The 576,716-nt window shown below is 41.9% G+C and overlaps 6 protein-coding genes across 26 annotated transcripts; 3 read left to right on the forward strand and 3 right to left on the reverse strand.

Moving 5' to 3' along the window:
* Nucleotides 1-5,339: 5,339 nt before the first annotated feature.
* LOC140907330 (zinc finger and SCAN domain-containing protein 29-like) lies at nucleotides 5,340-17,154 on the reverse strand. Of its 3 annotated transcripts, none has more exons than XM_073333008.1 (3): nucleotides 7,512-11,325; nucleotides 7,031-7,415; nucleotides 5,340-5,849 (listed from the first exon to the last, which is right to left on the reverse strand). In XM_073333008.1, the coding sequence occupies exons 1-3, from the start codon at nucleotides 7,701-7,703 to the stop codon at nucleotides 5,710-5,712; spliced, it is 717 nt and encodes a 238-aa protein (XP_073189109.1). In that variant the 5' UTR covers nucleotides 7,704-11,325; the 3' UTR covers nucleotides 5,340-5,709. The 3 variants fall into 3 exon arrangements, with proteins under 3 accessions (XP_073189109.1, XP_073189110.1, XP_073189108.1); XM_073333009.1 differs by adding an exon at nucleotides 16,405-17,154 and having other exon boundaries at nucleotides 5,350-5,849; nucleotides 7,031-7,637; XM_073333007.1 differs by having other exon boundaries at nucleotides 5,350-5,849; nucleotides 7,031-11,325.
* Nucleotides 17,057-155,145, forward strand: LRRFIP2 (LRR binding FLII interacting protein 2). 7 transcript variants are annotated; one of them, XM_073333006.1, is made up of 29 exons: nucleotides 17,057-17,546; nucleotides 33,918-34,071; nucleotides 55,774-55,860; nucleotides 57,619-57,669; nucleotides 61,552-61,605; nucleotides 61,701-61,745; nucleotides 73,756-73,797; nucleotides 75,546-75,608; nucleotides 77,328-77,402; nucleotides 79,358-79,360; nucleotides 86,603-86,650; nucleotides 86,737-86,781; nucleotides 90,532-90,579; nucleotides 90,671-90,724; nucleotides 102,765-102,833; nucleotides 107,139-107,252; nucleotides 109,711-109,755; nucleotides 110,599-110,712; nucleotides 111,216-111,287; nucleotides 125,068-125,238; nucleotides 125,839-125,931; nucleotides 131,464-131,556; nucleotides 135,786-135,887; nucleotides 136,197-136,329; nucleotides 137,915-137,964; nucleotides 139,584-139,704; nucleotides 142,819-142,898; nucleotides 144,109-144,213; nucleotides 154,190-155,145. In XM_073333006.1, exons 2-29 carry the CDS (start codon nucleotides 33,982-33,984, stop codon nucleotides 154,298-154,300), a joined length of 2,178 nt encoding a protein of 725 aa, XP_073189107.1. In that variant the 5' UTR covers nucleotides 17,057-17,546; nucleotides 33,918-33,981; the 3' UTR covers nucleotides 154,301-155,145. The 7 variants fall into 7 exon arrangements, with proteins under 7 accessions (XP_073189107.1, XP_073189101.1, XP_073189102.1 ...); XM_073333000.1 differs by lacking the exons at nucleotides 57,619-57,669; nucleotides 61,552-61,605; nucleotides 61,701-61,745; ... (3 more) ...; nucleotides 79,358-79,360; nucleotides 86,603-86,650 and having other exon boundaries at nucleotides 17,059-17,546; XM_073333001.1 differs by lacking the exons at nucleotides 57,619-57,669; nucleotides 61,552-61,605; nucleotides 61,701-61,745; ... (5 more) ...; nucleotides 86,737-86,781; nucleotides 90,532-90,579 and having other exon boundaries at nucleotides 17,060-17,546.
* MLH1 (mutL homolog 1) lies at nucleotides 153,254-187,492 on the reverse strand. 4 transcript variants are annotated; one of them, XM_073332995.1, is made up of 19 exons: nucleotides 187,129-187,488; nucleotides 185,116-185,206; nucleotides 184,870-184,968; nucleotides 182,855-182,928; nucleotides 177,501-177,573; nucleotides 175,884-175,975; nucleotides 175,068-175,110; nucleotides 172,645-172,733; nucleotides 170,041-170,153; nucleotides 168,219-168,312; nucleotides 166,847-167,000; nucleotides 165,203-165,564; nucleotides 163,090-163,238; nucleotides 160,807-160,915; nucleotides 159,679-159,742; nucleotides 158,945-159,109; nucleotides 158,630-158,722; nucleotides 157,860-157,973; nucleotides 153,254-155,851 (listed from the first exon to the last, which is right to left on the reverse strand). In XM_073332995.1, exons 1-19 carry the CDS (start codon nucleotides 187,242-187,244, stop codon nucleotides 155,684-155,686), a joined length of 2,262 nt encoding a protein of 753 aa, XP_073189096.1. In that variant the 5' UTR covers nucleotides 187,245-187,488; the 3' UTR covers nucleotides 153,254-155,683. The 4 variants fall into 4 exon arrangements, with proteins under 4 accessions (XP_073189096.1, XP_073189098.1, XP_073189099.1 ...); XM_073332997.1 differs by lacking the exon at nucleotides 158,630-158,722 and having other exon boundaries at nucleotides 187,129-187,492; XM_073332998.1 differs by lacking the exons at nucleotides 182,855-182,928; nucleotides 185,116-185,206; nucleotides 187,129-187,488 and having other exon boundaries at nucleotides 184,870-184,965.
* Nucleotides 187,493-187,627: 135 nt separating this feature from the next.
* On the forward strand, nucleotides 187,628-280,471 carry TRANK1 (tetratricopeptide repeat and ankyrin repeat containing 1). 9 transcript variants are annotated; one of them, XM_073332986.1, is made up of 26 exons: nucleotides 187,628-187,789; nucleotides 207,365-207,485; nucleotides 209,352-212,817; nucleotides 216,754-216,888; nucleotides 218,569-218,695; nucleotides 219,918-220,068; nucleotides 222,901-223,019; nucleotides 224,319-224,402; nucleotides 230,500-230,638; nucleotides 231,226-231,357; nucleotides 233,100-233,270; nucleotides 234,224-234,385; nucleotides 245,942-246,196; nucleotides 247,568-247,744; nucleotides 250,214-253,123; nucleotides 253,741-253,940; nucleotides 254,473-254,610; nucleotides 256,297-256,440; nucleotides 257,255-257,411; nucleotides 258,163-258,251; nucleotides 264,617-264,720; nucleotides 264,879-265,011; nucleotides 266,504-266,649; nucleotides 271,241-274,308; nucleotides 277,573-277,674; nucleotides 279,227-280,471. In XM_073332986.1, the coding sequence occupies exons 4-26, from the start codon at nucleotides 216,755-216,757 to the stop codon at nucleotides 279,334-279,336; spliced, it is 8,952 nt and encodes a 2,983-aa protein (XP_073189087.1). In that variant the 5' UTR covers nucleotides 187,628-187,789; nucleotides 207,365-207,485; nucleotides 209,352-212,817; nucleotide 216,754; the 3' UTR covers nucleotides 279,337-280,471. The 9 variants fall into 9 exon arrangements, with proteins under 9 accessions (XP_073189087.1, XP_073189089.1, XP_073189090.1 ...); XM_073332988.1 differs by having other exon boundaries at nucleotides 209,352-209,386; XM_073332989.1 differs by lacking the exon at nucleotides 247,568-247,744.
* Nucleotides 280,472-306,314: 25,843 nt separating this feature from the next.
* On the forward strand, nucleotides 306,315-361,781 carry DCLK3 (doublecortin like kinase 3). Of its 2 annotated transcripts, XR_012157454.1 has the most exons (6): nucleotides 306,315-306,454; nucleotides 320,456-322,332; nucleotides 334,367-334,499; nucleotides 335,420-335,587; nucleotides 336,365-338,754; nucleotides 361,728-361,781. XR_012157454.1 is itself a non-coding variant. In XM_073333011.1 (5 exons), the coding sequence occupies exons 1-5, from the start codon at nucleotides 306,376-306,378 to the stop codon at nucleotides 336,559-336,561; spliced, it is 2,454 nt and encodes an 817-aa protein (XP_073189112.1). In that variant the 5' UTR covers nucleotides 306,315-306,375; the 3' UTR covers nucleotides 336,562-339,746. The 2 variants fall into 2 exon arrangements, 1 of the variants encoding a protein (XP_073189112.1); XM_073333011.1 differs by lacking the exon at nucleotides 361,728-361,781 and having other exon boundaries at nucleotides 336,365-339,746.
* A 93,836-nt stretch (nucleotides 361,782-455,617) lies between these two features.
* Nucleotides 455,618-561,749, reverse strand: STAC (SH3 and cysteine rich domain). Its single transcript, XM_073329503.1, has 11 exons — nucleotides 561,477-561,749; nucleotides 531,072-531,348; nucleotides 496,117-496,217; nucleotides 493,684-493,765; nucleotides 489,950-490,065; nucleotides 481,960-482,041; nucleotides 478,079-478,143; nucleotides 469,181-469,269; nucleotides 465,265-465,316; nucleotides 465,030-465,167; nucleotides 455,618-456,110 (listed from the first exon to the last, which is right to left on the reverse strand). Exons 1-11 carry the CDS (start codon nucleotides 561,591-561,593, stop codon nucleotides 456,012-456,014), a joined length of 1,218 nt encoding a protein of 405 aa, XP_073185604.1. The 5' UTR covers nucleotides 561,594-561,749; the 3' UTR covers nucleotides 455,618-456,011.
* Between the last annotated feature and the right edge of the window lie 14,967 nt (nucleotides 561,750-576,716).

Here is a 576,716-nt window from a genome sequence, read left to right on the forward strand (position 1 = left end):
AAGACCAAGAGGAAATGTTGGTTGTTTTTATTTTCAGTTACATTTAGGGTAGCACCTTAGGTTAGCACCTATACCCCCATTAAAACAACTATAAATCTCAAAACATTTTACACCAGTTGTAATGGTTATAATTTTGTATGCTTCCGGGGATCTCTAATGCATCAATTTAAAACTGGCATGAGGCACAGTATCAAGCTAGTCTTACAATTCAGTTCCCATTTCATTTCTCATTAGTTACTAGCATAGTGAGTGCAGAAAAAATAATGAAAGCCAGAGAAAAATGCTGCAACTAGTCAATATTTTCATAATTACAGTACTATAAATATGCCTTATCACTTGAAAGGAGAGCACAACTTCCTTTTGGCTAAACTCAGATATATGAACAGAAAATGCTTCTCTGTTAGTTTGAATATATAAGCTCTCCGCTGTCACACTGCTACACAAGAACTCAAATTCTTGATTTTAAGAATGTATTTTGAACAGTCTAACTTTCTATACTGAAAATGTTTCATGTAGTATTTTTCTTTTCCTGCTTGCCTTCCCTATGAGTGGTCTCACTGAGCAAAATTTGGCCCTTTTTGTATTCATTCCTTTTATTATTCAGAAATCGATACTTAATTGTATACAGGCCCTCTCAGAGGTCCAGAGAGGCTGGTCCACTTCTAGATTTTGAAGCCCCTAGCCATAATAAACATTTAAAATGTTAAAACAAAATAAGGGACCAAAAAAGAGTGAGACATAATTTGAATATTTTTTTATTTAACAAATGCTTTACGAGCCTTTTTCTGTGCAAATGCACTAGTTATTGAGGAAAAAATCTAGCTTTCATGCTATGTCACTGTTGATATTAAACATGGCGAGCCCATTCAAACGCTCTTGACCCATAGTTGAACGGTGATAGTTCTTTACCTGCTTCAACACACTGAAGGTGTGTTCACCTGAAGCCACTGATGTAGGCAAACTGACAAAAAATTTGTGGATCAAAGCGTAGCCTTATACTGGGACTTAGGTGCCAAAGTCTGGAGGGTACGTACCTAAATATTTTTGTGGCTTTGGCCCACAAGATGGATATCAGCAACGACATCTTCCCTCAAACATTTATTTAATGTGGCAATATTTTCCAAAAGAATACAGAAGCAAGTAGAATAAATGTATATAAGAAAAGCTGAACTGTATCTAAAGCTATTTATGTCATCTAATAATATATCATCAGCTGATTAATAATTTAGAAAAAGGATCTTCCTTTGTAGTTATTTGATCCCTATTAATCCTCTCAACTTCAGGGTGGTCCTTCTTATAGGAACTTTCTCCCAGCATGCCTTTCTGGGGATTGGTCCTTTAAAGCTGGCAGACACAAGCAGCTGCATCCCTAAAGTGGCTATTTTGCAACTAGCTGCTCCTTACTGCATTTCCCCTTTCTTTCAACTGGTATTTTTAACTCTAATTATGTTTTCCTTTTTGTATTTCTGAGGAGATATCACATTCTCATAGCACTGAAAATCTATCAAGGTTGGTGAACCATTGATTCTCTCCATCCACCCTGTTCTAGGATGACCAGATGGCCTGATTTTACAGGGACAGTCCTGATTTTGGGGGCTTTTTCTTATATAGGCACCTATTACCCCCCACCCCCATCCTGATTTTTTACATTTCCTATCTGGTCACCCTATCCCTGTCCTACACAGAGTGTCCCTAATCTCAGTTCAAATGTTGAAAATATGGATATTTATGATCATAAGTATATTGGAGTAGAGTAATAGAAATGAAGAGAGCACAGTTAACAGTTATGGCAGCCATACTGTAACATGCACATACTTAATAGCCATCTTAAGTCAATCTGTCTCCAGAGCTCTCATATTTAAAGCAGGAATTACTGCCTGTTTTTTAAGTTGCTATGTTGGGATCATATTTTAGAAGCAATCTAGCCAAATATCCTCTCCACAATTTACAAAAGTGAGAAACATACAACAGCAGGCTTGGTTGTTCTAAAAATGAACCTAGATATCTCTTGTTCGCAGGAGTTGGCAACTCTGTCATTACCTCCAGGAAATCAGGCAACAATTTGAACAGGCAGCCTTCATCTTACTTATGTTGATATGCTGACCATTCAAACTATTTATAGCAGATTTTGAATCAAGGAAAGCAGTAATGGGTAGTCAATGGAATACTGTCACATCTTCAAAAAGGGAGTAACCACAGAGAGTGTACGCATAATTGCTTAAAACATTCTTTGTCACGAGACATTAAGCTTCTTTTTAAAATGTTTTTAGTACTTAAGATTTAGATGCTCTGTTTATTTAAATACTTCGGGATTATTTTTGCTACTTTGAAAGATGCCTTAAATCAGTGATGGTTTAACTTTTTTCGGTTGATCTGAAGGAAAGACTAAAAATGTTGCTCTCAATGCTACTTAACGTTCAGATTCGCAGCTGGTGTAAATCAACATAGCAAAATTCAAAATAGTAAAGCTATGCTGATATATGACAAATGAGGATCTGGCTCAAAGTGTAGTTCCACTCTGAAAACTGACTGTAAAAATAGCATTGTAGGGCTCTATGTTTAGTGTTCTCAATCATTTTTATATCAGGTGTGTTCTCTATACAAGTAAAAAACTATTTTTACAGCTGCCAGCCCTTTTAAAAATCAGACTGCGCTTTGAGTCAAGCAGGGTTCTTTCCTTTTAATGCATCATCACCTGTAATAAAGGTTCTGCAGACCAAAATATGTCCTAATTACACCTGTGTATTCTCTTTGTTTAAAAATTATTGCTTCAATGACAGATGTGCAACTCCATTGCCATCAACAGAGTTGCGTAAGTAACCAAATAGGCTTATAATTGGAAGTTGATAAACAAGTCTACACCAGAAATATAATACTCACTCTCTTTTAGGGTATGTCTACACTACGAAATTAGGTCAAATTTATAGAAGTTGGTTTTGTAGAAAGCGTTTTTATACAGCCCATTGTGTGTGTCCCCACACAAATGCTCTAAGTGCACGTAGTAGGCGGAGTGTGTCCATACTACAAGAGGCAACCATCTACTTCCGGAGCATTGCATTGTGGATAGCTATCCCACTGTTCCCGCAGTCTCTGCTGCCCATTTGAATTCTGGGTAGAAATCCCAGTGCCTGATGGGGCTAAAACATTGTCGCTGGTGGTTCTGGGTACATATTGTCAGGTCCCCCTTCCCTCCCTCCCTCCCTCCATGAAAGCAAGGGCAGACAATCGTTTTGCGCCTTTTTTCTTGAGTTACCTGTGCAGACGCCATACCACAGCAAGCATGGAGCCCGCTCAGCTAACCATCACCGTACATCTCCTGGGTGCTGGCAGATGTGATACTGAATTGCTACACAGCAGCAGTTTATTGCCTTTTGGCAGCAGACAGTGCAGTATGACGAGTAGCTGTTGTCGACGTAGTCCAGGGTGCTTTTTTAACTGACCTCGATGAGGTCAGGGGCGCCTAGGCAAACATGGGAGTGACTCAGCCAGGTCATTTCCCTTTTAAGTTTCGTTTCATGGTGATTCAGTCCTACCGGCAGTGTACTGTCTTTTAATCTGCAGCCAGCAGAAGACGATGGCCAGCAGTCGTACTGTACTGTCTTCTGCCGAGCACCCAGGAGATGATGATGGCTAGCGGTCACACTGCATAGTCTGCTGCCAGCAAGATGTATAAAGAGAGATGAAGTGGATAAAACATGAAATAGACCAGATTTGTTTTGTATTCATTTTCTCCTCCCTCCCTCCGTGAAATCAACGGCCTGCTAAACCCAGTTTTGAGTTCTATCCTTGAGGGAGCCATTCTGTTTCTTGCAAAGCCACCCCCTTTGTTGATTTTAATTCCCTGTATGCCAACCCTGTAAGCCATGTCATCAGTCGCCCCTCCCTCCGTCAGAGCAATGGCAGACAATTGTTCCGTGCCTTTTTTCTGTGCAGACGCCATACCATACAGCAAGCATGGAACCCGCTCAGATCACTTTGGCAATTAGGAGCACATTAAACACCACGCGCATTATCCAGCAGTATATGCAGCACCAGAACCTGGCAAAGCAAAACCGGGCGAGTATGCGACATCAGCGCAGTGACAAGAGTGATGAGGACATTGAGAGAAGTCTGTGTCCAAGCACGGACCCTGGTAATGTGCGCATCATGGTGCTAATGGGGCAAGTTCATGGCGTGGAATACCGATTCTGGGACCGGGAAACCAGCACAGACTGGTGGGACCGCACAGTGTTGCGGGTCTGGGACGATTCCCAGTGGCTGCAAAACTTTCGCATGCATAAGGGCACTTTCATGGAACTTTGTGACTTGCTTTCCCCTGCCCTGAGGAGCAAGAATACCAAGATGAGAGCAGCCCTCACAGTTGAGAAGCGAGTGGCAATAGCCCTGTGGAAGCTTGCAACGCCAGACATCTACCGGTCAGTCGGGAATCAATTTGGAGTGGGCAAATCTACTGTGGGGGCTGCTGTGATGCAAGTAGCCAACGCAATCAAAGATCTGCTGATATCAAGGGTAGTGACCCTGGGAAATGTGCAGGTCATAGTGGACGGCTTTGCTGCAATGGGATTCCCTAACTGTGGTGGGACCATAGACGGAACCCATTTCCCTATCTTGGCACTGGAGCACCAAGCTGGTGAGTACATAAACCTCAAGGGGTACTTTTCAACAGTGCTGCAAGCACTGGTGGATCACAAGGAACATTTCACCAACATCAACGTGGGATGGCCGGGAAAGGTACATGACGCTCGCATCTTCAGGAACTCTGGTCTGTTTCAAAAGCTGCAGGAAGGGACGTTATTCCCAGACCAGAAAATAACCGTTGGGGATGTTGAAATGCCTATAGTTATCCTTGGGGACCCAGCCTACCCTTTAATGCCATGGCTCATGAAGCCATATACAGGCAGCCTGGACAGTAGTCAGGAGCTGTTCAACTACAGTCTGACCAAGTGCAGAATGGTGGCAGAATGTGCATTTGGACGTTTAAAAGCACGCTGGCGCAGTTTACTGACTCGGTTAGACCTCAGCGAAACCAATATTCCCATTGTTATTGCTGCTTGTTGTGTGCTCCACAATCTCTGTGAGAGTAAGGGGGAGACGTTTATGGCAGGGTGGGAGGTTGAGGCAAATCGCCTGGCAGCTGGTTACGCACAGCCAGACACCAGAGCGGTTAAAAGAGCACAGGAGGGCGCAATGCACATCAGAGAAGCTTTGAAAACCAGTTTCATGACTGGCCAGGCTACGGTGTGAAAGTTCTGTTTGTTTCTCCTTGATGATACCGCCCACCCCTTGGTTCACTCTACTTCCCTGTAAGCTAACCACCCTCCCCTCCTCCCTTCGATCACCGCTTGCAGAGGCAATAAAGTCATTGTTGCTTCACATTCATGCATTCTTTATTAATTCATCACACAAATAGGGGGATAACTACCAGTGTAGCCCAGGAGGGGAGGTGGAAGAGGGGAGCTGGAGGAGGGAAGGACAAGGCCACACAACACTTTAAAAGTTTAAAACTTATTGAATGCCAGCCTTCTGTTGCTTGGGCAATCCTCTGAGGTGGAGTAGCTGGGTGGCCGGAGGCCCCCACACCACATTCTTGGGCGTCTGGGTGAGGAGGCTAAGGAACTTGGAGAGGAGGGCGGTTAGTTACACAGGGGTTGTAGCGGCGGTCTGTGCTCTAGCTGCCTTTTCTGCAGCTCAGCCATATGCTGGAGCATATTAGTTTGATCCTCCAGCAGCCTCAGCATTGAATCCTTTGAGCTCAGAGAACATTTCTTCATGAGTGCATTTTTTTCGCCTTCTAATCTTCGCTAGCCTCTGGGAAGGAGAAGATCCTGTGATCCTTGAAACACATGCAGCTGGTGGAGGAAAAAAAGGGACAGTGGTATTTAAAAAGACACATTTTATAAAACAATGGGTACACTCTTTCATGGTAAACCTTGCTGTTAACATTACATACATAGCACATGTGCTTTCGTGCCAAGGTTGCATTTTGCCTCCCCCCCCCGACTGCGTGGCTAGCTCCTCATACCTTCCCCCTCCCCGTGGCTAACAGCGGGGAACATTTCTGTTCAGCCACAGACAAACAGCCCAGCAGGAACGGGCACCTCTGAATGTCCCCTTAAGAAAAGCACCCTATTTCAACCAGGTAACCATGAATGATATCACTCTCCTGAGGATGACACAGAGAGATAAAGAACGGATGTTGTTTGAACGCCAGCAAATATACACTGCAATGCTTTGTTCTACGACAGGTTTCAGAGTAACAGCCGTGTTAGTCTGTATTCGCAAAAAGAAAAGGAGTACTTGTGGCACCTTAGAGACTAACCAATTTATCTGAGCATGAGCTTTCGTGAGCTACAGCTCACTTCATCGGATGCATACTGTGGAAACGGCAGAAGACATTATATACACAGAGACCATGAAACAATACCTCCTCCCACCCCACTCTCCTACTGGTAATAGCTTATCTAAAGTGATCATCAAGTTGGGCCATTTCCAGCACAAATCCAGGTTTTCTCACCCTCCGCCGCCCCGCCCCCTCCCCACAAACTCACTCTCCTGCTGGTAATAGCTCATCCAAAGCAACCACTCTCCCTACAATGTGCATGATAATCAAGGTGGGCCATTTCCAGCACAAATACAGGTTTTCTCACCCCCCCACCCCCATACACACACAAACTCACTCTCCTGCTGGCAATAGCTCATCCAAACTGACCACTCTCCTTACAATGTGCATGATAATCAAGGTGGGCCATTTCCAGCATAAATCCAAGTTTAACCAGAACGTCGGGGGGGTGGGGGCAGAAAAAAACAAGGGGAAATAGGGGAATTTGTTCTACAATGATTCCCAAGTACGTGCTACTGGCCTGGAGTGGTAAAGTGTCCTATCATGGTGGACAGAAAAGGCTGCCCTCCCCAGAAACCTTTTGCAAAGGCTTTGGGAGCACATCCAGGAGAGGTGCAAATGCCAGGGCAAATTAATTATTAAACATGCTTGCTTTTAAACCATTTATAGTATTTTAAAAGGTACACTCACCAGAGGTCCCTTCTCGGCCTGGCGGGTCTGGGAGGCAGCCTTGGGTGGGTTCGGGGGGTACTGGCTCCAGGTCCAGGGTGAGAAACAGTTCCTGGCTGATGGGAAAAATGGTTTCTCCGCTTTCTTGCTGTGAGCTATCTTCCTCGTCCTCAAAACCTGCTTCTATGTTGCCTCCATCTCCATTGAAGGAGTCAAACAACACGGCTGGGGTAGTGGTGGCTGAACCCCCTAAAATGGCATGCAGCTCATCATAGAAGTGGCATGTTTGGGGCTCTGACCCGAAGCGGCCGTTTGCCTCTCTGGTTTTCTGGTAGGCTTGCCGCAGCTCCTTAAGTTTCACACGGCACTGCTTCGGGTCCCTGTTATGGCCTCTGTCCTTCATGCCCTGGGAGATTTTGAGAAATATTTTGGCATTTCGAAAACTGGAACGGAGTTCTGATCGGACGGATTCTTCTCCCCATACAGCGATCAAATCCCGTACCTCCCGTTCGGTCCACGCTGGAGCTCTTTTGCAATCCTGGGACTCCATCATGGTCACCTCTGCTGATGAGCTCTGCATGGTCACCTCTGCTGATGAACTCTGCACGGTCACCTGCAGCTTGCCATGCTGGCCAAACAGGAAATTGAAATTCAAAAGTTCGCGGGCCTTTTCCTGTCTACGTGGCCAGTGCATCTGAGTTGAGAGTGCTGTCCAGAGCGGTCACAATGGAGCACTCTGGGATAGCTTCCGGAGGCCAATACTGTCTAATTGTGTCCTCAGTACCCCAAATTCGACCCGGCAAGGCTGATTTCAACGCTAACCCTTAGTTGGGGGTGGAGTAAGGAAATCAATTTTAAGAGCCCTTTAAGTCGGAAAAAAGGGCTTCGTCCTGTGGATGGGTGCAGGGTTAAATCGATTTAACGCTGCTAAATTTGACCTCAACTCCTAGTGTAGACCAAGGCTTAATTGTGCTGGTTCTGCAGTGCTAACCAGAGTAAAAAGCATTAAAAATGTATCACTAAAGTTAGAAGATCTTTGAAAAAGAAAGCAAGTTTGAATAAGAGTGTCATTTTTGCATCGCCACTTTTCAGAGCAGAATCATACTAAACATAGTAAAACCTCACTGTATATGCTGAGTCAGATCTGCTGACTTGTGTTGGCTTTAAGAATAAAAATCCGCAAAAATATTGTCACACAACTACAAAAAACCCTAAGCTCCTTTTTCTTGCACCATCAGACTTTTTTTCTAGAAGTTTCAACCAGTTACACATATACAACTTCAATGGAATGGCATAGGTGTCAGTGAGACCATAGATTTTAAAACAATGGTAATGCATGTATGTAATTTAGGACATAATTTGGCCTCTTATTAATGCTGATGCATGAGATAGAAAAAAATGCACTTTACCGCTCAAAACCCAGACTCTGTTTACATGGCTGGCACGTAGAAAAAACATCTTAAAGACAAAACATTTGATACATGAATAATTGAGAAGATAGACATGCAACCCCACATGCAATTTAAATAAGTCATTCTTTAGAGTACAGCTACACTTTAAGCAGAGGAATGTAAAAACTTGCCCTCACATTTTTTATACTTTCCAGTTTAGGGGTGGAGAATTTCACAAACAGATACAACTTGAAATATATACACAAATTCATTGGATACAAAAGTCCAAGTAAGCTGTTACTGCGGCACTATAATTCAATACTCAGTTGAGTTAAAGGGAAACTGTCAACTTGAAAGCTAGTCAATAAAAATTGCTTAAAGTATTTTCACGTACTAGACACGGTTTCGAGTCCCTCTACCAAAACTTCTTGTATTTTTATACTTTCCTAGTTTTCTAAAAATTCTTCTCTTCCCTGTAGTTGGGGTAAGCCCCTCAATAAACAGTGAAAATGACTATGCATATTTCACAACACTGTAAGCAAACTGAAAAAAATAAATGTTTTCTCTTTTTGTTTACCATTATAGGTTAACATATCATATTAACTTCAGTAGGTAAAATTTTACAGAGAAATTTATCTTAAGTTGAAAGTCCCTTTAAATATAAATGGAACAGGGAAAAGTGTTAGGAAAAATCATGTGTATCACTTTTTTTTCCTCTTGACCTCTAAAAGTTGACATTTGTTTGCTATTAAAATAGTGACAATCCCTAGCATTCAAAAATCATGGTTCAGGCTCCCAAAATCAAGAGACTGGATAAAAAATAGTGAGATCTATTTATAACTATTTTGGGGCCTTTTTATTTGACTTCTGGTGTTTCAGTCTTTCGGGTCATGTTTTCCAGCAATTCTCTGAAAGCATGAAGGATAGAAACATCCTAAGTAAAAAAAAAGTTACAATTCTTATCTTCACATAATTTCAACAGCTGGGGCTGTCAGATAATACCAAATGTTGCAAGGCATGTATTAAAATAATGGGTTGACAATACTGCTGTTGTCTTAGACCTTGGCCTATGTACCCTATTAGTAAATGTTACCTTCTAAAGCCCCTGACCTGCAAGGACTTTGACATATGCTTAACTTCTAACATGTGCATAGTTTAGTTGAAATCAACAGAATTACTCATATGCTCAAACTCCTACATACCTCTTAGTAGGAGTGGGGCATTAAATTAGATTTTTCAGGTGTGCTGAGTTTTCACAGTTTAAGTTGGCTTTACTGATAATGTGAAAATCAGTCCCATAAGCATCTGAACCTGTGCTAATGGTTATGGCATGAAGAATGGCCAAGCGTGTTAGGAAGATGCAACCAATTTGGACTCTGGGAGTTTTCAGGTTTAATATTTCTCACAAGGGAAATGCATTTCAATCCCTGATAAATTTAAAATATTTTACTGTAGCTTTGCTCCTATAATTTAACACCAAATGTATAAATGAAGTATCTACCTTACCTCCAGGGAATCTGCTGTAAATTAATGTCAGATGTATGCAATGTGAGAAGGAGACAAAGCACAGATGAGTGGCAAGAAACAACATGCAGCAGTCAGGTTGAGTAATCTGGACAATATATTTAATGGGAAACCAACATATCGTCTTGTCTAAGGTGAATTTTACACCTTTAAAAGCTATTTGATTTATTTTGTTTATAAAATGAAATACATGAGACAACCAGATTCACTGCTGGAGTATGTGAGGGAGGCTCCACTGAAATCAAAAGGCAGTAAATTAAGTTGGTTGAGAGTATTTTGTTAAGCAAACAGTGTGTGCATTTCTGACTTATTTCTTGAGGAGAATTGTACAGCAGTAGTCGATTTGTAAGATACAAAAAGGAGGGATTCAAAGAAACAGTAACTATATCTTACATGTGTGCCGATTATTAGTTTACTTACGAGTGCTCTGTGGGTACACCATCACTGGGTGGAAGTAATTTATATTATTTGGGCTTATATAATATTATAAGACTAAAATATAGTCATATTACACTGGGCTTACATTCATTTATGGGGCTAGGCTATCTCTAATAACAAGATCCACTAGACTTGCAATAAATTCTAAAACCCACTTGTACTGAGAAGCCAGGTTAAACTGTGTTGTAATAAAATTCCTACATAAGTGTGATTATGGTCTGAAAAGTAAGTATGAAATAAAAATCATGTACATACTCAAAAGATCTGTGTGTTTAGACAAGTCTGCTTCATTCTGAGAAAAAAATAAGCTGTTACTGCTTTTCACTCCTGCTAGTCCTGCAGACTCATTTGAGACTTATTCCTTAGAGATTTGTTATGGAACAGTAAATTGGATTCTATTTTGACTCATGTGTCATCAATAAAATTGTTAACTAAGTAGCAATTACAAAATCTCTTACTGTTGACACACAAGCTAGAAAGAACAGCTTTTGACTTTCAGATACCAGGCTGCATGCCTCTTCCAGTATTTGGTCTATCATTTTATTTTACAGCTATAATATCTTGATCACAACTTTTCACCTTGTATGTAATCGCCTCCAACAGTCACTTCATACTCTTCAGTGATTAGGGCCCTACCACATTCACAGTCCATTTTGTTCAATTTCAAGGTCACAGGGTTTTAAAAATAGAAAATTTCATGATTTTAGCTATTTAAATCTGAAATGTCACGGTGTTGTAATTGTAGGGGTCCTGACTCAAAAAGGAGTGGTGGGGGGGGGGTCGCAAGGTTATTGTAGGGAGAGTTGCGGTATTGCTAACCTTACTTCTGTGCTGCTGCTGGCATTGGCACTGCCTTCAGACCTCGGCAGCTGGAGAGTGGCAGCTGCTGGCTGGGATCCCACCTCTGAAGTCAGAGCTGCAGCCAGCAGCAGCACAGAGATAAGGATGGCATGGTGTGGTATTGCCTCCCTTACTTCTGCGCTGCTGCCTGCAGAGCTGGGCTCTCAGTAAGCAGCCGCCACTCTCCAGCTGCCCAGCTGTGAAGGCACCGCAGAAGTAAGGGTAGCAATACTGGGACCCACCCACACACCTAAAATAACTTGCGACCACCCTGCAACTCCCGTTTTGGTCCGAATCCCCAACTGGAGAAATGTTGGTCTCCCCCGTGAAATCTGTATAATATAGGATAAAAGTACACAAAAGACCAGATTTCACAGTCCGTGATGTGTTTTTCTTGGCTGTGAATTTGGTAGGGCCCTACCAATGATCTATCCAGAAGGCTTCAGTAAGAATGTACTCTCCTGTCTGCAGCCATCTGTTGTTTCTTGTCTTAGATATAAGCTCTTTGGGGGAAGGACTGTCTTTTTCTCTGTGTTTGTACAGCACATAGCACAATATGGTCTTGGTCTATAACTAGGCCTCCTAGTCACTATGATAATAAGAGATTTTCAACACACCCCTCCATGATAGTAAGTGTGACTGCTATGCTATACCAGATCATATTTTTATTAAGATAATCTCAGCCCTGAGGAATTTCCAATGTAAAAGGTGATATAGATAAAATGTGCTGGGAGACCCAGGGGAGAAAGCAATCTCTGTATTCTCCTATTCCCCCTTCCTTACTGCTTCCCTTGTTTTACTCGTGTAATGTTGTTTCAGAAGGCATTTGATGTGGTTTACTGTTTGTGGGTGGGTCTGACTGAAGAAGTGTTTAGAAGAGTTAAAATGAAGAGAAAAGGAGGCCTGACAGACTGGATTGTAAGTTTGTTTCATGCATAGGGGAAGAAGAAGGCAGAGACAAGAGTGGGAGGACACAAAAGGGGGAAAGGAATGCAGTTACATGAAGGATGAATTTAGCCAATAATAGTGAATGTGTGATGTCACAATAACTTTCTCATCAATAAATTATAGCATCAGAACTCCGAGCTAAAGCGTCACTGCAAGAAGAGAACTGCCAAAGTGAGGGGGACAGAGAACCCTCATCCAAAATCAAGTATTTTGATTAATAGCAAACAAACCCCAGGCAAATATATTTCTTTGTATGCACTCTCTATTCAAAATTGCTTCACTGTGAAAGTCTTTTTTTAAAATGGTACACATCAGATCAGAACTTTATTGCAGGAAGCAGACACCAAGCCATAACTGAAACTGTTCCCACTAATCAAATTACAAGATTCCTACAGGATATGTTTCCCAGTGTGATCTTCTGTTTAAGCAGAATGCAGATTTCACCCTTTAAATGCTTAAACAGAACAAAGCAGTTCAGTATAGCTTCCTCCCACAGGCAGTTCTTAGGGTCACAGCTAGGCCCTTCACATACATGTAGTGGTAGAATTGCATATGGATGTTTTTGTTCCAAATGTATTTTTTAGCTGTTTGTACATTAGTTTTATTTTAACTTAAAATGTTTCGACTGGCAGTAGCAAAAATGAGAGTGCTAGTGTAGATGAGCCACCACTGTGTTATCTAGTGCTGTTCAGCACAGGTCTAGATGATGTGATAGTTCAAAACACCAGCAGCGGCTGGCAATTGGTCTACATTCAAATTCTCACCAGTGGAGATGAAACAATAGTATATACAGTAGGAAATTTCAAGAAAAAATGTTTAGTGTAGACAAGGCCTTAATTGGACATGTGTTCACTTTGAAAATCTCTAATTAAAAAAAAAGGGGAGGGGGAGAGAGAGAAATTGATATGCTGTTTGACCTGCGAGTTTATTGTCTGTCTGTCTTGAGTTTTTTACTAAATGAGATGACAAAAGAAACTTAGAATATGACACACTCTCTCAAAAAATCCTTCCAGTGTCTGGAATTCTTTCTGTGAAAAAGTCAACATATTTTAGAAAGTGTTCAGAATTTTGCTGAACCCCATTTCTCCCAGGGGGTCATACAGCTTCTTGTACCTATTTCTCTAGAGAGCCACCTTTCAAATTACCACAAGAATGACAGGCAACATTAAACACCGCATACAATTAAGCATGAGCATCCAGCAGTTTTTAGTGGGGAAAAATTGATAATTCAGTAATATTGGAAGCTACTTAAGTGGCAATTTGAAAGGCTTTACAGACTGACCATTCTCTGTACAGTTATTTCAGTCCTTTCAAAACAGAGAGTCAAACATGATCTTTTCATTTGCATGCTTCTAATTAAATGTTTGTTAGAAAGGTGGCTATTGAGCCACCTATCAGTGAGATTGTATTATGAATTGGTATTGTTGCATGTCATACCGCTGCAGAATGTTTGCATACGATACAGTGTATTGCTTCTCAGAAAAGTAAACAAATGCCCCTTTTAAACCACAAAAATTCATGTCTGCTCTCAAGTGGGGAGTCTCTTGACTGCATCATTAAAGAAAAATGTGCTGCCTATGATATGAAGAGAACAACATTACGCAAATCCCAATACTTCATCATAAAAAAATGTACAAACACAAATGAAAACTTTTTTCCTACATCTAGCAGTATGTCGCCAGAGAAGCCATCCCACACAAAGCTAGAACATTTCAGAAGATTCCACATCGCCAGCCCAAACAGAGCTAGGAAGAACTCGTATTAAAAAGGATATTATAGAAGTTAGAAGGTTGCTGTCACCAGCTAAACCAAACCAAAATGCTCCTAATATTTTTTTATGAAGACTCCCACTAAACAATCATAAATTCCACAAAATCAGTAGGTGAATTTTTTTATAGGAATCAACTCCAAACAAGAGATTACTTATCATTTGCAAGATCAGTCACTTTCTCTCTTGCTTTTACTTCGTGTTTGAGAGTGCCTTTTTGACCGTGCATCAACATTTCTGCTTCACCCTGCAGTGAGATCACCATCTATTACCACAAAAATTAACATATTACAAGTAAAGCATGATGATTGCACTACATGATCAAGTGAGGAATGAGGGTGGGACAGGATCAGGCCATTTTTTCCTTAAACCTGAATATCTTTAATTATCAAAGAAAAAGTATGAAACACTAGCAAAACTTCTAAGGAGGTTACTCTTTAAGTATGTGTGAAAGTTGTCTCCTCTATAACAAAGTCTCACTTTCTGAATTAGGATCGTAACAGCTGAGGGCAGATTTAAGGGTTGGCAAATATTGACTTTGTCACTGCCAAAGTTCTTTCACTCTGTCCCCTTCCTCATTCTACTCTTGGTTTTGTTTGTTTTTTCCCCCAGTGGTACAGGATTATGTTTCTACTGAGGGCTTTGGAGGTATTTGTAACCGAGGCCTTATCATTAGGACGGCCACTTAATTTACTTACTCATTCCTCACGTTTTCACCCATGCCTTTTTTCCACACTGGCCCTTACACATGGCATGCCCTCACTGAACTGATCCATTAGATTCCACTATCCTTTCTCCAGATCTCTCCTCAGATCTGTCTGATGCCTATGAGAAATTGGCCAGTTATTGATAAGCTGAAGTGCAGATGAGGACAGTAGATACTTTACCTATTTACAGGAACGAAAACAGCCTGTAAGTGTGTATGGACCTCCTCCAAAGCCCATTAAAATGGACAGAAAGATTCCCATTAACTTCAATGGGTGTTGGATCAGGCCCTATGCATATATAAAAATGGTATATATTTGATTCTGTTCCTTTTCCTCCCACCACCTAGATGTCATATTAGATAAGTAAACTCTTTGGCACATATCTTTGTATATATGTTTGTATAGTACCTAGCACAATGGAGCTCCACTCCACTCTTGTCTGGGGCCTCTGCAAACTGTTATATGATGTAAATACAAATGAGGGACCTTTACCCATACATCAGCACTGTGACCCAAGAACCTCTGAATGCCAACTGGCAGAGGGCAATGAGGGTGTCTAACTGTACAGGAATCCCCTGGGTTCACCAAAATAATGTCATGTATGGTCTCTGCTGCAAGCCTGTGTCACATAACCATTGTGAGAAGTATTATGGAGAACATGTGAGGACTTATGTTTATATACTGCAGATTATGTTCTCTAGGTGTGTAGGTCAAAACAGTAGAGTGGCTTGAGCCAAACTCCTCCAGATAAAGGCTGGGGGACCAATATGTACTGTATAATATACAACAAGAGGCTATTAGCATGCTAAGTCAAATGCTAATGAAGAGCTAAAGAAACTAATAGAATGACATAAACAGCAGGCGGGGCAGGGAGGGAGACCCTATCTTGAGGTGAACATCAAAGATCTGTTCTGATATATTTGGGGGTGCAAAAAGAGGCACTAGCATCCTTCACCTAGGAAGTAAACTGACAATGGGCTTGCTTTACAAGAAAGGGATCTCAACCAGGCTTGGCTGAAAATGCTGGCATGAACTTTGGGTGAGACAAGCTTCTATAAACAGGAGGACAACTTGTTAGTTAAGCTTAGGTTTTAGAAGACCTGTTATGATGATGATTTATATGTAACAATTTGTTCCCATCTCTCATGCTTTTAAAAAAATTATTTTTGTTTTATAGTTAAACTCAAGTGCTGTGCCTAGTACAGGAGCAGGAGTGTAAACTGTTATACACTGTTCCTTAGAGAATAGAGGATTTGGGATTTTTGTGGGTATCAAGTGATCAGGAGCTATATACTACAGGGAGCTACGTTGAAGGGACTCAGGGCTGGGGTGTACCTTTTGTCCACCCGCAAGGCAAAAGGAGGGCCTGGTCCATAGGAGAGTGCTTGACAGTCTGGTTGTGGTAGGGAGCTAACACTCAGCTAAGACAATCAAGATTCCCTCATGCTGGAGGCAGGTAGTAACAAGGTGACTCTCAGCCCTGGGTGCCCCAAGAAATGTCACAAACATCCCCAAAACTGTCAGTGCTCTTGTGAAGGGGTGCTATTTAAAAGAAAAAGAATTCACGGTTTGGGCAGTGAAATAAAGGGAAGTTGGAAGTGAGAACACCAAGGCTGAATCAATTTTGCAGGGCGAGGTGAGAGGATAAAGCCTTGATTGAGGCTGGGGGTACGTTGTTCCCTGGGGGGAAAGATTATGACAATCCAGATCACTTTGTTCAACCTCGCAGGGCAGAAAAAACTTACGAACCTCCCTCTGCCTGCCACAGTTTTGACTCACCTCGTCGAGTGCGGATACTAATGACTAATGGGGGGGGGGGGCTGGCGCCGCCTGTCCCCGCATCTCCCGGGTCAGCGGGAGTGTAACAGAGCCCTCCCGGGCTGGCGGATCCTGCTGCCCCTTTCAAGGAGCAGCTGGCCGAGTGGCGGTGACAAGGACGTTTTGACAGGCGGCTGCCAAGAGCGTCACTCTCCTTCGGTACCCTGGGACGGGGCGGAGGGAAAACACACGAAGGTGGCCCCAAGCTAGGTGTGCCTCCTCCTAAAAACGCCGGTCTCCGCCCAGCGCCCAGTTCTTCCAGCGCGGGCCGGTCACGTGGAAAAGGAGAGAAAACCGCTTAGCCCCACACCACTGCATTTAACGACAAGTGACTGACTTTTGTCAAAGAGGCCACAGCGATTCACGCTGCCAATCGTCTCCTCCACGGCTGAGCAACCACACCTCAGCCGGCTCCTAGTGCACTCAGCGCAGCCGGCGGGAGCAGAGTCCGAGTCAGAAGCTGCACCCTGCTCCGCAGGGGCAAGCAGGCTCGGCCCAGGCTCCCTCCCGAGAAGCCGAGCCGAGGGCGCAGCTCCGCCTATGAAAGCCTGCCCCTCGCCCGGCTGCTTGTGCGCATGCGTCCGCGCCCTGTAGCCGGGAGCGGCGCCGCGCCGCCCCGCCCCTGGGGCCAGTCGTGAGTGGAGCTCGGCGCGCATGTGCGCGCGCGCGGTGGGACGTACAGAGCCTCTTCAGCCGCTACAGCCGCGGCGCTGCTGTTTTGCCGCCGGCGCAGCCCCGTAGCCGCCGCCGCCGCCGCCGCCGCGCGCTCCCCCCGCCCATGGAACCCTGAGACCGATTTGAAAATAACCGCTGTTCTCGTGGCCTGGCGATGTGGCTGTAGCTGCCGGCGCGGGGGCCTGGGCATCGCCGCTCTCTCTCTTGTCTCCTGCTCGGAAAGAGCAGCTCCTTGCCAGGGGCCCGGGGTGCCCCGCCCGGCAGCACCGCGCTCACCCAGGGCGGCTCCTCGCTGTGGGTTCCGGACCTCCCGCTTCCCCTGGGCTCCTGTGGGCAATAGCCTGGAGCCGGGACCAGCGAGGTGCTCGGCTCACGGGGTGGGTGTCAGGCGTCTCCCGGCGCTGGAGACCTGCAGTGGATTGTCCTCGGTAAGGGACCCGCAGCTCGTGACCCTGCAGGTCACGAGGAGAAATGGGGACGGGGGGGGGGAGAGAGGGACCCCGCTCCTGTGGGGGAGGCGAAGGGTTGGGAGGGACCCCGATCCTGCGACGGAAGCGGGGTGGTAATTGAAAACCTGAGAGGAAAAAGAGGGCAAATATTCAAATACCCCCACTGCAGCCTGCAATAAATTTGAGTATTTATGTATTGTAGATGTATATGGTATGTGGATTTATATATGGGGTGTTGGTATGTATGTATACTGCATATATCTCATGTATATTTATTGTGTGGGATTCCCCACGTGCTATTCAGTTGCCCCATGCCCACTGATGGTTTCACAGGTGCGGTGAGAAGGAGGCAATGCCCTGTCCAAGAGATACTGTCCTCAGTGTTGACCGTGCTGGGATTAAATTACTACCACTGTTGAAATTTATTGCTTTCTCTAATAAACTGAGTACGGAATCCTTCTATGCAGCACCTCTGAGATGAGTATTTCAATGCACTTTACCAACACACCCTGCAGGGTTCATGGTTTTCCAAAGTGCTGACTTTGCCCCCGTAGGGTGGGCAAAAAGGGCTATTGCAGGGGTTCAGACAGGCTTCTCTGTTGTTCTTTGGGGTCTCTGCTTTCATTTGAAAAGGAGTGCTGTTTAGCTGTTATGGAAAACCTTAAAAATGTGACCACAGTGTAATTGACGCAATAGTGTCTGCCTGTATTTGCAGAGAGCCTGGAATGAAAGGTCTGATGTATGGGTACCCCATTCATTTAAATGATGGTAGTTAGCATTGTTGACATTTCCAGTATTTCACTGATTCTCAAAGTTTGAGAGGAGAAGTATAGATCTTTTGATATCTTCAATCTAATCTGATTGAGGAATTATTTTGGGTACACCTTTAACAACACATGGTTGGGTTGAAGAGATGAATATGATTGGCTTCATTTTCCTAAGGGAGCAGGGCTTAGTTTCCAGCATTTTGGGAGACTGTCTTAAATCTCTAACTCTCCTGTGAGGAGGTAAGTTAAATCACTTCCTAGCTGCTATTTTTATTTTTTACTGTCTACTGTGCCTGTAAATACATAAAAAATTAAAATGTCTTTTGAGCTAACAGTTGAAGAGTAGCAGCTGTGTTAGTCTGTATCCTCAAAAAGAAAAGGAGTATTTGTGGCACCTTAGAGACTAACAAATTTATTTGAGCGTAAGCTTTTGTGAGCTACAGCTCACTTCATCGGATACATCGGTAACAGTATTGTCTCCCTAATGCGTCACTGGCTAGTTGCATGATGTCAGAACTGATTTAAGGTGCTATAGAAATACAAGGTATCACTTGGGGATCGTATAATTCTCTTTCAGAAAGAGAGTGCAGAATTAACAGGAATTGAGAGAAGCTCACTGACAGTGCAAGGTCTGACAATGTTCTTGAGCTGGATCTGGGAGTAGTTAAGTATGAGGACTGAGGAAAGTTCTGTGAAAGGGGCATCAGGCAAAATAGTGGTGGTGTCCATTCTAGATCAATCCATGGAATTGCTTCAAAGGAAAGAATTCATTTTCATCATGATTCTCTCTTTAGCCAATATATAGAAGATGACATAGTGTTTTAACGTGAAGTTTGGAAAGTGTGATTCAGATAGGAAGCGAAGTCACTGAGTTTTGGGTATGACAAAGGTCTTAAAAATAAACAGCAAAAGCATAACTCACAATTAATGTGCAACTTGTTGTCTGAACATTACTAGATACAGCCTCTTGAGAAACTTGTAATTTGATAGGACACATTGCTGAACAGGTATTTATTATAAGTAGAGCTTATGGAGGAGGAGAGAAACAAAAAGGAGGTTTGATATAGTGGTTGATACTTTTAGTAAATGTTTGTGATATGGTGCAATGCGTTCATAATAGTGTGTCACAATTCAAGCTCTGGTTTCTGTTGCCAAGAGCAGGAAATATTGAGGGGAAGTAATCTAGTTGATTAATTTGAAGAGTTGTGTTTTTAGTGGTTACAAAATTACATTTAATGACTCCTAAAGAAAGGAATTCATCCCTCCGTTGTACAGTATTTACTGCAACGTAGAAAATCTCTTGAAACTAGATAACAGATTTGTGTAAATGTATGTAATGGATAGTTAGTCTCTTTATAAGTTCTTTAAAAATATAGATAATCATGTGCATTCAATATGATGAAAATATTTCATAGTAGTGGTGCCTAAGTAATAGAGTGATAGGCATATTTGAAATAACTTTAGTTTTCGCTCTTGTGTATTAGGCATATATTGTATAATTAATGAAATAGTAGGGAAGTGTGAGGGTGTACTATACATGCCAAACCCAAGATCTAACGTTCTCTGTATTAAAAGAATGCTGACAAATTAAAGTTATACTATTTTAAAAATATTTGTTAATTTAAGTGTCATTTTACAGCATTAACTACTTTATGCGCTTGTTAAGTACTTCAGTTACCAAATGTTGAGGCTCTTAGTGTTTGTTTCTAGTACATACTGTGTTTCAGAATGTGACCTGTTTACCATGGTTTTTGTTTGTGGGGTTTTGGTTTTTGCTTTTTTAATTAATTAGAAAATAGAACATTGGTCTGTAATAGCAATATGTATCTTCAGTGAATTAATCTGTCCCTTATGAAATTTGGTGAGAAGATAATTATTTTTAAAATGTGGGTCTGAAAAGATGGTGGTGATGTTATAATGTTGTTCACTTAGTTGTGAAATAAAAATCTGATCTCATATTAAATCTCACTTTGCGATAATAATGTAATTCTATAGAATAATTTTATTTTTGGTTTGGTTTTATGCATTTCTTTCAGTTTTCCTGGTGCCTATCCCAAGTTGTAGAGCATGTCCATAATTTAATACAGAAACCTTTTGCCTTGGACTAAGTCTAGCATTTAGAGTTGCATTTAGAGTTCCAGAGCATTTTTAGGACTTGGCAATTCTGTTCTTCTGTATCTCCAGCATGTTTACCTACTTTGGGTATTGATTTTTGAAAGCCTAGCTATTTTCTTCCCCTGCATCTCCCCTCAAACTTGATGATCACTTTAGATAAGCAATTACCAGCAGGAGAGTGGGATGGGAGGAGGTATTGTTTCGTGGTCTCTGTGTATATAATGTCTTCTGCAGTTTCCACAGTATGCATCCGATGAAGTGAGCTGTAGCTCACGAAAGCTCATGCTCAAATAAATTGGTTAGTCTCTAAGGTGCCACAAGTACTCCTTTTCTTTTTCCTCAAACTACAGATACCTTAGATAGTGCCATGGTATGTTTTGTCTTGAGTGGCACGAACAGTTTAAGAGCTCCAGGAATAAATCTAAGAGCCTGAAGTAAAATATAAACTCTGATCTGCTGCTATGTTAGCACCTTAAAGAGTATCAGTGCCCATAAAGTGTAACTCAGCAAGCCTCTCTCAAAGTATTTGTGCTTTGTAATCACATCATCTTCTGTAAAGGATTTCACTGTGTGAAGTGAGCCTCTGCACCTTGCCTGGCATGATAGTGGCCGCCCAGGTACCAGTACTTTTAAGACATCAATTACCATACACCTCTCAGCCCAAGAATACGTCACTGCGGCTGTAGCTATGCCAGCATATTCATTCCCTTGTGGAGCTGTAAGATAACTGGCACATCAGGTTTGCTAGTGCAGTTGTTGCTGTCAGCTGAGGGTGTCAGAGTACTAGCTAGTCAGTAACTACAATTTAGAATTCAGCAGACAGCACCAATAGGAGCTGGAGTTTCATGTGTGGGCCATGAATATTTTTAAGCCAGTTTTCCAGGTTGATTTTTGTTTGTTTTTGTTTAATGGTAGATTCAACCTTATTCAGCCAAAAGCTCCCTGTCTTAAACACCTTTGTAATCTCAACACCTACTGACCAATATTGTTAAGGCATTCGCAAAAAGAAAAGGAGTACTTGTGGCACCTTAGAGACTAACCAATTTATTTGAGCATGAGCTTTCGTGAGCTACAGCTCACTTCATCGGATGCATGCCGTGGAAACTGCAGCAGACTTTATTTATACACAGAGAATATGAAAAAATACCTCCTCCCACCCCACTGTCCTGCTGGTAATAGCTTATCTAAAGTGATCATCAGGTGGGCCATTTCCAGCACAAATCCAGGTTTTCTCACCCTCCACCCCCCCACACAAATTCACTCTCCTGCTGGTGATAGCCCATCCAAAGTGACAACTCTTTACACAATGTGCATGATAATCAAGTTGGGCCATTTCCTGCACAAATCCAGGTTCTCTCACCCCCTGACCCCCCTCCCGAAAACCACACACACAAACTCACTATCCTGCTGGTAATAGCTCATCCAAAGTGACCATTCTCCCTACAATGTGCATAATTAAGGTGGGCCATTTCCAGCACAAATTAAGGCATTGTAACTCTCATACCCTTATTTAGACACAAGGCACTGGGCAAGCTTTAATTGGTGTACATCAGGTTTTACTAAGGCAACAAATCTTCCGCCTTGGGCATGTTGCATCTTATCATTTATTGTGTTATCCAGCACGTACCAAGTATCCATGGGTTCATGATCATCTGTCCAAAGGCCAGCCTTGTTTCTCAGAGACGTGTATAGCACAAGAAAGCGCTGGTACATAGAACTGAGCACAGAGTCTTGTGGTAGGGAACATGATTTAGGACAAGTGGTCTCAAGACCAGTGGGAGTGATATATTAGAACTTCTTCCAGTGGGACACATTGAAAATGAATTTCTTAGCCGTTGACTTGAACAAGAGGCTGAGTGGTCTTCCGCACTTTGTAATAAGAAAAGAAAGTTTTAATGGGAGATGTTGTCTTCATCCTTTGTGGAAAGAAGCTCCGGTGGGCTTTTTACAGATACCTCTGGTAGCTAAGTCCTGGCAAAGCTCAGGCATGTCAAATGATCCTCATAGCCCAATGCTAGACCATAAAAATATAAATCTGTTTTGTGTGTTTTGTGTTTATAGCTACTCATGCTTATATCATCATGCTGAGAATCTGGCTTTGGATCATCCCCAAAGTGTACCTCATTCCATCCCAGTGCAGGAGCCCTCTCAGTAGCAGTTTGATTATTGACAGGGTTGAAATGATTAGGTATGGCATATCCAGGTGGCTTGAGTCCTGGCTGCATGAAAGCTATCTAGCAGAAGGACATGTGGCTTCAAGTAGCAGGAAAAGTTGCAGTGTGGTGCAAACAGCCCTCAGGGACCTCTTTCTGTACCCCATTCTAAAGTTGCCTGAATCCATCTCTTCTTTTTGTCTTTTGCAAGGCATAGTAGCCGCCATTGCCATTTGGAACATGAACTGCTAGCACTGAGCACAAGACCAGTGTGCATGGACGCCAGCTTCTACCTCTCACAATTTCTCTAACAGCAGATACTTTACTGTTTTCATTATTTCCATGTATTATTTGGAATTGTGATCCCCTCCCCCTCCCCCCAGGGCTCTAACCATGTGACAAATCACAATTCCAAATTCCAACCATGTTCCATTAAAATCAAGGAAACTAGTAAGAGTAAGGTACTACTCTGAGTGAAGATACCACATCTGTTCCTTTTGAGATTGCTGGATGAATGGCACTTTAGACATGGGAAACCCTGGTCCACCACAGATCAGTTATGACTCTCTGCTCCTACCCTGTCTTTTAATTATTTAAATTGTATTAATCCCGTTTAGATTGTAAACTCCACAGAACAGTTACTTGTTTGACAGGCCTTCAGAGGCCGCCATGAAAACGTATAGCACTCTACAAGTAAAATACAATACTAGTAAAATGCACAGTATTGAAGCTCCACCACTTAAATTCAAGAATTAAATGTGAATCTGATTAATTTAATGGTGTAGTTCTTTGTCACAGAACAAGAGCCACTGTTGGTTTATTTAAAAAGATTCTCTATGCTTGACATTCTTCCTCCCCCTCTCAAGCCAAACTCACTGTTAGCATATGTGGCTTGGACCTAACTGAAGTCAATAATTACACAGTTTACACCAGTGGTGAATTTGGCCCTATTACCTGTCATAGTAACAGAATAGGATTTTTCCTTTTAATTTCCAAGTTATCCCCTTTTCCCTGCAACAATGGCAATAGCATGTCTTATCTCGAGGAGGATGGCTGTGTACATAAACCAGAGTTGCGCTCTAATAAGCAACTTTGTATCTATATAGCATTTCCCATCTCCATTAGGGAAATACTGCAAATTGTTAACTCTGGGTTACCTCCCCTGAGGGTAGCAACTTTGAGAATCCTAGTGTAGATCAGCCACCAATTAACATCACATTTTAAGCACCAAAAGATTTAACCCAGCCCAGAGAACATCTAGTCTTGAAATGCCGGTAGCTGCCTACACAAGGTTTCCCAACATTGTTGTCACTGGTGGAGCTGGATTAGTATAAGCAGTGGTGAGAAATCTTTGCAAGATTTCCATGGTGTAGATAAGGCCAGAGAGTCAGTGTCAGAGTTGGGAACAGAACTCCACCAGTCCTGGCTCCCACACTGTGCTTAAACTGTATTCAACAGGGTTGATACATTTTTTTAATTTTTTTTCTTTTATCAAAAAAACAAAAACAATTTTTGTTTTGTTTTACTTATTTTTACTTTTTAAAAACTGTTTAAAATGACATCTGAATTTAATAGAAAATATTATAGATAAACTTTTTTATACTCTCAAAACATTTAAATAAAAATAAATATGCTGAAACCGTGAGCCTCTTTCAAAAACTTTGAGTTAAAGGTTACTTTTCTATATAAATTTTCCCCAATTCTTTCTTTAACTTTTGAGGTTAAGCCTTATAAATATGGCACAATAGGTCAGTCTAAATAATTTAAGAGGCTCTCATTTTCAAAGAGTAGGAACTTAAGCTCCAGTCACTTTCACTTAAGCATATTTGACAATGTTCCTAGGCTGACCTGAAATAATCAGTTTAATTCACTTTTAGTAAACAGATGGGTTAACTGTATCATTGTTATAAATAGGAAACACATTTTGATCAGAGAAATTTGTATCCAAAACATTTAACATTTTGTTTAATTCCAGTTAAATCCTAATGCAGCTTGACACAAATGAGCAAAAAGTCAGTTTTCTAGTAATGGGACAATGTATCATTCAGCATTTTCTAACATACTAAAAGTGTACAACTAATAAGAATCTGAAAATATTAAGCTATACAATTGCTTAAATAAACATATTATCATAGTGTCCCTCCTAGGTAGCAAAAAGATTTACCAACTCTAGTGTAAAGGCTCTATTCATGTTTTAATGATTGTATCAACCAATAAGAATGCACCTTTCTTTAGAAAATAACTGAAGTACAAATGGAAAAGTTGATAAAAATTGATTTAAATCAAGGCTTTCCACTTGGTGATTTAATTTGCTTGATTTAAATGTATCCACCCTGTCTTGCTTAATTTACTTGTTGCTCTGTTTGTTGTCACACTAGTTTAGAACATCCCACACACTAGTTGTTCTGCAAGAGTGGAAAGCTGGTGCAAATGGTATCTGTAGAGAGAAAAATTGCTTGCCTTGTAATTCTGCTTCTTTAAAGATATCACAGGAGTCTTACTCACCTTCCTCCCATCATAGTATAGGCATCTTCTTATGAGGTAATGTGCTTTTACTTTTATGTGTAATACAACCAGGGTGGATTTGATTGAAATCAAATTGATTTAAATCAGTAGTCAGGAAGACTCAATTTAATCATGGATTTTTACATAAAAGTGCATTCTTTTTGGTTGTTATAACCTTAATACATATAATTCACAACTCAGAGATAGATGTAGGTTTCATTTTTTAGAAGGTACACACTATACATTTTTTAAGTGATTTATTTTGAAAACTTTTCAGATTAGTTTTACAGCTATATCAGAAAATGAATGATTGTTTGGTTATTTCATTTACCAAAGATAATTGAAGCAGATATTTATGAAGTCCAATTCAACAGGTTATTCATTAATATTTGGAGGATTTTCTTGGCATGCTGTATTAGGAGGAGAACATCACCAGATCATCTTCAACACAACTTCCTCCTGAGAAGAAACAACATCATGAGAAATGTTCTATTTGGGTAACCAGGCCTTGCATTTCTTTGGGTATGTCTATGCTAGAAAATTAGGTCGATTTTATAGAAGTCCTTTTTAGAAGTCGATTTTATACAGTCAATTGCGTATGTTCCCACTAAGCACATTAAGTCGGCGGAGTGCGTCATCACTACCATGGCTAGCATCGACTTACAGAGCAGTGCACTGTGAGTAGCTATCCCACAGTTCCCGCAGTCTCCGCTGCCCATTGGAATTCTGGGTTAAGCGCCCAATGCCTGATGGGGCAAAAACATTGTTGTGGGTGGTTTCAGGTACATGTCATCAATCGCCCTTCCCTCTGTGAAAGCAATGGCAGACAATCGTTTCGCATCTTTTTTTCTGGATTACCCATGCAGATGCCATACCACGGCAATCATGGAGCCCGCTCAGCTCACCGTCACCGCTGCTGTTGTGCGCAATGTAAACACCTCGCTCATTATCCTGGATTATATGCAGAGCCGGGCTAAGAGACTCCAGCACGAGGAGGATTTTGATGAGGACATGGACACAGATGTTCCTGAAAGCACGGGCTGTGGCAATTGGGACATCGTGGCGGCAGTGGGGCTGGTTGATACAGTGGAACGCCGATTCTGGGCCAGGCAAACAAACTAGTGGGACTGCATAGTGTTGCAGGTATGGGCTGATTCACAGTGGCTGCAAAACTTTCGCATGCATAAGGCCACTTTCCTGGAACTCTGTGAGTTGCTTTCCCCCGCGCTGAAATGCAGGAATACCAAGATGAGAGCAGCCCTGACAGTTGAGAAGCGAGTGGCAATAGCGCTGTGGAAGCTTGCAATGCCTGACTGATACCGGTCAGTCGGGAATCAATTTGGAGTGGGCAGGTCTACTGTGGGGGTTGCTATGATCCAAGTAGCCAATGTAGTCATTGACGTTCTGTTATCAAGGGTAGTGATTCTGGGAAATGTGCAGGTCATACTGGATGGCTTTGCTGCAATGGGGTTCCCGAACTGTGGTGGGGCAATAGACAGAACTCATATTCCCATCTTGGCACTGGACCACCGTGCCAACCAGTACATAAATGGCAAGGGGTACTTCACAATGATGCTGCAAGCACTGGTGGATCACAAGGGACGTTTCACTGACATCAATGTGGGATGGCTGGGAAAGGTGCATGACGCTCGCATATTTAGGAACTCCGGACTGTTCAAGCAGCTGCAAGAAGAGTCTTACTTCCCAGACCAGAAAATTAACCTTGAGGATGTTGAAATGCCAATAGTTATCCTTGGGGACGCAGCCTACCCCTTGCTCTCATGGCTCATGAAGCTGTACACAGGCAGCCTGGACAATAGTAAGGAGCAGTTCAACTATAGTCTGAGCAAGTGCAGAATGGTGGTAGAATGTGCCTTTGGATGTTTAAAAGCTCGCTGGCGCTGTTTGCTGACTAGGTCAGACCTCAGCGCAACCAACATTCCCATTGTTATTGCTGCTTGCTGTGTGCGTTATAATATCTGAGAGTAAGGGGGAGACATTTATGGAGGGGTGGGAAGTTGAGGCAAATCGCCTGGCATCCGATTTTGAGCAGCCAAACACCAAGGCGATTAGAAGAGCACAGCTAGGTGTGCTGCGCATCAGAGAAGCTTTGAAAACCAGTTTCATGACTGGCCAGGCTACGGTGTGACAGTTTTCAGAGTAACAGCCATGTTAATCTGTATTCGCAAAAAGAAAAGGAGTACTTGTGGTACCTTAGAGACTGACAGGTGTATGTGTTTGTGTCTCCTTGATGCAAACTCGCCCCTTTTGTTGATTTTAATTCCCTGTAAGCCAACCACCGTCCCCCCCCTTCGAAATAAAGTAACTACTGTTTTGAAACCATGCATTCTTTCTGTATTAATTTAAAAAAAAAAAAGAGAGATAACGGACAAGGTAGCCCGGGTGGGGTGGGGGAGGAGGGAAGGACAAGGTCACATTGCTTGTTGTTGCCACACTAATAATCAAACTGTTTTTGAATGACAGCCTTCTGTTGCTTGGGCCATCCTCTGGAGTGGAGTGGCTGGGTGCCCGGAGCCTTCCCCCTCCCCCGCAATCCCCGCGTTCTTGGGCATCTGGGTGAGGCAGATATGGAACTTGGGGAGGAGGGCATGCGGTTATACAGTGGATGCAGCGGGGGACTGTGCTCTTGTTGGCTTTCCTGCAGTTCCAACAGATGTTTGCTCCCCCAATGGATGCTTCATCATGTCCATTTGCTCCCCTATTAGCCTCAGGATTGCGTTCTACCTCCACTCTTTGCACTCACTCAATTCTTTCCTGGTCTCTGACACTGAATGCCTCCATGCATTAAGCTGTGCCCTGTCAGTGCAGGACGACTGCATGAGCTCTGCAAACAGTCGTGAGTGCATTTTTTTCGCTTTCTAATCTGCGATAACCTCAGGGACGGAGATGATAGGGGGAGCGTAGAAACATTTACACCTGGGGGAGATAAGAAGGGAGAGTAATGTACAGCACAGACCACCCCCCCACCCTGCTGCATGCCTGTTCTCTGGGATGATTCCTTCTCTCCTCCCCCGGCTACCTGGCTGTTCTCCGGGATGATCCCTTCACCCCTCCCCACGGCCGCATGGCTATTCTCTGGGATGATCCCGTTTAGCCAAGTGCTAACAGCCCAGCATGATCGGGGTCCTCTTACTGTTCCCTTACAAAAATTCTCCTATTTCAACCAGGTGACGATGAATGATGTCACTATACTGAGGCTAACACATAAAGATATAGACCGAATTTTGCTTGAATGTGACCAAAACTCAGGACCATTTGCTTCCATGCTTTGTGCTGTAATGATTCCAGAATACTTGCAACTGGCTTGGCGTGGTAAAGTGTCACTTTTGTTTCTACTGCCTTCTCGCATTTATCTCCAGACTTCTTCTCCTTGTCCAGATCTATTAATTTATCAATCTTCTATTCATTGAACTTTTTGCAACTTTGCACTTTTAAGAGAGGTAAGGGATTGACTCTGTGTACACAAATTTGCAGAGGGACAATCGGGTTGAGGTCTGTTGTTTCTCACCTCTCTATTTATTTATTTTTTAAAACCTTTTTTTGTTGTTAACAAGCATGTTCTCTCTGGGGACACAAATCCACAGTTTGAGAACTGCAAAACTAAGTATCTCTGATGGTATCTTCTAGACTGAGCACAGAGTCCCATTGGTAGGTAGATAGATTAACCTAAACAATCTATATAGAAACCCCTGGAATCCCATAAGATTGGGTCCCTAATTCATGAACTATTGGAACTCATTTAAGAAAAGTTTTTTAAACTTTACATGAATATATTGTCTTATATTATAGAATTAGAATTTATACTCCCTATTCCATGATGATATCTTTGAGCTATAATAGTTTTAATTAAGAACATCTTTAGATAGGTGTTTCCCTCAAAAATTTTATCAAAAAAATCCAACTTAAATAAATCAGATTTTTTTTTTTAAATCATTGATTTTTATTCTCCCTGAAGCTAAAGGTGAGGTCATACACAGCTAAAGGTGAGGTCCTACACAGAGGAGCAAAGAATGTAGGTCACACTTATAGGATCAGGGGACTATGTATTTGAAAGTAGTGACTCTGAAAGAAATTTTATGGGTCATGGTGGATAATCAACTGAACATGAGCTCCCTGTGTGGTGGGTGGCGAAGAAAGCAAATGTGATCCTTGGATTTATAAGTGAGGGGAGTATCACAGAAGTAGGGAGATGCTCTTACCACTAAATATGGCATTGGTGAGACCACTGCTGCCATAGTGTGCACATTTCTGGTATTGACACTTTAAAAATGATGTTGACAATTGGAAAGAGTTCAGAAAAGACCTACAAGAACAATTTGAGTTCTGGAAAACCTGTGCTGCAGTAATAGACTAAAGAATGCCAGTCTATTCAGTTGAACCAAGAGAAAGGGGACTTGATCATAGTCTAAGTATATGGAGGGAAGATTTCTGATGATAGAGGACTCTTCAGTTTAGTAGACAAAGGCATAACAAGATTCTGTGGCAGGAAGATGAAGCTAGATAAATTCAGATGAGGAATAAGGCCTACATTTCTAATAGTGAGGGTAATTAACTATTGAAACCACTTAGGGATGTGGTGGGTTCTCTTTGGAGTTTTTAAATCAAGACTGAATGTCAAAAAGGCATGCTTTAGTGCAGCCAAAAGTTATAGGCCTAAAGCAGGAATAACCTGGTGAAATTCTGTCATTGCTGTTATAAAGGAGATGTTCATAGTGGTTCCCTCTGGTCCTAAAATGTATGAATCTATGTATATAATTTTATTTCTTGTTTATCCACAGAGGTGCTTGGTTATACAGACTCTCTCTCAATACATTTAAAACTAACATGTCAATGTAGGTTACATATGAACATGTCTTTCTCAAAAAAAATAAATAAAATCAATACCACAGCCAAACGTAGATAGGTGAAAGCATCAGCAGGCTGTACAGATCATGCACACCCTGTGGTTCAAATGTTCTGCTTGCTGTTGTGTGGAGAGGTTAGCAGTTCAAACACTTCAACTGCTAGGTGTGTGCTGGAAGCCTCGTACCATAGCACAGCTCTGCTCTCCAAGAATGAATAGATGGACTTCAAGATACAAATTACTTTTTAGTATCTGCTGCTTGGGACTTGAGTTCCATATTGTTAGTGGTTGTTGTTATCCCAAAGCAAAAGCTGTACTCATGGCAGGGGTGGGAAAACTGCGGCCTGCGGGCTGCATCTGGCCCGTTGGATCTTTTAATCTGGCCCTCAAGCTCCAGCTGGGGAGCAGGAGCGGGGTCTTGCCTTGCTCCACTCCATGTGTGCAGCAGCTCTGCTTGGCTCCTGGAAGCTGGTGCAGCCGGGGGCTCTGCATGCTGTCCCCACCCCAGGCATCGGCTCTGTAGCTCCCATTGGCTGGGAACCATGGCCAATGGGAGCTGTGGGGGCACTGCCTGCAGATGGAGCAGTGCGCAGAGCAGCATGGCCCCACCTTCATGTGGGAGCCGGAGGAGGGATGGGCCACTGTTTCCAGGAGCCACTTCAGGTAAGTGCCACCTGGATCTTGCACCCCTGAGCCCTCTCTGCATCCCAATCCCCTGCCCCAGCCCTGATGGCCCTCCAAACCCTTTGATCCTAGCCCGGAGCACCCTCCTGCACCGCAAACCCTCATCCCCAGCCCCACCCCAGAGTCTGCACCCCCAGCTGGAGCCTCATCCCCGTGCGCCCCAATCCTCCGTCCCAGGCCGGAGCCCCCTCCTGCACCCTGAACTCCTCCGTCCCAACCCCACCCCACAGTTTGCACTCCCAGCCGGAGCCCTCATCCCCACCACCACCCTCCGTGTGCCCCAATCCCCTGCCACAGCCGGCCCTCCATACTGAGATGTGGCCCTCAGACCAAAAAGTTTGCCCACTCATGTCATATGGTATCTTGACAATCCAGTGCTATATAGTGGGTTTTCTGTTGATCTTTTAGCACTCACATTTGGATGAGACATTAAATAAAAATCACTCTGTTCAGATGGCATTTAAAGACCCCATGACACTCTTTGAAAAGAGGTAAGGCAAGTGATGGTTTGTCTGTTTATAGAATGCTCTTACTGTCTAAATGCTTTGCATGTATGTGGTACCAATTCTGTAGGCATAGATCCAGGCATCAGAACGGGTGGCACCATGGGAGGTGATTGGTTGTGTGGCCTAAAATATAATGTTTGTAACCTGAGGGAACACTATGAAGAGAACTTTTGCAGTATAGTCTTGAATCTGAAGATCATAGTATGTGGGACTGAGAGTAAGATTCTTTCCCAGGGAAGTGGGGGGAAAGGTGTTTTTAGGTTGTGTATACATGTAGATGTATCAGGAGAGAATGTAAAGGAATAGAAAAAGAAATGAACAAAGTGATAACCTGAATTAGTTGTGGGGCAAAGTTGATATTTGTGTTCCCCTTTTACATGCCAAGCTAGTTATCTTTGAGGGGGCACTTGATGATAGACTTTCTGTTACTGGAATAGGAAAATGCCATGGTGTCTTGGCAAACTCTCTTAGTAAATTATGTTCTAATGTTAAAGGCTTTGTGTGTTAGTTATTGAATGGTGCTACCGCCTCTATCTGTATAATCACTGTGCTACTAGTATCTATTTTGTAGGGCTGTTTTGAGAAACCTTGAGTGTGAATGTTGCTATTGTAGCACCAAAAGTTCTGTTGTTGTGCTACGCCCCGCAAGGTTTTATGAAAGCATTGCAGAATTTAAAATGTCTGTATGGGAGAGTATTAACATTTAATAGATAGAGATTTTTCTTTCTGTTTTTGTTAAAACTGCAGAAGCATTTCAGGGCACGGAATAAATGAGGCAGAAAAGTAAAGCATGTTAGGCCATTATAGATAAGGGTTCTGTTGGTTGAGAGGAGCAGCTTGCTGTATTTGCTTTTCTGGCACTTTCAATCTTTATTTTGACAGAGTGACCCCACCCAGGTCACCCTATTTAAAACCTGAATATATGAGGTTTGAAGGTGGAATGCAGCTTTGCCAGTCTGCATAATAATGCTTATAATAAATGCTGTATATATAAAATAAACATTCAGGTGTACTGAATTTTAAATGCTAAAGGGAAACTTCATTACATCTTTAATATAATTTCAGTAAATCTGAATAACAGGAATTGTTTTAAAACAAGATTAATATTCTGTGCCAAGTTCTATAGTGCGTCACTTTCAGAAGTGGTGTGCCGAGTCTTCATTTATTCACTCTAATTTAAGATTTTTGCATGCCAGTAATACATTTTAATCGTTTTAGAAGGTCTCTTTCTGTAAGTCTTTAATATATAACTAAACTATTGTATGTAAAGTAAATAAGGTTTTTAAAATGTTTAAGAAGCTTCATTTAAAATTAAATTAAAATGCAAAGCCCCCTGACCGGTGGCCAGGACCCGGGCAGTGAGTGCCACTGAAAATCAGCTCGCATGCCGCCTTTGGCACATGTGCCGTAGGTTGCCTACCCCGGTGTATACTGTAGGATACTATTTATACTGTGTACAGTACCATACAATTAAAAGTAAGTTCCTTATCTAATCCTGCAACTCACAGAAGAAAAGCAGCTAAGAAATGTAATGCTCCACCCTCTTGAACAAAGTTCATGTTGTGTTATATTTCCCTATTACAATAATTTTATGATAGCTTTAACATTTAACTTAAGGTCATCTTAGCAGTTCCAATAAGAACCATTTACTAAAGGGAACTTACAGTTAAACATGTTGTGAGCCGTTACTTGGCATGTACAATTTTATCCTGCTCCAGAGCAAACTTTTTGACCAAAAAATCTTAAGTTTAAGTATATCATAAGTAGTAGGTCTCTGAGCTTTCCTCCCTTTAATCCCCCCCCAACCCCGTCTCTCTGGCTGCTTGAAACAAAGCAGTGTTCTCTTTCTCTTAGACATCATGGCTACTGTGATGATGTATTTTCTCATCTGGCCTTCTGGCTGCAAGGGTATATGTATGTCTACTAGCCTACTTCTAGCCTGTTGTGAAGGGGGCAGTTTTTTCTACTTTAGCCCCTAACCCTTTTTCACCTCCATTTTGGGAGGAGTCCCACCTCAGCGAATAGCTTCAGAATTTGGATCTACTGTTGCTTGTGACTCTTACTAGCAGCAGTAGAATGAAATGAATATTTGTGAGAGCTTAAATACTGCCTATGGGGTTCTGAATAGTAGTAGTGAAAAGTGACAAGATACTGACAATGACAAGTTGCTGCTTGGCAAAACTCTGTGCATCAGCAAAGGTATTAGAGCTTCCTGCAGACTTAAGAATTCTATTGAATGCAAATAGAATGTAGTGTCTATGGCAGGGGTCGGCAACCTTTCAGAAGTGGTGTGCTGAGTCTTCATTTATTCACTCTAATTTAAGGTTTCGCGTGCCAGTAATACACTAACATTTTTAGAAGGTCTCTTTCTATAAGTCTTTACATACAACAATAGTTTAGTTATATATTAAAGTAAATAAGGTTTTTAAAATGTTTAAGAAGCTTCATTTAAAATTAAATTAAAATGCAGAGCCCCCTGGACCGGTGGCCAGGACCCAGGCAGCGTGAGTGCCACTGAAAATCAGCTCGCGTACCACCTTTGGCACAAGTGCTATAGGTTGCCTACCCCTGGTCTATGGCCGTAAGGGCAAGACATTCTTCTAAAATGAAAGCTGAGATTCTGAAATTCCCCTGTTTCTCTCCTCCCTCAGAAAAAATGCCAGAGAAATCTTACTATGTAAGTAGACTTCTTAAGTGCTTAGTGTGTTACATATAAAGAAAAAAAAACCTGATTATATTTATGCATTTTATTTCAGATCTGAAAGTTGAGTTTTGACCAGTTCATTCTTGCAAAAGAAATCCAGAAACTAGAGAATAAAAATGGGGACTCCTGGATCGGGGAGGAAAAGAACTCCAGTAAAAGATAGATTCTCTGCAGAAGATGAAGCCTTGAGTCACATTGCCAGAGAGGTCTGTAAATATTAAATTATCTAACATATAAAGAACAAATGAAAAACCCAGAATGCAGCCATAAAAATTAAAACTGTTTAATGCATAGTTCTTAAGGTGGCAACAATAACTAGTTGCCGTATTTAACAATTGTTATAAAAATTGAAGTATTTAAATACGTAGTAGCTTAAATCAAACTAAGCTAAAAATATATTATTGTAACATTTTAAAGTGTATTGTTGCTGTTACTCATTTATTCTAAAGTAATTGGTTACTTGTTTTCTAAAGAAATGGCTTAGTCCAAATTTTTTTTGAAAATCTATATTTATCTCTGCTGTGATTTATACCATGCTTTGGGTTGTTTATGTTGAATTCTAGTGGATATTACACATGAAATTCTGTGTTATAACTTTCAGGGGAAGTTCATAATTTTCAAAAAATTATTCAGGAATATAGGTTGGGTTTAAAATTTTCTGGAGCACAATTGTTAGCTCACCTTAATTTGTAGGTGACTGGCAGGTGAATATTCATCAGAGGCGAGCAACTGGAAGTTGGTAGGAGTCTTAAGAAGAAGTTGATGCAGGGAGGAAATTGGTCCTACTAAGCGTCAGGTATTGGAGATGTATAAACAGTAGATGATGATTTACTTACTGGGAATGGTTCTAGTATGAAAAGAACTGGGATTTACTGGAAGGCAAGGACCCATAGTACAGAAGGGAATAGAGAAAGATTGAGCCAAGTTCTGCACTTAGTTGCACCCATGCAATCCTGTTGACTTCAGTGGGTTTGCAGAGGCAATCTGAGGGCAGAATTTGATCATCTTTATACTGTGAAACCATGGTAAACAGAGAACATCTATATTTAATCACATTTCATAAGATAAAATAGTTACATAATCACATCTTTGGCAATATAGCAGCAGTTCCTCACTATCAAATATTGAGCCATGAAAGAGCTGAAGTAAAATAATGCTCCTAGAGTTGTAGGGTAGTGAATGAGCATAATAGGGGGAGCTCACAGTGATCCCTATATTTAGGTTTTCCAACACTTTCCACTACAAAAGTTTCTGGGGACCTTGTTAAGAAAAGTTGTGATGCCTTCATTGTTTACAGCAGGCCTTTGAAATTTGGCAGAGATGAAGCTTTGGGATCAGAAAAATGCCTTTTCTTGGCCTCATGAAATGCCACTCAGGTTTGAGAGAGACTTTTTAAAATTGCCGTTTCCCCTTTGTCACTTGTTGTCAGCAAAATGTTGTCATCATGTTAAAATAACTGAACATGAGCATTCATCAAAGCAGCAGCAAGAAACTGACTAGGAATACCAGGAGAAGGCAACCTTTCTGGGAGGAGAGGTAAAAAAAGCTGAGCCTGGCTGGCTCCTTGAACCTAGTGCAGAGCCCTGGCTAGCCGTTACCCCGTCTGTGGGGGCATCATGTCGGGAAGGATTCCACACACACACACGCACCCCCAAACACATCTTTGAGATCAGGGGCTTCTCTTTTGAATGATTGTTCATATAAACATTCCACTAATGGTGTGCAAGTGCTTGAGTTTGCAGTCTTTTGGCCAACAGTTTCCATGTGGTGCGTGTGCTACCTCAGATTCATAGAGTCATAGAAATGAAGGATTTGAAAGGATTATGTCCAGTTCCCTTTGCTGAAACAGGACCAGTAAACCTAGACCATGGTTGACAGGTGTTTGTCCAACCCGTTCTTAAAAACGTCCAACGATGTGGACTCTGCCAACTCTCTTGGAAGCCTGTTCCACAGCTCAACTACCCTTAAGAAGCTTTTCCTAATATATAACCTAAATATCCCATGCTGCAGATTAAGCTCATTACTTCTTATTCTACCTTCAGTGGATATGAGGAGCAAGGGATTCCCATCCTCTTTATAACAGCCCTTAACATGTTTAAAGACTGTTGTCAGGTCCCCCCTCAGTCGTCTTTTCTCAAGACTAAATGTGTCCAGGTATTGTTTTTTGTTCTTTTGCAACTCCTCCCAGCTTGGTGTCCTCTACAGATATTATAAGCACACACTCCACTGCATTGTCCAAGTCATTTATGAAAATATTGACTAGTACCAAACCCAAAACTAACCCGTGTGGGACCCCATTGCTTACACCTTCCCAGTTTGACAGTATATCATTGATAATTACTGTTTTGAGTATGGTCTTTCATCCAGCTGAGCACTCGCCATATGAATTTTATCTAGATTGCATTTCCCTAGTTTGCTTAGGAGAATGTCATGTGGAACTGCACTAAAATCAAGATATACTTAATCTTCTTTAGGTGCTTAAATAAGAGCTGACTTCTTTTAGAGATCTGGCCCCAAATGTGAAAAACTGGTCCCACTTTGGAAACAACTAAAGAAGATCTTCCTTTCTCTTAAGCTGTTCTGTTTTGGAGATGAGGTTCTGCACTCTCTCTCCCCACTGTCAACTTGAAGTTGTGAGCATGCTCGGTGTATGGCAGATTAACTGCCAAGTTCTATGGGGCCCTGAATTTGACAGAATATTAATTCAGATATTTTGGATTGTTCTGGAACTTCCACTCTTACAGTCCAATTTTTGTCTTGTGGATGCTGTACTGAAGACATCATTCTGTTTTTGTGACATTACAGTCTGTGGTCATGAAAATGGTTTACATGTACCTGCCAATATCAGTGTCTATAAGCAGGGGCATTTAGAAAGAAGACTAAGTGCACACCTTTTCAATTCAGTTGAAAAACGTTAGGCTTGCAGGGATATAAGTCGACTGCTTCCCCTATTCACTCGGCAAGTAACAGTCAAAGAAAGAAATTAGGTTGATTTGGCATGATATGTTTTTGACAAATCCACGCTGAACGTTCCCTATAACTCTGTATTTGTTTACAAGATGTTTAATAATTTATGCCAACATCTTTCCAAGTATCAAAGTTAGGTGGACTGGTCTGCAATTCCTTGGGTCCTTCTTTGTTCCTCTTTTTAAAGATATGTTTGCCCTTCTCCAGTCCTCTGTGACCTCACCTGCCCTCTATGCTTTCTCAAAAATAATTGCTGACAATTGAGATTGCTTCAGCTAATTCCTTAAGTGTCCTAGCATGCATTTCATCAAGCCCTGTTGTCTTGAATATGTCCAAATAATCTAAATATTCTTTAACATATTTTTCCTCTTTTGGCTTGTGTTCCTTCCCTCTTGTTAATATTAATTGAGTATCTGGTCACTATTAAGCTTTTGATTGAAAACTGAAGCAAAATAGGCATTAAACACCTCGCCCTTCTTGATGTCATCAGTAAGGCTAAGATTTTATCACAGATTTTTTTTTTTTTTAGTAAAAGTCACGGACAGGTCATGGGCAATAAAGAAAATTCACGGAAGCCCATGCCTGTCCCTGACTATTACTAAAAGTATCCATGACAAAATGAGGAGCTTCAGGGTCTCCACACAGCCCTGGCAGCTGCAGGGGCCCCAGCTCAGAGCTCCTGGGGGCTCAGAGCTCCAGGGTCCCACGCCACCAGCAGCTCGGAGCTGTGGGGTCCCCCTGTGGCTCGCAGCTCCAGGGGCTCCCGTTGCTCACAGCAGCTGGGAGATCTGGGGGCGGGGGTCCCCCCCCGGGTGGATTCCATTACTTGAGTGATCTCCATGACAAAATAGTAGCCTTAGTCATCAGTTGTTATAAGTAGGGCTGTCAATCACAGTTAACGCCTGTTGGGGTTGGGGTGAAGGGGGGTGCAGGCTCTGGGGTGGAGCCAGGGAAGAGGAGTTTGGGGTGCAGGAGGAGGCTTCAGGTTGGGGGGAGGTCAGCGTTTGGGTGCGGGGAGGGAGGCATCGGTGTGGAGACTAGCTCCATTGAAAGGGGTGGGGGTACACGAAGCCCCAGCAGGCAGCAGAGGGAAGAGGCGCGAAGCCCCAGCTAGCAGCTCAGCTGGAGAGAAGCCCCAGCCTATATTTTAAAATATAGAAAACATCCTAAATATTTAAATAAATGGTATTTTATTATTGTTTAACACTGTGATTTAAAACTTTAATCAGGATTAATTTTTTTTAATCACTTGACTGCCCACATTATTAACTCTTTCCCTGCTAAGTAGAGGGCCTATGCTTTCCTTTGTCTTTTTCTTGCTCCTAATGTATTTAAAAAACCTCCTCTTATTGCCTTTTCTTTCTCTTGCTTAGGGTAACCCATTTCGTTCCTTAGCCTTTCTGATTTTGTCCATACATTCTTGTGCTATTCTTTTATACTCTTCGTTAGCATTTTGTTCGTGTTTATACATTTTTAGAATTCCTTTTGATTTTCAGGTCATTAAGAGCTCCTGTTGGAGCCATATTAACCTCTTCCTAGTCTTCCTGTCTTTCCTTTGCATCGGAATAGTTTGCAGTTGTGTCTTCAATATTCTTGCCATGAGAAACTGCCAGCTCACCTGAACGCCTTTTTTCCTTAGATTTTTCTTTCCATGGGACCCTATCTACCAGTTCTTTGTGTCTGTCAGTCTGCCTGTTTGAAGTCCATTATCCTCATTCTGCTGCTCTTACTCCTTCCTTTTCTTAGAATCATGGACATCTATCATTTCATGGTCACTTTCACGCAAATTGCCTTCTACCTTCAGATTTGCTACCAATTCCTCCTTGTTGGTCACAATTGAGTCTGAAATGGCAGTCCCCTTGGTTACTTCCTCCACTTTCTGAAACAAAAAAGTTGTCCCCAATACAGTCCAAGAACTTTTTGGAAAATTTGTGTTTTGTTGTTGTTACCAGGTGTTGTGTTTTGAATATTTCTGTTTGTCTTTGAAATGCTGCCGCCTCCTCCACCTTCCTTGTTCTGTGCTCTGGAGTAGATCCCAACCATGCCATTATTTATATATATATATAATATAATATTTTTACCCCTTTTATTTTTACCCAGAGACTTTCAACTGGTCTGTCTCTCACTTCCTTCTGGACCTCCGAACAAGTGTATATATTCTTGATCTAAAATGCAACACCACATCACTTTTTATCTGCCTGTCCTTCCTGAACAAGCCATACCCTTCTATGCCAGTATTCGAGTCATAGAACTTATCCCACCAAGTCTCTGTGGTGATAATTAAATTACGATTTATTTTACAGACGAATGTTCCAGTTCTTGTTTGTTCCCCATACTCCTTGCATATGTGTATATACATCTAAGATGTTAAGTAGTTCCCCCACTGATTTCCTTTTTATTGCTCCTTAGACTGTATTGTAATTTTCAATGTCACTCCAAACATCTATCCCTCTGTTAAGACCACTTTTTTATGCTTATCTGTGGACTTTTGTCACCTTTCCCCTTTGGTGTGCGAAGATGCTCTTCCCCTTCTTGGTCAGGTGGACCCCATCTGTTTCCAGCAAACCTCTTCTTTCCAGAACAGGAGCCCTTAGTTGAGGAAGCAGAACCCTGCTATCACACCAGCTGTGAATTCTTCTCCAGGATGCATGTAGCCCTTCCTGCTTCATGTCAAGGGCGTAAAAGGGCAAAGCGCAACAACCACCACTCAGTTCCTTTCACTACCTCTTAATTCTTCCAGGTTCCCCAGATTCAAATACTGTTTCTTTTTTGAGGGTGCCATGCTTTATTAAAATGATGGGCAACTAAATGCCTGCCCTGCTTATGGGAGTTGTAAATCCTGGAAAATTTGCTATCTGCAGGACTCAGACGAAGGCTCGACTGCAGATATATCTCACAGGCAAGTCCATGAAGCTGGCATCAGTGCCTAGATCTCAGGACACCACTGTCCATGACCTCCCAGTGCTGAAGTGATCAAGTGCTAGCTCGTGGACTCACAGGGCTTTATCTTCAGCTCTGGCTTCTAGAGTGGCCAAACACAATAAAAGATAATCAGAGAAAGTACAGGCTAAGAGGACATCTAGCGGTTGATCCTCTTTTTTTTGAAAATCTTCTCAAAAAGAATTTCTTCTCTGTACCGCTCTACTTTCAAGACTTTGTGGTCCCATGTGGTTCCTGCCAATGCTGAATCTTGCTGTGCTGCCATGGCTTTAGCTCAGAGATAGCAGTCAAATGAGTTATCCAAAGTGGCACTGCTGAAAACTTTAATTGAACAACTTAACTCCGTTAACCTCCAGCTCTTTAACATTGGCATCAACAAAGGCTTTTCCAACACTGCAGACAGCCGTAGTAATCTCTAGATCTTCACCGTGATGTCATGGCACAGTCTCTGTTGTTGTTCCCTTGTGCCATAGAGCAATGACAGTCCTCATAGTGCTGTACGAACCAGAATCTCCCTTGCTGTCCACATCTGTATTGCTGGTGGCACCAGGACACACTCTGTCTATAGTGAAGAGTATCGCTTTGGTGTTACCAACAATGCCCGCATGTATGGCACCATCTATGGAGTTGGCATGCTCCTTTTTCATTGTCCTCTTGGATGGCTTCACATGATGGCTAGGGAATGGAACATTCCCATACGTACTCTCCCAGAAGGTCATCTCCACCTTCCTCAGCCTCGCTTAGAGAATCTAGGAATTTCTCTCAAGACAGATACTGGAATGCTCACTAGACAGGACATGCGGCCGTGGTTCCTGACACCATGGCCACCAGGCTCTGACCCTTTAATGCCCATACTGAGGTGCCTTGGACTACTCAGGGAAGATAGAACTACCCAGACAGGACTTGTTACTCTAAGGCTTCTCCTTCTACACCCATGGTGATGTCAGGTTGCACCTGAGCCTCTACCTGCTCAGACTTTCTCTGGCATGTCCTCCCATTTAGGTGATGTCACAGTTCCTCTGGTTAATCTGTTTGGGCCCATTATAATTTCCTAAACCACCAGTGGTGCTGTGGTTCACCTGAGTACATCTTGAACAATTTTAGGTGATTTCAGGACCTCCAGAAGACCGTCTCTAACTCCTTACAAATCCCAATGGAGGAGGTCTAGGAATCTATCCATAAACTCATCAATAGCTTATAGTCTGTTTCTTCAGGGAAGATGGTCCTTCTTATGAACAAGGCCATTATGGACCTTACACGAGTGATCTTGCCTATAGTGCTTCCCACATCCTGCAAAGTGGATGAAAAGTATCAAGTTCCATCTTCAGGGGCTGAGTTCTCTTATATGCAGCCAGTATCATCATCATCAACAGTGGCAGATGCTAATCAAAAGTTGTCAGGAAAAAAACACTCCAAAACACAGGGAACCTAACAGATTTGATTTATTGACCATAAGTCGTACTCCTCTGCTAGCTTGCAGTTATGTGGTGTTAATTACAAGGTCATGATGGCCAGGTATGACTTCCTTAATTATGAAAAGTTCACATCTTTGTTAACAAGAGCTGCCTCATACAAAGGAGGAATGTGCCACTCTGGATAACAAGGGTTAACTAGTCACCGAAACCAGCTTCCCGGCCTCACTGGAGTAACTGATGCTATATATCATTCAGTAACTACATCAGTAGTTATATAACAGGTCTTATGGCTGCAAGGATCATTGGACTTTTCTCAGGAGGTGCAGTCTACAGTGTACGCCTTTTTGAAGGACTGGAGTTACTCGGCTCTAAAACAGATGGAGCCCTTCACCCTCTGAAGGATCTAAGTGCAACACTTAGATCTCCTGGGGTCTACAGACTAGCCCATAAAAGGAAACACATCAGACAGCAGTCATGTGCCCCACAAAGGCCACATCCTTCACCTGTCTTCATCAGAGAATGACTGTCTTCAAGAAGAGGCAAAGTTTCCACAAAAGGGGAGAGACTAAATTTGCAGGTCACTCTGTGCAGCCTGTATTGTCAGCAAATCTTTCATTTTCCTTGAATTGTCAGGAGATACAAATTTACTTCTATGGATTTAGAGCCGCCAACCCTTTCTTTTGGGAGCTGTCTAACGCTTTTCAGGCACTTATGGTCCTCAATTGCTGGACCAATGTGTAATGGATAAGATAACAGGATATTATTCTGTTTCACAATGAGCCTACGCCCAACCCACTATCTCTGTTCCTTTTCAGGAACCCTTCTTGTGAGACTCCATTGTACAAAAGTCTCAGTGAGAAGGGTTGGAGAGATCCAAACATTGATGTCCAACCTTCCTTGCATGGTCTTCTGTCCAGATAAGATGTCTTTCGAAACACACCCAAAATTTCTGTGACTACCTTTAGCAAAATTCTGTTTGAACCAAAAAATTCACCAGACCCAGCACATGGGTCCAGTGGCCCACTCCCTAACCTCTTTAATATAACAGTCTTCTGCTAAGAGCTAATGTAGTTAGTCCTGGAGCTCAAGCTGTGCTGCAGTGCTAAAGGTTAAGGGTTCAGATACTATGGATGATGAGAGGGTTGTTAAAGTTGCATATGATGGAATATATTTTTACCTTGTTCCTTTAAAAAAAAAATCTAGCCAATTACATACAAAATATACTGTGTAGAATGTACTTTAAGTTGAACATTTAGTTATAAAGAAAATTGTTCTGTTTGCGAAGTCAAACACTCAAATTAGGAAATGTCAGTTTTTAGGTTGCCCATGTATCTTAATTCTGACTTCTTGTATGCATTAATTTTGATATTTTTTAATTACATAATCACATTCTATTTTTTTCTAGATGACCAATAAGACATGCTTAGGGAATGAATCAGGGTTGTGTACTGAATGAGGCTATTTGCAGGATCCTTGCCTCATTTGTTCTAGAACTTGGAAGCTGTGTGGAGAACAAGGCATAGGACAGCAGGAAGAAAAATGATGCTCTTGTGCAGGTGAATGCCATAGAGAACTCAGTTTTATCCCCATCTCTGCCATCTTTTTCTGAAGGGCTGAGCAAGTGACATTAACCAAAATGTTGACAGGTGCCCTAGTTGTGTGTACCTCATTTCCAGGGTATACAATTTGAAACGCAGAATAACATGGAGGAATACTGAGCATTCAACTGCAGCTGAAGTCTGGGATTCTGGAAGCTCAGCACCTCTACCAGTAAGTCAGCAGAATCTAGCGTAATGATCACAGGGTTGGGGAAATTCTAATCCTGGCTCTGCCAGTAGTCGACTGTACGGTCTCGGACAAGCTTGTCCTTTCTCCACCTGTAAATGGGGGAAATAATGCTCTTACATCATTGTAAAGATGTGGAAAGCATGTGTGAGACGCTCAGATACTATGGTGGTGAGTGTAGAAAAGAACATGAGGAAATGAAAAATCCTGTGTTTACTGTAGGTTTTGGATAGTGTGCCGTAAATAAGACGGGATACCAACTAAAGGTGAGGTTAAAAATATTGAGCAGCTGCTTCATTTTCTGAACCACCATCTATCCTGTGTGCTGAAAGGGTGAGAGGTCTGGTGGGAAGAGTAAAATATGATGATGCAGTTAAAGGCTATCATATTGTGTACACACAAGGGGGAAGGATTAAGGTTGCATGGGCAACCTAAATTCTGGTATATCTTAACTTTTGAGTGCTTGACTTGGCCACCTAAATGCTTTCTTACCATGACTTTTGATGCAACTAGATCATATTAGTGCATGTGAACAGGAAGTACTAGAATGAATATGTAACTATCATTTTCAGAATTTTTTCCAAAATTGGTGAAACTTAATTTTAGAACACATTTCAGTATTAAGTTAGAGACTGTCAACTTAAAACCTAGTCAACCTTAAAAAAAAGAAAAGAAAAGTAGTTTTAGCTATAGCTGCCAATGGCTTTGCTGGCGATTGTGGTTTTTCAGTCATCTTTTCCTGTTCTATAAAAACTCTTTTGTACTATTTGCTGGATGAAAGATCTGCACCAATATGGTGTACTATGCTACCACTCTCCTCAATCAAGAACAAATGTCTGTTGGGAGTTATGCTGGATTTGTTAAGGACTATAGAGAAAGCAGCCATCGCTGGAAGTGCCTCTCTTTACCTCCAGCAAACAAGAAGGCTCAGTACATGCCTGTGAGACAAAATAAAAACAGCCATAGTAGTTAGAATTCATTCCCTGTTGGCTGGACTATTGCAACTTTTTCTCCTTTGGTCTAGATAAGAAACTTGAAGAAGCTGCAACTAATGCACAACACAGCTGCCTATCTCCTTAGCTAAATGTACCATATTAGTGCGCCACAACCTGTGCTACATCTCTTTTGGATTTTATTATAAGAAAACAATAGAAAAATGCAAAAAGAAAATGGTGGATAAGCAATATTTATGGACAGCCATAATAAACATGATTAATAAAAACAGATTGCTGTGGTCATATGTGAAATAATGGGACATACAACCTTTTTATATATGGTGAAAATTTACTGCAAATTCACTCTAGCTAATATCATAGAACCATAGGGTTAGAAGGGACCACAGAGGTCATGTAGTTTAACCCCCTGCCAAGATGCAGGATTTGTTGTGTCTAAACCGGTGGTGGGCCACATGCTGCCCATCAGTGTAATCTGATTGTGGGCCATGAGAAATTTTGCTGAGACATGGCCTCCAGTGGCCATGGTTCACCTGCCGCTTCCCGCAGCTCCCATTGGCCAAGAATGGCGAACTGCGGCCACTGGGAGCTTATTGGTTTGCATTCCATCCCTTTGATCATCTTTATCACTCGCCTCTGGATCCTTTTCAGTTTCTCTACGTCCTTCCTATGCATTGGTGACCAAAATTGGACACCGTATTCCAGCTGAGGCCTAAGCAGCACCAAATAGAGCAGTACTATCACCTCCTGTGACTTGCATGCTATGCCTTTGTTAATACAACCTAAAATTGCATTTACTTTTTTTTTTTGAAGCAGTGTCGCATTGCTGACTCATGTTGTGGTTGTGATCCACCACAACTCCAAGATCCTTCTCAGCAGTTATGCTGCCAAGCCAGTTTTCCCCATTCTGTGTTTGGGCATTTAGTTTTTCTTCCCTAAGTATAGAACCTTACATTTGCCTTTGTTGAATTTCATTTTGTTATCTATAGGCCAGTTCTCCAATTTATCAGGATCCCTCTGAATTTTAGCTCTATCCTTCAAAGTATTGTTGTCCCTCCCACCCCCCAGATTTGTGTCACCTGTAAACTTGATCATTATGCTTTCTATACCTATATCCAGGACACAGAGCCACAAAGTCTCACAGAAAGTTGGTGGGAATTAAATCTAGATTGCCAAACTTTAACTCCATTGCTTTAGCCTTAAGGATCATCCTTCCTCTGATATACTATTATGAAAGGACATATGGCTCATATGGACATATGGCTTTCCTGAATACGGCCCTCCAGGGGTGTTGTTACTTTAGCCTTTTTCGGGAGGGAAATCGCCACTGTTACACTACCACTGCTGTAGTCTTTCAGTGGTAGCAACCATGGAGGTGCTAGCATAGACAGGTGATTTTTGTGTCTCCATATCTTGCAGTGAAACTTGTCAAAAAGATAATCCTTAGGCAGGGCAGATTTTGATGTGCCCCATTAAAAAATGGTTGTAATTTAATTTTGACCAAATTAGGACGGCTTGGAAATCACAGTGCATTGTTGAGTGACTGCACATGTAGTCTCTTGTTCATAACCATCTCTAAAGAGAAGAATCACAAGAATGATTTGAGGGCTGGAAAAAGTGTCATATAGTTATGACCTATAGCGTCATATAGAAACTTAGGGAGCTCAGTCTATTTAGCTTATTAAAGAGGTGATTTGATCACAGTCTAGAAGTACCTACAGGGACAAGATATCTGATTTTCGGGCACTTTTAATCTAGTCTGCAAAGGCACAAGATGATCTAAAACAGTGGTGGGCAACCTGCAGCCCATGGGCCTCATGCAGCCCATCAGGGTAATCCGCTGGTGCGTCGCAAGACAGTGTTTACATTGACCGTCTGCAGGCACGGCTGCCTGCAGCTCCCAGTGGCTGCGTTTCGCTGTTCCCGGCCAATAGGAGGTATGGGAAGTGGCATGGGCCGCAGGGACATGCTGGCCGCTGCTTCTTCCTGCAGCTCCCATTGGCCGGGAACGATGTTCGTAGAGGCATGCGCGAATGCAAAAATTTGGATCTGCATCCAGTCTGCACACCGCTCCCACAGCAGCGTGCTATCTCACAGTGCCTTTCAGGACAAGCATCTGTGTGCATGCGTATATACTGTGTAAGAAAGCTACATGGCTTAGTAAATGTGTACGCTATTGTTACATAAACATCTATCTTATTACTCAACAGACATCAGAACAAATAGCCTTTCATATTAAAAATAATGTAATAAATGTCTCAAGTCAGTAATACTCAATCACAAACTGAACTATAAAATAGTTTTGTTTTTTTTCTTCTTCTTCTTTTTCCTTTATGCTGCTTTTCCTGGTGAGGGTTGTGGCGGCAATATGGAAAGTAGGGAGGACCAGACATCCTTTTTCTCTACAGCGTGTTCCAGCTCCCCCTGAGGGATTCACCAGTCTTCCCAGGCCAGCTGGGAGATACAATCCCTCCAGCATGTCCTGGGTTGGCTTTGGGGCCTCCACCCAGTCGGATGTGCCCAGTAGAGTGCCAACAGAAGCCTCCCTGGGGGCATCCTTATCAGGTGCCCAAACCACCGCAACTGGCTCCTCTCGATCCAGAGGGGTAGCGGCTTTACTCCAAGGCCCACCCAAATAGCCGAGCTCTTCACCTGGTCTCAACCACCCTGCAGAGAAACTTCATTTCTGCCTTTTGTATCCACGATCTCGTCCTTTTGGTCATTACCCAAGTTTATGAACATAGGTGAGGATGGGGACACAGAGCAACTTGTAAACAGAGATCTTCATCAGAGAACTCAGCTCCTGCTTCACCAGCACGGATTGGTACAGCGCCCACATCACTGCCGCCACTGCACCAATCCGCCAGTTGATCTCGCTCTCTCTCTTGCCATCACTCATGAACAAGACCCATACATATTTGAACTCTTCAACCAAGGGTATCTGCCTATTTAGCTTGTGAGTTATAAAGTCATCCCACTTAAGAGCTCAGCAGTTTCCTTGCACCAGCCACCAGCTCTTTAGCTTAGGGTGGTTTTCCTCCTGTAGCATTTCATGTGTTGAGGAAATCAGATTTCTATCCAGATTCCTGGCCTTATCACTTAGGTTTAGCAGAATTTTCCCAACAGCAGGGATGTCAGGGGCTGAGAAGAGAATCTTAGCCTCCTTGTCATGTAACTGTCAGTCTCCAGGCTTCCTGCTCAACACTTCTTGCTGTGGTCTGCAGTATTCCATTGATGCCTCACTGAGGTCTCAATCAGTAAAGCTGTTTGCTGCATGTGGTGCAATATGTTACCAGTGATGTTGAGGGGAAAAAAATGCCATGAGTACTAGTGAGCTACTTGGGTTTTTTAATTGATCAGAGAGCCCTCTAGACTAGGGTATTCTATACGTCATCCAGTGTGAGTTGCTGATAAAGAGGTAACTATAGCTGATGATTCTGCAGGAACTCTATTAAGATGTTCAAAGTCTTGTGGTCAATGCTATCAATGAGCTTAGTATTCCACTTTTCTGTAAAAACGCCCTATATTCTGTCCCACTGCTCCTCGATTGTCTTAAGTATGAGTAGCTTGCTGTTCCATCATGTCTCTACATCTCCTTTCAGAGACTTTTGTAGTCTGCTTTGAAGTCCAGATCTCCTGAAGTAAGTAATGAGGTTTTGGCTTGTGTGTATCAGTTGCTTTACTGCTTCCTCTTTCTGGTTTCCCGGTTTGGTAATGTGCTCAATATGGTATTATAATGTGTGCTGATTGAGAAAGCCATACTGACTTACTTTGCAGAAGCAGCTGCTTCCCTTTCCAACTGACCTGATATGGCAATACTAAAGTCAGGTGAAGTTTCCTAAACTGCTTGGCTGCTTAAACTACAGCGATAGGAGCATGGGGATTTTTGCAGGTTGTCTTGATCTATCACCTCTCCTTTCTCTGTATATGGGGGTGGGGTCAGAGCAAATATTTAGTCTCTATAAGGAGGCAGACTTGGCCGTGTGTTTTGGTCTATATCACACTTCTCTCTTTTTGGGGGAGGCGGATTTTGTGTCTCTTGAAAGTACACGCAGGAATTTCATTATATTCGCATCCAATCCACGATCTGCAAACCAGGTGAACAATACAACTGCATCCGTGGATATAAAGCGGATATCCATGGATTTGCAGGGCTCTAGCTATTTGTCCAGGAATTTCTGAAAGCTAGGGATCAAGTTCCCATGATACCACTTTCTCTATCCCATAATGTAATGCATTCACCATTTTTTTTTAACACTCCGACAGTCCCATGCACCTTTTTTCAGTCTCTGTTTCTTTGGCAGAAACATGGGCCCAGTAGAGCTCAGTGCAATTATCATGAGCATTCCTAATACAGGACATACGCTTCTTCTGTGTTTGAAGAACTTGAAGGAGTACTACTACAACAGGGAGTGTGATGAGGAAGATTCAGTTCCTTTGGGCATTCATGGAGCAGCTCCAGTTGGTGGATTGCTGCTTCTGGGCCCGAGAAATGAGCACTGATTGGTGGGATTGCATCATAATGCATATTTGAGAATACAGCTGCAAAACTTTCAGATGCAAAAGCCCATTTTCTGGATCTGTGCACCAAGCTTATCTCCGACCTTAAGCTCAGGCACACCAAACTGAGCTGCACTGATATTGGAGAAATGAGTGGCAATCACGCTCTGGAAGTTTGTAATACCAAATTGCTATCGGTCAGTGGGGGAATCAGTTTGGAGTTGGTAGATCCACAGTAGGGGCCAGTGTCATCCAAGCGTGTAGGGCCATTAAGTGTCTCCTGCTACACAGGGCTATGACTCTTGGTAATGTACAGAGAATAGTGGATAGATCTGCAGCATTGAGGTTCCCAAACCATGATGGAGCAATAGATGGCGCACACATCCCTATTCTGGCACCAGCCCACCTTGCTATTCAATACATCAACAAAGGGATTTTTTTTGCATAGTTATGCAAGCAATAGTAGTTCACTAAGGATGCTTCACTGATATTAATGTGGGCTAGTTAGGGAAGGGGCGTGATGCTTGCCTTTTTAAGAACACACGGCTTTTCAAAGAGCTGCATGCAGGAATATTCTTCCTCACCTGGTGCATTACCTTTAGCAATGTTGAAATGCCAGTAGTGGCTCTGGGGACCCAGCCTACTCCTTGCTCCCCTGGCTCATGAAACCATACATTGGCCACCTTGATAGTAGCAAAGAAAGATACAACTATTGGCTCAGCAGGTGCAAAAGAGCTGTGCTTTTGGTAGATTGAAGGGTCCCTAGTGTGGTTTACTCAGACTGGATGAGATCCAGTTTAGTATCAGCTAGCTGATTTATTGGAGTAGACTAGAGGGTTTTTCTTTACTCTGTCAAGCTTCCATCATAGGAGCTAGCAGCTTGTTGGCATCTGCTGTTTCCTGTCCACTCCTGCTGAGACTAGTTATGATTGGCTCTTTAACTGCTGGGACTCTGATGGAGAAAGGGGTGGAGGCACTTTTTGCTGGATACTTGAAGCTCTTGAAGGAGGGGAGAGGGTGGATTCTCTTTACTACACCAAGCTGGGAGTTTGTCACCAGCAGCTGCCTGGCATAGCTGCAGTTTCTCTTATGTTCTGTTACCGATAAGCCCCTTCCAAAGCACGGTGTGTATTAGAAAATTCGAACAGAGTCTCATAAATTTTAGAACAAGTTTTGGAAATTAAACTACAACATTTATTTGAGCAAAACTTAGATTAGGTGTTAACTCTTGTGGGCCATTAAAATGTGCAAAAATGCAAAGGACCAAAGGGTTACTTGTACTTAAAAGGGACATTTAAAGGTCAATTTAAAAATGAGACTTCAACCTAATTTTTTTTTATTTACTGATACCTGTAACAGTGACTTTTATAATTGAATAGACAAAATTGTATTCCCTGTTTTTCTCCATTTTTTACTTTATGCATTTGATAGCACACGGTGTATAGTCAGTTTCTCTTGTTTGTATTATTTTTTCCACACAGTAATAGGAGCCTTTCAAAAGGAAGATGGGAAATGGTTGCATGTAAAAACACAAAATTGGCAGGCGGATTCAAAGGCAAGCGAAATACCTGGAACTACTTTTAACACTTTTTTAAGATGATGTGATTTACAGTAGGCAATGTCCCTTTTTTGATTTCAAATTACACTAGAAAAATCAGAGCATTTCAAGTTCATGTGATATTCCAATCCTTTCTGCTTAGATCCATGCAGATGAATGTGTATTCTTAGAAAGAACATCAGTCACATAGCCAAATACAAGATATGAAAAATACTTTTTGAAAAAGGACATATACCCATTTTCCTTTGCAGATGATTTCTTATATTAGCTTTCAGATGTTAAAAAGAAAGCCTTACACATTTGCTTACCCTTCTGCACCACAGACTCACTTTGGTAGAACATTAATCCTTTAACTGTCTGTCTTAATAATAGGAGTACTTGTGGCACCTTAGAGACTAACCAATTTATTTGAGCATGAGCTGTAGCTCACGAAAGCTCATGCTCAAATAAATTGGTTAGTCTCTAAGGTGCCACAAGTACTCCTTTTCTTTTTGCGAATACAGACTAACACGGCTGTTACTCTGAAACCTGTCTTAATAATGTTTCTGGATTACCATAATCTTGTTTGGGCCTATGTGGTTATAGGGTATAAAAGCATGTTTGTGGATCACATTTTAAGGCAAGAATAAGAATTTCTTAATTAATCTAATTATTTGTATGATTTGTGATTCATCCAGTTTCCTCAGTGGATTCCTGATGCTGATAAGTAAGGATAAGATTTTGTCACGGAAGTCACAGATTCCGTGACTTTCAGAGACCCTCCGTAACATTTTCTGCTTCAGCCTTGGGGCAGCCAGGCTGAAGCTGTCAGGGACCCCTAAGCTGTTTAGTTCCTCCCCTGGTTGTTAGGCCCCCCCATTTATTTTTAGTAAAAACCCAGGTCATGGGCATCCATGAATTTTTGTCTGTTGCCCGCAACCTGTCCGTTTCTAAAAATAACGGTGACAAAATCTTTACCTTACTGATGAATTAAAGGAACAAATAATAAAAATGCAGAACAAAATAATCCTTATGTTAAGAAAATTGTTGAAGTGGCTGCAGATAGCTTGACTGGAATACCAAAAGTAAACATGTTGTTTTCAATTGTTTTCAACTTTTAGAAAATTGGTACAGAGGAATTAGACATTGAAAAGAAGTTGCCATAGAGTAATCTTTCATTGGTTTTATTTGGGAAACCATTCTATACAGTAGACTCTCTGTTTCTGTGTTGCGTAACATCTTGGCTTTTGTTTTTTTGTGTGTATGTGTATTATACTAAAACAAGACTCCACTGTGTCTTCGTTGGTTTTAATCTGTTTATTTACCACCTGGTAAAAGTCATCTACAAACAGTGATGAGATTGATGGTATTCTTTCAAACTGTGTTTTTCATTCTGACAAAATAAGATGAGACATTAGATTGTTCTGATCTTAATAATAGGATTGCTCCAGTCCTTTCTTGCAGGCTTTTATCAGCAATTTAAATAGTTACAATGTTGGCATTAAAATTTGGCTTCAGAATGGTCACACCCTTAGCATAGGGGTAGTTCATACTTAAGTTAGAGCTGTTGTTTTGAGGCTGCTAGCAGACCAAGGCAGACTTCAATTTTATAACCATAAGGGCTAGAGACTTCTTTTTTTATAAAAAAGCTTACGCCTTGTCTACATGAAATCTTGCGTTTGTGGTAAGCTGAGGTGTGAATGTAGCCTGCTGTGGACTGACCGTGTGAACCCTGCTGGCGTGCATTAACAGTTCGTTAAAACTGTTAATGCACATCAGCAGGGTCCACAGGGACAGTTAGTCTGCAGCCGTCTAGTGCAGTGTAGATTCACATCCTGGCTTGCCGTAAACTAAATGTTCATGTGGATAAATCCTAAGATTTTGGATCACAAGGTGCAGCCAGTAGACTAAAGTAAAAGCTCATTGAGCATACACTCAGCTTTAGTGTTTAGTAATTTTATAATAAATAGTTTGCAAAACAAAAAAACCTTGTTTTTTCATTGCCTGAACCATTGTGAACATAGCTCTGTTGTGTTTATCAGTTCACTTGCTGTCAGCCCCATTAGACTGTTCCATGCTTTCTTTTTCACAATGGCTTTTGAGTTTGTGGATTCTTGTAGAGACATGATCAAGACCTTTGAGAGTATAGGCTTTTAAACTTGATTTCCTTGCAATATCACCATGTTGATCACTGACAATATTCAGTGATGTCAGTGATTGAATTAAAATAATAATTCTGACAAATGTTTGCCTTAACTACTAAAACCTGAAAGGATTGGGAGGTCAGCTTTAAACTCTTTTATGATTGAGTTGGTTCTTAATACCCATTTCACTAATACTGGTTTGGGGGTTTAGTACTAACGGGCTCTTACCCACTCAACAAAAGTGGCCGTGAATGTTTAACAAATGGAGCATTTATGTCTAAAAACCCTCTTAGATGCAGGAAATATCACCAGGAAAATCTGCATGATGAAATGGAAGAGATTCTCTATTTGACCTTCCTGAAAAGGAACCATGAAAAGTCTTCCATCTGTTCAGTTTTGGTCTCTTTACTGTCCCTTAAACAGTTTGAACTTTCATTGAGCTGTCTCATTCCATCCGGCTGCCATCTTGGTATTTCTTTCTCCGGTATAGGACTTATCTTTGTTGATCCTAGAGTCATCGGGTTTCTGAAAGGCATTGTCCATATAGTTCCTCTGACACATGAGCCACATCCTCTTCTGTCATGGGATTTGATCTTCCACTAATGAAGCTTATGGAGCCTTCATCTGAACTCCTGTCTGACTTTTCTTTGAACTGTCACTTTGTGAAAATGGTGTTCTTCCCAACTGTAACATCTGCATGGAGGGTTAGTGAAATCCAAGCCTTGATGGCTGACCCTTACCCTCACCACAGTGTTCCCTTTCACAGTTTCATAAGGATAAAGTGGTCCTATGTCCCAATCCTAAACTCCTTATTAGAGTGATCTAACTTCCATCTCAGGCTATAAATTTGTATTTTTCTCTGACCTCATTCACATCCTGATGTCAGGTGACGCGCTCTAGAATTGAAGAAAAGGCCCTTTAATTATTTAAATATTATCAATTTGTAAGTCTCCTTAAGAATTTCTGGCATGTGGGGTAAATCCAGGGGTTAGTCTGTCCTTCAGAAGTTTGTCTGAATGGATTTAAGTAAACATACTAATTTGTTATGCCTTGGTGGGTGTTCAGCCATCTGAAAATATCAGAACACACGCCACCAAGTCCAGAGGTGCCTTGGTTGCATGCCTTAGTTGGGAAACTAAGTTGATTGATTGCATGCCTTAGTAATGTTTCCATCACTGTCATTTTGTAGTCTGTTAATTCAGGATTTACCTATACACAATCTGATACAGCATTATTCTTCAGGCAATTGTAATTCTTCAGATTATAGTTCATACTCCTCACCCACCTTCTCAATTTCTTCAGAATCTTGATATTGATTCTTGAATTAGTGGAAGGAACTCAGTGACGTTTGTGGCCTTGCCCCTTTTTCAGTCTTCAGATTTTGGCAAGTCACATGAGGATGTTTGCGCATGTGACTTTCTCAGCTAAAATTTATAAATTAGTGCTCTAGGGAACTATGTCTTCTAAAAATGGGTTTCCATATAGGTAGTTGTCTTGAAGAACCAGTTACCAACTTCACCCAGAGAGATCTGTGTCTTGGAGAATCCATCTTCTGAATTTGCCAAATGGATTTACAGCATTAAGAGGCTCTGAGAATAAGTTGCATGAACATAAAATATCTGGTGTCTACAACTTTCAGACTAGTTGATTCAATAATAGTCCATAAGATTTGAGATGTGTTGGGTGGTAGTGCTGTCACTTGATTTCTGGAAGATGTCAGCTTCAGATGTAGAAGGAAGCTTGGAGTTGAGGGCAAGGGGAAATTTGATGGATACTTTCATGTATACCCCTGTGAACAAATAACTTTGCACAGCTGAACCCATATGGAGTAAAGGTCACCTAAACACCATTTCCCAAAAATAACCCTGTCCTGCTCAGATCATATAGCTGCACTCAGCAACATTCTCTATTGGTGTTTCCTTTATAAATCACTTTTCTGGTGTTTATAACCCACCCAAAAAGAGAGGTGCACCATTTTTTTTCCCCTTCAGCATTCTGAAAAATTACATTTTGAGCCCTTAACTTGCATACATTGTCTTTAATCTTTATTAAAACGTGTACAAGTCACCTCTTTATTTACAAGTATATATAATTTTCCAGCTTGCTGTGACTCTGTAAAGGTTTATCCAATAATAATTTACATCTTGTTTTTACACTTGCCTACATTTAGAAGAACTTGAAGATCTGACATTTAAGACAAAATGTTTAATGAACCCAAAACTCGTATTAATTTATATTAATGTTAAAACCACACATATTAGTGTGAAATGAGATTGTCCTGCATCTGATTGATGTTACAAATAGGGTGTCTTGTAAGCAAAATAGTGACTACTGCATGGTAACTACTGGTATTTTTATGCCATTTACAGGGGAAAGAGCTAACTGTTTTTCTATAAAATCCCTTGGAAACTTCGGAGGTTTTTTTAATTTTAAAGAGCAAGTTTAATGTTAAGTGGTGTGGAAGAGGTGGGGGGCTGGAGAGACAGTAAAATTAGAGTGGGAATAAAATGTTAACAACAGATTAATTTGGTTTGAGGCATTTCATATTTACTTCATTCCCTTCATGGAATGAATGATAGCTTTTATTATTCAGCTTTAAATTGTTAGTTATTTCTTAAATGCTACATTTTGATATATGAAAGAACTTAATTTTTATTACTAGAAATCCCAGCCATATCATTAGTTGTCTGATACAATTAATTACCTATTTTCATTTCCTAATAAGTAATTAACTGTACATTAAACAATTAATGATATGGCTGGGATTTCTAGTGGTGATAAACCTGGCATACAATAAGTGGCTTAATTATTTAAAAAATTAAGAATAATTTTTTTCATGTTACTGTCCAACAATGTGAGAAATTTGAACTTTGATTTCTGCTCCTAAGCCTCTAGCTTCCTGAAGATCAATACTTCATTCATTGATCCTTCTGGCTAAATCAGAAGTGGCATTAAGTGTCTGAAAAAGACCCCATTCCTCCTCTGGAATCATGCTACAGTGTATTGTCCATAAGGGTAAGGAATAAAATAGAGAAAAATGAGGATTTAATTTAGGGCTCCAGCAGGGACACTCATCTTGTGCCTTTTTCGTCCAAGAATTTTCCATTTTTCAATAATAGTTGACTTTGGTAATTTCCCCCTAAATATTAAGCTTTGTTTTTATAAATCCTTCCAAATGAGATTTGGGCTTTGGCCTATGGTATGCATCTGTTGTAAGGTCTTTAAATTGTGTTTGTTACTGCTTATGTTTTAACTCAAAACATTGCTAACTTGGGCCTTTGGTTTGGCAAACACATTTGTGCTTAATGCTATGCATGTGAAAAGTCTTATTGAAGGCAATAGAACTATTCATGTGTATAAAACTAAAATCTGTTAGTGTTTGTAGGCTTAGGCCTTTATCAACACTTGCTTTCAGTTGTAACTCTTTTGCCTGGTAATGGCATCTTTAAAAATTCCAATATGTACTCATTTTTGTGGTTTTGTTCTTGCCCTTACAACTGCTGCTTGCTGTCAAATTGATTTTTTTTTAAAATATGTACAAGCTGTTCATTAGAATCAGGATCTGTTTTTGTGGAGAAAGTATTGAATCAGGTATTCAAATACATTTTACAAAGCTAAGTGGTTAAAAAGCTGCCTCACTTTTTTATTACTTTCAATTAATTTATAGGCAGAAGCAAGGCTTGCAGCCAAACGGGCTGCTCGAGCAGAAGCAAGAGATATACGTATGAGAGAACTGGAACGACAACAGAAAGAGGTAATGTTGATTTTGCTATGCTTTATTATTTGGTACTAAACTTCTTAACAAACTGCTTTGTATTATGTTTCTTAAGAAAAGTTATTTATATTTCTCAGTATAGTACAGCCATATATCAGCATTTCCTGCATAGGGTAGCCATTACTATAGCTTTTTCCAGTATAGTGTTGGAATTCAAATGAGTAATTTGCTCCATTCCTATCTCTGCACATGTGTGGATAGCACTGCATGTATATAGTCATATTAAAATGTTAATTTTAAACTTCATTAATAACAAACGACACTAAATCAAAAAGGGCATCAGCTATTTAAATATGACTGTAACACTTCTGCTTACCATACGACTACAAAAATACCTTTTGAAACTTATTGACAGGTTTCAGAGTAACAGCCGTGTTAGTCTGTATTCGCAAAAAGAAAAGGAGTACTTGTGGCACCTTAGAGACTAACCAATTTATTTGAGCATGAGCTTTCGTGAGCTACAGCTTATGTCTTTTCTAATTTGGCCTGGGACTCCAGTCGTTGGAATGTTTTTGTAATAAACAGCAGTTTTATATAATATAACTTTAACAAATGCAATAAATTGCTTAAAAACAAAACTGCTCAAAGACATAGACTCACCTAAATGTTTTGCTTTGAAAATGGACTGTTGTCCTTTTAACTTTATAATTTATTTTCAGTAAACAGTACATAGCGCAAAAGCCAGTGCCCATGTAACTAATTTTGAGTAGACAAGAAGGCTATTTTAATGCTTTAATTAAAGGAACATCTTTAATTTGAAATCCAGACAGTTTTATAAAATGAATTTAAAAATAATTTAAAATACCAAACCTACCCCTGTGTCAGCTGACAGTTCATGTTGTTTTACGTTTTTAAGATGTTTTCTGTCTCTACTGTTGCTGTGGAAAACCCACTAGGTAAGCAGGGGTATCTGAGAGATTGCACCGAAAATGCTGTCAATTGCTCAAAGTAAACAAACTGAAATAGCAGAGAAAATATTTTTTTCTCTAATCTTATTTATAATAATCCTGGTGATTACCTGTAAAAATAAGTCACACTTCTGTCTGAATTTTTTTCCAAGTTGATGGTGTTCTGTTAAACATGAAAAGAACAAATCTGCAACCATGGTACTCGTCTGAGTAATCTGTACAAGAGCATTTGGACATAAGATAAACAGTTAATTGAAAAGTTTTTTTTAACAGGACTCCATGTTTAGGATGAAAAACCTTAATGGGTATCATGGGAACATTAATTAAAACTGATACATAGACTGTGGTGAAATAGTCTTTTCACTTAACATACTTGTGGGATAGTATGCCTCTTGGCCCTAGTGAAGTGAATTGGAGTTTTCCCTTTGACTGCAACGAAACCAGGATTTCATCCCTCCCTCTCTGTTAAACAATAAACACACGAGCCAGTTCTGTAGACTATTCTGATATTCTTGCATTTATAATAATAAAAATGACATTCACTTGAAATATGAATTAAAAAATGGCAGTCTCTCTTAAATTCTTCCATAGTGTTGTGAAAATTTGACAATTTGGTGTGATGGTATGGAGTGAATTAGAAATCAAGGCAGAATGTCTTAATGAACTTTTTTAATATTTGGCTTTAATTATTCTAATTGTGTTACCTAAAATAAATTTAAGATCTGATATTCTGTGGACAATTACATGCGACTGTGAATTGTAAATTGTACAAGATGATGTAATCTCTATGATGCCTGTTCTGTATTAATTTTTTTTAAACATTTTGTAGCTTTCTCATCGCTCATATGATAGAAAATGGGGACGTATCCAAAAGTGGATGGTAGGCCAGGACTGCCTGTTGTGCATGTTTACGCTTGCAGAATTAACATAGACTTGGAGGGAATAAATTACTAATGGTTTGCAAAGTGTGAACACATTTTATGACTAATGGGGGGGGAAATCATTACATAAGGTCACATATAGGACATGGTACAGAGGCAAAAAACATTGGAAGTGTGCCATTTTCTCTTTCACAGTGAGTTTGCATTCAGAATGGAATTAAAGTAGCTTTATGTTGGCAAAGGCTTATTTTTAAAATTGTAAATGTTTCTATGTTAACTTACTTCCACAGCCTGCCTTATTCTATATTCTTCTTTGATTAGACTGGCAGGTGTTGTCTTCCACAGATGATCCAGGCTATCTTTCAGTGGCTAATACTTTCTTTAAACAAAACAAAAAGTCAGTTTAAAATTGATATACTATAACCTCCAACTTTTCTTTTTGTCTTTAAAAATATGAGGCGGGGGCAGGCAGTGGCAGCTTACTCTTGCATTCTGGATTCCAAACTTCCAGTTGATTCCAGCGGAACTTTGGGGTGAAAACAAATGCAAGACTGGTTCCTCTACGTGGGATGGCATGGAGATAACAGAGTTGAAATTAGAGCACAGTGCCCCTCAGTCTGTTTACGTTTATTCAGCTGTATAATTAGAGAGCTGTTTTCACAAATTTGTAGGCCTATCTTTGCTTTTCTAAAAGCAAAATTCAGATATGATTCTATAGAGAAGTCAATTCTATAGAAATGTCTTCTAGTTTTCAGAGGGTTAAATCTTCACATTTTTATGCTAACACTTACAAATTGAGCCTATAGTTAGAAGGAATGAATTTTTTTTAAACACTCCAAATTGCATTTAATCCATTTAACAAGGAAAACTGAAACGTGTTCAGGCATTTAAGTTTTTAATATATTTCTCTAGAATAAAAAAAAAAAAAACCCTGCGGAACGTAAAGGTCTAAGAGCATGAACATTGTTTTTTATTTTTGGATTGATTGTAACCTATTAATAAAAATTGCTATCCTATTAATGTTCAAAACATACTTCTCCAAATGCCATGTTGATTTCCCCCCCCCCCCCCAGTTTGTTACATGCTTAATACTGAAATAATGCATGGGATGGGTTTTGGGGAGGAAAAGGAAGTTACCTTTATCAAGTCAGAAGAAATATTTTTTTAAAACTTTGATTAGCTTCCAAAGGTCAAACAATTTTGTAGCTAGGGATTTGCTCTATTTGATTGTTGGCATATTGTAACCATATCATTTGGCTTCTATGCATTGTAATTCCAAAGTTGATTTACAAACTAAATATCACACTGACTTCATAGCCTGCTGAAATTGCAACTGAATCAGCCTACCTAATTTTACTTTTACTTTTATCTTGTCAATTCCTCCACAAACTGTTTATTTAAAAAGCAGTTATCTCAGGGTCCAAGTGCTTATTATTCATTATTGTTCAATTTATTTGTTAGGGTTTGTCTTCACTGGAGAGTTAACTTGAGGTATAACTCCAGTGCAACCCCATCTCTACACACACAAATCCTTAAATTGAGTGTGGTGCTGCTATTAATGAGAGTTGCCTAGCCTATCCAGGGGTATAAGACTTCATTTAGAGTTAGTACACCTCACCAACTGCTAATACAATCACTCTGTGCAGCTCAAGTGTTGTTTTTGCAGTGTGGCCACTCACTTGAGTTAATGCCTCTCTAGTTAACCTAGCTCAAGTGTAGATAATCAAAGTTAACTGCAGTGATGACATAGCCTTAAACACCAACAGTGTACTTGTGATGCCATACCAACTCTTTGTCATCTCCGGTCTCACGCTAGGGTGAGTGTGTGTAGATTTCCATTTTTGTTCCACTGTGTGATGGCCTGCCTTATCCTGAGAATTTGGTCTAGTCCAGTGGTTCTCAAGCTTTTGTACTGGTCACCCCTTTCACATAGCAAGCCTCTGAGTGCGACCCCCCCCCTATAAATTAAAAACACTTTTAAATATATTTAACACCGTTATAAATGCTGGAGGCAAAGCTGGGTCTGGGGTGGAGGCTGACAGCTCATGACCCCCCCATGTAATAAACTTGCGACAAACTGGGGGTCAGTACCCCCAGTTTGAGAACCCCTGGTCTAGTCCCTCAAAGGAGGATCAGGTTGTTAGTTGGTTGCTGGACACCTGGTTGGTGTCTCTTGCCCAGTGATACGGGACCTTCAGTGTCTTGATTTTTTTTTGGTCTCTGCATTGACAGGCGTTTGAGTGGATTTCATTCTCCCTTCGATTCTTAGCCATCTGCTTAACTTTCTGTTGCCTTTAAGTAGAATTCAGATCTGCCTAAATGCCTTCCTTGCTTTCGATCATAAGCCAGGCTGTTAGACGAAGCATACATCCTAAACACCTACCCTTTTAAAATGGAGAATCATTTATGGTAACTAGCAGAAATGATCACCAGCTTCAACAATCTGCCTGCAGTAGACACTGCAGTGTTCACTAAGTCCTGTGATTGAGAGTGCTGACTGCTTTACAGTTGCTTGACATTTCTTGGTTATGTAGGCAGGATAGCCTTTTGTGATGGGTTATATAGAGGTAAAAATTGCCACACAATGCCCAAGAACATGTGGGTTAATGCCCTCTGGAATATATTACTGCAGTGCTCCAGGAAAAGGAATGTTAGTCAACAGTTGCACAAGCATAGTTGGGGGAGTTTTCTGTATTCACCAAAATAAGTGTTGTGAATCCTTAAGGAATGCAACCATTTGCCAATCTTGGCTGCTTCCAAGGGCAGGCCACTTTTAGCCACAAAGGTTACTTATTATGTATTATCCATTTTGAATGTGGGCACAAATCATTTTTGGAGTCAACCACGTGGTTGAAAGTGGTTGAAAACTTGGCTAAAAGTGTAGTATGACTGAGGGACCCTAAGTCCCAAACTAATATCACCTCTATGTACAGTCTAAAAGGTGTTGCTGCAGTGGACCCTTTCTTTACCCTGTTGATAGGTGAGGTCTGACTGCTAGCACTTTGTGACCTTTTGAGAGGTGGAAGACTGGGGAGGACAACAATTTTTTTTGACAACAAGTGGGTCCAGTTCAAATGTGAAGTTTATATTGAATGGTTTAAATTGAGACAGAATTTCGTAGTGTATTTATTCCCTGTAACTAAATATTTTTTATGTTTAAGATGCTTCTGGCAATTAAAACAATAGTTTTTTCCCCTCTATTTTTGTTCCCAGTTTTCTCACAAAGCTTCCCTTATTTCTAGGTTATAGTAAACCCTCCCCAATCCTTCAATTGAAGAAAGTATCTTGGGGTATCTCAGCTGCAGACTTCTCCAAAGTCAGGCAAGGCCAGGGGAATTAAAGGATCAGGAGCTCCCAAATGAAAAATGTATAGCTTACAGGGTATAATCACACTTTAATTTTGGTTGCTACCCCTAGCAGAAAGTTAATCTTGGTGACAGTGGGACAGAGGTATCTTTATCTGGGCTAAAGTAACTTTGGAATCAACTTTCAGATTCTTGTTTTGACAAACTTCTCTGGAGTATAATTCTTGGGTTTCTTTCGTTTTTAGTCTTTAATGAGATTCTTCTACATTTGTTCTAGATATATCATTTTTTTTCTGCCCAACCAGCAAAAGATTGTCCATTTTTTACTTTTAATTAAATAATACGTCACCTCAGCTGCATTTTCTTAACAACATAGTGTGGTAGACACCTGCCTTCGAGTCAAAATGAAATGAAAGCAATGTTCATCTGATGTGAATGCATTCACTTGCTTCAGTTGATTTCCCAAACACTTACCTGTGTGCAAAATAAGTACTGCATGCTCTTCCGTTTGCTTACTTTTATTTTGTTCATCTTTTTTTTTTCATTAAATAACTTTCTACATTTCTTCTTTCTCAGGAAGATTCAGAGAGGGCCAGGTATTCTCTCCGTTCTAGTCATCGTTCCTATCTGGTTTGTGCTAATCTATAAACTCTCCCTTCTCCCTGCTAGGCCTTACTTTAACAAACAAACATTTAACTTCATTTTGCTTTCATTTTTGTTATCAGGGAGCGGATGACTTGGTGTGTGCTCGAAATATTGGCAGTCATAGGGTTAGTACATAGTTTGTGTGAACTTTGATACTACATGCAACTTATCTATTTTAATCAATATAAATGGGGCAGTGTGTTCACATCAACGTTTTAATTGTATTTTATATCAGTTTATCTGAATCTCTTAATAAATCTTTAAAATCTCGTGGTGTTTGTACTATGAGATACCTTGATTTTTTTCCCCCTAAACACTTTTTTGTTTGTACTATAATTTAGTTGCTTAAAATAATTAACTTCATGTGAGTTTGGAAATAAGCCCTAAAACATAAGTAGTTCAGATTTTGATTACATGGAATAATTTTACTTCCATTGGAAGCAAACTTAAAAAAAAAAAAAATCACATACTTAGTGTTAGTACATGTACAGTACAACTTTTAAATAGACTGTATTTAAAACTTAGGTCAAGTCATTGTACTTGCGTCACTTGTTCTTCTACCAAACAAGTGCTGAGAATAAGATTGCATAGTCATGTACATGCATGTTACCTGCACATTAAGATATTTCAAGCTGTCTGTAGCTGCTAGGACTCATCACCTGTGCACTGAGGTCAGATTGGAAGCTGGCTCTTGATAATTGCTTAGAATGCTTTGTTTAGGTTGGTAGTGCTTTTGAAAGAAAAGTGGATCTAAAAATGTTTCTCCTTGTTCCCTTGCCTCTTCCTTCTCAAATTTTCTCTTCTCTTTGCTGCTTTTCTACTTTCTTTTTCTCCCAGTTCCCCCCCTCTTCCTTTCTTGTTCATTGTTTCCCTTCCATTTCCCTTCCACTTCCCTCTCACCTTCTCTTCCTCTACCCTAAGAGTTGCTTCCCTCTCTTCTATCTCTACTCACTTCTTACCGCTCAAATCTACTTCTTTACTCTTGCATTTCTCTCTCCTCCTTTCCTATGGTGGCTTTTCTTTCATACTTAAGAGAGAGATCTGTGTGATTCCTATGTTCTGTTTTTTCCACTCTTGCAGAAGTTGAGAATATGCAGTCTTAAGTTACTTCATTATTCCGTTTTAGCAGCAGCCCACCCAAAAGAGACTTGCAAGCTCTCTGTTCACTGGCTTCATCCCCATAGAGTACAATTTTGTAATGATGGTGTGAGTGTGGCAGTTCACCAACATCTACAGCTCCTTTCCTTCAATCTGTTTCCCTTTCCTTGACCATCCTCCCCCTGCACCCTCCCAGTCTTATGATAGACTTCCCCCGCAGGCTCAGACAAAAGCAGGACGGGCAATGTTTAGAGCTGAAAATCAGTTCTCCACCAGAGCATTTTGTATCTTAAAGTAAATAAATGTTGAGCTTTTCTTATTTCTAGTAATACTGTGAAGATCCTTAAGTATGATTCACCTCAGTAGTAACATTAAATAATTTATCTATTTGCTTTTCTGTTTCCATCACTCCATAAGAGAGAAGAGTTCTAGAAAACTGAAAGAGGAACATTGTAATGTCAATATTAAGGGAGTGAAATGGCTAATTACGGACTAATGGTTAACTTCAATCTCAGGAAACTTTTTTTTTTTAAAGCAACTTACTGTGTGGACAGAACTGGAACATAAGAAATTGTCAATGTGAGTTTACAAAGAACAGATCTTGTCCAAGAAAGTTGACGTTTTTCAAAAATGACTAAAAGTTTACTAATGAGAAAGTGATAACTGTGTGCTCTGTGGTAAATGGATTTTAGTCAACCATTTGATAAAGTATTGGTGCAGTATACATTGATACGCCTGTTTTCCATCTATTACTCATAATAGATCTATCTATCTATCTCTACGTGTGTGTGTGTGTGTGTGTGTAAATGTAATTACAGAAATTCTGTACAAAAGACGCTTGGCAGAATTTGATTTTTACTTTTCATAATTTCAATAGATAACTATTTTAAAACTGTTTTTCTAGTTTTATCCATTTCAGTGTTCACACTTGCATACTTATGCGTTTTAACCATATTTTGTATTTTATTTTAATTTTCATAGTTGCAGGAAATTATGGGAGTGGGTCAGAGTACTGGGGGAGGTCAGACAATAATTATTTAACGACAGTAGATGTTGAGACTTAAAAACTAAAGGTTTCTAACTATTAAAACTCAAATACCCAATATCACGTGTCAAAATATACAAAATAAATATCCCTAAATCAAAATCTAATAAGTTCCCAAGCAGCATTTTTCTTACTTTGCCTATCATTACATTTTTATTAATATTGATGGAAATATTTTTGTCTATTTGTGTATATGCATTGAAATAAATGTTTAGTGACATGTACCGATAAAAATCTAATCCCCTCCAGGCTTAAGAATAGTCAAGCTTCATTCCTCAGTTAATGGAAACAACACTTCAGTGTTGAGGTTAATATTCAATATGCTTTTCTCTAAAGCAGACCATCTCTGACCCTTCTTTTTGGAATACAAACTTAAATCTTGTTGTGGTCATTAAAAGCTCGAAGATGACTAGCTACCAAATGTCAGAAAATAAGAACAAGTCTTAGTTGCATTTATTATTTATATTATGATAGTGCCCATGTAGTCTACACAGCCAATGGCAGCGAGTCTCAGAGCCTGGCTCTACATACTTGGGCTCATGGGTCTAGGGCTACCATGCTATTTAAGTGCTTTGCTAAATTGTGCCCTAAATTAGATGAATAATGGCATATTGTACATTCAAAACCATAGAGAATGTTAGTTACCTTTAAATGTCTGGTCATGTTTTAAAGTTAATATCTGGTGTGGAATAACTTACCTTATGGTATAAAATGTCACGGACTTCTTTGAATGAAATTGCCGTAAAACTGAATTTATAGATTATAAGTGAAGCAAAGAAATTGAGGTACTTAATGAGAAAACAGAAGTGCTAGATCTTAAATTAATATAAAAGATAAAACGTGCACGTATAATATGTATGCAGGTCTTATGATTACTTTTTTTGAAAAGTGTATAGGAATGTATTCCATGGTAAAAAGCATTAATAAATGCGCCTACCCACACCAGAAACTAGAGAAACTAATTTGGTAGATAAACATTAGCCTTTCTTCATCTTTTCCAAAGAGAAAACAATTTGCTGAAAGCAGTCATGTTGTTTCTCATTCTTTAAGAAATAAAACTCAATTAAAGAAAGCACAAACTAGTATAGTTAGAAATAGCACATGAGATGGTCATCCATAGTACTTGTCAGTGGTGACCACACAACTCGCTCTTAAGTTATACTGTCATTCCTAGTGCATAAAATTAGCTTTATTACACTGCTTGCCATGCATTGAGTACAGATTTATATATATCTCTATGCTGAAAGCAGTTTTTTATTTTGAATTTGTTTACTGTTTATATATTTGAAATTCATAATCTTCTACAATTTCATTCCTACGAGTTCATCTTTGGATGTCAGTGGGTCTCATAGCAGCAGAACAAGCACCTCCAGAAGGAGAGATCTTGTGGTGTGTAACCTGGAAATGAGCATATTTGGCTGTGTTCATGTAATGTAACATTTTGTTTGCCTACTGATCAGAAATAGTAATAAAATACTGCACACATTATTTTAATGGAAAACAAAGTAGTTACTGAAGTATAAAGAAAAGGAGTACTTGTGGCACCTTAGAGACTAACCAATTTATTTGAGCATGAGCTTTCGTGAGCTACAGCTCACTTCATCGGATGCATACTGAAGTATGTTATTACTTGTATAATACAGCTTTCTTCCAGCAAAAATGTATTTGAAGGCTCTAAGAAATCTGTGGCTTAAATTTTGTTTTGGCTGAGCAAACCAAGGTGGGAACAGTGTTGTGGGAAGAGGTAGTCTTCCAGTTCCTCAAATAAGAGAAATGTGTTGAGATGAGAAATCTTGAAAACCTCTGCATTAAATTAAATGTAGATTCTCTGCTCAGCTTTTGGCAGGAGACAGCTTCAAGCTTCAATTTGTAGATTGCTCCAGCCATATCTTTTTTTGGGGTAGATACTGTACTTTTAGTCCCATGATCCGGACTGAAATAAGAAAATAAAGGATAACTATTATTCTAGCTTAGACAATTTGATCTGTATTATTTATATGCAGATTTTAATGTTTTCTGAAGTTGTTGAATTGTTAATGAATTATTATTAGGGTTCTGTGTGCGTCAGAGATCGCGGTAGTGATGGATTCCGTGACTTTCTGTGACTTCTGCAGCAGCTAGTGTGGCTGAGCCCTGGTCCGTCCAAGCAGCTAGCCCCGAGGACAGCTGCTCAGGCAGCCCTGGGGACAGCCACACCAGCTGCTGCTGCAGTGGCTCTGCAGTCAGCCGCTCGGGCGGCCCCGCAGCCAGCCACACCAGCCGCTGCCGGAGTGGCATTGGCCTTGGGGCCAGCTGCATGGGCCGCTGCTCTGGCAGCCCCGGGTAGCTGGCTCCGAGGACTGCCCAAGCAAGGGCTGATGCGGCTGGCCCCGGGACTGCCTGCACAGCAGTCCTGGGGCCGATGGGACTCGATGCAGCTAGGCAGCTCCCAGCAGTGGTCCTGGGGTGGCCGGAGCAGCGGCTTGCCCCCTGGGGCTTCCCCCATGGTGGCAGCTGGAGCAGCAGCAAGCCCCTGGGACTCTACTCTTCCCAGCGGCTGGTGCCACATGCTCCTACCCCCCACCTCCTCTACCTGCACCCACTCCAACATTCAATCATAGATATTTATGATATAAGTCATGGACAGGTCACAGTAGGTTGACCAGATAGCAATTGTGAAAAAGCGGGACAGGGGTGGAGGGTAATAGGCGCCTATATAAGATAAAGTCCCAAAAAATGGGACTGTCCCCATAAAAACGGTCACCGGCAGTGATTTTTTTTGTTTGTTTCTTGCCCCGACCTGTCCATGACTTTTACTAAAAATACCCGTGATTAAATCCTAGCCTTAATTATGATCCTATATATGGGGTTTTGATGGCAACAGCACTCTTCAGTCTGACCTATCTCCATGTGTTGCATTTAAAATAACCCTTTTTTAGTTAAAATGGTGCAGGTTAAAAAGTAAACCAGATCTGAGTGGGAAAACAAATATTCAGAGAATCAAATTAACAACAAAGAGGTTATCCTTATAAGTCTCCTTTTAATAGCATAAATGTCTTAATAAAAAAAAAACCCACCAGTTTTGGCTTCAGTTGTAGCATTAATAGGGTATAGAAAGATTCTGAAACCAGTTTCCATTTTCTTTTCTTTCCTGTTACAGTCAGAAAAGTGACACTGAAATAACACCAGCATTCTCAACAGTTCTGCTTCCTATGAGTACTAAAAATCTGTATCTGCTTGCTTCACTAGCAAGAATAAAATTTTATTCTGACAGCATTGCAAAGCCAATATCAATAGAAGAGGGGACCTGGATGCTTTTGTGGCTTATGCATCACCAACAGATTGGTTAACTAAGGCCTTGTCTACACTATGAAATTAGGTCGAATTTATAGAAGTCGGCTTTGTAGAAAGCGTTTTTATACAGTCGATTGTGTCCCCCCCTCACACAGATGCTCTAAGTGAATGTAGTCACCGGAGTGTGTCCACAGTACCGAGGCAACCGTCGACTTCCGGAGCATTGCACTGTGGGTAGCTATCCCACAGTTCCTGCAGTCTCCACCGCCCATTTGAATTCTGGGTAGAAATCCCGGTGCCTAATGGAGCTAAAACATTGTCGCTGGTGGCTCTGGGTACATATCGTCAGGCCCTCCTTCCATCCCCCCCTCCATGAAAGCAAGAGCAGACAATCGTTTTCCGCCTTTTTTCTTGAGTTACCTGTGCAGACGCCATACCATGGCAAGCATGGAGCCCGCTCAGCTAACCGTCACCGTATGTCTCCTGCGTGTTGGCAGATGCAGTACTGCATTGCTACACAGCAGCAGTTTATGGCCTTTTGGCAGCAGACAGTGCAGTATGACTGGTAGCCATCGTCGACGTAGTCCAGGGTGCTCTTTTAACAGACCTTGATGAGGTCGGGGCGCCTGGGCAAACATGGGAGTGACTCAGCCAGGTCATTTTCCTTTTAAATTTTGTCTCATGGCGGTTCAGTCCTACCGGCAGTGTACTGTCTTTTAATCTGCAGCCAGCAGAAGACGATGGTCAGCAGTCATACTGCACCGTCTTCTGCCGAGCACCCAGGAGATGACGATGGCTAGCGGTCGTACTGCACAGTCTGCTGCCAGCAAGATGTATAAAGATAGATGAAATGGATCAAAACAAAAATAGACCAGATTTGTTTTGTATTCATTTTCTCCTCCCTCCCTCTGTGAAATTAACGGCCTGCTAAACCCAGTTTTGAGTTCTATCCTTGAGGTTTTGAGTTCTATCCTTGAGGGAGCCATCTGTTTCTCGCAAAGCCACCCCCTTTGTTGATTTTAATTCCCTGCAAGCCAACCCTGTAAGCCATGTTGGCAGTCGCCCCTCCCTCTGCCAGAGCAAGGGCAAACAATCATTTTGCACCCTTTTCACTGGATTTCCCGAGCAGGAGCAGACGCCATAGCACAGCAAGCATGGAGCCCGTTCAGCTCACCACAGCAGTTATGATGATTGTAAACACCTCACGCATTATCGTGCAGTGTATGCAGAACCAGCACCTGAAAAACCAGGCAAGGAGGCGACGGCAGCGCGGTGATGAGGACATGAACACACTTTTCTCTAAAACCGCGTTCCCCTGTAATTTGGAGAACATGTTAATGGGGCAGGCTCATGCCATGGAACACCAATTCTGGGCCCGGGAAACAGGCACAGAGTGGTGGGACCGCATCGTGTTGCAGGTCTTGGACGATTCCCAGTGGCTGCGAAACTTTCGCATGCGTAAGCGCACTTTCATGGAACTTTGTGACTTGCTTTCCCCTGCCCTGAAGTGCAAGAATACCAAGATGAGAGCAGCCCTCACAGTTCACAAGCGAGTGGCAATAGCCCTGTGGAAGCTTGCAACGCCAGACAGCTATCGGCCAGTTGGGAATCAATTTGGAGTGGGCAAATCTCCTGTGAGGGTTGCTGTGATGCAAGTAGCCAGCACAATCACTCAGCTGCTGCTATCAAAGGTAGTGACCCTGGGAAATGTGCAGGTCATAGTGGATGGCTTTGCTGCAATGGGATTCCCTAACTGTGGTGGGGCTATAGACGGAACGCATATCCCTATCTTGAGACCGGACCACCAGGGCAGCCAGTACATAAACCGCAAGGGGTACTTTTCAATGGTGCTGCAAGCACAGGTGGATCACAAGGGACGTTTCACCAACATCAATGTGGGATGGCCGGGACAGATTCATGACGCTCGCGTCTTCAGGAACTCTGGTTTGTTTAAACGGCTGCAGGAAGGGATTTACTTCCCAGACCATAAAATAACCGTTGGGGATGTTGAAATGCCTATAGTTATCCTTGGGGTCCCAGCCTACCCCTTAATGCCCTGGCTCATGAAGCCATACACAGGCAGCCTGGACAGTAGTCAGGAGCTGTTCAACTATAAGCTGAACAAGTGCAGAATGGTGGTAGTGTGTGCATTTGGATGTTTAAAGGGTTGCTGGTGCAGTTTACTAACTCGCTCAGACCTCACGAAACCAATATTGCCATTGTTATTGCTGCTTGTTGTGTGCTCCACAATCTCTGTGAGAGTAAGGGGGAGACGTTTATGGCGGGGTTGGGAGGTTGATGTGAATCGCCTGGTCGCTGAATATGCGTAGCCAGACACCAGGGCAGTTAGAAGAGCACAGGAGGGTGCAGTGCGCAACAGAGAAGCTTTGAAAACCAGTTTCATGACTGGCCAGGGTACTGACACTTCTGTTTGTTTCTCCTTGATGAAAACCCTCCCGCTTGGTTGACTCTAATTCCCTGTAAGCCACCTGCCCTCCCGCCTTCGATCACAGCTTGCTTGCAAAGGAAATAAAGTCACTATCATTTAAAAAACATGTATTCTTTATAAATTGATCATAAAAATAGGGACATAACTCACAAGGTAGCCCGGCTCTGGTGTGGGAGGAGGATGGGGGGAAGGAAAAGGCCACTTTAAAACTTGTTGAATGCCAGCCTTCTGTTGCTTGGGCTGTCCACTAGGGTGGAGTGGTTGGGTGCCCGGAGCCTCCCACCCTGCGTTCTTGGGCGTCTGGGTGAGGAGGGAGGGCGGTTAAGCAGGGACTGCAGCGACAGTCTGTGATCCTGCTGCTGTTCATGAACCTCCACCAGACGTCAGAGCATGTCCGTTTGATCCCGCAGTATTCCCAGCGTTTCCTCATGCCTCCTCTGAGCTTCCTGCCGTCACCTCTCTTCACGTTCATCGGCCACTGTCCGGTACTCTGCTGTTGTGTCCCTCCACACAGCTCTGTCAGTGCTGCACAACTGCATGAGCTCATTGATCATTTCATCGCGCATGTGTGTTTTTCACTGCCTTATCTGAGAGAGCCTCTGGGACGGAGGAGGGAGGCTTGAAACATTTGCAGCTGCTGGAAGAAAAAAGGGAGTGAAGTATTTAAAAAGATACATTTTACAGAACAATGGCTATACTCTTTCACGGTGAACACCATTATTCACATTACATAGCATATGTGATTTTGGTACAAGGTTGCATTTTGCATCTTGTATTGAGTGCCTGCGGCTTTGGTGTTAGAGATCACACACACAGGGCCAGGCAACAGAATTCAGCTCACAGGCGGCCATGGTAAGCCTTTTGTAAGTAAGGTCTTTTGGCTTCTGCAGCCTTCATAACAGCAGCCCCCTCCTTTCCCATACCAAGTAAAGCCCGTTGAGTTGGCCATTTACTGCTGCAGTTTTCCTGTTAACGTGCAGCAGCAGAAAACAAACTAACGCCCTCCCCACATCCAATTATCTGGGATGATCGCTTTTCCCCTCCCCCCTGGCTGGTATCAGGGAAGATCCCTGCTAGCCAAACGCGAACAGCTCCACGCCAGTGGCCCCCCCTCCCACCGTGTGTCTAACTGCAGGGAGGATTTCTTTTCAGCCACAGGCAAACAGCCCATTAGGAACGGGCACCTCGAAATGTCCCCTTAATTAAATTCACCTATTTCAACCAGATTACCACGAACGATATCACTTTCCTGAGGATAACACAGAGAGATAAAGAACGGATGTTGCTTGAATGCCAGCAAGCACTAGGACCATACGCTGCCAGGCTTTGTCATTCAATGATACCAGATTACTTGCTATTAGCATGGCGTGATCAAGTGTCCTACTATGGAGGACAGAATAAGGCTGCTCTCCCCAGGAACCTTCTGCAAAGGCTTTTAGAGTACCTCCAGGAGAGCTTCATGGAGATGTCCTTGGAGGATTTCTGCTCCATCCCCAGACACGTTAATAGACTTTTCCAGTAGCAGTACTGGCCATGAATGCATCCCAAGTCCTCAGGGCTACTTAATCATTAAACGCTTGTTTTGTAACATGTATTATACTAAAAAAGGTACACTCACAAGAGGTCCCTTCTCTGGCATCACTGGTTTGGGAGGGTATTTCAGTCAGGGTGATAAAAAGATCCTGGTTGTTGGGGAGAACGGTGTGCTGTGTGCTCTCCCCAAGCTCGTTGTCGTCCTCCTAATCTTCCCCATCTGCAAAATCCTCAGCCATGGCGGAGAGTATCCCATCCTCGGAGTCCAAGGACAGCGGTGGGGTAGTGGTGGCGGCCCCCCCCTAAAATTGCATGCAGCTCAGCATAGAAGCGGCATGTCTGGGGCTCTGTCCCAGAGCATCCGTTTGATTCTTTGGTTTTCTGGTACGCTTGTCTGAGCTCCTTAAGTTTTACGCGGCACTGTGTTGTGTCCCTGATGTAACCTCTGTCCCTCATGACCTCGGAGATTTTTTTGAAATGTTTTGGCATTTCGTCTTTTGGAACGCAGTTCTGATAGCACGGATTCCTCTCCCCATACAGCGATCAGATCCAGCACCTCCCATTAGGTCCATGCTGGAGCTCTTTTTCGATTCTGGGACTGCATGGTCACCTGTGCTGCTGAGCTCGCCTAGCCAAACAGGAAATGAGATTCAAAAGTTCCCAGGGCTTTTCCTGTACACGTGGCCAGTGCATCCGAGTTCAGAGTGCTGTCCAGAGTGGTCACAAAGGTGCACTGTGGGATAGCTCCCGGAGGCCAATACCTTCAAATTGTGTTCACACTAACCCTAATTCGAAACGGCGATGTTGATTTCAGCACTAATCCCCTTGTTGGGAGGAGTACAGAAATTGGTTTTAAGAGCACTTTATGTCGAAAAAATGTGTATGATAATCAAGGTGGGCCATTTCCAGCACAAATCCAGGTTTTCTCACCCCCCCCCACCGCCCTCCAAAAACCACACACACAAACTCACTCTCCTGCTGGTAATAGCTAATAGGTAATAAAAGAAATAGTATATTTCAATTCACCTAATACAAGTACTGTAGTGCAATCTCTTTTTATAATGAAAGTTGAACTTACAAATGTAGAGTTATGTACAAAAAAAACCTGCATTCAAAAATAAAACAATGTAAAACTTTAGAATCTACAAGTCCACTCAGTCCTACCTCAGCCAATCGCTCAGATAAAGAAGTTTGGTTACAATTTGCAGTAGATAATGCTGCCCACATCTTGTTTACAATGTTACCTGAAAGTGGGAACAGGCGTTTGCATGGCACTGTTGCAGCCAACATCACAAGACACTTATGTGCCAGATGCACTAAAGATTCCTATGTCCCTTCATGCTTCAACCACCATTCCAGAAGACATGCGTCCATGCCTATAACGGGTTGTGCTTGATAATGATCCAAAGCAAAGGGGACTGACACATGTTCGTTTTCATCATCTGAGTCGGATACCACCAGCAGAAGGTTACTTTTCCTTTTTGGTGGTTCGGGTTCTGTAGTTTCTGCGTCAGATGTTGCTCTTCTAAGACTTCTTAAAGCATGCTCCACACCTCGTCCCTCTCAGATTTTGGAAGGCACTTCAGATTCTTAATTCTTGGGTCGAGTGCTGTATCTGTCTTTAGAAATCTCACATTGTACCTTCTTTGCATTTTGTCAAATCTGCAGTGAAAGTGTTCTTAAAATGAACGTGTGCTGGGTCATCATCCGAGACTGCTATAATATGAAATATACAGCAGAATGTGTGTGAAACAGAACAGGAAACATACAATTCTCCCCCAAGGAGTTCAGTAACAAATTTAATTAATGCATACTTCTTTTAACGAGCATCATCAGCATAGAAGCATGTCCTCTGGAATGGTGGCTGAAGCATGAAGGGGCATATGAATCTTTAGCATATTGGCATATAAATACCTTGCAATGCTGACTACAAAAGGGCCATGCGAATGCCTGTTCTCACTTGTAGATGACCATGTAAATAAGAAGCGGTCAGCAGTATCTTCCATTAATGTAAACAAACTTGTTTGTCTTACCAATTGGCTGAACAAGAAGTAGGACTGAGTAGACTTGTAGGCGCTAAAGTTTTTTGCATTGTTTTCTTTTTGAGTGCAGTTATGTAACACACAAAAAATCTACATTTGTAAGTTACACTTTCACGATAAAGAGATTGCATTACAGTACTTGTATGACGTGAATTGAAAAATCCTATTTCTTTTGTTTATCGTTTTTACAGGGCAAATATTTGTAATAATATAAAGTGAGCACTGTACACTTTGTATTCTGTGTTGTAATAGAAATATATTTGAAAATGTAGAAAAAATCCTAAAATATTTAATAAATTGCAATTGATATTCTATTGTTTAACAGTGCAATTAATCAATTATTTTTTTAATTGCAATTAATTTTTTTGAGTTAATCACGTGAGTTAACTTCGATTAATCGACAGGCCTGCTTTTCAGAAATTTGCACAATTTTAGCAGTGTGCTATGAAATAGGCATTCTAATTTTAAAAAATCTATTTTCCCTCAGAAATACCAGTTTGTGATGCATAATATTCCATAGTGTGAATTTTGACTTGTACTCAGTATATCTGGGATTCTTTTAATCCTCTTAATTTTTGACTACTACTTTATTGATATTAACATTTTTAAATTTTTATTTTTTTCTATCCTGATTTCCTGTTGTCTTGGCATTCTGAAATTCTTCTTTCTTCTCCGTTGGTTTACCATACCTTTAGCGTGATGGTGGGAAGGATAGATCTACAAGACATTCTCTCTCAGTATGTGGATAATTTGCATGTCTTTATATGAATAATGGCTACTTTCAAAAGACCTGATCACATTAATTTTGAATGATTGTGAGCTCTTAAAAATTATCACTAAATTCACACCTTACCTACTGTGTTCTTAGTTAGGAAATGATTACAAATGTAACTATTTTGGAAGGGTGCATATATAACTACTTTTCTGACAAAAAATAAAGTTATAGAATATAGAATTTTAAATCTAAATAGCCATCTGTATGTGTCACTCATTGTTAAATTTCTATTTTAAGGTAATATTATAGTAGCATTATAATTACTGTTCTGAAGAGCATGGTATTGGCATGGGGTTCCTTTAAAGCCTTTTCTACTTACCTCTGCCATTTAAAAATATTACCTCCATTTAACTTGGCATACAGATTAGACTGAGGAAACATACATTTTCAAAAACTAATATATTATTATTGTGCATCAAAATATACTAATTTATGATAACTGCTAATGCCCTGATCTTGCAACTTGTTCTACCTAGGCACAACCCTGCACCCGTACTGGCTGCTGCCATGGTCCTAAAATAGTGGGGTGAGCTGCCAGCTCATCTACACTAGGACTCGCAAAGTTGCTTATATCTGTGAGACAGAAATAGTATTTGGAATGGTGGGAAATCTGTTTTTTTTTTTTTCTTTAAAAATACATAGAATATACACAGAAGGAGAGGTGTTCTGATGGCTGGAAGGCACTTCCAATATCAGTTGGGGCAAATACTACTGAGGCAGATAATACAGAGGAGGTTCACACACGACAGAGCCCTGCCTGTCAGGGTTTGCCATTGTGCAGCAAGGATTTGTGGCCAAGACTAGTTGATCTGCTACATGCAATCTAAATGGTTCACCACCTACCCCGCAGCCACATTAGCACAAGCATTACAGAGGCCACATCAGCTTTTAGGCTGGAGCCAGTTCAGAGACCTGTCCAGGAAGAATTTCTTCTGCTTCTCATTGCAGAGCCTGCTGAGATTTTGCACTGTGTCTGAGACTTGGTCTGTAAGTAATTTACGTCTCTTGATTCAGACTCTGTAAGTGCAGAAAGAAAAGCTTGTGCCTGTTACATTTGGGTCACAAAATCATAAGGGCTAGATACAACAACCACAAAAAAGCTTAAATTCTCAAACACAGGGATCAGGGTATCTGATCCGTTAATTTAAAAAATTATTCCCATTTACCATTCCTGCTTGGAAGTAAGTTAAGCTGGGTTTGTGCAGATCCCTTTAAGCAGAGACAGGAATCAAACATTTTTGTTACTAACATGAACCTGTAAACAAACCAGAAACTAAATTTTCTTAAACAGTGATGATTAACACCCATAAACTTTTTCAATAAACCATGAAATAGATTAAGTAGGTGAAAGGAATAAAAATTTCATAAACTTTTATCTTTTAAGCTTATTTTTTCAATTTTGCACACTTTACTTTTTTGAGAACTACTGTGAATATTGAACACCGGTTGTCTTTACTGGATAACTCAAGACAGGTAAAGTTGCAGTCCCACTCATCTGACCCTTCTTTTGGGTTTAGTGATATGAGCAACCTGCATCTGGTATTTTGGCCCAATCCCCATTCCTCTTACGAGGTAGGTCAGTGTTTTCTATGGCCATGCTCATCTAGAATGGTAAGCGTTTTGTGAAGAATTACATGTTGCTTCTTTTATTATGCTCTGATGTTGATGCTGTTATTGATTAGTGTTGACTTTCTAAATTTTTATTTCTAGAATCATGCTTACAGTGACTCTCACAGTATAAAGAAGTCTTCTAGTTCCCATAAAGATCTGTTGGTTAGTGTTCTTATGCAATATTTGTTATGAATATACCAAATAAGTACAGAGGGTTCTTTACAAGTAAATTCTATATATGTTTACTATACTGGGGCTATTCATGTCTTGGTTTATAGTAAAAGAAATCTAGGGGACCTATGTGATGGTAGCCAAATTCTGCTTTGAATTTGGCCCTTACCAAATCTGAATTAATTGCAACTCCAGTTGTATCAGCAGAATTATGTGTGTACTACTCGGAGCAGAATTTAAATCCTATACAAAGAGGTCTTTGCTAAGCTTTTGGAAATATTTGCAATAGTAATACTTCTGTGGATGAAAATTTATTTTCAGCTTTTTCATTTGATTTCATTTAATTTGCTCTGTGGGGACAGAGAAACTTACTTCATATCTACCCCCCTGACTCTATCAGTTATGAGTATCTTAAATTCTGCTGTGCAGGTTAGGTTTGCCAAAAACATTTGACACCATTTCAGTGAATTTGTTGAAAAAGATGTTGGGATTATCGTGATCTCCAGAAAGTGGTTGTAGAATGTCCAACTATTCAATTTAAACAAATAAGATATTGACAGGAAATCTTTAATTAAAAAAATACATATATTTAGGATGGTATTTTCAAAAGGTCCCAGCCCTGATAAATGAGTCATTGATTAAATGGGCACAGAGTTAGGCCACCTTTGGAAAAATCCCACCTTGAATCTATACTTTTCTCTCACTACTGAAATACTTCCTTATTTTCACAGCACTGTATAGTTTGCCACATTTTTAAAAATGCCACTCTTGCCAAAGAACCATAATTTGCTACATCCCAATACACTTGTTCTTGCATGCTGTCTCTCTTGTGCATGCATGAACACAAATATAGCCAATTTGGAAAATGGATGTGCATATATTGTTCTTTACTCCCCATTGAGTTGCACTGATTCCAATGGAAATATGGATCAGTGCTTTTTGATCCCTTTAAACACACACACTTTTATAGTTAAGAAAGTAGGGGGCTAAATTCCACAATGTAGATGATCAGAAATGTAATCAATAAGCTTTGAATGTGTTTTTCTCTGAGAACAGTGGTATAAGAAAGATAGTCAGGCCCCGATCCTGCACACACTTAGCACATGTTTAACTCCACTAGTGAGCATCAGTGGGACTATTCACAGTTGTAAAGTTAAGCATATGTAAAGCTAAGCATATGCTTAATGTGTTTGCCGGCTTGGTGCCTGGTTTATTAAATATTTTCACTGGTGTTTTGAAAATGTAGTGAAGATACAGACTGTTACATACTTATGAATTCTCTCTACTTTCAAATTCTGATTCAACAAATTATCTAATGGAAACAGATTAAACAAATAAGGATAAGTGTGTTCTGATTTATTATTATTTGATGTCAAATTTTTGAAGTAATAATTATTTACTTGTCAGGTTTTTCAGGGACATTCCTTAGTTTTGCATGGGGCAAAAAACAAACCCATATTTTCTTCTCCTGGCTGGATGAGGCGTTTTTTAAAATGTCAGCATTTTCCGTATTTTTTTAAAGAGTACTTTTTTTTTTTTTTAAAGAAACGACCATTTTTCCTTCAGAAGATTGCACCAATTTTGAGCCCTGGCCTAAAAAAATGAGGGATAACTTTTAATGTCTGTTTACAAGTTTGGGGATGTCTGGGCATTATTGTGGTTTAATTCTTGTTCACAATAACTTTATGAACAATTTTTTGTTTTTTACAGAGTGGATTTTACCATGACCAAAGAAATTATAGCAGCCTTAGACATAACAAACCAATCTCTACCTACCATACTCGGGTCTGTCTGTACTTTGGTTTCTGCTTAATTATTATGCACGGTTTTTTCCTCTTAAGATTCTGGAGTATTAAAACTAATATAAGCATGACTCCAAATGCTTGCTTAATTTTTAACATTGCTGCTCAGATGAATTTGAGGGACTGTTCTCTGTCACTGTTGATAAATAACATAGAAGCAGTTTTGTTTCCTGCATGTTTTGAGATACATTTTAAGTGGTTTAGGTTATGAATTATTACTATATGTTTGATTTTAAATTGAGTTTTAAGTTTACTTATATGCTTTTCAAGGCCATCTTTAACTGAATTGCCCAGGCAAACTAGGGAAATCATTCAGAATAATAAGCAAGGCCAAAAGTTCAATTTTTACAGTTTTCTGTAAAATAATTATTTATTTTGATTTGTGAAATGTGCCTAAATTAAATAACTTTTATATTATCTTAAGCCATTATGATTAGTCTATTTTACTTGATCCAACTTCTTTACAGCTTTATAAATATAAATTGGTACTAAAAATAAAACTTTTCTGCTCATCTTTCCTTATCTTGGAAAATCATTAGTCCTCAAGTTCGTAACTAGCCCAACAGACTTTCCCAAGATGTGACATTTCTTGTGCTGCTTTGAGTGGTTGCAGACGTGAATTCCACTCAAGTATGTACACAACAAAGCCAGAGAACTTTGCCTAGCAATACCCGTAGGGGTGGAACTTTTGCCTCTGGCCCCTTAGCTATTTGAGGGCAGCACCACTCTGACCCCTCTCAGTTCTTTCTTACTGCTTCCGGCCAGGGCCAGATTAATGCAGAAGCTTTAGGGGCTGCAGCCCAGGACCTCTGGCTAAGCGAGGTCCCACAAAAATAGATCCATAGTTGTATACAATTCAGTGGTCACCAACCCATCGATTGTGGTGCCTCTGCCAGTCGATCGCGATCTCCTGGCTGCTAAAAGGCCAGCAGCGCAGCAGGGGTCAGGCAGGCGCCCTGTATGCTGTGGCCCCATGCCGCTCCTGGAAGCAGCTGGCTGCTGGCACGTCTCTGCGGCCCCTTGTTTGGGGGAGGCAGCTCCTTGCACTGCCCCTGCTGCCAGCACCGTCCCTCCAGCTCAGCCAATGGGAGCTGCAGAGGTGGCACTTGTGGGCATGGGTAGTGTACAGAGACATGCTGTCTCCCGTCCCCCAGGTGCGCACAGAGACATGCCAGCAGCCAGCTGCTTCCAGGAGCAGTGTGGGGCTGCTGCGCTGCCCCCTGGGAGCCGCCTGTGGTAAGCGCCTCACGGATGGAGCCTGCACCTTGCACCCCCTCCTGTACCCAAACACTCTGCCCCAGGCTGGAGCCCTCTCCTGCACGCAAACTCCCTCCTAGAAAGAAACTAATATAACAGCTGTTCTAAGGTAAGAAGTAGGCTATTTTGAATTAACCTAGCTATATTGTACATGTTTTAAGACTGAAATATAACCATAGAATGGCCTTATGTTAATTAAAAGGCAAGTTTAGTATAGTGTTAATAGCCTCAATGCCATAATTGTGGTGATTTTGTTTTAAATTAGGAAAAAGACTTGTATACAGTGGCCCCTCAAAATCTAACAGTCCCGTGCCCAAAGGAGAGTTAATCCGGCCTTTCTTTCGGCTTGAATCAGAGTGCTCAATGCGGTTTTTACCTCACGCTTTGTTTCACAGTGCTGTATGTGATTTTTTCCCCCGCCCCGTATGTAGTTATTACTTGTATTTGGTTTAGTAGTACCCTTAGGTTTAGTTTATTAATAAATAGGATTTTGCCCATTGTGATGCCCTCTCCAGGGATTAACCACTGCCCTGTAATGTGGGGTAACTGTCCCCAGTAGCAACCCCCATACTCTATCATTTGTGCCTTGAGGAAGGGCACGTTAAAGAAAGTTGTTCCATCTGTTAGTTCGAGAGAAAGCATGTGGCCAGAGACTTTTGCTTGAAGTAGTACCTCCTGGAGCAGGTCCTGAGGCTTTCAGCATTGGGGACCTCCACAATGTCGGCTCCCACGCCCAAGGGCATCTGAACTGACATGGGTTTTTGGCCACATTTGGATTCCTCCCCCAGGAGGAAGAGAGACTGTTGTTCTCCCTCTGGTATTTCTAAAGAACAGTCTCATAAAACAGACCGGGGCTGTTTCAGAGCTAGGAGAGGTTCCTCCCCTTCTAAGAGGATTGCAGACTGGCACCATGATTTATCCAGTATGTGAGAGAGCAGGGCTGCTCACAGATACTGAGACAAAAGCAAGTGGACTCCATACCATTGACTCTGATATCATCCATGGGGCATCCATTGAGTCTGGTACGGATGGGGTCAGTATCTGCACTGAGTCTTTCAACTCCTGTGGTGTATCTGGCAGCACTGGACTTGATTAGCCTGTCTGTTCCTGACTCTCCACTAATTCAGGAATGTTCAGCTGTGATGGCTCCTTTGGTGTCGTTGGCCCCATCTGGATTGGTGGTTGCAGACTTGTCATTATTGTCGGCACCGTCTTCTGTGCCTCCTCCAATTCAGGGTGTAGAGTTGAGGTTGCCCGCCTTTTTGGTACCCAGGGGCTTGTCAGCACAGGGTACTGTCTTTGGTGCCAATGACTACTCCAGCACACACTGCACCAGTGGGACTGGTGTTAGCTTGAACTTCAGTACTGACGTCTGCTCCTGTACCAAGTGTGAGTGCGAGGCCCCATAATTCCTTAAAGCTTAATCCTTGTTGGTAATGATGCATCCTACATTCCAAACTGTGGATGAGTCTGGACGTTTACAGGCCCCTCTGGGAGTGGCTTCTCCAATACCTGTGGACTACTTAGAAAGTTATTCAGGGTTGGGCTCAGAGACCTCTTCCTCCTTGCCCTCACCTTCTTGATATTGCTCTTGATGGTCATTGAGCATCACTATCAGTACTGAGATGGCACTGTTTGAGTAGTAGCCGTGTTAGTCTGTATCCGCAAAAAGAAAAGGAGTACTTGTGGCACCTTAGAGACTAACAAATTTATTTGAGCATAAGCTTTCGTGAGCTACAGCTCACTTCATCGGATGCATGCTCTCCCAATAAATGAACTGATCATGGAACCTGCCAAGACTCTGTGGAACACTGGGGTGTTGCCACCCACAGCAAAATGTACTGAATGCCTGTGAATGATTGTTTCTGTTCGAATCCAGCACTTAACTTTCTTGTGGTAAGGGCTGCTAATGAGAGGTTAAGATGGAGAGATGCAAGTCAACACCAAAGGACAAGGGCTGTAAAAGACTGGGCTATTTAGGGAGGAAAATTTATTCTACTTCATCCTTAGAAATATGTGTTGCCAATCAGCAAGCACTTTTATTGAAGTGTGACTTTATAATTGGGAAGTGATAGCAAAATGTACAGATAAGTTGCCAGACTCCTCCAGAAAGGAGTTTTAAGGTTTTCATGGTGGAAGGCCATCTAGTGGCGAAGACATCACTACAGTCAGCTTTGGACATGACAGATGCTTCCTCTAGAGTTATGGCCTCTGCTGTAACAATGAGAAGGGCATCATGATTGCAGAACTCTGGTATAGCTTCTGAGGTTCAATAGATGATTGAGTACTTTTGAGATGCATTGCATTCTTTGGGGATTTTTATTCTGTCAATAAAGAGGTTTTGCTTCCCAGGGCAACAGCAGCAATATTGACCTCAGTGGTTCTTTAGGTTGAATTATCCCCACTATACAGGAAGGTGAAGGTCTTATTGCCTCAATTTCAACCATTCAGCCTGTCTTTAATCAGTTTCAGGAAAACCGTCAATTTGACTCTTCAAGGTTTACAATCCAGTTACCAAGCTTCTTTACCATCTTGAGGCAGGCTATCACATGTCTACAAGGCTTGTGAGTCAATAACTGTGGACAAGTGAGTCTTAGGCACTCTGGGACTGGGTTATGCCATTCAATTCCTGTCCATTCCTTCTTCCCATGCTCCTACCTTGTCCCTTTTGGGGACCCCCTCATGAGTCTCTGCTCCTTCAGCAGGTGCAGACTCTCCAGGCTTCAGGGGTTAAAGAGGAGGTTCCCCTTCAGAATCGGGGAAAGGGATTTTATTCATGATCCTTCCTGATCCAAGTCCAAGGTAAGGGTGCAACCTATCCTTGATCTCAACAAGTACATCAACTACATGAGATACTTCACGGTTAACAAGTATCAGAGGGGTAGCTGTGTTAGTCTGGATCTGTAAAAGCAGCAAAGAGTCCTGTGGCACTTTATAGACCAACAGACGTATTGGAGCATAAGCTTTTCATGGTTATCGTAGCTACTACTCCTCCTGCTTTGAATCACAATAACTGTTTTGCCACCCTCGATCTTCAGGATGCTTACTTCCATGTGGCTATTTTCCCAAGCCACAGGAGGTTTCTCAGATTTGTAGTAACCGGTCTGCATTATTAGTACACTGTTTCCCTTTTTCCTTGGCTCCACAAGGATTTACCAAATGTGTGACTGTTGTAGCAGTATATCTCAGCAAAAGAGGAATTCATGTTTTTCTATACCTGGATGATTGTTTAGTGGGGGGCAAGTCCAGAGATCAAGTCCTCTGTCATGTCCAGTTCACGTTGCATCTCTTTGATAATCTGGATCTGATTTTGAGCAAAGAGACGTCAACGTTAATACCAACGCAAAAAATCAAATTAATTGGGCCCTACTAGACTCTGAGGGCGTTTCTGCCTAATGAACAATTTTAAGAAGTTTGTCACTTATGCATGTGTCTCTGCTCTCATCTTTCAACTATGATACATGTACATCTGAGATTGCTAGGCTATAACATGGCATGAACTTATGTGGTCCAGCTCGCAAGATTGCGCCTTTGACCTCGAGAGGTCATCTTGTCCACTCCCCTGCACTCATGGTAGGACTAAGTATTATTTAGGTGGCCTACTGCAGGTGCCACTGCCATCCTCAAGTTGCTACAGTGGTGGACAGATCAGATCAGTATCGGTGAGGGTGATTCCTTTGCCCATCCTCCTCTGGTCAGGACCATAGTTATTGATGCCTCCATGCTAGGTAGGGGAGTGCACCTCTCCACAAACCTTGAATCTTCAGTGTCCACAGAACAGGAAGCTTCCCTTTGTATTAACATCCTGGAGTTTTGAGCCATTTACAATGCATGCAGAACTTTTTGGTCACAGATCAAGGACACTGTTTCATATAGTTACCAATAACGTCACGGTGTATTATGTGGACAAGCAGGGAGAAGCACAGTCCAACCAGCTTTGTTAGGAAGCAATAACATTTTGGCAGTAAATGAGTGTCTGTGGGAATGTTGCTCTCCTTCATGCAGCACTTCCATGAGTGCAGGGGACTGGACAAGATGACCTTTTGAGGTCAAAGGCGCAATCTTGACAGGTGTAAGGCAGGGGTGCATCCTGTCTCCTTTTTTGTTTATGCTAGTCATAGACTATGGATTAAAACAATGCAACAGTGATATGTATGGCCTAAAATGGAAGAATTCAGGGCTATTTGATCTAGACTTTGCTGACGACATCGTTCTTATCAGTGAAGATGCCAACAGATTACAAAAATGGACAAAACAAGTAAAAGAAGTAATGGAAAAGATAAGTTTGAGATACAATGCAAAGAAATGTAAATGTAAATGTAATACTTTTCCTGTGACAGATAGAAGTGTTACTCCCCTCCAATTTGAACAATTGGAACTTTAGATCACCTTTCGTTGGTAACTTGCTTATGATACTAAGAATTCATTCTTCCGGCACTTTCGCCTCCATCCATATTTTGTTGCACAGCGAACAGATGACTGATTCCACGTCTTCATCTCCATATTTAAGCATCTCAGGGTGAATGCCATCCAAACCAGGTGCCTTGTTGTTTTTCAGCTTCTGCAATGCTTTTTTTACTTAATGCCCAGATCAGAAACAAAAGAAGAGGTTGGGAAACAGTCATCAGCCCACATATAACTGGAACAACATCAGACAATGGCATAAAACTTCTTGAATTTTGTGCTGAAAACAATCTTAGCATCTGCAGTTCTTTCTTCCAACATAAAACATGCACAAAAAGACACTGATTTCATCAGATGGCAGTACACAAAATGAGATTGACTATATTTGTGTTAGTCAGAGATAGAAAACATCATTAGAGATGAGTATTCAGAGGAGCAGATATAGGAAGCAATCACTATTTGCTGAAAGCAAACATCAAATTGAAGTTTAAAACACTTAAAAAGAGAGAACAGACTCAGATTATTCAATACACAGAAACAAGATTTCAGGATCCAAAAAGTGTACCAGATAGAGGTCAAGAATAGGTTTGAGGCCCTTAACGATCTTGAAGAAAACAAAGTGGAAATATAGTGGGATCTTTTCAAAACAGCTATGCGAGAAGCAGCTGGAAAGATAATTGGTAGAAAGAGAGGAAGCAGTAAAGAACAGTGGATCTCAGAAGAAGCATGAAAAATTATAAATAAAACTAAAGGCTCTAGTACTAAAACATGCAACTGACGAAACAAAACAAACCTACAGGAACCTTGACAAAGCAGTAAAGAAGCAGTGCAAAAAAGATAAGCGAATTTGGTAGAAAGTAAGGCTAGTGAAGCTGAAGGATCAGGGTGAAGAAACAGTACAAGAACAGTCTACATGATCCTGAAACAGTTAACAGGATATAGATCAAAATTCAGAAGTGTCCCAGTGAAAGAGAAAGAAGGAGAAATTTTGAACACACAGGAGGAACAAGAAATTAGATGGGTGGAACACTTCAGAGAAGTGCTAAACCAACCAGAACCAATTACAAGACTGGAATTTAACCATGATAAACCATTAGTCCTAGATATAGATCTATCTGAGGTAAAAATCGAAGGAGTAAAAAAAGCATTGCAGAAGATGGCAAAACAACAAGGCACCTTATTTGGACGGCATTCATCCTGAGATGCTTAAATATGGAGGCGAAGACATGGAATCTCCTTTACCAAGGGTCCAGAATCATTTGGCCGATCACGTCAGCAGGAATTTCTCCAAGAATCGTGACTAGTCTCTGAAGATCAGTTCACTGAGGACCATCTTCGCAGAATAGGGCATCTTGGCTATTGACCTGTTTGTAATGAGATAACAAGTGCTATCAGTTTTTCTTTCAAGTGCATCTCAGTCCAGGTTCCTTAACTGGTGCTGCCACCTGAATTGGGGATTGGCACTGATGTATTCCTTTCTCCCGATCTCGGCTTATTCTCAAACTGAAGCTGCCTGAAGTTGGCCAAGACAAAGCTGTTTATCCAGCCGCCTCAGTCTACCTGTTTGATATCCCATATCTCTTCCTCTTTATCCCAACCTACTAACTCTGCACCAGGGTCAAGTTTGATTTCCAACATTAAGTAATCTGCAGCTCGTGGCATGGTTAGATGAAGAGGAACAATGCTGTTTGGAAGCTGTTAAACAAGTGCTACTCAATAGTAGAAGTCCCTCCTTTAGCGCTACCTATTTGGCCAAGTGGAAGCGGTTTTTAGATTGGTCATTGGCCTAGGGGAATCAACTGATGCTAGCCCACGTTCAGGGCATTTCAGAATATCTGTTACACCTTCAGTCTTCTGGTCTGTCTCTCAGCTCAGTGAGGATCCACTTAGCAGTGATCTCGACGTTCCATATTATGATCCAAAGAAAGTCAATTTTCTCATACCCCACGGTAGTAAGGTATCTAAGCAATCATTTGTGTTTTTCCCCACCGGTGAAAGAAGCAGTTCCTTTGTGGGACCTTAATATTGTGCTGGCTGCCCTCGTGGATTCTCCGTTTGAGTCCCTGGCAACTTGTTCTCCCTCTCTCTTGCACCTGTCATGTTTTCACATCTGCAGGAAGAGTAAGTGAGCTGCAGGCTTTAATGGCAGAGCCACCATTTACTCAGTTTTTCAAAGACTAGCTCAAGGACTGCATTCTAAAATTTTGTATAAAGTGGTTTCACATTAACCAAATAATATGCTTACTGTATTCTTTCCTAAGCCACATTCAAGCACAGAAGAGCAGCACCTTCATTTGTTGGATGTGAAATGATGTGTGTCTTTTTATTTGGCGAGGCCTAAACCATTTAGTAGTTCAACTTCTTTCTGTTTCCTATGCAGACAGGATGAAGGATCACGTGGTCACCACACAGACTATTTCCAGATAACTTCCTGTATTATGACAGCATAACGAGTAGTTCAGGCAACACCTTCACAAAGACTGTGGGCTCATTCAACGAGAGCTCAAGTGACATCAATTGCATTTATCAATGATGTTTTGATACTGGACATTTGCACCTAGTCTCCTGTGTATATAATTTTACCAAATGCTATGCTATTATGGTTGCATCTACATCAGATGCAAACTTTGGGAAGGCAGTTCTGCAGTTGTTCTTTAAGTAGATTTTGAGCCTACTTCCTACTGATACAGCTTGTGAATCACCTGAGTGGAATACACGACTGAACCAATCAACGATGAAAAAATGGTTACCTACCTGGACGATAACTGTTTGAAAGATGGGTGCAGATGTGTATTCCACTTCTCACCCATGGTGCCTTCTGCATAAGAGTCGCATCTCTTGATGTTTGATGCGAAGGAACTGAGTGGGATTGGGGTGACGCTGCCCTTTAAATAACCAGGAGAGGGGTTTAGGGACCAGAGACCATGAGTACCATCCCTATGGGTACTGTTAGGATGAGTTCTTTAGCTTTTGTGCACTGGGTGTGCACACACCTGAGTGGAATAAGTGTCTGCACCCACATCTCAAACAGCTACTATACGGTAGCTGTCTTTTCTTTAGTAGCAGAACTCTGAAACCAGAAACTTTTGACACTTTAACTTTTATGCACTGTACAGAGTATAGTATGTTAGGGCCCAGGTCAACGATGGGGGACTGTAAGTGCTATCATAGTGCAAATAATAAACTTCTGGTCATCAGAGGGTAACAATTTCTGTCTATTGTAGACTTTGGTTAGATTTATATTCATAACCAAGGAGAGAAATTGCATGACCGAGCCATCGAGTCCTATGTTTCATGCTTTTTTCATGCCACGTTTTTACCATAAAAATACTAACTCTTTTTAATTAGCATATTATAGACTTCTGTTCTTCAAGATGTATGGTTCCTTTAAAATATGTTATCGTACTAGATCTAAGTTTTATGTGTTTCATTAAATTCCGAGAGCTTCATTGCAAATATAAAACAATGGATTTAAACCTTCCTTTGTACTGCAGCCAAAAATTTTTTTTTCCCCCATCACAGTCCTCTTCTCTCTACAGTGATCCTTCGGCAACTACTAAGACCTATAGGGTTAGTACGGTGTGAAAAAGCTTTGGCTAACTTTTGATAACTTAATAGTTTTTTGTTTCTTTAAATAATTACTCTTTTCTTTATAGGTGTCTCCTAGCGTAAACACGGGTTTGATAAGAAGTGCTAGTTTGGTTCGTATGAGTCCATTTGCATGGTTGCCCTAAACCTGCATTCAAATGTCTGTGGTTTGAGAGTACTGCGTATGCATTCCTGCTGCATTTTAAAATAAAGCTAAAGCTTGCATGACTCAGATAATGTGAAATGTACAGGAATATAGAAGATGTTCTGAAAGGTGACTTCCACAGGATTTTTTAAAATTGTGGCTCATTTCTTTATAAAGAGAGGGTGGAATGCAGGATGCTTTTTTCTACTTGTTTTTTACTTTAGAAATATCAGGGATATCAAATGTCATCTGTTCTGGTTTTGTTAGGGATGTTAATTGCCAACTCTACCCTCTTAATTTAAGGAGCAACGCTGTTGCTTTTTTAACAAAAGCTTTCTTTATCCAAAATGTTAATTAGTCATTGCAGTTAAGATATTGGTAAAAAAAAGAAAATTTAAACCCTGATGATCTTTTTTTTCCCAGTAGGTTAATTTTGTTTTTGCTCTTTTGATGTCACATTTCCTTAGTTCTCTAGTGATTTTTTTTTCATCTTCTTGCCTATACAAAGAATGAAATTCCAGTTTTAAAAGTGACACACAACCCCTGTGGGGTTTTTTTTGTTGTTTTTGGTTTTTTTTTTGTTTGTTTTTTCTTTTTTTTTACTTTAAGAAAACCCCCTCAGGCCTCTAATTTTGTTTCCTTTGCTGGCCACCTTTAAATAACACACACCAAAAAAGTGTCTAAGTAATGTTACATTGGTGAGACAACTTGAAACTGCTCTACCTTCTGGTAACTTTTTTATTTGGCTTTTCAATTATTTATACAACACCTAGGACAAGCGGGCCATAAGCTTCTTTGAGAATTTGGGACAATAAAAAGAATAACTAAAAGTCTTTAATTTGTTCCCTAAGCCACTTGCTCTGCTTATGATACGTGAGATCTTGTCCTGATTTTGGATGCACATTTACCTCTTCCAACCATCACCTTGCAAAAAATACTAACATGATGATTTGACTGTGTGTTAATGCAGCTGGTGTACATTTAATCAGATTATTATACCATTGAGTTCAGAACAAAATGAGTCACTTTTAAACATCACCTTAATCTTTCTCCCCATTCCTCCTCTGGCCAAAATATTAATAATTGATAATATAGACTAATTATTAGCTTGCAAAACACTATGAAATTCCAAAGACATAATTTTAAGATAAAGGAAAACAAAATTGCTGTGCATCAAATTATTTTTTCTTCAGTCATTTTAATGACTTAATGGCACACAATAAAAGATGACAAGTCCCAAAGATGAAAGTCACTCTTCCTTCACTATTTCCCTTGTTACTACCACACAACCTAAAAATTAGTTTGCTTTAAAACTTTGTCTCCTGTACTATCAAGATCTTTTAAATGTCAGCACACATCTTAAGAGAAAAGCTCCTCTTCAGCATAATGTAAGCAGTATATGACCAGAACTCTGAAATTTTCCTTTTGTGATATAACCTCGCAGATCATCTGAGGATCAGAATCCTGTAAAAGTTGTTTAGAGAGTTAGGCGCACAGTTGCCAACTTTCATGTGGTAAATAAGCACGCCAACTTTCACAATAAGCCAAAAATCAAGCTAATCCCATTTCAAAACAAGGCTAAAACAAGCCAATCCCTAAGAACCCCAACACTCTGTGTGACTGACTAGCGTGCAGTCTGGGAGTGTGGTGGGCCCACTGTGCACCCCTCACTCTCTGCCCTCCTTGCCCCTGCTTGCTGGGAGCCGATCAAAAAAAAGAAGCAACAAGTTACAACAAGCTGTAAGCCAAACAAGCAGCAAGCTACAAGCCAAAAACTAGCCAACAAGCAACTCTCACAAGCCAATTGAGCCAAAAACAAGCCCAATTTCTTTCTCCCTCCTCCCCTGCATGGGTTTGGCATGTTTGGTTAGGTGGTATGTGTGTATGTATTGATTTATGTTAAGTTTTATTTGCTTTTTTTTGTAAGGTAAGCCTGACACATTTTTGGGTGGATTCAATTAATATTTGAAGAATCTCAACTTTGATAGCTTCCCTTTAAATAATTTTCTATATTTTGGTAATAACTCACATGCTGAGTTCTTTTAGGGGTAAGTATTAAACCCTGAATATCAATATGATATTAAAGAATCTTAGCTCTGCATTATTATTAATTGGTTGACGACATACTGAGCCCCCCCTCCCACCCCGGCTTTGTCTGTACTTAAATTGCTGCAGCAGTGCTTCAGTGTAGACATTCACTGCAGTGAGAGGAGGGGTTCTCCTGGCACTGTAGATAAACCACCTCCCTGAGAGGCAGTAGCTAAATCAATGGAAGAATTCTTTCATCAGCCTAGTTCTGCCTACATGGGCACTTAGGCTGGGTCTACCCTATAAATTTACATCAATATAACTACACTGTTCAAGGGTGTGAAAAATCCACAGGTATTTCACCTCCATGAGAGGTGGCTATGTTGATAGGAGAAGCCCTCCCATTGACGTAGCATGGTCTGCACAGGAGGATAGGTCAATATAACTACGTCTGAGTGATGTAGTACCCTGAACAACATAGTTATATCGACCTAACCCCCCATCCAGACAGCGCTCTTAACGGGAGCAGACAAAAAAAATGTGAGAATTCACAAAATTCTCGTGAATTAATCATGAGAGTCATGATTTCTAAGAAAAAAAAATCCTGACATTTGCGAATTCTATTCACAGATCATGAGTCAGGATTACTTTTAGTTAGAAATCGCTGTAGTGGCTGGAGCTATGGCCTGCATGCTGACATGAGGGGGGGGGGGGAAGGGGGGTTTTTTTTATTGATTGTGGGTTCTGAGCAGATGGGGTGAGTGCTGAACTGATGGCAGTGGGGATTGATGGGGTCAGTGCCTGAACTGATGGGATGGTGGTGCTGGGGGTGAGGGAACTGAACTGATGGGGAGCTGAATTGAGGGGGCGTTGAGGGGAGACAGAACTGATGAGTGACTAGAGGACAGGATTAATTGCTGGGCAGGAGATGGGCAGATGTGGGGGTGAGAGCCCCTGCAGCAAGGGCCAAAATCAGCTTCTCTAGTATATGTAGTGAGCAATACTAATTGTAACATGCACACACTCTGGGGATGGGCAGGAGGAGTTCAAAAATCAAGAGACTGACCTAAGAAACACGATGTAATCATCTTTAAAAATCTCGTGATTTTTGGGCGTCTGGCTCATGATTTTTGATCTCTTGAAGTTGTCATTACTGTGGGAGGGCTTCTTTTGTCAACATAGCTGCCACCTCTTGTGGAGGTGGATTATCTACGCCAATGGGAGAAGCCTTCTTGTAGGCATAGGTAGCATCTTCACTGAAACGCTCATCTAGTTTTTGTTCAAGCTGAGTGAAATTCAAAAAGATAAACAGCATAAATAAAACTGAAAATGTAAAGTGTAATTTAAATGTTAACCTTTTGGTTAAACATAGTTAAGGTTTAAAATACTATTTAAAAATAGTTTTGTTTTTTTAAAAAAAATCTGACCCTTTTAACAGAATAGTCTGATTTCCTCTTAGAGAATTCCCTGTATGACGGGAGGAAGTGGTGACAAAAAGGAAATACAAGTTTGGCCCTACCCCCTTTCAAAAAGTACAGCCTTTGGTGGAAAATGCATGGAAACTGAATATCATAAGGGTGAAGTTTGATTGCACAGTAGTAGAATTATTATCTTGCATGACTCGAAGTTGTCACATTTTAATTATTTTGACACTAGTTATAAACAATGATCCATTCCCTTTGTTTCCCAGGCATCATTGTGTGGTAATGGATTATATAGCTCCTATAACTCTCACACTGTAAGTCTAATTAGCTTATTTTCTGAAAACTTTTACTAATGTAAAGATTAAAAATTATAAAATCTTTCTTCCTCATAACTTTTGTCTATAGCCATCTGAATACAGTTATTCTTCGAGAGCAAGTTCAGCTCGAAGTAGTCCTGTGGTGAGCCCTTTGCATGATTTTGTGGTATTTTTTTCTTGACTAATTCACAATAATCATCGTGAGCATTTGCAGTGTAAGTCACTCTAGTGATAAATACATGAACTATAGTTTTTTGTTCTGCTTCAGAAAAATTAAATCAGCTGTAAGAAAATTAACAAAAATGAGAATATTTTATCAAACAGTTCAACTGTAGAAGTTGCTGTATAAGGTTTTCCTTTTTAAAAAAAGGTTTAAAGTTGAAAATGGATGACACTTTTTTTTTTTAAAAAAATCTTGAAAAAGAGTACATATAGAGAACTCCGTCATTGTTACCAGGTGTTACTTCAAAAAGTTCAGCTAGAAGCATGAAGACAGTGTTGCCAAATATAAACATTAGTATACTAGCTGGAGCAGGGCAGTGACGGCGTCATTACATTTGTATTGAAAGGGACGTTTCATAAGGAAGAGAAGTGTGGCGTGGCTTGGTGCCTGCATATTGTATGAAGTAAGTATCTCAATTCTCTGGTTTACCCATATTAGAGATTGAGAGAGAGTTCCTATGCATCAGAAAGGAAATAGGCTGGTGACACCTGACAGTTGCAGGTAAACTGGTAGCTGTCTTCTCAGAGGAAAAATGGAAGAGTTTATTTCCAGTGAGAACATAAATATTTCTCTGTGAACCATTACGACTTTCAGTGGTGTATTTGATATGTTACAGCTTGATGTGCCAGAACATAATCTGACATAATTTAGTACAGATTGGAATGAGATTGGGCTTGGTGCAGGAAGCTACAGTGTGTATTATCTGTTGCCTTTTGTAGATCACAGTTGTTAATATAAACAAATCCCTTGGCCTTTACAAAAATTACATCTAATATTTAACACTAAGGATTTCTTCCATAATTGGGGGTTGGAGAAGAGCTTCAGATTAAATCAGGTTTAAAACAGAGCCACTGGAAAAAGTACTACTAAAGGAAGTAGAACCAAGGGGAAGGGTGGAGAGAATCGTGTTCTTTGTTTCTTTGGTAGGTACTCAGATATTGTGGGGGGTGAGGGCCATATAAATAACCAGACAAATGGTTGTTGGATTAAAATATGTAAGAAATATTGTTGCCTTTTTATCATTAAGTGAGACTTTGCAGCTTTGTACTATGTACCTTTTTGGTCCAGCAGTGAAGATGTAGTTCTGAAACTGATGACATGACACTTGTTTTAGTGTCAGCCTTCTCTATGGAGGATTGAAGTTTCACTGTAGTTTCTAGCTAGAGAAAAGATGGGATTAGGAGGAGACAGATTTTGTTTGAAATAAAAACCATCTTCAATAGTGTCTAGAAGGCTGGAAAATATAGATCAAGTAAATCTATATTTTAATTTCAAGTTTACTACATTGTGATAGGTTTCAGAGTAACAGCCTTGTTAGTCTGTATTTGCAAAAAGAAAAGGAGTACTTGTGGCACTTTAGAGACTAACCAATTTATTTGACCATAAGCTCTGATGAAGTGAGCTGTAGCTCCCGAAAGCTTATGCTCAAATAAATTGGTTAGTCTCTAAGGTGCCACAAGTACTCCTTTTCTTTTTACGTTGTGATAAACTTTTATAAAAATAAGTTACCTAAGGCATGTTGAATTCTTAGAACAATAGTGCAAAATTCTGCTCAGTGGACTTTCAAGAGCAAAACCAAAAGCAGAATTTGGTTAATGTTTATGGCATGCAGGCTGGGTGCCTATCAATTTGATTTTCTTGGAGAGTTTTTCTAAGTGTTAGTCTGTTCTATTTTACTTGCCCATGCACCCCCCAAAATTGTCCACTTACAACAACCACAACAACCAAAAAACCCCACAAGTATGTCTCTGGCTAGCAAGACTTCCAATTCCTGGCAAAACAACTCTCATGGTGAAAGTCAAAAGTGACATGCAAAGGATTTGGGAGACAGAAAAGGATTTATATCCTTGTGTTGTTCTACAATATATAAAGCCAGAAGTCGAGTAGGTTTGTTTTGGCTTTTTAAAAAGTGTTTTTTCTGATTACTTTTAAAGTTAGAAATATTTAATTTCAAGTCTGACATCTTCTCTGATTTTGTTGGAGGACCTGCTGCTGTTTTCAGCATGTTTGTGTGATGCTCTTACCAGTCATCATTGACGCTTCCAGGGTAGACAACACCTACATTTCTAATTTTAAAATAAGGAAAACAAAAAAAATTTGGACCCTGTTTATACATCACAGAGAAGCAAAAAAAGGCAGTAAGCTGAATTTTTTTTTTCTTGAAGGTCACCATAAAGATTGGAACACCCACTTTAGCTCTCATTGTCTGCTTCATGTACTGTACCCATTTTGTTTGAGGTTGTTGGGAGAATAATGTGTTTATTAAATCCATAAAAGTGATTTTTTTGCATCCATTGATTTTGTTCTTTTTGAGAATTATCTGGTAGGTGAATGTAGAGTACATATCTAATAGTCCAGCCTTTTGACTTAATTGTACTCCTTTTCAAAAACCAGTTTTATGTTTTGCAGTTTTATTTGCCTACCTACAAGTCTTTCACTTTTCAAGCCAGTATGAAACTTCCATTTTCTTATTTTCAGATTTTGCTGTCCTTTAGAATTTAATGGTTACAAATCTAATTTCCTCTTTGAAGGGTTGTTCATGTCAGTTGCAGTCAGGTGTGTGTACGTGTGCATGCCTGCACGGCAGCCGGAAGATTTTTCCCCTAACAGTATCTATCGGGTTGGTCCCAGCGCCCCCTGGAGTGGCACCATCAAGGTGCTCAATATAGCGCCCTGCCCACACACCACCTCCTCAGTTCCTTCTTACCGCCAGTGACAGTTAGCTGGAACTTCCCCTTGCTCTTGTCATGACAAGCGCATTTGGCAATCTGTATATAGGTTTCAGAGTAACAGCCGTGTTAATCTGTATTCGCAAAAAGAAAAGGAGTACTTGTGGCACCTTAGAGACTAACCAATTCTCTAAGGTGCCAGTCTGTATATAGTTATTCATTAGTTTTTGTACTTAGTGTTTAAGTAGTTAGTAGGTACTTTACTTAGTTCTTAAGTTTTCTTTTGAGGGGTTTCCCCTCCAGCACTGTCCCGGCACTAGGGCATGCTGTGGTCTCCTGGTTTCAAAGCCTGTGAAGTCTGCAGCAAGTGTATGCCTAGAAACGATCCTCACACTTCATGTTTGAAGTGTCTAGGGGAGAGCCATCAGAAGGATAGCTGTAGGATCTGCACGGGGGGTTTTTCCCCAGGACACTGAAAGACAGAGATCAGCGCCTGAAGATCATACTAATGGAAGCGGCACTCCAGCCCCAGTCCAACCAACCTGGTGCCGAGTACCTTCTCCTCAATACGCAGTGCCGCTGCACCATCAGTACAGAGATCGGTGCCAAGTAAAGACAAGGAGTCTCGGCACCGTCATGGCTCCACTTGTGGCTCACATACCACAGACAGGCACAGGTCTCAATTGCCGATGCCGCAGAAGAAGAGGAGGCCAGAGAGGGGTTGTTTTTCCCCTTCCCCACAACTAGACCCAAGGTACCGGCCATTGTGAGACTCAAGTCAGGTCACACTACTTCGGCCCCACTGCCAGAGATGGTCACGTCAACTCCTGCCCCCGTGGAGGAGCGGGCAAGTCCGGACCATAGAATCATAGAATATCAGGGTTGGAAGGGACCTCAGGAGGTCATCTAATCCAACCCCGTCCTCAAAGCAGGACCAATCCCCAACTAAATTATCCCAGCCAGGGCTTTGTCAAGCCTGACCTTAAAAACCTCATTCCAAAAAAACCTCAAACCTCAGGAGATTCCACCACCTTCCTAGGGAATGCATTCCAGTGTTTCACCACCCTCCTAGTGAAAAAGCTTTTCCTAATATCCAACCTAAACCTCCCCCATTACAACTTGAGACCAATACTCCTCGTTCTGTCATCTGCTACCACTGAGAACAGTCGAGATCCATCCTCTTTGGAACCCCCTTTCAGGTAGTTGAAAGCACCTATCAAATCCCACCTCATTCTTCTCTTCCACAGACTTAACAATCCCAGTTCCCTCAGCCTCTCCTCATAAGTCATGCGTTCCAGTCCCCTAATCATTTTTGTTGCCCTCTGCTGGACTCATTCCAATTTTTCCACATCCTTCTTGTAGTGTGGGGCCCAAAACTGGACACAGTACTCCAGAGGAGGCCTCACCAATGTCGAATAGAGGGGAATGATCATGTCCCTCGATCTGTTGGCAATGCCCCTACTTAATACATCCCAAAATACCATTGGCCCTCTTGGCAACAAGGGCACACTGTTGACTCATATCCAGCTTCTCGTCCACCGTAACCCCTCGGTCCTTTTCTGCAGAACTGCTGCATAGCCATTCGGTCCCTAGTCTTTAGCGGTACATGGGATTCTTCCGTCCTAAGTGCAGGACTCTGCACTTGTCTTTGTTGAACCTCATAGGATTTCTTTTGGCCCAATCCTCCAATTTGTCTAGGTCCCTCTGTATCCTATCCCTACCCTCCAGCGTATCTATCTCTCCTCCCAGTTCAGTGTCATCTGCAAACTTGCTGAGGGTGCAATCCACACCATCCTCCAGATCATTAATGAAGATATTGAACAAAACCGGCCTGAGGACTGATCCTTAGGGCGTTGCACTTGATACCGGCTGCCAACTAGATATGGAGCCATTGATCACTACCCGTTGAGCCCGACAATCTAGCCAGCTTTCTGTCCACCTTATAGTCCATTCATCCAGCCCATACTACTTTAACTTGCTTGCAAGAATATTGTGGGAGACTGTCAAAAGCTTTGCTAAAGTCAAGGAGTAACACGTCCACTGCTTTTCCCCGTCATCCACAGAGCCAGTTATCTCGTTATAGAAGGCAATTAGATTAGTCAGGCATGACTTGCCCTTGGTGAATCCATGCTGACTGTTCCTGATCACTTTCCTCTCCTCTAAGTGCTTCAGAATTGATTCCTCGAGGACCTGCTCCATGATTTTTCCAGGGACTGAGGTGAGGCTGACTGGCCTGTAGTTCCCCAAATCTTCCTTCTCCTTTTTAAAAAAAATCCCCTTTTTTTAAAGATGGGCACTAAATTAGCCTTTTTCCAGTCATTTGGGACCTCCCCCGATCACCATGAGTTTTCAAAGATAATGGCCAATGGCTCTGCAATCGCATCCGCCAACTTCTTTAGCACTCTTGGATGCAGCGCATCCGGCCCCATGGACTTGTGCTCATCCAGCTTTTCTAAATAGTCTCAAACCACTTCTTTCTCCACAGAGGGCTGGTCACCTCCTCCCCATGCTGTGCTGCCTAATGCAGTAGTCTGGGAGCTGACCTTGTTCGTGAAGACAGAGGCAAAAAAAGCATTGAGTACATTAGCTTTTTCCACATCCTCTGTCACTAGGTTGCCTCCCTCATTCAGTTAGGGGCCCACACTTTCCTTGCCTTTCTTCTTGTTGCTAACGTACCTGAAGAAACCCTTCTTGTTACTCTTAACATCTCTTGGTAGCTGCAACTCCAGGTGTGATTTGGCCTTCCTGATTTCACTCCTGCATGCCTGAGCAATATTTTTATACTCATCCCTGGTCATTTATCCAATCTTCCACTTGTAAGCTTCTTTTTTGTGTGTAAAATCAGCAAAGATTTCACTGTTAAGGATTTCGCCTGCCATATTTACTATTCTTTCTACATATCGGGATGGTTTGTCTCTGTAACCTCAATAAGGATTCTTTAAAATACAGCCAGCTCTCCTGGACTCCTTTCCCCCTCATGTTATTCTCCCAGGGTCCTTCATCAGTTCCCTGAGGGAGTCAAAGTCTGTTTTTCTGAAGTCCAGGGTCCGTATTCTGCTGCTCTCCTTTCTTCCTTTTGTCAGGTTCTTGAATGTGACCATTTCATGGTCACTGCCTCCCGGGTTCCCATCCACTTTTGCTTCCCCTACTAATTCTTCCCAGTTTGTGATCAGCAGGTCAAGAAGAGCTCTGTCCCTAGTTGGTTCCTCCAGCATTTGCACCAAGAAATTTTCCCCTACAGTTTCCAAAAACTTCCTGGATTGTCTGTGCACCGCTGTATTGCTCTCCCAGCAGATATCAGGGTGATTGAAGTCTCCCATGAGAACCAGGGCCTGCAATCTCGTAACTTCGGTTAGTTGCCGGAAGAAAGCCTCGTCCACCTCATCCCCCTGGTTCGGTGGTCTATCGCAGACTCCCACCATGAGATCACCCTTGTTGCTCAAACTTCTAAACTTAATCTGGAGACTCTCTGGTTTTTCTACAGTTTCATATTGGAGCTCTGAGCAGTCATACTGCTGTCTAACATACAATGCAACTCCCCAACCTTTTGTGTCCTGCCTGTCCTTCCTGAACAGTTTATATCCATCTATGACAGTACTCCAGTCATGTGACTTATCCCACCAAGTCTCTTTTATTCCAATCACATCATAATCCTTGACTGTGCCAGGACTTCCAGTTCTCCCTGCTTGTTTCCCAGGCTTTTTGCATTTGTGTATAGGCACTTGAGATAACTCGCTGATCGTCCCTCTTTCTATGTATGAGGCAGGAGCCCTCCCCTCTCGCACTCTCCTGCTCGTGCTTCCTCCCAGTATCCCACTTACCTGCTTACCTCAGGGCTTTGGTCTCCTTCCCCCGGTGAACCTAGTTTAAAGCCCTCCTCACTAGGTTAGCCAGCCTGCTTGTGAGGATGCTCTTCCCTCTCTTCGTTAGGTGGAGCCCTTCTTGCTTGCCAAGGCTGAGCTGACAATGACATCTCCCGTTGACCCTGGAGGTGTTTGAGGCAGCCTGGGACCTGCTCCAGCTCATGGCACCATTCTTCCCGCCGAGACGAGATAGGTCACCAGCACCGGTTGCTCCCCTGGCACTGCCAAGGGGAAAACCTGCAATGATGTCCCGGTGGTCTCCAGTCCTGGTGCACCGCTCCCCGGCGCCAGAACAGGGTTAGCAGCCTTGCTGGTCCCGAGCCCTTGGTGTGGACCCTCTGTGCCTCAAAATACCACTCCTCCATGGTCCTCCTTTTCAGAGACCTCGGAGTCAGAGTTGGACTCCTATCGATCTCACAGGAGCAGAAGTAGATGGTCCAGGTCATCACGAGACCGGCACCCTTACCCAGCATCATGGCCCGTGCAGTGGCAGCCCTTGGCACAGTGGCCCTTTTGGCGTCCCTGTGCCTTTCACCAAGGCCAAGGGTCACATTCCAGGGCATGGCAGTGCCTCGGCCACTTTCGTACTCCCTCCGGCACAGTCAGCATCGATAGGGTCGGGGGTAGTTCCGTCGCTCCTTGATGCCACCATCCCAACCTCTTCAGCAGCCCCACTGGTATCAGCGCTGACGACCTCGGCACCGACAGCCCCGACACCATCGGTTCTGGCTTTGACAACTTCGGCACCGACAGCCTCAGCACTGACGTATACAGCTCCAGCACTGAGGGGCTCTGTACAGTATGTTTTTGCTCCAGTCCAGGATCCCCAAGTGCCATGGGACCCCTTGGGTGCAGAGGGAAGAGAGCAGCCACTCCTTGTGGGGGTCTCTTCCTTTCCCTCTTCAGATGAAGCGCTGGCAGGCACTTCGGGAGCCCCAGTCCTGCAGGACAACAGGGTCCTACAGCAATTGCTGAAGAGGGATACCCAGAGCCTGGGCATTCAGGCAGAGGAGGTAGTGAAGGACGCAGATCCAATGGTGGATATCCTCACCTCCTCCAGACCGACACGTATTGCCCTATCCTTCATAAAGACGATTGTTGACACCATAAAAACCTTGTGGCAGACCCCAGCTTCATTGCCCCCTATGGCTAAGCGCAATGAAAGACACTATTTTGTGCCATCCAGGGGCTACGAGCACTTGTATACCCATCCTTCACCAGATTCCCTGGTCATGGACGCTGCTAACCAACGTGAACGCCAGGGCTACCAAGTTCCCTCCCCAAAGAATTGGGAGGTGAAACGACTCAGCTGTTTTGGGAGAAAAGTCTACTCCACTGGTGGCTTGCAGCTCCGCATTTCTAATCAGCAGGCCATTGTCAGTAGCTACTGCTACAATACATGCGGGGCAATGGCAAAGTTCGTAGAGCTGCTGCCGCAGGACTCCCATGCCGAATTCTTGGCCCTGGTTGAGGAGGACAAGCTCATTTCTCGAGTTTCACTCTAGGCCACTCTGTATGGGGCTGATGCAGTCACTTGGGTGATGGCTACCAGGGTTGCCATGAGAAGGGGCTCCTGTCTCCAGGTCTCAGGTCTGCCATACGAGGTCCAGAAGGTGAGCAACAAACACTACCGGTTCAGTCCTCCCTTTTGGCCTATCAGCAGTGCCTCGTGTGTTTACCAAGTGTATGGCAGTCGTGGCTACATTCCTATGTAGGCGCCAGGTACAAGTGTTTTGTTACCTTGACAACTGGCTGATCAAGGGCTGGTCCAGGGCTCAAGTAGAGGCACAAGTCAACTTCATAAGAACGACGTTCAACTAACTGGGCCTTCTCCTGAACATGGGGAAATCGACTCTGTCTCCTGTATAGCGGATAGAGTTCATAGGGGAGGTACTAGACTCTACACAGGCCAGGGCACATCTCCCAGAAGCGAGGTTTCTGGCCCTGGGTGACATCATTCAAAGTCTCAGGCAGTTTCTTACCATCACAGCAAGGAATTGCCTGAAACTTCTAGGACAGGATGGCCTCTTGTACTTATGTGATGCAGCACACCACGCTCAGACTCCGTCCTCTCCAATCGTGGCGAGCCTCAGTTTATTTGCCGACTCGGGACAGTTTGGACAGGGTCGTGACTCTGCCTCACCCAGTCCTCGACTCCCTCCAGTGGTAGCTGGACCAGCAGGTAGTGTGTACAGGGGTCCCCTTCACCGGTCCTCAGACATCCCACTTGCTAGTGATGGACGCATCAGCCTTGGGCTGGGGAGCACATCTGGGAGACCTCAGGACATAAGGCCTCTGGTTTTAGGTGGAACTCGCTCTCCACATCAATGTCAGAGAGCTGAGAGCGGTGCGCCTGGCATGCCAGACTTTCCGAGACCACGTGACAGGGAGATGTGTATCAGTTATGCCAGACAACACCACGGCGATGTTCTATATCAACAAACAGGAGGGTGTATGCTCTTCTCCACTGTGCCAGGAAGCCCTCATGCTGTGGGACTTCTGTGTAGCTCATTTGATACACCTGAAAGCATCATACCTCCTGAGAGTACAGAACAAGTTGGCAGACGGTCTCAGCAGGTTATTTCATGGCCACAAGTGGTCCCTATGCCTGGATGTCGCCAACTCCATCTTTCAACGGTGGGGTTTTCCCTAGATGTATCTGTTCGCCACACGATGTAACAGGAAGTTCCAGCGGTTTTGCTCCTTCCTGAATCACAGCCCAGCCTCTATCGTTGATGCGTTCATCCTCCTATGGAGAGGCCATCTCCTCTACGCGTTCTCACCCATTCCTCTCATTCACAAGGTGCTTCTCAAGATACGAAGGGAAGAGGCTTCAGTATATTGACAGCTCCAGCCTGGCCCCACCAACAATGGTACACATCTCTTGTGGAAATGTCTGTGGAAGCCCCAGTCACCTTGCCACTCCTCCCAGACTTAATATCTCGGGATCACTGCTGTCTCCAGCACCCGAACCTCGAGTCGTTACACCTCATGGCATGGAAGCTCCATGGCTGAACCCCCTGGAGCTCTTCTGTTTGGACCTCGTTAGACAAGTCCTCCATGGCAGTAGGAAACCCTCCATCAGGGCTACCTACTTTGCCAAGTGGAAGAGATTCTCAATCTGGTCGGCACAGCATCATTTATCCCCGACGCTCACCTTTATATCACTCATACTGGACTACCTTCTCCATCTCAAGCAGCAGGAACTGTCCATGTCATCAATAAGGGTTCACTTGGCGGCCATCTCTGCCTTCCATCCAGGCGCAGAGGGCCGGTCAGTCTTTGCCAGCCCTATGGTCAGCCATTTTCTGAAAGGTCTCAGCAGGTTATATCCACGTGTTCGATATATCTGGCCCCAACCTGAGACCTCACTCTAGTCCTTTGGTTCGAAGGACAGACCCATCAATTTGGACTGGCAACTTGTTCTCTGCTCTATCTGTCATACATGGTAGTGTTTCTGGTAGTGATAACCTCAGCCAGGAGGGTGTCTGAGCTCAACACCCTAATATCAGAGCCCCCTTACACCGAGTTCTATAAGGACAAGCTCAGGCCACATTCAGCTTTCCTCCTGAAGGTTGTCTCCCAATTTCATATCATGCAGGACATCTTTCTCCCAGTGTTCTATTGTGACAGATTTCTGTTACCAATCTGCCTGAGGCGTCAGGTGATCAGGCTGAGGCCACAGGATCATTTGGGCGTGAGATGACGAAACACACCAAGTATCTAAGTTTTAAAGCTTTATTGATAAAATAATGAAATAACAGCAGAGAGTGCTGGGGTGGGAGGGGTTCCCCACGTCACTCAGAGGAAGGAAGAAAGCGTTAGTGTCCCAAGCCCTAACCCACTTTCATATTCACATCTGCACTACCCGAGGCTGGCCAAGCCTGGGTGTAACGTAAGAAGAAGAGGGGGTGTGGGGTGGATGGGAGTTCTTGTCCCGTGCTCGGGTTGTCAGGGTCCGCTGTGATCTCTGAATTACTCCAGCTCTCAGGAGGGTTTTAAGCTTTGGGTTCCTTTTGGGAGTGTTCCATTCTGTGACCTCTGTTCCTGGTGCTCTTTGTGCCAGTCCTAACCGGCTTTCTGTGGTCATCTTTGCTTTCCCAAAACACAGCGGCTCCAGGGACATGAAGCTCTGCCCCCTCCCCCCCGCCCCCGTCGTCATCTCGTCTGTGTTTTGCATCTCTGCAGTCCTGGTTTTCTCATGGCTGGCTGTGGCTGGGTGAGAGACAAACTTCTCGTCTATGTCAAACTTCCAGTCCATGACCTTGGACTGGAGCCAGCGTCTTATTGTCGGACTGAGCTTGCTAGCTGCATTGTTGAGTTAATCCTTTCTCAGCTCTTTCTCCTTCCCCCTTTGGCCTCTTGCAGCCTGCAAAAGAATCTCCCACACTCCACTCATGCCTTTGACCCTCCCCAAAATGCCTTGCGATGCTTGCAACAGCATTAGCAACCTGCAGTGCTGATCTGCCTTCCCCCGGGGAACCCCTGAGGTTATGACACTATCCTCAGCTGCACTTAAGCAGCAGGGAGCAGAGGCTTCACTCATTGAATGTCCACAGAGCACTAGCCTTTTACATTGAAAGAAAGAAGCTGTTTAGGAAGTCCATTCAACTGTTTGTGGCCGTGGCAGACAGGACGAAGGGTCTTCCAGTCTCCTCCCAACGAGCTTCCTTGTGGATCATGTCCTACATCCGTGAATGGTATAACCTGGCAGAGGTGCCTGCCCCTCTGCTCACAATGCACTCCACTAAGGTGTAGGCTTCTTCAGCAGTGTTCCTGGCGCAAGTTCCGACTCACGGAATATGCAGTGTGATGACGTAGTCCTCCATACATATTTCACTGCGCATTATGCAATTTACCCAATTGGCCAGAGATGATGCGGCCTTTGCTAGAGTTGTGCTCCAGTCAGCGGACAACACCGACCCCGCCTCCTGAACTTAGCCTTGGGAGTCACCTGATTGGAATTGTCATGAACAAGTGCCTGAAGAAGAAAAAATGGTTACTCACCTTCTCATAACTGTTCTTCGAGATGTGTTGTTCATGTCCATTCCCATACCCTCCCTCCTACCTCTCTGTCGACATACCCAGCAAGAAGGAACTGAGGGGTGGCGTGTCAGTAGGGTCCTATGTTGAGTGCCATGATGGCACCACTCCAGGGGGCGCCTGGACCAACCCAATGGATACTGCTAGGGGAAAAAAATGTTTCGGCTGCTTTGCACACGCACACACCTGATTAGAATGGACATGAACAACACATCTTGAAGAACAACAGTTACGAGAATGTGAGTAACTGTTTTTTCTTTAAATGTGTGTTTTTATGTAGAGTGTGCCTCATTCACTAACATTCTATGAATTACTTATTTCAAGATGGAAATTGTTTGGACTGCAGTCAATCAGCTGTAAATACATGCATTTTAATCTTTGTAGTTTACAGACAATGAAACAGGGAGTACCACATCCTCTAATCGTGCCATCCGAGGGCGGAGTGATAGCATGGTGAGCCGGGTTGCATGCAATTGTCTGATGCTATTGGTGGTATCTTAACTTTTTTTAAGATCCCTAATTGCTTTATTTACTATTAGCACATACTGTTCCACAGATATGAAGGGCTGCTTGTGAGAGAGGGAAAGTAGACACCCCTATTCACTTACAACTTGTGTGCACCCATTGGCCTGAGTTGCGTTTTCTTGAAATCCATTATATTACTTAGGCAGAGTTGTATGATATCTCTATATATGTCTTATAATGCAGCTCAGATAAGACAGTTGACCTTATTTGTACTGGGTGAATGTTTTTTTGAATTACTTTTTGAGCTAATTCAATTTTTAAGGAAATACAGTTATAGGCAGAACTGGTAGAGCCACTTATACTTGAGGTTGCCAAACATTACTTCCCATTATAAGACCCTGTTTTCAGTTGCTTATAACTTTGCCAAATTTTAACTTTTCTGGCTGAAATTTTCCATGCCAGATATCTGCATCTGGCTGAATATTTTTTTGAAAATTTCAGCAAAACTGGCTCAGTTGTTTCAGAGAATGATTAAGGAAAAACGCATGGTTTTACCAGATTTAAAAAAAAAAACAAAAAACATTTTCTTGAGAAGCTCTAGAACAGGGGCTGGCAAAATACGGTCTGTGGGCCGGATCCGGCCCATCTAACATTTCTGTCCGGCCCACCATAACTAACATTTCTGTCTGGTCTCCTCTGCTGTCTCACAAGCTCTGAGTCCAGGCCACTAAAAGTCCTGCAGCGCAGCAGGGCACTCAGGAAGGCTGCCTGCCTGTTGTGACCCTACACTGCTCCTGGAGGCGACTGGTTGTTGCTGGCACACCTCTGCGTGCTGCCCCCACCCCCTAGCATTTCCTCCTCATAGGCAGGAAACTGACCAATGGGAGCTACGGGAGTGGTGCTTGTGGGCACAGGCAGCGCACAGAGACCCGCTGCTCCCCTCCCCTCAAGGGGCATGCAGAGACGTGCCAACAGCAGCCACTTCCGGGAGTGGCGTCGGGCCACAGCATGCAAGCAGCTTGCCTGAACCCTGCTGCGCCACCAGACAGGAGCCACCTGTGGTAAGCGCCTCCCTGCCAGAGCCTGCATCTCGCACCTCCTCCCACACCCCAATCCCCTGCCCCAGGTTAGAACCTCCTGCTGCACCCAGACTTCCTCCCAGACCCTGCACCCTAACACTGCACCAGCCCAGAGCCCCCTCCTGCACCAAACTCCTGCCCAGAGTCCACACCCCCTCCATTAATATAGTAGAAATATGCGGCTTGTGACGACTTACCAAAATTCGTGGAGTGGCCCCCCTGCAAAAATTATTGCCCACCCCTGCTCTAGAACCTCCATGGTTTGGAGTAGGGATTTGAAATTTGGCAGGGGATGGCTTTTGTAACAGAAAAGTGTCTTTCTGTTCCTATGAATAGCCACCAAAATTTGGCCAAGTTACAATCCTTTGGAAAAAATCTCAGTTCACACGTGCTCAGTAGAGACTTGTTACAATGAGGCAGCTAAATTCTCAGAAGAGTCCATCTGTACTGAGCATGCTACAGCACAGGGCTGCAGGGAATGAGCAGGACTTTCAGTGCCACTGTTGCTCTCGCTGTTTTGGTGTGATGCTGGACACAGGAAGAGAAAGCAGGGAGACTGTCTCTCCTGTACTCTCAATGCTCATGCTGCTAAACCCGGGCAGCATGAAGGAAGAAGTGAGCCAACTTGAATATGGCGAAGGGACATGAATGAGAGCCACACCAGAGGAGATAAAGTAGATTGTGGTAATGAGCCTCAGAGTGGGACAAGACAGAGCTGGGTGCTGTGGAGACAGATTGGGCAAGGAGCTGAGATATGGGGAAGACTGGGACTTTTGGATGAGCCCCAATGGGGAGACTGGGACTGGCTGGAAAAGGAGATTGGGAATCTGAGGGTGAGACTGAGATTGGATAAGGAGCCCAAGGTTGAGAGACTGAGACTGGATGGGTGAAGGTATTGGATGGTCTTTGAAACTCACTGGTAAAGTGTGTTCTTCATCCCCCTCTAGTGCTGGTCCACCTAGAGGATAACAACTTATTAGTACTATCACTTACTCTGTTAGTTGAATTATCAGAGGTCTGTGCGGTTTATCTAAATGTTCCAACCCTGCTGATGACCAATGTGGGTGTCAGTATGATGTCATAGTTTGTTTTTTCAAGGTTTGCTTTTTTAAAAACCTAGGAAATTACATGCCATTTGTCTATTCTTGTGATATTTAGATTGCTAACTTTTTGGAGCCAGTGCATGGTCTTCCACTGTGTGTGTGCAGTCAGGCATTGATTTGGACCATCAATTAGCACCACATTTAATCATCATTAAATTTTTCACAGAAAGTTAACTTATCTGGTCCTTCTGATCATATTAATGCTGAGCTCCTATTTTCTCAAGCTCTTGTACAGTCCAGATTTCAACTTTACAGATTTCAGTGAAATTAGTTCACTGTTATATCATCTACCCACTTACTCACAAATTGAATTCCAACAGTTTAAGTCATGGATATGAAGCCATGGATTCTAAAAGTAACTTTAAAAGTAACATGGATTTTTAAAATCCATGAAAATCAAGGCCTCCATGTAGCAATGACTAAAATGCAGCTTCTGATATCCAAAGCACAAATAACTGACTACATAGGGGTTCAGACAGAAATATTTTATGTGAAGGGCCATAAACATAAAATGAGAAAAGCAAATGAGACAGACTACAAAGGAAGTCAGATTATATCGGTCACTTGTTTATTAAGGGTTATTTTTAAAAATTGTGAAAATAGGATGAAGACAAACCAAGAGAGAACAAGCGTGTTGGATCAAATAGTATTTTATACCTCTTTTTTAATTTAGATACCTTCGGTCATATCAGCACTTTTTATACACGTGTAACATTCATAGCTCTAATCACATCTGCAGCTCTGAGACGAAACATCAGAGAACGCTTGATAAAGGGTCCGGTGGCCAGATGTCCCGATTTTATATGGACAGTCCTGATATTTGGGGATCTTATATAGGTGCCTATTTACCCCCCAGACTGTCACGATTTTTCATACTTGCTATCTAGTCACCCTAATAAAGGGATACTTTCCATTGAGCATACTACATTTAATATGAATACTATCAGTTTAAAGGAATATTTCAGTTGGGTTAGGACAGTATCCACCAGTAGAGCCCTGAGCAGATATAAATCGGTATCTGTGGAGCTGCAGGGCTCTACCGGGAACCACAGCAGCAAAAGCAGCAGCACGTTGGGCCGCCACTACCTGGAGCCAGCGCCCCGTTCCGGTAGCACTCCTGCATGGCTGTACTGCCAGGGACAGCTGCTGGTGAGCCTGGTGCCCTCCAGTGGGTGGGGCTGGGGGTGGTATAGCCATGCTGAAGCAGCTACTGGCACAAGGCGCTGGCTTTTGGGTGTGGTGGCCCAACATGCTGCTGCTTTTTCCACTGCAGTTCCTGGTAGAGCCCTGCAGCTTTGCAGATACGGATTTATATCCACAGATATCTTCATCTGCGGATATAGATTTTGTATCCGTGCAGGGCTCTGTCCACCAGATTATGTGGATAATTATAACTTGTTCTAATACACAGATTGTTCTGTTACCAGGCTCTGTTTGTGTTATTTTTGCAGATACTTTGGTGTGAATTTTGTACTTAATGATCAGTTTTCTGAGCTGTTCTTGTGATGAGAGAGCTTACTTTTTACTGTTATAAAGCTCTTTTTTTATTGTGATTGGGAAAAGGATCTCAAATAGTGTTAAACTGCAATTGTCATTGTTTATCCATTGTATCTGCACACTGTTGGTGCCAAAACCCATTTTAAATTAATTGGAACGGGAAGGTAAAATTCATAAACGTTAATTGTTTCAGTGGAAGTCATCAGTAGCCTTAGAAATGCTGTAAATCATAATTTAAGAATACAATCAAACTGTTGAATAGTCGCAGGGAAACAAGTAGTAGATATGAGACTCATTCTTTCTTGACAAAAACAAATATATTGGTATTGTGCACTTAAAACTAATATACATGTGTAAATCTTTAAATAGGAACATTTAAATTACCAAAAACAGTAAGAAGAGGAATTCAGTCATTGTTGTATCATTATTAAACTTTAGAAATGCCAAGAGTAAATTGCAGTAGTTGATATTTTTAATTTGATTTATATTGAAATATAATTGTGCCTTATAGTGGAAAGGACTTTTGTTATCTTCATTCAGTGAAAATGTCTTCCATTCTACCCTTTATTCATCTTTTTTTCTTTTTCTTTTTCTTTTCTAATTTGGCTTTGAAGTCAACTGATTTTTCTGATCAAAGTGAAACTGCAGCTGATTATTTTAGTCGTTCCAATCGCAGGGGGAGCATTGTTTCTGATGTGGACGATGTCAATATCCCAGATTTAAATAGTGTGAGTGTAATGCATATTATGATATTGTAATGAATACAATGGGCTACTAATTATGAGTTTTCTTTCTTTACTGAAAAAAAGAATAACTGCCTGAAAAAGTAAAAACAAAAAAAAACAAAAAAAACCCTCAGAACAGTAGAATTTACTCAGTAGTGAATGAGTTTTATACTTGTTTTTTAAACTAACTGCCAGTTTTCTTATTAGAAAATAACAGAATGCGCACTGAATAAAAACCAAATCTTTTATGTCTTGGAATGCTATTTTTTTTAACATGGTTCAGAGAATTATTTTGCCCTTTGCCTGAGATATACGTGAATTTATAACAATCTAATTGTATTGTGTATAATGTATAATCATGTACTGGAATCATTACCACTTTATGCATCCATTTGTATGAGTGCTATGCATACATGAAAAAGAGCTTTGTGTAAGCTTGAAAACTCCTCTCTCACCAATAGAAGTTGGTCCAGTAAAAGACATCTCATCCATCTTGTGTCACTAATATCCTGGGACCAACATGGCTACAGCAACACTGCATGCAATAAAATACGTAAGGAATGTACAATGTCTGAGTGTCCTTTATATAATAAGCCTAAACACCTTTGAGAGCAAGCTGTGGTTTTAGTCTGAAATAACAGGTTACTATGCAAAACTGGCACCCTCTTGTTCCACAGATCTTATTTGCTGAGTGTTTTCAAAGAGTATCTGCTTGCTTTAGTGACCCCAAAAAAGAAACAAAAAAGTTTGAGGTGCTGGTAGCCATCCCATGGACACACAGTTATGGGAGTGTAAACTGGAATCTATTCCTTTTCATGTATTGACAGTATTATCTTAATTCCAGTTGCAGGGCCACATTCTACCATCAGTTACTCCTATTTAACTGAACGAAGAATTTGGTTCCAAAAATTCCTCCTTTTTCTAGTAGACTGTCCCAATCATTCAGACACAATAAACATCTAGTCCCCCCAATACTAATTTTACAATAACTTGTAAGAGTAAAACCACACTTCAAGCTAGCAAAATATTTTTTTCTGTTCAGATGAAAAACAGTAGTGCAGTATTACTATTGTCACCACCATGTATGTTATTTACCATCACTGTATGCAGCTGTATGTTCAGAGCATGGATAGATGTCAGTTGCAGTGTGCGTTCTGTTTCAAATTAAAATTTAAGCTAGTAATTTTTCTAATAAAGTTACTTTTACTGATACTAGCATTCTCTGGTACAAGGATGTGACAGTGTGTTGAGAGTGGTTAATAGCATTATTTTTTCGTTTTCTAGAATTGCTGTTGTGTGAATGGATTCTTAATTCTTGTTTTTATGGTCGCAATAAAAATTACACAATTAAAATTTTCTAATTGATACTCTGTAGGGAAGATTGGGTTCAAACAATGTAGTGCAGGTCCACAGTTGATCTTGGTAAAAGGAAGTTGTAAGTTACAACTCTTTGAGACAGTCCTTGTCAGATATTTGATAAGTAGACTGTCTTAATCATAGCTATCTGCTTCAGGTAGTAACATATGCTGCAGTGGCAGCTCTAAAGATGAAACCAGGAAAGAACGTGGGACATTGAGAACTGATGTCTTCAAAATTGTATGAACTTTGCTTGTGAGGTGATGCCAAATCCTCTTAACTGCTTCTCCATTAGTTTAGGGCAAAAAGAATTACATATTTGTGTTGAAGACCATTATTGGATAAGTTACTCTGGAGAAGCTACTTATACTTATTAAAAATGTATGGATTTGTAATGTTTTAGGCTTACATTTCATTTGGATTTTTGACTGAAGAAAATGTTGAAATAAGTCTCTGAGTAATAAAATTAACAGGTTCACACACAAGTTTAGTACATCTAGACTTTCTATAGCAGATGTGTGTGTTTCTGGTCAAGCTCGATTAATTAAAATATTGTCTGAAATAAATACTAAGCTATTGGAAATAGTTATCCCTCTTCAATCATGCCTTCTTCAACCTAAGTTATTTTGTCTTGATGTGACTGCCAGTTCTACCAAATAGTGTGGTGTATTGTGACATGAACATGTGTTTTCTAGTGACTAGATTAAGACACGCAAACTGATTTCACTTGTGATCTAAACCAGATTTCCAAAAAGGTTAGTGTGTGCTATTCTGCTTACCATCGCAGCAGTCACTGCTGTGCTGAGATTTATAATACTGAAAATAATTTCTGTTCTCAGTTCTCTAATATTAACAAAGGCTTTTACCTGAAAGGTTATCTAAAATGTCTGAAGTTTTATTTTTAATTATAAGCATGAATTTATTTGTAAGTGCTACCGTTAAAATAACTTTTATTTTAGGCCAAACACTTAAATTTTGGAGGGTTGTTAACCATTCTTTGTAATCCTGTGGATTACATACATCTCATTATGCTTGGTGAACACAAAGGTGTTACAGCTGTTCAGTCACAAAATGAATAATTATAATCACTTTTTTCTCTCTCCAGCTGGAAGAGAAGTGTGACAAACCGTATCCTGAAATTTACACAAGGGTATGTTTGTTTATTAAAAGATTGAAAGTCAATTTTCTTGCTTTAATTATAGTCAATTTTTGAAATATCTCTAAAGTGTATATGCCATATGTTTTAGTAGTGTTTGTATCCTAATACTTTGACAGTGTTAATTGCAAAATGACACTTGTAAGGCTCTGTGTAAAGCCTAGATAACATTCCTGTTCCTGTCCCTTTATTTCCTATAGGAAGGGAATGTTTCCTAAAGGAGGTATTTTTTTTTATACAGTTCACCCCCACATGTCAGGAAATGTTGAGCAGAGAGATTGAATTTGAAGAGGACAGGACTGGAAAAACTCAGATTTTTTTAACTGCTGTTGCAGACATTGCTCCAAGTCCTTGTGTGAGAGGAATTAAAATGACTACAAAAGTGTGGAAACTTTGACATGGTTCCAGATGTACTTAAGTATAGAACTTCAAATTTCTGTAGGATATAAGTAAAAATATGATGATTGATAAGCTACTTATTCTAGTTTTTTTCTTCACTGTCGCATCACCTCAACCAAAGTGTTTTGTAAACATCTCATCAACAAGACAGATCGTATATCATAGCAAGCATATGGAGCCAGCAGACCAAGATATAAACTAGATTCTGGAAATTAACCTTGGTCAAAAGTATGATATTATAGAACCCGAATTTTAAGTCAGGTATAAAACAGGATTTTTAAAATGTATGTTTTCAGTGTTGTTTTAATTGTCAGGTAATTTATTATGAGAAATGTGAGATATATCACAGAGTTGCAGGCTTTTGTGGACAAAGTGGATATATCACCTCAGAAGATATCACAGTATGAATCCTGATACAGTTTATTCTTTTTTTTTAAGCCGGCATCTCGCAATTCAGCAAGTACAACTCCTCTGAGTGGGAATTCATCCAGAAGAGGAAGTGGGGATACAAGCAGTTGGGTGGATCCTGATGTTTCATTAAGTGAATTACGGGTAAACTCTGTTACTGATTTGAAAAAGCAGGAGGATTTATATTTAATATGATGGGGCGGTAGAGAGGGAGATGGGATTTCTGCTTATTTGACATAGAAAAATAAAATGTGACGTATTTTAATGATGGTGAGGGAAAATAGGTGCATATTATAGCAATGTTACTACTTACATATGTAAATGTTTGTGGCACTGAAAGCTGAGTACTGAAACAAATTTTATTTTAAAAACATTAGAAATCATTAGATTTAAGAAATGGGACTGAGTAATTTTTAATACTAGTAGTTTTCAAACAATGGTTGCATAACAAAATAGTCAGAATTTTTCACTGATTTGAGGGTTGTTTTCAATTTCTGTGTGTTTAATATGTTTTGTATACTTTATTTTGCACTCTTTGACATTTGATTGAAAAATATGCAAAGATAAAGTGCTGTTTTCTTCACAAAATTTTCAACTGTAAACTATTTTCCCTCTTTTATGCAATGGTTCATTCCTATGTCCTGCAGGATATCTATGATCTTAAGGACCAGATACAAGATGTAGAGGGGAGATACATACAGGGACTTAAAGAACTAAAGGTATAAGGGCTCACCATCCAAAGCATGCATTCTGTGTGGACATATGTTGATAATGGAGATTTTATCAGTTCCACTAACTGCACATAGCTTTACTAACTAGATTTTTTAAAAATATTTATCTGAAGCATGTGCTTAACCTGCAATGCATAGGATGGATCAGTTTTTTGTATGTGTAAATTACTACAATATACTATTTCCCTGTAGATTCAAAGTTATTTATTACTCAATTAAAATAGCATTAAACGTTTACAGTTTTCATATCAAGTGCCAATAAGATGAAAACTAATTGAAGCCTTATATATGGTTTAATATTTTAATAGAAAATAAATACACATTAAAAATTCATACAGTGTGTGAAAAAAGACAGAAATGGGTAGTAGTTCTGACAAACAAAATAATTTAACCAAGAAAATTGTGAAGCATTAAACTTATAAATTTCAGAAAATGTTAGTTAATGTTAGTTAAAAATCCAAAACTATTTTTAAAAAATACACTGTTGTGTGTATTGGATTCAGGAGTAGATGAGGCTCTTATGGCCCATTGATAGACTAGCATCAAGTGAGAGAGGTGGATTTTTTTTAGTATTTAGTTTGCACTCTGGCTATCTTTTTCCTTCATATACACAAGGTTCTCATTGTCATAGTCCGTTGTCATAGTTTACAATATGTTGCTTAATATTTAAAGTACAATTACTTTCCCATTTACTGTGCCCAGAAGAAACTGGATGCAGAGGAGAATTTGATAGTCTTTTTCAGCATATTCTTATCCAGATGCCTGTATTCAAATTTCTTGTGACTAGTAATATTCAAATATGAAGAGCTCTTAAATGTAATGATTTCTGTTGTACACACACACGTACACCCATTGAAGATGCTCTTCATCTTGATTCATTAATGATCAAGTGGAATTCTAACCTTACCTAAATCGCATTTTACAGAGATTTTGTTTTGTTTAGTAGCCTTCTTGAGGAGAGATTTAAAGAGAATATGTAATATATTCTGATAAAAGGGAAGTCACACATCTTAAAGTCAGCATTTCATTATTCTACACTAGCTCATCTCCCTTTCAGAGAATGAGTGCATAAGCGATCAGAACAGCTGGTGTGAGGTTATGAAGTACATAATTTGTATCTCCTTGATGTTAGTGTATTAATGGGCCTCATAGTAAAATGGTCAAAATACTTTTTTTTTTTTTTTTTCCCTGTAGCCTATTGAATCCTTGATGCAGTCTTATGAAGTTCCTTAATGGTGGCAGAGCTGGAGGATGTGTGTCTTTAAGAACTTGTGTTACTGTAGATGTAGATGTCAAAAATTCTATAACTACAGGTTCAAATATAAATATGGAGTTCTTATTTAATTGTCAAAATATCTATTATTTTACAAGTCCCCTATTTTTCTTGATCTTGGCAAAATACTTTGCATCCACAGGCCTTAATCATTTAACAATTTGAAAAGGATACCTTTTTTGTTAACTGTGCATTACACCCAAAAGAATATTTTCAAAATGGGTTTAACGCGAATAAACATACAGTTCTTTGTGCATGCTTGTGCCCATCTCATAAGTGGTGATATGAATTATTAGGAATGTTTTATTTGCAGATAATATGATGATTGCTTTTCAGTTACCATAAAGCAGAAGCTATCAGTAGAAATTAACCTTCTAGATGCTTTGCTTGGCTGACATTAGATTTAAAAAGTGGATTGCTGTTATTACTATTGTAATTTTAAAAGAATCCTTAAGGAATCTAATTTTAAGATAGTTAAGCACCAGTCCAAGATTATAGTTTTATAATGGATTTTTTTCAGTGACATGATCATACTCAGAGCTGACCTGAGTTTCAGAAAACCAAAACATGAAGTCAGTATATTTTCATAAGTATTTGGAAATCTTTGCGTCTATAGTCAAAAACTTTTTAAGTTTGAGCCTATTTCTTATGAATGCCCATCCCCTGACATATGCTATTACTACTTGGCCCTTCTTCCAGCATTGGCTCAGTGGCACTACATTTTTTTCCCCTTTCAAGACTCAGGAAATGTCTTGAGAAGTTCTCTACTGCACCATATTCTCTGTTTACTCTGCCTCCAGTTGTAAGGTAATAGTTCTCTGTAGCTGTCTTCCTCCTCCTAACAGGGAAAATATCTTTTTTCTTCTTCTTCTTGATCTCTGCCTAGCAGTTTTCTGTTGGGCACCTTTCAGGGCTGTCTGGGGACCATACCAGCTTTGCAATTCCCACAAGTGCTTTTCCAGTAGTGGAGAAGCAATGATCTGCCAGCCCACCACTTTCCTGTTCCTAAGGCTGGTGGTGGTCATCGTTCAAGATTTCTAGGATAGCTGAGAAATATACAGATTTTAAAAATTGTGCAAGGGATAGAAAATGTCCAGATTGTGGTTCCACCCAGTCTAACTCAGTTGTGTGTGTCTTCTGCCACCAGTGGCATCTGCCCTCAACTCAGTCTGAAGGAATCCTTCCATCTTTTTCAGGCTTTCTGATTCTTGGACTTAGCTCTACAAGTGTGCAGTCTGCCTCCATCGACCTCCTCAGGTCAGCCTGACTAATTTACATAGCTTCTTCACTTTAGATTCCCAGCTAAAATTTGAGGTGACTTTATTCCCCAGTAGCTCTTTTGAGTTGCCTGTAGATTTTTATTTCCATTTTCCAGCCCATTTCCCCCTAGACTTCTCAATGTCTCCTTCCAAAAGTCTTCCAAGTCGGTATTATCTCTGAACCTGACCAACAGATCTATGATACTGATATCTCTACAGAACCTGCTGCCTGTAGAAGCCATCATCTGTGTTTCTTCTCTGGAGAAAGGGGAACAGTTTCTTCTTAAGATGTTTTGTGGCCTCCAAAGAGGGTGGGTTTTGTCCAGTCAAGGACTTGAAGGTGAACTTCTGGATGGAACCCATAGCACTGACTCGGGAGGGGGCTGTGTGTTTTTAGTTAATCTCAAGGTCTGCTTCCCATTTGTAGTCATGTCTTTCAGATTATCATCAGCTCCCAAAGTATTTCAGATCTCTCATAATTTGGATGATGTACTGATATATTTCCCCAACAAGGGAAATAGCCTGGGACTCTCTTCAGACCACCAGACTAACTCAAGAACATGAGTCTGTGATCAACTTGAAATAGAGGTCTTGCCACCCCAGAATCTATTTCAGAAGATCAAGTCTGATTTTTCCAGTGTTCCAAGCCCATTCAGTATCAGCGCTCTAGTTCCTGCAACTTCTGATGATCTTCTGTGCAGACATAGTCCATTGAGCCATAATATAACATTGAGTTCTTTTGCACTTCCTCCTGGCAAATGAAACTAGCGATACAAGAGTATGAACAAGTTGATTGGGCTATCCTATCCTTTTCATAGCTCACTCAAGTGGCAAGTTTCCTTCCTTGTGCATAACGGTATAGGCAAGCTGGCTACTGTGCTGAGATGGGAAATCACTTAGTCCCGTGATCTCTAATATGAACTCATTCAATTTCACCTTTTGAAACTGAGAGTGCAGAGGGATATTGTAATGTCTCCTTCCAAAAATGCTGCCATCTCCAAAATGTCTCTACATACAGAAAAAACAATGGTTCCACCCTCACTTATTGCAGCAGGCAGGGAGGCACTACTTGCAAAAAATATATATAATAATAAGCCTTAAGAAGTCCTTCAGTTCCCGTGAGAATAGAAACTGAATTAACATTTTGTCAGCTGCTCATCCAGAAATGGTTAATTAAACAGACACTTTTTTTGATTGTTTTCAAATCAACTCAACAAACAGGTCCTTTTATCTTACTCCAGACATTGGCATCAACCACCTTCAAAGATGGGTGTATTTTTTTTCTTTCCATTGGATGTGTCTTCAACTTTACCGTTGCCAACAGAGAAAGTACAATTTAAAATATTTGGGAGGACTGTGCCTTAGTAAGTCTTGAAATCAGACCATTGGGAGCTGCCACTTATGAAGGACTTAATTCATCAAAGTCCTCATGGAGACTGCTCTTGCTAGTTGGAACCTCAAAACTAAAGCCTTGTCTCACCTGATTACTCCAGAGAACTAGTAGATTTCCTCATTATATCAAGAAAGCTATGCATATTCAGAATATATAAAAGAATGTGAAATATATGGTTTTCCTGGTATGATCAAAGGACAATAAATGCCTTTTAGGCCACTAGGGAAGGAATACTAATTCTCAGTTGTCCAGTTTTCAGAGTGGCCCGTGCCTCAGTTATTTTAAGCCAGGTGTCTGTTCAAAAACAATCCATTTTCTCTCGTCTGAAAAGTCACTTCTTCAAGCTCTTATCTGCAGATTTTCTCAGTCTGTAAGGGTATGTCTACACTACGAAATTAGGTCAAATTTATAGAAGTCGGTTTTTTAGAAATCGTTTTTATGTAGCCGATTGTGTGTCCCCTCACACAAAATGCTGTAAGTGCATTAAATGCATTAACTCGGCAGAGTGCTTCCACAGTACCGAGGCTAGCGTCGACTTCTGGAGTGTTGCACTGTGGCTAGCTATCCCACAGTTCCCGCAGTGTCCGCTGCCCATTGGAATTCTGGGTTGAGATCCCAATGCCTGATGGGGCAAAAAACATTGTTGCGGGTGGTTCTGGGTACACGTCATCAGGCCCTCCCTCCCTCCCTCTGTGAAAGCAACAGCAGACAATTGTTTCGCGCCTTTTTTCCTGAGTTACCTGTGCAGATGCCATACCATGGCAAGCATGGAGCCCGCTCAGCTCACTGTCACCGTATGTCTCCTGGGTGCTGGCAGACGCGGTACTGCATTGCTACACAGCAGCAGCAACCCATTGCCCTGTGGCAGCAGACGGTGCAATAGGCCTGAAAACCATCCTCATCGTGTCCGAGGTGTCGGTCAGGAGTGCCGGGGCAGATATGGGCGCAGGGACTAAATTAGGAGTGACTCGACCAGGTCATTCTCTTTAATCCTGCAGGCAGTCCTATTGAACCATCTTATGGTGAACAGGCAGGAGATGAGGATGGCTAGCAGTCGTATTGCACTATCTTCTGCGGGGCAGCCAGGAGATGTGGATGGCTTGCAGTCCTACTGCACCATCTGCTGCCAGCCAAAGATGTAAAAGATAGATGGAGTGGATCAAAACAAGAAATAGACAAAATGTGCTTTGTATTAATTTGCTCCCTTGCTCCCTCCGTGAAATCAACAGCTGACAATCGTTTTGGTGATGTCTGTCAAGGGCACCTTGAAAACTTTAATGGAGATTCAGTCCTGCCTGAAATAACAGAGGGAGGGATAGCTTAGTGGGTTGACCATTGGCCTGCTAAACCCAGGGTTTTGAGTTCAATCCGTGAGGGGGCCATTCTGTGTGACAGTTGTTTTTGTTTCTCCTTGATGTAAAGCCACCCCCTTCGTTGATTTTAATTCCCTGTAAGCCAACCCTGTAAGCCATGTCGTCAGTCACCCCTCCCTCCGTCAGGGCAACGGCAGACAATCGTTCCGCGCCTTTTTTCTGTGCAGACGCCATACCACGGCAAGCATGGAGCCCGCTCAGATCACTTTGGCAATTAGGAGCACATTAAACACCACGCATATTATCCAGCAGTATATGCAGCACAAGAACCTGGCAAAGCAAAACTGGGCGAGTAGGCGACATCAGCGCGGTGACAAGAGTGATGAGGACATGGACACAGACTTCTCTCAAAGCACGGACCCTGGCAATGTGCGCATCATGGTGCTAATGGGGCAGGTTCATGCCATGGAATACTGATTCTGGGCCCGGGAAACAAGCACAGACGGGTGGGACACATAGTGTTCCAGGTCTGGGACGATTCCCAGTGGCTGCGAAACTTTCGCATGCATAAGGGCACTTTCATGGAACTTTGTGACTTGCTTTCCCCTACCCTGAGGCACAAGAATACCAAGATGAGAGCAGCCCTCACAGTTGAGAAGCGAGTGGCAATAGCCCTATGGAAGCTTGCAATGCCAGACATCTACCGGTCAGTTGGGAATCAATTTGGAGTGGGCAAATTTGCTGTGGGGGCTGCTGTGATGCAAGTAGCCAACGCAATCAAAGATCTGCTGATATCAAGGGTAGTGACCCTGGGAAATGTGCAAGTCACAGTGGATGGCTTTGCTCCAGTGGGATTTCCTAACTGTGGTGGGGCCACAGACGGAATCCATATCCCTATCTTGGCACCGGAGCACCAAGCCGGCGAGTAAATAAACCGCAAGGGGTACTTTTCAATGGTGCTGCAAGCACTGGTGGATCACAAGGGATATTTCACCAACATCAACATGGGATGGCCGGGAAAGGAACATGACGCTCACATCTTCAGGAACTCTGGTCTGTTTCAAAAGCTGCAGGAAGGAACTTTATTCCCAGAACAGAAAATAACTGTTGGGGATGTTGAAATGCCTATAGTTATCCTTGGGGACCCAGCCTACCCCTTAATGCCGTGTCTCATGAAGCTGTACACAGGCAGCTTGGACAGTAGTCAGGAGCTGTTCAACTACAGGCTGAGCAAGTGCAGAATGGTGGTAAAATGTGCATTTGGACGTTTAAAAGCATGCTGGCGCAGTTTACTGACTCGGTTAGACCTCAGTGATATTCCCACTGTTATTACGGTTTGCTGTGCGCTCCACAATATCTGTGAGAGTAAGGGGGAGACGTTTATGGTGGGGTGGGCAGTTGAGGCAAATCGCCTGGCCGCTGGTTACGTGCAGCCAGACACCAGGGCGGTTAGAAGAGCACAGAAGAGCGCGGTGCGCATCAGAGAAGCTTTGAAAACCAATTTCATGATTGGCCAGGCTACGGTGTGGAAGGTTTTGTTTCTACTTGATGAAACCCCCCACACCTTTGTTCACTCTACTTCCCTGTAAGCTAACCACCCTCCTCTCCTCCCTTTGATCACCGCTTGCAGAGGCAATAAAGTCATTGTTGCTTCACATTCATGCATTCTTTATCAATTCATCACACAAATAGGGGGATAACTACCAACGTAGCCCAGGAGGGGTGGTGGAGGAGAGAAGCACCAGGAGGGGTGCTGGAGGAGGGAAGGACAAGGCCACACAGCACTTTAAAAGTTTAAAACTTATTGAATGCCAGCCTTCTGTTGCTTGGGCAATCCTCTGGGGTGGAGTGGCTGGGTGGCCGGAGGGCCCCCCTGCCCCCCCTCGTGTTCTTGGGCATCTGGGTGAGGAGGCCATGGAACTTGGGGAGGAGGGCGGTTGGTTACACAGGGGCTGTAGCAGCGGTCTGTGGTCTAGCTGCCTTTCCTGCAGCTCAACCATATGCTGGAGCACATCAGTTTGATCCTCCAGCAGCCTCAGCATTGAATCCTTCCTCCTCTCATCACGCTGCCGCCACCTTTCAGCTTCAGCCCTCTCCTCAGCCCGCCACTTACTCTCCTCCCGGTCATTTTGTGCTTTCCTGCACTCTGACGTTGTCTGCCTCCATGCATTCGTCTGTGCTCTGTCAGTGTGGGAGGACAGCATGAACAGGCAGGAGATGAGGATGGCTAGCAGTCGTATTGCACCATCTTCTGCGGGGCAGCCAGGAGATGTGGATGGCTTGCAGTCCTACTGCACCATCTGCTGCCAGCCAAAGATGTAAAAGATAGATGGAGTGGATCAAAACAAGAAATAGACAAAATGTGCTTTGTATTCATTTGCTCCCTTGCTCCCTCCGTGAAATCAACAGCCGATTGAGCTCAGAGAACATTTCATCGCGAGTGCGTTTTTTTTGCCTTCTAATCTTCACTAGCCTCTGGGAAGGAGAAGATCCTGTGATCCTCGAAACACATGCAGATGGTAGAGAAAACAAAAGGGACAGTGGTATTTAAAAATACACATTTTATAGAACAATGGGTACATTCTTTCACGGTAAACTGTGGTGTTAACATTACACACATAGTACATGTGCTTTCGTACCAAGGTCGCATTTTGCCTCCCCCCATCTCCGTGGTTAACAGCGAGGAACATTTCTGTTCAGCCACAGGCAAACAGCCCAGCAGGAACAGGCACCTCTGTATGTCCCCTTAAGAAAAGCACCCTGTTTCAACCAGGTGACCATGAATGATATCACTCTCCTGAGGATGACACAGAGAGATAAAGAATGGATGTTTGAACGCCAGCAAACATACACTGCAATGCTTTGTTCTACAATAATTCCCGAGTACGTGCTACTGGCCTGGAGTGGTAAAGTGTCCTACCATGGTGGATGGAATAAGGCTGCCCTCCCCAGAAACCTTTTGCAAAGGCTTTGGGAGCACATCCAGGAGAGGCGCAAATGCCAGGGCAAATTAATTATTAAACATGCTTGCTTTTAAACCATGTATAGTATTTTAAAAGTTACACTCACCAGAGGTCCCTTCTCCACCTGGCGGGTCCGGGAGGCAGCCTTGGGTGGGTTCAGGGGGTACTGGCTCCAGGTCCAGGGTGAGAAACAGTTCCTGGCTGTCGGGAAAATCGGTTTCTCCGCTTGCTTGCTGTGAGCTATCTACAACCTCCTCCTCCTCATCTTCCTCGTCCCCAAAATCTGGTTCCGCGTTGCCTCCATCTCCATTGAAGGAGTCAAACAACACAACTAGGGTAGTGGTGGCTGAACCCCCTAAAATGGCATGCAGCTCATCATAGAAGCGGCATGTTTGGGGCTCTGACCCAGAGCGGCCGTTCGCCTCTCTGGTTTTCTGGTAGGCTTGCCTCAGCTCCACACGGCACTGCTTCGGGTCCCTGTTATGGCCTCTGTCCTTCATGTCCTGGGAGATTTTGAGGAATGTTTTGGCATTTCGAAAACTGGAACGGAGTTCTGATCGGACGGATTCCTCTCCCCATACAGTGATCAGATCCCATACCTCCCGTTCAGTCCATGCTGGAGCTCTTTTGCAATTCTGGGACTCCATCATGGTCACCTCTGCTGATGAGCTCTTCACTCACCTGCAGCTTCCCATGCTGGCAAAAGAGGAAATGGAAATTCAAAAGTTCGCAGACCTTTTCCTGTCTACGTGGCCAGTGCATCTGAGTTGAGAGTGCTGTCCAGAGCGGTCACAATGGAGCACTCTGGGATAGCTTCTGGAGGCCAATACCATCTAATTGTGTCCACAGTACCCCAAATTCAACCCCGCAAGGCCGATTTCAGTGCTAATCCCCTTGTCAGGGGTGAAGTAAGGAAATCGGTTTTAAGAGCCCTTTAAGTCGAAAAAAGGGCTTTGTCGTGTGGACGGGTGCAGGGTTAAATTGATTTAACGCTGCTAAATTCGACCTCAGCTCCTACTGTAGACCAGGGCTAAGGCATCAGAAACTAAAAATTAACCTGTTGCGCAGTGGAATTTGAATTTTGTCCTCCAAGCTCTCACCAAGTCTTTTTCTGTTGGACACCTGCCTTTTCCTCATGATGAGAAAATTTCCCTTTTTTTCAGCAGTCACTTCAACTAGAAAAATACGTGAACAAAGGGATCCCTTTTATTAAAGACCTGTACTTGCAGGTTTTGCCAGAGATATTTGTGGTTTTTTGTCCCCAATAGAATATCTTTCTACTTTAACATGAGAACATACTGGTTCAGACCAATGGTCCAGCTAGTCTGGTATCCTGTTTTCTGACAGTGGTCCTGCGAGATGTTCAGAGGGAATGAACAGAACAGAGCAATTATCAGGGGATCCATCCCTGGTCATCCAGTCCCATCTTCTGGCAGTCAGACGTTTAGGGACACCCAAAGCATGGGATTGCGTCCCTAATCATCTTGGCTAATAGCCACTGATAGACCTTTCCTCCATGAATTTATCCAATTCTTTTTTGAAGCCAGTTATACTTTTGGCCTTTGCAACGTCCCCTCATTGCGAGTTCCACAGATTGGCTTTGTTTTGTGGAGAAGTACTTATGTTTCTTTTATGCCTGTTAATTTCTATGGGTGTGACTCCCGGTTCTTGTATTATGTGAAGGGTTAAATTCTGCTTCCCTATTCACTTTCTCCACACCATTCATGATTTTATAGACCTCTATGATATCCCCTCTTAGGCATTTCTTTTCAAAACTGAACAGTCCCAGTCTTTTGAATCTTTTCTCATATGGAAGCTGTTCCGTACCCCTAATCATTTTTGTTGCCCTTCTCAGTACTATTTTCCAATTTTAATGTCCATCTTTTGAGATGGAGTGACCAAAGAGCATGCATTATTCAAGGTATGGGCGTAGCATTTATTTATTTAGTGACCTTGATATTTTTCTTTCTTATTCTTCATATTCTGTTACTTTTTTTGACTGCTGCTGCACACTGAGCAGATGTTTTCAGAGAACTGTTGGCAATCACTCTTATCTATCTTGAGTGGTAACAGCTAATTTAGATCCCTTCATTTTGTATTTATAGTTGGGATTATGTTTTCCAATGTGCATTACTTTTGCATTTATCACCAATTAACTTCATCTGCCATTTTGTTGCCCCGTCACCCAATTTTGTGAGATCGCTTTGTAACTCTTTGTAATCAGATTTGGATTTTAACTACCTTGAGTAATTTAGTGTCATCTGGAAATGTTGCTACCTCACTGTTTACCCCTTTTTCCAGGTGATTTATGAATGTTGAACAGCACTTGTCCCAGTACGAATCCTTTGGGGACCCTGCTATTTAGTTCTCTCCACGGTGAAAACTGACCATTTGTTCCTACCCTTTGTTTCCTATCTTTTAACCTGTTGTTGATCCATTAGAGGGCCTTCCCTCTTATCCCATGACTGCCTACTTTGCTAAGAGCCTTTGGTGAGGGACCTTGTCAAAGGCTTTTTGAAAGACCAAGTATACTGTATTTATTATATCACCCTGGTCCCCACATTTGACACCCTCAGAGAATTCTAATAGATTTGGCAAGGCATGATTTCCCTTTACGTGTTGACTCTTCCCCAGTATACTGTGTTAATCTGTTTCTGATCATTCTTTACTATAATTTCAAACAATTTGCCTGGGTACTGAAGTTTAGGCTTCCTGGCCTGTAGTTGCCAGGATCACCTTCGAAGCCTTTGTTAAAAATCGGCATTATGTTGACTAATCATCAGTCATCTGATTTAAGCAATAAGTAACATACCACAGTTAGTAGTTCTGTGATTTCATATTTGAGTTACTCAGAACTCTTTTGTAAATAACATCTGGTCCTGGTGACTTATTACTGTTTAATTTATCAGTTTATTCCAAAATCATCTTTATTGATACCTCAATCTTGGACAGTTCCTCAGATTTGTCACCTAAAAAAAGGTCTCAGGTGTGGGAACCTTCCTCACATCCTCTGCAGTGAAGACTGATGCAAAGAAATCATTTTGCTTCTCCTCAACCTGTTTTCCTTGAGTGCTCCTTTAGCATCTCAATTATCCTGTGATTCCACTGGTAGTTTGGTGGGCTTCTTGCTTCTGATGCACTTAACCACTTTTGCTCTTAGTTTTTGTCTTTTGCTAGTTGGTCTTCATACTCTTACCTGCCTAATTATATTTTTACACTTGACTTGCCAGAGTTCGATCCTTTGTATTTTCCTCAGTAGGATCTGACTTCCAGTTTTTTAAAATGTCTTTATCTCTAGCCACCTCTTGTACTTTTTTTTTGTTGTTGGTCGTCTTACTGTGTTTTTCTTTTGCCGTGGGGGGGTGGGCAAACATATTGTGTGAGCCTCTATTATTGTGTTTTTCAGAAGTTTCCTTGCAGCTTGCAGGTATGTCACTCCTGTCTGTTCCTTTTAACTTCCATTTAAGCTTCTCTTCCTCCTCCCCACCCCCCATCTATATATCCTTTGGAAATACTAAGGGCCATAAAACTTTATTTGATCTTACTAAGGAATGACATAAAACTAATGTTCTTTTCATGGGCACAAAAACACTTTAAGGCTTATAAATGTATCTGTCAGGGACTCAATGCACGCTCAACTAGAAAAACAACCACTTCATAAGCAGAAGAAATAAGAGCTACTGTTGATGAGATCTGCAAGGCAGACACTTAGTTTTCAACAATTAATGCTTTCACCATTCATTGCAGAATTGTCCTAGTGACCTCAACAGAAGTGTTTATGCTACTCTTAATCTAAAATTAGAAATTCCTTTGTATATAGTTGTATAAAGCTTTTATCTATATTTTAATTGGTTTTTCTTTGTCCCACCCTGACTTTAATCTCTGGTTACTGTTTGCTACTTTCCAGAGTATGGAGACGCATGAAACATTTCCTTACCTGTAATTTTTATTTGTTATGGTTTTCCATTTTCTGATATGTATGACTTCCACTTTGAAGATATCCTTTATTTTCTGGTGAAACATAGAACAAATGAATGCTTTTTCATCATGCTCATAAACCATCATGTTCTGCAAATTTAATCTATGAATTTATCCATGCACGATTATTCTGGGACCCTAGATACCAATTTCTTCCGAATACTGTCATTCTAATTCAGAATGGCATTTGGAAGTTTTTGTTCTGAGAAGGGTGCTTGAGATATGGTGTTTCTCCAGCACAGGGCTTCTGGATCCTAGAAGTTGGAAGAGGAGGTATGAGTAGACATAATTAGATGAAATTGTGAAAAGGAAGATTTGGGCTAGAAGGAACAGCTTCCCAATAATTAAAATGTGTTAGATTATGGAATAGTCTCCTTCAGAAAGTGGAATTGGTGGAAATGCCATCAGTTCCAACTTTGAAAAATAGACAACAGAACGCTAGAGAATGTATAGTACGGGAACAGTCCTACACTGGCAAGAAGATGGATTTGATGATCTAACAGGTCTTTTCCACCTCTAATGTATATGATTCTATGATACGGAGATTTTGCACTTTAAAATTATCTTGTATTGAGATCACTGCATATTTCAAGGATACAAGTAGGCTAATAGTTTCTCTATTATGTGAATAGTTGACATTTTGCTACAGTGCTTGAAAATTGAGTTTACATGATCAATTTGACCCTCAGGACAGAGAAGAATTGGGTAAGAGTGGTTGACTAGGTATATAGCAGACTGTGCACATGCACCTTCTCTTCAGCCAAAGACCTTATTTAGACAGATTAGTACCAAGTATATGAATCAAAACTGTGGAGTTCTCCAAAAAGTAAATGAGATGCATATGCCACAACTGGTAAAAGAGCTAAGCAGCTAGAGGCACAAAAACTTCTCTTTAAACACTGATTTCTCCAAAACCACATGGAATGATTACTAAAATGTCTGTGGCCATATTAAAACTTAAGTTCTGAGCTATAAAACAGTAAGCACATTTTAGTGATTGTGGTGGTGTTGATGTGTTAAAGTATCTGGTTTTTTAACCTGCCAAAATAAACTTATTAGTTAAAATCACTCTTAATCATTGGGAGATTTTCTTTCATACTTTTAGGTGATTTATTTGGTTAATCATATTAGCTCTTATCATCTTTGTAATTTTACTGAATTCCTAAAAACATTTACACATGCAAACACTGAACAAATGTTGTGGCTGTGACACAAACTGACAGAAAAAAGAAAATGTATAGTTAAGGGGGAAATAGCTCCTACATCTTCCAAAGTTAGACATAATAGTAAGATTCTAAGTTCCAGGGGTGGTGCAGGAAAAAATGCAGGTGAACAGTTATTTAATTTGTTGCATACATTTTGCAACAATTTTGCAGTGCAATTAACACTATAAACTAAATAATAGAAACTTACTATAATTTAATTTATATTTCTAAAGAAAGACCTCAAACAGTACTTAGTAAATTAAAATGTTGGTATGATTTTAGTTCAAAACAAATGTAAGCTCTTGAGTATTATGTTCACATGTAGCATTTATTCTGAAGCATCAAACAGTTAAAGTAATGCTAACGTTTCTAACATCTGTGCAGGATTCTCTATCTGAAGTTGAAGAGAAGTATAAGAAAGCTATGGTTTCCAATGCTCAGCTAGATAATGAGAAAAACAATTTGATTTATCAAGTGGATACGCTAAAGGATGTCATTGAGGAGAGGGAAGAGCAGATGGCAGAGTTCTATAGGGAAAATGAAGAGAAGTCAAAGGTACTGATATTTTGTGTATTAAACTGTATTATACAAGACTGAATTTTTAATGAAAATAGAGCCTTATGGTCAGTAGCTACCTTGAATAGCGAGGTTATATTTTAATCAGATATGACAGAGAAGCCGTATCATGATTGAAAATTATTAAGACCCGGAATGTTCTGTTGAAGTAAGTGTAAGAGTGTGTGTGTCTGTGTTGGGAGGGAATCATGATTTTGTCAGTCACTTAGATTTCTCCTTTTCACAAAGGTCCAGGCCCCAAATTTTTCAACACCAGCTAGAAAATATAATACAAAAAGAGCATTGTGCAGATTCAATAATCTGGTGAGCTTCTCACCAGCTCATTGCACTTACACCTTGTTGGTGGGTTGCCCACATTCCCAGCTAGTAGGTTTAGTGGTTTAGCTACTTAGTGTCTGGAAAACTATTCAAACCCTGAACCTGTATATTCTAACTGTTAAGGAGTCTGAACTGCGGCAGGAAATCATTGCTAAGACTATTATTTACTGATGTTCATGTTTATTTTAATTTATATTGAAAATGTATGTGTCCAACCCTCAACAAAGCATGTGCTGCTTAACTGATATTTGTTTAATATAGGAATTGGAAAGGCAGAAACACACGTGCAGTATTCTACAGCATAAGATGGATGAACTTAAAGAGGGCCTTCGTCAGAGAGATGAACTAATAGAGGTTTGTACACATTCAACGTCAGTCATATGGCTGTACTAACGGAAATATGTGAGGGAGAAAGTAAATAAGGAAGTGTTGTTTACGCCTTCTCATAACACAAGAACTAGGGGTCACCAAATGAAATTAATAGGTAGCATATTTAAAACAAACAAAAGGAAGTATTTCTTCACACCACGCACGGTCAACCTGTGGAACTCTTTGCCAGAGGATGCTCTGAAGGCCAAGACTATAACAGGGTTCAAAAAAGAACTAGAAAAATTCATGGAGGCTAGGTCCATCAATGGCTATTAGCCAGGATGGGCAGGGATGGTGTCCTGAGCCTCTGTTTGCCAGAAACTGGGAATGGGTGACAGAGAGTGGATCACTGGATGATTACCTATTCCGTCCATTCCCTCTGGGGCACCTGGAAGATGGGATACTGGGCTAGTTGAGCTGCCAAACTCCGACTCTGCACCAAGTACGGCAGCATTGGTGCATAGTGCACCGGCCTCCTGGTGCCGGTCCCAGTCCCCTGTACCAGCTTAGAAGCAAAAGAAGCGCCTGGGGAGAGGCGTTCCCTGACCTTCTGTATGGCAAAGGGAAAGTCTGGAGAGGATAGGCCCTTGCGAGGCAGTAAGTCTCTAGAGCCCAGCCAGGCACTGACATTGCCAGCTAGACCAACGAGCCCTCCTAGGGACCAACTGCCCACCCCTGGTAATGGCAGAGATCCCCTGCACCTGGAAGTCCTGTCCACACTGGAGGCCTTCCAGGCTGCAAAAGACATTTGTCTTTACTGGTGTCCCTGATGCCTTGCCAAGACGTGGCCATCTCCAGGGGGAAGCCAGCACTGGGAGCTGAACCACAGTTCCTGTCGGTGCGGCATTGGTCCCTAGAACCGCGACGGTCGACGTCAAAGCGACGATTCCCAGCAAGGCGCTTCTGACCTGCCCAGACCAACTGAAGTTCCTGGCCCTATTCGCAGGACTCTAAGCAATAGTTCCCCATGGGATGGCACCAATGGCAGATACAGGGCCACAATGCACCACTGGTTCTCAGAATGACACTGGTCTCTGGACAGGAAATATCACTCTCTGGGGCAAAGGACCCCATTGGAGTTACGGTGTGGCCGATCCCTGGTGCTGAGGCATAGATCACCAAACCACGCGGCACCAATCACCTGGGTCGACTCAGCACTCCTCATCATCCTGCTCTTGATCATCTGACTCAGTACTGACACAGATCTCTAGGTGTCAATTGCTGGATGCCTGTTGCCGATCCACTGAGCTCCGCCACCAGGCCCCGAGCAGACAGCTCGGACCCAGAGCTTCAGTACCAATCCCCCTGCCACAAGCATCACGGAAGCAGGCAGGAAGAGGACTTTGAGGCCACGTCGGCACTGCGGTGGTCCCCGAGACAAGACTGTTTCTTCTCCTCCTCTTTGGAGGTACTGGGTCCCTCGGGCCAGATATCCTCAGCCAAGCCTGGGGAGGTTCCCCCAGGGCCGCCAGCTGATGCATGGCCCAGGGCCAATGTGCCCCACCCCATGGCAATTCTGGAATCCATGGGGGTTTTCCCAGGGACCCTCATGCAACGCTCTCTATCAGGGGTGTCAGAGAGAAGGTCAGCTACCGTTTCCTGCCTGCTCCTGGATTTGGATGCAGGGTCCGAGCAAGGTGCCCCCGGGCCTCCCACAGCCACAGTGGAGGTCACCTCTCCTCCCACCCTCGCCATCCTCGCCAGATGAGGCAGTGGTGGGACTATCACAGATAGTGCCACAGGACAATGCCAGGGCACACCAGGAGCTGCTAAAGAAGGTGGCAGTGAGCCTGGGGTTAGAGGCAGAGGAGTTGGCAGAACCCACTGATGGCCTGTTTGACATCTTGGCTGTGGTGGCCCTGTCCAGAGTGGCACTCCCTTTGTATGATGGAGTGGTAAAGCTTGTAAAAGCTTGGTGGCAAATCCTATCTTCCCTCCCACCCATCTCCAAGCGGGTGGACAGGAAGTAATATGTCCCCAGGAAGCGGTTCAAATATTGTACTCTAACCCAGCCCCGAACTCCCTAGTGGTCTTGGCGGCCAATGAAAAAGATTGATAAGGGCAACCAGGCCCAGCTCCCAAAAATAAGGACAGCAAGAGGCTTTACCTATTTGGGAGAAAGGTTTACTCGTCTGCCAGCCTCCAACTCTGGGTGGCAAACCATCAGGCTCTACTCTGGAGGTATGATTTTAATGTTTGGCAGTCAATCTTCAAATTTGCAGGCTCATTGCCTGAGGAGTCCAAACTAGAGCCCCTTGCCATCCTTGGTGAGGGGAAAATGGTGGCAAGGGCTTCCCTCCAGGCCGCCTCTGATGTGGCGGATTCGGCCGCAGCAATGAGGTGGGCATCGTGACTGATGTCCTCTGGGTTGGTGACAGAGGCCCAGCTTTCGCTCCAAGACCTCCCTTTTGGCGGCCTGGCCCTATTCGTGGAACAGACAGACACAAAATTACATGGGCTTAAGGACTCTAGGGCTACCCTATACTTCCTAGGCCTCTACACACCGGCCCCCGCTAGAAGGAGGTTCAAACCTCAACAACATCATAGACCAAGCAGTCGAGCCAGACCAGAGCCCTATCACAAGAAGGGCAAGGCCAACAATTCAGCTCTGCCTCCCAGTTGGGCTCTTCCTGCTACCCCCAGGGTAACAAGCGGGTGTTTTGAAGGTGCGCTCAAGGATGATATCCCAGTCTACAGACAGATCCTAACCTCCTTTTGTTTTTCAACCACCTTCCTTCCTTCCTCCCTCCCCGCTTGAGCTGCAATAACAATGGACCGCTGGGTCCTCAGGACTGTGGCAGTGGGGTACATCCTACAGTTTATTGAAAATCCCTCCCTCCCACCCCCTCTTCCCCATCCCTCTTCATGGACCCTTCTCAGGAGTGACTTCTTGCCCAAGAGGTACAAGCTCTCCTGCAAGTCGGGACCATAGAGGAAGTCCCCACACTTCAGAAAGGGAAAGGGTTTTATTCCTGGTATTTTCTCATTCCAAAGGCCCAGGGTGGTCTCTGCCCTCTTTTGGACCTGCAAGGCCTCAACAAGTATCTTAAGAAGTTGAAGTTTCGCATGGTCTCCCAGGCCTCCATCATTCCTTCTCTGGATCCAGGAGATTGGTATGTCGTCCTGGATTTGAAGGATGCCTACTTTCACATATCAATATTCCACGGCAGCCACCCTGGTCACCCACCGCAAAGGCCTACTCTGCTGGCAGTGCCCCTTATACCACAGCATATGTGCGCCACTCCAAAGGGCACCAAAGCCGGTCCCCTATGCATACCACTGAGGGAAAAACTTCTGTCACCGGTGCATGTGGCGAGCACACACACCTACAATGGAATGGACATGAGCAACACCTCTCGAAGAACACTGTAACTGACTTTTCTCAACATGTAGTAGACTAAGCACCGAGAGCAAGGATCTCCTGCATATTCTAATCCTGATTCTGACACTTACTCCCTCTGTGGCCTTAGCTGGGTCACTGAACCTTTCTGGTAGAGGTTTTTTATCTGGAATACTTAACTGCCTCACAGGGTATGGATTATTACTTTTGTAAAGTGCAACAGCATATAAATGCTTATATTCATCAGATCCACATGGACACTTCACAAAATGGGGGCCAAAGGGCACCTCCACTTGCAGCTTATTTAGACAGTTATTCATTGCTTTCATATTAATAATATTGCATTCATTCAATACTTTTCTAAATGTTGGCATTATGCACATAACCCAACACCACCAGTGGGGTTCTCTTGATCAGAAGGAAGTTGGTTTTGGCACAGACGCCTCCTCCATTCACAGATGCAAAATGAGTTGATTTGTTGGGATACCAAAGAATTCTCTCTAATCATCCCCAAAATCCTCAGGCTAGCCCCATATAGAGGGGCATGATTTTAACAGATTGGGATCAGTTATATTTTGAGGGCCTAAGAAAAATTTTAGTAGACCCACCAAAAATGCTAAGGCCACCTCTGACCACAGTAGTGCATTACGTAGAATTGGTTGACAAGCATTTCATTGCTGGATGCTTTATTTTGTCTAAATACACAATTCCTTCTTTCTTTCTTCCTTTCCTTCTTTCTATTTGTTTTCCATTTTATAACAGGAGGTGATAAACCTAATACTCTGTCAACACACACAAGTGTAAAAGTTAGAAAAGGTTCTTTGAGTTACAGAAGTACTTTTTGCAACATTTCTTACAGATCACTTTAGAAATTGTGGTTTTGTTTTCTTGGGCATTAATGTCTAATATGTTTACTGTGTTACTACATATTTTGTAATATAATGGTTTTCAACCTGTGGTCCACAGAACCCTGGGGGTCTGCAGACTGTCTAAGATTTCCAAAGTGGTCCACATCTCCATTTGAAATATTTTAGGGGTCCACAAATGAAAAAAGGTTGAAAACCACCGTTGTAATACAAATACCTCGAGCTGAAATTGAAATGTTTACACGAGTTCATGTATTGCCTTCAACACTTCAGCGTTTTGGTTAACTTTCTAAGTTTACTGGGCCAAAAATAACCCCTAAATATTGCAGTGTGACTGTGCTAAAAAAGATTCAGTACACTTATCCATAGTCTGAGATACTATGTCCTAGAGTTTCCATGTTTTGAAAGCAGAATACATAAATAATGCACCTTTTCAAAGGAACGTGCTCTTTCTTCCTGATCATCCTGTTTGTATTCTGTTTGCTGCATACCCGACCACCGACTTGGGATGAATTACATTTTCCCAAATATATTACAACCAAAATACACTTGTTTTGCACTGGTACAGATGTTGTTCTCAACTTTCTATAGCTAGCATCCAATACATTGCAAACATTTTGATATCGGACAATTGTAACGTTTATACCTTTTTCTGTTACAGTAAATGAGGTTGCCAGGGTAAGTCAGTGGCTAGGAAATGTAAAAGTCAGTGTTTTAACTTTTTTCTAATATCTTGCATCAATGCTATATTTTAATTAAATTTAATTTTGTGGCATTGAACTTTAGCGTATTGCATTTGTCATAATTTATAAGAATTAACATAAAAAGGGGTTACATTAATTTATGCCTAGGCCTGTGGTTCCAGTCTCGTCTTTAATAGCTGAATAACTTTTCAGTCCATAGTGAAAGGAACTTTTAAAAAAGGTCACATCCATGTGATACTTGACCCACTCTGCTGAAGAGCTATCATGAAGGTATTTTTTTCTCTAGAAAGGATATTACTTCCAAATTATGTGGAAACTATCATGGAAATGCACAGATACAGCTGATACATTATCAAAAAGTTATTTTATATAGTGCCTACTCCATATAACATTAGTGTATAAAAAAAGTTAGTTACATTACAATATCCTTGTGTGATTGAAAAAGGAAGGTGTCATATTAGCCTAAGATGCCATCTATGTTTTTAAATTCTCATCCTTACAGACTCTTTGATTGATTTTATACTATTTAGTTTCCTTTATCCGTTTGTTTCCTTTACTAGTCTGTCTTTTTCCTCTTTTATTCTTTCCCTCCTCCCATTTACTGCAGGAGAATCAACGCATGCAGCAGAAAATAGACTCCATAACCAGAGAGGTGTTTGACCTCCAGGAGACAATTAATTGGAAAGATAAAAAAATTGGGGTATGAAACTAATATGGGGGGAAAAGGGATCATTGATTTAGAAATAGACTGGTATTGTTAGAGGATTCTGGACAGTCCAAAGAAATGAAGGCCATGTACATTTTAGCCATTTAAACACAGTTGCAATCTGATATTTGTAACATAAGCTTCCCCACTGGAACAAAGAAATGAGCTTCACTTCATATTACTGAATTTCACTTACATATACAGTGGGTGAAAGGGATAAATTACAATTTTATCCTTCCAAGAAATTGGTTAAGAGCGTAGGCTTGGCCATACTAAGATAAAAACGTAGGATCCATCTAGTCAGTTGTCATACATCTAGCAGGAGCCAGTGCCTAATACTTCAAGCAGAAAATGAAAAATACATAACCACCTATTCAGTTCTGAAAATGGCTTACTACACTCATTTTGGATGCTGAATTTACTGCATTATATATGCATGAAGCAACTTGTTATACATTTTATATTAAGCAAGGAGAAATCTAAGCGCTCATAATACTTCGACGTGTTAGCCATCTATTCCAAAAAGTAGTGTTTTATTTGATTTTTAAATAAAATGACTCTTATAAAATCATATTTTTTTCAAGAAGTCTAGCTATATGTCATACCCACATCTCAGGATTGGTTTTGTGGCCATGTGCCTCACAATACATCAGAAGCATGCAGGTGTTTAATGTGATTACATACCATGTGTCTGTCATTCACTTAAGCAGTCCAGGGTTTTCACTTTGAAAGCACTGTGAAGAATAAAAGATTAAACAAAATATACTATAGCTTAAATGCTGTAAAGCTTATTACAAACAAAAGAGGAAAGAAGACTGAGTAGCTTGAAGGGCCTAAATAATATGGTGATTGGCATTATATAAAATAGAACTGTATTAATTAAACTTATTAAATAGAAGACTTCAGTTTGTCATGCATACAGTCCCTTAACTTTTAAGAATATTTTTTTTACCTGTAGCCAGGGCTTGAAAAAGCTACCAATTCATGGCAAATATGAAACTTGCCTACATGGAGGTAGAGACCAGTGACATCAACTTCTACAGAATCTAAACCGTAACTTTTTTAAAAACAGAGTTTTTAGCCTTTGTGTCTCATAAAATTGAAGTCCAACCCCACCCTACCACTTGTAAAGGAGAACGAACATTCTTCCTCTCTGTTTGCCTCCCCTATGATCCTGTAGCCCTTTATTTTCCATGGCTTCATCTTTGTCTCAGCTTTTATTTTTTGTCATCTTCCCTGATGATAAGCTCCAGTGGATTTGTCAAGACTGGTCAATTTTCACTGTATCCCATCTTAAGGACTCCTTTGAGCAGCTGTACAATACACTATATTTTGTAAGTTATTAGAATTTTATTCTGGTTCTAAGAAGTTGTTTGCAAAGATGATGCAAACCAGAAATCTGGTTCACAAGCAGGATAGAAACAGCATGTCAGTTTCAAGTCTATTTTTCAAAGTTCTCTCAAATTCTCAGACACATTCAGATAGAATTGAAACTCAATATGTCAGTTTGAGGGCTGAGGTACTATTTATCTAGTCATTTATTCAGGGTCTCCTGAGATAAGTCTCCTCCCTGCCCTCCCTGCTCCCCCCAATAAATTGCTTTTACTTTTCAGAGCGCTTCAAAGTGTACCTGCATAGACAGATTGCCTTGAAAATAGCTATGCCAAATCAGGGTCTGGGATAGACTTTGTGGGGCAAATTTTGGGATATTTGGTCAAAGGAATTCTGAGTCAAAGTTTCCTCCTCCCAAGTGACCTACTTTTACTTAATAAATTGCTCTACAATGCACTTGCAGAGCTCAGTTGTCCTGAAAAACATTTTGACAGTAAGAGGGACTGGAAATAGTAGTTTTGCAAATTTGGTGTTATATGGTCAGGGGGTGAGGTGAAATACAACCAACCCTACCTCTGTTACTAAAGGTTTTGGTAGTGAATATTCCCAGTTTTTATTGCCAACCCCACGGGGTAGCAGGGAAGCAGAGTTATGGTTGTGTGCCTGTGTTGTGTGAGCAGTGTAACAACTCTCTTTCAACATTTGTGTGTTTGGCTTTTTTTCTTGCAATGATAACCTTCTTATACCATGTGTGCAAGGAAACCTTAACTCTGCATTTCCTGTTTTTGTCAGTTATTTGGGTTTTGGGAATTAAACTCTCATGTTCTGTAAGCTACAAGGAGTCCTGGAAAGTGCAGAGTGCCTACAACCCTAACTCCATGTTGAGGGACTCTTTTACATGTGAATAACTAAATTGAGATATGTAACAAGATATGTTTAAAAATATATATTAAATAGCAATTTGATAATTTTACAGTTTAATAGCATACACAATAAACGTTGTTTATTCCTTTAAAATGCAAGGATTGTAGCTTTGAGTGCATGGGTGGCACTTGGCACTCTAGCTAGTAGGCATCAGGTAAACTTTTCAAGCCCTAATTAAAGCATTTATGGAGTTTAAAAAATAAGGGGCTTGACTTTAAGTTTATAATTTTAGTTGTAGAAATCTAGTGTGTCTGAGGAAACAGTAGATAAGTAATAAAATGAATTTTCTTAAAATATTCTATATCCATCAGAGGGTAGCTGCTAGACTACTCCTATATTTTTAGTATGCAGTGCTTAAAATTAATTTTTCCATCTATGAAATCCAGTTCAGCTGCATGTTTCATTTATTCCTGTTGAAATAAATAAATGAACAGCATAGTGCATTGAAAAATATTGCTTTCCCTAGAAACTATCAATAATAATTTAAAGTAAAACATCCAATAGAACATCAGAGTTACGAACACCAGAGTTAAACTGACCAGTCAACCACACCTCATTTGGAACTGGAAGTACACAGATCAGGCAGCAGCGAAGATCTCCTACAGTAATACAGAACTGTGTTAAACGTAAACTACTAAAAAAATAAAGGGAAGGCAGCATTTTTCTTCTAGATAGTAAAGTTTCAAAGCTGTATTAAGTCAATGTTGAGTTGTAAACTTTTGAAAGAACCACCGTAATGTTTTCGTCAGAGTTATGAACATTTCAGAGTTGTGAACAACCTCCATTCCTGAGGTGCTTGTAACTTTGAGGTTCTATTGTAGTAAATTTGAGAAGTGAAGAAAATACAATGTGAAGCTATTTACCTTCATTTCTTCCTTTATATCAGTCTATTCCTAAAGATTCATGCATGACATAACATTTGTTAGATGAGTTTTCTTGGCAAATGTGTGTTTACATTTGTGCAGTTCTCTCTTATTTGGGATTATTTATAATGCAGTTGTCGCATAGTCAAGATTATTCATAGTGCATGTAGTAATTAATTTAAATGGAATATTGGAGTGCTGCCTAATTGGCCTAAAATGTCTGTGTTAACTCTGGGTAACATAGTTGCCACATAGCTGTATGAGATTGTTGTGTTTTCTGTTGTGACCCCTTTTGTGTTAATGTAGTGTCGTTAGTGCCAGTTTTTCTTAGTTTTGTGTTTCTAAAAACGTTTGTTGGTAACCAAATGGCTAAAATATTTATGCAAGTAACAGAGAAGCAGATAAGAAGAAATTAATAAAAGGAACTAAAATATACAGACTTTGATTGTAAGATTTCTACTCTGTGCTCCTGTAGAAGTCAGAGTAGTTAGTGTAATGGATGTGGTATTCTACAGTCTCTACTAATTAAATCCCCGAGCATTTTGGCCTGTGAGAAGGATGTGGAGTCTTGACTGTTCAGTAGTAGTGCGGTGGCTTGTTGAGTGGCTGGATGCAATTGTTAGTAAATATATATTTGGACTGAAATAGATGTTTCTCTTAAAGCCAGAGGCAGGTATTTATTAAACTTAACCAAAGCGTTTGTCAAAATACCTCATCACAAAGCTGTTCCCACTATGAGGGTTTTCTAGGATAGTTCAGCTAGACACAAATACTATGCAGAAAAGTCCATGCAGAGATTGCCTTAAAATGGACACATTTGGAAGGACTGTATTAATTTTGGTAAACAATGTAATGAATCAAATGGTTGGATTGTATAGAGTCTGCCAAGCCTACTGTAGGTAAAGATTGTTTCAAGACCAGCATGCGGCACTGAGGCAAACATATGACTGCAAAAGTTAGCTATTGAAGTTGCACATAATATTTCCCCTTCTCCTTTCTTTACTTTTATTCAGCTGCTTGCCTTATTGTATAAAATCTCTCTGCTGCCTATCATATTGCTCTCTCTCTGTGCCATTCTTTTTCTTGCTATCTGCCTGTACCCAGGCTCTAGAAAGACAGAAAGAGTACTTTGACTCCATTAAGCATGAGCGAGATGAGCTCAGAGATGAGTTGGCTGACCTGAAGGAAGCAATGAAGACAGGACAGGTATGTCAGTAGCAGTAGTATACAGTAATACAAATACAGAAATGGGGGATCAACCATAGTCAACACAAAACAGAAAGCAGTATGTTACTACTCCAGTACATCCCAAGAAAGGTTTGATTCTGGTAATGATATAAGTAATGCTGCTTGGTCCAAATATGGACCAAAACCCCCAATCCTCACATAAGTTAAATGGAACATTTCCATTTGGTGTAACTGTTTCAGTCAAGTTGAAAACCTTCTGAAAATGTAAAATGTAATTGGATAGAAAAGGTTTCTTTTGTATGAGTGAAATTCCTTTTATTTTTTCAGAGACACGGGTTAGTTATAATCCCAGATGGTACTCCAAATGGTGATGTAAACCATGAACCAGTGGTTGGTACAATAGCAGTTGTATCGCAGGAAGCTGCTCAAGTCTTGGAATCTGCAGGAGAAGGACCACTAGGTAAAAATATACTAAATACATGTTGTCTTTCAAAGATTTTACTGGATTTTTTGTTTTCCCCCAGTGTTCACATCCAAAATTGTGACTTCAGAGCTACACAAAGATATTTCCGTTACTTATGAAATGTGCCATTGCCAAGCTGAATGCTTGTCTCTAACCTAACAGCATATTTGTTTGTTGGTGCGATGAGGGCATCTGCAGTTGGTTAATTCTCATGGTCCAGTCTCCATTTTATTGTTTTTGAGGTAACTTTAGAGTGAGCTAAGAAAACTAGGAAATAGTTGGATAAAAATGCAGAATTAGTAAAGTGTTTTGATTAACACTTATTTTCTTTGTTAAGAAATAAATGTTTCTTTAAAAACATGAACTATTTAAAGAGCCCATTTGTGAAAAGTCCTGTATACAAGAAATAGGAGTGTATATTGTGTCTTCTCATTTCCTTTGAAATACTTTTTGTATTCATGCAAATTGATGGTATCTCTTAATTGCTTAGAATAGAAAGGTTTGCTTTAGTTCCAGTTAGCACAGTCAAACTACTATGTGGACAAAATTAGGGTTCTGTTCCCAGGCTCCTGGTTAATTTTGTTTTCCTAGCTAAACTGCACAAATTATTGTTTTTTTTTTTCATTACTTAGTACACAAGGAAACATCCTTGTATGTTGGTACACATAGTATACGAATTTAAATGGAAGACTGCATGTTTTTTGTTTTAAACCATTTATTTAATAAATAGTCCTGATATTGCCCAGTCATGTTGAAATGGACAGAAAGAATTGTTAATACTCATATTTGGTGGTTCTGATGCACTATTGGTTTGTTTACATTATTTTTAAAAATAATTCTCTAAGAAACTGAGAACTTGTCAGACCTATTCTGATTTTACTACTGACTGAGTGGGAGGGTATGTTCAAGGGGTTAATGATCTTTTCTGGATGAGTTAATTTATTTTAGCTGCAGTTTAGGCTATTAGCCCAGCTACTGTCTGTATTCTAGTAACACAACATGATAGGTACTCTACAAACATAGGGAGGCACAGTCCCTTCCCTGAAGAGCTTGCAATCTGAAAGATAAGACAGAAATAAAGGGTTGGGAAAAGGATGTTTACATACAGGTAAAATGGTTATAGCAGTAACTGGCCATGTCTTGAGTATTTTTACTAAAGTGAGTATTTTTAGGAAGTGGGAGATGGTTTTGTTTTGTTAAATGTATAAATTATCCCCAGTAGTCCCTCAACCATTCATTAACTACTAGGAATTGCCTTACTCAGATGTCTTTATTGCTGCTAAACTTTTTATATATTAAAAAGTAAAGAAAATACTTAGCTTTTTATATGTTACAAAGATATATTTGAACTGCATGTTGCTGTGAATATAGTGATGTGTTTGAAGTATTGATGTTTGCAACCATTTAGGCAAGTACAATAAACCATAGGAACTCAAATGGTCATTTTCAGCACATCATTAAATTCACAACTTTTGCTAAATTTGAAAAATATTTTTATTTTTAAGCTTAATGAAAATAAAACATTAAATTTTTGGTTTTAAATCCGTCTGGATTTTGAGATCTTCTTCTTTGGTTCTTTTAGATGTTCGGCTACGAAAACTGGCTGGGGAGAAAGAGGAATTATTGTCACAGGTAGAGAAGTGTTTTTTTTCCCATAAATATTGTGTAAAGGGATAGATAAGTTAGATTTAAAAAAGTGTGTCTCTCCCCCGCCCCCCCCAAAAAAAAAGTTAGTACATTAATAAAAAATAAAAAGCTACTAAACCTGTAGGTAAAACAAACTAAACGAAAATATTAGCTTTAATGAAACTTCCAACTTTGGTCGGCCAGAAACTACTAAATTCCTCTCTGTGGTGCCCTGAACAGCATGAACTTGGTCTTACGCAATAGCTAAGTTGGTCTTCAAGCTGTTTCCCTTATGGTTGTTCTGAGTGGTCCTAATTGGAAGTATATATGGATCTTTGTGAGGGTGCGTCCTGCCTCTCCGTTTTTATACTAACATTGTGCTGTATGATTGACTCATTTGCATCTTACAATTACAGATCATCATTGATCAGTGATGGTTATATGAAATGAAGTAGCTATTTATTCATTCTTTCTCTTATTTCTTTTTATAAAAACAAGAAGTTGGAAGTTACTAAAATCTAACAAGGTTTGGGAGTCATTTTTGAACAATACCAGTATGGCTGACTCAAGAGAAAGCAGAAGCCAGGGTCGTTATGTGTTCTGAGAGATCTGTCCAGGACAAGAGTACTCAAACTTTTTCCGTACCGTAGAGTGTCTCATGGATAATCTGTCCTCCCATGTTGTGATTCTTCCAATTCATCATCACAATATTCTTGTGATAACTACAGTTAGTTAAAAGGAAAAATATTATGAATATTAACTTTTAATGCAGTTTAGCAACTAGAAAAGAGGAGGTGGTTGGTGACCTGCAAGTGACCAGTGGACCACCAGCAGGTGTTCCACAGACTACTAATCTACAGACCACAATTTGTGAACTTGTGGTCTAGGGGAAGGCATGGAGTATAGCTGCACAGGACACAGATCTAGCCATTCTTATCAGCCTTTGTTTTCACTGAGAGTGTACCAGATACCTTATTTTTAATATTCAGATGAATGTCAAATAACTAGGTGTTTTGGGTTCAAGCCAAAATAGAAGCCAAATACTGGCTAGACCATAAAAATACAATCACTTATTAGAGTGTGGTAGTTGTAAAAATCATTCTATTTTGAGGTGGCTTATGTAAACTCCTGTTTGTGAGATTCAAACTCCCTACACCATTCCACTCAACTGTGGGAGGAATTTTCCAATAGTATAGAGCAAAGATGAGAGCTCCTACCTTCTTCATCAGACCTCCATCAGGGGTCATGGCTGGGGATTTCTTACATACTGATGAGCCCTGACTGCCGGAAAAACCTGTAGGAACTGCTGACATGTAACACAAAGTTAAGCTACTTTTGAGACTACTCTAACTCTGCACAGGTGACCAGCTTGGCAGCCATCACTTCTGGGAATGAGGGAAGAGGTACATCATAATGCTGGATTTGCTCTGGTATGCCTTTGCACATCCTGGGATCTGAGCCATAGATTTTGTAAACTTTAAAAATGTAAAATATACATGAAAAATTCCATACACAGAGCTCAATTGGCACCTCATGCTGAGAATCACGATGAAGGGAAAAATGTTTTGTGGTCACAGTATAATTTCTAGTAGATTACTCTTCACAATATGACATTTTAATTTCAGATTAGGAAACTGAAGCTGCAACTGGAAGAGGAACGACAGAAATACTCTAAAAATGATGGCACAAATCCAGATATAACAGGATTAGAGAATGGTTCTGATTTGCAGTTAATTGAAATGCAGAGTAAGCATACCTTAAATATATATAGATATTCATAGTGAAAAGAAACCTAGTTCTCTTCTTCCCCCGATGTATGAAGGATGAGTGCCCTTCTTTGGTTGTGAGACCTACTTATCTAATCTTGTTGAAAACTTTATCTGTGGTTTTCATAGGGGCTTTCCTCATAGCTATTTTCTTTCTTGTGTAGGTTTAATTATTATCAATTGTAGTAGTATCAACAGAGTACAGGATTTTAAAATTATTTTTTGTTGGCAAACTTCCTCTCAGTGCATTCCTCAGTATACAATAGTTAATAAAAGGTCTCTGTTTGCTTTTGGAGCTTAATAAAATTTCTGGCAAGTTAATTTTTCTTAGTTGACAACGTTGCCTCACTTTGATATAAATATTTGCCAATTTCATTATTAGATGATAGAATTTCACCTGAATTATTTTGCTAGTATTTTCCCCTGGTTTCCTATCATGTTGAAGCTTGATCCACTAACGCAGTCTGAAAGACTCCCTGTCACTATCTGGAGCAAACAAAACGTATTAAAATCCTGCCCAACGTTCAGTTTCATTTCACACAAACTGACCAGGCTAGCTTGAGTCTGAGCAAGCGAACTCCCTAGCTGTCAGCAGCCATATGGAGCTGCAAGTCACTGACAGGACAGTCATTTGAGAGATGTGCCAAAGCTATCTCAAGCAGAGGTGTGGCTGTGCCAATTGGTAATTTTCTGAGCAGTACCACCAAAAATGATTTGCAAACCTGCAAGAAATTCTTTTCTTTTTTCTTAGATTTGTATTGTCAAGCAAATTCAAGCTTTATTCTGCTTTTTGGTCAAATGCTTTTTCAGATCTCTGCTCAACCTCCAGAATTTATATTTATGTTGGGATTCTTGTCCTCAAACCAGTCTTAATATAGTGATCCTGCTTTTCAAGGAGATAATCGGTTGGTGATGAGATGGTTTGTTGTTGATACCATTTATTTTGGTTGTCCATGCTCTGTCCGAAGTGCACATTTTAAAGTGTCTATATCTTGGGGTTACCAAGTGATTAATGCAGGCTTGGTGTCTTCAGTCTCTTATAATGGGTCTGTTAGGTGTCACATGTAAAAGATAGGATCATTATTCTAGCTTCTTTAGTCTCCAAGAGAAGAGAATCAATAAAGAATATTTATACCACAAGAGTCCTGAATATAGTAGTCTTCTTTGAGCAGTGGTCCCTCTCTGTGTTTCACACCTGGGCTATGCATGTGCACTATGTGCCTGAGTCTGGAATTTTTTAGTAAGCAGTGTCCATCCATAGCGTTTGTTGTGCTCTGAACCAAAAGTATAAGGAACGGTGCAGACAGACACACCTCCCATTCCTTCTTGTTGCCATGAAGTCTGAGGGAGTCTTCTGTCCTCTCAGCTCCTTCTGCTACTATGTCATTTCTGTATACTGTAATTAGTAACAATATACTGTAATTAGTATTGTATACTGTAACAATATACTGTAATTAGTTCATTTTTAGTATTCTTCTCCTTTTTAGACTCCAGTATAATAGTTAGATAGTTGTTCCCCTTTTACCCATTCCGCAGAATTTTCCCCTCTGTTCTGCCCAGGAAGGCTGAGATTGTCCTGAGTCCCAGGGTTCAAAACTTGTGTTTCCTGCCCTTGCTCTTTTTCTGTGACCAGTCAACATCAGTGTTGCCTCTCCTGTCTGGGCGAGTATCATATCTCAGCCACGTACAGTAGTTGCTGCTCCTTCCCCCGAGAACTCATGAGGGTAAGGAAAAGAGAAGGTGATGAGACCCCAATCAGATCCAGGCTGGGAAGATCCCCCTGTACAGCAGCCTCATCAGACAGGAAGCATCCCTCTGAGCACAAGGTTGGGAGTTGAAACGAAGAATTCTAAGCCTGAAGAGAAGGCTTCCGATGAGAGTAAGATGCACAGTCATAAGTATAGGGATAAATTGTCTTAATCCAAAACTGCTCCGAAGAGAGAGCATCACTCCCCGACCCCACCAAAGTCAGGAGAGCCTGTGCGCACAGACGCTAAAGACTTAAGCCTGAGTAAATCTTCTTGGCAAGAGAAAGTGGCACATAAGGGTATGGATCCGTCTGTTCAGGTACTGATTCCGGTGTCCAAAGCACAGGACAGACATTCTCCAGAGCCGATGCAGTGCCTATACTGACGCAGCCCCAGAAGGATCTGACTTCTTCTGTGAGCAAGGAAGCTCCAGATCCGATGGCAGCACCAATGTACTCACCATCCACCCCCAGGTGGTCTGAGACCTATGTCTCCCTATCCTCATATTCACTCATTCTCTCTCTCTCACTCATGCACCATCTCTATTCAGAGACATTACTTCAGAAGAGGAGGTTATTCCTTCTCTCCCACCTGCAAGTCTGTGTACAAAATCATTGGTACTGTATGTACTGCTGGTGATCTGGTGTTTTCTTACAATGATTTGGAAACTCCTCAGGAGTCTCTGTGGTACCAAGCAAAGATGGCCCTGCACAGAAGCCCTAGAACATCAGGGTTACATCTTCTGGCCAGGCATGATTTGCCAAGGGACAGGTGGTACCCTATGCCATGGGTAAAGATACGTAGGGCAGCTACCTGGAGCTCCTTGTACTCCTTCACAAAACGTTACACTTTGGTCCAGTCTGCCGTTACAGATACAGCTATGGGGACAGCAGTATTAGCTATCACATCTGCGTCCTTGTAACCATTTCTTGTTTGAACACTGCTTGTTAATCTCCCACATGTGGAATATAGGTAGGGACCATCACTCGAAGAAGAAACAGAGGTTACTTACCTGTAACTGGAGGGTCTTTGAGTTGTGTGATCCCTATCTGTTTTCCATTATCTGTCCTCTGTCATGGATTATCTGGATTTGGAGCACGAGGAGAGCTACAGCATGTGTGGGCCAGTGGGGCACTGCTTACTAAAAAAATTCCAAACTCAGGTGCATGGTGTGTATATATGTACCCACATGTGGAATATGGGACCACACATCTCAAAGAACCTCCAGTTACAGGTAAATAACCTCTATTTCTCAATGGAGTCATATTTAAAATTCATTTGAATTAAAATAGGAATTGCTTATTAGTGACACTTTAAGAAATCCATTAATGTCTGATTTTATTTAGGAGATGCCAACAGACAAATAAGTGAATACAAATTTAAGCTTTCAAAAGCTGAACAAGATATAACTACCATGGAACAAAATGTAAGTATCTTTCTTTAGAATTTTTTTAGTAAATTTTTAGTAAATTTAAGTAAGTCACAGAGATTTTTATGCATAGTATACTCGAGTTATAAGATCATTTTTCTCAGATGTAGATTCCAAAATTGATTCTTATCTGTTCTGTGATTCACCATAATGGCTTTACCAGCAGCACTAAATTCATACTTGTGTTACCATTTTCTTACAAATCAATACTTTTTCATAACCTCACCATAAAAAGAAAATGTAGAGATTCATATTCTGGGGTTAATTGACCAAGACCTCCATCATACTGTACAAAATAAAAAGGAATGGAAGTAAGTTTTTTACTGTGTAAACTGGATTGCTTTCTTAAATTACTATCTGTGAAAAAGGTACCCTTGACTTAGGGAGATACTACATAAGATTATCTAATTTTCTGTAAACAAGACAGTAATGTATTTGAGAAACTCTTCTGGGTTTCCATAGTTTATAAATAGCAAAATAATAGAATACTCTGAGAGCGAATTAGAGTATGCTTCAATAAATGGGGATTACTTTAGCACTTGGCAAATCAGAGTTACACAGTGCTTTTTATCACTATGCCACATATTTGATTTCATTACTCTGTGAACTGTAGTAGAACAGTAACAGGTCATAACTCTTGCATTCTAACTAGAGAGTGGTGAGTGAGCTTTAAAGCTAGTGGTTCCTATTCATTTTTTGCTTGGCGCTCCATCCCCTTGTTACAGAGCTGGGCTTCGACTCATGACCTCTCACATCATACTCTGACCCATTGCCATGTCTCACCTTTCTTGTTTCCACTGCCTCTGTTTCCCAGTTCACTTTCCCTTGGTTCTCACTTTCCCCTCCCAGTTTTCCCACTCTCCCTGCCTCCAGTGCTCTTCCATTCCCCTCGATCCACTCCCTGCTGTCTCACCATGAAGAGTGACCGACAGTGGGTTCTTCTCTGGTGTTTCTACTCTCCATGAGTCTCCCTTCTTGCAGTTTCCCTGTTCTTTAAACCCTGATGTTTCCCTTTCTCTGCAATCTCAGCTGCTTCTGCACATTGACACTCACCACCTTCTCTCCTGCTGAGGGTGCCACAGATAATGCAGGGAACAGTGCTGTGGAGTGCCACATAGGAGAGGGGAGAAGGACAGACAGGTGGGTAGCCCATCCCATTATAAAGCAGTCAGCAGTCATTTTTTTTGGTGGTTGACTTTGTTTGCAGATTGGAAGACTTGAAGGACAGGTGATAAGATATAAATCTGCAGCAGAGAATGCAGAAAAAGTGGAAGATGAACTCAAAGCAGAGAAGAGGAAACTTCAGCGAGAGGTAATCAACTCCATTTTCCTTTCAGAGTAAACATGATGGAGTTTCATTAATAAAACCAAATGCCTATGAACATTTAATCTTTGTAGCTGTTACGGGAGTAATTCTGTGAGCAGTCTGTTGGCTTCCAACAAGGGGGTAAGAACTACAAATGGTCATATATAGAGGTCTTTTTCTTCAGTATGATGTCTCATGCACCTGAGGCTGGCCCAATGTATTTCAAAATCATTTCTTTTCTGACTGTAGCTGGCAGAGGAGTTCTGCAGGATCTGCAAGCATTTCATTGGCAATTGTCTTGGCTTACAGCAACTTTCTCCTGTTCTGCAGCAGCCTCTCCTCGGAACCCTTGTCTCTAATTCTTGGACATGTTTCTTATACTTTTTTTTTTTATCATCCTCATTGCATTGGTTCCTTGAATGACTTCCATTGTTGCCACCTTTTTATCTTTGCTGTCAAATTGGAGCCAACCTGAGAGCATTGGTAAATTATTTCTTATCCATGCATTGACAGCCTGTTTTTTTATTGTTTTTTCCCTGCAGTTGAAGCAACAAGATATTTGACCTCCTGAGCTTCTGAAGTCCTTGTCTTCATTGAGGCCTTGACTTACTCCACCTTTGTTTGCACTTTGTTCCCAGTCTGGAGCATGTTACATTGTGAACATCATTGCGCTCTCTCTGACTCACTAAGTACTATCTTCTTCCAGTTCCAGACCTTGACTTTTTGAGATACAGTTCCAGACTAAAATTACCAAAGTAATTTTTTGTTCTTTTGTTACTACTTTTTAAGGTATCTTAGAAAGAAGGCCTCCTAATAACTTCAAAAAGCTTCTGGACTGTAATTGAGCCCTGTTACTCAGCAGCGGGCACTATTACTGCATTATCTGGCAATGACCAGGGGGAGAGATGTCTCAGAGTATATCTACCTGGGAACGTGCCTCATGTCACCCAAGCTTGGACCCAACGAGTTGGGAAGGCTTGGACCTGGATGCCTAGCCGAAGCTGCCACCCCTGCCACATCCACACTACTCTTTTTAGCACGCTACTCTTATGTGAAGCTAGCAAGAGTCTGTCTACCTGCGCTGGGAGTCTTGCTCCTAGCTACAGTGTAGACATACTTTTTGGGATCTAGTGATCAGAGGACTTTCAGGAAGTTTCTCTGGAACATCAGCCTGTTCCTGGGAGATCTGATTGAAGTGTTAAAGGCTTGATTTCAGAGCAAAGACCAGAGTGTCTCTCTAAGCTAAACTTCAACCTTTGCCTGACTGCTTCACGCCTTTATATGCTCTGCCACAGCTCCTCCTCGTGGGAGGATTATGTCCTGCAAAGCACCCAGTAGAAATCAGCCAGTTCAGTTTACCTCGGAGTTGTCTGTGTGGGTAACTGAGCCAATAGATTCTAAGATGTAGCAGCAGGAGAGGAGGATACTCTTCAGTTTACTTTAAGGCACTTAGACTCCTCCAGAGTCTCAACTATTTCCAGCTCTGTCTCAAACTTCCTATGTAACTTGAAAGTCATTTAAACACTCAGTGCATTTGTTCCGTATCTGTAAATTGGAGATAATTGTGAGAGTAAATCCATTAGTGTTTGTATAGTGCTTAGATAGGAGAGAGTCCATCTATTTGTAGATGTGACCTATTTACCTCTTAACATGAAGTTGTTCTTTGAGTAGATACAGCCATATATTCCATTCAGATGTGTGGGTGCCCCGTGCACCGGCACCAGAGAGTTTTGCTTAGCAGTACCTGTAGAGGGGCGATGGTCGTGGCTGTAGTCCCTCCTTTGGCTATATGAGGTGGCACCACCCCAACCTCCCCCAGTTCCTTCTTAGCACCTGTGGCTGGAGTTAGAGCTCTGTGTGGTTTTTATTTCACATTCTTCTATTTAGTGACTGTTCTCTGATTGTATATCATTAATTAGTACTGATCGTTCGTTAGTTATTTAAGTTTTCCCTGGTGATGTCCTCGCCAGTATTTAAACTTTGTCCATCGTGTATGGGAGCGATCCCCACACAGTGCTTGCTGTGTCTAGGCAAAGCCCACGTCAAGGAGCAGTGTTCGTTTTGCAGATTACTCATGAAACAGACTCAAGTGGCAAGAGATCTTCATCTGAAGCAGCACCTGCTCGAACACGTCATGGCCTACTTTGGCACCAAGGCCCTCCTCAGATTGGAGATCGCCCTCAGGTGTGGGAAGTGCTGCTGCTTTGTGTCCTGGAGCTGGTGCCTCTCCGAAGAAACAGAGGAGTCGTTCCCTGTTGAGTGTGCTGTGGAAAAGGCCACTGGGAGCTGCGGGGGGGCCATGGCTGCGGATGGTCAACATCAGCAAAATGTCTCATGGCCCGCAATCAAATTACCCTAATGGGCTGTAGGGTGTACACCAGTGGTGTACGCTACTCCAAGCACTGGAAGTGACAGAGATGTACACTTTGCTGGAAGTTCCATTTCCACTATTAGCACCAGCCCTCTTGTCATTCTGGGCTATGGACGAGTCAGTCCAGCCGCTTGCACCCTCAGGACTGGCCTCACAGCTATCCCCCGAAGCCCGGGATCCCTTGGTGTCCAAGTTGAGATCTTTCTCTTCCCGTTCCCTGGATGGGGGCCCTTCATGGAGCGCTGTTGGTACCAGGACTAGCATTCATCTCGTGGTCAGGATGGAGGCCCCTGGCCTAGCGCCTACTGACCACCAATGCCCTATTTATACCAGTGGCCTCCATGGAATCCATGGGACTCTCCTCAGTCACGGAAGTCCTGCTTCTCAGCCTTCCTGAGGCTGAGATCACCAGCCAAGTCTGTGGTGGTGACCATCAATCCACCACAGATCCAGGCACTGGTGAGACTTTCCCTCAGAGCCTCCCAAATTGTTTCACCCAGGCCGTCAGTCCTGGTGCAGGATCCGTCTTGGGCACACTTAACTGCTTTATCCTCATCCTTGGACGATTCTGTGGTGCCATGCTCTTCCTTCCCTTCAGTATTGGAGAATTTTAAGGCATATTGGGACCTGTTGTGGTGGCTGCCTCCCTGGGTATTCAGGCAGAATTCCCGTAGGTGAACACCCACAAGTTAGTGGATATCCTGCAGCTGTCTGCTCCTGGGAGAGTCATTTCTCCCTATTAACATTGAGCTCTATGAGCCTACTAAGGTCCTCTGGAGCACACTGGCTTTAGTACCACCTGTAGCTAAGCACATGGAAAAGTGCTGCTTTGTTCCTGTGCAGGGATTTGCAGGTTTTTATAGCCCAAGCTCCTTAGTGGTAACAGTTGTGAACGATAGAGCCCAACAGGGCAGGTTTAAGTCCACTCGCAAGGAGAAGGACTCTAAGAGCATGAATCTAATGGGCAGGAAGATTTGCTGCTCCTCTTTCTTGCAGATGCAAATTGCTAATCAGCAAGCATTGCTGTCCAAGTACAAATTTGTCAACTGGAGGGCTATGTCCAAATTTGCAGACCAGCCATTCCCTCTCCCAAGACAGCGGGACTACCCCAGAAAGGGCATAGATCCCTCAGAAAGAAGCAGTCATGTTTGGGGTTCAGACAGTCCACATGTTCTTCTCCAAAGCACCCATTTTGACTTCTTCCTCCAAGGCAATGTTCCAGTTGTCATTTTCTTCTCCTCCATTTGCTTTCACAATGCTTGGGGCTCGATCCCCACCAACAGCTGGGTCCTAAGCACCATCATAGACTCATAGATATTAAGGTCAGAAGGGACCATTATGATCATCTAGTCTGACCTCCTGCACGATGCAGGCCACTGAATCTCAACCACCCACTCCTGCAATAAACCTCTCACCTATGTCTGAGCTATTGAAGTCCTCAAATCATGGTTTAAAGACTTCAAGGTGCAGAGAATCCTCCAGCAAGTGACCCGTGCCCCATGCTGCAGAGGAAGGCGAAAACCCCCTAGGGCCTCTTCCAATCTGCCCTGGAGGAAAATTCTTTCCCAACCCCAAATATGGCGATCAGCTGAACCCTGAGCATGTGGGCAAGATTCACCAGCCAGATACCTAGGAAAGAATTCTCTGTAGTAACTCAGATCCCACCCCATCTAACATTCTATCACAGGCCATTGGGCCTATTTACCATGAATAGTTAACATGATTTTGGCAATTAATTGATCTTTATCCCATCATACCATCTCCTCCATAAACTTACCGAGTTTAATCTTGAAGCCAGATAGTTCTTTTGCCCCCACTGCTTCCTTTGGAAGGCTGTTCCAGAACTTCACTCCTCTGATGGTTAGAAACCTTCATCTAATTTCAAGTCTAAACTTCCTGATGGCCAGTTTATATCCATTTGTTCTTGTGTCTCATTGGTACCGAGCTTAAATAATTCCTCTCCCTCTCTGGTATTTAGCCCTCTGATATATTTATAGAGAGCAATCATATCTCCCCTCGGCCTTCTTTTGGTTAGGCTAACCAAGCCAAGCTCCTTGAGTCTCCTTTCATAAGACAGGTTTTCCATTCCTCGGATCATCCTAGTAGCCCTTCTCTGTATCTGTTCCAGTTTGAATTCATCCTTCTTAAACATGGGAGACCAGAACTGAACACACTATTCCAGATGAGGTCTCACCAGTGCCTTGTATAATGGTACTAACACCTCCTTATCTCTAGTGGAAATACCTCGCCTGATGCATCCAAAGACCGCATTAGTTTTTTTCACAGCCATATCACATTGGCGGCTCATAGTCATCCTGTGGTCAACCAATACTCCAAGGTCCTTTTCCTTCTCCGTTACTTCTAATTGATGCGTCCCCAGCTTATAACTAAAATTCTTGTTATTAATCCCTAAATGCATGACCTTACACTTCTCACTATTAAATTTCATCCTATTACTATTACTCCAGTTTACAAGGTCATCCAGATCCTCCTGTATGATATCCTGGTCCTTCTCTAAATTGGCAATACCTCCCAGCTTTGTATCATCTGCAGACTTCATTAGCACACACCCACTTTTTGTACTGAGGTCAGTAATAAAAAGATTAAATAAGATCGGTTCCAAACCCAATCCCTGAGGAATTCCACTGGTAACCTCCCTCCAGCCTGACAGTTCACCTTTCAGTATGACCTGCTGTAGTCTCCCCTTTAACCAATTCCTTATCCACCTTTCAATTTTCATATTGATCCCCAACTTCTCCAATTTAACTAATTCCCCATGTGGCACCGTATCAAACACCTTACTGAAATCTAGGTAAATTAGATCCACTGTATTTCCTTTGTCTAAAAAATCTGTTACTTTCTCAAAGAAGGAGATCAGGTTGGCTTGGCACGATCTGCCTTTTGTAAAACCATGTTGTATTTTGTCCCATTTACCATTGACCTCAATGTCCTTAACTACTTTCTCCTTCAAAATTTTTTCCAAGACCTTGCATACTACAGATGTCAAACTAACAGGCCTGTAGTTACCTGGATCACTTTTTTTTCCTTTCTTAAAAATAGGAACTATGTTAGCAATTCTCCAGTCATACGGTACAACCCCTGAGTTTACAGATTCATTAAAAATTCTTGCTAATGGGCTTGCAATTTCATGTGCCAATTCCTTTAGTATTCTTGGATGAAGATTATCTGGGTCCCCCGATTTAGTCCCATTAAGCTGTTTGAGTTTCTCTTCTACCTCAGATATGGTAATATCTACCTCCGTATCTTCATTCCCATTTGTCACGCTACCATTATCCCTAAGATCCTCATTAGCCTCATTAAAGACTGAGGCAAAGTATTTGTTTAGATATTGGGCCATGCCTAGATTATCCTTAACCTCCACTCCATCCTCAGTGATTAGCGGTCCCACTTCTTCTTTCTTTGTTTTCTTATTTGTCTGGCTATAGAACCTTTTACTATTGGTTTTAATTCCCTTTGCAAGGTCCAACTCTACTTGACTTTTAGCCTTTCTCACTTTATTCCTATATGTTCTGACCTAAATAAAGTAGCTTTCCTTGCTGATCCCTCCCATCTTCCACTCCCTGTATGCTTTCTGCTTTTCTTAATCACCTCTCTGAGATGCTTGCTCATTCAGCTTGGTCTACAACTCCTGCCTATGATTTTTTTCCCCTTTCTTGGGATGCAGGCTTCTGGTAGCTATGGGATTGGGCTGTGCTACCAGTTCTTTTCCATTCCGCCTCGCTGTCCCTCTTCAAGGACCCCACTCATGATATATTGCTCCTTGAGTAGGTTTGTGCTCTGCTGGCGATGGAGGAGGTTCCACAGGATCACCGAAGTCAGGGTTGCTATTACCAGTACTTTCTGGTGCCCAAATCCAAAGGAGGTGAAAAGCCCATTCTCAAACTTTATGGCCTCAACAAATACATCAGGTACATGAGATTCTGCATAGTCACTCTATTGACTACTCTCCCCGCGTTGTCTCAGAAAGACTGGTTTGCTCCATGGGACCTTCAGGATGCCGACTTTCATGTGACCATTTTGCAGAGCCACAGAAAATTCCTTTGATTCATCGTAGCAGAGGGCCTTTTCTAGTATACAGTGCTTCCCTTCGGAATCTCTTCTGCCCCTTGGGTTTTTACCAGATACATGGCCATTATCACAGGATATCTCAGAAAGGGATCCACATCTACATGACTGGTTACTTAGGGGCAGATCCAGAGAAGAAGTCCTTTCTCACTTCAACACTACACTGCATTTGCTCGACCATATGGGTCTAATCCGAAATACTGGGAAGTCAACTTGGGTTCCGACTCAGTAAATAGAATTCATTGGGGTCCTAATACAGTCTGAGTTTGTGTTTCCGCTGACTGTTTTCAGGAGATTCAGCAGCTCTGCCTCAGTCTCAGCCTTCCACGACAGTTCAGATGTCCCTGAAGCTCTTGTGTCATATGTTTTGCGTGCAGGTGATCCAGTTTGCACGGTTGCACCTTCACCTCTTTCACATATGACTCAGAACAGTTTACTGTCCGACTCCTTGCTCTTTGGACAAATTGGTCCTGGACTCCTTACTGTGGTGGATGCTCCTTGAGAGTATTTGTCAAGTTATTCCTTTCATCCAGCCCTTACCACCCAGGACTGTTGTCACCGACACCTCCCTGATGGGCTGGGGAGCACGTCTGCAGTCACTGAAAGTCAAAGGTCTGTGGTTGAAGCAGGAGTCCTCTCTGCATATCAACGTGAGAGCACAAGCAATGTCAATAGCATTCTTCAGTGACATTTCCATATTGGACTTTGCAGGGCTACTACGTGCTTGTCCATATATACATTTGTGAACCAGTATGCCATTACTTCATCTTCGAGGGTGGATGCAACCTTCAGAAGGGTTATTCCTTATTTAGGTAGACTCTGAGCCCTGCCTCCTGGAAGGGGTACTGCTTGTGAGTCACCTAAGTGAAATACATGATTGCATCTATTCAAAGAAGAAATGGTTACTTACTGTAATTGGTTCTTTGAGATGTTATGCAGACGTGCTTTGATGTCTCATCTCCTGGGTATTCAGCGTGAAGGAATCAAGGGGGTTGTAGCCGTGCCACCTCATATAACCAGGGGAGGAGGGGCTAGGGGTGTGAGCACTACCCCTGTAAGGCAAAATGCTCCGGCTCCGTTGTGGTAGGCCCGCACACACCTAAATGGAATACACATTTGCACCACATCTTAAGAATTTGTTACAGTAAGTAACCATTTCATTTTCTTCAGGGGTGACCCGAGCTTCTGCAATAACCTCGCAACACTTTCAAGATGCTGGGATGGGTCATAGTTTCAGATGGATAGTTGATGGGGCTCCAGCCTGTTACACTGCCTCCTGTGCAACGAGCACATGATTTACTTGGCACTATCTGCAGTGCTGGGCTTGGCATAGTCATTTATCATTTGTGTACTCTTATAACACTTAGGGGCCCTAATAATGAACCGGGACCCTGTTGAGCTCGGTGCTGTAGAAACTCAGAACCAAAAGGCTGTTCCTACCTGGGGTTGGCTGTGGCTCCCTCTTTCTGCACTAAAGGCTGGTATAGTCCAGACTAAAGCTGATTTACCTCACAACATGACACCCCAGCTGATGATGCAAGATGCTTGGCTATCCCATTCTGTGGGGCGGGGGGGAAGAAGGATTTATCAATCTTGTATGGCGGCCCTTCCCATTACAAAAACTACCCATCTTATACATGCAAGACATGAGGTTGTAACTTTGCACCTGTATTGATTCTTTTCTCTAGGAGAAAAGTGAGTAATTTAAACACCTCTTTTGTGAGGATTTGAACAGACTTCAGGAATAGGTTTCCTTTGATGTTGGCTGTATCTCCACATGTGGAATGAGCAAGAGCGGCTGAATCTGGCATTGATATTCATAGATATGTATGGCTCTGATCATCAGGCCTTCATACAAAGATATAGATCCTTAATTTCTATCCGCTGAAAGCAGAGGCAAATCTAATGAATGCCAAAGAAACTAAAACTATCGTTAGTTTCCTCAGGTCTTTGGCTCTGTCTTTAATCCCACCTTCTTCTTCTTATCGCTATGACAGAGGGAGGAACTGATGAGTACCTTCTAAGAATCCAATGTGTTATAGAACTAATGTGTTCAAGTGTGGACATTTTATAGTCAGAGTGCTTTGTCATCTTCGACTTACTTACCATGAGCAATGAAAACCTCCAAATTTTTTAGAAGCGCCTGAGCCTGTAGTCAGCCTGCCAATCTCATCCTTGAAGGATGTTCCAATGCGAGGAAGACTTTTTACTCCTAACACCCTGGGTTCCCTCAGACACACGGTTCCTCAGCAGGACTGCAACTCAGAATGCCCATGAATCTAATACCACCAGAAAGAAATGTTACAGGAAATCCAAACCCCCCTCCCAGCTACAAAAGAAAAGTGATAGGAGGACTGTATTCAGGTATTTCATTATGTTTAAAATGCATGGGTTTGAGCCCTCCTGTTAGATGTCAAATTTCTCAATGTGTGTTTTCAGAGTTAGGAACGGTGTCTCTAGGAATCATGCCTCTTTCAAAGTGTCTGGCTACATGCTCTGACCTGACAATTACCTACTGTATACCCATGGGGAGACTGAGAACTATCCTGTGCTTTATCTGAGTTTTAAGAGGAAGATGACAGAGACAAATTTTGGGTATTGCTTTTATTCTGATGTCTGCACTGCATATATTCCAGAAATTTTTACATAAAGTGGAAGTGTTCACTTAACTTGGACCAGTTGGGTGATCAAGAACTGTGCTCTGCCAGGAATCAAAGATTCAGTCTGTGCCAACATGGGTATGGTAGAACCTTTAGTGTTCAAGATAAACTACCCTAAATCCAATCTCCTCCCAAACAGACGACTGTAGGCAGTGGGAGTCCTGCTAATTACTACTCAGTGCAAAGCTTTCTTTGTCAGGAGGGAGTACAGAGTTCTACCGTACTGAGCTGATCGTTCTGTCAAAATTTCAGGGGAGCAAACTCTCACTGTGTAGTGTTCAAGGGTGTGGGGGCTCCTACATGCCAGTACAGAGTGTAGAGATGTACCACTATGCAAATCTCCAATGCCTACTGCCTAGGGAGCCAAATAAGGAATTGCTTTAAACTATGCTAGCCAAGGGGCTGGAATGGGAGCTGCTGTACAAGGCATGAGGATTCCTACCTCTGCCATCTCAGACATCTGCCTGTCAGCTGGCTCAGTTATAGAGGATGACCGAAGACTTTGCCCCAAGGGAGTAATTGTAATATGAAGCTCTGGGTACCCAACTACTCAGAAATGAGTATATGCCTTTATTTTTAAATTGTTTCTAGATTATGCTAATGTCAGCAATTGAGTGAGTTCTGCTTCCTTTGGATACCATATAATAACTGCATGAGTAGCAGTCAGTCAAGTTCCATTTTTCTTGACCTGACAGTCTTATAAAGAACATAATCAAGACTTTCCACAGAGAAAATTGGGTTGTGATCCTAACCATAAAGCTCATTGTAGAGTTTTAATTTGTGCTACTCACACCAGGACATTAAAAAAAACAGAAACCCAGTTGCAATTATTCTGAAATTGAATAACTTTTTGTTTTCATTTTAGTTAAGAACAGCATTGGACAGGATAGAAGAGATGGAGATGACCAACAGCCACTTGATGAAAAGGCTGGAGAAGATGAAGGCAAACAGGACTGCGCTTCTAGCTCAACAATAGAAGAAAGTATTAGAAAATGGAACAAGTTGTGCACTGCTCCTTGAAATAACTAGCCCTTAGCTTGTTTTAATACAGACTTTAATTGGCACAAACTATTTGAACACTGAGCTGTTCAGTAATATTTTAGTTGCAGAATTAAATGGCATACCTTTTGTAACTTATGAGAGAATGAAAAATTTGAATTCCTATGTGAATGATGGTGATTTTTATTTAGCAGTTTAATTGTAGAGTCAGAGCTGAAGCACCATGCTGTATGATTGACTTATTACTAGAAAACATTTGTTTTCACAACTGTGGAATCAGGTTTACTTAAACTTTTTTTCAGCTGCTTTAATGATGCTTGAAGACAACTGCATGAGTTCAAGAGGACACAGTCTTTTAAAAAATAACAAATGTACTTGCTCAAGACATCACACAGCACAAGTGCCTTCTATATGGTGCAATTTAGACTTCAAATATGTTAGAACTAACCTTTGAAAGCAGATAACATTTATTTTAAGATACAGTTTTGGGGTCTATGTTCATTAAAGTTTATAAATTTTGATGGAAAGGTGCATTTTTGTAATATTTAAATTTATATAAAAATAAAAAATAGGGACTATTATAAAACTTGCTTTTTTGCATGGGTGATAGCACATCTGAGTTCTAGCTTATTTTGCCAAGGAAGTACTAGCTCAGCTACTCTTAATATAAAAACAGGGACTTTAATCACAGAAGATGGTTTATTGTACTTTGTAAACTTGTATAGCAACTGCTGCTTATGTGTGGAATGAAACTTTAGGGTGGAAGGAGAGGTGAGGAAATGTCTGAGGAGTTCATTAAATGGACACTGTACTGGCTAGAAATGAGTGGCTTTTTTATATACAATCTTACAGAGCTATAATCTATATAGACATTTAAACCAAACTGCTCGCTTTACCTGTGACATTCTGTAAGGTGCTCTAGTAAACATTTGGGAGGGCATTAAATGTTCTTACATTTGCTATTTGAGTTATAAGTACAGATAAAAGGTGGGTTTAACTTTTAGAGATCAGAGCTAAAGTGGATGTTTATCAAAAAAAAATTTCTGAAGTAAAGTCTTGCATACAGATCTTCACAGCTCTCTATCAGGAAATCTGCTCCCTTTTGAGGCACCTCAGCTGCATCCTGAGAGAGGGATGCTTTTAACATGGCTGGAACATTTCAGTACATCAGTCTCTAATGTAGCTCTTTGCTGCTGTATTTCACTATAAGTTACAGTAGTTGAATATAGACAGTTTTACTTCTGAAATACTCTTTCCTGAAAGGCAGTATGACAAACTCCTTTCTTCCATTAGTCATCCAGTTTTATCCCCCTTGTATGAAACAATGGGATACACCAGTGAGTCCATCCAACTGAAGTATTCAACACCTCTCAAAAACTTTATACAGGTCTGGCAGATTAGCAAGCTGCAAAATGTTGCCATCTTCTGTGAAGTGTTTAGGAGGCAAAAGGTGGGTCCTAAAAGCTTTGTAAATAACATGTTCCACAGTCCATTTCCAAGATGTTGAACCAGATCCAAGCTCTTCACTCTGAAACAAAAGTTTGGTTTTAAAACACAACTACTCTAGTTTTATAGAAATGTAGCTCTTTTAATTTTATAGAAATTTAGATTTGATACATTTTTCAAAACCTTGACTTTTTCCCTACTAAAACAGCTACAGCTGGAAGTGCTAAATCATTTACTTTAGTGTTTGCGGATTAGTTCACTATCTTGATAAATAAAAGAAGCCACTTGTCAGCCTCCAGGTAACCACAGCCCCTCACTACCATAAAGCAAACTGTGCTAGCTCTAAATTAAGCTAGAGAAAAGGTTTGAGTCAAAATACCTTTCAAACATTTCCAGTGCAGAGTTTGGGTGTAAAAATCAAACTAGTCTAGCACTTTATATGAAGTGCTCCTCTTGAAAGGAGAACAGCGGCTCCTTCTGCAAATGTTCTGCTTAGGCTAGTAGTAGAAGTACTTAGCTTTGCATAGCTAACACACAAAAAATAACTATGAACTGGACTGTTTTCTGGCACAACAATAGTTTATGCAAGTCCAGTCATGCAACTCACTTGCAAGGGACTGGGTTGACAAATGTCAGCATAATTTGGGCTGTGGATTGTTCGTGAGATATACCTTTTCAGCTCAAGCTGAGTTTGCAGGGGATTGTAGGTAGAAAATATTTTCCCCTACAATCAGCAAACACAACTGCCACCATTGAGTCATCTTCTGCCATTTTAATCACTTAAAGGGTCTAATTTTTGTGGAGATTTTACTGAAACAATCTTAGAAATGGGCTAGAAGGGACCTCAAGCGGTCATCTAGTCCAGTGCCAGTCCACAAGCTGCTGGTCTGCGCACACACTGGAAAAAAAGAAAATTGCCAGTCCCCCACATCAGATAGCTTGAGAAACACTGATTTAGTCCACCCCTCTGCTGAGACAGGATTGAGGAGAAGTAGAGAGGTGTTTGCCTACCCTGTTCTAAAAAGTGGGATTTGACAGCCACCTCACGTAACCTGTTTCACTGCTTAACCTTGCCTTAGAATGTTTTTCCTAATATCAAACCTAAGCGCATTACTACTTGTCCTACCCGCCCTGCACATGGAGGACTCATCCCCATCCTTATAATAGTCCTTCACATGCTTGAAGATTTATCGTCCCCAACTCAGCCTTCTCTTCTAGTTTAAACAAGTCCAATTTAACCTTTCCTCATAGGGCATGTTTTCTAAGCTTTTCTGGGTTTCTCGCCTCTGGATGCTCCAATTAGTCCACATCCTTAAGTATGGAACCAAAACTGGATACAATACTCCAGCTGATGCCTCCCCACTGCCAAGTGGAACAGAACAATTATATCCTGTTTTATATAAAACACTTGTTAATACACCCTAGAATGACATTGTAATGCTATAAAAAAAATACACAGAGGGCAGGGGGGAGAAGAGGAGCAAGAATGTGCATCAGTTTTTCCACAAATTCTTGGCTCAAATTGGATTAGGATCTCTTGTAGCTCAGCTCAATGTCCTAACAGGGGGAGATGCCTTAGTTTTCTGGTTTGAGAAACTGTGAAATTACAGGTAGTAGTATTATTGCTTTTGCATTATTAAGAAGAAACTCAAATTCCACACAACATGACTAATCAATTTTTGGAAAGTGCTTAGTTGATACTGATTTGGGCACCCTGAAAGAGTAATTAGGCATTTAAGAGATTCAGCCCAAACATACACTTTTTGGAGGTACATGAACCAGTTAGTCTTTGGGAGAAGTTACCCTGTATCGAAGCTGTGGGGCAATGTTTTTAGAGCTTATTCTCAGTGTTTTCTTTCTAAGCACATGGGAATTCCTTATTTAATGACTTTTCTAAATACACGTTCTTTTTGCCCTGTAAAAGCAGCCCTCTTCAAAGGATAAGCCTGTGTATTCTTTCAGAACCCTGTTGCACTGTTATTCAGTTCACCCGATTCCACAGAGTGGGAGACTAGTCATGAAAGCTGTTTTTACAATTCAACACAAGTGATTTACCCAGGTGACTGCAGCAGCATATGCAGTTACTGTACCTGCTGGTTAGTCAAGTCAGATTCCTCCACTATATACTGCTTTCTAATGGAGTAAAACATGGCACATTCTTTACTGAGGCTTTCAAAACATTCTTTTTCTTCATCCCAGTTTACCTGTCAAAGCAGAAATTTGATAAGAGCAGACATTTTGTTTCAGAATCTGAAATAATTTTGAAGGAACATTACTGCTAATTACTAGTCAGTCAACTTAATGCCTGGTTAATTAAAAGTCAAAATAGGCTACTGTCTTGGCCATTTGGTGGTGTAAGGTTAGGATACAGAGAAAGCAAAGCATAGCCTAAAAGTCTGCCTATCTTTGAAAGTAAAATCTTTTTTAAAGTTTCTGAACATTCATTTTAATGTATTCTTATATAGTGAGTATTTAGCAATGAATGGACTTAAGCAATCAGTGCAGTTTTCCTTTTAGAAGAGAAAGTTTAGAGCATAGCCCCTATGTCAGCATCTGTATTACCATTATGATAATTACGACTTTGGCAGATATTTAAAAATGCTGTGTATGGTCATTTGAGGCAGGAATGTTGGCAGTTGTACTTTTGCACCAACTGCTTCTGTCAGAACTGGGCCTATGCCATTCTGTATGAACTCTTCTCCCCACATCAATTTCTGGTGAATTTCTTAGTGGTTGAATTATTGCATGCCTGCCTATTAGTAATTTCATTTTAGAGAACATCTAAAAACGACGAAGAAAAAAGGTAACATTTGCAGACTCGTTAGCTTCCCCATTAACTAACTGCTGAACAGCACCATACCTCTGTGGCTAAGCGAAGGATAAACATAGGTAGTCCCTCCAATGGTGGAACATAGTTGTCTATCAGGAGGGGTAATCCAGTAAGGTTTCCATCCTGTAAGCATAACATTTCCTTTACATGTTGAAATATCTATGATTTACCTGCTAGCCATATCAACACACTGCTGTTTGCTGGACAGTAAGTGATTGTATTTATCAGGTGGGTACTAGCCTTAAAGCAAATCAAAAATATTAAATATAGATTCCTATTGTGCATTACCAACACCTAAGAGTTAGACAAATAACCTTATGACATAAAAGCAATAGCAGTAGTCACCTCATCAATTTCAAAAGAGAAATAGTCTTTCAGCATTTCAGTCTTCTTTTTTAGAAACTCGACAATGTATTCAGCAAGTCCTTCCTTTGGGCCATCTTCTTCTGTCCAGCCACTTTCAGTGTTCTCCAAGGCTAGCATAGCCAGATCATACAGCGGAGCTGGCTCCTGTAAGTGACCATGAGGTACGATACAATCATCACTACCACCCATACACTTCACCCCTTCAAAATCCAGATGTTCCTCATGAAGCAGTCAATTATTTTTTCCCCCGGAGAATACAGAAGTATCTTTACAAACACTCCCTTCTCTAAAGACCACTGCAAAATACAGTGGCATATTAAACGCCAAATGTTAACACTTCCTAATACATTTCTGATGAAGCTAGAGCAAAACAGAAGGAATGTTTTTACACAATCTAGTACATTAACAAACACTGACGCTGTTTAAGGAACAGAATCTGACTCTAATAATAAAGCAACCACTACCAGAATAAGGCAGAGGGTTGCAGGAAGAGAAAGGATGATTAAGGTAGCTGAATCCTGACCAAGAGAATTCCAGCTCTGTCTCTGCCCAAGAGTTCTTATGTGATGCTAGACAATTCACTTAGACCAGTTTTTTACAGGTGGTCATTAATTATGTGAGCTACCAGACCCATATATGTGAGGTTAAAACTTTTGTATCAGATCATTCTCTCCAAAACCTGCATATAAGATTTGAAGGGAAGTTACACTTACTGACAACCTCAGAACTCCAAAGTTTGCAAAGTCATAAAGAAGAATCTGGTAGAAGAGTTCTTGGCTGAATTGGAGGAAAAGAGTTAATTTGTTATTGAAACAACCATTTCTGTCTAATTTTTTGTCATATGCATATTCTCTCCTTTGCAATGGCAGAATCGTAGAAAAAAGCAATACACCTAACAAACCACTAAATGGCCTGGCAGTGTGTGCACCTTGGGAGTTAAACCGCAGAAAGCTGCTTTACTGTGCAGAAACTTGCCAGTGTAGACAAGGCCTTAGCTACAGAATGAACCTTATTACAGCCTGTTAGAGCTCTATATACTGATGTGTTAGGATCTCATGGCCTGTCTATAAAAACATTTAGTTCAAGCCTGTGGTGCTCTAACTACCTGTGTGGATCTTGCTGGTGCAGGTTAACAGTTCATTAATGCACTCTGATTAATCCCATTTCAAAGAGGGGTAGACCAAAGCACTGTAACAACCAACACATATCATCAGATCTGCATACTGCAGGGTAGATTCACAGCCTATCTTGCCGAGAACTAAATGTTTGTGGAGACAAACCCTTAATCTCCGAACTGTGTGGTGTTAGCCTGGGAGAAAAGGACTCCGATTCTGTGCTGATAAAAGACCGTACATAACTTGATACCTCAAGGCAGCAGGGCCTAGGTTTGGCAGGGTTTTTTTTTGTAGGTTTACACATACAATTTGCATTGTCCTTATATTCTGCAGGCTCTGTAATCAGGCACAGAACTGATTTTAAAAGAATTAGGTTTCTTGATGTTTCAATAACATAGCTATTCAAATGAACGGTATCGGTAAGTGTGATGTACAATCAAATTCCTTTCATCCTCTGGGTTTTTAGTCAGTGGGACACAACACAGTAAAGTGCATTTTAATGATGTAGCAGTAGCCCATACATTTTGCAGGATCAATACAAAAAAATAAGATGATTAAAAATTTGAGGTCTTTCACACTTGAGTGTTCATCAAATCACAATTTGGCTAGATTTCAAAGGCAGCATTCACAGTACCTTTGTACCTCTTTCTTATTTTTACTACTCAGTTGTGTTCACCAGTTATTTCAGTTGTTAACACATCTAACAGCATGAATCAGTACGTTTACCTGAGTTGGGTGGTATTGAGAAGATACAGCTTTGTCTGGTATTGTGCCAGTGCCCACTGTGGGCTAACACAACCAACAAACGAGTGATCACGTAGCATCTCCTGAAGACCTGGAATAATACATCTAACAACATGAGGTCGTATAAATTCCCCCCAGCCCAGATCTGCTATAGTCTGCAAAGTATCTTGATTATTCAAGTTGTGAAAATCTCAAACTACTACTTGAATACTACTATACACTTCAGTCCAAAATAAATAATAAACTAAAAACTACCAAGGAAATTCTAAACACTCCAATAGTTTAATCCTAAAATAGATAAACACAATGTATGAATGAGAAAGGTTCTATTAAATTCGAAATTAAATTAAAATCTTGAATATTTTACTTGAATTTTATCACATTTTACTGGAGAAGTTCCTGGTTGGAAAAGAATAATAAATACCAAACATGCCTAAAAGAAAGCTGGTAATGCAAAAAACCCCTCCACAATAAAATCCAATTTAAAAATTGACCCTGCTGTTGTGCCTACTCGGGCTATACTCACCACTGATACCAAGTATATACGCAGATCAGGGTTCTTAGCTTTTTATTTGCTTTCCCAGAAGAAATTTCTGTCCTCATTGTTTAGAAAAAGTGAGCTTATAATAAAAAGTGAGACTCTTCAAATGAAGCTCTGTTCCACTTTAACGCCGCTGCCTCTTTTGCCCCACCCCTGGCCAACGGGGGGCGAGGGGGGGGGCCGCAAAAGGAGTAGCTGCCTCAAGTCCGGGGATTTAAAAGGGCCGCTACCGGAGCCCCGGGCCCTTTAAATCGCCACTGGAGCCCTGGGCAGCACAGGCCAGGCAGTGTAGAGGGGCTGGCTGGGGAGACGCTGACCCCCGCTCCCAGCCCTGTCGCTTCAGGGGCTGGAGCCAGCCCCCGTACCGGTAAGTCTTCTGACACTTTTATAACTCATCAGGGGTGAAAGTAACACCGATGTATTTCACTTTTACAAGCCTTTCTGGTATGTATTTCAGAGACTTAATGGAGGTAACACAAAATGGAACAGTTACTCAAATTCTGACTGCTATCATTCTGGGAAGTTTTTTGGTGGCTACAAAATAGCTGCAACTACAATGCCTTAATATTTAAGCACTGAATGGGTGAACTAGATACACCAGGATATGACATTTTGCACTCAGTACTAGCAGCCAGCATTGAGGAGTTTCAGGAGATGATTATTAAACCCTTTGATTGCTAGGAGTCAAGATTTCTTAGCCTTAGCAGCTAACGCAGTTATCTACAGATGCTGGCCTTCTTAGCTGTGGAATTTCCCTGAACCTTGTTACCAACCAATTAAAATTAACTAGACAAAAACTGTCATGCCATATGATTTCCAATACCTAGACCAGCTTAATAGGGCTGGAATGTTTGAATGGATGCCACTCCTATTGCATTTAAATCTCACTAACAAACAAGGATTGTGCTGTGCAGCAGATGTAAAGTGAAACACCACCTGAGAGGAAACTGCCCTAAGCATCTGCAAGATGGGAATAGTATTTTACCTGTCACAATGAAAGTGGTTCCCTTTTCCTCATTCAAGTAAAAATGGCATGCACAAACTACAGCAGTTTAATTAATCTGTCCCATCATTGTTTCCACTATAAATCTATTTTCAGAGACTTGCAACTAGGCAATAAAAAATTCCTGTGAACATGGCTTACCCTTGAACATCTCTGCATGCAAATTAGAGAACAAAAAAGAAAAAAAAAATGTATCTTTTTGTTTTACAAAAGTTCCATTGTTTAAGAAATCTCACTTTGTCCCTGTATCCAGAGCAAATAAACACAGAACCTTGCCATTTAGCCTGCAATTTTGCAGGCTGTTCATCTATGGGGTGAGTTAATACCTGTATCTGGAATGGAAAAAAGCCTTACATTAAATTAGCGCATTTTGTTTAGTAATGTGGTTTAATATGCAGGCTCACTAAAGGGTAAACCAGCCCTTAGACAAAGTGTGCACCTCTCCCTTTCTACGTGGAAAATGTCCGTGCAGAAGCAGATCATCATGGTTTAAAAAACTTAATACAAATTTTGCTCTGACAGTTGGATTAATTGAACACGGTTCCGGTTTAGCAGGTCAATCTGCAAGCTAAAGAAACATGTACAAAAGCCCCAGCAAGCTTTCTTTTGTAACAAACAGACTTCTTGTACCACTTCTATAGAATTATCTTAAGTAGTCCAAGCAATCATGTGTTTAACTGTCAGAAAAATAACCATCTTGAGGAACAATTGACTTGCATACTTGCATGTGCTTGGCTACTAATTTCCTCTTGCAGAGTCAACACACTGGTTAGGTTAATAATCCTTCTCTTAGGGGTGCAGGCAGCAGTCATTCCCTTTCTGGTATCATCTTCCTCCATTTCCACATCCGAGCCTGTCCACTGTCTCTTTCTGCAATACAGAGACAAAGCTCATTAGGATGATATACAAGTATATACGCAGCAGTGAAGTGTGGTAACCCTACATTAAACCGCAATCAGGAAACCCATCTAGCTTTCAAAGAAAGAAAGATTGTTTTGGTTAATTTCCAAGGCACTATTTGACAAAACAGGGCAACTGTCAAGGCTATTTAGGGATCCATCTTACTAATCACATTGGACAAATTAACCGTTTAAAGGCCCAACTCAACACCCATCAAATTCAACAGGAGTTAGACCAGTCCCTAAAGAAGATACCACAAAAGCTCCTGTGTGTTCCTTAACTACATTTGATTTTCTTCAGTATAATGAAAAATAAGCTCTCTCCCTGATAGCTCTGGACAAACTGTAAGAGCAGCTCTAGTGGACAAGGCCTATTACCAGGGCCTCCCCTGACTGGCTGCTCTGGGAATCCTCTTTTAAGAGTTTTGCATATAGTTAAATAGCCCCAGGTCAGATTATCTTTTATAGAGAATATCTGCAAGACTGGAGAAGGAACACTGTGTAACCTCCCTGCACATTGAGTTTCCTCCTGTACTTAATCCTCCCTACATGAACATAAGGGATTGTGATTCATACATGATCACCTTAAATAAAACATACCCTATTTACTTTTCACCATTTATGCTGTTTGTTTCCTTTATATTCATCTCTCACCTTGGAAAATGGTCATTTTCACTTTCTGATTCTCCAGCAGCAGCTCAAGGCTTGTGTGTTATGGTTTAAAAAAGAGTTTAATTCCTCATGAAAGTTCAAGACAATATTTGTTCATATTTTGTTTTATAGCTTTCCTGATCCCTTTTTCTTAAAAAAGCACCCAAACTTGACTGCACACCTGCATAAACAGCAGGGTGAACTGATTTAAATCACCTATTTTAACCATGATTCAAATCAACAACCAGAAAACCCTGATTTGAATAATCAATATTAATTGTTTTGTATTTGTACATTTTAGTTATTGTCACAAAGAAAAGCTGATTCTCATTGGTTGGTAACTATTAAAACATGTTGATATCCAACTAATTACACTAAATTTGGTGCTTCTTTTTGCTAACCAGAAGGATGCACTATACCTATTACATTTATTTAAGCAACTATAAAACTTAACTTACATTTATTCAGATTCTAAATTTTATTATTTTTTATAATGAGTGATACTACTCTTATTTACTAGATATTAATTTGCTTTACTTGCCATTTGTATCAAACTCTATTTGGATGGAAATTCAATTATAAAATGCACAAAAACAGCATTTAATTTTTCTTAAATGTTCTGGATAAAAAAGTTTGTTTCTTATAAAAACATATTTTGCATTTAAAATTAATAGATTTACTAAACAAAAGAAGTATCAACTATAGCCAGTGAACTGAACCGACTGCTTCTCATCACCATATCCATCAAGATTTTAGAACTAGCAGATCTCATCCTCCCACATCTAGTTTTTATTCATAGATTGGAAGGGGGAAAAGAGCTTTCCTGATTTTTCAAATGCAACTAGTTTCTTAGCTTTGAATGAACTACTCATTGAGCTCTACTAGTTGAATAAACCAAGATTGAGAAAATATTGTTTACACCTGCAGAAAAGTTTACTGTTGTCAAAAGCTGGTTTAGCACTTCAACAACTCTGATTACAGGTGCTTAGCAAGTGACTACTACCAGTTAAGTGGTCTGACTTTCTTTAAAAACTTGGCAGCAAGTAGGTACTGCTAAATATTTTTTTTATTTAAAAATTTAAACATTATAATTTTAGGCCTTAACATACATTGTCAATTTAAAATTTAATTTTCAATGGGTTTACTTCTTAAAATTAAAACATATTTAATATAAATTTAAAATATCTGATTTAAATTAAAAATATTTTTTTAAATTTAAAAACATCAATTTTTATCCACTCTGATATAAAGACAACAATACAACTATCCAGCATAGATTTTTACCTAGTAGGGACTGTTTCAGGAGTCAGCCTTCCACTTTCCTTCTGCCCCTCTGGTGCCATCACTGAATCCCCCTGTGCAGCAACTATTGTATCAAAGTCATTGAGATCTTCCATTTCCGTATCCCGCTGTCTGGATCTGCCATCAGAAAGTCCTATACCATCATCTAGGGTCACCGCTGTATGCCCTGTACTCAAGGGTTTGTTTGTAGGCTGAAGGAAAGCATCCAGCTTCTGGTCTCGGGAATCGGTGCGGACCATCTGGTGGGCATAGACTTTATCACCTGTTCCTTTAGCTGTGAAAGAGGAGCTTGCTACTGATTTAACAACCTCAGTGGAAGAGCATTCAGCTCCTGGGATCAAAGTCTTCATTGCAAAAATAAGGGAGGGGAGAGGAGAGGAGAAATTCAGCGTCATCAGGAGACTGTACATGCCTATGTATCTCTCTAAAGGTGACATTTACCCTTGTATGATTGGCCCCTTAAATCTCATTTAAGACCAATTTAAGTGCTTGCGGGCCCTCTGCCCAGGGTGAATTTCACCCGAATGAAATCATCTTTATTGTTAAGAAATTGTTAATCTTTAAATGTTCTGAAGATGCAATCCCCTAACAAATAAGCACATTAAAAATTGTTTTAAAAGAGATTTAATTAAAATTATTATTCTTTAGATACTATTTTACAATAGTCTACTTACAAAAGAATTCTAATCTTAGAAATATAATCCAATCACTTTTTAAACACGTTTTTATGTGCTTGTTTATTATAATAAACAAGAGTTTTATCCCTAGCAATGCTATACTATATTTGGTATTCGTCCTGCCTAGTGTCAGAAGTGTAAAAAAACCTAACCTATATGTGTGTGTTTATTAGGTTAGATAGTTACTTTGTATGTATGTAAAATACAATATTTTGAAATTAACAAAATTATGCAAAAACAAAAATTGGTAGTGTTAAATAAATACATGATTCTACTTAAGTAAGTAAGTTAGTATTTAAGTATAAACCTAAATATTAAATTCAATAAATGTATAACAGTAAATCTATTAATTTAATACACTGTAAAAGATTAAACATTAATAAGAGTCCATTTAAAATTCACCCTTCTGTCTGAAAATATCTTCTCGTTATTTGAAAACCCAAGATGACTGACTGAAAGATAAAGAAAAATGTTTTTCCTTATATTTTTTTCAGTCTGTTTTCATTGTGCATTTGACAGCACTTTGTGTATAATCATTTCCATTGTTTATATAGGTCTTTCACGCAGAAACAAGACAGAGAAAAAACAATGGCAAGGAGACTTAAAGTCCTATATAAATAAGAACATTTATATTTAAAGTGATACTGTCAACTTCAAATCTAATCAGTTTGGGGGAGGAAGTAATTTCAGGTACACTGACTTTAAGTCTCCTTGCCACTGTTTTTTTCTCTGTCTTATTTCTGTAGATTTGAAGTTGACAGTGTCACTTTAAAATATAAATGTTGGCAAACACACTTCATAAATGGACAGCACAGCTCTCAGGAGACTATCCACAGTACAACACGAGTATCTGGCCCAGACTAGATTCTAATCTTGAATTTAGAATACTAGCTACTACAGGCTATTAACACAGTGAAGACGTGTCATCTCTTAATAGTTATATTCTCACCTGGGTGAAGTACATCCTTGAAGAGTTAGAGCCCAGTAATTTGCTCTCTATATGTTGCTGCACACACTCTAGGATACTGTCTTCATGAAGAAAATGGACTTCGTGCTTTGTAGGATGCACATTCACATCTACATTCTGAGGGGCTATTTCCAGGCTGCAAAACATTTTAAAGGAAAACTGACCGAAAAATATCCCACTGATGGAAGAGTGTGTGTGAATATGCTCAGCACAAGATATGTCAATTGAGGCTATAAGCCTACCACAGGCAGCTAAAATGGGCCTGCAAAACTAATGATATTGCAGTGGAGTCTTACTTGTTTTGATACTTAGATATCTACTAAATACTAAGAGGCTTGATTCAAAACCCGTTTCTTTCCATTTACTTTGGATCAGCCCATTAATGAACTAATTTTGTTATATGATATTTCTAAAAGCTGTTTTGAAGCTAACTGTCACCTTTTCAGTGAACACATGTAACACAGTCTACTCACCACTAGCCACCCCTTTGTCACAAGGCATAGTATATAGAAACCCCGCACTGGGCTAGCGCCGTTGCTGAAGGTCATTCCAGCACTTTGGTGGTTTCTCTGTCGGGTAACTCAGCTACCCAGATCACAGTCCTTAGTCCATCCCTTCCAGGGTCACACTTGTCCCAACTAAAGTTCAAAACTATCTTTCAACAACAACAAAAAATTTCCACCCTCTCTGCAACTCTTCAATCAGTCTTTGGTTCTCCAAAGTCTCTCCCAGGCCTGCCTTCTTGGAGAGCTTTCCTCACTGCTTACTAAGAGCCCTGCAAGAGCCTTCTTGCTCCCTGCTATCTCTTAGCAAGAAGAGAGGCAGACAGATGGAGTTTTGTTCTTGCTGTGAAAAAGATCAGGGAGCCTGATTTTTAGTGCTGAAAACCCACAAATCCAACAGACTGCAGCTGGAGTTGTGTGTGCTCAACACTTCTGGAAAAATCAAGCCTTTTCTTTAGTGTTTTGGACTTGCTAGTCTATAAAAGATGAAAGAAACACACTTTCAGTTACCACATGCTTGGGAATAAACTGCCCCATGCTGTAGCTTGAAGCCCACCTTACCTTTATCTAGCTATTGATGACGGACTCTGGCTAGCTCTACAAAGACAGGCATTAGAGGTTAAGAGCTTGTCTACACTACTGCTTAAGTCAATGTAACTTACGTCGCTCAGGAGTGTGAAAAACACACATCCCCGAGTGATGTAAGTTAAACAGACTTAAAGCACTGTCTATATTGTGCTTGGTCAGCGGGAGACGCTGTCCTGTCGACATAGCACATCTTCACCAGACATCCCGCATTGCCAGTGTAGCAGGAGAATAAAGACAAGCCCTAAGACTTTTTATTACTTTACCTTAAGTACAGGAATGGATGTGTACTTTTCGGCAAATAAGCAGCATATACAGTTTCTATGGCTTTCCGCAAAGCAGTTGACTCCACCAGTCGATCTGGAATGAATAATAAAAGGGGGAAAATCATGGGAAAGCATTCTGTGACACCTTGTCCAAACAGCACATTTAAACACACTACATAGTGCGTAAGTACCCCCTTATACCCAAAACTTCATGCTGTACAAGAGTCTGAGTTTTTTTTTTCCAGTAGCATCTATTCCATAGTGTCTAAGCACTGATATAAATCTATGGTAGTTAAAAATTGCTCCATAAGGTATTTTGCTCACTTTCCATTTACTATTCCATCCTTGCTCTTCCCTAGTCCTCTTAGGATATGGTCAGTTTCCCTTTCTTTTCTTTTTTTTTTCCCCCTTCATATAATTTTTTTTAACTTGCGTTACAAACAACAGTAAAATTTTCAAAATTATTTCAGTTTTAATAATCAGACTTCCTTTTTGTCATTCAATGTAGTCAGGGTTTAAGTTTCACTTTCCAATTCTCATGCAGTAGCATATTCAACTGTGTGCTGGGAGAGCCTAAATGGGATCCCACAAGTTAAAGGCAAACACATGACATACTTTTCACTTCAGTGACCTTCATGCAGCAGGCCATCGAATGCTACGAGGTCCCTAAAGCTTTCCTCGGAAAGCAATTTTCTTGGTGACCATACACATGACTTTATGAGAGGATCAACACAAGAGTTACAAGTGTTCTGACCTTTTTGCAATGTGATGTTTTTGGAGAACACTGCCAGAGCTAATCTTTTGTGCAACTATCTTTTAAGCTGTGTCTCTAGCCTGCAGCACAAAGAGGGTACTCAGATAAAGCAGTTGTCACTTAGCCTGGATGACATTCTGTGCATATTCAGGTGGAAGGAGATAAGAAAGCTGTCTTCCCTTAGTGACCAGAACAGGGAACAGTTTAAATCCTTGTGTGAGACAGGAATAAAACCTATCCCCCTGCTCTGGCAAGGGCTGGATTATGATATAGGCACTGAAGGTCTGTGTTTAAGGCACCTGTTCCTAGAGTCACACGATTATGTCAGAATCTCTCTCTCTCTTTTTTTTTTTTTAAGTAAATTTATGGCTAGAAGTAAAGCCTGAAAACATGATTTGAGCAACTGACGCAATGATAGAAACAATAATTCAGAACTGCCCCATGCATCTTAATGCAGTGTTAACTCCACAATCCCATTACCCTAGGTGGCCCTGCCAACATTATCCCAGAAGAGGATTCTATGTATGACAGGAGAAAAAAGTGCAGCAGACCAATCTGCCCGCCCACTCCAGCGGATAAACTCCAGTTCAGGAGTAAGTATTTGGGGAAACCTCCCTGCTGCTGTGGGGGGCGAGGGGATGGGGGGCACAAGAGACCCCTAAGGAAGGAAGGCCCCTGCTCCCACTCCTGGGATAAGGAGGTGGCCCCATGCCTCTACCTGTTTGGGTGGAGAAGGCTATGGCAAGTGGGGGTAGGGAGAGCCACAGAGAACTCTGTGTCATGGTACGCATGGATTGCTGTAGGCTGAACCTGGCTCCAGCCACTCTATAACTCTCCAGACCACAAAACACTGCAGACAGGTAAACATTTGGTTTGACTTTCGACATCCCTGCTTACTACAAGATCTCACCAATGGCAGAATTTAGCCCTTAATGTGATTTTCAAAAAGGTGCACGTTCAAAGCCTTGATGCTGCTGTTCTTTAGAAAGAAATGGATGTACACTCTGCTCAAAATTATGCAAAAAGAAACAAAGTATTTACAAACTGTACAAATTTCTTTACACTTACGATTTATGAAGAGTAAAAACATGCATTTCTTCACTGAATAATTTGCATTTGTTATGTAACCTTTCATTTTAAAGGCCAGCTTTCCATCTTCACAGCCCACTTCTATCAGTTCTCTGTAGACAGTTTTTATTTTGAAAAAGAATACATGAAAATATGCGGTGCTGTGCAAAGGTTTTATTGACATGAGTTTAAGATAGTTACATTACTAGCAAGTAGAAATACACCATTATGAATTTGGTTATACAGAGAGACAAGGTGGTGAGGTAAGATCTTTTATTGGATCAACTTCTCTTGGTGAGAGAGACCTTTTGAGCTTACACAGAGCTCTTCAAGTCCGGGAAGTGTACTCTGAGTGTCAAAGCTAAGTATAAGGCGGTGCAGATTGTTTAGGAAATGCAGTCAGATAGCTACCCCAACACACCACCAAACTCTTGCTCCATTTTATCCCCACCCATAACAATATTACATTCAACACCATACACTTTGTCCAAACCATGGGAACAGCCACAGGTACTAGGATGTCTACCTAATATGCTAACCTCTTCATGGACCACCTTAAGAAAAATTTCTGGACAAATGCACCATGAATCTAATGATACATCTGAGATACATTGATGATATTTTCATCATCAGGACAGATGACCTAAACTCCCTCATAGATTTCCACCACAACTACTACCCATCCATTAAACTCTCACACTGGCATCAATTTCGTGGAAACCATGATCCACTTCAACAATGGAACACTACAGAAAAATATCTAGAAGAAACACACAGATCACCACACCCACCTTCACAGATCCAGTAAGCACTCCAAACACACCAAAAATCTGTTGTTATCTGCAGCCAGGCACTCAGATACCACAAAATATACACCTTGACACACTTAAAACCGCCTTCACCAAACAAGGACACTCCAACAGAGAAATAAATTGCATCACGGAATGGGCCAAATAGCCCAAGAGAACCTGCTTCATTACAGAAATAAACCCCACTCTGACTGCACATCCCTAGTTGTCACCTCACTCTGGAACCCATACAGGGTATCAAACAATCACAACCCATATTCTATGGGGACCACGTAAATCTTTCCTGAAATCCCTCTTCTGGCCTTCGAACAACTCCTCAACCTCATCATCAGAAGCAAGTTCCACACAGACCATGACACACAAACTCAAAGCAGCACCAGATCCTGCCAGAACAATAGATGCAAAACCTGTAGACATATATCCAATGCTGTAATGATCAACACCTTCCACGATATACCTTTCAAGATCCATGGGTCCTGCACATTCCTATCGCAGCATGTGGTATCTCATCCAATGCACTAAATGCCCCGATAGCTAGAGCCCCTCGCGGATACAAAATTTACATCCATGTGGATATAAATCAGTATCTGCAGAGCTCTACCAGGAACCGCAGTGGCGAAAGCAGAGCTCCCATGAGCCAGTGCCCTGACCTTGAATGGTCCTTTGAAATACGTGTTAACTCCTTAAACTAATCAATCTGTTCCAACTTGTATTTAGCTGTGACCCTCTGAGTGCCTTTCAAAGGCCTGAAGAAGAGCTATGTGTAAGCTCAAAAGCTTGTCTCACACCAACAGAAGTTGGTCCAATAACAGATGTTACCTCACTCACCTTGTCTAATATCCTAGGACCAACATGGCTACAACAACACTGCTATGACAACAGTGCAGATGTTTTGTTTATGTGATAGTTACCCAATATCAGAATCCTTTTAGGGAGTCTTAACATTCTTTGTTGGTACATAAAATTGTTACTCACACAAATAATGAAGCCAAGTAGTCTTATTTACCATGTACCTTCAAATTGATAGTAAAATTAGAAAGAAAAATTTCAAAAGCCTCTATAAATTATCTAGATTTTCATAGCTTTTCAATAAATTAACATGCCACATTGTCCAATATCCTGTGGCTACCTAGGAACAGGAATGACTGTTACATTATCACTGGCAAGCATGAAGTTTAGTACTTGCAAGGTTTAAGGCACATGTTACTAGCATTGAGAGACCAAGAGAGAGTTTTAAATTGTCACTGGGTCCATAACTGAATATTATTACTTTATTGCCGCCGAATTGCAGCTGCGGGACACGGACTGCCACTCCATTCTCAGTGCCGCTCCAAGCACCTGCTTGGAAAACTGGTACCTGGAGCTGGCCCTGCAGGCAACTCAGGCTAGCGGATCTTGGGCTGCAGGGCTGCTTCATTGCTGTCTAGATTACCGGGCTCAGGCTGGAGTCTGGACTCTAGGATCCTCCCACCTTTCAGGGTCCCAGAGCCCGGGCCCCAGCCCGAGGCCAGTGGCCTACACAGCAATGAAACAGCCCCACAGCCAGAGCCCCATGAACCCGAGTCAGCTGTCACAGGCCAGCTGCAGCTTCTTCCTCTGCTGGGTAGTAATACCCTATGTTATTTTATCTTAACTTAAATAGTGTAGTATGCTAACTCAATAGCTACATTCATTTGCACCATACTACTATGAAATACTCTGATCATCACAGAGATTTTGGGTCTTTTTAATTATTTATTTTAAGTAGAGCTAAAAAATAAGATTTCATTTAAAAACAACTTTATGGTCAACATACCGGCTAACAGCATTTCCAAAAATGGACCTAATATTGTCCACTGTTGTGGCATTTGATAGGGTTCTAACATCTGCCACCGTATCACCTTGCTAAAGAGAAAAGAAATTAGTGTTACTATGTTTACAAATACAATTATTATTGAAGTTTTAGAAATCTATTCAATAACTGCAAGACATTTTCTACTGAGTTTGCAAAAACATATGGGACACAAACTCAATTTTTGTTTTGCCTGAAGGTTTTGTGTGTGTGTGTGTGTGTGTGTGTGTGTGTGTGTGTGTGTGTGTGTGTGTGTGTGATTTTTTGCTTTTTCTAAAAGTCTGTAGATATTTATGCAAAGAGGAGATTAAGTCAGGTGTACAGTAGAAACTTTTGCTGGCTTAGCACTACTGGATAGGGATATGCTGGGAAAACCCTTAGGGTATACACAGATATACCAGCAAGAAAGTGCTTTGTGAGCATAGCTTATTTCACTTGCCTAACCAGTACAAAAGCACTTTGTCAGTATAAACTGCATCTATACTAGGAGAGTATTGCAGGTATAGCTGTAACAGCAACATTTAAGTGCTTGAATGCATTATGGCAAGATATGGGGACAGTGGGCAACTGCTCCAGGTGCAAGTTTGAAGAGTGACATGAGTGGTCTATTCATGAGAAAACTTCTATTGAATGCAAGAAATGTGGTTTATTCATTTGCCAAATAAACAATATTTTAATACCATTAAAGTCTTTAGGTAACATTTTCAAATAGGGAACATTTTCAAAAGCACCTAAGTGACTTAAGAACCAAAGTTCTACTTTGAAAAGTGACCTAGGTACTTGCTTAAATTCCACCAAAAGTCAAGCCTTATTGAAAGTGATGGGAGTTAGGCTCCTAAGTGCCTATGTGACTTTTTAAAAAAGGGTTTGGGGCTCTTAAGTCACTTAGGTGCTTTTGGTTACCTTTTATTTTGTTTTAAAATGATAGAGAGAGAAGCATAAGTTCTTGGTCCAAAATAGCCTGAATTCGATGACCCTCTGAGCATGCTATAAAAGTCATCTATTTGACAGGATTTTTAGAGAAAAGCGAGAACATGTTTCCAAAACAACGCAGATCTAGAAAGGAGCTTTTTTGTCATTGGCTGGCTAACTAACTAAGTTAGGCTAACCAAAATGAGTTTTGCTCTTATCTGAATGTTTGCTTTTTAAACACTGTTGATGCTATGTTGTAACATTAATGGTCAGGGTAACTACAGTCTTTATTCAAGGGTCTTTTTCATTATTTAAATATAATGAAATAAAAATAAGCCAAAGGAAAGCTATATTTGTAAGTAAATCCTGAGAAATCTGCTGGCTGATCATTAAAAATCATGCAAGAACAAAGATATTTTAGAAGCAGCTAGTAAGTGTTTGTCAATTGAAAATTAAGAATTTGTTAATAAAGAAGTATTGGGCAGGACCTCAATGTTATAAAATTTCTGTTAGTGTTCATTATAGACTGATTTTCCAAGTCACATAATAGGCTGCCTTTCTCCTTTGCATCACTATTTGAAAGAAAAGGATCTTATCTACAGTAGAGATTTTTATTTTTTAAACAAAAAATTTACACCACCACCAGTGGTAGCAATGTTGGAAGCTCTACTATAAATGGCAGCTACTTTCACCATCATATCAACATGGTTTGTCTTTGACTACACTTCTAGCTAAACCACAGTCAGCATCAGTTCAGCTGTACCAGTTACTGATAACAACTTTCAGCAAAAAGTAAGTTTCATAGTATAAACAATGCTTGTTTGGGAAAAGTTCGCTACCAAACCTGACTCCAATTTGGATAAAAAGACACCTAGTTTCTAGCAGTTATATGATACTCTCTTATTCTAAATTTCAGAAGCGGTAAGATTTAAGACTTCTTGTTTTAGGGATTTGTAACAACATATGAAAATTCCTAAAGAAATAACTGCAAAAAAACGATGCAAATCCCAGGAATAGGGAAAGCAGTCAAACAAGGGGGTGACATAGAACTGCAAGACTGGATCAGACCCACAGTCCACTTAGTCCAGTATCCTGTCTCCTAAAGAGGCCAACACCATTCCACAGGGAGATTCAAGAGACCCCGTAGTAGGCAGATGTGGGACAACCTATCCCCACCTCATGTTTCATCCTAACTCCTTAGAGATTGGTTTACATCCTGAAGCACCTCAGAAAACAAAATGGTTAAGAGTTAGCTTTGTGAGCTCAAGGAAAAATCTGAACTGTTGATGCTCAGTTTTTATTTGGATTTATTATTTTAAACTGATGTTTAGTTTATCCAGATTACAGAAAAACAAATTATTTTACATGCAAAGAAAACGACCTCACAGACTATTCCCATTACAAAATCCATGGCAAAAGACCAGGCCCTTTATTTAATTGATGTAAGTATGTGAAGTTACAAAGGTTCTACATACCTTTTTAACTGAAAAACTGGTACCTGAGTTGTGGATGGCATACCTGAAAAACAAGTACAAAACAAAACTGCAGTACATGAAAGAATAAATGACAAGCTGTCCCTCCATACTCTACTAAAGTAGTTAACAAGCAAGTCCATGTGAACAAATAACTACATTTCTTGTGATACAGCAACAGTTTCTTTAGTTTAAAAGAAATTCAGTTCAAACGAGCTGCCACATGAGAGTATAACAGTTTGCTGACCCACTCAAACCACATGAAATTTAAAGATCAACCTAGTTTACTCCAAGTATAGGAAATTATGATAATTTCTAAAAAGAACCCATCAGTTTACCACTTCTAGGCAAAAGCTAAAGCATTCCAATGTCAGACAGACCAGCATTACGAGGAACAGCAAAATTTCCATCTCACCCTTAGTGATTTTTTCAATAAAATGGAATAAACTCTCAGTTTTTGGGAAAGGGAGAAGGAAATTGGCCGACTTGTTCAGTTATCCCTGGGAAGGTGAGAATCCCAACGCATTCATTCAAAATTGACCAAATCATAAGGTCCTTGCTTAGTTTTCACTCTGATCTGGCTTTAATGGGAGTTTACTCTTGTAAGGATTTCACAATTTGATCCAGTGGCATTTTTGTCAATCTAATGACAGCCTGACACCACCATGGAAGTAATGTCCACGGTTTCTATTGTTATTTTGGGTTTCTAAGTTATCAAACAAATATTTGGATATAAACTGGGATTGTCTTACATTAACCAACACAAAAAGGCAACCCAACAGATAAAATAAGTTGGAGCTATTTATTTCAGTACTTTACCTGCCAACGACTTCTAATATTTTTGCATACTCTTCACTTGGATTTTTTAAGGCTTTCCTCCTTGTAGTTACATTGTAAAAAAGATCCTCAACCTGCATTAAAAAGAAGTGTCACTATTTTAAAAAAAAAAAAAAAAAAAAAAAAAAATTCACATATTTGAAACAAGACTTAAAAAACATATTTGATTTGAACCAATCTTCTTGATATAAAATCACCTAAATGGTCTGGGCATCTTTTAATTTATGAACAACACTCAAATTCTATGTTCTAGCTGTACTCTAGCTGCTTAGTTTCACCTAACAAAATGCCATTCTAGAGAAAGATAGTGAAGTATCACAAAATTTTTGATAACTGTATGTTTCACAAGAAGGCACAAATTTCACCAGTGTTTGGTCCTCAGATCAAACAACACTCAAAGAAGAGTTCTGAGGTAAAAATCCCTACATTGCAGTACATTGTACATTGCAGTTGATAATTATAGACACAGTACTCCCCCTCAGTGTATTTTAGTGCAATACAAATTAAGTAACAAGATCCATCGCTACAGTCCCTTCTGTGAATTTAGGACCAACTGAAATAATGAAATTAGCAAATTAACATTAAACATATTGTTGGACTCCTAGAGGCATAAATATTAGGGGAAGTTCAGTTTCCTGTTTTTGTTATAAGAGTTGCTACCACTATTATTGTTATTAATTATTTGTATTAACATAGCACTTCCGAGCCCTTGTCATGGACCAGACACCTTTGCACAAGGCACTTTACAAACACAGAACATACTCCCTCTGCCTCAAAGAATTTAAAATCTAAGTGTAAAACAAGAGACAAAAGATGGATAGACAGTTGGCGGAGTACAAGTTAAAAATGAGACATTATTAGTCAGCATGATAGGCAGTGGTCTCAGCACACTAGCACTTTAATTGTTGTAAAGTATTTTGTAGGCATCACAGAAAAAGAGCTCTGAAGTGGGTTTTGGAGGAAGATAATAAGGTAGCTTTACATATGTTCATGGAGAGCTCCTCCCAAGTGTGAGCAGCATGGGAAAAAACACTAACTCTTCTCTTCCCATACGGCTATATCTACTGCACAATATTAATCTGTGTTTTATGTACCGATTCTTTATTTAGGTGACTAGGTCAACTAACACACTAGACCTAACACTGGATTTGGAAGCCAGTGTCCCATTAAGTTTATGATGCAATTCAATATTGCATGGTTTTAAATATGATGTACACCTAACTCTCCCAATGCTAACATGTCAAGTCCAAACATAACAAAATTAAATATTTCTCCCATGTCACTATACACTGCCACCATCTAGAGAGGAAGAGAAGCCTGTGCAATTTGCCCTACAGTCTTTGGACAGATTTCACAAAGCACTTATGTTGTTGTAAAATCCTCTACAAGGTCACAAAAACTACATGGCAATTATAAAATACGTTTTTAGTTGATGAGGCTGTAGATGTGCAGGCCAGAAAGACAGACAATAACCTAAATCCTTTGGGGGCATGGATCATCATCTTGTTCTGTGTTTACCTAGCACAGTAGGGTACTGATCCATGAACTGGGCTAGGACTATGGTAATACAAGAAACAAATCACCACCACCACCACCTACCGTGATCTGAGTCCCCTGGTTTCCAGCACAAGGTTTGGGAGGCGCTTTCAGTTTTCCATCACAATAGCTAGCTCTAATCAGAAAAAAAAAAAAAAAAATAGTTGTCAGACACTGAAGTAGCTGGGGGGGAGGGGGGATCAGACATGAATATTGTGAAAAATCAGGTAGGGGCGAGGGGGTTTCAGGAAATAAGCCATTCCAGTCAGTGTTGGGGTTTTTGTTTTTTTCCAGGTTTATCCAAGTTTTACTTTTCATTTTTTGAACTTCTATGTCACTAACATATTTACAGGAATATAAAACAAATATTTGAGATTTTTTTGATACAAGAAACATTGGGCTCTAATATCAGTCTGAGTGAGAACTTTAAGTATTCTTAAAGCTTGAAGAGGAAATAAAATGGACAATGTGAAAGGAATTACTAATCTTCATGATTAATCAAGCTTATATGTGATTTAATTTATTTTTATTTTTACTGGTTGCAATTTTTTTCCCTTGTCTTGTGGACAAGTAAGAGCCACAATTGTATTCTATTCTCTTATCTATTTGCAATCACTCCCACCTGCTCAGGTAATAAAACAGAATCTTACAATATCCTCTGCTGTAGGATGGGGTTATAACTCTTTCTTTTTTGTTTGAGGTTCAGCTATTTCCTTGTTAAGGACCATAGGACAGTGCTTCAGCAAGGGACAAGTTAGATTAGCAGACCTGCCTTGTAAATATAGTATCTTACAAACCTACACGTGCACTTTATTATTTTCACTATTGGAGTATTATAGTTAGGATCTTTGAAGGATGTAATTGCTTTAGTGAGTTATACAGGTTAATCAGTTTATGTAGTACACGTTTCTAGTCCCTACCTATGTATTGTATAGTTAGTATAAGACAAAGTTATTTCCTGTTAAGAGGAAATACAGTAGTTCTAAGTTATAACAAAAACTTTATCTCTAATGGAAGGAGAGATTCTCACTTAAGCTAACTGGTTTTCCTTAACTGTCCCATTTTTGTATTTCTGGAACAATATTCACAACACTGTTTGCAAAAACAAAAAAGATGAAAAACTGCTACATTTTCATTACTGTAAAACAGAACATTTTTTAAAAAACCATGACTGCCCTCTAGTGGCCAAATATTTTTCTTCAAAATTCACATAAATTTTAACAAACTTTAAGATACCGGGGACAGCCAATATACATCTCTTTCCAGGTACAGAATTTAGATAACTATTATCACTTTATTTAAAAACTACCTAATTCTAAACATTTTGCATGTAAAAATGCCTTTGTTAACTTGAAATTACATTACTGTAATCTACACCTTGGAGGCTCAGCCCAATGCAAAATATTGCAGCATTCTTATTAAATGGCATTCAACTTGGGTACAACATCAGACCAGTGCTCTGTGACATACACTGGCTTCCAATAAGCTTCAGGGTGGAATTCAAGGTATCCTAAATGGCTTGGGACCAGGTTACCTGAGAATTCACCTCTTCCTGCGTCCCCAGCCCCACAGTTAAGACCAGGTAAGAGATTTGAGCAGAAGCTCTTTCAACATAAACAAAAGGGGACTGGTGGCAGGGCATTCTCTGTAAGGAGTCCTCAGTTGTAGAGTCTGCTCCCTTTTGGTTTGCCAGAAACCAGATTTATGAACCTCCCAAATGTGTTGCAAAGCCCATCTTTTTCCCCTCTTGATTAAGGTTGCTGAGGATGGTGGGGGCTAAGGTGTACATATTTATGGACAGTCCTTTGGTTTTTAATTTATGGGGCAGTGGGTCAAAGTACCGGATGGATACCTATAGGACTTTTTTTTTTTAGTTGAAGACAAAATAAATTAGAAAGAGAACAGTTAGCTATTTGAAGATGTCATAATCATTAAAAACAAATACGTTAACAAAAGGGTTTAATGCTGCAATGTTATAACCATGTTTATCCCATGATATTAGAGAGACAAGGCGGATGATGTAATATATTTTATTGGACCAACTTCTGTTGTTGGTGAGAGACTAGCTTTCGATCTTACATAGAGCTTTTCTTCAGGTCTTCTAGTTTTCCAAACTTGAAGAGCTTTGTGTAAACTGGAAAGCTTGTCTCTCACCAACAGAAGTTGGCCCAATAAAAGATATTATCTCACCTACCCTTTTCTTAGAGAGACAAGGTAAGTCAGTTTGTATAAGATAAAGCAAGACATAACCTAGAAAGGGGAAAAAAAACAAATCTGAACAAAAAACCACCCGTATTTGGAGTGTCTTAAGCCATGAGGTTCTCTGAGTATCCTCAAATATAATGTTGTAATTAGAGATTGCATCATAACTGATATGCCCAAGGGGAACATGCCCAATGTGGACAGAATCTTCAGGAAATTTATCTGACAAAAATCTAAGAACTCTCTAGTGAGCATATGCAAACTGTAAATTTTCAAAGGCTTATAACTTGGCCAAATTTGGGTAGGTTTTCATCAGAATGGCAAAAGGCTCATCACAAAGGCCACTTCCTTGCCAAATTTTAACTCCCTGCTCCAAAGCATGGGGTCACTAAAGCTCATCAAAGAAAAGGTTGCCAGAATTTTTTTTTAACATGGACAAAACAATGTATTTTTTCCTAGCCTCATTCTCGGAACAGCTGAACCAATTTGGGTAAAATTTCCCCAAGTAATTTAGTCTGAGGTATATACCCAGCAAAGAAAATTTTCAGTGGTTAAGAGTTTGGCAAAATCATAAGCAACTGAAAACATGGTCTTATAATGGGAAATATCAAGTAACCAGTTCTACCTATATAATTTTATCTGAAAGTGAAAAATGGACAAGAAAGTTTGCACTAGATTGGTCTCTAAAATAGAATTCCTTTAAAGTAGGGCTATCAATTAATCACAGTTAACTCACATGATTAACTCAAAAAAATTAATCGCGATTAATTGCACTTATAACAACAGAATACCCATTGACAAATATTTTGGATGTTTTTCTACATTTTCAATATTGACTTAAAATACAAAGTGCACAGTGCTCACTTTATATTATTATTTTTTATTACAAATATATGTACTGTAAAAACGATAAACAAAAGAAATAGTATTTTTCAGTTTATCTCATAAAAGTACTGAAGTGCAATCTCTATCATGAAAGTGTAACTTACAAATGTAGTTTTTTTTTTGTTACATAACTGCACTCAAAAACAAAACAGTGTAAAACTTTAGAGCCTACAAATTCACACAGTCCTACTTCTTATTCTGCCAATCACTAAAACATATAAGTTTGTTTACATTGACGGGAGATACTGCTGCCTGCTTCTTACTTACGTCACCTGAAATTGAGAACAGGTGTCCACATGGCACTGTTGTAGCCGGCGCTGCAAAGTATTTACGTGCCAGATATGCTAAACATTCGTATGCCCCTTCATGCTTTGGACACCATTCCAAAGGACATGCTTCCATGCTGATGATGCTCATTAAAAAAATAATGCTTCAATTAAATTTGTGACTGAACTCCGTGGAGGGACAATTGTATGTCTCCTGCTCTGTTTTACCTGCATACTGCATATATTTCATAGCAGTCTTTGATGATGACCCAGCACGTGTTCGTTTTAAAAACATTCTCACTGCAGATTTGCCAAAACGCAAAGAAGGTACCGATGTGAGATTTGTAAAAATATAGCACTTGACCCAAGCTTTAAGAATCTGAAGTGCCGTCCAAAATCTGACATGGACGAGGTGTGGCGCATGCTTTCAGAAGTCTTAAAAGAGCAACACTCTGATGCAGAAACTATAGAACCCAAACCACCAAAAAAGAAAATCAACCGTCTGCTGGTGGCATCTGACTCAGATGATGAAAATGAACATGCGGCAGTCCTCATCGCTTTGGATCGTTATCAGGTAGAACCCATCATCAGCATGGACACATGTCCTCTGGAATGGTGGTTAAAGCACGAAGGGACATATGAATGTTTGGCGCATCTGGCACGTAAATATTTTGCAATGCCAGTTACAACAGTGCCATGCGAATACCTGTTCTCACTTTCAGGTGACATTGTAAACAAGAAGCAGGGAACAGTATCTCCTGCAAATTGTGATCAACCTTGTTTGTCTGAGTGATTGACGGACCAAGGAGGAGGACTGAGTGGACTTGTAGGCTCTGAAGGTGTACATTTTATTTTTGAATGCAGGGTTTTTTGTACGTAATTCTACATTTGTAAGTTCAACTTTTATGATAAAGAGATTGCACTAACGTACTTGTATGAGGTTAATTGAAAAATACAATTTTTTTGTTTTTTACAGAGCATATATTTGTCATCAAAAATAAATATAAAATGAGCACTGTACACTTTGTAGTCTGTGTTGTAATTGAAATTAATATATTTAAAAATGTAGAAAACATATAAAAATATTTAAAATAAATGGTATTCTATTGTTGTTTAACAGCGCGATCAATTGCGCGATTAATTTTTTTAATCGCTTCACAGCCCTACTTTAAAGGAATTGTTCATCTTATATGAAGGTTTAAAATTACGTTAAATTAGCTAAACCCAGCAACGTTACTTACCTCTATAGTTTGAACCAGTGGTTCTCAAACTTATTTGACTGCAACCCTCTGTTGTCTGTAGTAGGTTACGCCCCTGCCTCACCACACAATTTTTTACCGATTAAAAAAAAAAATCGACACACAACTCACTAAATATTAGAAACAGTAACGATACAAACAGAACCAACAATCCATTGCAATAAGAGCAAAAGCAAAACTGTGATCAATGCTTATCATTAAATGTGCACACTGCATCATAGCAAACGGATTAACGTATGGATGGCAATGACTTTGTGTAATGCGATGCAAGCTTAAGAGAAATCTGTAAAAATGCATAGCGCCATCTAGAGACAAATGCACAGCGCCATCTGAGGACCTGATATGTTTGGAGGAATCAGCTTTGCTCATTATTCATTGCTGTGGGTAAAATGTGCGCAGCATATTTCCCCCCGCCCCTCTAAAACTTCTCTCGCCTCCCAGTTTGAGAGCCTCTGGTCTGAATAAAGAGCACTCAATCCACAACTGTGCTTCTGCCTATATCTTTGCTCTCACTTCCTTCTACCACCCCCGTGCTTGTCATCTCTAGTCCTATTACAAGCTTCCTCCACAATGCTCCATTTTATTCTTCTTCCATTTGATATTTGCATTGTTTTTGTAGCCACCCATATGCCTGAAACTCCCCTTTTCCTCTGTCCTGAATGACCATGCCCTCCTCTTAAAATCATCCCTTCCATGACTTTATTTGTATCCAAGATACCATCCATATTATTAACAACTTTGAAAAGAGAATAAATGTTTATTACACACAACATAAACTTTTTAAGAGAGTGAATACACAGCATACCTGTATGCACACTTTGCATCAGCAGTTTTAGTTGTGACAGTAACATGGGCAACATGACTTATGCTAGCCAATGCCTATAGGGGGAAAAAATGAACTTTTACAAACCTCACTCAAGAAAATATTAATTTTGGAATTAATACTTCTACAGTGGTAGCGATTAAAATGTAGACATTTACCATTTGCAAGTAATTCATGTTACTGCGATATTCCCTATTTGTTAATTACTTGTAAGTGGTATATGTCAACATTTTAATAGCAAATACAGGATAGACTAAGTATTAACACAGAACCAGTGACACTGGTATAATTAAAGGCTTGACAGTTCTTAATCAATGCACTATTTTCCTTTAAAGGATTCTACTCAGAAGTAGCTTTTTACCTTCTTGATTTCCTTTTTAAATAGAAACTGAAATATTTAAAAAAAAAAAACAAAAATTAAGGGCTGAAGAGCTCCCAGCCTACATCTCTGGGTTCTTGACAGGAGATCTCCACCCAAAAAGAAAAGACAGGCCTAAAAATTCACATTATTTAAAATTTTAAAAGTTATTTCTAGTCTTCTCAATACATCATAAAGCAAAAAGGGCATAAATTCATTCCCATCCCTCTCCCTTTTCAGGTTGAAAATTACCAAGGAATGTGTTTTGAAACAAATATATTTACAACATATTTATATATTTGCATTATGACACAATATGCTTTTTCTTTTATTGCTTTCAAAACTTCTAATTTTATTTTATTATTTTGTGTGAGATTGAAAGACAAGGCTAAACCCTAGATCTTCCAAAGAACTGGGATGATCAAGGAACTAGGAAGAGCTAATTAAAATTAAGTGGTGATAAGAAGGGCTATCACTTTTGTTAAAGAGATAACTATTAAGTTTTGCAGCCAGTCGTCAAAGGGGAAGAACTCCCTGTGAATCCATTTAAACACACACTGCTCAGGGGAGTGGATCTCAAAGGGAGCCAGTTTTAAATTAAGCCAACAGGAGAAGCCTAACTTGCTTGCAACTTCACAGTGTGGGTCAATGGATAGAAAAAGCAGGGCATGAGGCTGTCTCCTTCCCTCCCAGTTTGCACAGCAATCAGAGCTCTAAGATCTCAGACATAACAGGGTATAAACTGTAATTATTATTCCTTCCTTTGCATAGAAGCTTTTAGCTGCATTAACAAAATCATAGTACCTCTTTTTATTAATGCATTTTCTGTATAACCTGCTTTTATTTTGCATATTTCCTCAGTTTTGTTTTAGTCTTATACTGAGTATAAAATACACACTACAGATCCTATGATGGCAATTTTTAAGGATGTAACTACTTCTTGTTCTTTCTAAAGGCACATTGCCACAGCACATCCTTCACAAAAGTGGCAGGGGAACTTATAGGTTCATAGGCACAAAAGGGGAGGGGAGGTGATTCTGAGTTGACAGTACTTAATCCTTCTATCTCCAACTTGGTCCCCCTACAGATCCACATGTAAAATTCTTCCACCCCAGACACAATTATCCTGCTGGTGGCACTGTAATCTTCTGCCAGGAGGCCAAACACCTCTGCAAACCAGTCAGTTTCACTACCGCCAACCCTGGGATCTCAGTCAGCAGTTCTAGAGGCTCCACAGCTTGGGTCTTATTCCAACAATCTCCTCCTCTTTACTCTCCCCAACCCAAACTGCTCCATCTCTTCTGGGGGAGAACCAACATGCTCCCTAGTGCTCAAATATCAATGGGGGAAGAGGACCAAAGTGACCCCAAAAACTAATCTTCGCCAGATCACTTAAATAGATTTGTCTACCCATCCCCCGCAGTTAACACACACTTCCTGGCTTCCACATCACTCATCTTTTCCTTGCACTCTACCTCCACCCTAAACACTCCCCCACATGCACACCAACCATACTCAGCGCCAAGATGGAGTCTCATAAGAAACTCGATCTTTTAAAAATGACTTCAGGAATCAGAAACCAACTACATCCCTTTACAACACATAGTAGCAATGAAAAAGCTGTTAATCATAAACTTACCTCTCCCCTAAACCCATATGTAGAAATACTAGCCAGATCTTCAAATTTTTGCAATTTGCTTGTAGTGAATCTCTCACACACAATATTCAAATCTTCTTTCTATATAAGACAGACAGACACGCATTAACATTTCATTTCTATTTCCACAATTTCTTAAGGCAGGGAAAAATTTCTGATGAATGTGTGAAAACGAAGTCCACAAGTAAGCACTACACCAACCTGTACCTGTCCAGTAGGTTTACCTACCCTGATTCCACACCCATTATCTTGGATTTGAATGAGTTTCAGACCTCCTTCCTTAACGATCACCTGGATGCTGGTAGATTTGGCATCCAAACTGCAAAAAGCAAAGCATCTCTCAGTGTCCAGTTAAGTGACATTTTCTTTCAAAGAAATCTAGTCTGCAATTATACTGCAATTTATATTATGCCCCCTCCCTCCCTCTTCTCATAACAATTACTAAACAGCTAACAGCAATGAGTCTAACCTTTCAGCATGGCTGCTGTGAGGGTTTTTGGGGTCATGGCATCAGTCTCCCCTATGTTCCTCTCCCCGCCCCCCATTCTGGAGCCAGGCCACCAAAAGGCAAAGACACCGGGAGCCAGTCCCTTCTTTTCTGACTGATATCATCATGCAATAAACCTTGTAGCCCAAAGCTGCCAGTAAGGGGGGGAAAGAGTTATGCAGTTTAATGCTGTCAAGGACTGTTAGCCCATTTTCTCCAATCCCAGCAGCACACTGGGGGTGTGATGCCTACAGGCACCAAGGGGTTAAATTAGGGTTGCCAGGGGTCCAGTTTGCCCTGTCGAAAAGGGACCCTGGCAGCTCCGGTCAGCACTACTGACCAAGCCGTTAAGAGTCTGGTTGGCGGCACAGCGGGGTTAATGTAGGCTCCCTGCCTACCCTGGCTCCACACGGCTCCCAGAAGCAGCAGCATGTCCTCCCTCTGGCTCCTACACACAGGGGCAGCCAGGGGCCTCTGCACATTGCCCCCACCCCAAGCACTGGCTCTGCAGCTCCCACTGGCCGGGAACCTCAGCCAATTGGAGCTGCAGGGGCAGCACCAGCAGACAGGGCAGTGCACAGAGCTGCCTGGCCATGCCATTGTGTAGGAGCCAGAGGGGGGATATGCTGCTGCTTCTGGGAGCTGTTTGAGGTAAGCTCTGCCCAGAGCCGGCACCCAACCCCCTCCCATGCCCCAACCCCCTGCCCTACAAAAGAGCCCAGAGCACCCTCCCCCACCCTGAACCCCTCATCCCCAGCCCCACTCCAGAACTTGCACCCCCAGCCAGAGCCCTCATCCACCCCACACCCCCATCTCCTACCCCAGCGCTGATCCCCCTCCCACCCTCCAAACCCCTCAGTTCCAGCCTGGAGCACCCTTGTGCACCCCAAATCCCTGATCCCCAGACCGCCACCAGACCCCACACCCCCCAGCTGGAGCCCTCATAGCTCCCTCCCATTCCCTACCCCAGCCCAGAGCCTCCTCCCACACCATGAACCCCTCATTTCTGGCTTCACACCTGAAACCTCACACCCGGAGCCCAGAGCCCATATCCCCTCCCACACTCCAAACCCCTCAGCTCCACCCCCGCAGCCCGGAGCCTGCAACCCCTCCCAGCCCAATCCCCTTCCCCAGCCTGTATTCCCACCAGCGGATCCTGAACCTCTCCTCCCCAGCCCCACCCAGAGCCCACACCTCCAGCCCAGAGCCCATATCCCAACCCGCAGCCCACTCCGAATCCCTCAGCCCCCCCCATCCCAGAGCCCCCTCCTGCACCCCAACCCCGCGCCCAGGCCGGTGAAAATGAGCGAGTGAGGGTGGACCGGGGGGGGGGGGTGGAGTGAGCAAGAGGCGGGGCCTCGGGGAAGGGGCGGGGCCTCGGTGCTGGGGTTTGTGTGAGTAGGAGGTTGGCAACCCTCGCCTAACTAAAGGGCAGCGCCCGCCAAGGAGAACCCCAAGGGTGGCGTTTCCCGCCCCCAGGAGCGGCCTTTGCCCTTCGCCTTCAGGGCAGCCGCAGGGCACGTTCGCGGCCACTTCCAGCCACCCCCAGCTTCCGTGGCGAGATGGGGGCAGCCCAGCGATGCGCCCGGGGGCACCGGAGCGCCGCCGGCGGGCGCCAGGACCGAAGCCGGTCGGGCTGCGTTGAGCGTAACTGCCGCTTGCCCCCGCCACGCGCACCAACCGCCCAGCCCCCCTGCCCGCGTGCGCGGCCCGGGGGTGTATCGGGCAGGTGCCCTCCCCCCCGGCCGCGTTACCAGTTCTCCAGCATCTCCTTGATGGCGTTGGCCGGCCTCTGGATGACCTCGCCGGCCGCGATGCGGTTCACCACGACCTCGTCCAGCCGCCGGATCACGCCAGCCATCAGCGCCATGAGGCGCGCCCGGGCGGGAGATGCTGAGGGGCCGGGATCTCTGAGCGGGGAAAGGGAGACCACCAGACCCAAGTGGGAGGAGCGAGGAGGGGCTCGCGCTACGATCCCCGCCCTTCCCCTCCTCGCTCCTGCGGGCGCGCGGCAAAGTAGGGTCGCGAACCCAGCAGACTCGCGCCAAACCGTTGCGGGCGAGAGCCTTGGCAGCTGCCGATTGGAAGGCGCGGGTGTCAATCGGCGGGGCTGGTCCGGCAGCTGTGTGGCGCAGAACTACAACTCCCATCGTTCCCTGCCCGCACCCTGGGGGCGGGGAATGGTGGGGGGGTAGGGAGGTGGTTACTTGTGTTCGCGAACGCGCTCGTTCCTATTGGCTGATCCCCCTGTCACGACTTGACATTTAGGGGGCCGGCAGGCCGCTCTGCAAGTGGTTCTGCGTGGCGCATAGAGTTGTGGGAGCTGCCGGGGGCCCCGAACAACTGCACGCGGGGGGGCCTGGGTTGTTCCATCTGACGCTGCAGGCCAGGGGGTCCCTGCGTAGAGGCTTATGCGTAAGCATTACAAATAATTTCTTGACCAATTTGTTTTTTCCTTGCCTTCATATTGTTTGCTGCAGTTAGTTCCTTGATATTGTACTTGTATTTGGTTAAACAGTTCAGCAATGTCATGCACAATATCAGTGAGATACTGTCTTCGGTAGCCAGGCTCTTCATACCATGAAGTACAGGTTCAGAGACAGTTCCGTTGCCTGGTGGTCGAAATAGTTATATATATCTATATCTATATATTTCATATTACCCTCATTCCAAATGGATATTCCAGATTCAGATAATCTTGAAATGTAACCCATAATTCTGCTTAGATTTTGGAGTCTCCTATTTTGAGAAATACCAAACTGCAAATAGTCTTTTGCCCAGCCCTCGAGTCTTGTGCACATTCCTGATAAGATGCTAGTATATTAATTAACAAGTATACAGCAATAATACAGTTGCTTTTTACATAGTAGCCAAATTCATCCATACTTCAGTGATAAGGATTTAAAACCACAGGCACGTGAATTCACTTGCTCAATAATATACAGTTTAAATGACAGTTAGGCCTAGTCCAGTGGTTTCTAGCTGATTGCCTACTTAATTGTCCATATATGGTAGACTGAGGTGTAGTTGACCAGTCTGTTAGTTATAAAGAACTTCATTTTTCTTTTCTCGATGCCCAGGCGTTTCTTCACTGTGCACTGATAACTTCTTCTGTCTTCGGTCTGTGGGATGCATCCTTAAACAACTTATCTTGGTTCACATAATAAAGATTTTTGCTTGTTTGTTTTACATTTCTTTGGTAACCCAAATTTAATATACAGATTAATTTAATTTAGTTTGTTTACAGTGTAATAGGGACCAAGTCTTTTATAACACAAGCTATACTTTTGTTCTGATTTTCCCAATTCTTTAGCACAAATAAACCTGTTTTAGATACTTTTGCAGTTGTTGCATAGATGTTCCTTTTCACTTAACATGTGCATTACTAATTTTTCATAATAAATATACTTCTTGACTGCTAAAATAGGTGCTCACAATCTTCTGAGAAGTGTACTGCTCTCTTCTGCTGAGCACTCTGTTTTAGCAAAAGAGTTAGTAACAGAATTTTTATCCAAGTTTTTCAGAGTTAATTTGCTTGTGATACCAATTCCACTTTTAACTGTTTAGAAGCACAAACTTTAACAACCAGTATGTCCTTTTAACATAACATAAAAGAAAAGAGTATAAAAAGTAAACCAAACTTAATTTTAAATGCAGGTCTATATAAACACATTGAGAGTATTAAACTTTTATGACACTTGGTTGTATTTGGGAGGCAAAGCTGGAAACCTGTTGAAATTGTTTGGTTAGCTTTAACATTTTGCAACATAACCAGACCTAGTATATATTGTAATATATTTTAAACCATTTTTGTTATAACATTCTAATAACTATATCTTATTATTTAATGCATAAACAACTTTTATAAGAACCCAAACAAGAAATTGACACTTAAGCTATTACCAGCAGGACAGTGGGGTGGGAAGAGGTATTTTTTCATATTCTCTGTGTATAAATAAAGTCTGCTGCAGTTTCCACGGCATGCATCCGATGAAGTGAGCTGTAGCTCACGAAAGCTCATGCTCAAATAAATTGGTTAGTCTCTAAGGTGCCACAAGTACTCCTTTTCACTTTGTTAATGTTACCTTTGCATTAATGTTGAAGTTTCCCCTTACAATTTTCTCTTTGAATAAAAAGCCATGATTAATAAAAGGGAAATTGTTTTTGTTTGCAGTTGCATTATTTGTTGAGGCAAAAATATATGTATACGTATGTATTTATAAATGAGGCATTTTTGAGGTTTGCAAAAATTAGTTGGTTATTAATAATAGTATGATGGTTATACCCCAACTGTAATATTAAAATAATGTGGTACCACTTACATTTAAAAAAAAGTATAAAATAGATTTTTGTTGCAACAGAATTAAAACAAACAAACAACTCGTGACACACACACACAATACAAGGACACAGGACAACATACGTGACAGCTTACAATTAAAGATGAATGGTGTCAGAATTGTATTCATAACTATACAAGATAAGGCATTAAGAGCTCAAAATTATTATTATTTAGAAAACAGACAGGTAAACAAAAAAGTTAAACATGTAAATAAGCAAGTATTTACCTTTTCATTTAATTCTTTTTAATAAGAATTAATAAAAATTAAGTGCCCACTTTGCTATATTAATTTAGTAACTGAAGGAATTTTCCATTACTTTATTTTAAAAACTGCTATATGGAAACAAGGAAAACTCATGTTTCAAATATTAGTCAGTGGTTAGGATTAGAAACCTGAATTTCTGTTGCTTGGCAACCATATCTTCAAGAAAGTTAGGAGTATTTTCAGCTGTTGCATTCCTGAAGGCTTAAAATAATTAATTCGCCTGACTTAATTAAAGTGAAGTTTTTACCTTGTTTTCTCTGTTTGTTGTGTTGCTTTGTCTTCAGTTGGTTCACTTTTTTTAGCAGTGGAGATTTCTGTAATAACTGTAACAATTTTACATTTAGTTTTTAAAACAAAGAGAGGGCAGAAGTGGGGGGGGGGAGGGGAAGGAAGAGCAATCTAGGATGGGGAGGGAGACCTCAGCCAAGAGAGATTGTTTTTACCTTTATCAAGTTATCTTAAAGGACAGGCAGCAGCAGCAAGTTTAGCAAACTGAGAGAAGATATAAAGGAAAACTTAACTGGTATGTATAAATATTTGAGTAAGAAGGTTATATTATTAGCTCTGCGGGAGGAGTGGGGCTCCATGGGCTAAAGCAGTTGGGAATCCATAACCCCTGGTTTTTATCCTGGCTCTGAGAGGAGAGTGGGGGGTGATTATCAGCTCTTCCAAAACCTGAATTTGTTCCCCTTGTGTCTGTTGTTTTTGTCTGTATGCCAAATGGATTGCAGGAGTGTCCTTGCCTGCTGCAGTTAACTGTTTCTGGGTAACTCTGTGTGATACTGCATCAATTCTAGGTGTTAAACTGCTCACTCTCTTGATTTTTCACTTTGAAATTCTTTTTTATCCACTCCCCTGCAATCATGTTGCACCTCCTGTCTCCTAATATGCTCTGTGAACTGTTCCGTTTTGTCCTTCATATGATTTACCAATCCAGTGACAGTATTGTTTGCTTCTTCTCGCTCCTGTGCACTTATTTCTCCTGTTCTAACAGGACCCAGTCTAGATCTCAGTTTAGGATTTACCAGAACCTGGCTCTTATCCTACAGTGGTGGTTGCAGTGTGGTGGTCCCTGCCAATGGGTTGTTAGGTGGCTGGTCTAGGTCATTCCACATGTCCCCATTGCAACACCCATTCCAATCATCCCATGTTCCATGTTTTAATTTTGCTAGGGCCATCTTTTTCCATTTCCATCCCTATTCTTTAGGCACTATATAAGTACCCAAAGTCTGTTGTTGCCCAACAAGATTTATAATGGGGGATGGCACTTCTCTTCTTTGCAGATTCTCTACAGCTGTTTCTAATTTTCTATTCTGTTCCTGTGCTTTCCAGTGTTTTTTTGCTTCTGTTGTTTCTTCTCACTTTTTCTTTGTTTCTGTTACTTGCCCCATCAATTTTGTGGTGTGTTGTCTTAACCATTTAACAGTCCTGTTCATAGTTTGCAATATTATACATTTCTTACTCTTATTATTATTTTTCAGGGCTACAGTCTCTGCCCTAGCCTTACAGATTCTATTCCATGTTTCTTCCCCACTTTGTTTTTTAAACTCATATGGACTGCTTTTTTTTTTTTTTTTTTTTTTTGTTACCCAGTGTGTCCAAACCTTATTAAAATCTGTGAAGATATCTAGGGAGGGAATTAGGTGGTTCCCTAGCTCGGAGTTTTCTGTCATGTTAGGTTGCAACCCCTACAGCAGACAGCTCGCCACTTACCAAATCAACAGTTGGGGTCACCAATGTTGTCTGTTGGGTGGGTGGGTGTGTGTGTGTGTTCTCTCGGTATACAGTCCCAGCCCCGCACAGATAACTGGTTCAGCAGACCTTGATAGCACTACTCAGAAAGACCACAGACTCGGTTCGGTGGTGAAGGCACTTGGCCAGGTTTATTATTGATGAAGCACGATCCTAGTGCCCTGGCTCCATGGTTAAAAGTACACTAACACATGTATGCTCACGACAATGGACCAGCTGAGTCAACAGCAGGAATATATGCTGCCCTCTAGGCTGGACAAAGGTACCCCTCTCATTATTTCTCTTTGATACATGGATATGAACAAGTTACGTATTATACTCCTGATATGGTTAGTTACCAACTCTACACCTTGTACCTCCTGGTTTGAACAAAACATTCATTATTCATTCATTATTCTGTCCTCCCATCCTTCTCTTACTCAGGGTCAGTGTGTTCCTGTACCATCTCCCAGGAATGTGTTTACATAAATGTCCTGTACTTAGGAGTGCCTGTGTTTTAGCAAGGCTTGTTGTACCTTTGCCAAGTTCATGTACCAGACAGTGAACTTGTAAGCAAGCGTCTGCTTTATGACAGAGCCTGACTTTGGCTCATAGCACAGCCTGGCTTTTCTGACTGTGGTTCGGGCCTCAAGTCTTGCAGCAGGCCCAGTGCTCTAGGCTCTTTCTCTCTATTACAGCCACAGGTAGGCCGCAACAACAAAGAGGACCTCTGTAATGGAAAGGCAAAAGGGAAGAACCCAGTGCTAACCATGGCCATTGTCAATGACAAACTGCAGGAAGCATCTGTGAGCTGGATGCATTGCTATATGAGAATATGCATCCTGAAGGTTGAGGACCACAAACCAGTCACCTGAATCAAATGACAATATTATTGCTACTAAGGTTCCCATCCTGAATGTGTTCTGATTCCTTAGGTTCATGATTGGTCTCTATCTTCCTTTCGTCTTGGGTATCGAGAAGTACATGCAGTAGAACTGTTTCCCAATGAAAGAGAGGAGAACTGGTTCAATCACCGCCAGGAGCAGGAGGGATTGTATGACCTGCCTTGAGAGACCCTCATGAGAAGAACCCCTGAAAGGGGAAGGGGGCGTGGAAGGGATGGAGCTGAAGTGAATGGCATAGCCTGATGTAATGACTTCTAGTATCTAGCTGTCTGATGTGATGTACTCTCGAAGGTTTGAAATGAGAAAGATGATCCCTGTCTGATGGAGGGGAAGGTGAGAGGGTGGTGGAGCATAAGAGGCAGATTGCAGAATGACCCTTGACTGAAGGGTCAAAATGGCTGGTTAGAAGAAGTTGCTGACTGGGAGGTGACAGTGCACGATGGGCCCTTCTTGAGGAATCTGGGCCTCTTCTTGCATGATTCTTTGGAAGGTTTGGTGCTGGACAGGATGACACCATTGTGCTGTCTGTGACTGTCCGAATTTTCTCTTGGTTGCAGAGATGTAGATGCCTAGGGATTGGAGGATCTCTCTAGAATCCTTTAATAAGTGAAGGAATTCATCTGTGGCCCTGCTGAAGAGCTTGGGGCCCTCAAAGATCCTCCATTGTATTCTGGACCTCCTTTAGGAGTCCAGAGAACTGCAGCCAGGAAGTGCGGTTCATAATTATGGCAGCTGCCATAGAGCAAAAAGTTGTGTTCACTGCATCCAGTGAGCCCTGCAAAGAGGCTTTGGAAATCCTCTGACCTTCAGTGATGAAGGCCTGGAACTGGTCCTTCTGGTCTTGTGGCACATAATAAAATGAGATAATTTGTGTAGTCATACTTGGCCATGGTAGTTAACTATCCTGAACTGTAATGTGGCCAAGAAGGACCAGATGCTTAAGCTCCTTGTCCTGAGGAGCAGATCTGGAGTGATGTTTTCTGTTTCTTTCCTTTATGGCATTGAGCCCCAGTGAATTTGTGGTGGGCTGGGAGAAGAGGTATTCCAAGCTTGTTGCAGGTATGCAGTATTTTTTTTGTCCACTCTCTTGCAAATAGATGAGATAGTGACTGGTGTTTGCCATACTGTTCAAGCTGGTGACATATTTAGGTTAGGCTATTTTGCCATGCAGAGAGGTATGTAGGATATCTACTAGGGCATGCTGTGGTTCCTGCACTTCTTCCAAGGGGACCTGCAACGACTTAGCTATCCTCTTGGAAGACTTTGAAGTTATCCGCGTAGGGAGGGAGAAGAGGCATAACAGCCTCATTTGGTGAGGAGGACAACTTGTTAGATGGCACTGCTACTTCCTCAACTCTCAGCTCTTGTTCTTCTAGAGCAGTGGTTCTTAACCTTTACTGCAGCCTGCACCCCTTTTGGCTCTCAAAATATGTTCTCGTACCCCTTATCAAAAATCATTGAAGTAGGTCAGTTCTTTAAACCTAGATATATTTTGTTTGTATATTACAGTAATTGTTAAATGTATAATGTTAATAAATACGTAGGTTTGATGAAACAAAGTAGTTGTACTTATGTGCCTGTGCCTAATTTGTATTTTTGATGATTTACTTTCTAAAAAAATCTGGCATGTCTTGCACCCCCAGAAAGGGCGTCTTACACCCCAGGGGGTGCGAGCACCCCAAGTTAAGAACCACTGTTCTAGAGGGTCTTCTTGAGGAGGGGAGTGAGTCCTGTGGTACCAGGGGTTGCCCGTTGGTGGATCCTTTTGCATGAGGGTATCCTATAGAACTGGCCTCTGTGTAGGATCCAAGGATTCCAGAAAGGCATAAGGGAAGGGGGAGGGACCCCAAGAGTGCTCCTGCCAGAGAGGTGGTTAAATCGGTCATTGTCTGGTTCATGGGGTCTCTTCCTTGGGAGACATCTCAGGCAGGGAGGTAGAGAAATTTTGGATGGACATCTGAGTCTGAGGAGGTATCTTCTCCTGTTCCTATAGAGGCAGGAGGAGTTGTGGGGGCTAAAGATGTCTGCACCGGTGGCTGTGTTCGTACCAGAAGTTGTGTTGGTACTGGCTGCCATGCCTTCACCTGTGGGTGCGGTAGCACCTGGGAGGTATGGCAGTATCTGCAGAAGATCCCTCTTGATATTTAGTAGAGGGGATTCAAGTTCTTCCAACACTCAAAGATCCTCTTGCAAAAGAAATCTAATTGGTACTGGCAAAGCAGGACAATGAGTGGTGGTTGTGATGCAACTGGCGGTACCAGGGATGGTATGGCTGGACCATCCGTATGGTCCTTATGCCCTGGACCCACAGAAGTGTGTGAGTCCAAAAGCCGAGAGATACCAAAACGGTATAAACTAAAGTGGAAAAAGACTCCTTATTCTGGAATAAGAGTTTCCAAACAAAGAGTTATACCAGTATAATTATAGTGGTAAAATTATACCTGTATAATCAGGCTGGTAAATTTCCCTATGTAGATATGCACTGTGTTTCTTATAGCAACCAGGTTTCTTTGTTCTCTCCCTCTGGTAAGCTTGGCCAGTCTCCAGAGGGTTGAAAGTTATAGAATTACACATCACTTAGTTTTTCTTCTTCCATTCTATTTGGGGCATTTACTATTGCTCCCCACTTCTATTGCCTGCTGAGGATTGTCAATAACTCATCTCCAGTCAGTTACTTTGGTATAGGGTTTGGCATATCTGCTTTTAGCACTTCCAGTTTTACTTGGTATGCAGGATCATTAACTTTTTGTTAGTCTTCAGAGCCCATTACATATCCATAGTGTGACGGGTTGGACCCCCCCTGTCCAGGATGCCACCTGATGTACTGGGGTTTCACTGAGCCTCTCCTGCTCCACCAGCCTGGATTCCGTCTCCCTGTTTTGCTGAATTAGGCTCTCCAGCTTCTTGCAGCACACACACACAGAGGTAGGGCCACACACAGCTGCAGACAGACTGAAGTCAGCTCTGTATGAGATGACTCACCCAGCAGTCATGTGCCCGCCCCTTTTGGGAGATAAACCCAAAATAATACTGTCTTGCACTGTATAGAAAAATCTGCACACACAAGCTCATAAAAATTCGCCCTGTTCCTCAGTGTGAAGAGAGAGATGCACAGCTCCTTGCCCCGCCCCAATTAGAAATTGCATAAGCTGGGTTTAATAATACCCAAAACAAATTTTATTAACTATGAAAGGCAGATTTTAAGTGGTTAAAGGGATAGCAAACCGAACAAAGCAGATTACTAAGCAAATAAAACAAAACATGCAAACTAAGCTTGATTCACTAAAGAAATTGGCTACAAATAGTAATTTCTCCCCTAAATATTGTCACAGGCAGATTACAGAGAGTCTTGAAAGCCAACAGCAGTGGCCTGCAGCTTGAAACTTCAGGTATTTCCACTCAGACTGGACGCCCTTCCAGCCTGGGCTCAACCCTTCTCCCCTCACTTCAGTTCTTGCTTCAAAGTGTTTTTCAGTGTCTCTTTGGGTGGGGAAGCAGAGGAGAACCACGATGATATCACTCCCCTGCCTTATATAGCTTTTGTGTATGAAGGGAACCCTTTGTCTTCCAGTGGAAAAACACTGGCATCCCAACAGGGGGGAGGCCCAAAACCAGGTGACTCAGACCCATGTCTCTGCAGGGTTTTAGCAGCCATTACTCATAGGCTGTCTTGGGCATCCACAGGAAGACTAAGCTCTTTCACAGTCCATTGTCTTTGCTAATGGGCCATCAGCCCTGTCTGGCTTTTTCATTGTTGTATCTGAAGGATGAGTTGTGGGTGACACCCAAAGTAGCACATTTGAAATACAGATACATGATTAATATTCCTAACTTCAGATACAGAAAGCTTATGCTCAAATAAATTTGTTAGTCTCTAATGTGCTACAAGTACTCCTTTTCTTTTTGCGGATACAGACTAACAGGGCTGCTACTCTGAAACCAGAAATGATACAGGCATACAAATTGGATAATCACATTCAATAAATCATAACCTTTCCAATGATATCTTACATGAGCCATCTTGCAAAAAGTTTATCATAAGCATATGGAGTGTAACGTTACAAATAGTAACACCAGTTATAGAAGGCCACGTGTTTATACCAACTCTTCCCAGTTCAAGTCACTTCCACAGACAGTGCATGAAAATGAAGGTTCTACACACACCAAAACTGCCTTGCATTAATCTTGAACAGGATTCTATCTAAATAGAAACTCAGGGCTTGTCTTTGCAGGGGAAGAAGCCTACAGTAGCTGGTGTGCACTAGTTCTCTGCCCAAACTCCCCATGTGGACACTCTTACTGTGCACTCACCTTGGAACTGTATTAAGCTAAACCACCTGAGGGCACTATTAGTGTGCAGTAAGAGTGTTCATAAGGGGAGTTGGTTCATAGTAGCTAGTGCACTTTAAATTCACCTCCTCGCTCACAAGCCCTCAGATTAGGGTGACCAGTTGTCCCATTTTTAAAGGAACAGTCCTGTATTTAAGCCCTCCTGCAGGTGTCCTGACTTTGTCCCATATTGTCCCATATTTTCTGTCTCCCTCACATCAGTACTGGCCAGATACTCGCTCACTAGCGACAGTCCCACCAGCGGTGAGTAGGGGGGGAGAGTCCAGTGGCCGACGATGGGGGTGGGTGTGCAAGGCTTGTGGTGGGATGAAGATGCAGTGTGCAGGGCCAGCCGCTCCCCCTGCTGGTCCATTAGCACAGTCCCTACTGCGGCCTACCCCCACCCTGTCCTGCTTCAGGCTGGCACTCGTTGTGTGCTGTGAACTGCGGTGGCTGGTGAGTGCAGGCAGGTGCCAGGTGGCAGCCAGTTATGTGTCACCTCTGTTGCCCACCCATTGGCCCTTTATGTGCTCCCCATCTTGCTGTCCTCTCCCTGCTTTGCCTCTTCACTCCCCCTCTAGCCCTGCTGCTCCTCCATATTCCCACGGGTGGGGCATGTCCCGTTCCCAGCACTGTGCAGAGAACCCCTGCCCTGGTCAGAGTGCTCAGCTCACCAGCAGCCTGACCGGCAGGCTCCTTCCTTCACCCACTGCCTCTGGCTGGGCTAGTGCCCTGGGAAAGCCCAAGACCCTCCAACCTGGGATGCTGGCCAGGAGGAGCTGAGCCCTGCATGTGCCAAAGTCTCACACAGCACTGGCACGGGGAAGGCTCTCTTCCCCTCAGCTATGCTCTGGAGAGGGGACTGGGGGGGAGCGATTTCCAGCCTATTCATGCCCCAAACCTGCAGGCTCCACAGCAGCTCCTGGGGCAAGTGCTTAGCACCCTCTTCACCTCCCACCCCTGCGCCCTACCCCCAGGGAGCCCAGGGCTGCTTCATCCCCTAGTCACTCTTCCCTGCTGAGCCACCGCTCTGGCCGGGTTGATTGAAGCCCCTACAGTCAGGTTCCCTGGGCCCTGGTGCACAATGCATCCTTAGGGCTTGTCAAGGTTCCTTCCCCACTCTGAACTCTAGGGTACAGATGTGGGGACCTGCATGAAAAAAACCCTAAGCTTATTTTTACCAGCTTAGGTTAAAACTTCCACAAGGTACAAACTATTTTACCTTTTGTCCCTGGACCTAGATGCTGCCGCCGCCAAGCATCTAACAAATATAACAGGGAAAGAGCCCACTTGGAAACGTCTTTCCCCTCCAAGCTCTACACCCCCTTTCCTGGGGAAGGCTTGATAAAAATCCTCATCAATTTGCGTAGGTGAACACAGACCCAAACCCTTGGATTTTAAGAACAATGAAAAAGCAATCAGGTTCTTAAAAGAAGAATTTTAATTAAAGAAAAAGTAAAAGAATCACCTCTGTAAAATCAGGATCGTAAATACCTTACAGGGTAGTCAGATTCAAAACATAGAGAATCCCTCTAGGCTAAACCTTAAGTTACAAAAAGACACAAAAACAGGAATATACATTCCATTCGCACAACTTATTTTATTAGCAGTTTAAACAAAACCAGAATCTAACGCATGTCTAACTAGATTACTTATTAACTCTTTACAGGAGTTCAGTTTTTCAGTCTAAAAATTTAGACCAGTTCTAATGACTAAAGCACGGTAAGCATTTATAAGGCACACTGTCCTTTACAATAAGGCTCTTTTACACCACTCTGGAAATTCAAGGGAGCCTTAAAATGTTTACACCTGTTTTATACTCCTGGGGGAATTCACTAAGAACAATGGGAACAATTCACTAAGCAGGGAGGCTGTTACATTATGTTCTGCCTGAGGGGACAGAGCCTGCCCCATGCCTACCTCCTCAGACACACCCAAAAACCCTGCCTCTCCAAGCATGCTGTAATAGTGAGCGAGAGGGACTGAATGTCTCTCTCTCACACGCATGACTGCCAGCCCTCCTGTCCCGGTAGTGATTTATGTCTCTACTGGCTGCTCCGGGTGCCCAAACTGACCTGCCTGCACTGCTGGGGAGGGAAGTGTGACTGGTTTTAGGGAAGCTAAGGGAAGCCCCATCAGAAGTGAAAGCCCCCTCCTCAGCAAAGGGTGCAAATTATAAAGGCACGTAGGTCTGGTTTACACATAGTTTTTGTACTATTTCAGTTGGGGTTATGATTTTTTTTATTGAAATAGTTATGCTGGTATAACTTCTATTGTGGATGCATTTATATGGGTATTTAGGTGCCTTGTAGCCAGGTTTACATGACAAATTTTTGCTGACATAACTATGTTGGTTAGGGGTGTGATGAGGTATTATCTGTGACTGACATAGCTGTACTGGCAAAAACCCCTAGTGCAGACAGTTATATTGGCGAAATTATGCTTTTGCTGGTATAGTTCATTTTGCTCAGGGAAGCTGGCATAAGCTATATTGGCAAAATATTGCCACTACTACCACCATTCTTGCTAGCAAGCATGCTTGTTCCTCTGGCCACTCAGTACTGCTCCATAAAAGGGTCCATCTCCATTCAGTTTCTATTTCTTCCACACTCAACTTTAAAGGTGAAACTTAGCAGTTCCCAGAAGCCTCGCATACTTGTGTGGAGTAGGGCTGCAGCATTTGGCATTGTTGCTTTCACTTTCGATGGGAGGGAAAGATTTCACATGGGCTATTGTTCTGCTTACTGCCAAGTTTCATTTGTAAAGCTGGGTGCAGAAGAAAAAGAAACAAACAAAGTTTCAGTTGCTATATTGTGACTCATTTCAAATGTATGACTGTTCTCTTGGAGATACCATAATGCATGTTTGCTGTGAGAGTGTTTCAGGTCATAGTTCCTGCTGAATTCTGTAGCAGAATTTTGCAAGAAGTTTTATCAGAATTAATGTGGGACGGGTAAAGTGAAACTGTGTGCCCGCATTTAAGTGTGATGACCCAGAATGGATGTCTAGTTTCAAGTTTGCACCGAACTTCAGGTGAACTGGCCTTCACCTCTATGAGCCGGCCTTCACCTCTATGAGCCAGCCTTCCATTACTCAGCCCCGGCAACAGGCTTATATACGTTTTGTCCAGTTAGTGCGAGTTTTGCTGGAGTAAGAACTGCTGCATCTCACCCAGGGACTTTGTCTTCTTCAGCTCACTTAATATATATAAATAAAATTACACAGTTTCTAAAGTTCTCCTCTTGTTCTAGCACTGATACAGCTGCACGGATCCTAGCAACTGCGGGAGCACTAGTGTGGACCATGCATAAGGTGTTTTTGCCAATGTGTTGTCTAGACTTTCTCTGATCAAAGTTACATTATGTGGTTGTAAAAATCTCTCGTGACAGCACAGTTGCTAGTACCGCACATGTGGTGCGACAGCAGTAGAAATTCTGAAAATGTTCTGTGTAGAAGACAGACTTGTCAGCCTGTAAGACCTTGTGTATATTAAGAGATCAGTTGATTGTAGCAGCTTTCACTCTATTGAAATGCCTCATTTTAAAAGTTTTGTTTAGAACAAAAACAGTTACTGAAAGATACATTGGCAAGTTATTCATCTTTGCTGTAGGCTATCAATTTGCTTTCTTTAATTAAAAAAAAGGTAGAAAGTGGCATGTGAAAGTTTCAAATTGCTTAAAAATGTGAGGTTTCTTTATACACAAGGGTTGTCTCACACTAAAATGAGTTCAGAAATAATTACCTACCTCACTGAGGTGTTGTGAGGCATCGTTAATTAATTATTGTAAAGTGTTTTGTGATGAAAGATGCTACTGAAACTTAATATATATGAATACTCTACATACTTATATGTTAAGTAAGTCACTGAGGCATTGAAAATATTACACCTTTTTTTTAAAATCCTCCAATTAGCAATACTTTGCGAAGTACTAATAATAATACTTCTAGAACACATTATCCAAGAATCCGACAGTACTTTCTGAAGATGGGGTACATAATATCATCCCTACGTAATAGATGGGAAAACAGAAAGCATGATTTGCATACACGTTGACCGTTCACACCTACCACTGAACACTAGGTCTTAACAGACTTACACCCGGTCACGCAGCAAGTTAATGGTCCTTAACTTGGTCCTTAAAGCTAAGACAGAATCTCTGCTGTTTCAGTCTTTTTCTTTATTCACTGACCCCGTGCTGTCTCCCAATAATTAGTAATAATTAGAGCTGTCAAGCAATTAAAAAAAATAATCACGATTAATCTCGTGATTAAAAAATTAATTGCGATTAATCGTGTGTTTAACTGTTAATAATAGAATACCATTTTTTAAAATATTTTTGGGTGTTTTCTACATTTTCAAATATATTGATTTCAATTACAACACAGAATACAAAGTGTACAGTGCTCACTTAATATTTATTTTTATTACAAATATTTGCACTGGAGAAAAAAATAGTATATTTCAATTCGCCTCATACAAATACTGTAGTGCAATCTCTTTATAATGAAAGTTTAGCTTACAAATGTAGAACTATGTACAAAAAATAACTGTATTCAAAAATAAAACAATGTCAGACTTTAGAACCTACAAGTCTACTCAGTCCTACTTTAGCCAATCACTCAGACAAAAATCTTTGGTTACAATTTGCAAGAGATAGTGCTGCCACGTCTTGTTTACAATGTCACCTGAAAGTCAGAACAGGAGTTTTTTGCATGGCACTGTTGTAGCTGGCATCGCAAGATATTTACATGCCAGATGCGGTAAAGATTCATATAGCCCTTCATCTTCAACCACCATTCCAGAACACGTGTCCATGCTGATGACAGGTTCTGCTCGATAAGGATCCAGAACAGAGCCAACCAACACACGTTCATTTTCATCATCTGAATCAGATGCCACCAGCAGAAGGTTGATTTTCTTTTTTGGTGGTTTGGGATCTGTAGTTTCTGTATCTGAGCGTTGCTCTTTTAAGACTTCTGAAAGCATTCTCCATACCTCATCACTCTCAGATTTTGGAAGGCACTTCAGATTCTTAAACCTTGGCTCGAGTGCTGAATCTATCCTTAGAAATCTCACATTGGTACCTTCTTTGCATTTTGTCAGATCTGCCGTGAAAGTGTTCTTAAAATGAACAACATGTGCTGGGTCATCATTCAAGACTACTATAACATGAAATATATGCAGGTAAAACAGAACAGGAGACATACAATTCTCCCAAAGAAGTTCAGTCACAAATTGAATTAATGCATTATTTTTTTACGAGAATCATCAGCATGGAAATATATCCTCTGGAATGGTGGCTGAAGCATGAAGGGGCACATGAACATTTAGCATATCTGGCACATAAATACCTTGCAATGCTGGTTACAAAAGGGCCATGTGAACGCCTGTTCTTACTTTCAGGTGACATTGTAAATAAGCAGCAGTCAGCAGTATCTCCTGTAAATATAAAACAAACTTGTTGGTCTTAGCAATTGGCTGAACAGGACGTAGGACTGAGTGGACTTTTAGGTTTTACATTGTTTTGTTTCCGAGTGCAAAGTTAATTTACAAAAAAAAATTCGACATTTGTATGTTAAACTTTCATGATAAAGAGATTCCACTACAAACTTTCACGATAAAGAGATTGTATGACGTGAATTGAAAAATACTATTTCTTTTGTTTTTCATTTTTATAGTGCAAATATTTGTAATAAAAATAATATAAAGTGAGCACTGTACACTTCGTATTCTGTGTTGTAATTGAAATCAATATATTTGAAAATGTAGAAAAACATACAAAATATTCAATAAATTTCAGTTGGCATTCTATTATTTTACAGTGCGATTAATCACAATCAATTTTTTTGAGTTAATCGCATGAGTTAACAGCGATTAATCAACAGCCCTACTAATAATGTATTGTTCAGAAGCATAATTTTGAATCATGCACTTTAAAATCAAGTAGCGGGGGTAGCCGTGTGTGAGTCTGTATCCACAAAAACAAGGAGTCCGGTGGCACCTTAAAGACTAACAGATTTATTTGGGCATAAGCTTTTGTGTTTCGTTTTTCGTTTTCACTTTAAAATGATATGAAAGGTAAATGTCCCAGGGAACCCTACAGCGAAATCCCTTTTGCACCCAAAGGTTTTCAGAGCGAGGACTAAAACACAGGACCCAAAGTTTGGGGAAGTTTGAAATCACAATTTTAAACGTTGCAGCGGCCCTGTAAGCATCTTCATGGTCAGAAACAACCCCTAGGATCTGGATTCCAAAACTGAGGGGGGAAGTTCAGATTGGTCACCCAAGGCTTGGGCTGTCACTCCTCACGTTGCCCTTCCTAGCACCTAATAAAGACATCATTAAGCACCTTACAGGTAGGTTAACACGGGGGGCGAAATCCCTAGTGAGCGGTCCAGGGGATGCCTCCCAACGTGCAAGCGGCGCGGGTGGGCGACAAGACCCTGCTCTCCCCCCGCCCCGCCCCGCCCCGCCTTCAGCTCCGGGCGGCGGCGGCTTTCAGAACAGGCCGGTTTCGGTTTTCGAAGCCTCAGCGGCTCAAGGTTCCATCCCCGGCGCGAGCCGCCCGTTTCCCTGAAATGACGTCGACGGGAGGGAGGGGTTAGAACGTGGCCCGCCCGGGCCTGGGGTGCGGAGCGAGCCGAGCGCGCCCGCGAGGCTGGGTTTTGTCTCGGGCCAGCAGCTGAGCCGCGCCAGGCCGCTGGGTAGAGCTGCGCGCGATGGAGGAGCACAGAGCAGCCGCAGCGGCAAATGTCTCTGTGTGCTGGCGTCCTGCCGCCCCTTCAGGATTCCGGTAGGTGGGAGCGTGTCGCCATTGTATCCTTAGGCAGTGCAGCAAGCCGGGGAACTTCCCATGGAGGAAAACAGCTTGCACCTCTGCTTTAGGCAGGGGGCACTCAGGACTAATGCATGAACCCACCGCCTTCCCGCCCCCCACTTATTCCCGAAGACTAAAAGGTAGAGAGCGAGAGCCCAGAGACCGCCTTCCCATAGCCGCTCCCGCATTCGGCAGGGCTGCGTCGCATTGGAGGATGTGTTTCGTTAGGGGCCCCCAATCCCACTTCCTTGGGCACCCAAAACCCCCAGGAAGCTAGTGGGCGTGCTCAAGGAATGCAGGAGAGGGCCCATATCTCTTTTCAGGGAAGAGGTGTTATATTCTACATGTGCAAAATAACGACTACATAAATATTTTAGAGGCTTGCCTGTATGTGGGTGAATTATGAGGCCATCTTTGCTCTTTCACCTGCGGGGCGGACTGTGTGGTTTGTGGTGCGCTCAGGTACAGCGTACTTTAAAAAAGAGGGAGTGGATGTGTGGATCTGTGTTTCAAAGTGGGGGGACTTGTTTTGTGCAGATGGTAATGAGCACATTTTCTAATGGAGTTGGACCCTTTCCCCACTGGGATTAAGTCTTGTACTGTTGTACCACAAAGCTGCTTTTTGATCTCTCTGCAAACTAAAAAAGTTTTCTGGTTAAAAAGCAGGGTGAATGGTCTCTGCACTTTGGTAATAGCTTATCCTTGTAATGTTTGTTTTTCTTTTAATCCTTTTTTTAGCTGTTTGTTCCAAAACAAACCAGCAGTTTTGAAATATTGCAAAAATAGATAATTGAGGTTTATTGCTAGCGGTAAAAAGATTCCAAATCTCCTGGAAAATATGTTAGTAGGAGTCCAGTGGTTTTCCCATGCATCTGTGAAAATAGATCTATTGGGCTCTTCAGAGCTGAATATAGTCTAAGCATAGGCGAGGGAGCCAGGATTTGTAGCGTTTTATTCCTAGCTCAGATATTGACTCACTGGTCTTGTCTACACCAGGGAAATCTTGCAGAGATTTCTCACTGTCGCTTATACTGGTTCATCTCCATCAGCAGTACTGGGAAACCTTGTATAAACAGCTACCCGAGTTTCAAGTACCCTGTTGACTAGATCTTTTCTGGGCTGGATCACATCTTGTGTTGCTCAAAGTGTGATGGGGAGTGGTGGCTGATCTACACTAGGATTCTCAAAGTTGCTGTCCCCCTTCCCTCTCCCCTCCTGGATGTAAACCAGAGTTAACAATTTGCTCTATTTCCCTAATGGAGAATGGAAATGCTAGATACATACAAAATTGCTTATGAGAGTGTAACTCTGGTTTATGTAAACAGCTAACCTCCTGGAGATAAGACATGCTATTGCCCTTCTTACAGGGAGCAAGAGGCAATAACTTGGAAATTAAAACACAAAATCCTATTCTGTTACAATGATAGGATAACACTACTTTGAATAATAGGACCAAATTCACCACAGGTGTAAACAGAGTAATTATTAACTTCAGGGAGGTCCATGCCACATATGCTAGTGGTAAGTTTGGCTCGGAAGGGGAGGAGGAAGAACGTCAAGCATAGAGATATCTTTTTAAATAAACCCACAATGGCTCTTGGCTTGTTCTGTGAGAAAGAACTACACCATTAAATTAATCAGATTCACATTTAATTCTTGTATTTAAGTGGTGGAGCTGCAATACTGTGCATTTTACTAGTATTATCTTTTAGTTGTAAAGTGCTATAAATTTTAATGGGGCTTCACAAGACAAGTTGTTAGACAAGTACTTGCCCTGTGGAGTTTACAGTCTAAATGGGATGAATATAACTTAAATAATTAAAAGACAGGGTAGGAGCATAGAGTCGTAACTGATCTGTGGTGGATCAGGGATTCCCACATCTAAAGCCACATTTATCCAGTGATCGATCTCAAAGAGACAGATGTGATCACTTCACTCATACTGAGTAGTATCTTACTCTGTGACTAGTTTCCTTGATTTCACAGTTAGAGCCCTGTGAAAATCACAGTTTCACGGACTGTGTGGAAATAGTGAACTTAGCCCAAGACGTGCTGTTGGCAAAATTGTGGGAGTTGGAAGTGGGCATCTGTGCTCGTTGGTCTCAAACTCCATGCAGCTTGTAGCTTGCGTTCCAAGCGGCAGCTGCGGCACTGGTTACTGTGCCCAGCTCCCAGTTCTTCTCTCCCCCGCCCCAAACTACTGCTCCAACTAACGCTGCTGTGCACTACAAGCTGTACCCAGCATAAGATCAATGTGCACGGATACCCGCTTCCACTTCCCTGCTGTAGGAAAAATCTTAGCCGTTCAGGAGGGGCTTGGTGGCTGTGCGTATTCTGTGAACATGGATACTTTACTTGTGCTGCTGCCTTGGAATTTAAAAAATAAATCTGTGATTTTTGACAGGTTCTTACGTGGTGTGAGGTCCTGGCACGGTTTCAATGTTACCTGCACCTCTGTTCCTTTGCTGTCTCTCTGAGTGCAACCTGGCAAGTGTCAAGCCTTTACTTCTCTATCACGGGGTGGAATTCCACATTTCTCCCATTCGTGCACCAGGCTCTGAGCTACAGTACGCTGTGTATTGACTGTGCTTACACAGCAGGTATGACAGGTCCAGCACCTGCAGTGCTTCCCTTCAGGAGTGTGTGTGTGTACGTACAGTCGCCAGACAGCACTCTGAAAACCAAACTGTTGTTTAACAGTAGGAACAAAGCATTTAGAGGAGAAGAATTTTGAAACAGTCTACATAAACGTTTATCTTACCTAAAGACTTACCACCCCCCATGGTATCTTACAGACCTAACTTCAGTAGACGCCCCAGCAGGTCCTGAGGGTTACTCTGAATAGCTGTCTCTCTCGAGGGAGTCCATTTTTCAGCTGTTATAGTGCTTTTTGATCTTCAGGTTTCCAGGCCTTGGCTCTACTCAATAAAACCGGTTTTGTAAATTGGCTGCAGTTAGGAGGTTGAATTGAATTAATAGTTGGGGCATTGTCTTCTTTTAACAGCTCTTAAGTGTTTACTGAGAAGTGGCTTATCTTCAGCCATTTTGAGTCCTTCCTGCTTGTTTTCCTTACAGCACCCATATTGAATTAAACCGGTATTTATGCAGTAAACATCCCAATAAGCAGGTCAACACACAGTATTCCTAATTTACTGCAGAGCAGCTCCAAATCAGTCATAGGTGCTACTTAGCATATATAGAGATATCACAAGCTAGTTTTTCATCAGTAGATCTCTCCGCAATTCCCAAAACCCCTGTGAGACTGGGAAGTGCTGTTATCCCTATGTTACAGATGGGGACCTAAGACACAGAGGTAAGTGATTTGCCCAAGGTCACACAGAAAGTCAGTGGCGAAGCAGGGAATTTAATCTGGGTCTCCCAAATTCTATGCTATAGCCCTAATCACTAAACCATCCTACCCTTCCTTTGAGAACTAGTAACAAAGATGATTTGTGTTTTAACAGGGGATCTGAGGACATCTGTCTGCCACTAACTACTTTTTCTTTCATCTTTCCTTATTGTTTTGCTTCCACATCACCCATTGGCTTCCCTGCCTGAAAATCAACTAAATACCTATCTTATTTATTTTTTGCATTTTAGTTGTGCCTGGAGCCCTGCCAGAGATTGAGGCCCGGTTGCAGTAAGCACTGTAAATACACAGAGTAAGAGACGTGACCTGCACTGAAGAGCTGGCAATCTAAACAGACACAACAGATAAAAGGTGGGAGACAGGAAGAATTATTATCCCAGTTGTAAAAATGGAAAAGAGAGACTAGGTGATTTGCCCAGAGTCACACATGATGGCTGTGTCAAAGCTGGACATTGAGCCCAGATGTTCTTGAGTCCCAGTCCAGTGCCTTAACCTCCAGGCCGTTTTTCATCTCAAAATCCCTTATGCCCCCATCACTCTGATTTCTGTGACCCAACTATCCCTCCCATTGTTAATTTTCCAGATATCTCCTAGGACAGTGGTGGGCAACCTGAGGCCTGCAGGCCACATGCGGCCCATTAGGATAATCTGATTGTGGGCAGGGAGACATTTTGCTGACGTTGACGGTCCACAGGCACAGCCCCCCGCTGTGGCCGTGGTTCACTGTTCCCGGCCAATGGGAGCTGCAGGAAGTGGTGGGCCACCCCGTTGCCCGGGAACAGTGAACCGCAGCCACTGGGAGCTGCGGGGGGCCGTGCCGACGGTCAATGTCAGCAAAATGTCTCATGGCCTGCAATCACATTACCCTAGGCGTTGCCTAGGGAGGTGGTGGAATCTCCTTCCTTAGAAGTTTTTAAGGTCAGGCTTGACAAAGCCCTGGCTGGGATGATTTAATTGGGGATGGGTCCTGCTTGTGAGCAGGGGGTTGGACTAGATGACCTCCTGAGGTCCTTTCCAACCCTGATATTCTATGATTCTATGATACCCTGATGGGCCACAGGTTGCCCACCACTGACCAAGGATTACTATCTGTACCAGAGAGTGGCAAAAATTTTCCAACATCAACTGCTGGTATTATCAGAAATCTCCTTTCTCCTTCCTTTCCCAGCCCCACCTTTAGGAGCTGTGCATGTAAGGCAATTGTACTTCCTCCTCATACTTTGCTCTCTCTCTTCAAGCCCTGAAGAGACAATCTCTAAAATGTCATTTATCATGTATCTTAATGTATTAAACCTTGCAACTTTTTTTTTAATCCTTTCACATATTTGCAGATGCCAATGGGTGATAATTGTGAGGGTTATTTAAAATTGCTGATAACCATATCCCAAAACAAAAAGTTATCATGGGTTGGAGTTAAGGTTGCCAACCCTTTAGGATTGTCGTGAGGAAACCTCCAGGAATGCACCCAACCAAAATTGGCAACCTTAGTTGGGGTATAACCTTGTGTGCATTTCAGAACATGAGCAAAAGAACCTAGCCTATATGAGGACACTTAAAGTATCTTAGGCCCAGATGCTGCTATGAATACTTAGTGTATGTCTACACTGCAGCTGGGAGAGTTCAAGCATGCCTGACCCCTTGGGTCTGCTCTTAGGTGGCTAGCCTGAGCTGCCGTCCATACTGCAATGTCCACATTGCTATTCTTAGCATGCTAGCTTGAGTCTGTCTACCTCATCTGGGAGTCATGCTCCCCGCTGCAGTGTACTCATACCTTTAAAGAGAGTGATCCTGCAATGGACTCCATGTGGGTACCAAGGTCTCTGCATGCAGAGCTTATTGCAAGTTCAGAGTCATTAAGTAAGGACAGCTAATAGGTTGTATTGTGGTATGAGAAATGTCCAAATGATATATCTCTTTGCAGTTCAGCTTTAAACAAAGATTGATCTGGAAAGAAAATGGGCGGGGCAAAAAGTAGGATTATGCTCAGGGTACTGGAACCATTTGTATAGTGGGGGTGCTGAGAGCCATTGAACCAAACTGTAAACCCTGTATATGCTAGAATCCACTTCAAGCCAGGGGGTGCGGTAGCACCCCTAGTTCCAGCACCTATAGTTATGCTGCTATTTTTCTTTTTCTATGTTGTAGAAAGAAGGCTTGCTTTTTTGTGCTTTTTAAACAATTTCTGATCTTTTTTTTTTATTTTTTTTTTTACATTAGGAATTCAAGTTTTGTCTGACTTGGAAGAATCTATGGTGACTGGAGAACTAGTAAAATGATATTGCAGGAGTCTAAATGCTGAATAGTTGAGCGGGGAAAGGATTTTTAGTAGGGCTGTCTAGCGATTAAAAAAAATTAATCGTGCGATTAATTGCACTGTAAACCACCGTTCCAGAGGACATGCGTCCATATTGATGATAAGTTCTGCTCAATAACGATCCAAAGCAGAGCAGACCGACGATGTTCCTTTTCATCATCTGAGTCAGATGCCACCAACCGAAGGTTGATTTTCTTTTTTGGTGGTTCGGGTTCTGTAGTTTCTGCATTGTAGTGTTGCTCTTTTAAGACTTCTGAAAGCATGCTCCGCATCGTCCCTCTCAGATTTTGGAAGACACTTCAGATACTTAAAGCCTGGGTTGAGTGCTGTAGCTATTTTTGGATATCTCACATTGGTACCTTTGCATTTTGTCAAATCTGCTCTGAAAGTGTTCTTAAAATGAACAATGTGCTGGTTGATCACCCGAGACTGCTATAACATGAAATATATGGCAGAATGTGGGTAAAACGAACAGGAGACATACAGTTCTCCCCCAAGGAGTTCAGTCACAAATTTAATAAACACATTTTTTTAACAAGCATCATCAGCATGGAAGCATATCCTCTGGAATGGTGGTCAAAGCATGAAGGGGCATATGAATCTTTAATGCATCTGGCGCTTAAATATCTTGTGATGCTGGCTACAACAGTGCCATGCCGAATGCCTGTTCTCACTTTCAAGTCCACTTGAAACACAAGACGTAGGACTGAGTGGACTTGAAGCGTAAGTGTGCTTAGCAGCTTAGCTGTGTGTCTTAGCACACTGAGTGGACTTGTTGGCTCTAAAGTTTTACATTGTTTTGGTGCAGTTATGTAACAAAAAAAAAATTCTACATTTGTAAGTTTCACTTTCATGATAGAGATTGCAGTACAGTACTTGTATGAGGTGAATTGAAAATACTATTTTTATCATTTTTACAGTGCAAATATTGGTAATAAATAATATAAAGCGATCACTGTACACTTTGTATTCTGTGTTGCATTAGAAATCCATATATTTGAAAATGTAGAAAATATCCAAAAATATTTAATAAATTTCAGTTGGTTTTACAGTGCGATTAATCACGATTAATTTTTTTAATCAGTTAATTTTTTTGAGTTAATTGCGTGAGTTAACTGCGATTGACAGCCTTAATTTTTATTTTTATTTAAAAAAATCTCAACCACTTATTGAAAAAGCCCACTTATTTAACAGATTAAATAACTTAGTAAATGGCTAAGACTTTGGATAGAGTATGCCTTTAATAAAGATTCAGTACCCTTATTCTTTTGATTAAAATATGAACTAGTGAGATGCATGCTTTGAGACATACAGCAGTTCTTCCCACAATACTGGGGAAGATCAGACTGGATAATCTTGATATTTCTAAGATAATAAACAAGCAGAAATTAACTTGATTATTATTATTTTGGCTGGGAGAAGAGGTATGTCTAGAGTTGGAGAGACCAGAGTCTTGTGGGTCATGCACTTTCATACACGATAAAACAAAAGAGCACAAGCCTAATTTTTAATAGAATCTTTGCAAGTCACCTTAAAGAATGCAACACGATGCTGAACTGGATGTAGATAGTTAATTTAGCTGTGAAAGGACTAGAATTGTTGCTTCCTTTTCAGGGCAAAAAAAGTTAGCTTCGTTATTGTTGTAGGATCCTAAAGTCACAGTCATCCCTAGACAGAGGAAAAATAATACTTGGCACTTAAGTTGCGGTGTCTGTACATCCACTTGAAAATGAGCACTAACGTATTGTCTGATACTGCAGTTAATAGTGTGAGCGTGGACTGTCGTGCATGGGCAAAGCCCCACTCGCTGTCATGCACAGGATCAGGGACTATGTATTTGGGATTGGGCTGCCCGTGGCCTAACACTTTTTTCAGGTGGATAGCTCTGTCAACACACATGGGATAACACAGTTTCCCTGCAGGCACATGCTTTCCTCCTACCCCCAGGTCTTGATATTCCTTTACATTTTAGCTTCGATGTCTGGGTTGATTTTTGAATTACCGTATCGCCTCAGGGGAATGGAGGTTGTTTGTAACTCTGAACAAAATATTATGGGTCTTTCAAAAGTTTACAACTGAACATTGACTTAATACAGCCTTGAAACTTTACTATGCAGAAGAAAATGCTGCTTTTAATTATCTTAAATTTAAATGAAACAAGCACAGAAAGTTTCCTTACCTTGTCAAATCTTTTTATTAAAACTTGCCCTTTTTTAGTAGATTACATTTGACACAGAACTGTCTTGTATTTGCTTTATTTATTTATTTATTTTTGTCTCTGCTGTTGCCTGATTGCATACTTCTGGTTCCAAATGAGGTGTGTGGTTGACCTCTGGTGTTTATAACTTTGAGGTTCTACTGTATTGTGTGATGTGGAAGTGGGAGGCTGGGCAGGCAAAGCCAGTCAAAGAATAGTCAAGGACTTCCAGAAGCCACCCAGGGGCCCTGCATGTTACTTTGCACAGAATCTGGCAAAATTTAGACCTTGTCTCGATTATGGGTGAGTTTTGGGATGATAAACACCAGCTAACACATTTTTAAAGGTATTAAAACGTGTCTAAGCTAGGTGCTAACAGAACTTTAAATAGCAATTAAAATGTGCTCCCTAAAATTTTTTCCTAGCCTAAACAGGCTAGAAGGCCCTGTCCAAACTTGACAAGTCTATTTTTCCTGTGCCTGAAATTTTTATTTGTTTAAGCCACAACTAGATAGTCACACTTAGACTATGTCTACATTAAACGTTACAGGCACTACAATAGCATAGCTAGAGCATTGCAGCTACGCCACTGCAGTGCAGACGCTTCCTATATTGATGTAGTTAATGCATCTCTCTGAGGGACAGTAGCTGGGTCAACCGAAGAATTCTTCTGTTGATCTTGCTGTGCCTACCCTTGGGGTAAGGGCGACCTAACCATAGCACTCAGGGCATGGAATTTTCCACAACCCTGAGCGACACAGGTAGGGCGGCTTAATTTTTAAGTGTAGACCAGGCCTAAGTGCCAACATTATGAGCCAAAATGTTGGAACATCACAGGTGCAAAACTAACAGCATATTCTGCAATTTTAAGATTTGTGCCATCTTTACCATTTGATGGAGAGCCAAATCACATTTTTTAAAAAATTCTATTTTGTTTCCCTACTCTTTGCACACAACAACTATTTCAATGCAGGCTGAAAACTTTTGTGCAGCATCAAGGGAACAAAGTGTAAAGTGTTGCAGCCTCCTTTGTGTGGCTTTTGGGACCTTTCAGTGCAACAATAACATTCAGTGGGCCTCGTGAGTGCATTCCATCTGTCTGTGGTGGTTAGAGGCTGGGAGAGGACTCCATCTTTCTGCCTGACAGCTGCGGTGTTTGCTTTCAGAAGGAAGTAAGAGAGGCTGCTTCTTTGGCAAATGTTCTTGTTGCCTGTTGGAATGTGTTTGTTTGCTTTCTCTCTGAATGCTACTGGGGGTGTTTGGCAGTCACTCTTCTACAGCTTGGTTGATTGTGTTTTCTGCTGACTTGGCAATGTCTGTCTTTGAGGACGGGGTAAGAAGTTGCATTCTTTTTGCATGACAGGAAGGGTGACCACAAAAACTTCCAGAGGATGAATTTCCTCAGGCCGGGAGAGAGGCTTCTCATTTCACACCATTGCTGATAACATTACCATCCAGATGTTAATAACGCAACTCCTCCTCCCCCCACCCCATCTTTCATTTAAAAAAAACAAAAACAAAAAAAACCCAACAACTTGTAGCCTGGCTGCCTGGATTTTGGAGGAAGTTATTTGGATATCCAAACCTTGGCTCTTGTGCCCAGCCTTGCTCCCAATGAAGTCAACAGCAATCATCCCATGGACTTCATTAGTGTCTGTTCTAGGCCCTTGGCTGGCAAGCTCAAAAGAATAGGCTTTACCACAAGATTTTTAGTTCTGCTTCTGGTTGTGCTAGAGTACTGCATAAAGAGACTCTTTTTCTGTATTTCCTCACTACTGCTTCTGGACAGAATCAAGAAATGAAGGAGATGACAAAAATTAAAAACTGGCCAGAAGAAGTTGGTCAAATTTTTGCAAATGCTAAACAAGGTTTGGTTAATGTTGGGGAATATGTTCTGGGTCAGCTCTACCGGGTAGATTGAAACCAGAGGCCGAGCTTTGATCACTCTCACCAGTCCAGTAGGAGAAGTCTCACTTTGCTTTTTGCACAGGAAGGACAGTTGTGTTCCTCTCAGTCTCTTGACTTTAACTGGTCAGTCTCCCATTCCTTACATTTATTGTTTTTCTTTCTGGGGGAAGACATGAATTCATCTTATTTTGCTTACGCTGGGGTCAGTTAGGAGTAATTTACACTAGTGTAAAATGGTGCAAGTGAGATCAGAATTGGGTCCTATGGACCAGCATACTTTCTCTTTCATTTTCTTGTCTTGTGAGAAGAGATTAAAATTTCTGGAGGTCTCTAAATTTGATCTTGTGACAACTGCTGTAACCATTATACTCATGTTTGGTTGTTTTTTGTTTTTCTCCCTACCCCTCCGCCCCTCTCTTCCCCCCCCCCTTCTTTCTATTTGTATTTTATTAGAAAATCAGTAACAAAAAGCAAACAAATGTTGTAACCAAAGCTCTCTCACTATATTGTTCTATAACATGTCTGTCAAATATCTTTGTAATGTTGATTTTTATTTTAAATGGACCAAAAAATAATGCTTAATATTACAATAAACAAATGTAATTCTGGGCAAAAGCCAGAGACCCCACCCTCACTACATTCTCCACCTTAATTTTTGAAAAAACAGTCAAAGTTCACCCTTGATAAGATGAGTTATATCAAGGATTATATGTACTCTGATCTACACAGAAGCAAACACACATGCACAATGCATATTAAGAAAACATCTCGCTAGATGAACCTGTTTCAGGATATTTTTTTTTCTTCCTGTAATCATTTTTTACTTGCTCCTGACGTTAAAGGGACACGTGAATTAAAAATCATAGATTAAAACAGAAAGAATTGAAAAAATCTAAGGTTTCTTTTTTGTAACGTAGGTAAGAATTTGTTTTTTAAAATATTACTAGTTTTTATTATTTATACAGTTTGCTCCCCCCCCCTTTCAGTTTGGGGAATGAAATGAAGGTTCCATCTTCACTATGAATGTAGCTTTCTCTCTGATTTGTGTCTAAGGCTTTAGCATAATTCTAAAAACTTGGTTAGGTCCTATCCAGACTGAAAAATAAAATTATGCTTTAACTGTTTTGGGGTGACCGTGTTGTAAGTTATTTACTGCATCTCCTAAAGCTTTCTAGTGTAGCTAGAACATAATATTAGCCAGTTTTTCATTATAGCCAATTTCTGATCAATTCTCCTCTATTGTTCTCTGGCACTAGCAGGATGATGTAAAGTTTGGGTTGTAAACAGCATCAGAGAATGTTTATTTAAACGAATAAAACATAACTGTTCCTATGAGCTCCCTCCAATGTGGGATTGTCCTGCATCATTGCTTCTCTGTACACAGACAGTATGGAGCAACCTAGACTTAAACACTTGTTAATATCTTTACTCAGGCTGAGCAGTAGCATGCTTCTCAAGTACTCCTGTTTAAATCTGTGGGATTTCTCCTGTAGCAAGGTGCTACCCAGTCCGAGGCCTGATCTATACTACAAGACCTACAGTAAATCCATTTCTCTGACAGGTGGTAGCTAGGGTGACGGCCCTGAGAGATGTAGCTAGGTCGACCTAAGTTTTAAGTGTCGACCAGGCCTTACAATTAACATCCCTGCACGCTGTAGCTGTGCCAACCTAATGCCCAGTGTAGATGTGGCTAGGCTGATGGAAGAAAGCTTCTGTTGCTATCGCTGCTCAGGGAGGTGGATTACCTACAATGATAGCAAAATGCCTTCCATCACCGTAGGAAGCACCTGTGCAGAGGAGCTACAGCTGCGTAGCTGTGCCGCTGTAGCATCCATGGTAAAGACAAGTACTGAGCATAACCCCTTCGTATAGACAATCTACACCAATGGAAGAGGTTTTTTCATTGCGGTAGGAACACCACCTCCTTGAGTGATGGTAGCTAGGTCAACAGAAGCATTCTTCTGTAAACCTAGCTGTGTCTATGCTGGGGGCTAGGTTGACATAGCTACAGCACAAAGGGGTGTAGATTTTTCACACTCCTGAGCATCGTAGCTACGTCAGCCTAACTCCTGTGTAGACCAGGTCTAAGTCTTGTTCTGTCAGTACTCAAATTTTTGAGTCTAATGCAAGATTTCCAAATTGATGGGAATGTTTAGCAACACTTTTGTTTATTGGTAGTTCATTCTTGAAAAGTATTTTACTTGAAGCTTCAAAACTTGCTTTTGAGATTTTTTTGTTTTGTTGAAGTAACATTTCTCTAAGTACATGTTTTTGGTTTTAATGTATTTGAATCCCTTCTCCCCAAACATGTTGGATGTTGTGACTACTTTCATTTCTTTGTGTCAGTAATTTTTGTTTTGCTATTTAAATTGCAAAAATGATTCTGGTTCCTGTCATTGTCCCCTTTATGTTCCCTTGGAGTGTTTGTTACACCCTTTTCTTGTATCTTGTCTTAAATTAGATTTTGAGCTCTTCTGGGCTCGGTATATCTCTTCTGTTTGGATGACAACGTTGTATGATTCAGGCTGTAATCCAACCGTAATGCAGTTTTGCTTTGTAATTGTCTGTCTAACTGTATAATCAGAAAAGCTGGTCAAACCCCAGGACAACTAAAAGTCCTGTGTCCCCCCTCCAATGTTTCCTGTTTTTTCAACCAACTAAAATTAAAATTTTAATTTTAATTTTTTTAACCAATTCTGTTTTTTTCCAGTGTATATAGATGTGTGTCCATTTAAATACTTAGATTAAATGCCATTTTTAAAAATAAGATTCCAACAAGATTTGAGAAATGTACTAAGCACCTACCAGCCAAGGGTTGAGACGAAAAAATATGAGAGGGTAAATTTCAGGTCAGTGCTGTGGTCCAAGTTCAGCTCACCATCTTCAGCTGCTGGAATAGGAAAGATGGTTTTTATCTGGCCTGCTCCTAATATCTGGTGGAAGGAGAAGTTGCCACTTCAAATTTGAGCTGAAGATTGAATTGGCTTCAGAACCAAAGTGAATTACTGTTGCAAAAGAGAATTTGAGTCTGATCCAAAGAACATCCATAATTTTCACTGAAGTCCTTACAAGCTGGTTATCACGTCTCAGGATTAGGTCCTTTATGAAGGAAACAGGTTTATTCTTGTGATTTTGGGGAAGGAGGAGCACCATAGCATAGCATTTTCATTTGTTTGTTTGTTTTTTTCCCTCTCAACTAGCATGGATCTCATGAATTATGCAGAGTTTATGAAAAAAGCTGGAAATGAGAATTTTAAAAATGGAAATTATTTCATGGCCATCAGAAACTACGATGAAGCCATACGTGTGCTCTTTCAGTTATTCCAGTGGGGGATGTAAGTATTCATCTAATGTATGACAGAGTAAATGATAAGAGAATTTTAAAGATAAGTGGTCCAGCTATCTGTGGATAGCAGGAATCAGGAACCCTTGAGTTCTATTTTCAAGCCCTGATACTGACTTGACTTTGTTTTTTGGGAAGCCACTTAACATCCCTGATTCATTGTTTTCTCCATCTGTAAAATGGGCATGATACTAATCAAATTACTTGAACAGCCCAAAATAAGTGAGAATGATTATAAATTAAAATAAGCTTAATTCAAGCTTGAATTAAACTATTTACTGTGACTGACTTGTTTTTCTTTTTTTCTTTCGCTCTGACTCTTTCTGCTGGCTTTGGGCTAGACCAGCAGTTCTCGAACTTCATCACACTGTGACCCCCTTCTGATAAGAATGACTACTCTACTCTAGGGGGGGAACTGAAGCCTGAGCCCACCTGAGCCCCGCTGTCCTGGGCAGGATGGCCAAAGCCCAAGGGCTTTACTCCTCCCGGTAGGGGCCTGTAACTTGAGCCCCATCACCTAGAGCTGAAGCCCTCGGGTTTCGACTTCAGCCCCAGGCAGTTGGGCTTGGGCTTCAGCTTCAGCCCCGTGCCTCAGCAAGTCAACACCCACCCTGGTGTTACAATGGTGTCGTGACCCACTTTGGGAACTCCTGGCTGAGTTACTAAAGTCCTTAAATCTTGATTTAAAGCAGAAGTTACTATAGGAGTGGGTGGAGGAGGTTCTGTGGCTTGCCATGTGCAGGAGGTCAGACTAGATGATCATGATGGTCCCTTCTTTCTTAAAGTCTATGAGTCTATCTGATATACTTACGCTCATCTCAGCCCCCAAATGCTGTCGTATCTCAGCCCTTCACACAAACTAATGAATTTATCATCACACTATCACTCTGAGGTAAAGAATGGAGGCATGGAGATTTTGTGACAAAGCCAGGATTGTATCTCAGTCCAATGGGCTCCTCCTCAGTCCCAATCCAATGCCTTGGTGTCTAGGTTCAGGATCTTTAGTATAAATTTTTCAAGACACTGCTTGGATCCACTGGTTTGTGGGGTTGCGACAGATCCCCAGCATTCAAATGATCAATATTCAATAACCAAGTAAGAATTAGATTAATGTTCTTCCAGAGCCTCACTGGTATAAATTTGGCTTCCCTGGTGTTATGCTAGCTCACATCAGCCAAAGATTTAACCATGTATTTTTAGTTAGTGTTTCATGGTTGCTGAAGCACACTTCCTCCTTACCACCTGCAGGTCCAAGGCCCAGTGTTTCACTCAGGCCTTGGACCTGATCATGAACCCATCCAAATTGTTTAATTGAACCATTGTACTTTTAATATTTTCCTTCAGAGATGAAATAGACTGTATTTAACGCATATCCTGAAAAGGGTGGGGTAGAATTTAGGTGGCATGCATGATCATAACTGTATTTCTTGACTTCACCTTGTAACATGAATGTTGTATTAAAGTAGGGTTTTTTCCTATGTAATATTGCTATAAGTGATTGGAATTATGTTAACTGAATTTGCAGGATCTTTATTTTCTTTCTAGAGGATATCTTTTTGTACCATAATTCTGTTTGGTGGAATAAATTGAGTTTTGTCAAATTTTTGTTCACTGTGAAGTACCATTTATCTTTTTAAAACTGATTTAAACATTAATATTGTTAATGTCATAGGGTTTCTCATAGGGACGTGGCTGTGTTATTGTGCAACAAATCAAATGCCTTTTACAGCCTTGGTAAGTGGGAAGAAGCATATCACTGTGCCAAGGAGAGCCTCCAGTGGGATTTGTCGTATGTTAAGGTACTGCACATTTAATCCAACAGATCAGCAATGCTTGCCAGCTTTATTATTCTAAACAAGATTCAAAATTAGTTTTAAAAAGATTTGTACACAAATACAATGCCTTATAAGAAGAATAAGAGAATAGTAACTTCAGGGTCCCTAATCAGAGCTGAATATATGTTTTGACATAAAAAAATTACAATTGCAATTGTATTTTGAATGACACGGAACTAGCTTACTGTGAATCCAGGTATAATGAAACCATAATTAAGTGTTGTAGAATGAAATTCCCGTGTTGTTTCATTGCACTATGCAAGCTGTCTTGTGAAAAGTGGTTTCACTGTGACCCCGATTCAGTGAAGCAGTTAAATTTATGCTTAAAGCCCTATTGTCTAAGCCATATAAATACTGCAACAAATAATGAAAAGTGGTATTAGATTTTTGACATAACACGTGTTCAAGTGTTTTTCTGCACTATGAGAGTTAAAATATATTTAATAGTTTGTTCTTTGGTTATTTTTCAAAGTTTTGATTTGAGGGTTGTCTGCTTTCTTTCTAGACACTTTAATGACATTGAAAATATGTGAACTTGGCAGCCGATTTTTATGCGAAGGAATGCAACAGTGATCTTTCGCTGACTGCATCCCATGCATATTTTGTGAAATTCAACTACTTTGCCTATGACGCTGCTGTGAATTTTATTTAAAAAAAAAAAAAATCTGTGATTTTTCTCAGGGCCCTACCAGTGAGTGCCAACATCCATATTTATTCTTACAGAATTCTTTGAGTTTGAGTTTAACAAGAGAGTAGTGTTACAAACCACACGTGAGGTACATTTTGGGGCGTGATTAGTAATTTGGGACTAGAAAATGATGTTTAGCTTAATAACGAGGATCTCTGAATATTTTTGTTTACAAAAATATTTAAATTAATTTCCCAAAGATATTGCGTCTTCAGGAGACTAAAACATTGTCGTATTCAGATGCCCACAATATTTCACAGCTTTGTTCTGTTGATACATAAGTAATTCTCTCAACTATTTAAAATGTTGATAACTTTGTATGTAGTTAGACATCCTGTACGTCTTGTTCAGGAAAAATGGCCTTTACCCATTGTAAAGTTACTAATAGTTTTCTGTAGGGCTTTCAGAAATGGGCTCCTAATTGCCCAAAATTAGAAATAACAAGATTTGATGACAATCTTTGTTGTTAGTTTTTGTTTTTTTTTTCTTCCCCACTAGGGCTACTATAGATCTGGCTACTCGCTGCTGCGGTTGTCGAGAACTCATGATGCAGTTATTATGTTTTCTCGTGGTTTGACTCTTCTGTGTGGTTCTGTCGATCAATCTCAAATTGCTGATTTTATAGTTGGAATCTTCACAAGTGTTAACGGTAAATTGGAATGGAGGCTTGTATTTTATTTAGAAGGGACCAGACTGCTGAGGGGCTTGTGTATGGGATTTGGAGCCATTCTTCCTGGAATAGTTAATTTGCTCACTCCTGACTAGGATCAGATTTGAAGATTATTAACATCTGATAGCTGTACAGTGGCCACTGTAAATGGGGTGGATAGTCGTAATTCTGTTTATAGATGAGGAGTAGCCACATTCCCAAAACACCACCACTGCCACGTAGATGAATAAGTTGTCACACACAAGTGCCCCAGTTGTGTTACAGTTAGAACTGGTTGAAATTTTTCATTAAAAAATAAAGTTGTGTGGAAGAGGAAAAATTTCATGAAACCATTTTACATTTTTTTAAAAATTCCTGCTAATTGAAAAATTTTGACTGAAAATGTATACAAAAACAGTTCAATTTGTTCCTTTGCCAAGTTTAGTCAATTGTTTGTTTTTTGTTTTTTTTTAGTTTGTTGCGGATCTTGATTGGTCACCTTAGCCATGTTGAGGGATTTATTCAAAATATAAAAACTTCCTTTTAAAAAAAGTTAGATTAAAAAAATGGAAAAATCATTTGCTGAAAATAATTCTGCAGATTTTTTTTTTTAAATCAGTCCATTTAGAACACTATTGGAAGGAAAATGTTTACAAATGGTTTGAAATTCCCATTATATTAGTGGGAGGGTAAAGGAGGAGAAGCAGTAGTGAGTTTTAGTTAGCGCTAATTATAATATGGTTTGTCTGGGCCTCAGAAAACGTGGATAACCTGGGAGACAGCACAAGGCTGGAGAAAAAGCAAATGTAGTACTGATTTTGCAATAAAAGAAAGAAGATTGATCTTGGCAATTGCCACTTTTTAACTTTAACTACCATCCCTAGTAAAACAATAGAACAGATATCAAGATGAACAATCACAAAAATTTTAAAAAGGAAACCAAACCAAGAGCAGTATGAATCTTCCCAGGCAAACTTGCTTGCTCTTTTGGACAAAATTGGTGGATGTAAAGAATGCAGTAAGTTTAATTCAGAATGACTTGGAAAGAAATACTGCCGTGTTTATTAAAAACTGACCAAAAGACCTAGATCCAAAGCCCATTGAAAGGGAATCTTTCCATTAATTTAACGGACCTTAGGGCTTAACAATAATGCAATGAATTTAACTGAGTGCAGTCTGGAGGTTTAGGGCCTAATTTTTCTGAGGTTGTGAGTACCCACAGCTCCCACTGACATCAGCTGGAGTTATGGATGCTCAACAGTTATAATGGGGATTGTTGTGTGGTACAGTCTTAGCTAACATCTCTATTAGTGTCTGGGGGAAGGAATGACAGCAAGTCAGTGAAATGTGCAGTTGATACAAAAATGGGCTGAGTTGCAAATACAGTTAGGACAGAGAAAGTGGACCTGTAAAATAAAGGAAATATGAGCAGAAAATCTCAAAATGAGATTAATCTAGAATACATGTAAGTCAACACGTCCAGGGAAAGATAATCAGAAATGCTCACTTGGTGGGAAGCATTAATGCTGAAAGAGACCTGCAGTGGGAGTGAGCGGCCAATTAGACTTGAGTTTGCAATGTTATGTGGTAGCAAAGCACCGGTGCCATTTTGGGCTGCATACTCCAAGTCATACCACAGAACCGGAGAATAGTCCTCTACAGTACTGGTGTGACAAGCACAAACAAATTGTGACAAACTGAAGAGAATTTAGAAATGAACATTACAAATGATTATGAAGCGGAGGTGACATGGAGGTATAACAGAACAATAAAAAGAAGTGAACATGTATATCTTGGTCAAGCAAGACTTGTGGGGATATAAGTTCTCCACATATATGAATGATGTAAGCACCAGAGAAGCCGAGTAGTCAGTTAATAATCCTTAGCATTTTTCTGGTATTTTCAAAGCACCATACATCAACTGATTAATTTACACAACATCCCTATCCCCCCAGGATTTTACAGATGGGGAAGGTGAGACAGAAAGGTGAAGTGACTTGCCCAAGGCCACAAAGAGTCAGGGAAGAGCCAAGACTAGAACTAAGGATGGGCTGAATCACACTGCTGTACTGGTTTCTTCCAGCCCACGCAGCTTTCCTTGTCAGTGAGGCAGATCAGGGAATAGCTAAGAGTAATGAAGAAAGAGGAAAATTTTAGGCTTAACATCAGGAAAAACTTACAGTGAGATGTATTAAGTTGTGGAATATTCTCCCAGAGCAAATTATAGAAAGGCCTGTGATGGTAGCAGTGGGAAGAGGGAAAAGAACACATGCGAAAGGATACTTGGCTTTTCCCATCCCACCAACTACTTATTTCTGTGGCAGAGTCAGACCCTTCTCTCCTAAGCTCCTATGTTCCCTCCTCCATTGTTGCTCAATGGTCTGGTTTACAAGCTTTGCCAGAGAGAGCCCAAGGACATGCCATCTGGCTTCCAACAATGCCTCTCTCTCAATTGCTTCATGCACTCTCATTCCTGTTTTAAATGAGTTTTTGGTTACTTACATCAACTTCTCTGTTCATACACAATAAATAGAAAAACTGGTGGAAGGTTTTAGATTTTTCATGGGCTTCAGAGATTTTTCAAAAGCAAATGGTTAATTTCACATTGTTAATTAAATCTGTGGCCTCTGAAAATAATGCACACTTACTAATTATTGAGCAGACATCTCACCAGTATTAGTTATGTGAATTGTATGTTCTAATTTGAAATGTTTCAATGGGTTAATCACTACTGAAGAATTGACGATCTGAAATGAATTGATGTACTTGGAGAGCACAGCTTGTAAAAGTTGCATATGCTAAACACTTAAGCTTCTTTTCTTATTTTCTTAGATGAAAAATATATAGCACCATATTTTCTTCCCATTTTTAAGAACATTTTGAATGAAAGATTCGATCCATTAGTTTGGCAGGTGGTAATAGAAAAACTAGCCAAGAAAGGAATGTGGCAGGTAAGTTTATCTCTTTGCCAGGAATATTAGTAAATCTGTTTTGTTTATTATTTTATTTTTTTCAAAAATAAGCTTTAATTTTCTTTAATTGCTTTTTAAATCTAAAATTATTGTTCCCCTGTGCAAATGTCTTGATTTTTAGAGTTTGAGTAGAAAATGGTTTCTAAAATTCTCTTTCCCTTTTTAAAGGGACACAGTCAACTTCAAAAACTTATTTGTGTTTCTTTTTGTTTATTGTGGTTACAAGACACTTCAAATGATTGTAACTGAAAGAGGTTAGAGAAAAAAATATTTGTCTTAATTTGCATTTATGGTCTGTTTTACTGTTTCTTTGGTATGACCAGTCAGTCTTCTGATTAGTATGGGTCTTTAACACAGCAACAGAGAAGTGGAGAACAAAAATAGGAATATATGATTGCTAAACCACAAAAACTAGCTAGAAAACTCACTAGTGGGTATAGTGTCTGCAATTTAATTTAATTCTCACTTTTTTTTTTTACAGACCAGATTTGAAGTTGATGGTACTTCTTTAAATTCTGAATGATGTAGTAACCATCTAGACAGATCATGTAATGCAGTGATACTTGGACTGAAGCTCGTGAGCTGCAAGTGGCTCTTTAATGTGTGTCCTGTGGCTCTTGGCAGCATAATATTAAAACACTGTGTGATTTAATTATTAACCAATCAGGATGCTCTTGCCATGATGTTAACCATTTGTAGTTGATGAAAGAGTAATACTTGATCAGTCATTTTTCTGTGAGAATGATCTATATAAACTAAATATTTCCCCTGTCATACTGCTTAAATATGAATATATAACACTATAGTAAATGAAACAATGAAGTCACACTACAGTGGCTCTTTTGGGTAATGTTGATCGCTAATTTGGCTTCTGAACCACTGAGATCTGTAGCACTGGTCTATAGTGTTTCCTGCTTCAGAGCACCAGTTGAATCTTAAGCAAACACATGTTGCCAGAGAGATGCTTTTGTCACTGATGATGCTGGAGCATAAACACGATGGCAAATGCTGCAGCGCTGTAGTGACTTAGCCTGATGAGAAGCTCAGGTGGGGAAAATGTGTTTGCCAAATTAAAGGATTTAATGAGTTAGAAGGAAAAGGAAGCTTTAGTGTTTTGAGAATCTGATAGGTTATTACAAACGATAGGCAGTAATAAACATTTATATCTGTAGAGAGGACCGGTCAGATTTTTCCCTTTAACATTTGTTGATGCATTTAAACAAACTTTAAAATTAATTTCTGAATGCTTGTAGGCTCATAAATATTTGTTTTTCCTAGTCCTTGATGTTGGTGGCCACTGAGAGAGACACGTTGCCGAGAAATCTGAGAGTCACTCATTTATCACTGAAGGATCTTTTTGAGGTACAGTGCTGTCGCATGTATTTTATTTAACAAGATGACTGACTGTCTTTTTTCTTTTTTTTTCCACAGTTGTTTTACTAAATAACTTAATATTCTGTGAATAAGAGTGAGCACAGATTAAACAAACATCAGTTTGAAAAACATATGTCATTAGTGCTGGTCAAAACATTTTGTCTGAAATTGTCCCCTTTTTTGTCAAAAATTTTAGAAATTTTTCAATGAGCTGTATAATACACTAATTCTGTAACAAAAAATAGGCAGCTTGTTTGTGTCAGCTTTGGTAACCAGCACTATAAAATCAAGTTGATAAATCAATTGTGAGAGTGTGGCAGCTGTGTTAAATTGACAGCATTTCATGCCTGAGGTTACTTATAATCTGCATTGGACATAGGTTTAGAAGGATTAGATTTTTATTGGTAAATGCTGATTTCACTATACACACACACAAACGAATGAAAAAATATTTCTGCGGATAATCAAAATTTACAGATACGCAAAGTAAGAAAAATGTTGTTTGAGAGCTTATTGGAGTTTGATTTAAGGATGTTTTCTTTACATATTTTGAAATGTGATGTTGACAATTTGTGTTTTTAATGGTTCTGAAGCTTTAACTTTTTGAATCGCAAAATCCACTCTAATTAAATAGTTGTCTGACCTCCTTTCCCACGGCCGTGAAAATTTAAATCAATAAAAATGAAAAATATGCCTAAAAAGAAACATGGATATTATCTGGCAAAGTTATAAACAAATAGAAATCGAATTCTGCCATGCTTAGACAGAGTGCATTTTTATGCACTGTGGGTGGGTAATTCCTGGCCCGCTCTACAAAATCCAAGTAAAGGGCCTTACTCGAGGGATATATGTAGGATTTGGGGATAGAATACTCCCTTCTCTTCCCCCATCTAGTGGTAGGGTGCTGAACACCAGCATGGCTATTCCACAGCAACTGCTATAGCTAATAAGATGCAGCCATGGCTGTTGGTCCCTGTGTGAAGGGGATTTGGCAAGCTGGATCGGTATATTTATAGATCCACTGGCCATGAACCCTAATCCCTTCATCTGAGATAACTGCTCTGTGCCAGTCAGTGGGTTTGAAGCCTTCACCCTCATATGACATCTCCATAGACTTGCTCTTTCTTTTCTTGTGAAATCCCACAGCTTCTGCTGCATTTGGGGCCTTTCAAAGCTTTATCTCAGCAGGGAGCATTTCTGCCTATATAAACACTGCAATCCTGATCCTGCTTTCATTGATTTTAATGACAACTTTCCCATGGTCTTCAGCAGTGCAGGATCAAGCCCTGTCAATAGGTTATCTCAGATTCAAAGAGGGCATAATTTAACTCACAATTTAACCCATAATATTCCCACAGGAGGGCATAATTTAACATCCCCTGTCATATGACAGGTACTAATCAATGAGTTGCAATTCCAACGTCAAAGCAGGGGCTACAGAATCTGTTTTGAATTATGAAACTAGCCATCCATAGGCTTTCTGTTTGTTTGTTTTTTTTAACCTAAATCCGATACTTTTATGTCTCATATTGCTGTTGTGTGCAAATTGTGCAATATGTTAACAGAAAGGATTAAAAACCTTCTGTTGTGGAATTGTACTGAACCTGCTGTTGATGTGAGTCTTTACAGTGAGCTTATGCTTAAGGTTCTCTTTGTACTGCTGTTAAATGCCTCATCTTCAGTGGTTTGAAATCAGATATTGGAAAGTATAAGAAAATATATAAATTAGGGGACTATAAAGTAAGCTCTGTACAGCTACATTTACTGGCTAAAAGTTTAACACTGTACTAGGGCATATATGATGGGATGTGGTGGGTTGCAGCACAATTAGTATTTTTACTGTACATCTTTGAAACTGGGGCGGTTTTTTACTCATATTGGTGGAAAACTGTTCCATGGATGGTGCAGGGAAGAGGAGAAGCCCTGAGAAGGAAGGGAAGGCAAAACGAAATGTAAAGACATTTAACCACATTAGCTGATCATAGCTTCTAATTGCCACAGAAAAATTTGTCTATATTTAATTAATGTGCATAGTGTAGAGGGCTTTTATAAAAGGCCCACGATCTAGGAGCCATACTTCTCAGATGGCCGAACTGAAGCCTAGAGATAGAGAGAGATGCTGGTAAACCTTATAAGACTGTGTTCCTTACTAGCATGATTGCCATTATGCAATAATAGTACACATCATCATCATCGTTCCTATTAAGCCTCTGGCGTTTAGGGCAATGACGAAGCTCCTCCACTCCTGTCTGTTTCTGACAAGTCTTTCAATGATTCCCCAGCTGTGCCCCAGGTTTTTCAGCTCAGCTTCGACAGCTCTGCACCATGTTGTTTTCGGGCGGCCTTGTTTTCGCTTGCCTTCAGGTGTCCATCTTACTATTGCTAGTCTGGTGATGGAATCAGTTTCCATCTGAAGCACATGGCAAATCCATCTCCAACGCCTCTTGGCAATGATGGTGCTCAGATCCTCTGGGCTACATTGTGTCAATAGATCTTGGTTTGAGATTGTTGTGGGCCAAAAGATTTTTCTGAGGCAGGTTGTATGAAATGAAGACAGTTTGGACATGTCATACTTTCTCATTCCCCAGCATTCTGCACTATAAAGTAGTGTTGAAAATACACAGTTCTGATAAATCTTGCGTTTGATTTTGGTGTTGTGTTTTGATGATTTCCAGACTGTATTTAAGCTCCTGAAGGTGTTCTTGGCTTTATTGATTTTGTTCCGGATGTCCTGGCTTGTTCCACCGTCCTGGCTTGTTCCACCATCCTGGCTGATGGTGCTGCCCAAGTGTGTGAATGTTTCCACACTGGTGAGAACATAATCCTCTATCTGTACTGATGATGGTGAGACAATATTAAAGATCATGATATCTGTCTTATTGCGGTTGATTTTCAGTCCAATTTGCTGGCTGAATGGGTTGAGTCAAGTTGTTTTTTTGGGTATATGGTGTTGGGTATGTGATAGGAGAGCGACATCATCTGCGAAGTCCAGGTCTTCAAGGGATGAGAAGAGTGTCCATTTAATGCCTCTTGGCATGTGTTCTGTTGTACGCCGCATTACCTAGTCGATGGCAACGTTGAAGAGGATTGCAGACCTGACACACCCCTGACATACTCCTGGTTTGACTTCAAAACTGAGCTCACTGTGATTAACACTGCATGTAAAGTTGAAATAGAAGCTTTTGATGACATTGATTACATGGAGAGGAATTCCATATTCCCGCAGAGTGTGCCGTAGGGCTGGTCCTGTGAATGCTATCCAAAGCCTTCTCAAAATCTGTGAAATTTATGTAGAGTTGCCATTGCCATTCTAAGCACTGTTCTGTTATGTTTCGTAGAGTGACTATCTGGTCTGTGCATCCACGTCCTTTCCGAAAACCAGTTTGCTCTTTTCTGGGAATGCTATCAACTGCCTCTGGTACACGATGGACCATAATCTTACACAGTACCTTGCTTGGCACAGATGAAAGTGTGGTGTCACACCAGTTATTACAATCACTAAGAATTCCTTTCTTTGGTATCTTCACTATAACCCCATTGGTCCACTCATCCGGCACTTTTTCCTTTTCCCAGACTGATGTAAATAGAGGGTCCAGGATAGATGCTGCTAATTTAGGATTTACCTTGGACAATTCTGCATTCAAATTATCCGTGCCAGGAGCTTTCCCATTTTTTAAGGATTTGATGGCTTGAATGAGCTCTTCCTTAGTTGGGGTGTCTGTGTTGATATCAAGATCTTCTTTTGCCTCCTGGATGTTTTCTTCCTCTTTAGGTGGCTCCCTGTTCAGCAATTCTTTGAAATGCTCTGTCTAATGCATTTCTTGTTCTCTTTCGGCTGTTAGTAAGTATCCTCGTTTGTTCCTGATTAGAGCGTTTGTTAGTGTCTGCTGTTTACCACTGATAAGCTGTGTCATTTTGTAGACAGTTCCTTGTTCACCACGAGCAGCTGTATCCTCTGCTTGTGTTGCCAGATTATCAATAATATGCCGTTAGTCCGCTCTCACAAGGCATTTGACCTCCCGCTGTGCCTTGCTATACTGCTTGTGGTATTTGTCCTTTAGCTTCTGGGATTTAATGTCTAAAACTTTTTTTCTTCAGGGCTCATCTGTTTCTATGGCATTCCATGTGCTGGGTGTAATCTACTTCCTTCCTTCTCTTCTGCCTGTAGCGTAGACAGGCTTCACTGCTGTGTTTATAAATTGCTGTTACTTTGTCCCATTTCTTGTTGATCTCCTCATCTGCATTCCTCTCCTCTTCATCAAGGTCTGCAAGTGCTTGAAACCTGTTATTTAACTGCAGAATGAAGGCTTTCTGTATTTCAAGGGACTTTAGCTTGTCACTATCATAACGTTTGGTGGACCCACGCTTCTCAGTTTTACTTGATGGAGGCTGTCACCTGATGGTGGTCACTGCCTACATCTGCACCCCTTTTCACTTTCACATCTGTCAGTGAGCGTCACCATTTGCCATTGATCCTGATATCGTCAATCTGGTTCTTATCGCTGCTATTTGGAGAACACCATGTCAGCTTGTGAATTTCACGATGTTCAGATAGGGTTACGCCGATGACTAAGTCATTCATATTACAGAAATCAACAAACCTTTCTCCGTTTTCATTCATAGTGCCACGCCCATGTCTTCCCATTACTCTGTTGTTGTTTGTGTTGTCCTTACCGACCTTGGCATTCAGGTCTCCCATGATGATAGTTAGGCCGTGATGTGGTACTCTCTCTAACTACACCTGTAGTGCAAGGTAGAATTTGTCCTTTACTTCTTCATCACTGTCGTTTGTTGGAGCATAACACTGAATCAGGGTGATATTATTATGTTTCCCTTTCAGTCTGGCTCTCCTAAATCTGCTGCTGATGGATTTCCATTCAAGCAGGGAATGCTCCACTCCCTTCTTCAAAAGGATGGCAACACCCTCATGGTGTTGTCCATCACCCTGTGTAGAAAACAGCAAAGTTTCTCCCAAGGCTGCTGTTAATCTTCCTGATCCCGTCCATCTGCTCTTACTGACACCCACGATGCGTAAGCTGTAGCGTCTAATCTCTGCTGTGACCTGAGCTAGCTTCCCTGCTTCGTACATTGTCCGTACCTTCCAAAAACCAAATTTGATTTTCGTCTTGGTGTTGAGCACTTCAGTCTTCATGCCAGTTGCTTTCTTTCAGCTTTCACCACTGGCAGTCATATGGGTCATTGACTCCTGAAGACCGTCTCACACAGTAATTGTCGATTTTTCTGTCACTGTTTCCATAACATATTTTGTTTTTTACGGGACAGGGTTGTTAGCCCTGTGCCTAATCCTCAACCAGGAGGACCAGGGTGTCTGTTTTGTCTGGTCCCTCCCCCACAGACCAATCCAGCATGGCTGAACCTACCAGGAACAAAAATCCCCTGCCAACACAGACTCTGGGGATCTTTAGAGCACGCAAGCTGTCCCACCATGACAAGGCACGTACACCAGAGGACAGAATAGTACACAGTGTTTAGGTTAATCTAACTCTAATACTACCAGTTTTTGCTCCTGAAATTTTTCCCATGGAATTTTTGTATATGTGGAAGAGTGTAAAAAATTCAAGAGGGAAAATTCCCAAATGTTGTTCCCCCTTTTGAGGAAATAAGAGAAAAAATGCCTTTCTGCGGAGTTTTCAGTGCTGCTTTTGTTTTTGTGGGTGTATATAGTATTTTCACTTTGGATTGTGCACAAACAGTAACTTTTGCAAATCCGAATTCTCAGAGAGATTCTGTGTGTGCGTGCGTGAGAGAGAGAGAGATCTATAAAAATAAAATAAAATAAACCCTTTGGATTGAGAGCTCTTTGGGGGCAGGGATGGAACAGAACAGATCCCTGAACCTGGTCTGGGGCTCTAGTTGCTATTATAAATAATACATATATGTAATTAAATTTAATATTGGATAAGGCAAGTGGCCAATATTTATTCATTTGCTTTGCCTTTGTAACACTGAATTCCTAAGTAGTCAAACTTTGCCTGGGCTGAAAAGGAAACAGGACTAAAAAGATGATTTCTTTCACATATGTAAAATAATATAACTGTAATATATCTCCCTATTTCTTTATCAGAAATATGTCCTGTTTGGCCATTATGAGAGAATGGAAAGGGTACCAGAATTGGTGGAGTGGTTGATCACCATTGGAGCAAATGTTGGGAGCATTGGAGCATACCCACTTCATGCAATCATCAACCTCTGTATCAAAGCAAGTGAGTGACATCCCATGTCAGTATAAAACAAAAGCAACCATAGTCAACCTACAGAGAATTTGCAGATAAAGTTCATATTTTATAATCTATAGTAAGCTCAAATCCAAAATATTCAATCTTCCATAGCTCTAGTCATTACTCTTTTAAAAAAAAAAATTACTTGAACTACGTGTCCAGTTCATGTGTACCTGGGAGTCCTGGGAGCCTAATAGTGACCCTCTCTTCTCTGATTCAAACCTGAAGTGTAACTGATGTGACCATCTCAGACCCTGAATGTGTTAACTCTGAAAAACTTGTCTGAGGATCAGGGTACGTTTAAAATTTGCAGGACCAAATTCAGAGTTGCACATGTTAGGGGAAAAAATTGTGTGTTTTTTTATCTCCAACAAAGCAACTTGACACCATTTGTTGCTTGGTATTTTACACTATAATTCCCTCTCTGTCACCCTTACCTTTTAAAGAGAGTCTTTGATAGCTTGTCTGCCCACCTCAGGGGGAGGGGAGCAATAATACTTTCCCATATCCTGTCCTAACAGGACAAAGTATGCTGTTTAATAACATGTGGTTTTAATTTATAATCATTTCAGAAGGGAACCATCTTTTCAGATGGCTACTGGATGAGATACCAGACTTGAAGGGTAGTATCAACCAGCAAGACCAAGATGGTTGCACAGTCTTGCATGTCGTGGCCTCTCATTCCAGTGGATATCCTATGAAACGTATGTAATTAAAAATGGACTTTTTCATTAGCTCAGGCTTTTGTTTGTTATGGCAAAAGAAAAAAACTCCAGACATTGATATTCTTGATTTCATGCCAAGGAGAATGACAAAAGGCTTGCAGGCTCAGTGTACATTTATAACTCTAGCAAATATAGCAGAACTTAAAAAATTATAGGGCACTGCTTTGGTGGCCAATTTCTTTGTCATTTTGCATAGTTATTCTGTGTAAGGTCTTTTATTTTGGTTGGTTGGTTGATTAAGATTTAGCCACAGCTTGCTGCAATTTATTTACATCTTTCTTGGTCCATTTCTGTATTGATGCTCTCAGAAATTTAAAAGAAAATTTAGGCCTCAAACTAGTCTGTGTTTTATTTTTTCCACTTGTAGGGGAGAACCAAATAAAAACTTCTCTTGATGTCATTTGTAGTGTGTCTTGGCTTAAACGTGTAAACTTTGAGAGCTGCTTTTCTTTAGCTGTCTTTTGGGGATCAAATAGCCCCGCCATCTCTGTGGATGCTTTTATCTTATAACTATAGAAACCTAATTTTGCTTTTTATTTGCATTTCTTAATAAATCCACTGGGTGGCAACAGGAAGTAAGCATCAGTCCTGAAGTTACCCTAGGCTCTTTGTTCATTAAACACAATGGCATTCTGGTGCCTCCCTTTGATCATCTGTGTGAGTCTCATTCATACTCTTTAATTTAGTTTGCTGTAGAGGAGTCGCATTTCTTCTCTCACAGCTATCCCATTGATTGCACAGCGAGTGCAGTTCCTGCAAAACAGATAATGGAAGAAATTTCAGAGCCATCTTGTTGACAAAACTTAGTTAAAATAACATGAATGGCAAGGCATACATGTACAAAAGCAAGAGAACTGTGTTAGTGTGCAAAGGTGTCTCACTTCTTCCCAATCTTTTCTTCTCCAAGTTTTGCCTGGTATTCTAGTAAGTGGGACACATACAGTGATTGAAGTTGTTAACCTTGCAGTTGTGTCTGAGGAAAGTGGAAATAATCTGATGCAGTTTTCCTAGCAATCATTTATGCTCCTTTCACTTGCCTGGCTGATCCTTTGATTCTCTGATGCTGCTCTTTGCTGTGCTTTGGCTGTGATTTATAGCACATGTTCAGCTGTTTGAGGCAGCGAGTACATCTCCTTCTCTCAGGGTACACAATGCCCATCATCATGGAATGTGTCAAAGTGTGACAGGAGTATAGATTCTTGTGGTATATTAAAGATATTGTGTCAAGCTTTGAATCAGAATTTATATTTTGGGGTTTGGCCTATAATGTTTGTTCTGCAATGTTTTAGAGGCAGTTATATTCGGATACTAGCTTCCTTTGAAGAGAATGGTAGTAATGTCATTTATCAAAATGGAGATAACATATGCAACAAGACTTATTAGGTAATCATATTTTTATGCCAGTCCTGATATGAAAAAAACCTAGTGACCAGCTATGGTTTCACGCTAATCTTCGATACTTTTGAACATGCTTTCCTCTTTCACCAACCAACCCACTAACCAAAACAAAAACAAAAATCAACCTCTCCTCTCCCGCCCTCCCAACACACAAAATCTCCAAAACAAATTGATAAAATGCCTTGTTTCCTGTAACAGCGTCTATAAAATTGAGCTGTTCTTTTTTTGATTAAAAAAGCATTTGAAACCATGGCAGTGATTTTTCTTTCATTCTGGACAAGAAGATTGTGCTAACTCTCTACTGTATTTATTTTATGTTTCAGGTCAGACAGAAAATGTGCAGATGCTCCTAAATACTGGGGTGGACCCCACTATTCCAGACGCACAAGCAAGGTGTGCCGCAGATATCTTGAAAAAAACCAAAAACTTCAAGGCAGTAGATATAATCAACAATCACTTAGCAAGACATGCTCCTTCCTCTAAGGAATCACCAGGTACTGATTGCTTTTCCTGTTTTAAATGACATTCTTCATGTACAGAAATGTTACACTTCCACTAGAGAAGAACGCTATAAAAACTTACCTACTACAGCCTATGAGAAGTGTATCAAAGTGTGCTATTGTTGCCACCCTACCTCCCCTTGTCTCCAAAGGCCTACATAACACCCCGCTGACATTTCTAACTTCGTACTGCACCGTCCTGAAGCCTCTCTGCTCTGCCAGTGATGCCTTTTCAATGCCCTGTTGTCTGCTTCTCCCATAGCCACCTCTGGTTTTTTTCAAACTGCCTTTGATGCACAGAATGCCCTCTTAGCCTTGACCTGCTGAATTACTACTTTGGCTGTGTATAGATTCCTCCTGAAGTCTTGCTGCTTCTGTGATGAATCCTAACATAATTGTTTTTAATTAAAAAAAAAAAAATAAAAATCTACCACCAAGTTGTTCACGTCCAAACTGAATTATTGCTGCAATTGTTGTCCTTTCACTTTCCTTCCCCTCTCTAACGTTCGTCAGCCCCTCCCATTGCTTTCTGTGCAAGAAACAGACCCCAGTCCTGTAAACGCTTGCTTATGTGCTTAGCTTTAAGTATCAGTGAGACTACTCATCTGCTTAAAGTTACACAGGTGCATAAATAGTTGCAAAACTACTTGGGCTGTCTCCAGTTGTCATTCTTATGTGGTCTGTCACTTGGATAAAGTTACATTCCGCAAAGCTGCTGGCAAACTCATGCTGAGGCTGGACTTCTTGTTTTTAGGGCATTTGTTAACTAATGTAAACCACACTGTCATTGTACATTATCCTGAGTATGGGACAAATTGGGAGATATTACATTACTATGTTTTTATTTTAAAAATGTGTCTTTATCCATATAAGCTGCCGATAAAATGTGTATATATAATTATATTTTTAACCAACACCCCCCACCCTTTTTTTTTTTTTTTTTTCAGGAAAGAGCAAAAGCAAAGCCTCAGTTGATGAAACCAACTCTTTTGTGGATGCTTTTGAGCAGTTCTTGATGTTTTGCAGTCCTGAAAACCAAGCACAGCATAAAAATTTGTTGATGCACGAGACGGTTCAGAGATTTCTGAAGCTTTTGTCTACTGTAAAAGGTAAAGTGAATTCCCATCTCTCCCCTTCACAAACTTAATAGTACAATAGATTTGATGTTAACATGTAGCATGTTTTCCACAAGTATCTGTAACAGAAATAGTTGCAGAAAAAATATTACTTCCTATTCTTGTTGGTGGGTTTTGCATTTTTTTGATTTAAACTTTTTGAAGAAGAATACAGAAACAAAAAAAGTCACTACAATGAAAAAATACTTAAATTTATACAGTAATTATTAACGCCATAGCAAAAGACTGTAAACATACCAAGTCTGTTCTTTTATGCTTTTAACTCCTGTGGTGGTGGTTGTTTTGTTTTTTAATTTTGACATGGGGAAAGGACCAGTGCATGAACCTGTGTATACTAGTTTCAAATATAATCTAAAACGGGGGCGGGCAAACTTTTTGGCCTGAGGGCCACATCGGGGTTGTGAAACTGTATGGAGGGCCTGGTAGGGAAGGCTGTGCCTCCCCAAACAGCCTGGCCTCAGGTCCCCTGCCCCCCGGTCCCGTGACTGCCACCCAGGACCCCCATCCCTTATCCAACCCCCTGCCCCCTTACCATGCTGCTCAGAGCAGCAGGAGCTCGCAGCCCTGCCGCCCGCGCTGCCCAGCAGGAGCAGCAGAGCACTGGCGGCATGCTGAGGCAGGAGGGGAGGGGCCAGGGGTAGCCTCCGGGGCCAGGAGCTCAAGGGCTGGCCAGGACGGTCCCGCAGGGCGGATGTGGTCCATGGGCCGTCGTTTACCAACCTCTGATCTAAAAGGTGGTGTTTAAATAATTGTCATGTCTGTGCCATGTTACATCATAACTGCATTAATGCATCTATGTGCAACGAATATTACTATATTTTCCACCACTTTGTCACCAATGTAAATTACCTTAATCAAAGCTGCATTTAACAATTTTTTCAATCCTACTGAATAAACTAGAGGTGTGTTAGTGTTCCATTTTCTGCCGATTAAACATTGTGCTATTAATGACCTGTTAGTACCTATTCCATGGTGTTTGCCGGGAGATTTAATTTTATTCTACTAATTTCAATATACCGAGTTTGGAGAGGGGGCAGATCTTTGTATTCAGAACTGCACAAAGACTTATGCATATATTCTGCTTTTTATGGCAGTTTCTGGCAAGAAAAAATTACATAGGACAAGTTAGCTGATGGTTGGTAGCATCTCCAGCATTTTCTGTGGTTTAACTAAACTTGCGTAATGTTCGACATTCTGGTATGAGCCCTGTTTAAGAGGCGCATCTTTTTTTTTCTTTTTTCTTTAAACATTTATAAATTTCTCAACCTCAATAAGGAAGAAGTGTGTGCCCTTTGGCATTTTGTTGTGACACTGAGAAAATGTCCACACTTTGAGCTGGATGTGCGATTACCAGCTCAAGGGGGCATACCCACACTACTCTGATTGAACTAGTGCGCTAAAAATAGTATGGTAGCCACAGCAGGAGGGGCTAGCTGCCCAAGTATGTGCCTAGTGCATAATGTACTTGAGGTACGCCAGCTTGATCGGAGCTGACATGGGTATATCTCCTTGAGCTGGGATTTACACCCCCCAGCTCAAAGTGTAGATGTATACCCTTAGAGTGTCGATATGAGCGTCAGAAGTAGCAGCCTCTAAGGAGAAATAACTCCGTTGCAATGCCTGATCCTGGAAAGCTGGTTTGATAGTATTACAAAATCTTTTCTACCAGTTGAGATACAGGTCAACAGTCATTTTATGTGGCTAGCCATTGCTGTAAAAGGGATTTCTTGAGCAGAGAGAAGAACTGAAAAAAACTTAGGATTCCTACATAATTTTGAATACAAGTTATCATATTTTCAGGGTGCTTCCTTGCTTGAGAAAACTGTTAACTTCGTTTAGGGTAAAGAAAGAGAAGCTCTTTGTGGAGGGAAACCTGTCTTAACACCCTCCCCTGAAGAATGATAAAAGCTTTCCCCATGGATGTTTGAGTGAGGTACATATTATCAGTCTGGTTTAAATGAACTTGCTTTTGTTTATCTGGCGTGCAGATGAAGTCTCAGAGCTGTAAACCCAAAGATCATTTACCCACAGAAAGTATTTTGCATACATATTGAAACCTATCTACAGGTAAAATTTGCATGCTTTTCAGCATTACCACTGTGAAGACCGAACTTAGAGCTTGAGTATTTTCCTACTGAAACATAAAAAACAATGCAATGGGAGCGGTGGCCAAGCCTTGTTGATTATGTCTGGAACAGAAGGGGAGTTGCATTGACTCCCTTTCTCCAAGTACCTGACCCAAAGCACATTGAAGTCAATGGAAAGACTCCCATTGATTTCAGTGGACTTTGGATCAAGCCCAAAATTACTAGGATTTAAGGGAGGTAGCGGGGACTCTTGAGAATAAAGCAGTGGAATAGAGAAGACATATTTTGGGCAAGGACAGATCTTGGGAGACAGCCAGTCCTTGCTTACAGACAGCCTGTAGCAACCTGAAGCAAATACTCCCCAGCAACCAAACACCACACAACAGAACCCCTAACCCAGGAACATATCCTTGCAACAAAGCCCGTTGCCAACTGTGTCCACATATCTATTCAGGGGACACCATCATAGGGCCTAATCACGTCAGCCACACCATCAGAGGCTCGTTCACCTGCACATCTACCAATGTGATATATGCCATTATGTGCCAGCAATGCCCCTCTACCATGTACATTGGTCAAACTGGACAATCTCTACGTAAAAGAATAAATGGACACAAATCAGACGTCAAGAATTATAACATTCAAAAACCAGTTGGAGAACACTTCAATCTCTTTGGTCATTCGATTGCAAACCTAAAAGTTGCAATTCTTCAACAAAAAAAACTTCAAAAACAGACTCCAATGAGAGACTGCTGAATTGGAATTAATTTGCAAACTGGATACAATTAACTTAGGCTTGAATAGAGACTGGGAGTGAATGGGTCATTACACAAAGTAAAACAATTTCCCCTTGTTTATTCCCCCCCCCCCCAACCCTCACTGTTCCTCAGATGTTCTTGTCAACTGCTGGAAATGGTCCACCTTGATTGGATCACGGCAAAAGGTTTTTTCCCCTCCTGCTGGTAAAAGCTCACCTTAAGTGATCCCTCTCGTTACAGTGTGTATGGTAACACCCATTGTTTCATGTTCTCTATGTATATAAATCTCCCCACTGTATTTTCCACAGAATGCATCCGATGAAGTGAGCTGTAGCTCACGAAAGCTTATGCTCAAATAAATTTGTTAGTCTCTAAGGTGCCACAAGTCCTCCTTTTCTTTTTGCGAATACAGACTAACACTGCTGCTACTCTGAAACCTGTGGAGGAGAGTGAGCCTAGGATGCAGTTTGAAGGCTTAAGGGGGGGGAAGGTGTCATGGTGCTAGGAAGCCACTTTCTGCTCATCTCCACCTGCTTAGCCATAGCAGAGAGGGCCAAAGGTGCCAGGGAGGATCACAAAAGTTGGTGAGGGCTGACAGGAGATGGAGCTTCCACTGTTAGCTGCTCTCCTAAAAGCGAGCAAAACCTGTCACTATCCTCATGGCAGGGAACATAGAGTTGCTCTTCTCCCCTGCTGGCTCAGTGCACCTCCCCCATCTTGTCTTTCATGTGGTGGTGGATGGGGGGCAGCAAGGCACCCCTTCCGTATGGTCTCCTTTTTCCATCTGCCCCAGTTATATGAGCTCTACCCCACCACACATGCAACTGCCGGACTTTCCTCAGGACCAACAACCCTCTGTCCTCAGAAGCTGCTGACTTGCTCTCAGGTGCTGCCCTACCTCACCTTTCCTCCCCAGTGACACTTAAGAGAAATACCCTGGATTCTGCTTTTAGAAATCTGGATTATTCATGCTAGAGAGTTCTGGCTGGGCTCCTGCTTTGAATAGAACAGAGTGTTGGCTGTGTCACCTGCTTATCAAACAGTGTTGTTGTCTGAATGGTGGTGTGCTTCCTTTTAGCTCTTGCAGCTCCTGTTGGCCCTCTCCAGGCAGCCTAGGTTGCTATAAACCACATGCTGGGTCTAGAAGGGATGAGTGGAAGTGTGTGCTCTGAGGGACTTTTCTCCTCAGTCCCCTTCCACCACAGCTGCTAAGGGGAGCCAGCACTTCAGCTCACAGGCAGACAGATGTTCTAGTTGAACTTGAGTTTCTCACGGCTTTGTTGTCTGCTGACCCCCTGGATGTGGGGAGTTCACAGCCTGCCAGGCCTCAGCCCCCTGCAAGGTCATGGTACCAGATCAGACCAACCCTGAGGCATGGCTCAAGAGTTGGACTGACCACGGCTGGTAGCTCAGCCCACATAGTTCTGGGCTTGCAACAAGTGCTAGTCTCTGCATGCTGTCTTCACTGCAGTGCCTCTGCATCAGCTATGTCTATCCTGGCAGAGGTTGGGTTCACAAACCACTCAAGGTTCCCTGAGGCATCCTTGACAGACCCCTGTTTTACGGGTCCCCAAAGTAATAGCTTTATGGCAGGCTTCGAGGTACCTTTTAGCCCAGCTCTAAGATGGTAGGTACCAAGTTTATTTCTGATGCTGCCAATAGCTTCTTGCCACCTGTCTCTGAATGCCCGTTGAGGGGCAAAGCAAAATACAGATCTGTTGTTCCTGGAAGGGCTATCACATGTCCCCCTAAAACTCAACACTTGGCTAACAGCTGCTTTCTAAAAGATAAAAAAAACATTTTTAATTTTTCTTCCCTTCTGCAGCATTTCCCAAACTTTGGAACTCTGGGCCGGGGAGGTGGTATGCTGGGATACCATAGGAGTGAGAGGTGGTGGATCATGGTAGTTTTTCAGCATGAGGATATTGGAATTTAAAAATGGGAAATGTTTCATCTTTACAAAAACTAAAACTTAACATTTGATGAAACCGTTTTCTATCTTGATCTTAGAAAGCTGTGCACATGCTATGGTTGCATGCTGGATGTGTGAGAGAGAGAGAACACCGCTTGGCAAGCAGTCGGTCAGACCAGAAAGGGATTTTGGTGATGGGAAACGCTACAAAGGCTCTGCAAATCCCTAACTGTGTAACCCCCAGCATGTTTTGAAATGTACTGTTACAAATATGAAAGCCTGTAAGGGAGTTGTGATTAAATGGGCATTTAAAAAAGGTAATCCGTTGTAATCAGAGAAAGGTGAGTAATCCCTGGTCTATTCTATCCCTCTAGCCTTTTATGCTTCACTCATGACCATGCCACTGAGTCTCTACTCTACTCTTCTTCACCCAGATTTTCAGGATACTAACCCTTTCATTTTTATAGCTATTAAATAGATTCTTTCCATTGTGCCTAGTCTCTTTCTGAGTAGGTTCTTTCCCAACCCTCCCCCCCCTTTTTTCCTAAATTCCAAAGAGTCCAAGGCTTTCAAGATCTGTGAACATGTTCAAGTGAAATTTTTCTCAGAAAAGAGGGAGCATAAAAATGATGGCATTTTCTTATTCAACAGAGCTGCACCCTGTGTCAGAGTTCTGTATGCTGCCTTTAGTGACAAAAATAAATGTTAGAATTGTAAAGCCAACAGAGCGAAAAGAAACTGTGTTTTGTTCTGGCTTACAGCAGAACTATTTAAATTAGTTCCTAGCATAGGGACAGATTTTGCCCTCCATTACACCAGAGCAATTCAATGAAAGAACTTGAAGACAACTGAGTTGCACAGTTGAAACTGAGAGCAGAATTTAGTCTGCAGAATCTTTTATTCAGATCTTTCTGAGCTGGCAGTCAGAAAACTCATATATGTACTTGTATAAACTGAGCAAATTTTTTGATCTGGAAATAATTAGTAGATGGCAAACACGGAATCCCATGTTACTGTTTTGCTTAGAGTCACTCTTCAAATAGAACTGTGTTAAGATCCAAACCCAGAGTTTGGGTCCTGGGCTGACAGAGATATGGAAGAGGGGGATGAAGCAGCCTTCCTGGCCCCTATGGGAATAGAGAGGACAGGAACGTGTTTGCTGCAGCAGCCTTGCTTCCTGACTCACCTGTGCCCTTTGTTTGCTCATTGCTGCACAGGGAGTTTGTGTGGTTTGGGGCTTTGTCTTGCTTTGGAGTGCGTACCATGTGTGTCACATCCTCTGTACAGCAGAACCACACCAGTTCCACTGCTAAGGGACTGGGTTTTGCCCTAAGTGTCTGTGTCTGTCTGGACTCTAGTAAATTGATCTCTCTGTTAGGGTATGTCTACACTACGAAATTAGGTCGATTTTATAGAAGTTGATTTTTAGAAATCGATTTTATACAGTCAATTGGGTATGTGCGCTCTAAGCTCATTAAGTTGGCAGAGTGCGTCCTTACTACCATGGCTATCCCACAGTTCCCGCAGTCTCCGCTGCCCATTGGAATTCTGGGTTAAGCTCCCAATGCCTGATGGGGCAAAAACATTGTCGCGGGTGGTTTTGGGTACATGTCTTCAGGCCCCCCTCCCTCCCTCCATGAAAGCAATGGCAGACAATCGTTTCATACCTTTTTTCCTGGGTTACCCATGCAGACGCCTTAGCACAGCAAGCATGGAGCCCGCTCAGCTCACCATCACCGTACGGCTCCTGGGTGCTGCTGGCAGATGCAGTACTGCATTGCTACACAGCAGCAGCTCCTTGCCTTCGCGGCAGACGGTGCAGTAGGACTGATAGCCATCGTATGTCTCCTGGGTGCTCCTGGCAGACCTCAGTGAGGTCTATTCTCCTCTTAGAGCACCGAATGGGAGCCAGACACTCCAGGTCATTCTCTTCTTTAAGTTTCGTCTCATGGAGATTCAGTCTTGCCTGGAATATCATGCGAGTTGGAGGCTTCTGCCTCAGGCTGCTCTCCCAGCTGGCAGCACCGTGTGGTCGCACCTACCCCAGCCTACCCCTTGCTCCCATGGCTCATGAAGCCTGGACAGTAGTAAGGAGCAGTTCAACTGTAGGCGGAGCAAGTGCAGAATCATAGAATATCAGGGTTGGAAGGGACCTCAGGAGATCATCTAGTCCAACCCCCTGCTCAAAGCAGGACCAATCCCCAACTAAATCATCCCAGCCAGGGCTTTGTCAAGCCTGACCTTAAAAACTTCTAAGGAAGGAGATTCCATCACCTCCCAAGGTAACGCATTCCAGTGTTTCACCACCCTCCTAGTGAAAAAGTTTTTTTCCTAATATCCAATCTAAACCTCCCCCACTGCAACTTGAGACCATTACTCCTCGTTCTGTCATCTGCTACCACTGAGAACAGTCTAGATCATCCTCTTTGGAACTCCCTTTCAGGTAGTTGAAAGCAGCTATCAAATCGCCCCCCTCATTCTTCTCTTCTGCAGACTAAACAATCCCAGTTCCTTCAGCCTCTCCTCATAAGTCATACGTTCCAGTCCCCTAATAATTTTTGTTGCTCTCTGCTGGACGTTTTCCAATTCTTCCACATCCTTCTTGTGGGGCCTGAAACTGGACACAGTACTCGAGAGGACGCCTCACCAATGTCGAATATAGGGGAACGATCATGTCCCTGGATCTGCTGGCAATACCCCTACGTATAATCCCAAAATGCCATTGGCCCTCTTGGCAACAAGGGCACGCTGTTGACTCATATCCAGCTTCTCATCCACTGTCACCCCTAGGTCCTTTTCTGCAGAACTGCTGCCTAGCCAGTCCGTCCCTAGTCTGTAGCGGTGCATGGGCTTCTTCCGTCCTAAGTGCAGGACTCTGCACTTGTCCTTGTGAACCTCATCAGATTTCTTTTGGCCGAATCCTCCAATTTGTCTAGGTCCCTCTGTATCCTATCCCTACCCTCCAGCGTATCTACCTTTCCTCCCAGTTTAATGTCATCTGCAAACTTGCTGAGAGTGCAATCCACACCATCCTTAACTTGCTGGCAAGAATACTGTGGGAAACAGTGTCAAAAGTTTTGCTAAAGTCAAGGAACAACATGTCCACTGCTTTCCCCTCATCCACAGAGCCAGTTATCTCATCATAGAAGGCAATTAGATTAGTCAGCTGACTGTTCCTGATCACTTTCCTCTCCTCTAAGTGCTTCAGAATTGATTCCTTGAGGACCTGCTCCATGATTTTTCCAGGGACTGAGGTGAGGCTGACTGGCCTGTAGTTCCCAGGATCATCCTTCCCTTTTTGAAAGATGGGCACTACATTAGCCTTTTTCCAGTCATCCGGCCCCCCCGATCGCCATGAGTTTTCAAAGATAATGGCCAGTGGCTCTGCAATCACATCCGCCAACTCCTTTAGCACTCTCAGATGCAGCGCATCCAGCCCCATGGACTTGTGCTCGTCCAGCTTTTCTAAATAGTCCCAAACCACTTCTTTCTCCACAGAGGGCTGGTGGTAGAATGTGCCTTTGGACATTTAAAAGCTCGCCAGCGCTGTTTGCTGACTAGGTCAGACCTCAGCGCAACCAACATTCCCATTGATATTGCTGCTTGCTGTGTGCTCCATAATATCTGTGAGAGTAAGGGGGAGACGTTTATGGCGGGGTGGGAGGTTGAGGCAAATCGCCTGGCGGCTGATTTTGAGCAGCCAGACACCAGGGCGATTAGAAGAGCACACCAAGGCGCGCTGTGCATCGGAGAGGCTTTGAAAACCAGTTTCACGACTGGCCAGGCTACGGTGTGACAGTTGTGTGTGTTTCTCCTTGATGCAAACCCGCCCCGTTTTTTGTTGATTTTTAATTCCCTGTAAGTCAACCACACTCCCCCCTTCGAAATAAAGTAACTATTGTTTTGTAACCATGCACTCTTTCTTTATTAATAAAAAAAAAATGAGATGACTGACAAGGTAGCCCGGGTGGGGTGGGGGAGGAGGGAAGGACAAGGCTACATTACTTATTGTAGCCACACTAAAAATCAAACTGCCTTCTGTTGCCTGGGCCATCATCTGGAGTGGAGTGGCTGGGTGCCTGGAGCCGCCTCCTCCGCATTCTTGGGCATCTGGGTGAGGAGGCTATGGGACATGGGAAGGGAGGGCATGTGGTTATACAGTGGATGCAGTGGGGAGTCTGTGTCCTTGTTGGCTTTCCTGCAGCTCCAACAGACGTTTCATCAAGTCTGTTTGCTCCCCATTAGCCTCAGCATTGCGTCCTGCCTCTGCTCTTTGCTCTCACTTAATTCTTTCGTGGCCTCTGCCACTGAATGCCTTCATGCATTAAGCTGTGCCCTATCAGTGCAGGAGGACCGCATGAGCTCAGCAAACGTCATCGTGAGTGCGTTTTTTTTCGCCTTCTAATCTGTAATAACTTCAGAGACGGAGATGATAGGGGGAGCGTAGAAACATTCTACGCTCTACAATTCTGGGGGGACTGCATGGTCACCTGTGCTGCTGAGTTCACCACGCTGACCAAACAGGAAATGAAATTCAAAAGTTCCCAGGGCTTTTCCTTTGTACCTGGCTAGTGCATCGGAGTTCAAAGCGCTGTTCAGAGTGGTCACAATGGAGCATTCTGGGATAGCTCCTGGAGGCCAATACCGTTGATTTGGTCCACACTACCCCAAATTTTACCCAGCATGGTCGATTTTAGCGCTACTCCCCTCATCGGAGAGGAGTACAGAAGTCTATTTTAAGAGCCCTTTGGGTCGACGGAATGGAGTTGGTTGTGTGGACGCAGTCATTTTTAAATTGACCTAATGCGGCTAATTCCACCTAACCCCGCAGTGTAGACCAGGCTTCAGAGACAAAGGTAGTCCCTCTAGCCATAGGTGTGCTGAGCCTGCCTAAGAAAAGTTGAAGTTTATTAGCATAGTCACACTTTCTGCTGGGAGAAGCTTAGAAGCCAGGAAGAGAAATGATGCCTTAACGACAGGAGGGGATAAAAAGGGTCCAGAAGAGTGCAGCAGTTGAGGTTCGTTTCAGAAAATGAGGGATGAGAGCAGGAGAATAAAGCTCTTTTTTTTTTTTTTTTAATTCCCATGAATTTAGTCCTTTTGATAAAGGTGCCAGACTGAGAGCCCCAGAGGTGGAGGTCCTTTAACAGATACAGCAGAGGCAGCAGCACTGCAAATTTCTCAGTACAGCCTCACCTAAGTGCCTAAGCCCTTTCCAGGAGACCATCACCTTTAGGACTAAAAGTGTAGTTCACTTTTCACGCCTTATGAATCCTTGGCCTCTGCTGGTTGTGAGTTAGTGTGGTGTGGTGATATATTTTGTCATGTGCACACCCCTGTCTATTAAGAAGTGGACAGAGGCCAACTCGCTTCTCATAGGGAACCAAGCAGCTTCTGGTGATACATGTTGTTAAGCAAAGTAGAATTCTTTCTGTAAAGCAATAATTAGAACGCTCTTCTGACCTGGAAACAGAAAGTCCGTGTCTGCTTTCAGTTTTTGTTTGTGTTTTTTTGTTTTTCTTGATTGTTATGTTGATCAGTGTTCAGGTCTCCCTCCCTTTTTGGAGGGTTATTTAAATCCAGTCTAATTTGTCCAATTCTATCTGGCTTTACTTGTTATCTGATCTCCATATAGGAGGCCTCCTCTATATTCAGTACTGTTGTATTTAGCTTGAGACAGTTTAATAGCCAAAAGAAAAGGAGTACTTGTGGCACTTTAGAGACTAACAAATTTATTTGAGCATAAGCTTTTGTGAGCTACAGGTCACTTCACGAAAGCTTATGCTCAAATAAATTTGTTAGCCTCTAAGGTGCCACAAGTGCTCCTTTTCTTTTTGCGAATACAGACTAACACGGCTGCTACTCTGAAACCTGTCTTTAATAGCAAAGGTGCTTTACTCTTAACCCTTTGGATTCTCCTCCAAAGGCTCCTGCATTAACTAATTAATATTTAACGGTCAAGATTTCACAGTTGCGTATTTGGTGCCTGATAAAGATTCCTTTCCTGACACTGGGAGTTGTTCTGAAACTGAAGGTTTTTTCTTCAGGTGTTAAGAACTTGCACTATTGGGGCAATTAGATGCAGTGCTGTCTGATTTTGCATTCTCTGTCTGTACCACATCCAGTCAGTCCTCTCATTCTTTGTGAGAAGGTTTGAGGTATCTGGAGCGTCATTGTGGTTTACAACTCACCTCCCATTCAGGGTATAACAACCCGAGTTATTGCTTTGCCATTTTCCAAGAATGGGAAGTGTCTGATTGAATACTTTTTGAGTTATCCAGTGATTTCTTGTTTCCTTGAGGTACTAAAGTAGCAACTCATTTACCACTAGTTTGTGAAGTCCTTTATGGAGTCCTAAATCTTCTGTCTTGAAAAAGTATGGTCAAACTGCAGCTTTATTATGTAGTTGGTGGCCTTTGTTATCAGGACCTCAGACCAGATGTTCATAATAGCCCCTTCTGGCCTTAAAATCTATGAATCTAAGCCTCCTAAGCAGATCTCGGAACAGAACCTTCTTGCTTGCCTAAGGTAGCATTGATTTTGTTTGTTTGTTTTTCCCCCCATGATGCTGGATATAGAGTACTAATGCAAGACTGCCAGTTACATATACTGTATTTTACATATTGTACCTTATACATATTACATATACTGTATTTTAATGGGGATTTGTATTTTTTTTTCCAGTCAGTGATTCTGGAATCAGTTTGCATTGGTCATTATTTTATTGCTATTCTGCTTCTATTTAATTATCTTTTGCTTTGCTTCCTTGCAGAAATTCCTGAAGAAATGGTTTGTGACATTTATGATACCTGTGCTAGCAGCTTCATAAAGCTTTTGTTGGAGAAGCAAATGTGGCATGAAGTTTTGCTATTGCTAACACGGAAAGCGAACGGGGAAATGCCATCATGTGGTGGACTCATCAGAAACTGCAGACTTTCAGACCTCAACATTGGCAGTGTTATCAAACAGGTTGACAGACGGGATAAGCGACGGGTGCATCTCGTAAGATGCTTGCTAGAAAGAGGAGGTGAAAACTCAGATATTAAAATGTCCTAGAAGATTTTGAACTTCTGTTTGCTGACTGAAACAGATTATTTTAGAAATATCACAACCTGACTCTTTTGGCCCAGTGTAAATGCAATAGCTGTTTTATTAAAGGCTTGATTCTGTCCCCTATATTGATTGTGGAGTAAGCTACTACTCATCTTGAGTAAGTGTGGCAGAATCTGATCTGAAATGGATATAGGATTGTATTTGAGGAGGAAATGGTCAAGCATTATTTTTGCCTTAAGCTTTGCTTGATTTTTTTTAATTGTAGTTAGTTTGTTCGTTTTGTTTATTTTACTTCCTCATTCCCTTTCCTCAATTTCTTCCTGGTTAAAAGAGCAGAATTGACATCATTGCCTTGGTGTGTCACAGTTGCTTTAGCTATTCGCTTCTTGGGAGACTCTTCGTAAAGAGACTACCATGCTTATCCATTTTGAAGTTTCCACTTTAAATCTGAATGGGAAATTACAGGTTCTCATTTTGGGTGAGGAGAACTGTAAAAAGCTTGTGTTCTTTGTTCTGAATGTAAGTAGGCACTGTTAGCCTCACTTAGGACCCCCATATTATTTTCCTTAAGGTTTTTCATGGCAAAAATGTATTCACACACACACACACACACACACACACACACACCTCTTTCTATATAGTATTCTAGGTGCTTTACAATAAGCATGAAGACAAGCTCCATCCTCCAAAGGGTGTTCAGTGCAAGTAGCTGAAGTTTTAAAAAGAGAGGGAGAGAGAAAAAAAATGAAATAGCCATTGTGGCTCACCATATATGACGGCTTTTGGAGAAGAGGAGCAGTTACTAGTTGTGACTGTGTCTGTTCTGTTTTAGTCCTTTGCCCCTGCTAGGTCTGGCAATCAGGACTACTCTGACACGTTTTTTTCCCCCCTCGACCAATGCAATGGGGATAAATTAATATTTTTAAAAGTGGTGGGGGGAAGTAGTCTTAAAGTGTGCCACTAATGTGTACAAGCAGCACTATAGCTTTGTGTAGGTCTGAAGCCAGAAGAACTCACATTCTTTTCTTTTAGTATGTGACTTCTACACTGATTTATTGAAACGGGTATGTTGAGGGAAATCCTGGCCTTCATATTTAAAGAGAAAAATTGTTTTTAACTTGATTCAGTTTTGGGAGCGCTCATATGAGGTTGGCTTAATATTTGAATTTCCTTAATATTCTGTTAAATGTATAAATGTGATCAGCTGGTTAAACAATGCATATATTCTTTTTTAACATCTACTTTCTCAACGACTGAAACTGAAGTCTTACATTTGATGCTCTCTTTGAGTTTACAGATCTAGTGTATCAAATTTAATCTTAAGTATTCTAATCTATTTCACTAGCTTCACCTGAGGGGACTGGAGACATCCCTGAAAAACCACTGCAGATATGCTTGAAAAATAATGATTTTGAATTGGCTTATTTGCTGCTGAGCCATGGTGCAGATACTCGGAGTGTTTCTATTGTTGAAGGTGATACTCCTTTGCATGCTGCAGTCTCCATCTGCTTAGATAAAAGTGGTGAGTCTTTCTTTTGGTGCGCAGGTCCACCTAAACGTTTATTTTATTCTGATTTATTTTTAGGAAGGAAGCTTTATTATTTCTACTTCTACACCTGCATAATGAGTAATATTGTATAGGAACCAAAAAAAGTGAAGGGTCAGAGAAGGAAGAGAAATGTTGAAAACTGAGTTACAACTGTTGAGTCTCCAGAATTTGCCCCATAATTTCCTTAAGTTCTTTACTCTATTTTTATTCAGTCCTTACCCAAGCTAAGCATTCATTGACTTCAGTGGGAGCTTTGCCTGAATAGGGACAGAATAAAAACTGAGTAAAACACTTTAGAGCTTGGTCCAAAAGAAATTAGTATAAATTAAATAATACAGATTATTTAATATTATTTTATATTGTGTTTATATATTGATTTTCAGAAAGCCTTTGACAGGGTTCCTCACCAAAGGCTTTTAAGCAAAGTAAACTGTCAGTGGATAAGAGGGAAGGTCCTCTCGTGGATCGGTAACTGGTTAAAAGACAGAAAACAAAGGGTACGAATAACTGGTCATTCTCAAATGGAGAGAGGTAAATAATGCTGTTCCCCAAGGATCTGTACTGGGACCAGTGCTGTTCAACATATTCATAAATGATCTGGGGAAAAAGGGGTAAACAGTGAGGTGGCAAAATTTGCAGACGATGCAAAGTTACTGAAGATAGTTAAGTCCAAAAAGAGTTACAGAGATCTCACAAAACTGGGTGATGGGGCAACAAAAGGGCAGATGAAAATGCAAAGTAACGTGCATTAGAAAATATCCCTGTTATACATACAAAATGATGGTGTCTAAATTAGCTGCTATTCAAGAAGGAGATCTTGGAGTCATTGTGAATAGTTCTCTGAAAACATCTGATCAGTGTGTAGCGGCTGTCCAAAAAAACCAAAACAAAACAAAAAAAACCCCAAAACAAAAGACACCCTAGCAGAGTGTTAGGAATCATTAGGAAAAGGATAGATAATAAAACAGAAAATATCATAATGTCACTATATAAATCCATGCGCCCACACCTTGAATACTGCATGCGGTTCTGGTCACCCCATCTCTATAAAGATATATTAGGATTGGGAAAAGGTACAGAGAAGGGCAACAAAAATTATTAGGGGTATGGAACAGCTTCCAAATGAGAAGAAATTAAAAAGACGGGGACTTTTCAGCTTGGAAAAGAGACAACTACGATGGGATATGATAGAGGTCTATAAAATCTTGGTTGGTGTGGAGAAAGTGAATAAGGAAGTGTTGTTGTTTACTCCTTCACATAATGCAAGAACCAGGGGTCACCCACTGAAATAATAGGCAGCAGGTTTAAAATGAACAAAAGGAAATATTACTTCACACCATTCCCTGACAACAAGTTCCACTGTGTGTGTGTGTGTGAAGGCCAAAACTATAACAGGGTTCAAAAAAGAACTAAATAAGTTCATGGAGGATAAGTCTATCAGTAGCTATTAGCCAAGATGCTCAGGGACACAACACCATGCTCTAGGCGTCCCTAAATCTTTGACTGCCAGAAGATGGGACTGGATGACCAGGGATCGACCACTCAATAAATTGCCCTGTTCTGTTCATTCCCTCTGAAGCATTTGGCATTGGCCATTGTTGGAAGGCAGGATACTGGGCTAGATGGACCATTGGTCTGACCCAGTATGGCCCTTCTTATGTTCAGATAAACTGTCAAGTTGGGTTCAAAATTCAGGTTTTGTATAAAAATGGTTTTGTAAATCCAAAGGATTAAAGCAATGTCTTTATTGAAGTTTTTCTTACAATTGTGTACATTTTTTTAAGATGAAAATTATCAATAATTTGGCTGTCATGCTATAGCCAGGGTTTACAATGTAGAATTTTTTTTTTCATGTATACTCAAATTGCCACATGACTAAGACTAAAAACGCTGTAGAATATCTGATGTCTCTAATCTTCTGGAGGGCATATAGATGGCTCAGGAAAGTTCAGCTTTGTGAATGTGGTTTGAAGTTGGACCCGGTTTATAGTGACCAAATGCTACCAACATCAGATGTTGTTGGGTGACCTATTGAAACGAACATAGTTCCTTACCAAGCTGACAAATGTCCAACGTCAGAAACATCAAAAGAGCTGGCACTTTTGTTGGCAGTTGCATGGGGAGAAGCTGTTAATTGAGCAGACATGGAGACTAAACAAGTCTTTCACCCGAGAAGATTAAAAGAGAAATTCAGCACAATGGTGGGGGGAATGTGGCAAATCTTCTGTTGCCTTTGCTGCTATTGTCTCTTTTTCTGAAATAGCCCTAAAAAACGATGTTTTCTATCAAAACGAGGTGTTTTAGAAGCAGTAAATTCACTTTATTATTTGAAAGGACACTTATTTTCAGTTAATAGCAGCAAAGAGATTAGTAATATAGATTTTTCTGGTTCTCAGGAGAAAGTATATTTAAGTTTGTGATTTGTTGTTATATTTCTTTCAGATGACATTGGTTTACGCTTTCTGAACTATCTACTGGATCTCTATGGTTCAAACCCATCCGTTTTCCCACACCTTAATCCAAACAGCCAAGATAAGAATGGAAATACAGTGATGCATATTATATTTCAGAAAGCACAGACAAAGCAGGTTAAGAAAATAATGGATTTGTTAGCAAAGTTTGACATTAACTTTAACTTGAAAAATAAATTAGGAAAAGATGTGAGGCACAGAATAAAAAAAAATGACCCTCGGCTACTCACCTGGAATACAGCTGTGTCAGAGAAAAGGAAGTACCGGCAAGATACAGTAGGGCAACTAGTTAAGCTGCCTAAATCCATTCCAGTCTGTAACACATCACAGCCAAAAAGCACAGCTCATTCATCATCTGCATCTGTCTGGAGAGCATCACCTGGCAACTCAGCACCTGCTAATACAGATCCAGTTCCTGATACCTGGGAAGAAGCAGACGATGCTCAGTTGACAAAGCAAGAAACTGGAGAAGTAAATAAGCCCTTAACTTTGCGGGAAAGCCTAGTGAAAGCAATCACAGATTTAATCCAGCATCTTCAGTTGGGTGACAACCCGATAGAGGATAATTCTCAGGTACCAAACCCATCTTCAGCACTAACCAGTGTTGAAGGTAAAAAGAGCGAGCCCCAGCAAACCTGTGGATATGAGAGTTTGGCTCACAGTAAAGGAGAGGGTGCTGACTCTGAGAAAGTGGAGGATACTGAGAAGGAGTGTGATGAATCTGACATGCCTATGCCTAATGGCATAGGTGAAGAAACAGTGGAAGTTAATGGGCAGATTCAGGACATTGAGGCATATATTCAGGACTTTGATAACATGACATGGGAAATAGAGTGCACTTCTGAAATGCTGAAGAAGCTAGGCAGCAAAGCTGTACCTCATTATATGAAAAAGAAAATTATACTGGCAATTCAGCAGCTTGGAAATGGAGAATGGACCCAGGGCCTCCAAAAGCGGCTAAAACATTTGAAAGCTGATATTCAGCTGTATGAAGCTAAGCTGGACAAAGGAGCAAGGATGTTATGGGAGCTTGCAATAGACTTTTCTCCCCGTTGCAGTGAGGCTGCAGAAAAGATTATAGAGACAGAACAGTCTATACATCCTCTAGAGAAATCTGGGAGAGTTTACACTGAAATCATTAGAATATGGGACATTGTTCTTGATCATTGCAAACTCGACCGTGCTATCAGCACTATATGTACTGCATACAACCGTGGCTTGTCGTGCATCTTGAGGAAAAAACTCAAGGGTATAAGTAAAATCAAGCAATCTTCTAACTTGAAAACGCAAAAGCGCATTCCTCGTTGTTATGTTGAAGACACAGAGGCAGAAAAAACAAAAGAACACATCATACCTGAATACTTCCCTCCAGCCAGTGCAGTGGAAACGGAATATAATGTAATGAAATTTCACAGCTTCAGTACTAACATGGCACTTAACATCATAAATGATATGAATTCTGCTGTTGAATACCCCTTCAGAGTTGGTGAGTTAGAGTATGCAGTGATTGACCTCAGTCCCAAACCCATGGAGCCAATAATCTTAATTGGACGGAGTGGAACAGGAAAGACTACTTGTTGCTTATATAGACTATGGAAGAAATTCCATTCTTACTGGGAGAAAGCACAGCTGGCAGGAGCCCCTTTGCTGGTTAGACAAATGTGGCAGAGAAGAAAGTTTGAAATTGAATCTGAAAAAAGTGCAGGGGAGGAAGAAGATAATGAAAAGCAACACAACAATGACTCCAGTGAGTCAATTGAGTTGGAAAGCATAGATGATGAACAAGATGATGAAGGTGAACAATATTCAAGTGCAGATGACACTGAATTGAATTTATTAGGTGACTGTGAAGAGGAGGAAGAGCATAGCACAGAAGAATCGGACAACTTGGAACACTTGCATCAAATCTTCGTTACTAAAAATCATGTTCTGTGCCAAGAGGTTCAGAGGAATTTTATCGAGCTCAGTAAGTCTTCTAAGTCAACAAGTCATTTCCAGCCACTTGAGTCAAATGTTTACAAGCTACAAGATGTTAAAGATGAAAATTTCCCATTGTATGTCACCTCAAAACAGTTGTTACTTTTACTTGATGCATCCATGCCTGATCCATTTTTTCTTAGGAATGAAGATGGAAGTCTTAAAAGAACCATTGTTGGTTGGTCCACTCAAGAAGATTTGGTCATACCAAATTGGCAAGAGGAGGAGGAAGAAAGTAACGCTGAAGTAGAATATGGTGAGGATGAAAAGGCTGCCGAAGCTCACTCAAGAGAAAATGATCCTCGAGTTTTCGTGACTTATGATGTGTTTGCTAATGAAATGTGGCCAAAAATGATGAAAGGCAAAAACTCCTATAACCCTGCATTGGTTTGGAAAGAAATAAAATCTTTTTTGAAAGGGTCTTTTGAAGCGCTAAGTTGTCCCCAGGGTAAACTTACAGAAGAAGAGTACAAAAAACTAGGGCGGAAGAGATCACCAAACTTCAAGGAAGACCGGAGTGAAATCTATCGTCTCTTTTGTCTTTATCAGCAAATAAGGTCACAAAGAGGTTACTTTGATGAAGAAGATGTCCTATACAATTTATCTCAAAGACTCTCTAAGCTTGAGGATCTACCATGGTCTGTCCATGAGCTTTATGGTGATGAGATTCAAGACTTCACTCAAGCTGAGCTAGCGCTGTTAATGAAATGCATCAATGACCCTAACGCAATGTTCCTTACTGGTGACACTGCACAAAGCATAATGAAGGGAGTTGCTTTTCGTTTTAGTGATTTGAGGTCACTGTTCCACTATGCCAGCAAGAACTCAGTTGACAAGAAGCAATGTGTTGTTAGAAAACCTAAAAGGATATATCAGCTGTATCAGAACTACAGATCTCATTCAGGTAGAGAAATTACCATATTATGTTTTGGGGACAAGATCTTCAAAAGGCAGTCGTGATTGTGGATGTCTTAATATTTCGGTGCTCAACCATGAGATACTTTTTAAAGGGAACTGATTTTCAGACGGCAGGTGCTCAGCGCTTTCGGAAAATCAGATCCCTTTAAGGTATCCTGAGTTGGGCACCCAAAAATGGAGTCTCCTAAAATCACCAGTCACTCTTGAAAGTCTTTCCCTCCCTGAATGTTTTGTTCGTATATGACCCATTTAGGATGAATTTTTTAAAAATGTTTTTGTCTTAAATTGCTGTTTCCACACCTCCCGAAATTCACAATTTTGAGGACAAGTGGTCTACTTCTGCTCTTGACGTTTTTTTTTTTCACATTTCTAACTTTCGCTTCTTACATAAGTCTTTGCTTAGTCTCGTAGCCTGTGTTTTGATTTGTGGTGGCCCTGCAAATCAGAGATGCTCAAATTGTATCCTACAGCTGCTGTCTCCTCCTAATCACAATCTTAATTCTGGCTTTTCCAGATTCTGTGCAATCTGAATAATGTTCATTTTTATTATAGTTTGTGTGAGATATATATTACGTTTGTAATATGTATTTTTGATCATCACAGGAATTCTACATCTGGCCTCGGGGGTGGTTGATTTACTTCAGCACTATTTCCCAGAATCTTTTGATCGTCTTCCTAGGGATACTGGCCTCTTTGACGGACCTAAACCTACTGTCTTAGAGTCTTGCAGTGTTAGTGACTTGGCAATTTTACTGAGAGGCAACAAAAGAAAAACACAACCAATTGAATTTGGAGCACATCAGGTTTGTTTTACTTTTTTATATGGTGTTTTATGTAGAGTTTTTTGGTTTGTGGCCAAATGTAATGGCACAATCCACTTTTTTCTTAAGGACCAATCCCCTGACTGCTTGCAACATTCTTTTGGTGTCCATATTGCTCCCTGATAAATTATAATGTACAAATTCAAGACTTACCTTTCTCATTTCTGCTTCAGAACCTTTTTAAACAGTATATTTGACTTTCTTTCATTGTAATTTCTGCAAAATCCTGACCCACTTTTCAGATTTTTCTCTTCCATCAATTCTCCATCTGTCTCATAATAATAGGTAGTGTGTCACTGTTCTGGCAGCTAGAAAGCAGCTTAGCATCCCCTTTTCTGGAACGTGCTGAAGTATCCACAGAGTTAACAGAGTTTTAATACTACATTGATACCAACTGTAGTCTACTTCTTAGATGACTTTGCATTGCAATAACTAATTGCTCATTCTCCACCCTCTAAATGAAATATGTTGTCATTTTGATTCATGTGTCACTAATGCATTTATGTTTTGGCAGGTGATATTAGTAGCGAATGAAATGGTGAAGGATAAGATTCCTGAGGAACTTAGTTTAGCACTTGTGCTAACAATTTATGAAGCAAAGGGCTTGGAATTTGATGATGTCCTCCTTTACAACTTTTTCACAGATTCTGAGGTATTTAATTGCACTTTATTTTCCACTTTTTCTTCTTCCCTGTTGGTCTAAAGTTGGTCTAACTGTCCTAGCTGAGGAAATATACAGTTCTCTCTAGAGACAGTCAGTTCCACTACAGAATAGGACTCAGGGCTCACTGGTAAGCAAATTGAGCTGCTGCTCGCCCATCCCTACATGGGTTGCTGCATCTTCTGTTATCCTGGCTTATTTCTGGTATTTATTTTTCTAATTTTAAAAGTTTTCTGTGATATGAGCTGGGTTCAGGAAAGTGACGGACCAGCAGTATAGGCCAGAGCAGTATAGGCCAGAGCAGTATAGGCTAGAACTCCTGGTTCTTAACTAGGAGTACACATACCCCAGGGGGTACAAAAAGGTCTTCCAGAGGGTACATCAACTCATCTAAAGATTTGCCTAGTTTTACAATAGGCTACATAAAAAGCACTAGCCAGATCAGTACAAATGAAAATTTCATACATACAATGCCTTGTTTATACTGCTTTATAGACTATACACTGAAATGTAAGTAAAATATTTGTATCAAGTAAAAAATTGATTAATTTCATAATTATATGGTAAAAATGAGAAAATAAACAATTTTTCAGTAATAGTATGCTGTGACATTTTTGTATTGTATTTGTATTTATATCTGATTTTGTAAGCAAGTAGTTTTTAAGTGAGATGTAACTTGGGGTACAGAAGACAAATCAGGCTCCTGAAAGGGATACAGTAGTCTGAAAAGGTTGCGAACCACTGGGCTAGTGCTAGGTATACTCTGCACTTCTTGAGCTTTTTAACATAGCTCTGCTAATATACCTCCCTCCTGAAGAGTGATCCTCCTGTCATTTTTATGCTGTTTTGAATCAGGAGTAATGCCATTGACTAGCAGTTAAAACAGCATAAGTGAGAGGAGAATCAGCCCCTGAATCTTTAGCATCCATAAGTCAAATCTCTGGTTTCTCTTAAAGAGAGAGCCATCTGTATGATGGTTTTGCACTGTTCACAGAAGTCTGGTAAAAAGTTAGGATGAGTCCTCTTTAATGAGGCAGAATTTGGATACAAGTCTTCAGAGTGAGAAACTATTTTGTTAATTGACTTTGCCATGTAGGCCTCATGTTTTGAGGTATGAATATAAAAAAAATCTTAAAAGTTAATTGTTCTATCATTTTTTTTTTGCACTCGAACATAAAATGATTTTGACTTAAAAAATTACAATTAGCAAGAGATGCAATAATACCTATCTTTTTTTCATAAAGACTTTTTAATTTGATTACTCAAGGTTGTGATTGCAACAAGCATGAGTTCATGACTACACCAGTCTTAACTTTTGTTTTCTTGACTTTTTCAGTTTTGTGCCACAAATTTGACATTATTGGAAGTGTTTCATTTAATAAAGCAGCAGAAAAATAGAAAAGATGCAATAATAATAAATAAAAGATGCAATAATTTAAAAGCCGCAGAAAAGATAGTTAGTAAAGATCTAACCTTTTAATTGAGAATGATGTATGGTATTTCTACAAATTAAGGCCCCAATCCACAACTTTTAGGATATAGGTAGATTGCCGCATGCAAAATCTTGTGTGTGTGCATGTGTTTTTAAAATATATATTACGTCTGTACGTATATGTAGGCACTGGTATGCAGTAGATTCGGCTAACCTGAAATCTTTGTATGTTTCTCAAATTACAGGCTTACAAAGAGTGGAAGATCATTTCTTCTTTTACCTCTTCCTCTGATTCACTAGGAGAAAGCAAGCTGGTGATTGAAACACCTTTAGAGAAAAATATTGCTACTCAAAGCAGATCTCCTGTGCTTAATCCAGAAATGTACAAGGTGATACACTGTCTGGTTTTTTTAATAACACATTGCTTAGAAACAGCAAGCCCACATTAAACTATATAAGAAAAATCTCAAAATTCAAGGAAGACTCCTAGTAAATCTTATTTAGCATTTTCATGTATAACAGTTCTTCCAGTCAATATAGCAATATTACATATTGTAATTAATTAATCCCTGATCTATCAATATTTTTTCTTTTTTTCTGGCTTTTACTGAACACGTGATTTTGATTTGCTTTGTTCTTGGGATGATTTAGAAGTTCATATGTTTTTGAACATATAGCAGGTGGGACAGCAAAGATCTTTTTATATAGTTAGCTCTTAGTTGTAGTTATGGTTAAAAAATGAATTAAGAATTAGGGACTAATTGACCTCTGTGTTGTTCCAGTCTTATACTGTTGTAACTATTAAAAAAGCAAACAAGTTACATGAGGAATGCAGTAGTGAACCAGACTCTTTAATACCAGATTTTTCGAAATTGCATGTTTAGTTTGTACTTGAAATGTCATAATTGTGTGCAAAAAATAAATGACTTCATTTGTAAATGTTTTTTAGAAATAAAACTGACTCTTTATATATGGAAATATCTAATTTGCAATACAAGTAATTGCACACAAATTAGATTCAAAATTGCACAAGCATTTTTGCAGGCATACTTCAAAATCAGGCCCTTAATATTTAAAGTGGCTTATTTTAAGAACTTTACTTTAAATAGTTAATTCTGTATGTACTCATAGCATTTCTTTTACCATGCACTCATATAATTTCCTGCGCATATGTCATTTGTCTTTTTAATCACTCTATCCTAGATGCTCAATGGAGAGCTGAAGCAACTGTACACTGCCATTACAAGAGCCAGGGTCAATCTTTGGATCTTTGATGAAAACAGTGACAAGCGGGCCCCGGCTTTTAAATATTTCATCAAAAGGGAATTTGTTCAGGTTGTCAAAATAGATGAAAACAAAGGTAAAAGCTACATCAAAACTTCCTATAAAAACTCTGAAAACAAGATAATCCACTAAATGTTTGTTGTTTTAGCAAATATTTCTAGCTTTTGAATTATCATAATATTCAAATAATATGAAGAATGGGGTGTGAGTGTGTGTTTGCTTGTCTCTGCTGTTGTACATTGAAGAGTAAAATACTATATTTTTTACTCAGTCCTTGCTCAAGCAAATTCCATTTGATTTTAGTGAGAGTTTTGCTTGCTAAACTGAGACAATGAGATGTCTCACAAACATTGTAGATCTTTTAGTGCTCTAAAAGATCTACAATGTTTGTGAGACATCTCATTGTTATCATCTTTCCTGTACAAGTGAGGAAGGTATGCAACCAACCCATAAACACTATGAATATTGATTATGAAAAACCGTCTCAGTTAAATCAATCTTGTTGTTCTTAGCAAATGAAAGAACCTATTTATTATTAAGGGACAATAAGGTGATTCTAATCTTCGTTGCCTGTGTAGTAATTTAAAATTTTTAGAGGAGGCCTTTTAAAATAAAACTTGAATTGTCCATTTTAAATGTAAGTTTAAAAAAAAGGAAAAATCTACTTTTACCCCCTGGGCATGATCAGTTTATTTGAGCATAAATCATGGGGATTTTGGAATACTGTAAAATTATGATAATCCTTAGCTTTGACATATATTAAGTGTCTTCTCTTATACCACACCACTAACATAAAATAACTATCTTCGCTCTTCTCCACTACCCAGATCTTGATGATAGTATGTTTGTTAAAACTTCAACCCCAGAAGAATGGATTGCACAAGGAGAATACTATGCTAAGCATCAGTGTTGGAAGGTAAAGGCATATGTTTGTCTGAGATAAGTTATGTTATCTCAGTTCTGAGACCCTGTTTTCGTTGTACCTATAAAAGTCACTTTAGAATCGTTTGGCTGTTTTACAGTAACAAAAATATGAGTCAGTTGGAAGTTGTGACTTTGAACCATTTAAAATTCTATTTCAGTAAACATTCTTATAGGCAAGTCACTCAATTTCTTGGAAGCATAATGATCTGGGTGATGAGCCCAGAGCCTTTTAAGGTCACAGTGTGATTTATGTCTGTATCTAATTAATCTCTTTCTAGCAGTAATATCTGAGAACCAAAGGATTTTGCTGCAATACAAAAGTCCATATAAAATATTAAGTAATAAAAAATGAAACCATCATTTTAAAGTGTGCACAGTATTATTAAAGAGGCTTGTTAGAACTCTTGACTTTTAAAGTCTATTATTTGCGAGATTACTAGCTAATATCATCCAAATTGTGTGTGTCTGGTCCGTTGATAGTGTGGAAATGTTCTGACTATTTCTCAGGTAAAAAAAATTCTATGGAAGCACAGACTGTGTTCAATTCTCCTGTCATACAGGCCCCAAAAAAAAGGGCTTCCTAATCTGATAGACTGAGTGTTCTGGAAGAAATGGGATTATCTGTATCCAACAGTGATTCCTTAGACCAGTGAGGACGTTAGTGTGAAGGTCCATCCATATCTCTGGCTACTATGGTGGGCTGTAACAAAGGGGATTGACTTAAAGCAAAGGAAAATGTGGGAGACTGTGATAGGGTGGACTAGGTCCGGAGGTCTCCTGCTGCAGGCCTCACAGCCCTGCCTCACCCTGCCCCAGACAAGAGCAGGATAAGACCTCTACGCAGCCTAGAGTGGCTGAAGGGGAGCAGCCAATCAGATGAGTTGCTGGAGTGACCAATCGGGCCAGAAGAGCCATATAAAAGAAAGCAGCAGACACAGAGCAGTCAGTTGCTGTCTGGAGCTTGAAGAGGTAGAACCAGTGCCTGGCTGTATAGAAGAGCACCAGGACCGTGGAGAGCTCACTGCAGGAAGGATTGAGCTCAGGGAAGGCAGGGTGCCTGGCCAGCTGAAAGAGCGGCAGGACCGTGGACAGCTCACTGCAGGGAGAACTGAGCTCAGGGCCTAGCCAGACCAGGCGAGGGTACCGTGATGAGCCCTGCTGGGTTTGGTTGAAGACAGAGGACAGGGAGGGCTGCCAAAAAGGACACCAACTGAGGGTACCAAGGTGGGCCCCTATTGGACTGTTAAAGAAGACAGTGCCTCCGGGAAGGAAGCCTTGGTGCTATGGCTCCATAACAGGGCCGTGAAAAAGAACTAGAGACTCTATATCCTGGATGGGGGACAGTGTGTGTGACTCAGCCAAAGGGCTGAGTCACTGAAGACCCGCTGAACAACCGTTGGCCGAGAGGGAGGGAGGGAAGCAAGCCTGCAAGAGGTGGGTGCCACCCCATTGTCAGAACAAACAGAAAAGCAGGCTCACAGCCAACCAGAAAGGGGGCACCCGCAAGACCTGGGTGCCAACCACGTTACAGAGATCCTTGGAGCTCCCACAAGCATGTGTAGGACTTATCCAAATAGTAACTAGGATTAACTAACAGAAAATGTCTTCAACTCTGCCTTTTCCTGTCACAAGAAAAACAGAAATCAAATTCAATTTTTGAACATGAAACAAATTTAGTTTTTTAATACACCATACTCCCTTCATATTTTTGGCTGTACTCTTAACGTGTCTCTTTCACTAATCTTTGGGCAATGAATTATTATTTTAATCTACAGTAAACTGCTGGAAACAAAAATAATGCATGTTTTAGTATAGTGCATATTTGAGAAGTATTTGGATCAGTAATATGTAGTTTTGTAACCTATAACAAAACACTACAAGCATGTATATGTACCCATGTGTTTTTAGCTGCTATACTCCTTTCTTTATAAGTCTGTTCTCTGCTAATCTTTGTTAAAAAATCCTGTAAAGGATTTTCAAATGCCAAGAGTGGTTTGCTTTGTGCTATAAGTGACGTTGTATCTCAGAATGGAACATGATAAACAACAAAGGCATTGGTGGGATAAGACAGACACACTATTGCAGAGTGACTATAAAGTAAATCTCACTAAAATCCTGGTAAAGCCTGTTTTTTTTTCTCTGTCGCTCTGACACTAGAGTATGATAGAATCATAGAAATGTAGGCCTGGAAGTGACTCAATAGGTCATCTAGTTCAGTTGCCTGCACTGAGGCAGGACTAGGTATTATCTCTAGACCATCCCAGACTGGTGTTTGTCTAACCTGTTCTTAAACACCTTCAATGACGGAGATTCCACAGCCTCCCTAGGTAATTTTTTCTAGTGCACAACTGCCCTTACACTTAGGTTAGATATTAGGAAAAACTTCCGATCATTCTTGCTTCAGTTTAAGTCCATTACTACTTGTTCTGTCCTTAGTGGTTAAGGAGAACAATTTATCACCTTCCTCTTTATGACAATCTTTTATCATGTGCCCCCATAGTTTTTCTCCAGATGAAATAAACAGGGTTTTTTCAGTCTTTCTTCATAGGTCATAGACCTTTAATAATTTTTGTAGCTCTCCTCTGGACTTTCTCCATATCCTTCTTGAAGTGGTGCCCAGAACTGGACACAGTAACTCTAGTTGAGGCCTTATCAGTAAGGCTACAATTCTATCACAGAGGTCACGGAGTCCCTGACTTTCTGGGACCTCCATGAGTACTTCTGGGGCAGGGCTGGAGCAGCTCTCAGCCCAGGGGCTACTGAAGCAGTGGCTGTCAGAACAGCTGACCAGCGGCCAGCTCGGGGGCTGCGGAATAGCTGACTGGAAGCCAGCCCGGGGGGCCACCAGTCAGCCATTCCCAGGGCGGGAGCAGTAGCTGGGGTTGGGTCAGCTCCCCTGGGCCTAGAGTAGCACTAGTCAGCTCCTGCAGGAGCAGCAGCAGGGCTGGAGCAGCTGCAAGCCCTGGCAATGCTCTTTGTGTCCCGTCTCCCTGGGTATTTTTAGTAAAGGTCACGGACAGGTTGCAGGCTTCCATGAATTTTTGTTTATTGCCCATGACCTGTCCATGATTTTTACTAAAAATACCCATGAGAGAATCACAGCCTTACTTATCAGTGCTGAGTAGAGTGGAAGAATTACTTCTCCTGTCTTGCTCACAACACTCCTGCTAATACATCCCCCAATGACGTTTACTTTTTCGCATCAGTATTACATTGTTGACTCATTTGGTTTGTGGTCCACTGTAACCCTCCAGGCCCTATTCTGCAGTATTCCCATTTGGTATTTGTGCGACTGATTATTCCTTCCGAAGTGTAATACTTTGCATTTATCTTTATTGAATTTCCTCCTGTTTATTTCAGACCATTTCTCCAGGTTGTCAGGATTAAATTTCAAAATGATCTTGTCCTCCAAAGCACTTGCTATCCCTCCTAGCTTGGTATCATCCTCAAACTTTATTAGTGAACTCTCTATGCCGTTCTCCAAATCATTTATGAACATGTTGAATAGAACTGGCCCCGGGACAGATTCCTGCAGGACCCCACTAAATACACCCTTCCAACTCAGTTGTGAACCACTGATAATTGGTTGGAAAAGTGTACTCAGAATGTAGTTGTGCACCCACCTTTTAGTAGGTTCATCTAGGCCACATTTTTCCAGGTTGTTTGAGAAGGTCATGTGAGACTGTATCAAAAGCCTTACAAAAGTTGAGCTAATCACTGTAACATACTCAGGGCACAGTCCAGACTAGTGAGTAGCTGTCACGCCTGCCCTTTAATCTCGGGTGCTCTTTACGCTGCTTTGCTGCTGTAGCTTCCAGTTTGGACTGCTCACAAACACCCTCTAGCATGCAAGTCACTCCCAGCTATGTCTGTGTGCACCTGCGGCCTGCCAGTCACACCTAGGCTCTTAGCAGCCCCACCACAGTCCCAGTCACAGATTTTTTTCCTCCTGAAAGGTGTGTTCTGTACTGCCCAGCCCTCTCCTGGACAATACAAGCTTATATAAAGTCCATCATTTCATTAATAGAAATGATATGCACCAAACCTTGTTATCCCAAATGGAGTTTCCCAAACACTTCAGTTCAAACAAACTGAATGAGATAAAACAACAAAACAGGATTATTAACTACAAAGGGAGAGATTTTAAGTGAATACAGGTATTGAGACATAAAAGTCAGAAATAGTTACAAGAAAAATGAAGATAAAATGGAACTTATGCTTAACTTTACACTGAATATTAACGTAGTGTAAGTTTTTTCTCACCATATGCTCTCAGCGGTCTTACTGGCCAAATTTCTTCTACTGAATGGCTGCTTCCTTTGTTCCCTCTGGTGCAGTGAATTGATGGACAGAGAGCGTGAGGAGGCGGGGTGCCTTGGGTTGATTATCTTTTACTTTTTATAATCCTCTTCCCCCTTTTGACAAGCATCTCCAGCTGAGGCACTCTGACACCTCCCAGGATGCCAGGTCAGGCCAACAGGTGGATGCCTCCTAGAGGCGATGCATGCAGGGGCACGCAGGGTCACATCTCCCCCAGGTTGCTGCTTGGCTTGTAGTGAGCATGCTCAGTAACATCTGCTGAAACTAGTGCCCTCACTCTGTCCCCCGATTATTGACAGGTACAGGTAGTCTGATGCCTCCATCCTTCTTAGAAGCAAGTCACCAACCATCATCACCCTCCGTTTCCTCTTGGGAGTGGTGGCCATGATCCTCCCAGCCTTGGAAATTCATGGCTTCTCCTCCTCCCCCAATGGTCTGGGGGAGATTCCTCATCCCTTGTTGCCAGGGCAGCATACCATTTGTTTAAATCTCTATGAATAGAAGGTTGGGAGCAGGGCTGGAGCACTGCCTGTTGCCGAAGTAACCAGCAGCCAGGTTCCTCCCAGTGAAGGAGCCATTTCCTCCTTTCCTTGTGATAGTACTGCAGTCCTCTCCAGCCCGTTGCTTCCTTCATCGTAGAGGTCTTCTTCCGCCTGTGCACACATGCTCCTCAGCCTAGCCACCTCCTCCTGTGGCTTTCCCATATGCTTCCTGGGAGGTTCTGCCAGTAGACACCTTTTCACATTGGATGGTCTTCCCAGCCTGGCTGTCTGTGAGGAGGAAATGCAGGTCACAGTCTCTGCAAATCCATACCAAGACCTGGGTAGAGACATCCATGGTTGGGTTCTCTGTCTGGACACAGGTGCAGGTGGAGGAGCCAGAAGCATTGGTGATGCAGCCTTTCCAAGACGTGCTGATTTGATTTTTCTCCCTCCTACAAGCTCCCTCTCAAACTCTTCTGTTGGCTAGCTCCCCTTGGTCACTTAGCATCTGGCAATTAAGCCCTTCCCTCCTAAGTCAGCCTTTCCTCCTTGTTAACAAACTGGAATGGTGATCACAAGGATGATCAAAGTTCAAAGGGCAGAAGGTTAGTGCCTTGCTAGTGGTCATTCAACTAGCAGGCCTCTGGCCCACACTCTCTCACAATCCCGAACAGATAGTCACCAACAGACCACCACTGTAAATTTTAAGCAAACTGAAAAAAAACCAGACAAGCTTGCCCACTCATGCCAAGAACTAGTGCTCGCTGCTTCTTCAGCAGGGGCTCTCCCTCTCAAAGTCCCCTGTTGTTGTCATAGGACAGTACTGGTATATTAACAGTGTATGTAAACAAATAGTCCCTGTTCTGTGATTTTTGCTCTAGGTTGAACAGATCTTTTTTCATCCTACAGTGATCTAACTGAATAAGTGCTTTTTAGGCAATACCTCCCTAACTTTGTGTGAATTGCTTTGTGCACAGTTTAAACGTTGGAGAATCAGCTTCTAATCTCAGGCAGTGCATATTGCCCATGTATGTTTTGAAAAATCCATTACTTCATGTGTTGAATATTTTTTAACTATATGGTAGTGAATACGGAACATCTGAGTTTAGCCCGGGGCCCATGATGATGCAGGGAAATATGCAAGGAAGGATTTACTGACTTCCACTAATGGGGCTAGTTCCCTGTGACACATCAATTAACTTTTTAGAGTCTGATATAATAGGAATGTATTGTTTGTGTTGCTAATCCACCAGAAATGCTTCTTTCCCTGCTTTCAGGTTAATTGTAAAAACATTCCTAGTTAAAATTGTGCGTGAACTTATTTTGAAGCTTCTCTTTATATTAAAAATGTACTCAAATGCTGTCCCTCCCCTTCCTCCAGGTGCTTTGCTGTTCTTAATGTTTCCCTTGATGTCACTGTAAAATGAAATGTGACACTTTTTTAGGGAAACAGGTTGTTTCACCAAGAAAATTGTATGAATGTGTGATAAGCTTTAAGGGACGCATGCATGCAAGCATGCATACATATATGTGCATGTAATTTATCTAATTTCAGGTGGCAGCCAAATGTTACCAAAAAGGAGGAGCAATTGAGAAGGAAAAACTGGCTTTAGCGCATGATGCTGTACTTAATGTGCAGTCAAAGAAAAGCAGCCCCAAGTAAGTGCTGAAATACAACTGTATTTGTTAGTAGTGTTTCTTGGAAAATATAGGGAACAAAGTGTTCTTGTTGATGGAACTGCTGATATACCAGAATTGTGAAAAATAATGTAAAATTGAATTGGTTGTGCATATGTGACCTTTTTTGTTTTAAATAGGGAAAAACAGATGGACTATATGTACCTGGCTAAGACCTATTTGGAATGTGGAGAGCCAAAACTATCCCTGAAATGTCTGATTTACGCAAAAGAATTTCAGCTTTGTGCAGAACTATATGAAAAATTAGGCAAGGTACAAAAATCCTCTTCCCGCTCCCCAACCCAATGTTTAACAGAGTCTGTCTTCTTATGGGGTTTTTAGATCTATTTAGGGATTTTTAAACATCATGGTCCTAGACAGGACACTTTAAAATTTGTGTTCTTTACCTCATTTTAGTATTGGTGAGATTAGATAAATGTTCTTCCACCACATACTGGTAGAGTCATACGTAAAATACTGTGTTTTTCAGGTGGATTGTATGTCCAAGAGCAACATGCATCACAGAAGAGAAATAAGAGCGAAGAGGCGATAGCAGGGACTCTGCATTAATAGATTAGGTTTCTTTACCGTTTCCCACAACGCCAAACAGTAGTCATTCTTGCTTTGCCTTTGTTGGTGTTTCTAACTTGGAAACCTTTATCTCCATACAGTCAAGTGGGTGGGGAAAGGAGGAAAAATTATTTTTGTTTGATAATTGACTAAGACTGAAATTATTACTCGATAGAACTATTCAGGTGATGCTGGCTTCAGCAGTGTATGTGCCAAGTGGACAATTTCTGCCTGAACTGGTCTAACATGAATAACAATCTATAACGCAGAGTTATACAAATGATTATAACTTTACGGTTTAAACCATTGCCTCTGAACTCTATAATCATCCATTTGCTAAAAAAATGCAGAAACAACTCAAATTGTGTGATGGAGTAATGCACCCCAAATATAAACCAGATTGCAACTCCGATATCTCAGTAATTTAAAAAAAAAAAAAATTGTGGTTCAAAATAAGAGTTTTCAAACACACTTAGCATTAGCCTAACTTTGCTCTCATTGCAGTCAATGATAAAATTCCCATTGACTTCTGTAGGAGCAGTTAGGCCGCAGGTTGCCCACCACTGACCTATCAGGGTAATTAATCTCTGAGCCGTGAGATGTTTCGCTGACGTTGACCGTCCGCAGGCACGGCTCCCCACAGCTCCCAGTAGCTCCAGTTCACTGTTCGCGGCCAGTGGGAGCTGGGGGAAGCGTTAGGCCGCAGGGACGCGCTGGCTGCTGCTTCCCGCAGCTCCCGTTGGCTGGGAATGGCGAACCACAGCCACTGGGAGCTGCAGGGGGCCGTGCCTGTGGACGGTCAACATCAGCAAAATGTATCAGCTCGCAATCAGATTACCCTGATGGGCTGCAGGTTGCCCACCACTAAGTTCTGCCAGTGTAGAGCACTTTTGAAAATCCAGTCCCAGTATATATTTTTTTACCTTAATTTCCAATTTCTTGACTTTAAAATGTTTTGAGTTTTTAAAACAATTCACCATTCTAATTATGGTTTTAAATTAATACATTTATATTTACAAACATAAATCTACTTTAACAATTATTATCTGGATGGGAATGGTTATTCATAGAAGATCATAGGAACTGGCTGCATCCATTTCTCTCTCCCTTGTATGGATAAAAATACCATGTTTTTTTCTGTTGGAATTGTTCATATATTTAGACTGCAATATTAATAAGAGTTATTATGGTGCAGATAAAAGATGCTGCGTATTTCTATAAGAGAAGCCAATGCTACCGAGATGCATCCAGATGTTATGAACAAATCCAGGAGTTTGATCTTGCGCTTAAGATGTGTTGCCATGAGGAACTGTATGAGGAAGCAGCTATTTTGGTGGAAAGGTATGTTTGTAAAGAGGATGCTGCAGAGGAAAAAGTCTCCTTTCTTCCTTGTGCTGCTTGAGCATATTAAAGTAGGTTCTCCACAGATTTTGACAAGGTTTTTAATTGGTGACATTACTTTTGCATCAAGATTAAATTCATTTGGTTTATGAGAACTCCCACCAGCTTGAACTGTGAGAGAGAACTTGATTTTTTCCCAGGACTTAGTTCACTCCCTTAACGTCAGCCATGTCAAGTCTTCAGTTCTCCATCTGGACTGGTCTCCTCAACTAGATCCCTAAGGCCGATATCCCAAAGATTCAAGAAAACAACAGATTCATTAACCTTAATGTGGTCCCCTTGTGAGCATACATTATGATAGATTGCTCACAACGGGTATGTCTAAACAGGGATAAAAGACCCTCCACTCTTGCAGGGTCCCAGAATTTGGGCTGCAGCCTGAGCCTGAATTTCTACACAGCAATTTTTCAGCCCCGGAGACAGCGAGCCCTGTGAGTCCAAGTCAGCTGACCAGGTCAGTTGCAGGTTTCTTATCCCTGTGTAGACACAGCCTTAATGAGAAAATTCAATGTTTTGTTTTCTCCTCAATGTCCAGGCCTTTTTTACGGCACACAATTCAAACTCTGCTCTGAAGACAGAATTAATTTCTTCATGGGATTTTTTTATGCTGCTCATCTCTATAAATGTCTGAGTGCTTCAGAAATATTAGGGAATTTATCGTCACAACATTCCTGTAAGACCAGGAAGTGGTATTTTTCCCATTTTTACAGATGGGAAACTGAGGCATGGAGATTACGGTCAAAAGCATCCATTCGTTTTGAGTTCCAAATCTGAGATGATTTGGACCTTTATTTTTCAGAGTATTTATCATTCTGTAGCACTTCATATGTTCAAAGCTCAACTCCCAAAGACTTCAATTGCTGCTGTGAGTTCTCTTAGCACTTCTGCGAGTCAGACACCAGGGTCTCAAGTCAGGCACCCAGAAAATGAGGAGTACATAGCTACCACCTCTGAAGTTTGGTTTAAGTGACTTGCTAGCATCATGTAGAAACGGTTTAGCTGAGGCAGGGAAAAAATCCAATTCTCCAGGGTAGATTCAACTGTGGGATCATCCTTTCTCTTCCTGCAATCTCTTGCGTCATTCACTACACACATTCCAGCTTTGCAAGTTATGAATCAGGGGTCCTAAAGACAACAACCTCCTTCACTATACAACCCTGATTAATTCCCAGAGCAGGACTGTGCACTGAATGACATAGGGGTCTTGTGGAAAACACAATATACAGTCATGTTATTGAGTGCCAAATTAAGCTTGCACAGGTAAGCTTAATTCTTGCTTTTCCTTACTTTTAGTGATTGACTTTGCAACATTGATGACATAAATTGAACACAAAAACCTATGTTAAAATTTCTAGCTTTTTTTTTTAAAAGCAAACCGAAAAAACAAATTCTATCATGTGGCATCATATTGATACCACATAGAATCTTTAGATCCACCACACAGACTTCTGTCTGTTAAGCTAACAGAGTAACTGATAGCAATAGGAGATTGTTATCCTCTATAAAGACTAGAGAGAAAGGGAGCACTTTGCTGATGGGTTTCACAGATATTTGCTGATAGCAGAGGAATGGTGAGATGTATGAAGGCTCTGGAGGGGAGTATGCTCTACTTGGCACAGACCTTCCTGTCCCATCCCTCTAACCTGCCCTTGTCATAGTCCTGTCTTTTCCCCAGCCTGCCTTTCGTCACAGTCCATTTTTCTCATCTAGCCATGCCCAGTCGCCGCCACTCAGGCTTCTCATCCCGGTCCCCACCTCCTTGCCAAGCAACTTCTAGTCTTACCCCTTCATATTACCAGTCCCAGCTTCCCACAACTCCCCGTCTCCTTGCCCATCCAGTTCCCCCTTCTCTTGGCTCCTCATCCAGTCTGTCTCTCTCCACCACCTTGGCCTCTACTTACCCATCCCCACTGTCTCCCACTCCCAAACTCTCTCCGTGGTCTCCTTGTTATCTCAGATTCCACCTCTTTCCCTGGCTCCTCAACAGATATGACTCCCCTTCACCTCTCCTCACCCCACTGGTTCTCATTCCCAGTCTCTTTCCTCAGCCAGTCCCAGTGTTCTCCCTCACTCCCCCGGGCTCCTTATTTGACCAGTCTTTCCTCCCACCCCCACCCCACACACATCTGCTATCTCAGAGTCCTTTTTTACCATTTCTCTTCCCAGCTCCCAGTCCCAGTCTCTTTGCCCAACCTGTCACAGCCCCTCCTCCCACCTCATATATTGGGACTCCCAGTCCCAATATTCCTCTCCCCTCACCTCCCAACCTCTAGACTAGTCTCTCCCCTTTACCAGGGACCTTGTCCCTACCACCCACTCCTCGGCAGGTCCAGTTCTTCTTTCCGGTGCATCTGAGTAAGGCAGTTTTCTCCTCCTGCTGGGCTCAGACAACATGGAAGAGTTACTGAGAGCTCAGGGAAGATGGGTTATCTGCTGTCAGTTTAGGTGCCCAGGCCCCTAACTGCAATTGCAGGGAAAGTCCTGCTCAGCCCTGGGCAGGAGCATGCCCAATGTGGACAGAATCTTTGGGGAATTTAGCAGCTAAACTTGATGAAATCCTCTATGCATGTCTGAACTGCAATTTTTCATAACTTGGTTTATAACTGTCCTCTCGGAACTATGCCCCAGTTTGAGCCCCTTCCTGTACCCCAAACCTCTCATCCCCAGCCCTACCCAAGAGCCTTCACCTTCAGCCAGAGCCCTCATCCACCCCAGCCCCGAGCTTCCTCCCACGCTCTGAACCCCTCAGTCCCACCCCCGCCACACATCATCTCCATATTGGTGCACATAACAAAATTAATTCCGCATATGGATGTAAAAAATTAGAGGGAACACTGATGGTGGGGACACTAGACCTTTTCAAAATAAAAGGTTTTCCGGGATGTTTTAGCATGGACAAAACATATTTTTCCCCAGCTTTGCTCTTGGAAATGATTGAACCTTTTTGGCTGAAATTTTCAAATAAAATTCAACCTGAATCAGATACCCAGCATGAAAAATTTCAGCCCAAATGCTTAAAGTTTGGCAGAATTATGAGCAACTGAAAACAGGGTCTTACGATGGGAAGTATTGGGCAACCTTCATGGATACGTAGATAGCAAGGCCAGAAGGTACTATTGAGATTATTTAATCTGACCTCTTATATAACACAGACCATAGAACTCCCCCAAAATAGTTATTAGAGCATATCTTTTAGAAGAAAATCCCATCTAAAATGTGCTAGTGATGGACCTTAATAGGCAGTGCTGCCTAGAACTAGCTCCACCTAGAACCATAGGGTTAGAAGGGACCTCAGGGTCATCTAATTTAGCCCCCTACCAAGATGCAGGATTTGTTGTCTAAACCATCCAAGATGGCTATCCAGCCTCCTTTTGAAATCCTCCAGTGAAGGAGCTTCCACAGTTTAATTCAACAATTTAAAACTTCAGAGTAAAGTATATATGTTCCTCAAACAGCATAGTAAATGGTCATATTCTGTATGACACAGCATGAAATCTTATGTTTATATAATGTGGTAATTTGGAAAATAACTCTTATTACCACTGTACGTGGGAAGTTTTTTTTTTTTTTTTAAAGAATAGCATTTACCAAATGTATAGAAATAGTTTGATTCAAAATTGGAATTCTTAAAATTATTTTTAATATCTAATGCTTTATTTGAAATCAACCTTGCAAAATCATTTATGCAAATTTACCATCCCAGGCACAAAATCTACTCCTCCACTCTTACCATGAAAAAAATGATAATGAAAAGCTAATGATGACTTACTCACCTGTCAAAAAACATTACTTTGCCCTCGGTGAGTGGGCTTGAAAAGACTATTGCAAGGTTGAAGTTTGGCTATGAAACAAGTTTATTAATTTATTGACATCATATAACAGTAATTGACCATTAGCTGAATGTCAGAACTAATTTTGAAAAAGGTACCTTGATCTGCCACTCAGAAGCAAGAAATGGGGGAGAGATTTATGTACCGTACTATGGCGCACATGTATTCTGTTAATCATAAAGTGATCAGTGATTGATGTAAGCTTTTGTTTGGATTTACCAAGTTTGACCCCTGAAGAATATTTGATAATGTGAGGGTCTTAGTCTCAAAATTCTGACTGTTCATGTAGCAGATTCATAATTATCATATGTATCTTAATAGGAGTTCATACCCGCTGTGTTTTGAATGACTTTAATCTTACTTTCATCATCATTTTAAAGTAGTATGTAGCAAGACCCACTGACATTCTGAGCTTCTAATCTGATTCCTGATTGAAATTTTAGTGGTCTTAATTCAGACAGCTTTAAATTGGTAATGAAATGATCTGTAGATTTTTTTTTAAAGTACTGTGATAATTTTTCATATCTTTGAGACCTCTCATCATTATGCACAATATTTGAAGTGCCCCTGGAGAGGACCTGACTAGCACAGAGTTATTACCTTGCTCGACATTGTGTGATCTTTTTAAAAAATGCTAGATTGTGTCTGTCTGATTTATTTATATATGGTAGTAATGTGACATTGATGTATCTTTATTCCAGATATGAAGAAATACTAAGGGCGAAAAGACAACCAGTTTCCAAACTCTCATACTCTGCAAACCAGTTTTATTTGGAAGCATCTGCAAAATACTTGCGTGAAAACAAAACCAAGGAAATGATGGCAGTCCTCTCCAGACTTGACACCGAGGACCAGCTTGTATTCTTGAAATCACGCAAGTGCTTGGCCCAAGCAGCAGACTTGTTGAGGAGGGAGGGTCGACAGGAAGAGGCTGCTATGCTGATGAAACAGCATGGGTTTGTGCTGGAAGCAGCCAAGCTCACTACCAAAAAGGAATTTCGAGCATCATGTCTGCTTGCTGCAGTCCGTTTCAGCATAACTGGCTGTTCAGAATTGGAGAACAGAGACACCATCCTGGAAGAAGCCTTAGAGCTTTGTAAGCAAACAAATCAAAAATCCAGCATTGCTGAGGCAACTTTTCTGCAGGGAGTTCTAAAGAAAGATTTTAGAAAGCTTGAAGAGGCCTTCTACAAGTTCTTGCCTTTGAATCATTGTGCTGGTGTGGTGGAAGCCCTCTTTGAATCAACCCACTGTGAACCAAAAAGCCAGGGCATCTTTTTTCTGGCACCTTGTGGTTTAGAGGCCCTTCTAAATCTGTTCAGAGCTCTCCAAAAAGCAGCCACCAATGCTGAGAAAGAAATGGTCAAGTCATGTTTTGATTATTTTGGGATTTTGCCCATAGATGGCAATGTTTGCCAGGTGTCTCAAAATGAAGCTGGACATATTCTTCAGTTCTTGCCAGATAATCCTATTCTGAAAGAGAAGAAAACTAAAGATCACTTCATTGTAGGCATGGAAGAGGTAAAGTCTGCACTGAATAAGCACTTCTTAAGCAGGCTGTGTTCAATTACATGCAGTATACTTGAGCAGAGTTACCCTGATATTTGCATGAAGTTCATTGCTGGCTTGAAGTGTGAGGATAAAACCTGCAAAGATTTCCATAGACCTTTGTTGCGTCATGAGGCAAAGTCTATACTTCAGTGTAAAATGCATCTGGCAGCAATAAATGGACTGTTGTTACAGGCCAAGAGAGTATTCCCAAAAGAGCTGTTGCATGAATTTAATGACATTGATGAAATTTTGACTGCGGATAAATATATATTATGCAAATCCCTATTAGATTTTGTTTTCCCGAAACATTTCCATCTGAGAGTGGTGTCTGAAAACCCAAAGGCATGCAAAGATATCTTGGGACTCCATCAGTTTTCTAAACCCTGTAGGATGGTGTTGAAGGAGTACATCATATTTCAGTTTAAAAGTGAAAATGCCATAAACAGAAGAGAATCAACCGACTTGTGGCTCAGGGCAATGCAAGTTTTCATCTTGTCTTCCAGTTATCCTGAAGAATTTGAGAAGCTCCTTGCTAAGGAGGAAGATGATTATAATAAAGAACTGAAGTTATTAGAAGCTAAAAAATATAAAAAGGAGGAAAGAGGCAGAGGAGGAAGACCCAAAGGGGTAGATGGCAGATATGGCATGTTGATACCTGATAAATATTCTGGAAATGCAGAAAACACACACTTATGTTTCATTCGACTTCTTGAAAATTCGCTAGAGCAGCTCTATGTTTACAGAAACCCAGAAGACTGTAAATGGATGTTTTTCCGTTTTATGAATGTCCTGGTGAAGAAATGCATTGAACCTCTGATTCCTAGCATAGGAAATACAGTGATGTTGCTGGAATTCCAGTATATTCTCTGTTGTGCTGTCCTGATGCGCCTCTGCAAGAACATTACTCTGTGTCTTCCAAAAAGTTACATCGCTCTCTTTCATTACTGGGAGTTTTTGTTCAGAAAAAAAGACCAGAAGAAAGAGATTAGAGACATGTTTTCCATTATACAGGAGTACAAACCAAAGGACACAAATGAGGCTGTGAAGGAGTTCAAATTTCATCTCCTTTATGTTGCAAAAGTTTTGTGCGGCGCTAAAAACAGTAATTTCAATGTTCTTCTTGATGCTTTCAGGGATCCTGATTGCATTACGTCAGGGGAAGCAGAGCGTACAATGGTGTTATGCTTAGTGATGTTAGTGAATGCTGATCAAGTGCTTAGTCCTAGATGTAAATCCCTTTTACATGAACACTTTCCTGAAATCAAGTCAAAGTTAATAAATATGAAAAAAGATTGTCCATCCAAAGTGCCTGAAAGATTGGTTAAGATTGTGGAACGCGTGAATGACGCTGTAGATGTGAGGAAAATAGCAGAAGGCCTGCAGGAGCTGCTGATTGAACGAGATGAGGAGTACTTAGCTGACTGCCACTGGAAGTGGGACACTATGTATGCCAAAGGAGCAAGTATACGGGGCATCTTTTATGAGCAAGTTAACCTAGACAGAATTGAATCACATTTGGATCCTTTGGAATATTTTGAGGAGCCAGAAACGGAACTTGAAAGGGATCTCTATGTGGAAGAGAGAGAGGATCCACTAACAGCCATAGCATCCATAAAGCAACAGAAACAACAGCAGAAAGCTCATGCTAAGCGGAAATTGTGGCGTTTGTTTCTTTTAGCCTATTATTGCATAAAATGGAGGAGGAACTCGTGTTCAAAAACAGATCCCATTGGGATGGAAATGAAAGAATTGGTGTCAGGAATCTTTAAAAAAGCAGATATCGACCGAACACAATGTGACCTCTGTGGAGTCAAATTTATTCAGGGTCCTGAAAACTACTTTATCCAGAAAGAAGACTTAGAGAGAGAAACTTCTGAAGCTGTGACACCAACAGAGACTGATCCAGGAGAAAAGGAGAGCATAGAAAGGAGTGAAACTGTTGTGGCGAGTGAGACTTATGTAAAGCACAGACACCTGGATGAGCACAGAAATAAATACACTGCCTACCAGAATTATTTTGAATTTTTCAAAAGAAATGTGGATCCAAAATTACGTGAAGGGTTAGATATAGTGGACACAATTGAACAAAATACCTGGATCACAAGTCACTTGATATTTAAAGAACATTCCAATGTGGTGCAAAGAAAAATTCAAGAGAACATAAAGAAGATTTCTGATATAGTAGAGGACATCTATAAGAGAAAGGCTTGGGCTGATGGTAAGACTTCTTTTTGTTGTGTTGCCTATGATGCCATCTCATCATTGCTTGTAGCTTGAATGGTCTTGTATTTTAGGTTCCTCCAACACTTGAATGATGTGACACATAACTGAGGAAAATGTGTTGCTCAACAATATGAGCTAAGTATGCGAGTATCTATACATATTTTTGTGCAGCAGTAATATAGGCCCTGATTTCTTCTTTTACTTATTCTGATTTTCAGTGGAAGTACTCCTGATTTATTCTAGTGCAAGTGAATGGAGAATCAGGCCCATATTGTTAGTCTGCTTGTAAAGAAAGATCTACAGTGCCTCTCAGTTTTTGCCAAACAAAGCGAGTTAAAATTAAGGATGCTATTGACATTCATATTTTATTTATTTAAATTTTATATTTAATGAACAGAGAGTATTTAAATAGTACAATCAGCACATAAAATGAGTAGTCTAATAGGGTCTCAAGTTCAGCTCTTTGTTAAAGTCTTTTTTTATAGTTTAGATACATGATCAGGTGCTGCTGTCATGCTTCTGTGGCAGTTTCTAACTTGTCTGAAGTGTACTCCTAGAAACACCTCTAAGGTTATGTCTATACTGAGAAGTTTTAGGAACTCTTCAGCTCTTGGTATAGCAGCTCTACTGGTGCTAGCAAGATGGGAGCACTGGTGTTAGGGTAGTGTCCAGGTTAGACTGTGCTTTGAGTAAGAACACCTGCAGTTAGTCTACACTTGCACCCCCAGAGTGCTAGCTACACTGATGCTAGACCGATGTTGGGAGCATTACTAAAGATCCTCAGTGTGGACAAGGCAAAAAAGTAATGCTAACAGTGACTGAACAGGAGTTGCATTAAGTTTTATGTCTTAGGAAATAAATATGTTACAAATATTATTTCACATTTGTTTACCATATATTTGATGTTTTGCACTGTTTCTGGCAAGGAAAAATAAAATTAGTAATGAGTGGGTGGATGATCTAGGAACAGAATAGAATGGACTAATTGCTCCTAGGAAAAAACTAGCACCTTAAACCAAAACTGTGCCATTAACTCTAGACCAGCCTTCAAAAGTGTCATGACAGTTCATCAACCATGGCATAACATCCACTTGTCTAAGGTGACTTATAATGAAAAAACAAACGATATTTCACTCACCCATCAAAAAAACCCTACTTGCTGTGATGAATAGAATTTTGCAAGGCTGTCATAAGCCTGTGTTCACCAGTGTGTTACGTAAGTCTTATGTTACTCCTCTCATGGGAATGTTATACAGTTTGGAAAATTTCTATATACAGACTGTAGTAAGAGGCCCTGAAACATAAACCCCTGTATCAGAGGCCTGGTCTGAGGCCTAAAGCCTGAACCAAAGTACTTCCAGGCATTGCTAAGCAAAGCTGGGCTATGAGCCAGAGGCAGGCCCTAACTGCAGAACTTGGCAAGAAAAAGGCTCCTAGAAAGCACACGCTAATAATATAAGTAGTAATAAGAGGAACGGGTGGCAAGATGGCACCTGGACATCCCGATATGAGGACACTTCACAAAGATAACAAGGAACAGCCAGGTGCATCCCAAAGACAGAGTCAAAAGGACAGCATGATGGACAGATGTGTTTATTTGAACCAACATGATCAAAGGGGGAGACAGCACCCTAATGAGTCAAGGGGCTGTACCTCAATATGTCAGTAGGGATGAGTGATCTGTCCTGCAACTGTGTAAAAATAGGTCCCGGAGCGCATATCTTTGTCCAGCCTAGGAGGCAGTGGAGTGTCCCGCTACTGACTGAGCTGAGCCCATTGCCAGGGGGCACACATTCGTAGTATGTCCTGTAGAGTCTACAGGGAACTATTACTATGCTTCGTTTGACAATAAACCTGGTCGGGTGCCTTCGTACCTTACTAGTCTGTGGTCTTTGGGGGGTCTCTTGGGGTCTGCTGTGTCAGCTATCTGCGCAGAACTGGGGCAGCACACAGAGGGAACATGCACGCAGCCGACTGTTGTCATCGTCGAACCAGAGCAGAGCACCTCACTGGTAGCTACCGACAACACATACAAAGATATAAAGTGCATAAAGTCAGTTTATTACACATGCTGTGGGCTTGCCTCTCTGTCACCTTACATTGGAGAAAGTTGCTGATTTTTATTTAGAACAAACCATACTCAAATTTCACTGAGCTTTTTTACACTTACTAGATAATAAAATAAACAAATATAAAATTAATATACACAATCTTTGCAGTAGCAGAGAGATGTATTGCTATGTGCACTGGAAATACAAACATCTCTTATTGCTGCAGATTTTGGCTGACCAATGTCAACATTTTTCCTCTGTGGGAAAGCATCATACAGAACCAGAGAAAAGCTGAAGATTTCACTTTAATTTGGGAGTCCTTTATTTCAAGTCTTGGTTAGTTAATGGACCCTGACATGTTTTGACTTCTGTTTTAACATAATTAAGTAGTAGGCCACATCGTCAGCTAGCATAAGTAAGCATAGCTCCACTGAAGTCAACACAGGTTTGCTACTGTTCCCAAAGAAACAGCTGTCATCGATTATTTGTCTAAAGTCATCTGCCAACTAGAGTACTTCTGTTCAGTGAAAATCCTGATTATTATTATTATTATTATGCTAATTATTCACATACCTAATTGTTAATGGTAGATTTAGCTGCATGATCTCGGTACCTGTTATCTGTTTTTCCATCCTGGAGGAAACTTTACAAACAAGTTTATATTTTGCGTCTGAAGTTTTGTTTTTTCTTTGAAGGTGTTCTTGTTAAGTCTGTAATATTACAGTTCATTAAACAAGTGCAACAATACATTTGTAGTGTATTGTGCCTGAACCTGTAGAGTTTTAGGGGATTGAGGAGGGAATTCAAGGAATCTTCTCGTTTGCCCTCTGCGCAGAGCTAGCCATAATGTTGATGGGGAGTTCAGGCTCTGCATGGCCTTTCTAAAAGGGACAGGGAGAGGGTGTGGCTGTGACCCTCCCCCTCTGTCTGGCAGAATTGATTGATGGGGAGAGGAGTGCATGCTCTATCCTCTTCCATGGTGGTATCTCTCCCCTACATCATGTACTTCTGGAAGTCCCCAGGAAGAATTCTTGTTGATTCAGACAAAATCCTTCCTAGAGTTTTCAGTGCAACGTAGTCATAGAATCATAGAATATCAGGGTTGGATAGTCCTATAACACCTTTCCTTTAGTCACTATCCACCTCTCCAAGTCACTGTCCAGCCCTCAGATAATAAGCATGATCTTTTAACAATTTATCTATTTCAGCTGAAGAAATAATGACCAAGCCTGTCAGCAGTTTATCCGTTAATCTTGGTGATGCTCGTAAGTGGCTGAAGAACACTGAGTCACATATGGTAAAGGAGGAAGGTATGTCATCAAATTATACAAGTCTCCATATCCACAGAAAATGTGTGGTTATATTTTAATTTGAAGATACTCACCTTCTAGGTTTTATCAAGGCCACAACCATTATTGCATAGCCAAAGAGGACTGAGTAGGCTGTGTATGCAGGTAGTGGTGGTTCAGGTGCACTGTTCAGAATATAACAAATAACTGTGGAAAAGGGAAGGGAAATGGAACCTTCTTCACCAAAGACTAGGACATTTGTTTCTCAGAACTTTACAGCATCAGTATGTTTTTTGGACTGGTATCTGTATAACCCCAAGTTCTTAGGTCAGTGGTTTCTAATAGGACTGATTAACCATTTTTTTTTTTACATGTTCTGTTTTCATCTGGGTACAGGACAGAAGAAAGACAAGTCAAAGGAAAACAAAAAGACCCCTACATGTAAAATATTCTTTCTATAAGACATCATGATTTGCACATGTACCTTAATCCATCACAACACTTAAGCATAAGCTTAATGTTAATCATGGAAGTAGTTCTACTAACTTCCTTGGGAGTACTTTGGTGCTTAAAATTAAGCATGTACCTAAGTGTTGGATTAGAGCAATAATAATTATGTCGAGAAAGAAGGCAATATCCAGTAATAAAGCTTCTTGAATCTCATGTTTTTCTAGTCTAAAGCTGTGGTTTTAGACCATTGATTTTGGTCACAATTGCATATCATATTATCCTCTGACAATACAAAGAAAGAGATAATTAAAACATAGTATGAGTGAGCTCTTAGTTCTACAAACAGCATTAAAGCCTTATTCTTGCTCTCTTTTGAAGTCAGTGGGGAAAGGCTTACTGACTGCAGGAGTAGCAGAATCGGGTCCTGAATGTCCACCATTAACAGGAGGAATCCAAGGGAGAAATAAGTACTCTGACACACAGATTAGCCATTAAGACATGATCTTCTGTTCACGTAAAAACTTAAGAGGAAAAATACTTTATTAAAAAGAAGTCATGATCAGTAATAAAATTAAGTCTTCAGTGCAAGAGGTATATCAAAGCAACAGAGACTGTAATGTTCATACAAAAAAAAGACTTGTGACTGGTTCATTGGTTGAAGCTATGAGTCTACTCAAGAAAGGTGATTATTTTAACGCTTAGGTTACGATGCTTTTGTTCTTAATTTTGCTATCATAAATGTAAATATGCAAGAGGAACCTGCTAAGAAACTATTGCTGCTAGGAGAGTTTTCAGAGAAACTTTGCCTCTCCCCCCATGTTTAGCTTTAATAGTGGTATTTCATTAACTTGATTTTATTTATTTGGTTGTAAATGTTTTTATTACATAAGATTGGTTCACCAGTTCATCCTTATTTAGCAACACACTTTAGCACATACTTATGTCTTATTGAAGTCAGTTGGTCTTAAGTACAAGTTCCATACCACCTTGTGCTTAAGTGCTTTGTTGAATTGGGGCCTGAATAGGAAATGGCCATAGTGTGTTTTTTTGTCATGCCTTTAGGAAAAGAAAGTTTCAATCTTATATCCTTTTGAACAATTTATTGTTTTTTCTTTTAAAATAGGTTTTGCAGATGATAAAGACTTTGAAAATGAAGGACAGGATGAAATGGCAGCCTTTGAAGAACTATTCCCTAAGAAGTCTTCAAGAAAAAAGGGAAAACGTAGAAAATAATAATTTTTAAAGTATGCAGATAGCTTTTCACCCTGAACCACTGTAATTTCGGAATAAAATTGTTAAAGGCTTTAAAAGATAAAATATAACGGGATAGGGACAGCAAGGGGGAAAATGTGAAAAATACCAGCAAAGATTTTTACTTCTGATTGTTTTTAATCCTTTGTGGGGGAACAGTGACCTATCTGCTTGTAGTTATTTTATATATTTATGTACTGTTTTAAAAATTAAACTGTGACAGGACAAACTTTAGGCAGAACCAAATGGGCAACTCAAAAGTGACAAACGCCAGCATGTAACTTAGGTCATGTCTACACTAGCAAGCTTACAGTGGCACCGATGCAGCTGTAAAATCGCTCGTGTGGCTGCTTTATGCCGATGGGCTAGAGCTCTCCTGTCAGCATAATTGAACCACTGCCGATCAGCAGCAGCTATGTTGGCGGGAAAGTGTCTCCCACCGACATACAGCTGTCTGTACCGGTGTTTGTCAGTGTAACTTACGTTGCTCAGAGGGATGGGTTTTTTACATTCCTGAGTGACATAAGTTAAACCGACAAAAGTGCTAGTGTAGACATAGCCTTATGAATTAGAAATGAGCCAGTGGAAAGAATAGCACTTTTCTGCCTCTACGCAGGGGTATTTCCCCACTTATTCCTTTTCCTGCTTTTAATTTGCATCTTTACCATCCTGCTAAGCTCCTTTTTTGTCCTCTCCCCCCCACCCCCACCCTGCGGAGGATTTTAATATCTTTTTTTGGACTGTCAAAGACCACTTGTCCCTGGAGGACATGGTTTCAAACAGCCATTGTGAACTAGCCAGCCACTGAGCGCTCCCATGTTTGGAGGAACTTAAATCTTCTTGGGGGAACTTGCAATATCTCTTCTACTTAATTCCAGAGTCAGGAATGGTAAGTACAGAGAGTTCTAAACACATTTGTGTGTGTGTGTGTATTCTGTCACCATTGTATACATCTCTAATTAGATATGGACAAGAAGTCTTTTTTCTATTTGTTCTTGGTTTGATTATGCTCTGTACATATAAAAACATATGATGATTCTTTAAAGTTAAAGATTGTTTATACATTTTACTTATTTTATAGGCTTGACTTGCCAAAAAAAAATCTTTACGTGTAGTACATTTTATAAAACCAACAAGATTGATGTTGTAGCCTGATGTCTCATTTTTTTAAATTGCTGTGCAAGGGCCATATAGGACTGCTCACATGCAAAAGAGCTGCAGGATTTGGGCCGACATGCAGAATGTGTAGTGCTGCTCACCACCACTGCAGTTTCTGGCAGGTCACATCTCCATTATATTATTTTAGGATGTTTTTGTATTTTTAATGAATGTGTTACTATGTGGCTGAGATACTTAGTTTTGAAAAGGTAGCTATTTTGTTTTCACATATCAAATTGTTTTAGTCATTACCAGACCCGTCAAGAGAAATTTGGGGCCCTGATGCACAGTGTTCATGAACCCTCTCCCATTCCACTTTGTTTACAGAGACATTAGAGTTTTTTGCAGGGTGGGCACTGACCTTGGGGGCCCTGATACAGTTGTCCCTCTGTTTTTTCCCATCACCCACCCTGGTAGCTACCCACACATTTTTCTCTGGGCCCCTGGTCCCATTGTTTTGGAAATTGGATGCACTGCATTGCTAAAAGCAAAACATCAGTGTGGACCTGTGCAGTATGGGCAGCAATAATATCCATCTGTCAAGTACCAACCACCCATCCATCACAAGAAGAAAAAATGATTATCCAATGGCATTTTCAACGTGCTCTATTAAATGAGTGGATCGGTCTCATTTTGATTTTTCCCAGGTGGTGTCCACATCCCATCAGACAGTATCATAGTTGGCAACTTGGGTATGGTCATGAAAACTGATCTACTCGCTCTGTTCTAAGCGTGGTACATCCAGGTGAAGGTGCCGTAGTGGTGGAGTTGGGAGAAAATCTGTCATTGCCTGTACCCTGCGTGCTCCTTCTTTAGCTTCCAGGGCTGTAAATCTGGTTAGTGCAAGTGCACAGCTAGTAACCTTAAAGGGTGTTTTGTTTTCTTCTTCGCTCCCCCATCCCTGCCAAACAAACAGGAATATTAACATTTTAAAGCCTATATTCCTGAAACATTGAAGTCAAGTGTTTAAATACTCTTGAGTCAAAGAATAAAAAAGGTAAAATACTCAGTAAATTCTCAGCCTTTCTTGGCTATTTTGCACATACTGCATGTTGAAATTTCAGTCAGTGAATTTTTTTGAAATGTGTACTTTAAGATTTTGGTTTTTGTTGTTAATTGTAAACTATAAATATACAGGAGGGTCATGCAAACATTACTCCAAGAACCTTAACTGTTGAATTTCTTGACTTGTGTTTAAATTCTTGACTTTAATGTTAGCTAAACAGTTTTTTTGTATTTTAGTTACATTTCATATTTGAAAAGCCCTTCACATTGATATTAAGTTATTACATATATAGTGGCCTTCACTTTAGTGAAAAAGTCATTCATTTAGGTGTTTTTTCCCATAAAAAGCATTGAAAAACAAGTGAAATTACTGTAAGAGACCAAAAAGTTGACACAAATATAACAAAAGCAAAAACTTAAGCTTCAAAGCCAAATTTAGAACTTCATCCATAGTCCCCTTGTGCAGGGACTTCAGATTCCTTGTGTAGATCCATCTATGCAAAAGAAATTACCAGTAAATGCTAATGAATCCACACAAAAAGTCTGACTCCAGTTTTGGGTCAGAGTTGCTGGATGGAACCTGTCTCCGCAGTGAGCTGAATTCAAACCGCTCCTTAAAGTCTCTGAAGTACACATTCAGATTTCAAAACCCCCACTCACACTCCCACACAACCCTGCCTACAAATTCAGGAGTGTCTGGATCCAGAGTTTGGCTCCACTCAAATAGAGACAGGAAATCTGGGTCCGAAGATCAAATCTCGGTGCTTGGCTTGAGCCTATGTTTGGTGTGCATAAATTCTTCCCCTCCCACCGCCATTCTCTTTGAATAAAAAAACCCTCTGTTCATGAACCCTATCCTAATGTGTGATTAATGCATTGAAGTTACAGTTCATCCAAATCTCTCTCGATTTATTTGATTATTTAGTGTAATGTTCCTGCATCTCAGGGCCCGGGGCGTCCCCTTTGGCAGTGGAGAATCAGCCTCACGGCTGGTTAGTTTCTCGGAGGTTCTGGCTTGAGGCTGTACAACTGAGCAGATCAACCATCTGTAGCTCAGGCCTGGCTGAGCAAATCAACAGTCAGTGGTTCAGGCCTTCTGGGTTAAGGGTTAGCGCTCATCCAGCCCTGAGTGCGGGTATGGGGACTTGGGTCCATCCTGCTCTACTGGGTCCCAATCCAGGGCCCTAGAAATGACAGGTTATCTCATCACCAGGTTGACAGGAGGATGGGGTTGTCACCCTCCATAGCTGCTCGTGGGCTCTTCTGGTAGTTTGGCTCCCTAAGAAGGACGACTAACTCCTTCCCTGATCTGGCTCCAACTGAGCTGCGGGGCCCTGTGCTTATGCTTCTTGCCCTGCTCTGCCCCCACCCTTCCTGCCAGGGGGAAGGAGTTGGATTAGCTGAGCCCAACAGGGTGAGTTTAACCTGCTCTGTGCTGGAATGCGGCCACTGTGCTGCATTACATTAGAAATCTACAGTGCTTATGGTGTTGAGTAATGCCTTTGACTCAAAGGAATGAGTAAACTGTAAAACGAGGGCTTTGCTATACACAAGTAACATGTCTCAAAGACCGTCTCTTCAGTTATATATATTGTGCCTCAATACTGGATACAAGCTGTCACACTGATCCACTCACCTCTGCCTTAAAAGACTTCCCAAAACCCCCAAACTTGACTTCATCTCCTTAGTGATATAAAGCTACATCTGACTGAAAAGGAAGAAGAGACAATTCCTGCTGTTGGAAGAAAGATCCCTGGTCCAACTATATGAAAGATGTAAAGTAACTGCCTCTCCAAAATTCAAGCTCCCCAAAGAGAGAAGAAAACCTTATCCTCTTACAGCAGTTCCATACGTCTGGGTGCAGGTTGTGCCCATCCTTCCCATCCTTTTTCACTTTATTCTGGTCTTCTACCCTCCTCTCTGGAAAATATCTTTTAAAATATTTTGTAAGGGCTTGTCTACGGGTTAGTTAGTGCACAGCAAGCTGGGGTATAAATCTGCAGTGCTGCCACGCAATAAGTCGCCTTGTGGACCCTGCTACTGCAGTTTCAAAAAGCAGTGCTTCGAAGCGCACTGTGAAACTTTCAGTGCATGGTAGCAGGATGCACGCAGCAGGCTACATTAATACCTTGGCTTGCCGCACACAAAGTCTCCATGTGGACAAGCCCTCGGGTTCTGTTCAAAACTATATTACTACTACTAATTTGCTTTTATAGGCCCTAAACTAGCATAAAGTTTCAGCAGGTGCTTAATTTTAAGCATTTGAGTTGTCTTATTCAGTGCTTTTCATTTTCATCAAATATTATCTCCATATTATGAAGAACTGAGGCCACAAGAAGTTAAGTGGCTTGCCCAAGGTCACAGTGATTCTGTGGGAGAGCTACTAATGGATCTCTCAAGTTCACGCTTTTTCAAAGATCTAATTCTCCATCTAAGAGATGAATGCTTTAGCTACACTCAGAAAAACAGACTGTATCCAACAGAAGCCTATGTTGTAATATCTGACTGCATCATTATCAAGGTGAAAAGAAGGGTTTTTTTTTACTTCTCACTGAAAATGTCAGTGGGAGGAAATGGCAATAAAACAGATTTTATTTCCATATATCATAAAAGATTCCCCCCTACTAGTAAATCATAGAATCATAGAATATCAGGGTTGGAAGGGACCCCAGAAGGTCATCTAGTCCAACCCCCTGCTCAAAGCAGGACCAATTCCCAGTTAAATCATCCCAGCCAGGGCTTTGTCAAGCCTGACCTTAAAAACCTCTAAGGAAGGAGATTCTACCACCTCCCTAGGTAACGCATTCCAGTGTTTCACCACCCTCTTAGTGAAAAAGTTTTTCCTAATATCCAATCTAAACCTCCCCCACTGCAACTTGAGACCATTACTCCTCGTTCTGTCATCTGCTACCATTGAGAACAGTCTAGAGCCATCCTCTTTGGAACCCCCTTTCAGGTAGTTGAAAGCAGCTATCAAATCCCCCCTCATTCTTCTCTTCTGCAGGCTAAACAATCCCAGCTCCCTCAGCCTCTCCTCATAACTCATGTGTTCCAGTCCCCTAATCATTTTTGTTGCCCTTCGCTGGACTCTCTCCAATTTATTCACATCCTTCTTGAAGTGTGGGGCCCAAAACTGGACACAGTACTCCAGATGAGGCCTCACCAATGTCGAATAGAGGGGAACGATCACGTCCCTCGATCTGCTCGCTATGCCCCTACTTATACATCCCAAAATGCCATTGGCCTTCTTGGCAACAAGGGCACACTGCTGACTCATATCCAGCTTCTCGTCCACTGTCACCCCTAGGTCCTTTTCCGCAGAACTGCTGCCTAGCCATTCGGTCCCTAGTCTGTAGCTGTGCATTGGGTTCTTCCGTCCTAAGTGCAGGACCCTGCACTTATCCTTATTGAACCTCATCAGATTCCTTTTGGCCCAATCTTCCAATTGGTCTAGGTCCTTCTGTATCCTATCCCTCCCCTCCAGCGTATCTACCACTCCTCCCTTTGATCTTTGATGTTACTTATTCAAAAGCATTTTGAAGCACATTTTTCTTAAGGAAGAGCACTACAAAGCTCTCCTGCAAAGACACTCTCTGTGTACGTGGAACCTGAGGTATAATCTGACCCCTTACCTTTTCCGTTAGTACCTACACATCTGCACTTGGACTTCACAAAATACATCACTGTCTGGCACTGTAATGGATCTACAGCATCTCATATGTTCAGGCTTTAATTTCATTTATAAAATTTTTGGAAAATCCCTTAATACAATGTTGCACAGCACCTACACGTCTCTACTTGGTTGATTGTTTTTGGTACCATGGATCCTCGTGGATACTGCATTTGAGGCTGGATAAATAGTACCCCTGTGATCAACATGGATTTGCAAATAAAAAAATGGGATTTACATCTTTCACTTGTGGGGGGGGGAGGGTTTATCTATTTTTCTTATGGGCTTGAGAAATACAGTTTAAGCATCTTCCACATGCCAGCTAAGGGACAATATGAGTGGCTGAAAGATCTTCCAGAAGTGCTAGCTTTTGAGGTTAACTCCAGCAAGTACTACTGAATATTTGGCTGGCTTCACATAAATAAGGATGGCAGATACAGAATGCACTCTTTGGTGAGGTGAGCATGGGTGGCTTGGATCAGCAGCAGAGAGGTGGTTTGCTCAGGTTTAACGAGTCTCAAATTCAGCAACCCTTGAAAGGAAATGTCCTGCTCCTAGATCTCAGGGTTGATTAGCTGGATGTAAGGATAGTAGATCTGTTTATCTTAACTCTGAGGGTAAGACACAAAGGATCCATGTCTGTCCTGTTGCAGACTGCAAGAATAGTTGAATATAAGACCTTAAAGACACTTAAATTAGGACACTAGTTAGGGAAGTAGGCATTAACTTGCTAGAAATTAAATTGTTCTGCCTTTTCTACACTTCATTTAAAGCCTTCCCTGTATTTATTTCCAAGGACTGTTTCTTCGATATGCTATTCTATTTACTTTTGAAAGTCTGGTTTGCTTTTACTCTGTAACTATACTCAGGCCAACATTGTCAAAAGTGGGTGTCTAAAGTAAGGCATGGCCCAATACAACTGGCCTGATTTTTCAGACAGGCTGAGCACCTGCATCTCTGATTACAAAGAAATACTCAGCCCCTTTAATAGTCATGCCATTAACTTGGGTGCCTGACTTTAGGCACCCGTGTTTGAAATGATGGGACTTAAATATCTGTATATCTATATCTTGTGATTTCTTTATCTCTGAAGCAGTAACAGACTAAGTTGGGGGGAGAATCTAAAAGCAAAAGTGACTAGCTCCAAGCCACACTACTAACAATCTTAAACTTGGTCTACACACACAGTTGCACTGGTTTAACTAAAGGTTAAAATGATTTCGTTAAAGCATGTCCACAAAGTAGCAATGATTTAATTGGTTTAGCTTAATTTGGTTATTCTTTGGCACATGACCGGTCTCCTGAAGTCCCGTCCCTGGAGCCTGCTGCCCAAACCCCTCCCCCTAAGGGAAAAACTCACCTTGCTCCTGCAGCATTGTGCCCCACCTCTCTCCAGAAGCGGTGCAGGGCGGTGCATCTAAGAGCAACAAGGAGGGACGAGGAGGGGCCGATGCTTTTTCCCTTATCACCGCCTAGGAGACTGCTGTGGCTGCACGAAAAGCCTCTGATGGCCACATTTGAGAAATGTTGTTCTAAATGTTGTTAGACTATAACACATCTCTATGCTTTTATGTGGGTGGGATTGTGGTCATGTGGTTAGAGCTGGGGTCTAGGCAGGAGGACTTCAGAGGAAGAGGGGGAGTTTTATTCCTGATTCACTTTGTCAGTTTAGGTAATTGTTTAACATATTAATAACAGTGCCTAGAAGGCCCAGCCAGTGTCAGGTCCCGTTCAAACACACATTGTCCCAAAGAGTTTAGAATCTAAACAGACAAGAAAGCCAGTGCATGAGACATGGAGGGGTGAAGCTACTTGCCCATAAGTTACTCGCAGAGCCAGGAATAGAACCCAGCTCTACTAACTCCCAGTCCAGTGCTCTAGCTACTAGATCTTACTACCATGCCTGCCTGTAGCTTACTTTTCCTTTCCATAAAAGGAAGATATAAATACTGACTTCAGAGGAGAGGGTGCAACTCAATTTTTTCGAAGATGTTGAAATTCCAGGATGATTGGTGCCATGCAAGTAAAAACTAAAGCATTTGTGTATAAATCAATATAATATGTTAGCTGCAAGGTTGTATTGACTTGTATTGTGTTTACCATGCAAAGACAAAACATTTAACTGCTTGTGTTAGTGATTCATTCAGAATGGAATCTGTCTTCCATGGTTCCAGGATTAAACATAGTGACATTTCAGAAAGATCCACTCTGAGTAATTACCAGAATCCCTTGGCTGGAAGCCTGCATAAGGAACTGAGGGAACAAAGCAGAAGTGAATTCATAAGTGGAAAAAAAAGACTTAGCCTTTCATCCATTCGGCCTGTTTCTGTAAATAACTTCCCTTGGCAAATCTTATTAGTTTATTTTGACCCTGTCACTCTGGATCTGTCTCTGCTGTTCAAGATGATAGCCACAAGATTAAATACAGGACAATAGGAAGGAATTTCCCAGTATGCTGGGTCCCCAGATTGCTAGCGCCTTGTTGCTAGCTTGCGTACAGGAAGTGTTTTACATTTAAAAACCAGAATAAAAGTGTGGTGTGATGACAAGATTACATAACGGGCATCATCCCCACAAATGCAGGAAAGCTGTAACAGCAATTCATAAATTGTGTTCTGTAGGAGTCTTGCTGTAATGGGGAAGAAGATATTGTATGTTCTTTATGTGAGATATTCTTAGCTTTGGGAACTAAAAACAGTTACATGTTCTTGAAGGTGATACGAAGAGAGTAAAAAAAGATTTTTTTTTGTGCCCACCCCCCTTTTGCTGCTTTTGTCAAAAGTTGCTTTTTATTTTTTGTAAGTTCTTTTTTGGGGGTGGAGAGAGGTGGTGTGTGTGTGTGTGTGTGTGTGTGTGTGTGTGTTAGCTTAGAAATATTAACTCTTTCCTGTTTTGCAGGGGAGCCCCCTTGGAGAACCCAGAGACATGGGTTGGGAACTCTTAGCCCTCAGCCTGAAAGGGTGGGAGTTTATTCTTTAACGAAAAGGGCTTTTCTGCATCCTGACATTTGCTCACCATACAGACTAGTCGGATTGTGCCTCTCTGTACAAATATCAGAGCCAGCTCAGACTTGACCCTAGCTCCAGAGCTGGCCTTCCACTTGCCCACCAGAAAACACTTCCAAAGCTGTAGAACATACTGAATTCCTAGTAGTAGTAAGCTTTGGTATATAACATAAGTTGTACCTTCTGACTGGTGGAGGAAAAGGAATGCCAATCCCCACAGTCCTGGCACAACAGCAGAGAGACAAGCAGAGCCCATTTAATCTAGGTTGAAGAGAGATCAGTCGGGGGAGTACATTCTCCCAGTTGTTTGTCAAGAGTTTGAATTAAATACAAGTTAACAATAACACACAACGGTTTTCCTGGGGGAAAAACACCACTTCCCTTGTCCATTAATCAGAGCTAGAGTTTTGTTTCCCACTTTTTTCTTCCTACACAGACCAATAAAATGCGATTCTCTAGGTAAAGATCTGTTATTAATTAATGTTTCTTCTAACATGAGTCTTTGCTGCATTATAAATACAGCCACAATGGGAGATAAGAGGGACTAGTAGATGAGGGACTAGTCAAATTGATACAACTCCAAATTTTACAAAACTTCCAGTGTTTTGGAAGATCTCTCCACTCAATATTCAGAGGGGAGGGAGAAGTTAGAAATTTTTTTCAGCAATAGAACTCCTTCATCTTCTCTCCTTTTATTCTGACTAGCTTTGTGCCTTCCCTTTCCCTTTAAAGATGATTCTGAAATACAACCTTCAGATGTGGATCTGAACAGTGGTTGGAGTCAGACTCTTGTGGTTCTGTTTTAGTCATTTCTGGCTGCAAGTTTCCCTGGGCCTAGTAATGTCAACCTAAGGGTTCAAAAACCATGAGCTGAGTGAGGGTCCCCAAAATCATAACCTTGGATTAAAAATCATGAGTTTAAAAAAAAGAAGTGTTAGGTCTTTTTATTTTCCTTCTTGTTTGAGTTTTTAGGGATACACTTTGGTCACATTTTTCTAAACTTTTCTGCACAGCCATTAGGGTTGGAATGAAACTTTTTTTTTTTTTTTAGGCTCAGCTCCTGAAGACATGCAATTGCTTGAGAATTTCCGTTTTACTTAAAAAGAAAAACACCCACCAGGTATTGCAAGACTTGTGATTAAACCTCGAAATTTGGCAACATTTAGCCTGTCTATTCTGGACTACTTGTAAGAGGTGAGGAAAAGGGGAGAAAAAAAATTCTGAGCTATGGGCTGTCCCCTGCTCTCCTCCATCTCTCTAAGGAAGGAGGGTGACTGGTAATGAATGCCATCTGGATTTTCCAGCAGACCTTACTCATCATCTAATAGAATCTATGGTAGGCCCCTTTGTCTTACATGTGTATTAACCAAGAAGCAAATGTGATGTCGCATTTTATGATTTTAAATTAGGCACTTGGAAAGTGGGTGTGCGTGGAGGAGGGAGTAGGATCCTCCCGTAAAGAGCACTCTCATTTTTTGCCAGACAACATTTTTGCAGGAAATAAAACCTCTGTCTTCAACAGATGGAGGAGAGGTGGGGGTGGGTGGGTGGATGAGTTGAAATGTATAGCTCATAACTTCTCTTTGTTCATGCCTTCTGCTGCAAGAGAGGGTTTATGATATAGTCAATAACAGTGAGTTTCAGTCCAACCAGGTCAAGAACGGAAATGTAACTCTCCATACTTACATAGAGGCTTTCCTCCATGGATCTCAAAGTGCTCTGCAAACAGTAGTCAACTAAAAGTGGGAAGGTGTTGATTATCCCCAATTTACAGATGGAGAAACTCAGGAACAGAAAGACTGCGATATGCTCTAGGATCACACAGGGCTATTCAATGACAAACCAAGGAATAGAGCCCAAGGCCCTATTGTAAGTTCTCTAACTACTGGACCATACTCCACCTGTGTGATTGCTCACACTCAAATTGGCTCCCTATTCTTAACATCAATTAATCTTTATGCTCCTTAGTTAGACTTCTCTGGCAGGAGCAGTCTCTAAAATTTCCAGTTTGTGAGCAGATCACTTGGCCCTTTTATTACAAATGAAGGCTTTAAAGTAGGATTGTCAAATGGTTAAAAAAAACTAATCGCACGATTAATCACGCTGTTAGAATACCATTTATATAAATATTTTTGGATGTTTTCTACATTTTCAAATATTGATTTCAATTACAGCACAGAATACAAAGTGTACAGTGCTCACTTTATATTTACTTCTGATTACAAGTATTTGCACTGTAAAAAAACAAAAGAAATAGTATTTTTCAATTCCCCTAATACAAGTACTGTAGTGAAATCTCTTTATTGTGAAAGTTGAACTTACAAATGTAGAATTATGTAAAAAAACCCTCATTCAAAAATAAAACAATGTAAAATTTTAGAACCTGCAAGTCCACTCAGTTCCACTTCTTGTTCAGGCAATTGCTCAGACAAACAAGTTTGTTTACTTTTGCAGGAGCTAATGCTGCCCACATCTTGTTTACCATGTCACCTGAAAGTGAGAACTGGCATTTGCATGGCACCATTGTAGCCAGCATCGCAAGATATTTACGTGCCAGATGCGCTAAAGATTCATATGTCCCTTCCTGCTTCAACCACCATTCCTGGGGACATGCGTCCATGCTGCTGATGGGCTCTGCTTGATAATGATCCAAAGCAGTGCAGACTGAAGCATGTTCATTTTCATCATCTGAGTCCAGATGTCACCAGCAGAAGGTTCATTTTCGTTTTGGTGGCTCGGGTTCTGTAGTGTTGCTCTTTTAAAACTTCTGAAAGCATGCTCCACACCTTGTCCCTCTCAGATTTTGAAAGGCACTTCAGATTCTTAAACTTTGGCTCGAGTGCTGTAGGTATCTTTAGATATTTCACATTGGTACCTTCTTTGTGTTTTGTCAACCCTGCAGTGAAAGTGTTGTTAAAATGAACATGTGCTGGGTCATCATCCGAGACTGCTACAACATGAAATATATGGCAGAATGTGGGTGAAACAGAGCAGGGGACATACAATTCTTCCCCAAGGAGTTCAGTCACAAATTTAATTGACATATTGTTTTTTAATGAGCGTCATCAGCATGGAAGCATGTCCTCTTGAATGGTGGCCAAAGCATGAAGGGGCATACAAATGTTTAGCATATCTGGCACGTAAATACTTTGCAATGTCAGCTACAAAAGTGACATGCAAATGCCTGTTCTCATTTTCAGGTGACATTGTAAACAAGAAAAGGGCAGCATTATCTCCTGTAAATGTAAACAAACTTGTTTGTCTTCGTGATTGGCTGAACAAGAAGTAGGACTGATTGGACTTGTAGGCTCTGAAATTTTACATTGTTTTGTTTTTGAGTGCAGTTACGTAACAAAAAAAATCTACATTTGTAAATTGCACGTTCACAACAAAGAGATTGCACTACAGTACTTGTACGAGGTGAATTGAAAAATACTATTTCTTTTATCATTTTTACAGTGCAAATATTTGTAATAAGAAATAATATACACTTTGATTTCAGTTACAACACAGAACACAATATATATGAAAATGTAGAAGAACATCCAAAATATTTAATAAATTTCAACTGGTATTCTATTTTTTAACAGTGCGATTAAAATTGTGATTAATTTTTGTGAGTTAACTGCGATTAATTGACAGCCCTACTTTAAAGTATTCCTGAAAGTGAAACTATAGAAATTCCTGCCTCGGGATAGGGGAAGACTGGGGCTTAGTTTTCAGTGGGAGATTCACCGAGCGATGGAAAATACTATTCACATCAGCACAGGGCACAGTTCAGATCAGGCTGCTATTTAACTTTTCAATCCAAAATGAAACTGAGTGGGTGCATGTCTAAAATGATGATTCTCCCCCCTCAGCACTTGCCTTCAGGGACAAAAAATGTCTCTGATCATTTATTGCAGTGCAGATTAAGTAATTTTCCACACTTCCTTCACAAAGAGCTACTATTTTAAAGACCTGGGGCCAACTTCCCTACTGACATTACACAGTTGTTCATGTTCCAGACCTTTTGGAAATCCTTAAATTAAAACACTGAGACTCAAATGCTATGAGCTACACAAAGACACACACCTTATAAACTTCCTAGGCTAGGTTCTGAGCTCACACTAGTGTAAAAGCAAAGGAAATCCACTGAAATCAATGGAGTTATGTAGAATAAAAGCAGGGCAGACAAGAACAGAATTTGGCTCTTAAGTCCTGACCTAGCACATACTGGTTGCTGTACATACCATGAGATGGATTTTCTGGAAGCAGTCTTTTCTTTGGTTGTCCCAAAGTCTTGGTCAGGGATCTGAAAGAGGTTCCCTGGATACTGCAAACCTCAGCTCTGTTGACTTCAGTGAAAATGCCCATGCTGTTGAGAAGTTTGGGCCAACGAGCCTGTTTCTTCCTTTGTGACATTCTAAGAAGTGCTTATTTCTTTAGGTGAAAAGAGTGGAATGTGGTGGGGGTCTCTCTTAGTTGTATGTGTTACTGGAATTATATACCTCTTAGCTGTCTCTCTTTGTTGCTCAGTTTGGACCCACATATACCTGCACCACACAAACATGATGCTACAGAAAGGTAGCGTGATCCACTGGCTAGGACTCTGATCGGGAGTCAGGAAACTTTTGTGTGTTCTATTCCTTGTTCGTTCATTGATTGGTTTTGTGACCAAGGGAAAATCATTTCACCTCTCTATGCCCATTTCTCTTCACTGTAAAAAGAGGTAGCTGTAACTAAAAGATGTTCTATAAAGTGCTGGGCTTTATCTCACTTTTTATTGTTGTAAATTATTTACGTCCTGAATGCTGACTCATAAAAGAGAGTTCTTATGCCAAAAGCATTTATGCTAAAAGGAAGATGCCCCTATATACTCAGGCTTCCGATGTAATTTTTTTTTTTTAATTCCTCTTTGGGGATCTCTGTGACCTACTTTCTATCCCACATTTGAGTCTTAACTGATTGACAGGAAGACTTGAAGAGCCTTGAGCGAAAATAGTTTTCTAAGCAAAGACAGAAGGTTTTGGGCCCTTTTTAAAGGACGGAAAGACATGTGCTCTGCTACATCAAACCAAGCTGTAGAAAAGTGTTAGTCAGAGCCTGACATGCTTCGCTGCCAGAGTGAAGGAGCGGATTAATACATTAAGTAAATTATTGGCATAAATTTCATGCTACTTAGCCCCTCCTCCCCAAATCTCAGTGGAGGAAAGTAAACAAAACATTGTTGCCTTTAGTAGGTCAGAGCCTGGACCACTTTTTGGCTTATTAATATTTCCTGCAAGGTGGGGTTACAGGTCATGACCTGGATACTAATGCCATTGTGGTAGGATTGCTTGGTCTTGCTAAATTGCTCATTTGCCATGGTTTACTCTCTATCTTGGCTCATCTTTGTGTGCATTGTCTGATATCAGTATTGTTGAATTTAGCTGCCTGGGTTGATTTCTGATAATTAAAAGCGAATAGGCGACTCCTTGTAGCCTTGAACCAGTTTTTCTCATATTTTCTATTCAAAGAAGACACGTGGTAGGGATTTAGCCATTCCAATGGAACCTAGAGCTGAAAGGGCTGTGTTACTACTTTGTTTGTCAGAGCATTTATGATACTTATTTCCTTTTGGATTTATGAAGTGTCACTTTGAAAGTGTGTAGAGGGCAGTTTAAAGGGGGTTGCAATTAGAGTGCAATCAGCCACAACATACTTGGATTCTTGTCTTTAACCTTGATGCCACAAAAAGACTGACTATATATGCAGCCACCCATTGTCTTTCAAATAAGCCATTCTGATTTTTCCCTCTAATTCTTGCCCTAAAATTGGGGGTAGGAATGCCCAAGCTCAAATGGCAATCCAATCAGGATAAAGCTCTTTTCTTACTGGAAGCTTTTAGTAATTTGCAGCAGCAAAATCTCTCTAAATTGTCCTCCATAAAAGCACTTATTGAAAACCGAAAGGAACTCAGAGTAGTAATAATTTCAAAGCCTTATGCCTAATGTAGACTACACAGACTTAGACATACGGTATAAGGGAACTGCAGAAGCTGTAAGTTTCTCTCTAAATATTGAGAAAGCCCTTACAATTAGGGTGTCCTGAATGTTGCTACAGAGAAATTTGGCTTCAAGATATTTTAAAATAAACCATTTGTTTTTGTTGACTCTTCAAACAGCAGGCTGGAAATTGATGTGTGAGCTCTGATTCCCATAGGGTTGCTCTCATGAATGTCAAGTTATCAGAGAAGCCAATTTTAGCTCCAAACATGATTTTCAGGTAAAGCTCACATTCACCCCATAGTGATACTGCTGTGGAGAGCGAAATAGGTGAAGCATCCCTCTTTAAAGTTTCCAAGGAAAATGATGGGAACCCCTTGCTTTGGATTTTTCCAAAATATTCTGTAGGAGACAACCCTGGATTGACTGATCTAATCATGTTTTTTCCAGCTGTGATTTCTATAAAGTTAGTTACAGGCAGTAATGTGTTCAGTCATTCTTCTTTCATTTTAAACCCCTCCCCTCCTTTTCTTAAAAGTCAAATACAGAATGTATTCACATTCTGTTATAAGACGACAAATACCACATGACATGACTTGAAGGTACGGACCCAGTCTTTTTCATTCAGCTTAGGTCTCCGGGGCTATCCTTACTTCTTTACGGATGATGCAGATAAGTTGCCTGGGTAGCAAAACATAGTCCCCAGGCTCCCAGTCTAAAGGCAAATACTCCGGGGTAGGCCTATTCCTAACAAGTGAAGAGGGATTAGAAGCTGTTTGCTTACTCAGTTTGGCAAAACATTTTTTTCACAGTTTCACTAATGTGTCCTTATTCAAGAGGGTTTTGTCGGTCCCTCCTCTCCCTGTAAGGGAGTGGAAATTGTTGCTTTGTTACACTGGAAAACTATGAAGTGATCTGAAACTTTGGTGAGAGTTGGCATGGAAAGCGAGTACATTTTTTCAAAGAAAATATCAGTGGAGAAAGGCCAATCAACTCTAGCCAAAGATCTGACCCAGCATCTTTTGGTTCCTTTACATAATGTAGAGGTCCATGGAATTTTTTTAAGGTGACCTGCAGTGGATTTAAAAGAAACGGCTGGAATTGTGCCCTTTTACTGCTCCTCTATGATTTAAAGAGAAGGTCTGAACTTTTATAAGGGAAGGAAATTTGTCTTTTTTCTTTTTTTTTAACCGTAGAAGTGTCAAGTCTAGTCTTGGCTGGTTCTATTGATGGAGGAAACAGAGAGGGGTACAGGAAAATGGGACAAACATCAGAAGCAAAAGTTTGTAGCCCTCTGGAGGCTACTGAAACCATAGCAATAAAAGCACAGGTTTGTAATGCAAGGTGTGATGAAGTATCAAGTATTGGCATCTAAGGATATTGAAGAACTTTATACATGTCAAGTCAAGGCTCACCACTTAACATATGAAGACGGTAAGTATTATTATTCCCATTTCGCAGAGGGGTAACTGAGTACAGTTCTTGACCAAATCTGGAATGCCCAAAAGAAGATTAAAATGCTGCCAGTGTGGGAAAGAAGCATGAATAAAGATCATGTGCAGGGAAATTGCACATCCACTGCAGGAGAATAGCTAATTCACCCCTGAAAGTGTGCATATAAAGCAGGCATGTGAGTTTGTGCCTAAACTTAAAATTAGACTAGACAGAGCTTTGGAGAATATGCTGTGGAGAACACACTTGCACTGGTGAGATGGAGGAGCAGGGGGAGAAGGAAATTGACAGAGTAACAAGCGTTTGACCTTGCATGCTCCAGTGTGATGTTTGTGGAGGACACAAGTAGGCACACGCATGGTTCCATTCTAAGCATATTTCTTCCCATTGAAAGTCATATTTGTCACAGTCCCCAGACTTTTCCCCCCCAACCCTACCTAAGTGTACAGGTTCTCTTACTTGCAATCACTCTGGGTAAAAACGGGGCCTAGCATGAACAGATAAATAGGCATATTTGAGGAGCCACCTGTTAAAGCACAACCCCAATCAAATTAATGAAGTACCTAGCTACATGCTGTCCTCTTAGGCTTTTCTCCTTCAACTAGGTGTGCGTAACTTGGCAGCCATACAGCAGTGCTTTCATTACTCCAGGGCCCCCTCTGCTCTCCAGACCTGATCCAAACTCACTGGAGTCAATGGAAAGACCGCCAGTGATTTCCATGGGCTTTGCATCAGGCCCTATTTCCTCACCACTTTTCACCTTGTGGTGTTGTGTGCAACCCAGTATTCATGCTGTGCAAGATGAAGAGTGAAAAGATTGGGGAGTAAAGAGGTTAATGCACAAAGAGTTTTAAAAAAAACGCCTATAAATAATATAAAATTGTAAACACACTAGATCAGCACCAGAAGCAAAGGAAAGTGCTAATACTATCAAGAAAAAGGAAGTAGCAAGATATTTGTAAAATGTTTTTCTGAGGGGTCAAAATTAATGCCAAATGTAACATGTGCAGTATACTTTCCACAGTGTATATACTTCCAGTATTGCCTGCCCCAAGCATTCAAAAAGCTTCAGTCAGGCCGTCAAATGCCATGACATTAGCTTAACAATCATGAGATTTTAAAAAACAATAAATGTTGGATTCCTTTTATTTTTATTTTTGAGCCCTTGGGCTTCCTATTTTTCAGCTATTCGCCATAACCAAGAGGGCTAAAAACTTTATTTTTTCAATGAAAACTGAGATTCTTATGTAATCACAAGACTCCAGGAGCTGAGACTTCAAGAAAAGCACCAAATATCACAAGATTCATGATCGACGTGAGAGAGTTGGTAAAATTGGGTCATCTCATTTTGGAAAAAAAAGACTGACAGGATGGCTTGTCCCTTATTAAGTATTTGGACGTGAGCATTTAGCCAAGTTTGGGGTGTTTTGGGTTGTTCCAGTTAGGAGGAGAAATTAATTATACAGTGAGGTATTTTCTTGTTTAGTTCCAAAGATTATATTTAAAGTCCTGTTTCTCTGAATATAGCAGGAAAGCAGGAAGCAGCATCTTTGCTTGCTGTTTCAAACCTGAATTTCCAGTTAGCACTCAATGCCAAAAAGAGCGTCTTCCCTTAACTTTCTCTCAAGGCTGTGTTACCAGCCCAGGTATTACGGTCTGTTTGACTTTCTGGCTGCTTCTCTTTCTCTCCTGCTTCTCACTCATGCACACACTGCTACCCAAAAAATTCCTAGCAAAAGCACTTTGCCCGCTTGGTTCAAATTCCTAGGGGGACTCACATATGCCTTTGTTTTAGATGGGAGCTGCTTAAAGGTCTCCTACAGCTACCTGAAATGAGGGTTGGCATCACACCCAAGAGTACAAATAAGGTTTAACCCAACCCACGACAGTATTCATCACAGTATAGTATAAATATTCAACCTTAATGGTCCACTGTAGCAGTGTTCTTTAACAGTCATGGAATGGCAGCATCATCTGAATCCTGTAGAAAAACAACTGCTGGTGGATGTGTGGCTCCATCTTCCCTGTAACACTTGGAGGAACTTTGTCATATAATATAATCCCCATGGAGAGAGAGAGGCCCTATTGTGCGAGGCTTTGTAGATACGCATGCCAGGAGACAGTCCCTCCCTCCAAGATTTTACTGTCGAATGAGACAAGACAGACCAAGTGTGGAAGGTGATGTGGAGATGCAGAGCGAAGAAGTGACTTCTGCGTCGTTACGTAACAGATCAGTGCCTGAGCCAGGAATAGAACATAGTCTCCGCTCCTGACTGGGGCCTTGTCTACACTTGTGGATGCCTGTAGGGTATGTGTAGCTACATGCCACACTGAAAAGCAGGCTGTGTCCATACTGTGGTGTGTAGCTACATGCATCGGTGAAAGGCTCTGGTGGGGGGGAGGCAGCTGGGAAAGGCTCTGGCAGCAGGACATTACACTGCTTGGGCACTAAGAGAGCCAAGGAGGGTGTACGCCCTAGGGTTCTGGCATGTATGTATTATACCTGCCTAAGCAGTGCCTCACTAGTTACACTGCTATTTATACCCATGCTAGGACATGCAAACTATGTACTCCACACCCTACCATAAGTGTAGACATACTTTCTGAATCCAGAACCCCTTCCCCCCGGCCCTGCTGCCTCTCACCACAGACTGGAATGATTTGGTTTCTTTAATGAATAAAATGTTATTGATGTAGCATTTCAGAGGTAATATATATCTGAAATATAAAAAAATCTGAAATATTCTAAATATAGTGTACCCCAGGGTATAACTGAGGGCAGCATTTGTCCAATTTTGTGTGTGTGTGTGAGTTTAAATCTTTGTCAAGGCAAAAAAGAAAAATGTAGTTACTTCTCAAGTAGTCTATGTCATCACATGATTCTTCTTAAGCTCTCATGAGTTATCTTGCTAATATGACCTCTCTAAAGAATTATACTCCAGTTATCTTTTAAAAAAAATATTACAACACTTAATGATATGCAAATTCTGGGTTTCTGGCCCTGGTCAGTATAGTACAAATATCTTTGATTCTGTCACATTCTTCACTACACTGTAATTTTCTTTATTGGAGGACTTGTCTTTCTTTGTCATATGATATAAATTGCAAATTCATACCCGCCCCCTCCACACCCAATTTCTTCCTAAGTATACAGCTGAGTACAAGTTACTTTGGCTATGGAATGATGCTGTCAATGACACAATCAAAAAAAAAAAAACTTTCCCTTTGTGCTAATTGTAATTTGTTAGAGAAGATCTGTTTTTAAAAGCAGCTTTTTCTCCTCCACACAGCAATGAAATGAAACCTAATCTTCCATACTGTAATGGATTCAAACAGAAACAGCCCACATATTTCCAGTTCACATGCCTGAGGCTGAGACAAAGGCAAAAGCCTACAGTATATTTTCTTAGGTCACGTCTACACTACCCGCTGGATCGGCGGGTAGTGATAGATCAATCGGGGATCGATTTATTGCGTCTAGTGTAGACACGATAAATCGATCCCAGATCACTCTGCCGTCCACTCCGCTTCCGCCTCTCACCATGGTGGAGTTCCGGAGTCGACGGGGGAGCACCGCGAGGACGTGAAGTAAGTGATTCTAAGTCGATCTAAGATACGTCGACTTCAGCTATGCTATTCTCAAAGCTGAAATTGAGTATCTTAGATCGATTCCCTCCTGCCCCAGTGTAGACCAGGCCTTAGATAACACAGTATAGCACATAGAAAAAATAATATAATATACATTTATCAAAGGGGTTCCTAAGGGTTTGTCTAAATTAGGGAAAGAGGTCCATGTTAGGCTGGGGTTAGCTAAACACTGACCTAACCACAGTCTTTTCTGTAGTGTAGATGCAAGTTACCTTGGTTTAGCTGGTCCATATGGAATCTAAGCAGTAATTTGGGTCTACATTAAGGTAAAGGTCCAGGTTAGCTAACACGTATGAGATAACCCTGGCCTAACCTCAACCTCTTTTTCTAACCTAAACAAACTCTAAATGTTTATAGGGGCAAAGCTTGCTCTTTGTGTTGCACTTGCCTTTTATTGTGACTGGGAGAAAACTCTGCAAGGCTTGCATCCAGGGAAATTCTACCCCCTTTGTCATATCCCGTAGATTTTCCTGTGGGAGGGGCAATTAGACCCACAATCTCTGTGTTCCTCAGCTTCCCTATGTGTAAAATTATTAGTCACATTTATTATGTTAGTAATTAGTAGGCCTACAAAAAATGGGGCCCTACTTGTGCTAGGCATTATACAAACATAGAATAATAGTCTCTGCCCTGAACAGAGAGGGATAGCTCAGTGGTCTGAGCTTTGGCTGCTAAACACAGGGTTGTGAGTTCAATCCTTGAGGGGGCCATTTAGGGATATGGGGCAAAAACTGGGGATTGGTCCTGCTTTCAGCAGGGGGTTGGACTAGATAACCTCCTGAGGTCCCTTCCAACCCTGATATTCTATGATTCTATGAACAGCTTGTGATCTAAGCAAACAAGACAAAAGAAGATAACACCGAGAATGAACAATGTGATGGCGGCAAATGTCACATTAGTTCCAAGATTTTGGTGGTAAAGGGGTGGACGATGGGGCAAGGGGTGTCAGGAGAGGGGAGGAAAATGAGGATAGTGTTGCTTACCCATCTTTTATAAAGTGCTTTGAGATCTACAGATAAAAGACACTAAATATGACATAAGTAGTATTAATGAGAGTAGATCTTGCCCCAGAACACACAATTCAAATGTTGATAGAGAAGGTATAGAAAATACCCAACCAGGGCTTATTTGTTACAATAAAAATGATTTTAATAGTTGGAGTGTTTCTGGGATCAAATCTGCAACTTTGTAGTCCTATCTCTACTTCCTGGTTGGAGATGTGGCTGGAGGCATTATTCTGATCACAATCTGTGGCAGACGTAGTCAGAGCAACATCAGAGGGTTGGCAAGTAGGATCGCAGCCCACTTGCCTATATAAATAAAAACGCACTCCATACCCCTACTCCTTCCCTTCGGGAGCCTACTTTGGGGGAGACAGGGAATTGGATTTCCCACAGTGTCTGACTTCTGTGCATGAGGCAAGTGAGAACACCTTATGTAACGGGGGATGGGAAGGACAATGGCAGCTACAAGGCAGACCTGAGGCAATAGAAAAAAGCTGCTGCTGAAGAGACGCCCCGGAAACCAGGAAAGTGTTCCCCCCCCCAACCCCAGCCTGTTGCTGGTACCTAACTACCTCCTCAGGCACCAGCTGGCAGGAGCCGGAGCCCTTCATCAGTATTGAACTGCAATCGATTAAATGATGTAGAGATGAAAGGCTCTGTAGCTCTTCCATTGCAATTTTCATCCCTCTCTCTCTTGTTTTTTTTAAATCATACTCTGGGTCCACAACAAGAAACCCTACGTGCGATCAGTAACTCCAGACTGGCTTCCTGCACATGCTACAAATGGCCATTTTAAAAACTGTGATCCTGCCAACATCACTTCTGTGCTCATCGCAAGTAAATTTTCTATTGCCATGGCCATTAGTACCAATGAAAAACATTGTCTCCCATAAGGAGTTCCCCGAAGGCGCCTTTATAATTTACATCAGCACATGAAGTAAACAAAGCAAAATTAGATGAAGGCACAGCAGGTAAAATTTTCACACACCTTTAAAAATCTAGCCCAACACTTTTGGAAACGTATCCAGCATCAGTTTCTCTGATATCGGAAAACGTTGTTGGCCACTGACTACGTTGTCATATATGGTTGCCTAGAGCCCTGAACCTGTGCATGATTGCCCTATAAATAAAGGCAATATATGCTGCTGAGAATTTGTCTTGATTTATGTAATAAAAGCACTGATATAGCACTTTTCATCTTCAAATGCTTTGACAATATCAAGTGTCCCAACACGGGGGCATGGATCAGCGTTCACGTCGCACTCCCCGGCCCAAGCCAGGGAAGCTCATGATCCAAACAGTGGACCAAATTTGGTAATGAAGGCTGGTCACGTGCCACCTGAGGTGTGCTGTGCATACGCTAAGAAGTAGTCGCCCAACAGCACTGTGATGGTAGGTATCATCATCCCCCACTTCTTAAAGCTGGGGAAACAGAGACAGAGCAATTGGGCTACTTGTTCCAAATCATAGTCAAAGCTTCTCTCAGAGCTAGGATTAGAACTCAAGGCTTCCTGAGTGCCAAGCCTGTGCATGGCTTATTGGATTACACCTTTCTCTTAGGAACAAAGTAGAGTCTCACAGCTAAAAGAGACTGAGAGTCGAAATCCTGAGTTCTAGTCCCAATTCTGCCAGTAACTTGCTGTGTGACCTTGATTGAGTTATTTAATCCCTTCATGCTTCAGTTTATTGTTTGTAAAACTGAGATAATATTTATCTAGAGTTTTTTTTTTAAGGTCACCCATCACTGAGTTATCTGAGCATCTCAGAGTTGTTGTGTGGCTTAAATAATGAATGTTTATAATGAGTTTTGACATCCTTGAATGGAAGGTATTACTGCATGAAATTTATTATTATTTTATTATAAAATGTTGCTCACTGAGATATCTGTCCTGAGGGAGATGTCCCATTCTGTGAGTTTCCCAGGGAGATAGCAGTCCTAAACCAGTATGTTTCAGTACAACACACAAGCCACATGATGCAAGGCACAATCTGGAAGAGCAGAGAATGTCAAGCGGTCACAATTTCTGTTCATTTTATTCTGACGAGGCTTTGCTAAAATCATGTATTAGTCATTTCTAAAAGCTTAATTATAGAGAATTCTCCAGCCTCATCAAAATGTTGCCATTTATAATATTCCTATGATCAAGAGCCCCACTACATTTTAACTTCTAATTATCCTGATTTGACATTGATTAATTATCTCAGATACTGAAAAACTGAAACAAGGCAATTTGTTAAGAGGAAGATACTTGAAACTAACATTACTTATTTTTTCCAAACATCAGTGCTTTGTATTTCCTCCCCATAAATAAAAATTCCAGGTGAATGACATTGCTAATGCAACGACTTGCCATTCCAGAACAAAAATGGAAGCAGCCAGAGTTGTAGGTTCAGAAACTTTACAGTATATCTACACACTACAAGTTTCTCCACACATTATAATAATAGTTGAAATTTAACAATTACTTTAAACTGAAACTCAACCTGTGATTCTGGAGCCTCATGCAGCTTTGCAGGACTGTAGGTATGGCACCCATAAGCATTGTTGTTACTGGGGAATATTATCAAAATATTCCCACTTGTTCAGCTGAATTGTTGTTAGTGCCAGTAGGAACCCTACTAGGTTTATAAATATAGAGTTGACAATTCAGGAAGCTGCTGGAGCCCTGTCTACATTAGGACTTCTTTGGCTTTTTTTTTTCTGATTTCCTAGGAGTCCACAGGTTTCATGGGGGCTAATCTTGCTCTAGGAAGAATGAATAAAAACAACTCCCATCCTCCCAGCAGCCAGGATTTAAGGGGAGGAGAATGCAGAACAGATGATCTCTCAAGATTTCTGCCAGTGGGTGCTGAAATCTGAGGAGACTATGTGCTCATGAGTTTTTGGCACTGTTGATACAGAAGCTATAGCTCTGGTTCAGTATAAAACAGAAGTCCAACTCAACCCTACAAGTGCAGGTATCTGGATCCAGACCTGAACATGGCCTCCCTGGCCCTCTGTAATAATATAAACCCTTTTTATCCTGGTATCAAAAATTTTAGATTTTAAAAATCTATTTAAAAAAGAAACAATGTATATGTTTTTTCAAACACATACTTGAAATACAAGTTAGTGCTGGCAAGAGGTACAGAATGATATCATTATTACTCCCTGGGTGGTAATGATTTTTTAAAAGCTTGCCTCTCAATTTGAGTCATATTGCTGACTATGGTCATGGTAGTTTCCTTTACTGTTTTTTCTTTGATCTTTTTAATTTACTCAATATTGTTACCTACAGGATTGTATTAGGGTTATTCTGGGACAAAACTACTTTTGCTTAGTTCAGGTCAGAGTACACTCAGCATGCCCACTTCGTTCCCTTTGGAAATTGTTCCATTCACTGTATCTGAATTTGTTGGTACCTCGATTTTGACAATCTCTGTTGCTCCCATTTGGTTTGATGCGTGTTTGTTACAATTTGTGTTACCTCTGTTCTGTATAAGATAACCACGTCTGTTTTGCCTTTTCATTGACTCAGCACCTATGATTTGCAACCGAAATCCTTCTCTGACATAAATAAAGGGATGACAAAGAATTTTCTAATGTTAAACTTAATCTGTTGCAAGATGTGTGTATTTGGCTCTATGATATTATTAAATGCTCCTCCTTTCATTATTTGTGTTAAAATCTATTCAGAAACTTCAAATTTAATGTAATCTACTCAATACATTAATATGGCTTCCTCTATAAGTCAGATCTGAGCAATATGTGTAATCTTGGAGACTTTAACACAGGCTGTTGGTATCTTACTGTACAGGCTTTAAAATTTTGCCTCTGAGTTCTAAAAGCTTCAGTCAGATTACAATTCTTCAGCTTTATAGCAATTGCAATGAAGCTGTAGAGTACACTTTCACTGAACTTTAAATATGTGGATTTGGGGGATTCAGTTAAGATTTGTTATTTTAGTCTCTTTTTTTTAGCCTTCAGTAAAGGTTAACTTTCTGGCTTTTGGTTATTTTATGTAAAGTGTTTTGAGATACTTTTTTTGAGCCATGCTATATTAAATGCAGTTCTATCTACAAGAGGGATAGTTTGGAAACATTTCCCACAGTTGCTACCACAGATCCAGTGATAGCAGTATAGTATCTGATGAAGTGAGATGTAGCTCACAAAAGCTTATGCTCAAATAAATTGGTTAGTCTCTAGGGTGCCACAAGTCCTCCTTTTCTTTTTGCGGATACAGACTAACACGACTGCTATTCTGAAACCTATCCTTAATATAGATGCCTATGTTTTAAGGATCACATTGATTATATCTGCTCCGAACAGGCTTATATGACATTATTCTTAAAATGTCTGTGGCAACCAGTAGCTTATTTGCACTAGGACTCCCACTATTGGTGATGAACTAATAGTAATAAAAATATTGGCAAATTTTCCCTCAGGGCCTTATACTGTATTATAGCACTAGTGTTAAAACATGAAACCTAATGTGACATAACAAGGGCTACTAGCAAGTTGTGAAATAGCCTTGCATGAATAATACTACTACATGTATACAAATCAAGTAACCAATACTTTCTCAGATGAGTTTAATTTTAACACTGTCATGTTATGGAACCCCCATTCCTAGCTTTATTTGTACAGTGCTATGGGCCAGATTTCTGGGCATCAGGAAGACAGATGGCAATTCCCAGCAGATGCTGGAAATAAATAGATTAACTTTAAAGCAGCATTTTGTATCAATGGACAGTTGTAGAATATTTTAAGCAAAGTACATAAAGACAAATGGGGGTAACTACATTTGATTTAGGACTTCATCTGCTCCTGTTACTTATTCCTGGTCTGCAGTAATAAACCTGTTCTGAAATAATTTTTCCCAACAATCAATTGTAATATCACAAACAAAGGATTATAGCAACAGGAGTGGAGCAGGAATGGTTAAAAGTTAAAATGTAGATTTTATTTTCATGCAGCCGTCCCTAAGCAATAACAATGTGAGATGAGAAATTAAGAAAATGCAGTATCACACCCAATGATATCTAAATAGAATGCTTTATGAGAAGAATCAGTGGGTCCTTAAATTCAAATGGTGGTGTGGTACGAAATCCCAGCCCTTGCAAAACAGATTAGGCGGGAAGGATAAAGAGAGAAAAGGATGATGGTTTGAGAAGTGGACTTAACGGGTTTGAAGAGGGAGGAGGAAAGGGTTAGAAGATTTGGGGTGACGTTATGAAAAAGAATGGGTTTTTAATTTAAGAGGCTCAACCAACGTAATAATTTTTTCTAAGTTCTTCCCCTATTTTTAACTCCTATGTCAGCCATAGGTGGGTGAGAAAGTGTTTGAAGAACACAATTTATGTAATTGAAAGTTTTTGATGTTAATGTTAGGCTGGTGGAGCATCAATCTAGCACATTTTAACCCCTTGCTTTGATCCATAGATTTAAAGACGGTTTAACACCAGAAGGAACGATTAGATCATCTAGTCTGACCTCCTGTATATCAAACACAATTAAGTTTCATCCCTTTACCCCGTACTGAGACCAGATAACTTGAGTTTGGCTAAGGCATAGGGGCTATGCAGTCTTGATTTGAAGACATCAAGTGATGGAGTACCTCCCATTTCTCTCGCTAGTGTGTTCCAGGATGAGGGGGGTGTGTGTGTGTGTGTGCGTCTGGGGGCGGGGGGGTGGTAAGTGGGGTAGGGCCTGGGCTGAGGTGGGGAGACTGGGGGAAGTCGGGGAGTAAAAGGATTTGATGAGACCCCCTGCAGGTTTATGTGCTGGGCGCTGGTTAAGAATCCGAGGAATCCACTCTGATAAACTGGCCGGGCTGGGGAGGGACGAAGGCGGGATGCGAGAGGTGACTAGGGGATGCCGAGCTGGGGAAGAGGCAGAAGCTTAGGGGGCGGAGGGTAGTGGGGGGAGAGGGGCGGGGGCAGCGCCCCGGGAGTGGGGCCTCGCCCGCGCCCCTCCCGCCCGGGCTCAGGGGCTGCGCCTCTCGCGCCGCCTCCCCCGGGGCCAGCCCCGGCCCCGCCCCGAGCAGGGGGCGGCGCCGCCGCCGCTGCTGCCGAGCGCCCGGACAGCGAGAGCTGCCGCGGCCGCAGCAGCTGCCGGAGCGACCCGCGGGACGATGCCCGCCGCGGCGCCTCCCCCGCTGCACCCCGCAGCGGGGCCCGCGGGCTCCTGCTGCCCCTGCGCCCACCACCCGGGTAAGTGACCCCGCCAGCGCCATTCCCCTTCCAGCCCCCGGGCAGTGACCTCCCCACGCCTCCCGCCCTGCCGGCTCTGGGGCGCGGGGTCCTGCCCCCCATCGCTGCCCCCTTGCCCCCTCTCTGGTGCAGCAGCCCCCAGCTGGTCCTTCGGGATCTGTGGGCTTCTGTTTCGCAAAAGCGGAACAAAATATCATTCCTCCCCCCCCCCCCGCCCATTGGAACCGGGGGACTGGGTCCTGGATCACCCCCATCCTGGCTCAGGGCGCTGACCACCAGGCTGTCGAGCCATTTGCATCTGCCCCAGCCCACGTGGGGGAAGCTTTGATGTTTATCAGTGTGACTGCATTGGGGGAAGGGGGTGAGTGGGTGTGGTGGTGGCAGGTGTGTAGCATTGAGGCCCAGGGCTTTAGTTAGCCAGGTTTCAAAAGAGATTGGACTTTGATAACTGGATATTTTTGTTATCCATATCAGAGTAAATATTACAGTGAAATAAGAGCTTTGGAAGGGATGTAAACAACCCCCCCCCCCAGATTTGGGGCAGAAGCCAAGCTCTGATTATTGGGGCTTTAGGAGGAAACTTTCCCCAGCCATCAGTGCCTATGGCAGAGTTTTCTCCTCTGAAACAGTTGGGACTATCCACCTTCAGAGAAAGGCTACTGGACTGGATGAACCACGGAGCAGTTTATGGGCAGCAGTTCCTATGTTGCTTTGTGAAAATACATGTTGAGCCTGATGCCTGCCCTGCTATGACAGGGAAGCCAAGCCCTGCAGGGCAGTTTCCGGGGAGAGTCTGCCTTGGAGAGGATGTAATTGTATTTAGTTTGGTCAGGGACACAACCCAGGCTCTAGGTGTCCCTAAGCCTCTGACTGCCAGAAGCTGGGAATGGGCGACAGGGGATGGATCACTTGATAATCAACCTGTTCTGTTCATTTCCTCTGAAGCACCTTGCATTGGTCACTGGGCTAGATGGACGGTTGTCTGGCCCATTATGGCCATTCTTATGTTCGTCCCCTCCCCACACTCCATGACTATTGTCCTAGTTATTTCTGTAGCTGCTTCCCGCTCCCCGAATCTTGAAAAATATTTTATGGATGCTTTCCCCTTAATACACATAGTACTTTCTCTATGAGTCTCTCTTATGGTTGTGAGGGTTGGGATAAAAAAAGTGTGTCTCAGATTTATAACTGGATGATGTCTCAGAGTAGCTGTAAAGCCAGTGTTGTTGCTCATGAAAGTTTTGTTGTATGCTATTAAGGTAGCAGTTGTACCATGTATGGTGAGGTAAGCAGCTCGATACATCATGTTTTACAAGAACAGTTACAGTATTGTTCTCCTAGTACAAACTTGGGGTGGGGGTATGGTATTCACTTTTGGTGTGTCAAGGGGGAAAGAAGAGAAATATTCGTTACATTTTAAACTTGGAACTATGTAATAGCAAATTATATTAAAGATAAATGACTTCTCACATTGAGGTAAACCTATATATACCCAGCTGATCAAACTATGATTATAGTTTGTTTTTTTTAAAACATTTGCAGGTTGTCTGAAGTTGGTATCTCTTTTCATCTTCCCATTTATACTATGCTCATTACTGAAGTATCTTGAACATGGGATTTTTTTATTCATTTTTTTAAGGAAGGAGAAGTGCCCTCATGTGATGTGATAAACAGTAAAAGCCAGTGAGGGGTTTAACTGCAAGGCCTGTGGGAAAATGGTGAAAAAGGCTACTAAAACTTGAGTAATTTTTTGCTGTTTCTTGCAGAAGTATTAGAGGTCAGGTAAATTTACCTTTTCCCAGGCTGTAAGACCATTTAATAGAAGTAATAAATCATGGTTTTAAATTCACAAAGTAAAATTCATGGTTTATTGTTCAAACAGGCATGGGCAGGGTTCCTTTATATTACAATAAGAGCCAAAGAGTAGAAGTTACTTGCGGTTCTGGAAACATTCAACCTCTTGTAGTATTTGCACTATATACATAAGATGAATGCAATCCAGTGGACCGATAAAGAGCAAACAAGCTTTGTGAAATTAATAGCTCTTGTTGTACAGAGATTTAGGTATTGCACAACTGTGTGTTAAAAGTTTAAGGATTGTGTATTAGCCTTCAGTTTTAAGTTGTCTTGGAAGTAACTAAAACTGCAACTTGTAGTTGTACATGCGTATCCTCATTTCAAAGGGTGGGGAAGATTGTCACATGCCTTGCATGTCAAAAGCAGATTCTTGGGCATAGGGAGTGGAGCTACATGAGTAAACACGTGGACAGAGTTCAAGATTCTACTCTAGCATTGAACCCTCTGACTTCACCGATTATTTCAGCTTTAGAAAACAGGAGTTAAATTTGTATATTATAAACAAATGGAATAGATATTTATGGATAAGGTATTCTGTAATTTTCCATTATGGGGTTTCTTCAGATTTCCTCAAGAAAATGTGGCAATAACCACTGAGAGAGAGAGAGAATAGATGGATCATTGGTCTGTTCTGGTAGGGCAATTTTCTGCTTCTCTGGTCACAACACATGGAAAACTCCCCAGATGCTAATGATATTTTTGCCACATAATATACTAAAAGGTTTCTTAAAAACCAAAACAATAAAACCTTCTCTTAGGAAAAGATCTTTTCTTTCTAATGCGTAAACTATATTGTGGGTTATCTCAGAGTTTGCAATATGGTTTAGAATCATAAACTAATTGTTTATTTGGAGTATTTTTGCCACTAACATATAAAATATTTTAAAAACCTACTTAGAAGTTTGTCCAATTCATGACTGTTTTGCTGTACTACAGCTTCTGCTCTGACTTGCTTTTCTGTCTGCCTGGCTGCAATTTTTGATTGTATGTTTCATGCATTCTTTTTCCATGGAGACTAGTCTGGAAAAAAATCAAAGGAATTAAATTATTCATAAAATAAATAAAAACAAAGGAATTGAGAAGCAGGTAAGTCAGAGAAAAACCTAAAATATTTCTGGAGCTGAAAAAGTGGGAACCAGGGACAAGCATTTACAAATTAAAAAATTCCTTTGGTTTGATGGTTTCCAAGGAAATACTTCCTGGCAGCAAAGGAAAGGGGCGAGGGGAAAAAAAAGGAAGGCTCAGTTGGAAAAAATTTAAACATGAACAGTGAATTTCCTAGAACAAATTTAAAATATTAGGGTAATATTCCCTTTCTGAAGTCAATGACCTGGACATCAAAGTACAATGTCCCCCCCACCCTACCCCCCGCAGCTCCTCTAGGCCTCCTTTCCATTTTTCAGTTATTTCCCTTCTCTCCCACTCAGAATGCAGTTTAATTCCTTGAAATATTGGGAGCAATACACTTATGAGAATATATAAGAATAGCCTTCAAGTGATGTAAAATGCGCACGAAATCTTCCTGGTCTAACTTGTCGGATGCATCTGTCATCTGCTCAACAGCTGTTCCATCATTCCCTTCTCAACCCCTGCATTTCTTATCAGTTGAAGCTGTCTTTTCCTTTTCTTGACAGAAAACTCTGACAAATTCCTGACTGATGTCCCTTGTAGTAGACTGGGTGGGGCAGTGTTTGGATCTGCTGATGGGGTAAGAGGCATAGGTTTCCTGAGGGAAAAAAACGGTATGGAGGGTTAGGATATTCTTGCAGTCTCCCTGTGTCGTCAGGGGACTGTTCCTTTCCTTCAGTATTGCTTCCTTGAACTGTGTTCTACCACTGCTTCTTCATCTGCTCCAAGGAATCCTTGGGAATTTCCACATTTGATTGTTAGGCGAGGCTGATGGGCAAATTCCCTGGTTCTGTCCTCATTCTGATTAGTCCAACACTGTGAGCCCTTGCTGTCTGGCTTGCCACAGGGACAAGCATACATATGGAAAAAGGTGAATAATGATATTTCAGTGGTTCCCTTTCCTTATCTTCCAGCAGTTTTAGGTGTAATCAGATGGGATTCTACTACTGTTACCACCCTCAGGCTTTGCCTTGATTGTAACTAAAATATTTGACAACTTTTGACGTCTATTTTTATATTCTCAAAAATGTATGTAGTGTCTGGGCACTACTGTGAAATTAGCATCTCATTTAGGATATTATTGTGCTCCTTCTGTAGGCTAAGTGAGTTGGATCAGCCTATTGAAGAGCTGAAGATTTAGCGAGGGCAAGATGCAAGTCTGCCACTGCTGCTCTTCAAAGTGTATTGCTCCCAGAAAAATAGATGGGTGGGCTGGAAAATATGCTATACACACTTAAATAAGTAATTTTCCTTTTTTATATTTTCTTAATTGATTCTAGTATGCACTTGAAGTTTCCATAACACTTGGAAGTTGTTAAGTTACCTAGAAGTAATTTGCTTTCATTGCAAATGAAAATCAGATACATTTCCCTGCTTCTCTCCATTCCTAATGTAATTTACTCAGTCTAATTATTACAAGAATGCAAAACAATTACCTGTGTTAAGTAGTCCTAGAGGAAGCTTCCAGTAATCATGTTGAAAACACGATCTCCCACTCAATTAGTATTTGCCTGCTTGAAAAAAAATTGAAATTTGTCATTTTTGTCCCATTCTAAACAATGAAGTTAATAGAAATGTTTAGCAATTAATGGCTGTCGTTATACTTTTAAATATAATTAGCACTGGCTGACAGTTCGCTTTGCAGAAGACACGTTCTTTCACAACTGTTCCAAAGCAACTGTCTATTTTTTAAATAGTCATGTCGCTATTGGTGTGGTTCTACTCTTAAAAAGAGATTGTGTAATACTGACTTTAAGGGCATCCCATGTTTGTGTCTGAGGCCAGGTATCCACCACAGAACTTTGTTGGCATAGCTATATTGGTCAGGGTTTGAAAAAAACCACCCATCCTCACCAAGATAACTATTCTGTGTAGGTGCAACTATGCTGTCAGAAGAGTGCTTTTACTGACTTAGCTAATGTCCGCAAAAAAATTGCTTTTGTTGGCATACGTTGCATCTACACTAGGTGGCTCTGCTGGTGTTACTATACTGGTATAGCTGTATCAGCAAAGCCTGTGTAGTATACATTAGCTCTGAGTGACTCTGTATCAGGTTTGCTTAGTTTACAAGTAAAATGATCGTTTATCTAATTGCCAATTCTGCAAACTAAACATGGCATCTGACAGTCAAGTGGGGCCTTTATTTCCTTATGCAACATCATCACAAGTAATAAAGGTTCTGCAGGCCTGATTATGCCCTTAGTTGACACCTGTGCATACTCTTTGTTTTCACTGAATTTGCTCAAGAGTAACTGAATCATTCTCTGTGTGGATGAAATGGAATCCAGAAAAATACATTTGGGGAGCAGATCTGATGAGTCAGAAGTGCCATTCTTTAAACCTTGTTTTGGTGTAGAACTTTAATTTATTTTTGACATTTTGAGGTGTAGTAGCTTAAAAAAGAGGCATTAGGAAATCTCTTTAAACATTTTACTGACTTACATTTTGTAAAGATGTGATGCACTGTACACATAAATAAAACAGTCATTTGGAGTGTAGTTCAAAGCTATTAAGTTATGACTTTGCATAAAAAATTAAAAAGAAAATTCTGCAACTGCTCACTTATTTATGTGTTTTTATTTTAAATGGTAGCTTGTATATTTTACTCATAATGATGCACTTGCCTGGCAAGCTCTAAGTGCATCTGTGGTCTGGCATTGTTCATTGTTTTTTTAAATAAGTGGGGAGTGGAGTTGCCTAATGGACTGTTTGAATAATTCTCTACCTACCTAAACTCAATAAAAACCTTGAGTTCAAAAAACAAAACAGGAAACCAAACACTGTGAAACTAAAGAGACTCCCTCCCACCAATTGTCTCAGCACCATTGGGGCAAAAGCCTGACTAATAAATGGGGTTATGGTACCTTTGCAGTTACTGTGCTGGCTGAGCCTCAAACATGTGTAACATATCACAGCCCCTTGAGGGTGTGCCCCTCCCAGACGGAAAGGACCCATGTTTCGAGAAGTAGAAGGTGTGCATGCTTTTGAGTCTGCAGCGCCAGCAGCAGGAGAGGAGATTTCTCTGTAACCCCTTCTAGTAATAAAGAGATGTTCTTTTGTTTGTTGAGCTCTCGCCTGTGTCATCATTTTGGGGAGTATACCTGCTTGTGCTAACCCACCAATAAATGCTACAATTAAGAGACTGTGAGGTCATGCAAAACCCATTGGCCTGGAGCGGCGAACTGCGGCTAGTGGGAGCTGCTGTCGACTGAACCTGCAGATGCGGCAGGTAAACAAACTGGCCCAGCCCGCCAAGGGGCTTACCCTGGTGGGCCGCATGCCAGAGATTGCCGATCCCGGATCTGGGGATTCCTCAGCAGTGATCTGGTCTCTGGCCGGGCTCCATCAGGCAGTGCACGCAGGCAGCCTTGCTGGCAGAATTCAGAGTGGAAGCTGATTTTTCCTTTCCTGCCACAGAATATGTGGATCATGGATCAACAAACATGAGATGCTGAGGATTATGGGAAAGTGTGATAAGCAGACCTTATGGTGTCTCAGTGGTTCTGGATAACAACTTCCAATGGCACAGTGTCCTATGTCACTGGGCCCAAGGACAGGAGTGAGCCATCTGTTCTGTCTACAAGGTTGGGCATTGCCATTGGCTGCACTGGCATCTATGAAGTTGTCCACAATCCTGGAGTCTGTGAGTACCCATTGCAGGGGAACTTATTGAGACCTGCTTGGGATGTAGAAGCGGATCTGAACTTGGAGGTGTAATGAGGGCTTGACGTGCCTTGGGCATGTTTCAGTAAGGGGATGAGTGGCTCGGGGCCCACGCAGACCAGCCCCCTTTAGTGGGCCAGGGTTTGGTCGTTCCCTGAATTTTGCCTGACTGTGGTCCTTGACAGGTAACCGGCAACTAACTTTGTGGTCAGTTCCCCACAGTAGGAACAAAAATCGTGGCAGTGATGGCATTCTCTTTCCTTGGGAGTCACATGGCAGTGGGCTGCACTGAGTTGCATAGGCTCTGGGACTGGGCCAGGGACCAAGTATTGCCTGGGATGTGGCACGGACCCCTTCCTTTCTTAACATTGCTCACGCGGTCTGTTGTCGATGAGTATGGCCTGAAGTGGATGACATAGGAGGCGACTTGTCAGAGTTTTCGCAGGGCCACCTTAGCTGAGCAAGTGCAGAGGGGGTTGTCAAAAACAATGCAAAAATGCTTCCGCTCAATGTCTTGCATTCCTTCTTGGCTCTTCCTTGCAAGATCGTGGTTTCAGTATTTATGCCTTTGCAGTGCTTTTCCCTGCAGCGAAATGAGGTATCATGTCACAGTTTCACTGGGATGAATATTTTAAAAGCAGTATTACAAAGCGACTTTAAATAGTAAGAAGCCATATAATAGTTAGCCGTGGCTTCACTGTGAATATCATTTTTATTAGGTCGACACTTTAAGTACAGAACCCCTTGGAATAATTATAAAGAAGAATAGTCATAACATAGTACAATCTAAGGCCCTGATCCTACACACACACACACACACACACACATGCATACAAGAAGTCTCCTTAAAGTTAGTCGAACTACTCGCACAAAGTAAAGTTACACACATGCTTAAGCCTTTGCGGAACTGGCATTTTATGGGATATTGATTTGCTTTCGTCACAGCACAAACACAACAATTTTATTGTAGGAGCAGAAGAAGTATCTCATACAAAGAGCATTCCTGTTAGATAATAAAATCTCTTCAGCAAAGGATAGCGAGGGACCTGTGGAGGCAAGCTAAAGCTCGGCAATCTTTTGCTTCATTTATCTAAGCATCCACAATTCCTATTTCAAAGCAGGTGAAACAATGGAGAACATTAGGGTAAAAATAATCTTAACTTGAATCCAAAACATTTCATCAAATAAGTTTTAAAAAGAGTGAAATCCACTCGTTCTCAACATTCTTTGTCCTTTCAGTTTCTGGTGATGGGGACGGTGGCATCAGAATGTAAGCTTTTTCCTGCTGGATCAAATAAAGGAGCTAGGAATTTGAGTATCCACTTCCTTTACTGACTGAATCTCAACAAGGAGAAAGATTATGTTGTTGTTCAACTCTTATTTAAAGCAGAGCTACAAAATGATATCTGAATGCAAATGATCAGTGGCCCCGCTACATGGTCAGATGAGAGATTTATGGTCAGTTTATATATCCGAAGAGGACTCTAAAAATAAATGACTTCAATTCTTTTATTTCTAAAGATAGTAGATCAATGGTCCCAACAGTACTAGAACTATAGTATTTGAAGAGCTACATTGTTCCAGGGATGACACAGATCACTGCATATATGGTTATCTGAAAGCAACTGATGGCAGAGATTATCTCTTAAGTATGCATACTTGATCTGCACTCAGTTCAGAGCAGTCCTTTAAATGTCATGGTTTCCTTAGGTAATTCACACAGGTTACCAATGTGCATCAGCTGTTATCTGTAGGATGTAATCTGAATCTTGCAGAACTATACTGCCTTGATCTCCTGTTCCTTATTGTAAATTATTAACTCTTGCAACTTGCAAGGCTAATATATACGAGAGAGTGTGTGTACGAGAGAGTAGGAAAGGGGCACAAAGAGGGAAGGCACAATATAACAAGTTTCCTGAACGTATTAAATTAGTCAGATGTAAATACAATGTGATCACAGGCATCCTTTTACAGTAAGTAAATTTTACATAGGTATTGTTTACGCAGTCACTACAACTGGAAACACTAGCCTATTTGTCTTGGAAAAGTTTTGTTCAAATGTATAGCATGTCCGTTGCAAAGATTATTCTTAAAAGCCAGATATTGATTACAGGTTGGGACTGGAAGAGAGGGGGAGCTGGGTGGCGGCTGCGGGTGGATTTGGTGGGGAGGCTGACACTGGCAGCTAGGGGGCAGGAACTAGTTGGGCATGGTGACTGGGACAAGGGGCTGGTGGGGAAAACTGGTGAGGAGACTGGGAATCAGTTGGCTGAGGGGGGGAATACTGAAACAATATTTTTGTGCTTTTTCACTTGAATGTCAATTTCCATCCAAATAGAATTCAACACAAATCTTAAGTAAAAAATTAGCCATCTTGTAAACAAGAAAAATACCATTTTCTAACCTAAAAATGTAAAAAATTAAAAATCTGTATGTTAAGTTATATAATTGCTTAAATACATGTGAACAGATATAGTGGCCTCCTGCTTAGCAAAAAGTAGTACCAAATACAGTGTAAATCCTATATTTAGTTGCAAATCAACATGGTTTAATGATTACCAACCTATAAGAATAAACTTTTCTTTAAGAAAATAACTAAAAAATACAAATGGAAACCAAAATATAAATTAAGGTTTCCTGTTTGCTAATTTAAATCATGATTAAAATTGGTGATTTAAATCACTTCGATTTTAATCAATCCATCCATCCTGTCTCCTTGTAGATAGTTATTTATTTATTTGGATAGTCACCACTGTTTATATATATTTTTCTTCCTACATGTGTCTACATCTCCCAACCCCCCCGAACTGCATACCTTTTACATGTCTTTTTGCAGAACTTCATGGCCCCCTGTGCTCAGCTTGGCTTACCCCAATACTGATTCTCCCCAGCTTTGCTCCCTTCCCATGTTTGCCAACAGCATCAATCCTCAACATCCTTCTGTCACATTCAGATTTTACATGTGGATATGTATTGACATTTGTATATGTCCATGGTGATACATATAAAGATAGATTCATATCAGCATTTACAAGGAGTAATGGTCTCAAGTTGTAGTGGGGGAGGTTTAGGTTGGATATTAGGAAAAAAATTTTCACTAGGAGGGTGGTGAAGCACTGGAATGCGTTACCTAGGGCCGTGGTGGAATCTCCTTCCTTTGAGGTTTTTAAGGTCAGGCTTGACAAAGCCCTGGCTGGGATGATTTAGTTGGGGATTGGTCCTGTTTTGAGCAGGGGGTTGGACTAGATGACCTCCTGAGGTCCCTTCCAACCCTGATGTTCTATGATTCTAAGGACCTTGTAGCTCCCGCCGCCCCCCCCCCCCCCACCCACTTATGGGTCACAATAAATATGGAAAGAAGAAATGCATTTTCTCTCCGTTGGTTTTCCATGACTTCAACATATCTCCCACAAAAACGGTTTGGGTGCTTAATCCATACTTTATTTCTTTGCATCTAGTACAAGTATAGGGACAAGAATGAGTTTAAATTCTGGATTTCATGATTTTTGCACTTTGCATATTGTTTGGCTCTCTGTTCTCTTCTGCACATTCACACTAGAGTGCATATATACTATGCTATGACGTTGCTCAGAACATTTCTTTTAGTGTTACCAGTTTCAGGAACTTCCAAGCTGGAAGCTGCTTACATTTTTTATTTTCCTAGTTACATGCTTTTATTTGTTGTTTTAATCACAAACTGGAATAGCACATGTAGACTCTTCAGCTTTTGATGGTTTTGTTTGACAGAATTCCCAGCACAGATGAACCATTCATTCCAGCCCTATCATTAGTATTATTTATACGATGCCATAAATGTGCATAGCACTCTACAGACAAAATTTCAGTGTCCTTGACTTGAGGAACTTGCAAGAATATATGGCGGGAGGGTAGAGGGATGAGGGAACACACCTTATGGGTATTTTAGGTTAGTGATGCATGCTTCTTAAAGGTTTTATTGTTATTATTTTAAATACATTGACTTTGAGGGAAGATTAGGGTAAGAAGCATGCTTGAAGGAGAGACATAATGGAGGACAGGGTGGAAGCATGCTAGGCAGAGTCAAGAAGAGGGTTACAGACATGGGTGATTGCCTCGAAGAAGGTCTAGAGAGTGGGAAAAGATAAAGGGGTGGTTGTGGTCAGGCAAGCTGCAGGGAAGGAATGAAGGGTGGTGAGGGAGGTAGTGGGGGAAAAAAAGGGTAGGAGAGAGCTGATTTGTGCAGGGCCTTGCAAGTGAGAACAAGGAGTTGAATTTGATATAGAATGTGAGCAGAAGACAATGAAAGTATCTGAAGAGGGGCTGGGCATCATCCCAGCGGTGGGGATGTTAGAAAAGCTTCACAGCTGCATTCTGGTTGGAATGTGGGGGAGGAAGAAAAGAGTCAGGGAGGCCAAAAAAGGGGAGTTTACAGTAGTCAAGGGAGGTGGAACCAGGTCTGCACAAGAGTTTTGCCATAAGGAATGGATGGATGTTGCAAAGGGAAAAAACAGCAGGATTTAGGAATAATATCAATTGAAGAGGAAGAGAGGAGTAAAAACCAGCACTGAAGTTGCAGTCTGAGGGACAAGTAAAGATGGTGGAGTTACCAACAGAGACGGAGGAAGAGGATAAGAGCCCTCTATGGAGTTGTCCTGATGTTGATATGTAACATTAATGTTAGCAAATATATTTGGCATAACTTGGAAACTTCCATTTAAAAATATCATATCTAATTATCTCCTAAATGCCTGGCTTCAGCTTGGTGGGAGTTCAAACTGGAAAGTCTTTGTTAAAATAACAATCAGTCAACAACCTAACCAAGGGATTTTAATAAATGGGTATTTTTGCAAGACACTTATAGCAGTACAGGTGGGAAGCCAGAGAATGATGATCTGTAGAGAAGTTAATTCTCACTGCAGCATTGTGTTCATACTGCAAGAGGATAATGTGCTGTATCACTTTGTCTTGCATTGTTTCCATATAGTGAGGTAACATTTTGACAGTGGCAGATGCCTGTGCGCACAGGAAGTGTGGACATACAGATGTGCATGAAATTCAGAACTTTATCACTTCCTAGAAACCAGCATGGTTTAGACTTCATTTATAGGAGAGCATCAGTTCTTTTTCTGTCTCTTATTTCAGAGAACTAATATATTATCTGAGTTACATACATTCATAGTAGGCTTCCGTTCTGGATAAAATATAAATACATACGGCTGAAGAGTTTGTAGAGCACATTGACCTTTCAATAACCAGGACATCATCATGCTTATAAAATGAAGACAAAAATAACTCTCTCCAGTACACCATTGGGCATTAGTAGTGCATAGCACTTATATAACGCTTTACAGCAGCCTGAAAGACATTAATACTTCTTCACAACACTCCTGCCGAGGAGAAATAGCCTCTCATTTTACAGATGGAGAAGATGATGAGACAGAAAGCTAAGTGACTTGCTGAAACCATCATTGCTGAGCCACAATTACAGCTGAGAAACTTCTTTTTTTCTTTTCTTTTCACATTGCCTCTCGGGTGGGCCGTTTTAGGGAAAACGGAGGATGCTGAAATACTGTCCATTTAAGAATGGCTCTCCCTTTTACCCAAGGTTTAGGAAAGGGGTCATGTTCTCCTTCACTTACTCTGAGTTAATGCAAGGAACAAATAAAGATACATAGTTTAACACATTGAAGATGATGGTCCCAAAGATGAAAAGCAAAACACTATAGCAGAAGTCCCGACCCCTGGCAAGTGTTCCCTGCAGGACTGAAGCCCTGAGGCCCCCCTCCCCACTGGGCAGAAGCCCCTATCACCCCACCCCACTTCAAGGCAGAGGTTTTGAGCTTCCCCCCGAGCCTGGTAGGTGGAGAATGTGTGTGTGTGCGGGGGGGCTCCACAAGCCGCACTTTAATGGTAAAAGAGCTGCATGTGGCTCGCCAGCCACAGTTTGGCCACCCCTGCACTATAGGTTTGAAACCTGCAAGGTGCTAAACACTCTGACCTTGACCCATTGAAGTCAATGGGACTATTCCTCTGCAGTTAGACAAAGGTTGAAGTGCCTTGCTGGCTGGGGTCACAATGCTCAGCACTTGAAGACTGGAGCCCTGAATGCTGCAGAAAAAAATGGAGATTTGAGAGAAAGGTAAAGAAGGATGTTTGAAACATTGTGTCTAAAGGATGGAACCATCTGGACGACTGAAAAGATTGGATACTGGACTTTCTATCTTCACTGTCCAGTAATTGTTATAGCTCCCATTTAACGTCTGATCCTTTTGGCTACAAATATGTTGAATAGGCCATGCGATAGGGTGCTCAGAGGGCTGGGTGGCGCACCCAGCTTCTGGCCTCTCTCTGTCAGGGTGGTAGAGGTGCCCGTTTCTGACCCGAAGCCAGGAATCTTTTGTTCTCCATCCACATCTAGGCCTCAGCCCTTAAAGGGGCTTGTTATGGGGATTTTATTTTTTATGGAGTCCCCTACACCGAACCTATGTAGGTATTTATAGGGTCGCCACTACTATGGTATCTGAATGAGTGTACGTAGCACTTTACAACCACATAAAAATAAGATCTTCGCTCTGAAAAGTTTACATTCCAGTTGAGACAGACAAATATGAAACACAGACAAACATTTCAGAAAATGATCTTTTTTTAAAAGACAAGCAACCATAACTCACTATTTCCTTGGTTTCTAATATTTGGTTTGGGAGGTTTTTTTCTCTCTCAAATTCATGAAAGATCTTGTTTACTGAAAACACTGCGACCACACTTGAAAGGTTTCCACGTAGGATTTCAGTACAGAGTGAGTATACCCTTGTCTGGAAGAGGCCTTCAGAACCATACCAAATACCAGGTTGTAAGTGATTATTCTGAGTTCTTAAAGATATATTTTTATGAATTTTGATATATTTCTCAGCGATATATCATGATGGAGTATACATGTTAAATGGTATGTTGCTTCAAATGATAAAATGTAACTATTTTTATTATCATTTGATGTTATTTAGAACCACAAAGTAATAATTTTATACTACTGTAGTTTTACAAGCAATTAGTGCAAAACTCTGTTTATAGAAGAGTAGAATGCAAATTTCATTTGTTTCAATATATTACATAGGAAAATTCCAGTTTGCCATTCTTGTTAGAATGAAGTGTGAGAGAGTGTGTGTTTGTGGTGAAACCCTTACCACAAAAATGAAAATACTGTTGGAGATGCAAGTATATACTGCCTTCTATCAAAGGATTTCAAAGCACTTCAACAATATTTAATGAATTTAGCTTTACTTCCAGAAGTTATATATACTGATGTGTAGAAAATTGTTAACTGGAAATTTCCTCTGATGGAAAATGAATAATCTGCATTCTCTATATTTGTTGCAGGACACCGAGGCTTGTTTGACCACACTTTAAACAGCATAAGCTCAAGGATAACACAAAGGAGACTACAAGGGACTTGTCCACCCATCGGTCGTGGAAATTTTGGAAAACCTTTCTTTGGTGCAAACAGTTATAGTTCCCCATTTTTAAACCCCCGGAATGGTTTTCACACTATCCATTCAGAGAATAGCCCTGTAAAGCCGAGGATTGTTACAGTGGTGAAACCAAGTGGACACACACTCAGGAAGATCACATTGCTTCTGAACAGGCGATCTGTCCAGACTTTTGAACAGCTGATGGCTGATATTTCAGAAGCTCTGGGATTTCCACGTTGGAAAAACGATCGTGTGAGAAAACTTTACAACCTGAAAGGCAGAGAAATAAGAAGTGTTTCTGATTTCTTCAGAGACGGTGATGCATTCATTGCTATGGGAAGGGAACAGCTGACTTTGAAGAACCTTGAAGTGGTAATGCAAGAACTTTATCCCAGTAGCCCATATGCTCTTGGTATAATTCAACAAAACTTGGAACAGTCCCAAAAACTTAAGAGCAGGCTGTGTGACAAAGCTGTGGATAGTGGCTTTGAGACAGAGATTGCCAAGAATGGCAATGATGCCATATCTTCCCAACTAGTAGCCAGGCATGAAGGAGAAATTCAACCTAAGACCAGGCAAGAAGAAAAGGTGAGGGCCAAAAAAAAATGGGGCAGAGAGAGTTGGGGCAGAGAGCAAGATGTGAAGCCATCTAGACAAGCCAGAGAAGGAGAAAGGTACTTTAATCAAGAGAAAAGTCTTGAGAATGAAACAGAAAAGAGTTCAGATGAGATAATGAGATGTGAGAAGTGTCACAGAGAGAGACAGCTCAGGCAAAAACTACAAAGGGAAAGGCAGGCTGATGTTTCATTTGAGAGCAGAGACCTGAATGTGGGAATGTGTCAGAGATATAATTTAGAAAGGAATGTAAAAATAAGGAATTGTAGGAAGTCTTCAGAAAACTCCTTAGAAGGTGAGGAAGTTGAACGGAAGGATACTGGCTGTAGAAAAAGCTGGAAACCCTTACAAAGGAGTGTTAATGAAGAGCTAGAAAACCAAAAAAGGAGTTTGGAGAAGGAAAGGAATCCAGAAAGGCATGAGAATCATGACAAAGAGTTAGTAAAGATAAAGAAAAATACTATGGAAGCTCTGCAGGTGGCTCCTGAAGCAAAGAAAGAGAATAGAAGCAGTTCCAGAAGTAATCAAAGTTGTTGGTTAATGAAGGACTGTCAAGGAGATGCAGGGAAGCCTATAAAAGCAAAGGGAGAGGGCAAAGAGGTGCGGAAGGCAAAAGAGGAAGGTGCTGGAGGGGAAGAGAATGTAGTGCATGGAGAGAATGAATTGACAAGGATGAAAAAGATGGGAGAACATAAAGCTAACAAAGATGAAAAAAAGCCACAAGCATTTGAAAGCACGAGGCTGAGGCGAAATGTCCATACTAGAGCTGATGTGGAGAGCTATTATGAGATAGGCAGAACCATTGGGGATGGGAACTTTGCTATTGTGAAAGAGTGCCGGTGCTGCAACACCAATGAGAACTATGCCATGAAAATTGTTGATAAGTCCAAGCTGAAGGGGAAGGAGGACATGATGGAAAATGAGATTTTGATCATTAAGAGCCTTTCTCATCCCAACATAGTGAGCTTGATTGAGGTGTATGAAACTGAGGCTGAGATCTACCTAATCCTGGAGTATGTCCCAGGAGGGGACCTATTTGATGCAATCATAGAGAGCATAAAGTTCACTGAGCACGATGCTGCTCTCATGATAACTGATCTGTGTGAGGCTCTAGTTTATATTCATGGCAAGAACATTGTCCACAGAGATCTGAAACCAGAAAATCTTCTGGTAAGTACTGAAGTTTAGTATGTTGCATCTGTCCAGAAATTATTGTGGGTTTTTTTTTTGTTTTTTGTTGTTTTGTTTTTTTGTGTGGGTGGAGAGTTGTAGATATGTAATTTTTTTTAACTTTTAAACAAGTACAGTACAGAAAAAAATCCAGTAGTAAGGAAAAGATACACACTGTACTGTTATCATTTTCAAAGAAATACATGTACAAAGGTGAAGAGCAATCAGTATTATAGTTTCCTTAGCACAAATACAGAGAGGCCTACCATATAGTGTAGATGCCTGCAATTGTGCACCTAACTAATTGTGCCCTGACTTTCAGGGATGCTGAATGTTTGCAGTTTTTCTGAAAATCAGGCCTCTTATTTAGGGACATATTTTTAGGCACAGAAGCTCAAACATTTTGCCTGAAGTGTACTCTGAATCATAAAACATTTCACATGTGAACCAAAAATTATTAAATAATGCCCATTCAACCATTGAAGGTCACTTTCTCCATTGCAGCTATATCATTCAGTCCAGCACTCCAGTCCTCTATTGGAAATTGTATGGTTATTTCTAATGTTGTAAGGATTATGCCTGTTATTGATAAGTGCATGATGCAATTGTTTACTTCATGCACCTGGAATTTACTCACTGATTGACAAGTCTCCTGAAATGAAAACATATATGTCCTGTGAAGTATGGTACTGAAGTCAGCTGAAGTATTAAGCTCCTCCCAAAGAGCAAAATTCTAACTTGGCACCCAAAGCCAAAAACATTTACACACGTTCTTAACTTCAAGCATGTGAGCAGTCCCACTGAAGTCGATGGGATGACTCGTGATTACATGTACGCACGTGCGTAAGTGTTTGCATGACTGGAGCTTTGGGTTATGCCCTGTACAAGGTGGTAAAAGTGAGTTATTCTGTCTTGCTGGTCATGCATTTTGTACTCTTCACCAATATTCCAAAATTCTGACCAGATGGAAAACCACAGATGGCTGTATTTGCATGTCTTGAACAACTCTAATTCTATCTGGTAGAAAAGGAACATAGGAAAAAAACTGGACTCCTTACAAGCCAAATCCCTAAAGGAACATATGCGTCTCATGAAAGTATGTCCAGTGTGACAAAGAAGGAAGTAGCCTGTGGGCAGACAGAATGGGATAGATATGAAGGGCTTGCTTTGGAACCCAGATGGATGTGTCTGACAATGTGGGGACTGGCTTCTGGTGAGTACTGGTCAGTCTCAGGAGTACTGGTCAGTCTCAGTCTTGGGATCTGGTCTGCATGAGAAAAGATGGAGGACATGATGTGGATTGAAGCAGCTGGGTGTGTGGAGAAGTGTATTTCTATGCTCTGCCTTGAGCAGGGCCTGCACACCCTATTATTTTGGCATGTGTGATGGTGCACCCCATAAGGCTTTATGGAAAAATGTTTGTGTGTGTGTGTGTGTGTGTGTGTATATATATATATATATATGACATAACTGGAATATGTTCTATGCTACCTATGCCATGTAGCATATCTCTGTAAAGGTTATGATCTACTGAATCTATTCATCCTATTTGTATGCATGTATCATTTTTGTATTCAAAGTTATGAATATTGGCTGTGTACTGGCTTGATTTCCAAGTAACCTTAGTAGAGCAGTTGGTCAGTTCCTTGAGAAAGGAATGTGCAAATTAGGTGCCCAATCACGAAACACTTAAATTACAAGATTACAATGAATCTTGTAAGGCTCCAATGCACATAAGAAGTCTACCTGAGGACGTTCAAGGAAGCATATGAACCATGGCTGCTACCTGTAAGTTCTGAGTCAGGCCTGGACATGTGACTTGCCCATGTGACTCCAAAACTCCATCTTGTAGCTGGACTTCTACACAGGGGGAGGGAGGGGTATCCACCCACAAGAGAAAGTGTATTTAAACCCCTGGGAGACCCCTCCATTTTATCTTCAGCTGGCTAAGGAGATAGCCTCTCACCGCCAAGGAAACCTGAAAGAAACTGGAACAAAGAACAGTAACTACAGGGGGTGTGAGTGATTGCTGGATCCAGACTAGAAGGAGTCTAGTCTGTAAAAGGAAGCTTACTGGAATTCCTCTAAGGGTGAGGTTTTTATCTGCATTCAGAGTTCTTACTGTATTAGACATAGACTTGCGTGTTCTATTTTATTTTGCTTGGTAATTCACTTTGTTCTGTCTGTTACTACTGGAACCACTTAAATCCTACTTTCTGTATTTAATAAAATCACTTTTTACTTATTAATTAACCCAGAGTATGTATTAGTACCTGGGGGAGGGGGGGGAAGACAGCTGTGCATATCTCTCTATCAGTGTTATAGAGGGTGAACAATTTATGAGTTTACCCTGTATAAGCTTTATACAGGGTAAAATGGATTTATTTGAGGTTTGGACCCCATTGGGAGTTGGGCATCTGAGTGTTAAAGACGGGAACACTTCTTAAATTGTTTTCAGCTAAGTCTGCAGCTTTGGAGCATGTGGTTCAGACCCTGGGTCTGTGTTGGAGCAGACTGGTGTGTCTGGCTCAGCAAGACAGGGTGCTGGAGTCCCAAGCTGGCAGGGAAAGCATGGGCAGAAGTAGTGTTGGCACATCAGTTGGCAGCCCCAAGGGGGTTTCTGTGATCCAACCTGTCACATCATGAAATGTGTCGCATCATGAAATGCCCTCTCTTTTCACTTACAGAATTCAAGTGCACTCTTTCTGAAGCTAGTTTTCCATTATGAACCAGGTTTTGACCCTTCCTCCAAACTTTACCAGAATTACATCAATGCTGGTAAAATACTTGGGGCTTGATACTTCATTTCCCTGCGTGTGTGTAGGTACTTATCCCAGTGCAAAGATTTTCTGGCACTTTACACCCACTTTGTACTGGTATAAATTACTACACAAGGTGCAAAGTAATGGAGAATCTGTCTCCTAGTGAACATTTACAGGATTAACATGTTCATGTTGGCCACCCTGTTGCATACAGATAAGGTCCAATGGAATACAGAAGATTTTATGAAGAGAAACTTGCCTAATGTTCGGCAGATATTTGTTCGGATTAGAGCATGGATATTTAAAGCTAATGAGAAATAGCTGTTTACAAAATTGTGTTTTAGAGGCCTTCTACTGTTATGTGGCTGAATACCTATAATAGATACTGTCTTGCTGGTCATGCATTTTGTACTCTTCACCAATTGGAACTCACCAATATTCCAAAATTCTGACCAGATGGAAAACCACAGATGGAAAACCACCTCAGCTGGTTGTAACTGGGTATATCAATCATATCACATTCAAGAGGTTGAATGGGCTATTAATACAAATGAGTTTAGGAACCTCCAATATTGTTTTGTGTATTTGTAGATACTGCTGTAAAAGGCTGTTTGAAATTCTCATATTTATGAGAGCCTTGCAAGGAAAAAGGAAAAATTCCTTTTAAACAAACAAATCAATCCATAGTGGCCACAATATTTTAAAACTCAATGTTAAAAGAAGTATTACATATAGGGGTATTATGGAAGGAGCTGAAATTGAGGTCATGGCTATTTTTTAAATATATAGTTCTTAAACTTTTACAGTTACAGTGATGGTTGCTTGTCAGTCTGTAGGAAATGAATTTATGCTCCACATCTCAAAAACTGCAACCACAACTGGCACTAATTAGTTCCCTTGTTGGCAGTCTTGGCAGAGAGGACAAAGTCTGAATGAAGCATAGAGGCTGACCTGTCCTTTCAGGCATAAATGTCTTGAACTGTGCTATTGTTGAGCTTAAACTTTTGTTATTAATTTGTCAGGTTCTGCAGAATGTCAGTTGTCATTTGGTGTTTTTGCTTTCCTTTTTCTTTAGTTGCCAAGCCCTTTTCTTTTCCCATTCTTCATGTTAACCAGGAACTTGCTTGTCTCTTGGGTCTTGCATTTGTCCTTATGGTAGAACCTTAGTTTTTGATAGATATGCTATTTGGGCCGATTGATCTTTATTTCTAATTATAATGCTTTGTGGGGGTGGTTTTTGTAAGGCACTTATGTGCTGTCCAATAAGCACCTTTATAAACACAATACATTCAAGAAATAGTTTTTAACTTTCTGACCTTTTAATGTGACCAATTATAGTACTGTTTCCCTGAGTGTTCAGACAGACTGAAAAAATGGCATAGGAGGGACTGCTCCCAGTAATCTTAAAGTGCTGTTAATTGAAGACTAGCAATGACAGATGTCAAACCCATGCTAATGGTCTCATCCCATTGTCATATGCATTTGGCAGGTAATGGGGTGTGGAATGGGTCCTGGGGAGGGGAGTCTCTTCAGTTTAAACAAAGAGTGCTGCTGCGGGTGTTGGAACCCTACAGTGTTTCTGTTTTCTCCTTGACTATCAGAGCCTGTCCTCATACTGGATTCCCTGACAACTTCCAGGACTTGGGGAATGGGAGGTGTGGTTGTTTGTTTGAAAAGTGTGATTGTTTGACCATGTGGTGGTTTGTTTGAAAAGTGTGAATTGGGAGTGCTTTTTTCCAGGTGGGCCTTGAGTCGTTGATTGGAGGGAAGGCTTTGAGCCGGGGCAACTGCTTCGAGCCAGCAGCCTTATACAAAACGAGCCAACTACAAACGGAGTGAGCTGTGAACCGAGGAGAAGCAAAGAGAGGGAGTTTGCCTAGGGGAGTTCCCACAGAGTTTTTGCCTTTTCAGGCTTCTATGAGCAGTAAATATAATATCTGAAGAGGCTCTTAGAAGGAAGACAATATGGATAATGAGCAATCAGCTTTTGGAACCTGCATAGGATGTGTCATGTTTGTCTTTCTCCCAGAGGATAGAAGTTACTTCATCTGTACAAAGTGCAAGCTGGTCTCCATATTGGAAGAGAAGATTAAAGGACGAGAGACCCAAGTATCAACCCTGCGTTGCAGAGAAAAGGAAGACTTTCTGGGTAGAAGTCAGCGTTTGGTACTGCAGGCACGGCATGCTGAAGAATCTGAGAGGGCAGTGCAGCCCGGGGAAGAAAATTGGCAGCATGTGACCTCCAGAAGAAGAAAGAGGAGAACCCATGAACCCCCAGTGCAGATAGAAGAAAGAAACTGTTTTCAGGCTGTCTGCACAGGTACTATGACGGAGAATGGTTTGGAAGAGTCATCTAAGGGAAGGGATCAGAAGGGGAGACCCCATCGACTGGAATGCGATGCATTGTCCTAGGGATGGGGGTTCCATGACCACCGCTCCCAAGCGGAGGGACAGAGTTATCCATCTGCTGTCCAGACTAGGAAACTTGAGAAGTGTGCTGTTTGCTTGGAGCTAGAATTCAGGATGTGATGGAGTGCCTTTTTGCCAAGACTGATCATGCCCTCGGACTGCTACCCCTTCCTACTTCTCCATGTGGGCATGAATGATACTGCCAAGAATGACCTTGAGCAGGTCACTGCAGAGTATGTGGCTCTGAGAAGAAGGATAAAGGAGTTTGAGGTGTAAGTCGTGTTTTCATCCATCCTCCCGGCTGAAGGAAAAAGTCCAGGTAGGGACCATCGAATTGTGGAAGTAAACGTATGGTTGCACAGGTGGTGTCAGAGATTCTTTGACCATGGGATGTTGTTCCAGGAAGAAGGATTGCTAGGAAGAGATGGGATCCAGCTAACAAAGAGAGGGAAGAGCATCTTCACAGGCAGGCTTGCTAACCTAGTGAGGAGGGCTTTAAACTAGGTTTGCTGGGGGATGGAGACCTAAGCCCTGAGGTAAGCGGGGCAGTGAGATACCGGGAGGAATCTCAAGGAGGAGAGTGCAAGAGGGGAGGCCTCCTGATTCATACTGAGAAAGTAGGGCAATCGGCTAGTTATCTTAGGTGCCTGTACAGGAACGCAAGAAGCCTGGGAAAGAAGCAGGAAGAATTGGAAGTCCTGGTACAGTCAAGGAACGATGATGTGATTGGAATAACAGAGACTTGGTGGGGTAACTCACGTGACTGGATCACTGTCGTGGATGGATATAAACTGTTCAGGAAGGACAGGCGGGGGAGAAAAGGTGGAGGAGTTGCACTGTACGTAAGAGAGCAGTATGATTGCTCAGAGCTCCAGTATGAAGCTGGAGAAGAAGCCTGTTGAGAGTCTTCGGGTTAAGTTTAGAGGCGAGAGCAACAAGGGTGATGTCGTGGTGGGCATCTGCTATAGACCACCAGACCAGGAGGCTTTCTTCTTTCTAGATGAGGCTTTCTTTGGACCACTAACAGAAGTTTCCAGATCACAGGCCCTGGTTCTCATGGGGGACTTCAATCACCCTGACATCTGCTGGGAGAGCAGTACAGCAGTGCACGGACAATCCAGGAAGTTTTTGTAGCGTGTTGGGAACAACTTCCTGGTGCAAGTGTTGGAGGAACCAACTAGGGACTGTGCTCCTCTTGACCTGCTGCTTGCAAACAGGGAATAATTTGTAGGGGAAGTAGAAGTGGGTGGCAACCTGGGCAGCAGTGACCATGAGGTGGTCGAGTTCAGGATCCTGACAAAAGGAAGAAAGGAGAGCAGCAGAATACAGACCCTAGACCTCAGAAAAGCAGACTTTGATTCCCTCAGGGATGGGCAGGATCCCCTGGGAGGCTAATATGAAGGGGAAAGGCATCCAGGAGACCTGGCAGTATTTTAAAAAAGCCTTATTGAGTGCACAGGAACAAACCATCCCAATGTACAGAAAGAATATCAAATATGGCAGGTGACCAGCTTGGCTTAACAGGGAAATCTTCAGTGAGCTTAAACACACAAAAGAAGCCTACAAGAAGTGGAAACTTGGACAGATGACTAAGGAGGAGTATAAAAATATTGTTTGAGCATGCAGGGGTGTAATCAGGAAGGCCAAAGCACAATTGGAGTTGCAGCTAGCAAGGGATGTGAAGGGTAACAAGAAGGGTTTCTACAGGCACGTGAGCAACAAGAAGAAGGTCAGGGAAAGTGTGGGACCCTTACTGAATGGGGGAGGCAACCTAGTGACTGATGATGTGGAAAAAGCTGAAGTACTCAACACATTTTTTGCCTCAGTCTTCACAGACAAGGTCAGCTCCCAGACAGCTGCACTGGGCAGCACAGTATGGGGAGGAAGTGGGCAGCCCTCAGTGGTGAAAGAACAGGTTAAGAACTATTTAGAAAAGCTGGACATGCACAAGTCCATGGGGCCGGATATAATGCATCCGAGGGTGCTGAGGGACTCCGCTGATGTGATTGCAGAGCGATTGGCCATTATCTTTGAAAACTTGTGGTGCTCTGGGGAGATCCTGGATGATTGGAAAAAAGGCAAATATAGTGTCCATCTTTTAAAAAGGGAAGAAGGAGAATCTGGGGAACTACAGACCAGTCAGCCTCACCTCAGTCCCCATGGAGCAGGTCCTCAAGGAAACCATTTTGAAGCACTTGGAGGAGAGGAAGGTGATCAGGAAGAGTCAACACGGATTCACCAAGGGCAAGTCATGCCTGACCAACCTGATTGCCTTCTATGATGAGATAACTGGTTCTGTGGATATGGGGAAAGCGGTGGACGTGATATACTTTAGCAAAGGTTTTGATACGGTCTCCCACGGTATTTTTGCCAGCAAGTTGAAAAAGTATGGGTTGGATGAATGGACTATAAGATGGATAGAAAGCTCACCAGGTTGTCGGGCTCAACGGGTAGTGATCAACGGCTCGATGTCTAGTTGGCAGCCGGTACCAAGCGGAGTGCCCCAGGGGTCGGTCCTGGGTCCGTTTTTGTTCAACATCTTCATTAATGATCTGGATGACGGGATGGATTGTACCCTCAGCAAGTTTGTGGATGACACTAAGTTTGGGGGAGAGGTAGATATGCTGGAGGGTAGGGATAGGATCCAGAGTGACCTAGACAAATCGGAGGATTGGGCCAAAAGAAATCTGATGAGGTTTAACAAGGACAAGTGCACTTAGAACAGAAGAATCCCATGCACTGCTATAGTTTGGGGACTGACTGGCTAAGCGGCAGTTCTGCAGAAAAGGACCTGGGGATTACAGTGGACGAGAAGCTGGATATGAGTCAACAGTGTGCCCTTATTGCCAAGAAGGCTAAGGGCATATTGGGCTGCATTAGTAGGAGCATTGCCAGCACATGGAGGGAAGTGATTATTCCCCTTTATTTGGCACTGGTGAGGCCACATGTGGAGTATTGCATCTAGTTTTGGGCCCGCCACTACAGAAAGGATATGGACAAATTAGAGAGAATCCACCGGAGGGCAACGAAAATGATTAGGGGGCTGGGGCACATGACTTATGAGGAGAGGCTGAGGGAACTGGGTTTATTTAGTCTGCAGAAGAGAAGAGTGAGGGGGGATTTGATAGCAGCCTTCAGCTATCTGAAGGGGGTTCCAAAGAGGATGGAGCAAGACTGTTCTCAGTGGTGGCAGATGACAGAACAAGGAGCAATGGTTGCAAGTTGCAGTGGGGGAGGTCTAGGTTGGATATTAGGAAAAACTATTTCACTAGGAGCATAGTGAAGCACTGGAATGGGTTACCTAGGGAGGGGGTGGAATCTCCATCCTTAGAGATTTTTAAGGCCTGGCTTGACAAAGCCCTGGCTGGGATGACTTAGTTGGAGTTGGTCCTGTTTTGAGAAGGGGGTTGGACTAGATGACCTCCCGAGGTCTCTTCCACCTCTAATCTTCTATGATTCTATGATGAGGAAAACTATTTTTTTCCCCATTTAGTGTTGCCCTCCACCTACCAGTGGCAAATTTTACAGCAGTCATTTGCTCTCATTCTTTTTGGTTTTTTTACTCCTCTGTCTGCCAGCTCCTTCCACACTCAGTGCAGCAGCACTGGGAGGCGTAAGGGCTGTGGCTGCACTACAGAAACCAAATATGCTCAACAACAGGTGAATGCAGCTGCTCTGTCTCTCTCTGAGCAACTAACTCAGTCAGCTGAGCTAAACTTCGATGTTGAGCAAGCAAACTTCACTACCATGGATTGTTGAGTGTGGTTGACTCTGTCCCACAAAAACAGGACACCTGTTTAATTCCAGTTGAAGGGGTGTAGGAGGAGCAGTATTTGACACCTCCTGTTAAACATGGCTCAGCTTCATAGTGTAGACATGGCCAGAGAAAAGGAGCAGGAGTAGCCGTGGTCAGGGTAATGGAGAGGGGGAAAAGAAGATCTGCTGCTGCAATGTTCCTTCCAAGTCAAATAGTGGCTTGATAATAGAAAGCATATGGGTGCACAGTGATGGATGCATTAGAAACCCCTAACTATGATGGTGGCAGCACTAACCACCTTGTTTTGTTGGCAAGATTGTACTCTGTTCTGTGGAACATACGCTGTCGGTTTGGGAGAGGCAGTCGGTTTTCAGCTCAAGTAGGCTGTGGATCTCTGTCACATCACTAAATATACTTTGACCTCAGAAGGAAAAAGAGATGGACAAGTAATTTATTCTACCGGAGTGCATAAACATTTGTGTAGGGGAAGTCTACTTGCTTTTCTGCTGCCTGATGAAAGGCTCTATAGCAGAGAGAGAGAGATGATAAGGACAGGGATAAAAGGACTGTGTGGAGCAATGGTAGCCACCCCACCTGGGCTGGCTTTTAAATTGTTTCTAGGCACAATGAGCTAGTATATCACTATGTGGTTGGGGCCTCCAAGCAGCCCAACAATTTACAGCACTTTCTTTGAAAGGTGTGTTTGTTACACAGCCATAAAATATGTCAAAGATGTTTAGTATTCCTACTTATTTCGCTGCTATGTGAAAGGAAAACAAATTGGTGGTGTTCTGAAATAACAGGTGGTGCACCATCGCCACCTTGTGTTGTAATGAGAGAGTAGAGTTGAAGATTGGTTGATAAAAGAGAAAATACAGTATCGCATTCAGCATGGGTGGTACCCATGCACTCCTCATTGAGTTGAGTGGGGTTCTGCACAGGAGCGGCAGTCTGCCTGCATGGAACTCATTGCAGACTGGGGCCAATGTCCCCAAGTTTGTAAATGAGGATGTGAGAATTTCACTTTTATTTATTTCTTAATAAGATAATTTGCAGGGTTTGAGTGGTAGTTGGGTATATTTGATATGCATTTATTAAATATTTGCAAAATGTTCTGCGTATATGTACATAGGTATAGATAGATATCCAGATACAGGTGACACATACATACACAGTGTACATAAAGACTTTATGTATTTCTATTGTATCCTTGTATCCATCTTGATTTGTTGCTTGTATTCTTAGAGTGTGAGCTCTGTTAGGTAACCTGGACTGAGTTTCCCTCTATGTCAGTGGTGGGCAACCTTCCGCCCATCAGGGTAATCTGCTGGCGGGCTGCCAGACCGTTTGTTTACATTTGTGTGGCTGCCTGCAGCTCCCAGTGGCTGCGGTTCGCTGTTCCCGGCCAACAGGAGCTGCAGGAAGTGGTGGCCAGGCTCGTGCCGCTTCCTGCAGCTCCCGTTGGCCGGGAACGGTGAACTGCGGCCCCTGGGAGCTGCGGGCAGCCGTGAAAATATAAACAAACAGTCTGGTGGCCCACCAGTGGATGCAGGCTGCAGGTTGCCCACCACTGTTCTATGTATAGACAATGCTCTAGAAAACTGTGGTTGCTACCTTTGTATAAATAATAATGTTTTTTGCATTTTGTCAGCTGTGCTGCTGAGAAATTAGAATACAAAATGTCATCAGGGAAGTTGACTAATTCTTAAAAAATCCCAGCAGGTTTGAATATGCATTACTAAAGAGTACTATGGCTTTTTTCTTAACTATATTATTAATACAGACCTTATTTTCTTTTTTGAATTGAAAATGTCTTTTTCTAAAAAAAGTTTTGCTTTAATGGATTCCGGGAGCATTGTTATATTTATAATTTTTGCAATGAATACAAATGTACTTTGACTGGGTAGTGCGTCTGGGATAGCCGACCTCATCCCATCTGTGCCCTCAGTTGCTTTGTTACAAGGACCATCTTGAATTTTTGGCCATCTCAAGCTGTGATTACGGGGTGTGAGGTGTGCTTGGCATCTCACATTCTAACTTATCCCTTTAAAACCTGTGAAGTCCAGATTTTGCTGGATTTTTTGCAGAAAAGTTAGCCACATTTCTTTGTTTCCTATTTTGATAGAGGCTAACATTTTCTCTTTCAAAGCAAAGACATGATTAGTTTTCTTTTAAAAATTTAATATGAATACTAAGTACTAATATTAAGAATATTTATATACTCAATAGCATTTTTCTGTTGCTGGACTTTCTAGTACTTTGGTTTCTCAAATGTAATATTTCTTTAATTATGGTTTTAAAAAAATTAATATTAAATATCTGTACTAACAAAACTAGAATGGAAGGTACATTTTGAATATTTTCCAGAGGGATATCAGAGATGTAATCTGCCAATGATCTATAGCGATGAGAAGAATGCTCCAGAATCAGGGTCCTTCCCTTCTATCCTTTCTATATTATTCCTGTGTTCAACCTCACCAATACCCATTTGCATAACAGGATGTAGAGTACAGATTTGGGCAGAATAATGTGCAAATTTCAGGGTTTTGAAAACCCTTAATAGTGCCATATAAATGAATCAAGTTGAGGGGAATCAGTTTGCAGTGCTACGACAAAGTTGATATCTTATCTGAAATACCTGTGCAACATTGATGTGACCAGAAGTGTTACAAGTGTGAAAGAACCCCGCAGTTTTTTTTCTTTGTGAAGCATTTAGTTTCCAAAGGTGGTGATGGTGGATAAATTAACATTGAAATCTCTGTCTGGAACAAGAACAATTTCATCTTTATTCATACCTGCCACACCACCTGTTTTTTCCTTGGAAATTGCTGAGTAACACAATTTATAGAAGAGTGAGTTTTCTGTTTCATTTATAGCCTTTCCTTCTGAAAATGTTCATTGTCTTTTTGACTTTCTGAATGTACAGACTGCTCTTGTTTATTGGTATGTTGATTTTACTTCATTGTGGCTAACTTGAATTTGTTACTGTTGGGCTAAAGATTTTATCCTCTCTGTTTATCCCCATTCTGAATTTAATCTGTTCATTTGCTTCTGTCCCTCAAATGCCATTGGATTAAAGATCTGTTTTGGTTTTGTTTTGGTACAGGTTCAACATAATGCAGATAAATCTACTACGTTGAAACTAGCAGATTTTGGCCTTGCAAAGAAGGTTACAAAACCCATATTTACTGTGTGTGGAACACCAACATATGTTGCCCCTGAAATACTTGCTGAGAAGGGTGAATATAATATCTGTTTTTAAAAAATCAAACAATTACTCTGCCTTTTCTATTCATAAAATATTTCTGTGCATTGCTTGTCACTAAAGAAACCTCACTAACCTTTCTATTATTAATGTATTAATACTAAAATGTATATTCTTCTCAGTTGACAAGAGTCAAACTAGCATAGATTATGTTTGTTAAAATTATATAAAGAAAGAAGAATTGTTTTGGTGTTACTCACTGAAGATTCCTGTTTTCTTCTACCCCATGGTCGAAGCCCCTACAACCTTTCAGTCCCATCAGTGCAAGAGAAGGCAGTGAACCTGAATGGTCACACTAAGCAACAACCCAACATATTGGAAGATCAAGAGAGAGAAGGAAGATTTGAGGAGTTTCTTATCCAAATAGATTCAAACCTGGAAAAGGTTTGGGGTTCAATTTTGCTCAGGGCATGAGTGTGCCTTTTATGGTTCTTGTTTTGTAGAGCAGACTCACGCATCTCTAATCATACAGAATTACAAAGGAAATTTGGGATCCGTTTACTGCTTGTGGAAGGGAATGTGAATCTAAAAAGAACTAGTTTACAAGGGTATTTTTAAATGTATGCTGCATTTTTTCATTTAAGCTATAAATGACACTCGTGACACTGACAATGTTTGAAGAGGAAAGATGCTATGGAAGGACTATTATTATAAAAGGATAGTGTAGTGTAGTACACAGTTTATCAAGAGGTGCCTTGGTCACTTCTTCTTCCGTTCACCACTCTTGATCAGTAAATTGGCTTTCTGAACAGTGGGCAAAGCTGTGCTTCTTAAAGAATGTAATATGAAGCCGGCAGTTCCTTGCAAGTATGAGTTTCATCTCTAAAAGGTATTTTTGTTAAGAGGCATTTAACCTGTGGTATGAAAAATGGTATTTTCCTTTCTTTTCCCTAGGCTATGGACTGGAAGTAGATATGTGGGCTACTGGTGTGATACTCTATATTCTGCTGTGTGGCTTCCCTCCTTTCCGAAGTCAGGAGCGAGATCAGGAAGAACTGTTTCAAATCATACAGCTGGGTCATTATGAATTCCTTTCACCGTATTGGGACAGTATTTCGGGTGGTAAGATTCATTACTTATAACCTACTTCAGGATCTTACGGACTCTGTCGCAGTATTTTTTAAAACATGACTTTAGTCCTCAGTTCATATCAACAGCTGTGTGTATGAAAATCAGATCTGATACATTTAAATTGGATATACTTCCCTTTCTGAAGAGCAAGGGGTTTTTCTGCAGTTTGGCTATAAATGTGTCCACAAATAAGGCATCAAAGCAGTGCATTTGGTGATGTTAGAGTCTGAAGGTCTGTGCAAGAAGACACACAAGGATAATGTCCAAGGGTGACACCATGGCCCCATTGAAGTCAATGGGATTCCTTATCCAGTTTAATACTTTATCTGTCTGCAGTATCTCTTTTGAAAACCTTTGTTCAGCAGTGCCTTTAGTCTTAAGCATGCACATAGAACTCTGTTCTTCTACAGGCCCGGCACCAAGTAACCAGACCCAGCAGCCAGAAGCTCCCTCAGTCGCTTGTCCTCTTCTAGTGCCTTGTAGATTAAATCCCCTAGTTTGGAAATTTGCCCTTTGTCTCTGCCCTCCTGGCTTCTCCTGGGGGACAGTGGTGATGCCAAAAGTCATATTAGGGATATGTCACCTCATGGCATTAAATTCTGATTCCAGTCACTGCACTGACTCAGTGATAGTCATACATATTGTTATGACAAAAGTAGTAAGAAAATGAAGATAATGTTTTATTTGGTTGTAACTGGACATCAGGCCATCCACATAATCACACTGTACTTTTTTCCCCCTTCTCCTATTTTTTTTGGCATGAAATAGCAGCGAAAGATCTGATAACCAGGCTATTGGTGATAGATCCTCTAAAGCGTTACATGGCTCAACAAGTTCTTCAGCATCCCTGGATCAGAACAGCTGGAAAAACCAACAGCAGAAACCTGCAGAGGGAAGTGACAATAAATATCGAGCGCCACTTTCGGAGCCAGCGCAGGAAGGGAGTTGTAGATGACAATACATGAAACCCTTTCTTGTTAATTTAGTCCTCTTTGTTTTTTCCTTTCCTAAATGAATTGGGCCCATAGCTTGTTGTTATTGTTACTTGACCTTTTTTAGATTTTGAGAATCTGGGGAAGTACTGGATTTCCAGGGCCTGGTCCAGCTCCCACTGAAGTGACTGAGTCTTTCCACTGACTTCAGTGGGCACTGGATAGGTCTACAGGTGTCCTTTTTTTAAAACACTGAACTGGGCCTTTATGTTACAAACTGTTTCTCTTTTATAGATTAAAAGTATTTGCTTTTGCAGTTAACATCAGTAATGATTACAGAGTGTTTTCTGTACTCATTTTGTATGGAAGCTGCCAAAAGTTTTGTGTTTATGGCATCTTGTTATGGTAATATGTATGTGTATGTACACACCCTGCACTTAACTTCTAGACTGAGCCTTTATACCAGTTACTGCTAGTGACACAAATGATAAGTAAACAAAATATAAAGGAATATATCCTTTCGCTATAGGTTACATTAAATATGATGCAAGCTACTTGTATTCAGTATAAATAGTGGTGAGTTGATCCAGGTAGAGAAAAATTTGAACCCCTCTTCTTTCAGCAGTGGGGTGCTATATTATGAGGTCAACTCAAACCTCTGTGATTTGTCTTATCGTGTGAACACCTAAGTATGTATGAGGGAATAAAAATCCTTGCAGTCTTACAAAATTAGTTACCCAATTAGCTATTTTATTGTATTAGGTATTAGGAAACATCCTTCCTTGGTCATTCTCAGAGACAGAGAAGTAGTGGACCATTGGTCTGTTATGGTATGCAATTCCTATGTTTCTACATTGGCTCTTGAGAGAGAGGAAGGATGTCATGGCTGGTAATTTTTCATGGCAGCTTTGCAAGACTGTTGTAACATTTTGCTATATGCTGCTGAGGAGTCTCTTTTTTCCTTCTCTGGGAACAAAAAGTCCAGGAACATGAGCAATTTCTGTGGGAACTCTGGCTCTCTTTTATGAGGTGGAGTGTGGAGAACAGTTACTCAGTATTTTTTCAAGATCAGATTTCTCCTCTCAGATCCACGCTGGTGGATTCCAGTATTCTCATGTGCTTAAAGAGGGGAAAAAGTTGTGGGACTCTTTTAAACTCTCCTTAGCCCCTTCCCTGATCATTTCCCTCCTCTCAACTTGGTGGCTGCTTAATTGTCTTTTGACTTTTCTGGTGTCTGTTGCTGCCCTCCTTCCTCTTGCCACCTTCCCCTGGTGGCTTATGCCCCCCTTCCTTGGTGTTTTACTCGGCTAGTCTATAAGTATGAATAATGGGATGAAATTAAATAAAAACTAAACTCAGGAAAATAGTTGCTATTATTCTATGGGAATGTCTCCCAAGGGAAGTGGAAAAATCTTCATTTCATGAGTTATTTAAGACTGGACAAAGTGGAAAAAAAAATTCTGTCAGGAAAAATCTGGTCCATGGAGTGAGTCTGACCTAATATATCTTTTGTATTCCTGAGTTATTTGTTATCCAACCAAAATCAACAAGCACATTTGTTGTCTGTTTCTGGTAAAATTGTCCAACAGCTCACAGTTAACAATATTGACATTTAAAATGTTTATTAATATTAGCTTTGAGTTAATAGCTCATTGAGATGAAGGGGGCACACCCTCGGAGCTATTGTTTCACTATTTTTGTCTGTAGATACAGTAAAACAATGTTGTATTGTTTATTAATCAGAAGGATATTTTAGTAACCATAAGGACTAGAATATTTTTTTAAGCTGAAAGTTTAAACTGATGGGACTGCCAGGAAAATGAAAGGTGTTGCATCACGTGTCCATTCTAACAAAGCATTCTGCAGCAAGATGTCAGAGTTGAGATCTGGTAAGTGGCCAGAGAGAAGAATTGCACCTTCAGTACTTACGATCAAGTTGAACTGGCTTATGTTTAATACTTACTGAATTAAAGGTTTCTGTGGAATTCAACTACTAATCAGAACTCTCAGACCTTTAAACTATGCCAGTAATTATATTTAATTGATATGCTGTACATTTGTGTCTAGGCTCTGATTAAGGAAAGCATCTCTTTTTGGGAAAGAAGTAAAGCATGGGCTCAAGTGCTTTCCTGAACACGGATGGATTTAAGCATGTGTGTAAGTGCCTTCCTGAGTCAGGCCCATAAAGAGCCCCGGTATTCCGGAGGCCTTGTGTGGTAATTGTGTGTAAGTAATAATTTTCCCTCTGTAAACTTATTAATTCTTTGACAGGAAGCTATTGGAAAACACAACTTTTAACTTGCAATATCAAATATTGCAATTCTCTTAATTTACTTGATATTTTAATATAAGAATAAGCTTGAAGTGACCTTTTTAGGTGCAGTGAATCTACCAGTCTGGATTTCAGACTACCGGGTTGTCTGATCACCTTTAAGAAATTGTGTGTAACAGCTTTATGGTACTGAAGAGGCAGGACGCACTAGTGATTAATATAAAAGAGATTCTTATTTCTGCTGCTACAAGGACAGGTTCTTGTCATTCTCTCTGGCTCTCTAGATACCAGACTGACTAAACACAGCCTGTACTGCCTAATGTCATTGCAAGGTCTCCTTCAGTCCTGGCTCTGGACTATGCAGTTATGGAAGGGAATGCTAATACACAACACTATGAAGGAAGCACTGAAGAGTTTTACCATTGGTCTTGCACAGGACCAAAGGAGACGCTCGGCCATGGATTCCAATCGTCTGCCTCAATTGAGATGTTTAGGAAGCATTTTGGTGCTCCTCGGGGATTTCACCTTGTCCTTTCCCTTCCCTTTTAGCTATTCTCTTTTTTTGTTTTCTTTTCTTTTCTTTTCTTCCCCTGCTTCCAGGGCCCAGTCTCTGCAGCTCTACAATCGCCAGTTCTGTGGATTCAGAGGCCTAGAGTGGTCTAATCCAAGAGCTTGAAGCAATGACTCTGCAGGGGGCCAGAGTGTTTCACTTGCCCAGTACCACCAAGGATCCCCTGCTCATGCTGACATTTAACAAGTGGAGGAGGATTCAGCTAGCAAAGAAAGCTAGCAAAGGCAGGCAATCTGTGAAAGCCCCTCAGTCTTGAGGGCTTGCAACCCTCCCCCCATCTAATACTATCTCTTCTCAAGCATTCCCCTTCCTATTCCAAGACCTTCCAATCCAGACCCAGTCTTTATGGTGCATAGAACCCAAATGTTCTTCTATATGGATATGTTCATTGGAGGGAGCTTTTCCCCACTTGCATGTCTTTTTTTTTTTTTTTTTTTTTACCTTTCCCTCCCACCATTCAGCAATCTCCTCTGATCACCCCTTCTCGCTCCTTTGGTTCCCTGAGATTGAGTCACCTTTCCCTTAGATTTGGCCCATCGTGAGCCAGTTTCTTTGCCTCAGCAAAGCAAAGCAAAAAAACCTAAACCAACCAAACAAAAAACAAGCAAACCCCAAACCACACTGGAAAATAGCCAAAAGCAATAGAAGACTAAAGCCCGCATTGAGATCTCGTTCTCACTTTTCCTCTTCATCCTCCTGAGAGAGTGAAATTTCTCTTTCCTCCTTGTCTTCATCTGCTCATACTGCCAGACTATTCTATTAGAATAAATATTAAAATTAATTACCAGTGTCCTTATGATTCTGAATACTGAACAGGAAAAATCCAGGAAAGACCCTTTTAAAAAGAAAAGTTAAGGATGAAATAGGATTCTGTATTCCAGATGCTGTGGAAATCAATGGCATCTCCCGAAAAAGGGGTGGGGGTGGGGAAGAATTCTAGTAATGGGGTTTGCTAGATACTTTTATCAAATTCAGGAGGGTGACAAGCAAAAGTATGTTTCTTTCCTTTAAGCTGATGTGGTTAATATTGCATTTTTCTCACCTCATATGCTATAATGTTGAAGGCTAAATCCAAACTTTACTTTTGGTGGCAGTTACCATGACTCATAGACGCAGTGAGCTTGCAACTCTTTCCATTGGTACAATTCTCTTTGCTGATTAAATTCTTACTTAATTAAGTTTTCCCCAGAAAACCTCCTCTTTTTGTCCACAAAGGGCAAGTCCCACTTCCACCTGAACAAAAACATAGCATTGCCTTACTTGGGTCCTAAGTCTCTCATTTATCTACCTTAGATATTTACATGTCTCCATTACTGTACTATCTCATTATCTCACAATCTTTAATGTATTTATCCTCACAACAACCTTCTGAGGTAGGGAAGTATTGTTATCTGTATTTACAGATGGGTAACTGAGGCCCAGAGAGACTAAAGATGCAGATAGGAACCTATCAGGAACGTGCTTAGGCACCTAACTTCCTTGAAATCAAGGGAGTTAGGCACCTACATAACTTTAAAATCTAATCCTAACTGGTTTGTACAAGGCCCCACCGGAAGTCTGCAGCACAACAGGGACTTGAACCTAGCTTTCCTAAATCCTAGGCTAATGCCTTCACCACTGGGTTATCTTTCCTCATGTGAGTGCTATTTGTTATATAGCTACTTTATGGGTGCCTCAGAACAGAGTCATAATCAGAAACCTTGAAAGCCACCAGCTGGTCTTTGGTATACTCCTTCATCAGACATTATGAGGTAGGTTTTCCACCCCTCTACTGAGGTAGCCTTGGTTGCAAGGTAATGTAAGGACTTATGGAGAATCACCCTCAAACTCCGGTCTGACTGGTGGTTCCACTGAGAAGGAAAAATTGCCTACTGCTTGCCTTTCCCCAGTGTCCAGAATTCAGATTGGTAGATGCAGTCTGCCTGGGAATGTGACAAGTTTTTTCTGTCTGTAAATTGATCTTCTCAAAGGCATGAATCCACCAGTGTACATCCTTCCTTCCTAGATTTCCTTTCTCTTGCCTCCTAGATTTCTCCTGAAACTTCTTTTGGTGTCAATTTTCTGTCCTATGCAAATCCAGCAGTAGAATTCTACAGGGTTGTGTCATGGGCTTCTCAGAGGAGTGTGGGCTATTACAATGTTTTGGCATCTGTATCAGTACTGTTGGTCCTATAATAAGACCAATTTACAGGTAGGATGAAATTGTACCATTATTCCAACTGACATTGGGATATAAACTTTAGCATGAGAACACTGTATATCACGTTTTCTAATTTACTATATTACGAGTGCTGGCTGTAAGTGTATGGGTTTTCTAACAATATTTTTTTTATCAGTTTTGGAAACATATGTTTAAAAAGTCTGATGCTGGCACTGTCCAGGTGTAATGTGTGTCTTCATTTTTACTGGGAAAGACCCATTCTAAGGCCCTGGTCATACAAACACACACATGCCTAACTTCAAACTACAATCACTTCATTGATTTCAATGGAGGCTACTCACAGTAGTAAAGCAAAGCAGATATGTACATATTTTCAGTATAGGGGCATAAATTAGTTCCAATAGTGTCCTTATTTCAGTGCCACAACTAATCATGTCCATTGAACATTTTGTTCCTGCAAGCAAGCATGACAACTGAAGCTATTTCCATTAAAACCGCATGTACATAGCAATTCACTGAAATGTCATATATTCATTTCTTAAAATTCTAATTTATTTATTTAAAAATGTATTTACTTTGCTTCAGGAAACAAGCAATTATAAGTAAGATTGACAATTATTACAGAAACTACTTCTTCAAAAGAGTGTTAAAGGAACTGTTAAAGGAAAGGAGAGTGCTAAAGGAACTGGCGGCTGTGATTGCAGAGCCATTGGCCATTATCTTTGAAAACTCGTGGTGAACGGGGGAAGTCCCGGATGACTGGAAAAAGGCTAATGTAGTGCCAATCTTTAAAAAAGGGAAGAAGGAGGATCCTGGGAACTACAGGCCAGTCAGCCTCACTTCAGTCCCTGGAAAAATCATGGAGCAGGTCCTCAAAGAATCAATCCTGAAGCACTTACATGAGAGGAAAGTGATCAGGAACAGTCAGCATGGATTCACCAAGGGAAGGTCATGCCAGACTAATCTAATCGCTTTCTATGATGAGATTACTGGTTCTGTGGATGAAGGGAAAGCAGTGGATGTATTGTTTCTTGACTTTAGCAAAGCTTTTGACACGGTCTCCCACAGTATTCTTGTCAGCAAGTTAAAGAAGTACTGGCTGGATGAATGCACTATAAGGTGGGTAGAAAGTTGGCTAGATTGTCTGGCTCAACGGGTAGTGATCAATGGCTCCATGTCTAGTTGGCAGCCGGTGTCAAGTGGAGTGCCCCAGGGGTCGGTCCTGGGGCCGGTTTTGTTCAATATCTTCATAAATGATCTGGAGGATGGTGTGGATTGCACTCTCAGCAAATTTGCGGATGATACTAAACTGGGAGGAGTGGTAGATACGCTGGAGGGCAGGGATAGGATACAGAGGGACCTAGACAAATTGGAGGATTGGGCCAAAAGAAATCTGATGAGCTTCAGTAAGGATAAGTGCAGGGTCCTGCACTTAGGACGGAAGAACCCAATGCACAGCTACAGACTAGGGACCGAATGGCTAGGCAGCAGTTCTGCGGAAAAGGACCTAGGGGTGACAGTGGACGAGAAGCTGGATATGAGTCAGCAGTGTGCACTTGTTGCCAAGAAGGCCAATGGCATTTTGGGATGTATAAGTAGGGGCATAGCGAGCAGATCGAGGGACGTGATCGTCCCCCTCTATTCAACATTGGTGAGGCCTCATCTGGAGTATTGTGTCCAGTTTTGGGCCCCACACTACAAGAAGGATGTGGATAAATTGGAAAGAGTCCAGCGAAGGGCAACAAAAATGATTAGGGGTCTGGAACACATAACTTATGAGGAGAGACTGAGGGAACTGGGATTGTTTAGTCTGCAGAAGAGAAGAATGAGGGGGGGTTTGATAGCTGCTTTCAACTATAGATTCATAGATATTTAGGTCAGAAGGGACCATTATGATCATCTAGTCTGACCTCCTGCACAATGCAGGCCACAGAATTTCACCCACCACTCCTAAAAAAGACCTCACACCTATATCTGTGCTATTGAAGTCCTCAAATTGTAGTTTGAAGACCTCAAGGAGCAGAGAATCCTCCAGCAAGTGACCCGTGCCCCATGCTACAGAGGAAGGCGAAAAACCTCCAGGGCCTTCCAATCTGCCCTGGAGGAAAATTCCTTCCCGACCCCAAATATGGCGATCAGCTAAACCCTGAGCATATGGGCAAGATTCATCAGCCAGATACTACAGAAAATTCTTTCCCGGGTAACTTGGATCTTACCCCATCTAAAAACCCATCACAGGCCATTGGGCCTATTTACCATGAATATTTAATTACCAAAACCATGTTATCCCATCATACCATCTCCTCTATCTGAGAGGTGGTTCCAGAGAGGATGGTTCTAGACTATTCTCAGTGGTGGAAGAGGACAGGACAAGGAGTAATGGTCTCAAGTTGCAGTGGGGGAGGTTTAGGTTGGATATTAGGAAAAACTTTTTCACTAGGAGGGTGGTGAAACGCTGGAATGCGTTGCCTAGGGAGGTGGTGGAATCTCCTTCCTTAGAAGTTTTTAAGGTCAGGCTTGACAAAGCCCTGGCTGGGATGATTTAATTGGGGATTGGTCCTGCTTTTGAGCAGGGGGTTGGACTAGATGACCTCCTGAGGTCCCTTCCAACCCTGATATTCTATGATTCTAAAAGGACTCATTTTTTCAGCCGTTCATGTATATTTCAATTCTGACATTGAAAAGTACTGTTTTCCTACAGGTCTTCAGCATCAGTACTCCTGTACCTGAAACAGCATAAATAGAAATGTATATAATATATTGATGGCATATTAAGAAGTTACAGAAGTCGAAGGCTTTCCCTATAGCCAGTGAATGCCTGTGATAAAGTGGTTGCCATTTAAAATCAGCATGTGTCCACATTTACTGTAACATGATACCTGCGATACCACAGCTTCCCTACTATTCAACTAGGAATAGCTGTGTGGTATCTGTTATCAAACAGTGGCCTTTTTATAGCAATCACTCTAATTTATAACAGTGCAGTATTGCATTTTAGTGGTGTCTACAGAGGGCTAATTACAACTGTGGCTTAATGCTTTGATCTTAACAGCTGAATATAGTGATGTTTCCTGCGTTGCTAATAAAGTCCCAGTCTGGCAATATTTTACTGAAGTAGGCTTTTAAAGTGGTCACAACCAGATGCTATTCGTTGGGATGGGAAGAGGTGATTCTGTGTAACATTCTGTCTACTGGTTCATTGTGTCAGCCTTGCATTCCAAAACAGAGATTTTATTTACATGCAAATAAAACCTGCACTCGCACTTCAGAAACTGCTTGGGTAGTGCAGAAAGTTAGTGTTAATCATTAAAAAGGAAATGGTTCAGAACAGGAAAAAAAGGACATTGTGTGCTGCCGTCGGGGCTGATTGTGATAAATAGGGATGTAAGTAAAGAACTAATTTCTGGAGCATTAAGGTTATCTCTAAGTACTAAATTAGATCAGTGCAGCTTAATTTAGAAAAAAAAGGGCTTCTGCAGTAAAGTAGTGGGAATATCTGCCCAATGGAAAAATTCAACCGGACTATATTGATTGGGAGAAACGTTTAGGATCTATTACAAACTATTTCCTAAGTCCTTTGTGGATAGCTGTACTGAATAAGGTTTATTGGATGCTAGGTTTGATTGCTGGAGGAGTGTCATGTCTTAAATGAAAGATGGTCCTTTTATTATTGCTGTGAGGCAATGATGCCTCTTAGAATACGATTGTTGGTGTCCCTTCAGAAGGCCTGTCTCTGGAAAGATTTCAGCACAAAACTTTCTGAAAAATATTTAATCTCAAAGGTTTCAGTAATGAAGACAGTTTTTCTAGAGAGACTTGTAATTACAGAGTGGATCAGCAGTCTGTGGAATTCATTACAGCAGCCCATTACCAAGCAAATTCTGTTACTGAATTGTTAAAAGGAAGGTATAATTTTGTGACCGTAAACGTTTGTAGATATAGGGGTTGAGATGTTGACAACTTTAACTACAGAGCATAAGTTTATCACCTGCTGGGCTTAGATAAAATCCACCCTTGCACCCACTTTATGTACGGCACTGAACTGGCCAGGTTCGTTGTTTTTGTTTATTGTCTTCCCTATCATCTGATATTGGCCAATATTGGAAGCAGAACCAAATAGGATATGCTAATGTCTACATACTCATAAGTGTAGGATACATTGTGGGCCAACTTTCAAACACAGAACCAGTGGTAGCCTGCAAAAACACATGCATGCATGTTGCACATATAGAAACTCACCAAATATGCAGTAACTCTGTTGGTGTGCACCTTACACCTATTTTTAAAATGGTGGCCCTTGTGAAGTAACAGCTAAACAAAAGAAAAGGAGAACATGAAGACAGGCAAGCACAGGGGATGAAAATGCAAAGAAACTCTTTACTTTTTCCAAGATGTCTTTATTTTCTTGAAGTAAATCAATGCTGTAAAGGAGGCGAACGAATCTTTAATGAGTAAAATAAAAAATGTGTTTCCTTGTGTGTAACTTTCCAGTGTTTGTTCCCCAGTTATTTCTACATGTGTCTGTGGAAAAGTGGTTTTGAGTATGTACCATAGCAACCCTAATGTTCTCCCATCTGGGTCATCACTCCCGGACAACAGAATTGGGGGTTGGAGGGAGTCCTAAAAAAAGAAATAAAGCTGAAACCTCTCCACCATGTAAATAAGTCTGAATAATGATTCAACCAAGTAAGGATTTCATTGGAATTTAATTTTAAATGGCTTCATAACTCTCTCAGGCAATACTCAAGGATACTAAAATGTAATAACAACCCCTTAAAAAGACAAAAAAACACAAGTTTATGGAAAAGGGGTGGGAAGGTTGTTAAACAAAAATGTGCTGAACCTTGCGTCCAGATACCATGCTGAACTTTAGAAGGGATGCAGGAAATGGTGAACAAAGCTCTACACACAAAACCACTGAAGGCAGGAGAATGAATCTGAGATTTCTAATTATTTTTTTAATGGTCACACCGCTATATAGCTGACCCTAGTTTTATGCAATGACGCTCCTTAAACATTTAGGATGGCATCTTTTAGGTCAGCTGAGGAGTTTGCATGCCAAGGATCTGTACTGCAACCAGTGGTGTTCAACATATTCAAAAATGTCTGGAAAGAGGGGTACGCGGTGAGGTGGCAAAGTTTTGAAACAAACAAAAGGAAGTGCTTCACACAATGTACAGTCAACCCATGGAACTCATTGCCATGGGATGTTATGAAAACCAAAAGTATAATTGGATTCAAAAAAGGATTAAATAACTTTCTGGAGGATAGGCCCATCAGTGGTTTAAACCAAAATGGTCAGGGATGTAACCAATGTTCCCTCTAATTTTTCCCATCCATGTGCAAAATTAATTTTGTTATGTGAACCAATATGAAGGTGATGTGTGGTGGGGGTGGGGCTGAGGAATTTGGAGTGTGGGAGTGGTGTCAGGGTTGGTCTGCAGGGGGTGAGGGCCCCGGCTGGGGGTGCGGGCTCTGGGGTGGGGCCAGGGATGAAGGGTTTGGGGTGCAGGCTGCCCTAGGGCTGCGGTGAGGATAGAGAACTCCCCTCAGCCCTCTCTCCCTGTAGCAGCACCTGGGCTGGGGGAGAGCATCTCTTCCCACTGCAGCAGCTCTGGGGCTGGGGCCAGGGGGAAAAGCATCCCTCCCTTCCACAGCAGCTCTGGGGCTGGGGTTGGAGAAGAGGTGTCTCTCCCCACAGCAGCTCCAGGGTTGGGAGGGAGAGGCATCTCACCCTGCTACAGCCCTGGGGCTGGGGGAGTTGCCGCAGCCCTGCATGCTCCAAGCTCCCCCATCAACATCCCCACCTCACCCCACTGCACCCACCTCCTCCCTATTCCTCACCTCACCTCATCTTCCAGGCCCACCTGTGGCCACACCCCTGAGTGCAGTGTGAACACCTGCGTGGCTCTGCTCATTAAGTGCACAGTTCTTGGTGGCCTTCTGCATGGCCGCACAGGCACGCACCTTAGAGGAACCTTCGATGCAACCTCATGTTCTGGGTGTTCCGCAATCTCTGACCGCCAGAAGCTGGGACTGGACGATAGGATGGATCACTCAAGTACTTCCTTATGTTTGTTTTAAACCTGCTGCCTATTAATTTGAATGGGTGACCCAGATTCTTGTGTTATGTGAAGGGCTAAATAACACTTACTCCCTTTCTCCTCACCATTCATGATTTTATAGTCCTCTATCATATCTCCCCTTAGTCATCTCTTCTCTAAGATGAACAGTCCTAGTCTTTTAATCTCTCTTATGGAAGCTGTTCCATGCCCCTATTCATTTTTGTTGCCCTTCTCTGTGCCTTTTCCAGTTCTAGTTTATCTTTATAGAGATGGGGTGACCAGAACTGCATGTAATATTCAAGGTGTGGGCACACACATGATTTATATAGTGGCATTACAATATTTTCTGTCTTATTATCTGTCCCTTTCTTAATGGTTCAGAACAGTCTGTTAGCTTTTTTGACTGCCGCTGCACACTGAGCAAATGTTTTCAGAGAACTATTCACGATGCCGCCAAGATCTCTTTCTTGAGTAGTAAGAGCTAATTTAGAACCCATCATTTTGTATGTATAGTTTGGATTATGCTTCCCAATATGCATTACTTTGCATTTATCAACATTGAATTTCAATTGCCATTTTGTTGCCTGGTCACCCAGTGTTATGAAATTCCTTTGTAACTCTTCACAGTCTGCTCTAGTCTTAACTATCTTAATACTTTATTATCAGCTACAAACTGGGTCACCTCGTATTTATCCCCTTTTCCATGTCATTTATGAATATATTGAACAGCACTGGTCCTGGTTCATATCCTTGGGGGGACCCTGCTATTTACTGCTTTCCATGGTGAAAACAGACCATTTATTCCTACACTTTGTTTCCTATGTTTTAACCATATACTGATCAATGAGAGGACCTTCCCTCCTCTTCCATGACTGCTTACTTTGTTTAAGAGCCTTTGGTGTTGGACCTTGTCAAAGACTTTCTGAAAGTCCAAATACATTATACCAACTGGATCACCCTTGTCCACATGCTTGATGACACCCTCAAAGAATTATAATAGGTCTGTGAGGATTTCCCTTTACAAAAGTCATGTTGACTCTTCTCCAACATATCGTGTTCGTCTATATGTCTGATAGTTCTGTTCTTTACTATAGTTTCAACCAATTTGCCTGGTACTGATGTTAGAGTTAAGGGCCTGTAATTGCCAGGATCTTCTCTGGAGCTTTTTTAAAAAATTGGTGTTATATTCGCTATCCTGCAGTCATCTGGTACAGAGGACGATGTAAGCAATAGGTTACATGCCACAGTTAAGTAGTTCTGCAGTTTCATATTGGAGTTCCTTCAGTATTATTGGGTGAATGCCATCTGGTCCTGGAGACTTATTACTGCTTAATTTATCAGTTTGTTCCAAAACCTCAGTGTCATAAATATAAAGGGAAGGGTAACCACCTTTCTGTATACAGAACTATAAAATCCCTCCTGGCCAGAGGCAAAACCCCTTCACCTGTAAAAGATTAAGAAGCTAAGATAACCTCACTGGCACCTGACCAAAATGACGAATGAGGATACAAGATACTTTAAAAGCTGGAGGGCAGGGGTGGGGGCGCCGGGGGGAGAAACAAAGGGTCTGTCTCTCTGTGTGATGCTTTTGCCGGGACCAGATCAGGAATGCTCTTCAGAACTCCTGTAAAAAGTTAGTAAGCTATCTAGCTAGAAATGCATTAGATTTTCTTTTGTTTAAATGGCTGGTAAGTAAGCTGTGCTGAATGGAATGTATATTCCTGTTTTTGTGTTTTTTGTAACTTAAGGTTTTGCCTAGAGGGATTCTCTGTGTTTTGAATCTGATTACCCTGTAAGGTATTTACCACCCTGATTTTACAGAGGCAATTCTTTTACTTTTTCTTTAATTTAAATGCTTCTTTTAAAAACCTGATTTCTTTTTCATTGTTCTTAAGATCCAAGGGTTTGGGTCTGTGTTCACCTATGCAAATTGGTGAGGATTTTTATCAAGCCTTCCCCAGGAAAGGGGGTGTAGGGCTTGGGGGGATATTTGGGGGAAGACGTCTCCAAGTGGGCTCTTTCCCTGTTCTTTTGTTTAACATGCTTGGTGGTGGCAGCATAGGGTTCAAGGACAAGGCAAAGTTTGTACCTTGAGGAAGTTTTTAACCTAAGCTGGTCAGAATAAGCTTTGGAGGTCTTTCATGCAGGTCCCTACATCTGTACCCTACCTAGAGTTCAGAGAGGGGAAGGAACCTTGACACTCAGTCTGGGACAGTTCCTCAGATTTGTCACATAAAAAGAACGGCTCAGGTGTGGGAATCTCCTTTACATCTTCAGCAGTGAAGACTGATGCAGAGAATTCATTTAGCTTCTCCACAGTGTATTCCTGTGGGAATTCTGCACGTGCACAAGCACAGCATTAATGGTCCTCACAGATTCGCTCGGCCTCTCCCTCCAGCATAATTGCTTCTGATGGGGAGGCAAAGGGAAGTGTAATTACACTTTTCGCCCACCAGGTTGTGTCAGAAGAGAGGGCAGTGGCATCATGGCCTGGAGCAGCCAACAGCGGAGAGGGAGAGGTTATTTTTCTCACAGCCCCATGTCTGCAGGGACAGGTGAGGAGGTACAGGCTATGGGAGGGGCAGGGGATAAACAGAGTGGGGCACACAGGGCTGCTGGGGGGGGTCACACAGGCTGGGGTTCAGAAGGGCTAGTGGGGGGAACAGATTGGGATGGGGGCACAGGAGCTAGTGGGGTGATAGTATTGAGCCAGGGGCTGAATGGGAATAGGGGTGCAGGGCCACATGGGGAGAATGGGGGTGTAGGGATACATAGGGATGGGGGAGGAGGGTGCACAGATACATGGAGACAGGGGCTGCTATGCCTGGCTGAGTGAGGATACAGGGGCACATGAGGGACAGGGGAGAGTGGAGGTGCAAGGCCACATGGCAACATGTACAGATGTGCTTGGTTGAATGGAGAATGGATGTTCAGGCACACATGGGGACGGGGCAGATGTGACTGACTGAATGAAAGAGGCTAGGGATCAGCCAGGGTCTGCATGGGTGAGGCTCCCCAACTCCCTAACAATCCCTTCCCCCCAAAAAAATCTGTTTCATACTTTCCCCACTAACCCTCCAGGTTCACTCCCATGCTTCTTCCTAGTAATTGCTTCCCTCTCCCTCAGCTTCTCCGTTACCCTGACTCCCCCAAGCGTTTGCACTGCTTCTGAGGAGTGGAGGAAATACATTTCTGTATTGTAGTTTAAATAAATTATTACTCAAAGTTCTATATTAATATGCCTAGTAAGGAACCTATTTGTCAAAAAACATTTCCTGAATCTTTTTTATTCTCTGTATTGTTACAGTCATACTTGTTGACAATAAATTACCAATATAATTGACACTGGCATGATTATATTGTGTTATTTTGACTAATAAAATATGCAGAATTTTGCAGAATTTTACAATAGTGTGCAGAATTTTTAATTTTCGGTGCAGAATTCCCCCAGGAGTAGCAATGATCTTCTCTGCCTTGAATGCTCCTTTAGCACCTTGATCATCTAGTGGCCGCACTGGTTGTCTGGCTTCTGATGATTTAATTTTTTTTTTTTGTTTGCTGTTAGTTTTTGTGTCTTTTACTAGTTGGTCTTCACATTCTTTTTTGGCCTGGCTAATTATACTTTTACACTTGCCTGTAGCAAGGAGAGCTAGAGAGAGCTGTTACCAAGGGAAAGGGATGGCGAGAGGGTGCACTGTCTGAAAGTGAAGGCCCAGAGATTCTGTACTGGTCATTTGGGCCTACATTATAAGAAAAAAATAGATGCTTACGTTTATGTATCACAGAAGAATGCCATCATACAAGTGTACTATCAGCTGGCTTGAGGCTGAGAGCTCTCTATAGATGTAAATCATTAGTTAATAGCTAAAGGGCCAGTAGATAGCACTCAGAGTATGTAGTGTTGTGCTTTGCCACAGCTCTTAACAATATGCAGGCACTGGTGGCCATCTGGGGAGATGTGGAGATCCATGGTCGGCTGAACTCTGTACACTACAGTATTACAAATGACAATCTTTTATTGGACCATGGATTACCTCATCCACCTTGTCTCTAATATCCTGAGCCTGACATGGCTACAGCTACACTGCAATCAGGTGTCCTGGTTACTTCCTCAGATGGGTAAGCAAGCACCAGGGGATTATGGGAGTTTTCCAGGGCATTATGGAATCAGCCGCGCAACAGGATTGACATTTGTGCCCAAATATGTTTCCTGTTACATCACCAGAGTTAAGGTGGATGTAATTTCCAGGTTGAAGCTTATTGTCTGACCTGAATGGATCTTTTCTTTGTGCCGCTCCTATCCTACGTCACACTGTGAAGCAGCATGGGGCATTCTAAAAAGCGGCTTGAGGCATCTGTATTGGGGAATAATGCTCTCTGGTATTAGCGCTTTTATGGCAATGTTATCTGAGGAGTGCTTTTCTTAGGTGAATAAGTGTGATAATTCTAATGCTAGAGACTGGGAAAATGAGGCATAGAGAGATTAAGTGACTTGCCCAAATTCCAAAGCAAGTCTGTGCTAGAGCTGGGAGTTGAAGCCTGGTCCCTAGCTCCTAGTCTAATAGTGCAGGAAAAAGTCAGGGAAATTGGTTGTCAGGTCTTTTAAAAAAATGAACATTATTATTTATTCAGTGTTAATACTATGATAGCACCTAGATGCCAGTCAGATTGGACTCCGATTGCTTGCAGGTATACAAACATAGTAAATGACATCTTACAAACTGAAGACTACTAATTTCTTCTCCAGAGACATAAGTACTGAAAATTGCAAGGCATGTTTATGATTTGAAAATTCATACTGAAAGTGAGCAGCATATGATATCCATTCTGTTGCTACAGGTAAACTGTTTTTTCATGCTAGAACCTGTAAACATGCCATTAAAAATAGATAGGGCTGTACATTCAATCTGACAAGTTTCACATTGCCAAGTGCATCTTGAAAACATGACATAATGAAAGAATATGTTTAGGAAGGACTGCTATTAGGAAAGCCATGGTAGCATAAAAGAAAATTACTGCTTATATATTGTGATATTAATATAATTTATGTCAACAAAAAGACAAGTAATAGTATCATGTTTTTAAAACACATATCACTTTAGAGATGACTAATTTCTTATACTCATATAAATGACGCACACAGGATTTCTAAACAAACCAATCAACTTCTCAGAAGAACTTTAAAATGAGATAGATAGTTTTAGGGCAGGGGTCGGCAACCTTTCAGAAGTGGTGTGCCGAGTCTTCATTTATTCACTCTAATGTAAGGTTTCGCTTGCCAGTACTACATTTTAATGTTTTTAGAAGGTCTCTTTCTATAAGTCTATAATATAGAACTAAACGATTGTTGTATGTAAAGTAAATAAGGTTTTTAAAATGTTTAAGAAACTTCATTTAAAATTAAATTAAAATGCAGAGCCCCCCGGACTGGTGGCCAGGACCCAGGCAGTGTGAGTTCCACTGAAAATCAGCTCGCGTGCTGCCTTTGGCATGTGTGCCATAGGTTGCCTACCCCTGCTTTAGGGTCTCCCTCATTTTGCATCTACCTGGTAAAATTTGTAAGACAGGCTCTATTGTGGTTGACAGCTGGAAAAAACATCTGTTGGAATAATAGTGATGTAACCATTGAAATGGAATGTGTTTATCTTTTTAATTGCATTGTGTAAAATTGGGCTTTTGAAGTGTTTTTGGAAATGAAAACATGAGATTGCAACGAGATACTGACATGAATGTGAATATAATATACACTGTATAGGTGTATGTTCCTCTAGTGGCTGGTCCCAGCAACTATGCAGCCTGCAATTTAATTCATATGTGAAGGCATTATCCTTTAGCTCAAATGGTGGAGGCTTTTGAGGCGAAAATGCCCAGATTCAGTCCCGCTTGATAACTGTGGCTGAAACTTGATGTCTGATCTGTCAAAGATCCATATAATTCAAAGGGTCAGCCCATACCACCAGTAAACATCATTTCTTCAATTTAAGGCTCTTTCAGCAAGTGTTAATGTTATAAATGAAAAAGATCCTCTCTCTGGAACCTTAACATTATGTTCCTCTTAGCTAAAAGATTGCAATGTATTTACATAAAGGTGATAGCCAGGTGATAAACTGGATAGGCATGTGATAAACTGCACTGGTATGTGATACATGTGTTTATCACACATCCACATAATATATTATGCTTATGATTGCACATCCTGCCAGTTATTCCATTTACAGAGGATACAAGCCCTAAGGGAAGAAAATGAGAATGGAGATGAGGAAGAGAGAAGGAGAATTAAAGGGGCTATTTGACCTCTGATGTTATGTTTCTACCAATCTGTGAATCCAGCATTACATACCAAAGCATCATACGACCCTATGCTGCTCACCTAGGGTTATATTGTATTGTCAGTCTGCATGTGCTGGTCCCAGTGATCTGTGATTGTTTCTTGGATCTCTGAGGAAATTAAATGTAGGTAATTTGCTCCCAAATTATCTCTGTGTGGGCTTTTTTCTCTTTAATGGTTGTTTCTGGATTTTTCTCTTTAATGATTATGTTTCTGGATTTGCTCCATTGAGGGTAACTTACCAGCTAAAAGAGGCCCTGAGCCTGCGGAGGAGTGAGTTTTCTGGCTTCCGAGATGGAAAAGGGTTTAAAGGACAGGGTGGACCAGGTTCCTGGGAGATTTCTGGCTCCCCACAGGACTTCTGTTTGAATTTTTTTTCCAGGTCTTCCTCTCCGACCGTGATCACACCACTCAGTGGAGCAGCCTTTCATACAGCGATTGGGATTCCCCTTCAGACTCATTCAATTTCTAGGAAATATCCCAAAGTTGTGTTTTATATTAAACACGGCACAGTTTTCGTTTTCTTTGCTTATCAGTCTACCAGGCAGAGCCAGTGGGAGTTTTCTGTTAGAGACATATTCTTTTTTTTATAGACATTTTTCCCTGTTAAGATTTCCATTAAACAGTCATATACTTAGATAAATGATTTCCCATAAGGATGTCTCCCTTAGCTCACTTTGAATTATTTAATGTATTTCTGCAGCAGATAGCTTAAGAACACACAGATAGACCCTACAGGACCAAGTTCTTTATTTATTGTATCCAAGGGAGACGGATGACTGTGAAACACTGGCTGAAGCCTGAGTGCAGCACACAAATAATTGCAAATGAAGAGGAAGGCACGAGTCCCTGGTCACAGTGAGCAGGAAGCATAGGGCCTCAGAGGAGTAGTGTGGTCTAGTAGCTAAGATAGCACTGTAGAAGAAAGAGACTGCAGTTCTATTCCTGGCTCTGCTACAGACCTGCTGTGTGACCCTAGTTAAGTCAATTCTCTGTGCTTCTGTTTTCCTTCCCACCCTTAGTCTGGCTGGTCCATTGAGATGATGAACGTTGTGGCAGGGACAGCGTGTATGTACAATGCTAGCACTGCAGAGGCCCAGTCTCAGTTAGTATCTCTAACCACTACGGTAATGTCCACAATGAATGATGATAACTTCCTCCTCCCACAATGAACTTTAAATGCTCCTTCCCCTTGAGAGGAGTAAAAGAGAAGCTCAAAGGCAGGGTAGCAACTGAGTATTCCAAGCTTCTTTCACCTGCTGCACTCCCTAGAAACCAGGAGGGAGCAGAGACTGGCACACCTTCCCTCAATTTCCCAGATAGGTGCAACAGGAGCTCCAGGGAGTTCTTCCTCCCTGCTATGCTGGGAGAAGCAGGTAGGTGCAGGATGTTGATGCCATCAATGGAATGATCCCTGTTGCAAAGTGAAGGGTGCGTGTTAACACTAACACTGATCAGGTGGAGAATGGGAAGAGCTGGCCTCTGGGGGAAAAGAGTGAAAAAGGGAAGTAACATTGCAGCCGAACTATGGTTCCCAAGGTTAAAATAAATGAAAAATACTTTAAAGCAGGTAAAGATTGATTGTCACTGAAAGAAGGAGGAAAAAGAGTTAAATATACAGTGTTTTAAAACTTTAACACTGTATAAGGCCAGGGTTAAATAAAACATTGAGTGGGGATAAGGGTAAATATGTAAACTTAAAAAGAAAGTTTGGAGTAAAAAATTGTATTTAAGATTTCTTTAAGAATGTGGTAAATAAGATGTGCATCTATCAGTCATCACGCTGGTGACTGGCTTGGAATGTTTTAACCCTTCTTTCTCCCCTCCCCTTTGTTTTTGTCTGTTAGGCCCGATCCTGCAATTAGATCCACAGGAGGTCTTCAGTGGGATTCCAGAGGGTTCTGTGGGTGTAGATCTGGTTGCAGGATTGGGATTTTAGATGTGAGCTCTTTGGGGGCAGGGGACCATTGACTTTAATGGGTTTATACAATACCTAGCCCAACATAGGTCCTGTAGGCAGTGCTGCAATATAGCTGTGACTCAGGGTATGGCTACACTGGCAGAGTTACATCGCCAGCAGTTACATCGCCACTCGGAGAGCGCTGAAGGGAAACCTCTGTTGTGTGTTTACACTGTCAGCTGCCTGCACAATAGCGTGTTCATACTTGCAGCACTTGTAGAGGTATTTGGAGCAGTGCACTCTGGGTAGCTATCCCACAGAGCATCTCTTCCGCCACTAAGAGTTGTGGGAAGGCAGAGGGGGTCGCGGGACATCATGGGTCCTGTCCCAATGCCCCGTGATGCACTGTTTCTCATCCCAACAATCCCTGTGCTTCCATCTGCATTTGGCGTCATCTTTCAACAGTTTATGTACTGTGCATTCTGCCTCTTTGGTCTGCAGGAATGGATCCCACACTGTTGACCAGTATGCTGCTCGCTCTGACTAACACGTCATAAGGGGCAGTGGAGTTATTCCTTAAACTACAAAGGCAAGAGGAGTTCGACATTGATCTTGCCATGTGTAGTAGCTACGACCCGAGATAGCTTGTCATTCACGGAGGTGCTGACCACAGTGGAACGCTGCTTGTGGGCTCGGGAAACAAGCACTGAGTGGTGGGATCACATCATCATGCACATCTGGGATGGTGAGCAGTGGCTGCAGAATTTTTGGATGAGGAAAGCCACATTCATGGGACTGTGTGATGAGCTCACCCCAGCCCTGTGGTGCAAGGACACGAGAATAAGAGCTGTCCTGTCGCTGGAGAAGCACGTGGCGATTGCACTGTGGGAGTTAGCTACTTCAGACTGCTACCGATCAGTCGCTAACCAGTTCGGAGTGGGAAAGTCAACCACTGGATGCATGTTGATGGAAGCGTGCAGGACTGTTAATTGCATCCTCCTCCGAAAGACTAACTCTGGGCAACGTGCGTGACATTGTGAATGGCTTTGCACAAATGGGCTTCCCTAACTGCGAAGGGGCAACAGATCGCACGCGTATTCCGATTCTGGCACCAGACCACCTAGCCACCGAGTACATTAATCAGAAGGGGTATTTCTCCAGGAGCTTGTGGATCACCGTGGGCATTTCATGGACATTAACGCAGGCTGGTCCTGAAAGGTGCATGACGCATGAATCTTTCGGAACACTGGCCTGTTCAGGAAGCTGCAAGCAGGGACTTTCTTCACGGACCAGAAGATCACCATAGGGGAAGTTGAAATGCCCATTATCATCCTGGGAGACCTTGCCTACCCCTTAATGCCTTGGCTTATGAAGCCATACACAGGGAACCTTGACAGCAGGAAGGAGTGGTTCAGCAATGTGGGGGAAGGATAGCTCAGTGGTTTGTGCATTGGCCTGCTAAACTGAGGGTTGTGAGTTCAATCCTTGAAGGGAGCCATTCAAGGATCTGGTCCTGCTTTGAGCAGCAGGCTGGACTACATGACCTCCTGAGGTCCTTTCCAACCCTGATATTCTATGAACAGGCTGAGCAAGTGCAGAATGACTTTTGAGTGTGCTTTTGACCATTTAAAGGCCTGCTGGCACTGCCTCTATGGGAGACTGGACCTGGCCGATGACAATATTCCTATGCTTATAGCCACGTGCTGTACACTCCATATTTATGAAGGGAAGGGTGAAAGCTTCACTCAGGGCTGGACCGCTGAGGTGCAGTGCCTGGAGGCTGAATTTGAACAGCCAGAGACCAGGGCTATTAGTGGGGTGCAGTATGGGGCCATAAGGATCAGGGATGCCTTGAGGCAGCAATCTGAAAGCCACTAATATTTGTTGCTATGCTCAGGAGCGCAGTGCTTGTAATGCTAGGAGGTGATTGTGACTGGCAAAGAGGATGCACTATGAAGGTGTAAGAAAATTGCCTGTTGCTTTGCAGGGCTCTGTTTGCTTTCAATTAATGGAATAAAGATTTCTTGCAAACCAACACAATTCTTTTATTAAAAAACAACAACCGGAGGAGAGAGAAAACAAAAAAACACATCAGCACTGTGGGGGATGGGGGAAGGGAGGGTCCCAGGAGAAGGTGGGGTCCCGGGACGGCTAAAGAATTGTGTATCATATGCAACCTTGTCCTTTGGAGTACAATGCAGTGGGTACTGTACTTCAGTAGGGCCAGACCGCAGAGGGATGGGTGCTCGGTTTGCAGTGCTAGTAGCACCTGGAGCATGTCCGCTTGGCGCGCCATAACCTTTAAGAGCCGCTCCGTGGCTTCATTCTGGCGTGCCGCGTTCTCCTTTCGGTCCCTCTTCTCTCTGTCACGCCTCTCCCTCGATTCTTGTTTTTCGGCTACGGAGTGCATCATAATCTCACTGAGAGAGTCCTCCTTAGTTCTTCTTAGACACTTTCTAATTCTACGCAGCCATTCAGCCGGCGATAACAAAGAGGGAGGCTGGGCTCCCAAGGTCATCTCTGTGAAGCCAAAACGCAACATTTTACAGAAGCAGTATTGTTTGCTACACACAGACCACTGATTTAAAACACAGTCACTATTCACATACCTGTCATTAACTGGCTGACCCCAGGCAAACACACATGAGCCACAAGACCCCCAAAATGGTGAGTAACTGCAGGGGCAGGGGAAATCAGAGTTCCAGGACCGAACTCTACGCTGGGGACGTTGCTTTTGGGGAGAACCAGCACTGTAGGGTGGGGTCTTATAATCATTCCTGTCTCCACATTTTCCACAGGCTGTGTTCGTTATGGAAGATATCTTGCTGCTGAGGGTGAGCAGGGACTCGAGGAAGGGTCTTCTCCAAGACTGCAGCTTCTGCCCTGGCCCTTATGCGGCTCGTCTGTGTGCAGCATTGGTCTTCCCCTCCGCCCATCCCAGTGACGGCAGAGTGGCGTGGGAAAGTTACCCTTAATGGGGCAAGAAACAAAGCAGCTCTGCCAAAGAACCTGTGGCAGCAGATTGCTCAGTATCTCCATGAGAGTTTTGTGGAGATCTCTGAGGCAGATTCCCGTGAAGTGAGGGAGTCAATCAACACTCTGTTCTGCCACTCAAAGTAGGCATATGGTGGTACGTGCATCATCCTCTGCCTGCTTTCTGCAACCCTCCTGCCCCCAACAACTCGCTTCAGTGATTCCCAAAATCAAAGCCACTTACCAGGGGCCTCCTCTCCTGTTTGCGCTTTGCCAAGTTCTGACAGCTGTGACTAGCTAGGCTCCTCCGGGGTAGAGAGGAGCTCCTGGCTGCATGCATCTCTGGTCTCCAAGTTGTCCTCTGCCTCTGGGTCCCCCTCTCCCTCCACATCCTTGTCCAAGATTTCCTCCTCCTGGCTCAGTCCATTCTCGACTGGCATGTGAGCCACCGAAGTATCCACAGTGGCCTCCACAGTGGAGGTGGGGTCGCCACTGAGTATCGCATCCAGCTCTTTGTAGAACCGGCAGCTCGTGTGTGCAGCACCGGAGTGGCAGTTTGCCTCTCCTGCCTTGTGGTAGGCATTCTGCAGCCCCTTCACTTTAACCCTGCACTGCAGTGTGTCCTGGTCACAGCCCCTTTCTGTCATGCACCGTGAAATCAGTCCATAGGTATCATCAGTTCTATGGCTGAGGCGCAGCTGGGACTGGACAGCCTCCTCTCCCCAAATGCTGATGAGGTCCAGCAGCTTGACATTGCTCCAAGAGGGGGATCGCCTGGTGCGTGGAACAGGCATGGCCACCTGGAAAGATGCGCTGAGACCACTGCATGCGTCACCGAGCAAACAGGAAGGGGACTTTCAAAATTCCCAAGGAATCTAAGGGGTGGGGTTCATGGTTGGTTACCTGAGGGCAGAGCAATAGAGTTCAAACTGATGACCAGAGAGGTGAGAACAGGCATTGTGGGACACCTTCTGGAGGCCAATCACAGCACTGTAATCGACCAGGGTGTCTACACTGGCACCGTGGCGCTGAAGCCCCGGCGCAGAAAGCCGTACGCCTCTCGTCGGGGTGGTTTTTTTACAGCGCTGCAACTGCGCAGTTTCTGCGCACTAAGTGGCTTGGCAGTGTGTGCACCTCGGGAGTTACACCACAGAAAGCTGCTTCACTGCGCAGAAACCAATAAGAATTCCTGAAACTTGATGACTTATGAAGGAGCATAACTCTATCATATGAGATTAAACAAACAAGCCACTTCTCCTGTGTTATCTTTAAGATGGGTTTCAGAGTAACAGCTGTGTTAGTCTGTATTCGCAAAAAGAAAAGGAGGACTTGTGGCACCTTAGAGACTAACCAATTTATTTGAGCATAAGCTTTCGTGAGCTACAGCTCACTTCATCGGATGCATACTGTGGAAAGTGCGGAAGATCTTTTTATATACACTTTCCACAGTATGCATCCAATGAAGTCAGCTGTAGCTCACGAAAGCTTATGCTTAAATAAATTGGTTAATCTTTAAGATGGTAAGTGCTGAAATCTGATGAATGACAATGTTACTCTGGAAAACCTAAAGATTCTGGAACACCAATAATTTCCTTATCTGAGAACAATTGTCAAGGAGAAGGGAGGATGATTGTTACTCCTTTTCATGGGTGATGCTGCTTCAAGCAGCCACTGCAGTAACATTTTACTGAGCATTTAGTAGATCAAAACAAAAACCAGTGAAGTATAGAGATTACCAGCTCCTTTCATATGGGCACTGAACTGTTGTCACACAACAATGGCTTTCATTCACTTCTAACTTAATAATAATTGCTCTAAATGAAGCCAATCCAATAAAGTCTTAACGCCAACCCAATTCTCACAGAGCCCGAGTTTCTGACTTGTCCTCTCCTTAAAATATTTTCATCCCTTGACTTTCTAATGCACTGGGAAAACATCATTTTCAAGTAATGACCACCAGATGGTGATCTTGGCACAGAAATGATAGTAAAATCTTGACGATCACAGTATGTACTTCCTCTGTTTTGTTTAAAGTTTTTGTTTTTACTGGAACAACATTAATTTTTAGATGGAGTCTGCCACAAACAGTTATTTTTATTCAGAATGCATAAAAGTCCCTTTGCTTTGAAACTAATCCAGATGAAGCAGTTATACAAAATTTCTCTATTTAAAGTGCTTCCACAGGAAATAGAGCAGTTTTACATAGAACTATTGCTGACCTCAGGTTTAGAGCATGATTGGTATATAGGACTATCATGGCAGTGTCCATACTTGACCCATACCGACCCTTGGATGGTGATATCATTGCTTTAAAAACACTAACAGAGTGAAGGAGTTAAAAAAAATAAAATAAAAGTAATGGCTTGTTTCTGGATTTTCATGGGGGAAGAAATGTCAAATATATCTTCTCTCTGTCCTCTTCTACTAGGGGTATTTTCTTTTCTTCTACTTACTCCAGATAGACTGCAAAGGGGAGTTTATTTTTTCCTCTTGTTAGATCAGAGTAGCGTTCTTCCATTGGTGAAATTGAGCACAGTTCCATTCCAATCAAAACTGATGTCAATGGAGTTGTACATACCTATGTCACCAATGTATCTGGTCTTTAGAGATTCAACAACAACAGCTAGTGCTTGAACTTAGTTGTAGATTTCGTCTCTGATTCTGCTCCCATAGAAATCAAGAGCAAAATTCCCATTGGTTTAAATGTGACCAGATCAAGTGCATATTCTTTAAATTCCTTCTCCTGGGGTGCAGGAGCACACCTGGAACCTATAACAGAACCCAAGCCACATAAATGATTCATATAAAATAGTACCACTCTTTTTGCATTGAAAAGGCTTTAGCATTTTTTTGGTCTTGTTTTGCTTTTAGCTTGCTAGAATGTTGTCTAGTTCAGAGGAAAACTAAAAGATCTGTCTTGCTTACAAAGGTAAACAGCACAGTTGTTAGCAATTTGCCAGCAGGAGCCTTCAGACACTAAGGATAGTGGGTCCACATCAGAGGTAAGCAGCTCAGGTTCTTGTAAGTCATGTTTGTATAAAACAAATAATTTGAGTTGATAGAGATTCTGCTGCTAAAATATGTATGGATTTAACTATGGTCCCCATTTCTGTTCCCTACTGTGAATCAGTAGGTGGCACACTTTCCTCTGAGTAAGAACTGACTCAGTACTTCATGCCAGCACTGTTGCTGGCTTCTGGGGGGTGACCAAGTGAACTTTTCTAGTGATTTTGGAAGAGTTAAGGGTGCATTAAACCTGCTGTCCCAGCCCAGTGCCAAATCAGGCAATTGTATTTTGCGTAACCCGGCAGTTTCAGTAGAACATGTTACTGTTTTCCTGTTTTGAGTGGTAGCAAGCCTGGCTTCTCAAATGAAGGCTAAAACCCACCTCCAATCGGTCTCCTCTGTGTCTGCCTGTCCAGGTCACCTCTGATGATGGCTTCAGGAGTACCGCCAGATGACATGTCTCCATGAGGTTGAAGAAGATTCTGCAGTGCTCAAACACTTGATTATCCAGATAGTGTTGCTACTACTGCCTCCTCCATGGCTGTGCCAGCCTGGTCTCCCCCCTCTCCCTCACCTGTCTCTGAATGTAGAAAGGAATTGTATCTGGAACCACATGTAGTAAGAGGCCCTGAAGCATAAACCCTCGTATCAGAGGCCTGGTCTGAGGCCTAAAGCCTGAACCAAAGTACTTCCAGGCATTGCTAAGTAAAGCTGGGCTGTGAGCCAGAGGCAGGCCCTAACTGCAGAACTTGGCAAGAAAAGGGCTCCTAGAAAGCACGCGCTAATGACATAAGTAGTAATAAGAGGAACGGGTGGCAAGATGGCACCTGGACATCCCGATACGAGGACACTTCACAGAGATAACAAGGAACAGCCAGGTGCATCCCAAAGACAGGGTCAAAAGGACAGCACGATGGACAGATGTGTTTGTTTGAACCAACATGATCAAAGGGGGAGACAGTACCCTAATGAGTCAAGGGGCTGTACCTCAATACTTCAGTAGGGATGAGTGATCTGTCCTGCAACTGTGTAAAAATAGGTCCCGGAGCGCATACCTTTGTCCAGCCTAGGGGGCAGTGGAGTGTCCCGCTACTGACTGAGCTGAGCCCATTGCCAGGGGGCACACATTCGTAGTATGTCCTGTAGAGTCTATAGGGAACTATTACTGTGCTTCGTTTGACAATAAACTTGGTCGGGTGCCTTTGTACCTTACTAGAGTCTGTGGTCTTTGGGGGGTCTCTTGGGGTCTGCTGTGTCAGCTATCTGCGCAGAGCTGAGGCAGCACACAGAGGGAACACGCACGCAGTCGACTGTTATCATCGTCGAAACAGAGCAGAGCACCTCACTGCTAGCTACTGACAACAGCATGTATAGCTGGGCAGCAGCCTTCAATTAGATAGATCCCCATGCCTGCCTCTCTTCACTTCTCTTTCTGCCAGCCTCCTTCTGCCAAGGCCAAACCCACAAACAAAGACTAGATTCTAGTATGCTCTGCCTCTCTAATCTGTGCTGTGTGTTTGGCAGTCTTTTAATCCTGAGCACTAGGACCAACAGCGTACCGCATTTGCCTCAGCCAATGAGTGCTTGGGAGTTCAGATTATTAGCTGGTGCATGCTGAGTTAGTCGTGCTTGAACATGTCTAAAATGAGTCCATGAGAGCCCTGGTGGGGCTTACAAGAATCCCAGCTGAGTAGCTATACCCTGAACAACACCCCTCTTTCATCTACTCCCATCTGGGCATTTACACCCTCCCCTCCCTTTTAAAAATATTTTCACCCAGAAGATCTAAATGTATCATTTGCTAACAGATTCATATCCTCTGAAATTGGGCACAGAAGGGAACCTGTAAAACACTCCATAAGTGCCTATTTGTAGTCACCCAAGTTTCCCATGCTGGCTGCGTAAGCTTCTGAGAATTGTGGCCATAGTTTGAGATGCTAAATATTTGAGGAAACCAAGGTGGATAATTTGACATCAGACAATGCGCAAATGTTCCCAGGTGATGGATGCTGCTTTCCTTCAGAGGCAGGAATGTAAAGTCTCAATTGCACCTGTAGAGGAGTTACATAGAAGAGCTGCTTTGTCATTGGATGGATCTGCAGAAAGCCGTAAGTGAATGGAAACTTGTTTGGCTCACGACAACGCCTGCAACAAATGAATTGCAACATAAAAGTTAAGCATTCAAAATAACTAAATACATGTTACAATGTTAGATGTTTTTGCTTATTTTAGCTTGCTACCTGCTACATAGACAATCACGTGTGTGTGTGTGGGAAGGGGGTCTCTTTGGCCCAGAAATCAATGGGCGCTAAGGGCCGTTGAGGATCCCAGCCTCTGTGCTTTTACTTCAAACTGGACTTTCCCATTGCTGGGCTACAGCACTGCTTTGTTTGAGCATGGAAAAAATGCTACAATTCAGGGCATATAAAGAGCTGTGGAGTGAGAAGCACAGTATGCCAAGCAAATCAAGCAGGGAGGAAAGCATGGTAAGTAACTAGGATCATTTCGACTTCTGGATCACACCTACTGTAGCTTTCAGAACAACTGTACTACAGCATAGAAAAAAGCATCTATGAACATTACACTATTTCCTGTTGTAACAAATCGGTGGCTCCCTAGGAGTGTCACAGCTGTCCTTGGCTATGATGTGCAGCATAATCAGAACTTCACTGTAGCAGAAGGAACAGAACTCACCGCCCCCTGCTCTGAAAGCACTGGCCTCTACCACTTCAGCAAGAAGAGACTCTTCGTTAGCTCCTACCACTGACAGGTCTATGACACACAGCTGAACAGTTCTGACTCTACCCTGTGAAGGGCAGTGGTACAATGCAACCTAAAGAGCTCATGAGTTCTCAATCCAGGGTCATAAAGGGGTGTTGGGGTTGTGACCACCCTGCCCTTTCCATGTTACTAAATAAGGGTGGTCACAGGTTGAGAAGAGGTTGAGAAGCACTGAACTAACCCATTACACTTTAACCCCTGCCCCAAAACTCCAAAACAAAACAACCCCTGCACATACACTATCCTACAGAATTAGCCTTTAAATCACTCTTTATTCTTTTTAGCCACTATAGCAATCACAACGAAGAGTCCGGTGGCACCTAACAAATTTATCTGGGCATAAGCTTTCGGGGGTAAAAAGCCCACTTCTTCAGCTGCATGGCATAGCAATCAGTGCTTGAATGCTGATCAATTCTCCTTGCAGGTTAATACTAGGACTTCTGCTATTTTTATTTTCATTTTAATGACTAATGAAATAATTGTGCCCCACATCCTGCATGTAGCTTCTGCAATTATCTGTTGGGTACTTTGCTGACTAATTGTCCCAAGCTTCTACAATTGATTTCTAAGCCGTGGACTTACGCTGTCCTGCTGCCTCAGTTAGAACACAGTCATGTCTCTCTGATGCTGAATGCATTAGGTCAATATCTAGGCACTGATTGGATGTACCTGATCTAAATTATGAATATAATTATGGCAAGAGGGGTATAATCACCCCCAAAATAATATTTCTTTGTCTAGATGGCCCCTTAAAATGTGTAGCTTGGAGTACCCACCACTATTCTCCTAGATAAGAAATTTTCTGTTGTCTTGACCTGACTGGATAATTGCACCAATTTAAATAGATTATTGGCTTTCTTTCTCACAAAGAACTTGTGTTGCTAATCCCCATTTTTCATGGCAGCAACCTTCTCTTGTTTTGTATGGATTACAGCCAGTATTAAGAAGTTCATATGAAACTAGGGGCCTGATTCTCCCTGCCTTACATCGTCTGTTGCCTGTGCAAAGTGGGTATAAAACGCTACAACTGGTGCGAGTGGAGAATTCTGTTCTGGAAATGTTTAAAATCCACCTTCACTCAGGTATAAATGATGTCACAAAGTGCACAGCAGAAGAGAATCTATCCCAAGAATTTTAGGATGCCTGGTCCAAACCTGTTGCTGAATTTAAGGGGCTGAATTTTTGAACTATGTAAACGGGCATAGCATCACTGAACTCAAAGGAATTGCCCCTTTTTGCAGAATTTCTGAAACTGGTCCTATGTTGTACAGAAACACTTTCTTCTGAATAAGGGACTGATTACTCTGAAGTAATAATGAGTGCTGGGCTAGTGTGTGTAAGGAGCATGGGTGATATTGTTTAGACAGCTCACCTAACTCTACCATGTCACTCAATTTACCAGAATCACTTGTATATGTATCTCTGAGAGGAGTTAGACTTTTTTTTAGAGCTGGTCAAAAGTTATTGCTTGTCCATAAAATCAACCTTCAATAATGCCAGAATGTACAATATTATAAAAAACATAAACCGATTGTGGCCCTGATTGTGCAGACACAAAATCAATGTGCATCACTTTACTCACGCAAAGTGTACAAAGAAGCTGCTAGCATGAGAAATGTTAAATACATACTTAAGTGTTTACAGTACAGTGGTTCAATTATATAGAATGGCCTTCTTTTTTGTTCTTGCATCTCTTTCCATGTTCTGTTTCTTGCCCCCACATTTATTTCCTTCTGCTTTGTATCAGTGTATATTTTTCTTCTGTCTTTTGCTGGGTGTTTCTTTGTCAGTCTATTTTATCTTTACCTCTCAGTCCCCTACTTCTGTGTTCTTTCATTCTCTTCCTCCATGGACATTTGTTGTGGGAAGAAATTCAGTGCACTCACAAAAACAATTAATTAGTAAATATTTGAAGTTAATGGGAGTCTTTCCTTTGACTCCAATGGGCTTTGGAACCAGGCTCCAAGTATTTGTTGTTGTTGATTCAGATTGTTTCCTCCCATGAGATATGTTACAGGAGGGGACTAGGGAAGGACAACTGAGATTCCTCTTGCAGTGCTTTCTTCAGATTTGTCTGTCAGTTGAGCAAGATGGGACCTCCTATAGAAGAAGCCCATGGGTAAGGCCCCCCAAACGTCAGGGATGTCCCAAAGGCACAAGGTCATCTGTGTGGAAGTCCTGTCCATTAGCTCTGGGACTCTCAATGCCTCCTTGTCACCACTGCTCCAGTGGCTGAGGAGAGGTGGGTAAGGAACAGGAAAGGGGAGCTTTTGTGGCTTGGAGGGAGAGTTAAAGGAGGTGGAAAAATCTGGGTGGACAGAAAGGGAAAGAGTCAAGGAGAAGAGTCCTTCAACTCAGCACTCTCCAGACTGGCTCCTGTAATTGTTATGTTTACTTGGAGTAAATTACTCATTTATTAGATGTCTGTGTGTGCTGTATAGGGTTCCAGTCAGGCTGTAGTTCCTAGTAAAGAAGGGAGACAAACCTGAACTCTGGTTATGTGGAAGCCTGTTAGTTTGTGTTTATAGTTAATAAAAATACCTCCAATTTAAGATGGGCTGTGATTCTATACATCATGACAACACCTGCCCCTCATCCAAGAAATCTCAGGATAAATATATTTGTCTTTAGGATTCTAAGGTTTGAAAGTAGACTGGACAATGGACTAAAATGTGTAAAGTAGAGAATAATCCTATATTGCCAGGGAATGGACAATGTGATCTATACAGTCTTTTCTAGTTTCTGTGATTGCATGAAGGGTTGACTTGCAACTGAAGAATTTAGCAATAACACTCTGTCTTAGACAGGACAGAAACCTGAGTCAGAATGCTGCTGGCCTCTCTGAAGTGGTGAAACTAAGCCCTGGTGTACATTTAAAGGTTAGGTCAATGTAGCTACATCAGTCAGGGATGTGAAAAAACACCTCATACCAACATAACTATGTTGACCTATCCCTCAATGTAGATGGAGCTATGGCAACGAAAGAATGCTTCCATCGATATAGCTACTGTAGTTTGGGGACATGGTGTTACTACACAGATGGAAAAACCCCTTTCATTGGTGTAGGGTGTGTCTAAACTATGGGGTTATGCATCCATGGCTATGCCAGCATAGCTACGCTGGTATAATCCCCATAGTGTAGACACAGCCTAATTCTATTTGTAAACAATTTTGCTTATAGGCCTAATATTTTCTGTATTTGTCTTTTTTAATTCTTTGCTACTAAGGACACTTGCATGAAAACAGGATCTTTGTCTCTGAACAATCAGTTGGCCCCTTCATTGTGGTGACAAGCATCACACTGGGTTGCTGTGGAAGTGATTATCACAGGCAGAGGATTATGCTGTCAAGTGGGCAACAAGCTACAGGAGCTGATGACCTCTACGCAAACTAAGATCCTGTTCTTAAGCAAATGTTTTGAGCAAAATGGCACAAGGAAGGGGAGAGAGCAAGTGGTGGCGGTGGTGAAAATGCTATTACTACTATAAGTAAAATAGGGTATTTTTTTTAAAACTGCCCATTAGGGATTGGCAGTTTTTCAATCCTTCAGGCACTGGCTCATCCTTAGGGATTAAATCATACAGTTTTCTGAAGTCTATGGACGCTTTCCCAGAGCAACGTAAGAACTGCAGGAGTTGGGCTTAAGTGTATCACATACTGGAGACTAGCACTATGCTGAAAGGAGAATGTATTCCTGGCTCCTGGGAATCAGTACCCGTCCTCTTGCCAGATGTTATTTCCCCAATCCTGTCTTTGTTCTCAATTTAGATGGTAAACTCTTCAAGATGGGGCTATTTCTTCACATATCTACTGTATAGAAAGTGCCCTTAACATCTGTGGTGATACCTACAAATGTTTAGTAAAAGCAGCAGGGCAGGATTTTTGCTTAGAATGAGTCCTGTTTAACTATCTACCAGGAACCCCATTCCTCTCAGAGCAGATGACAGATTTATTCCCTCTCCTTTTCCTACCTATTTTTCACTTTCTCCTCAAGTGGAATGTGGAATGATGTATGAAACCAAGGCAAGTCTCACATTGATCCTCTGAAGAGTCACATACAACTCCAAAGCCATAGGTTAAAAATCACTGGTCTGAGAACACAACTGGTTGAGTCCAAACTCAGAACTTGATGATTTGACAACCAGACACCCATTGCTGCCAATAGGTCTGAAATTGTGAGAGGGGCTGGTCACCTACTGCTAACTGTTTTGCTCATTGAAGTCCATAGTAGTTGAAGACACTCAGGAACTGTCCGGGATAGTCCATGGCTAGGGTGCTAGCTTGGCACTTTCAGGAGACCTGTGTTCATTTTCCTTCTCCGCCTCAAACTTTCTGTATAGACAAGTCACTTAGGCCCTCATCCCTTGCACCATTAAGTAAAAGGGAGCTTTGCCATTGCCTTCAATCAACATAGGATCAAGCCTTTAGTTTCTATGTCCCTCAGATCCCCATCTATAAAATGGGGATGGCAGTACTTCCTACCTCACAAACAGTGAGGAGGTCGGATACTATGGTAGTAGGGCCTATAAAGCTACCTAAGATAGATGAAGCATTTTTTGTTGCTTGACTGTATTTGTACGACAGCAGGTAAGTGTCTGTTTCCATTTCTATTCTAAACTCCTGTTTTGGCTCCATAATTTTGCTCTTTGGTGAAATTGCACTGGTGTAAACTGATCATAACTAAATCATGCATTGCCTTGAAGCCACTGTCTAACGTTTCAATAGATTTTCAGCTCTCGCAGCCGCACACTAGCACTGAAGGTAAGTCTGAGTTGAAAATTCTCATTCGTTCTGAGAAATTCATTCTGCTATATATCTCTGACTTTTGTTTTGTTTGCCATTGACTTCAATGAGTTTAGGATCAAGCCTTCAGTTTCTCTGTGTCTCAGATCCCCATCTGTGGGAGTTTTGTCAGTGGAACGACTGGCTACTATTAAGTAAGAATTGCAGGCTTTGGGCCTAGCTGTTTAATATGCTGGGGCCTGGTTAGCTCCTGAGGAGTTTTGTGGTGGGACACTATATTGGAGATGGGGTAGGCGGGTGGAATCAAGGGAGATATGCCTGCATAAAACTGGTATAAGGGCCTGATTCTCCTTTCACTTATAAAGTCTTGGCCCATATACAAATTCTTTCAGATACTTAAAAAAAAGGTCTGTTTTTGAATGGAGTTGAGAGGGAAAAGTTGAGTTGAGACTGGAGTTGAGAGGGGAAAAATGTCTGTTTTTGAATGGAGTTGAGAGGGGAAAGAACTAGGAAGTTTCTTTTCTTAAGAAACCTTTTGAACTAGTTGTGGAGGTAAATATTTTTAAAAGAGGGTTGTATTCAAGTATTCCAGTGTAGCCTATTACCTGTATATCTTGGAAACCAATGGGCTGAGTTAGATTGTTGGAAAGTAGTTGACTTTAAAATGAATGTTCCATCTAGACTACAGTATCTATGCAAGGCAATATCCCTGTGAATGCATTTGAGAGTTTAACAGAAGCCTGCTCAAATACATAATAGGGAAAGAAGCAATGTGTGAAATTTAATTCACTTTGCAAGCCTAAGGGAGAAGGTGGCCAGAACTCTTTAAAATCATGAAGAAAATGCTTGAGTTCTCAGCTGCAGGCCATTTCCACCTGGCATGTATATTCTCATAGGCCTTGATAATGGCCAGGATTAGATTAGGAGACCTTTCAGAAAAGTAACGGAGAAAAAGGTCATTGCAGTACCTGAAAATTAGTTGATAGTTGACAGTATTTAGACAAGTCTGTTTAAGAGGGCTGAGCAGGCAGTTTCCTAGAGACAGGAAGTGGGCAGTTAGTTCTGTTAGGAGTTCAAAACATTGAGCAGCTCTCCGACTGCATCTTCTGTGAAGATATATGCACGGTTCCTTTAAACCATAACAGGAAACCCCATAGGTGGGAAGGCAGGCATAAGCTCTGCAGTGAAGAGAGGGCAGAGGAACTTTAGGGATAATACTGCTTTCCTTACTATAGCATATGTGGAAGTCAAAAAGAGAACATAACAGAATTTTCAACTCAAACATACTCTCAGTGCTAACATAGGGCTGTGAGGGCTGGAGAGCTACTGAAACATTAGCCAGAAAACTAGGCACTTATGAAAGATTCCAGTCATTGGTTGGAAAGACTTCATCACCAACGAAGAGGTCCGAGAAATTAACAACCAGCAGCTTGTTTCCCACCAGAATCGGAAGAAGGCGCTGGACATATTTGGGTCATGTACTCTGGATGCCAACATACAGACTCCCACGTGCAACTGTTAAGTAGTGTGAGGAAAGGAGGGTGCCCAGAAGAAACCTTAAGCAGCAAATGATGGAGAGGAATGAAGGGATGAGTTTCTGCTCTATGTGGCAACATTGGCACAAGGCCGATGTAATAAAAACAGTTGTAATAAAGTGCTCTGCTAGAAGAAAATAAATCTTTCCGAGCTTCTTTACTATGGTTGCATTACATTCTATAGTACATAAAGAAGCCTTGGCAAACATAATACCAAACCTTCTGCTCATCTAACACTGGCTTCATCTCTGGCCATCCATACAGTCTGAGCACTGTCTTCTCCGTGTTGTGCTTTCTACATGGAGAACTCCTATCTCATTTCAGGTCTCTGCTGAAAATATATCTTTACTCTTTGGCCAGTAGGTAAATAATTTCCCTCTACAAAGATGAAATACAAATATCAGAAGAGCATTTGGGGACACAGGTTGAGAAGACAGTGCTCACAGAAATAAGGACTACTCAGTAAGGACTGCAGGATTAAGACTTTAATTTGTATTTATAAACTGGCTTGAAAAAGGTTGGTAGGACACCTCAGTGCTACCAGTAAATCAACCTATTGCACTGGTTCAGAAAACACTTGGCTACAGCAATCTTTATTATCTACCTATTTGGATTCAGGCTTGCATCCATCTTGCCTTGAATGGAACAAAAAAGTGACAGTTTGGTTCACCTTGAAGTTATAAAACCCCCTGAGGTTTATGTAGATTTTAAATGCTGAGCTCTGAGGTTATTTGTTCCTGTTTGGAAAAGCACCTGAAGTTAAACCCCTCATTTGGTTTCTTTTATTTTTTGTTGTTCTATTAAAAAAAAGTTTAAAAGAGTCAAATATAACATTTAAAAATCCTTTGGCTGCTATCTGTTTTTCTTCTGTCTGACTTGCTGGATAAGGACTCGACCTCTTTGTGGCTGACTCAGTAAGACACAGTTGTAATGTGCTATTCTGTGTATAACTCTAATTATCCTCTACCAGATGGAATGTCACACCTGCTGAAGTGTGAAACATAAAATAGTTTTACGTAGCATCTTTACTCTCAAATGTTCAGCAAATCATGGAACCAATGCTCTGACACTTGGGTGAGTAAGGGCTTCAGAATTTGGACCTATGGGCCAGATTTTCCTCTCATTTACATCAGAAACTCCACTGACTTCAACCTAATAATTCATGAGCAGATTTATATAGATACGAAGGAGAGCAGAGCAAGAAGTAACCATTTCAAAAGCTCCCATGTGACTTAGGTACATGGTAAAAGTCAATGGCTGTCACTTTGAAATGGGACTTTGGCACCTCAATCACTTGGGTGCTTTAGAAAATTTTACTCAAATACTTATTACAGTACTGCAATATGTCCACTTATGGGGTTGAGGAGAGCAACCAACTAGTAGTCTGAGCAACACTACAGGGAGAGGAGATATTTTTCCTAAGACACCAGGGCAAAAGCTCTAATGAAAAGTGCCATGAGAATTTCAATGTACACAGGGAGCAGACACAATCCTGGCTTTATCTGAAACACCCCCATGCAGGTCAATGCAAGGAACTCTATTTGGCTCAGGAGTGAGGCCAGCCAGGACACAAACCTCTGGCTTTAGTCACTGAAGTTACTTCAAACCTAATGTTTAAATCTCCCAAACCATCCCTTCTGGTTGCTGCTCATCCAGCAGAAGGAAATGATCTAATGGAGCCATTCCTTTTATTGCTGGGCAGTAGCTAGTGTTTCTGCAGCCAAAGGTCAGGTGTTCTATTCCCAGTGAAACATGTCCGTGGCTAGCAAACAACTGTGGTGTCTATATATATACATATACATATACACACACACACCACTATGGAGTTGGAGAATTGGAAAGAGGATATTGTATTACTACAAGTGACAGCTAATGGATATTCTTCTCTCATTTCAAGTGGAATAGCTGCTGCTTTTGGACATGAGGGTTCTTGGTTAAATTCCCAGACGGGATAGATTCCTCACATTGACTCTGATGCAGCTGAGGATGTGCTAGTTGGATAGCTTCCTCAAGAAACCACATGCCTTAAGCACATTGACATTACTGAACCATGGAGACAGATTTAGTAAAGTGGCTCCCTGTATAATTTCCCACTTCTAGTGTGCTTTAAAAAGAGGAGTTAACACTTAAGCAAACCACTCTTGTGTGTGGATTTAAGTGAGATTCTGGGAACCCCTCTTTCTAAAAGCTGCAGGAGATCTTACTGTGAAGGTATTTTAGTTTTTGACTTCAGAGGAATATGAAAATAAACAAAATGAACATAGTAAAAGACCCAATTTCCTTTCAAATGCAAATTGTAGGGCACATCAGCTAGCAATACAAAATTGTTGCCTGTGTATATCTGATTTTCTTTAGTGTGCACCTGGAAGTCTAAATGTTTCAGGTCTAGAAAGTTCATAAAGGGATACTTATTAAACACATACATTATTAACATAACCATACTCTTTAGACACAAAAAGAAAAGGAGTACTTGATGCATCCGATGAAGTGAGCTGTAGCTCACGAAAGCTTACGCTCAAATAAATTGGTTAGTCTCTAAGGTGCCACAAGTACTCCTTTTCTTTTTGCGAATACAGACTAACACGGCTGCTACTCTGAAACCTTTAGACACAGGCGCTCATTCAACAACCCAATTGCAGCCTGTGCTCACAGGAGCACATGCTCCAGGAATAAGTATGCATCCAGATGTTTAATTACTGCACTAAAGGCAAGTTTTTCTAAATTGTTTTACATGGGGAGCCTCTCTTGGATTTTTGTCCATCTGAGCGAATCCTTCATTGAAATTCAGTGCTTTTGAGATAGTGATGTGCTTCCTTATTATCATTATCTCCCCTGGTCTCCCACAAATCCCTAGACAGCTGTGTAACAAAGGCATATTTATCCTCAACAGGCTGATTTTAATAACTATTCAATGGTTATGAAAGGTAAAGCGCTGTCAAATGATGACTTCTCACAATGTTAGTTCAGAACTTTAACAGAACTTGGAGTGAATGGAAGAACCTCTAAAATCCCACAGTTCTCTTTGACCAGTCCTTATTTTGTGGTGCTCCCTTGTGGCTGGTGCGGCTTTCCTTTTCCGTACTGATTCGTTATTGCACAGGCTAAGATTTGGGAAACCAAGAAGCACTGGTGCCTCCGTGGATGTAGGCATACAGACACTATGGTGTGCAATCTTCCTCCTGCTTGTAATAACATGCTTCCATGGGCAAAGGCAGTTGTGTCTTGTGCAACATTTGGTGCTCAATCAGCACACTGCTGGATCTGTGTCTAACTGTATCCACTGTAGTAGTGATCACACTGGGTCAAATCTGAAGGTGTAGGGGGGAGAACTTAGGTAATTTTGTGCCATGGTCTGTCTACCATGGAAGAGTGTTAACATAATACTTAAAATTTATGTAGTACTTCTCAGCTGTAGATCTCAAAGCTCTTTCCAAAAGTAGGGGAGTAGGAGTATTCTGTTACAGTTGTGAAAACTGAGGCACAGTGTTAAGTGATTTGTCCAAGACTGCAGACCGAGTCAGTGGCAGAGCTAGGAATAGGACCCAGAAGAGAAGGAAGAAGAGAACAAATTGGGCAAGTGCTTATTATGCTCCTTGGTGGCTTAAAACAATTGAGGCAGGGAAGAAAACCTGGGTACGTACTAGGACTTCCTGGAAATGGAATAATCTCTCTGGGTTTCCACCAGAGAGCTGATCTGCCCAATTGAAGTTCGATACTGTAATAATGCTGAACTGCTAAGTAACATTAGCTGAACTGCTAACTGTAGACAGTTGTTAGTGGTCCATGCTAAAATTAAATATGGGTTTAGGGAAGAAATATAATATAAGGCATCTATCAGTGTTGTTCCTCTTCCATAACTGCTATTCCTATTGCAGAAATCTCTTCCAAAGAGAAAACATGGCAGCAATTAATATGTATAGCACTGAAGAATGGGTGACATGAGCCATAACTTGTAAATTAAAAAAAAATCTTCTAAAGAAATTTTGTCTGTTTTTAAGTTTGTGTTAAGTAGACAATTTATAGACTGCACATTTATCTTGGATATTCCTATGGCCCCATCACTGGTGTATCGGAGCACCTCACAGTCTTTAATGTATTACTCCCCACAACACTCCTGTAACAAGGGAAGCGTTATTTGTCACAATTCAGGGCAATGGCATCTGTATTCCCCCCTATGGTCCAGCAAGGGCACTCACACTAGACTCATGGCTCCTCAGCTGTCACCTCTCTTGGGCAAAGACCCACATCTCTCTCCCTTCCGACCGGCATATTTCCAGGTTGAAATATGCACAGTTCACTGCCTGCACTGTGATATCCTTAGAACAAGACATTCTGCCTAAGCAGGCCTGGTTTGCTTCTCTTCTCAGAGACAGCACACAGTCTGAGTGCTACAAATAAGTTACCACAAAGCTTTTCTAAGCAAGCACATTTATTCTTAAGGTCCATGGGTCCAGATCTAATGTACCCACGGGTGCTGAGGGAATTGGCTGATGTGATTGCAGAGCCATTGGCCGTTATATTTGAAAACTCATGGTGGTTGGGGGAGGTTCTGGATGACTGGAAAAAGGCAAATATAGTGCCCATATTTAAAAAAGGGAAGGAGGAGAATGCAGGGAACTACAGACCGGTCAGCCTCACCTCAGTCCCCGGAAAAATCATGGAGCAGGTCCTCAAGGAAACCATTTTGAAGCACTTGGAGGAGAGGAAGGTGATCAGGAAAAGTCAACATGGATTCACCAAGGGCAAGTCATGCCTGACCAACCTGACTGCCTTCTATGATGAGATAACTGGCTCTGTGGATATGTGGAAAGTAGTGGATGTGATATATCTTGACTTTAGCAAAGCTTTTGATATGGTCTTTCACAGTATTCTTGCCAGCAAGTTAAAAAAGTATGGATTGGATGAATGGACTATAAGGTGGATAGAAAGCTGGCTAGATTGTCGGGCTCAATGGGTAGTGATCAATGGCTCGATGTCTAGTTGGCAGCCGGTATCAAATGAAGTGCCCCAGGGGTCAGTCCTGGGGCTGGTTTTGTTCAACATCTTTATTAATGATCTGGACGATGGGATGAATTGCACCCTCAGCAAGTTCGCAGATGACACTAAGGTGGCAGGAGGAGTAGATACACTGGAGTATAGGGATAGGGTCCAGAGTGACCTAGACAAATTGGAGGATTGGGCCAAAAGAAATCTGATGAGGTTCAACAAGGACAAGTGCAGAGTCCTGCACTTAGGACGGAAGAATCCCATGCACTGCTACAGGCTGGGGACTGACTGGCTAAGCATCAGTTCTGTAGAAAAGGACCTGGGGATTACAGTGGACGAGAAGCTGGATATGAGTCAACAGTGTGCACTTATTGCCAAGAAGGCTAGTGGCATATTGGGCTACATTAGTAGGAGCATTGCCAGCAGATTGAGGGAAGTGATTATTCCCCTATATTCGGCACTGGTGAGACCACATCTGGAGTATTGCGTCCAGTTTTGGGCCCCCCACAACAGAAAGGATGTGGACAAATTGGAGATAGTCCAGCGGAAGGCAACGAAAATGATCAGGGGGCTGGGGCACATGACTTATGAGGAGAGGCTGAGGTAACTGGGCTTGTTTCATCTGCAGAAGAGAAGAGTGAGGGGGGATTTGATAGCAGCCTTCAACTACCTGAAGGGGAGTTCCAAAAAGGATGGAGCTCAACTCTTCTCAGTGGTGGCAGATAACAGAACAAGGAGCAATGGTCTCAAGTTGCAGTGGGGGAGATCTAGGTTGGATATTAGGAAAAACTATTTCACTAGGAGGGTAGTGAAGCACTGGAATGCATTACCTAGGGAGGTTGTGGAATCTCCATCCTTAACAGTTTTTAAGGCCTAGCTTGACAAAGCCCTGGCTGGAATGATTTAGTTGGTGTTGGTCCTGCTTTGAAGAGGGGGTTGGACTAGATGACCTCCTGAGGACTCTTCCAACCCTAATCTTTTATGAGTCTAAGGTGGCAGTAGAGATGAGTTTAGCTCTTCAACTAATTATGCCTTACAACAGTCCTGTGATGTAGGTAGGCGAGTGCCATATGAACCTTGTCTTACCTGGGGAAAAACCAAAGCACAGAGAGGTTGAGTGATTTGACCAAGGTCACCAATGAAGTCAGTGACAGAACCTGTGCTAAAACCAAGGAGTTCTTGACTCCCCGTGGTGAATTGAGGCAACTAGTTCAGCTAAACATCTATAATTCTGGGATGATTTGCTAAGCCTGGCTGAATCTCTGACTCTTGAGGTCCACTGTGACAGGGTGCTGGGCAAAGGGTTTCAGATTCAGCCCTCTGTCACATCTGCTCATCATTAGGGGAACAAATTAGAGTGGGCTTGGGGTAACCTGGCCCTAATTGGGGAGGCAGAGACAGCTGCTACCTAATTAGCCTGGGGCTGCATAAAAGCCTCAGAAGAGAGCAGGAGGAAAGGGAAGAGGCAGGGAATGAAAGCAGGGAGTTAGTTCTCCCCTCCCTCCTGCTTGCAGACAGTGAAGGATTACTTGTATGTGGTGAAACGGTTGTGGGAACAAGCCTGAGAATAAAGTGTGCCAGGGCTTACAAAACCATGGGTCTCAGAATGACTTTCTGAGCCAAGCAGAAGCCAAGGGAGCCCTCCTACATCCACCCATTGCTAGTTATTAGTGAGCACTCCTGCCTGTTGGGAGGGTAGCTTTGTACTGGTAGGTAAGAGGGACTTTACAATCAGAAACATCTCTATTTTGTGGGTAGTTTGTTTCATCAGTTAAAGTAAATGCTCACAGTTTATACAACTGGTTGAATTTTGACCTTGCTATAAATTCCAATTCATTAGTGTGTCCCTTGATATATTATATTCTAATCATGCAGCATCAAGGAGGGGAGTGCTCTGAAGTCCACTAAACAAAATCCCCCTGATGGCTAGCGGGATCTTCAGCATGTTTTATATTGAAGTCAATATACTATTGAGGTGATTAATTACTAAGGTTTGTAATTTAGCCTCATCTCAGAAATGAGACAGCCAATGTGTTTACCTAATCATTTAACCCAGAAACAATGATAAAAGGGCCCCCCAGCTGGCGGTTTGGATCTCAACATGAATGCAATGATATGTCTTTGTGAATTATATGAACTACACACTTTCTAGTGTGAGAATCATTTAAAAACATCAGATCTCTTTTGGGGAAGTTGCTGAAGGTTTTGAAGGCCAGGATGATGTCTCTAACCAATTGTCATCTGCAGAACAGCATCTTGTATCTCTTTGTATATCCTGTCACCTGAATTGCTTTTTCTCCTGCGGTTGTTTTCAGGGGGACTTCTGCAGTGCAGGTATGTAATACTCTTAACTGGGTTTCTAATAGTAAGAACTTTCCCTATAGCAGCTAAACCATTGTTCAGGGCTCTCATTTCATTTCAGGGAAATAACTAGATAGATTTGTAAATACTAGTAACTTTGTTCACAAGGAGTTACCTAAAGAGATGTGAAGGCCCTCTCAACCCCTTCCTCCAATAAATCTGCAGGATCAAGTTGCGGTAGCTCATTGTCTGACATCACTACACTCATTTTAGGATTCTTAACATGAAAATGACAGTATAGTAGGAATTGCACTGTTTGTCTGTTGTCTCTTATTTATCTGTCTACAGTCTCTAAACTAGTTTGTCGAGCTGATGGAATTTCTAGGTTGCCCATCTTCATGACTATATCTATGCTCATACTGGGTATAATCTTGCAAGGTTCTCAGTGCCCTCAATTCCCATTTGACATTAATAATAATTGAGGCCATCTCTGAACCTTGCAGTATTAGATCCACAATAACTTGTTTGGGGCATGATCCAAAACCCACTGAAGTCAATGGAAAGGCTCTCAGTGACGGCAATATGCTTTGGATCGGGCCCTTGAAGCCCAATCCGGGAAGATGCTGAGCACCCTCAGCTCCCATTGCTGTGAATGGGAGTTGACAGTACTTGCCTCCCACAGTTTTGGGCATTTACTGCCTTAAGTTCTATATAACCTGCACAGTTAGATGAAGAATAACACTGTCTGTCTCGGAAGAGACAGGCTGCTGCGAAATATGCATTAACTATCTCTTCTGGAGAAGCCAGTAAATTATTAAATGTGAATCAAAGTCAGTTTATGCTCACCTGGAACTTCTGTTGCCACATGTCTGCATAACATTGCCCAGTTATGCAGTCAAGTTCCACTGACTTCAGAATTTGCTTAAGTGCTTTTCTGAACAGGGATGCTTTCCTGAATTGGCCAATTAGCTGCTATCTAGAGTATAGTGATTAAGAATATAATGGTAAGAAATAACTAAAAGTGATGTCTTGTAGCTATTTCAGAACTCTCACTAGTCAGCAAGGGGAGTGACTGGTGAAATTCTTCAGTTCTCCAGAGAAACAGTTTGCCACCCCAGTAGGTTCAAGTAACTCCACTGCTTTGAATATCTCTGTATCCAATTAGAGGTGAAATATTAAAACTTAGAACAGTTGAGATATTTGCAGAATCATCAGATCAGATTCTAAATAAATAAAATCACCCAGGTGGCGAAATGGTGAAAGGAAGGGGGGAAATAAAAAAAAAAGTAAAATAAAAGAGCAGGAAGGTTTAATAGGCTCTAATTCTGCAGTTGGCATTGCTTCAGATTTGGGATAATTAGGTTAGAAGCCAAAGTGTATTACCATGCACATCTAGTGAGACTCTACAATTCCAGTCAGGGACTCTCATGAGTGAGTCATCAACAGCAGATGAGCATCTCATTAGCAGTGACTGACAGAACTTAAGGACTTAATGACAGATAGGGTTCAGTTCAGTGGTGTGATCTCTACATAATTGCATTGTGCCCCTTTCTAATCTCTCTGAGTTTGTAGTCATTGTTCAGTAATGACATGAGTTGTGTGTGTTGACTTATGATTTATTTTGAAATTGCTAATTCTTTCGTGATTGAGGCAAAAGGTTTGCTAAAGCCAAGTAAGGAAAAAGTTGGGCAAAAAGCTCTTTATGGCTGATTGGAACATCCTCATTTTGGCCAGAACCAGTAAACACTTGCTCACATGAGTAACTTTACTAGATGAGTAGACTCACTGACTTCAAATGGAGCATATTCCTGGCCAAGGTTACTTGGGTGTGTAAGTGTTTGTAGGATCTGACCCTCAGTGACCTCATGGAAACGTTTAGAGGTATTTTGCAAAGTGCGTCTGTTTTTTGCATTGCCACAAGGAAAAAAAAGAATGTCTTATCATTGAATTTTGTGAAAGGGAATGAATTTGCGGTTATTTTCTGTTTCCATTGTGAAATCTGCCTCTAATGTGGTAGATCACACGCATAGAGATAATTCTGGATGACCCTATTATAAAAATCTAAGTACTAATACAAAAATACTAAAACATTACATATTATGAGCCAAATCATTACCTGGTATAAATCAATATAGCTCTGTAATGGAGCTATGTCATTTTATACCAGCTGCTGATCTGGCCTATGTTTTATAGGCAGCGGTAGTCAGAAAAAAGAGATTTTCTCAGTATGAAAGTCTCTCAAAGAAGCTAAGTGTGGGGTGGAGAGGAGCTTTTAGATGTAACAAGTCATGTTGTGGGGGTTTCTTTAGGTATTACAAATGTGTGTAAATAGAATAAGGCCTTTTTTACCTCTGTGCCCATGCTAGCATCTTGGGCACTACTGTATTATTATTATTATTTATTTAATCTTTCTGCTTAGTCCTGCAGTCAGGCCATGGACTTTGCTTGTACGGTCACACTTGCCCAGGAAATGATTCTGATGTCATAAACTCACCTTTATTATTTAAATATAGGTTCAAGCAGCAGGAGAAAATGGGCTGTGGAGATGAAAAACCTCTAAGTGTCACACAATGTGGTGTTTAAACAAGTGTCTGGAGGAAATCATTTAATAATAACCCTGACAGGTGTGACTGGGTGGTTTGGAAATTGCTGATGATCTATGGAGTTTTTCACCTCTAGGTCACCAGTACAAATCCATCCAGTACTGTAGCCATCAAAAGTGATTATCATCAGATGGCTCTTCAGTTATGTATCTGAACTGAGCTTGTGGCCTTGAACGGATTTCTAGGCTTTAATTCTTAGCATTGCATTTTTCTGTAGTTATTTACACCTGGGTATAAGACATTGCTTTTCTCAGGTTGTAGCATTTCATACCCACTTTGCCTAGGTATAGGTGCAGGGCAGTGGAGAATCAGGCCTCGAGTAGAACACAAAACCCACCACCAGAGGGAGTGGAAACTGAAGGATGGTCTATTTTAGGAAGGATGCACTACTGTGACTAAAATTGATTTTAAATATGTTTAGTTACACAGGTGCAAATCCCTAATGCAGACTCACTTAAATTATTTCAAGAAGCACTTATTTTGGTTTAGATTACATAACTAACTTAAACTGCTCTGAAGGTGATTTAAGTGTGATTACATTATGAGATTGTGCTAGTGTGACTGGACCAGATTTAAAATCATTTTTGTCTTATCAGTGTGCAACTTTTCTGATATAAACCAGGCTTGAGTTAACCTCTTCATCAATGAGGTATGCTATCCAGTTCAAAGCAGAGGCACATAGGTGAAACATTGTTACTGCCTGTGACTCTGTTTCAGGGATGTCAGAAAAACTAAATTCAGTTAGTAAAAACATGGATGACAAATACTTCAGTCGGATGGGAGGGAGAGGTCTGCAGTAGTATAATGATTCATGTAAACAATGCAGTAGTTCCTAAATTAGCAGGCAGTGAGGCAACTGGCCTTCCTCAGCACAACTGTTAGAAAAACAAGAAATGAGGGAGTCTCATTCTGGGTAGAGGCTACATTTAGCATGAGACCTCCAGGAAAGGGATAGTTAATTTACCTTGAAAGATCCTCCTTTGTTACTTTCAATGGGCCAGACTAACTTTGAGATCTCACTGTATAGTGAGAGTGGGCACTATGCCACTAGGGGGTGACTAGCCATCACCTTTATCCCTTTGTTTGGAATGTTCCCCGCCACAAGTGGTTGAATCTGGAATTATTTCATAGTACACCCTTGGGATACTCCTTTGGGAGCTGCCAGTTTGCCTTGTGTTACCAGAAGCCAAACACATTTATGTGGTGTGGAGTGGGTTGAAGGGTGAGAGGTAAAAGTTGTTCCCTCTAAGTTGTAACAAAATCTGGCCTTTCATAGAGTCTGGCTTGTCTGTTTATTAAAAAACATCCCAGCCTGCTTAGGGGGAAAAAAGGAGTAGTCCCCAAAGCCACTAGTGACATCTGTCTCTGCAGCTGAAGGTAAAGTGCATGCCATAGTGAGGCAGATGAGAGATTGTACAAGTGGACAGGTTTAGCCCTGTGGCAGGAGGAGCACTTCAACTTCAGTGCATCTGAAGAGTTTGCCAAAGAAACCCCTCTCACTCTGATAGGAGAAGCTGTATAACTTAGACAGGAGTCTTGTTGTTCTAGCAAGGCTCATTTCCTCCTTCAAGGATTGTCTTCACTGCTGATCCCTGCTCTTGTAATGTGCATCTTAGTGTAGTGGCTCCTAGAACCATTTGGAAACCATGACTGGTCCTGTGTGTACCATCTCCTTTGCAGAACTGACTACCTGAGGCATGTTTGATGTCCTTTGGGCCATTTCCCTCTGTTTTTGGTGGGGGTCAGTTTATTGTAGTACCTATAAAGTATATACTTGGATTATTAGACTTTCTAAAGCTGTGCTGCTTGGATTCTTAAGATGGTGCTACCAGGGAGAGTCTACTGAAGCAGTGTGAGCCAGCGCTCTGCTACAGAGACACCAGGGTATAGGGTTGGGGTCTTATGTGGGCCCCTTATACTTTTGCCCCAAGTTGAAGGAAGGGAGGGTTGGGCTGACATCTCTGCCTCTGGTGTGGCTTGTCCCCTTTCTGATACTGTCCTTAATGTGCTGAAAAAATGTTAAGGAGATTTCTCAACTTTCTTGCCTCAGCTGGTGATCGATCAGTGTGATATTCTCAGAGGAAAACTCCCTTTTCCTTCCCACCTCAGAGAATCTATCAATTCCATAATCATCCCCTCGACACTAAATTGATCAATGCCTCCACACCCGGCCACCACATACCTCTCAAACCATCACCCATCCCTCCTCTGCAATGTACCTCACCTTACCTTTTCTCGCAGCAGCAGCGGTAGCAAGCAGATTCCCCTGTTGTCTCTGGCTATGTGATGGGAAGCAGGGTATGGGAATAGGTTCATTGAGGTTCCTAGGGGATCCATTCCCACCTTAACTTCTGGCAGTCTCCTCTAGCTAGCATGGGGGAGTGGGTTTCCTCAAGATGGATGTAGGCATTGGTTTAGTGAATGGGTCTCTCCTGGCTGTGGGATTAGCATAGATTTTGGGGATTCCTCTCACTACCAACTCTTCAGACTGCAGGCTGGAGCTGGACAGGGACTGGCAGGGTGAGCAGTGAGCTCCAGAACGTGCAGGACTTTTTCACTCAGTGTAACGCCAGTTTGGCTTAGTCTCCTCATGAGCTGCTGGAGGTGGGAGGCTGTGTGTAGTGGCAAAAACAATGAGGAGTCTTGTGGCACCTTAAAAACTAACCAATTTATTTGGGCATAAGCTTTCATGGGTAAAAAACCCACTTCTTCAGATGCAGGTATATAGATAATGGCACACGAAGAGAAGGGAGTTACCTCACAAGTGGAGAACCAATGTTGACAGGGCCAATTCAATCAGGGTGGATGTGGTCCATTCCCAATAATAAAACCTACTGACTGCTATACTTACCTGCATGCCTCCAGCTTCCATCCAAGACACATCACACAATCCATTGCCTACAGCCAAGCCCTAAGATACAACCGAATTTGCTCCAATCCCTCAGACAAAGAGAAACACCCACATGATCTTTAACGAGTATTCTTAAAATACCCACCTGGGGAAGTGAGGAAACAGACTTACAGAGCGAGATGCGTATCCAGAAGCCTACTACAGGACAGACTCAACAAGGAAAATAACAGAACATCACTGGCCATCATGTACAGCCCCGAGCTAAAACTTCTCCAGCACATCATCAATGATCTACAACTTATCCTGGAAAACGATCCCTCACTCTCACAGACCTCGGGAGACAGGCCAGTCCTTGCTTACAGACAGCCCCCACACCACAGAAACACTAACTCAGGAACCAATCCCTGTAACAAACCTAGTTGCCTACTCTGTCCCCATATCTACTCTAGCAACGCTATCAGAGGGCCCAACCACATGAGCCACACCACCAGGGGCTCATTCACCTGCACGTCTACTAATGTGATATATGCCATCATGTGCCAGCAACGCCCCTCTGCCATGTACATTGGCCAAAGTGGACAGTCTCTATGTAAAAGAATAAATGGACACAAATCCAACATCAGGAATGGTAACATACAAAAGCCAGTAGGAGAACACTTCAATCTCCCTGGACATTCTATAACAGATTTGAAAGTAGCCATCCTTCAACAAAAAAAACTTCAAAAACAGACTTCAAAAAGAAACTGCAGAGCTACAATTCATTTGCAAATTTAACACCATTAATTTGGGCTTGAATGGGGACTGGGAGTGGCTGGCTCACTACGAAAGCAACTTTCCCTCTCTTGGTATTGACACCTCCTCATCAATTATTGGGAGTGGACCACATCCACCCTGATCGAATTGGCCCTGTCAACACTGGTTCTCCACTTGTGAGGTAACTCTCTTCTCTTCATGTGTCAGTATATTTATGCCTGCATCTGTAATTTTCACTCCACGCATCTGAAGAAGTGGGTTTTTTACCCATGAAAGCTTATGCCCAAATAAATTGGTAAGTCTTTAAGGTGCCACTGGACTCTTTGTTGTTTTTGTGGATACAGACTAACACAGCTACCCCTCTGATACTGTGTGTAGTTGGGGGATTTATGTGGTGGATCCCCCTACGAGAGCTGGTGGGTGATGCAGGAGGTGAGTGCTCCTCACAGCAGTGAGTATAAATGTGGTGAAGCTAGAGCTGGACAGAAAATACCGATTATTTTTCATGGGAATCTTTGAAAAAAATGATGTTTCTGGATTTGGTTTGGTTTGAGTTGTGTGTGTGTGTGTGTGTGGGGGGGTTGTTTTATTTTTTGTCAACACTTCCCAACTAAACATCATTTTCCATCAAAATGATTTCTTGACCAGCTGTAGTAATAGTGAGAACACCCACAGTGCAGCATCTGCCTGAGCCAGCAGCCATGGCTGAGTGCCAGCCTCAGAGGGGGTGGAAACTTTTAACAAGCAGTGGTAACCTCAGAACTTTTGGGCAGACCTATCAAGCAATTCCCTGCTACCACATTACAGTTTCCTGACCATTGTTATTACACTGCTGTGCTGAGGTCAGGCCTTAGGATTTTGGGGATGGCTGGGAGATGATTTCTTTGAGGTACACCCTACACTTAACGGACCCATTTTATACAAAAAAAAAGACCCATGTGTTGATCATTAAGCTTCCGGAGTCAGAATTGGAGCCTGTCTAGCCTCTTGGTCCTTAGTGTTCGGCTTACATTTTCAAAGCTGACTTTTTTTTTTTTTGCAAGGATAAGTACAAGAAAAATGTTTTTAAATATATGAAATCTGAAATTCTCCTTCATATGGCACTTGTCAGCTCTGGCAAGAAGGAGCCTGATAGAGTCTCTTATGGCTCATCGGCAGATACTGTTAAATCCTCCTGGCCAGAGATGGCCTACCTTAGGGCTCATAAAAGTATTTTCAAGCAATTGGTTTTGCCACTGGCATGTATCGGATGTCAGGTACTTAGTCAATGGCACAAGCATTTTTAAGGGCCCGATTCACCACTGTCCTGCACCTAGGATAATCTAAATCACTGCACAGTGGGTGCAAAATGCACTTGGGTCAGAATGGTCGCATTTGTTCAAGGCAATGGTGGATTAGGCCCAAAGGCCCCCTCCGCTCATTTCAAGTGATGCAGGCTGACCACTGCGCTGGTCTATCCCCATGTTCAGCATATTTTTCAAGAACAGAGGCCCATGAAGGCTGCTTGAAAGAACTGCTTTGCCCTTGCACAGGGTACTGAAATTTCTATTGAAGTGTATTGACTTTGCTGTGGGTTCAAAGGTATTTAGGCACCTAAAGATGCAACTAGGTGCCTAGTGGGATTTTCAAAAGTGCCTTGGTGAGTTAGGCATTGAACATGTTTGGGCATGATTGTAAATCCCACCAGGCACCTATTTGCATCTTCCTTTGCAAATTTGGCCCTAAATACTTTTTATTAAAAGTGAAACTTGATGTCTGCTTGTTTGCCAGCTGCTGTTTTCTCCTCCCTCAATGGTTGTGGAGTTTTGTGAATTGAACCCCTGTGTCCTTCCCCTCCTCTTAGCGAGGAACGCAGGTAACTTGCTGAAGAGAGAAACTTTAGTAGGACCCCTTGTTTAAAAAATTGGCAGCCCAGCACTGTGGTATGTCCCATCAAAATAACGTGCTACAGGTTAGCAGGTGTGCTCTTTAAGAGGCTGTGCCTGGGAGAAAGGCCTTTCCCAAAGAGTTGCTCGGTCTGGGTTGACATTATTCCCCAGGTTTGTTTTGAATGGAAACTCAGGTTGAAGGTACTATACTGAAGGGTGACAAATGTGGTACCTAGCTTTAAAGAAGATGCTAAGGGTGAGCCTATTATTCGTATTGTGGTAGTGCCCAAAGGCCATGGTCAAGATCAGGACCTCCATTGTGCTGGGTGCTACACAAACAGATAAGTAGATAGGGTCCCTGCTCTGAAGAGCTTACACACTGATGTAAAACAAGAGGTGTGTGACCAGCAAAGGGTTTGAAGGAGGGGGAGGAGCAACAAGTTCAAGTGATTCCATGTTGTAGGTTAGCTGCTGTACAGCCTGATGGTTCCAAATAATTGAAAGGGTAGTTTAAAAAAAATACATTTTTTCAAAGCAGCATTGTGCAGGTTAGGCAGGGCTGCACATACAGTATCTGTGCATACCAAGGCTCAGACCTGGGTTAGGAATGACTTAGTCCAAGACAGCATTATAAAAGCTCAGGTTAATTCCTGGAAGTCAACGTATTTTACAGGCAGATTTCCAGCATCTGACATGGGACAGACACGTAACTGCAGGACTTTGTCTGGATGACCGGTGTTGAAATAGGTGCTGAAGTTCCATATAGCAGAAGATTGGAGGGGCAGAGGGATGACACAAGCGTTGCTGACATAACCTTTTAAGTAAATGGGGTTACTTTCAGCTCAGACCTTCCTCTTTGCTGTTTTCTGGTCCCCTGCCTTTCAGTCATTCGCTACCACTGGAACATGCTCTTCTCCAGCTGAGTAATGAAGGAACACAGCACTGCTTAAGTCCCAGCACAAACATTTGTGCCCTGCTGTTGAGTTCTTAGGTAGGAATGTGGCTGCATTGAAGCAGCAATGGAAATAGAACACTAGTTGTTATGAGCTGCAGGATCTAGAGCCTATGGGTAACGTTTTCAAAAGTGCCTAAGTGACTTAGGTCCCTAGGTCTCATTGAAAGTTAGTGAAACGTAGACTCTTGGGAGACTTGAAAATGGGCTGTAGGCTTCTACATCATTTAGGGTACATCTGAACAGTAGGCAAAAATCTGCATCAGCAAGTCTCAGAGCCTGGATCTACAGACTTGGGCTTGTGCTACAGTGCTCAGAATAGCTGTGTAGATGTTTGGGCTCTGAGCTCAGGGTCTGAAACCTGGAGAGTCGGGTGGGCTTCAGAGCCCAGGCTTCAGAGCCCGGGCTTCAGAGCCTGAACATCTATACTGCTAAGGCATGTATACTGTGACAAAGCTCTGTCCTTGCCTCCGAGGGTCCCACGTTTCCTGGTGGATTTCACTAGCCTCAGAGGCTCACTGTGACCCTCCACATAACCCTTCTCTCTCTAGAGACAAGGGTCATAGTCTACTGAGCCATTTTCATAATAAGCCAGCGAGGGAGGTGAGGAGAAGTTATCCTTTCTTGCACAGTCTCTGTCTCCCTGTCTCAGTGATTAATCAGGGGCCAAAGGTGGCAGGGGAGGGGGAGCCTGGGCCCATCCTCTACTCCAGACTCCAGCCCAGGGACCCTAATAGTATCAGCTATGGTAGCTGACCTTTTAGAAACATGACATGTACAATTCCCTGGGCTACTTCCCCCACAGCAGCCCTCACTTCCTCAAGCTCCACTTCACCCTTACCTCAGGGTCTCCTTCCTGGTGCCTGATATGGTGTGTACTACTCAGTCTCTCCAACAGCACAACTTCCTCCCACAGCTCCTGACACGCACACCCACCTGACTAACTGGGAGGCTTTAACTAGTTTCAGCCAGCCCCTGATTGGCTTCAGGTGTCCCAATCAACCTAGCATTCTCCCTGCCTTCTGGAAAGTTCTTAATTGGCCCCAGGTGTCTTAATTGACCAGGAGCAGCTGCCATTTCACTTATCCTGGTACCAGGGATTTGTTTAGCCTGGACCTAATATATCTATCTCCCACTATTTTTCTATAGCTATCTGGCCTTGCCCTGTCACAATACCCAGACTGAGACTTGCAGCTGCAAGTTTCTGCTTGCTGTGTAGATGTACCCGTTGTCTGTTCTGAAAATTTTTCTCTATGACCTTCAGTCTTAATAACTTTAAGACAGATTACTCTGTTGTTGTAATTTCTCTCTCTCTCTCTCTCTCTCTCTCTCTGTGTGTGTGTTTGTGTGTAGACGAGGCAGCTGCTAAATTATTGGAATGACGGCAAGTTTGCAAAAGCTTTGTATATAATACTTAATCTCTTTCATTTGGGGAATGATTCAGTGTTTCTGTTTGAGATTATTATAAGGACTATAACCTTGTTCATTATCTGAACAAACAGAAAAAATACAAAGCAAAAATATAAAAGGACCCAATTCATGCCTAACAAAGGACATACTGTACTTGGCAAGCAATCATGTATTTGAAACACTAACGCTGTACTTGTAGCAACAAAGTCTCCTTAAAATGTCTATCTTAAAGCTCATTGCATACTTTGTTAACAAGAAAAGTTCTTTAGTCATTGTTTCCTAGCTAGTGCTTAGTCAGCTCTTGTTTTTCCATAACTAATAATTCCACTTTGGTCTCTGCTCGGTAGAGACCATGTTGGACTAGAAAATTAATGGTGGGGTGGCTAGGGTAGTTTACACACACTGCCATTCTTGTGCTTTAAAAAGTCAGCATTTATCCCCCAGGGTTTCCTCTAAGGTGTGTGCCTTGCTCTGCTCCCTGCGGTGTCGCAGTATTGTCAAGAAGTTAAAACAAACAAACAAACCACAAGGCTGATTCCCCCAAAACTCATGATATTGTCCCAAAAACATGGTATTAAAAAAAAATCGTGGGTATTTTTGGTTTGCTTTTGAATGCTCTCTGCCCAATCCCCTGTCAGTGTGACAGCTAGTGTTGCCCATTCGCCCAGATTTAATGGGAAAGGGATTATGGGGCTCCAGGGGCTCTTCACCCTTCTCTGCCCCTTCCCAGGCTGGGTACTGCAGTGGCAATGGTGGGTAGGAGGAGCAGAGGCACCAGCCTCTTCCTGTTGCTCACAGGAGGGGATGAGGGAATAGAGCCGCTCTGAGCTACTGAGATCTGTAGTCCCCTCCCTCCCCTGTAAGAATGGCTTTGGGTTGCAGAGATGGGAGAGCTCTGCCTGTGGCAGCCCTGCTTAGTCATTCTGCCCCAGAAGGCAAGCAAATGGAGCAGGAAGCTTATCAGAGGGCTCAAATAACTACAGCTGGAGCTTGTCATGTCCTCACCAGACTGTCTCCAGCCCAGCCAAATTCATGTCACTTGCAAAAAGAAATTGAAAGTTGGCAACAGTGCAGGGAGCGTGGGGGAGCCCAGACCAAAGGGCTGCGAGATCAGAGTGAAGATTTTGGTGCAAATTCCTCCCTTCAGGCCTGTGGGAGGGAGTGATGAAGCAGGGGTGGACCCAAAAGTGAAGGAGGGAAGATGTTGGGATTTCCCCCTCAAGTCTAAAGCTCCTGGTAGCTCAGACTGAGTCAGATGAAAGAACGAGGGATGGGCACTAGATGGGGAGGAGATGAAAGACTGAATGAATAACTACAACTGGATTTAGAGCTTTAAACCTTGGCAGAGTTGCTTCAGCCCTTCATTCTCCTGAGGCAGCTAAAGTGAATGCCTGGGTTTGGGTTTTGAGAAAGTAAGGTCCTCGGTCCTATGGTGCTTTTCACAAGAGTAATAGTTTGCCCTAACTTTCCTTTCACACACTCTGTCTCAATGGTGCAAATTGCCTCCACCAGAAAGGTGGCTGCATTTCCATAGTGCAGTGTATGTGGTTCCAAAGCCCTTTACGGTGCAAGGCACTTATACATACGTGATGTGAAATGATATTATCATAATTAAATACAAGGTGGAACAGATTGTTACGCATAAAGGGTTCAGACATGTTGCAGGCTACCACTTAAAATGAAGTGGGCAATTAACCTCTTTTCAGTCCTAAGACAAAGGAGGGCTAGAAGGTTACATATTGTTGTAATGAGCCATAAAACCAGTATTTCGGTTGAGTCCATGATTTTTAGTGTCTTACAGAGTTATGGTGCAGGAGGCGGTTCCTCGGTTTTTCTGAAGTCCTTCTGCAGAGCTGTTCAGAATATTTAGAGTTGTAGGTAGTGGTCAGAGGGTTGTATATGGCAAGTCCTTTGGGGATAATGCTTTGTTTCTTGCATTTGCTCAGGAAGTAGATTTATAAATTCATAAACTTAAGGCCAGAAGGGACCACCATGATCTAGTCTGACCTTCTGCACATTGCAGTTCACAGAACCTCACTCAGCCACTTCTGTAATAGCCCCATAACCTCTGGCTGTGTGACTGAAGTGCTTGCATCTTGATTTAAAGATTTCATGTTACAGAGAATCCACCATTTACTCTAGTTCAAACCAGCAAGTGTCCTATGTCCCATGCTACAGAGAAAGGTGAAACCTCCCAGGGCCCCTGCCAGCCTTCTGTGGGGGAAAATTCCTTCCCAACCCCAAATACAGCAGTCAGTTAGACCCGGAGCATGTGGGCCTAGAATAGCGGTTGCTGTTAAGTCTGGCTTCCTTTTTTTTCATGTTATGGAGTTTCCAGTTCAGATGGCAAAATTTGTTACCTGATTGCCTTTCCCAGACCTGAGGAAGAGCTCTGTGAAGCTTGAATATTTGTCCCTTCCACCAACAGAAATTGGTCCAATAAATGATAGTACCTGATCCACCTTGTCTCTCATATCTTGGGACCAACATGGCTACAACAACACTGCAATTATCATAGTTGTGGATTAGAAAGTGAGAGACCATGTTACTCTAAAGGGATGGCCTTATGCGCTGAATGGACTGCCTGAGTTCAACAGAAAATAACCTTCTTTTGTGTGTTTAATTTAAGTTAGATCTTTTATTTCTAGTCCTTGTTTTGTCTGATGGCTTCTGCTTTTTCACAGGAATCCATGTAATGAGTCAATGCAACCACTGAGTTCACACAGAATGTTACCTCCAGCATCCTGAGTATTATCTGCCAGTTCGTTTTTAATTGGTGCTATTGTATACTGTTAGAAATGAATTGAAATGTTAACATCTTAGCCTTTTAGAAAAATATGAGATGACAGCATCACTGTTCAAAACCTTAATTGAGAATACTCTTTCTAATCCACTGTACAATTCCATTCATTTATATTGTTTCCTCTTGAGTTCTAATGCACTATTTATTTAACATCAGTTCAGATTCACTGGCTTTTTTTTTATTCATAGATTTTCAGGCCAAAAGGATTCATTAGATAATCTATCTGACCTCAGTTTAAATGATTTATTCCACGAGAATATTCTTTTAGAGTATTTCAGCATCAAGAAACCCCCACGGTTTTCCTATAAATGGTGGATCTTTGCCAAACTATCTCAGCAGTTGTTTCTTAATTTTAACAATTTGATCTTGAGGATGTCCATGCAGGCAGGAGTGTCTTTTTCTTCTTGTAACAAATACAAAACACCTTCTACTGATGTGCTTAAAGCCGTCTCTAAAATAAACTAGTTATTGCTGTAACATGTTTATATCATCTACTAATTATTTATAAATGGAACCTTAATATAAAGTGTGACCCTAGTCTCATAAACTGCATAACATTAAAGTTATAAAAAGAATTTTGCTACATTTTAATAGTTTATTTTTCTATCAGGGAATGTGTGGTTACTGCACATGACTGGCGACCAAGCATCAGGGCTCCTGGGTTTTAATCCCAGCTCTGCCGATGATTCGCTGTGGGACTTTAAACTAGGTGCTCACTCGATGTATCAGTAATGGTTATAGTCCCAATGTTGCCACCCTTACTCAAGTTGAGTAATAACTTACTTCTAGGATACCATTGATTCCAGTGGTGTGAGGGGCTACCTGCTGAATCTGGACTGGATCTGCTAACCAGCATCAATAAAGACCCAAAACGTAAACAGAATTTTGAAGAACTTTTGATGTCTTTCCAATGCAAAATTTCATAGCTGAGAGTAACGTTTCCTGGGAAAACTAGATTCAGCGCTCGCTCAAGTGCCATTTGGTAGTGCCCCACAGGAAATCCTAGTAGAATCTTCGTACTATACAGTAGAAATTAGTGAAGGGGAGGGAAGGGGGACCTATTGCATCATCTGTCAAGCAGGACATTCAGACACTGTTCTCCTGAATGTCTGTAGGGACTTAAGTGGTTAAGGTACTGGCAAGTTATTGTTGCACTTACACGATGCACACTGCTAGCTATGGTGTTATGGGAAGCACCATATGTTAGGCACTGGATGTTGCGGGTATGCAAGGGGGAGGAAGATATAAAAAACGTTTCCTTCCACCTTTGTGCACCTGAAGGGGCTGGACCCAGTCCTAACTCTTCAGCATCTGGTGCACAAGAGCTGAGAGATTCCAATCCCCAAGAGTGGCTGTTGATTCTCTAGGGAGAGTGGGAAGGAGTAGAGCCAAACCCTTCCACTTGACCAGCAGTGCTGTGCCACTGCAGGTGGGAGGGCCTACTGCACTCTGTAGCAAAGCTGCTCAGACCCGTAACCTCCAGCAACCCCAGTGGCTTGCTCCTGACTCTGGCTCAGTGCCTCTGAGAGAGAGGCTGCTGGTTGGGCTGGTTGAAAACTTTGTCAAAGTCATACTCCCATTGCCCTCTGTGGGCTAGTTTCTCCCATGAAGCATTATGGCCATGTAACTGCCATGATACCAAGCCACTCCTCACCAAGAATGGAGATTGTAGTGCAACAAGGGAGCTGTAGTTTGACCAGGGAACCCAGCCTATAGGGAAGCAGAGGGGCACGAGGCACCAAAACTACAACGCCCATGCAGTACCTTGGTGGCATGTCAGAACTGAAAAAAATATAAATTTTGGCTGAAATTTCAGTCTTCAATTTTTTTTATCAAAACCTATAACTTTTCTTTGGAAAAAGCTTTGAAAACTATTTTTTTCTTTGACAACTTTTTTTGCAAGAAAAAAATTCCAAAAAGCTGTAGCTGCTGATGAATAGCCTCTTCTGATCTGGAGCTCCCTAAGTAGTCAATGGATTAAAAGCACAGTACTTCTCCTTAAACAAGAAAGATTAAGGCACTTTATTGGCTAGGTAGGAGGAGTTGGTGGCCTGAATTGCAGCCAATAATACCAATAACTAACGAGATCCCAGAACCCCACCATGCCTATTTCTATAATAAGATGAAGATGGCAAACAATCCCTGACACAGGTATGCATTTTTATATAGGTATTGCAGTTCAATTTGGTATGTAAGAAGAAACTTTTAGGGAATTAATGATCTATGCACAATCGCCAGACACTATGCTTGAATCAGCCCACAACATTTCACTCAGCTTAGGAATATTGATGACCAGTGCTAGATAATTATTCATAGCCATTGGCTAAATGAGACTAGACAGTGAGGGACAGACATCCCTCATCTGACTGTGGGAGATTGCCCATCATTATAATTTTATTTCCTTTCATGATCCTCAGACCAAATGGATTTTCTTTTTGTTGCCGCTCGTGTTCCAGGGCAGCTGTCCAAGGTAGCTGTATTTTTCTCCATGTTCAAGACATTTGCATTCCTCTGAGCATGGTGTGTTTAATCTTCCTTCTGCTCAGGTTCAGCCATGCTTTCTGTTCTGCAGGGCTGAGCTCCTGGATCAGCTCTGGGAATAATGTGCATTATAATACATATACAATAATAAGCAGAATAATACTGTTTGGAAAATTTAGTTCAAACCCTGGTTTTTTTAATGTGCTCTTTTCCTTTCTATTTCTTTGACATTCTTCCCAAACAAGCTAGGAGAAGAGGAAGACATGTCTGAAATGGGGTAGGAAGGAAATTTATTTAACACAGGAAAATGTAAGGCAAATTCATGTATTGTTTATTTATCTAATGCCAGGGTGCTTCTTAAAGTGAATTTAAGAGGTGAAGATTCACAACCTGGAGAATGTTGTCTTCATGATAGCACCAGAAATGGTATAGCAGGTGGCAACAGCTGCAGTGTAACCTTTCCCATGCTACCCCACCAGTGTGCTAGACCAACTTGAGGAGTGAGGCAGTAGTGTAGGCTCCAGGACTATTCAGGGAGATTTTCAAAGGGACAGAGGGCATGTAGACGGCCAACTCCCATTGAAAGTTGTGTTTTCAGAGGAATGTTTTCTTAGTGATAGAACTCTAAAAAACACTATGCACCTTGAGGAGAGTACAGAAGCCATTACCTAGGACTGTTTCCTTATTTGGATTACAGTCATCACCACCATTACTGTAGTTTCTTAGGGGCAAAAATGCATTAATCTCGTTCTATATTAACTTCTGCCTAACACAATAGACCGCAATTGTTCTGGCACAATTAGCCTCTACTTCCATGTGTCCATGGGCAGGGCTTTGGAGCTGTGCTCCAGCTTCAGGCAAAAACCTGCAGCTCCACTGCTTCGGAGCTGCTCTGGGCTCTGCTCCAAAGCCCTGTCCATGGGGACAGGCAGGTGTAGTGGATAATTGGGACTCCCTCCTTGTGGCCACATGTGCAGTGGCCAGACATAATCTGGCCCTATCTATTCACTGAATGAAAATCCCTCCAACTTTTATTTTAAAGGTACAGCTTATTTGACTACTGCCCAGTCTACCCCTAAATTAAGTAGAAGGTCTTTTTAAATTATGTTTTGAACTTTTACAATAGATATATCATCCAGTGAGCTCTCACAAGAGAGGCTTAACATTGCTCAACAGGCGATTGAAAAAATTAGGCTTTATTGTAGCCTGTCCTTCAGAATGTGATTGATTCAGTTTTTAAAGAGAGCGATTTTTGTGCCCTACTGACACCTGCACTTCCAGGTGATGGACTCCAGATGTTTTGTGCCTTTTCAAATCCTATCACTTATGAACATGGATGTTAGGGCCAGAGTCTCTCTAGTCCTCAGCTGCTGCTCTGTTCTCCAGAGGGCCTAGTTTGCCAGCCTGTCTGTGTCTTTTGTTTCCTGGCTACAAACTGGATTCCAGTTCTCAGTCCCCAACCTCCTGCTGCCTAGCTCCATGGAATAGTGCGGGGAGCAAGCCTGGTAATCCAATTAATTCCCCCTGTGAGAAAATCTGCAGAGAAAGACACAGCTGCAGGTAAGTCCTAGTAGGGCAGGGAGAGCAAGATCAAAAGGCCAGGCACCTGGCTGTAGCAAAATGGTAAATTCCATTGCAGAAATGCAGAATTCCCTGACATCTTGCAGAAATGCCAAATTACGCAGTTGCAGAGAGCATGGGGCTCTGATTGAGGTGAACAGCGCAAATTGCTCCTCCCAGAACTATTGTACTGGTCTTTCTGGGGGCACAGACTGTATCCACGACACATTGTTCATATTTTTGAGGCTTTTTTTGGGCACAGCCATAGGGCTAGAATGTAACTTTAAAAAAAGTAAGCTAAGATTTTGGAGCAAAATTCTGTTGCAAGGTGGAAATCTCTGTGCCAATTTCTGAGGCTGTGGAATACACAGTACACTGGAAAAAGTACATGCAAGCATTGACCTGTACCAGTAGCTGAATCTGGGTTAAGGCACCACTGCAAATCAGGCTCTGAATCCTGAAACATGCCCATTCCCCCTGTCAAAAGCACTGCAAGGGAAGTGAAGTCCTTCATCTAGTTTCAAACGCTTGAGAGTCATTTGCATTCTTTGTGGTTTTGGCACGATCTGCTTTGGTTTGCAGTACCGAATCTAATGGAAGCATGCCCCTGCATTGCGTCTGATTAGGCTAGCAGCAGGTACCTGATTAAAAAGACAAACTTTAACATGTAGCTCACCAGAAAAGTGCTAATTGTCGTTGTGCCTCTCCATAACTTGATGAGATTCAGCTTAACAGGACATGACTTTATGTGCAAGGATAAGGAAGTGCAGAGTTACAAAGTTAATGACAAAAAAGGACAAGGTTTGTCTGTTGTTAGGACTACACTTGCTTTGGCCAAGATGCTTATGTACAGAAACTGACTAAAATCCTGTAACACAGGCTTGCAATTATTTATTTTTGTGCTTTGTGTAGTTTTAGACATGCATTAAGTTGTAAATCTATTACTATTTGCAACCCTGCCTCTTAGTTAATGGAAACCCATCTAATTCAGCTGCTAGCTGATGTGGGTGAGGTGATTAGGAATGGGTGAACCTCTTGGCATAAAGTAAGAGCCAATTTAAACTGTGAATAGGGTTGCCACCTGTCGGGGTTTACCTGGACAGTCTGGTTTTTGGCTTCTGTGTCCAGGTGTCATTTAGGGTTGCCAGGTGCCTGGTTTTTGACTGGAATGCTTGTCAAAAGGGGGACCTGGCAGTGTCTGGTCAGATGTACTGACTGGACACCAAAACCCGTTACCAAAGGATGAGAGGAGGCACCAGGTCGTTAACCCATGCCTGCCCCTGCTCAGCTCAGGCCAGGCCACCTCCTACCTGCAGGCAGGCTCCTTGTCAGGCTGCAGCAGTTCCCAGAAGTCTAGCTGGCGGAGAGGGAGGTAGAGACAATCCAGCGAGCGACATGGGTGGGGGGAGGGGAAGAGGAGCAAGTGATGGGGCAGGGCCTCAGGGGAAGAGAGGCGGGATGGGGATGCGCCCTCGGGGTGGTGGGATGGGGGGATGGTGGTCTGGTTACCAGCAATTAGAAAGGTGGCAACCCTAACTGTAAACCGGAACTAAATTTTTTTTAAGTCTCTAGTTTAAGGTTCAAAAAGTGTTAATTGTTTTGTTTAACTTTTGTTCATGCTTCTTCCTTTTTCTGCTTTTGGATGTGAAGGAAGTTAGATAAATATAGTGACTGGCCATTTGCACAGTATTTTTGACCTGACCGGTACCTCTTCCCTGTCCCTTTCGGAGTACGCTGCACGCTGGTGAATCCATACTTTCCTGATACCAGAGACTATAATTAGGTCTGTCCCTTATATGCTTAAGTAAGATGTGGAGACAGATTCTTCTTGCTGCAGCCTCCATGCATACCTGTAAGTTCTAGTCGCAATCTGGCCTGATTAATGAATCGAATGTGTTTAAACTAGTCTCTCAATAAGTAGTATTGTTTAGTAGTTACAGTCTAGGACTCAGAAGAACCCAATTCTATTTCCAGCTCTGCCATAAACTTCTGGTGTAAATTTGGGAGAACTAATTTGACCTCTTTGTGCCTCAAGTTCCTCCGTCTTTAAAATAGGGAAAGAATGGTATTTCTTTCACAGTAAAGTCTGGGGTTAAATCATTAATGTTTGCTTGGCAGTTTGAGGTTCTCAGAAGCGAGGTGTTATAGCTGTGCAAAGAACTGTTTTTCAAGCTAGAGTACCTAAACTCAAATAGTTGACATTGTACTCAGGGATTCGCAACACTTTATTTTTCAAAGCAACTTAGAGTTTGCACTGAAATGCAAAGTAAATTCACAGCTGCCATGGCAATTTTTCACCTGGGGCCAGATCCTCAGCTGGTATAAATCAGCTGAGCATAATACGGTCTTACATGAGCTGAGGATCTGGCCTCTACTCTTTAGAGTAAGAGCTGTGATCAGTGGAAAGCAAATGAGTGATGCATAATGTAGATCTGTGTGTGGTCTGTCAATCTGGGAAAAGGAAAGTTTATTAGAATGGTTGAAAAGTTTCAGCTCATTAGCTTTCAGCTGGAAAAAAAAGCAAAAGTGACACTTGTGTGACAGGACTCTGTATAAATATCCCAGCACACTGTCTACTAAAAGCACTTCAGCTTCCCCAGCATTAGTGCTTGTCATTGTTCATATACTTTGCTAACTACATATTTACGGATGGCTTTTCAGAAAAAGTAGGAATGAGGGCTCTGCTTTCAGCATTTGCTCATCACAGACATTTAATACAGGCTCTGTGCCAGGCACAAGGATGTTAGATCTTGCCTTAGATTAGGACTCCTCTTGTTCCACAGTGACAAGTCTAATGTGAGTTTTGGTATACTATGCCAACAGCCCAGTAAATCATCCATTGTCAACATCACAAGGGGGTCTGAACTGTGAGCTACCCCTTGCTAAAAAAGCAAACTAACAGCATGCAGACAGACTTTTTATTTGTGAAGAACCACTGAAATGGTCCTTTCCCTAGGTGAAAAGGATGCTACCACCTTCATGGAGAGAGAATCCTTCTCTTCAGTCTGGCAATGACTGACCTGTAAAAGTGCCAGTCCTCAGTCCATTCATCCTGTTTTGCTGCTATATCTGGCTTCCAATAAGCCATGTGCCCTTGCTTTCCAAATTCATGCACTGTGCAAAGCCAGCCCTTCAATAGAACACTGAGCCCATGCTAAATCTAAGGCAGAAAATGGATTGCTCAGGTTATGGTCTGGACTCCAATCATGGACCTCATCCAAAGCTCAAGGGAAGTCAAGAATAGTTTTTCCACTGACTTCAGTGGGCTGTGGTCAGGTCCCAAGTGTCCCTTATCTATTTTTTCTTAGGCAAGGATATATGAATTATCGGCCCAATCCTGCAAACTTTCCTCTCCTAAGCAGCCCTTACCGCTTTAAAAAAATTCATAAAGCAACAAAATGAGAAGTAGAAAAAGTAAAAGCCTTACAGCTTGTGTAGGTCTCCAAATACCACATGCTTAATGGGATCTCTGGTAGAATTATGTAGTTTTACAACTTGTCAAAGCTGCAAGACCAGACAATACAAAACCAGAGAAGACTACACAGACATAACATGTTAGGCTGTGGATAACTAATAAAGCAGACATAAAGGGCCCTGGGCTGGAACCCGGAGTAGAGGGCGGGCCTAGGTTCCCCACAAACCTCCCAACTCCTGGTCAGACACAGGAGGAGTTGTCCGGACTGTGGATTCATGAAAATGGCCAAACTGAGGGCTGCTGTGAAGCTCCAAGGCGAGCAAATCTGCCAATAAGCGCAAGACCCACCAATGTAGAGCAGGAACTTTCTCACAATACCCAGAAAAATAGAGAGGACTTAGACGCTTAAATATTTGGTTACCTTTTATTCAATACTCAAAGTATATTCACTTGCAAAAAATAAGAAAGTACACCTGTCCAATTTTTTGGAATATCAATATTTGATAGAAACATGCCCTGTCTGTTAAATATGTGTATGAGATTTTACTCAATTTAATAAAGTCACTGGAAATAACATAGAGATGCTCACTCTGTAATACGGTAATGCCCTGTTAAACAGGAAGATCTGATGAGGCCATTCCTGTAGAATGTTTCTGTAAACAAACGCTAACTTGTCATGATTGTTTTGTTTCTGATATTTACATGGCAAGGATTTTCCACTTGTAAACGCTTCCTCAATTAATAAATAAATACATAGCTTTTTTTTTAAAAAAAAAACCCAACCACCATGAGCTATGTAGACATTGCAGCTCAGCTCTCAAGCCTCCCCACTTCCCCAGACTTCAGAGCCTGAGCCGCAATGTCTGCACAGCTATTTTTAGAGCACTAGTGCAAGTCGCACCAATGCCGGTCTGGGGACCTGAGCTGGGAGGCTCTCTCCCAGAAGCAGCATAGACGTGCCCTTGGTCTTTCTTCCTCTCCTCTCCACCCTACAATAAAAGTATTTTATCCTGTCGGGTAAGACCTCCTGAAAATCAGTTCATATCATTTTAAAACACACAACTTGGCTCGTTTCCGTTATTTGTGGCAAAAATCAGTAATTCTTTACTTAACTCCCAACATCCGCATGACGTCTTCCCTCTCCGGCCCCCTTCCTCTAGCCTGTCTCTGTTTGAGACAAGGAACACTGTTGATTCCATGGTGCAATTCCGTTCCAGTTTTTGCAGCATCATGAACTCAGATCAACCTTAGAGACTAACCAATTTATTTGAGCATGCTCAAATAAATTGGTTAGTCTCTAAGGTGCCACAAGTACTCCTTTTCTTTTTGCGAATACAGACTAACACGGCTGTTACTCTGAAATCAGATCAACCTGTTTCCATTCATGGCTGCTATAGAATGCATCATTCCTATGCACTGGCAGCATCAGCGCAGTTTAAGTGACGGCACAAAAATGTGATACCACGTAGGCCATCTGCCCTCATGAATTCAATTCTGTCTTTTGATCCCTTGCCTGCAAAGTAATGGATTTGGAACTCAGCTCCCAGGGCAACTTTACTGAGTGAGAGCTTCTTTTGACAAGTCAGGCACACTGTGCTGACTATTAGGGGTCTGTATCACTCGCCAGTCAACCAGCAGCAGGACTGGATACTCATTTTGATACAAGGGCCTTAAAGGACTGGGGAGAGGAGCATTTAAATGAGACGATTGATGTTGTGTTTCCATGAGCCCACATCTATCACCCATTAGAAGAAAACATAAGAAGTTTCTCTGATGTTTACACAAGCAACCCCATCTACCTCAACCCAGAACCCCCACACCCCATTTAGCAGCAGAAATAGTTCCTTGCTATGATCAAAGTCCCATAGTTCTTTGTAGGACAAAATGTAGCTGGATTTGGATCCGAGCTGGGAAGAAATTGAGAATACGGAGTCCAAAAGGGAGCTGTATAAAATGTGCTGACACTGCCAGACAACTTGAATAAAATCACCCTCAGAATTGGCTCTAACAAGCAGCCCTGTTGTCTGTCTCAACAGCGACAGAACTGAACGAATGAGCAGGGAGCGTGAACACTCCTTGCTAAGTCACTCCAGTACAGGGCTAAGGCAGATGGGTAGAATAGCCTGAGCAGATTGCATGGTCATATGTCTTCTGATGTACAATGCTCAGTCCTGGACACTGAAGTCTCAGTCAGGTACTGTTAATGCCCAATACATTCACTCAACAAAAATTTGTGAAAGAAAGAAATATGAAACAAGGTGACAGAAGCACTGGAAGGCTCTCTTAGGAGAACACTAGAGAATGCAAAAACTTTCCTGCTACAGTATTAGTCACTACAAATGCTATACAGATTACAGAAATGTCTTTAATACAATGTGATATCTAGTCTGGGGAGCAAGGAGTTTAAGAACTATGTCAGAACTATGAACATCATGCTGTGTTTAGCAGAAGCCTTCATACCTCATCAGGAAATTCTTCTGTTATGTGTACAAAATATCTAAGGAGAGTGACATAAATATTCTTTAACTTCATTATTAGAACTCAGTAGCTTTAAGAATTTTGTGCCTATACTTGCAGCTACCTGTGTCGTCATCATAATCCTTATACTGAGTGTGTACAAACTAATCAAATACAAATAATATAATGCCTGTATTTAACTATTATACTACTAATAGCATAATACTAACACTGTAATAGACTCACCACTTATATGTCTATTAGTGTTAGTTATTTTGTTCAACATGAGAATAAGAAAAGAACAATAATAATGGAAATATTCATCTTTATCATATATTTAGTTCAACAGATCGGTTATTCACAAAACTTTGTGCATTCTTTATCTGTTATGTTCCACGTGAATTCTTGTTAAAGTTAAAAATGAAAAGAAGCACCATAGGGTCTGCTCATGTAAACACTTATGCATGAATGGTTCCCTTGGAGTCTTGATGCAGCATTTTATAAGAAAACTGACACTAAAATATCAGAGATGCCCACCAGCCTACAATGGTATTTCCCAAAAAACACATTGCCCATTGACATGCTGGACGCTGGAGGGCAACCATTCTTCTTCAGCATTACTTGGGAAGTTCTAGAAAGCAGTATCCTCAGGGATGGTACAGTCCTTGGAATGACAATGGTCATGCAGCCACGTGAGCAGTAACCAATCAGAGCAAATACCTTTGCTCTAACAGAGGCCCCTGCAGACACCAAGAAGTTTGACAAGTTGAGTAACACTCATCAGCTACGCTCTACTTTCAAGGTAATAAACTCTTCTCTTCTGCTAGGAGTGTAGTTTTCTCATGTCCAGACTGCACCATTGTTGATAGATATGATTATGCTGCACATGCATTACAAATGAGGTACAGGTGGGAACTTAATTTAACTCCTAGAGACCTAAAGATTTGGTGTGATTATTGTTCCCACTGGATAGCTCATCTTGTGCTGTATTCAGCCTTTTATCGTATGCAGTTTATTTAGATGAGCAATATTTATATTTTCAAATCAACTTGAATCTCATTAATTATAAACTAGCCATCAGGAAGTTTAGACTTGAAATTAGATGAAGGTTTCTAACCATCAGAGGACTGAAGTTCTGGAACAGCCTTCCAAGGGAAGCAGTGGGGGCAAAAGACATATCTGGCTTCAAGACTAAGCTTGATAAGTTTATGGAAGGGATGATATGATGGGATAGCCTAATTTTGGCAATTAATCAGTTTTCAACTATTTGCGGTAGATACGCCCAATGGCCTGTGATGGGATGTTAGATGGGGTGGGATCTGAGTTACTACAGAGAATTCTTTCCTGGGTGTCTGGCTGGTGAGTCTTGCCCACATGCTCAGGGTTTAGCTGATCACCATATTTGGGGTTAGGAAGGAATTTTCCTCCAGGGCAGAGTGGCAGAGGGCCTGGACATTTTTCGCCTTCCTCTGCAGTGTGTGGCACGGGTCACTTGCTGGAGGATTCGCTGAACCTCATAGTCTTTAAACCATGATTTGAGGACTTCAATAGCTTAGACATAGTTTAGGAGTTTGTTACAGGAGCGAGTGGGTGAGATTCTGTGGCCTGTGTTGTGCATAATTGTCCCTTCTGACCTTAAAGTCTATGACTATATGATTCTATAAACATGAAGTAAAATCTACAGATATTGTTCAAGGGCATTCTTCTTATAGCCAGATATCTTCATTGTTCCAGTTAGGCCTTATCTGATGGACATGGATCTGCAATATCCAGCCTCAGGACTAAATCTATCATGGCAACTTAGAGCCTGAGCGCTGGGTAGCTCCAGAATAGGAATTCTCCCCCATGCTGTTGCTCTGTGGGCTGCAGTCTAGAGTTGTTCTATGACAGTTCAGCAGCTCCCACACCTGTTACATGCATGGAGGAGGAAGGGAGGGAGAAAGAAGAGCCACATATCACTGGTCTGCATGTTAGGAAGTGTGATAAGCCCCCCAGCTGACTGGCACAGGTGCTATAGTGCATCACATATGCTAACCAAGAGTATATCCTTCTCAAAATTATCTGCAAAGGACAACTCCAACACATTCCATCCTGCATCGTTCAACCCTGACCAGCAAGATTAATGGAGCAGAGGATGTATCTACCAGCATCCCTGCTCCTTCTAGAGTGCCCTAGCTAGGGCAGGATTTGTCCCTAGATATAGGAAAGGCCTCACCACTGAAAAGCACGTGGAAGCTGTATAATAGTGCAGAGCAACTGTAGCTGTTGACAACTCTTTGGGCCAGAAAGTGGAGAAGAAATTGCATCCAATTGAAACTATGAGGGAAATGTAAATATAGATCCAGTATTATGGAAGAGAACATACAGACCATGAGTTATGCTATAAACACACTAGGTTAAAAGATTTACAGTTATAAAAGAAGATATAGCACAGTACAGTAGAAGTCCTTACAAAATACAGTTTGACAGTCCTTTGACAGATTTGTGGCAAGACCTGCAAGCCCCAGAAAGAATCTTAAAAATAATAGTAATATAATAATAATAATCGGAGTGCTTTTTTTAAGTTCCTGCCATTTCAAAATAATACCACTAATTATAGCAATCTCTTAAAGGCAACTGCTATAGTTAAGAGCTACCCTTATTCACAACAAATAGCACCTATTCCTCAAGCAGTCCCATTGAAAGGAATTAAATATTCCTGGGGGAATTCTGTGCCACTGCATACACCCACAGATTTTTTTTCCTCCGCAGAAAATACATTCTGCTGGTGAGGTGCTGCAGTTATGCCTTTCATCCTCCAGGGGCTGCTGTGGTGCCTGAACAGATGGCAGCTGACTCACCAAAACAGCCAGTGGGATGAGAGCAGAGGCTGCTTTTCTAACTGTGGGGCCAAGTGAGGGGGGATGGCAGATGGGATGTTGGGGGAGGTGGACAGAACAGGGCACACAGAGCAGCTGCAGAAATCACATAGAGTGGGGTTCAGAAGGGCTAGTGGGGGGACGGGCTGGGGCTGAGTGGGAATGGCAGTGCAGGGATACTGGAGGGTTGGTGGGTGCAGGGCCACATAAGGATGGGGGTGGGGGATGGCTGAGTGTGGGGTGCAGGGACACATGGGGATGGGGTGGGTGATGCAGGGACACATGGGGATAGGGGGAGGTGGGATGGCTGAGTGGGAGTGTAGGGACACATGTGGAGAGAGGTAGATGCGTCTAACTGAATGGGAGAGGCTAGGGGTCAGCCAGGGTCTGCATGGGGGAGTCTGCCCAACTCCCTAACAATCCCTCCCCCTCCCCAAATATGTTCCATACTTCTCCCACCCACACCCAAAAACCCTCCAGGTTCACTCCCAGGCTCCTTCCCAGCAATTACTTGCCTCTCCCTCAGCTCCTCCCTTACCCCTGACTCCCTCAAGCCTTTACACTGTTTCTGAGGGGTGCAGGAAATACATTTCTGTTTAAATGAATTACTCAATGTTCAGTATTAATATGCCTAGTAAGAAATCTATTTGTCAAAAATATTTTCTGAATCTTTTTTGTTGTCTGTATTGTTGATGGGTATTTTGAAATTAATTACCAAAATAATTGAAACTGATGTGACTATATTAGGTTATTTTGTCAAATAAAATATGCAGAATTTTGAAATATTGTGTGCAGAATTTTTTCATTTTTGGCTCAGAATTCCCACAGGGGTAATTAAACTAGTCATGGCATAAGGTACCGCTTACTGTCAGGGAAGCAGAATCTGGCCCTTTTTAACTGCACATATAATTAAGACATGGGCCAAAGAGTTAAGGCCCCACTACTACTACTGAGAGCATAAGGGCTGTATGATTTCAACACAGCTGTGCATAAGCAGACTACTGCGGCCTTGCCCCAATCCTAAAACTTGTTGTGCATCTAAGGACACTCATCATAAATTGGGAGAAACAATCAAAAGATGTGTCATTTTTAGGGATGTCAATTAATTACATTTCGCGCAAGTGATTAACGCAAAACAATTAACTGGATCAAAACAATAGTCACAATGAATTGAAGTTTTAAATCACACTATTAAACAGTAGAATACCAATTTAAATTTAGTATAAATATTTTGGATGTTTTTCTACATTTTCAAACATTTTGATTTCAATTAAAACACAGACTACAAAGTGTACAGTGCTCACTTTATATTATTATTTTTGGTTACAAATATTTGCACTGTAAAAAGACAAAATAAATTGTATTTTTCAATTCACCTCATACAAGTACTGTACTGCATTCTCTTTATCAGGACAGTACAATTTACAAATGTAGAATTCTTTCCTTTTTGTTACATAACGGCACTCAAAAACAAAACAATGTAAAACTTTAGAGCCTACAAGTTGAAGCATGAAGGGGCATAAAAATGTTTAGCATATCTGGCCCATAAATACCTTGTGTGACCAGGTGTCTGGATGGGCCACACTGAGAATGCCACACTCATGGAAGACTGCAAGAAATAGGGTTAACAATCCCCCAAACTGGTGGTTTATTCTATAAGTAAATTCACCAGGCCAGTAATAAAATAGCTTCTGTAGTACAACACTGGGTAACAAGGACCCAAATACAGTTCCCTTTAAGCACTCCAGCCCTTGGCTCCTATCTAGGCAAACAGGTCTAATATAGTGAGAGGCTACTGAAAACCCAAGTCACCGTATGTGAGGTTCACCAATCCCAAAGGATTAGCCCCAGGTGTATGAGAGTCTCAGCTCTTACCCAATAATCACACTGATGCCAATGCTTTAGTAACAAAAACTAAAGGTTTAATAATATAAAAAAGAAAGAAAGGAAGAGAGTTATCAAATAGTTAAAAGATTGTACACATACAAGTGATTTTCAGTGTTCATAGTTCAGGATCAGTGATGGAATAATATGCTGGCTTGTAAAAGTCTCTCTGGTATCATGACAACGGGTCAGAAATCAAATTCAGCTTAGATGTAAAATCTGATAGTCTTTCCATGTATTTTCCAGGGTATTCCAAATATTCTGTGTGGAAGATCTCAGTCCCACAGCATAAACTTTCCCTGTTCAAAGTTCAGCAGACTTGAGATGAAAGGATGCGGCCCAAGGTTTCACTTTTATAGCTGAAGTGGGCTGTTGAGTGTTTTGAGCACAGCATGTGATTGAGAATTCTTCTTTGTTGAGCAGTGGGGCGGGTGGTCACCCACTCCAGCCCTGACGGGGTTAAAACAGCCCTGGGAAAGGGCTGCCCCTGGGAGCCAATAGGCTAGGCTGATTGGAGAAGCAGCCGCAGCTGGGGCCATGCCCCAATCAGGCTACAGCTGGCCCTATAAAAGGGCTGTGAGCCAGGAACTAGCTGTAGTGAGAGAAGGACCTTGCTGCCTGGGAGTGAGCAGGGTACCTAGAGCGGAGTAGGGCTGGGGAAGGCCGGGAAAGGTACTGGGGTTGCAGAGGTGCAGCCCAGCGTTAGGCAAAGGCAGCAGGTCCAAACCCCCTTTGCCAATGATGAGTGGTTTACAGACTACAGTCTGCCTCAGTGAGCGAGGGCTAGATAGTGACTGGCAGTAGCCACTGAGGCAAGGTGGGGAGAGAGGGTTGGGGGTTCCCCCAGGTGGGGAGACCCAGAGTGTGGGGGCACTGCAAGGGGGTAGCGGCAGGTGAGACACCGGCATGCAGAGAGCACTCCAGGCTGGAAGAGCTAATTCCCGAGACAACCAGCAGGAGGTACTGTGCTGGTGATTCTTGACCTCACTATAAGCACACACTGTCTCATCAATTTAAAGTTAACATCCTATTTACTAAGCACACACTGGTAATCCAGTTACCCTATAACAGCCGGTCATTCATTATAACAGAGATAGTTAAGTTGAAGACAATGGTAGATCAATATTATTCGTTCCTGCAGTATCTCACATCTTTGAACCATTTGATTACATAATGTAAGGCAATTAAGATATGAAAGGAAATTAACATCTACAAATTAATCTGGTTACATTGTTAAACTTCTAACAAGATATAGGTAAACACAGACAAATACACTTGATTTCTATTACTCCCAGTGAATAAGTGGATTGCTAGACTAGTACATCTCTTTGAAATTCACATACAAGTGAATTGTCTTTATAAAATTGAAATGCCTCTTGTTAAGTTTCAGGAGGTAGCTATGTTAGTCTGTATCCACAAGAACAACAAGGAGTCTGGTGGCACCTTAAAGACTAATAAATTTATTTGGGCATAAGAAGTGGTTTTTTTACCCATGAAAGCTTATGCCCAAATAAATCTGTTAGTCTTTAAGGTGCCATCAGACTCCTTGTTGTTCTTAAGTTGTTATGGGTAAATCACAGGTTGGCTGGTCTGCCAGTGTCACAACTTCCAATGCGGCTATAACAGTGCCATATGAACACCTGTTCTCACTTTCAGGTGACATTGTAAATAAGCGAGCATCATTGTCTCCCGTGAATGTAAACAAACTTATTTTTCTTAGCAATTGGCTGAACAAGAAATAGGACTGAGTGGACTTACAGGCTCTAAAGTTTTACATTATTTTGTATTTGAGTGTAGTTACACAAAAAAATTCTACATTTGTAAATTGCACTTTCATGATAATGAGAATGCACTATAGGACTTGTATGAAGTGAATTGAAAAATACTATTTCTTTTGTTTATATTATTTTGGTTACAAATATTTTCATTGTAAAAGAGATAGTGAGCACTGTACACTTTTTATTCTATGTTGTAACTGAAGTCAGTATAATTGAAAATATAGAAAACATCCAAAATATTAATTTAAATTGATATTCTATTATTTAAAGGTGCGATTAAAACTGCGATTAATTGTGACTTTTTTTTATCTTATGATTGTGATTATTTTTGAATTGTTTGACAGCCCTAGTAGCTTTATATATGTTATACCCAGATTTCTATCCATGTTTGTTTTCCATTCATGAACAAATGCACATAAACTATGAGCTACTAGGAGTGTAATTGGCTGGCTATTTGTAGGCATTACAGAAGAAGTGGATCTTGAGAAGTGAATTGAGGGAGGCAGTATTGCCTAGTGCCCAGAGCACTGGGACTCAGGAGACCTGAGTTCTATTCCTGGCTCTCTTACCTCAGGGAAGTCACTTCAGCTCTGTGCCTCAGTTTCCCCATAATATGGAAATGATACAGAACTCTTTTGTAAAATGTTTTGATATCTACTGACGGACAGCACTATATAAAAGCTAGATATTATATTAACTATATTATGTGTATATATATGCATATATATATATATATATATATATATATATATATATATACACACACACACACATATATTATTATTAAGGAGAACAGTCATCACTTTCTTATTCTGAACCCAACATTTACTCCATTGATCTGTGATGGGCAGTTGTAGCTCCTCTTGAATATGGAAAAAGGACATGCCTATGACATAAACAGCAGCATGGGACTCAAATGGTCTATCAGACTTTGCTCGTAAAGGCAAGCTCAGCAGAGGTACAAATGCTAACAGTATTTTACATTAGGTGAAATGGATAAGAAGCTTTGCAGAACTCATATTTAGTGACTAAATACCGAGAACAAGAATGACAGCTGCACTTCAAAAATCCAGAGCTTCCGCATAAGCAAAGGAGAGGGTTAAAGTTCTAGAGTGGAGACTGATAAAATGAGCAAGCCTCTGGTCTTGTATTTTATTCTGTTATACACCAATGCAGTAGTTGGACCTAACACATCCCTCTCGTCAGGTAAGGCTGGGAGTGTTATGTTCAGAAAATATTAGTGACACTACCATTCCAAAAGGTTAAGAGAAGAATTTACTTATTTGTAATGATTTATGGAACTGACAAGTTGGTATAGAAATGTGGCTAGGAAATCTATAACAGTAGACAGAACAGCTTAGGAGCAAATCATTGTGGCAGGGCATGGAGCAGATAGATCCTTTCTATAATGGGGAAAAAAGTGCTCAAATCAACTTTGTCAGGAATAAATAAAAAACCAAAACAGAGTCAAAGTTGGTACCTTCTCTTTTTATCAGACTTGGGCTGGAGGTTCTCCCCCTCACACACAACAGACAAGGAGGCCTCCCATTATTTATTGGTCTGTCTCCAGCTTGTGGCTAAGCAATGCTTTTCATCCTTCTGAAATAATATGTGCTGGACATTATCAATATTCCCTCCTGATTCCTGGATCTCAGCTGTCACCTACATGCTGCTAAAAACCCAAGTCACAGAAGAGCAAATGGGTAATGCACATCAGAAAGAGGGATATTTGGTTTAACTGCCCAGGCGTTTGAAAGGGTGCTTTGTCAAGGCTGATGAAGCAGTCCATTCATGCTTTTTTTTTTCCCATGTGAACAATCTGAGGCTTCCTGCAAGTGACAGGGCCATGTTTATTCAGCTAGCAAATCTACCAACATAAATTAGCCCAAGCAATTTCCCAAAGTGTAATAAACAATATTGATCTCTCAGCGACGTTCATTGCAGGGCATACAAGTTCTTTGAATCTACAGAGATATAGCTTTGTTGTATGTGTTTAAATCTCTTGGCAACAGTCATACTTACTTTGTGCAGGAGGTTCTTATATGGGGTGCTCTCAAACTTGCATTGGTTGTAACCATAATTTGAGCATCTTATCCTACACCAGCCTTAAGTCAATTACATCCACATAGCACCGTTCTCAAACCAGGGCTGGCTCCTCCATTTAGGAAGAAGTAGCTATTACCTAGCACCAGGAAAGGGCATCAAGATGCTCAGAGGCTATTTAATGCAAAAAAGTGACTGTAGGGGCAAATATTTTCCAATTTGCCTAAGACAGCACATACTCTAGAGCAGGGGTCGGCAACCTTTCAGAAGTGGTGTGCCGAGTCTTCATTTATTCACTCTAATGTAAGGTTTCGCTTGCCAGTACTACATTTTAATGTTTTTAGAAGGTCTCTTTCTATAAGTCTATAATATAGAACTAAATGATTGTTGTATTTAAAGTAAATAAGGTTTTTAAAATGTTTAAGAAGCTTCATTTAAAATTAAATTAAAATGCAGAGCCCCCCGGACCGGTGGCCAGGACCCGGGCAGTGAGTGCCACTGAAAATCAGCTCGCGTGCCGCCTTTGGCACTCATGCCATAGGTTGCCTACCCCTGCTCTAGAGCCTCTCTATTTCAAACAACAAGCTCCCAGGAGTACATTTAAACAACGGTTGAAGTTTTATGATGATGAAATATTCCCGAGCCCCTTCAGGGACCAGCTGTGGCAGTAGTTCAGCCTGTCAGTCAGAGCCAATACAGTGACATTTCCATTGACGTGTATGCAGCTTTTTCTTTTGTTTCATTTCCGGAGGGTGAAACTTATCTCCTGTGCAAAGCCTGCACGAGGCCCTGTGCACCATTTAACTCCCATTTAAACATTCTGGTAAGGGACTACCTTAGTGTAATTAATGAGGCTGACCAGTATATGCCAACCTCTTAAGGTGCCACTACTGAGCCAGGTATACCACGGCTTGGAGGCAAGCACTGTAGGTTGCTTCATCAGTTAGGCCTTGCAGGCACTAGCCCTGATGGGTACCAATAATCAGACACATGGCTCAGTAAAAGGGTATTTTACTGGGGCAGCAGGGAAGAAAAAGGTTGCAGATATCCTAGGTACAGAGGCTTAAATGGTTACATTTCAATGTGAGCAACAGCAGTTCTTGTTTGCATCTCCAGTCATAGGTGCCGACTCTGTGGGTGCAGCACCCATGGGGAAAAACTAGTAGGTGCTCTGCATCCACTGGCAGCCAAGCTTCCCCCACCGCTCCTCCTCCTCCTCCTTCTCCTTCCCCCCCGCCCAGCATGCTGCATCCCCACTCCTCTGCCTACCTCCCATCTCTTCCCCCCTGGCTGCCACCAAACAGCTGTTTGGTGGTGTGCTGGGAAGGAGGGGGAGGAGTGGGAATGTGGCACACTCAGGGGAGGAGGTGGGGGTTTGGGGAAGGGGTTGGAATAGCAACAGGGAGGGGGCGGAGCTGGGGTGGGGACTTTGGGGAAGGGGTTGGAATGGGGGCGGGGCAGGGGTAGGGCCAGGGGCAGAGCATCTAGGGGAAAAGTGGGGAAGTCGGCGCCTATGTCTCCAGTGTGGTCCAATTGAGAGTCAGGGCTCTTCAGGCCTAGTGCCTGGGGTACCCTTTCCAATCCAGTCTCTATTCCAACCAAAATAGGTGCTTGCAGGTTTCCAGGCCAGGCTCAGTTGGTGTCCCTCATTGGGGCCCCACTGCACTGGATCCCCGACCAGCCATGCTGAAGTCCCACATAGACTAGCACCTGGCTATAGTGTCTCTGCATACGGCTGCTGCGGAATCCACTCTGAATTCAGCTTCTCTCCAGCTCCCTGCTTGCCATGCAGCTGCTGCTTCAGTTCCCCTGCAGCTCCTGGCTTGCCATGCAGCTGCTACTTCCCAAACAGAGCCCAGTCATTTCATGGTTCAGGAACTTTCCCCTTACCTGGTCAGGAGGAAAGAGATGTGCTACAGGGGCTGATGGGAATTATAGTCTGCTGCTTACCAGATGCATCAAATAAGTTTTATAAAGGCCCTGTCCATAGAGGTGGATTTCACCCACACTAGTATGCTGAAGTAGAGCAGAAATTGCAAGCTTTGTCAAAACATCATTCACAAGCTTAAGTGGCATTGTGGTGGTCTCTTGCCATTCTGACTGAAAACAGCACAGTAGTGGGCGTTGAGAAATGATCTTAACAGGAAAGTATGCCTGATAAAGACAAGAAAAAATTACCCATCATGCTGAGACCTTGGTTTGAGTGATACATAGGATCATAGGTGTGACACCCTGGCACCCCAGTGTTCACCATCATGCAAGTAGGATATGTTTTGTACAAAGTATGCCTTGTGAGGTATCATTCTAAAAGTCTTGATCTGCTAGACATTATTTCCCATTGGATTGTATGTGCTATCATAGTATGTAAAGTTTGGCTATGTATGTGTTACTGCAACATGTTGCATGGTTGAAAACCACCCGCAAGCAGCCTTTCAGGTATAACAGTAAAAAGGCCAAAATGTTAATGGCTAATTGAGGAAATGCACACAAGCACCAGGATTAGCCCAGGAACTGTGTACAATAGAAACCTCTCAGATAGCTCTACACAATGGGAACTGTTTGATCCAGGTCACAGCAAAAGAGCTTTCCAGCAAGTGGAAAGAAGATATAAAAGGGGGGAAATGACATCATGATGGAACCTCACTCCCCCTTTAATAACACACCTGGAAACACCTGAGGAACAAAGACTGAAGTGTGGGAAGTGATGGTCCCAGGCTAAAGGGATTTCTGTGTATGAAAACCTGGGAAACCCAAGCTGAAAAGCCAAGGCAACTTGTGCCTTAAAAATCTACCAACCTGTTTATCACTCAGGGTGAGAATTTGCTAATTCATATTGTGACAAGTCAGGCCGGACGGCTGCAAGATGGTCCTAGAAGGCCGACATATTAGCCCTAGAATGTTAAAGACCCTTTTTCCTACAAGCTGAGAAGTGATTACCTCAGGTCAATTACGGACACCTGAATCCAATTAAGAGCTGCCTGAGATCTTTAAAAACCCCTCCTCTGGGAAGAGAGAGAGAGAGAGACAGACAAGCTGCTCTAGGGTGAGAAGCTGTGTCCCTTCCCATAGGGGAGACAGCCAAAACTGAGTGCCTGCTAGGGGAAGGACTGACACCCCAGGGCAACTAACAGGATGACACCTTGTCCCAGTGAGAAGGCAGGGAAAGGTACCCCTGAGTTTTTGTTTGAGACTGTTTCCTTTTTTTGCTTGTTTGTTTGGTGGAGGATCACCATTAGGCCGACCCTGAAAATACAACCAAGGGAGCACAAAAGAGGAAAGGCAAACCCTACCTGAATGGGGCTCATTACCTCCGGCCCACCATCGCCTGTTGGGGAAGCGCTAAGGCTGGCAAGAGCAAAGAGATGCCTTGCTACAATATCCTATTTCATGTGTTAAGCTCAGTTTGCGATTTTATTTGCTAAGTAATCTGCTTTGATCTGTTTGCTGTCACTTAAAAAAAATCTCTTTTGTAGTTTAAAACCAGTGTGTTGAAATCATAACTTGGAGCAGAAAGCTGTGTATATTCCTCTTCACGTGAGGAAGGGGGCAAATTTCATGTGCTTACACTGTACAGTTCTCTATGCAGTGCAAGAACATATAATGTTGCGTTTACACTCCAGAGGGGGGTGTGTGCCTTAGGAACTGGGAGGTGCCTTCGCTGACCCTTCCATGCAGAGCTGATCTCAGAGTGTGTGTGTGCAGTTGGGTGTGTCCCTACCTGTGTGTGTGCTGCTGGGGGCTTATGGGCCTGTCACAGCAGTACAGTGTAAAGGGAGTGCAGGCTGGTGGGCTCAGTGGTACTCCAGTTCCAGATGGCACCCCAAGGGGAACCGGTCATAATAGGTATGGGGGAAAATAGAGGATCATAGGTGAAGATATTAAAAATGTTTTGTATTAATATCTTAGATGGGCTGGCCTCCTAGGGAGAGGCAGGGAAAAAAAAACTTCAATGAATATGAAAGTCAGTTTGCAGGCAGGAAAACAATTATGTAATATGAAAACAGAGATGGACAATTCTAAACAGAGAGGCAGACAATGACTGCTTCTGCCAACCCTTACAGGAATAATCCTTACTGTGGCTTGTAACCCCCGTGTCTTCAATGGAACTTCTCCGCATAAGGGCGGTTTAGACATTGATAAAAATGTCAAGATGACTCAAAGAATGACCGACCTCCATTCACCTACCTCTCTTCTGCTTCCATCCCTCTATACCCCAGCCCCTCCTTCCCTATTGCTTCATGTCTGCTTTATTAGTTACCCACAGCCTAACATGTCTGTGTAGTCTTGTCTGGTTTTGTATTGTCTGGTCTTGCAGCTTTGACAAGTTGTAACTCTAGCTGTCTAGAGTGCCTCCTGGAACAGCTGTGCAACAGCTACAACTCCCTGGGCTACTTCCCCATGGCCTCCTCCCAACACCGTCTTTATCCTCGCCGTAGGACCTTCCTCCTGGTGTCTGATGATGCTTGTACTCTTCAGTCCTCCAGCAGTCCGCATTCTCCCTCTCAGCTCCTAGTGCCTCTTGCTCCCAGCTCCTCACTCACACGCACTCCACAAACTGACGGGAGCTCTTTTTTAAAACCCAGGTGCCCTGACCAGCTCGCCCAACCGACTCCAGCAGCCTCCCAACCGACTGCAGGTGCTCCAATCAGCCCACCTTAATTGTCTCCAGAAAGTTCCCGACTGCCCTGGAACCCTCCTTGTCACCCCACCCAGGGAAAAGGAACCTACCCAGCCTGCGGCCAATACATCTGCCCTCTACCACTCTCCTACAGCCATCTGGCCCGACCCTGCCACAGTATGTAATTGGTGTGTTAATTTTTCCATAACCACAACCTCCCATATTTTTTTAACCACTTCTCTGGGCTTGGGCTATTTTTATTTTTCCAGTAAAAGGCTACCAGTAGCTGAGTAGCTACTCGCCTATGACAGATTAATTTTTCATTTCCTTTTGTGGGATCATGTCCACTAGGAAGTCCCAGGAGGATTACCAAAGGATCATTTGGAAATAAATATCCAACAATTTATGATATTTGATTACAGATTAAATCCTAACACTCTCTAATAGCTGGACATGTCCATTATATACACACAAAATCTCCTTTTTTGCCACAATTTCTCCAACATTTATCCCCATTCAGTCTCCTTAAACGCTTTAACCTGACTTGTATGAGGTACCATTGAAACAGTATCTTAAAGAAATGTCCTTTTATTGTGCTACTGACTGAGGGTCCTCTTTTCCAGATCAAGCCCCATTGTTCTGGGGTAACTGGTCTATCCACTTCTTTTTCCCAGCATGTCCTATATGGACAATTTTTTGTTAGCAAAGATTGATAAAAATTCGTTATAAATGTTTTGTTTCCTAATTGAGAAGATGCCATCACTTCTATTAAAGTTAGCTTTCTGTATAAAACAGATTTTTTTGTTCAATAAAGACCCAGGGTTTGTGCCTGGGTTAGAGCACGGCCAATCCATTACTGCTTTGAGCTGGCTTGAGAGTACCATAGAATATTTGGAACAGCTAATTCACCTGTTTAATGGGCCTTTACAGGGTATCTGCTCTCACTTTTGGTCTTCTCTAACATTCTAACATCCTCTGTATTCCTGCTAGGGCTTTATCTGGGATGCTGACAGAAAGATTTTGAAACAAGAAAGATAACCTTGGCAGAATATTCATTTTGACTGTGCCTATTCTTCCCAGCCAATACTTCGCACGCTTCCCCCAGCATTCCAGGTCTTTTTTTCATTTGCTGAAGTAGTGGTTTGACTTTTAAATCATAGAGCTCTTCTAGGTTGTTTGAGATTAGAATTTCCAGGTATCTTGTAGAATTTGTTGCCCACTTGTACCCAAATGTTTTCCGAAAGAGTGACTTTTCAAAGTCTGTCAAATTTATAGGTAGCATTTCAGATTTATTTATGGGATGATTTAGTTGGGGATTGGTCCTGCTTTGAGCAGGGGGTTGGACTAGATGACCTCCTGAGGTCCCTTCCAACCCTGATATTCTAGGATTTGGCATCATTTACTTTAAATCCAGATGCTTTCCCAAAATTCTGGATTTCTTGAGAAACTAATTTTAGGGAAATATTTGGTTTAGATGAAAATAATATTACATTATCTGTATGCAATGCTATTTTCTGATGTGTTCCCGCAGGATTTATTCTTCTCATGGGTCTTTTGTTCCTTATCCTCTCTGCAGATGGGTCCATGGCCAGTGCATAAAGTCAAGGAGACTATGGACATTCCTGCCTAGTCCCTCTGTGTAATTCAAACAGTGGAGATTTTTACCCCATTAACTTGCACAGCTGCTTTTGGGCTGGTGCAGAAATCAGTTTTCCATCTAAGGAACTGGGGACCCAAGTCCATATGAGACTGGACTTGAAACAGGAAGTTCCACTCGATACTATCAAAGGCTTTCTCTGCATCTAGTGATACCAGGATAAACGGATCTTTATTTTTGATCTGGCATTATGGATGATTCCAAGTATTCTTTGAATATTGTCTGACATTTGTCGGTATTTAATGAATTCAGATTGATCTGAATTTGTATAAGCTGAGAGCATTGGTTATAATCGGCTAGCTAGTAGTTTTGCTAAAATCTTTGTCATGATTCCACAGTGATATGGGCCTATAGGAACTGCATAAGGTCAGGTCTCATCCATTCTTAGAGAGAACAACCACAGTAACTTAGGTTTCATAGGTTGTGGAAGTTCCTCCCCTAGCTAGGATGCATTGAAAGTACCTCTCAACAGACCTACTAATACCGTCTTAAATACTTTGTAAAATTAATCTCAAAAGCCATCAGGCCCCAGAGTTTTAACACTTTCCATACTTGTTATTGCTTCTAGCATTTCTTCTTCCTACACCGTTATCATTACAGCGCTAGCATGAGCCCCACTAGCACAAAGCTGTGGACCCAGAACGGGAGGCTTGCTCCCAGGTGCAGTGTAGATGTGCCCCAAGAGGTCAACAAGACTGGCAGGCAAAGGAAGAGTGGGGGAATAAAAGATGAGGAAGTAAGAAAGCTCTCAGCATTTCCTGTGTTGTGCCCTGATGTAACCCCAATGAAGTCAATGGGCATAGTTTCACTGACTGCAACAGGCTTTGGATTGGGAGATCTAAAAGAAGGAAAAATAAAGCAGGTGCAGAGCAGACTGTATTTCCTTTCACAACCTGTTTGCAGTCTTTGGATCCTCTCAGGCTTATGTGAGATTTGAGTTCTGGCTTCAGGCAATAGGGCCATCAGTTTTCACTAGAGTAGAACCTCAAAGATATGAACACCAGTTACAGATTGACTGACTGGTCAACGGGACACCAAGTGAAACCAGAAGTAACAAATCAGACAGCAGCAGGGACCCCCCAAAAAAGAAAAAAGAAGCAAATACTGTACTGCACCTGTATTGCATCTTAAAGGTAGGCACATCTGGGCTGCCTGTCCCCATGCCCATCCTCAAGTGTAGAGCAGCCACTTACAGCAGGATGTTGCTGAAGCCTGGCCTGCAGTGTCAACTGCTGGATCTGGAGCCCAAACTGTGCTTTGTTCAGAGTTGCAAACATTTCAGAGTTACAGTCAACCTCCATTCCGGAGGCGCTCGTAACTCTGAGGGTCTACTGTATCTCTTACCTCCTCCAGTCAGCTGCTGATGCTGAAACTTGGCTTTGCCATAAACAGAGCAGAGGATCGGCCATGGTGCCGCGGCTGCAGGAGGTGAGTGCACGGACGATGCTGATGATATTTAGTGGTTTGTTCAGTAGACAGGATTCAGAGTGGCAATGAGAATTGGTCTGTCATCAGTCCATCAGCTGGATGTTGCCTCAGGCAGTGGGCTGACAGTTACTAAATTTAGGGCATATTTTTTGTACAGCTTCATTTGTTTTGGTGGCTCACACAGAAAACATGTTCTTTCTGTAGCTGTGTGATGTCTCCCACCCACTGCTAATGTAATCTACTTGTCATTTTTTGGGATTACATTGTACAGTTCCTAAGCAGAAGGACACAGCCACCTTAAAATGTTTGCAAAATGCTTAATCTATCCAGCAGAGACCTGAGTATCCAAAGATCTTGGGAGCGCATGGCTTCACTTTCAGGAGTGCTGACTTCTTACAGAAGTGCTGACCACCTGTAATGATCAGGCCAATAGTGTTTATGAAAGGGTTACTGCATACCACTAAGGTCTGTGGCCTCAAAGTTTCTCATATGACCTATACTGGCCATTTGAGGGGCTGTTCAATTTGAGATACCAGGCATGAAGATGTGACACAGAGTTGTGGTCAAAACTGAGCTCCCTGATGGATATTGCTGTGAAATGAAGAATTAAAGATATCTCAGTGAATGCTTATAGAAGCAGAGAAACACACATGCACCTGAACCTTGGTGGCTATGACAGGGTAGAAGTGCTGTTCTTCTGGTCCACCCTGTCAACAGGGATTAGAACCCTGCAGAAAGCTGATTTATGCCGCCCTCTTATGTCAGGCATGGATGACTAACTCCACCTGGGAGTTAGATTCTCCATAGAGAAAGGATACTAGGAAGTTAGGACAGAGGAGGGAAACCCTAGGGGGACAGTTAAGCTTGGGGAGGAAGCTTGCACTGAGTGCTGTGTTTGAGTTACGTACAGAGCCAAACCCCAGGAAGAGGTGTAGGGGGGGGTGTGTGTGGGGGGAGGAGGGTAGGGGTGGGAGTTTGGATATGAACTCATGCTGTAGTCACAGTACTGTAGACATGCAGCTGAGGAGATCTAACAATTGGTAGTGAAACAAAAGGAAGGATCAGCTGCTCCTGGGTGAGACTGAGGGCTTGAGTTTCTGCTGCCTTGCATGCAGGTAATCACTTGGGCCTGTGCAAAGTAGCAGTGTTGTGCGCCCACTTTGCATGGGTGTCACTTGTGCAAGGCAGCAGAGAATCAATCTTTGGGGAAGGAGTCTTTCCATTGACTGGAATAGGTTTGTGGCCTAAATCTTGCAAGCAAAGCACATGAGTTAACAAATGATATTACTACAGTAGCAATAAGAAGAAGCAACTTCTTCCTAAGGTCACATGTAATTCTCTCCATATTAAAAATAGTTCTTTTGCTGCTTTCCTTCTTTTCCCAGCCATGGATTGATGGCATCTACTTCACATCCATCTGTCTTGTCTTTATACTGGTGCTTATCTCCATGGTGGCAACAGCCTGGCAAAGTCTATATGTGTAATGTGCTACACTGGCCCTGAGTTTTCTCTTCTTTCCCCATTCCAGGAGCAGGTTGAGCTGCCAGCTGCTAAGCTGTTCCTTTGACCCCATCTCTCATTCATCAAGTTGCATTTCTGTCTGCTGCTCAGCAGCCTCACAGCTGTGCTGTGCTGATGCCACCAGTCCTCTGGCAGATATTTACTTTCCAATTTGTTAGCTGCGGTTCTGCAAAGGTCACTAACGAAGCAAGGGAAAGAGAGAAACATTGTCACTGCTGACAGCTCACTCCTGCCTCTCTTCTGCCTGGCATCTCAATTGGACACTCAGATGCTGGATAGGGTGGTGTGTGCTCGTGGAGTGGGAGGAAAACCTGCAATGTGTTTTCTTGATGTGAACTATGAGGCAGACATTTAATTCATTTAGTAGTATGAAGAATAAGGGTGTTCTTGCACGTGATGATGCGTAAAATTGGAGTATTATTCATTGTTTTATTGTCCTTTCTTCTGTTGCTTTGTCAATTTTGTAGTCTCTCTTGATAAACCTGCCTCTGAAGTTTTCACTGGGCAAATTAGTAGTCAGGTATGATGGCATCTGTATACAGTCGTGAGCCCCTTCTACACAGAGAACTCCCCCCCCCATCTATTTGCATGCAGGCAACAGAGAAATTTCCTTGATCACATGCTCTTTTTATCTTGTATTTATTTATGATGCTCATTTCTATGGTGCCTGTCATTTTGGTGCTTTAGATACAAAGATTAAAGCACGAATTTTCGGTGTCACTCAAAAACAAAAACTAAAAATAAGCACAAGCAAAATAAATGATTCCTACATTGTGCCTTAATAAGGGGAAATTATGATTTTATGTAGCATCAACATTGCGCTAGGTATCTTTTAAAAATGTGAATGTAGAGACTCTGTCCCGGATCTTATAGTCTAAAGTGCAATATTACTAACTAAATTGTTTGAATTCTAAAGCTCAGGGCCCTCAACTGAATGCCTGCTGCCATTAATGGAACATCCAGCCCTAGGTATTAGCAGACTGAGCTTCACAGCTGCTCTTAACTACTATCCTAAGGAACAGAACTAGATGTGGTCTTTCACATAACTAGGTCTCAGGCTATTCAGGTCTTAAACACCTTGAATGCTTGGACAATTAGTCTAGAGATCTGAGCATAGGTGTTATATGCTCACAGTGGCTGGCACAATGCAGGAGTTGGATTTCGCAGAGAGTGGAGGTGTTTGAGTAGGCTCCAGATGCAGCCTTAAAGCAGAACATATTGCAATAGTAAAGCCTGGAAGTTACATAGGTGACCATTACAAGGTCTGTAGAAGACTGGTTGTGTCCTCCTGAGTCTTTTAGGCTTTCCACCAGAGAGAGGCTCAATGTTGGCACATGTGCAAGAACCCTTCTCAGTTGCCAAAGCTTTCATAAATGCATGCTGGAGATCACTTGAGGAACAATACAAGAATGCATTATGGAGGCCTTGTGATATTAAGTCAATGAAGAAGTGGTGTACAAAATGAGAAACAACCTCCAAACTGTATAAGATTTTGATTCTCAGGGGACCTGGTCTATGACTGAGATCCCCAGATGCTATTGCAAAACAAATAAATAATCATAATAATTAATAACTTGTAACCCTCTTGTCACTGATTCCTCTGACCTGCTTGAAGTTGTTATAGATTCATAGTTTTAACTTTTTTGTAAATGCCCTGAAACAAAACTGTCATTTTATGTCTATGTAATCACATTCATTAACAGAAAAAGATTGTGTCAAGTCAATTTCTATGGTTGCAGCCTCCCACTGTTTGCTTATAATAATCCTCCCTCCCCCCGCTCCAATCGAAAACTTTCTGCAATTTCATTTCTCACCAGGGAAGGAAGATAATTTTAACTCAATTAGGAATTTGCATCCCAGAACAGACCAATGGTCCACATAATCCAGTTTCCTGGCTCTGGAAGTGACCACTGCTGCATGCATCAGAGGAAGGTATAAAACCTCACGAGGATTTAATTGATGTGAACTTTAAATATATTATAGACAGGGAAAGTTCCTTTCTGATCCATGGATGGAGGTCAATTTATGTTCTGATTATAAGGATTGTTAGTCCATGTAATTGTATTTTCCTGGAAACAAAAAATCCTCTCTTCTGAGAAATTTGCATGTGTTACTGTTGAGTCAGAAGCTAGCAGTAGGAAAAAGAAGTACACATTTGTATGGGGAATATACATTCACCTTCCTGTTAGAGGAACATTGTATTTTCATGCTCGGTAAATCAAGAGAGCCACTTCACTGTGCAGTCATTTTAATTTTACCCCAAAGGTTCCTGCAACAAGGGTCTAGCACTAACAAAGGCAGGATTTTGGGGCCAGGTAGTGGAAATACCATCGTGCCAGCTCACTGATATCAAAACATGGAGACTTTTGAGTCCTTGAATGTTACTCTGATTTTGCATTTTTGTCTGCTTTAGCTTTGTTTTTTTGCTGTTGCTCGGGGCCGGGGGAGACTGTGAAGGCAGTAGACTTGCTTCCCACGGCATAACTGTGCATCTTACATTCTTATCTGGAGTTGCAAATGAGCCGTGCGGCTCTATTCTCCTTTGAGCCATATCTCCTGCATCCGACTTTGTGCGAGACTCCCCCTTGGTTGGGCTTTCAGTCCTTTGTGCCCACAGTTGCAGTCTGTGAAAACAGGGTTTTCTCATTCATCAACTTGCTTGTTCTTGTTACCATGGAGTATTTTACTTGGCAGGCGTGAAGTGTGGTAAGCAAGTGCATTGAAGTCAAATTGATCAGAATGCCTGGGAGAGTGTCCCTGAAAAGTAATTTTCATTTTTTTTTTCACAAATGAAAGCGCACTTGGGAGAGATTATTTCCTGCTGTGCATTACCTGCTGTCATCTCAGTAAGCAAAAGGTTGCAGCCAAACCACCTCTACAGGCTGGACTGTGGAGGGAGCAGCAGCTCTAGGATAGTGTTTTGAATCAGAGGTGGTCCATGCATGCTCAAAGCCGCAATAGCAATCCAAACCCATTAGTATAAGTGGGCTTGAGTCTATGACATCACTCCTTAGTTGACGAGCACATTAATAGGGAAGATGGGAAGGAAAGGAGACAACTTGTCATGCTGTGACATTGTCGGGTCTGGATACCACCTGAATTATGACTCTGGTAACAAATGTTAAAGGTCACAGATGACAAAGCTGCAGTCTCGTGTTTAGTGCAAACTCCAGCTAGCTTGAGACATTTTTAAAATAAACCTATTAAATTATTAACATTGCTAAAAGCAGAATTCCTGTTATAGTTTTCTCTCCCACACTGCCACATTCTCTCTTTGATCAGTTTGAGAAGAGCCATAATGTTTCTTTCTATTTATTATGCATGGCTGTAGACAAAGAGCAGTCATATCCTCTCAGGATGAATTACTTGTCTTTTGATTTAGTGGAAATCAACAAAATATGGGAGAACAGAAGTAAAGGCTCTAGGTGAGAGCACTGTGTGTGTGTCTTCTCTTGCAGGCTACACTGAAACTGAATGCAAAATGGCAACCACCTGCAGGAGAATTCTAGGAAGATAAGAGGTGAGGGATGCACCTCTTTATGTAACCTGTAACTTTCAGAGAGGACCATACTAAGGGACTCAACCACATATGGATCCTGAATTTTTTTCCAGTATTTTACAAAATGTGGTGTGTATGTAATGTCTGGTGCATATGAACAGTACTGTGTATGAATGGATTATTCCTCTCCAAATTAGGAAAAATTCCCACCAGGAAATGTATTCTGGCTGTGTGTGAGTGTTGTGGGTTATGCCCAAAAGCTGTCACTTTCATGAGAGATTTTTGCTTTTTACACCCGTGTCTTGGATTTCAGTTAAATCAGGGCTATAAAACAGCAGATATATGCAAACTGTCTATCTTAAATGGCCTGACTGGTGGCCACTTTCTTGAACTTGATGGGTCAAATTTTCAAAAATCCCCTAACCTCTAGCCCCCATTTATGACTGCTCAAATTGCTTGTCTGCCATTTTAGTGAATGACCAAAATGAACAGACAGTACCAATGGGTCTGATTTTCCTCACTTACACCAGTTTTACACCAGTACGGTTGATTTCAGTGGAGTTACTCCTGGTTTACACAGGTCTAAATGAGAAGACTCAAGTTCTATGTGCCTAAAACCTATTTGTGCTCAGTGGAACATATCCTGAGCTTGGTTGGTGCCCACCTCAAGTAGCCAGGCACTGACTGGGCAATTATGAGACAGGAAAGGAATCCTCCCACCAAGCTATCAGATAGCTTGTGTGTGGAGGCTACTTGTTGTCCAATAGCAGGAATAGCTCTGCACCTCCTGTATAAGAGGACCAGAGGATTAGCACAGCAGCTGATCCTGTGCCCTGCACTGCCCCCTGTGAGTTGTTATGCAGACACCTCACTCGGTGCACACCCCCAGTTCCACATTCTCCTTGTAAAGTGGAATTGCATCCGTTCTTCTGTCTGGGGACCATTGACAGATCCTGATGCAATGCTAGGATGTGCCCCGGTTTATGTATGTAACTGGGTATTGTGAAGTGGTTTCTTGGTATTCTTTTTCTGTCCTGGCTGGTTTCTGCAACTCCTCCTGATTTAGCATCATTTGCTATCGTATGTCATTTACTCCCTCCTAAATCAATAACTATCTACTTGTCCAACCAAACTTTTCAATCTACTTACATGGCTCCCATTGGTACAGCCCAGTATCTGAGTTCCTAACACTTCACCCAACATGGATCACTGTGGTACCTTCCTAGACTCTTCCCGTCCCAACTTCATATACTGCCTTTTGTCATTACCCTTTGTTGATGGCTCACCGACCAGGTTTTAGTCTATGTGACAGTGTTCACATCCAAAGCAATTGGAATCAACTTTGAGAGTAAGACTTTGTGATGTGGTAATAAATGCTTTACGAAATCCTACTATATTAGAGTTACTCTCCCCCCCCCACTTTGTCCACCCATTTTTAAATTCTATTTACCCCCACCCCATGTTTGTCTGGCAAGGAATTTTCTTTATAAACACATTCTTGTGGTTGTATTAACTTCTAGAAATGTAGTGATATGCTTTCTCTTAATATTTATTCCAAGGCAGTGAAGTAGCGAGGGCTGTTGTGTATATATACACACATTAATTTTTTAATAAATATGCAGAATATATCGCTAAGTAAGCTCCCAATCCTGTAAAGCAACCATAAATTATGTTCATAATACACATACAAACAGTCCCATTGAAGCCAATAAGGGGAACTCATGTGAGAGAGGATTTCTCTTAGAAGCATTTCAGAATTGGGCCTTAATGTACAGGGTAGTGAACCTAAATTATGACAACATTCAGTTTTAGTAAGCAAGGTGAATTTGGAGAAGATAGTGAAGAGAGAATGCTGGATAGTCATCCAATTGATACTATTTAAAACAATTAGTCAGGGATCTCATGAAGTCAGGTGGTCCTAAAATATATCCTGCAACCCTCCTCTCCCAGCTGTTCAGCTATCCTGTGCCTACAAGCAATTTAGATTATTCTGACATAGAAGGTATGGTACAACTACAAGCATCTTGTATGATATTGTGCATTTACTTTTGATGTTTAAAAATCTGTAAATATATATGCAAATAGGGTGCTGACCTCCGGGCCCTGACAAGTTGCCAGCATCGCCTTTAATGTCACAGAGCCTTTTTGGTATGGAGTCCAATTCTGCAGTCCCTTTCTTGGGCCAAATTCTTTTGGAAGCAAACAGTGATAGGCTGCTGAATCAGGCCCTGAAGAACAGCTTCTTCAGTTTTTCATAAAAAGATGGTTCTCAAATATTTCAAGTCGTGCTGGACCAAACTCATACCTGGTGTAATTCCACTAATTTCAGTAAGGGTTATTTTGCCCTGTTATTTATCCAATAAAGGGGCAAATCCTTGTGAAAAGTAGCAGTGGGGAAATTTTCCATTTTAGATATTATTATTTTAAACACCATTTAAAGAAATCTACTGCTGGTGAAAAATATGAACCGGACAGCCCTGCAGACTGACATTCTTAATTTATCTATCGGATGGGTTCAGTATGGGCAGTGGCAGTATAAACTTGCCCTCCTGATGTACCATACTGACCTAGAAAGATGAATTTTAGTGGGTGAGTTCTGTCTTCATCTCATTCAGATCTTGGCTTCTCTGGCTGTGTGGAAATTCCAGGTCAATTTTTTCATTTAATTCCTGTTTACTAGATTTAGAACATTGCATGGGTCTATTGGTCTGCATGTCCCAGGAGCCACTGGGCCTTAATTGGAAGCCAACAGAAACTAAGAAAGATCAATAGAAGCCAAGTAACTTACTCTCCTGCATCAGGTTATGAGTAATTTCTGTCAAAGCGAAGGGGAGTTACTTTTATCTTGTAGTAGGGGAGAATGGGGACTCAAAAATGACCAATGGAAACCAAAAGAGACCAGGTAATTGATAGAGTCTATGGCAATTACAGATAGGAGTGATAGTTAATGACAGTTATTAGCAGCAGTTACACTCTAGGATGGATTCATCCTATGCCAAAGATTGCTTTTTAATCAAAAATATTTTTGAATGACACAGGTTGAGAATGTATTTTAAATCATAAATGTGTGCGATGTATGTGTACTAACAATGCAGTTATGCCTGTGCAACTCAATTGAAGTCAATTATATTGCATAGAATTCTATGTAGAATTGTACATAAAATATGATGTAGCAAATACATTTTATATAAAACCATTTTTTTGCTCAGTTACACCCATTGATTTCAATAGATCTGTACTCGCATAACTGGAAAGAGAATTTGGCCTATATACTGCATACAGATAGATAGATATATATGTATATATAGGCCAAATTCTCTTTTCTCTTCTTGTGTGTGTATACACAAACCAATTCTGCACTGATTTACTCTGCAATCCCATTCACTTCAAAGATTTTAAAGGGTGCAAGCACTTAATGTGCTTTATAGCTCGATTATAGTTGAATGATTTAAAATGATCAATTAAAACTATTCAATGTTTGTGCAAAATGCCTAAAAATCGCCAGCCCTAGAGCGTTTCTTCCCTGAGATCTTGTGTGTCAAGATCAAATATTTATGCCTCCATCATAATTTGAAACAATTGAAAATGTGCTTCACAGTATGAATCTTGCCACTAAGCAGTAGAAGACAATATTGTTGTACTAAATAATAAGAAACTTGAGTTTGGTTCTCCGAAAGGATCCACTGACTCAGACACTTGGGACTTTCAACTGAGTTGCTGGCTTTGAATGTTGTGGATATTTTGGTCATTTGAGATCTCATTTTAGCTGCATTAATTTTTCATTTCCCTCTGTATCTCTTTCTCTTTCTTTTGCATAAAGGAGCCCAAAGAAAAGGTCACAAAAAGGCCTGACTCATGTTTTCCATGAGGTGGATTGGATTAGTGACAAAGCAACAAAAGACTTCTACTAATTGACCATTCTGTTTGGAAATATTTGAAAATTAGAAAAGGGGGAAGATATCCTTGCTTTTCAATAGCTGAATCTGAAATGACCGATTTCTGTCATGCCTGGCTTGCTATCATGAGTACGTACCAAGATGTCATGTTGCTAATAATCTTTATTTTCAGAACAGATGCATACTGTATACTTGCATTCTGTTTACTGCTGAAAGATGAAAATTAAGTTTTCAAATCAAGGAATGTCTTGTATTTCACATGACCTTAACCCTTGGATGGTTTCGTTTATGAATTTCAATAGGCTGTAGCTCTGATTATTATTTGAGGCTGCCAAGACACTTAAACATTCAGGGCTGCAATTGCTTATCACAATGAAAAAGGGCTGTGTTCAGCTTCCATTTCTTTAGTGCTGTGCTGTGGATCACAATGACAGGTGTTTGAATATGAGACTTCGGGGAACAAAAGGCAGTGTTTACTCATGGTAGGTCAGTGAGAATGGGAAACGGGGCATTGAGAATACACAGTGCTGGAGCGGTGAGGAGATCTTGCTATGTTGTCCTATGAGTATGTGGAAAACTCAAGTGCATTTTAGGAGTCGATGGGAGGCACAAATGTTTTCTAAAACTGAAAATTTAACCATCAGCATAAACAAGGTCATAAAAATGCTCTTTATATTTAAGGCCATATTTTCAACATCGAGCCACCATTTTCCTGCATGCAAATCATTTGTATATGTTATGTTCATGTAACCCCTTTGGGGTTTAGAGAGCATGGCACCTTTCAGTTTTTTTTCTAGTGGGAAGGGGGAGCAGTGAGAGAAAGGAGGGAAACTCAGGAGTGTGGCTTTGGAGCTTTGGGGAAGAGAAGGGCTGCAGCCTGCAGGCCCTGACAAAGTGAAGCAGCAGAGATCCTGCCTGAAGCCTGGGAAGGACAGAGCAACCTATCTGGGACACCCCAGGACAGGAGCCAGGAGGAGCACTGTGCCAGGGAGGAATCGCCCGAGAAGGACAGTCCGGAGCTGGACCCAGTATCACTGCTGCATGGGGCTGTAAGTATGGGGGCTCGTGACTTTACATTGGGAATAAGGAGCAAGGTTGTTAGCTAGTTAAGTGGGGAGGTGGTCGCTCTGTGTGGCTTTGCAGAGAGCAGCAGAAGAGGGCACCTGAGGGGTTTGTTGGGAAAAGTTTCCTGGGGCTGAAGACGACCAGGAGGAGCACCCAAGACTTACCACTGGACTGGAACTTTGCTTAGGACTCCTGAACTTTGTGTGCAGATACATTGCTTGGTGTCTGCCCTGTCAGACTGTGCTACCACTGGGCCTGTGGGGCCTTGGTTTGGATGCAACCCTGTTCTACTGCGCAACCTATATTTTCCCCTTGTTTTTTTCTTTTATTTCTTTGTAAATAAATATTTTCCTTTGTTATATTCATTGTACTTTTTTGTGGGTGTGTGTGTTTACTTTGGGTTTGGAACAGGTGTTCCTGGGGTGGAAGGAATTTTTCCTGCTGTATTCCTGCACGCGCTGTCTCTTGACCAGAGCTGCCTGCAGAGCAGACTCCATCTTGGCCACAAGGGCGCTAAAGTTACACTCGGTGGCTCGTATGGGGACTTTGCAGTACACACTCACGCACCCGTACGTTACGTACCCTGGGCTCTCCTTCACAGAGCAAAGAAACTCCGCAGTGACTTTCATCTCAGTTAAAAAAATATTTATTTGCAAAGGAATAAAAAATAACCCCAACAAGAAGGGGAAATATAGGGGGAGCAGTAGAACAGGGTTGCATCCAAACCAAGGCCCCACAGGCCCAGTGGTAGCACAGTCTGACAGGGCAGACACCAAGCAATGTATCTGCACACAAAATTTAGGAGTCCTAATCAAAGTTCCAGTCCAGTGGTAAGTCTTGGGTGCTCCTCCTGGTCGTCTTCAGCCGCAGTAAACTTTTCCCAACAAACCCCTCTGGTGCCCTCTTCTGCCGCTCTCTGCAAAGCCACACAGAGCAATCACCTCCCCATTTAACTAGCTAATAGCCTCCCTCCTTATTCTCAGTGCAAAGTCACAAGCCCCAGTACTCACAGCCCCATGCAGCTCTGGGCAGCAGTGATCCTGGGTCCAGTTCCGGCCTGTCCTTCTTGGGCAATTCTTCCCTGGCATGGTGCTCCTCCTGGCTCCTGTCCTGGGGTGTCCCCGATAGGTCGCTCTGGCCTTCCCAGGCTTCAGGCAGGTTCTCTACTGCTTCGCTTTGTCAGGGCCTGCAGGCTGCAGCCCGTCTCTCCCCCTGAGCTCCAAAGACACACAAAGGAGTTTCCCTCCTTTCTCTCACTGCTCTCCCCTCCCCCTAAAAAAAAAAAAAAAATTGAAAGAGGACATGCTCAATAAACCCTAAAGGTGTTATATTCGTGCATATAAATAATAGAACATACCTGTGCAAAACCAATTTGTCCTCAAGTTTTTGCATGCACAAGTGACACTGCACACAAATGATTTGCACATTTATAGTTGTGTGAGCACAAACTCAGGCCATTTTTCTGGTTTTCAGAGGTTCTGTTTGTTGCCACAGAGACTCCACTGGCTTAAATGAAGCTACACCTGATTTACATCAGGGTGACTGAGAGCATAATCTGGTTTATAGACTCTTTACTACTGATGATGATGCAATTTAGAAAAGATGCAATTTAACTTTCAACATCTAGGTTGACTATGCAGTGATGATGGTAGGAGAAGTGGGGCTGGTTCTCCAGGGCTTCTTCCGTGTGTATCATGCTTTACATCAGTTATAAGAGGCTGTAAAATGCCACCACATCAGAAGGACAATGATGTATAACCCATTAGCACAGGTGTAAATGAAAACGTATACTGCAAGACAGTGGAAAATTAGCCCTGCTACATTTTTTAATTGAAATCTGATCTGGAGTCTTGGAGAAGCAATAATTATGGAAGCCCCTGCTGAAATTGTCAGTCACTTTTCAGAGGCACTGTGCAATAAGATGGGGTTTAAAGTAAAGAGCTTTCTTTTCAATATCTTTAACAAGGTAGGATCATGACGGCAAGAATACATGGAGGTTACAATGAACCAGGAAAATTCAAAGTATAGCCTTTAAAATAAAAATCTATAAAATATGCAGGGCCTGATTCCCTCTTGCATGTGCCAGTGTAGTAGATCGGGACTAATACCTCTAGAGTCAACAGAGCTCACCCATGTAAAAGCTCTGCGTGCCAGAGACCTAGCATGTTCTTATGATTTCATGGTTTTGAAGCCTGGCCAGTTCTATAATTTTCCAGCCCTTGCAAAGGCAAACAGCCTGCCCCTGCCCATCCTTTGATCTTCCATCCTATTATTTGTTTGGCGCCTGTGCCCTATTAGTTGACTGACTTTGGTATTAATTTGGCATAATTATTCAGACCCATATCTGATAAGAAATGGTAAGCTCTAAACAAAAGAATGCTTTTGTAAACAACGGAAAAGGTTTTTTCCATTACATCAACAATGAAGTCAAGGGGGTGCTAGAAAAAAGCAATTTGCAGGATAACTGTAGAAGATGATATAGTTACCTAGGGAAGTGGAAACACCATTCATTAGACACTGATCTGGAAAGTTATGGATCATTTCCAGCAGACAACAAAGGTGCCTTCTATGATGCACTCACTTGAGACATGTCAATAGCTGCCTTAGTAGTATATAGCTCAGCCCCCCATCTGGGCTAGGTGGTTAGTGCTGCAGTTCCCCAGAAGGAAGAGGAAAATTATGAGGGAAATGAATCAAAGTCATTGAAGGTGCTAATAGGAGTGTTGGTGGCCCTGTATACACTTTCTTTTGAATTATACAGTTACAGGCACTATTTTAAAAAAAACTTCCTTCATTTTCAATGAGAGAAAATTATGAGGGAAATAAATTGACAATATTGTGCCATTCTCCCTGTCTGTCATAGCCATCCAGGGCCTAATCCTGAAGTCCCCAAAGAATGGGAGTAGGAGAGACACCTATGATAATTAGTGTAATTTTTACTCCCCATCCTGCTTGGCATGTGTTACCTCAGGTCCATATTAACAGCTACCCTTGTCATCATGCATACATAATGTTTTGTTTTTTTATGAAAATGGTGGCTGTGGATCAGAGTTTAGCCCCAGGATTCGATATCAGGAAGTTTGCTCATGTTCACAGCTGTTTTCTCCCACATCACACCAGTTCTTCCCTTTTGGGCAAAGATGAAAACTGAGGTTGCTCAGGGACACAGACAGTGGCAGGATTTGTTACCCCCTGGCAGCCACACCTTTCTTTCTGATTTCATACACCCTTGCTGGTGTGCAAAATCTCTAAGTGTGCTGCTGAGCATCCCTTTGCGTAGGCTGATGCACAGTCATCCCCCCCATCTCATTTTTGATCCAAAATTTCCATGGGATTATGTTTTCCCACAAGCTTTCCTTTTCTGCCCGGCACATTGACACTGGTTTGATTCCCAGGGGGCTGATTCTGCTTTTGCAGGCTTTTTACACTAGTGTAATTCTACTTTGGCCAGGAACTGTGGCTAACAAAAAGAAACTGGAGGCTGCCCTCAAAAATGGCTTAGGAAGATACTATGAAAAGACGAAATAATAAACGCAAGAGGGAGGGCACTGAGAGAACAGCATGTGTTAGAAAATATTATAAAAGCAAGAAGGCTCAGCTGGTTGGGACATGTACCCTGTATGGAAGATGGCAGACATGCTAAGCAAACATCAAATTGGGTACATGAGAAGGGAAAGAGAAAGTAAGGAAGGCCAAAGAAGAACTGATAGCAGCCAGCTGCACAGGATTTTGAATGTGCTGCATCATGTGGGAAGAAGTAGCAGAACGAGCAAGTGACCATAATCAATGGGGGAACTGGACGGCCCGATGTGTCAGCGGCACAGGATGACCTGGTGTCTCAGGGGAATTCCACTGATTTTAGAGGAGTGACTCATGATTTACATCACCGTGAGCTCAGAATCTGGCCCCCCTACTCTGGCTGACCAATAATGGGTTTCAAGGTTAGGTTTAACTTTGTTTAGACAATTGAAAACCATAACTAACACTGCAAACACTCTGGCTTTGTTTTTTCAAAAAAATAAATGCCGCTTCTGTAGCTAGGAAACATTTCCGCCCCTTGTTCCTGGATAGCACAATTGTTCCCTTTTGTTTGTCTGTATGCTCAGTAACGTTAGTACATAGGTACTTGTAATGAGAGGTTGCCCAAAGAGTTTTCAATGATTTTTATTTTTCAAGTTAATAGCAATGATTTTCAGTAAGGGTTTAACTTTCATATGTGAAGGGTACTCAGAAGGACGCCCCGTAGCCTTTATCATTTTGGATCTTTTATTTGAGTAACTGGGCTGGGGAAGAGCCTTGAATAACTTGCTGAGGAAAGAAAATGTATAAGTGTGTGTGTGTTTAAAACTCCTAAATAACTTTGTCTTCGACATAACGCTCCTAGAATGCAGCTTTCACTCAACACAAATTGTAAAAAGCAAGGAAACAAGCAGCTAAGGTCTGCTCCAGAGCCCATTGATATTGATGATCTTCAGATTAGGCCCTTTATGCCCATCATTCTCCATCTCATCTGCCCTCCACTTCTCAAATTCAGCTCCCTTCCACCACTCCCAGGCCATGCATCATTTGTAAAGGGACTGGTCCGTTCACAAGAACACTCTTGTTACTGTACAGCAGGCAGGGAACATGGTGTTTTATTCAACTACATAACAGAGTGGGGGAACCCCCCACTAAGTAAACATTGAGTTAGGGATGGGTGGAGAATGGCTCCAACCCATAATACTCCAAGTCACCCAGTTAAGCCCTGGATGATTACTTTACTACAATATCTCCATCCTCATCCTATCAGCAAAGTATCTACTGGAGTAGGCTTGGAAATAGTTGTGGTTGGGGAGGTCATGGGCCAAATCTTACTGCTGCTATAGATTGAAGTCAAGAAAGATGCTAGTAGAAATGTCAGTGTTCCTGTGATATAGTTCTTTCTTTTGTACTATTCATATAGGCACTAAATTTTAAAATTTTCCCCTAACTTTAAATGGTTTCTGTCCAGGAATTTCTCCCATAAGTCTCCAGATGTTGTCAGATTCTCTTCCGTTCAGTTCAATCTCTCTTCCACCCCATCCTTTCTTTCTTCCTAATTCATGTTGCTTTGCCCTTTCCTTAATTCTTTTTTTGGACTCTGTTTTATTGACTCCATGTATTGTAGGCCTGATTCTCTTCACAATGGGAACTTTTCAATTGATTTTAACTAGAGCTGGATCAGGGCCTATACAGCAAGGCCCTGACCCTCCAGTAAGCTCTGTGTAGGAGGACCCCTCTGCCCCCACAGAGCTCCACTGATTTCATTCGGACTCTGTCCATGTGCAGCTAATTGCATAATTGGGGAAATAATTCATAAAATGTTGAATCTTATTTGTTTGTGTGTATATATATATTTAGTTGAAATTTTGCAGTATATCCTGAGCAAACAACCTCCTGCCAGTATTGTTATGTTCCCATCTGTTTCATTGGTGATGTTGGTGATCAATGCCTGGGTTCTGTTTAAGTCTGTATAAATAAAGCAGTGGCCTTTATGCTCAGCTTTGATGTGGTTCTGCTTTAATGAACGCTATGTACCAAGTGGGAGGAGGCGGAGGTGGGCCAATACAAAAGTGCCTTTCGTAGGCACACAAATTCTTCAGGTCATTTCTGAGACGCAATTCAGTAACTTAGCTTTGACCTTGGGGAAACAAAGGCTCTGGCATGGTAGAACAGAAATGCTTCTCTGCATGTCGCCTGCATAGCTAAGAAAACACATGAATGGAAAGCAGTATATTTTAATCCATTTTTTGGTTGCATTATTGTGTGTCGGAAGGCTTGTTTGTTCCCTGGTGGCTATTTTGGTGTAAAAAGAGTAATGCTGTACTTGATTAAAAGAGAAGTAAGACCAGATTAGCAAACCTTGTTCTTCTGAAAGGATATCTGTGCGATTTCTGTGTTCTGAAACTCCATTATCAAGCCCTTTTCTTCTATGAATTTAAATTCAGACCATCCACTACTTTTTAATATCCACCTTTTCAGTATACTATTGAAAGACAATATATTTGGGGAAAAATCAATTATTCATACACATACACTGATATATGTGCAGGATATATGTATGCGTGTGTATAGAATAACAGAATTAACACACACACTTAAAGCAGAGCTAACTTTATAAATAGAGATCTATTAACTGTAAGCAACATTTAACATTCTACATCATTGTAAGAGAAAACACTTGAAAGAAGTGAAATTCAAAGTTAAGGCTATAAGTTATGTTTGAAAATCAGAATTGCTCAGTAACTAACTTTAAAAAACCCTAAGTCAAAAATTATGGAAATACAGCTCTTCTGCAGCACTTTATCTTTTATATAGTGTGTTACAAAGGTGCCATCATTGTTCCCATATTAGAGATGAGAAAACTGAGGCATGGTTTAAGTCAGGGGTCTCAAACTCAAATGACCACGAGGGCCACATTTTTCTGGCCAATGGGAGCTTTGGGGGAGGTATCTGGAAGAGCGGCCAGGCCAACACACAGACCTCTGTGCCTCACCCTCCCAGGTCCCAGCCGCTTCCCGGAACGGCGTGGGGGCAGGGCAGGCAGGCAGGGAGTCTACCCTGCCCCCGGTGCGCGCCGGGCCGGAGCCACTCTAGGTAAATGTGGGGGGGCCCTGGGGAGCTGGTGGGCCACAGAAAATAACTGGCCCACGGGCCATGTGTTTGAGACCCCTGGTTTAAGTGAATGACTCAAAGTGAGTCAGTGGCAGAGGCAGGAATACGACCAAGGTCTTCACTGGATGTCACTAACCTGGAAGGTGTGGGAGTCCCTTAGGTAAGTCCAATGGTGAGCTTTGAAAATCAGGCCTGAAGTCTTGAATTTAACCCAGTATTTGATAGGGGACTAGTGAAGAGAATGGAGCACTGGACTGATGTGTTCTCAGTGCTTTGTATGAACGGAGCAGATAGGCGGCTGAGTCATGAACCAACTGTAGCTTTTGTAGGACCAGTGATTTCATATGTAAGTGTAACCCTTCTGCCCGTCAGAGTTGGCAGCAACAAGGGCCGGGTTCAGTATCTAGGGGTTCCATTCCAATAACACAATGCAAACCGGCACGAGCCCCCACCCAGTGACCTGGGACAAATATATACCACCCCCGCTGGGCGCCTCCAAGAGGCAATACTTCCCCTCTCGCAAGCACATAGTCTGAGTGTAGCAAAAAGTCTTTTAATAACAGAGAGAAACAATGTGGCATTATGTTGGGGAAACACCACCAACAGGATTCATAACACAACCCATGAGCAAAACAACCCCACCCCAGGCAAATTGGGGCATGCCCTTTTCCCTTTGGTTCTTGAGTCCAGCAACCCCAAATCACCCAAAGTCCCAAAAGTCCAATGCCCCAAAAGTCTCTGTCCCTGGTCAGGGCAGCCCCAGAGTTCGAAAGTTTATCGGCGGAGCTTTACCTCCCAACCTGGGTGGAAATGGGACGGGGGTAAGAGGCACCTTACGTGATCTGAAGCTGACCGCTCCATAGCGGCGCTCCGCTCCGCCAGCCGCCCCACAAAACTCCTTCGCTCAGCTGCGCTCCGCTCCGCCAGCCGCCCCACGAACTCCTTCGCTCAGCGGCGCTCCGCTCCGCCAGCCGCCCCACGAACTCCTTCGCTCAGCGGCGCTCCGCTCCGCCAGCCGCCCCACGAACTCCTTCGCTCAGCGGCGCTCCGCTCCGCCAGCCGCCCCACGAACTCCTCCGCTCAGCGGCGCTCCGCTCCGCCAGCCGCCCCACGAACTCCTTCGCTCAGCGGCGCTCCGCTCCGCCAGCCGCCCCACGAACTCCTTCGCTCAGCGGCGCTCCGCTCCGCCAGCCGCCCCACGAACTCCTCCGCTCAGCTGCGCTCCGCTCCGCCAGCCGCCCCACGAACTCCTTCGCTCAGCTCCATGGCCCACAAGCAGCTCCTGCCATCCACACACTGCTCCACGTCGAACTGCTTCACCAGCCGTCCCGCAAACTGCTCCACAATATATCTTCAGGCTCCCCCACTACTTAACACAACACTCAGTGATTTCAGCTCTTAGGTGAATTCAGCTTATAGTAGGGGAGCCCCAGTGCTGGTGCACTGTCAGCCCAAAGTGAGCTCAGCAGCCTATAACTAGACTTCTAATGAAATCAAAATTAGCTCTGATATTCCACAGTGGAGAGAGGAGGAAGTGCAATCAGCATGTAAGGCCCTCACCAAGGGGCCCATGCCACCAAGTATTAATACTTGTCCCCAGCCTCTCTCCATTCACACAGTTTTGGAACCCATGGCCCTTGCCTAGCGAGTGCTACTTAGTTGATGGTGAATCCCTCCATCATAACAAAAGGCCATGTACAGTTCCCATAATCAGGGTAATAACAATTTATTCTTCCTGCCCCAATAACAGAGACACTGGGGATCCCACGGCAGCCAAAGTGACCATTTGGGCAGCTATGGTCTCATTCTAGGCGTGGTGGATGTGCCTATGCAAATGAGATCAGCCCCTGAAGTTCTTTTCCACAACTTGCTACACCTCACCACCAGATGTCAGGGTGGAGCTCATCCTGACACTGCTTACATCAGGACAGAGAATTTCAGGAAGCAAGGCTGACGGTCATGAATGTGTGTGTAAGCTGGGGGATTTGTCCCACCATAGTAGGAGAATTTCTATATGTACATTGTACCTTGGCTGAACCGAGTGATAAAAGGATCTGAGTCCCCACCCTGATTTGCTTCACCCTGGTACCTGCCTGCCTTGACTTTCCCTTGACTTGACTCAGCCTTACGTGAACAAGACTTGCATCACACAGGGAGGACTGAGCCCAGGGGTTTCTGGGCATTTACTACAATCTTTCAGTGGGCAATGCTGGGCAGGGACGAGGGTGCCCCTACTGCAGGATATGCCTAACTCACTCATTCCCCTTTTAACCTGTGATCACTGCAATTCACGTAAACACACATACAGTTTATTTACACCAAAACCCGTTTCTTGGCAGATCAAAGAACACTTCACAGCATAAGCAGTGGGAGGAAAAGGTTTGGGTGAGGTTCAATGCAGCATTCTCCACAGTGCAATAAACTTTTACAGTTACAACAAATTTACAGATCTGGTGTCTTCTTCCTGGACCTGGCTGTGCTGCTGTGAGGCTGCTGGTGTGACAGTGCCCCAAGATAGGTCTGGGCTCTATGTGACAGAATCCAGGCTCCACCTTTGGTTCTGGCCCTCCTCTCAGGCCTCTGTGACAGAATCCAGGCTCCACCTTCGGTTCTGGCCCTCCTCTCAGGCCATGGCCTTCTTCGGCTATACTGACTGGCGACATTCCCCTCGGGGGCTGGCGCTTAATGCCCCCTCAACAGTCTTTGGGAAAGGGGTCCATCTCTTCCTCTCTCCCTAGACCAGTGCACGCGACCCTGCTGTGAGAATGGGAGACCTCCCCCCACGACTGTCTCTCCATCGCTTCTCTGGCTATAGCTGCTGCTCTGGCTCCGTGGCTCTGGAATGCGGCTCGGGCTGCTGCACTCTGCCGTGGTATCCCCAGCTCACGTGGAGGACCAGCCCTGGGTGCTTGACTCCCCTGTTGGCCTGTCTGCCCTGTAAATCTGCCTGACTCGGAGCACTGGCCTCTCCTTGTTGGCCCCGGGACCTGTCGGTCCCTGGATCCTGACTCCTCTTCGTCCCTTCCCCTTTCTCCTGGTATTGGGAGGGGGGCCAACCCTCCCCGCAAGTTTCAATAAGGGGCCAACAGCCCCTTTTACATGTGGATCCTGTGTCTAGATTTGATTCTGAAGAGTGGCTGCTTCTTACAGGTCATTGATGGAAAAGGACACTTACAGTCCATGGTTATCTCTGTATATGAGGAAATAATAAGGAGTCCAGGTGGACACCAGAGCTGCAATCAGTGATCTAGGGGAGATGCCTTCAGTGAAGTGATGTTACAGACGTGGCAAGTTCTTCAAAGTACTTCTCCCTCCCCTCCAGTATCGGCTCAGTCTTTCCAGGAGCTAGCTACAGCAAGTTGCTTATTGTCCAACTGCTGTACAGATGCTGTAGGGCTGGGTGACAGTTTGTGTATTGCTGATATTTTAGTCCCTGCTGTTTCACGGTCATCCTTAGTAGCTTCACATGGAAGTGGCAGTAGCTGAAGTACTCTTGGGCAGATATTGCCTCTTTCGTTCTTATTATACCAGTTTGTGAGAGTATTAAAAGACAGGTGCACTGTGCCAAATGGTTTGAACCACATGGATGGTTCATCACTAGATGCCTACAGATCTGTGCATTGTGGTAGCAAGCCCGAATGCTTTGCTTCTTGACAGTCCAGAAACAAAATGGGCTAGGGAACCTACTGCACTAACTAAATCTGGAGATATCTCTCTGTCTACCATATTAATTATTTCTGAAAACTGTGACTTCTTTCCCTTTTAACCTTTAGTTTCCTGAAGTTTAAATTTCTGCAGCTCATAATGTGTGCGCTGTATCATGAGTCATATCCCATATGCTGCACAATAATATCACATGTGAATGCAATATTATAGGCTGGCATATCGGAAGAAGACATCATGTTCTGAAAGTTGATTCTGCCCTTTTGCAGCAGAGCTTTCCTTATCTTAATGTGGTAGCCATCTTCAGCGACGTACTTTGAACGTATGTTGCTACAACAGATTGGGTATTTTCAATGACAACAGAATAATTTTTCTTTGAGGCCAGCAGGATTGTAATTAGTTTAATGTCTACTAAATGCAGCCAACATCTGAACTAATCACTAATTCCTAAGCAACTTTGGATGGTGTTGGTGCTTTAGGGCTTGGACTGAACCAAATCATGCAGAAATGGTTTTATTTAATTTTGCATTGCAAATATGAGTGTGAGTTTATTATGAGCTCTTCCAATTTCCTCATGATTGATGCTTCACCTCAACCCAGTTATGTGTGCTCCAGATAATGGCTAAGCAGTATAATTATGCCAAAAAATTATTGTGCCAAATACTGACCTTTGATTAGAATGCAAAAAGATATATTAAAATTGGCCTTTATTTAACAGAAATTGAAAAAAGAAAAGCCATATCTGAAAGCGTCACACATATTGTGTGGGGATCATTTGTCGGGTCTGGGAGATGAATGGTATTTTATCTCTCCAGCTTTGAAAGCGTACTCTTTACACTGTGTAAAAGTGCTTTGTTGGGGGCAGAGGGGAAGGGTTAATTTATCTGAAAGTCTCATGGCTAAAGTCAGACCTGCTGATCTGAAAATGTATTGCAAATTGCAGCTTGTAATAGGCCCAGTTCTGCAGCTGCTCATTGTGCTGAATGCCAGTTGAAGTGAATGGAAGTTCTGTGCATGGAGAAGCAGCAGATTTAGTCCCTATAGAGTCTTTCCCCGGAGCCCAAAGCCAACAAATATATAAAAATAGCCCTAGGAAGCACTGTGACTTGAGGACACATCTTTCTGAAGCACAATTCTGCTCCTTCTTCCCCCTTGCTTCCAAGTGCTAATGATTTACTGCTAGGCTGTACTAGCAATTAATTACTGAGTTCCCCCACCCTCCTCGCTCAGCTGCTCTGAACAGCCCTGTGGGTAGTGGAGCCAAGATTCTACCCATTCTCACAGCGTGAGGGGTATCAAAAGATCAGAAGCTCGGCTTTGCACTAGACCTGCGTCCAGGTAGGCTCAACAAGGGCATATAGAGGTCTCTGCCAAGTAAGACAAGGCACAATCTAGCCCGAAGTGCACTGCAATACTCCCTAACCCTAGCCTGGTAGTGGTATCCTTTTAAATAGTATGTGAGCCCTTTTATGGTTCTCACTGCATTCTGTGTGTTAACCGCTGCCAGAAAACAGCCATAGCAATGGGTAGGCCCTTCGTGTTTGTATATACTTAGTAAATACAGTTATTTGGAACCTTACTGTGTGAGTTAATCACATGATTTCTGCAAGGAACAAAAGACACAACAGGCGAAGAAGATGGGGTTCTAATCCAGAAATACAGTGCGGGAGAGAATGCCTGCAAAGGCCTAGTGAAAGTGAACTGCATCTTGCACCCACTGAGTCTGTGGGTAAACTGCTTATTTAGAAAGAAAACAATACCTCCTTATTCCTACTCTGCAGAAGTCCAGTGGAGCCCTTGCTGTGTCCCGTATGCGTCATTGGTCACCTTTGTGCATGTATGGGCACTTCCTTCGCAATGAAGTTTTTGAGCTTAGCAAAAAATAAAGACAGCCCATATAAAATATACTGTGCCAGGATCATATTTTGTCCAAATCAAAACTCAAAGGGCTCTGAATTAGGGCTATTCTAGAGCCAGATCTTAATGTTCCATCACTGGAGATGAAAGGTTTCACAGTTCCTTTTATTTGTCTTTTGCAGTTTCCTTTTTCTCCTCCTGCCCGAGTGACTTGGCTTTTTCATTTGTTTGGGGACAGTTTCAGGAATTTCTGCCTGACCGAAAGGGGATGGTGGGAACAGATGCAGTTATGCAATGTATAGCGGTGGCTGCTGCTCCTTTGGTAATAATAGTGAGTGCTTAGGGCCTGATCAAAGGCCCAAAGAAGTCGACAGAAAGTATTGGAAGTCGTTTGTTTAAAGTGTGTGTGGAGAAAGACTTATTGGATGGGAGGGAGTTTAAGGCTATGGTATGTGGCATATGACAGTGGTGGTAATGCTAAGGACTGGCAGATGGATGGGAGTAGAGGCTTAATTTTCCATTTCCTCACTTTGGCAGGTTTGTGTCATGTACATTATTTGTGCAGCTTCACCACTTCCCAACAAAGATTTTTGTGTAATATAATTTATATTTAGCATCAAGCATTTCTTTGGGGTGTATTGGGAAAACACTGTTTAGCGCTGGTTGAAAACTTCCCAGGGACCATTTAAAAAAAAAAAAAGTTGGCAAATAGCTTTTCAATGAAATAGAAAACTTCATGGAAGGCTTGCATTGTTGTTAAAAATGTTCAGGCTTTACCTGGAAACTTGAAAGATAAATATATTCAGTTTTAAGGTCGTGAACAATTTTTTTTCATATTTTGATTATAAACACAACATTCAAAGAAAAATGTCTATGAAATAGCCATTTTTGTTGAATTTTTTCACGTGGGTTAAAAAAAATTCTTTCTCAGCCGGTTTTAGAATGGCTTGAGCCATTTTACAGATGAAAATCTGAAGCAGAAAGAAAATTGCTTGCCCAAGATGAGAGAATCTGTAGCAGGGCCAGGAATGGAACTTTCCAGACTAATTCTCCCAGGTGCAGGTTAAGAGGAATTCCCAGTGAGTTCCATGTATTCTGTGGCTGAAGAATAGTGTCCCAGAACGCCTAACTCCCAGTCTGATCCCTTAACCACAAGACCAATATTAAGTGCACATGCGCAGTGCTTTAAAAACACATTAAAGAATGGGATAGCTTTGCCCATGTTATTCTCTATCATGCTAATATATACATCAATGGTACACCCTCGGCTCAAATCCTGCATTGCATTTTGGTTACCTGTTCTCCAAAAGGATGGATTCAACATATTAAAGCCAGCCAGAATGAATGACAATGCTTAAGAGCATGATGGGAAGACTGGGTTTACATATAAGGAGGTGGGAAAGGAAACTGCCATATGAGGAGAGATTAAACAAACTGGTATCTTTTAGTTCGGTGAGAGAGGATAGAGTTTAGTTGACAGCTAATGCATCTTTGAGCCTGGCAGAGTTGGAGGCTGCAAATAAACAGCCTCAAAAAGTATGTAGGCTTTTCCAAAGTCTAGCTGGGGCAGAGACGCCTCTTCACATGCCTGCAAAGAGTCATGACTGACAGGTCTGTTAGCTGTCGCCAGCATTCTTCTCAAGAAACCATGAGAATGATAGGTGCTTGTTTATTGTTTATTAACCTCTGTTTGCTTAATATTGATACCAATAATGTGATGAGGAAGGAATACGTGGCTGGAGGTTTCTGACTAAATGTTTTAAGACAGTAAAGAAGATGGGATTATTAATATAAACCCTCCTCTTCTCCTCATCTGTTCTTTCATTTTATCTTGTAACTTATTTGCAACTTTTCTTCTAGTCAACTGCAATTTCCCCCTCAATTTTTGCTTAATATTAGCCAAGATCTGTTACCTGTCACCTGCTACTTAGTGTTGAATGAGGATCCTGACACTGTTTTACCCCTTTCAATTAATCGCCATGCTTTGATGATCCTTTTTAAACCTTGCTAGCCCCAAGGCAATTTCAATCTGCTGTTTTGAGCGGTGATTAATGACTTTCTGTTCCTTCAGCCAGCAGGACAGACAAAAGAGAAATGAAGCAACCCAGCACAGATTTTCCTTCTAACTTTCCTTTACACCTCAATCATTTCAAGAAGAAAGAGAAGAGTAATGGATTTTTCACTGTTCTTACAGGAACACCAGCCACGTTGGTGCCCAGTGTTAATTACATGAAATATGTAAATGAATGAATAGCATCAAAAGAGACTTTTTCTGTTGTCAAGTGGGCTGGTGGCAAGACTAGATCCCTTTAGTGACTGCTGGCAGTGCTGACCATCCTCTTCTTTTCTTTCAAGTCTGGCGTTTTCCCTGACTTTAATCTGATCCCATCACAGAGTTGCATCACTGCAGTGGTGTGAGCATTTGCTTGTAGATGTGCGGCTGTGAATTTAATCTAAACTATGGTATTTTATAGGCTGCTAATCACTGCAACATGTCAGGGCTGATAGTAATGCTTTGTGCTTCTATGAGTTTCTCAAAGCACTTTACAGATTTACATGAATTTAGCCTTTACATACATTAATGAGTTGTATTACCCTCATTCATCCAGTCCCAGCACTCAATGGCTTGTATGAATCTGGTTCTACACTGCAGTATTATACACTGATTATGACATTCTGCTTTATTCCTATGCGATGTGATTGATTCAAGTGTTCCTCCTCCTCGTCCTCCTACTTGGGACAAAATCAAGATTCCACACTCCTCTTGTCTTCCCTTCTTGAGTAATGATCTGCCAGACTTTATTGCACACACTGGACTGCGATTTGACACCTCACTTTGCCTTTTGTGTGTCCCAGATTGACTCATATTTTCTACCACAACTGGAGCCACATCCATTCATCACTGTTTGTTGGATCAGGTAAATGTTAACCGTGCCTTCCTTCTCATTACAACCCGCAAGCCCAGGGTCTATTAATTCAACTCATTCTGTAGACCTGCAGGGAGCCCTCATTCTTTTTCTGGTCTATGTAAAGTTGGGTCCCTTCCTTGAATATTCACCAGTTAGTTCTGAAATTTGCTACAGTGTCCTGGCTTATGAGTAATGCGCACACACACAGCAGTATGCCCTATTTATAGCTCTTGTATTTTCTTAGCTGCGTTCAAGACCTGTAATGCAGAGTTAACAGGCGTGTGGGCCAGAAAACCAAATCTGCCTATTGTCTTTTAATTTCAATATCCATTTGACAGCGTAGGAGACTGCCAAATAATCCAATAGAAAAATTCCGGGTTTGTGTATTTGCATCTAATCAATACATTTATTGCTGTGGTATGTATTTACAAGTAAGCGTACTGTCGTCCTGGCTACGTGTTATAAGGAAGCAAACAGCTTGAGTAAAGATCTCGGCGTTTTTGTACAACTGTATGATCTGGCAGTACTGTCTCTGGTGTCTTGATTAATACATACCTGGTTCTTTCTGTATCTGACTGTGTCTAGACTGGCTGGAAGTATTGTGTATGATGGTCAGCAGTGTGTCTTTTTTTAATAAAGCAGTGAACCATGCAGGAGGCACTGTCTGCCTCCCCTTACTCTAGTTCTCAAACCGTAATTGTGTAATTCACGCTGCATCTCAGTACTATGACTCCTTCACCTTTCCCTACTCCCCACAGGAGGGGAAGGTGCATCTCTTAGTTGTGTCTGCACTGTAGTAATTTGGATTGTGGCTCCTTCTCCATGGTACGTCCCAGAAGTTACCACCCCATGTCAGGTATTACTCTAGCCACTCTGTCCAGCACTCCTGTGATTGGAATTCTGCCTGGGGCTGATCAGGACAGTGCACAAACAAGGTGACACTGGGTGGAAGGAAGAAATCTTTGAGGAACTAGCTGGGATTCTCCCCTCCCATCTACATAGAATCATAGAATATCAGGGTTGGAAGGGATGGCAGGAGGTCATCTAGTCCAACCCCCTGCTCGAAGCAGGACCAATCCCCAACTAAATCATCCCAGCCAGGGCTTTGTCAAGCCTGACCTTAAAAACTTCTAAGGAAGGAGATTCCACCACCTCCTTAGGTAACACATTCCAGTGTTTCACCACCCTCCTAGTGAAAAAGTTTTTCCGAATATCCAACCTAAACCTCCCCCACTGCAACTTGAGACCATTTACTCCTCGTTCTGTCATCTGCTACCACTGAGAACAGTCTAGATCCATCCTCTTTGGAACCCCCTTTCAGGTAGTTGAAAGCAGTTATCAAATCCCCCCCTCATTCTTCTCTTCAGCAGACTAAACAATCCCAGTTCCCTCAGCCTCTCCTCATAAGTCATTGTGTTCCAGTCCCCTGATCATTTTTGTTGCCCTCTGCTGGACATTTTCCGATTTTTTCCACATCCTTCTTGTAGTGTGGGGCCCAAAACCAGACACAGTACTCCAGATGAGGCCTCAACAATGTCGAATAGAGGGGAACGATCATGTCCCTCGATTTGCTGGCAATGCCCCTACTTATACATCCCAAAATGCCATTGGCCTTCTGGCAACAAGGACACACTGTTGACTCATATCCAGCTTCTCGTCCACTGTAACCCCTAGGTCCTTCTCTGCAGAACTGCTGCCTAGCCATTCGGTCCCTAGTATGTAGCGGTGCATGGGATTCTTCCGTCCTAAGTGCAGGACTCTGCACTTGTCCTTGTTGAACCTCATCAGATTTCTTTTGGCCCAGTCCTCTAATTTATCTAGGTCCCTCTTTATCCTATCCCTACCCTCCAGCGTATCTACCTCTCCTTCCAGTTTAGTGTCATCTGCAAACTTGCTGAGGGTGCAATCCACACCATCCTCCAGATCAATTAATGAAGATATTGAACAAAACCGGCCCCAGGACTGACCCTTGGGGCACTCCACTTGATACTGGTTGCCAACTAGACATGGAACCATTGATCACTATCCATTGAGCCCGACAATCTAGCCAGCTTTCTATCCACCTTATAGTCCATTCATCCAGCCCATACTTGTTTAACTTGCTGGCAAGAATACTGTGGGAGACCGTGTCAAAAGCTTTGCTAAAGTCATGGAACAACACGTCCACTGCTTTCCCCTCATCCACAGAGCCAGTTATCTCATCATAGAATAGTCAGGCATGACTTGCCCTTGGTGAATCCATGCTGACTGTTCCTGATCACTTTCCTCTCCTCTAAGTGCTTCAGAGTTGTTTCCTTGAGGACCTGCTCCATGATTTTTCCAGGGACTGAGGTGAGGCTGACTGGCCTGTAGTTTCCCGGATCCTCCTCCTTCCCTTTTTTAAAGATGGGCACTACATTAGCCTTTTTCCAGTCATCCGGGACCTCCCCCGATGGCCATGAGTTTTCAAAGATAATGGCCAGTGGCTCTGCAATCACATCCGCCAACTCCTTTAGCACTCTCTGATGCAGCGCATCCAGCCCCATGGACTTGTGCTGGTCCAGCTTTTCTAAATAGTCCTGAACCACTTCTTTCTCCACAGAAGGCTGGTCACCTCCTCCACATGCTGTGCTGCCCAGTGCAGCAGTCTGGGAGCTGACCTTGTTTGTGAAGACAGAGGCAAAAAAAGCATTGAGTACATTAGCTTTTTCCACATCCTCTGTCACTAGGTTGCCTCCCTCGTTCAGGTCAGGGGCCCACACTTTCCTTGACTTTCTTCTTGTTGCTAACATACCTGAAGAAACCCTTCTTGTTACTCTTAACCTCTCTTGCTAGCTGCAACTCCAGGTGTGATTTGGGCTTCCTGATTTCACTCCTGCATGCCTGAGCAATATTTTTATACTCTTCCCTGGTCATTTGTCCAATCTTCCACTTCTTGTAAGCTTCTTTTTTGTGTGTAAGTTCAGCAAGGATTTCACTGTTAAGCCAAGCTGGTCGCCTGCCATATTTACTATTCTTTCTACACATCGGGATGGTTTGTCCCTGTAACCTCAATAAGGATTCTTTAAAATACAGCCAGCTCTCCTGGACTCTTTCCCCCTCATGTTGTTCTTCCAGGGGACACTGCCCATCAGTTCCCTGACGTTGTCAAAGTCAGTTTGCTTGGGAGCCCTACACCGCAGATCAGGTTCTGGACATAATTAGCCACATTCACATTTACACAAAGAGCCTCTTTTATACCACCCAGGCACTGCAAATTGACTTGAAAGCAAGTGTACCATGACACCCATTATAAGGCCCCTTAATTAAAGTGTAAAGGGGTCCTAGTGTAAATGAGAATTTGACCCAATGGTCTGTGCATTCATCACCTCTGTACTTGATTACTGTGGTTGTGGGATTCTGGGACTGACTGTGGGTGCAACGCTGAATCTCCAGCTTGTGCAGAATGCAGCTTTCTGCCTTGTCATGCACTTCACCTCTCTGCTATGCTGTCTCCACAGACTCTCCAGTTCGGTTTCATTGTCAGTCAGCTTTGGTCCCAATCTTCTTAGTCGTCATTGGGTCAGGACCTAGCTACATCCATTACCACCTCTCCATCCACAACTTGCCTAGCTAGCTGAAGTGCTGCTCAGAAAGCTTACAAAGCCCTGAACGACACGCGTGAGAGTCGAAGATAGATTCTTCTCAGTCAGAGGCTTCAACTGTGGTACAAGCTTCCAGAAAAGCTCAGACCAGTCCAGAGCCTGGCTGCTTTCAGACTGCAGGGCCCCCTTCTTCGACAAAGCAATTCCACCAGAACCAGCACGATGAAGATTGATGGATGCTACAGAAAAGCCTGAGATGGACAAATATAATGTCCTGGGAAGATTCCCTTTTAATGGGCCACGTCTTTGGAACAATCAGACGTCAGAAAGCATTTGAAGGACAAAGTTAAGGGGTTGCCTGTGCACGGTGTGCTCTGGAAGCACAACCTGTAGCCCTTACTATGACCTGCTCGCACTTGGCAGTGTGAGTAACGTGGCCATACTACGGCTCCAAAAGGGCCGCTGAGGAGTCCCCCAGCTTGGGTGAGTCTCTAGCAGGTGTAGCTAGCTCTATATCGTCTCTTCTGGCTATGATGGCATAAGCAGCATGCTTAAGCACATGTGGCCAGAGCACACTGCAGTAGTGTAATGCCTGTCTGGCATAATGGCTCTGTGGGCCCTGAGGCTGTTCTAAGTTACTCTGGAAGCCAAATCAGCCAACAACAGAGCTAGGGATTGGGGCATGTGATCGGGGAGCCCCTCTTGCTCTCTGCCACCCTCAGTTATACTGAGCAGAGCTCTGGCATAGAGCAAGATCTAGTTAAAAGAAGGGGTGTTGCAACAGTAGGCTACTTAGACATGTTTAGCTGGTGGGGACTGCTTAGTCAACTACACAAAAAGTGAAAAGCAGGGGGAAAGGGTGCCGTCGTCAATAGGTGTGTAAGCACAAGACATGGATGTGTTGATCTCCAATTTGCAAGCATTGTACAACATTGCCTGCTGGGGAATGAATGTGAATGGCTCAGGAACTGCAGAATTGGCTTGCCAAGACCCAGGCATCTGCTCTGGCATCTGGTCTGAGAGCCGATGCATTACATTCATCTGTGGTGCACGCTGGTGGCGTTGTGCAGCAGGAGTGGTGGGGCAGGCAGCTTTTCAAGGAAGAATAAACCCAGTGGGCTAGAGTGTGCAACCCTTCCTGATGTCAGTGGGGCTAATCGTGTGAGTCAGTACTCTCCAGGGTGAGTCAGGATTATACAGCCCAGCCCACTGTGAGAGCGGAGACAAAATAGCCGTGCTGTACAGCCTGGCTTTGCTTGTAGTTGACTCTGACTGGGAACAGGAGCAGCAAACGTGGATTTCTTTCTGAATATTCGTAGGTGCCATTAAAAAGCAGCCCAGGCCACGTGTTAGTGTTTGACTTTGCCATAGTTTTGTTGGATTATTTCCTATCCCGAACCCAGGAAATCCAGCAGAAAAGTCACATACCACGGGGTAGCAAAGGCTGATTTGTTTTTTAATGGCATGCATTCTCGGTCAGCCTTTTAGGTGCAGCCCTGGAATTTGCTGTAGTGGCATGGGTGCTCATTACAGGGAAGATTTTGACCATCTCTGACAGAGTTGCATGAGGCACTGGGGGGCTGGAGTGTGCAAAGCTCTTCCCTGTCTTGCATGGCCTGCACAACAGCCTGTCCCAGTTGCAGTCTCTGTACTTGAAGGGAGGGCAGGAACTGCTCTTCTGTGTGCCCTGGTGGTGTCCCATCACCTCCATGAGGAGGGGAGAGGAGCCTGGCCTTGGCACAGGCTCATAAAATGAGCCAGGCATGCTCACAAGCTGGTGTGGTAGCAGGAACTCTCCTCTGGGCTCCTCAGAGATTTGAGCAGAATTCTCCCCCTCCCGCTGTGTGCCTGGAAACGCCACCCCTTTTCCTCCTGGGCCAAATGATTTGTCTGAACCCGAATGAAGGGCCGTTCACTTTGGCTCTCCAGCTCTTCATTGAAGAGACTGCCCGCAGGGTGTAAAGTAAGGGGTAGCTGTGGGAGCGCAAATATCCTCTTCTTTGTACTGCAGTATGATGGGCTTTGCAACCCCCTATGGACCCCTGTGGTGGGTGTTAGGCCAGAAGGAAACGGCTGAAAAGGAGGCTGGCTAGGAATAGATGTACAGTAATGGCCCTCATGTGGAAAGAGAAACTGGGCAGGAATCCAGAGATGAATAGATCTGCTGCCTGATCAAGCCTCCCTGCAGGGGGAAGGTAGGGCCTGACGGGGACTACGTGGATGGTCCTAGGACCTGCTGATGGTCGTAAGCCAGGCCACGGAAGAGGGTATGTCATCTGACAGGACAGAATGGGGATGGAGAGCTAAACCCAGAGGGCAGATGGACAAATAATCCCAGAGGGTCTGCGAATTACTCCGATCTGGGGCAAAGAGTCCTTTAGAATGTGTGTTTTGAACTGAGACTCAAGTCTCTGCTAGGGAATGAATTTTTATGGTGATCTGACTGGAGGGCTGAGCCCCATCAATCACTAGAGTGGGTGGACACACACAGTAGGAGAAACTGAGTCAGAGAGCCTGCACCTATGTCTCAAAGCCAGGAGGCATAGGGAGGGTGGTGGCCTGATCCTATACTGTAATACCAAGATACCACGCTATGGTAGATCCTCTTCATAAGAGGCAGTCCTGCTCTAAAGGGCTTAAAAGCTAAATCAACAGGACAATGGGAGAGAGAGAAAGGGGCTAGTTTTTATTCCCATTTAGAAGATAGGCACAGAGATTAAGGGTAAGATATTTAGGTGCCTAATGCTTAGGCCTCATTGGAAACAATGGTAGATAGGTGCCTAGGTGCTTTGGAAAATTCCATTAGGCACCTATCTGTATCCTCAGGTGCCTAAATACTTTTCAAAATCTGGTTCTAATTGAGTGGCCCATGGTCACACAGAGAGTCTGACAGAGCTGAAAATTGCACCCAGATCTCCTGGGCCCTAGCTCAGTGACTAAACCCCAAGCCCATCCTTCCCCATTTATGAGCAATCTTAAATGGTAAAGGCCTGATTCTGCCAGCTGCAGCACCTGACAAAGTGGCTAGTCCAGTTAGCACTATATTAATTTGGATGGCTGTTTATAAGATACATACCACATGTAATATTTGTCCCTATAGTGTCACCCTAGCCTCGCCCACCCTGCTATAAAATGACATACCTGATGGCTGTTTGTAAGCATCAAGGGGTGTCATGCGATGAGAGTATGTGTGAATAAAAGTCTGCTTGTATCTAATTTTATACACCATCCATTCCGTGCAAAGAATTCTGCTTCGTTGGTGTCCATGTGGGCTAGTCAGGTCTAATTAACCTCACCATATAAGATTAAAAACCAAACACAACACCTCCCAGATGACCGTAAAGTAGTGAATGCTAGTACATCACATCACTCTCCAGTGACTGGCTTCGCAAACATGCTTCAACTGATGCTCAAGGCTCTTGTGCTGGAGTTTAGTCACTTCACATTGCAAGCTGCCTCAGCACCACCCAGAAAATTAAGGAGAGAGAAACAAAACTCCCATTTCATCTCACATTTTGCTGCAATAGTGGGGACAAAGACATTCTCAGGATACTTCAACAGGGCCATGCCAGTGCCACAGAACTTGCCAAATGAGATGCAACATCATCAGCCTAAAAAAACCCACAACGAGGAATTCCTTGCAGTGACTTAGCTACCATCCACAAGGAGCACAGCCCTTGGCGAGGTGGCAAGAGGAAAACATACTGTTCAGGCCTTGGAAACGTGGTCTGTGTCCCAAGTGTAAAGAAGCATTTTTTTGCGGTCAGACATGCACCCCTCTTCTGCTGCCTGCCCCTCCCCGTCTCAGATCAGCCCTATGCTCCTACTCAGCTTGCTGACCAGTGGCTGGTAGGGAAGGCATGCAGGACCTGTGTTTCAGGGAAATTGAGATTCAAGATAGATTCGATTTAGGGAAGAGGCTGATGCAGGCGTGCATAAGCAAAAGGATGCACCATCAAGGGCGAAGTGTCAGTCAGCCCACCAGCCATTCGTGTTTTGGTTGCACTAACGGTGACTCGGGGCAGGCCCAGATGTTTAATAGTCGTTGTGACAATTGGACCATGACAGATAGACACAAGAACTGGCAGGTCTGCATATGGCTGTGTAATGTGTCATGAAAAGGGGCACACTGTGAAGTTGTGGGGCTGCCTGTTGCCATTTTTAACTGTCAGTCATGTGGGGACAAATCTAGTGCTTTCTCCAATGGGTGCAGCAGACCCCACCCCCGGCAGAAGAAATGTCATGCGTACACTGCCGGGCCGAGGGGGAGGCCAGACAGGCTTTAGCGGAGCCACCCAGCAATATGCACAGCCTGTATAGCATATAGCTCAGCGCTAGGGTGGCTCTGGCGTGCCAACATAGTGAAGGGGTCGGTGAGTGGGAAATTACTACTCTGCTGGGGCTAGTAGGGGAAGACTGGGTGCCAAAGAGCTGATGCTACATCTGGGGGCGGGCAGAGCAGGGGGTTGTCACTTCATCATCAGTGCTGGATTGGAGGACTTGGGGGGCCTTGATTAATTTCATGTTGGCAACTGAGATATATATTTAGGCAGGCTATCCCGATTGTTTGTTTGTTTTGCGCTCTTATTGTTGGAGCTCATTGCAGCTTGTTTTGATGCTAAAATAACCTTTATTTATGTGTCACTTCCCTTTGATCATCAGGTATCAGTGGCCTAGCAGGACACTTAGTTAGCTGGGCCAATGGGCTGTTTCTGTCTCATTGATGTAGATTTTTCATATTGTGCCATTACCATAGCATCTGTGCATTGGACACTTTTTTTTGTTTAAATCCATCAAGCCCCAAGTGAAGAGAGAGATTTTGAGTGTCTTGTTATAGTGAGAAAGCTCATTTCAAGAGGTGAGTTTTACATATCGAGCTGACTGTGGTTCTAGGGTTGTGGTAAAATAACCTAATTGTGATGAGCTAGGGGCATGCATTTTGGAAACGGAAAGTGTTTTGTTATGAGTATGCCTACAATAGTGTGTGTTGGCGGCATCGATGTGCATTTTGTCTAATGCAGATCTCACCCTCTATCTCTTTACCTTGCCAACTCAGGGTGCCACTTACAAGAGTATCTAGGTCCCAAAAACATTAAGAAAACCAGTCAATAAAGCAGGATGATAAAGGGATTATGCGCTTGCCATCCATTTGATGCTTGTGACTACAAAGGACTAATAGCATAAGACACGTAGTTAAATGTTGACTTGCCGCAACCCTGCTGTTCCAGCTCTGGGCCTCTTGTGAGCAGAGTCTGCCAAATGCTTATTCCCCAAGTACACTACCAATGTCTATATAAAGCATGGCTTTAAAAATAACACTTGTGTACTTCTTAACTTAGATGATCTTCTTTTTGCTATGGAAAAAACTAAATGTGAGGAATTCGTTGACACACAGTGCCTGGCTCCTAAATGTTTTCCAGTGGGACTATGTGCTTCACAAAACGCATTGCACACATCTTGATGATGATTTGTAACTCTATACAAAACGTATAAAATGAACTGGTTTGGTTGGTTTATGATTATAAATAAGCTAGTGAAGTACAGAATAATATACATGGTAATATCTTTCTTACCACCGTCTATTCCAGATAGAATGAAAACTGACTTTTTGTGCACTTTCCCCCCGCTTTCACTGATGTGCAAAAACACTTGTTTAAGCATGAGACAAACTTATGGAAAATATGTAAATAGTATGTCTTTCTATCGTGCAGACAACCACCGTGTATCAGACCTGTGGTCCAGCCAGTCTGGTATTCTGTCTGACAGTGGCAAGGACCAGCTGCTTCAGAAAGTGTTGCAAGAAACCCTGCTGTAGGCAGATGTAGGCGTGATGGGTTTAGGGTGACCAGATAGCAAGTGTAAAAAATCGGCACCGGGGGTGGAGGGTAATAGGAGCCTATATAAGAAAAAGCCCCCCAAATCAGGACTTTCCCTATAAAACCGGGACATCTGGTCACCCTAGATGGGTTTGGGCTGTAAAACAGCGGTCTGAAAGAGTGGTAACATCTTTTCAGTGACTACTGGTGAAATTCAAGCCCCGTTGAACTCAGTGGAAGTTTTGCCATTGACTTCAGTGAAGCCAGGATTGATATGGTTAATTGAAATTGTTCCATTTCCTTTATATGAAGACTGATGAAGTGGGAGTGCTCTGTAAAACAGAGTTGTCTGTGTAAATAAATAGTTAATACATAAGGTGCTGTAGATGATTCTCAAGAAATATGCAGCATTGTTCCTGGGTTTTGCAGGACTAATAAAACTTCTTGTGCACAGTAAATGTTTTTTTGTGCATAGAGCTTTCCATGCAACTCTTAGGAATAGTATAAGCTGATCCCGAGCGAATTATTCTCTTAGCCCCTAATAACTAGAGATTGGTTTAGGCCCTGCAACATGAGGTTTTATATCCCTTCAAAACTCTTAAAAATATGTACTAGTATAACTCTGGATATCTTGTTATCCATACACTTTTAGTCTTTCTTTAAATTGTGCTTTAGATTTCTTTAAATCTGATCGCCTTAATTATAGCATGTGGCGATGAGTTCCACAATCTAATTGTGCATTGTAGACTACAGTTCCATAGGAGGTCACTGAGGCATAGAAGAATGAGTATGATATAAAGGTGATAGTGGTCTATGTCTGAGATGCTGCATTACTCATGACTGGCAGTCCGTGATTGATGTAGCTTATCCCAAATCTGCACTGATAAAACAAAACCTTTATTCCACACTGCACCATCCTGTCTATACAACTATTTTACAGAAGAACTGTTTTTGAAATGTTTCAAAGGAGAAACGCCAGTGAGGGCAGGAGCAAGCCCTATAGGGTTTAAATGAAAGTATTCAATAGCTCCTGTTGCTGATGCCTGCAGTAAGTGCTCTGATATCTCTGTAATCATAAAATACCCATTGCAATGAAAAGATTGGAACACGTGTTCTCCTTCCAGCCAGCTGTTGCATGTTCTTTATTTAAGCAAAATATAAAATTAGATATGAACAACCCTTATCTCCTAAAATACAGTTAATCTGAGCAAGTGCCAGATAGGCCAGCCGCAATGATGGACTGCACCGTTATCTGTTTATTAATGCAAATATCGATGATGAACTGCACGTGGTAGAAAAAACTATGGAATGCCAATCTGAAATCAAAGTAAGGTCTCCAAAATTGATGAGTGAAACGTTTAAGCAAGTGCCTGGCTTCAAGCATATGATCCATTGGTTACTCTTCTGCTTAAAGCTAGGTACATGCATAAGCAACTTGCTGAATCAGGGACAAAATACACATGGAACAATGACAGAAAAGGAAAAAGTAAAAATAACCATGAAAGCTTTTATTTAGAAAGCAATGCTTGCTCCACCATGATGTAATCCACTTAGGGGTTTTTCAGTCACTTTATTATTTATTGCTTGGTATCAAAAGAAATCAAACTGACACTGATTCAAGGCCATTGTGAATTGTAGTTAATGTTCATATTCTTTGAATAGTATGATGCATGTTTTAGAGAGAAACTGAAATAATAAGAGTGACAGTATGATGCAATCATGTAAACAAGAGCATATATGTATAGATTAAAACAGATTTCCCTAGTCTTATGCATAACAGGCTGGACCAAAGGAAGCAATAATTTGAGTTGTAACAGGCATTTGAGATTTTTTTAAAATTGGTGAATATCAAATAAAATCCTATTATAAAACAGGATGGATTAATAACATTTCTGCTGCTTTTCCTCTTGGTCTCTAAGCCATATCAGCATCTTCACTCCCCCGCAGGAGTTTTCTCAACACCTTGGAAAATAAGCGGAGTTAAAGTAGTTCATTGTTTACATGGAAAAAGGCCATTAATATATCTTTGATCTCCTCACTGAACACTGTCTGAAATGACATGGGATTTGTTTACATTACATTAGCTCTGAAGAAAAACGGTTCAGCAGCAAACACTGCCACAATAACGAGAGCCAGACGAGCGCGACAATGTCTGGCTCTGATCTTGCACGCTGGGTGGACCTCTGAGGCTGACTGGAACCCCGTTATCCTCAGGAAGGCTCTGCATGGACAGTTCATATAGGCCACTCTAGCTGCAGGACCAGGGCTTATGGATACAGATTCACAATTCTCCAGTGTGTGATTGCAGGATTGAGTGGTTCAGCCCATTTTAGAGAGTGTGGCCACATGCGAAGTTCAGATGCAGATCTGAAACTTCTCCTTTGTGTGGGAATATGTGGATTTAGGCTTTTGATTTGGGTCTACCTCTAGTAGTAATCATAGGTGCTAAGTGGAACTAGGGGTGCTGCCGTACCCCCTGGCTTGAAGTGGATTCCATTATATCCAGGGTTTACAGTTTGGTTCAATGGGTCTCAGCACCCCCACTATAAAAATTGTTCCAGCACCCCTGGTAGTAATATAGAGTAGGGTTCTGTCACAGGCTGGACAACAAAGGCAAGAACTTAAGTGGAAAATATTATGAGCCCAATAGACCAAGGCCCTGATGCTGCAATCTGATCTGCACTGGCAGACTCTAATACCTGCACAGAGACCATTGCAGGAGTTCATATGTACAGAACAGATTACAAGACTGGGGCCTACATGACACAATCAGTAGGCCAAACATTGTCCTGACAGACACCTCTTGCAACCTTACTGGCATCAGCAGGGTTTGCATGTGTGTGAAGGCAGAATTTAGCTTAGTCTGATTCCTAAAAGGTTTGCATGTGTGTGAAGGCAGAATTTAGCTTAGTCTGATTCCTAAAAGCTCCCGTCTAGTCAATGAAGCAAGAGACTTCATGTTAATATAATTAAATGATACCTTAGTTTATTTCTCTCTCTCTCACTGATCCTGGAATGGGAGGATTCCTGGCTTCACCATCAATTACTTACTAGCTTTTTCACTCTAGAAGGGGCTTGGTTGGCCATCTACTACTTATAAACAGGCTCAATATATAAAATCTCTTCAAATTTAATACTCCAGAAAAATAGAAAACTTTTCAAGCATGGGGCTCTCACTCAGCTCTGTATTTCTGACACTTTCTCTGCCACCAGATAAAGGAACAGGGATCACTGAGGAATACTTCTAGCCTGGCCTTCTGAACAGGAGGGACTTTAAGTTTGTCAGCTACCAGAGCAGCTGTTACATCCAACATGTGCCAAGAGTTTTGTTTGTATACAAAGAAAGCAAAGGACGTAGAAGTTGGCCGCTCTTTTCTACAGTCCGAGCATAGAGAGAAAGAAAGTCGTTGGCGTCTAGACAATGGTGCATTAATGTTTCAGACTGACATTTACACAGTGCCTCCAAACTGCTTTGTTATGAGACTTGACATCAGGATTAAACACTATGCTGTTTGGCTAATACTGTGGACAAAACTCTAGAATCATAGTCACACTTTACTACAAGATCAGACTGTATTACAAGGACAGTTTGACCCTCCACCCACCCCCCCGAAATCACACTTTAAACAAAAACGCACTCCAACAGTTTTTTTTTTGAAGACAGATGAGCAGGTATGAGGTTAGTCTTTCAGAACAGCTGTCTGTCTTGTCTCCATCAGGATAATTAATAACCATCTTGCACTGGAAATGAGCTAGTCCAGCCATTTCTTACCTTATTCCTTTTACTTTCCTTGGCCCCTTTTCCCCCTGGAGGTTTCCTGATATATTCTTTTAATCAACCCTTTTATCTTTTTTATTTCTTGTTGCTGTAACAGTCTAAGTGTCCTTTTTTGTTGCTGCGGTCATTTCACTAGTCCGTGATCATCTGCAAGACGGCCCAGCGGGGTTGACACAGTGTGAGATGAGGCAGACAGGCATTGCCAGCAAAGCTTTCCTACTGCAGTAAGTGCAGTGCTGAAATCAGATGATTTCTAAGACGTCTAGGGGGACAAAGCCTTTCTTCTTCCCACAGTAAACTTTGATAAAGCCATTGTGTTCCTTTTCAGAAGTCACGCAGATCTGAAGTTAAAGAGGGGGAGAAATATTCAGATAAACAGCCACTTTATTCCACGAGCGAGTACTTACTGTGTGGGGGAGACTTGTGCTTATAAAGCCTGTATATAGAGCTGTCCCCTTTATATTTGAAATGGAAGAAACTGGAAGAAATGGAAGAAACTCCACCTCCACATATAAAGTGATGAAGGGTTTCCTTTTGAAGTGCCAGTATACACCTGCAGTTTTCTCTGACATAGGTGGGAAGTGTCTTCAATCATGGATTTTAAAGCAGGAACTATCACTGTGTGTGTGATTGTATAGCGTCTATGACAGTGGGAGCCAGTCATGAGGGAAGCATCTGGACTCTCCTACAATAGTAAGGTTAAATAATATATTCTCTGAAGTGACTAGTGATTTTAGGTAGTGTAGTTTTAGAGGGCCCAGCTTGAGACACCTTTAAGAGGCCTGCCTTTTACACATTACTGAGCAGCTGTCTTCTAAAACTCAGGCCCTATAAAGTTTATCAACGGGGCAAGCAACAAACAAACAAAGCACCCCAAATCTCTTTCAGAAATGTAAGCCAACAGTGAACAATGTGGCACTAAGGATCTGAATACTTCCAGCAAACAAGCTATTGAAATCAAACAGCATTCTAAAGTTGGGCATAAAACAGATGCATCCACAGCAGTGATGTGGGGCACTGAACAGTATCTCTCATGGACTCTTGCATCCTTGATGCTGTGCCAGGTGAACAATCACTTCATGGTGTTGTCTCTGTACAGGGGAGAATATGCTGCCAGTATGTGCAATATTTAGTTACTCAGAGGACCTGCAACTGACACATGGCCCTAAAATATATCTTATTGCATAATTTTCAGCTGGATGATGACTTATATTTATTACAGTAGTACCTAAAATGCCTCATCTTAGATTAAGGCCCAATTCTGGTAGGTATTCTACATACGTATAGGCTCAGATCCTCGAAGATCTTTAGATGCCTAACTTCTAATGAGCATAATTCTTTGTGGGTCAAAGAAAATCACTTATTCACATACTCAAAACATTCTCATTTCATCCCCCTCTGCAATAACTGAACAAGGGCAAGGTGGGCTTTCAAAAGGTTTTTGATCTTGCTGCTGATTCCCTTCAGAGCTCCCACTGCTGTCAATGGTAACACCCTCTATGAAACTGTGGGTTTCAGAGTAGCAGCCGTGTTAGTCTGTATTTGCATCACGAAAGCTTCTGCTCAAATAAATTTGTTAGTCTCTAAGGTGCCACAAGTCCTCCTTTTCTTTTTATGAAACTGGGGCAGATTTAGCGCCTAATTAGGTGGGAGGATATAGTTTCATAGAGATAAAGGGAGCATTAGGTCACGTACTCTGGCCTCTTGTATATAACAGGCCATTAAATTTCATCCAGTTACCCCCGTGTTGAACCCAGTAACTCGGATTAGACTAAAGCATTTTAGTCCTCAGACTAAAATGTTTTGTGCCCTACTGAGATGTCACCAGCACCCCAAGCCCCCTGCAGGGGCAGAGAAATGATTAGGTAGGATAGACCCAAATGATCCTAGCAGGTGAACCACACTCCATGCCACAGAGAAAGGCGAGAAAAATCTAAGGTCCCTGAAAATCTGACTTGGGGGAAAAAAAAATTCTTTCCAACCCCAGATCTGGTGATCAGTTGGACCCTCAGCCCATGAACAAGATATTCCAGCCAGGCCTCTAAGAAAGAGCCTCTATCACCTCAGAACACCAGTACCCCCTGTCCAGTGGCCTTCTTCAGCTGTGGTCAATCCCTGATGCTTCAGAGGAAGGCAATAAAGCAAAGATAGAATACATCTGGCCAATTGTGCATTGGGGAAAAATATTCCTCTCTAATCCCTGTAAGGGGCTGCCTGTCCAAATTACATGTCGCTTGCAAGCTTTTGATACTCTAGGTCTTGCCTGTGGGAGCCTCCAGCTGGCACTCTGCTGCCCATTTCCAGTGAATAGGATGTATTGGGGCAGAAATGGGCACACTGTGCCCTGGCAATCCCTTGCCAGACATCAGGTCTAAGGAGGCTGTAGCAGCTGCCAGAACTTAAATCAGGAGCTACAAGTTGTGCAGGGGGCCAAATCAAGCCCTAGCATCCTCAGGGACTGTGGGAATGCAAAGGTGGCTTTAAGCTGTTTTTTTCCTTCCTTTACCTCTCAGGGGGTCCTGCATGGACCAGAGCTTGGCCAGCTTCAAGCTTTGGCTGCAAGCTGTAATCCTTGGACCCGATTCTTCTCTTGCTCAGGGGTAAATCAGGAGTAACTCTGTTAAAGCACTGTAAAAGGCATCTAAATTAATGGAGACTGAAGCCCCTTATTGCTAACAACTGTCACATTCGATTGGGACCCTGCACAGTGCTTCAGCTGCTACGTGGAACTAGTGCAGCTGATAAACGCAAAACAATATTGTGGCTGGGGGATGGGGGGGGGCGGGGGAAGAGAGTGAGAGACTGTTGGGCACTTACAGCTTGCTGTATCAAATTGAAATCTTCTTAAAATGGCACTTGCTCATGCTGCCAAAACCAGGGAGCAGCTGGGAAGCAACTCCCCAAGAAATTAACAATACAGACACTGAAAACCTGCTGCGGGTTCATGAGGTTAGAAAGGGTGTAAGTGCCCATTTCCCAGGCTACGTCTAAGATAGCGGGTGGTCCAAGGAGAGAACTGGAGGCAGAAAACACGATCTAATATTAGAAGGTCACGTCCCAATTCTTTGTTTCCGTTCTATTTAAAAAAAAATTTGCTGGGATCCTGACTGTTCTCTGAACTTGGCAGCATATTCTGACCCTGAAGAATTCTTGTCCATCACTTTCCTCTTAACAGATGGGCAAGATGACTGATTTGGAAACGATCTTTTAAACTGCACTGTTTATTAATAGACTCCAAATCACATGAGTCCTAGACTTTGCATTTTGCCAAGTGGAAAGCCCCAAGTGGAAAATGCCCTTTGTCCAGCAGCAACTGAGTTTTTGCTGATTTTCACTGCTGTCTCTTATTTTCACCCCAGAATGTTCCCCTGGCTCCTGCACGTCTTAAAATACCATTTCTCATTGCCATGCCACGCCTTGGTTTCCATTGAATCGTAATTTGGATACAAACTCACTACAGTTTCTTGCGGGAATTTAGAACTTTGGAAAGGTATCCGATTGACAGTCCTGGAGGCTGATGCCCTCGATTTATCTGTAAAACTGGTGCGGCCGTGTCCGCGTCCCTACGTTTTCTTGCCAATGCACTTCAATCCTGGCCTGAAATCACCAACTCTGTGGACTGAAGGAGGGTAGTTCAATCGCCCCATTCATTCTTTTTGCTTCTTGATTGAAACTGCCTGCCAGGATGCCTTTTGGGGTGATGTATTTTGTGCCCACTAGCTCCCTAGCATTTGGACTGATAGCACCCGCTCGTTTCACACAGGTTACCAAAGAATGTTCAGATGGTAATGACTACCCATCGGGCTAGACTGAATCATTAACAGACTAATGCAAGGCTACAGAGTCTATTCTCAATCCTCTGTGTTAGCCAGTCCCTTTAATACAACAGGGACACAGATTTCAAGTTGTCAAGACATTGATAACTTCAGTTCCAGGAATGGCCTGGAGGAAGATCTGCCCTCCACCGATCTGAGGGAAGTTAGTTTGGCCTAAATTTTCAAATATAATTTAGTGTTTTTTTGGGGGGAATCTTAATTTTAGGTTCCTGAGATACCTTAAAGGGGCCTGGTTTTCAGACAGTGCTGAGCAACTATCAAGTGAAAATCAGGCCCCTTTACAATATTTCAGGATGGGAACTCAAAAACTGTGCTACCCAAAATTACTAGTTAATTTGGAAAATGTAGGCTTCTGTGTTTTGGAGCTAGGCTGGGAGCATGCTCCATGGGTTTCAGTGTGCTTAGGGACTGCAAAGCCTAAAGCTGGATTAGTACAAGGCCCTGAGATTCTGTCCAGTTATTGGGCTTTGGTGCTATAACAGCATGTCAGTACAATATTGCTATGTAGCAGTGTCAGGTTATAAGCACAGACTCTAGTTCTCTCGTTGTAGCAATGGCTCTTTCCTGGGAGGTTCTTTATGTAACAGAAACAATTTACAGGGCCGTGTTTTGATAAATGCATCACACTATGGAAAATTACAACTCTCCTTTTTGAAGGCATCTGCTTATCCAAGAAGCAAAGGACTGGATGAAAGGCATGACTGTTAGCCTTGGGTGTGAATTTCTTTGCCGCTTTGGATCTTTTGGATTACAGTAGTTCAACTTTTTCTGAAGCACAGGGGACCAGATCCTCAGCTCATATAAAATGGTGTAGCTCTATAGACTTCAATGGTGCTACTCCAATTTACAGGAGCTGCCCATCTGGCTTCAAGGCTTTTTCCCCCAGTGTTCATTTCCTTTGTTTTAAATAAGAAATTAGGGAGAATAGTAAACAGAGATTCAAAACAATAGATTATTCTGAGTCCTTTAAAGGCCATTATGGTCAAAATGTAAATGTTATTGTTAATGTTATTTTTCAAACATAGATTGCATAGGGATATATATTTAGATATGTTTCAAGATGCAGATTTCTTTTTTTGAGCAGAGGTTCACTTAAGACCTGCTAAGGTATAAGGGGAAGGCTGTAGAATGTGTGTTATTGAACTGATATGCTGGGTCAGACATTTCAGGCTAGAGAAAGATTTTCACATCCAGCTGAGGACACAGTCTCACATGGGAAAGTTTACACAACTAGTGTCGTGCAAGAGTTTTGTTTCAAAATCAGAAAAGCTGCAAAAGTTGTCTAGCTTTGGTTTCAAACTCAAAAATAAGAGCCTGCTCTTACTCTCCTGAAATCAACAGCAAAACTCACGTTTTATTCTAGAAGGTAATATCTTTTATTGGACCAGCTTCTCTCACCCACAGAAGTTAGTCCAATAAAAGATGGTATCTCATTCACCTTGTCTCTCTAATAGCCTGGGCTACAACACTGCACGCACATTTTTTTTTTCTAGGAGGTGCAAAATTGAGCCCTATAGAGAAATTTTTCTTCTGAACCAGTTTCAACCCACACAAGCCTGTCACTGTACCCTAGCATGAAAAATGTTGATGTCTTTGAAGAATGCTTTTTTCCCAGGCTGAGTTTCATCTTTCATAATGAATTTTTCAAGAGCTCTTATGTTAAGTGGAACCCTTACATAATGCAAGAGACGGAGGAGCAAAATGTGCTGTTTCCCTTCTCCCCCTTCGTGTCAGTCTACACAGCCCACAGAAGCAGGCCTCCCAGCCCAAATCTACAGACTCTGGCTAGAGTGGCTTGTCCTAGATTCTAAAAAATAGTGATGTAGACAGTGCTTTGAAGTTGTGGCTTGGGCTGGGGCTCAGGCTCTAGCACCCACCCCACTCCCTAGGTTTCAGAGCTAAACTCCAGCTCAAGCTGCAATGTCAACATGCTGTCTATACAGTGCTAGCACGAGCCCTGCTAGCCTGAGTCTGTTGATCTAAGCTCAGAGGCCTGCTTCTGCGGGCTGTGGAGACATACTCTTAGCATCAGCTTTACCACAAAAGTTTGGATGAACCTGGAACTCAAAGTGTTTGAAACCATGCAAAGCAAAGACACAGGGAGACATGCCCAGGGTGCCTATGATACTGAAAACCTCTTCGCCTGTATTTGAAAATAGCCTGTATTTTTGCCTGTCTGTTATCATGAATTTTTGCTCCCGATTTGATATAATATTGTGAATACAAAAATTTCCTCATTTTCTGCACCGAGCACTTTATGGTTTGTATATTCTCTTCCTGATGTGCATACATAACATCCATTAACATGGCAGGGAGTTATGTCCAAGCATCAACAGGAGCATCCTGCAGTATGAAAGCCCTTGGTGACAAGCACTGTATTCGAAAATGAGAAGCTCACATTAAACTCAATGGGCCAGGTCTCTGTTTTTTTTTTTTTTTTTTTTTAAAGTTCAATGACTCAGACTTGTGCCAGTTAAGTACAGCCCTGTGTGGGGGTCAGACCACCTCAGGGATAGTCCCAGGATGGTGAGAGGGATTCCTGTGATAGAATGACCCTTGTGGAAGTTGTGCAAAGTGGCCTAGATATTCCTTGCACCTCCCCTTCTGCATCTCCTTGAAGTGGCTGATCATAATTTGACCCCCTACATTTATTGCTTCGTTAGATTTTGTTCAGTCTCTACACCTTTCCCCCAGATCCCTCTGCATTTACTTGCTCACTCTGCCTGAGCTCTGTGCTATTTTCTGTTGAACATATTTTCTCCCTCTTCACTCCCTTTCCCCCAGCTTCTCCTAAGCAGACAGAGAACACCATAGCATTCAGGTTGAACTTCAGTGTTTGCATGGGTTTGGAATTAAGCAAGACAAGTTTGCTTGTCCTTACTAAAAGGGAACGAAGGGGTTGACAGACAGGATGAATTAGTCCACCTCTATTTACCTCATATATTGAATTGAAACAATGAACTGCTCCTGATGATAGCTCCCATACACTCCTATTGTGAAAGAAGGACAATAGGATGGTTTCATGTTTAGAGACAAGTGCCAGACTTTATATCGGACCTTTTAGAAATAATAGTTTGATGGGAAATGATACAATAAAATTGATCCATAGCATTTACAATGGTAGTCATGTTAACAGACAGGATATCATGTGTTTAACATTATAATCTGATTTAATTGCACAAATCATCTGTCAATCTACCTTCATGTTGACACATCAAATTCCCCAGGGTAGATTCCCCACTCCCTTCCCCCTTACCTAGTAATTTACACCTGTGCAAAGTGGTATAAACCCCTCCTATCCTGACTGGATCATGTTTTTCTATCCTTTTGTGCAGATGAAAATAACCACACAAGGTGCAGGGCAGTGGAAAATCAGGATCACAGCGAAGATATTTGCATTAATTTACTGTGATGGTAAAATACTTAATGCAGCTCATCTCACTTTAACAGCTTCAGCGTTGCCTAATGTACTTGCTGCAGGAGGCAGTCAAACTATATAATCTGAGTGCTCTTCCAATGTCTTATTTACAGGGATGATGTTGCCACAAAATGTTAGCATTTAGACATTCTTCTACATCAAAGGGGTGAAATATCCTAACCCACCATCAAACTGAAGTGCTAACAAATGTCACAAGCAAATGCTACATTAAAGAAACATTAGGGGCCAAATTTTACGCTGACCTAGACCCTCCTCCCCCATTCAACCGCATTAAGGTCAGTGGCATTGCAGAGTGCAAGTCAGCACAGAATTTGGCCCCTAGGGATATGAGATGTGATGCAAATCTCCGAAGGAAAGAAAAAGCCCCATGAAGAGGGGAAAATAATTATCTTTAACAGGATACACTGAGAAAGATTTCAAGCTGATGTCCATTCGCATCAGAGAACCTTGACTATATTTTCTCCCTTAGTTGTTTGTTGCCTTAGTTATGTTACTGTGTTTGTCACAGTGCTGATGTTCTTTTAATGTAGAATGGGCCAGATTCTGCTTTCATTTACACCAGTGCAATCCCATAGAAGCCCTCCATTGACTTCAACTGGATCCATTCAGTGTTCAGGAAAAGTAGTTATAAAACCAAATTTGAAATAAGAACACACCAAAGGCATATCCCCAGATGGAAGATATGCCCATCATTTTGTGTGCACATTTAAAAACAACATTAAAGAGGAAGATTTGATCAAAGACCTTCAGAGTGAATAGCTTGTGAGAGTCCAAACTGATGTACAGTAAACATTTGAAACAGGGGTGTTTTTAATTTTTTTTAAAAAAATCAGTGTGTAGCAATGAGGGGGAAAGAGAGGCACAAGGAGTTATGGAATGAGAAGGCATTTAAAATGATAATTAAAAGATCTCTAAGGATGTTGTTATCTTAACTCTGCTCCCTTTGAAGTCAAGCCTTTGGGAATTGGCATCCGTGGGAGCAAGGTCAGGCCCAATGCAAAGCAGTTTTGAAAATCCCATCCTGAATTATTTGGAAGCCTCTAGTGGTTCACATATTGCCCCATGTATCAGCATTCCCGTCACTATTACCCTCAGCCTCCCCTTCCCTCCTTTTGTCTGTTAAACACATTTGTTAAGTCTTGTCTTAAATTAAGCCCCAGTTCTGCAACAAACTTATATATGTGCTTAACTTTATGCATTGTTTGTTGACCCATCTGAAGTCACTAGGACAATTCACAGTCTGTAAAATTAACCATGTCCATAAATCTTTGTGGGATTGAGGATTTAGACCATAAACTCTTTGAGGCACAGTCTGTCCTCTCAGTGTTTGTTACAGCTGGTCAGAATTTTCTGAAAACATTTTTTCAGTGGAAAAATGTTGATCTGTCAAAACTGAAACTGTTTGTGGGAAAGGGTTGGTTTTCATAAATCTCCTGATTATTATTATTTTTTTAAGTTTATAAATGGTTGAAACATCTTGTTTTGAAATTGTCAACACAAAGAGTTTCATTTTCTGGTTCATAATTACTGTTTTGACATTTTTGAGTTAATTTATATTAAATAAAGGATTAAAAAGGCCAATATAAATGAAATGTATCAAAATTATTGAAAGGAAACATTTAGATCAGCCTGATCTGACTTTTGTTTCCAGACATGTTCATGCAAATTTTTGACATTTTGATTTTTCAGCCTGAGTTGGCATCTGAAGAAATTTTAAAATCTTGAAAGCTATCAGGGGATGAAAAAAAAAACAGTTTCATACACAGCTCTAGTGTACATACCATGCGGCCATGATCCTGACTGTGCACTAGGTATTACCACAATACAAATAATATTTACTGAAAAAAATACTATGTGCTGTGAAAGAGTCTCCTCATGATTTCTTTGCACACCGAAAACTTCTAATGAAGTCAAGCAGATTACTGGGTACACAAGGAATGCAGAACTATGCCCTTAATGTACAGTAAAAGGTATACTTCACTTACTTGGTTCTCTTTCAGAGTAATCTGTCCTTGCTCCTTGCATCCAATAAATGTTCTGACACACTTGAAAATCTTTTCGTCTTGTTGCACTCTCTGAACAAAATTAGCGGGGAAAAATCCTATTCTGTCCTCAATTCTCCCCTATGGAGTAAGCACATTGACAGAAGAATGACCTTCATACTTATCATAAATACCATTCATTTATTGTGTTAAAGGATATAGAGTATTTGGCTCGTACCTTCCACCAGTCTTCATTAGAATCTTCCAGCAGTGTGATCATATCACCTGGTCTATAATTAGAAAAGACAGATGTCGGGAATTTCGATTAAGATGTGTCTTAATTGCACAAGCACATCAACATTCATAGTGAAATTCTCCTAGAAGTGTAACCCAGCCTTGATCATTATATCTGATTAATCACTACAAGTGGATCTATGAAGCAATGAGAACTTCCTAAGTCAGATATGAGCACAGAAGCAAAATTTCCATCTTCCAGGCGAGAGAGGGTCAAACTCTGCTCTCAGTTATACAAGTGCCCAGCTCAGTGACGCTAACGTGGTTGTACCATTGTAACTGGGTGCAAAATTTGTCCCATTGAATTCTCCTGTGTATTTTGATGCCAAGGCAGCGCTATCAGGTCCCGAATGGCTCTGCTGATACTCCCACAAGCTGTAACATTTTTTACCTGCAGCTGAGTGGAGACACAATGAAGTCAGTGGCGCTGTGCTGATAAATATCAGCTGAGGATTTGGCCCTGTGTTTTTTGCACTGGCTCACATTAGAGATAGTTTGGCAGGGTACAATACCAGGATGAACACCCTGAGGTATTTTGTCTCAAGCATAATCTCTGGCCCAGCAACCTGATGGATGGCAAGGGAGAGTGCGTGTAACATCATTCTGTAGACTGGGGCAGTCTTCTCCTTCCTGTAGCCATGGACTGGTGAGGGTTGCATTAGGTGGAAGTTGGGGGGCACATGGCCATGACCCCCATTTCCCCCCAGCTCCTTTGGTGTAATTTGTACCCACAGGGCTAAAAGGGAGGAGTTCCTGTGCTCTCTAGAGTGGAAGGACTATTATTGTGCCTGGCTAATGCAGGCACTTGGCAGAGAGAAGGCTCCTGCAGCCCTCCCCCAACTTCATCCATTCTAGGGCCAGACACAATATGGCCCTGAGGTTTGATCCACACAGTCTGAGCCTTATTCCCATTCAGTTTAGCTACTGACTTCAACAGGAGCAGTAAATGGCTGTGAACGTGGTGGGTGATATATTAAACCAAATTTCACCCTACCTCAGCAATTATAACCCGACATCCCAGTTTAGAATACACGATCTCCACCGCTCCTTTTTATAGAAAGATATTTGTAGTAAAATGAAAAATCCTGTGTGATGTACTTTGATTCCAATTTAGTCTGAAACTGCTTAGAAATACCTATTTGTACCAGGGATCACCATGTTACATGAAGGCATTAACTATTGTTGGGACACAGAATCTTATCAGCCAGGTTCTCATGCTGTTACTGCTAAAGGAAGGCAGCAAGAAACCAGTTTTATTTAACTGACAAATATAATTAATCAGCACGGATGTAATTCTACACAAATATCTTTTTGATTCAAATGGGACATATTTACCTTTATAATGCATGGAGTCATGCTGTAATTGCTGAGTATCATAAGCCAGCTGACTATTTCCAGCCTCGGGCTGGGAGAATAATTTGGCCAGAAATATTAGCCTACTCCAACTTGCCATATTTGAGTCTGCTGGGCTCATCCCTAATATTGCAGCGTTAGTTCAGCAGATATCTGAAGACCCACTTTGATGCTGCATCAAGTTGTTACACAAACATGACACACTGTGCTGTTGGACGCAAGTTCTGCCCACTTCCCAATGTGACCAGCTCCAAGAGCTCTGTTCTGCTGGGTGTGAGCCTTTCCTTGGGGTTATGGGGGTTTTGCTGAAATTAATGGGCAATAGCCGATCCCTAATTTCTCCAGCTTTCCCCACATCCTATCTTGAACTCAATGTACAAGAGTGATGACATCACAGAACCATAAAGCTTCCAGTCTTTTTGGAACATGTCAGGAACTGTTTGGACAGTGCCTGCTAGAGACGGCACATCAGACCTGGGTTTGATTCCAAGCTACGCCACTTAAAAGCTAGACCAACTCCCATTAAAGTCAAGGGACTGAGTCTTTAATTTCTCTGTCTCTGTTTTCCCCTTTATCAAATGGGGATAATAATGCTTGCCAACATTTTTAAAGTGCTTTGGGCAAGCTTTTAAAAAGGTATTTAGGCAATCCACAGGTGCCTAGTGGAATTTTCAAAACCATCTACGTGTCTTACTCCCATTGGTTTAAATGAAAATCTAACCCATAGTGAGCAATGTGAATCCAGCCCAGGTCAGTAGCAACCAAACAGCATTGTTATCTGGTGGCTATTTGATGCTCTTCGTTGTGGTGGCTTTTGGCCACACAACAAAACCTACCACCATAACAAGTGTCACTAATCAAAAACTTAGCTGGCATCTCAACAGAGAAGGCAAGTCAATCCAAAGCAGTCCTTGTTTATCAACCATCAGGACAGACTGCAAGGCACACTTTTATACCTTGTTATGAGGGTGTGGGAGGACTCTGGCGGGGATGGTAAGCTCTTACGTCCGTGGTTCAACTTCTGGGTTATTAGACATGGTTGGGGAGGGTGGTTACATTACATTTTTAAATGGTGGTCCTTTGTAATTGAATGAGTGAGTGCGTAAACCAAAATAAACCAATAATGCAAAATGAAAGTCCAACATGCAGAGCATTTAGACATAGCAGCTCTGGATTCCTAGCAAGTGTCATCCTGCATGTGGCTATTTTTATCCAGTTATCACACCTGAAACAAAGCAATCATGGAAAAATGCCAGCCAGGCAAAATGATAGCTCTGTCTTGAGCAAGGAGAGGGCACAGACTTTTCTTGAGTGACTTTGTAAGTATATTTTATTGGAGTCAGCATCCAACTGGTTTGATCTTGGGTGAAGCATGAAGAGAGCGGATATGTTTTGTGAACAGTGCCCAAAGCAGACAGCACTCCTAGAGCCTATTAAAGTCTCTGCAACAATCTACTCACTGTGGGCCTGCATCAAAGCCCACGGTAGTAAATGGAAAGATTTCCTTTGACTTCAGTGGGGCTTTGGAACAGGCCCTGTGAGACTGGACAAATCAGCACTAGTGCAGGGTTACATGAAAAAGTGCTAAAGAAAATATATTTGAACCAGAAGATTTTGCAATTCAGACCAACCTTCCATATAATGTAAAAGAAAACACACTAGCAGCCATTCACCATCTTGAGATCCTCCTCATTCCCCTTTTCTGAGACAAAGTCTCTGGGGGTGCGGGCAGTGGGAAGTCAGGGAGGGAGCAATCAGTTAAATAACACTGGTAGAAGTTCCAACATTGTTACTAGAGCTGGTTAGAAAATGGGGATATTTTTTCCTGTGGAAATTTTTTTTGTCAAAATCCCCTAAATTTAAAACCGGATACTTTTTCAGTTTTTTGGTTGCTGAAAATTGAAAATCTTTTGGCCAAAACAAAAGAAAGTTTGTCATTTTCTGATTTAAAAAAAAATCTAAAATGTCAAGGAAAGCAGATACTTTCTGCAAAAATATTTGTTTAGTTGACAATCCAATTTTCTGTTAAAATTTTTTCAACCATCCCAAAAGAGATTTCAGCACTTAGGAACCTAAGTCTCATTAGAATCATAGAATAGCAGGGTTGGGAGGGACCTCAGGATGTCATCTCGTCCAACCCCCTGCTCAAAGCAGGACCAATCCCCAACTAAATCATCCCAGCCCGGGCTTTGTCAAGCTTGAAAGTAATTGAATGGGAGCATAATTTTCAAAAGCGCCAAAGTCACTGGACTTTGGCACCAAAATGACTTGAAAGTTTTACCCATTATTTTCTTTGTAAAAAGCTTCTCCCCAGCTCTGCATCATTTTCATAAGTAGAAAGAGGGAAAAGATACATAATTAAATAGCTGTGAGACCATTATATATATAAATAATATAATGCAAATAGCATAGCAAAAATTAGAATTAAAAGTACAACACTGATTTAAATCTGCACCATTCTCAGTTTCCCTGGGTCAAATCAATAAGTAAATATGACAGCACTTTACCTCATCTCCAAGTCTTCGTTCTCTTGTGGTACAAATTTGTACAAGGCAACGTAGGCGTGCATTTGTGATGTGTCTTTATAAACAGGCCCCTTTAAGGGGAAGAAAAAAAAAAACATAAGAAAACCTGTAAGTTGCTGGCTGCCTGAATTGCCATGTCCTGGACAGAGATGGGTCTGAGATGTAATATTTGGCTCCAGATCTGAACTTTTTTAAAATCTGGGGCCTTTCAATCCAGGATTTTCGTTCATCCCATTAAAGACATAGGGACAAGAGTCACAGCTGGCTCTAAATCAAAGAAACATTTACATTATAGGAGGGTATTAGGGGATAAACATGACTTCTGAAGTTTGCAACAATTAGATCCTCTAGAACCACAGGTTCAAGTTCTTGCAGAGCTGACTCAGCTTTTCATCCTCCAGAAACAGATAAAGAGTGCTTTGTGCAGTTTACTATTTGTGCATATTTTGAGTGAGATCTTAAAAAAACCCATGCTCTCCGCTGTATGTTAAGGGCTGCATGCTATGTGCCTGGCAGTTTTTTACTGTCATATAGAATCATAAAAATATAGGGCTAGAAGGGACCTCAAGAAGTCATCAAGTCCAGCCCTCTGCGCTGAGGCAGGACCAAGTAAACCTCGACCCATCCCTGACAGGTGTTTGTCCAACCAGTTCTCAAAAACTCCAATGTTGGGGATTCCACAACCCCCCTTGAAAGAACAGGAAGCTTTTCCAAATAGTTAACCTAAAGCTCCCATGCTGTAGATTAAGCCAATTACTTCCTTCAATAAACATGGAAAACAATTGATCAGAGTCCTCTTTATAACAGCCCTTAACATATTTGAAGACTACTATTGGGACTCCCACCAGTTTTGTTTTTCTTTTCTCAAGACTAAACAGTTTTTTAACCTTTCCTCATAGGTCAGGTTTTCTGTACTTTTATGATTTTTGTTACTCTCCTCTGAATTCTCTCCAATTTATCCACATCTTTGTTGTGCCCAGAACTGGACACAGTACTCAGCTCTGGCCTCACCAGGGCTGAGTAAAGCAGGACAATTACCTCCTGAGTCTTACATACAACACTCCTGTTCTTACACCCTGAAAATATTAGCCTGTTTTGCAACTGTAGCACATTGTTGACTCATATTCAAGTTGTGATCCACTGTAACAATCAGATCCTTTACTCTAGTACTACCACTTAGCCAGCTATTTCCCGTTTTGTAGTCGTGGATTTGATTTTTCCTTCCTAAATGAAGTACTGTGCACTTATCTTTACTGAACTTTATCTTGTTGAACTCAGACCAATTCTACATTTTGTCAAGGTCCTTTTGAATTTTAATCTTGCCCTCCGAAGTGCTTGCAACCCCTCCCAGCTTGGTGTCATCTACAAATTTTATAAGCAAATTATCTACTCCATTATGCAAGTTATTAATGAAATCACTAGATACACCCTCCCACTATGACAGTGAACCATTAATAGCTACTATTTGAATACTGTTTTCCAACCAGTTGTGCACCCACCTTGTTGTAAATTCATCTAGACCACATTTCCCTAGTTTGCTTATGAGAATGTCATGTGGGACTGTATCAAAATCAAGATATATCACATCTATTGCTTTCTTTCTATCCATTAGGACTGTCATCCTGTCAAAGAAGGAAGTTAGGTTGGTTTGGCATGATTTGTTCTTGACAAATACATGCTAGTTGCTCCTTATAACTCTATTATCCTCTAAGTGTTTACAAATTGCTTATTTAATAATTTGTTCCAGTATCTTTCCAGGTATTGAAGTTAGACTGACAGGTCTATAATTCCTGGGGTCCTCTTTGTTCCCGTGTTTAAAGATAGGTACTATATTTGCCATTCTCCAGTACTCTAGGAACTCACCTGTCCTCCATGAATTCTTGAATATAATTGGAAATAGTTCTCAGATTGCTTCAGCTAGTTCCTTAAGTACCCTAGGGTGAATTTCATCACACCTTGCTGACTTGAATAATCTAAATGTTCTTGAACCTGTACGTCTCTATTTTGGCTTGTGTTCCTTCCCCTTTCTTGTTCATATTAATTGTATTAAGTAGCTGGTCACCATTAGCCTTTTTAATGAAGACCGAAGCAAAATAGGCATTAAACACCACTGCCTTCTTAATATCATCAGTTATAAGTGCTCCTTCCCTTCTAAGTATAGTACCTATGCTTTTCTTTGTCTTTCTCTTGATTTTAATGTATTTAAAGAATCTCTTCTCATTCCCTTTTATGTTTCTTGCTAGGTATAACTCATTTTGTGCCTTAGCCCTGGTCTACATTACACGTTTAGGTTGAATTTAGCAGTGTTAGATCGATTTAACCCTGCACCCGTCCACACGACCAAGCCTGTTTTGTCGACTTAAAGGGCTCTTAAAATTTATTTCTGTACTCCTCCCCAACGAGGGGATTAGCGCTAAAATTGACATCGCTGGGTCGAATTTGGGGGTACTGTGGATGCAATTCGACAGTATTGGCCTCCAGGAGCTATCCCAGAGTGCTCCATTGTGACCACTCTGGACAGCACTATCAACTCAGATGCACTGGCCAGGTAGACAGGAAAAGCCTTGTGAACTTTTGAATGTCATTTCCTGTTTGGCCAGCGTGGCAAGCTGATCAGCAGAGGTGACCATGCAGAGCTCATCAGCACAGGTGACCATGGAGTCCCAGAATCGCAAAAGAGCGCCAACATGGACCAAACAGGAGGTACTGGATCTGATCGCTGCATGGGGAGATGAATCTGTGCTATCAGAACTTCGTTCCAAAAGACAAAATGCCAAATATATTTGAAAAAATCTCGCATGCCGCTTCTATGATGAGCTGCATGCAATTCTAGGGGGCGCCTCTACAACTACCCCACCCCTGTACGTGGACTCCTGCCAGGGAGTCTCACGCAATGGGGATGAGGATTTTTGGGACAAGGAAGATGATGATGATGAGGAGGTTGAAGATAGCGCACAGCACGCAAGCAGAGAAACCGTTCTCCCCGACAGCCAGGAACTGTTTATCACCCTGGAGACAATACCCTCTCAACCCAGGCTCCTGGACCTTGAAGGCAGAGAAGGCACCTCTTGTGAGTGTACATTTGTAAATATAATACATGGTTTAAAAGCAAGCATTTAATGATTAATTTGCCCTGAAGACTTGGGATGCATTCGCGGCCAGTACAGCTACTGGAAAATTCTGTTAACGTGTCTGGGGATGGAGCGGAAATCCTCCAGGGACATCTCCATGAAGCTCTCCTGGAGGTACTCCCAAAGCCTTTGCAAAAGATTTCTGGGGAGGGCAGCCTTATTACATCCTCCATGGTAGGACACTTTACCATGGCAGGCCAGCAGCACGTAGTCTAGAATCATTGCATAAGAAAGCATGGCAGCGTATGGTCCTGGTGTTTGCTGGCATTCAAGCAACATCCGTTCTTTATCTCTGTGTTATCCTCAGGAGAGTGATATTATTCATGGTCACCTGGTTGAAATAGGGTGCTTTTCTTAAGGGGACATTCAGAGGTGCCCGTTCCTGCTGGGCTGTGTGCCTGTGGCTGAAAAGAAATAATCCCCGCTGTTAGCCACGCGGTGGGGGTGGGATGAGGGGGTGTGAAGCAATCTTCCCAGAGAATTGGGTGTGTGGGGGGGTTTAGTTGGGTTTGTGCTGCATGTTAACCCGAAAACCACAGCCCCTCCTTTTAAATGGCCAACCCAATGGGTGCTTGGTATGGGAAATGAGGGTGCTGCTATTTGAAACCATTTCCACATATTATGAAGGTTAAAGAAGCCAAAAGACTGTGGCTTACCATGGCTGTCTGCAAGCCGAAATCTGTTGCCCAGCCCTGCATGTGTGATCTCTCACACCAACTGGCAGGCCCTCAATGTAAGAGGCAAAATATGACCTTGTAAAGAAAGCACATGTGCTATGTAATGTTAACAGCTTGGTTCACCATGAAAGAGTCTACCCATTGTTCTCTAAAATGTGTCTTTTTAAATACTACTCTCCCTTTTTTTCCTCCCGCAGCTGCAAATGTTTCAACGCTCCCCCTATCATCTCTGTCCCAGAGGCTAGTGCAGATAAGGTGGAGAAAAAAATGCAATCGCAATGAAATGTTCTCTGAGCGCATGCAGTCCTCCCACACTGAAACAGCCCAGCAGAATGTGAGGAGGCAGACAATGTCAGAGTCCAGGAAAGCATAAAATGAACGCGAGGACAGGAGAGACACGTGTGAGGATAGATGGCTGGAGCAAGAGGAGCGGTGGTGGCAGTGTGATGAGAGGAGGCAGGAAGCAATGCTGAGGCTACTGGAGGATCAAACTGATATGCTCCGGCGTATGGTTGAGGTACAGGAAAGGCAGCAGGAGCACTGACTGCCGCTGCAGCCCCTGTGTAACCAACCGTCCTCCTCCCCAAGTTCCATAGCCTCCACACCCAGATGCCCAAGAATGCAGGTTGGGGGGGCCCTCCGGGCACCCAACCACTCCACTCCAGAGGACTGCCCAAGCAACAGAAGACTGGCATTCAATAAGTTTTGAAGTGCAGTGTGGCCTTGTCCTTCCCTCCTCCCCCAACCCACCTAGTACTTCCCTCCTCCTCCACCCCTCCTGGGCTACCGTGGCAGTTATCCCCCTATTTGTGTGACGAATTAATAAAGAATGCATGAATTTGAAACAACAATGACTTTATTGCCTCTGCAAGTGGTGATCGAAGGGGGGAGGGGAGGGCGGCTGGCTTACAGGGAAGCAGAGTGAACCAAGGGGGTGGGTTTTCATCAAGGAGAAACAAACAGAACTGTCACACTGTAACCTGGCCAGTCATGAAACTGGTTTTCAAAGCTTCTCTGATGCGCAGCCCACCCTGCTGTGCTCTTCTAACCACCCTGGTGTTGGGCTGCGCGTAATCAGCGGCCAGGCGATTTGCCTCAACCTCCCACCCCGCCATAAATGTCTTCCCTTTTCTCTCACAGATATTGTGGAGCACACAGCAAGCAGTAATAACAATGGGAATATTGGTTTTGCTGAGGTCTAACTGAGTCAGTAAACTGCACCAGCGTGCTTTTAAACATCCAAATGCACATTCTACCACCATTCTGCACTTGCTCAGCCTATAGTTGAACAGCTCCTGACTACCGTCCAGGGTGTCTGTGTATGGCTTCATGAGCTATGGCATTAAGGGGTAGGCTGGGTCCCCAAGGATAACTGTAGGCATTTCAACATCCCCAACGGTTATTTTCTGGTCTGGAAAGTAAGCCCATTGCTGCAGCCATTCAGACAGACCAGAGTTCCTGAAGATGCAAGCGTCATGTACCTTTCCCAGCCATCCCACGTTGATGTTGGTGAAACATGTCTTGTGATCCACCAGTGCTTGCAGCACCATTGAAAAGTACCCCTTGCAGTTTATATACTGGCTGCCTTGGTGCTCCGGTCCCAAGATAGGGATATGTGTTCCGTCTATCGCCCCACCACAGTTAGGGAATCCCATTGCACCAAAGCCATCCACTATGACCTGCACATTTCCTAGAGTCATTACCCTTGATAGCAGCAGGTCAGTGATTGCACTGGTTACTTGGATCACAGCAGCCCCCACAGTAGATTTGCCCACTCCAAATTGATTCCTGACTGACCGGTAGGTGTCTGGCGTTGCAAGATTCCAGAGGGCTATCGCCATTCGCTTGTGAGGGCTGTGCTGTGAGGACTACTCTTATCTTGGTATTCTTGTGCTTCAGGGCAGGGGAAAGCAAGTCACAAAGTTCCATGAAAGTGCTCTTACGCCTGCAAAAGTTTCGCAGCCACTGGGAATCATCCCAGACCTGCAACACTATCTGTGCTTGTTTCCCGGGCCCAGAATCGGCATTCAACAGCATGAACCTGCCCCATTATCACCATGATGTCCAAATTACCAGGGCCCGTGCTTCGAGAGAAGTCTGTGTCCAGGTCCTCATCACTCTCGTCACCGCGCTGCCGTCGCCTCCTCACCTGCTTTTGCAGGTTCTGGTCCTGCACATGCTGCAGGATAATGCGCGAGGTGTTTACAGTGCTCATAACTGCCACGGTGATCTGAGCGGTCTCCATGCTTGCTGTGCTATGGCGTCTGCAGGAGAGCAGAGTGGCAGCAGAAGCGGTTGCGTTCCGTCATTCGATGACGATGGTTTGCAGCCTTACTGCACCGTCCGCTGCCAGCAGCACCCAGGACACAACAGCGGCGGCTGAGCTGAGCGGGCTGCATGCTTGCCATGGTATGGTGTCTGCGCGGAAAAAAGGCGTGAAATGATTGTCTGCTGTTGCTCTCACAGAGGGAGGGGCGACTGACAACATGTACCCAAAACCACCGACGACAATGTTTTTACCCTATCAGGCATTGGGAGCTCAATCCAGGATTCCAATGGGTGGCGGAGACTGCGGGAACTGTGGGATAGCTACTGTCATAAATATAAAGGGAAGGGTAAACCTCTTTGAAATCCCTCCTGCCAGGGGAAAGCTCCTCTCACCTGTAAAGGGTTAAGAAGCTAAAGGTAACCTCGCTGGCACCTGACCAAAATGACCAATGAGGAGACAAGATACTTTCAAAAGCTGGGAGGAGGGAGAGAAACAAAGGGTCTCTGTCTGTCTATATGCTGTTTCTGCCGAGGATAGACCAGGAATGGAGTCTTAGAACTTTTAGTAAGTAATCTAGCTAGGTACATGTTAGATTATGATTTCTTTAAATGGCTGAGAAAAGAATTGTGCTGAATAGAATAACTATTTCTGTCTGTGTATCTTTTTGTACCTTAAGTTTTTGCCTAGAGGGGTTCTCTATGTTTTGAATCTAATTACCCTGTAAGGTATCTACCATCCTGATTTTACAGAGGGGATTTCTTTACTTCTATTTACTCCCATTTCTATTAAAAGTCTTCTTGTAAGAAAACTGAATGCTTTTTCATTGTTCTCAGATCCAAGGGTTTGGGTCTGTGGTCACCTATGCAAATTGGTGAGGCTTTTTACCAAACCTTGTCCAGGAAGTGGGGTGCAAGGTTTTGGGAAGTATTTGGGGGGAAAGACGTTTCCAAACAGCTCTTCCCCAGTAACCAGTATTTGTTTGATAGCGGCCAATCCAAGGACAAAGGGTGGAATATTTTGTACCTTGGGGAAGTTTTGACCTAAGCTGGTAAAGATAAGCTTAGGAGGTTTTCATGCAGGTCCCCACATCTGTACCCTAGCGTTCAGAGTGGGGGAGGAACCTTGACAGCTACCCACAGTGCAATGCTCTGAAAGTCGACGCTAGCCTCGGTACTGTGGACACACTCTGCCAACTTAACGCACTTAGTGGAATCGACCGTATAAAATCGCTTCCTAAAAAAATCGACTTCTATAAATTTGACCTAATTTCGTAGTGTAGACATTAGTCTCTCTGATTTTGTCCCTATATACATGTGCTGTTCTTTTATACTCCTCCTTAGCAATTTGTCCATGTTTCCACTTTTTGTAGCATTCCTTTTTGATTTTCAGGTCATTGAAGAGCTCCTGATGGAGTCATATTGGTCTCTTATTATTCCTCTTATCTTTCCCTTGCATCAGGATAGTTTACAGTTCTCTTTAATACTGTCTTCTTGAGAATCTGTCAGCCCTCCTGAACTCCTTTCCCCCTTAGATAAGGTCCTATGAGAAGAGAATCTCTCCATTCTCTGAGTTTGTTAATATCTTCTTATTTGAAGTCCATTGCCCTTATTCTGCTGTTCCCATTCCTTCTTTTCTTTAGAATTGTGAAATCTATAATTTCATGGTTACTTTCACCCAAATTGCCCACTTCAAATTGCCCAAGATTCACTACCAATTCCTCTCTGTTGCTCAGAATCAAATCTAAAATGGCTGTCCTCCTGGTTCCTTCCTCTACTTTCTGAAATAAAAAGATGTCTCCAATGCAATCCAAGCACTTATTGGAAAATTTGTGTTTTGCCAGTTTATTTTTCTAACAGATGTCTGGGTAAAGTCCTCCCATTACTACCAGGTCTTTTGTTTTGGATATTTCTGTTATTTGTTCTTGAAATGCTTCATCCACCTCCTTGTCCTGATTTGGTGGTCTATAATGGACTCCTACCATGATGTCACCCCTATTTTTTTTTTTACCCTTTTGATCAGACCATTTTCAGCTGGTCTGCCTCTTACCTCCTCCTGGACTATAGAATAGGTGTATATATTCTTGATGTATAATGCAACACTTCCTTCCTTTTTATCCTGCCTGTCCTTTCTTAAGCCATAATTTAGCTTATGGACTAATACTTTCAGTTCTTTCTGTTTATTCCCCACACTCCTTGCATTTATGTAGAGACATCTAAAATGTTGAGCAGATTCCTCCACTGATTTCCTTGTTATTGCTCCTATGGCCCAACTGTAATTTTCCGTGTCTCCTCTCCAGCCTCCTTCCCCGCCAACATCTAGCCCTCTGTTAAAGTCACCTTTTTTATACGACGGATATAAAGAGCTAGCCTGTGCTGATCATGCACAGTGCTGAGTAAGGTGGTACATAACCATGAAAGCCAGAGCTCAAGGAAGGACTGGGCACTTTCCCACCTCAGGAAGGTTTGCCCAGTGTGCTCAGTGAGGGAGACCACTCCTTGCATTCCTTCTCTCCATATATGCCCTCACACAAGGGCCAAGGACAATTTGGCCAAAAGAAACTGCAAAAAGACCAAGATCCTTTTCAAATGATGTCAGACTCTGGATTGTGCAGCACCATTTTTATGCTGTCACAGCTGTTAGACTGCTCCATTGTAATCACATTCACATTGCTCTGGCTCACCTGTCATGATGCTTGTGTTGACCAGGCCAATTTATAATACTCACCCAAGCGTGTTTCTGTAAAAACAAGCCCCTTAAATCAATTAACATTTTCACTATACCCTCACTAAATCTTGGCCCATACCAGGGAGTTTATCCTTTTTGATTCTTCTCCAAAGTCTTCTGTTCCATTTTCTGAGTAGGTAAACACTGAAATAAAACAAAACACATGACATTTTAGGGAGAGGTGAAGGCAATTCACCTCCCGAGGCCCACCTTATATCTCTCTCCCCTAATCCTCCCTTTCTAATTTTCACTACCACTCTCAGTAATGTCCTTCTTTTATTAATCAGTCATTTTGTATTGCAGTAGCACTTATATGCCGCAACCAAGTCAGGGGCCCCATTGTGCTAAGCACTGTACAAAGAAGTAGCACAAGATAGTCCCTGCTTGAAGAATTAACAATCAGAACAGACAAAATAAAAGGTGGGAAGGGATACAGGAGAATTGCCCAAGGTCATGCAGCAGGTCAGAGGCGGAGTTGGGAATCGAGCCCAGGTCTCTTGATTCCCAGGCCAATGAGATTCTGGCAGCCTTACTCACACTGTGTAACACCTCACTTTGTGGGTAACTCCACTGAAATCAATGGGTCTACTCAAGCTGAAAGGTCCCACTCAGGGTTAATAAGGGTATCAGAATTTAGCTTAATCTACTGTAATTATTTCATTAGCTGATTTATAACATGCTTCAGGTGCCTTCCCTGCTAACATCAATTGCTTTATTACACTGACTATGTTCCTTCTTCACTCTCTAAGAACAGTTTCCTAATTTTTAGAGAATGGTGTCCCCTACTTTTGGACAAAGCCCATCCATGATTTTAGTAGATGGAACCCATCAACTGTTCTGGGCCTAAGTCACTTTTCTAAGAGTTTAGTCCCAGTATTGGATTACATTTGTTGTTAGAAAAATAAGAAATACATGACAGAAGTCTCCAAAAGCAGTCCAAGCCAGTGATTGTTCTATGTATTGTTGTCTCCCTTCTCTGTGATTTAGTTTCATACTTTCAGAATAATAAAAGCCAAGAAGCCAGTGCACTCCTGCTGAATCTCTCTCTGCCTCCCCAGTGACATAGCAAGAAAAGGTCAGTAAGGTAATATCTGTTTTTGGGCCAACTTCTGTTGGTGAGAGAGACAAGCTTTTGAGTTCACACAGAGCTCTTCAGTTCTGGAGAAGAGCTCTGTGTAAGTTCAAAAGCTTGTCTCTGTCACCAACAGAAGTTGGTCCAATAACAGAAAGGATGAGTGAGGTAATATCTATCTAGACTTACATCATTCATAATGTGAAAAAGCTTTACAAAATTTTAGAGTGCATTTCTGACCTGAAAAGTCGACTGACTAAATATAACTTTTTTGTTCATCAGATTGGCTACCTCTGTGTATTCAGGGTAATTTCTGATTTCTCCATTCAGAAAAATAAAATCTTACTACTATTTTTTACTCTGGTCAGCAATGCAGAATCAGCTGAGTGCGTGAGCATGGTTCTATTTCCGGTGCATTGACAGAACTGAACACTAAGTGTGCTCCTTCCTGGAGATTGTTTCCTATACCTGAATCAGGTACATCTACACACACTCACTGATGGCAATGGGACTGCACAGATGTCTTTTACAGAATAATTTGGCTTGCAGAACTTTTATTACTGGTAATAATGCAAGCAAAGTAATTAGCCCAATTGACTGGTGGAGACCAGGGTGAGTTTACAGAGTTGGCGGTTAGAAAATCCATCTTTTTATTTGTAAACTAAGCACACTTGATATTGTTATGCTTTAGCACTGTAGAGAATTAATTTCCCCTTGAAATTATTGCAATGAATCTATAGAAATGAATAAACCAGCCCATGTTTGCTGTGTCTCCTAGACTTCTCCATAGTGTGTTCCTCTTGCTGTTTCCCTATTGCATAAACCCTATTGCATAAACTGACACAAATCTGCATTTTTCTAAAACATTCCTTGAGGAAGGCTGGGAAAAATAAAACACATGGGGCCTGATTCATTGCTGTGTTACTCTAGCTTTATGGTGTAGTAACATCATTTAGAATCACTGAAGTTATTATCCCTTGTAAAGCGGGAGCAATGCAATGGTGAATAACACCCCAAGAATATTTTTAAATGAGTTCATTAAACTTTTAATCTCTGTTTAACTCATGCTCTTTGAATATTACTGGGAGACATGTAAAAGTAAAGGTCATAGCAACTATGGGGTTCATCTCTACACAAACCAGAAATCCATCTGTTTGCCCTTGCAGCCGTAGGAAAACCATGTGAGAACTCTGACAGCATGAAAAGGGTCTTGGCATTTCCATCATTAGCACAAAAAACACAGACAGTTTATTAAAATCCACCAAGAGGAAATATTTGGAGCAATTGCTGCATAATTTATACACTAGGCCTCTGAAGGATGGATCGAAAAAGAAAGTTGATGCCGATCAAAGGAATCATTAATGTGCTGAGGAAGTTATTTGGAGGTTTGGCACATGCTGAGTTCTTTAAACTGATCTATTTGAGCAAGTTTCTTGAGGCCTCTAAGTCATGCAGATCCCATAGAAAAGTTTCTTACAGGCTCCAAAAAAAAAAAAAAAAAAGGAGGTAAGTGATGAAAAAAAAGCAATCTGAAAACCTTTGGGGAAAAATGAAACTCAGGTAGAATGGATTCTTTCCAACTGGCCAGGTTGAGTTACAGTTCCAAGTGCTCAAGTGAGGTGGAAAATCCCCCCTCAGCATGTAACCCACCCATCAGGAGGAGGTGGGTGCCACTGATGGGTGGGCCACATGCTGAGAGGGAGGAAAAGGACTGAAACCAGAGATGTGAAATGAAAGGGTCGGAATGAGGAGCAGGGAGAAGTCTGGGAAGGAGGTAAAATGGGAGGTGGGGGTGGGAAAGGACAACTACATTTGACACCTGACCACTGTAAAACTTACTAGCCATATGCCAAAACCAATGGGGGATCTGCACTGTGGAGGAGGTGGATGTTGGGGTTCAAAGAAGAGAGGTCCATTCGCTGTGCTTGTGTTTCCCTCGGATTCAGCCAGTCTGCCCCTGCCTGAAGTTTGGGAATACTAATTCTTCTTGGTGGTATCGGTGAGCCTCGGTGCAACAACTCCTCCACTCCTGGCTTATAGGGTTACTGGGTGCCCCGAAGTTCTTTCTACACACAATCTTTCTATTGCCAGGACTGAACTGGAGCCCAATGGACACTGCAATTTCGCAACTCAGTGTTCCAAGCTCCTGGCTAAGACTCCGTCACTGCACGCACGGAAGTCTTCATCACTGGGCTGCCAGTGATGGAGTTACCTCATAACAGTTACAACAGTACAAGAACATTACATTCAGATTCAAAAAGAGGACAAAGCATTTGGACTATTAGTGTTATTTATGATTTGTACTACAGTAGCACCAAAAGGCCACATCTGAGATCAAGACCCATTGTGCTGGGCCTGGTATGGAACACATGTAACAGACTCTCTCTGCCCTGATGAGCTAATAGTCTAAGTAGACGAGACAGACAAAAGGGTGGGAGGAGAGGAAGTATCATCATCCCCATTTTACAGGTGGGGAATTGAGGAGAACAGACATTAAATGACCAGCCTAAAGTCTCACAAAACATACAGGAAGTCTGTACCAGAGGCATGGACTGAACCCAGATGTGCTGAGTGCCTGTCCACTGTCACCTAAATCTGGTCATAGTGGGTATGGAAAATCAGTCCCCACAGGCCATTAGGAGCCAAGTAAATATGCAACACTGGTAAAGAGACCTTCCCAGACTCCTGTTCCCAACCCCTTGGCCAAAACTCTTCCTTAACTCAATAAACGAATAAACTCCCTTAAGGACATAAGAAAGGTCCACACTGGGCCAAATTCATCCCTCATGGATTCCACTTGTGTGGGCCAAGGTAGTGGAATAATTACACCAGTCATTTAGAAGAATATTTTTGTGCATCTGAAAATACTAGATGGTTCCAGAACTCACCACTGTTGCTGCGTTTCCTGTTTATATCAAACATGCTTCCTGAACCATCTGCTTCCTCAGGAACTTCTGCCAGGTCTGAAGTCTATGAGGAAAGAGAGGATGAATGGGACAAAATAAGGAAGAAAGTGGATAATGAGGTGAAATAAAATCACACAGGAGCATTAAGTGAAAGCAGCAGCTTGGTGTTTTGAGAGTGGAGGGAGTCAACATGAAGAGATTTGCTGATAACATGATATCCAACGGGGCAGTTCAAATTCTTAATGGGAAGCAGCAGGAAACCCAAATGAATGCCAATTCTAGTATACAACAGATTTCTGGACAGCAGAAGAAGTTGGGGTTTAGGAGTTAATAAAAAAAGGTTGGTATCTGTACAGAGTAGCTATTTTTTGGTGCTTGTAAATCTTTATTTGCAGTTACACTTCATAACACTATAACAATTCATTAACCATTTATTAAAACATATATAATTCATTTATTAAGGTTTTAGAAACAGTTTAGAAACATATCCTTAAGAGGAAGTCTGACCTTAATTTCTCCAATTTGCTATGGAAGAAAGCTCAGGAGCGTGAAAGACCTACTGAAATTAGTCACATAATCACTGCACCTAATTTCTTCGCTGGTATAATTAAAAAATTGAAAGCTAAATACCTTTGTTACACTTATTTTATGTATTGGTTGTACTGCAGTAGTGCCTAGAGGCTCCAATCAGGATTAGTGCCCCCATGGTACTAGGTGTTGTACAAACATAGAGGACAATCCAGTGCCAGGCTTCAAAAGTATATAGTCTAAGGGCCAGAGTCCAATATCATTACTTGTGTTGAGTAGCACCTTTCTGCATGGGTAGCTACATTGGAGTAAGGAGCTACTCTAGATAAAGTCATCAGAATCTGACCCTCTGAACCTTCAGATTCTGAGTTCAACATGCTCATCTACTTTGGGGATTATTTTTAAAACATCTCTATAAACTCAGGAGTTTTCTGATGCATTTTCTAGTCTGAAAACCTATTTCCTTTTGTATATTCCTAAGGTTTGTTTATTTCTTGATAACATCTTTTTAAAGTGCTTTTGAGGATTTCATCCTACCATTTAATTTCTTCATGATACGGTGTAATTATACTTTACACACAAGTAAACTAACTGCTTTGCAAGCCTACGCTTGGGACACAAGAAGAAAAGACAAAAAATGTGCTCCAGCTAGCTTTAAAGCTCACCATCAATGATGTGGCTTTCTTCAACAATTTTCTAAATCTTGTTTTCTGTCACATGTTTATAGCAAAGCTGCTCGCTCATAGACTTTAAGGGCAGAAGGTACCGTTGTGATCATCTAGTCTGACCTCCTGCACATTGCAGGCCACAGAATCTCTCACCCCCATCTGTAGTAGAACCATAATCTCTGGCTGAGTTACTGAAGATCTCAAATAATGATTTAAAGACTTCAAGTTACAGAGAATCCAACATTTACTCTAGTTCAAACCAGCAGGTGACCCGGGCCCCAGGCTATAGAAGAAGGCAACAAGCACCGAAGGTCTTTGCCAATCTGACCAGGGGAAAAATTCCTTCCAAATATGGCAATCAGTTAGACCCTGAGCATGTGGGCAAGACCCACCAGCCAGACACCTGGAAAAGAATTAGCTATAGTAACTGAGAGCCCTCCTCATTGAGTGTCCGGTCTCTAGCTGCTGGGGCTACTTGCTACAGCAATCGCACATGGGCCACATTCCATTGTAGGCAGTCTCATCATGCCACCCTCTCCATAAAACCTATCAAGCTCAGTCTTGAAGACTACTAGGTTTTTTTGCCTCCACTGCTCCCCTAGGGAGGCTGTTCCAGAACTTCACTCCTCTGATGGTTAGAAACCTTCAACTAATTTCAAGTCTAAACTTGTTGATGGTCAGTTTATAGCCATTTGTTCTTGTGTCAACATTGGCCCACAACAAATAACTCCTTTCCCACCCTGGTATTTATCCCTCTGATCTATTTATAGAGAGCAATTGTATCTCCCCTCAGTCTTTGTTTGGTTAGGCTAAACAAGTCAAGCTCCTTGAGTCTCCTTTCATAAGGTAGGTTTTTCCATTCCTTTGATCATCCTAGTAGCCCTTTTCTGCACTTGTTCCAGTTTGAATAAATCTTTCTTAAACATGGGAGACCACAATTGCACATAGTATTGCAGATGAGGTCTCATCAGTGCCTTGTATAATGGCAATAACACTTCCCTGTCTCTACCAGAAATACCTTGCCTGATACATCCTAAGATTTCATTAGCCTTTTTCACCTTGGCAGCTCATAGTCATCCTGTGATCAACCAATACACCCAGAGCTTTCTCCTCCTCTGTCACTTCCAACTGTTACATCCCCAGTTTATAGCACAAATTCTATACTTACCTACATGCCTCCAGTTTCCATCCAGGACACACCACACAATCCATTGTCTACAGCCACGCTCTAAGATACAACCGCATTTGCTCCAATCCCTCAGACAGAGACAAACACCTACACGATCTCTATCAAGCATTCTTACAACTACAGTATCCACCTGCTGAAGTGAAAAACAGATTGACAGAGCTAGAAGAGTACCCAGAAGTCACCTACTGCAGGACAGGCCCAACAAAGAACATAACAGAACACCACTAGCTGGCACCTTTAGCCCCCAACTAAAACCTCTCCAACGCATCATCAAGGATCTACAACCTATCCTGAAAAATGATCCCTCACTCTCACAGATCTTGGGAGACAGACCAGTCCTCGCTTACAGACAGCTCCCCAACCTGAAGCAAATACTCTCCAGCAACCACACACCACACAACAAAAAAACTAATCCAGGAACCTATCCTTGCAACAAAACCTGATGCCAACTCTGTCCACATATTTATTCAAGTGGCACCATCAGAGGACCTAATCACATTAGCCACGTCATCAGGGGCTCGTTCACCTACACATCTACAAATATGATATATGCCATCATGTGCCAGCAATGCCCCTCTGCCATGTACATTGGCCAATCCGGACAGTCTCTACATAAAAGAATAAATGGACACAAATCTGACATCAGGAATCATAACATTCAAAAACCAGTAGGAGAACACTTCAACTTCTCTGGCCACTTAGTAAAAGATTTAAGGGTGGCAATTTTTCAACAGAAAAAATTCAAAAACAGACTCCAACGAGAAACTGTTGAGCTTGAATTAATATGCAAATTAGATACCATTAACTTGGGTTTGAATAGAGACTGAGAGTGGCTGGGTCATTACACATATTGAATCTATTTCCCCATGTTAAGTCTCCTCACCCCTTCTTGTCAACTGTCTAAATGGGCCATCTTGATTATCACAACAGAAGATTTTTTCTCCTGCTGATATAGCTCATCTTAACTAATTAGCCTCTTACAGTTTGTATGGCAACTTCCACCTTCTCTGTATCTATATATCTCTTCTTACTATATGTTCCATTCTATGCATCCGATGAAGTGGGCTGTAGCAACAAGGCAGTAGGCCTTGAAGTGGGCTGCAGGCAACAAGGGCACACTGAGTCAGCAGTGTGCCCTTGTTGCCAAGAAGGCCAATGGTATTTTAGGATGTATAAGTAGGGGCATAGCGAGCAGATCGAGGGACGTGATCGTTCCCCTCTATTCGACATTGGTGAGGCCTCATCTGGAGTACTGTGTCCAGTTTTGGGCCCCACACTACAAGAAGGATGTGGATAAATTGGAGAGAGTCCAGCGAAGGGCAACAAAAATGATTAGGGGTCTAGAACACATGAGTTATGAGGAGAGGCTGAGGGAGCTGGGATTGTTTAGCCTGCAGAAGAGAAGAATGAGGGGGGATTTGATAGCTGCTTTCAACTACCTGAAAGGGGGTTCCAAAGAGGATGGCTCTAGACTGTTCTCAATGGTAGCAGATGACAGAACGAGGAGTAATGGTCTCAAGTTGCAGTGGGGGAGGTTTAGATTGGATATTAGGAAAAACTTTTTCACTAAGAGGGTGGTGAAACACTGGAATGCGTTACCTAGGGAGGTGGTAGAATCTCCTTCCTTAGAGGTTTTTAAGGTCAGGCTTGAGAAAGCCCTGGCTGGGATGATTTAACTGGGAATTGGTCCTGCTTCGAGCAGGGGGTTGGACTAGATGACCTTCAGGGGTCCCTTCCAACCCTGAGATTCTATGATTCTATGAAAAGCTTATGCTCTAATAAATTTGTTAGTCTCTAATATGCCACAAGTACTCCTGTTCTTTTTGCAGATACAGACTAACACTACTCTGAAACCTGGCTACTACTCTGAAACCTGCCACAAATTCTTGTTAGTCCTTAAGTTCATGACCTTGCACTTTACACTATTAAATTTCAACCCATTTCTATTACTCCAGTTTTCAAGGTCATCCATCTCTTTTTGTATGATATTCTGTTCCTTCTCATTATTGGCAATACCTCCCAACTTTTGCAATTCACAAATTTTATTAGCACACTCCCACTTTTTGTGCCAAGGTCGTGAATGAAAATGTTAAAGGTTTAAATGCTTGAAAGATGAAAAATGAAATTTGTTTTCCTGTAAATATATTCCACCTTTATACACACATTAATTGTTATTGCAGGGTTGCTTATAAATGTAAGGCTGTTGGCACTGATCTGTTAGAGCAAAAAACCAACCGACCAACCAACCCAACAGCATTAAAACATGTGCCTGGAATAAAAGTTATTTGGACTTTACAAACATACCAAATAAAATAAACCAGATAATGAATTAATTGACTTTTATAGTGCCTTTTTAATGGCAGCTGTATAACAAAACATATAAGGCTGGGTTAGCCATAATGTCTGAGTCAAATCACAACGTGATTAATTCCATTTGGCTTTGCTAAATTTCTCAGCACTTTCAGTTGGACACAGTATTTTCGTCACTTCTTTTCCTGAACTGTTGTTTAGAGCTACTTTGCTCTGTCAGTCCCCAACTCAGGAACACATCCTTAGCTATGGGAGTTAACAGGGAGCTGGCGGGACTGAAAATCATTTTATCTTGTCTCCCTTGCCAACACCCTGCCCTCCTGTTTGTCCCATCCACCTCTTATGGCTTGTCTTTTAAACTGTAAGCATTTCTGGGCAGGAGCTGTCAGTTATTATATATTTTTACTGTGCCTTACACAATGGGGTCCCAACCTGGTTGAGGCCTTTAGGCTCTATCGCAATATAAATGTTAAGTGATAAGAATACTGTGTAAAGTGGGGCAAACTATGGGGAATGTCACAGGCTGAACATGGACTTCCTAGCTCTTAGGTGGAAAACAGACATCGTTGAAAGAAATCCCAGATCACAGTTATTTTTCAACAGTTTGCAAAGGCTGGATCCCTGGATTTCCCACCAACTAGCTTCAAGACTTAACCTTCAGCAAATGTAACCCTTCATTTTGGCGCATTCAACACCAGACTCCTGCATCTCTGTAATGATTAAAAAGCCTTTGGCTCCATACACTGACAGTGTTGCACCTGAGGTGAGAATATCCTGCTATAATGAAATGTTTTGCTGAATATTGTGTCAGTGCCATAACAATCTCTGCATTATGGGCTTGATCCAGAGCCCACTGAAGTTAGTGTGTGTCTTTCCACTGACATCAATGAGTTTTGGATCAGGCCCTATAGGACAAATACTCTCACTTTGAAATACAAAGCCTCACTCCGAAAGAATTGATCCATCAAACCCTGAAGGAAGACTGGTGCCAAGTTTACATTACCTCAAACAATTTCCCCATATAAATATGCGCTAGAGGATTACATTTTGAGGGAAGCAGTGAAGTGATAGGTGCTCAGTTTGGAGCATATGCCTACCTTCCATTTATGGTCATTCAAGAAACCAGGCCAAAATCACCTAGAGGGACATGCAGATTCTAGATGTTATTGTGACATTGGTCTCAATAAGGTCATAAAAGCTGTATTCCTTCCTGCTTTGCATCTATTACCCACTTCACTGTAGCATAATCACAGCTGGCACATTGGGCAAACCAGGCACATCATTCACAACCTCCACTGTGATTGTAATGAAACAACAGCTCAGGGATGTGGGATGGAAGGACCAACAGTGAAGAAGTTAAGTTTCTGTAACTGCTTACCCATTGCTGACTCAGAATTTAACTGTGAGAAGTTAGGGTTTCCCATGTCTGTCTCTCTGTCTTATGCTTTTCTATATTATCTAACCACTGACGTGTGCTACATTTAGTCACAATCTGACTCCCTGGGAGAATAGCCCATGACAAAAGGGCATTCTGTACTTTACACCCACTCCCCATCTTGTTATGATCAAAAGTCCAGGGCAAGCTGATAATGCATCTGTGTTTTCTACACCTGAGTAATCATTCATAATTTAACATAATGCTTTATTGATTTAACAGGTAATAATTACATTTGTAGAACTCCTGTTCCAGTATAAATTAAATAAGCCAAAGAAAGAGCTGTAATCACAAACCGTGAAAGGTTTTAGAACTGGTTTTGGAATTAAAAAAAGGCGGAAAATTACTAAGTTTCTTTTAAAAGAGAAAACACTGGATGAGGGGCATGTCCTTTACTAACTCCTGTGCAGCTTTTACTTAGGAATTGTAAGTCTCTGGTTTCAATTTCTCTGTGCTTGCCTTTCTGAGTTAAATTAATGTCTGTTTAAAAGGCCATCTGTACCATTTAAGGCCCTGATTCAACACAGCAATTAAGCACCTGTTTAGGTCCCAATGAAATAATGGCTTAAGTGCTGTGCTGAACAGGGATGGATTGAAGCACCAGTTTAACATTAAGCAAGTGTTTAAGTGCTGAGCTGAATTGGGGCCTGAGTCCTATAGGCACTTTCTTGCAGTGATGAATTTCACTCTAAGGCAGAAGTTCCCTTTTCAAGTGCAGACAACACTGTAACAGAGAGATTGTCTGTTGACCACCTCCCTTCTCATTCATGATGGAGAATCACTCCCCCGCCTATGCCTCTCCCCCAGGCCCATGTAATGTATTGTTTCCAGCCATCTTTAATGAAATAAGGACCCAAGCTAGCACCATGTGATCAGCCAGGGCTTAAATTCAGCTGGAGCCCTCGGGAGCAGAGCTCCAGTAAATATTTTTAAACCTGTGGGAGCCTTGGCACCTCCCCAAAGGGCTAAAGCCCTGAGCCCAAGCGCCTCCCTATGGGGCTAATGCCCTGCAGCTGAAGCCTGGAGCCCCAAATTGTTGGGGGGAGGTGCGGGGAGCTCTGGGAAATAGTCTCTGAGAATTTAAGTCCTGCAGCCAACTATTCCTAGACTACTACTACTATCTAGGTCCTGAATTTCAGAGATGCCAATCACCTGCAATTTCCACTGAATTCAGTTAGAGTTGTGGGCATTCAGGACCCCTGAAAAAACAGCCTTCTGCTGCTTCAGTCATGGACTGGCCGACATGCTCAGGAATGAAAATGAGGGGATGTAAGGTGCTACCTTAATCACCTGCACGGTCTACCCAGATCAGGGATCCCAGTGCCATTGGGCAGCTACTCCCTCTCCTCTGCACATGGGCAAAGAGTGGGTGGAGGCAGAATTCAGTACCTGTTCTGCCCCTAGAACAGTGTGACTATACATTGCCTGCTAGTCATAGCTAGTTGCAAGATACCAATGGCTTTTTTAAAGCCGGTGCTGTGCCCATGCAAGTCACTTTTCAAATTTAAACAGTTTTGCTTATTTTAGGTTTTTACTTCCCCTCCTCTCCCTCCCAAATGATTCTAGCCTACGTGGTTTGTTGAATTTCAGCATTTTCAGATCAAAGTGAAACAGGAATGCTCACCTGTTCAACGTCTATTTTTCCTTCTTTTTAAGGGTTAGTTACAAGATGTTCACAAACTGGGTTTACAAAAAAGAATTTATAGGCCCTTTTCTAGTCTGGAATGTATTTTTTTTAATAGCCTGAAATTTGGACTTTCTGATGGAAACTAACACAACTATTGTGTATGGATGTGCTGTGATCCTGCAAAAGGAAAAGGGAAGATAAAACAGAAGAATTACAGAGTTCCGTTTGGGTGAATCAGATCCACTTCCAGAGCTGCCCCTCTTGGTCTTCTGTGCTAAGGAGGTTCCAAATCGGAGGGTTTCATACACGGGGTCGACTTTGTTGCCACAAGCTGCAACAGAAGAGGCAAAACAGAGATAAACACGTGAAAGAAAGTACCCATCATTATGTCTCCTTCACTTAGAGACTTAACTGCCCATCCGTCATTCCACTCATTCCTTGCTCCCAACCTTCCTATTGACTGAGCCGCCCCTAATCCTCTCCCATTGCAACTAAAATCACCTCATTTGTGAGAAACTACATGATCTACACCCATTCCCACTGTCCCACAGCCTCTCCCTTCTCCCACTTAGGATAAGTCTACACTGCAATTGGGATGGCACGTGTAGGCATCTCCATATTAGCTTTGATTGAGCCAGCTTGCTATAAGTAACAGTATAGGCGTGGTGGCCTGGACTAGCTGCTCCAATTCATATCTGGGGTCCCAGGTGGGCCTGTATTTGGGCAGTTAGCCTGTGCCACTGCCTGTACCGATGCAATTTCCCTGCTATTTTTAGCAAGCCAGCATGAGTATGCCAATGTGCGCTGCAGTTGCATCGCCTATTGCGGTGTAGACATACCCTTAGGCCATCCATCTCACTCGTAGATTCCTTTTCTCTGCTTTCTTGATCCCTCCCACACACACACACACTCTACGACTGGCTCTTACTTCCTTTGCAAGAGAGAGATGGGCCTTATCTCAACATCCAGCAAATTCTGGCCTTTGTTTTGAATGGAAGATATTTATAATATATGGTAAAAGGACAAAAGTCATTAGCTGTTCATGAATGGAACTGGATCTTCGCATAAGAGCTTAGCTCTACTTTGTGTCTTTGTGGCTATTTAAGGACCTAGCTGAAGCAATCTCGGAACCATTACCAATTATCTTCACAAACTCATGGAGAATCAACTGGTTCCAGGTGACTGGAGAAGGGCAAACATGCTAAATACTTTAAAAGGGGAATAAAGAGGACCTGGTGAATTATAGACCAGTCAGCCTAACTTCAATATTTGGGAAAGGTACTAGAACAAATGATTAAATAATCAGTTGGTAAGTACCCAGAGGATAATAGGATGATAAGGAATAGCTAAGATGAATCTGTCAGGAATAAATCATGCAAAACCAACCGAATTTACTTCTTTGACAGGGTTACTGGCCTAGTGGATAAAGGGGAAAGCAGTAGACGTGATATAACTTAATTTTAGTAAGGCTTGTGACACAGTGCCACATGACAGTCTCATGAGCAAACTAGGGAAATGCAGTCTAGATGAATTTACTATAAGGTGGGTGCACAACTTGTTGACAGCCCATGCTCAAGGAGTCATTATCAGTGGTTCGCTGTCAAACTAACAGGGTGTATCTAATGGGATCCCATAGAGGTCAGTCCTGGCTCTGGTACTATTTAGTATTTTCATTAATGGGCAATGGAGTGGCAACTATGCTTATAAAATTTGCAGAGGACATCAAGCTGGGAGGGATTGCAAGTATTTTGGGTGACAGAATGATAATTCAAAAGGACCTTGATAAATTGGAGAACTGATCTGAAATCAACAAGATAAAAGTCAATAAATACAAATGCAAAGTACTACACTTAGGAAGGAAAAAGCAAATGCACAACTACAAAATTGGGAATAACTGGAGTAAAGGATCTGGAGGGGTTATAGTGGATCACAAATGGAATATGAGCCAACTACGTGATGCATGAGAAAAAGGCAAATATCATTCTTGGATGTATTAAGAGGAGTGTTGTATGTAAGACACACTACGAAGCACTGGTGAAGTCTCAGCTGGAGTACTGTGTCCAATTCTGGGCACAAAACTTTAAGAAAGATGTGGAAAACTTGGAGAGAATTCAGAGGAGAGTGATAAAAGGTTTAGAAAACCTGACCAATGAGGAAAGGTTAAAAAATTGGGCATGTTTAGTATTGAGAAAAGAAGACTGAGTGGGGACCTGATAACAGTCTTCAAATATAATAAGGGCTGTTATAAAGAGGTCTGTGATCAATTGTTCTTCATGTCCACTGAAGGTAGGACAAGAAGTAATGGGATTAATCTGCAACTAGGGAGGTTTAGGTTAGATATAGGAAAAACCACCTAACTGTAAGCACTGAAACACTTTACTATGGGAGGTTGTGGAATCCCCATCACTGGAGGTTTTTGAGAATAGGTTGGACAAACACCTGCAAGGGATGGTCTCGTTATGCTTGGTCCCACTTCAGAGCAGGGGAATGGACTATATGACCTCTTGAGATCCCTTTAAGCCTTACATAGCTATCATTTTATAAGAACTGAGCACTTCTCCCAAATCTCAAAACAGCAAAAGTTTCAGTTGAGTAAAGAGAAAAATGATGCAAGCTAATGAATATGGGACTCCAATCCTACATTTAGAATCACAGGAGAGGACCCTTGTCCCCAAACAGAGCCCCAGTTAAGTCAGTAAGGTCAGTCCACACAGTTGTAGGATCAGGGCCTTACATTCACCTAGCACTATTCATCCCAAAGCACATTCAAGAACTGTGGACCTGATTTTCTATTATTAGAAATTTTAAAATCAAGACCGGATGTTTTTCTAAAAGTTTTTCTATGGTCTAGTTCAAAGAAGAATTATATGGGGAAGTTCTGTGGCCTGTGTTATACAGGACATCAGACTAGCTGATCACAGTGGTTCTTTCTGGCCTTGGTATCTCTGAACGTACGCTCTCACTTACACTGGTGTAAATCAAGGTAAGTCAGCCAAAGTCTATACATTTACAGCAGTGTGACAGAGACCAGATTCAGGCTCTATATAACACATAGCATCACAGAAATGCAGCCTCCTCTAGGGTGGAAGGTGGTAACTAGTTAACCTACATAGCGGGGAGGTGAAAGATACTGGGATAGAGCAAGACAAACCTTGTTTTTACAGAAGAGCTGCTCAGAATATTTTGAACAGAAACAATTCTCATATTAAAAGGGTCTTTTTTTAAAAATGAAAATTTACACACAGCCATTTAATTTTAAAAAAATGTTTTGATGGAAACTACAGGCAAAAATATGAGCCCATTGGCTGCTCTCAGACACATTCTTTCATGTTAGTTATTTTCTTGGTTTTCAGTTTTTGCATTGTCAGTTTTGAATGGTCACCCTTTAATCACATGGAGGAAGTTTTTCAAAATTGAATTTTTTTTTTGGTTCAAAATTTTCATTTTCAGAATCGGGTGTAACAGAGAGCAAAATCTGGCCCAAGTATCTGAAGAAATACTAACTAAATCAGTAAAAATCAAACGAGAAAAGAAAGGAAGGTGAACAAGAGAGAATGGAAGCATAATTCATTCAAGATCCTGATTAGACCAGTGTTGAGCATAGTTCACTGTTATTTTAATATACAACTCTTGTGGTGCTTCTTCCCAAATCAGGCCTGGCTAGCAGCAATGCACAGGCTCCTCCCACTTTGAGCACAAGCATTGGTTTGGTGAACGTGATGACAGTGAGCATTTTATGTGCATTGTGCCTTTGAATCATGTAATATTGAAAATAAAAATAAATACATTTCTTTCAGTTACAGCTTTGAAGGACTATTTCTCTGAGATGGTGGAAGAACACCTGGCCCCTCACTGGCAAAGGAGTTGAAGGGCTGCTAAGAACAAACATAACTTCTGAGAGCATAGCGCAGCCCAAAAGAGATTGAAAGATAAAGCAGTTAAAACTCACCAATAGGCATCACTTCTTTGATGCAGCCAAACTGTTCATGAATGAGTAGTGGGGAACTGTAGTAACGCCGAAACCCCTTTGGCTAGAGAGAGGAAACATGTGACGTGTGTCTCTGACATGACTGATATTGTGTCACGGAGCATCAGAAATAATCTCAGCTGTTCTGCTAGTGGCATCATCCTTATTCCCACTAAAATAAGTCTTGAGAGCAGGAACAGACTCTCTGTTACAGACCAGCAATTTACCTCCTTCACTGCAGGGTGCCGAGAATAGGGGTTTATTTTTTTGCCTACTGGAAACATCTCATTTCTGTTTCTTAATGTTATCTGGAATAATGGCCTTCATTTTCAAACTCTATTTTACCTTCAACCTTACACAAATTTAGCATTAATAAGTTTAAATTAATTACAGCAGAAATGCTGGATCATAAAACAGAGGTTTTGCAATATTCTATGCTAAGGAATATTCTATTGCCACAGTATTTAAAGTATTGGGAATTGCTGATTTTCTTGTGGGTCTCAGTTTGGGTCTTTATCCCATATTGGTGTGACCCACTTTGGAGCCTTGGCAGGTAGAGACACATGCTCATAAATATTGGCTTTAAGGGTGAGTCATCTTTCCTTATACAAAGCCAGAGCGGATGGGCTTTGCTCAGCAATTCTTTCCAGGAATCATCCCTTCGGGATGCAATGATGGTCCATAGCCTGTACTACAGCCCACTGGTTGCAGTAGCCTTCAGGATGGCTTAATCCTTCCTCTCCCATGCAGGAGTATTTGGCCAGTGAATGTATATAGTGATGGATCTATTCGCAATGCCTCCATCCTGCCCTGCTCTAATGTCAAATCCCTCTGCTGCCTTGTACATAGCCTATTAGAGCACAGTCTGCAGTGCACAAAGGGGATAGTCTGCCTGTGCCCGACCACTCCCTGTGGGTCCTATGCACTTACAGGTCGAAGGAGCAGGATTTGGGCCTATGTAGCAAAAGATTTCAAACAAAATAATCACATAGCCCTCAGATATTCTTTCTAGGGAGATACGGTATAACAGCCAGAGCGATGCCGCTTTTTTAGCACAGTTCATAATGAATGAAGTACTTTGTTAACTCAGTATTTACCATATCTTGAGATAAGACATTCTCAGCCTAAGGCTCAGGAATTCACTAGCCGGCAACATGGCTGTTACCATGGACATCGTTTTGATTAGTTATAGCTCATAGCTAATCAATGCTACCTGCATTTGGCTACCTTGTGTTTCCGCACTAATCTACGCTACATACAGGCTCACGTCACAACAAGAAGTGTGGAAGCCTCACAACTGGGTGACTTCATTTAACAGTGGCATTTCCAAATTGCCAGTAAAGAAATGTTTAGGGAGGATGTGTATAGCTACAATATCCAGATGGGTAAAGTTGCAGGGTGTTAATCCTGCTGCTATCGTGCTTCCACATAAAGACACAAATGGTGAAGGAATGATGGGGTTGACAGTTGTGATGCCTGTGGGGAACTGATGCTAGTGATTTAGAGCCTTACTTCCCCAACTACAGGCGAAATTCTGAGCGCCCGTAGGCCCGTAAAACTCCTGACTTAAGCTGAGTGGTGCCTGCTTCTGACAGTTCTGAATTTGGCCTTTCTTCGTTTGCTCCTGTATAAAAACTAAAGCACCACCACACAGCTTTAGCTGGCAATGTGTATAATGACACACTCCCCCCTCCTGAAGTCTGAAACAATTAATATGAACTAAATATGCAGCTTACACCAGACCAGCAATTCAATTCTTTAGTATCCATCTATCCTTGAGACTCAGCTTTCTGCACCAGAAAGTCCCAGGCTGTGACTACAATTCCGGTTAAAGCACATTCTGTTTTACCTCATGTGTAACTTCCATTCATATTAATAGGAACTACTGTACAAACACATGGAGAGCGCAGGCCCTGCAAGACTATGGGTGGATCTCCTAGCCCCTTTCAAATCAATGACAAAACTTTGATTGACTTCAGAAGGGCCGGGGCTTCAACCTATTTGTTCCTAACTTGTGTCTGGTGTAAAGCTTTGATTTCCCTCTTTAGCCTCCAAAACTAATGTATGTGAAATATTTGCAACAAAACTCGAAATGTCTGAGATGCAAGCATTTGCTCATTGAGTTGCAGAGATCCGTACTATATAGCATATTCAATTAAAAATAACTAATATTTAGATTAATTTGACCCCTGTGTAACCATATACGCACATCCCTACAACAGTACAGAAACTGTACGTGTTTTCTCAGCCCTCGAGTCATAATTGCCATAGTCTAAATGAAAGGAATTTGATTTCAGATTAGCCAATGGGCTGCATTCAGGAGGTAATTGCTAACAGGGCCGTGTTTAGAGAGCTAATGGATCAAATGGGAGCTGTATAGCAGTCTGTTCAATTTGTACCGAGCAGCTTGCTTACCAGTTTGCCCATACAACGCTGTTGTCCAATACTGTTGGTGCACTTGTGGTGGATGCTCATCTTACAAGCCTTGCAGCGGAGTCCATGTTTAGCATTTGTCCCTGTCCAATGCACAGAGATAATTTAATTAAACAAAATCAATACTTTCCATGAATTTAACAAGTGACCTAAATGCATCACAGAGAAGGTCAGTTTCAGTTTTGTAGGTATTGGTAATAGCCGTTTTCCCCCATCCTTATTTGTGTACAAACTCCCTTTGGCTTTTCTAGGTTTCTCCTGTTTAGGATAGTCTCTCCCAGGCTTCTCCCTGTTTTCCAGGATAATACTGACCTTGGTTATGAACTGGATTATTCTTTGGTTTACCATAATTCCTGTCCATGACCTCATAACCCCATAAATGCTATCACACCGGCCAAATCCAGGAACCTAGCGCCCAGACCTAAGAGCAGTGAGGGACTAAGCCCCAGGCTATAGGAGCCGCTCCACGGAGGCTGCTTTAATCTAGTGGCTGAAGTTAGGTTTTGTGTCCCAAATGTGCCTCCAAAGAAGTGATGGGCGGTTGTTTGAAGATCCACGAAAGGATGGATCCTATGGCGTGTCCTGGTCAGATTCCAGGGCACCCAGCCAGGCCCCCACCTGTCTCTGCCCACTGTAGAAAGAAGCTACCTTCCTGTGTCTTTGCGCAGTTGTTGGGTACATTTGTTGTCACTAGTCTCCTGAGGCATGCAGAGATTTTTCTCTCCATGTGTTTTCTGAGGTGCAAGACTCCCCAAGGGGATGGGGAGACGATGAGGCCATGGCCCCGGCTCTCCTGTGCACTAGGACAACAGTGCTTGTTGGACATACCGTGGTGAGTATGCAGCACCACTGAAGGAGCAGAGCAGCAGGCGCACTTTGCTTGCATGCAGGGGAACTCCCGGGGGGAAATTTTGCCTTCCTGGCACAATACTGGGTTCAACTCTGCATGGCCTCAACATGGAGAAGCACCTAATGACACAAGTGAGCCCACTGACTGCAGGGCAGGAAACATCCCTCTTGTTTATATATTCACTCACATCCATAAACTGTACTTAAGAATTCAATGTGAATCAACAGTTTAATGTTTAGGAAAGTATAGAAGAGCTGCAAAAATTTGCTCTGGGCTGAAACTTTGCTTTTCTGGGCCCATGCAGATAATTTTTGTTTTAATGGAATGAATACATTGAACTCCTGCTCATTGTTATCTACTCCGATACAGACTGTTGTGTGCAAGAGTTGGATTCATCTGCAGGCTGAGCACAGCAGAAAAGCTCTGAGATCTTCATCCGATGAAGTGAGCTGTAGCTCACGAAAGCTTATGCTAGTCTCTAAGGTGCCACAAGTACTCCTTTTCTTTTTGCAAATACAGACTAACACGGCTGCTACTCTAAAACCTCACATAGTGTGGGAGATATTAGAGCCTAATGGAGGGGAAGAATTGCATAAAGCCATAACAGAGAAAAACGATCGCTATTTGGATTGAATTTTCAAAAAGACATAAAGGGAACTGAGTTGCTAACTTACAAGTCAATGGAAGTTGGTTACCTAACTCCCTTAGGCGCATTTGAAATGCCCACTCCCTAAATGGAACAAATTCACATGAGGGCACATTTCTGCCAGGGAAGCATAGGTCCAGAAACAACAGGATTATTTAGAAGGCATTTGTATGAGCTAGCAGGTTCTTGTGCTTTGAAAAGAGTAAAGAGGACTGAACATATTAAAGATAAGTTTGTCATAGGCATCTTAGATAGGCAACTTTTCCATAAACAGCACTTAGGTCTTTAACCTCGCACTTATAAGAGCAGTGAGATGAGCTATGGGACAGTATGATCAGGCTGGTAAAGATTAAATCCATGATCACAACGCCTTTCAAAATGATTTGTCATTATGATTTGTCATTATTATTGGCTGAGCTTAGTATGGTTATTTGGTGGGTTAGAAAACATTTCTGCTTTTGAAAGTATGCATGTGGAGATTGGTTATTTGGCTAGTTAAACTGGTGTACAAGCCGCTGTAATAAAACCTGAGTGATTGTGATTTCCATTGGCCAGACGACTTAACCCAATGAGGTACTGCTGGTGAAGGAAGTATGGCTGGAAAGGATGTCATTAAGTAGATGACAAAATATTAGCCTCCCCAGAAGTTACTTTCAGGTTCAGTCCTTTCTGAAATGTCAGGTGTCAAGATGGTGATGCTGGGTACCAGCTATAACCACAGGCAGATCTGGGAATTTTATGGAGTGTGCAAGCGATCAAATAGGCCAGCCATTTCAATTCTGGTCATGTCTTAATGTTATGGACCAAATTCTTCCCTGGATCACATACTGTATCTCCACTGGAGTTGAATAAGGCTGAAGTGAATAGGACTGCACAGGGCGTAGGTCAGGATAGAATTAGGTCCAACGTAATGTCTGACAGGGAGGGCATTTTCTGGTATTTGGAGACTGACTACAGAAGCTGAGGGCTGCAGTTAAACTGCTAGGTAATGCCCAATCCTGAGAGTTATTTTTATTAAAGTCATATAGGAAAAAATCCTTTTTCCTGTGCAGTTCTTTTTTTGAGTACTGTTTGCGTGACTATGGATTTTTTTTTTAAATTTACACATTGGGCCAGTTTCAATCACACATGTACAAACCAGTTTTGACTTCCAGCTTGTTTTACTGAGAACAGAATGTCTCCTTTTCGAAAAGTGAATGACTGGTGTAATCAATACAAAAACAGGACTTTGTCCTCTCTATTCTATTAGATTTATTGGGTGGAATAAAAATTTGAAAATGACAAGCTATTGCACTTGCAAGGAATAACTACCATGCATATTTGATACAGTGTCTACACTGGGTCTGATTTTCCTTTCACTTACATTGGTATAAAACCAGAATCTCTCTACTTATGCCTGATTTTCACCAACGTGACAGGAGAATCAGCCCCCTCGTCTTTATTTTTCATTTGAGTTGCATTGCTAGTCCAGTCATTTTAATATTGTTTATTTGAATGTCGGTATTTTAAATGTTTTTCTGATAAAAGCCTTTTAATAAAATATGTGATCTTAGACATCTATTGCTCTTATATATAATTATACACCTAAAAGATGTGCTAAATACATGCACTGTATCTACATACACTCTTTTCAAAACCAGAAGCATTTTCTCTTCTGGAACACACATCTGTGAGCATTGCCTGCAATCAACTCAACAGAACAAATTATAGAAGGGCAAGCACTTTATATTTTTATTAGTGAGCATCATTTGTCACCGATAGGTATGTCGTAACAACTTGAAAGAGAGGAAAGTTTATTTCAGGTGCACACTGGCATATAAAGAGAATCTGTAAATTAAAATGGAATATCTTTTAGCCACTCAAAACTTCAGTTTCTATTTTGCTGTCTTTTCTAACTGCACAATTTATTGCGAGAACTAAGCAACCCGGGAACAATTTTGCATGTATCTACCAGGCTTCCTTTGTGCAATAGCCAATGGATTTAGGAAAGAAGAGTTTACTTTGTGTCTAAATGACATTTCATTGCCATAGCTCAGTCTTTGAAAATGGAATTGCTGTATCATACATTTGACCCACAATAAAGCCTTCTGCTCTGGTTTCTCATCAGTCATGTTCCAAATCCAATTTGGTCTTGAAACCCTGGCCAAAATATTCACACTTGTGTAGCCAAAATTAAGTCCATATTTAGACACCCAAATAAGTAGCCTTTCGAAAGCACTGAACAACGAGTTTCCAGTTAGCTCAACAGAATCACATTACATTTTATAAAGGTGTAAATGAGAGCAGAGCTTGGCTCTTTTGGTTAGATTTTACTCTCATGCTTATGCAATCCCATTGACTTTGGTGTTACAGAGTGTAAGTGGCAGGGCAGATTTTGGAACACTGTTTGGTAGACTGCAATGTAAAAGAAAAAGGTTATGGACCAAATTTCGACGTCAGCTACACTACATACATTTGGAGTAGCTCCATTCATTTCAGTGGAGTTACTCTGAATTTACACCTGTGTACTCACATTATGTCTAAAGAAATGTCATTGGGTATAAATGGTGCGTTTCAATGTTAATTGTAGCTAATAGGATCTGCCTATCTAAATCCCCCAGACATCAAGAGGAGACTATGGATCTATCTCAGCAGAAACCTCTTTACTTCTAATGCTAGAAGGCAGATAATGACAGTATGACTGGAAAACAGTGTACAAGAAAGTGTTTGTATATTTGAAGCAGTCTCTGCACTGAGGACTGTGCTTTGTCTATTTTAACTCTGCAGAGCCAATGGAAAGATGATGATGATGTAGAACCAACTCTTAAGGAAAGATAAAGGATGCGTACACCAGTTTCCTTTGGAGGTTTTCCTAAAATCTTCTGGGAGGCTGCAGTAAACAAATTACTAACGACAACCTGTTTGGTTCCTGGAGATGATTTTTCCTTGCAATGACTTGCTTCTCTTGGCAAGGCTCTTGTGTTTGACGAGAGAAGAATCAGGCTCATTGCGGGCAGGCTCTGGGCAAGAATTTCCATATGGCTGTGTCATTGTGCACCTCACACTTGAACACCAATATCTGTGTGAATTCAGTTCTGGGTCCTTCCAGAATGGTGACTGCTAATGTTGTCAGACAATACCAGATTCGGATGTACTTTTATGATGTGGCCTAGCTCACATTCAGCTACAATATGACCTAAGTCAGATGTTGTACCCAGATTTTCTGATGTGAGAGGCTCATGTGCAACCTTTTGACCACATTACTCTTTGTTTGTCTTTAGGACTCTTTTGGAGCATAATTTTCGTTTTATCCTGACAAGATTATATTTTGCAGATTTCCTGGGCACAATTTGCACCAGCAAAATTGGCATGCACATTTTCATATTGCAGTTCAATTGCAGATGCAAATCAGCCAAGTAGAGGGGCATGTGCTCTGATTTGTAATTTAATTTGCAGGTTGAAAACTGCAACTTCAAATTTGGTGGCCATAATCCACACACACAGAAAGGGAGAGCCTGCGTCTCATCCTTTTAAAGAAAATTACCCCCTGTGACGCTTTCTTGGGGTGCCCAAAATATTAAGTCACTGTGTAACCCCCCTGCCTCAGCGAGTGAGAGATTTGCCGGTGCTAAACTAAGTGTCAGGGAGCTGTCACCCCTCTAGCAGATATCTCAGACAAACTTCTCTGGACAGAATTGGTTACAAATAAATAAAAGTATGACCCGCTTCTAACAAATGAAACATAAAACTTTAGCAACCTACAATCATTTGGCTAAAGCAGTTCTCTTACCCTTAAAGTTTTTCTGTAGAGCTTACTGATTTTCAGTCAAATTAGGATCCAGATTTTCATGATTCCCCCATGCCCTACCAGGGGTCTCCTCAGCAAGTGGATAACAAAATGTCTTTTCACTTTGCCTTATATTTCCACAAAACTCATTGTTTTCATCCCAGAGACAAGACAACCCCTGTGGCCTTTGGTTTCCTATGCGGATTTCAACCTGTTTTCCTGTTGACTTAATATGCAATGAGAGCTTCCTTTGTGTTGGCATATGGGCTTACTTTGCATCAGAGATTTAGGAAGATCAACATTCCTATGTCTGGGAAAAACTTGTTGATCAACGCTGCCTGGTTATGTGATTTAAACATATTTTCAGTGCGTACTTACAACTTCTTGCATGACACCCCTACATACATCCCACAATGCTTATGAGGACCAGTGTGATATAAGCTTTTATTTGATACCTTATAGATGAGATCACTGGTCTTTCTAGTTCAGCCTCCTGCAGTGCCTAACCTGGTGCTTCAAAGAAAGATAAATTGCACTCCCACCCCATGATGTTCCTGTCCAGTTGTACAATGCTGTATGTGGAGGAAAGCAGTTCTCCTTATCCCCCATGCCAGCCGTTTTATGTCCTTCATTCATTCTGTATACACTCTTAGAACCATTCTCATGGCTCAGTGTCTTACTGCATATGGCTCGTGTGTCAGAAATGACACAGGTTCATGATTCCATCCCTTGAAGAATGAGCAAGGTTCGTCTAGTTCCTCAGCCCTGGGAAAGCTTAAGCGCGCACACACACACATAACTCACAGAGCTTTAGTCAGCTGATTAGTTCACAGCGAGAGTGATTGCAAGAAATGCTCAGCGTACCAATTTCTGCCTTTAGCTACTTCCCTGCAGCTTCAGTGAAATCACTGGTGCCCAGTGTATAGTTAAACTCTCTCCCCCCCACTTCCTGTTCTGCATAAACAGACCACAGACTGCAAAAAGAAAAGGAGGACTTGTGGCACCTTAGAGACTAACCAATTTTTTTGAGCATGAGCTTTCGTGAGCTACAGCTCACTTCATTGGATGCATACCGTGGAAACTGCAGCAGACTTTATACACACACCGAGATCATGAAACAATACCTCCTCCCACCCCACTGTCCTGCTGGTAATAGCTTATCTAAAGTGATCCCAAGCTTTGTGAGAGTGTTGGATCATCCTTTAGGATAGGTTGCACTCTCACAAATCTTGGGAGACAGGCCAGTCCTTGCCTACAGACAGCCCCGCAACCTGAAGCAAATACTCACCAAGAACCACATACCACACAACAGAACCACTAACCCAGGAACTTATCCTTGCAACAAAGCCCGTTGCCAATTGTGCCCACATATCTATTCAGGGGACACCATCACAGGGCCTAATAACATCAGCCACACTATCAGAGGCTCGTTCACCTGCACATCCACCAATGTGATATATGCCATCATGTGCCAGCAATGCCCCTCTGCCATGTACATTGGTCAAACTGGACAGTCTCTACGTAAAAGAATAAATGGACACAAATCAGATGTCAAGAATTATAACATTCATAAACCAGTCGGAGAACACTTCAATCTCTCTGGTTGCGCAATCAGACATGAAGGTCGCTATCTTAAAACAAAAAAACTTCAAATCCAGACTCCAGCGAGAAACTGCTGAATTGGAATTCATTTGCAAATTGGATACTATTAATTTAGGCTTAAATAGAGACTGGGAGTGGCTAAGTCATTATGCAAGGTAGCCTATTTCCTCTTGTTTTTTCCTACCCCCCCCCCCCCCCCCCCAGATGTTCTGGTTTAACTTGGATTTAAACTTGGAGAGTAGTCAGTTTGGATAAGCTATTACCAGCAGGAGAGTGAGTTTGTGTGTGTATGGGGGTGGGGAGATGTGAGAAAACCTGGATTTGTGCAGGAAATAGCCCAACTTGATTATCATGCACATTATGTAAAGAGTTGTCACTTTGGATGGGCTATCACCAGCAGGAGAGTGAATTTGTGGGGGGGGGGTGGAGGGTGAGAAAACCTGGATTTGTGCTGGAAATGGCCCAACCTGATGATCACTTTAGATAAGCTATTACCAGCAGGACAGTGGGGTGGGAGGAGGTATTGTTTCATATTCTCTGTGTATATATAAAGTCTGCTGCAGTTTCCACGGTATGCATCCGATGAAGTGAGCTGTAGCTCACGAAAGCTCATGCTCAAATAAATTGGTTAGTCTCTAAGGTGCCACAAGTACTCCTTTTCTTTTTGCGAATACAGACTAACACGGCTGTTACTCTGAGACCACAGACTCTAGCAGCTGACTAACACATCACTTAGGGTCAGGTTCTCTCTTACTTTCGTGCAGAAGCACAGGGTCTCCTCTCTCTTCATACACTTCCAGGCACTCAACTCACCCCAAAGGGGGTGCAAACTAGGTGGAGCCATGGTGCCTCTCTACCAAGCTGGCTCAGCTTGCCAGGGGAAATCAGATTGTGCCATCCTATTCCTCAACGGCACAATTTGAGCCCACAATGGGTACACAGGTTAAAGGAATTGGAATCAAATCTAGGTTTTATCTCTTCCTTACTATGTTGACTAATTGAAGGTTAGAGGGATATTTTCACCTGTCTCCCACAGCTCACGTGGATGTGTTTGGAGCACCTGTTTGAAATGAAAGACTCCGTCTGAGTGCTTGATCCCATTAGAATGAACTTTCTGAACAGAAAGGGAAGAGGTGAATATTATCCTTCTACATTCATATCTGAAATGGCCACCTTGTAGCCTAGAAGATGCTGCTCCCAACAAAAGTGGAAAAGGCCTACATGTGAGTCTGGCCATCTCTCTGTTGGCTTCCTTCTGTCCCTGACCTCAAAATAGCTGACAGTCTGACTCCATCCTACTATTCATCCCCATCAGCAGATGTTCCACTAAACCAGACTTAAAGCACAGCTGGAAGTAATCACTGTAAAGTGCTAAATAAAATGTTCTTACCAGTCAGGATCGTGACAGTAACTTCCATTTAGGAATGATCAGCAATGTAGTAACTACTGCCCTTGCAATTAGATGTCAAATACTTCAGGCAACTTCAAATACAGACATACTGATCTGAGTTTCTAGAGAGAGCAATAATACAACTAACCATCTTGTTGGCCTATTTACTATTACATTACAAAAGCTACATTAAAATAATGTTATTAAGGTTGCAAAGTAAAGCACATGAAAGTTAGGAAATGCCAGATTTAAGGTTGTCTGTGCAGCCTTAATTCAGCCTCCTATTACATATGCATTATGATACAGTCTTTAATTAAATGATCACATATTACTTTTTCCACATTAAGTGTATAGGATGGACAGTGCTTACTGAATAGATAGCTCTTCAATATTTCTTTTCATCTTCATCACTCAGTATGTAATCCCACACATTATTTATTGCACATTATCCAAAACTTACTTTTCAGATAGGCTTATTAATTTCTTCCTGGGCTTTGCTCCAGTGCACTCATCATGTTATCTTAGTATTTTAAAAAATATTAGTGAATTTCACAACACCCCTGTGAGGTAAAGTGGTATTATTCCTATGACACCCATGGAGAACTGAGGCAGATTACAGCCAAAATATCAGAAAAGTCAACTAATTTCAGGGGCCCAATTTGAGAATACTAGGGCCTGATTTTTCAGAGGGGTCCAACCAATAAGTCTCCATGCACTACAAAACCTGGATTCATTCCCAGAGCACTGCTCCATAGCTCTTGCTTTCCCCAGCTCCTAGCCACCCCTATCCCTCCCACCCATTCTTGTTCCTATCTCCCCATTTTCTGCCCCCTTTGCTGCTACCCAGTCCCCGCTGCAAGCATTTTCTCCTAACTCCCCTTCCCCACTTCCCTCCTTGAGTTCCCCTACCCCTGTCCTCCATCTCTTCTCCTTGTTCCTGATCCCTTTGCATTCTAGTCAGGTGGATTCATTCTCCTTGCTGTCTGGGTGCCAGCAAGGGGATCACAAGAGAGAGTGTCTTCTTGTACTCAGTTCCTGTGCCAGGCACCACACAGGCTGGGGAGAAAGTCCTTCTCCTTCTCTCAGCTCCTGCTCCTCTGGGATGGAGCATGCTCAGTGCAAATGGAATCTTCAGAGAATTTAGCTACCAAATTCCAACAAGTGTCTAACTGAGCATGTGCAAACTGAGATTTTTTTTTAAAGAGGCTTTTAACTTGACCAGATTTGGGTGAATTTTCATGTAGATGGCAAAAAGCACATCCCTGACACCAGGCTGAGCCCTATGCCACATTTCGAGCTCCAAAGTATGAGGCATTAGATCTTCTCATTAAAATGGTTGTAATTTTTTTAACATGGGCAAAATGACATGCTTTCCCCTTAATACCATTCTTTGAAACAGCAGAACCCTTTCAGCTGGAACTTCCCCAAAATACTCAGCCTGAGGCAGACACCTGGCATGGGAAATGTCAGCCTGAACAATTTAAGTTTGGAAAAGTTACAAGCAACTGGAAACAGGCAAGTGCTAGGCAGCCTTCACTACCTGTAACATATCTGTCAGTTCAGAAAGTGGTTGAAAAGATACCTGGTTTTAATGTCCCTTAATTATGATAACACAGACACATAGACATGCATATAGTATCTCTCTCATTCATGCACACACACACACCCGAGGGAGAATAGACATTTCACATCTGTTAACAGGAAGGCCACGCTGTTTCACAATGTATGAAATACTGCATCCCTGCAATGTCATTTTGCTGAGGGGAATGAAAGAAACAATCATAGACTGTTGTATTCTATGTGACTGTTCTGATGAAAACAACACTTGGAATTCCATGTCAGAGTTCCAAGTAGCTTTTAATGCATGGTTTCCTGTCTGACAGTCACTTTCCTCAAACTCCAGTGACCGCATCTACAAGCTTGGGACTGGAAGGATGTAGTTAATAAGTTTTTTAAGAAGCAGGTAAAGTTTATAATGCCTTGGTAGAAGTACTCCAGCGCTGGAATTTTTAGCACCCATGACAGAAGCCAGAACTGAATTGAAAAGAGCACAGCTCCTGTTTAAACACCTGAGTAGGTGGCCAGATCTTCACAAGAGCTCAGCAGATTGGGTGCTGAGACCAGATCCTCAGATGTATTTAGGTGCTTAACTCCCATTGATTCTATGAGAGTTAGAAGCCTAAAGATCTTTAAGGGCCTGGGCTTGCGTCATTTTGAAAATCTGGCCATAGGTGTTACAACTAGAGATGCTGCAGCATTTATTTTAATCCTTATTTAGAAAACTAGATGGGAAGAGAACATCTAACCATAGCTGCGTATCAAGGTTGGGAGAAGAGGCGATATTTGACTAATCCTAGATCTCTGGCCCAGGCCTCTCTCTCAGTCTCTCCTATATGCAACATATGGACAAACACTGTGCTGCAGGGAAATAATCTGCACCCCAGAGGATGAAAATACATGTAATCAAACAACCCCGTCCCGCCATCGTTTGCTCAGTCAGTAAACTCATGAACAGAGCTATCCACAACAGGGTAGGTTGGCTTTTTGTAGCTGTTGTTTTAAGACTGTTATCAGCTTGGGAGCCACTGAGAAAGAGCAAAAGTTTTCCAACGTGAAAAAAGTCAAAAACAAAACATAGAATCTAGTATTTGGGAATAGCTGGATTATAAATGGCTATTTGAAGGTAAATATATTATGTGTTGGGTGAGGGTGCGTGAGAGATAGAGAGAGAATTCACTGAGAGTTATTTGGTACAGGAGAATCAGAACCTTGATCAGTTAGGACTAAGGAGAGACGCTAGGAGGTTTTCCCCTTTGAACTGGGACCAGGTCTGTGAAAAAGAGCCAAGCTTCAGCACAAATATAACTACGCTGTCACATACTGAAACATACAACTCATTTTCAGAAGAAACCGAGCAGACGCTGCTGCTCTGTGTGAATCTACTGTGCTCATGTGCATACGGGGACTCTCCAGCATGCACTGAGCTTCAGATGTGGTTGGCTGCTTTCACTGCTTCAGAGGAGGCGTAGTTCCTGTCATTCCTTTCTAACAAAATGGACTTGAAATCTGCCTGGAGGGCAACTCAAGCCAGAAATGGCACTCACCTCTCTGCAGCCATTTGTTCTGTTCAGTAAACAAATGCATGGTAATGAATCTTGAACATCATGCCGATTTGACAGCAATATAAAGAGTGGTGGCTCTAGTTGTCAGGCACTTTACTTTGAGGGCTGATACAGGACGTTTAGCTCTATGACCGTGTGTAATCACATTTTTTCCTTAACTCAGTAAGAATGGGAGATGCTCTTGGATATCTAAAGAAAATAGATCTTGGGCCAAATTTGGCCTTGTTTTAACTAAATCAGCTTCTGTGGAGATATGCTAGGGTTGAATTTAGCCCCCTGTGCATAGTATTTATTCAATAACTGATCAAGGCAGCACTGTGATATCCAGGCCCTGCATTCCAAAGAAGTGCCCTAAACTGGAAACATTTGGTGCTAGTGTAGAAGAGGAAAGACAGTCTCTCCTTCCCCATCTGCTCAAGAAATATGCAAAGCACTCCCTGGGGGAAAATGCAATCCATTTAAAGGCCTTGCTTAATTCATTGCTCCAGCCCCCATTTAGCTTGAATCTATCCCTGGGTTGATTAAAAACTCTTTGGCTGAAATATTGGGTGAAGGCTGGAAGTAGCCACCATTCCACAATATTTTCTGAGGCTGGCTAGCACAGTTTAGATTCAACAGGACACACACCTGTGCAGTGTGGTAGAGGTATGTTAGTGGAAGATAATAATTTAGAGATGTTCTCTCATAAGGGACAGCATTACGAACATAGGAATTTAGAGATATGCCCTGAAAGTTGGGGTTGAGAACACAGTGGAGCTGTGCATAGCGGTTCACCACAGAAGCTCTCTAGTTTGTTTTATTAAAAGTTTTATTCCTTTCTCCTGCACAGTTTTTGTTGTTTAATGAACCCCAAGATTATTACATGGTGTCAGACGTGCTGAATGAGACGGAAACTGCAGTCATTTTGAAGTTAACGCCTGTGTTTGCAACTGAAAGCAGAGGCACCGGGAACATGTGGAGCAGCAGTCAGAGAAGGACAAAAGCTTTTGTATGTATTGTATGAGCACAATAGTAGCTTGACTAGCTTATGAAGGGGAAAAAAGCCAAAAATGGCTGTGTTGCAACCTCCATCCAGTCTGCAATTCCAGTCAGGCTATGCTGCAGAGGACTGGAAAAAATTCAGACAGAGATCTGAACTGTATTTAGCAGTCATAGGGCCAGAGGAGAAAAATGATAAAGTGAAATAATCAATCTTTTTGCCTGTTGTTGGGGAGGAAGTATTGGCTATTTATAGCAATTTTAAGTTTGAAGAAGGTGAAAACATGAAGTTAAGTAAAACGCTGACTAAATTTGAGGAACATTGCATGCCAAAAAGGAATGAAACCTTTGAGAGGCACAAATCTTTTACACGCGTGCAAAAAACTGATGTCACCATAGAGCAATATGTCACAGAATTAAGGAAAGTCAGTAAATTGGTTAGTCTCTAAGGTGCCACAAGTACTCCTTTTCTTTTTGCGAATACAGACTAACACGGCTGCTACTCTGAAACCTGTCAGTAAAACCTGTGACTTCGGTGAGCAGACAGTATCTAGTTAGAGAGAGAGTAATTTGTGGCATTAAAGACAATGTGTTAAGAGAGACAGTACTCCTTGAAGGAGATTTAACTTTAGAAAGAGCTCTCCAGATATGCAGGGCAGCAAAAACTGCGAATATGCAAGTCAAAGAGCTGAATTCATCAGAAGGGGTTATCCATGTATTGAGTACAAAAGAATATAGCCAGAATAGGTAAAATCAAAAAGTGCAACCACTCAGTACAAAAACCACTGCAAGGGGGAAGACTGAATGTGGAAGGTGTGGATCACAGGATCGTCCCAAACAGTGTGTGAAAAATAAACATTTTGCAAAATGCTGCAGATCCCAAATGCAGAAAAGATAAATGCATTCAGTTGAAGACAACCTGGTTGAGGAGTTTTTCATAGACATACTGGGATCAAGCAGTCCTGATGAGAGGGACTGGATACTACCCATGAAACTGAATGAAACAATTATTCCACTGAAACTGGACAGAGGAGCTCGGGTTAATATTCTATCTAAATAAAATTATGAGAAACTGAAAATAAGACCAAAACTGGGAACAACAAAAATAAAAGTAACTGGTTATTCGGGAACAAATATACCAGTCAAGGAGAGGTACATTGCTAGCATCAACCATAAAAACACCATGTACGACTCCTGTTCATTATAGTGCCAAAGGAGGTGACACCAATTTTAGGCCTTGGTGCATGTGAAAAACTCAATCTGGTAAAACAGGTGCTCTCACTACAAGGCCATACTGAACCTGGCTATGAAGCACTCATTCAGGAGTACCATGATCTGTTTCAAGGGTTGGATTGCTTGCAGGGTGAACATACAATCCAGATAAACAAACAGGTCCCTCTAGTTATCCACCCATGTAGAAAGGTGCCATTTGCACTCCATAGTAAACTCAAGGCTGAGCTTGCCAGGATGGAAGCGATGCAAGTAATACAAAAAATTGAGGAGCCAACGGAATGGGTGAGCTCCCTAGTCATTGTGGAGAAAATTAACGGCCAGCTACACAGATGCTTAGAGCCAGGAGACCTCAACAAGTCTAAAAAAAGAGAACATTTCAAACTACCAACCAGAGAAGAGGTTATGGCTCAATTTGCAAATGATCAATATTTCAGTAAATTGAGTAAATATCCTCAGGTTTTTGGCAGCTAAAATTAACTGAAGAAAGCTCAAAACTATGCACATTTAATACCCTATTTGGAAGATACAGATTCTTACACTTACCCTTTGGCATAGATTTAGCACCAGAAGTGTACCACAAATCCATACATATGATCTGTGAACATATTACTGGTGTTGACACCTCAATGGATAACTTCATCATCTGGGGCTCAATGAAAAAGGAGTGTGAGAGTAGATGTCAGGAAGTTTTGGATGCAACTAGAGATGCAAACCTCAAACTAAATAGTGAGAAATGGGTGTTAGGGTTTACAGAACTGGCTTTTGTTGGGGACATTATTTCCAACTAAGGTATAAAACCTGGTAAGAGGAAGAGTTCAGCCATTGAAATGATGCCACCTCCCCAGTCAAAGAAAGATGTTCAGTGGTTTCTGGGAATGGTTAATTATCTTGTAAAATTCATACCCAATCTATCTACCAAAGCAGAAGCTTTGAGAATAATTTTAGAGAATAAAAATGAATGGTATGGGGGTGCAGAACAAGAGGAATCATGGAAAGGCTTAAAACAACAACTGATACAAGAACCAGTGCTGAAGTTCTATGCACCAGGAAGGCTTATTAAAATTTCAGCAGATGTCTCACGGTCTGGGTTAGGTGCAGTGATTTTACAGAAGCATGAAGATTCTTGGCAACCAGTGGCATATGCATCCAAATCACTGACTGAGGGAGAAAGCAGATACTCACAGATTGAGAAGGAGCTTTTAGGAATATTGTTAGCCTGTGAGAGATTCAATCAGTATATTTATTTCAGACAGCGGAAGTTGAAATGGACTGCAAGTCCCTGATAGCATTATTTAGAAAATCTCTAAATGACTGTATAGTACCTTACCTCAAAGAATGATGATAAAGCTGCAAAAGTATGATTTGGTTATTCACTGAAGATGCACTTTCAGAGCAGAGCAGTGACTCCCACTACCAAACCAGAGAAGACTTTAGAGATAGAGATGAAAGCCTATGTGAATTCAATTCCTGTAGCTATCAGGAAACTAAAACAAATAAGAGGAGAAATGGAGAAAGATCTATTGTTGGGTATCCTTAAACAAGTGATAAAGGGGGGCCTGAGGAAATAAGCAGTTGCTGTCCAAATATAAGAGAGTATTGGAACTGCAGACATGAACTTACTGTGATAGATGGGTGATTTTCAAAGGCAAGGTTGGAATTCCAATGAGCCCGCCCCCCCCAGCCCCTCCAAAATACTACAGAAGATCCACGAGGGTCATTTCGGAATTGAGAAGTGCAAACAACGAGCACGAGAGGATCAATCACGACATCACTAATGTGGTAAGAAACTGCTTTTTATGCTTGAAATACAAGCCATGTCACTGGGCTTGTCTACACTGGCACTTTGCAGTGCTGCAACATTCTCGCTCAGGGGTGTGAAAAAACACCCCCCTGAGTGCAGCAAGTTTCAGCGCTGTAAAGCGTCAGTGTAAACAGTGCCCGAGCGCTGGGAGCTACACCCCTCGTGGAGGTGGTTTTTCAGAGCGCAGGGAGCTCACTCCTATATAAATGAGGAAGATGGGGGTTACAGGGTGCTCCCCCAAGGTACAGAGTGTCACAGGGAAGATGTAGAGATATGTTTGTGGACGTTTATAATTTAGAGACGCTCCCTCATGTGGGCCAGTATTATGAATATAGGAGTTTAGAGGTGTGCCCTGAAAGCTGGGGTTGAGAATACAGTATATAGCTGTGTGCAGCAGTTCACCACAGAAGCCCTCTAGTTTGTTCCAGATGTGAAGAGCAGATAAGTAGGATGGAGGATTTAAAAACCTCTACATATAATTTAAAAATAGAGAGTAATGAAAGGAGGCAAAGAATTTATTTATAGTGATCTGCCTTAAAAAAGTGACAGTATTGGTCTGACTTTGACGTGTTGTTAAGTTTACACCTTTACTCTCTTTTCTTCTTTTTCTTTTTACATTTTTGTTGGTTGTTAAGGAAAGAGAGCTCCAGCATAGCCTTGAAATCACTCTTTTCAATGAATCGTGAAATATAGTGTCAAACTGTGTACAAACCTCCCTGAGCATAATATATTAGCAGTGTATCAATCAGCAGAAGATAGGATGTTAACGTTTTAGAGCAGGAAATTCATTTCTGCTTGAGTCACTTTTAGTTCCCATGCATCCAGAGCTGCTTAAAAATTTCACATAGGTATTTTTAACATGTAGAAATAGAATGGGAAAAAGAAACGAGTTCCTTTGTATGCAGGCAGGCTGCAAAACAGAGCATAAAATTAGAAGCGACTTCTCAGTGACAGAGCTTTCTTTAGAAATACTGTGTAAGGACAAAATGAATGAACAGGCAAGTTTTTCTTCAGGGATTGGTCCTGAAAAAAAACCCTTCACCAGTAAAAGTGTCACACGTAAGTTTATTTTTCTCTCTCCAACGTGCATTGGTGAGAACACTTGTCCCATCTGTAATTCAGCTCTGTAATGTCTACAGCAGTAACACTATTACTCAGTCATTAGGTCATGAATCGATCCTTGAAATAGAGTTTAAGTGGCACACTGGCCTTCTGTACCAGGGCGAATTTTCTAGGGCTTTTAACATTATGAAGATGATGAGCGGATTGCCTCACAGTGAAAACATAAAGCAAGAGTTCTCCCAGCATTCACTTATCAAATATTCAGCAGCTTTGCTAACTACTTCTGTCCTTGAAAGGATATCCACCACCACATTTCTTAAAATATCACCTCTTGCTGAAGATTATCTAAATGTTGGTTACGACACAAGAGCAACATGATAAATAAATTAACAGCCAAATGTATTATTGAAGCCAAAAAAGAAATGCAATATATCATCTCTAATTTACTGTATTTTAAACAAACTGGCACTGATGTCTCAATAGCAACTACTCCTCTGCAAAACAGTGATTGCCAGTGTCAGGTGAGCTCTTTGCAAGCCATATACAACAGAACTTTGTAGAGGGTTGGTTGTTTTGTCTGAAAGGCAGATAAAAATTGCCTAAAGCAGCACAGTACTAATATTCAGATTTATCACCTCTGCTGCAACTTGCTAAATGGCAAAAAGCAATACATATGAAACAATATTTTTAATGGGGAAAAGTGGCTCAGATAAAATAACCAACCCAAACACAGCTTTAAAAACACTACAGGGTACTACAGGAGAAGCCAAATTTGGGCCAATATTTTCAAGCTGGGTTTCCTCAACAGAGACAACCTAAGCATGTGGCCTGATTTTCAGAGCGGCTGAGTACCTGGATTGCTCATGCAAATCAGGCAATGTTGGATGCCTAAATACAGATTTCAGTGTCTTTACTTCAGTCACCACCACATATATTACAGTAGATGTTAAATAATTAAATTAAAAAAAAACTTCCTATAGAAGATTTCCCTTGGAGGATAAAAAGCAGAAAAGGGGAGAGCTACTTCTGGAAAGCACTCAGACACTTTGGCGATGAGGGTGGTATAAGAACCTGACCAGAACAGAATAAAGAACAGGAGAAGCAGCAACCTGGACCAGTGGCCCAAGTAAGGACCAGCACAGGCCAAGGGTTTGGGCTAAGTTTGGGCAAATAAAGTCCAATCAAATGAGATTTACAATTCAATTCCTAGATCAAAAAGAGATTTTTGATTTGGGAAGCCAGATTTTCAGATAATGGTCTCTATTTTTGTAGGCACAAGTTACTTGACCTGTCTTTTCAAATCTGCAGAAACGGACACCTGACTAAAAAAACAAAGTGGCTCCTGAGTGTTTTGTGAGATAAGGTTCTCAAAAGTTCAGATGCTTATCTGTATTAAACCTGCAATCTCTGAGGTCTACAACCCATGACTAAGAACCTGGAAGGTGCAAAAGGTAGAGGAGTACTTTGGCTATGCTGAAAAGGGGGAAAGAAACCCCAGGCTGGGAAATAGAAGAACAATCTGCTCTGAGTCCATCATAGCTAGGGGATTTTTCATCCCCTCTGTTCTGCTAATAACCGTTTGACGTTTTCTTGCTTGTGGCACTCCATTACCAATGAATCTGAAGTGAAAGACAATGCTGTGTGCCAAAGGATTAAGACAATTTGACTATAAAATAGTTGCTTACTTAAAAAAAAACTTGATATGTAAACGGCTGATTGCCCTCTGGGCTTCTGCTGTTCCAAACTTCTTAAAGCTTTGGCTGTTTCCTCTTGTGGCACGAACACTAATTTGTTAACCCAACTTCTCTGTTGTGTACCTGGACTTGGTTAATGAAGACAGAGCAGCAGAGCTGATGCTGGAGCAGGCCAAATGAAAAGACAGATATCGGATTCACTTTTGCAACCTCTCCCTCCCTCCATCTTTCCCCCATTTTACAGAAGCTGCCCAGAAAGCAGCAGCAGAGGATAACTACACACACACGCCTAATGTTCAGGCCGCTCTCAGAATCTGGCTACAAGCAACTTTCTAATCTGAAGCCAAATTCTGCTCTTGTATGCACATTCAGCTCTAACTGACTTGAGCTGAAGCCACAGGTGTGTACAGGTGGGCATAATTTGGCCCTGAGTGAGATAACCCCAAGGATCATATTTAGTAGAGCTGTACAGGAACCATTTCACAGGAAATTCAGCTATTTCAAAATTTCAAAACATTTGTTTTGGGTCAGCTGATGCATTTTGAAGCATTTCATTTTGATTTTGACTTTTTTTTAGGGATGTTAAGCCATTAAAAAATTAATCGCGATTAATCGCATTGTTAAACAATAATAGAATACCATTTATTTAAATAGTTTTGGATGTTTTCTACATTTTCAAATATATTGATTTCACTTACAACACAGAATATAAAGTGTACTGGGCTCACTGTATATTTATTTTAGATTACAAATATTTGTAGTGTAAAAAACAAAAGAAATAGTATTTTTCAATTCACCTAATACAAGTACAATAGTGCAGTCTCTTTATCATGAAAATTGAACTTACAAATGTAGAATTATGTACAAAAAGACCCTGCATTCAAAAATAAAACAATGTAAACTTTAGAGCCTACAAGTCCACTCAGTTCTACTTCTTGTTCAGTCAATTGCTCAGACAAACAAGTTTGTTTACTTTTTGTTCACAATGTCACTTGAAAGCGAGAACAGGTATTCACATGGCATTCACTAAGTTGTAGTTGGCATCACAAGATATTTATGTGCCAGATGCACTAAAGATTAATATGTCCCTTCATGCTTCAGTCATCATTCGAAAGGACATGTGTCCATGCCGATAACAGGTTCTGGTTGATAACCAACCAAAGCAGTGTGGACCGATGCATGTTCATTTTCATCATCTGAGTCGGTCAGATGCCACCAGCAGAAGGTTGATTTTCTTTTTTGGTGGTTCAAGTTCTTTAGTTTCTGCATCAGAGTGTTGCTCTTTTAAGACTTCTGAAAGCATGCTCTACACCTCATCCCTCTCAGATTTTGGAAGGCACTTCAGATTCTTAAATCTTGAGTCAAGTGGTGTATCTATCTTTAGAAATCTCATATTGGCACCTTCTTTGCGTTTTGTCAAATCACCATCCAAGACTGCTATAACATGAAATATATGGCAGAAAGCGGGTAAAACAGAGTAGGAGACATACAATTCTCCCCCAGGGAGTTTAGTCACAAATTTAGTTAATGCATTATTTTTTTAATGAGCATCATCAGCATGGAAGCATGTCCTCAGGAATTGTGACCAAAGCATGAGGGAACATACGAACATTTAGTGCATCTGGTACGTAAATACCTTGCAATGCCAGATACCAAAGTGCCATACAAATGCCTGTTCTCACTGTCAAGTGTCATTGTAAACAAGAAGTGGGCAGCATTATTTCCAAACAAACTTGCTTGCTTAGCGATTGGCTGAACAAGAAATAGGACTCAGTGGACCTGTAGGCTCTAAAGTTTTACACTGTTTTGTTTTTGAGGTGCAGTTATGTAGAAAAAAAATCTACATTTGTAAGTTACACTTTCACAACAAAGATTGCACTACAGTACCTGTATGAGGTGAACTGAAAAATACTATTTCTTTTCTTTGCCATTTTTACAGTGCAAATATTTGTAATAAAAAACAACAATATAAAGTGAGCATTGTCTACTTTGTATTCTGTGTTGTAATTTAAATCAATACATTTGAAAATGTAGAAAAACATCCAAAATATTTAATGCATTTCAATTGGTATTCTATTGTTTAACAGTGCAATTAAAACTGCGATTAATTTTTTAATCATGATTAATTTCTTTTAGTTAATCGCGTGAGTTAATTGTGATTAATCAAGAGCCCTACTTTTTTTTAATAATATGAAATACATTTTGAAGCAAAAAGTCATTTTGAAATGAAAAATCATTTGAAATGGAGTAGTAATTATCGAGATGCTTCATTTCAACTTTTTTTTAAACAAAATTTTGTTGAAATTGATACTTACAGAAAGTTTCGGTTTTGATGAAATAGTGTTTTCCAACAGAAAAACATTTAATTGGAAAATTTCTGACCAGCTCTCATATTAAGAGTTGGACACAGAAATAGGTAAACTCTGCCATCAGTTACAACCTTTGAATAGAATTTGGTCCTGGATCTATGGTTTACTCAATACAGCAGTGATAGCTTAAAAACAACTCTACACAGTAGCTGCAAAGGACATCAATTTTTTTTTAAAGAGGAAAGCCTCTCATTTGCTGGAAAGATCTTTTTCACATGACGAATACAGGGTTTCACTCCATATCTGCAATGCATGTAAAAGGAACTTTTCTTCCTTTGGGTCAATCGTTGGAGCAAGATAATTTTAATGGTAAATAAAAATGTCATTATATGTCATAGGCTTTGGTCATTAGTTCAGCCAGATAACTAAAACCTTGTATATATTTGGGAATAGCCTTCAGTCAGTGTTCAGTAGCTGCCCTGCTGCAAACTCCAGATGTAGATTTCAAGAGTCATGATTTGCATTGGTTGAGTTTACCCTGGATTCAAGCTGGAGTAAGCTGAACCTGTGCAAATTGTGGCTTTCCTTCTCTATGCTTGGGGTTTGCACGATAGCAAATATACCAGTTTCTGGTCTGATAGCTAAATCCCAAGCCTAGACAAGGCCTAAGTGTACTAGAGACAGGGAAGGAAATTGAGAGAGTTGTAATCTAGTGGCTTGTATTTAGGATCCAGTGGAGTCGATCAGGTGAGCCAGTCCCCAACAGCATAACTTAAAACGTAACAGGACTTGACGTGTGTATGTTTCAGAAAGGGACTTGTTGAGGGGCTGGCTTTTGGAAATCAGCAAAGGAGTTTATCTGAACCAATCAGAACCTTACAAAAATTCAGGTTTGATTTGTAGAAAGGGGTGAAGTTTGGGCTGTATCCATCCCTAATGATAACAAATGCTATTAACACAAGCAAGCTCCCACTCAGAATGGGAACAGAGCTCTCTCTCCTTAGGTACGACAGAGCTCAAGGCTGGGAGTTTCAAAAGAACCTAAGGGAGTTAGGTACCCAAATCCCTCTCAAATTCAGTTAATCCCCGTAGGCTCCTTCGAAATTCCCAGTCCTAGACAATAAATGGATTTGGTGCTTACTCTCCCAAAGGTGCCCCAGAGGACTAGCTGCAATGATGTTTCAAAGGGAGTTAACCAAAAGGGCCTGCGGGAGAAGGAAGGATCTTGCTGTTGGATGCAAAGCACCTCTAAACAGTGGAGTCTTGTTGGAGCCAGACAACAAATGTTTTTCACAGGATGACTCAAATCTGCTGCACCTTCAGATACAGCATTCCTGTGCCCTCTTTTCTGGTGCCCTTTCACATGTGTTACCCTCAGTGGTTGCCAGTATCACCTATGGCTACAGGTGGATCAGAACAGGGTAAATATGAACTTTCATGCTGAACAAACCAGAAGATGACTGCTGACCCCTGTCAGTAATTTTAAGACATCCCATAGCATGCAGCACATCAGTATTCACCTGTAAGCATGTACACAGATTGCACCCCATACTGCTGCTAACAATACCCTCTCTCTTCCTGGCAAGCTCCAGGGAACTATTCTGTGTGCATGCTTAAAGAGGACTGCAAGGTGTTCTCCTTTACGCAAATACCTGATGATTCTTAAAAGATCTAGAGCAGCGCAGGATCTATTTTGAGCTTTTCATGTGTCATTGTCCTTGGTGTGTGTGTGTGAGAGACACATTAGTGCTGGTGAAAGGTGCTGCATCAACAACCCTAGATATGGAAGTTTGCTGTATTGTACACTGGCCACTGAATATGCCTCAACCCTGGCCTGGAACGAAGGACCAGCTGGCATCTTCACATACGTTCAGTCCATAACCTCGCTACTGAGTTTATCAACAAGGGAGGCAGTTACATCTGTTATGGAAACACCGGTCGTGGCTGTAAAGTTGAGTCTTGCAATGCGTGCTTGCACACACACACACTGCTTCATAGATGCTGCTGGGGGAAGATGATATCCACTACTCCAGGGTGTACTCTGTGGTGTGCAACAGGGATTAAGCAGGTGGTGCAAGTGAGTCCTTTTAAAAAGAGAGAAGTAAGGTGTGTTCCACCACGTCCCCACCCAGTACCCTCAAGCCATCCTTCACTGGGCTAGCTGTGTGACTCTGGCCGCCCCTACACAGTTGCCGCTGCTCTGCTCCCAACACAGTTTCACACAGAGAGCTCAGGATCACTTTCTACAGTAGCTCCTAATGAATCATTTACTTGATGAATTTTGCTTTTCTTTTCATGAATTGGCTGCAAACAGATCAGTTAACTCTTTATTCAGAGTTACTTGATTAAAACTTTCTGCAAATAATTCCTGGTTTTTAACTTGAGTCCAAAATTTATTTTTTTGTGTTGCTTACACTGTAAAGATAAGTTCACCCTTGACCAAATGAGCATAACTCTGCCAAAGGCACCTCAAAGAGGATCTCAGTGAAACCTGAAGCTTTACTTGAGTTCTCCCAGATAAAATTCATTTACAGGGAGTTACATTTATAGGGTTCCTTTTACAATAATTGGTGTCAATGAAATGAATGTCATAGCACAAAATGTCATGAGACAGAACTGTGGTTAGAGCTGAGATAAGAAACATAGTGTACGTCTACAGTGTAATTAGACACCCACAGTTGGCCCTTGCCAGCTGACTTGGGCTTGCAGAACTCAGGCTAAGGGACTGTTTAATTGCAGTGTAGACGTTTGGGCCTGGACTGCAGCCCAGGCTCCAAGACCCTCCCTGCTCACAGGGGCCTAAAGTCCAGGCTCCAGCCTGAGCCCGAATGTCTACACTACAACTGAACAGCCCCTTAGCCCTGAGCCCATGAGCTCGAGTCAGTTGGCACAGGCCAGCCATGGGTTCTTAATTGCAATGGTGACGTACCCCTAGACTTATGCTCTTCAGGTAGTGACCAAATATTTGGTTTCCAAGTTACCTCGTGCAGATAACCAGGGAACCTCCTAGCCATAGACACGCTGTAATCAGAGTGTCTGTTTGCAGAAAAAATTATTCATAATCTAGTCGTAAGCATCAGCTCTCTGGTGTGTCCTCATGAATGTCAGGCTGGGGTGTCAGCAGGTGTAGAATATCCCCTGCACCCACACATATAAAATAGACTTGTGTCAAAGGAGGCAAAGACTTCATTGTTTGTTTATATTGGGGCACCTCAACTTCTCCAACGTAGGATCCATATTGACGAGTTGTCAGGAACACAACATCCACTTCCATTTGTAATATGACAGTATGGCCCAGAGTAGCAATGGGTCCCATCATGCAGTGCTGAATGCTGGCTCCTAGGTTCATCACATCTCCAAGCCAAGCTACTGTATTAACGATAACGATAGCCACAAGCTATGCTGTAGCTTCCTGTGTGGGGCGCTTTTGCCATCCTTGATGTATGCAACATTTTACTTTCTTGAAAAAGCAGCTCCATTAGTTTCCTTACTTTATGGTTCCTGCAGTCCTTAAGGTGGAACTCCCATTGACTTGGTCCTACATCACACTTACCAAGCAAGTGGCAAATGCAGTCATCTATATAATTGCAATATTTAGATGGCCTACAAAGACAGATCTAGAGGTAGAAAAATAAAGTGCTTTCTAAAAAGGTCAGTTAGATGAGAGTCACGCTTGACAGCTGTATTCACCTCAGGAAAGTACTTACCAATTCTTATGAAAATGGTTCCCCCTGCCCCGCCCAACCCTGCCCAGTGGTGCATTTGAAGTCCAGTTTCTCCCCACATTCTTCTGTTTGTACTGCTCGATGCGGCAATGTCGCTACTGAGCAAAAATGCATTTAGTGAGAATTGTTTCAGTGGTAGTGGTGGTTTCACAAGTAGTCTGGGTTCAAAGTGCCTTGACAACGTACTTTTGAAAGTTTTGCCCACCTTCCCGTTTGCTAGGCAACAAACTTTACCCAGCTGCTTGAAAGTGTCTAACTGGAGATTAAACACATTAATTTTCTAAAATTTACAGTCAGTTAAAAATAATAAAGTTACAAATGTGAGCTATGCTTGGTGCCTTGCAAGGACAAATTAGAATTTGAAGTGGGCTTCCAAGCTCTTTTCTAGGCTAAACAGTCCCTGATCTTCCAATTTAAAGATAAAATTCTAACCTCATCTCAGAGGAGCAAGTCCTCCCAAAGGATAAACAGACCCAATATTTGCTTTTCAGTATTCACTTTAAAGTATGCTTAGATCCCTACTACCAAAGAGAAATATTAATTTCACACAGAGGTGCTGTACATTCCTCTGTTTCTTTACAGATTTATGGCTGGATATCACTGGGCACTCTTAAAACCAACAGGAGAGATAGCTACAGGGCTGGAATCAATTACTGTTCTTTCATGGCTATATTACAAAAGGCCCAGCTGATTGCCTATGAACTATTCCAGTATAACTAGCGCTACATTTAACTGTGTTACATTATCAATGGTAGGGGTTAGTACTTATTAATCGCCAATTTTAACAAAAAAGTCACAGCCTGTTACAATATTAATTTCAAGCTAACAAGGATTTTTAAGTTACAGTTTTATACCAAGTTCTGCTGCCACCTTTTCCTAGTGTTTCATGTCGGTTTCCCACCAGCTCTTCACAGAAGGGACGAGATGAAGCTAAAGTAAACAGGAGGCTGGGATTTTCAAGAGTGTCTCAATGAAGAAAGTGCCTCTGATGGGAGTTTGGCAGAGTGTGCACCTAATTCTCCCAGGTGCTTTTGAAAATACACCTAAAGGGATAAGGGAATTACTCTGTCCTCTTGCAATAATAATATCTATGATACCCTTTGAACAGAAGACTATGGCTCAATCCTCTAAGCCTTTACTCACACCAGTAGATCCATTGGGCCTGATCGTGCCTCCTATACCCTCACAGAGTAGAACAGTCAGATGCAGATCTCCCCCATTCTGTATAGAAACGGGTTTAATCAACGTCTGTGGCAATATTCCTCCCACTCCCCTAGAACAGAGTCTGTGCTGGGGGATAGTGTGGAGACTGGGAAGAAGGCCACGTCCACGCTTACAGCAGCACCGATGTACCAATATAGCTGTGCTGCTGTAAGATTGCTTGCGTCACTTTGTTATGCCGATGGGAGAGAGCTCTCCCATCGACATAATAAAACCAGCTCAGTGAGTGGTGGTAGCTGTGTTGGGATGCTCTTCCACCGACATAGTGCTGTGCACACAAGCGCTTATGCTGGCAAAACTTATGTCACTCGGGGGGGGGGGGAGTGTTTTTTCCACACCCCTGAGCAACAAAAGTTTTGCTGACGTAAGCGCTAGTGTAGACATGGCTGAAGAGAGACTGGGAGTGAGCACAGAAGGAGGGCAATGCACATCATTTTTCCGCTGAGCCTGAAAGATCAAGTGAAAAAGTTAATACAGTCACAAGCGGGATTATTCTTTGCACTGAGTCTCACAGGAGTCTTAGGAACTATCACAGCCAAGAAGTGGCCCTGGAAAGGAGCCAGCTGGCACTTCTGGCTGGGCCCAAACCTCATGTGATGGCACAGAGCCTCTCTGTGAATGGCCTGGTTTCATTCGGACCTTCCAAGTTTCAGTGCTGTTCCTATAAACTTTCCCCACAAAGATTTCCTCCACCAAACTCCACTCCTGCAGGTTCCTCCTCAAAAAGAACAATCTTGGCCATTGGCTTTAGGGGACTACTCAGGCACGCAAACAGTTTGCCACATTGAGCCTTCAATTAGGAAGCTTTAATTCAACAGAGATAAAACTCAGTACTATATCCTAATTCTGAGGCACGAACCCTAGTGCACATGAATCCTGTGATGGATTTTTCCATGTGCACACTTCTGGTTACAAAGTACTTCAGTTTCAGAAAAAGCAGTCAAAGGTACTCCAGGTAATGCACATAGCTTAGGAGTTTCTCATCAGCGATACATCCTTTAGGTCAATTACTTAAACAGAAAAAAACCCCAAGCAACTGAACATATACTATATGTAGCAAACTCCCCCCCCCCCCACTACTAAAAAATCAAACCCATGTCTTTTCAACTGAAGGCTTCATAGCAAAGCCTTGACGACGGAGGCCACATTCAGCTTTGGTATAAATGGCCACAGTTCCATTAACCTCAGTGCAATTGAGTTATACCTGCTTACACTGCATCTGAGTTTGGCTTGTCAGTGTGCGCTGTCTTATTGTTGGAGGGATAAATAGGATTACAAATGCATGAATTCTGTATTGCACTTTATTAAAACGTTGTGATTTTTTTCTGTCTCTCCTCCTCCAACCCCCTCCAGTTTTATTCTTCTTTTAAAAAAACTTTTCCACAGGAAAAATAAAATAAAGTTGTTTTTTCCAAATTGGAGAAAGTTATAATAACTCTGCAAGGAGAGTATGCGGCAGTAATCTATCTCTCAAGTGACAAAGGTGAGTATCAGAGTAGTAAAAATCTACATAAGATTAGGACTGTTGCAGTCACAGGACCAGCCGTGAATGGATATGTCACAGATGATCAGCATCTAGGCAGACAGAGATCATTTGCCTTGTCCACTTCCCGTTTTTGCAAGATCTGAATTCACTATCTATTATATGGGCTGCTGATCCCAGAATACCCCCTAAATCCTCACAGTGGCCTTATGAAGGCCAGGGTGAACAAACATCTATCCAGAAGGTATTATTGCTTTAATTTATATTCAATGATTTAATGAAAATTAGTTATTCATGGATTTATAGCTGTTGTAATATACATATCACCATAAGGTGGGTGGAGGTTATGGATCAGAGTTAAGGTGAGTAGTGAAAGTCAACTGCTGTGTTAACCATTAAAGAAAATAACTTGTTATAAGGTTGTTTGAAATGAATGGCTATTTACTGACTGGGAACACTGAAAATACATTTCTAAACAGATTTATTTTCATGTCAGATATTTTTAAAAACAAGTTGGGTTAATTTCTTGATATACCATTTATATTTGCCTTAGACAGGATGTATTAACTACATGCAGTCTGCATGGAATGTGTGGAAAATAAGATTTTTTTTTGCCATCTGAGTCATTACGGGACATGAACCCATAAATGAGTAAAATGTTTAGAAGAGGGCCACAGATGGAGCAGGGTTTTTTAAATACACAATGTTTTCTTCTAAGTGTGAAGTACTGACACCATGTTTTCTGCTAAGTGCAAAGTACTACAGTGATGAGTGATGACACTCCATAGACTGGAGAAAAGAGAGGACATGTGGTTTTGATCACCCTATCGTTTTTAAGTTTCTTTTTTCTGACATGACATTACATTTACAGTTCCTGTCTTTGCTGGTGCTTAGATATTAAATGCTGACAGACATTTTCCTTCACCTGATATGGAGCTGAGTTATCACATTCTGCCTCAAACAAGTGAAATATGAGATAAGAAACAAAAACTGGGAAGAAACACCCAAAGCTCTGCGTAGAACAGGGTCCTTGGTAATAGTGACCAGAATATAATTTAATGCAACATTCCTGTAGCGGGGAAAACACCACAGAGGCCTAACACCATAGCATTTCATTTCAGAAAGGGGGACTACACAAAAACAAGGAGGTTAGTGAAACAGAAATTAAAAGGTGCAGGGCCAAAAGTGAAATCCCTGCTAGCCCGCATGGAGACTTTTTAAAGACACCATAATAGAAGCTCAACTGAAATGTAATACCCCAAATTAAAAAACATCGTAAGAGAACAAAAAAAAGCACCACCGTGGCTAAACAACAAAGCAAAAGAAGCAGTGAGAGGCAAAAAGGCATCCTTTAAAAAGTGGAAATTAAATCCTAGTGAGGAAAATAGAAAGGAGCATAAACACTGGCAAATGAAATGTAAAAACGTAATTAGGAGGGCCAAAAAAGAATTTGTAAGAACAGCTAGCCAAAGATTCAAAAAACATTGCTATTACTTTTTGAAAGTACATCAGAAGCAGGAAGCCTGCTAAACAACCAGTGGGGCCACTGGATGATCGAGATGCTAAAGAACAAGAAGGCCATTGTGGAGAAACTAAATGAATTCTTTGCATCGGTCTTCACGGCTGAGGATGTGAGGGAGATTCCCAAACCTGAGCCATTCTTTTTAGGTGATAATCTAAGGAACTGTCCCAGATTGAGGTGTCATTAGAGGAAGTTTTGGAACAAACTGATAAACTAAACAGGAATAAGTCACCATGACCAGATGGCATTCACCCAAGAGTTCTGAAGGAACTCAAATGTGAAATTGCAGAACTGTACTCTGTAACCTATCATTTAAATCAGCTTCTGTACCAAATGACTGATGGATAGCTAATATGATGCCAATTTTAAAAAAGGGCTCCAGAGGTGACCCTGGCAATTACAGGCCGGTAAGCCTGACTTCAGTACTGGGCAAACTGGTTGAAACTATAGTAAAGAACAAAATTGTCAGACACAAATATGAACATAATTTGTTGGAGAAGAGTCAACATGGTTTTTGTAAAGGGAAATCATGCCTCACCAATCTATTAGAATTCTTTGAGGCGGGGTCAACAAGCATGTGGACAAAGGGGATCCAGTGGATACAGTGTACTAGATTTTCTAGTAGAAAATAGACTTTAGATTTTCAGAAAGCCTTTGACAAGGTCCTTCACCAAAGGCTCTTAAGCAAAGTAAGCTGTCATGGGATTAGAGGGAAGGTCCTTTCATGGATTGGTAACTGGTTCAAAGATAGGAAGGAAAGGGTAGAAATAAATAGTCAGTTTTCAGAACGGAGAGAGGTAAATAGCGGCGTTCCCCAGGGGTCTGTACTGGGGCCAGTCCTATTCAATATATTCATAAATGATCTGGAAAAAGGGGTAAACATTGAGGTGGCAAAATTTGCAGACGATACAGAATTGCTCAAAATAGTTAAGTCCCAGGCAGACTGTGAAGAGCTACAAAAGGATCTCTCAAAAGTGGGCAGCAAAATGGCTGATAAAATTCAGTGTTGATAAATGCAAAGTAATGCACATTGGAAAACATAGTCCCAACTATACATACAAAATGATGGGATCTAAATTGGCTGCTACCACTCAAGAAAGAGTTCTTGGAGTCATTGTAGACAGTTCTCTGAAAACATCCACTCAATGTGCAGCGGCAGTCAAAAGAGCAAACAGAATGTTGGGAATCATTAAGAAAGGGACAAATAAGAAGACAGAAATATCATATTGCCTCTATATAAATCCATGGTATGCCCACATCTTGAATACTGCATGCAGATGTGGTCGCCCCATCTCAAAAAAGATATATTGGAATTGGAAAAAGTTCAGAAAAGGGCAACAAAAATGACTAGGGGTATGGACCGGCTGCCATATTAGGAGAGATTAATAAGACTGGGACTTTTCAGCTTGGAAGAGAGACGATGAAGGGAGTGATGTGATTGAGGTCTATAAAACCCTTATTTACTTTCTCCACACCAGTCATGAAGTGTTATTACACCTTCTCATAACACAAGAACTAGGGTCACCAAATGAAATTAATAAGCAGCAGGTTTAACACAAACAAGGAAGTGGTTTTTTTCACACAATACACAGTTAACCTGTGGAACTCCTTGCCAGAGGATGTTGTGAAGGCCAAGACTATAGGGTTAAAAAAAGAACTAGATAAGTTCATGGAGGAAAGGTCCATCAATGGCTATTAGCCAGGATGGACAGGGATGGTGTCCCTAGCCTCTGTTTGCCAGAAGCTGGGAATGGGCGATGGGATGGATCACTTGGTGTTCGCCTGTTCTGTTCATTCCCTCTGGGGCACCTGGTATCGGAAGACAGGATACTGGGCTAGATGGACCTTTGGTCTGACCCAGTATGGCCGTTCTTATGTTCTTAACGTGGCCTGAAGTTCATCTTATTTTCCTCCTGTTCTTTTATTTCAGTCTGTAGCAGAAGCTTCTGATAAGTTGGAACTCAATTCAGTAAAATCAAATACACTCAAACACACATGCACGTAAAAGTCTTCTGTGCTCTGGAAACCTCTTCAAACCTACAGATATTTGAGTTTCAACCTTCCTCATTGCTGCCGTTAGAGAGAGAAATTCTCTTTCTTTTTTTTTAATTCAGCTGGTCTCTAAGGGTACATCTACACTGCCATTAAACACTCATGATTGGCCAGTGTCAGCTGACTTGGGCTCGGGGTACAGTGATATAAAATGGCAGTGTACACATTTGTGCACAGGCTGGAGTCTGGGCTCTAGGAGCCCATGAAGGGTGAGAGTCCCAGAGTAAAGCTTCAGCCTGAGCCCAAACATCTACACTGCAACTTTATAGTTCTGCAGCCTAAGATCAGCAAGCCCAAGTCACCTGACATGAGCCAGCCATGGGTGTTTTATTACAGTATAGACATCCTCAAAGTACTACTGCAAGAAACTGCCTTAAGATGGGAGCTCCCGTTATCCTGTAGTGCTCCCTTGAATGGGGAAGGCTCTCCCTTGTTTGGTCTGACAGGCAGCAACTGCCTCTGTGCCAAATCCTCCTTTTGCAACTCTAGCACAAGGGAATTGCACCCAAAAAGCTGAGAGCAACACTTGGCCTCCCATCTTTAAGGCCAAGCTTAAAGCATATTATTGTTCCATGTCTTGGTCATTTCCATAGGAATTTTACCTTTTGGGTGCTTTTGAATGGGTTGTAATGCATTTTGGGATGCACTATATGAAAAGCACTAGAGTAGCTTTTCATTGTACCCATCCTCTTCTGTATATTGGAACCGGTTATATGTATTTGACCTTTATCTCCTGACTTGACATCTGTAAAAAGAACACAGACAATAAGAGAGCCCACACTGAAAGGCAGAATTGGGGTCATTGTACTTGATGACAAAGAGGGATGTGATGTGCACATTTTCTGTAGGATAATGATGTTTCATGTTCCATTGTTTTAATTTTGCCTTCAGTGAAAAGAGCAACATAGAGAGCCTGCTGTCTGTGTTGTAAGTTTCTTGTTAGCTCTTAAGCTACAGTAAGATTTTGACACACTGGCAAGACAGAAGATCATGCTATGCAGAGCTCATCATTCAGCACCATACTCAACTGTGCTGTTCAGTTCATAGATCAGTGCTCCATTTAAGGTGAGCCTGGAATCCTTCTGGATGACAAAAAAAAACAAAAACAAAACCAAACCATCTGAAGCCAAGCGGAGATTTTCCTGGACTCTTTCTCTCAGTGACCTTTACAAGTCTTCAAAACATATTTCAGCCTTTCCCTTCACTCCAATCAATAAAGAATTTTAAGCCATACGCTCATTACCCTTAAATATCACAGCTGATGGAAAATATGAATGGAAGGAATAAAAGGTGTTATGTTATTACAATGAAAATTCAGAATCACAACTGACCAGGGCAGAAATGGGTTGGCACAAGCTATTTCATTTAGAAGCAGGAAATACGATGAGATTTCCTGAAAAACTGCCTGTTTTGTTTCAACAGCCCTATGGCCCATAGTTACACAGCTTATCGGGAGTAATTGAGCTATATCAAATATTAATATTCAGTTACCACATGCAGTCCATAATATAATGCTATAAAATCAGACATGGCTATGGGAAGAAGAGATGGAGGGGACTGCTGTAATAGAGCAGCACTTTGTGTATGAGAAGCAGTTCCATATGTCACTTTACAGGGTGTCTAGACTGTAGAGTACAATGTGGTAAAAAAAAACACAGAACACCTTTGCCTTGCACCTTCAAGCGGAAGATGCAGCAACAGCTGCATAGCAGAGGTCTGAGCTATTCACCTGACTCCTCCAGGCAGCCAGAGAAAGTAGGTCACATTAGCTTCAACTCAGCAGGGATAAAAGGTTTCTTTCTGTAGCAAAAGGGCTAAAGTGTAGGCTAGGAAGCCCTTCAAGGGGAAGCCCTGGGAATATCCAGCTCAGGATGCAGGTAGGGCCAAACTGATGTTTTGTAGTATTGCTGTGCTCCAGGCCTTGCCTGTTTAAATTGTGTCATAAAGGAAGCTGAAAAAAGGCAAAGGGTGTATAAGAACTTGACTTGTGGGAGCTGCGCTTGCTGCAGGGAGTAGGCCCCACCTACCTAGAGCAATAATATTTTGGAATTGTATTGGTTTTCAGTCTTACTAATGTACACCGTTCACAGCATTAGTGAGAGACAGTTAAAAATGTGAACAGTGGGAAGCAAAGTTGTTCAGAGCTTATATTCTCAGCTGTATACATTGTTTAAACTAATACTTGAGATCAAATCCACATTGGCCTGTTAGGTTTAAATAACCTGTTGTCCTCAATCAGACCCACACCAACCACACTTCTTTTGCTCTAGGTCTCTAGTATTCCGTGGTGTTAATACTCTGTCCCATCCTCCTGGCCTCTGATCTCAAACAGGAAACTATTCTCCTCCTCTAAAGATTTTTTTTAAGGCTATATACCTTATATATAATAGTACTTGATGACCTGTCCCCAGATCCTGTATGCCCAAGATCAGCAAGCAGCACTGTCTTCAACTGCCACATTATATTTAAACTTTATTTAAAATACATTTTAAATTCAGAGGCTTCCTTTTTAGTATAGGTGTGACCCAAGAACCTCTTCCACAAGGAGGTACGGAAGGCTTGCCGGGATATCTTGAGATGAACATCAAAGGTTTGTTTGAGTATATTTGGGGGAGCAGGAAGACAAAGGAGATGCCTGGGCATCCCTCACCAAGGAAGTAAATGGACAGCAAATTTCTTTTGCAAAAGAGGGGTCCCAACCAGGCGTGGTTGAGAAGACTTTGGGAGAGATAAGCTTCTTTAGACAGAAGGTTAATCTGTTAATTCATTGAAGTCTCTCAAAAGCATGTTATGATTTTGTTTTGTATGTAACCATTTGTTTCCAATATTCTTACTCTCCATCATTGGAATCTCTCTTCTTTGATAATAAATTTATTCTTATTTTCACCATAAATACATCTCAGTGCTGTGGTGTTAAGGAAAGTGAAGGGCCTGAGTAGAATCTTACAAACTGGTGTGCGCTGTTCCTTTGGGAACAGCAGGCCTAGGTAATTCAATGGGTGTTCATTGGAAAAAGGGTTAGACACTGCAGGTAATGCTCTGAGAACTTGGGAGGTGGTGTTTGCCTATCGCTACCTGTACAAAGAGAGCAAGACCTGCAGAGGCTTGGAAGGCAGTGCTTGTGCTGCCAGAGATTGGTGGTTTCAGGGAGCTGACCCACAGCAGGCACAGACAAGACTCCTTCATGCTAAGGACAGGTAGTGGTGAGGTGCCTTATGACCCTGAGTACCTTTGGGGAACATCACAATAGGAATATCACTAAATACAGCTGAAGTCCTGGACAGTCTTGTCTTCTGCAGACTCACCATCCATTTAAAAACTCTGCAGGACGGCTCCAGGTCCCAGGAACACTGGAAAAGTTAGCTAAGACAGGACCAATGCTGCCAACTGAAAAAAAACAGCATACTAGTATCCTTAGATAAGAGAGCCAGAGACCCTCACAACATATAAGGTGCCACATCCTTATCAGCTCTGCCACATCCACATCAGCTCCCCGAATTCCATGGAGTTACACCAGTTTACACTGGTCCAACGTACAGCTCAGAAAACAAACATATTTTCTTACATCAAACCTGGCATTTTGAAACCTGTCACCACGCTGAAGAACATGGTGCTGCTGCAGGTTTCTGTCTAATACTTGAGCTAAGGAAGTGTGTCACTTTTTTTACATGAAAGTATTCACTGCTCCACTCTAATTTTTCCTGAGGAATAACATGGGCCCGGTTCTCCTCTCACTTACTCACTTTTACAGTAGTATAACTCCATTGATTTTAATGGAATTGCTCCTGCTTTACATCATCGTCTGTGGGAGAATAATCATCCCAGGTGAAGTGAATCATCTGTAACACCGAGTGTGCCAGCCAATATTCTTGAATAACAGCCTCCCTGTTGGCCTATTGATGGCTGGCATGGACCCCCTCCCAATGACATGCAGCGGATGCAGTCTCTGTGCCACCATCCTGCCTGCACCCCTCTCTCTCTCTCTTCTTCTGCAGCCCTATTGCAAAGCTGGTGTGGCAAGCCTCCACACTTGGGCAAATTTACACATAATCTCTGTAGGGTGAATCAGAATAGTAATTAACACTTTGGAATGCAGTGAAATAGTGTGGGACTTTCATTCTATTTGATTCATTAAAATGAATGACATTTTACCATATTTTCTAGCAGTACAGCCAATAGGAACCCATGTTCATCAAACCCCAACAGGGCAAAATTTGGCTCCATAGCTTCTGAGTTGTGATACCTATGTGTGTCATCATGGGGAGACATCTGTTATTTGGGTCAAGCTGCAACTGATGTTAACTACACAGCTTAAAGTGTGAGATCAAGGAGCTCACGATCATGTCAATGGGCTGGCTGGTACGGATCACCAGCCCAAGTTCCTTTGCACTAGTACCGTCAAGAACATCTCTGTGGTCACATATGGTCTGGGAACGCCACTCTGCATATTGTCTCTCACGCACAAACAAAATAATTCTTACCAACAATCATGTGGTTGCAGACATCACAGAAAGTGGGTTTTTTGAAGATGTGCTCCTGGAAAACATGAACCTGATTGCTTTCTGCCTGTTGTTGGAGTTTGATAGGTGTGGAGGACCGGCTCTCTGAGCTGGGGAGCTGGCCGGTGCTGGTGCTCACCTCAGGCAGCAAATCAACTTGTAATTTCACGTCACTGTTCGTCCTCTGGAAAAAGTTGTCTGCGCTTTTACTCCGTAAGCTTTTGGTCTTGAAAGAGAGCGATCTTTTCAGTTTCTGGAGCTGCAATGCAACAACAGAAGAGTTGATCACTTTGTTTTTTTTTTAAAAACACACAGTTGGTCAGGGTCATGTTGTTAGCTGTATCATCAACTTTGTGCGTACATGTAAATTCCCACTGATATTAACAGTATGTTGGGAATGGATTATCCCACTGATGGGACTGCAATGTAATGACTCCACTCCAGTGAGCTACATAATCCACTCCAAAATCCAACTAGCAACTTGAGAGTTAAGAAAAGAGCTTGCAAGGAGAAAACTCATTACTCCTGTAGGCTCTAACAAACAACTCTGTTGCTGCCTTCTTAATAGGTACAACAACAAAGTCATTACAGAGTGTTATACACATACATCCTGGAGAGAATATATGCTCCTGTGTGTTCAAGCCTTACAGAAATTAAAGTGCCATACACCTATGGCATACGGTCCTTGAGTGGCAGGTAACGCTATTTCAAGAACAGCTGCTAAAGGATGCTGGAAGAGGAATGAATTCAGTGAGGTAGATTATGTATTTTTTAAAATGTCTTCCTTTACAATTCAGTGGAAACAGATACAATATTTACTGGGTTTTGTCCTAGAAATCCTGGTTTTAAAAATAAAAATTAGTGAAGATCAAGAGTTACAGCACTATATGTTTGACCAGAATGTCTGTGTAATTTTCCGGTAATTCAGGCTGGCACTAGTGCTCCCGCAAAGAATTAGCAGTGCTATGAAGGGCAGTGGGTGAGGTCTGGTACCTATCGTGGTGTGAGTTACAGAAGTTGGCAGATTTGACAGGCTCTGAAGTCTAAAGAGGGCAAACAGTCAGGGGAAAGAAAAGCATGCTGGGAAAACCTAAACTGCATCTCCTTTCATGTTCATTTATCTCTGACATACAGCATGTCCATTTTGCCTATCACACAGTATTATTTCAACTACAGCAATGCTGGGCCTTATTTTCTTTCTTGAAATTTTCCATGCCACATAGAGTCTGTCTGTGCTAACTAAGAGCATTTGTTTAGACTAGAAACTATTTACCCTGGAAACAATGGCGATTGGAAGTGATAATTCAAATTAATGGAAGGGAATGAGCTTACATACTTTCCTGAAAGTGCAGGCGCAGGTCTGTAATCCTGGCACGAGACCTGATGTAGTGGACTTGGAGCTCTGTTATAACCACTTTCCACCTCTGCTCCTATTTTTTGTTTTTAATCATGAAGCCTGTAGCAGATATTAGTGGCCAGAGGCTTCATAAAATGGTGTATCCCCCTGTTATGAATGGGAGATAGCCTCATCTCCACACCAGGCAGCCATAGGAACGGGCACAAGGGATACTCAGGCTCTTTTCCTATATTTCTCCATGGTCAATTCCATTGGTCCGATGAACATGCAAGGAGGGTCCACTGCCTTAGCTCAGCTCTCCAGGTTACCAACAGTCCAGGTTGCTCTGTTGTAAAATTCTCGGCACTCCTGTTTTACACCCTTCAATGTAATTAACTTTTTCTCACTAGTGACTTCTACTTGGAGGCTTCATGTGTGGCAAGCCCGGGTGTGAACATACAGCACACTAGCCTGCTGTTCACTCTGCAACTGCACACTAAAAGTTCTGCAGGATGCTTTGATGCCAGAGCCTCCATGTAGATAACTCCTTCCTGGGAGAGATCGTGACAACCCCTAAAGTGAGTTGTCAGATACATTTTCTTTCTTGGCATGCAGAAAGAGCCCCGAGGAGCTGTTCAAAGCAAATGCTAAAGTGTTTGCTAAAGACTCACTTACTTCCATTACTCTCCAGGAGAATCATTACCAAACAGAGATCAAATGGTTAACTACTAAGCGCAAGGACAAAGTAGCTGCTGATTTCCACAGCTACATCCACTGAAGCTTAATACTGGGAATTTCTCAGCCTGAGAAACTCTGTACAACAGCACCAGCAAAATGGCTTATATACCCCCTCTTGCGTCTTAAGCCATTGGCCCCCACTGAGTCTCAACTGAGGTTACTTCATATCCCCAGTGACAGACATGAGATCAGCAATTAAAAAAATAAATCTCCTGCTTGCTATTGACCTCAGAGAAACAAGACCTCATTAGTGCAACCAAACACAGAGAATTATAGCAGCATAAGGTGACTGTAATGGCATTCATTATTGATTTGCTATCCATTTCTGCAGTGCCACATGAAGTTAATTAAATCTCAAACATTACTATGCTTCCACCATGGGCAGAAGACTAAGCTGTACTATAAAGTGTTTTAGCTCAAAAAACAAAACAAAACAACCTTCTCACAAAAAAACCCGCCTAGTTCGACAGATTAAGATTAGTTGAATATTATTTGCTCAGTCTCAGATACAGTGTCGTTTGCCAGAGAAGACCTCCACTGAAAACTAGACAGAGAGGCCCAAAGTTTTCAAAAAAGCCACAACCTGAGTGCCACTTGTGTGTGCAAATTTATGCATGCAAATTCTTTTGTGCACACTGTTACCAAAATGATAGAATTTGCAGTCAGATCCCATTTGAAATCGCACTTGATGAAACAGACGAGTTGTACTCATATAAATCCGTCACTTTATATGCAAGTAAAAGTGCAAAAATTGTAGCCTGAGTGGTTATATATGATAGTAATGAACACATTTGGAAGCCCTAGACCTGATTCTCTATGGTTTTGCACCTAGTGTAGTTAATTACACACACGTGCAATTTAAGCGCAAATCCTGGTACGGCAGTGTTTTTTTTATCCACTATGCACAGATATAAATGACAGGACAAGGTGCATATGTAACACTGACAGACCCCAGTCATTGGCAGGCTCTTAGCTAAGGCTGTACACAAGACTCATTAATCTTTCTCTAAGTGGTCTTGGTGCCACTCCATGGGACAGAGCACCGCACCCAGGAGGTGTGTGGGTTACATAGGCAATGGAGAATCAGGCCCCATGTTTTGAAAGTTTGACTGAAACTAGTTATCTGTAACTACATTGTGAGGAGAAATTGGCCCATTAGAGAACCCTAAGTATGCTATTGGATGTGAATGCATATCTTTGCTTCTGATTTATCCTAATCTACTAGAGGGAGGATGATGCAAGCAACCAGCTAATTGGGGAGAGTTGAAGACTTTTGTGAACATGTAAATGGCAAAAGATGTAAAATATAGTATTAGTCACATACATGATTATGCTGCAGTCAAGCCAACACTGATTCTTTAAACAAAGATTTCTGTTTAAGCTAATTCATTTTGTTGAACACTGAAAGAGATCTTAAAAGACATGTCATGAAACAGTCACATACACGGTTTGCCTGATTTTCATCTCTTTTAGACAAATGTAATGCTACTGTGAGGCTACTGACTTACTGGAGCTAATATGATGTTTCACTGGTGTAAGTGAGATCAGAATCAGACTGAACATTTTCACTCATCAGAGCAAAAACATACACAGTTTCAAGATTTTTAATCTCTCTCTAGAGACAAGGCCACAACAAAACCCCAGATCTGAATTCTGGAGAAATTTGAGCTACAAACAAAGTTTACACCTAGATCTTGATCCTAGCTGCTGAAGACAGCAGCAACCCAAACTTCTAGGATTACCAACCCCCACAATTTGAAAATAATGAGTCAAGGCCTGAAACCCCTCACTCCCCATTAGATTACTTAAAGACATCTCACGATTTTTAAGCCAATACATGGGGATACTTTTCTGTTTTTAGGGCTTTAGGGTTACTTTTTTTCCTGCAAGCATAAGAGCTAGAAACTTTCACTTATAAATAAAATAAAAGTAAGCTGAGATACTCATTAGTTCAGAAACTGGGGGGTTTAAGACTCCCCCCCACCCCCCAACGAAATATTGCAAGACTTACAATAAAATCACACAGATGAACCCTAGAAGGCTCGAGTTCACTCTCTGATTTGAAACCCAGCATGTTTCTGTGCCTTTGAAATTAGGCACAAAAGTTCGCCAATCCCTAGTTAAAAGCATTATATCATCCAAGCAAATGCTGACAGCACGCACTGTACCCGGAAGGCAGGACACAGATAACTGCAATAGCAACTTCTAAGAGCGGATTAACCTTTTCCTGGGTATTTTATACCACAATCTCTTCCTCCCTACTGTCTCACTGAGTATTCCCGCCCCAAAGATTCTCACAGCTCCACAGAAATAATAGTCTCATATTGTTTCCTCTGTTCCTTATTTCCTATGGCTTTACTGTGTGTGTCCTGATGCCTCCCAAGGTCTGGGAGAGTGAGGGATCGTTTGCCAGGATAGGTTGTAGATCGTTGATAATGTGCTCACTCTCACAGACCTTGGAAGGCAGGCCAGTCCTCGTTTACAGACAGCCCCACAACCTGAAGCAAATACTTACCAGCAACTACATGCCACACCACAGAAACACTAACCCAGGAACTAATCCCTGTAGCAAACCTCGTTGCCTACTCTCTCCCCATATCTACTCTAGTGACACCATCAGAGGATCCAACCACATCAGTCACACCATCAGGGGCTCATTCACCTGCACATCTACTAATGTGATATATGCCATCATGTGCCAGCAACGCCCCTCTGCCATGGACATTGCCCAAACCGGACAGTCCCTATGTAAAAGAATAAATGGACACAAATCGGACATCAGGAATGGTAACATACAAAAGCCAGTAGGAGAACACTTCAATCTTCCTGGACATTCTATAACAGATTTAAAAGTAGCTACATTAGAACAAAAAAAAGCTTCAGAAACAGATTTCAAAGAGAAACTGCAGAACTAAAATTCATTTGCAAATTTAACACCATTAATTTGGGCTTGAATAAGGACTGGGAGTGGCTGGCTCACTACAAAAGCAGCTTTGCCTCTCCTGGAATTGACACCTCCTCATCAATTATTGGGAGTGGACCACCTCCACCCTGATCGAATTGGTCCTATCAACACTGGTTCTCCACTTGTGAGGTAATTCCCTTCTCTTCATGTGTCAATATATAATGCCTGAATCTGTACTTTTCACTCCATGCATCTGAAGAAGTGGTTTTTTACCCACGAAAGCTTATGCCCAAATAAATCTGTTAGTCTTTAAGGTGCCCCCAGACTCCTTGTTTTTATTAGAATTAGTGGCATCATTGTAAGCATGTGGTTCCGCTTGGACATGCATGCTCTGCTCTAACTCTGGGGCCCTAAAGGTGGCTCCTCTCAAACAGTAGAGAAATAAGTGGTAGCAAAACCCCCTTGGGTGAAATTGTGCCCTGGTAGGTATAGGTGCAATTCCCACTGGTTTCAATGTGAGTTGTGTCCAGCTGTACCAGGGATGAATTTTGTTTTAGAAACGCAAACGGCCAACTGTTCATTACTTCTCTGGTTTAAGATACACATGGAAAGTGGGAGGAGCCAAGAGATTTTGGTTCCTTTTTAATTCTGGTTTCATGCAACTAAAACAATTTTGTCTTGCTTGTTGTAACCACCACCTCCTCCTTCTCCTCTCTAGCACCACCCACATCACCCTGTTCTGTCCACTTCAAAATGTATCCCATGCTCACTGAACTTATCATGTGACCCCACTCTGAATCCCTTGGGTGGCTTCTCTGCCTCCATCACATCAGTTTTTAAGCTTCTTGGGCTCACTGTCAAGGTCCTGCTTTACATTTCATTCACCCTCCCTTCCCCATGGAGTTTACTTTATTCCCCAGTCAGATTGCCCCTTGTCTTCTGCTCTCCACCAGCAATGGCAGCAGATTGCACTCCTCTCTCTGGGGCCAGAGGGAGGGTTCTCCCTGGGGAGGACTGTAATGCTTCCCGGGGTTGTGAGGCACATGGCTACCACCTACCCTTAGTGTGAGGAACCCCTGACTGCGTCTGCTCCGGGTCTGTTACTAGCCACAAACCTCTGGCAACACAAGCCCTGCTTTGCAGGCCCCGCTCTTTCTTTACAGGTTAATGATAGACATACGCCAACCTCTGAATCCTACAAGTGTCACCTTGGAGTGCCCAGCTCCTGTTCCACCGGCCACTCACAGAATTCCCAGATATTGCATTCCCAAAAGAACCGTTCAAAGCAGCTTATCGGTTACACCACAGAACACAGCTCTGCTTAACACACAGCACTTAGATTTGTTTATAGGGAAACCAACTATACATTTATTTAACAAAGAACAGAGATTCACATGACAGCAAACAGAAGTACTGGAAACAACAGGTTACATTCAAAAAAACCATAACAGATATACTGAAGCCTAAACTTAACGAATAAGACACTGTCATGTCATAAGAGCAAAAAGCTCACCCAAAATCTTGCTAGCATATTACAGCCAGGCTTGGCTGGGCTCTTCTGTTCATGAAACAAGCATGCTGTCTTGCCTCCTCAGTGGAAAGACCCAGAGTTTTCCTCTGTCCCTACGGGTATATTCCAAAAATCCTTGGCCTGCACTTGTAAACAGGCTAACCCCTGCTGCTTGTGCTTTCCTGTCTAGTGTCCTCCCTGGAGACTTTGCAATCACTCCACTAGCATTTTGCTCAGACTGTAACTGGACGCCCATTGCGAACCAAACAGAGTGCTGAACTGACATGTAAACAGGTAGATCAAGATCTCTTGCCTGAGCCTAACCTGTTTCTCACCTTTTCTTGTGACCAGCCCTAAGCCATACCCCTTAAGTACATACAACTCCTTACATATTATCCGTACATACACTTCACAATGCATATGACGACCTGTGTGACACAGGCTTTCATCAGAGACCTTACATGACACCCTTTGGTGAACTAGTATGTAGATGCCAGACCTTGGGGGATCCCTGTAACCCTTATGAAACCCTTATGTACCCCTGTGCCCTCTGCCAGTTGTCACCAAGAGGTCCCTGGGTCACAAGGACTGGCGGGGTACCAACACTGTTCTCTCCTGGAAGTTCTGCTTTACAATCTGGAGCAGCATTTGTGGAGGTTGCCCAAGAGACAGGGCAGCCCAGTACATTTCCCAGCCTGCCTAGCTCCATCCTCTATTCAACCACCCCCACTGTCAGTTTTGGAGGCTGGCTCTGCACCTCCTTGTGCAGGGAGGCCAGTAAAGGGCTGGTGCCACTGCAAGAGGGCGGTGCGTGAATTCACGGCATGACTCTCCAAGGCCAAATAGTTTAGCCCTTAGCTCTAGTCACCTCCTCTCCCACTACACTGCCAAAAATAAACCAACAAGAAAAAGAAAGCACGCTCCCTTTCCCTTGTCAGGTGCTATGATAGCATGGTGGGAATTACAAATAATGAGGGATATTGAGGAAATTGGACTGAATCACCCACACATTTCTTCAGCTGCAAATTTTACAAAAATGCAGTAGTTTTGCTTAACTCTGTTCACTGGCAACACAGAGAATAAAATGCGGCACTGACAGACCACCAACTGCTGCCAGGTAAACACCCACCCTGCCCTTCCTGACAGAACCATTTTTTCCCTCCAGCTTTTCAGAGTCAGATTCAAAAGCATTAAACTCTTGCATTGCAGCAAGGGGAGGACTTCAGTACACGAGGTTCAGGGAGCATTCTCCAGACTCACCAAACAACACATCAGGTGCATTATCTGTTACCATGAGGACTACGGCCAAAAGCATGTCAAATAAAGGGAAGAACAAATGGTTGACAAACAGATAATCTTCTACCGAGTACACTTTGTGTTCTGGGCCAAGAAGCATTCAATTTCCATCATCATCTTCTGGGATGTATTTTAACCTAGATTAGTGTATGTTGATGTTAACAAGATTGGTTGAAGAACTGCATGTTACATATAGGGCCAGATTCCCAGCTGGTACTGATTAGCCTAGGTGACTTTGTTTCAACAGAGGTATGCTGATCTACAGCAGGTGAGGTTCTGGTCCACAATGTCAGTGAAGTGCTTATGGGACATAAGCAACAAACATGTTTATCTTGTTCAAATTGAAAAACAAATACAAAGACAACTGATTTCTTAAGCCTGGATACATTATTTTTCTGGCTTTGATTTAAAAAGGCATTGCATCAAGATTTTAATAGGCAAATTCATGATTAAAACTATCTCAAAATCTACATCTCCTTTCAGTAATATTACAGCTTTCTGACAGTTTCATGGGACACAATCTAGACCACTGGCCAGATAAAAAGATATTTTAAAAATTCAAGTTAGTTATTTTTGTGTGTGCAAAAACTCCAGGTTAAACCTGTGAGCAAAACAGATTTATTTTCAACATGTACACACCATAGATAATAAACAGGCCAGATCCTCGACTGATGTAAAGTGGTGTAGCTCAACTGGCTTCAACTGATGCCAATTTACAGCAGCTGAGATATAGCCCAATGCATTTGTTCAAGGGTTGAATATCCAGCCTTCTTGGAAAAAACACATCCTTATCCTCCATCACAGTCAAAGGGAGTGACCATCCCTATAGAATCCGTTATGGATTATATTTGTATGGTTTCCCAGCAGATTAGATAGACAACATTATAACTAATACATTTATTTTTGTTTAAGAAAGTCATCAAACTGCCTGCCTGGATATGTATTGAACTAGCCAAAGGCGAAACCTTATACACCATGTCTAATGATAATGGCCAGGCAAGGTGGCCTGTTAGCGATTCATTTACATCTCTTGTTCAGTTATCTGATTTAACAAAGAACAGAGGACTACAAAGCCTCCAAATTGTACCCTTTGCTATTACATGAAGCTCTGTGTTCATGTTACTGTCACTGTTAGCCTCCGCTATCTCCTGACTTTGTGTTTGACGTGGCTTTTGAATTGTGTAATCTCTTTGGGGCAGGGCTTATCTTTTATTTTGTCTTTGCCCAGTGCCCAACACAATGGAGGCCTGGTCTGGATATTACTGTAATACAAATAGCCATAGTGGAAAAGCCTAAGGAACTCAGACGGCTGTGTAACGGGTCCCTGCAGAGCCCTCCTGGCTCCTGCCCTGCTGGGCTGAAAAAGTCACATGAACACCTTTTGGTGCAGTGCTCACCTGGTGCTTTTATTTACAGGCTGTGCTCCGTCCCACCACCTTTCCACCATACCAGTAGTCCCCTTCTTACAGTCCACTGGCAGGCAAGAGTGGGCAAGCTATCTCTCTCTGCTTTCCTCTGCCTTTCCTCTCATGCAGCTTCCCTCTTTCCAGCTCCTCCTCTTGCTTCCTTCCCCTGGGGCTCTTATCCAGCCCCAGCCTGATGAGGCAGCAGCTGTTCCAGCTTCCCCAATCAGGGCCAGGTGATCTACCCAGCTCCAATTCACCTCCCTTAATTGGAGCTGGAGTGACAGAGGGTTGGCTAGCAGTTTTCTGTCACACGCGGAATCCTAATAGACGTTGAACACTCATCACTCTCACTCAAGTCAATGTGAGCTACAATGCTTAGCCCCATTCCAGGTTTCATCAAGAGACGTGCATATCTGATCAAAATATCCAAACCAAAGTATCCAAACCAAATCTCTTGATAGGTATCCAAATGGTTTGTCTGCTCATCCAAACCTTGACGTACCATATGAACCTCTTGATAGCTTAGCATAACTAGGCTGGAAATCTCATGTTCCTTAGTATTTTCTGCTCCATTTGGACCAGAAGCATTGGGACACTGCAGTTTCTGATCTTAAAAAGAACAAAGACGTGCCTATGTATGTGAAAATACAAAGAGGGGGTTTGTGCATGAGAATTTAGTGCCAGTGAAAGATGTCAGCTTGACAGTCCTGGGAATTAAATCTTTTGTCTATTCTGGGAACAAATTCATCACAGAAATTGACAGTAGAAGCATTTCCCACACTCCTGTACCAGTGTGCCTCAAATCCTGTCTGGGTAAAAGGGTAATTCATTCTTCATGCCCATTCAATCCTTGGCCTTTGCTGCCGTTGAGAACAAGGGTGCTAATAATTGTGGTGGTGGTTACGGTGATGTGGACATGTACCCAATGAGAGCTTGTAAGAAAAAAATCAGCATGTACTTAGGCAACTGAATAGCCTTGTGATTAGAGCTAGTCAGAAAAACAGGACTTTTTTTCCCATGAAAAATTTCAAATTTTCAGTGAAAAATCGAAAACCCGCACTTTAAATATTTTGAAATGTCACTAAAGTGCCCCATGGAAGCTGTAGCTTAGGTGCCTCCTGTTCTCATTCTCTCGTATGGGCTGAATGCCCTGGTTGGACATGTCCCATGATGCACTACATGATCTCCCATCTTGGCGAGAGGAGGCAATGCATCATAACAGTCACAGGGCCATGGCGCATCACAGGAGATGAAACCTAGCTGGAGAGACCATCCCATAGTAGAAGGGAAGCATGATATACCCAAACTACAACTACATTGATACAAACTGGCCATCAACACGTTTAGGTTTGAAATTAGATGAATGACAGTTTCTGACCATCCGAGGAACTGCCTTCCAAGGGGAGCAGTGGGGTCAAAAAACCTAACTGGTTTCAAGACTGAGCTTGATACGGCTAGAGAGGGAATGGTATGATGAGACTGCCTACAGTGGTACGTAGCTGATCTGTGGCTGCTAGCAACAAACATCTCCCATGGCTGGTGTCTTCGCTAAGTGCTGCAGTGGAGCAGCTGCACCCGTGCAGCTCCGTAAGCGTAAACCAGCCCTTCTTTCAATAGTCCTTCTAAAGCCCTGGCGTGCAACATTTCAACATAGTCGCTCATTAGATCATCTGTCAGAAAAGAATTCATCTGTTTTATTCGATAGCTTGGCATCCAAATCATGAAAATTACATTAAAAGTCTGAAAGTAAATAACATCTGCTGAGCTCATAGCACTCTGCCCAGTGACTGTCAGTAGTTCTTCCTTTGTAAACATGTGTATAAATCACAACACAACACAGAACCTCCATGACAAAGGCATGTTGTTTGTTTTACAGTAGGGCTCATGGATGCATCACCCTCTTCTGCCACTTTTCATGCATCACCTAATGAAAAGAGCCGCTGGCCTCAAGAACAGGGAATGAGACTGTAAATCTTGTAGGCTGTTGAATGTCTTGTTTAACACATGTGGCAGCAGTTGCAGCAATCTTCTGCAATTTAGCTTGTAAAAGATGCTCTATACTGGAACAAACTAAAAAAAAACCTTTATGACTCATTTTGTTGTCACTGTGGGTCAGCTGACTCTTCTTTTTGCCCAGAAATCTAATATGAAAGCTGACACATTAAGTAACAGAAGGCTTATAGTAACTTTCTCATTTTTTCCAAACATTCCTGCAACTTTGTTTAAAATATATATATAATTTGTTTACACCTTCTGGTTTGGTACTTTGGGTTTTACCTCAGTCATCTGGTTGCTAAGCAGCCAGTCTTTGCCATTGTTTGTCCTCATTAAGACGATGCACATGATTAGCATGTCTTTTGCTTCTCAATATGCCCTGAAGTTGAACTGTTATCTTTAAGGTCTCGTCTGGGAATTTATTATTTCACTGCCCCACTTGGATTTCTCTTTTCTATATGGTACAGTGATTTCCCAATAGTAGAAACCTTGACAGTTACTTAACAATTAATAATTATTACGGTATAAGTACTGGTACAAGGTGGGTTTTTTCTTTTCTTTTTGAGAATAAAGGGCCAGATTCCAGGCTGGTGTAAATCCATACAGATCTACTGAAGTCAACAGCACTATGTTGATTTTCACTAGCTGAGGGTCTGGCCATTGAGAATGTTATAAAAAAAACAAAATATAGGCATGACATTTTGCTCACCGTACCCTTCTGAGTAATCCTAGTGGAGTCAAGGTTCTAAGGTGCCAAGCCTTTGACCCTACATAATATCTGTATACTGATGATTTGTGTGACATTAATTTCCACCTCAGGTGTACTTTGCTCATTGCAACTTCAAAATAAGTAATTAAACATAAGCCCCATATACACCTGTGCTTCATGACAGCCATCAGCTAAAGAGCTCTGGCCCACCTACATCTGAAAAGATCCAGTGGATTTTGTTTTGCTCATGGGGTTTTTTTTTTTAAATCTTAGCCATTTTATAATATTCAAAGTCAGCCTGTTGAATCAAGTATGAAAACTTATTTGGCATAGATGCTGATACACATAACATCAGCACCAGATCCCACATATAATCTCATTTGTACTGTCTTAGAACAAAAAAAGGAAGGTCCAGAAATCCGTGGGAGTTGTTACAGCTAATATGCTAACAGTGTTTCCACTCTTTAAGGGGTTAAGAACTTGCCTGTTAAAATTGCTTCAAATAAAAACATAACTGATCAGTTCTGCAACAACATTGTCACTAGGCCAAATCCTGAGACCTTTGCTCACGGCTTACTCCCACTAACTTCAGTGGGAATTATGCCTGAGTAAGGACTTTGAAAGAAATATGAATCCTAGAGTGGAAAAAAAATAATTTTAGTATCTTGCATTGTTCATAAAAATAAGATTTTTGCACCAGGAAAAGGCCAGCTGGCTCACTGTACTTGCCCTTATCTGGATAATCTTAATTCCAGCTTCTTGATTTTTCACCATCTCTGTGAATCCTCTGCTTCTTCAGCACCAAATACAGGTTTATCTTGCATTTGTCTGTACTTCCTGCTTCTTTTACCTCTCACAGTCACTTGTTTTTATGTGTATTAGTTCTATCTAGGTTTCCTATTTACTTGCAGTGCGTTAAAACTTTGCTAGAGATGGACCTGAACCAAAATCTTGGAAACCCCATGCTATGCAGAAGTTTGGAAACTGAGCCTGGATCTGAATTTTATCTCTGAATTATCAACCAGACCTCAGTACGCTCCTCTATATTCCCCAGCCTACAACTAACTATTCTTTCCCATAAAACTGAAATTGCACATCCGAGTACTGCAGCTTGTCTCCATCACTTTGTTTTAAGCTCTTATCAATGTGAAAGATCTTATCAATATCTCTCTCAATTTTTTTTATCCTTTTCATAATTTTAAGAAATGTCTTTTAGGTGATCCCCAAATCTCAGCTTTTTTTGCTCCTTTATCCTTCCTTCATAACTAAAATTCTTCCAATTTGATGTCATATTTGCTGCTTATGCCCTACCCTCTTAAGAGTAATATCTTTCTGACGTACAGTGGCCAATACTGGGCAAAGAGTTTTGGGGTGGGGTGGGGAGGGGAGTCTAGTGCTTCTTTATATAGCAAATGTGTCACCTTCTTAGTTTTATATCTACTGCATGGCTAATACAACCCTGCATCTGGTTTGCCTCTTTACTGCTGCTGAGCCTTATGCTGATGGTTTGAATGATTTTTCCACAAAAGCTCCTATATCTGGTTCAGTGAACTAGATGATTGTTCTATTGAACACATGTTCTCTAGGGGGTGTGTCGACACTACGAAATTAGGTCGATTTTATAGAAGTCGATTTTTAGAATTCAATTTCATACAGTCGATTGCGTATGTCCATACTAAGTGCATTAAGTCAGCGGAGTGCGTCCTCACTACCATGGCTAGCATCAAATTATGGAGCAGTGCACTGTGGGTAGCTATCCCACAGTTCCCGCAGTCTCCGCCGCAGCCCCTTAGAATTCTGGGTAAAGCTCCCAATGCCTGATGGGGCAAAAACATTGTTGCGGGTGTCGTCAGTCACCCCTCCGCCCGTGAAAGCAATGGCAGACAATCGTTTCGGGCCTTTTTAGCATGCATGGAGCCCGCTCAGCTCACCGTCACCGCTGCTGTTGTGGGCAAGTCTACTGTGCGGGCTGTTGTGATCCGAGTAGCCAATGCAATCATTGACGTTCTGTTATCAAGGGTAGTGACTCTGGAAAATGTGCGGGCTGTTTTAGATTTTAGGTGCATCATATTCCTGTCCCTTGTCACTGGTGAAGACATTCCAGTCTGGTCGGTGCTGTAACACCCCATAGCACTTCTGTGGGTGACACATGTAACAGCTCCAGGGCTCTTGCTCTTTTGCCTTGGCCGAGGTACCTTGCCCTACCAGGACCTCCCAGCATTCGACACAGAAGCACCTGCAGCACCTGGCACTGCTACACAGCAGCAGCTCCTGGGTGCCTTCGCAACATATGGTAGGACAGCTAGATGTCCTCGTACATGGCGTAACAGCTCCACCACTTCCACTTCAACTCTGCTCTCCTGCGAGCTGGAGGCTTCTGCCTCAGGCTGCTCTCCCATCTGGCAGCACCGTGCGGTCGCGCCTAGCCCTTGCTCCCATGCCTCATGAAGCCTGGACAGTAGTAAGGAGCAGTTCAACTACAGGCTGAGCAAGTGCAGAATGGTGGTAGAATGTGCCTTTGGATGTTTAAAAGCTCTCTGGCGCGGTTGGTCAGACCTCAGCACAACCAACATTCTCATTGATATTGCTGCTTGCTGTATGCTCCATAATATCTGTGAGAGTAAGAGGGAGACGTTTATGGCAGGGTGGAAGGTTGAGGCAAATTGCCTGGCGTCCGATTTTGAGCAGCCAGACACCAGGGCGATTAGAAGAGCACAGCAAGGCGCGCTGCGCATCAGAGAGGCTTTGAAAACCAGTTTCATGATGGCCAGGCTTCGGTGTGACAGTTGTGTGTGTTTCTCCTTGATGCAAAATCCTTTGTTGATTTTAATTCCCTGTAAGCCAACCACCCTCCCCCCTTCGAAATAAAGTAACTATTGTTTTGAAACCATGCACTCTTTCTTTATTAATTTTTTAAAAATGAGATAACGGACAAGATAGCCCAGGTGGGGTGGGGGAGGACGGAAGGACAAGGCCATATTGCTTCTTGCAGCCACACTAAAAATCAAACTGTTTGAATGACAGCCTTCTGTTGCTTGGGCCATCCTCTGGAGTGGACTGGCTGGGTGCCCGGAGCCTCCCCCTCTGTGTTCTTGGGCGTCTCGGTGAGGAGGCTATGGGACATGGGAAGGAGGGTAGGCAGTTATACAGTGGATGCAGCTGGGGTCTGTGCTATTGTTGGCTTTCCTGCAGTTCCAACAGATGCTTCATCATGTCCGTTTGCTCCCCCAACAGATGCTTCATCATGTCCGTTTGCTCCCTCATCGTGTCCTGCCTCCGCTCTTCATGCTCACTTAATTCTTTCCTGGCCTCTGCACTGAATGCCTCCATGCATTAAGCTGTGCCCTATCAGTGCAGGAGGACTGCATGAGCTCGGCAAACATGTCATCGTGAGTGCTGTTTTTTTGCCTTCTAATCTGTAATAACCTCAGGGTCGGGGGATGATAGGGGGAGCACAGAAACATTCTACGGTCTACGATTCTGGGGGACTGCATGGCCACCTGTGCTGCTGAGTTTGCCATGCTGACCAAACAGGAAATGAAATTCAAAAGTTCCCCGGGGCTTTTTCTGTGTACCTGGCTAGTGCATTGGAGTTCTAAGTGCTGTCCAGAGCGGTCACAATGGAGCACTCTGAGATAGCTCCCGGAGGCCAATACCATCGATTTTTGTCTGGACCACCCCAAATTCGACTAAGCAAGGTCCATTTTAGCGCTACTCGAAATTCAACTCAGCAAGGTCGATTTTAGCTGTGGGGAGGAGTACAGAACTTGATTTTTAAGAGCCCTTTAGGTCGACGGAACGGGGTTGGTTGTGTGGATGCAGTCATTTTTAAATCGACCTAACATGGCTAAATTCGACCTAACCCCGTAGCGTAGACCAGGCCTTAGTTTCTTGTTCCTAGACCAGTTAGCAAATAATTGACAAATGTAGGGTCACATAAACAATTCAAAACCTTTCCAATCTGATTGCGTATTCCTCACTATCTATCTGGTCTCTGATTTTAGTATTGTCTGCCACTTGGAGATATATATTTTTCACTTCCTGCTTCAAAATGGTTCAGAAGCTTGGAGTAGAAGTGCTGAAATCAAATCTTTGGGCTCCCCACATCAACCTATTTCCACTGCAGAAAATTTCCATCTAAATCTGTATTTTGGCTCATATGTGTTGGGCCATCAGTAAGCTCAGTGCTCTATAAACATAGCCAATGTTCCACCCACAGGGGCTTTCAGTCTAACTTGGCAGAGAATTATTATAATAAAATAAATCCTGACACTTTATAAATATGTAAGAAGGCACAGTCACTGTGCGAAGGAGCTTACAGTGTAAATATATACAGAAATATCTGATAAATTCACTTATCCCCTGACTGCACTTTATCATATACCTTTGACTGCCTCCCTTGCCCTCTGGCCACTAATCCATCTCGTTGGTGTTTATTCTAAGTAGAGCTGTCCAAAACTGGTTAATGGGAAATTGTGATATTTCAAAAATTTGTTTTCCATTCTGATTTGGAACAAAAGCATTTTTTAGAAAATTTCCTTTAAACTGAAAGGTCTGTACATTTTTCGTTTGGGAAATTCTGATATTTCTGAGAGAAAATCTGCTCTCTGGACCCAGTAGCTGCTGACTGAAATTAACAGGATTGTCAGTTTTGCTGCCCACCACTGAATAGCAGGGGTAAAACTGACAAAATTCATGTCAATTTCAGTCAGCAGGTGCTAGGGCTTCCCAGGTTTGAGGGTCTGGGAGGGACCTACCACACAGACGGCCCTGGGGCAAAGGACCCCAAAGCTTCTAGACTGCTGGACCTACTGCCTCTCCAGGCTCTGTGGAGCTTGGGGCAGCTAACTCACCATTTGGTGTCAGACAACCTGGGGAGTCAGCTGGCCTGGGAGTCTAGACGCACTGGGATCCCCAGCCTCTGGGCAGCCTGCCGTCTCTCAGAAAACACATGCTTTTCTCCAATGAAGGCATAGTCCAAGTGTTAGACTAGAAACAGCTTTTCTGTAAACATTTCACAGCTTCCATGTCCATTATCATGTAGCTCTGCAGGGTTAAAAATGTGGAGTTTTACTTCACAGAAAGGGGAGATTCTGAGTTTCTTAGTGAGTTATACGTAAGAATAGGATATGATGCTCAACCAGTGCACCAGAGTCCTGACCCAGCAAAGCCGTTAAGGACATGCATGACTTTAAGCATGTGAGTAATCCCACAGTCAATGGGGTAACTCAAATCCTTAAAGTTACACACAAGCTTGAGCACTTCGCTGGGCTCGAAGAGAAGGAGGGAGTACCAAGCACTCAGACTGTCATGGTCAGAGGTGCATAAATGAGTGAGAAATTAATCAATAGCAAAAAACCCATTGACTTCGATACAGAGAGGGTCTTACCCAGGATATTTTAGAGCAGGAACGGGCAAACTTTTTGGCCTGAGGGCCACATCGGGGTATGGAAATTGTATGGCGGAATTGGAGGTGGGGGTGCAGGAGGGGGTGAGGGCTCAGCTCTGGCTGGGGTACAGGCTTTGGGGTGGGGCCAGAAATGAAGAGGTCAGGGTGCGGGAAAGGGCTCTGGGTTGGGTTGCAGGGGTGGGGTGGGGCTGAGGATGAGGAGTTTGGGGTGAAGGAGGGGGCTCCAGGCTGGGACTAATGGATTAAGAGGACAGGAGGGGGATCAGGGATGTGGCAGGCTGTTGGGGCATAGGGGAGGTGAGCGCTCTGGGGTGGGGCTGGAGATAAGGGGCTTGGGGTACAAGAGGGGGCTCTGGGCTGGGATAGAGGGGTTCGTAGGGCGAGGAGGGTGGGAATCAGGGCTGTGACAGGGGATTGGGGTGTGGAGGGATCAGAGGTGCAGGCTCTGGGCAGTGCTTACCTGCAGGGGCGGTGCCTGCAGATGGGGCAGCATGCAGAGCTGCCTGGCCATGCCTCCACATACTACATAGGAGCCGGAAGGGGGTCATGCTGGCTGCTTCCTGGGAGCCATGCAGAGCGGGGCAAGCCTACTACCCTGCTCCCCGGCCGGAGCACCGGAGAAGGGCAAACCCCCACCCCCACTCCCTGGCAGGAGCTGAGGGCCAAATTAAATGGTCTAATGGACTGGATGTGGCTTGCGGGCTATAGTTTGCCCACCCCTCCTCTAGAGGGTTGCATAGAAGGAACCTAGGCAGCCATAGGAAGAAATGAGAGAGAGACATGATCAGGGCAGAGCTATGTCCTGACTCTCAAGGCGCTGAAAGGGTACGAACTTGATGTGAGTGAGGATTCTGTTCTTCTTCCTGTTTGCTATGAAGGAGCTTACTCTCCCCTCCTCCTATTCCATGGCCCTTTCCCCTTAACCATTAATCGCCATCTCTGCTGAAATCTTTTTGGAATATTTAAATGAACAACAGCTCTTAAAATTCATATATCTGTCATGGCAGAAATAGCTTCAAAAGTCTGGTTCCTGCATTCACAAATAGGCACTGTAATACGTGGCTTGATCTTCAAGAGTGCTTGGCCCCCAGTAGCTCCCAATGACTTCAGCACAGGCATTGACAGTAAATGCTGTGTGCTCAGTACTTGAAAAATCAGGCTGATCACGTAGACCAGGAAGGAGCATGGTCCTGCTGTCCTCTGATGATATTGGAGGGGAGGATAAAAGGCAACCAGCACTTCCACCCCAAAGGCAACAGAAAGATGGGAGGAGGAGAGGAAACGAAAGGTTGATTTGGAATGAAGTCCCAATTCTCCTAGACTGAATCCAGGTTTGTAGCAGGGCTTGTGCCAGAGTCTCAGGTTGGATATGAACCTGAGATGGCACTTTTCTGAGCTTAACAAAATATGGTCATAGAGCCAAATTCTCTGCTGGCATAAAGTGGCATAGATCCATAAAAAGATCTGTGCCAACTGCTCTTGGGAGTCAAATGAAGGCTATTATACTGGTCAACAAGTGCAATGTTTATTACTTTGTGTTGGGTCAATTATTTCCGAACTGTAGTCTTGCTTTTCATATACTGGGGAGGCTACCAGTTTTATTGACCACGAGGTATGATACCTTGGGGGAAGGGGATCTTTTCAGGGGCTCAGCAGTTGTTGGTGGAGCATAACTGTGTGCCCCCATGGTTATTGCTTTTGGTGGACTATATTTGTTATAAATTGCTTATATTCCCAGAAAGAATTGGCTTAATTTTATTACCTTCTTTTTTCAAGAGGTCTGAATTTCTACAGTCTTGTATGGATTGTTGGACTAGCTAACTCCTGTGGACTGAGTCTCCAAAACTGCATTCTCGGTGTAGTGCAGCTCTGAGAAGGACAGGACTGTTCCAATTTTAGAAACTTGCCATTGGTTCCTGATGTGGAAAGGCCTTCATTTATCTATATTAGACCAGTTCTGCTGGAGCTATTGCCATCAATTCCCCCTTTCCTGATCTCTAAATAATAATCTGTCAGAGGTCTGTGCCATGTGTCACTTAGACCAGGTGGGAATCACTGCAAAAGTAATAATTATAGTCTACACGCTACTGGATTTGCTGACACAATAAAACTGAAAGAAAATCCCACCCAGCAACTACACTAGCCAGCTCCCCACTACATGAGGTCCCTCCTGGCCAGCTTGGGGGCACATCAGAAAGCTTGTACTGCCACTGCCCATACTGTACCTATCAAGCATTCTTACAACTACAATACCCACCTGCTGAAGTGAAGAAACAGATTGACAGAGCCAGAAGAGTACCCAGAAGTCACCTACTACAGGACAGGCCCAACAAAGAAAATAACAGAACGCCACTAGCCATCACCTTCAGCCCCCAGCTAAAACCTCTCCAACGCATCATCAAGGATCTACAACCTATCCTGAAGGATGACCCATCACTCTCACAAATCTTGGGAGACAAGCCAGTCCTTGCTTACAGACAGCCCCGCAACCTGAAGCAAATACTCACCAGCAACCACACACCACACACCAGAACCACTAACCCAGGAACCTATCCTTGCAACAAAGCCCGTTGCCAACTGTGTCCACATATCTATTCAGGGGACACCATCATAGGGCCTAATCACATCAGCCACACTATCAGAGGCTCGTTCACCTGCACATCTACCAATGTGATATATGCCATCATGTGCCAGCAATGCCCCTCTGCCATGTACATTGGTTAAACTGGACAGTCTCTATGTAAAAGAATAAATGGACACAAATCAGATGTCAAGAATTATAACATTCACAAACCAGTTGGAGAACACTTCAGTCTCTTTGGTCACTCGATTACAGACCTAAAAGTGGCAATTCTTCAACAAAAAGACTTCAAAAACAGACTCCAATGAGAGACTGCTGAATTGGAATTAATTTACAAACTGGATACAACTAACTTAGGCTTGAATAGAGACTGGGAGTGGATGGGTCATTACACAAAGTAAAACTATTTCCCCATGTTTATTCGCCTGCCCACCCCCCACTGTTCCTCAGACTTTCTTGTCAACTGCTGGAAATGGCCCACCTTGATTATCACTACAAAAAGTCCCCCCCACCCCGCTCCCTTGCTGGTAATAGCTCACCTTAAGTGATCACTCTCATTACAGTGTGTATGGTAACATCCATTGTTTCATGTCCTCTGTGTATATAAATCTGTGTATATAAATCTACCTTCCACTGCATGCATCCGATGAAGTGAGCTGTAGCTCATGAAAGCTTATGCTCAAATAAATTTGTTAGTCTCTAAGGTGCCACAAGTACTCCTTTTCTTTGTACCTATTCTGTTAACATACAAATAACGTTGGCCATGAGGGTTGCGAATTTGGAAAGTCACTTAAATAAATAAATTCCACGTAATGTGCAGGGATTCCTGGCCCGTAGTTGTAACACTCTGCACTACCTTGGGGGGACTTGGGTTTGATTTCTGTTTTTTTGATTCCTGTGCTTGAACCGGCAGGGGCAATGAATGCCTGGGTGTGCAGTGCATTTCAACTCAAAGGGAGGAAACATCCCCTTCACTCCCATTACTTACTGACTACTAAGGCCCAAATCCTAGGAAGACACCCTAAATGAGGAGGAAAGAGATCCATTTTGTTAGCATACCTAACATTTTCCATGACCTGATTGCCAAAATTCCATTTTCTTGGTGACAATAAGGTATAATACAAAAAAGAAAACAACATGAAGTTATACCAAGAGAGAAATAAATTTACATTCAAACATGGTAGACACTTTGTGATGCTTAACATTTTGGGGCAAATAAAAGGGAGCACACAGCAGGCCATAGAGGAGCAGCAGCAATGCCTTTCTTGTTTAAAAAAAAATAGTCATCATGACTCATTTATAGAGGAAATGAGGGTCAAGCCTCTGGAGTTTGCTTTACTTCAGCAATACTTATGACTTGAGCTGCACAGTTCTAGCAGCACTTATAAACCAGCTTCCTCCCACGCTAAAGGATTATCATCCATTTTCATTATAGGCAACTTTTAACTTGACTAGGCTTGACCCTGGACATTTTGTATGTACAGAAAATCTGAGGTCTGGCTCTGGCTTCTGTGATGAAAGCACTTGGGTGAGCTGAGGAACAGAGAGGAGAGAGAAGATGACTGGAAGGCAGAGATTAAGTGAATGACTGTTCATCTAGACCCATGCAATGCCTACGAGAAATAAATACATTTGTCATTAGGACTAACTACTGAAGATAGACTTCACTGCTGTGTACCTGCCAAAGCGTTGTCTATGCCCATATTTCATGAAACTGTTCTAGGATTTATCGAGCAGCTTGGATAAGTTCACATTTCTTTCTGGTTTTGTCATCAATGCAGAACTTTCCACTAGGGCTGGCCAAAAAACAACAGTTTTGTTTTGTGAAAAATTCTGGGGTTTCAAACTTTGTTTTCATTGTGATGTGAAAGGAAGCCACAGCCTTTCACAAAAATACCCAAGTGCAAGGGACTGACTTTATAGCTTGCTGGTTAAGGCATTCAGTTAGGATGTTAGAATCACAGAATCATAGAACTGGAAGGGACCTTGAGGTCATCTAGTCCAGTCCCCTGCACTCAAGGTTCAAGTCCCTGCTCTGAATCAGGCAGAGTCGGGACTTCAATCTTGATCTCCCACCTCCCAGGTGAGTGCTTAAAAGACCAGAGAGACCAGAATTGCATGCAGTGTTCCAGATGAGATCTCACCAGCACCTTGTACAAAGGTAATAATATGTTCATATCTTTACTGGAAATACCTTACCTAATGCATCCTAGGATTGCATTAGCCTTTTGCAATTGCATCACATTGGCAGCTCACAGTCATCCTGTGATCAATCAATATACCCAGGTCTTTCCCCACCTCTGTTGCTTTCAGGTGGTAAGTCACCTGCTTATAGCAAAATTTGTTGTTAGTCCTTAAGTGCATGATCTTGTACTTTGCGCTATTAAATTTCATCCCATTTCTATTACTCCAGATACGGATAACCCTTGAAAACTGGGGTAACATAAATTAGATGAAATTTAGATTTCTGAGACTCTCACAGTAAAGACCCGTTCTCTCTCAGCTAGATCATGTAATTCTACTGAAGTGAATGGAGTCTCACTAGAATAACTGAGATGAGAATCTGGCCCTAAAGCTCTATTCAACATCATTTGCTATAGGTACACCTGCTGGCCTTTGCTCTGTCCAATGAACCATAGCCTTATATTTCTTTGTCTTACTCTAAGGGATGGCTGAAAAAAATGATTATTTTCTGTATGTGGAATTTACAAGTCTAAAGTGCGTAGCATTTTGCTCCTATCTGAACCAAATCTAATTGGCATGTACTGAAGGTCAGGTGTATTTTGCTTTCCATTCACAACAGCTGACTGCTAAAATGATTCTCATTAATATAGCAGTGCAAGTGTGGTGTTTTAATAATGCTCCCTTTCTAAATGCCGTTTACAAACTTATCTGTATCAAGAAAACTTACTGAGCTGTCACCGATACTCATCTACAGGACTCACTTAGGAATTCCATTGGGGAGTCAAGCTCCCCTGGCTGGGAAACAGCCCCATTATTACAATTGTTAATGAAACAGGTACAGTATGACCGATCAATGACAAAAGCCTAAATGACAGGAATTCAATTTGATAAGTTCTGGCATGGGCATTTGGTTAAAAAGCAGCTCTACTGTGAAATGACTTATATACAATAAGAAAACTTTGCAGCCTAAACAGGGAGGATGATTGCACTTGAATTTAGATGCAATAGCTTCATTTCTCTAAACAGATCTGCAACCTGTTTACAGTGTCTGAATGCTCAATGCCAACATCACAAGAACTTCATTTTATATTCATCACAGATATGGATTGGAGGTTTTCTGAGCTGAGCCAAGGGTCCTTGGTCTCCTATTACAAGTATTGAGGCTCAGTGGAGTCACTCGTGATACTTGCCAGTGTAAAAGGAAAATCAGGCCCAGAGTTTATTCCAGTCAGTCAGTGCAGAGTGTCATTTTCAAAGTTGGATATCTGTGATGCCACAACTGCAAAATCAACTCATGCGTCAATTGGAAATGGACTTTCAAAGGCATGAAATGGGTAATTCCATGCCCCAAATGGCTGGTTTGGTATGTGCACTATTACCCATTTTGCATGAATGCCCATTTGTATGTGTATATACAAGTTTTGTGCATGGGGTAGATGCACTCACAAATCAAGTGAGCCCAACTCAGTCACCCATAGCTGAAAATGTGGTCCTACATCTGAAGTACATCTGGGCAAACCAACCAAATTTTGTTTTATGAGCATTCACATGAAAAAATGATAGCTTTCTACCTGCAAAAACTGCTTATTTTGTTTCAGTAAAATATTGCTTCTCTTTAGGCAAATCTGCTTTTATTGCTGGCACTGAGATTTTTTTCACACAAGGCTCAAGTCAAGTCATTACTAGCCAGTGCTAAGTCAGATATGCATCAAGAGACAGTAGACGTTTTTCTTTACTCTGGATTGCAGGGTGGGTAGGGGAAAGGAGAATAAACAGATCGACTTCCCATTTTACTTCGGATATCCTGATGCCCCAGAAGGAGCCACAAACCTAATTATATATAGAGAAAATAATGCAGTCCCTGAATATTTGGTCAGCAGGTGAATAGGTGAGAGGTAAGAAAGAAAAGGACAAAGACAAAAGAAAAATATATCTGTTTATGTATATCAGTAGAGGGAAACAAAAAGTGTAGTTATTCATAGAGATAGAACACCACTGTCTTACCTGAAATTAAAATTTCTTCTGTATACTTTTATTAAAATACTCCCCCAAATAAATGTGTTAGCCCAATACCTTAGCTCATTTTCTTCCCCTTAGAACTACCAACTTTATTTCCTTCACAATATGTACTCACCATTTTAGGAAGTGGCATGTAAAGCATCTGTGGGGAAGAACAGGAAATGCCCTTTTTCCCCTTAGGTTTTCTTTTTAAGTTGTTTTTTCTATTCCCTTGAAAATAATCATAGCAGCAGTTTGCATATTTGATATTTATTCAGTAGTGTGGAGGGGGAAGCAATAACTGCATGCTATATTACCTGCCCTTTTAAAATATTCATTGACCAGTAACCTATCCCTCATCTATGAAGCTTCATGAAGTATTAACTCTTTATGCAGGGGAGATCTCCATTAAACACTGTAGACCAAATCCTGCAAGATTAAACCATGTGTTATCCTATTAACATCAATAGGGTTGCAAGCCATTTCAGTCAGCTCAGAATTTGCTACTGATATCTTTGTTTAGAAACATTATTTAATTATATTACTTGTATGTGGCCCACAGGGTGGTAGGTAGTGGGTTCAAACTTCTGGATTGCTACTACAGATTGCTACAGGTATGAAGACCAGATCCCTCTCTGGAAGATTCATTATACTAAAAAGGTAGATTTTTAGTATTTTCCATTACCTGTATGCTGATACATAGAGAGTGCATAAATGTGCTGGGTATCTTTAATTGCTGTCACTAACCTGGGAGATATTTTTCTTTATTTACCTGTGAGCTAGTCACTGGCTACGCAGTAGATCTCCACAGTGCCAGCAATTCAATGTGCAAGTCAATTTTGGGTTGTTATGCAAATATCTCCACTACGGAGCATATTTAATGGTGTGTGACTCTCATACACAGACCTGTACTTTACAAAAGTAGATGGAAATGGGCATACCTATGAAAGAATGCCTGATTTTCTGTGGTGTCCATCGACACCTATAAGAAAGAAATTTCTGGATGGCAATTTCAATGGAAGCCAGCTCACCTTGGCTATAAATCAAACCCTAGTGGCTTGGTGATTATGGTCACTGAACAACCAGAGCTCCCCATTGACCTCAATTGGGACTATAGATGCTCAGCACCTCAGAAAATTAGGCCTTGAAGATGCAAATAGAATATTTAAGTTGTTCTGGTCTGATGTCTCTGAAGATTTGTCCCAAATTATTAAACCCAACACTAATAAAACTTGACTAATTATAGAAGAAGTCAAGATGTGGGCTCAGTTAGGAAAGTTCCACTGAATTCAATAGGGACAGAACTAATCAGTATCTATACCAATAACTCTAAAAAATCTATAGCATTTAATGAAGAATTATCTCCTTCTCATGCGCTTTTTAATCATCCTATCAAACATTATAGCAGGGATTAGAATTCTTTATTGAATTCAATAACATGGTGCAAAAATTGAAATGTTATAATTTTCTATTACCTTCTATAGGATTTATCCAAAAGGTCCTAAAAGGCACAAGTAACCATAGGTGCTGGAACTAGAGGTGCTTGGGGTGCTGCCGCACCCCGTCTTGAAGTGGTTTCCATTGTATGCAGGGTTTACAATTCAGTTAAATAGCTCTCAGCACCCCCACTATACAAATTGTTTCAGTACCCCTGCAAGTGACAAGATCCCAGAGAAATAAATTCTCTTACAGAATACATTAGTCAATTCCTTCCTTTTTTTAGGTGCGGAACTAGAGGACCCTACAAAAACTGGCCTTTTCCGTCTCACTAGATCTGTGGGGTCAAATACACAGGAGCCATAATTTAGAAACATATGTACATAGTATAATTTATAATTATTACAAATAATTATTAATTTTGAACCCACATAAGGTGGTTCTTACTATATATCTAACACACCCTTTCCGTTGTACTTAGGTGCCAAATAAATGCTTGTAATACCTAATAAATTACTATTATCATCACAGTATTCCTAACCATTCAAGCTGCAGACTTTTGAACATAGCAGGAATTTATATTCTGTTACAAGCAGGCCTAGTTATATTTGTTGCCCTTTGAATACACATCTGATACAACAATATCTACAGTATACTGTCCCTCAGGCTCATACATTAAATTAAGGGCAGATAATCTGAAAACTTGTGTTTATGTAGAGTAAAGCAAACATATTAGGGAATTCCTTAACATAAAGTCGTATGTTCTAAGCACATGTTCTAAGCACGTTTGTTGCTTTATATTACAGGCTATACAATATTTTGTGTATTCCAATGCAATGACCCAAAGCATAAAGGATCATTGACAGCATGGTTGAGAGGAATGAGGCCTGATCTACACTTAAAATTTAGATTGACATAGCTACACTGCTTAGGGGCGTGTGAAAAATCCAGCAGGTGTAAATGCAGCTAAATCAATGGATTCAACAGGTGTAGATGCAGCAAAATCAATGGAAGAATATTTGCGTTGACCTAGCTATTGCTCATGATGGTGGTGTTCTTATACTAACAGAAAAACCCTGTCCACCGGTGTAGACTGCATCTGCTTTATGGGGTTATGCTGGCCTAGCTATGATGCCTAGCTATGCCTGTATAGTCCCCATAGTGTAGACATGGCCATAGTGTGGTGCTGGGAGTTAGATTCTCCTGAATTTTCTGGGCCACATTCAGACCTCATGTGAGTGCATCTTCAGCTGTGTGTCCTTGAACATATCATTTAGGGTTCAATTCAAGTACACTTACCCATGCTGAATTGTACCTTACTCTGTGAGCAGTTGCATTGAAACCAATCATTAAGGTGCTAGTCAATATGAGCAAGGGTATCAGAATCTTGAACTTACCCTTTCTATGCATCAGTTTCCTCATCTGTAAAATGGAGTTCACAATACTTACCCAGTCAATGCAGGGTTTGTGAGGATTACTTGATACTTGTACATGGCATTGCAGTTTACTGTTGATTGGGATATACTTCCATATAAGGAATGTGATTCAATTATGAGAGGCTGTCCAATTAGAAATGCCTAATAAACATCTTTGTAGACACTTGCACAAATCTGCATGGCAACAAAGTTAGATTTTCACCAACCACTCACTTCCTGCCTGCTAGAGCCCTCCAAATTTCAGCTGCTTTTCTGGTAGCCTGAAATTGTGCATCTCAAAACATGCTCATCAGGTACTGCAGTATTGCTTGGCTGTCATCTTTTTGAATACAACAGTTTGTGTATGCACATTTCAAGCCTGCTTTCTGAAATATGGCCCCATGAGTCTTTATTCCTCAAAAGTTTTTATGCTGCTGAAGAGCTCCCTGTTCATTTTTAAAGTGGCTTTTTCTGTACAATGGAGAATACAATGTCCCTTCTGATCGCATCTAAAATAAATACTCAAAACATAAATATACACGTTACGTGTGTTGAAGTCTTTATATGCAAATAACAGTATTGACGGATAAAAACTTCAGACATCCAGGCCTTTTGCTTGTTCAAGTGTGGTGTGAGACTGGCAAAGCTAAAGATTATTGTTCGACTAGAAGTCATTTAGCAGTATCATGGCCTCTTGCCAGATGAGCCTAACTCCCATTGGCATTACTGGGAGTAGTATGGATGTATGACCAGGAGAAGAGTAATTTTATAGATAAATATTTTGCTTGATCTGATTTTAGGATCAGAATTAGTCCTTTTTGTTGTGCAGAAAGCATTTTTAACTCATCCAAGAAGCGCCTCATGCACACAGTAGTAGCCAAGTCTGATTAGATGAACAGAACCTAAAGCTTTATAACTTTTTGCTTGGCTCTGCCTGAGGACAGTATCATACAGCACCAAGGAGCCATGGCCGAGCACACACCTTCATGCACCTCATCTGTACACGGGGTAGAGTGCTGAGTGTCTCCTGTGAGGCACTTTCAAATCCCATGGACTTCTCTGGGAGACAAGGTTGCTCAATACCTACCAGGTAGATCCTGGTGGAGTTGGGCCCTCAGTGAATAACTGTCTCTTTTTTCATCTCCTCTAAAAATGCTTCTGTGTTCTACAGTGATGTCCCACAGCCCTACAGTTCACAGTAGTATTGGATCATTATTGCAGAATATTGATGGTGCAGGGCTTTTTCTTTTAAAGATAAAGGTGTGCCTTTATTTAGAGAATTCTCTAATTCTCTTCCTTGTGGTACCAAAGAACACTCTCAGCATGGCCCAAAGCATAGGTGCTGACTCTCTGGCTGCACAGATGGAAAAAAATCTTGGGTGCTTAGCACCCATCAGCAGCCAGCCCCCTGGCGCCTCCCATCCACCAGTGGCCCCACCAATCAACTCCTCCCTCTCCCTCCCAGTGCCTCCTGCCTGGCCCTTCAGATGTTTTAATCTGGCCCTTGAGCTCCCGCAGCGTGTAGTAGGCACTGGGCGGGAGGGGGAGGAGTGGGGAGGAGGAGCGCTCAGGGGAGGGGGCGAACTAGGTGGGAAGAGGCAGGGTGGGTGTGGAGTGGGGGGTCGAACATGGGCGGGAAGAGGCGGGGTTGGGGTGGGGGCGCAGCCTGGTGCAGAGCAGCAGGTTGAGCATCCCCGGGGCCTGGAGGAAGCCGGCATCCATGAAAGTACTGTGGCTTCCTATACTGTTACTACACTGCTTTAGGTCATTATTGTGGAATTCTGTGGAATACTACAATATATATATACTGTGGGCTAAAGCAGCAGTTTGACTTAAATCCAGATACAATGTGCCCCTTATCAGCTAAAGCAGGGGATGGCAAAATACGGCCTGGGGGCTGCATCCAGCCCTTCAGACATTTTAATCGGGCCCTCGAGCTCCCGCTGGGGAGCAGGGTCCAGAGCTTGACCCGCTCCGGCAGTCCCTCTGGGGAGCGGGGTCGGGGGCTTGCCCTGCTCTTCATGTGCTGTGGCTCCACGTGGCTTCTGGAAGCAGCAGCATGTCGCCCCTCTGGCTCCTACACATAGGGGCAGCCAGGGGACTCCACATGCTCCAGGGGGCTCCAAGAACTGCGGCCAATGGGAGCTGCCTGGATGCACCTCCACATAGGAGCTGGAAGGGGGACATGGCGCTGCTTGAGGTAAGTACCAACCGGAGCCTGACCCCCTTCTGCACCCCAATGCTCTGCCCCAGCCCTGATCCCCCTTCTGCCCTCTGAACTGCTCGGTCCCAGCCCAGAGCACCTTCCTGCACACCCAACCCCTCATTCCCATTCCCATTCCCACCCCCACCCCAGAGCCCACACCCCAAGCCGGAGTCACCCCCCCCTCCACACCCCAATCCCCTGGCCCAGCCCGGAGCCCCCTCCTGCACCTGAACTCCTCATTTCTGGCTCCACCCCAGAGCCCACACCCCCAGCCAGAGCCCTCACCCCTTCCCATACCCAACCCCCAATTGCATGAGTATTCATGGCCCACCATACAATTTCCATACCCAGATGTGGCCCTCAGGCCAAAAAGTTTGCCCATCTTGGGCTAAACTGCCATTAGGTCCTGTGGTTTCTAAATATCTATCCGGACATAAGCAGTTAGGGTCAGAGACCATCTTTTTGTGCTGTTTTTGTACAGTGCCTAGCACAATGAGGCCATGGGCCATGCCTGAGGCTCCCAGGCACAACTGCAATGCCAATAAAAAATAAATTGTGAAATTGTCCAGTAAACAGAAGAGCACCATTATTTTGGAAATCTGCTTTGTTTCATATACTTTTCTCTTCCTAATTATACACAGGTTGACCCAGAAACTTTTCGCAAGTAAATCTATGAAACATTTAAGAGCACAGAAATTGGAGATGAGTGGTTGTTTTTTTTAGCAAAGTAATTTGAGCCAGATAATTAAAATGGATTGGGGGAAGAAAACCATCTCTTATAGAGAGCGGGTACGAATTCTTGCACCAAAATGACCATTCAGGCCCTATTTCAAATACTGATGTGTTTAAAAGGGAATGCCCAAGTTCACAGAAGCATCTGTCAGAAAATAACCCACAACTGTTTCCTGAACCTGCAACACATTCAGTTATTCCAGCCATGAACAAGTGAAAACCTTGGACCCATTCTCATGCCAAGTATTAAAATATCTATTGAAAGGGATTGATTCCCCCTCCCCCTTAAGAAAAATAAATCTCAAAACCATTTCTCCCCCTCAATTCAAACTCTAGGGTCACCCAGGTGAATGGCAAGTGTTCTGAAGTCTGGCCATTATAAACATGTAATAGGCTTAGAACATTATAAGCCACAACAATAATAAATCACTATTTTTAATCCTTGTCCAGAATTTCAATTTACAAAAATATACCTCCAGCATAGAGTAAAATCTGCCTTTTTTTTTTAAATACCAAATGGATTAAATACCTTTGATTCCTGGCTGGTAGTAGATGCTGGAGAGGGGGGTTGATCTGTGTTCTCTAGTTCATTCTCTTTCTCCACATTATCCACACTGACTTCAGTAGTGTTGCTTGGCGGAATCATTTTACCTCTAAAATAATACCGTTGCTATCGGGAAGAGAGCTCCAGTCCTCTCCTGCTTTTGTTTATTTAATTTGTTCTTTCTTCTCCGTTCCTGCAGCGCAAACACACTCCTCTCATTCTCAGTTTGGCTATATTTGAAGGCTAGAATTCTCTGGATTTTCTTTTTCTTCTCCTCTTCCTCCCTCACTCCCCCCTCCCCCGCCCCCTTCCCCTCTGTAATTCTGCTGCAAGGGAAGTAAGTTATTGATGGCTCTGTGGGTCAGTTGTGTGTCTGCTTCTGTGTTTTTCTTGCTCCTTCTTTCCTCAGAGTGAAGCCTGGAGGTGTAGAACAGAGAGTCGTGACTGTCAGCCCAGTGATCAAATGGGAGTGAGCTGAAGCAGAAAGCCTGAGCTGCTCACACACATGGGGCACTGGAGGGAGGAGTTGTATTTCTAATGCCTTGAACGGCTTTGCAGGAGCATGTGCTGTCATAGTAGTGAAAGAAAGTAATGCACTCACACACACACGCAACTGCACACGAGGGTTGAAGGAGCTGTTTTACCTTTTAGTAAGGCTCAAGATACGGGAGCGTGGCACCGTTTGAAGAAGTGCAGCTGCTCATTTATGTTCTAGTAAATTGTATGGTGTGGAGTGTGCGTTAGGGGGATTCCAGAAACGAAGAGGAAAACATCCCCACCAAATAGGGACATCACAAATCAAAGGAAGCTGGCACTTTTAGAGCAGAAAGCTTCCTCCCAAACTTCTTGCTAAAAGGGGACATGACAGGCACACAGAAAACCCTCCCTGGTATCACATGCCCCTGGGTGAATAGGAAATGCAGGCAAAACAGCATCGCTCTGAGTGAGGCACATGGAATCGAGCATGGCAGTGGCTGTCGAAAGGTCAAATGAAGCATCCATGAGCTGCACAATTCCTACACGTGGAGGTTGCCACGGTGATAATGCTAGATGAGTAACTAAATGATGGTGTCCAGTGAAGCAGCGGGAAATATCTCTCCACACAGCTGAGAATGGTGTTGTCACACCAGGACCCTTTGGGGGAATAAGCCAGTGCTGGGGACTTTCACTTAGTGGATCAGATCCTCAGGGTGTGTAAAAAAAAAAAAAGTGTCACTCCATTGCCTTTCTGATTTACACCTGCTGAGGATTTGGCTCAGTACATTTACAAAGCTACTTACTTGCTGTTTCATCCTCTGTGCCCTTATACACAAGGCTGAGTGCATAGCATGTTCTTTAAAGGGGATTCTATGGGGCATTTTTGCTTGTATTCATACAGCATTATTGTGGCACGTCTCACCTCCTTTCCACACTGATTTAAGGGCTAAGCGCCTTACAGTCAGTAGGATTCGAGAGTGCTTGGCTCCTAGCAGACAGGCTTACCATGTTATGGGGTGAGCCCCTTCAATTAGAGGGGAGCATATGACCCTTAGATATTAATAACATACTTTGAAAAGTAGTTTCTCCTTTAATCTGTGGTTCTACCCTGAAAAGTGGCAACTGATAAAAGTGGTAAGAATGGCAATTTCTTACTTGGCAGATTTGCTCACCTGCTATATTCAGAGGTAGATCCGCTGAACTTAGAGACACAGATACATTTTGACTGCTTTTCAATCCGTGTCACTATGGGAGAGTGAACTGGATTCTGTAGTGGCCCAGGCCTCAGCCACAGGATTGTTAACTAAGGTTCTGTTGCAGGGCCATATATTGTTCCAGGTAATTCCCTGGTGGTTTCCACAGGTGTAAATGAAGGTGGAATATGAAGACAATGGGGTTGTACGGGTCTAAGGGAGTGCAGAATTAGGCCTGTAGACTTCTTATTCTTTGTAATGATGCAGGGGACAGGAAAAAAGCCGCAGCCTTACTTTGAATCCCCAGGTAAATTTTCAGGGCTCTCAGGAAAAAAAAAAAAGAGCTTTTTACCTTTAAATGGAGTATCTTGGATACCAAAATCATTACCAGCCAATCAACACGGACCCTATGGATGCTCTTTGTACAGTCCCTTCGGAGCAGAACTGTACCTGCAAACATAATTCTTTGTTTGTCCTGTTGTAGTTAATGCCATTACAGCCATAAAAATGCACTTTGGTCACTCACATAAGGGCTGCAATGAAGCTAAGATGGCGCGGGTGGGGTGGGGAGGGGGGGATACAGAACTCACAGCAGTGGACTTGGCAGGGAAGCAAATTTCAAATTCTGTATTTTAAAAAAATTCAAGCAGAGTCCTAGATTGTGCCTCTCTGAGCTTTGGGGCCCTCCATCCATGTGTGGAGCTATAGAATCATAGACTTTAAGGTCAGAAGGGACCATTATGCTCATCTAGTCTGCCCTCCTGCACAACGCAGGCCACAGAATCTCACCCACCCACTCCTGTAACAAACCTCTAACCTATGTCTGAGCTATTGAAGTCCTCAAATCGTGGTTTAAAGACTTTGAGGTGCAGAGTATCCTCCAGCAAGTGACCCGTGCCCCACACTGCAGAGGAAGGCGAAAAAACTCCAGGGCCTCTGCCAATCTGCCCTGGAGGAAAATTCCTTCCCGATTCCAAATATGGTGATCAGCTAAACCCTGAGCATGTGGACAAGACTCACCAACCAGCCACCCAGGAAAAAATTCTCTGTAGTAACTCAGATCCCACTCCATCTAACATCCCATCACAGGCCATTGGGCATATCTACTGCTAATAGTTGAAGACCGATTAATTGCCAAAATTGGGCTATCCCATCATATCATCCCTTCCATAAACTTATCAAGCTTAGTCTTGAACTAGATATGTCTTTTGACCTCACCCCGCCTGCATGGAATATGAGGGTCAGGTGTTCCATGGCATCATCCCTTCAGAGAGTACCTGAGGTAGGAATGGGCCAATAGCAGGGCCTATTAGGCAACAATTGGTCAGATTTGAGGACAGGGTCATTGTCTCTCCTTCTAGCCCTGTGTAGACAAGTTTAAAAATAAAGGTAACCTAGATCCAGACCTGAAGAAGAGCTCTATGAAGCTTCAAAGCTTGTCTCTCTCTCACCAACTGAAGTTGGTTCAATGCAAGAACTTACCTCAACCACCTTGTGTCTCTGATATCCTGGGACCATCACAGGTACAACTACACAGCAAACTGAAGGTCCTTTCTGTTCAGGGGACTCAGGTCAGCTGTGGGCATGGGAGATCCTGCCAGGGAGATGTTGGTGAAGACACATGGACCTCTCTGTGGGTGGCCCTGATCTCCTTTAGATTCCAGGCAGTTTGGGGGCACCACATTGGATCATTCCACAGAGGGTGCATGTCCGAGCCCAACAGAGCAATTTTTTCTCCTCACAGAACCCCTCCCAGGAGTATTTCCAGCCGATACTTATCAGTTTGAAGCCTGTACCTGTGTTCTGTTACTGGTTAGGGAGCTCAAACAGGTCTTGTATAAATTTTTTTGCCACTCCTCTCTAAAATAAACATGAGATCCTTTTAAGAGGCAGAGTAATACTTAATGCTCCAAGTATTGTAAAATCATGCACACATTCTGTATTAAAAGCATGTAATGTCATGAATGTAAAAGTGACTCTCCTACCACACTCAGTACTCAATTCTTTTTGTTTAACCAAATTAGTACCGACACCTGCTGCACTCCCTTCCTTCTCCCAATTACTCACTTGTCAGCCATGACTGATCTGCCAGTTACTTGACAATTAGCCTGGGAAAGATGACTCAAAGCTCAAATCTTAAAAATGCCTCTCCCCTCCCCCCATCAACAGTGATTTATCAAAAATCAAATATCAAGTATAATAAAACAGAGAGATCACATTAAATAAACCTACAAATCCTCTCTTTCCCAGTCATCCTTGAAAAAGTTGGCTCTGTGATTGATGCTGATCATTCTCTGGGTGAAGGTTCTTGCCTGATATGTGAGGTACTACAGTATGCCACTAAACGAAAGGCAATGAAGCAGATTCTCTAATGAAAAGATGAGTATAGATTTTGGAGCAGGGAAAGGAATTTTAATGAATAAATGTAAGAGTCTCAACCCCCAACTGTGGCTGCTTAGCTGCATGAAGCAGCTGTAAAGTCACAGCCAAGAATTCCCCTGACAGGGGGATCCTCAGGTGATGAAAAGCCAGCATAGATGGCTCCATGCCATCTGCTCCTCCCTCCACATAGAGGGGGAATTAGGGGCAGGGATGGGGAGCATAGAGGGCAGTGCACTGTGATCCATTGAACCCTGGCTGGCAAAACGCTTCCTGAAGGACTACTGCAACTGGCATAGTTTGGAGCAGCACAAAGATTGTTCTAAACTACACCTGGGCTGTTTCAGCTCCTGGCCAGTCCAAGAATGGAGGAGTGAAATGGTTGCACAGGGTATGTCTACACTACCAACAACAACAACAACAAAATCCTATAGCAGTAAGTCTCAGTGTCCAGGTCAACTGACTCAGGCTTGTGCTACGGGGCTAAAAATAGCAGCGTAGATGTGCTGGCTGGAGCTCAGGCTCACTGGGTTTCAGAGTCTGGGCTCCAGCCCCAGCAGGAACATTTGCACCACTACTTTTAGCCCTGTAGTGCAGCCCCACGAGCCTGAGTCAGTTGACCTAAGCTTAGAAACTTGCTGCTGCAGGATTTTTTTGATGCAGTGTAGACCTACCTTGAAAGGCACATTTCTCCCCACTTCCTTCGGCTGCACTAAGGGTATATCTACACTATGGAGACTCTATCGGCAGAGCTGCATTGCCGTAGCTATGTCAGCATAACCTCCTGGTGTAGATGCAGCGCACTCTGATGGAAGGGGTATTTCTGTGGGTGTAGGAACACTACCTCCTCAAATGACAGTAGTTATGGCGACAGAAGCATTCTTCCATCAACAGCGCTGCAGCTGCGCCGGGGATGAGGTCAGCATACCTATTGTGGTCAGGGGTGTGGATTTTTAACATCCCTGAGTGATGTAACTAGGTCATCTTAGCTTTTAAGTGTAGACCAGACCTAAGTCTGAACTCAGTACAGCTGAAAATCTGACCCACCTTCTCTATTCTATGCCATTCAGACACAAACCTCCTGACAGACATTTAACACTCATTTAAAGGAACAGGTATGGAATCTAGTTACATTAACATAAAAATTAAAACAAATGAATTCAGCACTTATAAAAGGGTTTTAGATTGACAGACTATGAGACTAACATCTTCTGATTATTAAAGGGGTGGGGTGGGAGGAGAAGGGAGTAAATTACAGGCCTGATTCTTCACTGCCTTGGACCTTGTGCAATTATGTACACCAGTGCAAAGTGGGTATAAAATGCTTACAGATCAGAATGATAACATTTTGCACAGACTGCGCAGGTGTAGAAAATAACTACCTAAGGTGCAAGGCAGTAAAGAAGCAGGCCCTGGACAATCCCAGTCTCTTATACTTAGAATATAGAGGAGTAGGACACTCTCTGAAGCCACTTGGGATCTGACTATGCAGACCTAGCCAACCTAGGAAATGCTTAGATTGTTGGGTGTCATAGAAACCTTAAAAAAGATAGAAAAATTACAGCAGCTGCAGTACAAGTTGCCTCCACATCAGCCCCCACACCTGTGTGCTTCAACCCTGTTTGGGGGTACTTCTCTAGGGATCAAACAGTAGCTGGGTTTCTTTGCCTGTTCAGTCCTTTGCCTGTCTGCTGAGATCAGCAACAAATCTGCCATTGAGTATCATTGTGACAGTGATTATATTTTAAATGTGGATTAGCATTGCACAATTGGCCAGGTGTATTGTGGGATCCTTGTTTGGACTATTCTCTGAAGTGTTAGCTATTGGCCGCTGCTGGAAACCAGGATATCAAACCAGCAGTTTGCTTCAGTATGACCACTCCCCTGTCTCTAAGTAATGAGGTTGCAAGCACTTCTCAGTGGACAGCCATTGCACCATTACAGGAAACAGTATTACAAATAGCATCAGGTGGCTAATTATTATTTTTTTGCTTGCAATTAAGCATGCCTTGTCTGCCTTTAGTACAGTCTTATCAGTTCATCTGGCAGATAATATAGTAACAACCACCCCCACCCCTGATTCTGGTAATCAAAATGCCTTCTTTGAAAGGTACAATCAACCATGCCTTACATTGGAATCACGAGCCAACTAGTGCGGCAACAGCATTCAAGGCAATTGGGACCATTACAGTGCTTTGCTTTCTGGCTAAGGGATCTCAAATTACCTTTCAAAGTTTAAGGAAATAGGCCTCCCAGCACTCCAGAAAGTGATCATCATGAATAAAAAGAGTAGGCATGGAAGACACCAAACTTTAAATTAAACGTTGGATTGAAGGAGGGGACAGAAGGAACCCAAACCTGAATTTTAATTTCAAAATGGTCCCTCTCTCCAATAAGTGATTCAAAATCTGGATCCAAGTTTTGCAGCTTGTGCCTATCTCTAATAGAGATTATTTCACCCACCACTAGATTGGAATATAAGCTATGCAACAGCATGTAGCACCACTACACAGAAGTCTAGGACAGGACATGGAGAATGCACTTGCAATTGCCAGGAAAATTTAAGAAGGCAGAATATACAAGTAGATATTATTATTATACAAGTAGATATTTAACCAAAATCCTGGAATTAATACATCCACGTTTACAAACAGCACTACTGGACCCTTAGAAGCCACCAGGGGCCAGGACCTGATTTCACATCTCTGCTAGCAGCGTAGTGCCCTCTAACTGTGCAGGGATATTGATTCAGAGTCTATGGATTAGGGTTACCATATGTCTGTATTTTCCCAGACATGTCCAGCTTTTTGGTTCTTAAATCGCGGTCCGGGAGGAATTTTTAAATATCTAAAAACGTCTGGGATTTTGCCATTATTATTTTTCCCCAAAGAAGAGTTGATCATTCAAGAAAGAGAGTGAATGTTGATCATTTGAGAAAGTGAAAGTTGATCACTCGAGAGAGTGCCGGCTTTTCCCCCCTAGCTCCCAGCGCTTACACTGCGAAACATCTGTTTTGCACGGCTGGGAGGAGCGGGGAGGAGGGGGAAATTGGCGCGCTTAGGGGAGGAGGCGGGACCGGGGCGGGGATTTGGGGAAGGGGTCCAATGGGGCAGGGAGGGGGCAGAGTTGGGGGGGGACTTTGGGGAAGGGGTTGGAGTGGGGGCAGGGAAAGGGTGGAGTTGGGGCAGGCCACAGGCGGGGGGCACAAGCAAATACTGCCCCCGTGGAGTGTCCTCTTTTTTGAATATTCAAATATGGTAACCGTACTATAGATTCTAAGACCAGAACAGACCATTGTAATAATCTAGTTTGACCTCCTTCATAACACAGACCATAGAATTTTTCCAAAATTATTCCTAAAGAATAGGTTTTAGAAAAACATCCAATCTCGATTTAAAAATGGTCAGTGATGGAGGATCCACCATGACCCACAGTAAATTGAGGCAAGAGAACCACCTACTGAACCACTAACACCCTCTTCCTGCAGTCCGTAGATGCTTTTAGTAGGTTTGTCACCCATGTAGTGACCTAGCCCAACTCTGTTTAGCTGGGACGAGCTAACGTACAGTTATAGTACAGGGTAGCATGCGTTGTTTCTTAATAAAAGCCAATGCAAACTGAATTAGAGCACCATTCTGTGGTGAAAGTAAATAGAATCCAAAATGGGATTTGAGGCACATGCAGAACATAACTGATGGGGCATGTCAGCATCTACATGTATATTTGTTACATAGATATTTATGGCTTTGCACCAAAGTTAAAAAAGCTAGGCCTATACCATACTTTCTGTCTCGGACATCAGGAATGTGCCTATCATTAATATTTAGGCACAAACATTCATGCTGACTACAACATGAACCCTGCTGGTCACTGTAAGCGTGCAACACTTGTGCTACCATGTTCTGATGAGGAAGAAAAAAGGATTTCTTAAGGTACCAGCCATCTTTGTTGGGAGAAAGATCCTTTTCAGCAGTGGATGATGTGACTCCTTTATGCCCAGTGAAATCTATACAGTGCCATGGCATGTTGCAGGATGAAAGGGGCCACAGAAACGTAAGAAATTATCATGATCACGATCAACATTGCACTCTGCTGGATTAGTGCATGTGTCATGTACAGTGTGAATGTGTCTGATTATGATTACCCTACACGATTACTTTACGTAAGTTAATACGAAGGTCTAATTCTAGAGAGTGCAGAAAAGAAATGCCTAATGAGCCACAAATCGGGTATGAGGGCTCTTTAGAACATAAAACTCAAACTAAAGGTGAGCATTTCACATCTCCAGGGGTTAACCCCCAAAGCACAGCTCTGTTGCTAAAATTTTTCAGGAAATGCAAAATCTGAAAGATGAAGCAACAACATGTAGTCTCAGACACGGCACCTTTTTATATAAGTTCCAGCAGTATTGGATTACTATTGCTTTGTATTTCTGAGCAATTCCAGGAACACAAAAAAGTATTTATGACACATCAACTTCTTGAGAATAAACTACTTTTACCTCTGAGAAATTTTAGGTGAGAATATCTGGGGCTAAATGGCTAATTTCAATGGTGGGTGACCGAGATTGCGCCCTAAACAAGGCATTGAAGATTTCTCTTACAGCAGTGAGTCAAAGGGATTTGTTTTGTTTTGTTTTGAAGCAAGGGAATTGTTTTCTAACTAAACTTTGTCCTGTTTGTGCTTGCCCATAAATGAGACGAGATTGGAAACACCATTAAAAAATTCCCAGAGCCAGCAAAAGTGGGCCTGCACATAGTAACATTTTTCAGAGGAGGCTGAGATTACATAAGTGTCATGGAACAGCTGACTGCAACATTAACACTTTAGCATCAATAATATAGGCAGAGCTGTTTGTTCTGTGTCAAGTATAAAGCGACAGAACCAAGGCAGTCCAACATTCCTGCACACATACCATCCTCTCTCAGCAAGCACTTCCTGAAAGTAGAGTTCGCTAAGTCCCTGTACATTATCTTAGTATAATGTCCCTTACTGGGAAGCTATCATAACACAGGTAGTGCCACCTATAGTTAAGGCTGCCCAACACTTTCCATTCCAGGACTCTGTTTTCAGTTGCATATAACATTGCTAAACTAACCATTTGGACTGAAATTTTCTATCCTGGGTGTCTGTCTCAGGATGCATTTTTGGGGAAAGTTTCAGCTAAAATAGTTCAGCTGTTTCCAAGAACAATATTAAGGAAAAATATGTTGTTTTAACTATGTTAAAAATTCTTACAACTGTTACGTTGAGAAGCTCTAGCACCTCCCTACTTTGGAGCATAGACTTGAAATTCATCAGGGATGTCAGAATGCCAAATCTGCCATCCCTGCAAAAAATCACCCAAATTATGAGAAATCTCCGTTCAAACATGCTCAGTAGTGACTTGTTAGAGTCTGGCAGTCAAATTCTTTGAAGATTCCATCTGCACGGACCATGCTCCATCCCTTCAACAGCTCCTATGTGCCAACTGGACTGTGTCCCCACAAAGCAACTGAGTGTAGCTGAACAGGACTTGCCTTGCATTTACTTGTCAGGGGCTGTTGTGGCACCAGGCACAGGAACTGAGAGCAGAGGGATGTCTCTCTTGTGCTCTCAATGCTCACACCCAGGCAATGAGAGGGAGGATGAAAAAGCCTGATTTGAACTAAAGAACTGAGGAAAGGTAGTGGTGGCAAGGGGTGAACTGAGTGGGGGAGAGAAGGGGATAGCAGCATTCAGAGGTTTTGGGGAGTGGTATGGGGGTGATAGGAACAGAGAGGGCAGAGAAACCTGGAGTTTGTGTTAAAAGAGTTAGAAGGGTTTGGATTACAGGTAAAGAAAGAAAAAAACAAGACTTGTTCCAGTAACAAGTAACACAATTGGATCATAAAATCAGTGTGGAAATCCTAAAACTTGCCTCAAAGAAAAATGAAACACAGTCCAAACTACACATATAGAATTATGGGGTCTAAATTAGCGGTTATCACTGAAGAAAGATCATGGATAGTTCTCTGAAAACATCTCCTCAATCTGCAGTGGCAGTCAAAAAAACTCACAGAATGTTAGGAGCGGTTAGGAAAGGGATAGAAAATAAGACAGAAAATATCATAATACCACTGTATAAATGTATGGGATGCTCACACCTTGAAAACAGCATGCAGTTCTGGTCATCCCATCTGAAAAAAGATATATTAGAATTGGCAAATGTACAGAGAAGGGCAACAAAAATGATAAGGGGTATGGAACAGCTTCCATAAGAGGAGAGATTAAAAAGTCTGGGATTGTTCAGTTTAGAAAAGAGACAACTAAGGGGGGATATGATCGAGGTCTATAAAATCATGAATGGTGTGGAGAGAGTGAGTAAAAAACTGTTATTTACCCCTCCACAATACAAGAACCAGGGGTCACCCAATGAAATTAATAGGCAGCAGGTTAAAACAAAACACAAGGATGTACTTTTTCCACACAACACACTGTTAACCTGTGGAACTCATTGACAGAGGATATTGTGAAGGCCAAAAGTATAATGGGTTCTAAAAAGGATAAATGGAGGATAGGTCCATCAATGGCTATTAGCCAAGGTAGCCAGGGATGCAACCACATGCTCTGGGTATCCCTAAACCTCTGACTGCTAGAAGCTGGGACAGGCTGACAAGGGATAGATCATCCAATAATTGCCCTGTTCTGTTAATTCCCTATGAAGTGTCCAGCACTGGCCACTGTTGGAAGATAGGATACTGGAATAGATGAACCACTGGTTTGACCCAGTAGCATAGGCGCCAACTTCCCTTCTTCCCTGTGGGTGCTCAACCCCCCCACACCTGGCCCCGCCCCTTCCCCATCCTCGCCCTGCCCCAATTCCACCCCCCTACCCCCAAGTCCCCGCCCCTGCCCCGCCTCTTTACCACCTCCTCCCCGGAGTGCGCTGCGTCCCCACTCCTTCCCCTCCCTCCCGGAAACTCCTAAGCACCGCCAAACAGCTGTTAGGTGGTGGGCAGGAAGTGCTGGGAGGGCAAGGAGCAGGGACGTGGCATGCTGGGGGAGGGGGGGAGAAGGAGGCAAGGAGGGGGTGCTAGGCTGCTGGTGGGTGCGGAGCACCAGCTAATTTTTCCCCGTGGGTGCTCCAGCCCCACAGCACCCATGGAGTCGGCGTCTATGCCCAGTAGGGCCATTTTTGTGTTCTTATGTCCAAATTAACTGTGCCTTAGAATATCATAGAACTGAATCCTCTTTGGCTTTGGTCCATTATTATGGGCATTTTCTTCCTAACTTTGTCTACAGTAATAAATCCAATGATACTATTTGTAAAACAAGATTATGAATGGGCTTGGACTAAAAAGCATTTTATTAAAAAAAGAACAAAAAAGCATAGCGTATCTGTATTTCTGAACAGCTACAGAAGTTATTGTTTAGAAGGAAGAACTGTTAAATTTATGCTTCATATAAGGCCAAAAAACTGGATTATTTTTGTATCTTTACATATGGGTTCATTAAAACACTAGGTGATTGCTATGTTCCTACTGTGCAGACTGGGTAACATGACTACAAGGGATGCTAAATATCATTTAGAGATCAGACACTGAATTGGACTTGCAGCTTCTTCTCTGGTGATACTCAGACACAAGTAAAGTATTACTATGAAGTATAAAATGCTTTTTTTGCAGTCTCTTGTCTTCAGCATCTTGGAATATGCATGGGAGACATGGACATGCAGGAAACGGAACATTAAGAGGCTTTCGAATTGAAATGTTACAGGCAATTGCTGCATGCTAGCTATACCTCACACACAACTACAGAGGAAGTAATCAGCTGGATTTACAGAATAATTGGAGTGATATCTATTATCATCAAGACGATCAGATAAAGAAAACTTGTGTTTGTGGGGCATGTGGGTTGGATAAGTGGAGCAAGAATGCTGAAGCAAGTTTTGCAGGGACTGGTGCCAGGGGCACCCATCCACAGTGAGTGCGGTTTGATGATGTGGCTGACTGTTTGGGGTACAATGGGGCATGCTTCTCAATGCTGTGAGAAGACTGGAAAGAAGATTGCTGGCCAGTGACTCCTGTGTGTTGTGTTTACTGTTCATTGTGATGTGACTTTATGATGCTTTACATTATGAAAATAAATAAAAAATAATAATAAAATGATCCACATCTATTGCACTCCATTTCAGCTAGAAATGGGCCAGCATCAAATCCAGGGATTTTATCACATACAGGAACATTACTGCTAGCCTCTGTGAGCTGGAGTCTCAGCTCTTGTAAACCAGCCTTCCTCAACTGAAGTCAGTGGAGCTACCTCTGGGAACACCAGCTGAGAATTTTGCTCTAACGGACTGAACCAAACCTTCAGATCTGAACACCCCCAAATGTAGGGGCAGTTCAATTTTAAATATGATTTTGTCTCTCTCCCATTATCTAATCTTATCAGAACCTACTACAAATGCTCACATGTGCAAAACAGGGAAGGTTTTTTCTAGTATAAATGTTCAATCTTTTCCTTTGCTTCCCTCTCCCCTCCTTATTCTGTTATGATAAACAGGAAGGTTAACTTGTGTGCACTGATTATTAGAAACCTTAGGAAGAAGTAGAAAGACCTTATTTTTTTAAACTTATAGCGCTAATAGTATTGTTAAGACTGGAGACTTGAACAAAGACTTTGAAGTAGAGGATTAGGGGCTGAACAGTGGATTTTTATAGAAATATGCTCATATAAAAAAGCCTCTTTACTCTTCCCCGCCCAGCACTGTAACAGCTTTATACACTATAACTGGGATGACTGCTAGACAATAATAGATGGTATTGCTCAGGCACTGTGCTGAAAAGGTCCCCACTCTGAAAACCCACTAGCTCAAAAGAGATACTGCAGAGAATGATCCAATTTAGATGATGAATAATGTAATTTAGCCTATACATATGTGACCACCCAATGAGAGCTTTGTGTAGAAAATCTATTTTTATGTTCACCAAAGAAAAGCAAAGGACACACAGAATTATGATCAATAAGTGTTGAACTCCAAGCAGTTGATGCAAGGCTATTTTTAGAAATGACTGGAAAAATAGACAGAACTAGTTTCCGCTGGAAAGTGCAGTCCATCAAAATAGAAAAAGCTTCACAAAATCATGTCAAGTTTGCCAAAATTTTGTTTGAGAGAAAAACTGAAACATCCCATATCAACATTTTGGAACGACAGGGTTTGATTTTTCATTTTGAAATGGCTTTTAGCATGGACTTTTTAAAAAAAATGTATTCTGAAATATACATCTAAACAAAACATTTGGGTTTAATCAAACGAAGCATTTAGATTTTCTGTTTCGGATCAAATTTCCAAGATTTCCCTTGGCAAAGAATTTTCAAGTGTTCCGGTTTCTTTCCAATTCTACATAAATATTAAAATCTCAAAATCCTTTGTGAATCAGAACTTCCGTCCCCCACCAGCTCTAGTTATTTTAGTTCTTTAATCTCCTTGAAGTCAAAGGATTTAGGATTAGTTTTAAAATAGGTCTTTAAAGCTGTTTCTCCGCCAACTGAAATATACATGACTAATTCAATGTCTAGAATTAATGTGAGCCTTAATTCTGTTTCCATTGAAACCAATGGCAAAACTGCCATTGACCTCAAAAGGAACAGAGTTAGACCAAAGCTGAGTGTAAAGCCGACAGATCCCGGTATTGAACCAGGGACCTCTGGAGCTTAGTGCATGAGCCTCTACCTCAAGAGCTAAAAACCAACTGACTGTTAGCTAAGGCTGTAGAGCAAACTCATTAATCTCTCTCTCTCTTCGTGGTCTCAGTGCTACTAGATGGGACAGAACACCACACCCAGAAGATGTGTGGTTTACATGAGTACTGCTGAAAATCCCTCCTCTAGTCTAGTGTGAGACGTTCTAAGCCAAAATTTTCTAATTTAGCTGCCTAAAATATTTGTACTTAGGTATGTAAATAAGTGCCCTGAAGTCCTGCAGCTCTTCTTTTTTAACTCTTAACAACTCAGGGTTGGCAGTTTTGCTCCCCAGCCCCAAACTTAATCTGATCATAATTTGAAGAACAAAAAGTTATTAATAGATTTATGGCCATTTGTGCTCCAACATTTATTGTTCTGTATTATTTGTTTAATGGCCAGTCATATGTTACAATGATTACAGACAATTAAAGACAAAAGGGGCAAAATTGTTACAAGCTTGGAATGGGTTACTTCTGTTTAATCTGCCTTGTAGTGTCTGGTGAGGTTTTGATGTTACCCAAATTAGTCACCATATTTTATAAAGGGTTGCAAGAAAATGGAATCCTTCAGCCAGACCTTCTTTAAGTGTTCTCACTAGAAAGTGGAATGGTGGTGTCTTTTGCTTAACATGATGGTGAAACAGCTTCTGGAATGGGGAACCAAACTTAAAACTAGAGTTGCCCAGAGGAGCTAGACCAGACCTGGAAATATCAAGAGGGAAGATGGAACCAGAGTGGCATTGTCTAAGAAGAAGACATAATCAGCAAAGACATTTTAAGGGGAGCAACACGTGACTGGGTTTTGCCAGGAAGAAGTAGGTGGGCCAGGATTCTGAGATTAATCATCTTGCACTGGGTTGACTTTTACAGGCAAATGGGAAGAGACAGCTCAATTGCATCTTGGTTGAGTCCTTTGGGTGACAAATATTTGAGTGGGAATCCTGAGGGAACGTCTCCTTATGCTAGTGTGATGACCGACCGGAATGAGTAGTCAATCCACGGTTCAGTGAGATAATTGTAAGGAACCTTAAAGATTCAGAAGTGTTTAGAATTAGATGATATGCTGATAATACAGAAAAGACAATAGACGTGGGACTTATATAATTAATTTAGCCACCTCAAGCAATCGGAATCTGCTTTTAGTCTCTCCCCTTAATAGATAGCTACAAATATGGAGAGAGGACTATTACTTAACTGGGAAGGGATGTATACATAATCTAATATTTCTATATTTTGTCTTTAAGGGTGGGGATTGAATTAAATGGCTAACAATAGTCTTCTTAGTGGGTTCAGGCATTCTTGCTGTACTGAAGAGGTGAATCAAACGCAACTGAAAAATTGTTCCTTGGAACAACATTTTATCTGTTTCTGGGGTCCCTCTCTTTCACATTCCCCAAAGCGAGCAATAAGCAGGGTAAATTCTGGAAGGAGTTCAGCATTTGTAAAGTAACACATCCCAAGTTGTATTTTTT

The sequence above is a fragment of the Lepidochelys kempii genome, chromosome 2 (assembly GCF_965140265.1).
Source record: "Lepidochelys kempii isolate rLepKem1 chromosome 2, rLepKem1.hap2, whole genome shotgun sequence".
NCBI classification, from domain to species: Eukaryota; Metazoa; Chordata; order Testudines; family Cheloniidae; genus Lepidochelys; species Lepidochelys kempii.

What these genes read in the sequence shown, in the direction of transcription:
- MLH1 (XM_073332995.1), bottom strand. Translation starts at nt 187,244, where the DNA reads ATGGCGCTGATGGCTGGCGTGATCCGGCGGCTGGACGAGGTCGTGGTG. An exon ending in ATATTAGAAGTCGTTGGCAG is followed by an intron (nt 175,111 to 175,883) that starts GTAAAGTACTGA and finishes CTTGTTTTTCAG; the next exon opens with GTATGCCATCCACAACTCAG. An exon ending in CAAGGATGTACTTCACCCAG is followed by an intron (nt 165,565 to 166,846) that starts GTGAGAATATAA and finishes TTTGCAATGAAG; the next exon opens with ACTTTGATCCCAGGAGCTGA.
- DCLK3 (XM_073333011.1), top strand. Translation starts at nt 306,376, where the DNA reads ATGCCCGCCGCGGCGCCTCCCCCGCTGCACCCCGCAGCGGGGCCCGCG. An exon ending in TGAAATACTTGCTGAGAAGG is followed by an intron (nt 334,500 to 335,419) that starts GTGAATATAATA and finishes TCTTTTCCCTAG; the next exon opens with GCTATGGACTGGAAGTAGAT. An exon ending in TTGGGACAGTATTTCGGGTG is followed by an intron (nt 335,588 to 336,364) that starts GTAAGATTCATT and finishes GGCATGAAATAG; the next exon opens with CAGCGAAAGATCTGATAACC.
- TRANK1 (XM_073332994.1), top strand. Translation starts at nt 203,667, where the DNA reads ATGGAGGAGCACAGAGCAGCCGCAGCGGCAAATGTCTCTGTGTGCTGG. An exon ending in GAACTACAGATCTCATTCAG is followed by an intron (nt 253,124 to 253,740) that starts GTAGAGAAATTA and finishes TGATCATCACAG; the next exon opens with GAATTCTACATCTGGCCTCG. An exon ending in GAGAAAGGCTTGGGCTGATG is followed by an intron (nt 274,309 to 277,572) that starts GTAAGACTTCTT and finishes TATCTATTTCAG; the next exon opens with CTGAAGAAATAATGACCAAG.
- LOC140907330 (XM_073333007.1), bottom strand. Translation starts at nt 7,703, where the DNA reads ATGCACTGGCCACGTAGACAGGAAAAGGCCCGCGAACTTTTGAATTTC. An exon ending in AGGCCGAGAAGGGACCTCTG is followed by an intron (nt 5,850 to 7,030) that starts GTGAGTGTACCT and finishes TTCCTCCACCAG; the next exon opens with CTGCATGTGTTTCAAGGATC.
- STAC (XM_073329503.1), bottom strand. Translation starts at nt 561,593, where the DNA reads ATGATTCCGCCAAGCAACACTACTGAAGTCAGTGTGGATAATGTGGAG. An exon ending in CAAAAAGGATAAACTCCCTG is followed by an intron (nt 469,270 to 478,078) that starts GTATGGGCCAAG and finishes TTCCCCTTAAAG; the next exon opens with GGGCCTGTTTATAAAGACAC. An exon ending in TTACTCTGAAAGAGAACCAA is followed by an intron (nt 456,111 to 465,029) that starts GTAAGTGAAGTA and finishes CTTTAACTTCAG; the next exon opens with ATCTGCGTGACTTCTGAAAA.
- LRRFIP2 (XM_073333006.1), top strand. Translation starts at nt 33,982, where the DNA reads ATGGGGACTCCTGGATCGGGGAGGAAAAGAACTCCAGTAAAAGATAGA. An exon ending in AGGGACTTAAAGAACTAAAG is followed by an intron (nt 111,288 to 125,067) that starts GTATAAGGGCTC and finishes ACATCTGTGCAG; the next exon opens with GATTCTCTATCTGAAGTTGA. An exon ending in AGAGGAAACTTCAGCGAGAG is followed by an intron (nt 144,214 to 154,189) that starts GTAATCAACTCC and finishes TTTTCATTTTAG; the next exon opens with TTAAGAACAGCATTGGACAG.